The sequence below is a fragment of the Triturus cristatus genome, chromosome 11 (genome assembly GCF_964204655.1).
Source record: "Triturus cristatus chromosome 11, aTriCri1.1, whole genome shotgun sequence".
Taxonomy (NCBI): Eukaryota; Metazoa; Chordata; class Amphibia; order Caudata; family Salamandridae; genus Triturus; species Triturus cristatus.
The window spans coordinates 225,577,591-226,150,727 of NC_140594.1; the positions used below are offsets into that span (position 1 = coordinate 225,577,591).

Genomic DNA, 573,137 nt, shown 5'->3' on the forward strand with positions numbered 1-573,137 from the left:
GAGGGCTCGGCTGGCTGGAGTGCCCAACGAGACTTGGTCCAGGTGCGGACCTGGAGTTCGCTTGAGGTTCTTGCCCAGGCTTGAGAGGCCTGCACTGCACCCTCACCCCCCTGAAGGCACAGCAGATACTGTAAAATCATGGTTGGTGGAGCCCTGACCTCTTGTGATTTAGGAGATACACTGCTAGAAATGTTTTACACTGCATTTAATATGGCACTTTAAAGTTTAGTGCATATACTGCATTTAATTGTATGATAACTACCTCCCTGCCTTATGCTTGATTCCGGACTGTGCCTCGGCATTTCTTCTTCGACCTGAGTCCTGATTGTATCTCGGAATTTCTACCGTTCAACCATGCGCCCACCTTACCCCACCCGGAACTCGAATCTTGTGCACTACGGTCCAAACTCCTGGTCCATTAACTACCCAGACAAAATGACCAGTAATGCAAAAAAGAACTTCAAGCAAAGTATTCTAAAACAACACCCGGAAACACTCATTGTAGATAACTACCACACAGCGACCAACGGCAACACGAAAACTAACTTCATTTTCTACACTAATCGCCCGGCTAAATGGAAAAACACCTTCTCTCTTCACCTTCAAGTCGCCAAGTCAGTAATCATTCCCTATGGTGAAAAAATCTCCACTACCATCTTCCCGACCTTCAAAGGGGAACTCACCATCTCCATCTACAGAATTGGAACCATTCTCATACAGGCCTCTGACCCGCACCTCACCACTTTTGACCGCCACTTCCCCACACTTCTTTCCTCGTTAACTCAACTGAGCCGTCAAACCATATCTCCCCAACCCACCATCACCCTTACTAATAACATGGAACTGATCCCATCTCCCTACCCTAAAGAACCTCTCTCCAACTCATGGACATCCACCATCACTCACTATAATCACACTACCCCTATCATTACTCTCCGACGCCAAACACCCACAACTATTACATCTACTGAGCACACCAGGAACAACAAACTCACAATTAAAAAACACCACAAGACCGATCTAGATCTTGACAGCTCGAACTCTAACCTCTGCCCTCCCGTGACCGAAATCCCCACAGGCACTCTCCGCTCGACCCGTGATAATCTGAACCCTCCCTCACAAACTACCTCTTCCTCCAACACAGACCCTTTTCCCCCAACCCTTACTTCCCCCATGTCCAACGTCATCTCCAATCCAGTGGTCTCTCTCCCCCCTACTACCACTGCACACTCTCCCGCCGATGTCCCACATCCACAGACACAACCGGTCTCCACCGATTACCTCACTGACAACCCCTGTGACATACCCATGGCCAACGTCGTCACCAATCCTTTAAACTCGTTCCACCCTATTATCACTACACGCTCCCCCTCCGCCGTCGCACACCCACATACACATCCTGCCTCCACCGCTAATCTCATTGACATTCCCCGGAAATCTGACTTCTTACCTAGAATTTCTCTCCCTCCTCACTTGGACAGTAGACCCTCTACTCCTCCTTTGAGCCCCTTGAATGCGAGCATTACTAATCCGGCCCCCCGCGTCCACCCTCTCCCCTCTCCTAACCCCACTGATTCTGTCCAATCCCCGACCCCTGTTCACTCTCCCTCCAAAGACCCAAGTCATTCTCGGCCCCTGCCTAAATCCTTAAACTTCTTCAGCTCAATAACACAGCAACTGAACAGAATGGAGCTGAAAATTAACTCCCTTGCTGCTGATTTCCTATACTTACAACAAGATCTTCTCAACAGGACCAAGCCGCCGTGCTCCCTCTCCCTGGGTAGATTTTCTCCCACCCCACTCAATACCGCTCCCTTGGCCCCTCAGTGCACCCCTCGTCCCTCCAGTCCGTCAGCAAGTCAGGCACTTCGACCAAACTGGGATCGCCAACCCTTTTCGATACCGAAACCTGATGAGATCAACGACTCTTACCTCACTTTGAGCCAGAAGTCAGCCCCTTTCCCCATCCCTGTTATTATCGGCACTAACAGAATCCCTAAAAATGTCCACTCGCCTAGACCTCCTGCGCAATACTCCTCTATCCACCTTACTCCCCCATCATCGAGGCTCCCCGTCCTCTCTCTTGCATGCTCCTCAACTTCAGATCAGCAGTACAACATGCCACAGACATTGCTGAAGCTCTACTCGCTGACGAAATTGACATCTCTTTCCTCACTGAATCCTGGCTCAATGTCCACTCCACACCCATTCTTGACATTCTCACCTCTCCAGGGTACACCATCATCAGGCAAGACAGACCGATCAAAACGGGGGGAGGACTAGCCATCATCCACAAGGCAGGAATACAGATTACTAAACTTAAACCTGCAGAATACCTATCGTTTGAATACCTGGGTGTCGAATTCAATGCCAAGGGCACCTCACCCATCAAATTCCACACCATCTACCATCCTCCTGGAGAGCGTACCCTTTTCCCCGAAGAACTAACAGACCTAATATCACAGTTCTCCTTGACAGACACTAAAGACGTGTTCCTGGGTGACCTCAATATCCACTGGAACGACCCAAAAGACTCCACTGCCCAGAACCTATCCAACCTACTTGAAATATATAACCTCAAACAACTCTGCAATAAACCAACTCACATCAAAGGTGCAACACTGGATGCGATCATTACCAACAATGATCTGGTCTCTCAGAGAGAGATTTCTCCCATTGACTGGTCCGACCACCACCTCATTCTGTTCTAGATTGATGCACTTGTCTTCCACCAACCTATTCGTGATGACAAACCTAAACACTGGACCAGAAATATCAAAGCAATCCCTTTATCCGAACTCGAATCCAGAATTCATGCCCATCTTCAACTCCAACCCTCATCATCGACGGCCGATGACCACACTACACACTTTAACTCACAAATGACAGAGGTTCTAGACCAAGTAGCTCCTCTCAAACTCAAACAATTGAGGCGAACCAAATCTAAACCCTGGTTTAACGTGGATCTGAATGAGGAAAGGCGTCAACTCAGACAAACGGAAAGGTCTTGGAGACTAAACCCCTCGCCCTTACACCTAGCGCAACTTAGATCTGCTCGGCAAGCATACAAAAAAACACATTTTCAGTGAAAAGGCGTCTTTCTTCCGCAGCCAACTAGATCTGGCAAAAAACAGACCGAGAGAACTCTTCAACTTTGTCAAAAGCCAAACTAACTGTACTCCCTCTCAAGAAATCAAAGCAACCAATGAGCGTTGTGAAGAAATTGCCACCTTCTTCACTAATAAAGTCTCGAAAATTGATCAATCCTTCATCCAAACCTCTAACCCTCCTTCTCTCTTAACCTGCCCCACTCTAACCACCCCTGATCATTCAGAAAGAGTTTTTACCAAGGACAATCAGCTCTGCCTCCAGCTAAAAAACATTGCGCATTGGTTCGACTTTGAGCTAATGTCGGAAAATTAGGTTTTCAGTATAATTTCTAACCTAAAACCTTCCTCCCACACTATGGACCCCATCCCATCCACAATCATAAAAGAACTTAACCACACCATTTCCCCTTTCTGGACAAAAATAATCAACGCCTCTCTCACCTCAGGCTGTGTCCCAGACTCCCTTCAACTTGGACAAATAACACCCATTCTCAAAAAACCAGGGGCCGACCCTAATGATCTCAACAACCTCAGACCTATCTCCAACCTCCCATTCCTTGCAAAAACATTGGAGAAATGCGTTCTTCACCAACTCAACAAACACATTGATGAGTTCAACCTCCTCGACACCTTTCAATCAGGATTCAGGAAAGGCTGTAGCACGGAAACAGCTATGCTCAACGTCTCTGACGATATTCACAAGACTTTAGATGAAGGTGATGCCTGCCTACTCATCCTTATTGACCTATCTGCGGCTTTCGACACAGTAAATCATCCAGCGCTTCTGGAGACCATGTCGAAGCGCTCCGGCATCAATGGCACAGTACTAAAATGGTTAACTTCCTTCCTTCAATACCGCTCGCAACAAATTAAAATCAACTCCTGTCTCTCGAACGCAACAAAAGTCACACTTGGGGTCCCGCAAGGCTCGATCCTCTCCCCGGCCCTCTTCAATCTTTTCATGGAGCCCCTCACAATCATCTTGAAAAAAGCTGGAGTGAATTACTACCTTTACGCTGATGACACCCAAATCTATTTCAAAATCAAGTCTCCCAGCGACATCCAACACCTCAATGCCACTCTAACCGAGATCCAAACTTGGTTCAACGCTAACCACTTAAAACTCAATCCAGATAAAACAGAACTAATCCTATTCTCTCCAAAAAGCAACCATCGTCCAATACAAGATTGGCTCAAGAATCTGGTCGCCCTAAACTGCCTCATCGTCCTATCCGACTCAGTTAAGTCTCTAGGCATCACCCTTGACAAGAATTTATCCTTGGAGGCCCACATCAACAACTCTGCAAAAAGTGCTCTTTTCTCTCTAAAACACCTCAAGAAATTGAAACCTTCTCTATCCCCAAGATGACCTCAAGACAGTAGTCCAATCCCTAGTTCTCTCTAAAATCGACTTCGGGAACGCCATCTTAACAGGGACTCCAAAAGCTCACCTAGCCCCTCTAAGGGCAGTGTTGAACATGGCCGCTCGACTCGTAGCTGGAGTAAAAAGATTTGATCACATCACTCCAGCTCTCAACTCCGTCAACTGGCTTCTCATGGAAGGGAGGTGTATTTACAAACTGGCCTTCATCACACACAAAAGCCTTCACTCTCCGGCCCCTAACTACCTGAACAACAAACTGATAAGAGCAGGTCAATCCATATCGCTGAGAAGCTCCAACTCACTCCTTCTTATTCCTCCGAAACTGAAAAAGAAAACCACACAATACCGATCGTTCTCTGGCAACGCTCCCAGGATGTGGAATGCTCTCCCTAGAGTCCTCAGATGCAACCCCTCCTTCTCCTGTTTTAAAAGGGACCTGAAAATCCATCTCCTTAGCAAATACTTTCCTGACCAACATCAACTAACCTAGACTTCAATATCCGAGTTTACTCCTCTCTCTTGACATTCAAGGATAGTTGGTGACCGGTCTGTGTTAACCACCTTATCTTCCATGCTGTATTTTTTTTTATCCCTGTTTTTGCTTCCTTACTGCCTGCCTACTATGTAATGCAATTTCCGACTGTTTTTCTTTACAGTATGGATGTAAAGCGCTCTGATACCTACGGGTGAAGCTAGCGCTATATAAAACTTTAAAATAAAATAAATAAATAAAATAAATAATAGCAGTAGCCAGTCAAGATTTCAAAGTTTACTTAAATTTAGATATGCAAAATCGAATAAAACGTATATTTACGAACACATTTTTTAACACAAAAAATATCAAAGTGAATATTGACAATGCAGTCTATTTTGTTCTTTTTTTAATCCAAAATTCAGATAACTTTTTTTGTTTTCACTTTCCTCTGGTTGTTTACAGAGCGTGTCTTTCTTCTTTGCTGTGCGTGTTCAAGAGTTTTTTCGTAACTGTCTGTTTTTAGTTTTTATAGTAGGACCACTACGTGTGTCTGTCTTTTGTTTCCATGCCCCAGGGGTTGCTTACCTCCCGAGTCCTTTCTTTGTTTTTACGCTGGATGTAGCAGTAACCGAGGAGCCGGTGCATTGTGTTTTGATTTGGTGACAGTCTTAGTTCCTGTCTGCGAAGAAAATTGACAGACGTCTGCGGGACCCCATGGTACTGGAGCAGGATGAGCACCTTAGCTGAGTGCCGGAGCAGATTTCCCTTGCACATCCTAGTGTGGAACAATGATTACGTTAACCTCGAGAGAGAGCTTGATGGAAAGGTACGGTATACATTACTTATACCGGGATGGCAGTCTATCACACTGAAACCCCAGGCTAGTGACAACTTTTCCACTTAAAAACATTCCAGGGACCTTACCGGTTTGAGCTGCCATCGCTGGGGAATGCCATTAAGCCTCCACTGGCACATCATGGCACTGGCAAACACCACTGTTAGCTCTCCACGTTGAGCCACCATCGCTGGAAAAGACCACCGAGAGCCGCCAGTGACAGCATATCACACAGAGCTTACACCACACACAGCCACCACCGACATGTCTCGATGCAAGCCATGAGAGCAAACCTTCATTAGAAGCCGCTTATTGATAGCTACTACAGGCAGCCACCATTGAGATTCGGCGCAGATAATTAATGCTGACTGCCGGCCGACATTGGGTTACAGCTTCCTCCGAAAACTTTGTCAAGAGCTAATTGTCGTGCTCTTAATAATAAGGGCTCACCGTTGATTCAACATGTTAATTTAATTCGTTCAGGCAGTTCAACTAAAGGATACATGGTTATAGGCTTCCAATCCCTTCCTAACATCTTACTTATGGTATACCCCAAGATTGTCATTGCCCTCCTAATACATTTGCCGTAAGCCATAAGGGCACAGAAGAGAGGTTATCCATCACTTCCTGACAACACTAGCGCTAGAATCGTGACATATCTCCCCCTCCCCCTTTCTGAACACTGTGGGGATCACAGCAATCATTGGAAGGACGTGCGTGGTGGTAAACTGTCACCTTATTTTTGTGATGTGACTTTATGTTAATATTTATGTATTCACTTAAAAAAAACAAAGGCTAAGATTATAGTTAGGTGAAAATGTCAGGTTTAAACATAACATTTCACATTAAGATAAACACTAAAGTTCACGTTCTGGTTAACTGAAGTAACTATAACTCGCACCCCACCTTGCACAATGTTGTCCTAAATGATGTAATTTGAGATTTCATCAGTGATGTTATCAATGATGTTATAGAACATGTCATGAGTGATGTAATATGTGAAGTCGTAAGTAGTGCATGCTGAGGCCGTGAGTTACCTATTACTGATGAATTTTCACCAAAGAAGCCCCCTTTAAAAAAAAAAAGAAAAAAATGGTTTTCCCATCCCTCAGGACTTTTGCAGGAACTAGGGTTTGCGCTGGCTCCCGTAAGAGTGCTGCAGAATTGCGGCAAAACAAAAAGATTTTTTTGTATTTGACTCCACCCTTTGGGACCACTCCCACAAGGGTGCTCCTACCCTGCCACCTTATCCCCTATTTATTTTCATTTTCAAGACATGGGGGCCAAGCCCCCATGTCCTGTAATTGCGTTTATATAGTGCTTACTACCCCTGACGAGGCGTCGTAGCGCTTTTAGGCAAGTAGCACACTACTCCTGAACCCAAAAAGGATTAGTGGTGAATTAGTATTATGAATTGAAATTAATTTGAGCGGTGGACATGTGAGTCTGCTATTTGAGTTGAAAAGGATAGGGGAGGGGTTTGCATTTATGTAGCGATTTATACCCCTGATGAAGCATCAAAGCGCTTTTCGAGGAGTAGCACGCTACACCGGAACCCAAGCATAACTAGTTGTGAATTATTATTGCAAAATATGAAATTAATTTGAGCGGTGGACATATGAGTCTGTTTGTTGGATTGAAAAGGATAGTGGAGGGATAGAAGAGGGATGGGTCTAGTAAGTGTTTATTTGGAGCTCATAGCAGCAGGAGCAGGTTTGAAATGAATGGGGGAGTCAGTTCAGTTCAAATAACTTTATTCGATTCATTAGAATCAATAAAAGTTTACATGTATATTTAATAAAAGCAATTAAAAAGCATTAAAAAAAATTAGCACATGTTCCAGTTCCATAAATCTTGGGTTTACCAGCAAAAATTAAAAAACTTTAAAAATCATCATACCCTTCCCCAGCACAATTTATACAAATGACTAATTCTTTCACAGTTCATAGCGTTTTCTTATTAAAGATGCAATTTTAATAAAACTAAGCACTGCGCTTGAAATTGCAGCCGTAGGTAATGCCCTCAAATGGTCAAAACCCGCCTGATAGGAACAGGGTTGAATAGCTTTTAGTATAGACTTAATAAAACGTGCTCTAGGATCTGAATAAAATTAGCAAAACAACATAAAATGCATTGTGTTCTGTTTGGCCAAATTATTACAGGGACAGGGGGCTAATCTCTCACACCAGCCTACCTGTTTAGGATAGGCCACTAAAAAATGCAGCGTGCCTAACCGAAATCTGGTCAACAAAAACCCAGATTGTACATGCATAGTGAAGGACAAATAAGGTTGCTGAAGTCTTGGCGCCCCACCATGTGACGTTCCCCAGTCTTGGTTAGACATGCTTAATTCAGTACGGTATGCTATAATATTCTTCTAGACCTATTTTATAAAAAGTATCCCTAACATAACGTAACCAGGGGAGTAACATTGCGTTGTCCAGAAACATACAGTCTTTAAGGATGCTCCTGGAAAAGGTCAATTCTTCTGAGGACCAGATTTTCCCCCATAAAATAAGCGGTGCAATATTTATCTTGTCTTTCACATAATCCAGGAACACCTCAGAATGACAAAATGCTGTTGAAGAGCTGCTGGGAATCATTAGTAATCTTTTAAAAAACTTGTTATCTAAAACCTGAATCTGGTTGCTCATATGATAACCCCATACTCCGGCCCCATAGGTGGCCACCGATAAACATTTTGCCTTGTATAAAATTATCATTTTGGCTACCGGCTTGTGTCCCAATTTGCAAGCGAAGCGAAACAGCCCCTCTATTATTTTACAGGTCTGCTGTACCCTTGTCAAAACCAGGTCATCCCACTTCAATTTATTATTAAAAACATTGCCTAGATAAGTAAAATTGGGCACCTTCTCAATAGTTTTTCCTTTCACAACAAGTTTCCTAGTTATGGTTTTTTTTTGGACCGCAGACCATGATAAAAGATTTACTAAAATTCACTTTAAGATATAGTGCTAGCATAAAATCAGTAAAGGCGTTTAGAGCTTTTTGTAGACTATTAGCCGTAAGAGACATTAAGACCGTATCATCAGCGTATTATAACAGGGGTACTAATTTGCCATCTATTCTTAAAAAATCCAGTTGTTGTTTAATCAAGAATGCTTCCAGGCCATTGGTATTTATAAGAAAAAGAAAGGGGGCCAGGATGCAACCCTGTCGAACCCACTCCGTGGAGGCGATGGGCCTAGTCTTCTCCCCTCCTGGACCAAATCGAACAACTACGGTGGTACATTCATGCAACCTACGTAGCAGGGTGATGAGGGGCTCTTCAAATCCCATTTCCCCCATCATTGACCATAATTTTCCCCTACACACAGTGTCGAAAGCACTGGACAAGTCCATGAAGGCCAGGTGGATCGAGACCCTCCTGGCCTCCATGTACTTGCCCATAATCAGGGATAAGTTAAGACACTGCTCGTTTGTTCCCATCCCCTTTCTAAAACCATATTGATTATCCGTCATTAAACCTGATACATTTGCCCATGATTCCAACCTGGCTAAAATCATCACCCTCCCCATGACCTTGCATGTAGCATCTATTAGAGAGATTGGCCTGAAGCAGGTAGGGTCGTTTCTATTACCTTTTTAGGTCTCGCCTGACCCAGCGCATGCGCTGGTCTGGCGAGACTTATTGAGAGGGCTCCAAAAAGTGCTACCAGGCCAGCCTAGAGCTACAGTGCATGTGCGCGGGCTCGCGCGCCGCGCATTACCGCGATTACATTCACTTTCACGGCCGCTTGCATAGCCAATAGGTCTCGCTTTGGGACCTTATAAGTATTTAGTTATGCAACTGTTGCATTGCTAAACACTTATAAGGTCCCAAAGGAGAGACCTATTGGCTATGCCAATGCTTGTTTGAAGATTGGTACCACCACTGCTTCCTTCCAAGAGGATGGGATGTGACTGACTATTACCGCCTTAAAAACATTAAGCAATAGAGAGGCCAATAGTTGAAGATTGCTTTTAAGCAAATCTAAGGGAACACCATCTGAGCCAGGTGCTTTTAGGGGTATGCCCTTAGCTATTGCCTCTTCGACCTCTCTCAAGGAAATTGTAATACTCAATTTGTGAATTGATGGCTGTTTGTGAATTGATGGCTGTCTCAACCCTTTTCTCTTGTATTGATATGCCCCGTGGGTTAAATATTTTTGAAAAGTGGGCTTCCCATATCTCACCTGTTATGGTCGAATCCATGCTCCTGGCATCATTAGAAAAGAGGGGGCGGTTTATAATCTCCCAAAAACCCTTGGAGTCCTTGAGGGAACTAGCTTTCTCTAAGTCCTTCCAGGCTATTCTTCTCAATTCATTTTTCCTGCAGTTAATAGCTTTTTTGTAAGTCTGTCTCGCTATCTTTATCAAGGCCATATTCTGGGGGAGTCAAATGGAAGGGTTTAGAAAGGCTTGTTTGGGAGATGTGAATAGTAAAGGAGGTTTGAGATGATACAAGGAAGGGGTAAGGTAGGGAAAAGTCTAAAAAGTTTTTTTTTAATCGATCATAGTAGTGAGAGAGTGGAGGTAGAGTATATATTCAGAGAGGTATATTGTGAGAAATCGGGTAGTGCATTGAAGAGAGTAGTAGATTGAGGTTTGGTATGAGGGCCGCCGCATCACTTTCTCTTCATGTTGCGACCACCTAATCTGTGTGCAAGCTCCAGCGTGAGCCAGGTGGTCGACGGGAAATAAATTCCCCTCAGCCAATAAAATTGTTCTATTATTTGAAGTTGTGTGCCAATAGGATTCCTGCAAGCCCAACCACCCATATATCTATCTATCAGTTTTGAACCTTGATTTCTCCAAAACTATTTAACGGATTTACACCAAACCCCCTTTCTGGGTAAAGATCTAGCTTTAAGCCACATTTGGTGTAATTCTGTTCAGCTTTAAGTTACTGAAACCTTTGACTGGACATAACACGATTGTAACTTTATTACTTATGGTGGACATTAGTCCACCCCAACTAATATACCACTTTCTATTTAATACCACTATATGTTAATTATGTCCATTATTGAGTGTAGAGACCATAAGTTATTAAGGGCGAAACCTCGAAAGTGTCATGATGCCCCTCCCTTCCCTCCACCTTGTTTTATCACTTATATGTTACCCTATGCAAAAATCATTTATGTGTGTGTTAGTGCAGTTGATCTAAATAACATGTTATTGGTCATCATTTCTGTTCATATCAAGGCGCATAACATACAACTATGTGTAGATAGTACCTTATAGGTAACCATCCATGCTCTGTGTGCATCACAATTCAGGAAGGTAGCTATGATGCATTGTTGTGCTGCTAATGTATATATGTTTTGGCATGCATATGCGTACAATGGTTTAGGCATAATATGTGTATTCTGGCATTTTTGCGTGGTGTGAGGATGCAAGAGATCTGACTACTTCTTGAAAAATACGAATTGTAGGTTTCACTTGGAAAAACTTTTATTCTGCAGTTGTTATTTAGTACTTCTAGTGAATGCAATCGACCGAAGATGCAGCACTTCTTATTGATTTGAAATTTCAATTGGACAATAGATGAAGGCCATTTGTGGCATATGTGGCAGTGTGTTGGGTGCATGTGAGTACATTCTACATTTTACTGATGCGGTGCATTTGGTGTCTCTTTTGGTTTGGGTGAATTGTGCAGTTTAACTAACTGCTCTCCAAATCGAAGCACCTTTCTTTGTTTTGATTTGGGGTCTTAATTTAAGCAGCGTTTCCTGATGATCGTGTAGGAGGGAAGCCACTTGGCCAGGACAATCAAACATACATAGCAATGCAGTAATTTATTAAAATGTGCAAACTGTTTTATTTCATGCTAGCACTGTCTATATGAACATGTAGTGCACTGGTACTATGCTTTTTGACCTGCTCACAAGTGAAACACACACATACTTTATCAGCTCAGAGCTAAACAGTGGCAAAATGGGTCCCACTTGAGGTTACTTTTAGCCCAGATCAGGTTATTAACCAGCTCAACTGCAATGTTGCTCCAGCAGAGGAACTACCTAATCCACTCTGCACTGCCTGGTCAGGACTTCGTCCATACCCTAAACCTCCAACAAGCTACCATCAGCTCAATTGATTCACTGATCTTATCCCAATTTCAGGACCTTGTTTGGCTTCTCCCAGGCAATACACCTCAGATCAGCTGCCATCTTACTCATCCCCTTTCGACTCCCCCTAGGCTTCACTCATCATTCTTGATTCTTGCTACAGCTGTGGAAGCTAGCAGTTGACATCCGACTGGTCTGCAATCCCTTTCAGAGCCTGTTGTGTTAGTCGAAAGAGAACCTTAGACTAAGTCCTGCACCCCAAATTAATCACAGTCATGCCAGCCTCTTCTCCCACTATGTCCTCATCTGAGGTTGCAGAAGCAACATTACGAAAACAAGGCAGTTACGGCTCAAGAGGGACTCCCTTGTCCCACCTTATCAGTGTTCCAAGTCTCTTTGGAATGTGTGTAAATTTCATCACAGATGGCCCTCACTGCTTCTACTCAGTCTCCATAATGCCCTTTTGTGACTGAAAGAAACCCAAAGGTCCCCATCACTCATGCTTGTGCGTGACATGACTACATTGACCAACAGGTATCCAAAGTATCTGCCACCACCATGCAGCCAAACCACACCAAGCTTCAATGCCAAATATCCCTGGTGTATGTCTAGACCACAAGGGAGACTAAAGGAGGAAATACCAATTCCATCTACCAGATGTACCCAATGGGCACTCTGGAGAGAGTACCCCTTTCCATACACACTGATCTGCTATCAAACAATACCACCACATCTTTACTGATCCAGATGCACATTTTCGAAGTTCCACAGTGAGAAAAACGCAAAGGTCATGTTGCAGGGATTCTGCTTATGCACAGAACTATGCGCAGGAAACCAGGACCTCAGAGAATTGTGGTGTACCAGAAATTCCCCTCAGAACTAAGAACCCCTATCCGACTAGCTTAGTGTCACATTCGTTATCCCAGATTTAGCTTGGCGGTCCCAATGTATAGACAACCCAGAACAAGCGACTTAGATACTCTCAGGAGTGGTGGGAATCCGAAATACCCGTTGGTAGCTATATATCAGTCCACAACAGAATAACAAAGACACGGCAAAGTTTAAAGAGTTTATTTTATAAACCTCGCGTCCTAAGATGCAGTACTTTGGCTAACACAAGCAGACAAATGGTTAGGATCAGCACCATCAGCATTGTTACAATACCATAGAAAATAAAAGGAGCAATCATAATAATAATGACCGTGGAACACAACCACCCTCCTTTCTCTAGCAACTAATAAGGTATTATTAGACTAATAGAAGGTCTCTTAGGCTTGCATGGGGGACCCCATACCTTATAGATCAGCTTAGTGGAATCACATCACAGGATCAGCTAGGCTCTCTCCTGCAACAGCTCTTCGTTTCGAATGTAATGGAAAACATGCTGCTCTGTAATATTAAAGGGCTCGTCTTTCAGGTATTGGCAGCTGTATGTATGTTATGGCTAAGAAGTAGTACGATCAACCTGAACACAACAACCTGCCCCGTCTAGTGACCCAGACTCGTTCCTTACACGGTGTACAGACCAAGGTCACTGCTCGCAGTTTTTTTTTTTTTTTTTGTTGAAACATTTTTATTGTTTTCCAAATCAACAATTACTGTTCATTACACAGTGTGGCCCCGTGTCCAAAAGGAGTATCGTCCCTCCTAACCCCAACTCGTTCCTACCCGTCACTGCTCGCTGTTAAGGATGTTAAACAACAGACGGTTCTCATGTGAAGCAAAGTCGAGTCAGCAGTTCTCGAATGAATAACATGTAAAAACAGTGTCGCGTGCAAAAGCAGCAGCAGCAGCAAGCTGGCTTTCTAACAGCCATCGAGGTTATGCTAACTTAGCGTTGTACATAGGGCGTGGTTAACCCACACTACCTCCCCCTTTGATCGGACTACTAACCACTAGGGGCGCACTTATCTAGAACGCAGAGTTCAAGTTAGAAAGAACGGAACCAAGGGCATGAACTATAAGTCCAAGTAAGGTAAGTGTAAGTTCGAAAAGAAAAAAATATAAAAACAGAAAAAAGATGTCGTCAGGTGGAAAAAAACCATGAAAGAAATGGGGAAAAACGACACCGATCGATACATCAAGGGTCGATCAAGATAAAAAGTCAATCCATAAAAGTATAGGCACAATAAGTTGCAACAGCCTCCAAGAGGAAATCATTGGAGCGTTCGGCAAACGTATCTGCCATCCAGTTTAACAAGGGAAAGGAACACACGTGTTCACTCACAATCGGAGCCTCCAGCACCACACGGGGACAACAGGTAGGTTCCTCGATATAACTTCGTTCCAGAAAGTCAATCGCAGCCTCTTCGATGGCCCAATTACCAAGGACTCCATGTGCCGCACCCAAGGCCATAAACCCAACACCAGAACATTCATACTCATGAGCCGTTAAGGGGCCCATCAGTTGAACAAAATCCGGTACAGGTGACGCCGAGGTTGAAAGGCACAAATCCAGAGCCCACTGGAATGGACAATCCAGGCAGTGAAAGACGGGTTGCACACAAGTAAAGAAGGGAAACCGGAAGGGTAATCCATACGCGACACTTAAAGTCGCCAGAGGCAACGTGCCATAGTATTCAAGCATCCGGTTGCGCTGATGAAACAGCCGGGGCATGTTGTCTCTGTACGCAAGTTGCGCAGCCATTGCGTAGGACGCAAACCAGCAAAAGTATTCCAGCAATAAGGGCAAGAAGCAAAGGAAGACCTCCAAAGACGCTGGAAAAAATAGAATGAAAAAATGCGGGAATCGCACCAAAAATAGTCTGAAAGGAGGTCATGAGGCCGGAGCCTACTAGTTTAAAAAAATGAACTATGCCGGTCGTAGACAAGGCATTAAAGATAGTCTGTATCAATGTTCCAAAATGGAAGGGGAGGTCAGTATTCAAAAGCGCCTGCACCTCCGTGCGGGTGTTTGCCACGTGAAGAAGAAAGGTTTCACGGGATGAAGTTAAAGCGACCTCCCTTTGAGACAAAAGAGCCCTTATTCTGCTCATCTGGTTGAACTCTGCGCTCAAGGTTGGAATCGAAGGCCAGATAGAAATATCGAGCCGGCCATGCGGGGGCGGGAAAAGGACATTATTACAGCAAACTACACGCTGGGAAACAGTGACTATGTACGGAATGCCCTTTAGCATCCCACAGCAATTCTCATTATTTAAAAGCAAATAACTACCGTTAGCAAGCAGTGTGAATGAAGGGGTTATAACTGGTACAGGTACACCTTTCAAAACGTAAGCTAAATTAGGAGCGTGTACATTGCAAGCACCATGTAATTGTATATGTCTACACACCACAGAATGATCAGGAGCAGAAGTGCATTCCTCACCCTTCAGATAAACCTCTGTGCCCTCCCGCATGCATCTATATGTAAATGGGAGCGACCAAACTTCGTGCAGGAACGCACTACCAAGTTGTTCATACCTGCCAAGAGCATAATGTTTCATGCATGAACTAAGCTTAAAAAGCGAAAAAGGTAAAGTGATAACGCCGTGGATAAGCCACGTGGCCGAATTTAACTCGGCAATAGAGAAAGGCAAAGGTTCTAATTTCTCAATGTGCAGTAATGAATAAGTGGCATCCTTCATAGACATAAACTGTTGCTTTGCAGTTAAATTAAAAGGGAGGAACAAAGAGGAAACATTCATGTAATCCCATGGGACTTTCCCTGCCTTTAACGTTTGCAAAGTCCATGCAAATTGCATAACAGAACGCAACTGATTCTGGCCATGGTACAACACAGACAAATCATCCTGCACAATATCTACGACAGATGAAACAATATGATCTAAAGTGTAAATTCTAGAAGACAAAGTATTTATACTATTATCAATCACAGCCAACACTTTTTCCATATTGGCCTGGTCAATAGCACGTAATCTGGAGGCAGCCTCAATTTGCGACAATTTCCAAACTTCGTTGTAAATAGCATATACCAATCTTTTGGACCTGCCTACTGCAGGACCTTTAATAAAATCATTCAAATCAATTTTGTCGTCTAAACGTGACAAATGCAATTTAACAGACGCTAATGTGGAATGTTGCAGCCACGACTGGCATAACTTACCCACAGAGTAGGTAGTCACAGTGTGTGATGATGCAAAACGAGGATCTACCCTGACTTGAGTGTACCCAGGTGTCAGTGCTAAGAATCGATGTTGACAAAAATCTGAACCAGTTTGCCAAACCAACCAACCCTCAGGATTAAATGCCGAAACATTAAAGGTAGTGTTGGAAATAAGGGACTGCAACTTAGTAAGGGAAAGATCTGTGTAATTACCCCAGCCGGGATAAGCACCCAGATCCGGGATCGTGGGGGAATGCTTCCTTTTAGACGTAGACAAGCCAAAACAAGTCGTCTGAAAAATAGATGAATTCAAAAATAAAATATGGTTAGGGATAAGGCAGGCACGATGCAAAGCTTCTGTTCCCTGTACCTGCCACGGTTTAGTACCCCAAACCGATTTAAGATCGATAGTAGCCTTCCATAGCTTATAGCCTCCGACCGCCAATTCGTCCATAAAGGACTTGGAATATAATAATTTGGTATGTGTCAACCTTACCTTTGAGGCGCTTTCAGATGCCATCTTAAAATAAAAGGAGGCCGGTTTTGACACACTAAAATCCGAAAACTATATGAACTTGTTCACTAACGTTGCAGAACTGCCCTGATGAGGGGCCGGACAATGTTCCCACTGTGTGTAATTAACAAAATTTCGAAAGGTATTTGCTCTGTGTAGGAAATGTGTGCCATAATGTTGATAACAAAATTGTTCACCATAATTAGCAGAATTTAAATATAAATCCTCAGCATCAAATGCAGCATAATATTTCAGATCAGAAAATAGTGCTTCTATGGCGTGTACATCCCAATCATCAGATCTAATATTCTGTTTAACTACATCACCCATAGAAACACGAAATACATTAGGCACATTAATCACTTCTGTAGGTCCATGAATTTGAAATTTAACAGCATCCCAAGCGATCCCATCACGCACAGGCCAGGCAGTAATGTTCACAAAAGTCTGGTCCCTTTTCATAATGTGTGACAAGGAATGGGGGGCCAAAGTTCCAGCAATGGATTCAATCGAAGATCGCTCATTCAGGTAGTGTCCATTTATAATTTTAAAAAACACTACCACAAAGCCAATTGTCATGAACAAAAAAATACAGATTAGCACCAGCCAGATGTAAGTCCATGGTGCCACTAAAAAATGTCTCTTGAACCAGGCAAAAAATATAGCAATTTTGGAAGAGGCAGTGGAAGTCATTGATTCAGTGTCAAAGGAAGAACGGGACTGGTTAATCGCTGTTGAATGCAATAGAGGCAACGGGACATTTGCAGGATAAGCATACTCAGGATCATCAGGCAAACCACCATCAACAGGCGGCAAAAGAGGGGAAGCAACAGCATGCATCTCAACGGCAACCTCAGGCATGATGGTCGAGGGCGGCATCACAACAGAATTTCGCAGAATGGAAGGGCACGAAACTGAAGGTGTCATACTATGAAGTATCGGCCATTCGCTGTAGCTTGACATTGTCAATCGAGATGTACCTGTTTTCCTTGCGACCAGGAAGTGGTGATAAAATGACTGTACGTGTACCCTGGACTCCAAGCACCGGGACTGGTGCACGATAAGAGGGGCCAAACTCTTTTTTGTTCTCCACCTTCTCACGGACCAGATCACCAACTCGAGGTAGCCAGCCACTACCGGAATCTGGAGCTCAGCTTCGCATGTAGAGGGTACGTGTTCCTTCGCCAGAGTGTCTCTTGCTTCTTGTAGATTCTGCAATACAGCACAGTGATCATCTAGGTCAAAAGGCGCGGCAGCCGCCGCCATGTCTAGACCCTCAAGGTCCAGAACAAAAATTCTTACTCCAAAGAGCATCATGTATGGGGTCCGCCCACCCAGAGACCTTCTAGGGAGATTATTAAGTGCACGTTGCACGTCATACAAGTGGGTCAGCCAGCTTCGGCCTGTACCTAATACCCTTGCTGTCAAAGATTGCTTTAGGTCACGGTTCATTCGCTCCACAACACTATTGCCCTCAGGCCGGTATGGAGACGAAAATTTGACTTGGACCCTCAAACTTCTCATGGCTTCGTTGTAAGCCCTAGAGGCAAACGCAGGGCCCTGGTCAGAATGAAGGGTACCACATGCAAAACTCCCAATAAAGACACGCAAATCCTTGATGACCGTCCGGGCAACAGTACTCCTTTGCGGCCACACCCACAGAAAACGTGTGCACGAATCCACTGCAACCAAGATGTACTTGTACGCCGTATCAGAGGAAAAAGGACCGCAGTGATCTAAATAAACACACGCAAGTGGTTGATTAGATATAAACAGCTGCGTTTGTGGTGTACGCGCGACAGAAGAAGGTTTAATCTGCTGGCAAATGTCACATAAAAGGACATAAGCTCGCGTTTGTTTGTACAAACCGTACCACCAGTAACGGTGCTGTAAAAGAGATACAGTCGCCGAAACGCCGGCGTGCGCAGACGCAACACCTTCGTGGGCAGCTGTAATCAGAGATGGTCTGCAGTCCGCGTTGGGAATCAATCTGTCACCAACGTCGTTAATCCTCACTAACGGGACGTTATCAGGACTTAAACGATAATGGTAGCGGGAAGGGAATCCTTTCGGAAAGCCCGTCCCTGTCTCGGACGCAGCAGTAGCTGCCAAGATGTCATCATCAATTCTAGTTTTGGATCTTGTAACTGCTGCTACTAAATATGTCGCCACTGCGGTTTTTGCTGGCTCGTCAGCCAAACTGTTACCGACAGCATGGACACCAACACGCTGGTGACCAAGAGTGTGAATTACATTCACGAGGGGCAGGCCTTCTTTAAGTTCTGCCACTCGAACCCAAAGCGTTTTGTCCTTAACTGTGCTACCTTTCGAATCACGAAAGTCATTCTGACTCCAAAAGTGTAAATTCTCGTTGTATGATTGAACACAATAAAACGAGTCATTCACTATAAGAGTGGTGACCCGAGGATCAGCAAACTCCAGTGCAAGCACCAGAGCTTTCAGCTCTGCCAACTGCGCGGTACAATCACCCAATGACTGCGTATGCACGACATCAGACTGGAACTCACCGTTCACGAAAGTACCTACTACAATTGCGCAGGCCGCTGAATAGGCGTGCTTTGATCCAGTTGCGGGTTGCGCAGACCCATCAGTGTATACGACACAATGGTACTCCTCGAGCGGGCGCAAAGTCAGAGGAGCCGGATGAACAAATTCATACTCCAAGAACTCCTGTGTCTGTAATGCCGCGTCAAAGATATATGTGACGTCAGGCGAAGTCAAGGATGTTGCCCATTGTATCCACCTTGGATGCAAAGCCTTAGAATTAGGTACACTGGCTTTAGTAACCGCCTCAAGGGCAGGGTACGGTGTTACCACCAGCATGTGCTTTCCTTGTGATAGCGCTCGCTCTTTCAAGATCGCCATCTGAACTGCTGTCAGTACTTTCTCGACAGCGGAGAAGCGCAGCTCAGCCGAAGTGTACAGATGAGATTTGTATGCAATGGGGACTGTGTCGCCCTCATTGAACGTCAAGTAGGTGAAACCCGCTGCACCCGGTACGATTCTAATGACCAGGTTAGTGTGGTTATCACGAGTTTGTAAAAACTTCGAAGCTAGAAGATCAGACTGCAATGATTGCAATGCAGCCGAATGCTCAGGCAGCCAGCAAGATTTGGTAAAAGTAGGTTGTACCAAGGCATAAAGCGACTTGATACGCTGGGCATAATCAGGAATGTAGGTACGACCAAAATTCAGAAAACCCAGCAAAGATTGTAATTTCTTCAGTGTCGAAGGAGTACTGAGGCGTGCGCATTTCTCAAGGAATTGCGGAGCCAAGCCTCGACCCTCATTATTGAGTTCGTACCCCAAGAACAACACCGTGAACTCGGCAATGTGGGACTTGGCAAAGTTGAACTTGTAACCATAGTCAGCAAACATAGTTATTATGTTATCCACATGAGCAAGGTGTGGAAGCAACTCGTCGTCCGTTAGGTAGATGTCATCTACATACGAATATGCTTCCGGGTCAATCAACTCCAATAGTGAGACCACACGAGCAGCAAAGACCCCGGGGCTGTTTTTATAGCCCTTTGGGAGCCTTTTGAACCATTTCTGTTTGCCACCCGAGGTAAACGCCGTCCACTCATAGCTATGAGGAGACAGGTTGTGGCTATAAAAGCCATTGGAGATGTCAAGAGTAGTTTTAAAACGTTTTCTCACAAGACTATCGACGAGAGCCGAACTGTGTGTATTCTGTACCGCACATGTCCGGCAGTGTGAATTTAAGTGCCGGTAATCCAAAACTAGGCGGTACGATCCGTCAGGCTTCGTCACAGTGAATAAAGGATTATTCATGGGTGACACACATGTTTCAATTACACCCTGATATTCCAATTGCTCAAGGATGGACGCGACGTGAGATCGGGCTTCGCGACGCATGGGGTATTGGGGTTGTGGCTGGGGTTCAGACCGCAACGGAATCTTATGATTGGGAGAAAATTTGTCCCAGCCAACCTGAGTACGGTACAACGCAGGCGCGAGCACCTGCGCCCACTCCCCGGCTAACCTGTTAGAATGTTCCAGAGGCACAGTGTGCCCAAAGGAATGGAGGATTACTACCTCCCCTCTAGGAGCCTCCAACACGAAAGCCGGGGGCCAATCTGCCTCCGCCAAAAGTATATCATAGGTGGAGGTTAGATGATCCCAAAATACCACTTTAATTTTACGTCGTATGTCACCCTCAATTAAAAGGGTAATTTTAAACATTCTTTCAGGGGGAGCTACGCGAGTATCAGCAGTTTCAACACTTACAAAGGTATCAGTTGCTGTCGCCGCCAGAAACGGACGCAGCGCTTGTCGCACTACTGTAACTTCCGCCGCGCTGTCTAGCAGCGTTGGCGCCCATGTCTGGTTCAGAAGCTGTGTCCGTACCATCTGAGGCATATCTCGCAGTTAGAGCAGCAACTTTCTTCTTTTGAAACGGGGGTCTCTGACGTGCAGATTCGTCCTGTTTGCCTTTACCGTCAGTCTGACGGGGCTGCTCACGACCTTGAGCACCCTTTCCCTTTCCACGATCTCCGCCACCGGATTGATAAGCCGATGTTTCCTGTGAAGAACGAGGAGAGCGTTGTTCAGGAACCTTAAATCTATCAGGTGACTTTATATTAGAACGATCGCGCAAATGATAAGTGCGTTCACTTTGTGTCTGCACCGGTGATGCAGAACGAGAACTCCGTTTTTCTTGCTGCTTCCCCTGTTTCTTAGCTCGCCAACTTTGCTTCGGAAAGTTGGGCTTTTTGTCTTTTGTAGACTAACTCACTTAAGGCTGCTGTACTGCAGTCGGAATGATCACGGTGGGTTTCACACCCAAGGCGCTACGACCCACCATTCTGTAGGCTTTCGCTATAATTTTAGCGAATTCCTTTGGCCTGTCGCCCGGATCCACAAGTGCCAACATATTGCACAGCTGGAACTGCATGGCATCTCCTTTGAGGTTGCCCATAACCATGGAACAAACCACATCGAAGCTATCGACAAGCCTCAATCCCAACTCAATTGCTGCCTCGGCACCATGATTGTCTTGGACCTTCTTGATGACCGAGGGCAGTAAAGACATAGACGGAGTGCCGTAGCACTTCGCATAGGTCGCAGCAAAGACCTTGCCCCAATTGTCACAGTCGACAATATCCGGGACTAGGTCCTTAGGTAGTGTTCTAGTGAGGATCCTGTGTTTATCCACAGGAGAAGTATTGGGAAACACGGCTTCAAATTGATCACATTTTTCAGCAAGCCAATAAAGGAATTCATCCCTATTTTGGGGGCGCTTGCCGACAACCGAATTAACCATAACTGGACTTATGACCGTCGCATGATGGTCAGTCGTGTGTCCCGCAACCGCAGGTGCCCCCACCTGCACATTTGCGAGACACGTACTGCACTAACGCCCTATGGACCGTAATCAGGGCAGTGTGTAGCACACGTAACTCCGCCACCGCCACAGTCATGTAGCGGGGATGGGGTGTATAACCGGCTAGCACCGGCCATGTGGCCCCCGCAATTGACAACGGGCCCATTCTCTCCGGCGCTACCACATGGGAAGGGCGCCATTAAACCAAATAGTATGCTGCCAGGCACTAAGGGGAATTTCAAGTGTCCGATAAGGGGCATAGGCAGCAGGCATCGCGGTGTGAGTATATTCGTGGAACAAATTGTCGTTTGCATCCACTTTTTCAAACGTCACCCAAGAGTAAAACGACTCATACGGGAACGCTGCATCAGCGCCTACTACTAAAATAACAGCCAAGCCATCATCCGGGACCCCATAGACCCCCAAATGTGCGGTCAGGGGAACACTACTATGCGCGGCAACATTGACCGCCATCGGGACACTTTCAAGAACAACGAAAACCTATACTGTAGCACTGGGGTTCAGAAAAAGAAAACTTTTTTAATTATCAAGCTTGAAAGAAACTTTAGTCGAAACCTAGGTAGGTTAAGCCGTCACTCACGTTATCCGGAAACCAGAGTGAGGGCGTTGTGGACTAATGAAAGCACTACTAAGGCGTTTCAGATCAAAAGACCAAACGTTAGGTGCGCCATGTTGCAGGGATTCTGCTTATGCACAGAACTATGCGCAGGAAACCAGGACCTCAGAGAATTGTGGTGTACCAGAAACTCCCCTCAGAACTAAGAACCCCTATCCGACTAGCTTAGTGTCACATTCGTTATCCGAGATTTAGCTCGGCGGTCCCAATGTATAGACAACCCAGAACAAGCGACTTAGATACTCTCAGGAGTGGTGGGAATCCGAAATACCCGTTGGTAGCTATTTATCAGTCCACAACAGAATAACAAAGACACGGCAAAGTTTAAAGAGTTTATTTTATAAACCTCGCGTCCTAAGATGCAGTACTTTGGCTAACACAAGCAGACAAATGGTTAGGATCAGCACCATCAGCATTGTTACAATACCATAGAAAATAAAAGGAGCAATCATAATAATAATGACCGTGGAACACAACCACCCTCCTTTCTCTAGCAACTAATAAGGTATTATTAGACTAATAGAAGGTCTCTTAGGCTTGCATGGGGGACCCCATACCTTATAGATCAGCTTAGTGTAATCACATCACAGGATCAGCTAGGCTCTCTCCTGCAACAGCTCTTCGTTTCGAATGTAATGGAAAACATGCTGCTCTGTAATATTAAAGGGCTCGTCTTTCAGGTATTGGCAGCTGTATGTATGTTATGGCTAAGAAGTAGTACGATCAACCTGAACACAACAACCTGCCCCGTCTAGTGACCCAGACTCGTTCCTTTCCCGGTGTACAGACCAAGGTCACTGCTCGCTGTTAAGGATGTTAAACAACAGACGGTTCTCATGTGAAGCAAAGTCGAGTCAGCAGTTCTCGAATGAATAACATGTAACAACAGTGTCGCGTGCAAAAGCAGCAGCAAGCTGGCTTTCTAACAGCCATCGAGGTTATGCTAACTTAGCGTTGTACATAGGGCGTGGTTAACCCACACTACAGTCATAGTAGAATCCAGTAGAGTCCATTATTTTTCAGCCACTATACCAAGTCACACAGACACCAGCCGTTTGCAAATCATCCTTGGTTCTGCTTCCATAGGAAAAGTCTAGCGTAGCCACCTTTTGTTAGTTTAATGCAACCTGGTTTGTTGCAGTTAGGTCTATCTTGTCAAAGGTTTTGGATTTTTTTTTTTAATCAATCAAGTAGCACGATTCTTGGTATGTCTTGACTGAAGAGCTATGATTGCTGCATGCTCAACAACAAATAAATAGAAGATCAATACTTGTGCCTAGTGCACAAGGCCACTTTCTAATGTGGCCCAAAATCCTTGCCCTCAAAATCTTTTGCTCTTGACAGTAAATATGCATTGCATTGTGTTTTATCCAAGTTATTAATCATGTTATCTAAAAGTGAGTTTGTCTATCCTGTCCTTTATTATAGCTGCTTTCCAGAGTCTGGTCATTTAAATTCATTAATGCTTTTATATCAGAGTGGTGTCTCTGTTTTTGAGGTTCTTGCTCTTTTTCCAGTGTATAGATGCCCCCTGGACTTAAAATACTTTTAACATTTTCGTTACCATACTACATCCTGACAAGAGAGCAAGAGAGATAGCTGGTTGTGTCAGTGCTTGCCCAAAACAGAAGCGCAATAAGGTTACAGATGTTCTGAGGCAGAAATAAGTCCTGCAATCTGATAGAAACAAGCATTGGTAGAGCCAATAGTTCTTGTCTATGTGAGAGCTATTGGCTCTGGCAGTATCTATTAGCCATGCTGTAGAGCATCATGGCTGCTGTGAAGCATGGCTAAAAGCTATTTAAAACAAGCATTGGCATAGCCAATAGGTCTCGCTTTTGGGACCTTATAAGTGTTTAGCTAGAGATATTGACTTTGCCTGTGTCTTTAAGCTGTGCTGTCAGAAGTCTGCATCATGCTGAAAAGTTATAATAAAGAAGTGTCAAAAGCATTTTAGTTACCTTGATTATGACCAAGAAAGCATTATGTACAACTGAATGACCATATTAAAAAAGTATTAACAATAAATAATGTCTTGAGGTTGTTTTTTGTCCTGTCAATGCTGGCAACTTCTATCTGCCTGTCCCAATGGTGGAATGTCTACATTTAAAAAGTTCGTGATCGGGTGATCAGGCAAAAACATGTCACACAATGTACGGGCAACCTTTACATTTGTACGTGACACTAAGATGAGTACACGAGCCTTCTCAGGGTAATGCCAACACCGAGTTAAAGGCAATGCAGTGGAAAAGGGTGAGTGAGACACATTTGTGGCTATTCACAAACATCCGGCCTGCTTTTCCAGCACTTACCTGCACTTCTACGGGTATACCTTTACAATCCAGGCAAGAGTAATAATATTCAATACTGTGGACGCGACCTCGAGGCTCGAACCCTGGTTTCCTGCACCAAAGTCGGCAGCGCAGCCGGGAGCGTTCCGGCCCAGGCAGAAGACCAATTAATAGTGATTTACATGCTAATGGAACCTCAGTCCTTGCGAGGTAGGTAAAAAGTGGGTCATAAATATACCCAGTATTTACAGTGCCTAGAAAGCGTAGTAGTGTCCTATTAAGCGGTAAACAAAACCCCGCTATTATAAGTAGCAGCGAATGAGTAATTATGTGGTCTCAAACGGCTACGGTAAGGACGTGCGCTCTCCTCGGCGGTTCAAAAAAATATATGTTTAAGACGTGCAGAAAAGCTACGCGCGCAAAGTAAACACAGTTAAAACTAAGGTTTTTTTTTTTTTGGGAAAACCTTTATTACAGTTTCAGAGACATACAAATATGGGCCTACAACCAACAGGCCGGCCGCTAACGCACAGTGTAAACCTAGAAAACCAAAAAGGGGGTTCTGGCTCGTGTGGCAGCAAGGCCAAACCAATTATAATATAGGAACAAAAAGACGAGCCAATGCTACGTGTAGATTTACCTAAAATTTTTCTGTTCCCAGAATAAAACAAGGGCCCAGACAACCAATTATTCCGTTGGATTTAATCTTGTGACTAATTTTTAGTTCACATTTAGAAACATTTTGAGTCTTAGCAATACATATACCTTACAAAAACATGAAAAGCACATAACTTAATAATGACAATATTAGAAACAATTAGACACCACTATATTCATTCAAACAATCACCCATGAGGACAACATTCATACTACTCATACTGCTCATCCAACCAAACTAACGTACAACATGAGACAAAAAATCTTCATTCAATAAATCTTTTACAAAAAAGGGCCATCGAATCAATGCTGTGCATAATAATGAAACTTAAAGCTGTTTTTTCGCACGATTGGCCGTAGCAAACACCAGGGTCTACGCGTTTCGAATCCCTTTGTTGAGGGGATTCTCGTCAGGACCAACACTTGACTGCAAATAAAGCAGAGAAACAAAAATTTACTAAGCTGGCCCACCATGTGAGTGAAAGGCCGCATTGTCGAAAAAATCTTACCTTAAACTAAGGCACAGGGAACTCTGCCCAACCCTAAAGAAAGGGAAAGCCAAAATTGTTATCTATTTCTATAGCAACACTAGTTTCAAAGAACCACTAGTCTAATGACAACCACTAATCGAAAACACCTTTCTACATCCGTTTTAACCAACATATTCACGCAACATAGAAACGACATGAATACACAGTCTAGTTTTGATTTGTCAGACTTACGGGTGTGTGGAACGGTGTCAGGGTGTCTGAAGGGATTTATTTTAAAAAAAACAGGACGACCACAGGGTGTTCCGACTGCAAATGGATACTAACGAATATCTGAAAGCATGAATGGAGGGGAATCAAGGCGCGTTCTTTCGCCTACCATGTTTAGCCTGCAGTGGTTTAAAAAGGTTGCGCAGTGTTCTCAGGGCGCTTACCTCCGGAGAAAGGAATCAATCCACTGCTCGATCGTCTCCTGCCCGTAGCAGGAGCTGGCGCGGCGTAAACTCAGTCGGCCGATTTGGAGACAGCTAAAGGAGAGAATAGGTTCCGTCAATGAAAATAAATCCCTTCAGACACCCTGACGCGTCAGCCTCAACTGCTTCTGCTAAACACCTTCTGGCAGACTACGAATCCCAGAAGCCTCATAGCCGCGCTTCCCGCGCATGGGTTAAAGGTGCTCCAATAGGCAAACAGGTACCTTCTGGGTGATCAACCATCCGAGAACAGACACACGGACCACGCCGACTCTGCAGGTAACCGCTCCTCGCTTTCCAAACATAGCTCGCACAAGCGGTTGGAGCGTTCAGGCATTCAGTAATCTGACGGAACCTATTCTCTCCTTTAGCTGTCTCCAAATCGGCCGACTGAGTTTACGCCGCGCCAGCTCCTGCTACGGGCAGGAGACGATCGAGCAGTGGATTGATTCCTTTCTCCGGAGGTAAGCGCCCTGAGAACACTGCGCAACCTTTTTAAACCACTGCAGGCTAAACATGGTAGGCGAAAGAACGCGCCTTGATTCCCCTCCATTCATGCTTTCAGATATTCGTTAGTATCCATTTGCAGTCGGAACACCCTGTGGTCGTCCTGTTTTTTTGAAAATAAATCCCTTCAGACACCCTGACACCGTTCCACACACCCGTAAGTCTGACAAATCAAAACTAGACTGTGTATTCATGTCGTTTCTATGTTGCGTGAATATGTTGGTTAAAACGGATGTAGAAAGGTGTTTTCGATTAGTGGTTGTCATTAGACTAGTGGTTCTTTGAAACTAGTGTTGCTATAGAAATAGATAACAATTTTGGCTTTCCCTTTCTTTAGGGTTGGGCAGAGTTCCCTGTGCCTTAGTTTAAGGTAAGATTTTTTCGACAATGCGGCCTTTCACTCACATGGTGGGCCAGCTTAGTAAATTTTTGTTTCTCTGCTTTATTTGCAGTCAAGTGTTGGTCCTGACGAGAATCCCCTCAACAAAGGGATTCGAAACGCGTAGACCCTGGTGTTTGCTACGGCCAATCGTGCGAAAAAACAGCTTTAAGTTTCATTATTATGCACAGCATTGATTCGATGGCCCTTTTTTGTAAAAGATTTATTGAATGAAGATTTTTTGTCTCATGTTGTACGTTAGTTTGGTTGGATGAGCAGTATGAGTAGTATGAATGTTGTCCTCATGGGTGATTGTTTGAATGAATATAGTGGTGTCTAATTGTTTCTAATATTGTCATTATTAAGTTATGTGCTTTTCATGTTTTTGTAAGGTATATGTATTGCTAAGACTCAAAATGTTTCTAAATGTGAACTAAAAATTAGTCACAAGATTAAATCCAACGGAATAATTGGTTGTCTGGGCCCTTGTTTTATTCTGGGAACAGAAAAATTTTAGGTAAATCTACACGTAGCATTGGCTCGTCTTTTTGTTCCTACAGTGTAAACCTAGGCACAGCTTTACATTCACATCGATGAGGCAACAAACGAGCTACTGGGGTGCTAATCAACTCCGCCGGCCGCAGCCGTAGTCCATAAACAAGCAAAGAAAGGTTTCATATTTTGAAAAAACGAAAAACATCACACACACAAGGCAGAGGGGGTTAATGGCAATAACATGTGCTCCCCGCATCGAAGGAGTAAACAAACCCAAGGAGACAGAGGGGGGGGGGGGGGCAGGCAGAAGAAACCAAATTCGCATTAAGGTATTTTGGTTTTTTTTTAGCGTCTCTTTTCTAACCTGGACCTGGCGATAGCGGAGGACGGCGGGTCTTGATATAAAGTCACCGTGAAGACAAATTTAAACCTGATTATATTTTTTTGTCGGTGAGGCGAAGCCCATATGTTCTTATGCTCTAATCCACGACTCGGTGAAGGAGAGGGAAGCAGACAATAGCACTACCACTGGAGCCAGAATTGAAAGTCTGTGCCGGAGCCTAGTGCGCCCCGCAAAGTACGTCAGGCGAGGCGCTGTGGAGGGGAGGGGCCCACTGATGGGGGGGGGGGAGACTCGACTCCCAGTGGTTAAGGAATTGGCTCGCAGCCAGCGGAGCAGAATTTCCCAGTACGTGTTACATGAAACAGAATGAACAAGCATTGGCCGCGCAAAACGCGATGGGGGGGGGCGGGGAGAATGAAGAAGCATTGGACGCGCGAGACGCGATGGTGGGGGGGGTGGGGGAGAGAAGCGGGAGTTCTGATGAAAACTGGTGTGAAATAGCAGCAGGGAAGGGGGCGGAGAGGGGCTACGAGGGAGAGCGACGTGAAGCCATATGGCTGCTTTGCGCGCGTGCACGCCTCGTGCACGCCTCGTGCACTGTAGCTCTATGCCAGGGGAAGCACTTTGAAACCCCACTTACAAAATGTCTCAAAGAGACAGCTTTCGCTGTCTCAGCGAGACCTAAAAAGCACTTTGAACACTTTTATTTTTTCCTCCCGGTGCCGTAGCAATTTTTTAAAAGTAACTTTTATAGCTTTTTAAAACAATTACTTTTAGCTATGCTGTAGAGCAGTCGCGCTGCTCTACAACATGGCTAAAAGACATTGGCAAAGCCAATAGCTTTCACATAGACGAGATCCATTGGCTTTGCCAATGCTTGCTTAAATGTTGAAGAGACTTTGACATATTTTATGTGATATTCTGTGATTTACATGTCATTTCGAGGGTTCAGCTCTTGCACAGGCTCTGACAGCTAAGCCAGATCCTTGCCCTGATTTATCTATGAGTTGCCCTAATAGTGGGCATTTGCTAGACTACTAAGAGCACATGCAAGACATTTGCCAAGTATGTCTGGAGTCAGGCATAATCTCAAGTCATGTGTAGGAACGCCGCTGGCCCCACACCACATAGGGGCATGCTGGGAGTGCAACGCATTAAATCTCAGCATTCTTTGAGGTGTCCGATATGTGCGATGTGAATAATAAAATTGCGTAAGCTTAAAGCATGCATTACTGGCTACCTCCCAGACCTGTGCAAATGCTCATCACCACTCCCTCTCCATAAGTGGCAATGGCAGGTCTGCCAACCATCTATTTTGGATTTATGATACATCAACTCTACAGTCCGCCTTCAGGGCTTTATATATGCGGGCAATCAGTCCCCTAGAGAAGCCCGGGTCAACTAATAACACCAGAGTATTTGATTTCACAGGTTCTTCCAGGATACCTTGCAAGGTGTGCTTGATATTTTTGCCTCTTGCAGAAAGTGACCCTCCGGTGCTTTATAAAACTCCTTTGCATCCGCAAACGAAAGGACAGTCCGATTAAAGTACCGGTCCCCTGCCCCCACACATGCCCCCCTCATACCACCTCACGAGGTCCATTACTGTCTGATCATGGAACCAGCAGAGAGGGAGCAACCTTGCGTATGGGGCTCTGCCTGGGATAATGATGACTGCTTGCTCCTAGGCCCTGCAACCTGTTGGACCACGAACCAGCAAACCTGAGAATTCTGTGAACCCATCATTGGGTATCTCGGGAGCTCCACCCTGTGCCCCAATCCGCCAGTAACGCCTTCAGAGTGTTCGGACCCTTGGCACTCCACTTCGCCGTATACTGTAATAATCCTGCAGGATAATAGAGACCGAGGTCTAGAAGACCCAGGCCCCCGACTCCACAACTTTCAGCACTTCCAGTTTCACCATAGTGCATTTCCCGGGCCATACCAGCGAAATCAGGAGGCTTTTTAGAGTGGTGGAAGTAGCCATGGAATACAGCAGAAGGAGTTCTAGAGAGCATAGAGGCAATGGGGTAGTAGAACCATCTTGGCCAGGGCCACCTGCTCCATAACAGAGAGGGGAGGTGATTCCAGATCCGAATAGGCATTTCTAAGCCCGGGATGACCACTCCCATGTTCAAGGCATATTGGCCCTCTGCACAGCGCAGACCAACCTATACGCCCAGATAGCTAAAGTGGTCCGTAGCAGGGAGGGCCCTCCAAAAACCTATTGGCCGGTTCGATACATGGGCGCCCTCTATACACCGCTGCCAAGTGGTCCCACATTAGGGACTTGACATCAACCTGTGGAGGCTATGGGCCCTCCAGGGTGTCGGAGAGTCAGTACTATCGGGGGGGGGAGGGGGGTTCCCGCTTCAGCAACCACTCCAGGAGTCGCCCAGACTTGTCGCACCCTCCTGATGTAACAACTGGCAATATTCACGTCTAGTCAGGCAATCCACTCTAACCCATATTTCCCACAGTCTGCGCTGGGCCTGCAGTAGATCCTCACCCTGTGGCTCCATCGCAGGTCCCCTACCCTGCAGTCCGGCAGTACATCCTCCGCCTCAGTAAAGTCCCTCTCCAAGGGCCTCCTCATACCACCCACTCTGAACAGGCACTCCCTTTGCGCCACGACCTTCAGAGTATCTCATTCATGTCCCTTACTAGCGGCGGATAACCAATTGGTATCAAAATACCCAGTAGTCACCTCTCTAAGTTCCCCTTGAAACAGAGTGTCTTTAATCAGCACTGGGGTGTGGCGTGATAGGAAGTACCCCAATGTGCTTGTCTATTCGGCGGCAGCAACTGCCTCATCAGAGACCAAGAATCGATCAAGCATACTAGAAACGTGTAACATGTCTCCTTGTTCTCCAGGGTGTATCATACAGCAGTGCAGTGCAGACGGTCAATCACCCCATGCAGAGCAGCTGTCATGTTAGGCTTAGTGTGTAATTTTGGAGGGTGCTTATCCAGATTTCCATCCAGCACACAATTAAAATCATCTGTCCAAAGTATAAGCACGCCAACATATCGAAACAATTGTTTCTCCAATTCCAAATAGAACCTACCATCGTCCACATTCGGGGCACAGACGTTCAGCAGACAAACCTCCACACCATCCAGTCCAGCACAAATACCTATCTTCCCTCTATGTCCACTGCACAACCCCTATCTCAGAATGGAACTTGCGGGGCCACCGAAACTGCCACTCCCAGGGCATAGGTGGAATAAGTGGTCGAGAACATGTGACCTCTAAACTTTATATGAAGGTTTGAGTCTCTGTGTCTAATAGAGGTGTCTCCTGTAGGGGTGGTCAGAATTTGCGTAGTCGTGCTACGCAAAGCTCAGCGAAACCGTAAAAAATCTCCGCGAGCACTCAGAGTTCCGTGAACACGCGGAATTGCTTGTTCCTCCCGTTCTTGATGCTTTTTTCCTGTTCGCGAACGCTGTTTGCGTGCTCGGGGGTGGGGAAATATCTCGCGAACACGCATTTTAAAAGCACAAACAAGCAAAGAATTCCGCAAAGCCGCGGATCGCCCAATTTTCGGCAATTCCGTGTTCTCCGCGGAACGCAAAATTACCCAAATTCTGCAAGTGAAATGGAATTTACCCCCCATGCCTAGTCTCCTGCAGCATTGCCACATGTGCCCTATGTCTGCAGAGATAAGTTAACACTCTGTATCATTTCACAAAAAAAGTTGAGCCCCCGCACATTCCATGTTATGAATTTAAATTGTCCCATCCCTCTGTTCCATGGCTCTCTCATGCCCTGTCATACATGTACCTCACCTTCGCCAAAGACCATAACGATAACTAACTAATTTCCCCACCCTCCGGGTAAACACAGCAAAAACATTTCATGCCTGCCCAGTCATCTTCCATACCCACAGATCTCACCCTAGAACCCTAAACCAACCAACACACTTGTTTACCGACCCCCTCTCACACAACAATTAGGGGAGAGAATGTTGCCTAAAAGCTAGGGTGGTCGACCTCGGAACCGGAGAACCAGGTTTGTGTCTCGGGAACGCTCAACATTCTGTGATCCCGGGCAAATCACTTAATCTCCCCGTGCCTAAAAAACATGAATGTGTCCTTCTGTAATGTAACTGGTGCTCATGTAAAGCTCTCTAATACCTCTGGGTCTAGTTTGTGCTTTATAAAACTCCACAAAAACGATTGGGTAAAGTAAGCAATAAGCAGCATCAAAGTCAAACCACAATCCTCACCTCTCTCCACCCTAACAAGCAATGGGCTACGGTGCGTACCGCTGTCTCACTCCCAGATGCAGCACATTCAGTCTACAAGATTTACCGTGCCAGGCTGAGGAGGTGCATTGGCAGCAGTCAAACCCCTGCTGCACACACCCGCCCCTATCCACCACACTCACATGAACACGCACCTGTTCATAACCCAGCACCCTCTATCACATAACGATAACATTTGCCTCAAGACTGTTGAAAGAAAAGGGAAGTAGTAGAAGAGAAAAAACAGGTAAAGTTATTGGGGGGAGGGAAGCCGGCCCGTATGTTACTAGTTTCCATTCCGCTCATATAGCGTATGGCCCAAAAACCCAGCTTCAGACACACAGTTCTATACCAGTCGTCTCGCGCTCTCCACCACAGGAGCTAGGAACACAGTCCCTCCATGCTAACAATGAACAGCATGCTTATGCAGCTCACTATTCCTCTACTCAATCAGGGGTCGGCAGGCTGAGGGGTTTCCTGCACAACATCACCCATACTAGTGTCAGAGTTGGAGGCTGTGATCTCCTTCACCAGCGCTGTCACCGCCTGCAGCATCGATGGATCCACTTAAAGCGGTCACCTCCCCTTGCAGTCTGAATCCAGCTGCTTCAGGTCCAAGGAACCATCATAGCGTACCATTAATCAATGGGAGAAACAGGAGGTACAACTTCCCCGCTGACCTCGCTTATTCTCTCTCCATGTGCCTTGTGCATCCAAGGGTTGCCCATCCGATCCACGCAAGGCCAGGCTCTGCACCTCCAGCCAATCCCAGGCAGCCTCTGAAGTAGTAAAGAAATGGATACGATCACCATGAATGACCTTCAGCTTGGTGGGATAAAGGAGTATGTACTGCAGGTCCATCGGCCTCAGCTTCTGTTTCACTCCCCCCAAAAAATGCTCTCTGTTGCTGCACCAAACATGTGTATTTCGGGAATATACAGATGGTTGGATTATTAGAAATGGGGTCGCCATCCCGACATGCTGCCTTTGGGATGCAGTCGCGGTCCCTATAATTCAGTATCTTTGCAGTAAGTGTACAAGGCGATGATCCCACCGGAGGTGCTGGCATGAGGGAACGATGCACATATTCAGCCACAAAAAGAGAGGACAGAGCAGCTGCAGGGAATGCAGCCTTAATCCAATTTTCAAGAAAATATTCAGGTGTCCTACCCTCAGCTCTGTCTAGGAACTCAATAATTCGAATATTGCACCTCTGGGAAAAGGCCTCTGCATCTTCTGCTCTGCGCTCCAGAGCTGCTGTTTTGTCAGTCAAGTCGGTGAGGGCCCACTTCAGGGTAGGGACCTCGCTCTGCAGCTCAGACATATTTTGTTCAGTAGTGAGGGACCACTCTACCAGCGTGCAATGTCTAAGGCTACAGCATCTATTTTGGCCTGCACCACCATGCTCGAGGCCTCTATAGCCGCTAGTATTTGACCCCCAGTGGGATTTGTATGCGTGGCCTCCCGTGGAAGATCTGCTCGCAATATCCTCCCCCGCCGTATACTGATCCATTTTAGTCTGCTGTGCCCCCTCCTCTGCGGTCTGTCGTTACCCATAGAGGCTTACTCCAGACTGGATAGTAGTTGTCCATATAACAGAGTTGCAGTGTGTGGGTTACCCAAGGTCTCGTGATAACATTTGCGGGTGGTAGCTCCAAGGAGCACGTGTCAGAGTGAGCCTGGACCTGACACGGTCCACTCTAGTAAACCTTCGGTGTGCGACCAGCAATGTCCACCAAGATCATCATGGGGGGAGGCCTGGGGCAGAGCAGTTGAGTCGGGGGAAGGGGGGAGGGAGCAGTCCACATTCCAGTGAGCCACAAGCATTACCACCACATAGGCAAGGGGCCAGTCTCTCAACCGGTTCAGCAGCTGCAATGGACAATTTGTAGCACCCAGGAGGTATTTATAAAACACAGGGGGTAGCTCCGATGAGGGTGCGACACGAGCGGGGAGGCGGCAGCAACCCACAAATGTCCCCAATTGCACTTCAGTACTAGCAATCCTCTCAGTGGGCTCTCTGGTCCCCAACACAGGACTTGCTGCCGGCACCTCCAAATCTAATGCCCACGCTGTTGGCACAGCAGTAGAAAACTTCTCTGGCACCCGCCCAGGTGTCCTAGCATCCACCAGGGCATCGAGCCAATGATGCGGCACGCACCAGCGGCCTTCAACCTGAGATGTCCAGCACATCAACAGCGTCCGTGCAGGTAGTCCACCTACAACCCACCAGCACTGCCTGAAAATCCAGGGAGCCACAGAGCAGCTCTCTCAGGTGCACCATGAGTTCAGCCGCATCCCCGGCACTCCCCCTGCCTCAAAAGCTGCATAGTGTTAGGGAGACATAGAGGGCCCACAAGGCTGGCACCATCACAGCACATAGTAGTGCCAGCACTATGTCCTCCGTGCTTGCCCAGGCCTCGCGCTCCTCTTGTAGGTCCAGGTGTGACCAGCCTCTGTGTTTCCGCTCTGTCAGCGAGTCGCAGTCCCTCCGGCACAGCGGTCCCTGCCCCCTTGGTCGGAACGTCCTATTCCGCCGGGCTTCTGGCCCCCGTCCTCCAGGGAAATCATCTCTAGCGCAGACCTGCCACCCAGTCCTCCATACGACTGGTCCCTACACAGGCCCTGACTCATCACTGCATGTGTATACCCTTGGTTCTAGGTTCTGGTCCCAGTGACCGATAGCAGCCACCTGGCGCACGTGTACCTGGGTCTCCAAAGGGGACGCCAGGCCTTACTCAGGCCTTGCTCCCAGTGCGGCACAGCAGGGCATTGTCTGCTCCAATACGCTCTCCCACACAGCCCCCGGTATCACCACGGACGGGGGAGGGTGATGCTACAGGAGAAAGGCAACGGGATAGTTAGGATAAATGAAGGACTGCAGACAGACTGACTGTGGAACTCCTTAGAACACGTTTGATGCGTCCGCCATCTTGGCCATGCCCTCCTGCATTGCATATCAGTAAAAAAAGAAAAAATCTTAAAATGTAGTTCTGATTTTTCCAAAACTGTTTACAACCCAGAACTGCATACACTTAAATAATGTACTCAGATTGAGGGTTGAAGATTTGATACTGAAAACAACTCCTTACTAAAAGTCACCCAATAACACTTCTTTTCAGCTGTAAACAAATGGCTGGCTGTTAACTTTGAGCTGCTTATGCACACCAGTTTACAATGACCAGGAATTGCTGACCGCTGCTGCAAGGCATAGAAAGCATTGCGTTGGCTCAATATCCTGTGATTCTCTGCAAATAACTTAATCTCTTTGTGCCTCAAAAATAAATTCTGGTGCTAATGTAAAACTCTCCAATACCTTTGGGTTGGTTCAAGTTTGCACTGTATAAAAATGCCAAAACATAGAAGAAATAGTACCTCAGTCGCAGCAGTGAATGGACACAAATTAAGAGAAGTCAATCTGAATTTGGTCCATGCTCCACATAAAGCAAAGGAAGTAACACCCGCATGCACTGCCAAATTTGAAGGCAGCAAAGGAGATTGATAATGATGCCAATGAATGCTAAGTAACGGGTGGGCTAAAGGTCCCCTTTTAAATATTCTTTTTTGTGGACACAGTAGATCATTGCCTGGTGACAGAGCATGCACGCTACCTTTAAGTTTGACCTAAAAATCAGAGCATAGCAAGTCTCGGAATACTAAGGGCCTTTGCTGGATTTCTCACACAGCCTCGGTCTCTGGATACAATCAAGCAGGCACTAAAACTACAAGAAACATGTTTATTTATTTACTTGTCATTTTCATATAGTGCAACTGCCCCTTGCGGCATTAGTACACTTTGTCATTTTTAACAAACCATACAAATAATTTACGAACTAAACATGTACCATTAGAGATATGATGGTACTGAGGTTGGGTGTCAGGCTGAGATTGACATGTTATATTCAAAGTAAAAAGTATGAGTTGGTGGATGATTAGTTAAGAGGAGCAATAGAACAAGCAGATGGGTTGGAAGTTCTTTGCAAAGCATGCATCGTATATGTTTTCCCCAAATCCTGCTGTCCCTTTTGTCACGTTTGGGCTGAGACCACTGGACTCTGGAAGGTCTATCTTAGACGCAAACGGTAGGTTTTATGCCTGGTTAGGATTTAACAAATCTGTCAGACTGTCTTGCTCCGCCTTTCACATAATACAGAATCTCCCACACGGTGGCTCAAACACGGAGAAGCAAAACGTAAAACACAACACCACCTAGAAAAGGGTTTTATTTTACAAAATGCCAAGACTCTCTTTTTAGAATAAGGCTTGGGGGTTTATTTTACAATGCTCTCTAACAGAAAGGCTTTCCCAGATGCCAAATGAAGAAATATATATTTATATGCAAGCAATAATAGCACATTTGGTAAATGCAACAGTTAAATGCATGAATAATACTAATGGAATAAACAAGCAGCAAATAATATGAGATAAGACTCATACAAATATACTGAACGTCCTGCAAGAGATAAGATATATATATATATATACACTGAATACATCAAATGATTACTTTGGATGTGCACTCTGACTCATTTACACATCACAAAGAAAACAGCTCAAATGGTCAAAGCCACTGGCCACACATCACAAAGGAAATAATCAAAACTCAACACTTCACCTGGTGCAAACACTGCATCTTAGCCCACTCCTGACCGGGGGATAAGAGCCTCAGCAACCAGGGTTCCGCTGTACCGAAGTAGACGCGTCCGTCCCTATTCGGATTCCAAAATCCCGGCTTCTAAGTCAACAACCCTCAGCATTATATTCTCAAAAGCAAACACTAGAAGGTTTGAGGGTCTTCCCCTCTGCGTCAATGAAACTTACTTGGACTGGCCAGCTTCCAAGCAAGCATTCCACAACAGGAAGGAGTTCCCACGTTCGTTTCCTCTACATTCTTGCATGTTCCAGCCTTTATCTTGATGAAGCTCACGAAAGTCTTCCAGGGTACATTCAACAATCCCTCACAAAAACAATCCTTGGACGTGAATAACCCTAACAACTCGCAAACCTGGCTGTGCGCATAGAAAAAGCTCTACCAAGGCAGAGTCAGAATTCAGGATGACATGAGGCCATGTCAAAGCCAATAGTAAGAAATTAATAATACTTGCCAATTTACAACACGGTGCACATTTCTGCACCACTGCTCATAACACTGCATTTGAGACCAAAAAGTACATTCCTCACCCCTCTCTCTCTCTCTCTCATGCTTTCAAATGCACATCTCATATGTTCTGTTCTCTGCAAGGCTGTTCTTCAGTGCCAGCTCCCACTGAAAGAATGCAAGATTACATGAAAGAAACCTTTAAGAGAAACGAGGCATATGCAGGACATCGAACATTCAGGCTAGGATAAAATAACACACCAAAGTCAATTTAAAATAATGGTAGTCAAAGGTCATCACAGGGTGTCAGACCACAAGAGTGCCTCTAGCACTACACAGACTAATGAAATCGTAGAGACGTGAAAATACAGCAAATGAGAGACACAAGTTAGTTAACATTCCTAAACGTACAGTGACCTTGATGTCTGACTAGAGGCTGTGCAAGACAATAGCTTGACAGAAATGTCATCTTTCTCAAGCATCTTCATGCCTTTTATAACTGCTATTAATTTATCTTTGTGAAGATATGGGGTAAATCACAACTTGCAATGCAAACTAAATATTACAAAAGCTTTTTAAAAATAAGAAATGGTAATTTTGAGAATGAAATATAGTTTGATATGAATGTAAAGGCCGAAATGAACCTATTTAATGGAATGTCTACTATGGGCTTAGCCGGACAAGACGAAATGTCAACTTCTGCCAGAACAATTATATACTTATTTTATTTGAAGTGCATTTATAAAATTAATCACTTTACGGCGGTTTCAGAATGCTTACAGGCTTTAATAAGAGAGGAGTCTTTCTCAAGAATCTTGCATTTGTTATATTGCAATAGTTTTGATGTGCCATTGCCACATTGTGGAACAGAGCAGTCTTATATATCTATTTGATTAGGGCCCTGTGTTGAAATCCTAGGGGATAGAGTGATGGAAGGGATTTTAGTGACTAGATTCATTAAAGGTGCGAATGTCCGGTAGAAGCAGAATGGACAGGACCTATGAAGCTGGTCAGCTAGGTTTTGGGGACGGGGTGGGGTCTACCTGCTGCAGGAGTTTAATATCAGTCATTAAAGCTTTGAGACAATCAGTTCTTTTGCATCCATTGAAGGCTATGTGACAAGTTAGCAGACAGCTTCTTGCTAAATGCAAGATAGTGGCCGAATTGTGGACTAATCCCAGTTTCGTTCTGTATTCTTAGATGGATTTAAGTGGCTACTGTCTTGATATGTGAGCTTTTTTGTAGTTGAAAGAATTTGAGCCAGCATAACCAAGTGATTGTTAGCGAAGAACGTTATGTAGCAGATTGTTGTGGTACACCACAGATTTGTTTTTTTTTGCTAAACTTTTTTTTTTTTAGGTTTATCTTCGTATTACATAGGCATATTGCAGGTGTTTGGCTCAACGTTTTATATCCATGTTGGATGACCCCACCATAGTCCCTGCACATAGATTTCAATTTATCAAGTCCAACAGGAGTAATTGGTGTGATACATTAACATGATAGGTAGACATTTAAAGACAAAGCAATTGTCGCGCTCTCATATGTCCACCCTCCACGTTTTCACACTCTTGTGCCGAGAAACTGTTTTGTGTACAGAGCAAATGGCACTGCCCTTCAGTATCCCCATGCAGTAGGTCCTCCACCCCTATAGCGCTCCAGCTCGGGGCAAGGTGGAGGGGAAAGCGCTAGTTTCTCGGAGCGTGGTGCCAGTCGGTAACTGGGGCGCTTTCCCTCCCTATCGAGGCAGATCTTCCTGAAACTCCTGCAGTGGTAAGCCACAGATAATGTGTAATCTTTTGGAAGATAATTGAGAGCTTGGTCCAGTGGGTGTGCTTGACCAGGAAGCGCATGACTAAAGCCATGTCATTCAATATCCGCAAACTGTTTCTAATTGTTTAGTAATACTTTGCGGCAGTGGTACAAAGCCAGTAAGCAGGTTAAGTAGAATTAGCATGCATGCCCATAGGAACTTGCAGTGAGTAGCTCTACCCTTTATGTTTGAAGATGTTTTGAGTCCCACAGTGAGGGTAGGCCTTCTAAAGGAGCTGCTTGTTTGCTTCGGTAAAGATATGCACTAAAAGCTGTTGGAGTAGGCTCAATCTTAGATCTACCCAGTTCTGTTGCCATAGAGTTTACTTTCTTCTTTCCTTAAATATAAATGTATGTTGTCATTTCAGGTAGAAGGAAAAGTGGGCAATGTTGCCAATGCTGGTCCCATATATCCCTAAGTGAACTGGGAGGGTTTGTAGTGTTGTATACTCAGAAAAAGTTGTGAAAATGGATATGACCTATTTGTAGTTTACACTAAAGTAAAGTTTCATGATAATACATTGATGTGTTGGGCAGCAGAGAACAGACGTGCGAAAATATCCGAGGGTCATTGAAATACGGTTGAGGAGGGTTAATGTTGGAGACCGTTTAGGGGCTCTGGAGTGCACAGTGGCAGCGAAATTGACATCTTCGATCCGCAGTAAGGATTTTTTCTGCCATTACTTTGTATGTTTGTATCAAAACCTATGCACACTTAAATGTTTACATTCGAACTTATACGGAAGTGAAATACGAGTATATGGATGGCACTTGGACCAGCAAGAACACAATGACCTGTAGCCACCTAGTCAGTCTTCCCACCTTTAATGCATCTTTGCCATTGTTCTGTACTTCATAGGATACTGAACCACTCGATCCACGGGGCAGGACCCCATTGCACCTTGCTGTCTCCTTGGGTCACCTGGAATCTGTCAAAGTCCTTCTCAGACACAAGGCAGACGTTACAAAGGAAAATCTACAAGGGTGGACCGGTAAGCATGCAAGGTTGATTCCAAACTGAGGTTTCAAATGGTATAGCTACTTATACGACAATGCAAAGTCTGACACTCTCATTTTGTTTGTTAGTAACCTTTGTGAAATGCTAGCTTTAATTTGTGTTGTGATTGTATCAGTTGCTGTTGTAATCCCACAGACGTAGTCAGTGTGCTTCCACAAAACCTTAGTATAACCATTTAAAACCATGCCTTGTGATCAGACTTTTCATGTGCTTATGGCTCTAGAAAAGAAAACAGTTGCAACACAGTACAAAAATGCTTGAGCGACCTAGCTCTCTCTGTAATGTAATTTACATTCTTAGTTAAACTGAATAAAGATAAGCTAAAGTTCATTAATTCTGTGTTGTTCTACCTTTTATGGGATGAATGTAAGAAGCACAGAGATGGTGTCTTAAAAGCCCCTTCTTCAGATGCATTTGTTATATCATACCAGGAAAATTGTTATTCCCAATTATAGTTTGTCAATCCTGCTGTTTAAAGGGGTAATCACTCGCATGCTAAAAAGGTGTCAAGAAGTATTGGTCAAAACCATTGACATAAATAGAACTTTTATTGAAATGTGTATATTGAAACTAAATAGGGGCGATCAGTCATCAGTAGTCTTCCCATTCTCCTTCCTGCTGCTACTATATTTCTCAGCTACATCTTTATCCTTGTTTTGTAGTTAAACTATTAATACCCCCTTTACAAGTTCCACAAAGATACATAAGTGCTGTCAGCTGTCGGGGATAGAGATGTGTCAAATGTAACTAAGTTTAACCCCTTCGCTGCTAGGCCTCCCCACCCCCGCCGTGCTAAGCCTTTTTTGGCTATTTGGGGTAGTTTGCGCTTAGGCCCCTGTAACTTTTTGACCACATAAGGTATCCACGCCAAAATTGGGTCCTTTTTTCACCCAACATCATGGGGATTCTAAAGGTACACAGGGTTTGTGGATTCCCCTGGAAGGGACCCATAAATTAGCAAAATACAGCTAAAGATTGTTTTGTTTTTTGGAAAAATGGGAAAAAAGGGCTCCAGATGAAAGCGTCTGGTTTTTCCCCTGCAAATGGTATCAAAAAAGGGGTTGTGGTGCTGAATTCACCATCTTCCCAGTTTTCAGGGACAAGCAGACTTTTGTCAGAAAACCAACATTTCTTGCACAGTTTTGGTATTTTTCTGCGACCTCACCTATTTTTGCTATTTTTTGTGCTTTCAACTTCCTTCCAGTTAATGCTAGAAATGGGTATGAAAGCAATAATGGATCCTGGAAAGCTACACATTTTGAAAAGTAGATAGAATTCTGAATTCAGCAAGGGGTAATTTGTGTAGATCCTTCAAGGTTTCTTTATAGAAACTAACAGTTAAATATAGGAAAGATTGAAAATTAGTTGAAATAAACAGCCGTTTGTGTTAACGTTTTCACCTGTAACTTTTTCTAATTACGACAGCTGTTTGAAAGCAATATACCGTTTCATCCGCTGGACCTTTCTGGTTATGGGGATATATAGGACTTGTAGGTTCACCAAGAACCCGTTGAACCCAGAGCCAATAACTGAGCAGCGACTTGCAATGATTTTTTATTATATACCGGGTATATAGCAATTATTCTGGGAAAATGTATACATGGAAAAATCGGTATGAAAGACACCTATGTATTTCTGAAATGGGAACAAAATATAGAGTTTAAAAACAGTAGATATTTGCACATTTCCGAAATAGGGAATACCCATACTAGCATGAGAATTCTATGTCAGGACCGGAGGCTCTGATTATGCCTTCTTCCTTCGCTTTATTACAACAGCAGCAAGTTTTCAAACACCATCAAAACCATCAAAACCTACTACTCCCATGAACACTCGGTAGTAAGAGAACATTTTCATCATAGTCCTTCAGCACTGTCCATTATCCAGCCTCCACTTGGTCTCTCCTCTGTACTTCCTCTTTCTTTGCTGCTCCGCAGCAAGATAAGTCACATCTATTACTTCTCTTGTATTGGGATTGTTGTTTATTTCGTTTCTGGTGCTATTGCCTATATTGGTGCTTGGGGGGGGTCTGGGGAACATTTATTGTGGTTTCGCTGTTTTCTTTTCAGATCCCCCAGATCGCAGAACGCTGGCGCGTACCTCACGCAACTTTCCCATCACTACCGCGGTGTTGCTATTGACTGCGCGGGGGCGCTGTGGTCTCTCTCGCGGTCGGCGCGCGCCGGCACTGGTCTTAGAGTGTTGGCGCGTCCTGTCCTGTGTGGAGCCTTGCTTGCCCCCGGTTCTCCTGAGTGATGCCCTGAGGGGTCAGGTATTTCCCGGATTTCTTTGTTACGCCCCGTCTGGGCTACCTGTGGCATCCTTTTAAAACCCTGTGGGGTTGCAATTAGCGGCTGCAGCGCCACGGAGACACTTTTCTTGGGAGACGACCCAGTCATCTCATGAGGGCGCGGGTGTCTCCAGGGCTCTGCTCTCCCAAATTGTGAACTTCGTTCACCCACATTTGCCTGGGCTCCCTCCCAGCTCTAATCCCTTCACGCTTGCGGCGTGGTTTTGCACACCAGTGTTCATGGTTTTGTTGTGGAGGCACTGCCTGCTGGTTTATAGGGCACCTTTCACCTAACCATGCACGCCCCAGACCAGGATCAGTACCAGGGGGGCGATGATGACTTGTCCTACCTACCCTGGGATGACAATTTCTATCAGGCGGTGGATGATTCCATTTATAAGGCCGTGAACTAGGCCATGGAACCTATTGAACAGCGCCTTTCGGCGCGCATTGTGCAGGAGTGAGCCAAATACATGAAGCAATCCGCGCCCCTTCCAGAGACCCCTAAGACTCCGCAGGGGGAGGGCCCCCCGCCTACCAAAAAGCATTGTGGCGACGGGGTGGATGTGGATGCTTTCGCGCGCCTAAAACAGGCTTTTCTTGTGCAGGCTCCGGTCCCAGAGCCAGTAACTCCTCAGGTAGACCCTCACTGTCCCCTGCACACGGCTACCCCTGACCTAGACAATGGAGATACCGACGATGAAGCGAGCCCCTCTAGACCTTGGTTGCCCTCCCCTGCCACGGGTGGTAACTCTGACATGCCTGACCCGGATGACATTGTGCATCCTAGGTCTACCGACTGGGTTCCAGCGGATAAGGTGGCGAAATATGTGGCGGGCCATTTGCGTAAGCCTATGGAGAAGGAGGCTCGCAACCGCCTGCGGGCGGAGTGTCCTCGCCCCTGCTTAGACAACAAGGTCGCCCTCACCCCAGACATTGACCGTAAAATGGCGACCTTCTTGGCCAAATTTGTCAAAAATCTTAAAAAGGGCATTGACAGGTCCTGGCATTCGTGCCAGGAAAAGCTCCTCAATGCTGTTGGGCCAATGACCAAAATCCTGGACATGGCCGAGGAGGCCAAGGCATCTGGGTCCTTGATTGACCCTGAGGTGCTATCTGGCTATTGTGTTCCTAGGGAACGCCAACTGCGCCCTTTCGACGGAGACACGCCGTTCGCTCTTAATTAAGGTGGACTCTCTTCGGAGGCGGGCGCGGTGGCCCAAGGGGACCTTTTTGGTGAGCCCTTTGTCCGAGAGCTGGGTAAGTTCGTGACCACGTTCAAGTCTCTGGACAAAGCCCAATCCAATATACGCAAGGTGTTTACCCCTCGGGTGTTCCACGGGGCCGGTCGCGCCAACTATCACAACCCCGATAGGTGGCAAGGCTCCGGGCGCGGGCATTACCAGGATGGCTCCCGTTATAACACCTTCTACCCCACTAGTGGACAGAAGTTCCAAGGCCGTGGTGGATTCAAGGGACAGGCCAATAATTCCAACAAAGGTGAGTGTCCTGTCTTCGGAGCTCCTGCAAGTGGGGGGCCGCTTAGCGCAGCTCTTCCAGCGTGGTTCTCACTCACAAGCAATGCGTGGGTACTGCAAACGGTGCAGGGCTTCCAGTTGGAGTTCCATGGCCGTCCTCAGCAGTTTTCCCGGCCTTGCCCTATCTCTTTCTCGCAGCGCGACGCGGAGCTGGTGAGCGAAGAGGTCTCAGCTCTCCTCCAAAAAGGAGCTATTTGTTGCACTGGAATATCCTCAAGGCTTTCTCAGCAATTTATTCCTGGTCAACCAGCCCGGTGGGGGCTGCAGGCCGGTAATAAATTAAAAAGAGTGCCATGAGTGGGTGGTGTCCCGCTATTTGAAGATGGAGGGGATCCACATCCTCAGGGATGTCTTGCGGCCTCGCGACTGGATGGTCCGGTTGGATCTCAAGGATGTATACCTCGCGATCCCAATTTTATTTTTCCCCCCCTCACCGCCATTTCCTTCAGTTCATCTGGGACGGTCAGGTCTACGAGTTTACCACTCTTGCCTTTCGGTCTTTCCTCAGCGCCCTTGTGCTTCACCAAGGTCCTTCGACCGGCAGTGGAGTTCCTAAGAGCTCAGGGCATACGTTTGATTGTCTACCTTGACAACATGCTCCTGATGGACCAATGTCCCCGAACACTCTCCAGTCACCTGCAGGTGGCAGTCAACCTCCTTCAGGGGCTGGGGTTTGACATAAACGAGAAGAAGTCTCTCTTATCCCTGGTGCAAAATGCTACATTCCTGGGGTTCTCAGTGGATTCCATTTACTCGACACTGAGCCTACCAGCCAGGAACATGGTGAAAATTCGGCACGAGTTGCACCAAACGTTGGCAAAAACCCACACCTCCTTGCGCCAATTAGCCCGCTTAGTGGGGCTCCTCTCGTCCTCAATTAAAGCCATTTTTCTGGGCCCTCTGCACTATCGTGCTCTGCAACAGCTCAAGGCGCATCACCTCCGGAGAGGCCTAACTATTCACAGTCTGTCCCCCTCACGGCAGAGGTGAAGGAGGAAATGACATGGTGGCTTACACACATGGAGGCGTGGAATGGGTGTGCGATCTTCGGGTCTACCCCGGATCTTGTGATAAAGTTGGATGCCATCTAATCGGGCTGGGGCGCCAGGTGCGGGAATTTTTCGACCGGTGGTGCCTGGTCAGTGACCGAGCAATCGTTGCACATCAATTGCCTTGAACTACTGGCGGGCTCGTTCGCTGTGCAATGCTGGACCAAGGACAGAGTCCAGTCATGTGTTTTGCTCAAGATGGACAACGTCTCGGCGGTCCGTTATATCAACCACCTAGGTGGTACTCGGTCCAGGGCACTGTCCAATCTTGCCAAAGACTTTTGGAACTTTTGCCTAGACAATCAGGTATCAGTCATGGCGGAATATCTTTCGGGCCGAGCGAACGAAGTCGCGGATTGGCACTCCCGTCATCGGCTGGATGCCAGCATTTGGAAACTTGATTCCTTGGTGTTTGCTCAGGTAGAGGAACGTTGGGGTCTGTTTTCTGTAGACCTCTTTGCGTCACGGCTGAGTATCAGTTACCACGCTTTTTCAGCTGGAGGCCAGACCCATTGGCAAAGGCAACGGATGCGTTCCTGCAGGACGGGTTACCGGAGCGGGGTTACGTGTTTCCTCCCTTCTCCTTGATCACGTGGGTATCTGCTCATGTGTGTCGCCAACAGGCGGAATCAATCAATCAATCAATCAAGGACACTTATAAAGCGCGCTACCTACCCGTAGGGTCTCAAGGCGCTGGGGGGGGGGGGGGGGGGGGTGCCGCTACTGCTCGAACAGCCAGGTCTTCAGCTTCTTCCTGAAGGAGAGGTGGTCTTGGGTCAGGCGCAGGTTGGTCGGGAGGGAGTTCCAGGTCTTGGCGGCCAGGTAGGAGAAGGACCTTCCTCCTGTAGTCGCTCTTCGGATGCGGGGGACGGCGGCGAGGGCGTTGTTGGCTGATCGGAGGTGGCGTTTGGGAGCGTAGAAGTTGACTCGGCTGTTGAGGTAGCTCGGGCCTTGGTCGTGTAGGGCTTTGTGTGCGTGGGTGAGGAGGCGGAAGGTGATTCTTTTGTTGACGGGAAACCAGTAAAGGTCTCTCAGATGTCCGGAGATGTGGCTGGTTCGTGGGATGTCGAGGATGAGTCTGGCTGAGGCGTTCTGGATCCGCTGGAGTCTCTTCTGGAGCTTGGCGGTGGTACCGGCGTAGAGGGCGTTGCCGTAGTCCAGTCGGCTGGTGACGAGGGCCTGGGTGACGGTCTTCCTGGTCTCGGTGGGGATCCACCAGAAGATCTTCCGTAGCATGCGTAGGATGTTGAAGCACGCCGAGGAGACGTTGTTGACTTGCCTGGTCATGGAGAGGGAGGAGTCCAGGATGAAGCCCAGGTTGCGTGCATGGTCTGTCGGTTTGGGTGCGGTGCCCAGGGTGGGAGGCCACCAGGAGTCGTCCCAGGCGGAGGGTGAGGAGCCCAGGATGAGGACCTCCGTCTTGTCCGAGTTCAGTTTCAAGCGGCTGGTCGTCATCCACTCGGCTACCTCTTTCATCCCTTCGTGCAGGTTGGCTCTGGCGGCGGCGGGGTCTTTGGTCAGGGAGAGGATCAGCTGGGTGTCGTCGGCGTAGGAGATTATGCTGAGGTTGTGTTTGTGTACGATGGCCGCGAGGGGGCTCATGTAGACGTTGAAGAGGGTGGGGCTCAGAGATGATCCTTGAGGGACGCCGCAGATGACTTCGGAGGCCTCTGACTTGTACGGTGGTAGGCGGACTCTCTGTGTTCTTCCGTCGAGGAAGGAGATGATCCATTCCAGCGCCTTGTCCTGGATTCCGATGTTGCTGAGGCGCCGTACTAGGGTGCGGTGGCAGACCGTGTCGAATGCCGCGGAGAGGTCTAGGAGGATGAGGGCCGCTGTTTCTCCGTTGTCCATCAGGGCTCGGATGTCATCGGTGGCGGCGATGAGGGCTGTCTCGGTGCTGTGATTGGCTCGGAAGCCGGACTGTGAGGGGTCGAGGGATCCGTTCGTCTCGAGGAAGTGGTGTTCATCACCCCTCTGTGGAGGTCTCAAGTGTGGTTTCCGGTTCTACTGGAACTTTCCTGGGATTTTCCAATCCAACTCCCCCACTTTCCTCACATTCTTCTGGATCCGGACCTAGCTCCTCACCGCATGGTGGTAGACGGGTCGCTGCGGCTGATGGCTTGGAGGATCTCAGGTGTCGGTGGACGCTCCCGGGCCTTTTGGGACACGTTGAGTCCCTCCTCTCCAAGGCTTGGGCGGACAGTACAACAAAGAGATACTGCTCCGCCTGGAATAGATGGCATCGTTGGTGTCTGCGACGGGGTGTTGATCCCGCGGGCGCAGATGTACTCTATATTCTTAATTTTTTGGCGGAACTGGCAGAACAAGGTTTGGCTTATCGTTCCATTAACACTTTCCGCTTGGCGCCATTAGCGGGTCACGTTCCCGTCCAGGGAACCCCGGTGGGGGAACACCCGTTGGTGTGCAGGCTTCTGATAGGTATCTGCCTCTCCCTTCCCCCCCGAACCGCGTTATGGGATGTGAATTTGGTATTGAATCTGTTTATCTCCTGGTAACCGAATAGGTTCTTGTCCCGCAAGGAGCTCTCTGCTAAGCTGGCAACCGTCTTGTATGTTTGCTTTCTTGCAGACGGGTGTCTGATGTTCGAGCCCTTGATGTCTCAGCCAAGGTTATTTCCCCTGATGGGGTTTCTTTCACGGTTAGTAGAAGGACTAAGTGCCATACTAGGGTGATATCCTACCCGACATTTCGAGAATCCCCCAAATTGAGTGTAGTGCAATGCCTCCGTGTTTACGGAGAATTGACGGAAGAGGTTCGTCCCCCCGGTGAGAGACAGTTGCTTATTGCACTTTGCAAGCCTTTTAAGGCAGTCTCTTCTCCTACCATAGCCGGTTGGTTGCGGTGGGTCATGCAGGAGGTGGTGATTGATACCAAGAAGTTTGGTGCTTCTTTTGTAAGAGGTACTATGGCCTCTAAAGCGTTTGCGCTCGGAGCACGGCTTGAGGATCTCATGCGTGCGGCCGACTGGTTTTCAGATTCCACCTTTAAACGGTTGTATTTCAAGCCGATACTGGATGTGGCTCAACTGGTGGTGGATAAGCTTTGAACTGGCATAATCAGAGCCTCCGGTCCTGACATAGAATAGGAATTTGCCTAGCTATAGTACTGGTAAGTTCCAATTCTATTAAGGACACAGAGGTGAGGATTATCCCTCCTGGAGTCTGGTGGACTTGAGGACCCTCCCCGTATCTAGAGTAAGTAATGCTCTTTGGGTTTTTTTTCTTTCTTGAAGCATTGGTCTCTTTATTGTGTACAACTGTGTCCTTGCTGCTCATTGTGCATATGTTTTACGATGCCTCTTTAGTGTGGTCTCTTTTACCGACTGCTCTGGCCTTGGTTCTGATGCTGCCTGTTTTTGCAGGAAACGATGGGTCCAAACAGGATGCGTGATGTTCCGGTCCAGGCTGTTTGCGCGAAGAAAGAGGAAGTACAGAGGAGGGACCAAGTGGAGGCTGGATAATGGACAGTGCTGAAGGACTATGATGAAATTGTTCTCTTACTCCAGTGTGTTCATGGGAGTAGTTTTTGATGGTTTTGATGGTGTTTGAAAACTTGCTGCTGTTGTAATAAAGCGAAGGAAGAAGGCATAATCCTCGCCTCCGTGTCCTTAATAGAATTGGATCTTACCAATACTATAGCTAGGTAAATTCCTATTTTAGAACATTTTTCAAAATTACTTCTTTTTTACTCATTGTCTTTCATTTGGAAGGCAGAAATGCATCGTAAGTCAAGAGGTAATAATAGTTTTTTAGGTCTCGCCTGGCGAACGCAGCGCGAAGCGCTGCTATCGCCAGCGAGATCTATTGTTGCTGACTTGCCTCGGAAGGGGGACAGGAGCTGTGCACGCGCAGGCTTTTGGCGGATTTGAGTTGGTGTACGCGCCTACAGCCACGCGGCGTGCACATCTCCTGTCCCTCTTCCCTCGCAAGCCAGCATTTAGTTTCACTTTCGACATATGGAGAATCCCACTCACCCGGTCTGCGGGGGGAATCCTTCTGAACGGCGGTTTCCGGAGCACTCCAGCTCCACTACTGCCAGCACGACGCGGGGCTCTCTCCTTATGCATGGGAGCCCCGCACTGCTATCTGCCGCTCTTCACCCGGGCCCCCTTCTGGGACCCGGGACTTCAGCTCCCACACCGGCTGCACGCGAAAGTAACAGGTACTGCGCATGCGCGGGCAGCCCTCGCCTCCCAGGTCTCCTCCCCAGCCCGGAGCTGCTTTCTGTTTTGCTTGTTGTTGAAGGGTAGCGAGACACATATGTGGCTTATTTACTGTATTTCGGAGCGCGGCACCCGCTTCAGGCACACCTCGCTCCGTTAATTTAATTATTTGCCATGAGGTTCCCCCCTCTGCTGCTCTTTGCCTCGGGCCGTGCTTAAGATTCGCTCTCGTGTCTGAGCTGGGGAGTCAGCCGTGGCGCCGAGAGCAGCTAATCTAGTCCAGCGCCCTCCGCACACTCATTCGGTCACTGAAGCAAGTCACGCGTCCGGGAACACGTGGCGATGGCGGAAGGATGTCGCGGATGGGTGGGTGGGTGGTTGCAGCCAGACCCCACGTTGGGGAAGTGCATGAGCATACTACGGCGCAGAGCTGCAAGAGAGGTGCAGAGTGTGGGACCCCCATACCGGCTGACCCCTCCTGGCCTACTAAATGCCTAAGCTGGTAAGTGCAGGAGGGCGGTGAAGTGGGCATGGGGGAGAACTGAAGCACTGCTGCAGAACTTTCTTCGCTTTTTTTATTTACAAGTTTACATTGCTTGTGTTTTTAAAGAGATATGATCCCTCTCACTGCTTGGATGAGTTACAGTGAGGGATGGGACTCAAGGGCCTCTCACGTCCACCCTGGTGTCCTTTATGTTTTCAGTTTTTTGGATGTCTTTGTAGACTATTTTCACGTGGGAGTGTTTCGTAGTTATTTACTAGGCCGTCCGCTACATTCACACGACCCATGACCCGGGAGCAGTGAAATGCCTTATGCATTTAGACAAATAATGCCACTGTAAAGTCTCTTGTGATAAAACCAAACTACTCGGGAATAAATATGTTTTATGGAAGGTGCAATGGATGGCACAACTGTCATCGAGGGCCATGCTGGGCTTAGCTGCCAGGAATAGCAGACACATGGATTTCTGAAGTAAATGTAGTATGAATGCAGTTCCACATAAATTAGAACTATATTTGTAATTGATATTTAAACTCCTCCTCAGCGCTCGATATAGAAATAACAATAGCTTGCTCTTTTATAGCACGCCATATACCACCTCGGCTGTTTCTTAGCTCTGTAAATAACAGGTGTTGTTGATTATATTTACCCGTACATAATTTACACTACTTTTTTGGGAGTAAGGGATGGGCGGACGTAGCTAGGATTCGAACTAATGACATTCAGCTTTCCGCAGATGTCAGCACTGAGCGTTTACCTCACCGGACAATTTTTCTAACTTACTGTGATACGTGGTGGCTAGTGCTCATTTGATTACATTGAAAACAAGCATTTGCAATGCAATAGGTCTCGCATTTACGAGAGTTAAAACTATTGACATTGCAAATAACAATGCCTTTTATTTCGTTTTTTGTTTTTAAAACAAATAAAAGGCATTGTCGTTTACAATGCCAATAGCTTAAACTCGTTTTTAGGTCTGGCTTCACAGTGCATCAGTCTATAAGACCAGTGGTTAACAATTCTCTCCCATATACATAGAGGGGTCTTTGTCTCTGCCCCACATAAGTACGGTCAGGACTGTTCAGTGGATCATTTCGCCTCCTATGGGGTGCTTGGACTGCAGTGCAGAAGGGACTATTCTGCATCTTAAAGGGAAATTGAATCTTCAGACATTAAACTGTTTATCTCATACATACGTTGACACGAAAAGTAATTGTTGCATTCTTTGTATTTTCACCGTAGCAATCATGGGCTCCAAATGCAAGTCAGGCCTATTGGCTTTGTCAATGCTCATTAACAAAATAAAAGTACCTCACTCATTTGCCTTTGTTGCAGATGTTTACAGAAGACTAGTGCAATGGTGACTGGATGAATATTGTGTACAAGCTGTCCTGTTGGATGGTCAGTCACAATGTCACTTTTCACTGGTCCAAAGGAGCAGAATTATCTAATCGAGACCACTGAAAACATGCGTGAAACAACCGTAGCATGAACTTGAGAGACAATCCGCAGTGTTGTATCAGATGTGGCAGAATGGCAGACCTTGTGAAAATCAATCTTCTGACCTATATGTTCGGTTCGGTGTCGGTTTTGTAATTTCTAATTTTCCAGCCCCTGGAAGATTTTCAAGTAAGGTTTCATCCCAGTTACTCGCTGTCGGATTTGCTTTCTGCGACTAAAGCAGCCCTTTCCCCACTGGTTTAACGATAGAGACTTTGGCGCGGCAGAGGAAGATACCATTTATCAAAGATCACAGGGAGAGGGGAAACTAAAGATCAAGAGACTCGGACAAATGGGTGGCTGCAAGTAGAGGAAGCAGAGAAAAACAACTGAAAGCAGAGAGCAGGAAAGATGAAAGCAACCTATACAGGCACATCAAAGACAGCAAGGCCGGACGAGGGCAGTGGCTGTGGTGACTGCCAGCTTTGTCCGACATGCCCTGCGGCAAACACAGAACACAAGTCCGACTCCAGGCCTGCCACAGCCCACTGGAATGATACAGAGGGTCTCGTGACAGTTCCCATGGCTTTACACTGCCCGAGGTAGTAACTCCACACTCCTTTTATAGGTGCAATGACAGATATCGCACAACTGATAGTCCCCGCTACCCAACCACACACCCAACCACAAGCACACACACAACCAGAACACACACAACCACAACCACAACCACACACAACCACACACACACAACCACAAGCACACACACAAGCACACACACAACCACAACACACCCAACCACAAGCACAAACACACACAACCACACACACACAACCACACACAACCACATACAACCACACCGTCAGTGCACACTTTCACCAGGCACAGACACCATCAGTCAGTGCATGCTTTCACCGGGCACAAAAACCACCAGCCGTCAGTGCACGCTTTCACCAGGCACACTCCACCAAATGTCAGTGCACGCTTTCACCAGGCACACACCACCATACGTCAGTGCACGCTTTCACCAGGCACACACATCACCAGCCATCAGTGCACAGTTTCTACAGGCACAAACACCACCAGACATCAGTGCATGCTTCCACCAGGCACACACCACCGGACGTCAGTGCACGCTTTCACCAGGCACACACGCACACCACCAGCCATCTGTGCACGCTTTCACCAGACACACACACACCACCAGCCGTCAGTGCACACTTTCACCAGGCACACACACACACCACCAGCCGTCAGTGCACGCTTTCACCAGGCACACACCACCAGCCATCAGTGCACGCTTCCACCAGGCACACACACCACCAGCCGTCAGTGCACGCTTCCACCAGGCACACACACACCACCAGCCGTCAGTGCACGCTTTCACCAGGCACACACACACACCACCAGCCGTCAGTGCACGCTTCCACCAGGCACACACACCACCAGCCGTCAGTGCACGCTTCCACCAGGCACACACACCACCAGCCGTCAGTGCACGCTTCCACCAGGCACACACACCACCAGCCGGCAGTGCACACTTCCACCAGGCACACACACCACCAGCCATCAGTGCACAATTTCTACAGGCACACACACCACCAGCCATCTGTGCACACATCAATTGTTAAGGCATCCACAATTAACTATTGTAGCAATCGCAGTATGGCGCACTTTACTTTTAAACATATTCATCTAAAGCGCAGCATGCCACCATTGCTACAAAAATAAATACACATTTTTTTGGCCTACTATTTATTTAGACTTTTGTTGCAATTGGTGTTGCAATATTTAGCAATGCCAATAGCTCAAACTTAATTAATGCGAGACCTATTGCATTGCAAATGCTTGGTTTTTTTTTGGTAAAAGATTTTATTAAGTTTTCACACCCAGGGTCTTACAGACCAACATTACACCAGCAGACGAGGAATCCCCCCTCAAAATACACATCAGGAGAAATCCGTTCCACTGCATGTCTACCCTACAACCCCCACCCGCCGCCCCCTCTACCCCCGCCCCCCCAGTCAGTGTGCCCGCAGTAAGTCCTCAGCAGCCACCTTCCATCTGGCCCTAAGGCCTAAGACGTCCCCGCTCCGGGCAAACGGGCAAACCCCTGCTAGTAGTCAGCCCGAGAGAGAGGGCCCTGCCGTGGCCTCCCTCCGCAGCCCTGTTCCCACCTGCGCTCTTCAACCGCTACCCAGGTAGAGTGCAGATAGCAAGTCCTCCATGAGTGTACCTAAGTGATCCCGTCCTGCATGCACTCCCCCGCAGCCCCCACCGACCCCGTCCCAGGGAGAGGTAATAACAGTTGCTCTACAATTCTGTGTTACCCTAAGTCTCCCGATAAAAATGGTACCTCACTTGTGTGGGTAGGTCCAGTGCCCGCGACAGGAAACGGCCGAAAACGCAAGGTGGACACACCGCATTTTCACAGTGAAAAATTACCCTTTTTTTGCAAAGTGCCTAGCTGTCGTTTTTTAACCCTAGCTCTGCCGGCACCTAGGGAAACCTAGCAAACCAATTCATTTCTGAAAACTAGACACCCAGGGGAATCCAGGATGGAGTGACTTGACTGGCTCTCACCAGGTTCTGTTACCCAGAATCCCTTGCAAACCTAAAAAATTGTAAAAAAAACACATTTTCCTCACATTTCTGTGGTGCAAAGTTCTGGAATCTGTGTGGATCCACAAAATTACACCCACCCCGTGTTCCCCAAAGTCTTCCAAGAAAAGTGGTACCTCACTTGTGTGGGTAGGCCTAGTGCCCGCAACAGGAAACGGCCCAAAATGCAAGGTGGACACACTGCATTTTCACAGTAAATAATTACTTCTTTTTAGGTCTTGCCTGAGACATTTAGTAAGTGGCTTTTAAAAGTGCCACCAGAGGCTTTTGGTGGCCTAAAGCTTGAGTGCACATGAGCGTGCACGCCCGCAGCCGCCATCTGCCTTTCTGTCAAGGCTCATTAAGCCTCCTCCACCCCCTTGCTGTCTGCTCTCACTACCCCCCTCCCTCCACATTAGCTTGTCTCTCTTTGAGGTCGTGTTTAAAATACTACAGAGCAATCACAAAAGCGTGCCAGTCTTTTTTTTTATAATTCATCTTCACAACTTCATGCGCGTGCACTCCCCCCACCCATCCGCGTTCCCAGTCTTCTTTCCGAGTGTATTGTGTCTGAAGACATCAAATTGCTCGGCTGCTTGATTATACAGTGCCCTGTTTGCAGGAATACAGATCTTAACATTTTCAAAGGGATGAAAGGCTACCACAGTGCTGCCAGACTTTGAACTTATGACTCTCACGTTTACACAGATGTTGCAGGCCTATGATGGCATGGCCAACACTAGTATTTAACATGCCCTCGCTTTGTGTATGCACATCGATGAACAGCTAAAAAAATGTTTCCATTACCATTGAGCGACACAGTTACATTCGTGCCCCCATTTCTCTCTCTGAGGTCGTGTTTAAAATACTACAGAGCAATCTCAAGAGCGTGCCAGTCTTTTATTTTTTTTTAATTTTTAATTCATCTTCACAACTTGAAAGAGCACCGCACAATCAAGCCTTCAGAAAGACGTAATGGAATTGTTATTACATTAAAGCACGATGACATGGAATCATTTCTGGAACATTCTCTGCTTTGCACCCTGCAATCAGGATATGCATTTTGGCAATAAGGCAGCGAGCAGTTAGCTATTTACTGTTCTTCTTTAGCTGTGGAATCGCAGCAAAGGCCCCTAATTAAGGAGAAGCAGGGTTAACCGCTCAGTGTACCACAGGGCCTCTCAAAGCCTTTTTATTTTAAGGAAATCTGGTGTTACCTTACTCAGAAGAAACACTTTGCATATGTTCCGCCATCGTTGCGCATTCAAAAACAATTATGGCGCAGCTAAGCACGATCTGCCGATAAACTACAGTACATTATTATTTTTTTTTTTTTAAACTTATTTTTTATTAGAAGGTATCAGCACAGTACATCGAAGGGTATATTAGCCAGTAAAGCCACAATATAATGGTACATATTACATATCAAACAATAGTATCAACATTCCAGTAATCCGTAATTTACAGCATGGCCCGTATAGTGGCATATATACAAACCTATAAATACCCATCATTTTTCCTCATTCGATTTTTGTGATCGCCATGGGCCTTGCTCTCTCTGTATACAGTGCTGTAATGACATACCTCTGGCTGAGGAGTCATAACCGGATAATACTGCATCAACGTGCTACATATCCTGAAACCTTGAAATAAACATAAACTCACTTACTTCCCCACCCACCCCCCACCCCCCTCGACTCAGCAAACCAGGAAATTTTCCAATCATATATTCAGTCCAGCAATTTATACATATATTTCAGTATTTCTGGCCCCTGGCAGCATCACACTTTACACTACAAGACTCTGTTGCGGCCCACGTTCTGAACTTCCTATGCCCCAACAGAACATGCCTTAGAAGCAATACTCTAGTATGTCTACAGCGCCAAACTCCTCCAACAGCATATACCATTCCATAGATATAGGTGTCTTGCGCAGACCACGTTGTTCCTCTCTTTTTAATTCTGCACCTTCTGCCCTGCCCCATCGCATTAGCTCAACATACCAGTCCTTCATTGACGGTGGTCTAGCAGTTTTCCATTTCATTGTAATGTTGCGTTTGGCCAGTATGAGTGCCAAATTATTGAATTTAGTAACTGGGCTACCTTTCTTCCCTTTGTGATCCAGCCCCAACAAACAGTATTCCAGTCTGTCGGTATTTCTCACTGCAGCTATATTTGTTAAAATCTCACAGACTGTTACCCAGTAGTGTCGCAGTCGTGGGCAGTTCCACAACATGTGTATCAGATCCGCTGCCGGTGATTGACATCGTGGGCACACATCCGATGCGCCTTGAAACATAGCACTCAGCTTACACAGTGTCAGGTAGGCTCGATGCAGGAGCATGAGTTGTATAAACTTGAATTTCGGGTTTCTTGACACCTTTCTAGGATATTCTAACATCGCACCCCATTCCTTGTCACTGAGCGCTCGACCTTTATCTACCTCCCATTTGGTACGAAGGGGTTGGGGAGATACCGCTGCTACTGTGCAGATGCCTTTGTACAGCCATTTCGTTGGGTATCGACCATTGCCCATCAAATGTTGCATTGTGACTAATGCGTGCGTAGCTGGTTCCGCACCCCCAGGGGCCCATTTAGTACGTATGTAATGAGAAATACTCGTGTGTAGGATAAACAGTGTGTCGGGCACTCCATGTTCTTGAATGAACACATCGTGAGGCATCAGGATACCCTCTTTAAAGAAATCACCTAGTGTGGTCACTCCTACATCTTCCCATGTCCGCATTCTCTTATTAGTAACCCTGCCTAGCTGTGTGGGGATCCCCAGCAGAGGTATAGTTGGGACGTATGGAGTTACCGTCTTGGTGTACCTTAGGGAATTTCTCCAGTACAACAACGCAATTTTCAGTAGATGTGGCGCCGTTGGTGGAATCTTGCTGTTGGGCAACATCATTGTATGTATCTCACCCCTTTGCCAATCCAATTGTGACATAATCATTTCCTGCAGTTTCCGCCCCGCCAACCAGTACGCCAGCCACTGTAACTGACTCGCGTAGCAGTAGGCTTTCAGGTCAGGGACCCCTAACCCTCCTTGTTTAGTAGCTAATTGCAATTTTATAATTCTTATACGCCTTCTGCCTTTTCCCCATATCAACTCAATCAGTAGAGAGGATAGCAATTTGAATATCTTGGGCGGCACTATAATGGGTAAATTAGTGAAAAAGTACAATAATCTAGGGAGCGCGACCATTTTGGCAGTTGCCACCCTGCCTGCCACTGATATAGGCAGAGTGGTCCAGAACTTTATTTGGGACCTAAGCGAAGTAATAGCACGATTTAGGTTGCCATCTAGAAGGTCTGTTGTATCTCTATATATATTTATTCCTAGATATTTGAAAGTGCTAGGTGCAATCTGGAATGACCAGTTCCCAAAGTCCAGCGAACCAGTGCGTGACGCATCCGCAAAAAAATAAACATAGGATTTGTTCTCATTAATTGAAAGCCCGGAAAGTACTTGAAATCTGGCAAATGTAGAAGGTACGGGTTCATAGTCACTATCTAAATTCCTGAAATATAATATGAAGTCATCTGCATATGCAGATACTATGTGTGTGATGGGACCTAATACTATCCCCCTATGACCCGCAATAGAGCGCAATTTCTGTAGTAGAGGTTCCAAGGCTAGAATAAACAGCAGGGGCGACAGTGGGCAGCCCTGTCTGGTTCCCCGTGCGACTGTATATTGTTGCGAAATATGCCTTCCTGTTCGCGCCCGTGCCGTGGGATTCCTATACAACAACCTCACCCATTTTATGTATTCTTCTGGTATGTCAAATTTGGACAGGGCATAGAACATATACTCCCAGTGCAGGGAATCAAAAGCCTGGCGTAGGTCTAATGAAATACATCCCACTGCATTGGCTCGCTGGAGTGTATGGGTCATTATTTGATGTAGTCTCCTAATGTTAAGAGCTGTGTTCCTGCCTGGGAAGAACATGCACTGATCAATGTGTACCAACTGTGGTATGTACTGACAGAGCCTAGTAGCCAGTAACTTACTCAGAATCTTATAATCTACATTTAATAATGAGAGGGGCCTATACCTTGCCATGTCAGTGCTATCCCGTCCCGGCTTTAACAATGAGACCACGGTCGCCTGAAGTGTAGTGTGGGGAAGGGTGCCAGCTTCTAATGATGCCTGATATAATCGCTGCAGATGGGGTACCAACCGGTAAGCGAATGTTGCATAAAATTCAATGGGCAGTCCATCTCCACCAGGTGACTTATTACGGGGCAAGCTATTAATTGCACTTTTAATTTCCATATTAGTCACTGGGCGCCCCAGTTCCTCTTTGTGTGCTTACAGCAGTTGTGGGAGCTGCAGACCATCAAAGAAAGCATCGAGTTCTGTGTCCTCTATGGCATCCGGCTGTGTATACAAATTTTCATAATATTCCCTAAAGGCCTCATTTATGTCTGGTTGCGTACCTACCATATCACCCTTTACATTCTTAATTTCTAATATGGGAACGACCGGCGGAGCGTCTTTAATAATTCTGGCCAGTAGCGGGCCCGCCCTGTCTGCCACAGCGTGTTGTGTCTGTGCATAAAGCTTATCATCTAAAAACTTTAGATCTTCCAATAGTTCTGCATGTTTAATGTGAGCTTCTTGCAGCTGTACCTGATGTGCATCATCCAAGTAAGCTGAGCAATACGGGTATGTCTCGCCCCTGCCCTTGTACTAATTGCCACCCCTCGCATCACAGTCTTAAAGGCGTCCCACTCTATCTGTCTGGAGGAAGCTGTATTCCCATTTTCTGTGAAGTAATTGTCTATGGCTGTGGACAGCGTCGTTCTAAAGACTGAGTCTTCCAGTAACTGTGGTTGTAGTTTCCATGTCGGCACAAGGGCAGGTATTTTGCCCCATTGCAGCGTAATCTCCACCGGATTATGATCCGATAATGTTTTCCCCAAGTGGGTAGAGTCACTAACTGCAGGGGCAGGGAGTAAAAGGAATATTCCCTATCCTTCTGATGCGTTGCCCTCCAGGCATCTACAATCCCCCATCCAACTGCCCAGCTTTTCAGTGCATCCGCTAGTTTTCTACTGGTCATGTCATGTAATGGCGGGTGTGATCTGTCTAGCTCTATATCCAGTACCGCATTAAAGTCACCCCCTATCACCCATGGGTATTCCTCCCAACCTATCAATAGTGTATTTAAAACCTCTAAGAACTTGTCTTGCTCAGTGTTTGGAGTATAAATGCTTCCCATCACAATGTGTTCCCCATCAAGTAACCCGTGTATTAGGACATATCTGCCATCCTTATCAATCTTTTGTTCTATTAGCTTAAAAGGCGTACCATTTCTAAGCCATATCGCGGCCCCACGAGCAAAGGCCGAGTATGATGTGAAGAATAATTGCCCTCTCCACTTCTTGTTTAACTTCACTGCTTCATCGTGATTTAGATGGGTCTCCTGGAGGAACGCCACATTCACTTTCCGTCTATTCAATTGGGCTAGCAGCCTATGTCTTTTATGGACTGAATCAAGTCCCCGAACATTCCAGGAGTTATACTTATAGCTATCAGAGCGTGCCATCAGGCCTTGTGCAAAGTGGTCCCCTAGGACCAAAGTAGCTACTGAGTTGGAGCAGTGTCATAATAGCTAAAGCTGAGCCTACAAAAACAACAAAACGCCCCAATACTAGGTTCCCCCTATTAACAGCAGAGGACCAAACCATAACTAGTAGTTCAACCGGAACTCTACAGAAACAGTGCCACAGTGTAGTCGCCAAGGGGGGGAGGCAACCACCGTGTTAGTAGTGGTCATGTACATTGGTCATTTACCTTAACTGCATCGCTCTAGCACAAACCCCTCTCCCGCATAAGCAATGACATAGAGAACAGGGTAACTTACGACATCATCAGCAAAACAACCTACTAGGCGGCACATTATACAATACAACTTCCGAAGAGCCCTCTCCATCAGTTCAAAAAATTGTCCGCTGTTTGTGGGGTAACCAAAGGAAACCGTGTTAGGCTGGACTCAGATTCCGAGCGAACCGTGGTCCCATCCGAGGAGCGGACAGACACAGCCCGGGTCCGGGCATCATGTTCCGCCAGCATCTCCGCCGTCAGGAGAGCATCCATCTGGCTAGTGGTGATCTGCTCCGCAGTTGCAGCCGCCCCGGGGTCCTCTCCCCGGCATTTAGTAACTTCCAAATTCGCTTTAGCTTCGCGCCTCGGCAGGGAACGCACAGATCCACTCCGTGGAAAGAAGGCCTGTGAAACAGAGGGGGTGAAAGTGATCTCCAGCCAGTCTGCCACTTCCTCCGGGTTCTAAAAAAAAATAGATTTTTGGCCATGAATTACTTTTAATCTAGCCGGAAAGAGTAAGGCATGCTTCAAATTGTGCGCTCTCAGTTTCTTTTTAACTTCTTGGAACGTGGCCCTTGCCTTCTGGACCGTTAGCGTAAAATCTGGATACAAGGAGATCGTTTTATTCTCAAAGCGTATAGGAGCATTCTCTCGTTCAGCCCGTAGTATTGTGTCTCGATCCTTATAATTCAGAATACGTGCTATCAGGGGCCGAGGGGGCGCTTCCGGAAGGGGAGGCCTAGGCGGCACTCTATGCGCCCTCTCCACACTGTAAAGAGCCGTCAGTCCCTCCCTTGCCACGTCAGCGAGCCTTGGTCCTTCTTTCCTCTTTTTTGCAGGATAGACAGCAATCTTTCAATTGGGAGGGCCTAAAATCAGATAATTTCAATCTAACTTGTGGCATTCCGCAAGGCTCTGCCCTATTCCCCACCCTGTTTAATCTGTACATGAGACCTCTGGCCGCCGTTGTCAGGAAGCACGGCTTTGCTTTTGTATCCTACGCGGACGATTCGCAACTGGTCATTTCGCTATCCGATACACCAGAGTTAACAGCGGGGCGGTTTCATGCGTGTCTTAAGGACATCATGGCCTGGATGACGCAAAGTTTCTTAAAGATTAATACGGAGAAGACTGAAGTTATGGAATTCGGGAATGGACCACCAATTTGGAACAAACTCTGGTGGCCATTGGAGGCAGGACTCTGCCCTCTCCCTGTGGAAAAGGTCAGAAATCTTGGTGTCATTTTTGACAATAAAATGAATATGTCAGCGCATGTTAACAGCATAACCTCTGCCTATTTTTTCCTGCTCAAAACCCTCCGTAAAATCTTTCCTTTTATTCCCATTGCACTCCAGAAGACGGTAATGGCCGCTCTTTTCATGTCGAGACTTGACTATTGCAACGCTATGTTCTTGGGCATTGATAAGTTCCAGATCAGCAAAAATCAATCCTTGCATAATGCTGCGGTTCGTGTTCTGTTACAAATTCCGAAGGGCCACCCCATCTCCTCTGATAGGAGATCACTGCACTGGCTCCCTGTCCAACAGAGAATCGAGTTTAAGGCACTATGCCTGGTACACAAGGCACGATATGGTGGGGGTTCCACCTACTGTCAGAATTTGTTCAGACCCTATATCCCCCGACGAGATCAATGCTCGGCCAATCTCGGCCTCATTTGCACCTCTAGATATAGACGTGCTAGATGGGGTGGCCGCAAATTCTCCATCTGTGCCTCTCATCTATGGAACAAGCTTCCAGCCTTCCTACGCCTCCACTCCTTTGGGTATGTACAAGAAATGAAAAAGGCTGTATATACAATAATATTTGCAAGAAAGCGACGCAGTGACAAAGTGAATAAGGTGACTCGGTGTGATAGTGAAAATGTGAATATTTACAATATATGTACGTGATTGTCAATAAAATACACAGAAAGTTTTGCAAAGATTTTTTACAAAAAAAGTCCTCAGCTGAATTATGGATAGATAGTAACCCTTGTAAGGCACAGGTCCTAATTTTTCTGTATATACAAGGAATTCCAATTAGTACGGGACTGTGGAACCGTCAACGTTTCGACCCTATATCAACCAGTTGTTCTATACAGTCATATCGGGTCTTCTTCAGGACACGGGAGGTGTATAACAGCCTAATTGTAGGTGATAGGGCAAATGTCCAACAGTATGACCATCTGGTGGCGTGCTTCGGACGGACTCCCCGAGATTGAGAAAATATACTAAAACATCAGTCGAAATTGCATCCTGATAACCGTGCCTCCCGCAGTACAGAGTCTCTACCTGGAAGTCAGCGATTCACACCTGGCTCGTTAATCTGAATGGAAAGAGAAGAAAATGACTAAATAACTAGACGAAGACGAATCTAGATCTTCTACAACACTGGTAGTCTCTTCTGACTGAAATTGAGCGGCAACCACGTCATACTGTTGGACATTTGCCCTATCACCTACAATTAGGCTGTTATACACCTCCCGTGTCCTGAAGAAGACCCGATATGACTGTATAGAACAACTGGTTGATATAGGGTCGAAACGTTGACGGTTCCACAGTCCCGTACTAATTGGAATTCCTTGTATATACAGAAAAATTAGGACCTGTGCCTTACAAGGGTTACTATCTATCCATAATTCAGCTGAGGACTTTTTTTGTAAAAAATCTTTGCAAAACTTTCTGTGTATTTTATTGACAATCACGTACATATATTGTAAATATTCACATTTTCACTATCACACCGAGTCACCTTATTCACTTTGTCACTGCGTCGCTTTCTTGCAAATATTATTGTATATACAGCCTTTTTCATTTCTTGTACATACCCAAAGGAGTTAATGAATGATTTGAAATTCACATGAAATACAAAAAATAAATTATTACGTTTTTTGAATTATTATTCATTGTTTAGGATTAATTGTTTGCTAGATCATCGCATGCTGTGTGTTATGTTTAATTGATCTATCCCAATTGTAAATAATTGTTCTCCCTACGGAACCATTGTTCATATATATTGATGAGGCCCAGGTTCCTTGGGTTATAGGGTTACCCCTGTGTGCTTAACTCTTCCTACGCCTCCAGCCAGACCTCCTTTCTTTCAGGAAAGCTTTGAAGTCGAGGCTGTTTAACGTCCTTTAGTTCTCTTAGCTCCATTGTTTTCGTTGTTCTTCTCACACCTCACCGCCAAGACGCCGTTTGGCATTCGAGCGCTTAATAAGCTGTTTTATACTATACTATTCTATGCTCCTTCAGCCAGGTCTCCACAAACTGCGTGGGGTTGCGTCCTTCGCTCTTCTCCGGTATTCCCAGAATTCACACGTTGTTTCTGCGGGACCTCCCTTTCGCATCATCCACCCTGTCCTGGAGGCCCCGCAACTGGCGCTGCACTTGTTCCAGATTGGTGGTTTGCTCAGTTTGTTGGGGTATCGAGTCATCCAAAGCAAGTTTGTTGGATTTCACCTTTTATGCCAGTTTCTTGTGATCCACCTGTAAAAGTTGAAAGCTAGTGGAGAGCGATCCCAACTGCGTTTCCAGCACCATGCGCGAGTCCCGTATTTCTTTCAATATTAGGTCCAATTTATCCGCAGGTTGTATCTCCTCTGGAGGGGGAATCACATCCGTTTCTGGGCCCTATGTCTGGCCACTCAACATCACTGTGTTCGTATTCTCAGTGGCATTTGAGTCAAGTTGCTTCGCTCTAGTGCGCCCCATGGTGCCAAGTGAATTCTGTATTTGTGGAACCCGTGTCGCCTGAGCCTCAGTCTAGCCGGGATCACCTGCAGCGCCGCCGCAGAGGTGTGGAGTTAGGTCTCCGGTACGTTTCTGCTCTGTAAAACTTTACCACTTGGAAGGGGGGGGGCGCTTGTGGTAGTCACTACCCCCTTTAGGACCGCTGATGACGCTCCTCGCTGTCCCCGGACAATAATCGGCTGCAACCTTGTGCAATTTAGTCAGTCCGTGCATGCGACGTGTGTGTATCCGGTTTGCTGCGCAACTCTGACTCCGCCAACTTGGGCGCCAAGGCGGCCGTATCCTAGCAGATTCCCAGGACCCAACAATGATGCCTTAGGAGTCCAAGCGTCCCAGCCCGTCCAATTTGCACATCACGCCGCCATTCTACTGCGTGTCACTCTGGTCTTTACAATGCGCATACCATTTGCTAGGTATCCATAATTCAGTGCAGTTGCCCCCTCAATTTTTACACTATAAATCCACCGGCAGAGCCCCGGGCTTCACGCATCCACGGCTCTCGGTCACCACACTTCCAGGGCCTCAATATTGCATGGGGGAGGACGCAAGTCACGTAGCACGGCGCGTAGTGAAACCTGTATACCACCCTACCTCCGTGTCCCGATAATAGTGTCACTGCCCCACTGAGTATTCCGCTTCCAGTCGGCAGTTTCCAAGCGCCGCTAAGTTCCTGCAGTACCTCAGCCTCCCGTCGTCTATACTTTCGCAGTCCTCTGGATGCCATTTTACATCCCCTCCGTCAACCTATTTCGCTATGCCTCTCTCTAGGATACAGGGATCGCAGGGCATGGCTGTATGCATCCGCCACCGCAATTCACGGCCGCCGCTCGTGGATCGGGAAGGGGGGGTACTTCCGCCGTTGTCCCAGTAGGGCCACTCACTCGGCCGTGTCCAATATCTCTCGTCACCCTTCCCCCGGGTCCCCCGTGCAGTAGCAACGTCCCGATACCTCTGTATTATGGCGTCCAGGCTATCCGTGTTCAGTCTGCCAGTCCCTCAGTTGTTCTGCCGCATAATGCAGGTGTTTATTCCTCAATAGTACCCCGTTCTGCCAGGATAATTTGACGAAGTGTCGGGTTTGGCACAGAGCTCTCTCAGCTCACGTCCGCCATGCTCGGCAGTTAGCCACGCCCCCCATACTACAGTACCTTAAAAGACTTTTCATTGACAGAATAAAACCTGGCAGCATGTGGGAAACAGTAGCGCTGGCCCTCGTCCTTGTCATAAAACGGGAATTCGGTTAGGGAGAGAATTGGTCATCCTGCACGGAGTGGATGACAACAAATGCGTAAATCTACTTAAACTAATTGCCTTGCTTGGGAACGTGATCTGTAAGAGTAAAATCCACTCCCGACAAAACAATAAAAGCTTACAACGGATCTTACCATCATTATGTTTCTGAAATGTCACCGGAACTTCAGTAAATGCATTTTGGCAGTGATACCTCTCTCTCTACCTCTACCTCTCTACCTAGATACCTCTCTTTCTCAACCTCTCTACCGCTCTACCTCTCTCTCTACCTCGCTCTCTCTACTGCTCTACCTCTCTCTCTCTCTCTCTCTCTCTCTCTCTCTCTCGCTTCACACCTCTCTCTCTCGCTCTACACCTCTCTCTCGCTCTACACCTCTCTCTCTCTCTCGCTCTACACCTCTCTCTCTCGCTCTACACCTCTCTCTCTCTCGCTCTACACCTCTCTCTCTCTCTCTCTCGCTCTACACACATCTCCCTCTCTCTCTCTATCTCTAAGTGGCAGCCGGAGCCTGATAGCACTGATGTTCTTTAAAAATTTTTTTTTAAAGCATTGGCATAGCCAATAGGTCTCGCCTTTGGGGCCTTATAAGTGTTTAACCATGCAACAGTTAATGTTGTTGCACCAAGGATATTGTGCTGCATAACTAAATACTTATAAGGTCCCAAAAGCGAGACCTATTGGCTATGCCAATGCTTGTTTGCGAAGTGCCTAGCTGTAGTTTTTGAACCCTAGCTCCGCCGGCACCTAGAGAAACCTAGCAAACCTATACATTTTTTTAAAACTAGACACCCAGTGGAATCCAGGATGGGGTGACTTGACTGGCTCTCACCAGGTTTTGGTACCCAGAATCCCTTGCAAACCTAAAAAATGTCCCCAAAAAACACATTTTCCTCCCATTTCTGTGGTAGGAAAGTTCTGGAATCTGCGTGGATCCACAAAATTCCACCCACAGTCTTCCGAGAAAAATGGTACCTCACTTGTGGGGGTAGGCCTAGTGCCCGCGAAAGGAAACGGCGCGAAACGCAAGGTGGACGCACCACATTTTCACAGTGAAAAATGACCCTTTTTTTTGCAAAGTGCCTAGCTGTAGTTTTTTTGTCCCTAGTTCTGCCGGCACCTAGGGAAACCTAGCAAACATATACATCTTTAGGTCTCGCCTCACCCAGCGCTTGCGCTGGTCTGGCGAGAGTTTAAGTAAGGGCTTCAAAAAATGCTACCGCCGGCCACAGCTTGCAGTGCATGTGCATGGGCGCGCGCTTGAGCAGAGGCGCCATATGGCGTGATTACTGCTGCGCGCGCACCACTTGCGCACATGCACTGCAAGCTGTGGCCGGCGGTAGCATTTTTCCCCCGCGGTTAACTACCTTGTTTTTTTTTTTATTTCCGCGCGTCGCGTCTGCACTGTGGGGGGCGCCGTCACATTCCTCCACCTACCGCCCCCTGACTCTCTCCCGCACTTTTCAGAAGTGTCTCAACGCCCACCTCCTCCCCGTCTCCAGTCCTGCAATGCCTCTCTGTCACTCTTCACTGCCCCTATCCTTTCCTGGCCTCTCGATCGGAGCTCTTTGCCAGTTCAGCTGAACTGCCCTGCTGAGAGCTGTGGTCGCTCTCTTCGTGTCTATCAGCTCAGTGCATGACCTCCCTTTCTCTGTGCGACTCCTATCTCCAGACGCCCTGCCTCGCTCTGTCTGATTAATTACCACTCTCCCTTCAGCAGGTGCTCCCTAGCTTCTTCTCTGGACCCTCCCAGCTCCCTGCTGGTCCCCTCTTTACCCTCTGTGTCTCTTTCCCCGCTCTGTCTCTGCTCTGTAAACTCTTCCGTCTTTGCCACCTCACTTTTGATTGATTGCCACGCCTCTTTCTTAAGGTTGACCTGGACGAGAAGCCCCGGTACCTCCCCGCTCAGTAACAGGAGGCACTCCCTCTCCCCTAAATAGATTAGATTTGCAGGCTTTCGACACATTCCTTCACCAGCCGCCAATTATAGCCATGGGAACTTGACAGCAGAGCTGGCACAGGCGCCCCCTGGATGGGTCAGTCAGATGCAGCTGGCCTCCAGCACACAGCGGGCCTTCTCCCTCTCCCTGGGACAGCAGATTGGGGGCGTGCGGCTGGACCACTACCTGCTTTTAATATGGCGGTTTGGTCACCACACACCTCATGCGGTCTTAAAAGTGTTGTGCATCGTTCTGCCTGTGCTAGGCCAACAGCTGCAATATCAATCACCAATCATCCTCCCCCCCCCCCCCCCCCCCTTGAGTTCTGCACTAGCAAAGCCTTTGACCAGTTAATAAACAGTGGCTCTGGTGGGTGGAGATTTGAGCTTGTGATGTCTCTGTATTTGATCCACCCCGGCGTCTCTTTCACCGTGCTTTCACATACTCCCAATCCCAGGGCACATGAGACGCTGCGCTTCATGCAATATTTTTTCAATTATTATTGACATTGAGCACTTCTTAGAAGTGCCTGTGCCTTTAAGTCCGGGCTTGTGTGTAGCTGCTCTGCTTTCACTCCGCTTTCACTCTCCCTGTTCCCTTCTCCCATGCTGGATGTGTCCAGGCCCTCGGAAGCAGCAGCTCCTCATCCTCCGGGTGGCCGAGGAACATGGGGGGGGCTACTAGTTTAGACAGTGGGGGTGGAGAGAGCTCAGAGTGTGTTTGAACTGCTGCCCCCTCTTGAGCCCTGCTAGCCTTCGCCAAGTCGTCTCTCCAGTGTGCAAGTCCGAGACACAGAACCCGGGAAAACACGGACCAGTTCCCACCCCTCAGATCACACTTGCTTTAGTTCTATTTCCATTTAAGCTCCCTTGTTTAATTCAGTGACGTACCGTACCCAAACGGAAGCCTACTTCTCATAAGATGGCCCCTTTTCACGCTCGTAGCCTTCAGTCTGCCCTTCCTGACATTTCGCTTCCACTTTCTCCGCTGTACCAGTTCCTTTTCTATATCGGCACTGTGTTCAAGCACACTGTCAGTGGCTGGATCTGAAGTCACCTCCACAGACGCTGCAGCTTGCAGTGTTGGTGTGAGCAACGGGGGAGGGTCACGAAGTTGATGCCACATGAGGGCTAAAGCTTGGGCAGCAGAACACCAATATGAACCCGGCACACAATGGTAAGATGACCAGATAAGGTCAGTACTGCCAAACTGCTTACTTGTCTCTAAACAAATCATATTAAAATAAAAAAAAAAAAAGTCATTTTTCTTCCAAAATGCCAGTCCTGAGCAGTTTATGTAATCCTAATAACACCCAATGCTCCCAGAGGGTGTATCACACCGCACTCCACCAAGATGCGTATCACATCAACGATTGGGCACAATCCAATTCAAAATCAGATCCTTTCACTGTTAAAAAGTCAACAACTATTGGAAGGTCCTAAATGCTGCCTTCATTTGAAAGAACCTGAATGTACACATCAGTTATGCATTTAACAACTCCATCTCCTATCACCAGATATTTACCTAAAAGTTGGCCATTGTTGCACTGTTTAAATATTTAATGTGTTCATTTGAGAAAGAAAGTTAACATTAGACAACATAACAACTTGTCATTTGTTTCTGGACCTTTGAATGCTAAACATTTTCTTTTAATGATCTATGAACTTGAACAAATTTAAAGAGTGTGTTGCAAAATTAACGCATCAGATACAGCCTATTAGACAACATTGCTTTACAACAGTGTTAAATGCAACGTGACCATGTAAAGTGCTTAAAGTTTTTGTGACTCATTAGGCAGAGTTGCTTTGCTGGCTTTTCATGGTTGAGTCAATAGGAGAGTCAGCAATGTGATTAGCGGACACGGGGAGGGGTTGGGGCCTAGATTGGCGTTTGATTCTAAATATTCTGTGTGCATATATTCCTCCTTTAATTTAGTCCCGTATTAAAGTGGGCAAAGGACACTATATAAATATTGTGCTTGGAAAAAAAATGTATAGCAATTGCTAAAATTGCTGTTTTGCTGCAGTACAACTAGAACACCCACCCCCTCAGTAACAAGGGCACATTTTGTTAGATAAATGTCTGCGCCTAGCAGATCTAAAATGAAATCATTTGAGGCCAAGGCAGGAGTTAAATAGAACAAGCATTGGCATAGCTAATAGGTCTCGCTTTTGGGACCTTATAAGTGTTTAGCCATGCAACAGTTGATGTTGCTGCACCAAGGATATTGTGCTGCATAACTAAATACTTATAAGGTTCCAAGAGCGAGACCTATTGGCTATGCCAATGCTTGTTTAAAACTAGACACCCAGGGGAATCCAGGATGGGGTGACTTGACTGGCTCTCACCAGGTTCTGTTACCTAGAATCCCTTGCAAACCTAAAAAATTGTCCCAAAAAAACACATTTTGCTCACATTTCCGTGGTGGAAAGTTCTGGAATCTGCGTGGCCCACAAAGTACCTACGACAGGCAAGGGCCCAAAACCTATTGAGGTGACATCAAAATTACCTTTCACAAACCAACCTGGTTTTGCAAGGGGGTCCCATGAGTTTTTGCCCCGGGGCTCGGCGGCCATCTAGGGAAACTTACCAAACCCACACATTTCTGGAAACTAGACACCCGGGGGAGTCCAGTGAGGTATGGCTTGCGTGGGTCCCCCAATATTCTCCTATCCAGAATCCCCTGCAAACCTCAAATTGTGCTGAAAAATCACATTTTTCTCACATTTTTGTGGTGGAAAGTTCTGGAATCTGCGTGGATCCACACATTTCCTCCCCCTTAGCGTTCCCCCAGGTCTCTCGATAAAAATGGTACTTCACTCGCCTGGGTGGGTCAAGGACCCTTGACAGGCAAGGGCCCAAAACCTATTGAGGCAACATCAAAATTACCTATCACAAACCAACCTGGTTTTGCAAGGGGGGTCCCATAAACTTTTGGCCCGGGGCTTGGCGGCCATCTAGGGAAACCTACCAAACCCACACATTTCTGGAAACTAGACACCCGGGGGAGTCCAGCGAGGTATGGCTTGTGTGGGTCCCCCAAAATCCTCCTACCCAGAATCCCCTGCAAACCTCAATTTTCTCTGAAATAATCACTTTTTTCTCAAAAACTCATGGGACCCCCCCCCTTGCAAAACCAGGTTGGTTTGTGATAATTAATATTGATGTCGCCTCAATAGGTTTTAGGCCCTTCCGTGCTGCGGGTACTAGGCCCACCCACACAAGTGAGGTACCATTTCTATTGGGATACTTGGAGAAATGCTGAGGGGTTGGAAATTTGTTATTACTTTCTGCAGCGTGAACATTTTGGCACAATAATGCATGGAAAATGTGACAGACACATTTAGTGGTTTGCAGGACATTGTGGGTAAGATAACTTGTTGGAATTCACAAGAGAGACATCATCATGTACTCCCATGGGTGTTTACTTTACGACAATATCTACAGTTGGTAGGTTATTCTTAGATGGAATGTACACCTTGGCAGAGAGACTAAAAAGACAAAGATTACTGCACAGCCATCTATTCCTCAAGCACACACACATACTGGTTGGATTCGGCACAAGGGCGAGTGGTGGTTCAGTATATAACCTTTTATTAACAAGAGATTTCACAAGAATGAAATGCACTGTCAATAATTGACAAAAATCTGAACCAGTGACTCGCAGTTCGTGAGCTGTAAAGCCACGTCAATGCCCCAACCGCTTTACAGGCCATTCACACACCTTTCATAAGTGATACACACAAGACCATTCACACCACTAGGCACGAAACCAACATTACAAGATTCACAACAAGCATTGGCAAAGCCAATAGGTCTCGCTTTTGGGACCTTATAAGTGTTTAGCCATGCAACAGTTGATGCTGCTGCACCAAGGATATTGTGCTGCATAACTAAATATTTATAAGGTTCCAAAAGCGAGACCTATTGGCTAGGCCAATGCTTGTTTTGTCGGACTTGTATATAGCGCAAACTCGACCATAAAGTATCAGAGCGCTTTACATAAGCATATGTTGCATTACGGATGGAGACATTCATTTTTTTAGGTAAAGGGGATATTAAGTGATTTGCCCAGAATCACAGGGTGCTTGAGCTGATACCGAGACTCGAACCTGGTTGGTTCTCCAACTTCAAACTCGGCCGCTTAAGCCACATCCTCTCCTTGACCTACAATGTAATTTTACCATTGCTAGCGACAATTATTAAGCTCGGAGCCTACTGTAGTCCTGTCTGTGCTACACCCTAAGAGGTAAGCAGGGATGACAGAGAAGCAGAGGAGACAGAGAAGGAGAGACAGGGCAGCAGAGGAGAGATAGAGAAGCAGAGGAGAGATAGAGAAGCAGAGGCGAGACAGTGAAGCAGAGGAGGCAGAGAGGCAGAGGACACAGAGAAACTGAGGAGGTAGGAAAGCAGAAGAGAGACAGGAAAGCACATGAGAAACATGGAAGCACATGAGAGACAGGGAAGCAGAGGAGAGACGAAAGCAGAGGAGAGACGAAAGCAGAGGAGAGACGAAAGCAGAGGAGAGACGAAAGCAGAGGAGAGACGAAAGCAGAGGAGAGACGGGGAAGCAGAGGAGAGACGGGGAAGCAGAGGAGAGACGGGGAAGCAGAGGAGAGACGGGGAAGCAGAGGAGAGACGGGGAAGCAGAGGAGAGACGGGGAAGCAGAGGAGAGACGGGGAAGCAGAGGAGAGACGGGGAAGCAGAGGAGAGACAGGGAAGGAGAGGAGAGACAGAAGCAGAAGAGACAGAAGCAGAAGAGACAGAAGCAGAAGAGACAGAAGCAGAAGAGACAGAAGCAGAAGAGACAGATGCAGAAGAGACAGATGCAGAAGAGACGGGGAAGCATGGATGACATGGAAGCAGATGAGAAGGAGAAACAGGGCAGCAGAGGAGAGACAGAGAAGCAGAGGAGAGACAGGGAAGCAGAGGAGAGACGGGGAAGCAGAGGAGAGACGAAAGCAGAGGAGAGACGGGGAAGCAGAGGAGAGACGGGGAAGCAGAGGAGAGACGGGGAAGCAGAGGAGAGACGGGGAAGCAGAGGAGAGACGGGGAAGCAGAGGAGAGACGGGGAAGCAGAGGAGAGACGGGGAAGCAGAGGAGAGACGGGGAAGCAGAGGAGAGACGGGGAAGCAGAGGAGAGACGGGGAAGCAGAGGAGAGACGGGGAAGCAGAGGAGAGACGGGGAAGCAGAGGAGAGACGGGGAAGCAGAGGAGAGACGGGGAAGCAGAGGCGAGACGGGGAAGCAGAGGCGAGACGGGGAAGGAGAGGCGAGACGGGGAAGGAGAGGCGAGACGGGGAAGGAGAGGCGAGACGGGGAAGGAGAGGCGAGACGGGGAAGGAGAGGCGAGACGGGGAAGGAGAGGCGAGACGGGGAAGGAGAGGCGAGACGGGGAAGGAGAGGCGAGACGGGGAAGGAGAGGAGAGACGGGGAAGGAGAGGAGAGACGGGGAAGGAGAGGAGAGACGGGGAAGGAGAGGAGAGACGGGGAAGGAGAGGAGAGACGGGGAAGGAGAGGAGAGACGGGGAAGGAGAGGAGAGACGGGGAAGGAGAGGAGAGACGGGGAAGGAGAGGAGAGACGGGGAAGGAGAGGAGAGACGGGGAAGGAGAGGAGAGACGGGGAAGGAGAGGAGAGACGGGGAAGGAGAGGAGAGACGGGGAAGGAGAGGAGAGGAGAGACAGGGAAGGAGAGGAGAGACAGGGAAGGAGAGGAGAGACGGGGAAGGAGAGGAGAGACGGGGAGGGAGAGGAGAGACGGGGAGGGAGAGGAGAGACGGGGAAGGAGATGAGACGGGGAAGGAGATGAGACGCGGAAGCAGAGGAGAGACGGGGAAGCAGAGGAGAGACGGGGAAGCAGAGGAGAGACGGGGAAGCAGAGGAGAGACGGGGAAGCAGAGGAGAGACGGGGAAGCAGAGGAGAGACGGGGAAGCAGAGGAGAGACGGGGAAGCAGAGGAGAGACAGGGAAGGAGAGGAGAGACAGGGAAGGAGAGGAGAGACAGGGAAGGAGAGGAGAGACAGAAGCAGAAGAGACAGAAGCAGAAGAGACGGAGAAGCATGGATGATATGGAAGCAGATGAGAAGGAGAAACAGGGCAGCAGAGGAGAGACAGAGAAGCAGAGGAGAGACAGAGAAGCAGAGGAGAGACAGGGAAGCAGAGGAGGCAGGAAAGCAGAGGAGAAACAGGAAAGCAGAGGAGAAACATGGAAGCAGAGGAGAAACAGTGAAGCAGAGGAGACAGGGAAGCAGAGGAGAGACAGGTAAGCAGAGGAGAGACAGGTAAGCAGAGGAGAGACAGGTAAGCAGAGGAGAGACAGGTAAGCAGAGGAGAGACAGGTAAGCAGAGGAGAGACAGGTAAGCAGAGGAGAGACAGGTAAGCAGAGGAGAGACAGGTAAGCAGAGGAGAGACAGGTAAGCAGAGGAGAGACAGGGACGTAGAGGAGAGACAGGGAAGCAGAGGAAACGGGCAGAGGCGAAAGGGAAGCAGAGGAAACAGGGAAGCAGAGGAGACACAGGAAACAGAGGAGACACAGGAAACAGAGGAGACAGGGAAGCAGAAGAGACACAGGAAACAGAGGAGACAGGGAAGCAGAAGAGACAGGGAAGCAGGGATGACAGGGAAGCAGAGGAGACAGAGAAGGAGAGACATGGCACCAGAGGAGAGACCGAGAAGCAGAGGAGAGACCGAGAAGCAGAGGAGAGACCGAGAAGCAGAGGAGAGACCGAGAAGCAGAGGAGAGACCGAGAAGCAGAGGAGAGACCGAGAAGCAGAGGAGAGACCGAGAAGCAGAGGAGAGACCGAGAAGCAGAGGAGGGACCGAGAAGCAGAGGAGAGACCGAGAAGCAGAGGAGAGACCGAGAAGCAGAGGAGAGACCGAGAAGCAGAGGAGAGACCGAGAAGCAGAGGAGACAGGGAAGCATAGGAGACCGAGGAGACACAGGTAAGCAGAGGAGAGACAGGTAAGCAGGTGAGAGACAGGGAAGCAGTGGAGAGACATGGAAGCAGAGGAGAGACGGGGAAGCAGAGGAGAGACGGGGAAGCAGAGGAGAGATGGGGAAGCAGAGGAGAGATGGGGAAGCAGAGGAGAGACTGGTAAGCAGAGGAGAGACGGGGAAGCAGAGGAGAGACGGGGAAGCAGAGGGGAGACTGGGAAGCAGAGGAGAGACGGGGAAGCAGAGGAGAGACGGGGAAGCAGAGGAGAGACGGGGAAGCAGTGGAGACACAGGGAAGCAGGGCAGAGAGAAGTCCTGGAACTGTGGCACACAGGCGGCAAGAAACTGGGCAAAATTAGAAAAGGAAAAGGGGTAAGTGGAAGGCAGGGAAATTAGCAGAGTATTGAGATGGTGAGTTGCAGCACAAGGGGCAACGGTGTTACGTCTTCCAGATTGTGAACCGAGCCGTGAATTGGAGATAAAATTCCGGAATCCTTCAGGGGCCCCGCGCTCTCCTTCGAGCCCCGAACAGAGCTAAATACTTTCCATACAAAGGGGAAACGGAAAGGAAGACACTCAGTGAGGCAGATGGCAAACATGCCAAGCAAACACCAGCATCTAACCGAGAGAGGAACACATCTAAACTGTACATTCCTGAAGGTCACTGCTTCCTTGCCCTTGGTAACCACTGCAGGGTTCGCGAACCTAAGGTGCATACACACACACTTCTGGACACAACTTAAAATAAATATGCACAAACACATAGTAGAATTATCAAAGCGGCCAGAGATGCCTGGTAGCCACATAATGTACAGCGGCGCATCCATCGCAGGGACGAGCACAGACAGAAGCGAGCTGCACAGGAGCAAGGGGGGGCGATGAGTGAGACAGAAAGAGCGAGAGGGAAATAATGAGAAAAGTGGGGGTGTGGAGGGAGAGAGATGGGTGGATATTAAGAGGGCGCCGCTATACACAGATATACGGGGAGAAAAAACAAGCAGGTGGGGGGAAGGAAGGTGGAAGATGGTGAGGTCCAGGGAGAGGAAGAGAGAGGGTGAAAGATGACGCAGAAATAAAGGGAGAGAGGTTGAAGGGGGGGAGGAGAACAACAAAGGGGTAATGCAAGAAATACGTATCGCGAATATATATTAATCACAATCAAAAAGGTTAAGTGCGTGTGTTTTTTTCATGGCGATGTCACTCCTATGAAATATTTTTCACAATTAGCAGAAGTTCAACCAGTCCCATCAAATCTAATTTCATCAAAAAGGCTTTGAGTTATTTCTTATCATCTAATTATCTATATGATAATTCGCACTATATAAAACTCTGCAAAAAAAATTATAATTATAATGTATACAAGCATGTTGGTCAGCTTCGTGCTGCCTTTCGTTTAACCAACATTCTCTCCAGGAAATGAGTGTCTGCTCAGTGCCCAATATATTACATAAGCCTTGCAGAAAGCAGGTGAAAACCACTTACGTAAACAAACAAATGTGCGTCTCAAAACAGCAGAACACCGCTTCACTGAAACCTGACTTCTGAACAAGAAATGGAACACTTGACAAGTCATTCCTAACAGCAGCTAAATAGCGGAGTCCATTATTTAATCTGCTCAGTTTAATGGATACGTTCTTGTTTTGAAACATCTATTTTCATGCTAAAGCACCAAAATAAGCATTTAATATGAAAGATGCAACACGGGACACGTATCATGGTGTAACAAAGTCATTTTGGGGATCTGGTGAAATGGATGTGTACCGCGTACAGTGACGTAGTGCAAGTGACGGCAGCGAAAGTGAAAGTGATCGCGATCAAGCGCGGCGAGCGATGCGCTTAATGAGTATGACATTTTTTGAAGCCCTTACTAAAAGTCTCGCAAGACCAGCGCATGCGCCTGGTCAGGCGAGACCTAAAAAGGGACAAGGTGCCCCCTGCTTGAGAAAGATAAAAAAGGCAAATATTTCTGCACAGCCACCTATTCTTCAAGCACACCGACATACTGGTTGGATTTGGCACGAGGGTGAGTATATACAGTTGTATTAACCAGAGATTTCACAAAAATGAAATGCACTGTTAATAATTGAAAGGACGAGTAACTGAACCATTGACTCACAGCTCGTGAGCTGTAAAGCCACGACAAGGCACCAACAGCTTTACAGGCCATTCATACACCTTTCATACGTGTGACACATACAAAACCATTCACACCGCCAGCCGCGGGCCCAGCACATTACAACACTCACACCAGGAGACAGCGCCATTCAAGGGCCCATCATTTTCACACGCCCACATTCCTGACACAGCAACCACACCAGCTCACGGCTTGCGTGGAGTGGCGTTTAGCTAGCAGTGTGTGTAGTGACCAGCAGCAAGTCACTACTCACACACCGCCAGCCAAGCACCAGTCCACACACACCACCAGCCAAGCGCCAGTCCACGCACACCGCCAGCCAAGTGACAGCCCACACACACCGGCAGACAAGCTCCAATCCTAGCACACCGCCAGCCAAGCGCCAGTCCACGCACACCGCCAGCCAAGCGCCAATCCGCTCACACCGCCAGCCAGGCGCCAGTCCACTCACCACCAGCCAAGCACCAGTCCATGCACACCGCCAGCCAAGCGCCAGTCCACGCACACCGCCAGCCAAGGGCCAATCCACGCACACCGCCAGCCAAGGGCCAATCCACGCACACCGCCAGCCAAGCGCCAATCCACGCACACCGCCAGCCAAGAGCCAGTCCACTCACCGCCAGCCGAGCTCCAGGCCACTCACCGCCAGCCAAGCTCCAGTCCACTCACCGCCAGTCCACACACACCGCCAGCCAAGCGCCAATCCACGTACACCATCATAAATTTTTTTTAAACGAAAGAAAACACAAACCAATTCCAACTAAATACAAAACTATAACTACAAAAACAACAGCAGTAACCAAAGACATCATTCTATTGCAAAACATTAAACTGAACAACTATATAAAACCATACAGACCAGGCAGTACACTATTAGACTCATGGTTGCTCCCAAAAACTCTTTTGAGTGTGATACAATCTGAAACATGTGGGCACACACAGCCCAAGATTAGAAGGACAATCGGCACAGTGCATACGACTCTCCTTCCGCACACCTCTTCGCAAGCAGACTCTGCATCTCTTACAGGGATGGGTTTTTTTGTGCGTGGGAGGAATTAAATCAGGAAAGTGGCGATCTTTCAATCTAATGGTACAAGTAATGGGATGCACACCATCTGCTCAATCCTGAATCCGATGTTTTCCAAAAGTCCTCAAAGAATGCGTGCGTTACTGGTATAGCGCCTAGCCCTGGTGGCACTTATAATACAATGAAATGGATGGGGCGTCATTTGCGCCCCTAACCAGTCGCACAGCTCCATGCACAAATCCACAATGCTTCAATTTACTCCTTGTTTTACCAAATAATCGTTCGTGTTTATTTTAACAACTCCATTTAATCCACACTTGAAGAGCCATGCAATTTTCCAAGTTTCTTATGTTTCTGATGAGACCATCCGGACTTCTATCACAAACACGATAGACACATGATTCATCCCAGGCATGTTCTTTATTAAAACCCAATGCATTTCGGACTTCAAGAGTCCTTCTTCAGGGGTGACTGCCCGGTAATTCAAAGATTCAACGTCCTCATTTCATTTCAATCTAGCCACATCCTCCACCACTCCAACTCTAGGAACACTTGCCTGTTCCACCACAACAAGGCTGCCTATCACAGACTCCAGAAACTGAACAAAAGTCAACTTTGCCGCAGGAGAACACTCCTTGTACACAACAAAAACATTGAAAGTTGCTAAATTGACGAGATGGATGGCCAACTTCTTAGACCAAATATAAGCCTTACGAATAGCAGTGTAAGGTTCCAACCTCTGATCTACTCTATCAACACCACCCATGTGCTTATTATAGTCTAAAATGCACACAGGTTTGCGCACTTCAGAAATCTGACCCCAAACAGCCACAGGTGAAGTGCTCTCATCATGGATGGTAGTCAGCATGTACACATCCCTCCTGTCCACAAATTTCACAGCTAATAGTTCATCACTACGCAAGGAACTGCACTGTCCCCTCTAAGGTATATTGCAAACAAGCTCTTTTGGATAACCTTTACGGTTAGAGCGGATTGTGCCACAAGCAAAAGTGTCCACTTTGAACAATTCCTTAAACAATTGCACAGCAGTCTATAAGTTATCAAGGTACAAATGGTGGCCTCTGTTAAACAGTCCTCTAACAAGATCCCACACAATTTTCTCAGAAGCTCCAAAAGTGGACGGACAACCAGGGGGGTCAATAGTGGAATCCCTACCAGTGTACACCCGTAAGTTAAAGACCTATTCTGTCCTACTCTCAGACAACATATACAGCTTAATTCCATAACGTGCCCTCTTGCTAGGAATGTACTGCCTAAAAACCAAACGGCCCTTAAACAGGACCAAAGACTCATCAATAGCTATTTATTTCCCTGGAGTATAGATCTCTGAAAATCGATCTACAAAGTGATCAAGAATTGGCCGAATCTTAAAAAGACGGTCACAGTCAGGGTGATCTCGTGGCAACGCCAAAGCATTATCAACAAAATGCAGCATCCTAAGCAAAAGTAAATACCAATCATGACTCATAATTGCAGGAAATATGGCCGTTGCCATCAAGGGACTGGTAGACCAATATGAATCCATGGATGGCTTCCTTGTCAAGCCCTTCAAAAAAGTCAAACCCAAAAACTTCTTCATCTCTGCCAGATTTGTGGGAGTCCAACGGGTAGTTCTAGAGTGGGGCCTAGGTGTGGCACTGTTGTCCCTCAAAAACTGTTCAGCATACAAATTAGTCTGCTCAACAATCTCAGCCAAAAATACATCATCCATACACAACTGAAAAAACTGTATAGGCAAAAATGTTTCACAATCCACTGTACACCCTGCATCCACACTAAAGGCAGGCAACACCGGCTGCATTATGTTTGGATCAACCCAGAGTCCAGCACTTCCAATGGGAAGCCTTGCAGCCCCAGGATGCAATCCAGATGCCTCTTGCACCATCGGCACATCAGTGTCCTCCTCTAAAACAGGCACTTCATCCGCACTGAGAGTAGCTTCATCCGCCCTGAGAGTAGCTTCATCAGCCGATGAGTCCATGTGGAGAGAAAACTCACTGCCTGAATCTTCCTTTCCCTCCTCTCCCTCAGACGCACTGTCGGTCTCATAATCATGGTCAGAGGAAGATTCAAAAAGCATACCAACCACCTGCTGAGCAGTAATTCTGCAGCTAGCCATAATCCTTACTAACAAAGGTAATGTGTCAAACAAGTCAACAACATCAAACACTTTGTAAAATTAGCAATAAACAAAATGTGTCTTTATCCCAAAGACCTATAACTCCAAAACTATACCACTCACTTGACAGAAACAGCTAGACTCACCACCACCTACTCTGCACAGACACAGTAAGGATCAACAATATCCCACTAAAAAAGAAACAAGAAAATTACACATAAGACAATGCAAAACACATCACAAAGAATTTCATGCTCATAACACTAACAAATATGCTGCCATTATGACACCACTTACAAAAAAATTCATTAATGCGTGACAATAATACTCATTTGGAGTAAACACAACAAAAATGTTTTTCTTACCAAATAAATGCAATTATGCAAAACTGCAGAACAACCACTGCCGAAACCGCAAACAAGAATCAAAAGCTTTACACTAGAATAAAAAGGAGAAAAAGACATTGCAATCACATATGCAAATAGTGCACCAGTCCACACACAATCCACCAACCAAGCTAAGGGGTAAGTGGGCCTAACAGTATAAATAAAATATTCACCCCCGTAAAAAGGGAGCAACCCATGCCCAAGAGGCCACTCCCCAACACCAAAATTTAAAAAACCCTGGTGTCTAATGGCTTCTGCCCCCCTTGGGGGCAGATGGGCATAAAAACATACTGCTGATCTGCCACCCAAAGATGGCAGAAGTGGCCCCAATCATTCTCCCATAAAGGGGAGCGACCCTTGCCCAAGGGGCCGCTCCCCAACATAACAAAAAACAATCCCTGGTGGTCTAGTGGCCACATAAAAAATTAAATCCGCCGATCTGCCCCCAACAGCCAAATTAATGCTCCCCAAAGGGGTGCAACCCTTGCCCAAGGGGCCACTCCCCACCGTTAAATCCCTGGTGGTCTAGTGTGCCCAATTAAAAAACAAAATGGCAAGATCGGGGCAGAGGGGCAGAGAGCCAAAAACATTGCCCCCAAAGGGGAGCGACCCTTGCCCAAGGGGCCACTCCCCACAAATTAATCCCTGGTGATCTAGTGGGCCACTAAATAAAAAAGTTTGTGTTCTGCCCCCCTAGGGGGGGAACAGACAGCCAAAAACATTGCCCCCAAGGGGGAGTCACCCTTGCCCAAGGGGCCACTCCCCCCAAATTAATCCCTGGTGGTCTAGTGGGCCACTAAATAAATAAAAATTGCAAGATCGGCTCCCTCCAGGGGCAGACAGCCAAAAATAATGCCCACCAAGGGGGAGCAACCCTTGCCCAAGGGGCCACTCCCCATAAATGTATCCCTGGTGGTCTAGTGGGCCACTTTAAATCCACTTCAGGAATTCAACAGAGGTGAAGCAAAATCCTCCCTTGCGTATAGCTCATTGTAAGATACAGTTTAATAGGAAAGACACTATGACAAATTGTGGACCGTCCTTGCATGCTGATTTCATCATGAATGACCATTTTTTCAAGTGCCAATAGGCCTCATGAGGGTTGTGAATTCACGTTTACTGTAGCTGTTTCAGATACAACTCTATTAACTGTAATGTGTAATCTGGGACACTCTTAGAAGCCATTCAATATCATTGACACTATTGTTCTGAGTAAAACCTATGATCATGCATTCTTTTCCAGCTTGCACTTGACCCGTAAAAACTTAAAGGAAACTACATTATTGTCCGCAGTCATCTTTAATCTTCAAAATACCGGCTGCACTCCAGCTCTGCTAGAACAGCGTCTTATTTTTTATTTTAATAACATGATTCCTTATTTACACTTTATCAGGAAATAGAAAACAATTAGTCTCTTTTATAAATATAAAATCCTTAAAGTTTGAGCTACTGTTGAAGGAATTTTTCTCACTAACAATTATGGCTCTATCCATGGCAGGTAGTTTAAAGGTGCCTTCGCAAAGGCTCCTTTCAGGAGAATTGAGGAAGATTGCTATGAAAGAAGGCTACCTTGCTGGTGTAAGAACATCCTCTAGCACTGAAAGTTACATTTGGCTCCAGTCTTCAAAATCACATTTTCAGAAAGTGCCCATCTCCAAATTGGCGCATTCTTGGAATTTAGAGCCACTTTAAAAATGTCACCAACAACTAACCCGTATATAGTAAATTGTATTTTGCATTCCAGACTACATATTGGATTGCATGCACTACCATAGATATACAGTACAGACATGCACATTTTTGTAGTACAGGGGGACCTAAGCACTTGGGTTTGAAGTTACAAAATGGGATTTGGCTTGGACAAATCTCTCTTTGTCTTAATTTAAACAAATGGCGCGATCTGCCTCCTAGGGGGGCAGACACAGCCAAAACATATTGCCCCCAAATAGGGGAGCGGCCCTTGCCTAAGGGGCCACTCCCAGTAAACAGTGGATCAATTGCAAAATTAAAAAAAAAAAAAATCCCTGGTGTCTAGTGGGCATTCCTGCTGCACGATCGTGCAGCAGGAATGCTCAAAAGAGGCATCAGGGGAAAGGAAAACCCTTTCCTTTCTCCTGATGCCTCTTTTTTAAAAATCACCCCCCTCCCACGAGGAGAAACTCGCAGTGTTCTCCTACAACGTGCTGGAAGTAAATGGCAAAAAGAATCCCCTCGCGCGCTGACGTCATTGATGACGCGGAAGGGGCTTCCCCTGTCAATCCCCGGTGGGGGCACGTACATGGGCGACCCACGGGTGGAGCACCAGCGGTTCCCCCGTGGATGGGTGCTAGGACGGCTGGGAGCTGTTCTGAGCACACGCCCACTGTGTCTCAGGACGGCTCCCGGCCGTCCTGAGCACGGAAGGGGTTAAGGTACCGTCAGAAATAAACATTAGCTAGGCCGTTTAGACAAAAAAGGTATTTACAGGGGTAATAACAAACCACTGCAAATACCCTTAGCTCCATATATTAGGTGTGTTTTAGACGTAATTATTATGGAGGTGGCATAGAGAAGAAAAATTGGGTTTACACCTTTTCATGTTATTCCTCAGTGCACACTGTTTTTAACTCATGGCTGTCACTGGCCACAAGGTGTCTTGTATTACAAAAGCTAAAATTCTCTGTTCTGAATCATGAACCCTGTATCACTGTATGGAGACGTGCATTTAGTGACTTTAAATGTGCATGTTTTCAGAACATTGCGTTGCAGTTCCTTAATGCTACACTTCAGTGTAGAACTGTGAATTTCTGTAGTGAGGAACGTTTTTACTTCCTATAAGGGACCACAAAAGGCTTAAGGCTTCGGTGGCTTGTGCTGGAGATGAATGTTATATCTGATTGTTACAGAATGACTACCCCTTTCATAGAGTTGAAATATTTGCTGTTCTGGTTTGCCCAGAGGAGCGGGGGGCGGGCTGTCGAACTGCGGGAACTGGGGTCCCTTAACCCCACAACTGCCGGAGTCCGGTTGGCGCAGTGGATTCAATCCTGGGAGACCCGTTTGGGATGTCGAGAGCGGTAGCGCCTGACTGGAGAAGTTGTCCCCCTTCCACTCCAGAGGCTGCTTGGTGGAGTCCAGGCCTAATAAGCTGGTGCCCCTCCTCCCCTTCCTCTACAAGCTAGGGACAACTGCAGCGACTGACTTAACACTTGCAACACTTCAGGGCCGCCTGGTGAAGGCTGGAGGCTCTCCGCACATGGGTGGGGCTGCAGCGGGGGCGAGGGGAGCATTACCCAGACCACGCACGAGACCAGGACCGCGACATTACACGGCAAACTAGATTACAAAAAGTTGACAGAAACAAAGGTTAAGTGACAAAGAAAAAAAAGTTTTTTGCACAGTAGGAGATTTTCCATTTCTGACTTCTTAAAGAACGGATGAGTGCACTGCTGAGAAATTATTTTACCTTGCAGCACGCAATGAGCCTTACATTTGCTCATGGACTCCTTTGTTTAAAGCATTGACAGGATGAACCTTGCTGTATTGTTAACAACGAGGCATCGAAAGAACCCAATCAGCGCCCTGTCTTTTAAAATCCCTGCATGCTTAGAAATGCATTTCCTCTCGTATTTGCTTTGAAAGCCTCCCACAGTGTAGCCCAGGAGTCCATACATCCTTTATTCAGTTTGAAATACTCCACTATGGCTGTACGCAGCTCTGTCCGGAATACCTCGTCCTGTAGTGCCAGTCATGAAAATCTCCACTTTCTCTCCACCCCACCCACCCTTTGTATGGGGAGCTTTAGGAGTACCAGGGAATGGTCTGATAAGGTTCGCGGGAGATGCTGTATAAAGTCAGTCCATGGGGTCATGTTGGGGTAAGGAGCCAATAGTCCAGGCGTTATGCTCTGCCGAGTAGTATGTGTAGGCAGGATAAGAGGGGTGCCATTGGCTCCCAGCATTGAGCAGGCTGTGTGTGGAGCACAATTCTACCAACGCCCACCGGGAACGCAGCTTGGTGTTGGGGTATTCGCGGTAGTCATGTTTAGGATCGAGTAGTGGATTAAACTCATCCTCCATGCAGACATAGTCTGCCTCAGCCAGATCGATCTGGGCCTGCAAATTGTGGAAAAAATTCTGGGCTGATTATAACAAAGTTTCTCAGTGCACTGCCCATATTAGGTGCGCATATGGTAATCCGGAGTATGTTGCACCTCAGTAGGCGGCCTGCTAATAGCAGGTAGCGTTCCTCCGTGTCAGCGCGGACCGCGAGCTGGAGGGGCACTCGTTTATGTATTTTTATGGCAACTCCACTGGCATACGTGCTGTAGAAGTATCGGTGAGCTACCCATGTGGAGGCAAAATTGGGTGATGGTGTAGGGGGCAGGTGTGTTTCTTGTAAAAAGACTATGTCATCCTGATGTCTCTGCAACTACTGTAGACCCTGCTTACCCTGCTGTGTTATTTAAACCCGTATATTTAGGTCGCTAGTAATATGTCCACGAAGGGGAGACGGCTTAACGTGCGTGGTCATGGGGTGGGACATGTAGGATATGATGTCAGTGTTTAGTACTATGGTGCATTGTGCACAGTAGCCTTAACAGAAAATCATTGCATAACTACTCCTCCCACAGCTGGGGGTACCCCCCCATCCCTGCTTCCATTTTGACAGGGAAATCCCAACAGCATCGCCGTATGCGTTTGATGTGTGCAGTAACTCTACCCTCAATCAGTAAAGTGCGATACACACTGAAGGGGTGGCGACGCTACACCAGCATCCCACCTCAGTAAGAGAATCAGATTGGTAGGAGATAGTGTCTTAGTTTGCAATATTTTAGTAAGATGAGTCTTTAACTGGAGCAGTAGGCGACATGCATCCTCAGGCCTCATTACATAATATGTTTCGCAGTCCAGAACAGCCAGATTTATGCAAAGGAAGTCATTCTGCTGGAAAAATGTTCAGCACTGACACCAGAGTTGCTATCAGAAGGTGATCTCTGAGGCGAGTCCTTCCGGCGCCCCCTGCGGGCCTCCGAGTATTTATGGCGGAACTCCTGTACTGCTGTTGGGGTGTCAGAAAGCCGTGGCTTGCCTTCCACCTCAACCCTCAAACAGGAAACGTATACCATCCCGTAGCTGAGCCCCAAAATTGTGTAGCGTGGCAGGCATCCTGAACCATTGCAGTGAAATCTGGATAGAGGGAAACCGAGAAGCCTTGGCAGGTAAGTGGGCATTTTTCCCTTGCCAGTCGTAAGTTAGAGTCTCTGTTCGGGAAATTTAGCAACTAGGCAATAAGCGGTCTTGATTGATATCCAAGGTTAAGATGCAGACCCATGGATCGGTGAGCCCTCTCCACAATAATGTGGCTGTGAAGGGGAATTTGTTAAATAAGTTGGCCAGTAGTTGCTCTACGAAAAGATCCAGGCGGCCCAGTGTTCATGGATTCTTTGATCCCCAGGATGTGAATGTTGTTAGGCTGACTTCTTGCTCCAAAATCTTTGTTTTTCATTGTGACGGATTTGAGAAGCTTTTCCATGTGGTCCAATATCTTGACTGACTGTGCGGCTCCATCCTCGAGAACCAAAACCCTGCCTCGACAGTGTTGAGCCTTTTGTTGTGAAGGCCTATGCGCACCCCCAGCGCATCAAGCTGTTTGTCTAGTGAGACAAAGCGGCCATCTAGGGCCTTGAAGCCCGTCCTGAGTTCTGACATGAGGGCATCAGCTCCCGACCGCGGCGCTGACATCGGCCATCAACGTGCTAGGGCCCTTTCCCCCAGGGCCTTGGATCTTGTTTAATTGCAGCAAAATTAGTAGACACACACACAACCTAAGGTGTTGTTCTTGTGGAATTTGTTGCGTGCTTCCGGGGTATCATTCTCTGGTCAAAAAGTGTGGTAGGTAAACAATAAAGTAGCGACTCCAAAATTGGAGACGTCCCCCTGAGCACAGCAGAAGATCCCGCGAAAAGGATGATGATCACACCGATTTTCAAGTGTATTTATTCTTTCATTCGTAGGAAATTAGTGTGAATTTTCAAGTACATCTGTTGATATTACATTCATATCAACCTGTGTCCTTTCAAGTGACACTCCAAATTGGTTCAAATCAAATGATATTCCATCCCATCACATAATATTCCATCCCAATGCATTTCGGGCAGTTGGCGCCCTTCGTCAGGGGAGTGAAATCTACAACAAATCATAACATGTCTATTTGAGGAAACCAATCCAACTGAATATGCAATTAAAACGACGTCAATGCTTTCCTGAAGTGCCTCCAAGGTGTGCACAATGCTAAGAAATACAAAAGTGAAGTGACCAAAATCAACAACATAAAAAATGTGTCCAAATGTCCCATACATATTAAACAAAGTGCTACGCCGCTGCGGGGAAACAATGAGGTAGAACTTAATGGTATTAAAACAGTATCGACAAAGACCTGCGTTATAGTCTATGCAAAGCATGTGTATCAACAGCACACATGCCTCGAACGGATTATGCTACTTACCCAGTAAGCATCTGTTCTTGACATATAGGGCTGTAGATTCACATGCGCTCTCCCACCTCCCCGGACACCTGTAGTTGTTGCTGTTTTCCTTATTTACATTACATACGCATGGACATCACTGTACTACACTGACTCACTCCATTCTCACCCTCTTACGGGAAAACAATCTAACAATGGAGTCGATGCCCATACGTCACTTTACCTCATGACTGGAAAAGACTTCTTTGAAGAAAAACAACTTGCAAATATCCATACCCAACACTAGATGGCAGGAGTATGCAAAGCATGTGAATCTACAGCCCTACATGGCAAGAACAGATGCTTACTGGGTAAGTAGCATAATCCATATATCTGTACACGTGTGTATGTATATATTTATATGTATGTATAATTGTACATATTTATGTGTGTGTATATATATATATATTCACTGAAAAAACCATAGGTTTCACACATGTTATAGTTAGCTGGACATTTTACTGATAAAAAACCAATGAAATTCCCCCGTTATAGTTACTGTAGGCAACTATAACTCACGCGACCGCAATCCTCTGCTGATGCTAATACTGTATTTAGACACTTATTTGCCCATATCTTCTTCCATTAAATTTTAGCTATACATATATTACAAATATTTTTTTTTCATAAAGACACATATGTCATCAGCAGAGGATTACGGTCGCGTGAGTTATAGTTGCCTACAGTAACTATAACGGGGGAATTTCATTGGTTTTTTATCAGTAAAATGTCCAGCTAACTATAACATGTGTGAAACCTATGGTTTTTTCAGTGAATTAGCAAGGTTTTTTAAATGCTATTTCCTAACTATAACGTGTGTGAAACCTATGGTTTTTTCAGTGAATTTGTACGGTTTTTTAAATGCTAAGTTACTTTACGCCATTTGTGGCGTGCGCGCCCACTTAACGCAGTTCGTTCCGTGCACGGTTTTTATCAACTTTAATAAGCCCTGTACATTTGGTGGCCTTCGGCCACCAAAAGCACAGGGGGTGAGGTCAATGTGGATAGTGTTTTTTTTATTTCGATTTTATAATTTCATGTTGCCAAAATTACGTTTTTTTTCTCTATTAATAAGCCCTGCACATTTGGTGGCCTGCGGCCACCAAAAGCACAGGGGGTGGGGTAAGTGTGGATAGTGTTTTTTTTATTTTTATTTTTTTACCGTAAGCGTACGGTAAGCTTACGGTAAGCGTACGGTAAGCGTACCCCGCGAAATTGCCGAAAAAAAAATAAAACCGTTTTTGCTCTTGGGGGATGTTTGGGGACTCCCTCAACATGACTATGTGGGAGGGAGTTGTCAAAACAGCCCCGTAACATGTTTTTGGCCATCATGTTTGATAAACAACACTCAGTGCGAGAGACAAAATGGCGGACGCCGCTTCCTGGTTTCGGCCGATTCGAATGTTTACTAAGATCTAAGAGCCAATCAGAATCGCGCTCGCGCACGCCACCGTAAGCTTACGGTAAGCGTACGGTAAGCGTACCGTAAGCGTACCGTAAGCGGGCTCAGATATATATATTGATTTAAAGGCTATTTTCTCAGAATCTACTGAACAGATTTACACCAAACCTACAAAAGGCACTTCCTTGACCTAGGGACTACCTCTCTGCCAAATTTCTAGTAATTCTGTTCAGCCGTTCGGGCTGTAGCTCGTTCTAAAGGTCCTATGGAAAAATGCATGGGAAAAACGCGTTTTGGGACCCCCCTTTTATCTCAGCCCCCGCTTGACGAATCCCCCCGAGACTTTCAGGGTAGGAGCGGAGCGTAGCGCCCCACCTATTTTGAGAAATTCGCGAGGATTCGTCGACCGGCGCCAAAGTTATTCAAAATAGAATGTTGAGGTTTTCCTATGGAAACGTGGTCCTAACTATAACTACCTACTGGCGACCGCCAGTAGGTAATATATATATATATATCCTTTAACCATTCAGCTCGCCTTTCGCTGGGTTACTCGGCGCATCTTTGCGGTGCAAACTCCATGGAAGAGCCACGCCGTATCTTTATAACAAAACTTCCCAGAAGGAAAAACCGAGTGCACTCACGGAAAAGTTGAACAGCTTTTAATCCAACTTTACCTCAAACAACCAACGCGTTTCGGTCTCCCTGAGACCTTGGTCATGGTTCGACCGAAACGCGTTGGTTGTTTGTGGTAAATGCCCATGTATTAATTGCAAGTTGGATTAAAAGCTGTTCAACATTTCCATGAGTGTGCTCAGTTTTTCCTTCGAGGAAGTTTTGTTATAATCTCTCTCTCGCTCTCTCTCGCTCTCTCTCGCTCTCTCTCGCTCACTCTCGCTCTCTCTCGCTCACTCTCTCTCGCTCTCGCTCTCTCTCTCTCTCTTTTTGTTCCTAATTTAATGGTTTGCTTCCATGTGATTTCTTTTGGTTTTTAGTTCTTCATGAGGCGATTAGTACCGGCGATCCCGAGATCGTGCGAACCGTTCTCCAGCATCGAGAGTTTCACAAAGCATCTATCGCACTTGGAGGTGTTCCACAACTACTTCAGAAAACGCTTGAGGTAACTGGGAATCCTCTCTGCTGTGCTTCTCTGATAACTGTAGACTACTTCAAACAAGCATTTGCAATGCAATAGGTCTTGCCTTTGGGACCTTATATGTATTTAGCTATGCAGCACCTTAGCCTGGGTGCTGAAACATCTACTGTTCTTTAACATGGAGGGAAAGTAAGCACAAAACTGCGTGACATGCCAGGTATGAGAACACATGGAGAGAAATATTTTTTTTAAGCGGGAAATGGTATAGTACAAAGCTCTGTTTTTAATATATAATCAGGGTCTTCGGTGGTCATATCACTGAAAATACAAGATTTGAAATAAATATTATTGTCTACGGGTGCTCATGGAAGACAATTTCTAAGGACTGGAAGCTAGAGAATGCTAAAGTGATTCTGGTATTTTACTGACCTCTGCTTGTCGTTTTCTATCAAGAAACTTAAATAGAGGCAGTTGCCAGAAGAAAAAAAAAATAAAGTCCCTAAGCAGAAAGCAATTCTTGTATTGTACTGACCTCTGCTGGTGGTTTTCTATTAAGACAGTTAAAAAGAGGCAGTTGAACAAACAAAAAAGTCCCTAAGCAGACCAGTCCTAGGGCTGATCTCCAAAGCCTACAAAGTACATAATCATAAAAGTATATACTAAAGTATATACAAGAGGTCGCGAATGCTTGACCTAAAAATGTTGAAGCAAAAACCACAGAGGGGGTATAACACAATAGACATCTTAATTTAATGTCAGAAAAATCTTGTGAAGCCACATTTCAGCAAGTGTGGCAACTGTGCAAGAGCCGCTAATGGTGTCCCTTCAATCTTAACTAATAAAAAAATCTTTTTTTTTAAAGTATATAAAAGAATACCTCATTTGATGCATTAATGTGCTTTTCTCACTGCATTTTGCCCAAACTTGTATGAGGTACAGTAGTCTAGGAAGCAGCATTTTCATGCATAATTAAGGGTTAATCTAGTGGAAACATTAAGCTGCTTCACAGCAAACAGCCACAATTTATTCTACCTGCTACAAAATACAATTGAGTGTTACCATTGAATGTTGCATACTGTTTTAAAACAAAGATAGGAAAATTACATTTTCTTTGAAAGTGTTACAATCGGGCTGCAAGGACATCTACCCACAATCAATCGCTGGGGAAAATGCTTTGATAAAAATGAGCAAATGGGGCTTTCACTCTATCGCAGGAAATTATCAACGAGCAATGGTGTGAGGTAGATTAACCTTTTTCCTTTGAACTCTTGTTACTTGGGGTTTTGTGAAAGCATTGATATATTTATATAACTGTCTGGTGTAGCGCTTCTTAGTGCGCTTTACATATAACTCAGGCATTCCTGGCATTTGCTGGCATGCTTGTACACATTACATGGGGATCTAGCCTTTGCTCTACTCCAAGGTTGGTGGAGCCATTATGTTTTTTCTTTGACCAAAAGGAGGTGTGTTTTACACGCGACGCTTATCAGCATGGTGCTAAATGTGTCTGTTGTGTTCATGTGGAAAGGTGCTTTGTCATGATGGTGATGAATACAAGGATTTGTGTGCTTTCGATTGTGGGAGAATAGAGCTCTCTTTGTCTTCTCAGGGACACTCCTGCTTCATCTGATGTGAGTCCCTGAACCCTGTTCAGTGATGCTGATGACTTCTTGGATTTTTCCTGAGGTTTCACTGGAAACAAGCCACTAGAGTCCATTAGTATTTCTGCTTATGGAGAGAAAGGATGTTTAACCCGGAAACAATGTGAAGTATGCCAGGCGGTGGGCTGGATTTAAAGAGGATCACTGAATGGTGTTGTTTAGTAGTAGGCAGTGCTAGTTTTGGATCTTATCTCAATAAGATGTATTTGAACATATAGCTCAATCCAAACAATTATTGCCATACATAGGGCGTATACACTATCATTGTCAAATCAGTGTTTTGAAATCTGGACTATGCATTCGGACTCTGGTGTGTCTTCGGCTGCAAGGGTGTGGATGACAGTGGTAGTATTAGGTGGTAGTCAATTTCCTGCTCAAGCATGCCATTTTGAGCAGCATCAGCAGTCAGGATGCCATATTAAGCAGCAACAGCATTGAGACAGTGAGTTGCCATTTTACGAAGTTATTATAGGCAAGGAGAGTTTCATTAAGGGAAAGCCTCTTCTGCCTTTTCTTGTACCGGACGCTTGGCTTTGAAATAAAGCATTTTCCTCTTGGGATATTCTTCCTTCGGGCAGCATTAGGGACTGGGACCTTCCGAGTGTGGGAGAAGGATGGTCACAGACTATTATTAACACTCTTCCCCCCCTTACTCTTCTAATATGGGTAAGGACGTGCACCTGGAAAAATTGCGCTATGCCCCTGCATCCACTGGCAGCGGACTGCCAGAGTATCTGAAATCCGCCACTGGTTTTATGATGTATTATGTGAGACACCATACTTTGCTTGATCGGTTCAATACCTATCTCTAAAAGCAGTTAATCTGTTGTGAGTACAAACCTTTTAGACCATATTCTGGGATGATATCAGTGACGTTGGGAGCACAAATAGAGCATCAAAGAGCGGATTGTGCCATATATCCATGCTTGAAAGATACACAACTGTGGCCTTCAGGTACTTGCGTCATACCTACAGTATGATCTGCTATGAGCCTCCAAAGCCTTTAAGCTTTTCATAACTAGACTAAGTGTTCGAGCCAGACACTATTATGATGTGCTTTCCCTTTGAACTTTCATTTCATCTCATGCCGTATAAGCAATGAGGTTGTCTGTGGCAAACCAGGATTTTTATAAGATGGTGAGATGGATCTTATGAGAGGTAGATCCTTCTCTTTTTTGTCTAAGATTTAAAGAATACATTTTAGCCACTTCTGGTGGATCCCCTTCAGGTTGCGTTTTGACACTCCTACCTGGCAACACTTTCTGCATTCTTCACTTTCTGCGCTTGTTTCCTGAACAAAGAACAGAAGGAACCCTGGTACCTCTGGTGTGGTCAATGCCTGCAAAATTGGAGCCTATGAACACAAGGTCAAAATACACAGATGCACTGAAAATAAGAAAAAATATTGAGACCATGAGTACACATAATTTATCTAGCTAGGTAATATGGCCGCTTCACCACCTCTAAAAATGTGGTGATCAAAATTAATCAGTGCAAGTTTTTATATACAACTCTTCAAAAATCACTGACCGTGGTTGTGAAAACAGACATATGCTGCCTTTCTCTCTAGAATCAATTTCACAGTGACTTTCTGCTGATTATATTCGTTCCTGGTTTTATTTGTGATCCGGATAGTAACACTTTGTCCCACTTTTGTATCTGTGTTTGTTTTTCTGGCATTTTCTTTAAGCTCCCTTATTATTTATTTTATTGGCAAGTGAGATAATCCTATAAACTTAAAAGCATGATACTGTTAAACTACACCTTAAAATATCCCATAAATAAGAAATATCCTTTCCCACTACCTCATATCCACAGTTATCCCAGATAATCACATACACATTCTGTTCATGTACTCAGGGGACAGATTAAAAATAGGTAGCTGTGGGGATGAAAAAAAGCAAGGAGTGGAATAATTAACTGCGCCTTTGTCCTCAACTGTTAGAGGGACTTCCCTCACCCTCAAAATCCTTGACCAGCAAACTTTCTGGCCAGACACCTATATACTTACTAACATCTACAGTGGACTTTGTCTTTGAAAACATCCTTGAATGTTTCATTTGTTAAAGTCTTGCAGATACGTCTAATGCTCTTTATTTATTTGTAAATATTCAATAATTGATATATCCCATAATTGTTAGTTCTATATTTTCGTCCCTCGAGCTGTACACTTTGTCTTTTTTCATGTCAGGCTCCAGACTTTTACATGGAAATGAAGTGGGAATTTACTAGCTGGGGTAAGTTGTGTGTCTTAATTCTTTGTATTGCTTTCATGTTTTCAAGGAAACAAATTGGGTCAAGAAATCCAACATTGGATGTAGATGGTTAATTAACTTTTAATAGGAGAGGGATAATATGATATGATTAAAACAAATAATAGCAAGAGGGGACTGTAATTATGAGACTAGCGTGATTGGAGAATGGGCTCGAGCAATATTGGGGGAAAATAGAGCTGGCAGCCATGATATTACAACATAAATAGTATTTTTTGTGCAAACTCCATTTGTACTGTAAGAAACCTTTTTACTTGTGGCTACACTTGATACGTGAAAGTTGTTCCAGCAATGCATCATGGTAGAAGCATTCTTTGGTTGTCTTCGCCCACTGTGCTTCTTAAAATATTGGACCTTACCTACCTGGGGAATAACAATCTAGACATCTTCAACGTGAAAGAAAATTCTTATTCAGCGATTGGAATTAACCATTAAACACACATTTCTAAATTTTTTTAAGTGATTGCTATAACTGAAACAGTTCACTGAACTTTGAAAGCACTGACTGACCCTGATAGAGCAATTATTTGATTATTTAAGTGAAAATGATCAATAAAAACATCTACCATGATGCGTTGCATTTGCACGACTGGTGTCAGTGGGTGAGTGGCTCCACCCTTGTTTCAAATGCTCAGGAAACTTTTTTAAATATGGTGCTTCCATCAGTGTCTGTTCTTCATTGCAGTGCCACTTTTGTCCAGGGTTTGTCCTAATGATGTCTGCCGGATTTGGAAAAGTGGAGCTAAACTACGAGTGGACGCCACATTACTAGGTTTTGAAAACAGGAGTTGGGTTCGTGGAAAGCATAGCTTCATTTTCAAAGAGGAGGGTGAGTATTAGTACGTCTTTCACAGTTGAAAGATAACATTTAGTAGTTGAGAGCACGGAATAAGTGAAAAGTGGAAGTGCAGCCATTTGAGGAAATACTTTATTACTGTAACAGCTTCAGGACACTTTATCCTATTGGTTTGCCCTTTTGATTAACAAGCTTATTGTAGTATATTTTGATCACTAGGCCACGCCGAGCCAGGCAACTCTTGTCCGAGTCTTGGTCAGTCAATATCTAACATGCTTTCTGTTACAAACCTCTCTGGTTGTATTAATTTGTGAATGTTTCTGAATGGAATATAACCTTAAATGTTATGGGACAAGTGAGGTGGTGGCACCAAATTCCAAGAGGAAAAACATACTGTACTGGTTCACACCAACACACGTATTATATAATATGCTACAACGGAATACATTAAGACAGAGCTCCAACTATACACCCAGCTCAATGCGAATCTGAAGTTAAGTGACTTTGAACGCATCTGCTAGCACCTGATAAGCTTGGTTACTTACCACACACATAAACAAAGGGAAACCTACCTACTCAACTCTAGACTCTTAAAAGTGACTGCAGTGCCTTACTAACGCCATATTGGGTGCCCTACAAATGCAGATTAACAGTGACAATATTAATTGATGCCATAGCTATGTTAGGACTATATGTGGATCACATAAATAAGAACTCAATAGACACGGTGGTGATTTCATAGGGTAATGGTGCTCCTATGGGAAATTCACAAAACCGGTGTATTCTACACCTTAGCTTGGATGCGGTGCTGTAGGGTAGTGAGAACCACCCTTCTCCTAGTCATGCGGCCCGGCCAGCAAAAGAATACAGTCCCCAGAACATGCACAATAGAAATTAACATCTGATTAATAGTCAATGTTGACAGCCAACTTCTCTTCTTTATTGTACTTCTTTCTTTCTTTCTTTCTTTCTTTCTTTCTTTCTTTCTTTCTTTCTTTCTTTCTTTCTTTCTTTCTTTCTTTCTTTCTTTCTTTCTTTCTTTCTTTCTTTCTTTCTTTCTTTCTTTCTTTCTTTCTTTCTTTCTTTCTTTCTTTCTTTCTTTCTTCATAATTCCTTAGCCAATACAAAAAGGTATGCAGTTCCTGACAGTGTAAAAATGAGAAAGAACAGGTTGCCCAAGTGAAACTGTGCTCACTCTATGACCGGAAAGAGGAGGGGGATTCCTCCTTTAGGAATTAGGACCAACACGGGGGTTGGTGCCCTAGTGCGTCTCCCAGTGAGGCTTGTTTTCCTGCCCTCTGCCTGCCGGAAGCCAGGAGCTTTTCTGAGCCACGATGCAGTTGGCCAGCACCTCCTGGTCCCGGCAGTGTGTGGGGTAGGTCCTCCCATAACTCGCGGAGAGAACACGTAAGTTACATATCCTCGTTTGGCGGGCGAGGCTCCATGGATTTCATTATTTTTTGGGTGAGCCTTTGACTGGTTACACGGCAACGGGCTCACCGACTGTTCCGTTTAGAAACTTAATGACTCAGCGGCCTTGTGCACTAGAGTTGGGTACGACTCTGTCCCATCTCGGTGCTTTTTTTCTCCCCTGGGGTTGGATTGTGCGGTGCCTCATCGCACCGTGTTGCGGTGTTCCTTGATTCCGACACGGCCCCTTTGTGTACCCCGCTCAGGACTCCTAATTAAGCCTGATTGCCACCCTGAGCTGATGGTGTGAATCATACCCTGAGCCCTTGTTACAGGTGGGAGCACAAATTGACTGGGTGCGCCTTACCGGTTGTATTTACATCAATACATTTCTTCCCCCCTCTTTTTGCCGTAGGACACTGCATCTCACAGTGTCCACACATTCCGGGCATCGTTGATACAAGCCATTGACCCCAGTGGGGTGAGTTCTCGCATCTTTTAGCTACTTTGACACGCGGGTACTTTGAGACTAGAAGGTTTTATTTTCAACATAGTCGCCTCACGCATGGTCACACCACAATAGCATCAAGCATGTTTTCCTCTCAGTTTGAGTGTTGCACGGTTATTTATTAAATTGTGCAGCGGCTATTTTACTTTATAGTGGACTAATATGAACGTCCACATAATTATGCTGTGATTTTCTTTTTTCTTTTTTTGTTTTTACAGGTTGACCCCCTTGACTTACAGGTACCACACTTAGGGTGCTGTGCGTGGTCTATCACTGTGATTACACTGCACCACCATATTTAGTGTAGATAGAATTCATTTTGGTCCTGATGAATTGCCGTCTAGTTGAAATTTAGGCAAGAAACATGTCGACCTTTTAAGAGCGCGGTACCCTGTAACATTCAAGCAGGGGTGCACCACACCTAATTTTTAATCAGGATAGGGGCCACACATTAAAATTGTTTTGGTTGGACCTCTACTTCCTGTTTTAATCTTCACCTGGTCTAGAGACCCACTTTCTCCACGTCTACACTCACTAGGCCCCTCACACGCACTGCACCAAAGGGCATGGAATAAAAGATCTTTGCCAAAGAGCCCCTCATAGGGTGCCTGTCAGGTATTGCAGCTCCGACCTGACGAGGAGCAGACTCTATGATGAAGCATGACACCTAGCTGGCTGGGTGTGTGAGGGTCCTAATTCCTAAAGGAGTAATCCCCCCTCCTCCTTCCGGTCATAGAGTGAGCTCAGTTTCACTTGGGCAACCTGTTCTCTCTCATTTTTACACTGTCAGGAACTGCATACCTTTTTATATTGATCTATTGTTGGGCATGTATGCTGGACCTGGTTAAAAAGTCCTGAGTCCCTTTCTTTGAAGACATAATTACTTAGCCAACACTGGTTTCGTTGCCTATCGGGCACACTGTCCCGCGACTTCTTCAAGGCTTAGTCTTCTGTCTTTATAGCCTGCTTTAACTGTGAACGATGGCAAACGTGTGGTCAGAAAATGACTAATGCGGAGGCTTCTTTTCAAGGGTTGAAATGACACCCGAAAGAAAGCAGGTCACACGCGGTCTCCACAAAGTCCCTCTCTCTTGCCTCTTTTCTTCTCGCCCCCCCCCTCCTCTTTCTTGCCCTCTCTCTCTCTCTCTCCTCTTTTCCTCCCACAGTGGCTAACCACGCCAAGTAGTTCTAGTTTGGATTGTGTTTCCATCGGAAATGCAGTTTTTTGTTTGCTTAGAACTTTGGTGCAGTTTGCTGAATCTTCACAAAACGGGGGGGGGGGGGAAGGGGGAGAGAGAGAGAGACAGAGAGAGAGAGAGATCTTACTAAGTTATAATTATTCAGCAGACATCAATGAATTTATTCATCAAACATTTATGTAATGCTGCACTACACAATTTCAGGTGATTGCCTACAATTCCAATTTTACAGTATCCTTGGTTGCACATTCTATACTCTCTGCAACGTCATATCAGTTTTTATTACCCTAACAATACAGCATTTTTACATGATCCATACTGCCTTGCACATATCAGTCAGTATATGCAAATCCCAGCCTTCCCTTTCATCATTCAATGGGTAAAGCTGCATATGACTCCATCCCAAATAAGTTATGCCCTGTATGGGCTTTCGAGTGGTGCTTTGAGTTATTAAGACCTGTATGGCACCAAAGAAGCTTGGAAACAGTATTTTATTGCGCAGTGCTGAGAAATACAAGGTCAACGTGTTTTGGCTACTAACTAGCCTAGGCTGCACGATAAAATACTGTATTCAAGTTTCTCTAGTTCTAAAAGTTGGAAATCAAAGCAGAGAAGAGTGGACATGTAAGAAGCAACAGATTGCTGCATGTTTGCGGATGAATATTAATGTAATCAGGTGGATTGTTTGGCAGCAGCATACCCAGTGTAGATGATGGAGAAGAGCAGAAAAGTGTTTGAAGTCAGGAAGGTTATAGATGAAGGAATTACACATTCTGTAGAAATGCAAAGACTGAGAGATTAGGTGATTAAAAAAAAAAAAGCAGAGAAAGTAGTTGCCTTAGCATAAACAGGTGCTCTCTAGGATTTTGTTTTAATGAGAAAAGTATAATGTTGTCTGATGACTGTTTCTATCATTTAATGAATATATCAGAACCTATTTTAAAAGATATTTTGATAAGTTTGATTAAACTATTCGTAATGGAACCAGAGGACCTGTCAGGCATTGATTTATAAACAAATAATAAAAATACTTCTAACAAGTAACAGTGGTAAAGCTTCAATACCAATGGATTTTATTATTAAACCTAAATATTTTCCTTTACTAGATAACTGGGCAGAGCTGTTGGAAGTAAATCATGATACAAAGATTGTCATGAAAGAACGTTTTGACATATCCCAGGAAATTGAGAGCGTGACACTGGAGTCAATGCTGCCTCCAGAGAGGGAAGTGACAAAACACCTCACAAATCCAGTAGTTAACACTTGCCTGGATACCGCCAATGTTGCTTTTGAAAGGTATGGAAACCAACCTGATAACAGAGTTCTAGATATCTCTCAGATTATTAAGGAGGTTTGTTTTTCGGTTCCTTCTTAGTTGGTCTGCCATTCATATATTTGCACTGTTTTCTTAGAGATTCACTTGTAATGTTGCATGGTTGTAATTCAGTGCCCCCAGTGTAAACCTAGCAGAAATTTTAAGCTTTATTTGAATTACTAAGCTCTCTGTCAATACAAACCCTAAATTTGCTAATGTGTAAACTAGGAAATGCTTGGGTATTTGATGTTTTACAATTTATTTTTCTAGAGATAGAGTTTTCAGTTCTGGATATTTCTCTGCTCTTGCTGTGTGAATGAGCTTATATTTCTAGATAGGCAATATCCCAGTAGACCTCATGTGTCTCTCCTGTTTACCCAGAAAACAAAAATTTTGCATATCTCCCTTTACACTGGGAAATATAGTCGTTAGTCCACCAATCCAGCTTCTGTAGCGTTTCTTGCTACCCTATCTTTTTCCTATTCCATCTTTTTGATTGTATTATTTCATGATTAAGGATATTATGTTAAATCTGGTTGTTTCTATTATGTTTTGTAAAACTGTGTGTACAACACACAAGAGAAGAAGATGCAACAATATGTTGTCTTACTTTTTTCCAGAACAAAGTCTGGATTCTGGGGCTGGAGGACTGATAAAGAAGAAATGGTGAATGGGTATGAGGCAAAGGTAAATAAAATGCTTGTGTCCATCCTTCCAAATGTAAATATTAATTTATGAGTATGTCTTATTAATTATTATTTGCAGCATTTGGTGCCCCACTCACTGTTTATGTTAATTTGAAGTATTTGCAGAAAATGTGTAGGTGTAGTTACTTAAAATCCCAGGCTTTTTAACGTGAAAGAAGCTGTGCATCTAATAAAATGGGGACCCCCTACTAAATTGTTTTAGGTTCCGGAACACGTGGGAAACAAAACATCAAAGATGAAACAAACATTCCCGCTCAACTTATCCACATTAATATGTAGAGTTAAGCCAACATAGTCACTGACCCAAAAGCATTCCTTCAAATGTTTTATTTCGTTATTCATATAATATTTTAAATGTACTTGATCTTCTTTTTTTAATTTGTTTTGTGACTTGCAGTAACATCTTTCAGTATTCATCCTTATTTTCTTCATAATCATCTTAAAAAGACCAACAAGAAGTTAAATAATCCAATTTCAACACAACACAAACATTATATCAATGCAATACATTAATATTAAAAAAATCACCACCCCACTTCGATCACCATCTCACGTTCTGAACCACACTCATACACACTCAAAACACACATTTATCCTAGGACTCCCAAAAATAAATTTTTCAATGGTCCAACAGATAGACGACTTCTCCTTCAGTCTTCCATTATTGGGTCTTGATCTGGGATCTCCAAATAATTAAATAAACTCTATACCCCAGACATATTCTGGTATGGAAGACTCTTGCTGATAGCACAGTGTACTGACCGACAGGCAATTCAAAGTATTTACTGGGAGAGTTAAACAGAGGAAGAAGTGCACCTACTGTACCTTTTGAATTAAGAGTTTTGAAATCTGTTGGATTTGAATGATGGACCAAAAGACTTGGACGATCTTGGAAGTGATACCTTTAGTATCAATTATTGTTCAGGGAAGAAAGAAGGACACCAGCTAATGTTTGTTATATAGTACTGGTCTAGAACTCCTATGTAATACACCCCACTTGTTTTCCTGGTTGAAAGAAGAAAAATCTATTGGTTATAGGTCAAGAAGAAGTTGATTTAGAGAACTTGAAATCCACTGAAACGTGTGGTGACCAATATTATTTGGACATCCCAGATCAAGACGTAATAATGGAAGACTGAATTGAAAGTGGGCTCTCTGTTGTGCCATTGAAAACCCTCTTTTTGGGAGTCCTGAGATAAATATGTGTTTTGAATGTGTATGAGTGTGGTTCTGAATGAGTGATGGTGATCCAAGTGGGGTGGTGATTTTTAATATTAATATATTGTATTGATTTAATTTTTGTGTTGTATTGTTAGTGGGATTAATTAACTTGTTCTTGGTCTTTTTAAGATAATTATGAAGAAAATAAGGGCAAATAACAATGAAAGACATGATATTGCAAGTCGATAAAAAAATGTTAAAAAAGGAAAACATGTAAAATGAAAATATTATATAAATAATGAAAGAGAAATTTGAGGAAATGCTTGTTGGTCATTGGCTATGTTGATTAACACAACTTATTAATGTAGTTAGGGTGAGCGGGAATGTGCATATATCATGTTTAAAGAAGCTGTGCACTGCAGCAAAATAATGTTATGTAAAGGTTAAGATTATTCAGATTACTTTATAGTCATTTAACCAAACAGAAGTGATGACATTACCTCCCAACCGTTTGAGCTCAGCCTTAGATGTCCTTATCAGTTGTAAAGTGCAGCAACCCAGTTTCCCCCATTTGTCCTGGTGAGAGAAGTACTGGTTATTTAGAGGTCATCGGGTGAGTGAGTGCGTTACTCAAAAAGTGGAAAGCACTGAGTTAGGTATCCAGTTTATGTACTAGTGATTGATGGATAGTTTTAAGGATTGGCCTAGAATAGGGAGTAGGCTCTCAGCAGAGAGGGCCCGCTCTGTAGAGATGTGATATGGTATTTCGTGAAGGGGTTTTCTGTATATTTTTTACTTCTTTCTTTCTTTTTTGTTTACTGTTTTCACCATTTTATGTTTTTAAGTGTGAAGGGTAGCTTTTAGCGTGCCTCTTAGCCCCAGGTCACTGCTTGGTCTTAGATTTAGGACGTATTGAGGACAAATCACTTGTCATCTAGTTGATATACTTAATTTGTGTACCCCCAGCTCCTCGCTCCCTCTGAAAAGTGAAAAACAGCCACAGTGTTCTGTCCAGGCTATGAAATGAGTTCATGCATGCCCAGAACTCCCAGTTGAAATGAACAACTTGTGATATGTTGTACCGTTTACTGGCTCAATTAGACCAGACTTCCCCCCCACAGGATGAGGAAAGGCCTTGGTTTGTCAGGGATACAAGCACTGAATAAGAACAGCATTAAACAAGAGGAGCATGATTCCTGGCTGCTCTGAAAAGTTTATTTGAAGTGCAAATATGGATAGACCAAATATATAGTAAAAATCAGCAGTTGGGTATGGTTACATATTTAATGAGGAACCACTGGATTCAATGCTGAGGCAGGATAATACCTCCTAGGTTGGACATAAACACTCAGATGCAGTTGAAGAGAAAGAAATCAAATTATGACAATTCAAGAACCCATTGGGAAATAGGAAAGGTGTAGGTCTGAGCTGTGCTTTGTTTCAACAGTAAGTGGGAATTCAAGTTCCATTACAGCTCTCCAGAGTCACCATATAAGTAAAGGAGCTGACATACTAGACTCATTTACTTCATTATGGTAATAACAATTTATTTGACAGTGAAACATCTGCCTGTGGCCATCAGCTCTGCTTGTGTCTGAATATAAAGAATTCGGAATGAGAAAGTTACGCATCCAGGTATAGAAATTCATGTGGCTGAATCGGTCGGGTATTCACCAGTCCCTGAAGAGTAAACTGGACTTTTCTTGTTAAATATTTGCAGGTTAAAAGTGTTTTCTTCTAGCTGTATATTTCATTTTGACATTGAATTTTAAATCAGTAGGTTGGCCTCAGCCATCATTCCCCTTCATTATTTTTCTGTGCTTGGGCAGTACTCAAACGTTTTGACATTCCTGAATTAACACCCACCAGAACCAGTTTAATTCGATTTAGTGGTATTGCTTGATAGGGCTAGTGGCACCACTCAGGAGAGTAACACTGGTATTAAATCGCGAAAATCTTAATCTCGGTGCTGCAAGGTAGGGAGAACTACCCGTCTCCCCCAATCAGTGATCAGAGTCTCTTAATACATAAATACAAAATCCCCAGCACACGATTGACATATAATACAATTGTATTGGTGCAGAGTGTGAGCACAGATTTGACACCAGTCTATGAATTCTTGTTCTCCTTTCTTTTAATTATTCCTCCGGTCTTCAAAACAGCCGACACGTGTTTCGTCGCTAACATGGGAAATCGTCCCGCGACTTTATCAAGGCTGTGTAAATAAAACGAGAAACATGTTGTGTCACCTAGTGACTTTTCTCATTGTGCTAAGTTGTTCATTTGAAAATCACCCTGTGATTGGTGATGCAACATGTGTGTAGTTCCAGACATGCACAAGGTCTGTACACACGTGAGGAAATGAAAGTCCAAAAGAGAAGGATATCCAAATTAGATAATAAAGACCAAATGCAAATGGTAAGAGAGAAGTGAGTCACACGTGAGGTGAGAATAACTATATGTAAAATAATTCATAAGCTCCTAGTGTCCGTACCTGAATACTGTGCGTGCTCTGAGTTACAATAAAACTAGTTGGTGGGGCGTGATTGCTAAGAAGTGGTTGTGGTTGTGCTTATTGGAAGTAAAGGTCCCAAAAGAAGACAAATGTCCGGTCTATATCTACCTTTCTTCCTAGTTAATCTGTCCCTATAGTTTGAAAAAAGGAAAGTATCAATATCGGGTCCATACTATAATCTGCCTCTACATCTGCACCCATCATGAAAGTAAGGGGGAAGGCCACCTACGTTATCTGTGGTGATACTTCCGACCCACAGAGGGGTTCTGTTGTCCTAGGTGTCTGCTGGTGTGAATTTTATACGTAACCCAAAGTTCTGGCTTGACTTCGCAATCTAAATCAATATGACAAAATACATTCATGTATAAGGATATCTTTGTGCAAGTATCATCCTAAATACCCAGTCCGACTAGTCATTCGAAGACATCTATATGTTCAACTACGCCCAATCAAACGGAGCGCTACTTTAAATATGAGGACTCCAAAACAAAACAAGATGCCTATATATCAAGTCTGTAAAGGCGCCCCATATGCAGCGCTATCCCCGTATTGACATATATACCATAGTAATATTCTGGCAATCTAATGGTAAATCCTTTGTGCTATCAAGTATTCCACCCCTTATTGGTGCTAATAGCATATGACAACGTGAGGCGTGTTCACTCTAGTTCATCTAGTCACAACTGGTGCAAAATATAACACTCTCGCACTGGATCTCATTCTTAACTATTATGACTTCCCCACCATGATGTTCCAACTAGTTCTAAAACCCGTACGTTTCCCGTTATTACATTTAACAAGGCATATCACAATCCGATCTGACTCTCACCGTAATTGAACGTGTATCGTAATCCCCGATACGTGGATATCCATTCGTGTGCGTTTCCGAGTGCGGAATACGCAATGCCTGTCTCGTGGCTGTCTAATAAAGCCGGCATATGCTTTCGGTAATCGAAAAGATGACGGACTAGATTTTCAAGTAAAGACCCGAGACCAATACTCTCGGCAGTCTCCTGTTCTGAAATAACTAATTTGGCCGCCATCTTTGGATTGACACAACTATGTGTAAAACCTCCCTTATACAATCACGACGTAGGCGAAGTCTTGCCCATCCTGAAATATACAGTACCATATATTTGTCGATTGTTCATGCCCTGATTCCACAGCTCAAAACCTAATTTTAAGAGGTCAGTAACCTATCTGGTTTCTACGGCCAAAATATGTGCTTTCATTGATAATATTTAGATGGTTCAAACTTGTGTACAGTAAATCTCCGCGAAGTTCATGCAGCGTGCTCGTATCGCGTCAGATGTTAATTTCTCTGTTGGCATCAAGATAAACTCCCTTATACTTAGATTAATAAGTCATGTGATCGTGCCTAGGTTCATGATTTAAAAGTGCTATTATCAGGTGATAACCCAAGCTTCCTTTAGTGGGTACCCATGTGATCGCCCTTCTCTCTTCCATTACCATAAAAAATTATTTTATAGAAAAAGTGCCAAGCCAAATGTAGAGCGCGGCACATCTGAGTTATTGTCCATGATTACAGAGGCATCTGTACAGAATAACAATTAAGCATTTCAATGAATAAATCATCACATATGTTTACACCCATGCGCAGTATAAAGGTAGAAAAGTACTGGACAATTATCTTCCTTAAAAATAATGAAGTTCTGAATCGACATTTAACCCTATCTCTGTACTGCGCAGTCTGAGAATCCAGAGCGCTTCGCGCCTACGGAGTGTCAATTCTCTGTTCCCACCCCTGGGATGTCTCTGAATGTGTTCTATACCAAATAACTCAAATCGTTTATGTAGTGTCTGTGCTTGGCAATGGGTGATATGTGCAGCAATAGGATATCTGACATCACCTTGTTTTACTGCTCTTATATGTTCCCCCATTCTCTCTCGTAGTGTTCTGATTGTACTGTCAACATATCTTTTTCTGCATTTGCACTCAATGATGTAAACCACAAACTTCGTCATGCAATTGATATTCGTCATTATTTTGTAAATTCTATCTCCTGGTCCTGTAAAGTCTGTCTTTTTGTTCATCGCCTAGTTGCAGGTGCCACAATGTCCACACCCATTAAAGCCCTTCGATAGGTGTGTTAGCCAAGTGACATTCGGGTCGGTCCTAGGGTAACTTGGGCTTAACAAATTTCTGAGGGAAACACCTCGTCTATATGTAATAGTCGGTCTGTCAGTAATATGGTCCTTCAAGGTTTTGTCAGCCTGGAGCAAGTGCCAATGTCTATTGAGACTCCGTCTCAGGACATCAGACCAACCATTAAAACCAGTTATCATGCGTATCTTATCTGGTTTCTGTGTAGAAACAGTGTATTCCTTCAGTGTATCTTGCCTGCTAATCATCTGTATTCTCCGGTCTGCTCATGCCAAAGTAGCACTATCATAGCCCCTCTTCTTGAAACGTGCCAATGTTCCATTTTTGAAATCTTCAAATTCTGGTTCAAAACTACAGTTGCGTCTTAGCCTGACAAGTTCACCATACGGTATTGACTTGATCTGGTGTGCGGGGTGGGCGCTGGACGCATGGAGTAACGCGTTACACAATGTTTTTTTGCGAAAAAGTCTGCTATACATTTTGCTGTCTCTTATGTACAGCTCAATATCAAGAAAGGAAATCTTATCACAGCTATGTTCAAAAGTGAACCTAATGTTGTACTCATTGCTATTAAGATATTGGTAAAATCCTGTAAGTTTTTCAGGGGTGCCTGTCCAAAACATCAGACAGTCGTCGATGTATCTGCCCCAGTATAAGATGGAATCATTCCAATGTGATACCCTTGGGCCCCAGATCATCACCTCCTCGAACCAGCCCATAAACAGATTTGTGTACATTGTTGTTATGCGTAGCAATGATTATAACAATGAGATCCAAACACAACTCGATGATCATCAATGTTATGAGCATCTCCCCGGCAATCCAATCTGGACTCTGACAGATCGTCTTAATAGACACCTTAAATAATGGCATGGACAAGGGATCCTAGACGATGACGAATTGACATATTTGAGAGTAGACCGGCCTAGATACCCCTGCATCTATACCCTCCCGAAGGTGCATAAGGATCTCCCCTTTCCACCTGGGAGACCTATAATATCAGGGAATGAAGGGCCAACGGAACGATTCTCAGAATACATAGATACATTTCTAAAACCGATGGTCAAAAATCTGCTGTTTTATATCCGTGACACCAAACATGTCCTGAGCATCATGTCTGACCTAAATTGGGAGGAGAACATGATGTTAGTCACCCTTGATGTGACTGCTCTATACACTAGTATTAGGAGAGATGCCGGCCTTTTTGCCATAAAGAAAATACTTAACACAAGATGAGCCAGCGCATGGCATCATATTGAGATGCTCATGGAAATGATAGAGCTGGTACTAGACAATAATGTATTTCTTTTTAATGATCAGTGGTATAGACAGAAACAGGGAGTTGCCATGGGCTCTAGATTTTCACCCTCGTACGCAAATCTGTTTATGGGCTGGTTCGAGTAGGTGATGATCTGGGGCCCAAGGGGATCACATTGGAATGATTCCATCTTATACTGGGGCAGATACATCGACGACTGTCTGATGATCTGGACAGGCACCCCTGAAAAACTTACAGGATTTTACCAATATCTTAATAGCAATGAGTACAACATTAGGTTCACTTTTGAACTTAGCTGTGATAAGATTTCCTTGCTTGATGTTGAGCTGTACATAAGAGACAGCAAAATGCATAGCAGACTTTTTCGCAAAAAAACATTGTGTAACACGTTACTCCATGCGTCCAGCGCCCACCCCGCACACCAGATCAAGTCAATACCGTATGGTGAACTTGTCAGGCTAAGACGCAACTGTAGTTTTGAACCAGAATTTGAAGATTTAAAAAAAGGGACATTGGCATGTTTCAAGAAGAGGGGCTATGATAGTGCTACTCAGTGGCGTTGCTAGAGCTTGTGGCGCCCGGGGCTATCCCTCAGATTGCCGACCCTGGGGTGGGGAGAAAGGACGGCGAACACTTTAAAGAGGTCCGAGAGACACGTAGTATTGCCGCTAATAGTTACCTCGATCATGCAAGTTACATGCACATACATGACACGGTCCAAGGCTACACCCCGCATTATTTCTGTTGCCTAACAGGGTTCAGTGAAAAGTCCTGCAACACTGACTTGTTGTTTCACTCCCTTATTTAAACCCTGGGATTCTCCTGCCCAGAGACGAAACACTAAGACACAAGGAACTGAAGACTTCACACTATACCCTCATCAGCCTTTTGTAGACAAAACAAGAGGACACACACACCGCCTGCCAACTAGATGGGAGTCGCACCTGAAAGAAACAAAGAATATGACATGGCAAAAGGCTATGACTGCAGTACTAACTGAACCTCTGTCTCCAAACAACAAACGCCACTTACTATCCTGATAGGGATTACACCTCAAAGGAACCAGGAACAGGACATGGTAAAAGGCTATTCCAGCACGACTAGGACAGCTGTCTCCAGCTCTTTCACACTCTAGAGGTTGGCACAACACAATAGCGCCAGGAACGCCAACAATAAATATCACTCACCTGGAAGGTTACGTCAGACCTACCTTTTATACATCTTCTCTGCAGTGGAGATCCCAAAAGTGGGCTTTTCTTTGTACATTTGTGCTTCTGCAACTGTATTTGGGTGAAAAGCCTGCACTACTGCTGTCTAGTTCTTTATTTCTCTGTCAATTAAGCAAGATGGTTATGCTACAAATTGTGCTGTACATGTTTCACTTCTGGCTGCTTCTCTGGCTGTCTTTGCGATGTGTTTGAGGAAAGCCAGCTCTAGGGCATTAGGGACCCCGGGCAGAAGGGAATGTGTGGGCCCCTTCTAATTTGCATCCACGTCAAATCACAGGAAATGACATCCCAGGAAGTCCAATCAATTGACTATTGTTGAGCGGCTTTGCAAGAAGCAATTTTCTTGGTGCGGATATCAGTAAAACAATAAAAACATAAATATTAAAACTAATAAAATAAGTGTATTTATTTTAATGTTCTATACCACATGGAAATACATTATATTAGTCCTGTGGTACACGTCCTGCCTCCCAGTTGTCATGCTGGCCAACTCTGCATAGTGGTTGGTCCCAGAGTCAGTGTTGTGGCTTACTACTGGGATGGGCTGCTTCCAGGATTCCCAACTAATATATTTGTTTTGCACCCACTATTGATTATCTTGCTTGCCTACATCTGCCTCTTGGCAAGCAAAAAAAGTTAGAAATTTGGCATCCAACAGAGCTTGCAGTAGGATCCAGGACAAACATCTAAAATGAAGAACAATCCTGCCACTGTCCAGGGGAGAGGATGACTCTCTTGTGCTTCGCAGAACTGGATCATGCTGTGAGGCGCGAGAGAGCGGGACCAGTTGTGTAGCAATGCTGCCATGGGCCATCGTGCAAGCAAGGTAAATTGTTTCTTCCCACTACCCTCTGGTCATTGACTGGACAGTAAAATACAACCATAATCTGGGTGCATTGGATCCATAACCCCACTAGACCATGGTCCTTTTGCACTTCCTACACTATGGCTACGAGGTGTAGGGTAGGGGCTTCCAATCCCTTAGGCCTCGTAACCATGGTCTAATGCTGCGAGACCCAGGAGAGGAGACCTAGAATAGGGGAGCCCTCTTCCATGGGCATTGCAACAATAGTGTAGTACTGCAAGCCCAGAGGATGGGTGTTCTGCTTCTGACTACCCCACTGTGATCCAGAGAGGCGAGGCACAGGGGAGGATGGTCCCATTCCCTTGGCCTCGCAGCTATGGTCTAGTGCTGCAAGGCCCATTGGATGTGGCCTACTGCCCTGGGCATGACATCCATGGTCTGGTAATGCAAGACCCAGAAAAGGAGAGTCTCTTTCCCTAGGCCTCGCAGCCTTGGTCTCCAAACATCGCTGTGAGGGCTGAGTAGGCTGACCCATTTTCCATTATCACTTCACAGTACAATTTGTGCCTTTGGAGACACACTGCATGTGTGGAGAGAGATTGCGTGTGTGCAGAGGCACCAGAAGCTGTGTCTTGGGGAACAGGGAAACTGTGAGTCACATAGTGGATTTTGGGGGTTTCATTCTAAATCCCTCCATTTCAAGTAGGCCATATTAAAAGATAACTCAGCTGGAGATTGAGTTTATCAAGCTCGATTACTCTTCATACTATATTTAAGTTCTAATCCTTTCAATGCCTCCTGGAGTAAGCCTTGACTGCTCGCTATTGCAAATTTTGAGCGACAAGTTTAGAAAGTGAACTCTAGTACCTAAATGGAATGAAATAGTCTTAAGCTTTGAAACACACTGGTGGATATTAGTATCTAAAACGCACACAGTCCAATAAGTACCCTCTGCCGCAGGATCTGGCCTAGTGGATACACTTTAGACATGGATATTTGATATCTATTCTCAGCTTTATGATGGAAATAAGCACTGTATTCTAAAGTTGGGACGCCCATAACAAAGTGACTATTCCCTCAGAGGGACAGTCACTTTGCCTTGCCAACAGAATCACTGACACCCCAGTTGTGGTCTGGTGAACTAGTTGGAAATGTGGAACCAGAAGATAGAGATTTTATTCTCGGCCTCCCATTTGGCCAAATTGTGTGCTCTTGGTCAATCACTTTTCTAAACGTATTGCTCTACTGCTCCCTTTTTGGAAAGATTGGCAGTTTTAGGAATTCAATGTAAAAACTACTAGTCAGTGTGATTTAAAAAAGGGCTGAATATTACCTTAGACAAAAGAGGGTGCTTAGTTGCATGGTATGGTCAACTAAATGCAGTACAGTGGTTAATTTATAGCCTTTCTCCAAGCAGGAGTGTAGTGCAGTCCTGGTTTTACTAATGTAACCAACTGTTTGATCCTGGAAAAATATTTTTTTACTGTTCCTCGTCCACTGATTTGACAATATGGCAGCACTTTGAAACAGGCTTCATGTATAAAATAGATATTAAGAGCGTACACACCGGGCAGGTTCTGAGCATGGGGACAGGAGGGGAGAAGATGTAGCTTTACGTCAGACCTGCCGATTTTGGATTTGAAAAATCAGGATCAACATCCTGTGATCCCGGGCAAATCACTTAATCTCTCCCTGCCTAAAAAAAGGAATATGTCCTTGTGAAAAGTAATTGGTGCTCATGTAAAGCACTCAAATACCTTTGGTTTGAGTTTGCTCTATCTAAAAACTGAAGGGAAAAAATGGGTTTAATTTACCAATTCAAGGCTATTGGCATCAAAATAATAGAAGGTGCTCTTGACCCTGCATGGAGCATGACTCCCTCCTGTGCTGCAACGCCTTCCTTTCTGCCTCTGACAAGGATCTCTTTTAGAGCTCATCAGCGTCTGAAAGAGAGAGAGAGAGTTGCTTGTCTTTTCAAATGGTTAAAACTGCCAGGCCCCAAAATGCGGGATAATGGGCATCACTTTTTGTCTTTGAGTGGGAAGTGGAAGGGATCCCTAGTCGTAGGCCAAACCTGCCAAATGCTGACGGGACTCACAGCTACGTCTGTGGCTGCAAAACTGAAAGGCTCAGGGGAGAAGGGGCCCCTCCTCTGGGTTTTGCAACCATGGCCCAGTACTGCGAAGCACAGGGGAGGTGGGCCTCTCTTTCGCTATTCCTTGCAGCACTACACATGCCTTCAAGGCCCAGGAGAGAGGTGGACTTAGTACTTAATTTGAGCCTCTGGTTTTCGGTGCTCGACACCAGCACTTAATTGCCAACAACAGCACTTATGACATCTGCCACATTGCGGCGCTGTTTGTGTAATTTAAAAATGAATAGAAAAAACAGTTGTTTACTAATTCAATATACATTGTAAACAACTGATACCTACCTCCCAAGCCATTCCTATAGCTTTGGGGGCCTTGAACAGTCTGTTTTTTTTTTTGTTTTTTTTTTACAAACTAAGCACTGGGCGGACTTCCCTGGGCCTCACAATGCTGCACCATACGTGCGAGGCCTAAGAAGGTGGAACGCTTGCGAGGCTCCATGTTGGTGTGCTGAGCGTGAGGCACAGGGCAGCTGCACTTGCTGCCCATGCCTAGCGCCAGCCCTGCCTGAGCAGATTTGGCCCATTGTATGCTGAATCTACTTTGTGAATCCGAGCGAAGCTTTCAGTGCCGTTGTCCACAGCTGTCCACATCAGATCTGCCGTTATTCTGTGAGTCTGTGTGAGGGGAGACTGGTCTGCACTTTGTCCTGTGTGAGCCGGAAATGTACACTACTGGGTCCTGTAATGGACATAATTGGTGACCCAAGTAAGCTATAAAAGCTAATGCCCATGCTTCTACATTTTCTGTGAGTCAGGGAAATGTCACTGTGGCAACACATGGGTTTTCTCGTCTGTGTGTGAGGGATGTTTGCACTCCTGGTTCAGTGCATATTCTGTGTGGGAATGTTTGCAGTGTTCCTGCTCATCCTGTTCTAATTGTGTGTGAGGATGGTCTGCAGCATAGCTGTCACTGCTCTACCAGTTCCATGTGAACGAATAACAAATATTCAGAGAGCCTTGGTTAAGCTTGCACCTGTTCCGTGGGCATGGGAGAGGGCTCGGTCTATGCTGTGCCTGTTTTTGTGCATGTGAGGGAAGCTTGCAGCGCCATTGTTGGTAGTGCACATGCTCTTTATGTGAGGGAAGATTGATCGTCTCCTGGTTCTGCGGATACTTCAAACTTGATATACTTGACCCTGGATTGCACACAAGCGGTCTCCCACGAAAGGTATAAGGGTGGTATCCATGCTACATACCTGTTCTGTAAGTGAAGGGAACTGGATTACGGGCCCACATGTTCTGCCTGTTCTTTCAGTGATGACGTTTCCAATACTGTTGCTCATGATTCACCAGATTTGTGTGAATGAAGTCTGCACTGCCTCTTTGCTTGTGCCTTGTGGTGACTATTTCCAGGGAGGGTATTCCACACCCAGGTTTGAAGCGGGGTGCTAGTTGGGTGTACTTAGGGGAAACTTGAAGCGCAGCTCATGCTGTGACTATAATCTGTTGGAAGCTTGCAACGTGGTAACCTTGGGTTTTCATTTTATGAGTCAAGCTAGGAAGTCTTTGACAGTGGTGAATGGCTGCACTATATCGCCATTCTGTCTCTCACCACTCTTGATGCATCTCTTTAGCACGCTGTCTGCGCGGCAACGCAGGTCACGCGGATTGAATGGCTGCCACTGATGAGGAGGCGTAGAGCGCGTAGCCCCGCCCTGACATAGTCGGTGCACGTGCTTCTTTCTCGCAGCTGTTTGTTTGTGGGCTGATGACGTCTTTGTTGCTCCGGTTTAAATGTCCCGCGTCCTCGCAAGCACCAGGAGACCCAAGAGCCCAAGCCAAGACACCCCAAGCTCCGCTGCACAGCGCCGTCCACAGGAAGCGCAAGCACTACTCCGTGTCCCGACCCGGACCCCAGCCAGCGCGCACAATGAACCCGGGTGTGTGCCGCAGTCAACCTTGCAGAAGTTCGTGCGACGTCACGGGCCTCACGCTGCAGGCAGCAGTTGCAAGCAGCAGGTGGCGTGCGCGTGGCACTGGTGGCCCGCGTTGCTGCGGCCTTTATAATTTATTTGGGAACACTGACACTGCTGTAAAGACTGACAGTAGTGTCAGTGAGTGTCCCCAAATAAATTATAAAGGCGGCTGCAACGGGCCACCAGTGCCGCGCGGCCGCTGCCCCAAAAAAATGCCACCTGGGGCGCACCGCCCCCCCCCCCCCTCCCCCATAGCTACGCTCCTGGTGCTACTTTGGCCAGAGCAGACCGGAGAATACAGATGATTAGCAGACAAGATACACTGAAGGAATACACTTTCTACACAGAAACCAGTTAAGATACGCATGATAACTGGTTTTAATGACTGGTCTGATGTCCTGAGACGGAGTCTCAATAGACATTGGCACTTGCTCCAGGCTGACAAAACCTTGAAGGACCATATTACTGACAGACCGACTATTACATATAGATGAGGTGTTTCCCTCAGAAATTTGTTAAGCCCAAGTTACCCTAGGACCGACCCAAATGTCACTTGGCTAACACACCTATCAAAGGGCTTTTATGGGTGTGGACATTGTGGCACCTACAACTGGGCGATGAACAAAAAGACAGACTTTACAGGACCAGGAGATAGAATTTACAAAATAATGACGAATATCAATTGCATGACGAAGTTTGTGGTTTACATCATTGAGTGCAAATGCAGAAAAAGATATGTTGGCAGTACAATCAGAACACTACGAGAGAGAATGGGGGAACATATAAGAGCAGTAAAACAAGGTGATGTCCGATATCCTATTGCTGCACATATCACCCATTGCCAAGCACAGACGCTACATAAACGATTTGAGTTCTTTGGTATAGAACACATTCAGAGACATCCCAGGGGTGGGAAGATAGAATTGACACTTCGTAGGCGCGAAGCGCTCTGGATTCTCAGACTGCGCAGTACAGAGATAGGGTTAAATGTCGATTCAGAACTTCATTTATTTTTAGGAAGATAATTGTCCAGTACTTTTCTACCTTTATACTGCGCATGTCTGTAAACATATGTGATGTTTTATTCATTGAAATGCTTAATTGTTATTCTGTATAGATGCCTCTGTAATCATGGACAATAACTCTGATGTGCCGCACTCTACATTTGACTTGGCACTTTTTCTATAAAATTATTTTTCATGGTAATGGAAGAGAGAAGGGCGATCACATGGGTACTCGCTTAAGGAAGATTGGGTTATCACCTGATAATAGCACTTTTAAATCATGAACCTAGGCACGATCACATGACTTATTAATCGAAGTATAAGGGAGTTTATCTTGATGCCAACAGAGAAATTAACATAACGCTTCTGACGCGATATGAGCGCGCTGCATGAACTTCGCGGAGATTTACTATACACAAGTTAGAACCGTCTAAATATTATCAATGAAAGAACATATTTTGGCCGTAGAAACCAGATAGGTTACTGACCTCTTAAAAGTAGGTTTTGAGTTGTGGAATCAGGGCACGAACAATCGACAAATATATGGTACCGTATATTTCAGGATGGGCAAGACTTAGCCTACGTCGTGATTATATAAGGGAGGTTTTACACATAGTGGTGTCAATCCAAAGATGGCCGCCAAATTAGTTATTTCAGAACAGGAGACTGTCGAGAGTATTGGTCTCGGGGTCTTTACTTGAAAATCTAGTCCGTCATCTTTTCGATTACCGGAAGAATATTCCGGCTTTATTAGACAGCCACGAGACTGGCATTGCGTATTCCGCACTCGGAAACGCACACAAATGGATATCCGCAGATCGGGGATTACGATACACGTTCAATTACGGTGAAAGTCAGATCGGATTGTGACATGCCTTGTTAAGTGTAATAACGGGAACCGTACGGGTTTTAGAACTAGTTGGAACATCATGGTGGGGAAGTCATGATAGTTACGAATGAGATCCAATGCGAGAGTGTTATATTCTGCACCAGTTGTGACTAGATAAACTAGAGTGAATACGCCTCACGTTGTCATATGCTATTAGCACCAATAAGGGGTGGAATACTTGATAGCACAAAGGATTTACCATTAGATTTCCAGAATATTACTATGGCCTATATTTCAATACGGGGATAGCGCTGCATATGGGGCCCGTTTACAGACTTGATATATAGGCATCTTGTTTTGTTTTGGAGTCCTTATATTTAAAGTAGCGCTCCGTTTGGGCGTAGTTGAACATATAGATGTCTTCGAATGACTAGTCCGCTACTTCGGACTGGGTATTTAGGATGATACTTGCACAAAGATATCCTTATACATGAATGTATTTTGTCATATTGATTTAGATTGCGAAGTCAAGCCAGAACTTTGGGTTACGTATAAAATTCTCACCAGCAGACATCTAGGACAACAGAACCCCTCTGTGGGTCGGAAGTATCACCACAGATAACGTAGGTGGCCTTCCCCCCTTACTTTCATGATGGGTGCAGATGTAGAGGCAGATTATAGTATGGACCTGATATTGATACTTTCCTTTTTTCAAACTATAGGGACAGATTAACCAGGAAGAAAGGTAGATATAGACCGGACATTTGTCTCCTTTTGGAATCTATACTTCCAATAAGCACAACCACTTCTTAGCAATCACGCCCCACCAACTCGTTTTATTGTAACTCAGAGCATGCACAGTATTCAGGTGCGGACACTAGAAGCATTATGAATTATTTTACATATAGTTATTCTCACCTCACGTGTGACTCACTTCTCTCTTACCATTTGCATTTGGTCTTTATTATCTAATTTGAATATCCTTCTCTTTTGGACTTTCATTTCCTCACATGTGTACAGACCTTGTGCATGTCTGGAACTACACACATGTTGCATCACCAATCACAGGGGGATTTTCAAATGAACAACTCGGCACAATGAGACAAGTCACTAGGTGACACAACATGTTTCTCGTTTTATTTACACAGCCTTGAAAAAGTCTCGGGACGATTTCCCATGTTAGCGACAAAACACGTGTCGGCTGTTTTGAAGACCGGAGGAATATTTAAAAGAAAGGAGAACAAGAATTCATAGACTGGTGTCGAATCTGTACTCACACACTGCACCAAGACAATTGTATTATATGTCAATCGTGTGCTGGGGATTTTGTATTTACCCACCAGAACCAGTAGACAAAGGTTTGAATGTGGTGAGTTGCCTCATGGAACTTTAATCTGACCAGGACGTTCGTTTTCAAGGGCCCTTGGACACCTCCCTCAAGGGTATCTGTCAAGCAGGCAGCTTGCCACCTCAGCAACAGAAAGGAAGTTACACCATCAGAATATGCAGTATAATTTTGTTTAATAATGGATTTTCCTTCTTGCATATGTGGCAGTGGGGCCAATTGAATGTTGTTTGGAAACAAATTCCTTACAAAGCTGATTCACTGTTTGGCCAATTACTTCTATACAAGAGACTTTAAAATGTACCATTAATGATTTAGCAGCTATGGTATTTATGTACCCTTTGTACAGGGGCCAGTTCAAGGCCAGGGCAACGATCCATCCAGCATTGCCTTCTCATACTCTTTTCTGAAACAGTGGAAGGTGCTGTTTTTAATGCAAAAACAATAATGGAGTGGATGTGTTTTCCCTGCCTCGCTTGTTCATTGAGACAGGAACACAAGTATGCTGGTTCCATACAACCCCATATAGTGTGAAGGCAGATTGCCCTCTTCCAACCTTTGGTTCCTCCAGAAAGGCCATATTTCCCACATATTGTTCACCATGAGCTGTTGTAATCTTGTTAGTCAAGACTGCTGCTTGTGGAACAAATGATAATTTAAAATTTGACGATGCAAGATGTTTTTTCTTTTTTTAATAACAAATTTTATTGGCCTATTTTACATTATGAGGGGCACAAGCCCCACAACGACCTGTAAGGATGAAAGGATATTATTTGCACAAACAACCACATTTATGTTGATGAACAGTACCTGCCGAACATGCAGGTGAAACAATATAAACATTATGCAGACAGTTTTCGATCTCCACAATAAGACATATGGCACATCGAATTCAATGTATACAGCACAGCAGGGCGGCAGTGGTCCATAACGATATATCATTATGTGATAAATGTCAGCGGTCAAGGGGTGCCACTCATGGTTCCACCTCAGGTAAAGGAGGTAGGTCGATTCCACGATATGTCGCCCAAAGATGGTTTTTTTGTCGTTTACAGTACCGAAAGAAGACCAATTCTAAATTGCTGGCTGCTATTAATGACTTTCAATGTTTTTTGTTTTTTTGTATGTCATCAGAGGTTGTCATCCTCTATGATACAATGCCTGATTTCACAAATATGTTTTAGAACCTGCCATTACTGTAGTATCTCACTCATACAATAAAACCTGTGATGCTTGCTGCTGGGTTTAATTGCATTACAGAGGAGTGTATCATCATACCACAGAAACCATAACACAACCCCGTGTTTTTTTTTTTTTTTGGGGGAATAACATTTTATTAATTTTGTCAAGTACACAGATATATTCACATTTATGTCCGCAGCACCATAGAAAACTTTTATGAATAACATAGATAGGATTGCATTCACAATGTTAACACTTCTCTGAGTTCTTTCCATCTTAATGTCAGGTCTACCAGCGGGGATGTACATAGGGACCCTCTATAGCTATTCCACGCCTTCCATTTCGTTTCCCACTTTCTAGGGCACCCTCTAATGATGAACACTTCCTTTTCAGCTATCATGCATCTGTTGAGCTCCTGTACCCATACTCTTATGGATGGTGTCCCAGCAGCCCCCCAGTGGCGTGCTATCTCTCGCTTGATCTAAGTGAAGCCTAGCGTTACCATCTGCTGCTCGATCTCGGTGAGGTCTGTAGCTTCCCATATATTAAGTAGGCCTACCTGAGGCGTGAGGGTCAGCGTTTTCCCCAGCGCCGTTTGAAGCTTAGTCGTAGCCCCCTCCCATATCGGTTTGATCGCAGGGCATTCCCATATCATATGATAGAACGTGGCCTCCTGCCGACATCCCCTACTGCACAGTGAATATTCCAGGCCCCTATTCGTGCTAGGACCACCCCTGTCATATAGGACCTATGCAGAATCCGTAGTTGGATCAGTCGGTATCTGAGGGTAATCGCCGCCCGTCTAGGAGACATCAATGCCTCCCTCCAGTCCTCTTCCTCAAGGGGTCCTATGTCCTGTTGCCACTTTTCTCGAAGCCCCTCGAATGTATCAGGGAGGTTATTGCAAAGCTTTTTATATGTCAGGGAGATGGCCTTCGATTGCAGTTGGCCATCTAAGAGTCTGTCCTCCAGGGGCGACACGTCTGGAATGTTATGTAAGTTAGTAAATGCCATCCGGAGGGCATGTCGAACCTGAAGGTAGCGAAATAGCTCACCCTGCGCCATATGGTAGGTTCCCTTCAGTTCCTCAAAGCTGAGGATGGCACCTTTTTGTATCAGATCACCCACCTTTGAGATGCCAATCGGGTCCCATTTGTCAAACCCTGGCTGGAAACAAAGGGTACCGAGTCCTTGGGTTTGCCATAGTGGTGCCGCTTTTGTGAGTGTGTTTGCCCATCCCAGGTGGGAATTCGCTCGGCGCCAAATGCCGACTGTATGGGCCATTGGGCCTATAGATGTCTGTTTCCTGCCCTTGGAGTATAGCGCTCCCAGATATCCTGCACGTCCCGTTTGGTATTTATCTAATATGAACGCCGGGTCGTGGGGGGGTCGGTACATCCAATGATTTACCACTACCAACTGCGAGGCCCAATAATATAATTTCAGGTCCGGCAGGGCTATACCGCCATCGTACCACCCTTTGGTAAGCTTCCCCATCGATATCCTGGGGGCCCCTCCGTTCCATAGTAAAGTACGGACCTCGCCCTCTACCGCCGTAAAATAGGCATCTGGAACTTTGTTTGGGCAGTTTTGAAGGACGTACAGGAATCGCGGGAGAGCAAGCATTTTAAAGAGGGCAGCTCGGCCCACCAGGGAGAGCGGCAGGGACCGCCAATGCTCGACATCAGATTTCAGCCGGGCCAGCGGGGGGCCAGATTGTGGCTGTAAAACAGAGCCGGGCTCGCCGTAACATATACTCCCAAGTATCGAAACCCATATTCTGCCACCTCCAGCTTACAATCAGCCGGGAGGGGAGGGACCTTCCCGTGGAGCATATACAATATGGATTTGGTCCAATTAATGGCTTATCCGGAATACCTACCAAAGTTAGTGAATATATCTAATACCACTCTGATGGACCGATAGGGGGAGGCAAGATAGAGTAGGATATCATCTGCGTACAGTGATACTTTATCCTCTAAATCCGGTGCCCATTGCAACCCTCTTACCATGACGTCCCGCCAAATCCATGCTGCTAGTGGCTCAAGCATGAGGGAGAATATTAGCGGCGAGAGTGGGCAGCCCTGCCGGGTTCCTCTTCTTAGCTGGAAGGCCCTGGATGTATGATTATTAACCCATATTTGACCCCATATGTCTTCATAGAGTAGTTGTACCCATTTTAAAAACTTAGGACCAAATCCGAAGCGCACTAGTACCTCAAATAGATATGGCCATTCTATGGAACAACCCCGTGTTTTTAATAACTTTCTGTTTGTCTTCCCACAAGCCTACCCACAATGTCCAAGTTCATCAACACCTCTGTTGTGGTTTCCTGAGCTTCAAACTCTTTTAGACGTTTAATAATATTTTATTGAACTGAGACACGGGGTACAATCTTACCTCAGTGTTATTTTGTATTGCTGAAGACATGAATGGCATAAGTGACCAACATCAAAAGATATTCTCCCCAGCACGAGTTGGGGTGAAGCTGGATCTCAATGTGTCAAGACGATAGAACCTTGTCATCTGTGGTCTAAAGGACTAAAGCTGTTATGAAAGCAGTGTACCTGTTGCAGTGTACCTGTCGCACTGACTCCCAGTGGTAAACAGATCCTTATAGACCTTTTTATGCAGTCGCTCTTAGGATCTTGCCTTGTGAATAAAAAGGTATTGAATAACTCCAGATAATACTGGTTGACCACCCAGATAACTAGATTAGCATCCAAAGGCTTCAGGAATTTTTCCTACCTAAACCCTTCCTCCATCTTATGTGCTTCTCTCCCCACTCCCGCTCCGTGTTTCACTCTTGCTTTGTGCTTCACCCACCCTCTGTGTGCTGCTTTTACTCCTCCTCCTCCTCCCCCCGCTTGTCTGCTCCACCAACGTTACTCACCATAACACTTGTGGTCCTCTGTTTTTTTTATTTTTATTTATTTTTATTGAGCACTTTTATGGTAAAAAAAGGTTTTCATTTTATTTGCTGATCCAAGTGGTATCACCATCTTGGGTCACTAAAGAAAAAATTAAAGCAGATGGCTCATGCATCATGCCACTGTCACGCACGTGCTTTCTGATGCAAGCACGTGTAAGTGGAATGTCCCTTTTAAAAAATGTGATTTTGATGATGGTACAAAGTACCCAATGCTGTACAGCACTACCAAAAGCAATCGGCACAGCCAATATGTCCTTAAGGCGAAACCTATTGGATTACCTTATGCTTGTTTTTCACTGTAGGAGCAAAGGGTAGGGAGGGCTACACGAAAAACACCAGCTGAAAATCATTTATGCTGCCCTCCTCATATATGGTGGCTGGTCCATCGGGCCATTATATCGTAACCTTACCACTCAAAACGTATGACAGCAAGTGTTTGACTTTAGAAAAGTGCAATTATGGTGAATATTTAAAGGGTTATCTTTTGGTTAATTCACATGCAAGATTATTTCTTTGTTCCTTTGAAATGCAATTTTTGCCTAATTTATAATTGTCATAACATTTGTGACAGTCAGCGTCATAAGATACTTAAAGATAAAAACATCAAATGCCATTAGAAGTTTAGGTAATTTAATATGTATCACAACATAGATAGATAGCTGCTCTATAGCAAGGCTTTAGTTTTGTTTCAGATTGCTGTTTTTGATAATTCTGCAGGCATCATGTGTTGTTTAGATAACTATTTGTTTATTTTGTGGGCATTTCCTCAAGGTGTATACTGCTAACAACATCCATGTAGTGACAAAAACAAGGACAGAACATTTGACGGATGAAGAAAAGGCCAGATACAAAGGTGATTTTACCTGTGTTTACACCTTAGATTGTAAAGAAAATCATCAATAACTTAAAAGTGCCTCGAATAATTTGTGAATGTGTTGGATTGCAAACTAGCATCTTCCAAATCCTTTTTGTTATTGTTTTGAGTTGAAAGGGAAGTTTACTTTTAGTGTTATAAGATATGACTTCGGGATTTAGAGCGATTCTCGCATCTGTGTTAAACGTTCCATTTTCAAGAGTGCTTTTCACTTATACTGAACCAGAAGCAATGCAAAGGTTTTATGTTTTGCAGTGGCTTCCTCAGGAAATGATCTTAGCCATCTTCTAGATGAATATCACAGTGACAGTTAAACTCATGCATCATGCGGCTGTTTAGGACTAAAGCTTATACTGTGTTGAAAGGAAATAAGTGCTGCACTGTTGTTTAATCCTTTTTCTTTATATGTAGCTCAACTGCTCACTGTCAGTGTCGCAGCACTGCCCAGCATGAAAGGGTACAAATAAAAGTTACAGTGTACTTGTTATTCACTAGCGTGATGGCTACAGTATTTAGTATCTTTGTCTGGGTATATATTTAATAAACTGCTAAAGCCCACTCTCTTTACCCTAAACTTGCATATTATTCACTACTCCTTTCTCACCTGATCGCCTTTTTTCAGAAGTACCTTCTCCCTTGTTAGTTTAAAAAAAAAAAAATGTTAATTTTGTTTTGAAAAGAAAAATAACACATTGAACAAGGCATGAATACACAATGCACAATAATTGTCTTTCCACACTTGTCTCATTTGGCAATAGCCCAAATGTAACGGCCATTGTAGGTGAATCTGTCGATGAGTCTGAACGAGCCGGGCAGGCATGAAGAACAATCCAAGACTATATTACACTTGTTTCCCAACAGCAGGGACATACAGTACATCATTCAAGGCTCCTCCCCCGTTGTCCTGATAACAATACCCTCCCTCCGCTTCCCTTTCCACCTCTAGATCGTAGTATTTTATCCACGGTGCCTATATCTTCCGAAATTTCCGCGGACAGCCCCTAGCCCTATACGTCACTAGTTTCTCCACCATATTTCGCTATGTCCCATTTGTCCACCACTACCCCCAAGTTGGCTAATATAAGTTTGCGTCTTGAGATATCCACGTATGTGGGGATTCCTAGGAGAAGAAACCGTGGCTCTAATTCTTATTTGGACTTCAAGGATGTTACTAAGCTCCCTCACAATCTTTCCCCAGTATACCTGGATCCTTGTACATTCCCACAGAGTATGTATGAACCTTCCATTTTCTACATGGCACCTAAGGCATTCTGGACTTTCCGCCCTCCTTATTTAATAAAATCGTGCTCTAGCACAGTAGGTGCGATCAAGGATTTTGTATTGGATGAAACGTAACCGAAGTTTGATTGCCACTTCCCGTGGATGCATGAGAGCGGCCTCCCAATCTATATCTTCCAGAACACCGGTGGTGGTTTCCCATTTAGTTCGGAGTGGACCTAATTTGTTGGGCATTTTGTTGAGTAACGTCTTATAGGTAAATGAGATGGCTTTAGCCGGGATCTCTTCCTGCAGGAGGCGATCCTCTAACGGGGCGTATTCGGTCAATGTCTTCCCCTCCAGCCCTTTCGCAATCCATGCATGTTTCAGATAAAGGTATGCATATGCCTGAGTGTCGTCCAGCTGATACCTGTCCTGGAGTGTGCTAAAAGAGGCCAACTCACCCCTGTTCAAGATATCCCCTATTTTATAAATGCCCATCAGGTCCCATTTCTTAAAGCCTCTTAGCTTCCCCACCTCGGTCAACCTATTTCCTTCCCACAGCGGCGTCTCTCTGGTGCACCTCTGGTCCCATTGCATTTGCTCCCTTGTTAGTTTTTAACATTTCACTGTGATGCGGATGCTCAATTCAAGGGTCCATTCAACTTTGCTGATTGTATAGGAAAGTTTATAACTCTTCTTGGCTACTCAACGAAGTAAAGAAAACCCAACAACCTAAGGAGCAGAGGTACCAGCCCCAAAAGGTAAGGGGTTTGATCATTTGTTGTGGGGTCTCACCCTGCCTTTTGGGGGTGTGTGGCCAATTTTTGGAATAGTTGTCCAGAAAGGCACAAGTCATCCCCTGGAGTGACAGAGAAGTATTCTTGCACCAACCTTTAAGGAAAGTAGAGGGAACTCTGATTTTTGTGTGATTTTAAGGCCTTTCAGCGATTAAATGATGGTCTTCTAAACCTTGTTTCTGACCATCTATGCCTCAAAATTGGGAGACACCTTTGATATGGAGACTTTTCTTGGTCTTTTCCTTAACTTCTCCAGTATTTAAAGATTGTTTATGCTAGTATAATTAGTGCTCTATAAGTTTAATGTTTGCTGCTGAGATGTGTAGTTCTCTGTATGTCACAAATTTGAATCCAGGCTTGGTTAATCCAGCCTTCTATTCTTCTGAGTTTGTATACTGAGTAGTATTAAACCGATTAATAGTAACACCTGCTGTTTTCTAATGGGTACTCTACAGTTCCCCATAATTAGCCGTGTCTAAATACAAATCTTCAGCATCAAAGGCAGCATAATATTTTAAATCAGAAAACAGTGCCTCTATGGCCTGAACGACCCAATCATCAGAGCGGATGTTCTTTTTCACAACATCACCCATTGAAACACGAAGAACATTGGTAACATTAATAACCTATGTGGGTCCATGAATTTGAAATTTAACAGCATCCCACACAATCCCATCTAACACAGGCCAGGCAGTAATATTCACAAAAGTCTGGTCCCTCTTCATGATATGTGGTGAGGAGTGGGGGGCCAAAGTTCCATCAATTAATCTAATTGTAGATCTTTCTTTGAGATAGTGTCCATTTACAAGACGAAAAAATAGCACCACAAATCCAGTGGACATAAACAAAAAAAATACATATGAGCACCAGCCAAATGTAAGTCCAAGGGGGAATTAAAAAATGTCTTTTAAACCAAACAGCAAAAATAAAAACTTTTGATGGAGCAGTGGAAGTCACAGAGTTAGTGTCAAATGAGAAACGTGACTGGTTAACTGCAGTTGATTGTAAAACAGGCAATGATACATCTGTGGGATAAGTATACTCAGTATCTTCAGTTGGATCACCAGCCGGTGGTGGCAACAAAGGATTAGTAACTGTATGCATCTCGATGGCAATATCAGGCATGGTGGAAGAAGCCAGAGCCAAAACAGAATTTCTCAGCATCGCAGGGCAAGAGACCGCTGGAGTCATACTAAGAAGAATCGGCCACTCGCTGTAGTTTGACATTGTCAATGGAGATGTACCTGTTATGCTTGCGACCAGGAAGTGGAGGTAAAATGACTTTCTTGTACCCTGCACGCCAAGCACTGGAACCGGTGCACGATAAGAGGGGCCGAACTCCTTCTTGTTCTCCACCTTCTCACGGACCAGGTGACCAACTCGAGATAGCCAGCCGACTACCGGAATCTGAAGCGCAGCATCAGATGTGGAGGGCAAGTGTTCCTTTGCAAGACTGTCTTTGGTCTCTTGTAGATTCTGTAATACAGCACAGTGATCATCTACGTCAAAGGGTGCGGCTGACGCCGCCATGTCTAGACCATCAAGGTCCGGGACAAACATTTTTATGCCAAAGAGCATTTTGTATGGGGTCCGCCCACCCAGAGACCTTCTAGGGAGATTATTAAGTGCACGTTGTACGTTATACAGATGGGCTAACCAATTCCTGCCAGTGCCTAAAACCCTAGCTGTCAGGGATTGCTTTAAGTCACGGTTCATTCGCTCCACCACACTATTACCCTCAGGCCGGTATGGAGATGAAAATTTGACTTGGACCCCCAAAGATCTCATGGCTTCTTTGTACGTCTTAGAGGCGAACGCAGGGCCCTGATCGGAATGAAGGGTACCACATGCAAAAATTCCCACAAAGACACGCAAATCCCTGATGACAGTTCGAGCATCAGCACTCCTTTGTGGCCATACCCAGAGAAAACGTGTGCACGAATCCACTGCAACTAAGATATACTTGTACGCAGTATCAGAGGAGAAAGGACCGCAGTGATCTAGATAAACACAACCAAGTGTTCAATATCTACGTGGCCCCCTTGGTCACACTACTAAGAAAACATGGGTTCATCCCTTTATCTTACGCGGATGATACCCAACTCATTTTTCCCTTTGACAAATCATCTCAGACAGCCCAAGCATCCTTCTCCTCTGGCATGCTGGCCATCTCTCAGTGGATGAGCAGCAATTCTTTATAGCTGAATGCCAGCAAAACGGAAATTATTCTATTCGGAGAAGCTCCCCTTCTGTGGTCGCCTACCTGGTGGCCCAATGAATTGGGCACTGCCCCCGCCCCCGCCCCTAAAACCACAGCAAAAAACTTAGTAGTGCGTCTCGACCAGGCCCTGACAATGAAAGATCACGTCTCCCACACAGTCGGCGCATGTTTTCAGGCGCTGGGCCTTCTGAGAAGAGCCCTCCCTTACCTTCCGGACTCCTTTCGTAAGACTCTTGTACAGGCCCTGGTATTGAGCAAATTTGACTACTGCAACGCCCTTCTGGTCGCTGCCAATGAGACCGCCCTTAACCGTTTGCAAGTGGTACAAAACACCGCAGCCCGCTTAGTTGCCAACGCACCCTACAGGTCAGCCTCACTCCCATTGCTTCAACAAATCCACTGGCTACCTGTGCGGAAACGAGTGAAGTTCAAGCTTTGCTGCCTGACACACAAGGCACTGTGGGGCTCCGGTCCTCCTTACCTGGCGGAGAGGCTCCATCAATATATCCCCAGAAGAGACCTGAGATCTCGTTCTAAATCCCTGCTTTTAATCCCTAGGATAAAAAGAACACGGACAGGAGGTAAGGCCTTCTCCTATCAGGCGCCCTTAATATGGAACCAACTTCCCCTACCCTTAAGACAATGCCCGGATTACCTTAAATTCAGAAAGATATTGAAAACTACTCTCTTTTTGGAATAACACTTACCGTTGCCCCTTTCGCAGCTCCGCTAGCGCCGAGAGACCCCCCTGGGGGTGATTCACGCGCTATACAAGTCATTTAACATAACATAACATATGTACAACTGAGTTTGTGGTGGGCGCGCAGCAGTGGAAGGTTTAATCTGCTGGCAAATGTCACAATCAACAACATAAGTGCGAGTCTGTTTATACAACCCGCGCCACCAGTAACGCTGTTGTAAGAGAGTAACAGTAGCTGAAACGCCGGCATGGGCAGAGGCCATACCTTCGTGAGCCGCTGTTATCAAGGAGGGTCTGCAGTCCGCGTTGGGAATCAATCTGTCACCAACGTCGTTAATTCTCACATTGGGGACTTTATCAGGATTTAAATGATAAGAGTACCGAGAAGGGAAACCTCTCGGGTAATTACGTCCCTTCTCCGTTGCAGCAATAGCTGCCAAGATGTCATCATCAATCTTACTTTTGGATCTTGTAACTGCTGCTACTAGATATGTCGCCACTGCTGTTTTCGCCGCTTCGTCAACTAAGCTGTTTCCGACAGCGTGGACACCAACTCGCTGGTGCCCAAGAGTGTGAATTGCATTCGCGAGAGGCAGAGCCTGCTTAAGTTCTCCCACCCGAACCCAAAGCATTTTATGCTTGATTGTGCTACCTTTGGAATCGCGATATTCATTCTGAGACCAAAAGAATAGATTGTCGTTAAAAGACTGAACACAGTAAAATGAGTCACTCACTATAAGAGTAGTAACCCGAGGATCAGCAAACTCCAGTGCAAGTACCAGAGCACGGAGCTCTGCCAACTGTGCGGTACAATCACCCAATGATTGCGTATGCACGACATCGGACTTGAATTCTCCATTCACGAAAGTACCCGCTACAATTGTGCAGGCCGCTAAATAGGCATGCTTCGATTCCGTCGCCGGTTGCGCCGAACTGTCAGTGTAAATGACACAATGGTAATCTTCAAGCGGGCGCAAAGACAGAGGAGCTGGATGAACGAATTCATACTGCAAGTACTCCTGAGTCTGCAATGAGGCATCAAAGATATAGGTGACATCTGGCGATGTCAAAGAAGTGGCCCATTGTATCCAACGTGGATGTAAAGCTTTAGAATTAGGTACACTGGCTTTCGTCACTGCCTCCAGAGCAGGATATGGTGTAACCACCAACATGCGTTTTCCTTGCGACAGAGCTCGTTCTTTAAGAATCGCCATCTGCACCGCAGTCAAAACTTTTTCAACCGTGGAAAAGCACAGTTCAGCCGAAGTGTACAGGTGTGATTTGTAGGCAATGGGGGACTGTATAGCCCTCATTGAACGTTAAGTACGTGAAACCCACAGCGCCCGGCACAATTCTTATTACCAGGTTAGTGTGGTTATTACGTGTCAGTAAGTATTTTGAAACCGGAAGATCAGCCTGCACAGATTGCAAGATAGCTGAATGTTCTGGCAGCCAGCTCGATTTGGAAAAAGTAGGTTGTACCAAGGCATATAGCGGCTTGATACGCTGGGCATAATCGCCCGAAATTCAGAAAATCCAGCAAAAACTGTAATTTCTTCAGCGTTGTCGGAGCACGCAAGCATACGCACTTCTCCAAGAAGTGAGGAGCTAATCCTCGACCTTCATTGTTGAGCTCGTAGCCCAAAAACAACACTGTATACTCTGCAATGTGAGACTTCGCAAAGTTGAATTTGTAACCGTAGTCTGCAAACATAACAATGATGCGATCAACGCGGCACAGATGCGGCCATAACTCGTCGCCAGTGAGATAGATATCATCAACATACGAGTACGCATCAGGGTCAATGCTCTCTAACAGAGAGACAACACGTGCGGCAAAGACGCCAGGGCTGTTTTTATAGCCCATGGCTAATCTCTTAAACTGTTTTTGTTTGCCGCCAGAAGTAAACGCTGTCCACTGACTACTAATAGAGGACAGGTTATGGCTGTAAAAGCCATTGGATATGTCAAGTGTGGTTGTAAACCTTTTTCTCATGAGACTATCAACGAGGGCAGAACTGTGGGTATTCTGTACAGCACACGTCCGACAATGAGAGTTCAAATGCCGGTAATCCAAAACTAGGCGGTACGACCCATCAGGCTTCATTACAGTGAATAAAGCATTATTCATTGGTGACACACATGTTTCAGTAACACCCTGATATTCCAATTGCTCAAGGATTTCCGCGACGTGAGATCTAGCTTCGCGGCGCATGGGATATTGCGGCTGAGGCATAGACCGTAAAGGAATCTCATGGCTTGGCGACAATTTATCCCACCCAACCTGAGTACGGTACAAAGCCGGAGCAAGCACCTGAGCCCACTCTTCGGCAAATCTTTGAGCGTGCTCCTTTGGCACTGTGTGTGCAAAGGACGGGAGGATCACCTCCTCCCCTCTAGGAGCATCCAAAATGAAAGCCGGGGGCCAGTCCGCATCCGCTAAGAGAATATCATAGGAAGAGGTCAGATTATCCCAAAAAATCCCTTGTATTGTACGTTGTATGTCACCTTCAATTAAGAGGACTATGTTATATAGTCTGTCAGGGGGAGCCACTCGAGTATCAGCAGTTTGTACAGTTATGAACGTATCAGTTGCTGTCGCCTCCAGATATGGACGCAGTGCTTGCCGCACTACTGTAACCTCCGCAGCACTGTCGAGCAGCGTTAGTGCCCATGTCAGGTTCCGAAGCTGCGTTCTCACTATTTGTGGCATACCTCGCTGTTAGCGCAGCAACTTTCTTCTTCTGAAACGGGGGACGTTGACGTGCAAACTCGTCCTGCGTGCCTTTACCGTCAGGCTGACTTCGTTGCTCACGTCCTTGTTGGGCACCCCGACCTTTGCCACGTTCTCCGGCACCGGACTGTGAGGCCGATGTTTCCTGTGAAGAACGAGGAGAACGTTGTTCAGTAACCTGAAATCTATCAGGTGACCTAATACTAGTGCGATCGCGCAAATCGTATGTGCGTTCACCAGTCGCCTGTACCGGTGACGCAGGACGAGACCCCTGTTTCTGTTGCTGCTTTCCCTGTTTCTTTGTTCTCCAATTTTGTTTAGGAAAAGTTGGACGATCGTCTTTAACAGATGAACTCACCTTAGTTTGCTGTTGTATGTCTGGAATGACAATAGTTGGCTTAATCCCTAAACTACTGCGGCCAATAGTTCTATAAGCCTCCGCAATAATTTTAGGCAACTCTCGGGGCTTATCGAGTTAGTCAACGAGGGCTAAACCATTAGTTCCTGTGTTTCTCCACAGGAGTAGAGTGCGGAAATCCTGCCTCCAGCTGGTCAAATTTCTCAGCCAGCCAATAAGGTAAATCGTCCTTATTTTGGGGGCGCTTGCCCATTACCGAATTAACCATGACGGGACTAATGACAATCCTGGCTGGGCCAGCTGGCTGTCCTGCAACAACAGGTGCCCCCAGCTGCACGTTATGTGAAACGTATTGCACTAAAGCCCTATATACTGTAATCAGGGCTGTATGGAGGACACATAACTCATCCACCGTAGCCGTTAAATAACGAGGATGAGGTGTAAATCCGGCCAGTACCGGCCAAGTGGCCCCTGGAATTGACAAAGGGCCCATTCGAACCGGTGTAACTGTATGGGGAAGGGCGCCATTAAACCAAATGCGATGCTGCCAGGCTGAAATAGGAATCTCCTGCGTCCTATATGGCGTATAATTTGCTGGGATCCACGTGGGAGTATAGGAGTGAAACCTATCATCATCCGCATTCACTGCCGGCATAGTCACCCAAGAGTAAAACAACTCGTAGGGATATGATGCATCAGCACTCACCACAAAAATAACAGCCATCCCATCGTCCGGCTCCCCAAACTGCGTCAAATGACGCCGCAGAGGTGTTCGGCTATGTGCTGCAATATCGACCGCCATAAGGACACGGAGAAGAACAACAATGTATATTTATAGTAGCACAAGGGTTCAAAAACATAAAAAACCTTTTTAATTCACAAGCTTGATTGAACTTATTGCACCAATAGGTAGGTTAAAACCGTCACCCCCGCTATCCGGAAACAAGAGTGAGGGCGTCGTGGCCTAATATAAGCACTATTAAGGCGTCTCAAATCAGAAGCCCAAACGTTAGGTGTGCCATGTTTCAGGGATTCTGCACAGAACTATGCACAGGAAACCAGGACCTCAGTGAATTGCGGTGTACCAAAAACTCGCCTCAGTACCCAGAACCCCTATCCGACCAGCATCATACCATATAGAAGCTACCAATGATTAGACAACCCAGAACATGCAACTTTAGAGTACTCTCAGGAATGGTGGGAATCAGAAATACCTGTTCGTTATTATTCTCATATCAATCCACAACAAGAGTATTCAGAGACACAGTAAAGTTTAAAATGTTCATTTTATAAACTACGTGTCCTAAGATGCAGTACTTTGGCTAACATAAGCAGACAAATGATAAAAATTAAAACCACCAGCATTGTTACGATACCATAGAAAATGAAAGGAGAAATCATATTACAAATGATAGTGGAATACAACCACCCTCCCTTCGCTAGTAAGCTAGTATTATTAGAATAATTGAAGGTCTCTAGGTTTGAATGGGGAACCCCATACCATAAAGATCAGCTTAGGTGTATCACATCACAGGGTCCGCTTTGCTCTGCGCCTGGAAAAGTTCTTCTCCAGAATGTGTGTCTAATGCATGCAAACTGCAATATTAAAGGCTCTCGACTTTCAGATATTTGCAGCTGTGTGCGTGTTATCGCTAGAGCGTGGGCCGATCAACCTGAACTCAAAAGCATACATTGTTTGTTGGCTCAGACTGTTTCTGCACACAATGTTCAGACCAAGGTCGCAGTGCACGTCTAGGGATGTGAACAACAGACAGTTCTCATGTGAAGAAAAGGTAAGCAAGCAGTTTTCAAATGATCCATCTAGCTGCAGTGTCGTGTGCAAAAGCAGCAAAAGTGGCAAGATAGCGTTTCTAACATCTAAGACGCTTATGCTAACATAGCAATGTGTGCATCTAAAACACTGCCTCCACTACAGGCCTTTGTGTGAGTGGGTGAGAAGATTGAAAGTGATTTTCTTCTCGACGGGGAGCCAATGTAGTGTCTGTAGGTGTTGGTTGATGTGGCAGTGGCGTGGTAGGTTGAGGGCTAGTCTGGCGGTGACGTTCTGGAGTTTGCGGGTGAGGTTCTGGTTGATACCGGTTTAGAGCCTGTTGCTGTAGTCCAATCTTCTACTGATGAGGGCGTGAGTGACCGTTTTCCTTTGTTCAGGGAGGATCCACTTTAAGGTCCTGCGGAGTAGGCATAGGGTGTGGTAGCAGGAGGAGGTGATGGCGTTGCCCTAGCAGTCCATTTTGAGTTCGGAATCCGCGATGATCCTGAGATTACGTGCGTGGTCCGTGGGTGCGGGGGGTCCCAGAGGGCGGGGTCCACCGAGTGTCGTTCCTGGCGTCGGGGTGTGGGCCCATGTTGAGTATCTCTATTTTGTCCGTGTTGAGTTGAGGGCAGCAGCTCTTCATCCATCTGGTGACGGCTTCCATTCCATCTTGAAAGTTGCGTTTGGTGATGTTGGGTATGTTGGATAGGGAGAGGATGAGTTGGGTGTTGTCTGCGTAAGATGTGATGTTGAGTCCGTGTGCTCTGACGATGCCTGCGAGCGGGGCCATCTAGATGTTGAACATTGTTGAGCTGATGGAGGATCCTTGTGGGACTCCGCAGGTGTTTGGAGTAGGTTTTGAAAGGAATGGAGGGAGTCTGACTAATTGCGTTGTGCTGGATAGGAAAGAGAGGATCCAGTCAAGGGCCTTGTCCTGGATTCCCACGTCATGTAGTCTGCGGGCTAGGGTGCGGTGGGAGACAGTGTCTAAGGCCACGTAGAGGTCAAGGAGGATGAGGGCCGCAGTCTCCACTCTGTCAAGGAGGGCGCGAATGTCGTCTGTTGCTATGAGGAGTGTGGTTTTGGTGCTGTGGTTCTTCCTGAAGCCTGATTGCGATCAGTCGAGGATGTTGTTTTCTTCGATGAAGGCGGCGAGTTGGCTGTTAACGGCTTTTTCAATGACTTTGGCTGGATAAGCGAGTAGGGAGATCGGTCTGTAATTCTTGAGGTCGGTGGGGTCAGCTGAAGGTTTTTTCAGGATAGGTTTGAACTCTGCGTGTTTCCAGTCGTCTGGGAAGGAGGCAGTCTCGAAGGAGCGGTTGATGATGCGTTGCAGTTCGGGGGCAATGATGTCAGCGACTTTGCCGTAGATGTGGTGGGGGCAGGGGTCTGAGGGGACCCCAGAGTGGATGGTCCTCATTATCCTCAGATTGTCTTCGATGCTGAGAGCGGTCCAGCTGTTAAGTGTCGATTGCGTGCCGCTGTGTGCGGTGGGAGGGGGTTCCTTGTGGGTGTTGTTGACGTCGAAGTTGTCATAGATGGTGTTGATTTTTTGATGGAAGAAAGTGCTGAATCTGTTGCAGAGGTCTTGGGAGGGGGTGATGTCTGTGCACTCGCTGTTGGGTTGGTCAAACTCTTTGCTGATGCCGAAGAGTTTCTTGCCGTTGTGAGCATTGGTGGGGATTCTGTCCTGGAGTGCTTCTTTCCTGAAGAGTCTGATGAGCTTGTGGTGGGTAGCTGTAGCTGTTTTGAAGTTGTCGAGGTCTGTTGGGGTTTTAAAGTTCCTCCACAGTTTTTTGAGTCGTCTGCAGGTGCGTCTGGAGTCTTGGGAGTTCGGTGGAAAACCAGCTGTCTTTCTTGGCATGGGTCTTGGAGGTTTTCCTGAGGGGGGTGATGGTGTTGGCGCTGTCGGTGATCCAGTTGTGTAGAGTGCGGGTGGCGGGGTGGTGGGGTCATCGTCTGTAGTGGTGGGAGCGAAGCTGGCGAGGACGGTAGTGAGCTTGTCGTTGGAGATCTTATTCCAATTCCTGCATTGCCGCCGGTGCGGCCGTCTGCGGTGGATGTTGGATTTGAAGGTGAAATGGACGCAGTGGTGGTCCGTCCATGGGAGTCCGGAGGTGTGGCTGAAGGTGACGGAGTTCCCTGCTGTGAAAACGGGGTTGACGATGTGCCCAGCTGAGTGTGTAGGTTCCGATATGATCTGCTTGAGTCCGATGGTGTGGAGGTTGTCCAGAAGAGCAGGGGAGTTGAGGTCATAGCGGTTGTCGAGGTGGAAGTTGAGGTCTCCTAGTAGCGTGAAATCGTTGGAGGTGATGGCATGTGGTATGATGATGTCTGTGATGGAGTCAGAGTGTGGTAAATAATTTAATTACCGGAACTTAATTTGATGCGGAAAATTAATAATAATAGCTCAGAAAAATAAGAGGCAGAATCCGTGGTATTAGAGGTTCGGAACGGGCTTTATTCCAAAATCAATTCGAATTGATGGGCTCCATATTCCATCACCACGAAGGTTCAGGAAGTGAAGGACCATACTTTATTGACAGGTAATCATTTTTATACAATAGGCATTACAGTAAAACAGATGCAGGAGGCGTAACAATTGATAGCAAAGATAAAACATACATGCGTAGCTAAAGTGGGTGTAACTGGGCGTAACTTAAAGAACGTCATCAGGTATGATGTCACAATAGGGTGGTTCCATGAAAGAATTTCGCAATGTTAGCAGAAATACTTGGCAGAGATGCGCGCGCAGCAGCATGACGTGTGATTGACGTGCAACTAGGGGGTGAAGGGGACTTGACATTTAGCTCTACATGTGGAGACAGGGAGTCTGGGGGGTCAAGTCAACCTAATCCCAAATCATATCTAACATCCTATGTTTAAAGAACTATGTTATCCAAAAGGAAAGGTCTCTCGAACAAAATCTATTCTATACTGACTGTGAGTGCGTGTACAAGCGTCTAAGTGTCTACATGAGATGCAAGGGCAGAAATCTTCCATAGTAACAGGGCTATGAATTACTTGCATAAAGACAGAGAAGTCGGGCCCTTTGCTCGGTAGCTGGAAGAATGTTTACTTAAACTACTAGACAGGAATGCATTGGATGGGGAGCGGAGCAGATAATTTCGAAGGTGAAATACAGTTTTTGGCAGGCAACAGGCTGGAGTCAGGCACCGTTAGCCGCGCAGGGAGTAGGACAAAGTTCATGGATATAGATGCGAGCTCAGACTGGAGCTTTCAGAGGCAGAAGGCAGGAAAAGCTTAATGGCAGAATCAGGGCCTACTCGCCTGGACTGTAAAATGGGATAAATGAACCATATAAAGCCGGTGGCCTTTCATACTTAGGAATGGAATATCCGGCCCATTCATGGCGGATCTGAAAGAGGACATGTTGACGGTGGACGCACATGTGTTTGCGTCTTCATAACTGGAACTGGAGGGATCATACATGTACTTATGATTTATACATGAAACCGTTGGGGTCCAAGATAGGGGACATAACTGATCATAAAAATCCATATTTCCACATTCCCTCCTTGTCCCCTACTTGCCCTTAAGAGATATCAATCTTCATCAATCCATTGATCTGTTCATATAGCATCATTTGTTCTTCTTTCTTCTTCCGGGATGAATGAAATCTTGGTGGTGGAATACACGATGTGGCACACAGACCACAAATCGCTGGTCCACATTGTAGGCATAGACAGCAACTGAATAGTATGAGAAAGCCAATACCTAGGAAGGATAGGACCCTCCATCCAAAGGTAGATAATACACTCCAAAACCAACCGGACCAAGTCCAGGTGCCTGGATTCTGGTGTATCTGGCTTACAATCTTATGAAGGCGAGTTATGGCTTTATATACAGATGGTGAATTTTTCTGGTATGAAAATGCAACAGCTTGATCCGATGACCCTACAAGCTCCGCCCCTATCGGCCAGGATGACGTCAAGGACAAGACGATTTTGAAGCACAACAATCCGCATAGCAGACTGCTCTTCTGTTAAATTGCCTAAGGCGGAAATAGTCTCGTTCACTACTGCTTCAAGAGTTCTCGTTAATCTACGTATCAGCTTACTATTGGTAACTGTACCTATATAGGGAAAGAGACCTTTATTGAAATCTGTGTATTTTTCCCATGCTGTCTCAGTGTAGTCGACTATTGGGAGATCTCTCCGTTCTCTATTGTGTACTAAATGAGTATTTCTATGATAATCAGGAGGAGCTAGGAAAACAGGTGGCAAAAGGAATCCGATGTAGCAGGTACCATCCCAATCTAAAGGCAAACGTATATATGCCGTCTGACCACATATGAAGTAGGAATGGCGAGAAGCTCTAAATGTAGACTTGCCTTGATCACTGAATTCTATTACAGTGGTGCATCTACTATGGCCCATATGTATGGAACCATTCTTTTTTACACATAATTCACCTTTAACTGGAAATACTGACATGGCGGGCAAAATTGGTGCAGCTTCGGATTCAACATTCAGGATCATGAGATTAAGCGTAAAATTACCTAATCCATATACTTCATTTTCTAGATCAGTTCCTGTTCTTTTGGGAAGTCCCTCCTTGTTAGGGTAACAGACTTTGAGTAAAACTAAGTTCAGGTTTCCCCGTACCCAGCTGTCTTGATAAACTGCAGAATTCGAATCTAGGGAATTAATTAAACTAAACCATGCTCCACAGGAGCCATTGTGTGTGAACGGATATGGAAAGAGAGGCAGAATTCCCCTATAATTCTGATAGGGAGGGAGTCGGCCACATATCCAACAATTTGTAGCATTGCTAACCTGATGGGAATGATGTAACATACTAATAAAAGTGTTATTGCGCAGCGCAAATCTATAGGACAACTCATGCGGGGGTAATTCACTAAAGGAATGTTCAGCAGTAACATTGTAAACATGTTTAGAAATAGGATAATATATGTGCAACAATATACTTGCAGCAATTATTAAAAGACTTAAGAAAAACAAAATTAATAACGTCACTGTGCAATGACTACGCAGTGATTTACAATACGCATGTTGTTTCAATCGCATTTTTCGGTTTCTTTCTCTATTCAGGTCTAGAGGATACATGTCAGAGACAAATTCGACCGATTCACCTTGGAGAGGACTTAAACAATCAAATTGTCTGACTTGTTAGACCTTAGTTTTAGTTTATATTGCTCCTTGTCATTCAGTTCAACCAAAGGAAGCTTTGAGTCAATCGGTGAAGACACGCGAGGTGTGTCGTTTACATCGGACGGTAGTCCATGAAATTTCTTGATATGACTTGAATGTATCCAGCCTTTTCGACCTTCGATCTTCACGGCTGTCCTCGTTGTTAACAGTACGAGTTGAGGCGATTTCCACCTAGGATCCAGCTGAGACTTCCGGTCAAAGTTCCTCACTAACACCAAATCCCCGGGAACTACGTCATGGGGTTTCACCTCGGTGTTGTCGGGAAAGGCTGCAGCTACCTGTGAACGACAAGATTGTAGTGCAGACATCAAGGAAGCCAAGTAGTCTGTCAGCATATTACAGTCAACATCAGTTATTTTGCGTGGTATAGGCGTCCCCCACATATTTGGTGGTCTACCGAAGATCACCTCATAAGGGGATAGCCCTGTTCGAGAGTGCGCTACCATTCTCATGTAAAAGAGTGCAACTGGTAAGGCTACTACCCAGTCGACACCTTTCTCTCTACATATTTTGGACAATCTAATTTTCAGGGTTTGATTATGTCGTTCCACGAGACCTGCTGCCTCGGGGTGTCGGACACAGTGAAATCTCCACTGATAGCCTAACAAAAGTGAAACGTATTTCATTAGTTCGGATGAGAACGGCTGGCCGTTATCTGAGTAGACAACACGTGGTAAACCGTATCGTGGGAAGAATTCTCGAACCAACTGTTTGGCAGTAGTCGGGGCAGTGTAATCTGAAACCGGGTATGCCTCTGTCCAACGGGAAAGAGCACAGACAACTACGAGAACATATTTGAATCCTCGACATCGTTCCATCTGGATATAATCCATCTGGAGGACTTCAAAAGGGTGATCAGGAGGCTGAAATCCACCTTGTTCTACGGGAATGCTTTTACCTGGGTTAAACTGACAACAGATCATACAGGTACGAACTTTTTGTTTAGCTGCTGCTCGTAAATGTTTGTTGAACCAAATGTGTTGAATGCTGTCTAGCATAGCTTTTTCTCCTAGGTGCGCTGGACTATGTACAGTATTAATTATAACTTGAACCATTGAATCAGGAAGGAACCATACAGATTTTTCCTTCGTCATCCATCCTTGATCCGTTTGGATCCCTCCTAATTCAGTCCATTTCTTTATTTCATCTTGTGTAGCATGTGTCTGTATGTCAATTACGTCAAGAGCGGGATCTTTAACCGTCATGCAATATGTTGGTGTCGGACCTATTGTCTTTGTCATGTCAGATGTGTGAGTTTGAGCAGTCAGTTTAGCTGTTTTGTCAGCTAAATCATTGCCTTGGGAAATGATATCAGTAACTTTCGTATGAGCTTTACATTTCATAATTGATATTGCAGTGGGTAGATGTATTGCATCTAATAAGGCATGAATAAGGGGTCCGTGCTGAATGTGGGCACCGTGAGAAGTTAAATAACCTCTCTCTCGCCACAGCACGCCGAAGTCATGTACAACTCCGAATGCATATCGTGAATCAGTGTATATGTTGACTTTTTTATTTGTGGCTTGAATACAGGCTTGTGTCAGAGCGATGAGCTCTGCGGCTTGAGCTGACAAGGTGCTTATGCGATTTGTTTCAATGCCATCAGTGTCTGTTGTGACTGCGTAAGCGGCCACTAGCTCTCCTGTATTTGTTCTCATACATGAACCATCTACATACAACGTCAGGTCTGGGTCTGACAATGGGACGTCTGTCAAGTCTTGTCTGGGTTTCGTCGTGATAGTGATAACTTCAATACAATCATGTGCAAGTGGGTCTGTTCCATTTACAGGTAACAGTGTGGCAGGATTCAATGTACTACAACGTCTGATTTCTATATGTGGCTGAAACAATGTTAATTCGTAACCAGTGAGTCGTGCTATAGTCAAGTGTTGTGTTTGTGTGCGGTTCAAGAGAACCTCTACTGCATGTGGTACTTGTACTGTCAATTGGTGTCCTAACACTATGGCATCGCTTTGTCTGATTGCTAAAGCTGTCGCTGCCACTGATTTCAGGCACGCAGGCAGAGCCTGAGCTACGGGATCTAATGTACTAGAAAAATAAGCACATGGTTTGTGTGATCCTGCTTGTTCTTGTGTGAGTACTGACAAGGCAGTACCTTCGCGTTCTGTAACAAAGAGTGTAAACTGTTTATTGTAACATGGTGTCGCTAAAACAGGTGCTTGACATAAAGCTTTCTTTAGGCTTTCAAAAGCTTGTGTATGTTCCTGAGTCCAAGGGAGGACAGTCGATGTGGCTGCCTCCTGTGTTGTCAACCGGATGAGTGGTTTTGCTAGAAATGCATACTGAGGGATCCACTGCCTACAATATGAAGTGAGGCCTATGAAGGCCCGCACCTCCTTTTGTGTCTTGGGTATTGGCATGTTAGCAATTAACTGGATGCGATCTGGGGTAAGCTGCCTTCCCTCCTTGGACAGCGAGTGCCCAAGGTAAACGACTCGCTGGACACAGAATTGCAGCTTAGAAGGGGACACCTTGTGCCCCTTTTCGGCCAAAAATTGTAAAACCGTCAGTGAGGCTTTTTCACATTCAGGTTCGCCTCTAGCGGTGATCAGCAGATCATCGACATATTGAAGCAGGGCAGTGTTGACTGGCATGTGGATACTGTCAAGTTCTCGTTTTAGTGCTTGGCTATAGATGCTGGGGCTCTCTGTGAATCCTTGAGGTGCGCGTGTGAATTTAAAGCTTCGTCCATTTAAACTAAATCCGAACAAGTATTGGCTTTCCGGATCTATTGGGACGCTGAAAAAGGCATTCTTGAGATCAATTACAGTAAAGAATGTTGCTTCGGAATCAATGGCTGTCAGTAATGAAGAAATGTCTGGGACTACGGGGTATTGTGGTACAATACATTTATTTAATTCGCGCAGATCAATAACCAATCGATATACTGGCGGGGCTTTTGGATCAGTTCGTTTTAGAACCGGAATTATCGGTGAATTACATATATTGGAGTCGGTTTCCACAACCACTCCTTGGGTAATAAGCTCGTCAATGATTTGCAGTAGAGCCACTACAGCATCTGGGGGTAACTTGTATTGTCGCATTCGTGGTAGTACCACTCCTGCCTTTAGTGTGACTCGATATGGTGTAATGTTCATGCAACCAACATCTGTAGGGCCTTGTGCCCATAAATGTGTGGGTAAAGTCTGCAGTCGGTCATCCATGTCTCGGGACACATAGTGCCCTTTGAAATCGCGTAAAAACAATCTTACTCCTTCCGGAGAACAACATATTATAGCTCCTAGAGCTTTCAATGTTTTTATGCCTAACAGGTTTTCTGGACATGACTTAGTAAGCAATAAATCTGTAGTTCGTGTCAAGGGACCAATCGTAAATGGAAGAGGCTGTGATACTTCGTTAATGATAGGTTTTCCTGAAAAACCAAGGGAAATATTCTGTGAGCCTGAGAGGGGTGCCCCTGGAACCTCACTACGTTTTATTGTTGTTCGGCTTGCCCCTGTATCAAGTAAAAATTTGCTATCTTGGCCTAATAGTTCACTGTGTACATAAGGTCCTTCTTGATCTACAGGGACCTCAATAAGGGGTAAGCCAACTTCCCTCTCTAGGCTGTTTCATGAGTATCGTTGATAATCAGGATAGTCATACTGTGCGGTCTGATACATTTGTTGCGTCGTTGTTTGTGTGGCAGCAATAGGCTGCGGTGTTGGAGCTGACATAGACTGTTGCGGAGCTGGCATGGATTGTGCATGCTGCGGAGCTCCTTGTGGGTTCTGATCCTGTCTAGGTGGTCGTGGTCTTTCTTTTGTGTTACCTATGGCGATATTATGTTTTAAAACTGGACAATCGTGTACATAATGACCTGGCTGTTTACAATAGTTGCATGTCCCTTTTACAGGACCTGCTGAAACACTGGACTGTGTCATACCCTTTTTATGACCGTCAGCTGGAACTGTCTGGGAAACTAACATTTTCATTTTCGTGTCTTTCATGCGTCTTTGTTCATGTTCTTGTTCCTCTCTAATTCTATTGTGATGGTACTGTAGCATTTGTAACATTTGTGACGGAGTGTTACCTTGCCAGGTACTCTCGAATTTCAATACTCTATTCTTAACTTGGGGCAAGGAATTTTCAACTAATTTTGTCACAAACAGATGTGGATACGATTCGCTACTTGCTTTTATTCCACTATTTATACCAAAACATTTTTCGAATCGGGCATAGAAATCACTAGTGTCTTCATCTGGTTTTTGTTTACAGGCTGAGATTGCACCCCAGTCTTCCTTTTTCGTAGTTAATAAACGTGGCAGTACCTGTACTAGTAAACCTGGTAATGTTTTGGTCTTTTCCCCGAGCCCTGAACCTGGACCTCGAGCTTTTTCTTCGTTTTCTAATGCTGTCCAATCTATCTTCTGGTCTCCCACCTCCCAATCCTTTTCCTTGAGTTTTTCGTAAATGCCCGCAGGCATTAATACCTTTAATATTGTCATAATGTCGGGATAGGTATACTCTCCCATGAGCAACATGTCTTTAATTTCACGGTGGAAACCCGCTGGGTCTTTGTCATGACTGGGTACCACTTTCTTCATTTCTAATAGTTCTATTTTAGATATGGGTGTGTATACAAACACACGTTTAAACTGATTGTCCTCACCTTTTATCGGGTGCACTTCGCGTAAAGGATTCTGTCTATCCATATAATACGTCGTTCTTTCCTTGATGGGCAGTGAGACATGTTCGGGACATACAAAAAGAATGTACTGCTTTCTGGATTCTAGTATTTCTCTAATTAACTCAGTACCTGAACCTCTCCATTTGTTCGTGAGTAATTCAGTCAATATATCAGGTAAGGGACCAGGATCGGAGTGTTGGCTTTTATATAATATAAGGAGTTGTTGAATCATATAGATACCAGCTAAACGCTGTTCATCTGGGGTGAGGTTCAAAAACGTGTGCGCTAGTGTATCATCACTATATTTTCCGGGACTATCAACCCAGTGAACGGCTGACCTGGCTAATTCTTGTTCGTCCATAGAATCGAGTATATGATAACCCCTTCGTTCTCGGAGTAATTTGTCAGCGGCTTGGAACGAATGTTCGGGGGACCTTATATTTATTATAGGAGTTTGGAATTTTCTGCTATTATCTGGACCTATCGGACGTATCGGATCAGTAAAGCATCTAGTATTATTGCAAGATCTTCCTCTACCTACATAGGCCATGGTTTCTAACTGTCCTGTAGGCAGTTCTAATTCTTCCTCGTCCTCCGTTTGTTCAGGTTCGTCTACTGCTAATCTTTCTTCGTGTATTCGTTCTATTTCTTTGCGGATCTTTCGGCACATAGCTACTATACATGATCGTTTATCATGTCTCCCCTCTGATATATTCCTACTCCATGTGGTAAGAATTTGCATTTCTTCCGGATTTACCCCTGGTCGGTCTTGATTTCTGATCACACAGTTTATGAGGAAACGTAACAGTTCCCCCTGTATCTCCACTTTCTGGTATTCCATGGCTCTGTTAATACTCTCAGGATCTCGCCCTGACTGGACAAAGTGATATATATTTTCTAAATGTGTAGTCATTCCTGGTAGCCTCCCTAAATATATTGCAGCTCGTCGGATACGTAATGATGCCAGCACCATTTCGTCCCCTTTTCCGGGCACAGGGTCATATCTACAATCTATTAGAAGTTCCTTGAGCGTGTTGGGAGTTACTAGTTTGGGCGTACGTTGGTGGGCTAATTCTTGAAAGGAAAGTTTATTTACTCTGGGTGGCGTGGAAAAAATGTTTGATGTACCTCCTGTCGCACCACCTGGGGTGCTGGATGTGAAAGGATTCGTTGAACGTGATATAGCAACCATAGGTGTGGATACAGATGTAGAAACAGATGTGCTTGCCGGAACTTGTGTCGGAGTGTGCTGTTGCGGAGGTACAGACGGAGGAGGGTCTTGGCGTTGAACCCCCTCGGCAGGCGGTCTATGTGGCGCAGCATTAGCATACTCGGGAGCTGCGTCGTCTAAATAAGAGGAAAGAAAAACATCTTCTGCGGTTCTGGGATGCCCTTTGGGAGGTACTTTTATCGGAAACAACGGGGGTGGCAAGTCTTTTGGTATCTCCGGAGTAGCCTTAGGTAATCCTTCGGCCAGAAGAGGATACATACCATTCATAAGGGCATTTTTTTGTCTGTCTATTTGTTCTGTCTTTACTCGAGTACCTTCTTCAATTAATAGATTTTCTCGAACTTTATTTGAATTCTCCTTACTTTTCTCTTCCTGTCTGAGCGCTTTTTCTGTACGTCTATATGATTCTTTACGCCATAATTCAATGGCATCTTTCTGTGACTGTCTAGCTTTCTTTTTCCATAATTCTTCCTCTACTTTCATGATGCAATCTGCATCCCAGGTCCCAGCTGCGGGCCACCTCTGACTTTCTGGTAATTCCTTGGTGTAGTCTACCCATAAATCAAGAAATAATATGGCGTCTAGGCCATGTTTATGATACATGAAGTACCCTGGAGTGTCCCTAGGAGGAATGGGAACAGCTTCTTCGAGTACCCCTTTTCTAGTTTTGATCTGTCTTAATTTCGAAAAGAGCGGCATATTGAGAACTGATCTGATACCTAATTTTGAACACGTTTAATACCACAAAACACAATAATGAACAGTCATTCACACCACAATATGCAGAACGTATTTAAAACATTTTAACATTTAACATTTAATGAACAACAATGATGGCCATTTAGGGAACTAATCACTGAGCATAATACTCGGTACTAACTAGATAATTCTGAATTATATACTAGACATACTTGATATACTGCTAAACAGTACAGATACACTGCTGAAACAGTGCAGACCGGGTTTGTGTACCCAAACCCGTCTTGACCGGCACAAACTATGTGCACGTCAGAACGCCTCCCCGACAATGGTACTCACCGGGTAGCTCGGAACGGAAGGCCTCGGAACTGAACTGGACTGGACTTGAACCGGACTGGACTCGACTCGAAACTTCGGAACCTCGGAAACTGGTGGGCCTCTGTATACCTCGGATCTTGCTCTCTCAGCTAGGCTCTGGTCGGGATACTTCGCACTTCTCACCGCCTCGTCTGGGTGTTGATCGCAGCCTCAGTTACCCCCGCCTGGCAGGAGGGAGATACAGGAAATCCTGTGGGTACGCGTTGTTGTCCGTCCAGCTGTGGCAGGAGACCGGGCCTGCAACGCACCGCCGGCGCGTGAGATGAGAAAGTGTCCCTATTCGGGCGCCATATATGTGGTAAATAATTTAATTACCGGAACTTAATTTGATGCGGAAAATTAATAATAATAGCTCAGAAAAATAAGAGGCAGAATCCGTGGTATTAGAGGTTTGGAACGGGCTTTATTCCAAAATCAATTCGAATTGATGGGCTCCATATTCCATCACCACGAAGGTTCAGGAAGTGAAGGACCATACTTTATTGACGGGTAATCATTTTTATACAATAGGCATTACAGTAAAACAGATGCAGGAGGCGTAACAATTGATAGCAAAGATAAAACATACATGCGTAGCTAAAGTGGGTGTAACTGGGCGTAACTTAAAGAACGTCATCAGGTATGATGTCACAATAGGGTGGTTCCATGAAAGAATTTCGCAATGTTAGCAGAAATACTTGGCAGAGATGCGCGCGCAGCAGCATGACGTGTGATTGACGTGCAACTAGGGGGTGAAGGGGACTTGACATTTAGCTCTACATGTGGAGACAGGGAGTCTGGGGGGTCAAGTCAACCTAATCCCAAATCATATCTAACATCCTATGTTTAAAGAACTATGTTATCCAAAAGGAAAGGTCTCTCGAACAAAATCTATTCTATACTGACTGTGAGTGCGTGTACAAGCGTCTAAGTGTCTACATGAGATGCAAGGGCAGAAATCTTCCATAGTAACAGGGCTATGAATTACTTGCATAAAGACAGAGAAGTCGGGCCCTTTGCTCGGTAGCTGGAAGAATGTTTACTTAAACTACTAGACAGGAATGCATTGGATGGGGAGCGGAGCAGATAATTTCGAAGGTGAAATACAGTTTTTGGCAGGCAACAGGCTGGAGTCAGGCACCGTTAGCCGCGCAGGGAGTAGGACAAAGTTCATGGATATAGATGCGAGCTCAGACTGGAGCTTTCAGAGGCAGAAGGCAGGAAAAGCTTAATGGCAGAATCAGGGCCTACTCGCCTGGACTGTAAAATGGGATAAATGAACCATATAAAGCCGGTGGCCTTTCATACTTAGGAATGGAATATCCGGCCCATTCATGGCGGATCTGAAAGAGGACATGTTGACGGTGGACGCACATGTGTTTGCGTCTTCATAACTGGAACTGGAGGGATCATACATGTACTTATGATTTATACATGAAACCGTTGGGGTCCAAGATAGGGGACATAACTGATCATAAAAATCCATATTTCCACAAGAGAAAGGAGTGCGGGGTCTGTAAATGAGGGTGCCTCAGAGGGTGGACGACGGGTTGGTGTGGATCTTGAAACTAAGGTGTTTCATCAGGTCTGTGGGCCCGTCTGGAAAGGTGCTCAACCGGAGATGGGTCTTGTGAGCGATGGTGATGCCGCCTCCGTGGCAGTTGGTGTGATCCTTCCGGTTGAACTTGTATCCTTCAGGGATGGCGATCGTGATCGCGATGTCTGGGCCGGAGGTGGCATTCGTCCAGGTTTCGGTGAGGAAGGCGATGTCCGGGGCGGTGCTGTCCAGGAGGTCCCAGATTTCTGTGGAGTGTTTGTGGAGGGAGCAAACATTGAAGAGGATGCATCTCAGGGTTTGGGATGCGGTGGAGTTGTTGCTGGAGGGAGGTGGAGGGTCCTGGGTCTTGGTGGAGGTGAAGGAATGGTGGCAGTTCCGGCAGGTGAAGGGTCTGTGGGTGTCGAGGGGTGAGGAGAGCTTGCAGTTTATGTTCTTGCCTACATTGAGTTCGTGGAGATCCTAGGAGGTGTAGTGCAGGCGGGCCGGCAGACCAGGGGTCCTGGCTCTGGTCGGGTCGCGGACGGGTGCATACGGGCTTGCCTTTGGTGCACCTTTGGCATGCCCGCTGCATGGCCGCGCAGCGGTGGCCATTAAATAGGGGAGGGGGACGGACGCGGGAGCGGGAACCGGCGGAGGGAGGGGCCACGGGGGAGCAGCGGCGGGGAGAGAGAGGGAAAGAGATGGGCGGCGGTAAGGGGCAGGGGGGCACCAAACAAGGGCAAAAGCAGGTGAAGAGAGAAATACAAGATTAATAATGCAGCCGGAATACCAGTAAAGCACAAGAGAAAACCAGGAAATCAGTAACAGAATACAGAAGGAATAAGGGTGCAAGTGATGACCAGGAAATCAAAAACTGAATTACAGAAGGAATACAGATGAAAACACGAGATACCAGGAAATCCGGGCAGGCACTGCGTCGACCTCGAACTGGGGGCGGGGTGGAGCAGGAGACAGAGGCACTCTGGTGGAGCTGCGCGCCTTAGAGAGAAGTACCCTGGCCAGGGACAGGGGACATTTACCCCAGTCAAGAGATTTGGGTTAAATCCATTGTTCTTTTGCTCACCATGCCACCCCAGTTTAGACCCAGCCATATGCAAATCTATCTTGGCCCTGTACCTCACGGCAACAATCCAGCCCGAACAGCCAAGCCAAGTTCTCCCTGGACCCGAAACAAGCATACTGGGACAGGTTTCGGGGCATTACCCCTCATCAGCAAGCCTAGGTTGAATACAGCGACACAATGAGCCTGGGACCCACTTCTGGACCCTTGACAATTATTTTCAGTACCTGAAAACATGGAGGAAGGGATCATATTCATTTATTTAATCATTCATGAAGTGCGAGCCATCACCCACAACTGGATATGTAGGCGCTGACCGTAGAGGAAGACAGACAACACTACATAAGGATGGAATAAGGATAAAACCTAATAATACTGGGAAGAAAACCAGCTAAAAAAGCCAGAAATTTCATTTTTTGTCAATCAGTCTACAAGTTATGAATGTTAAGATCCCATAAAAAAATAAACTATCCCTAGCAAAACAGAAATGTTTTGGCTCTTTTTCTAAACTGCGTTGATATTCAGTAGTATTTCTTTTTTTATTATTATTCTTTTTATTTCAGACATGCTCAGCACAGTAGAATGTACATATGGACATGACGAATAACATAGTATCAACAGTACAAAAAGCAGAGACCAACCTCGTAGATCAGTGTAGTAGTCACACTACGAAATCCCTTGAGCGTTCCTTGGACAAGACCCAAACCCTACCCCCACCCTCCCTATGAACATTAAAATCCCCTATAGGCTTTCCATGCTACCCAGATCTTTTCACACTTCCTCAGGCAGCCTTTTCTTTGATAAATTATTTTTTCTTCCCACAGGCACCAATCCAGGTCTGTCTTCCAGTCAGAGAATAAGTCCGGAGTTACTGAGCCCCAACCCCTGGCTATGTTCCTTTTTGTCACCCCTACCGCCATCGCCAACCAAATATTTTGATACTTAGGCCATATTGTCTGGCCCGAGAACATCAACAAGAGCCATTTACTGTCTATAGGTACCTCCTGGGCCAACACAGCTGCCAATGTCAGAGTCATCCCACTCCAATATGTATCACAGGGCATTCCCAAAGAATATGAAATAAAGTGCCCTCCCTGCCACAGCCCCTCAGGCGTATCGAAGAGGTTGTCCTCCCAATTGCCACCAACTTGGTCCTTGAGTAGTAGGAGTGATGAAGAACTCAAAGCTGAACCAGATAGAAATGCGCTTGAACTGCCACCTACCGAGGGCTCTGCAGGGCCTCCTGTCTATCATCATCAGTAATATTACGTGGACACAAACATTGAATTATAATCTATAGTGGAATCCATGCACAAGGGATTACTTACCTGAAGGCAAATCTCCTTTTATTTTGTTCAGGTTATTGTGGTTTGTACCTATGAGTTACTTTGCTGTAGACTAACTTACTGTTCTAGATCCTGTTAGGCTGTAGGTTGTTTGGGGTGGAAAATACCAACAACGGAAAGACAATATTCATCAGTAGTTGACTGTTGGGGCACTTTAAACCTCAGTTTCCTGTATCTCCTCTCAAGACGCCCGCCTGGAGCAGCACTTGACTACTAGGGCGGAACCAGCCTGTCCACCTATCTTCTTATGTGATCGCTCCTTTAGCCTTACCTACTTTTTTGCCTACTTTGCCTTGGGTTAAATTCCTTAAGCATTCAGGGTTACATCAAGACAGTGGTAACCCAGTTCTGCCTTCAACACAGTGTCTTCTACACTCCATGGCAAGCATTTCATCAGTATTCAAATACTTTTATTGGATTCCGTCAACGTGGTCCATAATTGTTCTTGCTCATGACACTGTAGGTTTGTTTTTCTATTGCCTAGATAGAGTAAAGCTTGTATATCGCCGATCTATTGCGAGAACTGTTTCAGTGTAATTGGTGAATTCATTTTTTCTGACCTACCGCTTCAGCACCGTTTCCTGAGCATGGTCCTTAATTTTTCCCCCACACTTGACACAGCTGTGATTTTCATTACCTTTACCGAGTGATGCTTGTATGCACCCGATTTAATTAAATTGACAATTGTTTCTGTTATACTTGGTGAGTTAATTCGCTGTGACCCACATCTTCAGTGCACGTGGTGCTAGTAATTTCCTTACTTGCAGTTTAGTATCTCTGCATTTTCCCATGTTCTACCACCAATTCATTCATCTTTGTTACTTGCCTCTAATTGGTAAGTTTGGATTGATCATTGTTTCTTCCCTTCCTGCAGTTTCATTCTACCCACTACAGATAACAGCTTGCCGTTATTTATTTATTAAGCTCTGCCATTGATATTCTAATTTGGAAACGTTGCATTAATTGCCACAGACTTTACTTTTTACAAAAAGGTAAGATTTTTTTACTGCATCTGGACTCGCTTTCAATGCGCCTTTAAACAGCTTGACTCTTGGCCCTCGTTTTGTCCTGTAGATGTACTACGTGCTAAATGTTGTTGACTCCGTCCTGGTGATAACCCTGTGTATATCACACTTTGTAGACGAAACATTGACATCCTCATAACCTTGGACTATCTCAATTTTGAATCGGAACAATGTACCTGGAAAAACTGAAGTACTCAGTCCCCTATGAGCCCTTGAAAGCATCCTGACCACCAGCGTTGTTTGTACATACCTGCCTTGTGCTCTACTATGCCTTTTGTCATTTGATTCACATCAGCACTGCACCGCTTCACTTCCCAAACCTGTAGCACCTTTGTATTACAAATCTGTTCAAATGAAAAATTAAGTTATTGACTGTGACAAAAATAATTTGAGCAATCTGCAGTACTGAATTTTTGGGGTTTCCCCAATACTGTGGCAGGTATTACAGTTGCCTACTACATTTCCAAATTATCATAGGCGATTGTATTACCAAATTGACCTAACTCCAAATGCCTAAGGAATTTAACACTAGGTTTCATGAAGGAATCGCTGTCCTTTTCATATTTTTCTATCTGGGTTCCCAGATTTATTGTTTTGGCCATTCTGTGGTCCAACTGCTGTCTTTGCCTGCTCTGGCATGATCTAATGTATTAAAGCCCTAAAGGTGACATTCCTCATAGGACCTAACGCTCCAATCATATTGAGCGTTTGGCTCTGTTTTCCACACAGAGTAAGTTATGCAGATGAAGTGTGCCATTTTTCCTTGCGTTTCGTGGCTGCCTGTGGACGTTGGATTCCATTTTATAACGCTTCTGGATAGTATTTATATCTTAAGAGCTTAAAACCTACTCACCAAAAAATTGTTCATCTACCAAGGCCGCTTATTTCATTTCAACCACACCGGTTTGTAAACACTGATGTGCTGCACCCCTCTAGTAACTAATATAGATGTGCTAATTTTTTAGGAGGCACTTTATTTGGTAAAGACATTTTGGTAGCCATACATTAATGAGCTATAATCCCCACTTCACCAGTATATTTATTCCTCACAACCAATTTTACTAAATCAATTTGTGCACTAAATTGTATGTTATTTAACTGTGTTGTGGTGTTTGTATTGTTGCGTCTTTGATCCCCCAAACATTTAATAAAAGTAATCATTTAACCTCTGTACAAAGTATTCAAAGGTGAAGCATCAGTGCTTACCAAGAAATAATTGGTTCAGTTGTGGAGTGTCCCAATCACTGGGTTGTTGGACCTAAGATCCGGGGGTAGCTTGGCATAAGGGGAAAGGCCTATACTCGTTCGCGTTTCGTGCTTGCACCACACTCATCTCGCACTCCAGCGCACCACCACCAAAAATGACGCTACACCAGGAAGCTGAGAAAGTTGGAAAACCTTTATCTTCCCTTATTTCTGGTCTATTCTTTTCTTTTCTCTTCAGGACATTAAATAATTAAATAATTAATGCCCTTAGCATTGCACTACTTTAAATAGGGTCAATAAATAATATGCAACACATAGCATGAACATTGCACTGTCAAGATAAGCATTAACTACAAGGCCGCACTTAGCATTGCACTACTTTAAATAGGGTCAATAAATAATATGTAACACATAGCATGAACATGGCACTGTCAAGATAAGCATTAATTACAAGGCCGCACTTAGCATTGCACTACTTTAAATAGGGTCAATAAATAATATGCAACACATAGCATGAACATTGCACTGTCAAGATAAGCATTAATTACAAGGCCACACTTAGCATTGCACTACTTTAAATAGGGTCAATAAATAATATGCAACACATAGCATGAACATTGCACTGTCAAGATAAGCATTAATTACAAGGCCGCACTTAGCATTGCTTGCGCTGAAAAACCAGGCCCTATCAACCTAGCGCCACCCACAGCACTAAATTCTGCTTCAAAATATGACAGGTGGACCCAGCGCCATCCTTGGTAGATCACTAGCGCCTCAGGATTCTAATTCCTTCCCTCACGCTAAACCTGGTGACTCACTAGCGCTTCTTACTCTGGTCGCTTGCCATAGCGCATTACATGAGGCCCCACAACCAGGGCGGAGGAATACAACAGATTGAAACGGGCGCTTTGAGGGGGGTTGGGGCCAAAGGTCCTGCACCAGGCAGGGGCGTGGACCAGTTTACTCCTTCCTCGGGTGTCGGGTAGGCACCCCCGGCTTACGTAGCACTACCCCGGGGGAGGGGCGAGTCCTGGGCCTCACTTCGGCCTTCCGCCCGCCTCCCCCAGGGGTTACCTGATACTTGGACCCTCGCGGGTCTGAACGCGCTCACTTTGGCTCCCTCCCGGCGATATCCGGGTCGAAGGGGAAGGCGCGGGGCTCCCGGACGGGCCAGACGTGGCCGGGGAGCTCCGCTGGATTTCAGGCTCTCCTCACAGGTGCCGAGGCCCGCGCCCGCCCACGACACTCCGGCGGGGGCGCGGCCCAACCAACCAATGGAACTACGGCGGGGGCGGCGTTTGGCAGCCCGCCCCTGTCAGGTGATACGAGTGATCAGCTTCGCCCTGGCGCGGCCCGCAGGAAGCCTCGGCGACGCCTCTCTCACTCAGAGGGCCGCGCCTCCAGTCACTGGGTCAGCGATTCTCCTCAGGAAAGCCTCGATCTACAACGCAGGAACAAACCATCTACGCAGCCAGCACCCCTGGGTCTGTGGCGCTGAACACTCTCCCACCTCAATACAGCAGACAGTCTCAAGGTTTGGGCGTTCAAGGGTTACGGGGAATCACCGTGGCAGGGGGCAATGGAATGCTGAAGGGAGCTCCTTATCTTGGTGTCCCACAGGGGTCCTGACTAGGCGATTTGCCCTACTTGTCTACTCGTTCCCCGAGGACAGAGGTTACCAGCCGGGTCAGGTCACCAGATAGAGGGCGGTGTCAACCAGGGGGGGGTAATAGCTGTCCCAAAGGACAGTCAATCACTCCTTTTTGTGCGCCCACCTCCCCACGCAAGTGCCTGCCTCCTAACCTCACACCACCTCTCTAAAATGGCCGCCGCCCCTCACCCCTATATATAGCCTGGGCCCTGACTAGCCAGAGGGACCCAGAAGGTTCTGGAATCCCCCCTGTCAGCCTATGGCCCAGGTTCAGAGGTGACAGTTAGGGCCACCATTTTGTAGGGGAGATGTCATTCACCCTCCATTTTATAGGAGCACCTTGCGCCTCATCCCCAATTAGTGAAGATGGGCACCCAGGGCCTCTACGTTACCACCAGATAAAAAAATATAGTGGACAGGAAAAAGAAATGAGGAAAGGAAGGGACAAAAAGAAAGGAATAGAGGAGGGAACCACCGAAGGGCTGACAGGTCTAACAACCTCTGTACAAAGTATTCAAAGGTGAAGCATCAGTGCTTACCAAGAAATAATTGGTTCAGTTGTGGAGTGTCCCAATCACTGGGTTGTTGTGAGAATTTATGGCTGTTTTAGAGTTTGGCAGATGGGCACTCAGTCACAATTATGAAGGATATCTGTTTGCCATATAGTAAGAGCATTATATCCTATGGCACCTGTAATAATGCTGATGGGATATCCATCAAGTTTGTGACAGAGTACCCCTCCACCAAACTCTAAATCAGGCCTTCAATCTTAGACCTTGTACTCTTTTTCCCTCAAGGTGCCAAGTGGGTTTCTAGCACATGGGTAAAGTGAGAGATTGCTTCTCATGGTAGTTAGTCCTAAATACTTCCTGGCGGCTCAGTTTTGACATAGCTGCGCTCCATGTTTGTCTCTGCATGATGGAGGTCCTGTTCACCCTGCTTGTGGGGAACCTGCGTTGTATTTTCTCTTTCCTCACCAGTCAGGAGCATCTGATTTGCAACAAACCAAGCCTTCTCCCTCCAGTAATATAGCTGCAGTGGTACTCTTCAAAAGGGTCTCTTTAACTCTTTACCGCCCTCTCTCCCAGGTGCTCTACTATTCACACATTTTTTTTTCTCTCTCTACCTACATGCAGACTTATAGGTCGCTACACAGACATTTGCTCTTTATTGTCACCGCCAAATTCTTAAATTACCATATCTTGAAGGCCCCCTTATACCAAAAAGAGTAGTCCCGATTTTGCTGCTACAGCTGTGCCTTAGGTCCGAAGTAAAGTGCAACTCTGGAGGTAATTGCATTCTTAGCAAAACCAAAAATATACCCACGCTGTTTTATCTTATTCTTTTGTTTGGAATGCCGGTCGAGTCTCACCAACGATTCACTTCTCTTTCTTGAGGGTTTTACCAAAGCTGGAAAAAAACCTGTGCTCCTTCTGCACACTCACTTCTTTCTCATGGGTCCGATTAATGCTAATAATCTTGTTAGGTTCAGTAACTAGGAGGCGAGATTTCTCCTTGTTCATCAGAGCTTCCCTTCAGTGTCCCTACCAAAATTCGAAAAGCTGTCTCATATCCATTTTCTGACATGGCCAAGTTATTTTTTTCTTTTATTCTTGTCGTTTGGTGTACACAGCTGATCAGATTCCAGCAAGTTCATGTTTTTGTGAAGCTTGTGTTTCCCTACCACAGCTCAGCTATTTTGTCTGCTCTAGAGCTAACAGACCAGTGCCTTGCATTGCAACATTATGCTGCTTTCTTAATTCATTTGTTATATGTGAAATTCTCATATAATATCATTATTGTTGGAGACAGTGAAACAATCATCAGAATCCAGGCTTTATCCCCAGCATACTAGAAGTGAAATGTCTTTCTATCATCTTTCAGCTGACCGTAACGTTTTAGAATCCTTGCTGGGAACTGTGGAACATCAGTTTGGAGCCCAGGTGGTGAGTGAAAACGCAATATGTTATTGCTTTTAACATTTTACATGCTGTATTTATAAGGGAAGAAATATTGCGTTTGTCAGTGATGGTTTTATTTAGACTGGTGGGTAAGAAATGTTTTGCTCTTTAGCCTAACGGTCGAAATTTATTAACTTTTTATTTATTTGTATGTGTATTCATAAAGCACCATTCTGACACACACAAGCAGTTTTGCTTTACTGTATTACAGCTGTTAATATGCAGTAACAGTTATTGGAGAATAAACTGATCAAAGTGAGTTCAGCATGGGGGTGACGTGGGAAAGAGAGACTGTACAGACACAGGTTGGAGAAGAAAGAGGGAGTTTTTAAGATCTTTGTGGGTGAAAAAGAGAGACCGACACAACAGACCTCTTCAGCAATGCATCCCATTTATGGAAGTCATGAGGAAGAATGCCTGATTTATTTTGTTTGGCTCATTATAATACGGTCCAAACAGATCCACTGTTTCTTGGCTGTGCTCTAACCTCTGCTGATTTAATACTGTTCATGCTGGTAGGCTGGTTAAAGGGGGCTCTTATGCTTCACAGATGATCAGTTTGGCTTTTCACTGTCTTTGAAACATACCATCATTTCCCCTCCCTTGAAAAAAACATCTGCTGATCTAAATATACTGGTTATTGGACCATAACTAACCTTCAGTTTCCCAACAAGATGATGGAAGGGGATGGGGGCAAGACAACATCAATAGTACATGAGACAAGACCATATTTTTGGATTCCTTGCAGCTAGAGGTAATGTAAACCTCCTGGCTAACATGAGGAAAATACCACAGTTTGTGATTGATTAAGGGCAGCAAGCGCGCCTTTTTTCCTTCGCCTTTAACACTGTCAACCATAACACTGTACTGTAAAAGATCAAACACTGAGTGGGCATTTGCAGCACGGAACTGCACTGCAACCACAGCCAAAACATCCACCTGCGGTAATCTGGCTCAATTGCATGCCACATATTTTGTGGCATTCCTCATGTCTTCTTTTGAGCATCTATGAATGGCCTGTGGCATAGCGATGATGTGACATACAAAACCATTCCCTCTTGTGTGACAGCTCACCAGACTCAACAACGTTACTTCATACTTGGACCATGCGTTCCACTTTTTGAGTTGGAAGTTTTCAATATAGGATCTTCACTTATGGTCAATTGAATAATTCCCAACTTTGTGTGTTGACCCCGGAATACCTTTCTACATAGTTTTTCTTTCATGGAAATAACATCACAAAATGTCTTAATTCGTGTGTTTATGTATAGTTATATATATATATTGGAAGTTTATTAGAGGTGCCATTTTTCTACTGAATGCTCAGATCGTCTATTTACAACTGAATTGCAGAGTCTGACATGCAAAAACATTCAAACATAGTGTACATGAAGATAAAAATGGAGCTTGGGTAGGCTTTTCTTAGGAATAGAGCAGAAAATTACATATCCCTTTTAGAACCTGGAAGCCTTCTTTTATCACAATGTATTGTATTGTCAGTTGCCTCTCAGAGGCAGATAATTTTTCTGTTTTTTTAGAGAAAGATCACTGAACACCTGTGAGGATTAACACCTCTGAAAATCTTAATTTTGCTTGTCAGGAAATCATTTCTCTCTTTCGCTCAACGTTTATAATATCATCTGTCGAGGGAATTGTTTTTTTTCTCCTAGCTCGGACTGTTATTTTTAGTCAGAATGCAATCGCTTTTCTCCAAGTGCCATTCATTTGAAAGATGGTGTGTGTTGTTGCTTCCCTGCCTCTCACTCAGTCAAAGACTGTGGCATTTATTTGAAAAAAAGTCTAAGAGAACACTCAAGGAGGGAGGGCATCAGGCTCAGGAACATGATGTAGGACTTAAGGGCAGAGAAGAGAAGAAAAAGAAGAAAAGGCTAGAAACATCATCCTCCCGGCTTGCCGCTTTAAGGGCCTTATTTAGATTTTGGCAGATAGGTTCTCCATCACAGACAGGATTGATATCCCGTCCACCTTGTTACAGTTGTAATGGGATATAATGCACTTGTAATAAGATGAACGGAGACAAGTCTTATTTGTGATGGAGTTACCAGGCTCCCACACTTTGAGTCAAGCCCTTAGTTTGACACCTTCTGAAAAATATTCCTACACAGGGATATCTAAAGAAAAGAGAACAAGTGGCATCAACACCACTCTTAATCTCATAGAACATCAATGCTGAACAAATAGTTCAACTACAACTCTACCTCAACACAGGAAACGTTCTGAGTCTACAGCATTGGAACATTTAAGATCGATGGTGGGAAGAACACCTTACCGATGACTGCATAACCTCATGGTAATTTGTCGACCCACTTGCGGCAAACAGCCAGAGGGCCCAGATCACTATGGACACAGTTACTGTCCGAAACCTAGCTCGACGTCAGCACATTCTTCGTTGATGTCAGTTTCAGATGTTCTCATCACCACCTCCGGTAACGTCAAATGTCTGATTATTGTCTCCATCCGTTCAATCTGGGCATTCCTTTTCAACATGCTTTTCGAAGGCTTTTGCCTGTTCAGACACTCATAGCCTTTTCCAAATGAAAGGTGAGGAGAAAAGATAGCTATCCCTCCGTTTGGCTGCTCTAGATTGGTTCCTATACCAGATCCTGCTCCACTCTTATATCATCTGCTGAGACTGATCATATTGTTTGAGGATCCAGTCCAGAACCTCTAACACCTCTGAATGTTTCACCACCAAGAAAAGTCTCCAAAGCGACATTCATGTCTCCACTGAGAAAATAGAACCACATTGCGTTCTTCATATACTCCAATATCTCACTACCTGATTCTCCATCCAGAGTCTCTCTAGTGGATGATGTTTTAACAATCCCGTGCCAGAGGAGCACCAAGGCTTGACATCCTAGCCAGCAATATCCATTTTACTGGAGACCCTGCAGCCAACCAAGGCAGCACCCACACCTATTCTACCTCTCCCCCCGGGTCTGCTTGACTTTCCAGAAGAGAAATTTACAACAACAATGTCAGTTAAGCTGGTGACACTTCACCTTTTAAAGAAATTCAAACCATTCCAGTAAAACCCAGAATGCCTTAGGGCTGATGCTAAAGCGAATTTAGTCATAGTTACCGCAGTCAGGCCTTTGCACCAGAGTCAGCTGCCCCACCTAAAAGAAAGAGAGAGAGCAAGAGGTTGTATGCGACAGAATGGAAAATGTGTCACACAGCTGCTACACACTTAAGGAATGCTAGTGCTATAGCTCTCCTGGGCACGTATCATAGAGAGAGATGGGATCGCAATCAATCTTTTGTCTCAGACATGCCTAAACATTGGCAGCAAAATGTTATGGGGATGTTAAAGGAAGGATCTCTGGTCTCCAACCAGGTAATCAGAGCAGCAGTAGACTCAGCTGAGCTTGCTGCTGCCAGCTACTTCCATGGAATTTTCTAGAGGAGAACTTCATGGCTACGCCAGTCATCCTTAAAGCCTCATGTACAGATGAAAATAATGAAGTACTCTTTTTTTTCTGGTTCAACATCTTCGGACAACATTCTGAAGAAGAGATGTTTCGAATTAATTGGAAACCCAAAAGGCAATTAAACTGGAAGAACAAAAGAAGTTGTTTAGACAACAGTATAGGCCCTAAGAGAGACAGTTCATTTAATTAGAGGGTTCAATCTCTGAGATAGTGATATCAGCCTGAACAACACCAGCCACCATATCAAAAGCAGCAATTTCATAAACGGTATCAGAAATAAAAGATCACTCCCACGAAGACCACACAGTCGGGAAGAAGAAATTCCACTAGAAATAAATAATGGCCTAACACCGCCCCCCTACAGTTACCCATTCTTGAAGGCCAAGACATGGCATCTAACCTGGAAGAACATCCATTACAGTTATCAACTCTTGTAGGGGTACCATGGCATCTTACCTGGAAGATTGTAAATTATTTACCATGGACATATGAGTTCACTCAGCAAGGATACCTTTTTAAATTCAGGGCCGTTCCACTGTCCTTACCAAAACAGTAGCTGTTTCTACTGAAGGATGAAACTTGTCTTTTGTGAAAGCGAGCAATAGAAATAGTTCCATTAGACCAGCAGATGGAGCGAGTTTACTTCGGGTATTTTTTCTAGTCCTAAAGAAAAGCCAAAACACTATTGACCCATATTAGATCTGTGTTTTGTCAGCAAGTTTATCGCCGAAGAGAAATTAAGGATGCTGGCTTTTCATAAACTTGCATAAGGAAAAATGATTGGCTATACGCCATCGACCTTCACTACACTTTCACACTCCCATATCACATCATCATAAGAAATTTCTAAGATTTCTAGTGGGAGACGAGCTGTGTCAATGCACCATGCTACTTATTGCTACCTTTTGGCCCAAAGTAGGACCCACAAACCTTTTCAAAGTGCATGGCAGTAGTTGAACATTATCTAAGGAAGACGATGATTTTTTTTTTATTAAATTTTTTTTATTAGGGTTTTGCATGCATTTTGTTACATTGTACTTTCACAGGTAAAAGCGCCAATCAGTTTATTACATCATCATGAACCTTTGCGTGATCGATAGTGGGTGGGTGCTGTAGTCCATTAGTTGCCGAGGTCTCCTGTCATGACCGGTAAGACGTGTCACCCACTAGTGTGCTCTGCCCGGTCCCCGCCTATATCGGCACAGTAATGTCTACAGCTTCCGTCTCTATCAGGGTCAGCTCTGCCTCCCCAACTTTGTCTATGCAGCGTTCCCTACTTTCCCAGATGTACTGTCAGGTCATGTAGCTAGGACCACGGCGTGTGAGCTGCCAACTGGGGCAACTGCCGCCTACGGGGCGGCTTGGAAAGGGCCCTAGGGAGGGGGGGGAACCCCCAAACTGGGAAAAAGAAGGGGGGGGGGGGAGGAAGGGCGTAGGAAGTGAAGTATGAGAGGGGGGGAAGGGTGCGGGACTGGCGAATGAGAAGTTCTCGTGGCAGATTGTGTATGAATCGATGGCGAGTGTTTGCGGTGTGTCCTGGGGCTCACCTGAGGGAGGGGGGGGATCAGGTCTGTCAATTGTCGCTTGTCGCGGCGCAGGGGGCTGGGTCCGTACTCGCTCACGCGTCTAGATGTGCTACCTGCCTACTGGGCCGTCCGCGTCCTCCACCGGTTCGGTGCGGCCAGGGGAAGCAGGAGAGGCGTGAGGGGTGGGCTGTGTCGCGTCCGGGACCTCCCACAACGCGTATTTTTGCTTAAAAAGGATGAGGAGTTGTGCCCATTCCGTAGATATCGGGTGTTTACGGGCGCCCTTCGCCTCCTCCTCCCTCAACAGCTCCTCCTCTGCTGCTCCCCACTTGAGCACTGCTCCCGCCCATGCCAGTCTAGACGGCCCCTCCCGGGCCCTCCAATGCATCGCAATGTTCCTCTTCGCGAGGAGCATGGCCAAGGACATAAACTTCCATTGTACCTTCGCGGTTTTCTTCTTCGGGGATATCCCGAGCGCACATTCCTCCCATGTGGTGGCTGTTGGGATTTCGGTCATAGCTCGAACGGTTTGGTACACTTCTCCCCAGAAAAGTTGTATGGATGGACAGGCCCAGAACATATGCTTGAAATCGGCGTCTACCAGTTGGCAGCGGGGGCATTCAAATCGTGTATCAGGGTAAAACCGGCGGAGTTTGTCCGGAGTAAGATAGGCCCGGTGGAGGATATTGAATTGAATATTTTTGAATCGCGCGTTCCTGGACACATTTTTGGGGGACTCCAGGGCTTTACGCCACTCCGCATCGTTGAATACTCGGCCTGCATCGTCTTCCCACGTTTCCCGGAGTTTGTCCAGGGAGACGTCCGCCAGCTCCCGGATCGCTTTATAATGCCAGGTGATTAGGTGACTGCCTGCTCCCATACGCAGCACTGTGTGTAACACCGGATGCGTCGGGGGTTCCCCATTGTGTGGGTTCCAGAAGCGGCCACTACTTTCCAGTATTTGCCTGTGCCTCAGGAATTGTCCGTGGGGGAGGTCATACCACTCCACCAGCTGTGCGTATGTCCTCAACTGCCCCTCTTGGAACAACGCCTCCATCTCTGTGACGCCGTGGTCCGTCCACACTTGGAGGGCTCTCGCGGTATAGTACCCATTCCGCTGGGGGAAACCCACCAGGGGGAGTAGGGGGGAATATATTGGCCGGCCCTTTGACATGCGGTGTATCTGCATCATGCATCGGCGGGCTATGGCGACCTGAAGCGGATGCGTGCGCACTGGTTTAGAACCCGGCAAGAGCATTCGCCGGATCACGGGCAGAGGCAGTCTGCCTTCTCCCGTGATCGTCTCCTCCACGTGCCGTTCCGCCGTCCACTGGGACAGCCACTGGAGTTGTACCGCGAGAAAGTATGATTCGAAGGACGGTGCTCCCAGGCCTCCGGCCGTCGTGGGTAGGTACAGTGTGCGCAACGCTACTCTGTGCCAGCCGCCTCCCCATATCAAGGCTGCTAACAGCGTGTCTAGTTCCCGAAAGAACGCACGTGGTGGGATTATAGGAAGGTTTGCGAAGTAGTAGAGCATTCGCGGTACCATAATCATCTTTGCAATTGCGACGCGCCCTATAGGTGCTAATGGCAGCGTCTTCCAGAACCCCACTGCTGAGCGCAGGCTAGTCAGCGCCTTTTGGTGGTTTCCCTCGAAGAGGTCTCTGGGGGAGTGGTATAGGCGCACCCCCAAATATCTGGGGGGCGTCCCCTCCCATTTCAACGTCTGAGCGCCTAGCGTTATCGTCAGAGGTCCTACATGAGTACCCAAAGGGAAGATGGATGATTTTTCCCAGCTAACCCTGAGACCCAAGGTGTCCCCGTACTCCTGCAGTGTCGTCCAAATTGACGTGAGGTCAGCCGATAGGTCACGGACGTAGATCAGGAGATCGTCCGCATATAACGACACACAATGAGTGACGCCCCCTATGGGAATCCCCCATGCCTCCCCCTCCCGTCGCAACCTTATGGCCAGGGGCTCCATCGCCAGGGCGAAGAGGAGGGGAGAGAGGGGGCATCCCTGCCTGGTCCCGCTGGTCACCGAGAATGGAGCCGATACAAGTTTGCCGAGTCTCACTCGGGAGGTGAGGCCCCCGTACAGCAGCTGGGTGTAGGCCAGCAGCGCGGGCCCGACACCTACATGACGCAAGACCTCGAATAGGTAAGGCCACAGCAGGGTATCAAACGCCTTCTCCAGGTCCAGGTCCAGGACCAGGCACGCAGCCCGGGGATATCGTTCTTTCGTCTGATCCTGGACGTGAAAGAGGCGGCGTAAATTATGTGAGGTGTTACGTCGGGGAACAAACCCGCACTGGTCTGGATGCACCAGTGTTGGGAGGATCCGGCTGTATCGTTCCGCCAAGATTCTCCCTAGGATCTTGCAGTCCGTGTTCAGGAGTGTTATCGGTCGATAGGACGCCGGGAGCACGGGGTCCCTGTGAGGCTTCAGGAAGGTCACCAGAATCGACGTCCGCATCGAGTCTGGGAGCATTTTACGGGTTACCGCCTCTTCGTATATGGAGACCAGTCGCGGCGCCAACAGCGTCGCGAACGCGTGGTAGAACTCGATCGGAAATCCGTCTGTACCCGGCGCCTTTCCGCGGGCTAGGGCCTTAATCGCTTGTTTCACATCGACCGGTTTAATCTGTTTGTCTAGTTCCTTTCCGATTGCGGGGGGAATCTTGGGTAGTAGCGACCCGCCTAGGAAGCCGGCGAGGTCTCTCGAAGGTCCGACCCGTGGGGACCGGTATAAGGTCGCGTAGTACCCGTGGAAGATGCGTAGGATATCCGCCTGCGAGGATTTGAGCTGCCCGTCTGGGGTCATTAGTTCTGTGATAGGGTGTGGCGCTGTATCTTGTTTGGCCAACCAAGCCAGGAGAGACCCCGCCCTATTCCCCTCTCTGTGTGTCCTTACCGCGTACTCGCGAAAATTGTATTTCCGTAGGTCTCGTAACGTTTCCGCGTGGGAGGATTTGGCCGCCGATAGTTGCGCCGCTGTAGCGTCTCCCTGATCCACCCTCTTCGAGAGCTCCATGAGCTGGGACTCTGCCCTCTGCAAGGCCTTGTCCAGCACTCTCCTGACCCCAACTACTTGCTGGATGCAGTGGCCTCTGGCGCTCACCTTAAATGCATCCCACTCCACCGAACGTGTGGAAGCCGTGTTGTCATTCCGTCGGAAGTGGCCCTGCATGTACTCCTCGAGGGTTTGACGGAATACCGGGTCTGTGAGGCATTCCCGGGGCATCCTCCATGTTGGAATCGGGGGGTGAGGCGGCTTCCATCGGAGGACCGCGGTGTGCGCATCGTGGTCTGACACTATTCTGCCCAGATAGTTCGAGTCCTGTACCATGGGTACAAGCGACGTTGAGCATAGGAACCTATCTAAACGGACCCTCAGATCGTGTGGGATCGAATGGAAGGAGTAGAGTTTCGTAGTGGGGTGGCGAGTCCTCCAGATGTCTGCTAACCCCCATCTGGCTGCCCATCTGCGGAGGTCTGCGGCTTGCTTGTGTGCGGAGGAGTGGGCCTGCGGGGGGTGTGAGCGGTCTAGGTGTGGATCCAGAGTGCAATTGTAATCACCTCCCAGGAGCCATGGGACCGACGTGTGTTGTGCTAATGTGTGTGTGAGTTTGCCCCAGAAGCCCTCCTGTTCTGTGTTAGGGGCATATATACTCCCTATCAGTAGTTGTTGACCCTCTAACAGTCCCGTCCGTATCGCATACCGGCCCTCCCTGTCTACGAGTCTGCCTTGCTCTTTGAATGGCACCCCCGGCCTAATCCATACTAGCGCGCCTCTGGCGAATGCGGAGTAGGTCGTGGCACATATTATGCCTCGCCACTTTCTCCGTAGCCGGTCCACTTCCCCCGCCGTCATAAATAGAGTATCGCTTGCGGGTGGTGTGCATGCCCCGGACATTTAGCGTCAGGAATTGTATGTCTGTGTTAGGAGAGGCGTGAGATATGTTGTGGGAAGTCATGTGTATGCGTCCTCGTTGTATTGTGGACCCCACGGCCGTCGCCCGCCACCTACCGTCCATCTGTGTACTGCCTCGTCTGTGAAGATCGCCTTGCCCGCTTCGGGAATGGTGGGGAAGGAGTATGTAGGGTGGGGGGGGGGGTGAACTGTAACAACGGTGGGGAACAGTCCCAATACTGGGGGCGCATCGCGCGAGGCGATGTGCCCAAACTGGTTATCATGGTGAAACTTTAGTTCGTAACTGTGGGGGTGGTGGTTCTGGTGGCTGCCGACTCTCGCTCTGGCGGCTGCCCGTACATTGTTAATGCCTATAAGTGTCCTGCCCCGTGTCGGGCTCTTTGGCTATTCTGTGTCGTTCGATTCGTAGGGTCGTGCGTGTCCGTCTCCCTTCTGATCCGATCGGTGGACATCTTGTTAGATGTGAGTGTCCGCGGTCTGGGGGGTCACCACAGGGGGTGTCACCGAGCCTTCCCGCGACCCCGGTGTGGCACTCCTTTCGTCGTCCGAACTGAAGATGTGGGGGCCATGCTCTGAATCTGTTTCCCTGTCCTGGGGGCTCAGAGTGGCCACCGCCTGGAGAGCCTGCCGACGCTCCGCCATGATCTGTGCGAGGTCCGGGGAGCTGGTGGTGGTAGTGCCGGTCCGTGCACCAATCTGCGTGGAGGAGGCCCCTCGGTGTCGACGACCCGAGCGCCCGGGAGTCCTCTTCGGTCGCGGGCTGGGGCTGTCCCCGGGGTGCCGTGCATGCTGTTCCGCCCATGTCGCCGCTTCTCCTGGGTCCGTGAGGAAGTGCGTCTCACCTCCATGAATGATCTTGAGGCGGGCCGGGAAAAGGAGCGCGTATTGTATGTTTCTCAGGCGCAGTGTGCGTTTCACCGCCAGGAAGGTGGCTCGCCGCTGCTGGACCGCCCGGGAGTAGTCCGGGAACAACATGACCTGTTTGTCCTCTATCTGCAGCTGCCCCCGTTGTCTGGCTGCTCGTAGGATAGTGTCTCGGTCCCGATAATGGAGGAGCTTGAGTAAGAACGGGCGAGGAGGCCTGCCCGGTTGCGGTCTGCGTGCCGGTACCCTGTGGGCCCTCTCCACAGAAAAGAACGCTGTGAGGGCGTCCGCAGGAGTGAATGAGGCTATCCAGTCGGTGATATATTTGATCGAGTTAGGCTCTTCGACTCCTTCCGGCAGATTCACGATGCGAATGTTGCTCCGCCTGGAGCGCCCTTCTAAGTCGTCAGTCTTATCCTCTAGAGTCTTTATCCGAGTTTGGAGGTCCTGGAGCGTGTTGTCATGCTGTTGCACCTGCGGTTCCAGTGTCTGGATGGTGCGTGCGCTGTGCGCGACTTTGTCCACCAGTTTCCTGTGGTCGTCACGGAGGAGGCCCAGGTCCGATGCCAACTCGCCAAACCTCCCCTCCATTGCCACTCTAGATTGTTCAATGGCTGCCAAGACCTGATCAAGTTTCCTGGACGTGTGGTCATCGGCGACGGGCTCAGTGGCGTTGGGGGGGTCCCTTGGATGTTGATGCGGTCATTCTAGACAGGTGCGAGGCCAGTGGCGCCCCCGCCGCTTTTTGACGACCCATTGTTGGGGGGGGGGACCCTTCCCGCGTTGGTAGGTGCGCCCGTCCACCGGTGCCCACACCCAGGCCGGCCCGGCAGGCCCGTCCTCGTGGCAGGCTGGTCCCCCTGGAAGGTGGTCACCTCTGGGTCGTGTCCCGTCGTCCCGGGAGTGAGCACACCACCCGTGCTCTCCCCGGTCGTCGGCTCGTCAATGTAGGGCGTCCGCAATCCCCCAGTGTCCACGGGTCCGCTCTGCTCTCCGTATGGGGGGTGTGTGCTCCGCTATCCCTGGTCTGCGGGGGGTGAAGTCGTGTCCGCTCTCCCGCAGCAAAGAGGTTCCCGCCGTGGAGGCTCACCTGTGGGTCCCTTGCAGCGCGGCTGACCTCGCTGTGTCCGCCGCGCAGGTTCTGCACTCTTCTCGTGCTCCTCACCCCGACAGTCCCCGAGACACGATGGGGTGTGCACGACCGGGCTCCCTCCGGGCTGTGCTCCACGCCCCCCCGCCGACCCCGCCACCGAGTGAGACGAGTGGCTGTGGGTAGTCCTTGCTTTCTCCCTGACGGCCTGGTCCAGTGCTCCGCACCCCTCCCGGCGTGTGTCCGCCGGTACTCGCTAAGGCTGTGGTCAGGGCCCCTCGTCCCGGGCCGCCCCCGAGGGTAGCGGGCGGCTCCTCCCGCCTCTGCCGAGCGATCCGCCGTCCAGCACCTCCGGGCAGTACACCGGGCAGGGGTCCCTCGGTATCGCCATGATGCGAACGCCCAGATCGGGGCTCACCTGCTAAGTGGTTCACGCCGTCAGGTCGCCAGCACCTTCGCAGGAGTTCAGCGCGGTATCCACGTCCGCCGCGCAGCCACGGGGGGGGGGGGGGGATCAGCGCTCTCCCGCCGCTCTGCCACGGCATCCGTTGCTGTTCAGGGCTCCACCCCGGGTTCAGCCCGGTCCCACCGCCATGGGACGTCGATACGGGTGGCCGCGATCACCGGCAGGGTCAATCTCGTCACGGCAGCTTCCGCGGTGCCTCTGTCTCGCCGCCGCTCTCTCAGATTGAGCGCCTGTCCGCCATCTTGTCTGCGGATCGGCCAGTGGCCGTGTGTAGTCCCCGGCACCACCACAGCCGCGTTTCCGGAGGTCTGAAGCCAGTCGGAGGAGCCGCCGTGTCTGCTGGGCTCGGTCCGACACTTTCCCGGGTAGGTGGAAGCCCGGGGCAGGTAGTGTTGTCGCTGTCACGGGCCGTCGAGCGGGAGCCTCAGAGAGAGGAGTCCGCCATCTTGGCTGGCTCGGCCACGCCCCCCCTAAGGAAGACGATGATATTGTTTATTCCTACATCAACGACTGACTAATAAAATCAGATTCTCAGCCAAAAGCATTGCAGAAGTTCAGAACACAACCTCTCAAGCTAGGAGATCAATGTGGACAAATCGATAGGGCAAAGTTTAAATGACAGTGTGCATCCTTCAGAGGAGAAAGTATTATCTGTTTGAAAACCATGCATGAAGCTGATAATTACCAACAATCTAAAAACTCACAATGTTGCCTCACTCCTAGGATCCATGGTATCTACATAGTTCCAAATGCAAAAGCGTTCAGTAGACCTCTCCAGCAGTGTCTGTAAAACCAGTGGTCTAAAAAAGACAATTGGGACGATACTCTTTGACTCACAATGTTGCAAATAGCCTTACTGTCACAGTGGTGTAACTGTCAACATCTGTTAATTGGAGTCTAATTCCAAAAAGCAGGCTCCAATGCAAGCCATAGTCACAGATGTGTCGCTGTCAGGGCTGGAAGCCCATATCAAACATCTGACAATCCAAGGACTCTGGATAAATAAAGAGAAGACTTATCACGTCAATCTTCTGGAACTGAAAGCTGTACGTTTTGTACCCAAGGCATTTCTCCCTTCTCTGACCACAAGGGACATCATGATTCAGACAGACAATACCACCAGCATGCACTATGGCAACAAAGAGGAACAAAGTCAGGACATTGGATTCAAGCAGAAGTGATATGGCATCAGGCCCTGGCCAGAAGGATCACTCTGACTGTGATACATGTCCCAGGAGTTTCAAAACATGGAAATTAGTACTTTCAGTAGACATTATTGTCTAGAATCAGGTATTCATACTAAAGCTAATGTTGGAGAAGGAATGCTCAGAAATCTTAAGTAAATTCCTTATCCTAACGTGGTGCTTAATTTGAGCCGGTGGCTGCAGGTTGGGGACAGTGGCACCTATTTTTCATTATCGGACATTTTCCGAGATGATTAGAGAGAAATAACACACAAGCGGGACAGGAGGTGAAAGAGAGACAGAAAAAACATCAAAAAGAGAGAAAGTAGAAACCTGCAAGAGTAAGATAATGGGGCACGGAGTGTCTGGCAGTGGATTAAAGAGGCCTGTGGTGGATTAAGGACTACACAGCCTTGGTATTCGGTATGCTCAATATTTTGAAAAATTAAGCACTGTCTGTACGGTAAAGTTTTAAACCATTTATTTCTCTTATTGTCCAATAGCCACATTGGGAATTGTTGGATAGGTTGCTATTCTTAAATTCTATTCTAGTATTTATGACTATCGATATTGATAAAGAATTTACACAATGCAGAAGAAAAAATTACATTCCTGTAGTCCTGGTTTTGCATTGTACGAATCTTCAGTGAAGTCCTAAACTAAACGGCCACCCCTCCAGTTGGTTACCTTTGGGGTTTGTAAGTGAAAGTACTCAGACACAGTTGCACCTACGCTGCCTAATTGCACTTCAACCTCTTGTTGCTCGAATATGATTTTACTTTGAGAAAATGAAAGACAAGAGGCGTTTGGCAAGACAGGAACAGTTGCTTTAATTAAACACAGCGGCAGAGAGAGCAGGCAACAGAGTCGGAGTCAAAAGACTGTCTGAAAGTACAATTGTCTTGGCCGTCATTTTATACATTTCACAAAGTGTCATAAAGCAATGTGCACATTCTTTTTAGAATAGGAATCTTGGTATTGTCACAGGGACATAAATCTGGTCATTTGATGAGAAGTGCAGGTGGGTCTCGACCTTGCTTGGACACTATCTGGGGCCAGTGGGTACGTGTCCAGATGTCCAACATGGGTAGCGTGTGATTGCTGCGTTTAGTGTGCATGCTGTGTTCTGAGTTACTGAGTGTTCCTAACTTAGTGTGGTATCTGACTTTATGGTGTTTTGGAAACGCACGCCCCTCCAGCCAAACGTGTTTTATTTGGGACAATCTCCTAAGACCATTGTGGTGGTGTTGCCTATCTGTGGAATCGATCTGGGTTTTCCTGTTGTTTGTGTGTTTGTCTAAGGGTTGCATGCCACCCACCTGTGATCTGTCAATCAGTTGCTTCAGGTTCGAGGCATATGGGCTGCTGAATTCATATCTGTGCGTAGATCGCCACCTAGTGTTGGGTCCGGATGATTGCACATTGTTGTCCTGGAAGAGTCTTCGAAGTATCACGAGATAGGTGGCTCCTCCCCTGGACTACAGTGCGCATGGGCATCCTCTCCATCCTTAGATTGTTTTTTTCCGCCATTGGCACGTCTTCCCTTACCTGGATGACTGGCTTGTTCAGGCAAAGTCAGCCCAGCAATGTGCCAGCCACATGTCCCTCACCATTCACCTTCTTCACAGTCTAGGATTCTCACTAAATTACCCAAAATCACATCTTCAACCCGCACACGTACGACAGTACCTGGGCGCGACCATAAACACTCTGACAGCCACAGCTCAGCCAAATTTAGTGAGGATCAACAGCATGCAACTGCTGATCACAAAGTTCAAACCTCAACACTCCCTTCCAGCGCGAATGTTCATGCAGTTGATAGGCATGATGGCCTCCTGCATTTTCATAGTCCCGCACGCGAGACTACATATGCGCCCGCTTCAGGAGTGCTTGGCACGTCAATGGAATCAGGCTCAAGGACAATTAACAGACCTAGTGTTGGTGAGCGGTCGGGCATACAACTCTCTGTATTGGTGGAATCCACAAAACCTTTGCAAGGGCCGACCGTTCCAAGAGCCTGTTCCGCAAATAATACTGACGGCGGACGCCTCTCTCCAGGGATGGGGAGCTCATGTACTCAATTACACAGTGCAGGGACTATGGACGACACAGCAAAAGAAGATGCACATCAACATTCTGGAACTGATGGCAATCTTCCTAGCCATGAAGGCATTCAAAGTACACTTATGCAACAAAGTCGTGTTGATCCGGACGGACAACACGACTGCCATGTACTACATACAGAAGCAGGGAGGAACACACTCTCCACAGTTGTCTCATCTGGCTCAGAGCATGTGGAAGTGGGCCATTCAGAGGAACATATTCCTCATGGCGGAACACCTCCCGGGCAAGGACAACCAGATGGCGGATCTGCTCAGCAGACACAGCCACCAGATGCACGAGTGGGAGCTACATCCGTCAGTACTCCAGCCGTACTTCCAACAGTGGGGTCATCCAGAGATAGACCTATTCGCCACAAACGAAAACGCAAAATGCCAAAGCTTTGCCGCCAGGTTCCCACATCCGCAGTCACAGGGCAATGCGATATGGATGAACTGGTCCGGCAGATTTGCGTACGCTTTTCCCCCTGCGCCATTAATACCGCTAGTGGCACGCAAACTGCGATAACACTCACTGACACTCATCCTAGTTGCTCCCACATGGGCACGCCAACCATGGTACACCACCTTTCTAGAACTTTCCGTGGTGCCGCATCAAAGGCTGCGGATCACACCCGCACTTTTAACGCAGAACCATGGCGAAATTCAGCACCCAGATCCGCAACAGCTGAACCTGGCAATCTGGCTCCTGAAGTCTTAGAGTTTGGCTATCTAAACCTGCCACCTGAATGTATGGATATCATCAAGGAGGCAAGAAGACCCACAACCAGAGCTTGCTATGCGGCTAAATGGAAAAGGTTTGTCATTTACTGCAACAACAATGACATTAACCCGCTGGACGCATCCATTCAAAACATCATCTGTTACCTCTTACACTTATACCGATGCAATCTGGCATACAGCTCCATACGTATACATTTAACCGCGATAGCAGCCTATCTTCAAAACAGGCAGCACCTCTCTTTATTCAGAGTGCCTGCCATCAAAGCCTTCTTAGAGGGACTCAAACGAGTGATTCCCCCGAGACACCCACCGGCACCAGTGTGGAACCTCAATGTGGTCCTCACCAGATTAATGGGTCCACCTTTTGAACCTCTCCATTCATGTGAGATTCAATTCCTCACCTGGAAAGTAGCTTTCTTAGTGGCAATCACTTCGTTAAGAAGAGTTAGTGAACTCCAGGCACTAACCGTTCAAGAGCCATTCATACAGGTTCACGCAAACAGGGTTGTACTACGTACCAACCCCAAATTCATGCCTAAAGTGATATCGCAGTTCCACATGAATCAGACTATTGAACTGCCTGTTTTCTTTCCAAATCCACAAAATGTCGCAGAGAGAATGCTCCATACACTAGATGTAAAAAGGCCCTCATGTACTATATAGACAGAACAAAGGATTTTAGGAAAACAAAACAATTGTTCGTTGCCTTTTCTCCACAACACAAGGGCAACGCCATTTCCAAAGCAGGGATAGCCAGATGGATCGTTAAATGTATTCAAATTTGCTATCAAAAAGCTAAACGCACATTAACGATTCCCCCACGAGCCCACTCAACACGAAAGTTAGGGGCGTCCATGGCTTTCCTAGGAAACATTCCTTTGCAGGACATATGTAGAGCAGCCACATGGTCCACTATACATACATTTACCAAACACTACTGTGTAGATGTACACTCACAACAGCAGGCAGCTGTAGGACAGGCTGTTCTCAAAACTCTTTTTCAGACTGCTGCAGCCGACACGGGCAGCCGCCGCTAATGGAGGGACTGCTATATAATCTATGCACGGATATGAATTCAGCAGCCCACATGCCTCGAACTGAATATGCTACTTACCAGTATGCATCTGTTCTTGGCATGTAGGGCTGCTGACATTCATATCGCCCACCCTCCTCCCCGGCGCCTGTAGCGGCTGCAGCACTCAGAATTACTGTATAGCATGATCATCACTTACTGTATCTACTCCATCACTGCCACAATGGCGAAAAACAATCTAAGGATGGAGAGGATGCCCATGCGCACTGTAGTCCAGGGGAGGAGCCACCTAGCTCGTGATACTTCGAAGACTCTTCCAGGACAACAATGTGCAATCATCCGGACCCAACACTAGGCGGCGATCTATGCACAGATATTAATGTCAGCAGCCCTACATGCCAAGAACAGATGCATACTGGTAAGTAGCATATTCAGTCTAGGTCGCTGGGCCTGCCTGATGATTTACTTCAGACTTGAGGTTGAGGGGAGGTCATACCGGGTGATTTTAATAACGGTGATGCGAGTTTGTTGCTATATGTACATATATTGTGATGTGCATTGATATCGTATTTTCGAATATTAACACCCTCTCACTAAATATTATTTTCCCCTCTCTGGCGTACTGAAGTACCCAAAAGGTAATATGCAGTACTTTCTAAAACTTTTCTGTAAATAAATAAATAAACTGATGTTGCTACTTAGGATAGTTTGGGACTAGTCAGGGATGAAATCACCAGTAACCAAGAGGTTCTCAATGGCATTTATTGTCTTCATCATGAAGGTCTCCTGCACCCAACTAAAACCTGAATATTTGCATTAATAATGCTAAATTCTGTTTGATAGTGTGAGAAAGTGCCTCTTTGTGCATGGTCACCACCATTTTTTGCTCACTGGCTTACCTCACTGCCAAGTCCTGGAACAGCCTCCCCTTTTTCCTTCGGACCGCTTCCTTTCTCTCAGAGTTCAGGAAGGAACTCAAGACCTGGATATTCAACTGATCCTTCCGTAGCAGCAGCGCCTGATATCCTCATGGGAGATTAGCCGCACTTTACAAATCCTTTTGGATTGATTGACTAGTATTGCTGGTCTTTGAATTTTGCACACTGTGGCTTTGCTGTCCAGGCCCCAGTGCAAATGCTGTGACACCTATACATGATACAATTGTCTACCCTGATTGAGGTATTTCACATTAGAGGAAGTCCATCATGATGTATGGTGCAGAAAAAGACAACAATTGCAGGGAAAGTTGCATGTCCCCCCAGGACTGCAGCACTTATTGTGCCATCCACTGGAGGGAACCATGGTTTTAGGCCTTTGTGTTTACATTCCTATGTATCCTGACTCCTGCAGCTTTTAAACCTATGGGCAATCCTATCAAAATAACCCTTTTAGAAAGAACCCTCATTTTAAATATAAAACTTGTCATCCCTCAATAGCTGTGTACCCCAGAAGGCAGGGTGCCTAGTATTTCATAGTGGTACATGGAAACATTTAATGTTGGCAAGCGCCTACAGTGACTAGCCCCCAAAAACTGTTTTCACTGTAGAGAGTTGTAGCTATATTATGAAAAACCTAAAGTTCAGAATAAAACCACAGCTCTAAAAATGTTCTACTGGGTGATTAGGATGACTATTTTTAATTTATAATACAAATCCAATTTATTTGTGAAGTCGCATGTTAGTAAATATTTAGGAAAAGTGATGTTTGAAAAGCTAGACTTTACCTGGCTGAGCCTCTAGTACGCTGATCAGCATTTGTGTGCTTGCAGATAGCCCTGCCAGTGCTTCCTGTTAATGAGGTGTACAGCCCACTGCGAGGAAAGAAGCAATAGCTTAGATCTTTTCACTTGTAGGCCTGGGTGTGAGGGATGTAACAGATGAAAGCTCAGGAAGGACAGCTAGGCAGGATTCAGGAGCTTTACTTGAAAGAGAGCTGGATGAAGTCTGTTCATTCATTGTTAAGTATAATTCGAGACCTGTTCAAGACAAACCTATTGTTTCGTAGGCCCTCTTTAGCCATTTAGGCATCAGATGAGTGGGCTGGAGAGCTGATCCCAGGTCCAGGTTTGTGTAGCTGAGGGGGAGGGGACAATTTATTTCCCTAAGCACACCCCCTGGCTTGCACACAAGCTCCCTTCAGAGGCAGAAACATTCTACCATGTTGGATTTGCCTCAGTAAAAAACACTGTGTGATAGTTTGTAGTAGAGCAAACAAAGAGTACCACAGTAGTTGGAAGGGTTGTCCATGGGAACTTTTTCCTCATTGGTTAGGTAGTGTCCTGGGGTCATCCCCACCCACTGCCTAGTAAATCCTACAAAAGTGGCTCTTCAACCACAGCTTATCAGAACACTCTCGAAATGCAGAAGAACAGAAGAGGGCTGGACTGCTTGAGACCTGGGTGGAAGCCTGAAGGGCTAGACCTACTCCCACTTCTTGTACCCAGGACTCAGAAGTGGACTCATAGGGTCAGTTGGCTGACCTCCTGTGCACCTACAGGGATCCAACAAACTTCAACTGATTTTTCTTGAACTATCTAACTGACCTATAGCATTTGGAATTGGAAGGGCTCTGCTTGAGTGAGAGTGAGTCCCGGCCCCTACATGCTGTTACTAGGGTCCTGGGAGCCTTCAGAAACTTAGAAAAGCTGTAATTTATAAGCTTCAACTGGATCTTGCAGCAAAGCTGTCTGATTTCAAAATTACTTTATCACATCCAGCTTCAGGCGTGGCCAGCTGTGGGATTTTGAGCTCTAATAAAAAACATAAAACCTTTGTTCAAAGGAAAACAATCCTAATCTGGTAAAGGAACAAACAGTATCGGCCTGATTTGGGGCCTACGCTGGCCGCAAAATTTGAATTCTTCCTGCTCTAAGCATTTCCCGCAAAATCCACCAGCTTCCGTGGGAGCTCCTCCAACGGCTATCCAGCTTTCAAAGGGCTTTGACTGACACAGCCTGCAGGCTTCCCTCGCTAGTGGATTTTTATGTCCGTTTCAGAGAAAACCGAAGGTGCTATCATTCACCTGATTAAACCCACTTGTTGTATCAGGCCTGGTGTCTCCAAGTGGTCAGTCTGAATTCTGACCTTGTTTTTCGTTAATCACAAACACTGATTGGCACTTTACGTTTTCTTGGCTTTTTATGCCTTAAATTGTTATAAATGCAAAAACAACAAACAAGAGGGGATTTGCCATCTCACCCCACATAACTTGAGCTCTACAAAGCAACTATGCAACTATACAACTATGGTATACCGTAGGGACCAATTTCTGTGCAATACATCAAATCCACAATGAAACCATCAATTTTCACTGGGTTGCGAAGTTAATTCCACATAAATCAAATTGTTAATCCTGCATATGCTTACAATTACACTTTGTGTGGTTATTTATAATCTCTGATACAAAACAACTACATGCACGAATAACTATGTTTCTAAACATATAGGTATATATATATATACATATATATATATATACACAATTCTTTGTGTCCCAATTTTTTTTACTCCACATAGGAGTGAATTATCCTTTTCATTTAATTTCTCCTTGCTTTTTATTTAAAAAGACCTGTTGTTCTTTCTTGTTTCCTTATTGCTCACAATTGGTGGTTACATAACTGTGATTCCACCTCGAAGTAGCCTCAGAGTCTCAGGATTCCAGGCCATCACCCTTTATCAAATCCCCTATGAATCAATATTAATTTCGCAATATGTCTTTGGGGATTTCTCCAAAACAAAGAGCAACACGTATCGGCCTTTATATCTTTAAAGCTTCTTCAGGATGGGATGCAAAAACCAAAAGGATCCAAAAAGCCTAAAATTAGGCAATCACAATACAAGTGTACTTAACACTACATATGTACACGCTTAATGCAACATAGAACTAAACCAGTTATCAGAGTCCAACCGCACCAAAAGACAAAAAACGTCACCAAACAGTGGTCCTCTTCCTAGAAAAAGTGCCCTGAGTTGCATACCGTAAGCATGGTGGTTCCAAATCCTGTTACGTGTGAAACATTTGATATCTATCCTAGACCTAAAGTCAAAGCTGATCTATTCACACTCATACATGTCTTTCACAGATAATGTTTTAGACAGCACACTCGAAGTTAATCAAAGAGTAGATCAACTTTTGCTCCAGGGAATGTGAATTTTGAAAAATGTGAGAGGGTCCAAATTAGCTCTCCTCAATAAAGTAGTGGTTGACCATATTCCAGAGAACATTAAAAAAATGTTTTGGGTGTAAGGCAGTCACAACTGAAGACACACTACACTGAAAGAGATCTCACATATTCTTTGATAGAGGCTTTAGTTGCATCAGCTGCTTATAAAGAAGGCTTTGAAAATATTTATTTATAGTTTTTATACATATATCCCTAATGTGTGTAATCTTTCAGCAGCTACAAAGCGATCCAGTAAACAGGTATTTACTGTGCACAGTTTATGAAAATTAACAAAGGTGATAGGAAATTGAGGATAAGAGAGTTCTGGTTAAGGTGCTTGTTTGATCATTATGGGGACATGTTGAGGAATGCACTTCCCTCCTGGTGGAAGTTGAAATGGGATTGTAGATCTTGCTTCGGCTTTCCTTAATCACTGTAATTCCATGTAGTGGCTGGGGCACTTTGGATTGGGTTGTTCTTAGGTGATGGGGAGATTTTTGATTTACTGATCTTCCTGCATTTTGTCTACTTAAAAAGCCCAATTCTCCATAGCCTCCATAGCCTAAGTCATTGGTCAATTCAACAAAGAAGCTCTTTGGTTCTATTTGAGCTGATCTGTTGTTTGAATCTGGCAGACCTGAAAGCTTTTATTTGTTCGGGATGTGTACACTCCTTCAGTCAGATGACAAAAGTAGTGAAAGCACCTACAGTTCAAATCAGTTCACTCCTTCCAGCTACTAATATGTACTAGTTTAGTCTATCAAGTGTGGACATGTAAGAAAAGATAGGGGTTCATGAGTGTATGGGTTTAATTTTAGTGGCTTTCATCAATTAGATGTTGGCTACATCATAAACAAGCCATAAAAAGTTCTGTCTTTTGTAGTGGGTTAATGCAAATATGACTCTTTAACATGGGGCTATTTGTTGATCTCCTTAGGTTTGTGCAGTGATTGTTGGCTATGGTTGTGGTAATTGAAGCCTGTGAGTCTACAGAATTTGTAGATGTTGAGCTGCTCTTAAGCTCTTTGGGTTTTAGATGAGCCAGGACTTTTTTAAAATACTGCAGAAAGACTAAGACTAAAACTTGTAAAACCTACCTTGTAGCTGAAATAGGGTTTAGATAACATCTAAAGTGTTTTAGAATGGTGTTTAGCAGGTTGTGCAGTTGGAGGTAGTTGAGAAAGAATTTACTGCATATTCAGATCAGTCCAGATCTAACGGTAAACCCACCAAATGTGTATTGTTAGGTGAAAAGAATCATTTCAAATACGATAACTTTGGAAAGAGCAGAGTTGTATGATCTTGAATTGCACGAATATTGTTTACTCCTGAAGTCATGGAGTTTTTCTTGTAGTACAGTGAACCAAAAAGTAAGTCACACTAATAAATATTGAATGAGTGATGGTGGGAGTTATGTTTATTAGGTAATTGAAGCAATCATGAAACATGTTGTCAGATGTGGGCCGAGATTGTAAGTTGCTATGACTACATTTCCAGGTGCTCTTAGGTTAAAGCTGTATCTTGACCCATTATTTCTCATGATATCTATGGATTGTATCCTAATTGTTGTTAAATAGAACCTCTAAGATTGTAATGAAAACTTTAATGAAAAAGTCCTCCTCTGGAAGTAAAGGTTTAGCTAGATGTGTCGATGCCACTCCCCTCCCCTTCCCAATGGTTTGCTGGCTGTTGTAAAGTGTAGTTAGCGTGGTGTAAACTTTAGTGAAGCTCTTTGGTTTGATTTTTCGGGGTGATTCCTCTGTCAAACCTTAAGGTATCAAGTGTCAATTTGATATTTAGAGTGAATCAAAATGGACCTAGGATTTGAATAAACTTTGAGAACATGATGGCTAAAGACATCTTGTAGTGTCAGAAAACAATATTTACAGTGAGGCACGATGATGAGAAATGCGCAACCCCATGCAGAGCATTCGGGTTGCCAGAATTACTGATTCTCTCCACAGGAAGGCATGCAATAACAAGTTAAACCCCATGGAATCGGGAATAACCCCAGAATATTTTTTTCCTGTAAGTATTTTGCACAACATTTCATTATTCCATAGGGTTTCATTGAGGCATATGCCATCTCCTGTGGGTAAGCCGTAAAGGTCTGCAAAGGCAAATTTTTTGGGGGTCTGAGTGGGTAGTGTGGATGAGGATAGGGAATGATGTGAGCTGGCAGGAGGGAGCATTTCATGCCCCTCCCTTTTCTAAGTTGAAGGTCAGCTGGTGCCAGAAAACTGATCCAAACTGCAATGCATCCCTTCCACAAAGTGAACGGCTGCAAAACTTGGGCTTGGTGTTACCACACCCATATGATCCTTGCAGCAACTCTGTTCTACAAAACTTGTAATTGGAGCCTAATGTTGCGGGGATTCTGCTCATGCACAGAACTATGACCAGGAAACTAGGACCTCAGTGAATTGTGGTATACCAAAAAACTCACCTCAGTACCCAGAACACCTATCAGACTAGCATCAGTGTCTCATTCGTTCTCTGTATCATCTCGAAGCTACCAATGATTAGACAACCCAGAACAAGCGACTAAGAGTACTCTCAGGAATGGTGGGAATCAGAAACACCTTTTCGTTATTATTCTCATATCAGTCCACAACTAGAGTAATCAGAGACATGAAAAAGTTTCAAATGTTTATTTTTAACTAAGTGCTCTAAGGTGCAGTACTTTGGCTAACATAAGCAGACAAATGATTAAAAATAAAACCATCAGCATTGTTACAATACCATAGAACATGAAGGGAGAAATCATATTAAAAATGATAGTGGAAAACAAGTCCTATAATACTTTGTGAACCACCCTCCCTTCGCTAGTAAACTAGTTTTATAAACTAATAGAAGGTCTCTAGGTTTGAATGGGGAACCCCATACCTCAAAGATCAGCTTAGGTGAATCACATCACAGGATCAGCTCTGCTCTCTGTGTCTGGAAAGGTTTTCTCCAGGTGTCTGAATCATGCATGCAAATGCAATATTAAAGGCACCCGAGTTTCAGATATTTGCAGCTGTGTGCGTGTTGTGTCTAGAGCGTAGGCCGATCAACCTGAATTCAACAGGATACATTGTTATTTGACCTTGACGGCTTCTGCACACAGTGTTCAGACTAAGGTCGCGGTGCACGTCTAGGAATGTGAACAACAGACCGTTCTCATGTGAAGAAAAAGCAAGCAAGCAGTTTTACTTGTAATAACAACTACCTGTAGTGTTGTGTGAAAAAGTAACAAAGTGGCAAGATGGCGTTTAACTTCTAAAGCGCTTATGCTAACATAGCAATGTGTGCACATAAAACCCTGTCTCCACTACACCCTCCCTTGATCGGACCACGAACAGAATAGGGAAGCAATATAGGAACGCAGAGTTCAAGTTCGAGTGAGACAGAACCAAGTTCATCCATTGCCAAGCCATATAATTGGTAGTAAAAGTTCGAAAAATTTGATGGGAAAAGTAAAAAAATAAAAACATCCCTCAGGGGCGGTAAACAGACCAATGTGGAGTAAAAAAGAAAAATTAAAAATCTGGATTAGGATGTGCGGAAGTTGGGACAACTGTCAATTTAATCCATCAACGTGTAGGCACAATAAGTTGCAACTGCCTCCAAGAGGAAGTCATTATAATGTTCAGTTAAAGAGTCAGCCATCCAGTCAAGTAAAGTAAATGAACATACATGTTCTTCGATAACCGAAGCCTCTAGCACAATCAGAGGACAACTTATTTAAAAGCGCATGCACCTCGGTGCGGGTGTTTGCTATGTGAAGGACAAATGTTTCACGGGAGGAAGTCAGGGCGACTTCTTTTTAGACAATAGAGCCCTTATTCTGCTCATCTTGTTGAAGTCTGCTTTCAAGGTTGGTTCGGAAGGCCAGATGGATACATCCAGTCTCCCATGCGGGGTGGGAAAAGGACATTCTTACAACAGACTACTTGTTGTGAGACAGTTACAATGTATGGAATACCTACTAGCAGCCTGCAGCACGCCTCATTATTTAAAAGCAAGTAACTACCGTTAGCTAATAACGTGAAAGTAGGTGTAATCGCTGGCACAGAATGCAAGCTAAATTCGGTGCGTGAACATTGCATAAGCCATGCAATTGGATGTTCCTACAGACTACTGAGTGATCAGGTGTGGAAGTGCATTCCTCTCCTTTCAAATACACCTCTTTACCCTCTCTCAGGCACCTGTATGTAAATGGGAGTGACCGTACTTCATGAAGGAAAGCGGTACCCAATGGTTCGTACCTGCCTAAGGCGCATAGTGTTTCATACATGAACTGAACTTAAACAATGGAAACGGTAAAGTGATCAATCCATGGATAAGTCACACAGCTGAGTTCGATTCGGCCACAGAGAATGGTAAAGGTTCCAACTTTTCAATATGCAATAATGAGTATGTCGCACCCTTCATGGACATGAACTGTTGTTTATCAGTCAGATTAAATGGCAGGAATAAAGATGTGTTCATGTAGTCCCAGGGAACTTTCCCAACCTTCAATGTTTGTAAAGTCCATGCAAACTGCATTATAGAACGCAATTGATTTTGACCATGGTATAAAACAGACATATCATCCTGTACAATATCCACAACTGATGAAACGTGTAAATTCTTGAAGAAAGGGTGTTAATGCTATTATCGATGACAGCAAGCACTTTTTCCAAAGTTGCTTGATCAATAGCTCTTAATCTAGAAGCAGCTTCAATTTGAAATAATTTCCAAACTTCGTTGTAAACAGCATACACCCATCTTTTGGACCTGCCACCCAAAGGACCCTTAACAAAATCATTCAAATCTACTTTGTCATTTAATTTGGATAAATGATGTTTAACTGACGCCAAGGTGGAATGTTGCAGCCATTTTTGACATAACTTTCCTACAGAATAGGTAGTAACAGAATGGGAAGATTCAAATCGGGGGTCCACCCTAACCTGTGTATAACCGGGGAGCAGACCCAGAAAACGATGTTGATAAGAATCTGAACTCTTCTGCCATATTAACCATCCTTCATGATCTAAGTTGGAAATGTTGACGGATGTATTAGTAATGAATGACTGCAATTCATCACAGGACAGATCTGTGTGATTATCCCAGGTCGGCTAAGCGCCAAGATCAGGAATAGTAGGGGACTTCATCTTTTTAGAAGTAGCCAATCCAAAGCAGGTGATCTGAAAAATGGTCGAATTCAAAAACAACATGTGGTTCGGGATAAGGCATGCTCGATGCAGAGCCTCAGAACCTTGTACCTGCCAGGTTTTAGAACCCCAAACAGATTTAAGATCAATGGTATCTTTCCACAGCTGATAGCCCCCTATAGCTAAGTCATCCATAAAGGACTTCAAATACAATAATTTAGTGTGGGTCAGTCTAACTTTGGAAGCTGACTCAGCAGCCATTTTAAAATAAAAGGCTTCAGGTTTAGATACACTGAAATCAGTAAAATATGTAAATGTTTTCACTAGAGTTTTGGAGCTGCCCTCAATTGGAACTGGACAATGTTCCCATTGTGTATAATTGACGATATTTCTAAATGTATTTGCTCTATGCAGGAAATGATTGCCATAGTGTTGGTAGCAAAACAACTCTCCATAATTTGCTGTGTCTAAATATAAATCTTCAGCATCAAAAGCAGCATAATATTTCAAATCAGAAAAAAGAGCCTCTACGGCTTGGACATCCCAATCATCAGAGCGTATGTTTTGTTTCACAACATCCCCCATAGAAACACGAAGTACATTGGGGACATTAATCACCTCTGTGGGACCATGAATTTGAAATTTCACAGCATCCCATACAATCCCATTTAACACAGGCCAGGCAGTAATATTAACAAAAGTCTGGTCTCTCTTAATGATGTGTGAAGAGGAGTGGTGTGCCAAAGTTCCATCAATTAATCTAATTGCAGATCTTTCGGTGAGATAGTGTCCATTTACTAGACGAAAAAATACAACCACAAATCCAATCGACATAAACAAAAAAATAGATATGAGCACTAGCCAAATGTAAGTCCAAAGGGGAATTAAAAAATGTCTTTTAAACCAAACAGCAAAAATAGAGATTTTCGATGGGGCATTCGATATTGCAGAGTTAGTGTCAAATGAAAAACGGGACTGGTCAACTGCACTTGATTGTAAACCAGGCAACGACACATTTGTGGGATAAGTATACTCAGTATCTTCAACTGGACCACCAGTTGGTGGAGGCAATAAAGGATTTGTATCTGTGTGCATCTCGATGGCAATGTCAGGCTTGTTGGTATTTGCCGGAGCCAAAACATAATTTCTCAGCATTGCTGGACAAGAGACCGCTGGAGTCATACTAAGAAGAATCGGCCACTCTGTGTAGTTTGACATTGAAAATGGAGATGTACCTGTTATCCCTGCGACCAGGAAGAGGAGGTAAAATGACTGTTCTTGTACCCTGCACGCCAAGCACTGGAACTGGAGCATGATAAGAGGGGCCGAACTCCTCCTTGTTCTCCACCTTCTCACGGACCAGGTCACCAACTCGAGGTAGCCAGCCAACTATCGGAATCAGAAGTGCACCATCAGTTGTGGAGGGCACGTGTTAATTTGCAAGACTGTCTCGGGTCTCTTGTAGATTCTGTAATGCAGCAGAATGATCATCTACATCAAAGGGTGCAGCCGCCGCCATGTCTAGAGCATCAAGGTCCGGGACAAACAACTTTATGCCAAATTTCGAATGCGGTCCGCACACCCAGAGACCTTCTAGGGAGATTTAGTGCACGTTGAACGCTATACAAATGGGGCAACTAGTTCCTGCCACTACCTAAAACCCTAGCTGTCAGGGATTACTTTAAGTCACTGTTCATTCGCTCCACAACACTATTGCTCTCAGGCCGGTATGGAGACGAAAATTTGACTTGGACCCCCAAAGATCTCATGGCATCCTTGTACACCTTAGAGGCGAACGCTGGGCCCTGGTCTGAATGAAGGTTACACCATGCAAAAATTCCCACAAAGACACGCAAATCCCTGATGACAGTTCAAGCATCAGCACTCCGTTGTGGCCAGATCCATAGAAAACGTGTGCACGAATCCACTGCAACTAAGATGTACTTATACACAGTATCAGAGAAGAAAGGACCGCAGTGATCTAAAACACACCCAAGCGGTTTATTAGATATGTACAACTGTGTTTGAGGGGGACGTGCAGCAGTCGAAGGTTTAATCTCCTGTCAAATGTCACAGTTAAGGACATAAGCACGAGTCTGTTTATACAATCCGCGCCACCAGTAACGTTGTAAGATAGTAACAGTCGCCGAAACGCCGGCATGGGCAGAAGCCATACCTTCGTGAGCGGCTGTTATCAATGAAAGTCTGCAGTCCGCATTGGGAATCAATCTGTCACCAATGTCGTTAATTCACACATATGGAACTTTATCAGGACTTAAATGATAAGAGTATTTAGAAGGGAAACCCCGAGGGTAATTTTCACCCTCCTCTGTTGCAGCAATTTCTGCCAAGATGTCATCATCAATCTTACTTTTGGATCTTGTAACTGCTGCTACTAGATATGTTGACACTGCTGTATTCGCTGCTTCGTCAGCTAAACTGTTGCCAACAGCGTGGACACCTACGCGTTGGTGCCCAGGAGTATGAATTACATTCACGAGCGGCAGACGTAGTTTAAGTTCTGCGACTCGAAACCAAAGCATTTTATGCTTGATTGTGCTACCTTTGGAATCACAATACTCATTTTGAGACCAAAAGAATAAATTGTCGTTGTAAGACTGAACACAGTAAAAAGAGTCACTCACTATAAGAGTAGTCACTCGAGGATCAGCAAACTCCAGTGCAAGCACCAGAGCAGGAAGCTCTGCCAACTGGGCGGTACAATCACCCAATGTCTGCGTGTGCACGACATCAAACTTGAATTCACCATTCATGAAAGTACCAGCCACTATTGCGCAGGCTGCCGAATAAGCATGCTTAGATTCCGTCGCCGGTTGTGCCGGACCGTCAGTGTAAATGATACAATGGTAATCCTCAAGCGGGCGTAAGGACAGAGGAGCTAGATGAACAAATTCATACTGCAAATACTCCAGAGTCTGCAATGAGGCATCAAAGATGTAAGTGACATCCGGAGACGTCAAAGAAGTGGCCCATTGTATCCAACGCGGATGCAAAGCTTTAGAATTTGGTACACAGGCTTTTGTCATTGCCTCTAGGGCAGGATACGGTGTGACAACCAACATGCGTTTCTCTTTCAGAATCGCCATCTGCACTGCAGTCAAAACTTTTTCGACAGTGGAAAATCGCATTTCAGCCGAAGTGTACAGGTGTGACTTGTAAGCAATAGGGACTGTGTCTCTCTCATTGAACGTTAAGTACGTGAAACCCACTGCACCAGGCACAATTCTTATTACCAGGTTAGTGTGGTTATCACGTGTCAGTAAGTATTTAGAAGCAAGAAGATCTGCCTGCAAAGATTGCAGGATAGCTGAATGTTCTGGCAGCCAGCTCGATTTGGAAAAAGTAGGTTGTACCAAGGCATATAGCGGCTTGATACGCTGGGCATAATCGGGAATGTAAGTATGCCCGAAATTTTTAAAAACAGCAAAGATTGTAGTTTTTTCAGAGTTGTGGGATTGTGCAAACATGCTTGTTTCTCCAGGAAGTGAGGTGCTAAACCTCAACCTTCGTTGTTGAGTTCATAGCCCAAAAACAACACTGTATACTCTGCAATGTGTGATTTTGCAAAGTTAAATTTGTAACCGAAGTCCGCAAACATAACAATGATGCGGTCAACACGACACAGATGCGGCCATAATTTGTCGTCTGTGAGATAGATGTCATCAACATACGAGTACGCATCAGGGTCAATGCTCTTCAACAGAGAGACTACACGCGCGGCAAAGACACCAGGGCTGTTTTTGTAGCCCATGGCTAATCTTTTAAACTGTTTCTGTTTGCCGCCAGAAGTAAAGGCTATCCACTGACTGCTAATAGAGGACAGGTTATGGCTATAAAAGCCATTGGAGATGTCAAGTGTGGTCTTAAACCTTTTTCTTACGAGACTATCAACGAGGGCAGAACTGTGGGTATTCTGTACCGCGCACGTTCGACAATGAGAGTTCAAATGCCGGTAATCCAAAACTAGGCGGTACGACCCATCAGGTTTGGTTACAGTGAAAAGAGGACTATTCATGGGTGACACATGTTTCAATTACACCTTGATATTCCAATTGTTCAAGGATTTCTGCGACGTGAGCTTTAGCTTCGCGGCGCATTGGATATTGGGGTTGTGGCATAGACCGTAACGGAATCTCATGGCTTGGTGATAATTTATTCGACCCAACCTGAGTACGGCACAACGCCGGAGCAAGCACCTGTGTCCACTCTTCTGCAAAGTTCTGAGCTTGCTCCTTCGGCACAGTGTGCGCGAAAGATGGGAGGATTACCTCCTCCCCTCTAGGAGCGGCCAAAATGAAAGCTGGGGTCAGTCCGCCTCTGCTAGCAAAATGTCATATGTAGAGGTCAGATTTCACCCCAAAATCCCTTTTATGGAACGTTGTATGTCACCTTCAATTAAAAGGACTATGTCATATAGTCTGTCAGGGGGAGCCACTCTAGTGTCAGTAGTTTCTACAGAAATAAATGTGTCAGTTGCTGCCGCCTTCTGATATGGACGCAGAGCTTGCAGCACTATTGTAACCTCTGCTGCGCTGTATAGCAGCATTAGTGCCCATGTCAGGTTCCGAAGCTGCGTTCTCACTACCTGTGGCTTACCTCGCTGTTAGTGCAGCAACTTTCTTTTTCTGAAATGGGGGTCGTTGACGTGCAAACTCTTCCTGCTTGCCTTTACCATCAGCCGGGCGGGGCTGCTCACGTCCTTGTTGGGGTCCCCGACCTTTGCCACGTTCTCCTCCACCGGACTGTGAGACCGAAGTTTCCTGTGAAGAACGAGGAGAACGTTTTTCAGGAACCTGAAATCTATCAGGAGACCTAATTCTAGTGCGATCGCGCAATTCATAAGTGCGTTCAGTAGTCACTTGTACTGGCGACGCTGGCCGAAACCCCTGTTTCTGTTGCTGCTTTCCCTGTTTCTTAGTTTTCCAATTCCGTTTAGGAAAAGCTGGACGGTCGTCTTTAGTAGACGTAACCCTCTGAGTTTGTGGTTGCTCTGTTGTTTTAGCAAAAGGCTTAACCCCTAAATATTGCGGCCAATGGTCTTATAAGCCTCCGCAATAATTTCTGGTAACTGCCGGGGTTTATCGAAGTCTGCGACGAGGCGCTGCTCATTCGACACTTGAAAGTTAACCACATCTCCCTTGAAGTTAGCAAGGATGAGATCAGCAACTACGTCGAACACGCCGACAAGCCTCATTCCCAACTCTACGCCCGCCTCCGTACTGTATTGATCCTGAACATGTTTGATCACGGAGAGGAGTACAGTCATAGACGGTGTGCCGAAGCACTTCGAGTAGACTGCTGCAAACACTTTACCCCAGTTCTCACAATCAGTTACCTCTGGGACGAAGTCTTTCTGCAAACTAATGGTAAGGATCCTGTGTTTTTCCACTGGAGTAGAGTTAGGAAACACTGCTTCCAGCTGGTCAAATTTCTCAGCAAGCCAATAAGGCATATCGTCCTTATTCTGGGGGCGCATGCCCAATAACGCATTAACCATGACGGGACTAATAGTAATCCCGGCCGGTCCAGCTGGTTGCATCGCAACCCCAGGTGCCCCCACCTGGACATTGCGAGAGACGTATTGCACTAAAGCCCTATGTACCGTAATCAAGGTGGTATGGAGTTGACGTAAGTCATCCAGCGGGGCTTGCAAATAATGTGTATGCGGTGTAAACCCGACCAAGACTGGCCAAGTGGCCCCTGGAATAGACAAGGGACCCAAACGAACCGGTGTAATGGTGTGAGGGAGGGCGCCATTGAACCAAATACGATGCTGCCAAGCAGAAATAGGAATTTCCTGCGTCCTATACGGCGTGTAATTAGCTGGGTCCGCCGTAGGAGTGTATGTGTGAAACGTCTTATCATCCGCATTCACCTCCGGCAAAGTAACCCAAGAGTAAAACAGCTCATAGGGAAACGATGCATCGGCACTCTCTACAAAGATAATAGACATCCCATCGTCGGGCACCCCGAACTGCGTCAAATGACGCCGGAGAGGTGCGCGACTATGCGCTGCAATAGCGACTTCAGCCATAAGGACGCAGAGAAGAAAGCAATCTATTTTAAACCGTAGCACAAAAAGGGTATACGATAAAATGAAAACCTTTTTAATTGTCAAGCTTGAAAGAACCTATATAGTAACTATTTAGGTAGGTTTAAACCGTCACTCCCGTCAACCGGAAACCAGAGTGAGGGTGTTGTGGACAAATATAAGCACTACTAAGGCGTCTCAATCTCAAGACCAAAACGTTAGGTGCGCCATGTTGCGGGGATTCTGCTCAAGCACAGAACTATGCACAGGAATCCAGGACCTCAGTGAATTGTGGTGTACCAAAAAACTCACCTCAGTACCCAGAACCCCTATCCGACTAGCATCAGTGTCTCATTCGTTCTCCGTATCATCTCGAAGCTACCAATGATTAGACAACCCAAAACAAGCGACTTAGAGTACTCTCAGGAATGGTGGGAATCAGAAACACCTTTTCGTTATTATTCTCTTATCAGTCCACAACAAGAGTAATCAGAGACACGGAAAAGTTAAAATGTTTATTTTTAATTACGTGCTCTAAGTTGCAGTACTTTGGCTAACATAAGCAGACAAATGATTAAAAATAAAACCATCAGCATTGTTACAATACCTTAGAAAATGAAGGGAGAAATCATATTAAAAATGATGGTGGGAAACAAGTCCTGAACCATCCTCCCTTCGCTAGTAAACTAGTTTTATAAACTAATAGAAGGTCTCTAGGTTTGAATGGGGAACCCCATACCTCAAAGATCAGCTTAGGTGAATCACATCACAGGATCAGCTCTGCTCTCTGTGTCTGGAAAGGTTTTCTCCAAGTGTCTGAATCATGCATGCAAATGCAATATTAAAGGCACCCGAGTTTCAGATATTTGCTGCTGCGTGCGTGTTGTGTCTAGAGCGCGGGCCGATCAACCTGAATTCAACAGCATACATTGTTATTTGACCTTGACGGCTTCTGCACACAGTGTTCAGACTAAGGTCGTGATGCATGTCTAGGGATGTGAACAACAGACCGTTCTCATGTGAAGAAAAAGCAAGCAAGCAGTTTTACTTGTAATAACTACCTGTAGTGTCGTGTGCAAAAGCAGCAAAGTGGCAAAATGGCGTTTGAATTCTAAAGCGCTTATGCTAACATAGCAATGTGTGCACATAAAACACTGTCTCCACTACACTAAAAGGTATATATAGATCAGGTATGTAGTGAAAAAGTAAAATTTGTATTGCCCCATCTTGGTTGGGCTTGCAATAAGGTGTCTGTAATATGGAAAGTCCTGAATCCTTACTCATGTTTGTAATGGTCTATATTTATAATTTCTGATAGAGACATCTAGTCCCATATTCCTCATCTTTTGAATATTCCCAGGCGTCAGACTGCATCCGGAAGCTTTTCAGCAGTACCACTGTGCGCAAGAGGGTGGTGCCTTGGGGATTCGCAGCGACGCCATTCCACTCCATAAATGATGTCCAAGGTTTATATAGATGCCACACCCATGCACTGAAGTCAATTTCTTAATTTCTGTGCATCAAGACAGATCACTACGCCACCCCAGTTTGGATTTAGCCATATGCAAATCAGTCTTGCCCTGCTCCTCATGGGAACCGTCCAGCCGGAACTTCCAAGCCTGGTCCTCCCTGTACCGGAAACACGCATCCTAGGACCGGTTTTGGGGTTTCAGGCTAGCTTGAATCCAGTGGCACAGCAAGCAAGGGAGCCACCTCTGGGCATACCCATCCCACTTAAGGCGAAAAATGCTGCAGCAACAAATGATGGACAGAATACTGAATAAATCAAACATTTACCCCCATTCAAGAGATCCAGGTTAAATCCATCATTCTTTTGCTCACAACGCTCCCCAGTTTGGACTTGCCAGTTCGGGCAGGACAGTTCCCGTGAGAAGCTGGGTCAAGACTGATTTGCATACGGCTGGGTCTAAACTGGGGTATCATGGTGAGAAAAAGAACAATAGATTCAATCCAGATCTCTTGACTCTGGGTGAATGTCGGATTTGTTCCACATTCCGTCCATCATTTGTGTCTCATTTGCTTTCTCGCCATAAGTGTGCTGGGTATGCCCAGATGTAGGTCCCCGGCTCACTGTGCCACTGGATTCAAGCTAAAGACACACAATTGATGGACGGAATGCAGAACAAATCAAAACATTCACCCCCAGTCAAGAGATCTGGGTTAAATCCATCATTCTTTTGCTCACCATGGCACCCCAGTTTATACTTGGCCATATGCAAATCAGTCTTGACCCTGTGCCTCATGGGAACAGTCCAGCCGGAACTGCCAAGCCAGGTCCTCCCTGGACCGGAAACAAGCATCCTAGGACCGGTTTCGGGGTTTCACCCCTCTTCAGCTAGGATAGCTTGATTCCAGTGGCACAGTGAGCCCAGGACCCACGTCTGGGCATACCTGGCGCACTTAGGCGAGAAAGCAAAAGGCACACAATTGATGGAAGGAATGCAGAACAAATCAAAACATTCACCCCCAGTCAAGAGATCTGGGTTAAATCCATCATTCTTTTGCTCACCATGCCACCCCAGTTTAGACTTGGCCATATGCAAATCAGTCTTGACCCTGTGCCTCATGGGAACAGTCCAGCCCGAACTGCCAAGCCAGGTCCTCCCTGGACCGGAAACAAGCATCCTAGGACTGGTTTTGGGGTTTCATTTATGTGTCTTTTGCTTTCTCACCCTCTGTTTGCTGAGTATGCCCAGACCTGGGTCCCGAGCTCACTGTGCCACAGGATTCAAGCTAGCCTGGCTGATGTGGGTGATACCCCGAAATCAGTCCTAGGTTGCTTGGTTGAGGTCCATTTGATAATGAAGAAAATGGCTGCTCAGTGAATTACAATATTTGCCCATGATCACATCATTTTAAACCAGTCAGTGGATCAAAATCATTACAATAAGGTCAAGTAGATTATTTAAGTCACTAGACCTGCAGTTCTAGTAAACTTGTTATGGTTTACCAAGACTTGCTTTGGCAAACCTCCTGTCGTCTTTAGGGTTTTCTGTTAGTGGCCTACGATTGGGTCAGTGGTAGGCCCCTTTCCTTTATGTACTGGAGCGGACAGTGGTGACAAATGAGGTGGATATTAGAAGCCTTTGGTCCCGGCTCTACATCCACATTCTGGAGCTGAGGGCCATCCATCCCCTTTGCGATAAAATCTTTCCTTCCGTCCAGAAGAGAGAGGCTGGTAGAGGTGCTTACGGACCACACCACTGCAGCAAACAAGGTGGGGTGGGGTTGCTGATCCTGTACCTCAGACAATGGCAGGATCACCAAAGAATCTTACTGGTGGTGAAACCATCTGCCATGGATTATTGAATGTCAGTGTGGGCGAGCTCAGCCATCGGCACCTAGCACATCAAGAATGGCAGTATGATCCAGAGGTGGTTTCATGGTCTATTCCACATATGGGTAGAACATTGGTTCAATCTGTTCACCAGCCCGGAAAACACGTAATGTCGGCACTTCTGTTCGTTGGAGTTCTGAGGCGTCTCTCGCTCATTTTTTTTCTGCCTAAAGTGGAATTCGGGACACCTTAATGACTTCCCACAGATTCTACTCCTGCTCAAGTTCTCAAGAAAAAAAATGTTACAGACTGGTTCCATGTCATCCTAGTGGCTCCAGATGGGGCACAGCGAGTATGGTATCCAGAACTCCTGGGCTTCGACATATGTCCTCCGATCAAGCTGCCACTCCGGCAGGACCTGCTGTCACAGCTACAGAGCAGGGCTCTAAATCCAGGCCCAAACATTACCTTCATATTTGGAGATTGAGTGACAACAGATGAACAAATTTGATCTTCTCCCCAGAGTAGTTGAAGTTATCTTGGCAGCCCGGTGTTCCTCGACAAAACTGCATATGCCTGTCATTGGGACAAGATTGTGGCTTGGTGTGGTGCTCACTAAATTGCCCCTTTTGGGCTGTACTGTCTGACGTTATTTGTTCTGTCTCTCGCCCGGTAAGACTTTGCTCTGGACACAGTTCAGAGTTATCTTTCGGTCCTCTCTGCCTTCTATTGGTTGCCTGATCAGCCCTCTTTGTTTAAATCACTGGTTGTGATACAATATTTTTAAAGAGCTGCAAAAGGTTTTCCCCTTCTCCTTCTGTCATGCCCTAATGAGACCTTAATATTGTTCTGACTTACTGCTGCGCACTCCATTTGAGGCATTTCACAGTTGTCCCTTATGGCTCCTGTTAGACCTGACAGCCTTAGGGTTGAATTCTCCCAAACATTTTGCTTCCCTCTCTCCATTTTTATGACTCGTTTTTGCTGGTTTTAGGATGCTTTGCACTTTACCACTGTTAATCAGTGCTAAAGTGCTTATGCTCTCTCCCCATAAAAATGCTAATATTGGTTCATTTGCATATTTAATTTACCAATAAGCCCCTAGTAAAGTGCACTACATGTGCACATGGCCTGTAGATTGAATGCTGCTTGCTAGTGGACCTCCAGCACCGATTATGCCTCCCACATAAGTAACCCCTTATCCATGTCTCAGGCCTGCCACAGCAGTGTCTGTGTGGGCAGTTTCACCCTGCCATGTCGACCTGGCAATTAAACCCTCTTGCCAGGCATAAATCTTCCCGTTTTACACATAGAGGTCATCCCTTAAGGTAGGCCTTGTATAACCCACTGGGGAGGGTGCAGTGTCCTCTAGCTGGCCTTGCGCTCCATCGCAGGCGCCTAAACTTTTGACTTTGTCCCGGTCCAGTGTGACCAACTCTTTGAGCGCTATTTGCTTCTAAGTGTTATTTTTGTATTTAATTTTTTAAAAATCATATCTCGACTTCTACTTATTGGATTTTTGTCATTTTGGTCTGGTCTTATTTATAAAATTTGAATCTATTTTTCTAACCTGGTGTCAAGTTTGTTGTGTGGAATTTTCACTGTGATACTGTTTGACGTGTTTCACAAATACTTTACACGTTGCCTCTTAAGTTAAGCCTGCCTGCTCTGTGCCAAGCTACCAGAGGGTGAGCACAGGTTAATGTAAAGTGTGTATCTGACTTACCCTGACTCGGATTGGGGTTCTCTCTTGGATAGGGTGTATACTTCTGCCAACCAGAATGCCAGTTTCTAACAGCTCCTTAGTATCAAGACTGTGTTTCTCGTTGCCATCATCTCAGCACGGAGTGTGAGCGAGCTTCAGGCTCTGTGTGTCAGTCCACCATACAACCATACACTTTCTTCTTCCCAGACAAACTGGTTCTGCGGACCTGGGCATCCTTTCTGCCGAAAGTTATGACGCCTTTCCATTTTGGTCAAACCATCACTCTTTTATGAAAAGAGAGAGGGACCCTTTATCACCACAGGGGTAGGGTACCAATAGACTAAAGTCAAAAGAACAATCCCCTTGGGAACAAATATTCAACCACATCAACTGATTCTCACGTCCACCACCAAACTTAGTATCAGTCGCCCAGAGTCAGCCAAACACAGAGGTGCAAACTGGATGAACTCTACGCATACGGAGGCAGAGTACCCCGTGCTGGAACCCCGTTGGTAGGAACGTGTATCCGCCGGACAGATACGTTTTTAATGAACACACAGTGTGGAGTGAGAACGAGCCTTCCCTCCTGTTGATGTATGAAAAGAGACGAAATTAGCCTGGGCTTTTTTTTTATAATTAAACAGATTGGGATTTGAGCCACCTTGCAAATAAATCACTATTATAGGAAGTGAACCATAGAAAAGAAGCCTGTCAGCCCAAAATGAGAGTGTGATGGTTCTCAATCAATCTTACATTAAGCTGTGTACGGAGAGGAACGTAGCCCACATTTTTTAACTGTACCCTAGTCGGGCAGTATCTTTTTCTGGAGAACTTCACAAACAAGGTGGGAAGATATTGGCTTTCCTGAAGAAGGAGGGGGTTATAGATCATTGGACCCACTGACACGCGTCGATGCTGTGTTTTTTTAATACATCACGGATCAATGACAAGTGCAACACTTTATGGTTATCGTTTGACAAGAATATGTTAATCTGATTGTGTGCATCTAATATCCCAATTCAGTCTGACCATGGTGATGTCTTCTTGATTTGAAAATATTTTTTCTTGCTCCTTTTCCCACTCGCTGTTGATGTTTTTTAACCTGTTTATGTATTATTAATTATTTGTTTATAATTGAACGGCACATTTGAGTATTACATTTTCCTATAAAAAGTATGTTTTTTTAACTCTGTGATCAACTATTTTATGTACAAACCATCACTCTACCAGCATTTTATGCTCTACTTCACCCCTTCTATGGAGGAGGCAAAAGTTAATCGCTTAGACCCTAAGAGAGCACTGCACTTTTACATAGATCGCACCAAAAAAACACTGGATAGACTATCAACTAGTTTTGGGGCTCTCTGGAGTGGAAAAAGGCAAAAAGCACAGAAGAGAACCATCTCCCACTGGATTGTGCTCTGCATCAAGATCTGCTATGCAATGGTCAAAAAGCAGCCTGTGGGAGAACTACATGCCCATTTGGGCCAAAGCTGCTACCACTGCGTGGGAATACAGAGTCCCTGCCCTAGAAATTTGTTAGGCGGCTACATGGGCGTCTCTCCACACGTTCACTTAGCATTACTGACTCGAGGGGCATTTTGCCTGCCCTGATCTGCAGGGCCTTCTGGTTTGTATCCATTCACAGACCCACCTCTGTATAGTTATTTCTTTGGTATCTATTCAGAAGGAGAGGAACCTGCACCAAAAAGTCTATCAGAAGAACAAGTTACTTACCTTTGGTAACTCTGTTTCTAGCCGCAGATTCCTAGCCAATCCTCCCCGTTCTATGTTGGACTATATCCATGAATAAGATCCTATGTCTAGGTATCTGCTCACAAAAGCCGATTTGCTTTTGGGGCCCTGCGTCCAGGGGCGTGGACAGTTTGAAATGTCCCTCCGTGGGAGTGGCCCCTATGTAGGCTCTGCATGTCATTTCCGGAGTGTATTGATGTCAGTGCGGAGTCCCAAGGCTCCACCTTCCAATACACAGGGGTACTGCTGAAAGTGTTCAGGTGCAGTGTGACGCCTGGGGAATATTCAAAAGGTGAGGAATCTGCGACTAGATAGATTTTCTACCAGAAAGAGCATTACCGAAGGCAGGTAACTTGTTCATATATAATACATAACTGGTAAACGGTGTAATTTGGGCCATATTTCCATCGAGGGGCTTGAGTGACTTTTAAAACCCACAAGGAAAAAAGCCAAGTTGTTTATAAATTCCACCCGAGTCCCAAACGCCAATTTGGACCATAGTACACATCTTTTACGTGTATTTTGTATATTGCATGATTTATTAATTTATTTTTGTACTCTTTAGAAAGATGCGGAGCGTTTGACAGTCACTTGTTTAGTATTCATTGTTTGCCTGAGACTGCAGATATGTCTGGCACTGCTTTGAGAAATGTGTGTTTTTGTTGGGGATAGTATGCTAATATTTAAAATGTAAAGTGTGTTGTAAGGAAACTAAAGACGTATTTGGAAGTGTACTTCTCTTTTGTAGTACATTGAATCTATGGAGTAGTTTCAATTAGACATGACATATATATAAATCTGTGTTTACTGTATTTAGTTTTACATATTGGGGGAGATTCTTCTGTAGATTTTTGCATCAAGGCTGGCCCTCCAAGGGTGAGCATGTGAGTTGTGAAGATTAATGATTGAAGAATCAGAATGTCAATATAGACCATGCAGAAAACTGTTGTAGATTAACATTAGGCTAAGAATTCTCATAGATAAGGCTTGTATTTACAAGCGTTCCTTGATAAGCAGTAGTGTGCCAAAGCATATGCTTTGTGCAGGACCAGCATACTAGTTGGTCAGTTTCTACAACATAGATATAAGGAAGGATAGTAGAGTATTCTACATTTGAGAAAGGATAGAGACGTGGCTGGGCACATGCAGTGAGGGCTCAAGTAGTGAAAGCAACACTGATTGTTTCCTCCAACCTACAGATTGTGAAGTGTTCACTATGTTGGCCCTTCCCTGGTAACCTGGATTTGACAAAAAGGGTGTGAAAAAGATCTTTAAAATAATTTTCACCTCATATCCAGTAGTTGGTGCCCTACTTCATCATCGGGTTCACTCCTGATTGGGAAACAACTTTGACTCATAGTCCTAACGCGTGTGTCCTAACGCTTGTTAGCGTAGACAATTGAAGGTGCATTAATAGGTCTAGTCTCTCTCATCTTCTTTTTAGCAGCTTCAGGTTTTCCATACACTTGAGCTTGTGCTACACGTGGACATGTACCTGCATGTGGCAACCTTATCCCATCTTCTTATACTCCAAATGCATGTAAACTAAAATTGTGTGTTGCTATATGAAGTTAAATTTGAACGAGGCCGGCCTTCTACATGATTACAAAAACCAGTTCCTTGACTCTAGGCCCTCATTGTCTGTTTGAGCTGTCATGTTCAATATTTATTTCAGCCCTAACTGGTCTCAAGCGTTCACTAAAACTTTGAAGTTTGTTTTCACTGTCACCTGTGTATAAATTAAAACCAAAGAATATCACCCGATTGCTATCCCTGGCATTGCAGCTGAAGTCTTCGTTTTCCTATGAGAGAACAGACCACAATGTAGTGTTTGATGCAGCCCCTTTTCTGTATAGCCAGATTTATCTTACATGGGGGAAACCAACAGAGGGACCCATTCTAATTGGTAGATTACAAGAAGCTGTATTATAACTGATATAACACTAGCATAGGGAGGTTATACTATTTTTTGCTTTACATATTCCTCTCTCTCCTAATATGTTAATAATGAAATCAGCATTCGGAGAAGTGTTGACTTCAAGCTTGGGGTGCAAGTTCATCGAATTTCATGGGATTTATGGCCTTCCATGAAGCACATCACAAGAGATTTATTAACTTGTATATTCTTGGCTCTAAAATACTTTTCTTACAGGACCTAGCAACTGAGTTTGCAACTGCAAACAACCCAACAGCTATTACTCCAGAGGAATATTTTGATCACCAATTTGACCTTAACGACAGGGATATTGGAAGACCTAAGGAACTCAGCATTAGAACACAGAGGTAAGAGAATACATGATGAATTAATTTCCTTGTTTGCTAACTGTTTTTATTTGTTATTGTTGTCGTAATCAGCAATTGATACTAGATACAGAGTAAGGCAGCGTATGCTACTCAGACGTACTCTTGTACAGTTTAGCCACTGTCCACCTGCACCTTACATCAAGTATTCATAACTTAAGACATGCACCTTATGAGAAGTATGTTTATTGCAACATACAGTTATGATGACACCATTGAATTACCAGACCTTCTGACGACTACTAAGGCAGTAGATGTTCTAATGTCTTTAGTCTTTACTTTTCTATTTGAGTTTATCATCTATATCAATCCAATGCCATTTTTAAATGGCATATGCTTACCCATTGATGAAGTGTTTTTGTGAACCAATATGCACACACTTAAGTCGATCACAGGAAATGGATTCATCCTAACTGTTGCTTGTACCTCTTTCTATATTGAGAACTTTGCTAGTGATGTCAACACGTTGGGGCAGTAGGGAAATGTTAGTGTTCATGAAATATTCTTTTTTTGAGTGCAGGCATCTCTTCAGGTTTCATGAATGTTATTTACATTAAAGTCAGTTCCGTAGAGGACTTTGCATCCTGGTACAGTAGCAGAAATCTTAATTTGGGAGTCTCTCCTTTATCAATACATAGTTGCTTTGAATGCAGAATGAGATACATCCTACACAAATTAAAAATGTATCCGGCAGAACGATCCCCCCCTAATTGTTCGCTCAATTGAAAAGTACCACCTCTACTAGTAATTTTTCAGCCAAGTCATTTGCCCATTTGAATGGGACAAAGAAAAACTGACACTAAAAGAGGGTGATTTTGGGTAGGATGATATAAGATAGGGTGAAGTGGAAACAAGGAGATAGTAATTATGTCTATCTCCCGCTGCGAGTGTCATAGTGCCTGTGTCACTAACATTGGAACATTATTGACCCAACCAGGAAGAAGCACACCGTTGGGACAGGGGGCTGACATACAGACAACTTTCTCCACTCTTCTCTACCGATCAGAATAAAATATTTGTGATCTACAGAATAGTAGAGTTCAGTGTCCCTATACCCCATTACGTCTGCTACCCCAACCATAGGGGGTCTTAATGTACCTGCAATTGTTCAACATTTGATAGTGTGCTATTTGGAGGGTAAAATGTTAAAAGTATATGGTTGAACATGCTTACCCTGTTCGCCCATGCAACAAAACAAAATTAGTGTCCCATGATGTCTTGATCTTAGGTTTCTTTTGGAGTCCTCCTTTATTGTGCACTTTCCTGAGGGTTAAAGAGTTTGTTTGATTTTTTTTGCATTCTCTGAGGTTTATGGTGGATCTTGTGGGTGCGTCGCCACAGATAACTTTGCAGTCATTTCACTGAGATAACGTCAGGGCCATGCTGCGTTTAATGCAGTAGCTTACCTGTATGAAAGGAAGGTTTTTTTCATGGCATTGTTATTGGTAGATGTTTTAACAACCGCAGAGGTTTGGTGTGCGCAGGAGTGCCCTGGGGCAAGCTGATGGTCTTAATTGATTGATTGGGAGCAGACGTGTGAATTTCTCTGTCTTTTAGAAAGTTAGATTATCAGCTGTGGTACAATCAATTAATTTAGGTTTAGGTTTAATGCAATTGAAAGGCAGGTCGTTTTTGTACATTTGTCTGTTTCAGACATGTGACATTTTTATGTGAATCTATATTGTTACCCATTCACTTTTGGAGTTGAATATCATCTGTGTACATTTGAAATTGCAGTTGCAATGTGTGATTGGCTAGGTGAGTGGCCTCATGTAGATTCTGAAGAATAGTATGACCAATCAACTGGAACTCTACAGTGATATGCATAGGTGAGGATGCACAAGACAGCACTGTCATCGAAGACTGCTAAAGAGTTCTTAGAATCAGCAAACAAAACGTGTATATAAGGTTCTAAATCCTGGGAGGATTGCCAGAAATACTGAAGAGCAAGAATCTTAACTGGAGAACAGAAGTAAATACCTTCCAGACTGAAATATAGTGTTAAGATTGTAGAAAGGCTGTAATAGTAACTGATCAGGACTGCTTCACTTGGGCCTTGTACAGTACATGGCAGGATGCCCTTGGCATCACTCAAGGCTCAGGATACAGTATTCTAAATTAGGTGCAACTCATTTTGCATAATACAGTAATATGCATTTATGAACAAAACAGGACTTTAAATTGTTTCTTGTCAGAAATCAACATATAACACAAATTAATCAGAACTAAACAGAACCTTTAACCAATAATACAAAATCTCAAATAAACCTAAACCATGACTCTTTCTAACAAAATGTATACCACAAACACAAGAAAATGTAGTGGTGGCAGTCCTTGCTAAGCGCCTCTAAGGTTTCTGGTTCGTGGGGCAGATGGGGAAAGTGTATTACCAGCAAACAAGATAGTTAAAAGTGAGTAGCACCTGTGTTCTCACAGAACAATGTAAGGGACTAGAATCAGTCACTGAGTAAAAAGCTACCTGACAAACTTTCCATAGATCCAAGATGTTGCCCTCCCATCGCTTGGTATTGGAGTTTGAGGACTTCAGCCTGGAGCACTCTGTGTGATGGTCAGGCTTGGCATTTGTTGAACCTGGGACAGTCCTTTAAGGGTGTGAGTGCACCATTACATACTTATGACTATTAGTTCATTGCCTTTATGACAAGGACAATGAACTCGGCCGGTCTGTATTACACTCCCAATGATAATGGGAGGCATTGAAGGGAAGACCGGGTAGGGAGGGGCGAGAAGTACTGTCTTCTTCAATCAGGCACTGGGCAGAAGGAGATTTTAGATACGTGTATGGTAATATATCAAGAGGGAGCTGTTGCAATGCTCCGTCGCCTCCAGCCACCGACTATCTTTTCCACACATTCCAATGACCTCACCCCTGACATCTCTGCATTCTATGGCACACAGGATGCAACACATATCCCTCCTTAATAAACAAAGAATTGTGACAAATACAATGACTTATAAGATACATGAAAAAATCTAAACCTCTTACAACATTATGAGCAACCCCCCACAAACAGATTTAGTACACAACATAATCACTAACCCACCTGGGTGCCTTCTGAGATCTCCCTTGACTTGGTTAACATGGGGCAGGTATGAGCCTGGCAACCCTTTTCACATTCTGGGATGGTTTAGTGGTGAGGTATCCTGCCAACTTAACCACCTTCTTTAGACTGCCCACATTTCTGTCACCTTGGCGCACTCTGTAAGCTTTTACTTTTTCCACCTGCAAGGGAACCGAGAACTTGGATAAACTCTTCATTCCTTTGCATTCACTTCGCACATGCACCCAATTGCCAACCACCATGTCTCTGGCTCTCGCATTGCCCACACCAACTCCACTTCCAAAACACAGATCCGCGCTTTGCCTCTGCACTCCTTTGGATAATAACATTCTCGGTTTCCTACCCCTCGTCACCTCAAACGGCATCTTACCAGCAGCACTATTGGGGTTAGTACAATGCGCCCTTATCAGTTTCTTTACAGGCTCCTTACATGAACCACTGTGACACAAAGCCAGTTGCAATCCCTACTTGAGCATTCTTTTCCACTTTTCTACCAAGCCGTTCTCTTGCGGGTAATATACTGATGAACGGATGTGCTCTACACCCAAGTTCTATAAAAATCCACCATGTTGCTTGACACAAACTGCACACCACTGTCTGTTAATATTATTTCAGGAACACCTTCTCTATAACAAATTACCTACAGGAAACATATCACCTCTCGAGTCTTGACTTGACTGGTGAATTTTCCTCAGTAGCAAATAGGGTCCGAAGGGATACTTCAGAGACCCAAAGGTTGAAGAGATCCTTCTGAAGCTAAAGGAAAGGCGATACATACTCCCACTGAAACAATCTTAACTCAAACATATTATCCTCCCTTTCAAAGAGAAGTGATTAAGTAGAAAGGGAAAAGAAAACCCATACTCCACTGCACTTAGAGGTGGGAAGAGGAGAAACCTCTTTTTATATATAAACCTCACCCACTCTAGCAGTGCCATGCTTCATCATTGGGTTCACCCTAACTCCTAAAGGTCAGGGTGGGCTCTACCAGGTTCCGGGAAACACTTTAGAGAAGTCTTAATTTTCTTTTATTTATTTTTTTACATTTAATAAAAATCTCTAATGCACCCCATGGTATCCATTATTTGTGGGCTGAGCCGGGAAGATTAAAAACTATGGGAAGGGGCAACCAGGATGGTGTGGTCCTATGACCCTAAGGTAAATGGCGCCAACGTGTTTCTGCCCTACTCTATTGGCTTATGTAGGGTTGGGTTGTTGGTCCCATACAGTCTGTTAGTAATGCTAATTACTTTGTTTAGTTGTATCTGCCTAATGATCGCAGCACAATTGTTTCATAATAGACTACAATAGTTTCAATAAATGTATTGCAAACTTTGTTTTCATGTCTTTTTTCCTGTTTACTAGAGGAATGCATGAGTGAGTAAGTGAGTCACGAAAGGGAAGAATCTGCTTCCACAATTCCCTTGAGGACTAGAGGGTCATGTTTGAGGTAGCCAAAATGACCTGCAACCCCGGGAAGGTTAGAAGTTCATGTGAGGCACTGTAAGTTAGCAAGGATAGGTCCGACAGACATCGACGTAGTAGAGAGACTCAGTTGCTACATTCTGACATCCTGTTGTCCTAACACACAGTTCTGTGTTACCAGCAGAATCTGTGCTACACTCACACTAGACACTATCCAGTCTTTTTCATTCAATTGTGTTCTTCTGGGATAACGACTGGCAATCTCGACAGTCAGCCAACACTTTTTATTTTCTGCAAATATTTAACAGCATGCGAATACTCCAGCATCCTCATCATTCATCTTGCAATCTTAGCAGAAGCTTTGCCTGCCCCTTCATGGTGAAAATAGCCACCAATGGACGAAGGCCTGATCGCAAAACAAATTCCGTTTCTCCACACAACCTTCTTGAAATGACAAATTCCCCACCAACATGCCAAGGCCTCACTCTAAATAGTGGAATATGACAACTTTGCCCCTCTGAACGGTTTTATTGCTTAGGCTATAACCACTTCCTTGCCCTCACAGCACTGCAAAAACACTACCCCCCAAGCCCACACTGCTGGCATCAGTACAAATTAGACTCTAGAGTGTCAAATGGTTTTAGCGAGGGAGCAGATGCTATATCTTTCTTTTAATCTACAAATTTCCTTTCGCACCCATCACACCAATCAAATTTGCAGTTTTTCCTCATCAATTTTCTCATACATACCGTTTTATCAGCAAACCTGGGTATGAATCATGAGTAATAATCAGCAAGACTTAAAGCACCACAGCTGATCTTTGTCCTTAGGGAAAGAGCATCTTGTATGTTCCTTACCCGTGTCATCTTGGGCGACACGCCATCCTCATCCAACCATTGCCTTAGGTATTCTTCTCCTTTGTTTTTAATATTACACTTTTCCTGTTTGTCAACCCTTACTTCTGCAACACTGCTAACACATCATTTAACACTCTGTCATGCGTCTCCTTATTTTGTCCAAATATTAGTATATCTTCTTGGAAATAGGCTACATTCTGCATATCATGGAACAAATTATGAATTGCTCTTTGGAAGACCACAGATGTCGTTGTGAAACCAAAGAGATGCGTACAAATCAGTATGCACCATCTGGTGTGATGCACGAGGTTAACGGCCTAAACTCTGGATGCAGGAAAATCTGGTGATACGCAGATGATAGATCCAACAAGGACAACAGTTTTGCCCCCTTAACTAGTGCCACCATATCACTAATGTTAGGCAAGGGATGTCTGTCCACCCATATCGCAGTGTTGAGATCTACACACATTCATAATTCACAATTGGCTTTCTTCGCTAGAACAATAGGAGCCAACCACTCAGATGCCTTCTATTTCCTCTATGATGATCTCCTCTCACAGTCTGCGCAACTCCTTCCTTAAAGGTTCCCTAATGATGAATGGTACGGGCGTGCTTTGTGCATCTTGGCCTTTATTCTTTAATATTATGTGAGAAAATATCTTTCAATAAACCCTGTTTTCACTGAAAACTTCTGGAAATTTCTGTCTCCAAACATTCTCCAACACACCATTTGCACTAGATCCATTTTTATCTGCAGTTCTATCCCTTGCAATATACACCTTGAATTGAGTAGCCACCCCATGGAACTCCAAAACGCCTTCAAAATACCTCACCAGATCGATAGGCTTATTGCCATACGCCACCAGTTTAACATTGGGCAGTTTCACAAACTTGTCTGGAAACTTGCTCATGTGATGTTCTCCAATCAGTTTATATCGAGCTCCTGAATTGACCATTACCTGAACTTCTACATTATTGACAGTTATTGTGCAGAAAGGGTTATCCATTTGATTCACCACCTATACTTTTCTGACCTGCAGTAAAAGTTCTTGTGGTGTAGTATTTTCTCCTCTCTTCAAGCAACGGTATGGGAGGCTCTCTGACGGGGACCTGCCTACTAAGAGGGAGGGGAGACCTTTTTTAAATAAAGGTAGATGGGGATATGTTCTCCTAGAACGTGACTACAAAACAAATGAAGGTATCCCTCTACCTAAATAAAACTAGAGTGCACTTCATGGATATATACCTTCTTTGTGAACAAAGAAAAAGGTGTCTTTTTTTCTTTTTATGTATAACTCTCAACCAGTCTAGTAGTGACATGCTTCTTCATCCGGCTGGTCCTGGCCCCTAAAAGCTCAACCGTATTCCAATGAACTCTTTGAATATTATGGTGACCGATGGAAGCTAAGTATAATAAAAATGTCTCATCCAAACCTAGATATCTCTTTATTCCACATCCTGAATAGGCTGAGTCCTGTCCCCCACAAATGGCTATATACCCCCTGTAGTGAGCCTGGAGCTAGAGCTGTGAGGTAGGACCTCTGTGCACTTCAAACTTTGAAGTCGCCTTCACTTCAAAGGCACAACTGTGTATAAGTACTGGGTTTCTCACCCCACCAAATTAGACGCTACTGGTCCTGTGAAGAACTGTCAGGAGGAAGGACTGATGTGTGGCTACAAGGACTTCTACTCTGCTCTACTGCTGCTCCGGAAGAACTGCTTTGCTGCATGCTACCCTCTGCCCTGTTGAGAAAGGACTGGACCCATCTCACTTGAAACCAGAGTAACTCCAAGGGCATGCTGACCTCTCATCAACCTGCAGCCACACCGGGAATTTGCTACCTGCACTACTTGCCCTGCCAAGTGGTGCCAATCCAGCCCTGGGTGCTTGGAAGTGGGTATAAAGTGCTGCAACTGTTAAAAATTCACGCATCGATGACGTTGTGGCGATTGGAACTGGCGCATCTCCTTCAATGCCGACTCATCGCGTACCTCACATCACTGACTAAGCAGTGCATTGCTTACAGTTCTTGAAGCATCGCCTACATCCTGATGCTCGAATATGATGCATCTCCAATTTGAGAAGCTCAAACACGACGCATCACCTTCGATCCAGTGGTTCTACTCGCCTCTTTGCTTCTCGCATCTGAACTCGGTCGACAACTGATCCTAGGTACTTTTCAGTGGGCCAAGACTGGTCCATGTATCTGACTCGCGCTCCATTGCGGTCACCCTGAACTTTTGGATTTACCACTTGTCAACCATGACCAGATGTCCCCGGTTGGCGCGTTTAAGCACTATATTTTTATTTAATCTGTATAAATTCATAACTCTGGTTACATTTATTGGATTTTTGTCATTGTGGTCTTGTTTTTTTCATACAAATCTAAGCTATTTTCCTAAACTGGTGTGGAATCTGTGTGTTTTTTCCCACTGTGTCACTGTTTGAAGTTTTGCACAAATACTTTACACGTTGCCTTAAGTTAAGTCTGACTGCTCTGTGCCAAGCTACTAGAGGATGAGCACAGGTTAATTAATGGTGTGTATCTGACCTACCCTGAACAGGATTGTGGTTCCTGCTTGGACAGGGTGCATACCTCTGTGAACCAGAAACTCAATTTCTAACAGCATGGCTAAAAAATATTCTAGCTAACGTGTTGAGAATTTTCAATTCTATTAAGGACTCGAAGGCGAGGATTACACTTTCTCTTTCTTTGCTGTTTGATAAACATAAATTTCACAGCAGCCAGTAAAAGAAATTCTTTAATAAAGACATTTCCCAACATTCCTTCAATTACATCCCCATCTGTACACCAATTAGCCCACCCCTGGGGTAATATATTGCAGAGCCACCATATTGAGTCCTCTTTCTTTCCTAAACTGAGGAACTGTCTTGTGAACCTGCATAGAACTGTTGCCAACGCAACAGGAGTAACAACACTGTGTTCACTCGACACAACGGTCCAGGGACAGAACTGTCTGCTGGATCATCCTGAGGGGGAATTGGAACACAGATCAACCTACTTGATGTCATCATTGTTTTGGCCTGAACCTTAAGGAAAGCTGTGTAATCTCTAAACCATAACCCGATGAATTACAAACAACGTTGTAAAGTATGACTTAGGGAGGATTAAAGTGTCATGCAATATCTAGACAAAAAAGCTTGCAAAATGCTCAGCGTGGGATAATCCTCTCCTCAGAGGCCTTCATACTATTGAAAATTCTAAGCGCGTTAGCGAGATAAACATTTATTCAGTGTCCGGACCGAAAGCTTCAGATTAGGGTTGGTCAAAGCTGATCTAGCACAACTGAGGCGACATCCAAAATAGGTTTACAGTATAAGTTCTTAAAGGTAGAATCGGATGACCATAGTTGGGAACCCAATGGAAAGTATTTGGAAGCCATTGCTCCCCTGACTGAATGGGCACCGAATTTACTTGTGTCAATACCTGCCTCCCCCAAGAGCCTTTTCACCCATCTCGCTAGAGTGGCTGAAGATACCAGATTGAAAGGCTTCTGAATGGAGATTAAAAGTTGACCTCTGACGGACTGGCGGAGTTCCCTAGTACGGTCTTCATATTCTTTCAAACATTGCACAATGCAAAGCTTAGGATTGTTTGGGAAATGTGGATATGTAATTTGTCTTGAACAAGTTTTTGTTCTCCTAGATCAGGTAAAAGAGGCCCCATGGGGGAAAACAATCTGTGTTCGATCTAGTGCTTTCACATCCGAGACTCTCCTGTAGAACACTAGACAAAGGAGCATTGTCAGTTTCGCTGAAAGCTGCTTCTGGGAAAGATCAAAGTAAGTGGGCCATCGTTTTGAAAATGAGAGACCAATGTTCACATCCCACAAGTATATTTGGGACATGGAGAATTGGCAAGGCGAATACCTCTCATAGCTCTACTTACCAGAGGGTGATCTCCAATAGGTCTCCCATTCACCAAGGAAAAACCGGCAGGTGTAGCCGAGCTATAGATATCAACAGAGGAATAGACTAGTCCAGAAGAAACTAATTCAGTTAAGACCTTGATGACAAAGGTAATGGAGGCTCCTAAGGGATCCAGACTCAGTTTACTGCACCAACCCAACCATTGTCGCCAAGCTGAGGTGTATCACTTATGAGTGGCATCGGACCAAGAACGGAAAATGAAGGATTCAGATTGTTCAGAAAGGCAGGCAGAGACTATCGTTCCCTGAAATGCTCCACGCCATCAGAAGGAGATAAGTAACAAGTTTAGTTTAGGGAAGGCTTCAGCTTCGTCGCAAACAACTGCTCCAGGCACTGGATGGTACTTGGGGTGGAAACAGCGAATGAATATGTCAAAAAGCTCACTCTAGAAATTGCTGATCTTAAGAAAGAGATACTACAGGATAGTGCCCTCTCCAACGCCAAAGAGGCTCTTGAGCGGGCGGAAAAAAGTTTGACTGAGTTCAATACTATAACCCTAAGCAAGAAACTCGACAAACTTGCCAAAGACATAAGAAACTATGACAAAAGGTTGACTTATCCATACCTAGTGGATGAGTATTATCAGCAAGACAGCCAGGGCTTCTTTACTAATCGAAGCAGGCAAGGTCCCCGAAGGTTTTATACCTTCTCGTACTCCTCCCTTGGTAGTGGTACAGATTCAGACTCCGATAGACCATCCACCAGCAACCAGAGTAACCTGGGATACCAAGGGAAATTTTTTTTAGAGGAAGGCTCACGCGAAACAAACAGGGGTGGTGGTGCAGAGCGGGGATGGGGACGAGGGAGAGGTTGGAACAGATCCAGAAACATGCATCAGAACAATCAACGAGTGAGGTTCTACCCATTGGAAGCACACGGCGAAATCTCCACACGCAGGCAGACATACAGGTGGTGACTACTCCCCCGTGATACTCCTGGATCACGCTCCGGCAATCTCAATCTCCACCCCTTTCTCTACACTCAGCCCTACCTCACGGGTCAACACCCTGGTTCCTAACCTTACTATCACAGGCACTCAGGGACATGAACAGTCAATCCCGATTAACCTAGGAACCACTAGACTAGAGCCGCAAGCCTCCATACTTAACTCTACTACCAGACTTGACCCCATAATCAACCTATCAGATTATGACTTGACCCCTACAGAAAAGAAGGTGTTAGCTAAGGGCCTTTCATTTGTCCCCACAGTAAACCCTGACTCCTTCACAATCAAACTGGAAATGCAAAAATTCTTCCGGAAGATAAGGTTGAAATATTACTTTAGTAAGAATACCTACAACCCACCACTCACAGCTACACCCTTTATACCTGTGTCCTCCTTCACACCTGGTACTTACCTTCTGAGCCAGAGGATCCTGGCGTTCGAACAAATTGTTCTTCAAGAAACGATGGAACTCTGGTCAGACAATAGATATATCAAACACAACATCAGAAAGGAAGAAAAATTGGCCTTGAACACCCTTCGCCTAAACAATACCATCGTCATCAAGGCGGCGGGTAAGGGTGGAGCGGTTGTAGTACAGAACACCAGTGACTATGTGGATGAAATTGAACAACAGCTGGGAGTCAAGGAAAGTTATCTCCCCATACCCCGTGATCCCACGGGTGAAATCAGATCACTCATTAAACAACTGACCGAAGAAGGCGTCAGGGAAGGTTTTTTGAGCATACCTGAAAAAGAGTTCCTGAATAACAAAGAACCCAGGACTCCAACAATATATACTCTCCCCAAGGTTCACAAACGTCTAGGAAAACCTCCCGGGCGACCGATTATCTCGGGGTGTGGCTCTGTTCTCGAACCACTCAATAGGTTCATTGACCATTTTCCACAACCCTGGGTCACTGAGACGAAATTGTACGTGAGGGACACGATGCATATTATCCAGCTCTTGGAGGGCCAAGCATTTGACTCAACAAGCCAGTTGTTAGTAACTGTTGACGTCTCGTCTCTTTACACGTCAATACCCCAGGCCACGGCCATTGAGGTGGTAAGAACCACTTTGGACAAACGCCCTAGACCACATTGGATTCCTACGGACTTCTTGATCACCATGCTGGAAATTGCTATGCAGAAAAACTAGTTCATATTCAAAAACCAGTATTACTTCCAATGCAAAGGCGTGGCGATGGGCGCTACCTATGCCCCCAGCCTGGCCAACGTCTTCATGGATAACTATGAGGAGGAACACCTGTACTGTGTTGACAACCCATTCATTGACTCCATAGCGATTTGGAAACGCTATAATGACGATATAGTTATGATTTGGACGGGCTCTAAAGAAGGACTCAGAACCTTTGAACACTGGCTGAACGGCAGGTCACGGGATATTCAGTTCACCATAAACTACAGTGATGCTTCAATTGATTTCTTTGACCTCACATTCCGTGTAGATGATGGTCTGCTTTACTGTGACCTCTACTGAAAACCAACCGAAAGGAATACACTACTTAAATATGAGTCCAATCATCCCCGCAACCTGAGAGACAACTTGCCCTATGGGCAATATCTACGACTGAGGAGGAATTGTTCACGGAGAGACGACTTCTTCAGAGAAGCTGATTGTCTTACCAAACGTCTAAAAGATTGTGGATACCCCACAGGCCTGCTGAAGCGAGTGAAGAAACGAGCATGGTACTGTCTGAGGGAACAACTTCTGCAACCCAAAGAAAAAAAGACTGGAACGGAAAGCATGGTGTGTGTCACCACGTTCAATTTGAAAAGCAATGACATAAGGAAGATGATCAAAAAATACTGGAATCTGGTAGCACCGGACCTGAAAACCACTGGACATCCCCTGTTCGCATTCAGGAGGGGCAGGAATATCAGAGACAATGTGGTCAAGGCTTACCTTGAACCACCAAAACCATTGGACTCGCGGAATCAATTGGGTCTCCCACCCATTACAGGACACTACAAATGTGGCTCATTCAAAGCCTGCCCACTTATCATTGATGGGTCCACATTCACACATAATAACCGGATATACAAACTGGCAGGTTTCATCAACTGCAATAGCACCAATGTTGTGTACGTAATCCTTTGCCCATGCAAGATACCTTACGTAGGACAAACCACACAGAAAGTAAAAGCACGGATCTTACAGCACATGAGCAGGGTTAGATGCAAACTACAGGGAGCCCCCCTAGTAGAACACTTTACCACACACAACCATTCCCCAGAAAGTATCCGATGGAGGGTGCTGGAAAAAACCTATCCCCACCCCAGGGGTGGGTCATTATCAGCAACACTTAATTCGAAAGAGTGCAGATGGATCCTCTCTCTTAACTCTGTGTCCGGTGGCCTTAATGAACATGAAGAAACAGCAAGACAGTTGGGTCAGTTGTAGGCAGACTCCCTTCTGTTCTGCCAAAATGGTTGAGCCATTGCTTCTCGTTGTGTTAACTTTCAACACATTTTTGCACTAGAGAACTCATTTGCCACCTCTAAATGCATTTTGTCCATTGTTCTGTACACTTGCTTGCCAGGTACTAATCCAATTTTTTTTTTTTAATATAATTTTGAAACCCACACGCAATCCTTTAAACCAATTTTCAAGTAGACTAGCACACAATCTGTGAAATCAATGGAGAGTATGTGGCCATGTATTCAATTGTATATGCCATGATCATTTAGAGAGAATTGTGTACTTACTAGTGTTCACCAGAACCGGTTCACCTTTTGCTCAATGCACTTTGTTAAAACAACACATGAGTCTATGAACCGTTTTTTCATGCACAGATTGCTCCCTTGACTTTAACACACCACCAGGGACCTTAATTTAAAGTATGTTGCAATGTATTATTTTTATGACCACTTTATAGGTTTTTGTCCATTGTGTCAATACCGGTTACCGCTTGTCAATACCTGTATTCATGTACAGCTATACTACTTTTACTTCATTCCCGTGATTATATGAAACCAGCTTGCTATAGGATGCATGTATATAATGTATGTTGTGACGGATCCATTAATGTACTTGATGACCGCACGGTTACAATCACCTTCATCATTATGCTGGTTAGGGTCAAGATGATTCTACATGACATATTATCGAGGGCCCACATGTAACACATCATTCCATTGTTCATGTTTGCCACCATGATTCACTCTGCCCAGCAGCCCCACTGACAAGATTTAGGCACACCGATTGCTTTCCTCGATCGCCGTGGTTGCTTAGCAACGTCTTCACGCTCTGCGTAACGAACAACGTACACGCTGCCCGTCCTTACTTAAGGTTTACCAGCGGCATCCACGCATCAGGATTCACCGCCTCAGCGCCAGCAGGACTGATGCCTGCTTAGCCATTTGTTGATTAATCCCGTTTCTTCACTTAAGGTGAGCTACTGTGCCACGATCGCATTACTAGGAAGGCACCCCCCCCTCCGCTTTTTGCATGCGTCGCCCAAGCGCCTCATTGAACTTAGTTCCACTGTCAATTTGGGCAGACGCCTTCATTAGTTAGCGCTCCGGAGGTTCCCCTTTCCTTCCCACTTGTAATCGCTACACCCAAGCGCCTCATCCAAGTTTGTCTCATTGGGAAATCGGGCACGCGCCTCCTAAGGTCAGCACTCTGGTTTTTAATCGCTACGTTCACCGCATTACTTTGCGCTCCGTTTTAACTTAGCTCCAAGGAGTCTCTTCACTTAAGGCGAGCTACTTTGCCACGATCACATTACTAGGAATGCCCCTCCGCCTTCTGCATGCTTCGCCTAAGCGCCTCATTGTACTTAGCTCCACTGTCGATTCGGGCAGACGCCGCCATTAGTTAGCGCTCCGGAGTTTCGTCTTTCCTTCCCACCTGTGATCGCTACACCCAAGCGCCTCATCCAAGTTTGTCTCATTGGCAAATCAGCGCTCTGGTTTTTGACTGTTTTAGCCATGCTTAATCGCTACATTCACTGCATTATTCAGCTTGGCGCGCGGTTTTATATCACGCTGTCCAGTAATAACTTAGCTCCAAGGAGTAGGACCCTCCACTCCCATGTCACAGCGCAGCACATCACTCCTGTTCCTGGTTTAAGTCCACCTCTTACAACGCACCTGTTTCATTTAATTTGCAGCCATTCGCTTGCTGACACTAGTGTCACTCAGAGACACTCAGAGCCAGAACTTCGATCCACACTAGGTGAGTGGTCAACACCAGCCCCCTCCTTTCTCGTCTATCGCCTCTTACAGCATTTTACACGCCTGACAATCATTTACGTCTCTTCCATAGGCTGGTACAAGTCCCCCGCCCCCCCCCCCCCCAACCCCTCACCCACACTCAGTCCTGATGAAGACCCGCAGTGATTACCGAAAGGAGCACCTCAAGGGTTGTAACGTCAACGCTACACCTAGCCTCAGACCAACCACGGCCCTACACGAAAAAGCATTATTAGCATCCAGGGCCTATGGTTATTAGGCTGGCCATTGTATACATTTTCTTGTCCTATCCCCTATATATAAATCTTGAATCACTTTGTATATATTGCACGAACTGTTCACCGTCTTGAGCACACATGTCACGATTTTCACCAATTATCAACTATTGACTCTAAACCTCATCAAATAAGTATATCTGAATGTATAAATTCTGATATAAATATAAAGTGGATATACATTCAAGGTCTTTACGTGATTAATTACGATCTTTAGATGCATATATAGAGGCGTGGGCGATCTTCATGTCTCATGAATAATTTGCGTTCAAGCTACCTTGTACATATATGAAATAACTCCTTGTATACCCTACAGAACCCCCTTTTTGTTGATAATCAGAAGGAGATGGCATTACATCATCAAGGGGTGAAGGAGACCCGACGGGTCCAGGAGAAGATCTGTGAATGGCAGAATCTGACATGGGGAATTGCAAGCCATCTCCAGAAGGATGGGGAGCCAGGGTTGAGATCTCCATAGTGGAGTGATTAGAAGTAGCTCCGCTTGTTGACTGCAGGCCCTGACTGAGATCCTGGGGATCAGAGTAAAGGCATAATGCAGTGCCTGTTCCAGTCCTGCAGAAAGGCGTCCGTGGCTAGGGCCATCGGATCAGGGCTTCAGGAGAAGAATTTCGGTTGTTTATTGGATAGACAAGAGCCGAACAGATCCGTGTTGCATTGACGCCATCACTGTTGAAGCAACTGGAAAATGGTCGGGTGAAGCTTCCACTCGCTTGTTTCTCGGAGATGCTGTGACATCCAATCTGCCACTGTGTTGTTGCTGCCTCAAAGATATTCTGCAGTCACTGGGATGCAGTGAACAAGACAGTAATGCCAAAACTCCTTGGCAATCTCAGCCAGAATCTTGGATTTGGCCCACCCCAGTTTGTTTATATATTGGACTGCTGAGATGTTTTCTATCCTCGGCTTTATGCAGCAGCTGTAGTTCCAAGGTGCTGGTGTTTTAATCGCGAAAGAACCTGCCAGGAGTTCCTGGCAGTTTAGGTGAAGGCGTGATTCGTCTGGAGCCTATCACCCTCCACTAAAGATTACTTCGTATCTGGCTCCCCAGCCCCACTAGTTGGCATCTCTTTTGATCACTATATCTGGACGGGAGCTGCATATGGCTCTGCCGTTCCAGGCTGCTGTGGTCAAGCCACCTTTGCAGTTCTGCTCTGGTGTCTGGAGTTAGGCTGTCCCTCTCTGAGTAGGGTAGCCCTCATTGGAGAAGACAGATTTCAGGCTCTGGAGGGCCCTGTAATGCAGAGGGGCAAGAAATCGAGAGGAGAGCCGACACAGAGTTGATTAAAAAAAAATCTAGGAACCCTATTTATTGAGTGGGAGAAAGGATTTTTTCTCATTCACCAGTAAACCTAGATCTTGGAGTAACTGAATAGTCCAGGACAGGTGAGTCTGTAAAAGGGATGTGTCCTGGGTCATATGGGGAATGTCATCAATATGTATATGATAAGCCGGACCATGGTGCGGAGGATAGGCCAAATGGAAGGATTCTGAAGTGGAACTGGAGATAGTGTGGAGGGAAAATGGGAATCGATAAGTATGCATTCTTAAAATCGAGATGGACCATCCAGTCAATGTCTTGGAGAAGATCTCTGAGGAGGTGAGTCCCCTCCATTTTAAAATGGCGATAGAGGGTCCAGCTGTTGAATTCTATGGGGTTGATTACCAAGCGGGAACCTCCCTCTTTCTTGGAGATGACAAAGATATTGCTGTGAAAACCAGAGGAATCTTAGTAGGAGTGAAAAATTGCACCTTTCTGTAGGAGCTAAAGTATTTAGTCTCAAATAAAAGATCTTGCAGAGCAAAATGGAGAGGATGTGTATGTCAGACTCTCATACACCATGAGATGAGAACTCCGCAGGATCTGGGTGATGCTCAAAGATGTCCTCCTCTTGACATCCCTAACTCTGTTTGTATGACCACAGAGGATTAGAGCGATCAAGTGAGGGAAGGGAATTAGGGAAGGAACAGCTGGGAGAAAGAAACCTGTAAAACAAAAGAAGACAAAATAATGACACTGATTAAAAACTTTTCTACTCTCATTAAGAACAGCACTCTACCTCAGTTGAGGACGTTTTGTTCCACACCTTGCCTTAAACTCAGAAAAAACACTTTGCCAATCTTCCTTGCAAACATGCCTTCAAAACCAAGCACAAGAAATGATTACAGGCTCTTCCTAATTCAGTCAGCATATCTTATGTATGACTCTCAAGCAATCGTACATACCGAATTCAAGTAATCAATTTCAGCAAAAAATAAAGTTTTGTTCCAGCGAAGAACCAGGGAGGATCAAAGATAGGACAGTGGATGCTGGATGTTCCACCAGAAAGTAAATTAAAGTCTGCTGTTTGTTTTCCATTCCATAGCAGTCCAAAGAAAGCTCTTAGCCAATGTCAACCTAAGCAGGATTCAAAAGTACAAGAACCAAAACTCAGCGATAACTGAATACCATGGACCATTGAAATATTCCTCCTCCTGGAACCTAAAATGCACAAAATGTTTGTGATAACTTCCTCCCTGGAAGTAATGCTTCTCATGCTGATGCGAAGCCAGAAAGTAGATGCTTCCTTACCACACAGAAAACTGGGTAGGGTCCCGGGAAACTGGGCAAACACAAGGAGAAGATGGAAGGAGTGCTGAAACTTTTCAAACACTCATCCCCAGTCACAGATCTGGGTTAAATACATCATCATTCTTTAGCTCACTTTGCCACCCCAGTTCAGACACAGCTATATGCAAATCATTCTTGACCCTGTGCCTCAAGGGAACAGTCCAGCCCAAACTGCCAAGCCAGGTCCTCCATGGACTGGAAACAAGCATCCTGGGACCGGATTTGGGCTAACAACCCTGTTCAACCAGACTAGCGTGAATCCAGTGCAAAAACAACAGTTGATGGACAGAATGCAGAACAATGTCATACATTCACCCCAGGACAGAGATCTGGGCCTAAATCCATCGTTTTTTTACTCACCATGTCACTCCAGTTTGAACCCAGCCATATGCAAATCAGTCTTGACCCTGTGCCTCATGGGAACAGTCCAGCCCGAACTGCCTAGCCAGGTCCTCCCTGGACTGGAAACAAGCATCCTAGGACCGGTTTCGGGGTTTCACCCCTCTTCAGCCAGGATAGCTTGATTCCAGTGGCATGAAGAGCACGGGACCCACGTCTGGGCATACCCGTCCCACTCGGGGTGACAAATGCAAAAACAACAGTTGACGGACAGAATGTAGAACAATGTCATACATTCACCCCAGTACAGAGATCTGGGCCTAAATCGATCGTATTTTTGCTCACCATGTCACTCCAGTTTGAACTCAGCCATATGCAAATCAGTCTTGACCCTGTGCCTCATGGGAACAGTCCAGCCTGAACTGCCAAGCCAGGTCCTCCCTGGACTGGAAACAACCATCCTAGGACCGGTTTCGGGGGTTTCACCCCTCTTCAGCCAGGATAGCTTGATTCCAATGGCAAAGTGAGCAAGGGACTCCCGTCTGGGCATACCCTGCCAACTTAGGGCGAACAAAGCAAACACAAGGAGATGATGGACGGAGTGCTGAAACTTTTCAAACACTCACCCCCAGTCACAGATCTGGGTTGAATCCATCATCATTCTTTAGCTCACTGTGCCACCCCAGTTCAGACACAGCTATATGCTAATCAGTCTTGACCCTGTGCCTCATGGGAACAGTCCAGCCCGAACTGCCAAGCCATGTCTTCCCTGGACCGGAAACAGCATCCTGGGACTAGTTTCAGGCTAACAGCCCTCTTCAGCCAGGCTAGCTTGATTCCAGTGGCAAAGTGAGTAAGGGACCCACGTCTGGGCATTCCCTGCCAAATTAGGGCAAACAAAGCAAACACAAGTAGATGATGGACTGAGTGCTGAAACTTTTCAAACACTTACCCCCAGTCACAGATCTGGGTTGAATCCATCAGCATTCTTTAGCTCACTGTGCCACCCCAGTTCAGACACAGCTATATGCTAATCAGTCTTGACCCTGTGCCTCATGGGAACAGTCCAGCCCGAACTGCCAAGCCATGTCTTCCCTGGACCGGAAACAGCATCCTGGGACTAGTTTCAGGCTAACAGCCCTCTTCAGCCAGGCTAGCTTGAGTCCAGTGGCAAAGTGAGCAAGGGACCCACGTCTGGGCATACCCTGCCAAATTAGGGCAAACAAAGCAAACACAAGTAGATGATGGACTGAGTGCTGAAACTTTTCAAACACTCACCCCCAGTCACAGATCTGGGTTGAATCCATCAGCATTCTTTAGCTCACTTTGCCACCCCAGTTTAGACACAGCTATATGCAAATCAGTCTTGACCCTGTGCCTCATGGGAACAGTCCAGCCCGAACTGTCAAGCCATGTCTTCCCTGGACTGGAAACAAGTATCCGGGAAAAAATAGGGTCCCGGGAAACCTCAACACTAAACCACGTAAATACAGCCAACCCGGCTGTCAAAATTGTGGGTCCCCAGGAAACGAAACCAAACAGCGAGCCCGCTGTTAAATCTTGGGATGGGGAAAGTTGCGCTCAGAAAAGAGCGGGTGCCCGCGGCTCGAAGAAGGAAGCTACGCCGGAACCAGAGAACCAACACTCAGACCGAAGCCGCTGAAAACCGGAGTGCACACTATGAGCTAACACAAGGCTCCAAAATACGCTGAAGTGGCCTAACTCAGCTGAGTGAGACACAGGAGGAAAGCAACAGGAACACATCAACGAATTAGGCATGCATACCGGCGTGCGGAAGCCCATTTTATGCACATACTCCTCTTCCTTCTCCCGACAGGCCTATCTGAAGTGCCCTCCACAGGCTCTGGTGGGATAGGTGTTGCGTAAATCTGTGCCATATCAGTGGCCTTGAAAGACACTGGAAGGGCCCTGTGTATATTGACGGCCGCACGAACGCCCTTTATATCGACCGGCCCCACCAAAAAGGCTTTGAGTGTGGGAGACTTTATGAAGAGGAGATTCGGCCTTATCATGGGCTGTGAATGTGTGAACACATATTACAAATGTATCTCTAAAGAGTAGGTCGCTGGCTTTCGGGCCCAGTTCTGCAGTGGTTAGTTCAGGGAACTTTGGATGTATGCAGATGAGTATGGACCTATGGTGTTCCACCAAGAGGGCCCAGTTAGCATTCCCCATAAGCATGACGCGCGTTGGGTCCAGCCTGCTGGCATGTCTGAGTCAGCAGGGGAGTCCGTGTCTTTGGTGGTAACTGGCATTTCAAGGATTTTTCATAATGGGCCTGTCAAGATTTATCTTGACCGGCTGTCCAAGACCTGTCGATCCCTTTCTTGGGGTCTTTTGAAGAACGTTTCAATAAGGTCGTTAGGTTGAGGTCCAGTTCTGGGGTCTCCAATACCTTGTCTGTGGTATCGAGGCGGGGGCACTCTGAGCGCAAGCGATTGTGCGCCCCTTTGTTGTAGCAGGGGGAAGAGGAGCCCATTCAGATGATCAAGGATGAATGATGGAGTCTGGATCCAAGTCCAGGGGTTTCGGGGATCGTGTGAGGAGGGGGAAGGGATTAAGCGCTCTTCTGTCTCTTAGGTTGAGGAGGAGGGTAGTAGTGGTTTCGTCTGAGTCTGTCATGGGAATGCACGGTCGGTGCCACCATCTGTTGAAAGGGCTTGTGTCGAATAGGCATGGTCAGGTGGCCAGGATTGGGAGATCCAGGTTATAGGAGCAGTTTGGGGCCAATCATCTGAGTGGGAGGAAGCAATGAGAAATTGAGAGAAGTCCTTGTGGGAGATATGCAGTGGGCATATCATTTCGGATGGCGAGAAAATGGCTGAAGGACCGTTGTGACGGCTCGGTTGAAGGACAGAGTGACTGAGGCGTCCAATGCCTCCACCAGATTATCCACGAGGAAAAGGTCGTAGGGTTCAGCTGTGGTGTAGCGTTGTTCTGCCATAGCTGTAAAATATGGGGACGAGTGGCCAGGCACAAAGGCAGTACTGTGGAGCAACCTTCAGTAATCAAGGCCCCAAGGAAGAACGCCAGAGTCTTATTGTTGGCCCCCTCAGGTGATGCCTGTAGACTGGTTTACACTTGCCCCAACAAGGTCGTTGGCGAACCATTAAGAAGTGCCTCCGGTGCGATATTAATCATCACGAGCAAGATGGAGGCGCTTATTTGCGAGGCAGTGTGGCTCACCGAACCCGATATAAAACGAGTTTTCCTATTGTGCATTTTGCGCAAACAGGCGGCCAGCTTGAGAGAGGACAAAGCATCTTGTGGGTTAGTGCACTCCGCCTCCCAAGCACCCCCGTCGGGTGCCGAATATGAGGCGGCGAGCCCCACGGGCGCGCGCCTTCGTTAAAACAAAGATGTCCATGTGCAGTAAAACCAAAAGGAATAATCAGGGCACAAGTCCTAAAAAAAGAAGTGGTATTTAAATTATTACAACGCCTCCTCAGGGGTAGTAAGCACTATATATATATATGCTATTTATTTTGTGTAAATATCGGGAAAGACCAACACATCTGACATTCTTACGGTGCAACGATATCTCCTAAACAGGGCCTGAACAAAGAGAAAAGCTGCCTCTCTTAAGTATGTGTGAAGTGCTAACAAGGTGTGAGCCGCTTCATTTGCTTCAGGTGTGAGGCTCCTGACTTCGCCCAGCCAGGAGACTCCCACATAAGGAGGCCTGATGACCCCTCAGATTCGGCCTTTGTTATGGGCCCAGCAGGAGTGAGAACTAAGAAAGCCCCGTCCCCAGGCACGTTGTTGGGGTTGGAAAGTAGATAACAACGTGCAGGCACTGCTGAATGTGTCCCGGTGTTTGCAAATGACACCGGGACGAATTCCGCCTATTTTTCAGTGGGGCCCAACTTCTTAGCAGGGTGGACGGCGTCCACTCTGTGAAAATAGTGGGTGGACGCCGTCCACCCATGTGTACCCTCGACTTTTGCCCTGACTATAATACAATTGGTAAAGCTTGAAAATGAGAAGGAATATTGAGAACCTCTCTCTGTGCGGGGGCAGCAAAAACAGAGTAGTCAATATGGTGGCTCTGCTTTATATCGGCCCAGGAGTAGGCTAATTGCAGACATGGCATGCCAACCCTCCCGATTCAGGCGGGAGACTACCGATTTCAAGGCTAGTTCCCGCCTCCCGATTCAAGCATCCAGAAACCCGATTCCTCGGGGTTTCAGCTGACAGGGCTTGGTATAGTATAACGTGCTAATTCTTCCAGCAATAGTCAGAGTGGCGATGCAGGGGCTCTAGGGAGGGTGAAAAACCAACAAAGCCTCATTAACAAGGGAATGGTCTTTTAAAGACCTGTGAAGTACTCGGGGGTGCCCGGGAAGTTGTTTCAGCCCAGGCTACCACACACGAGGGAGGGAGGGGGGGGGGGGTGGTGATGGTGGTGTATGCACTGCCAGCGTTTGCGTTTCAAATGTCCGATCCTGCAGCAGCACACTTCCAAAGCCCATACATGACAGTAACCCCATTCAAGGCCAAATTCTCCCGATTTTTTCTAAAAAATCTCCCACTTTGCTCTCCTGAAATGTTGGCATGTATGTTAAATTGATGTTCAGATGGTGATGTCATTAAAGGAATGTGAGGAGACGTAGTCTTTATTAAAGAAAACATGTGATTGACTGCTTTCAAATGTATGTTTATAGACAACGAAGAAAAAAAGCATAATCCAAAGTTTCCTATCCGGACCGAGAATTTTGTTGTTGGTTACCACTCTGACCAATTCTGGGGGTATACAATTTGTACTCTGAACCCATGTTACTCCCTCCTACGAAGGATTGTACATTGTTTTGGTAACTGTAATTTTGTATGGATTTGTAATTTTATGATAATGCATCACGCTTGCCTGTTGCGAAGGCATATTCTCAATACAGTAGGCATTAGCTGGTTATGACAACCCAATTGTAAATGCTATATGCCTGATTGATTCTTTAGGAAAAATTATCTCCGATACCGTAGGTGTGATCTATTTATTTTGAAATTTTAAAACAAAGGCTGTAAATTTGAGTTATTTATTGGGTAAACCATAGCTCAAAGCCAACAGGCTATTAAGGCTCGATTTTTATTACACTGTGTGAAAGTCGGCAGGCAGATTATTTGCTACAAGAAATTTCACAGATTGCCATAGTATGCCAGGTTTTTAATGTTTGGTACATCCTCTGACAGACCATAGTTTTAGAAGATTTGCACTGTGATAATAAGTGTTAGGCCCTCTATGGGAAGGGTTGTATATTGTTTTGACAACTGTAATTTTGTACATATTTATAATTTTATGCATAATAAGTGTGTGTCTGAAAATTGATATGTTTTGTTTAAAAAGCACTCTTCACACAGTAAAGCACAGAGAAAACCTATTATGCAGAGACAATTAAAAGATGCCTAGCACAAAATCAGTGTTTTTATTATTTTACTAAAATGAAGAGGAAGGTAGTTGGTGACCCAGGAATCGAAGAGTGGCCTCCCATACAGTAGTGTTTCTCACTGGGGAGGATACATTTTACTTCTGACTTGAATTGTAGTGTTTTTGAAAGAGTGTAGTAGGCAAAGTTTGGAACAAAGGTGACGTTTCTGTTGCATAAAAGATCATGTGCATAAAGCAGGGTTTTTTTAGACAATCCTCTGCTCAGTTGGAAGCCAATTAAGTTTAATTCGGACCTGAGAAATATGAACAAATTTCCACAGCTTGCAAACCACAGATACTGCAGAGTTTTGGATTTTTTTAAAGTTTAGCTAATGAGGATTCATGGAGTCCCTGGTAAAAGATGGTACAACAATCAAGCATGATAAGATACAGGCCTAGACCACCTGTGCGTGATGGCATCTTCGTAAGTGAGCTAGTGACTTTTCAGTACATTTTAGTGGAAGCTGTTTTTATTCATGAGCGAACACATACTATAATTTACAGCCAGCCGACCGACAAGAAGCTTAAGGTTATTCAAGATACAAGTTTTGTAAATAAACAATAAAGCAAACTCTCGCCCCTTCCATATCCCCACCCGAGTGATCAATATGAACTGAGTAGCAAGCTCAGCAGGTAGAGCTAAAATGACGGATTGCTTCTGCATATGCTTTTTGTGCACTGTCAAAAGTATAGTGCCTGGCTACATATATTGAGTTGGTAGCATTTTAGAGACCTCCTCCCGCATCAGACGAACCATCTCCAGAATCTGGGTCACAACAATTCTTTATAGTTGTGAGTAAGTAGCCGTATAAAAGGCTGACGGCTGAGTCCATAAGCCTTAAAAGCATTAGCGACAGCTAGGGAGATCTTTTCCATGACAAGAATAGCCCACAACTTCATATGCCATACAGGCACCTCTGGTATCTTGGTTTCTTGAAACACACAAAAGGTGAAGGGAGGAATACTTGCAATTTGTCTGACCACTGGCGATCGCTCTGGGTAGCATCCCAACCCATCGTTCTTTTGCTCACCATGCCACCTCAGTTTAGACCCAGCCATATGCCTTGGTATCTCCCCACAGGGCCAATGAATAACATGGCAAGCTGTGAGACAGGAACAGCCACCCCAAAATGACCACCTAAGGACCCATAGGGATTTGAGTTTCAAAGGCCATATTCAGGTCATCAAAGACATCATCCCAACATTACCCCAGTCTGGGACTGCCACAAAACGTGCAGTACGGTGTCTATGGCCCCACAGCCTCTCCAGTAGTGATCGCCCCTAGACTGTTTCCATTTATTTTCTCTGGCGTCTTTTACCACTAGTTTAGGAGTTTGCATTGTGTTTCACAAAGACTTTCTGTTGCAAAGGTGTTCTATATGTTCACAGTCTTTAGTAGACCTGTCCTGCCCCAGTTTTGTCTCCTGTGTTGACCCTGTCTCTTGTCGTAAAGGATGGAATCAATGAGAAATCTGTATTGTACAAAAAATAGCCCTCTGCCTTGTTCTTCATCCTCTCAGCTATTTTGCATGGCCTGTAATTGATCTTGATGCCCCAGCCTTCACCGTGGGGTGGAGGACCCAATGTCAGAGCTGTGTGTATGAAAACCACTTTATTTCCAGTAACCCAAAAGTAGCCTTAAGTTCTTCAGAGGAAAGTATTTCCTGATGTTTGAAGGAGACCACCATGAGGCACCTTCTTTCTCGCCAAAGCTTGAAGGCTGAGGTTTCATTAGTGGGTGTAAAATCTGAATTGTGGAAGATGGGGAATGAAAGGTCGTGAACCCTAGTCTTAAGGTTACTTTGTCCCAGATGACCCTCGTGACTCCTGTGACTAGAGAGGAGTATAGCCCCCAGGTCCTATGGGATCTGCGAAGCCACAGAACCTGTTGGAAAAGGGTTGCAGGAGTTATGCGATCCACACAGCTTCATTGTTTTGCAATTTTCTTCTTCTTTCATTCAAAAAGATAGTGGAGCTGAGCGGCCTGAAAAGACTAAGTGTGGAAGTTCCAGCCCCCCTCGTTTAATAGAGAGATATAGAGCCTTGTTAGCAATGTGGGCTGGTTTGTTCTCCCAAATGTATATGTTTGTCATTGTCTGCAGCTGATCATTGTGGGTGGGAGAGGTAGAGCGATATTGTCTGAAAGAAGTAGAGGATCAGGGGTAGGACCCCGATCTTGACATCCACGAAGCGTCCTCAGGCAGGAGAATTGTTGATTGTGCCATTTCTGGAAATCTAAACGCATGCCTATGAGCAGTCTTGCGTAGTTTCTTGTTACTATCTTCAAACTTGTACATGCTAGAGTAATACCCAGATAAGTTAAGGAATCACTATACCACAGAATGGTACTGAGCTTCCTCAAAGCCGAAACTGGTGAGGCTTGGGATGTAATCATTATGCCTTTGATTTGCTGAGGTTGATCTTAAAGTTAGAAACAGATTGAAATCTGCAGAGTGTGGCACTGAGGGGAAGGAATCTGTTAATGAAAGCATGATTATGTCTACGAATATTTTAAGTTTAAATGTCTCTGTGCTAATGGTGGCCCCTGCGATCGCCCTATTCTGTCTAACTGCGATGGTGAATGGTTCAAGTGTGAGGGCAAATATCAGGGGGAGAGAGGGCATCCCTTGTCCAGTGCCTCATTCTATGTTAAAAGGGTAGTATGTGGTGCCATTAACCCAAATCCTAGCTGTAGGAGAGCGATAGCTCACCATGGATTTCTAGAGAAGAGGGCGAAATCCGAAGTGCTGCAAGACCCTTTCCATGAACGTCCAATTAACTCTATCCAAGGGATGGGCCTCAGGAATGTTTTTGCAGATATTGGGAACCTCTACTGGAAGTACAGCTTTTGCTAGAAACCACGAAATGCCTCTGTTATATTGTGGTTATCCCGGACTAGAGTCCCTTCACTTGTGGTTATTTTACAAACCCTTCTACAAGTGACCTTGGTCTTCAGCTGCATTGAAAGACGTTTTGCTGTCAGAGGCATAGTAGAGCTGTGTTGTTTAGAGAAATGCATATTCCGCCTTATTCCAGTACAAGGCTTTTAGCTGCGCTCTGGCAGCGCACACTATCCTCCAATGTTTTGGAGACAGAGTCTGTTTATGTTTCGTAATGAGTTGAAGCTTGTACCTTTTATCAGCCAGTCTCTTTTTATAGGGAAGGCTAGTGATGTAAAAATACCCCTAGTGTATGCTTTAAAAGATTCCCAAAGGGACGTGAAGAAGTCTTCAGTGATTAAGATACCCTTGGGAGGGCTGCGCACCTCTTCGCTGGCCAAGTCATTTACCTGCGGAGTGCTTTGTGGTTTGTCAGATTTGTATTTGTGCACTAACATCTTGATAGTGGCACATTACGGGGTCTTTTGGCAGCCGTTGTTGCTTGCAGTAACGGGTACCCCTAGTACTGGCCTTCATGCCCCGCCCAGGCCGCTCGGTTGGGGTCGCAATCGCCCTGCCAGCCAAGCTATTCTCACCCCTAATGCATCTCGTAGTAGCCCGAGATGCAGCTGTGGAAAACACGTTCCCGCGGGTTGTATTGCAAGCCGAACAGAGGCAGTGGGCCAGGCTCCAGGTGTTTGGCCCCACTGCAGCAAACATTGGTGCTAAATAGACTCAGCCCAAGTAGTTTCCTCAGTGGAAGACTGATAAGGTTGTCTGCCTTAGGGATCCTGGTCAGTAGAGCAGGTTTCCTAGTAACCCAGGGAGCAGGTCGCTTCAGCCCCCAGGCCCACTTCGGTCTCCTCCAGGGCTGTGGATATGCTGCATGTGACGGTAGCTGTGAGAGTACCCATACCTTGTAAAACTTGGGGCCTGTAAATAAAATGGGTGGAGAGTCTATCACCCACCTCATCGTCACGAGGATGCTCCCAATAGTCACTGTTTGTAGCGGTCAAGGTTGGCAAGTCTCTGCCATAGGCAGCCTATAGAGCTTCCCCAGGCTCTGCACCTCCGGCAGTTTGGGACCTGTTGTACGCTCAGCCCGAAGGTGTAAGGTGCTCACTCTGAGCTATAGGAGTCCCAGGGCCCCCACACGGTTGCTCTGGGCTCAGCTCTGACTCTCTGTGGAGCACCTCCGGGGACCACTCATCACGAGGGGTGGGACCTCAAGCCCCACCAGGTGTCTGTTGCAGTCAACGCCGCTCTTCATAGCTTCCAGCCTACACTTAGGCTTCTTGGGGCACCAAACCCTGTGAAACAGACCTGGGTTGCTGGTTCACCAGTCCAGGCCGTCTGCAAGGCTCAAAGTAGCAGAAACCGCAAAACAATCCTCATCCAAGATATCGGCGTTGCATCCTTGCAGCTCATGGCGGATGATCAGGGCAAAACCTTCCGCTCTGGTGGCCGCCAAGCTGCAGCAGAAGGTCACAAGTCTGTGGGTATGTGACGGCTGGCCACTGGTTGTTCCCAGTCGATCTCCAGTTTTATGAGCTTGATGTCCGGAAATGGAAAGGAGAGGTCGAGGGGCAGATCTCCTCCATTCCCCTGCTAGTCACTTCCCCGCTGCTATTTTTAGAAGGTAGAAACAAGTTTGCTGAAATTGCATTCACTTGGCGTACTGGTCACAATTTGCGACCACTGTGCTTTTTTGCAAACCGACCTATGTACTGATAGGCCGGTTAGAAAAATGCTGAAAAATACTGATTCCTAGAGGTAGGTCGCAATTTGCGATCCACTAGGAATCACAGCCATCACAGGAATGGTGGTCTGCTGAGATCAGCAGACTACCATGTCAATGATTGCTTTTAAATAAAGCATTAAAAAAAAAAAATGCTGCCCATTTTCTTTGAAGAAAAACAGGATGCGTTTAAAAAAAACAAAAATTGACTAACTTTTTCTAAAGACCACTACTTACTCTTAAAAATATATTTTTACACTGCCCTGGTTTGCGAATGCCTTACGAGTACCTTTCAGTAGTCAGTAAGGTATCTATGTTTTAAAAATGTATATAACTATTGGGTAACATGGTAAAGAGTGAGTAGCTTTGGGTACCCTGTAGATGATAGGTTGAGTGGTAGAGCGACAGGCCTGAAGAGCCACAGACCGTGTACGATCTATAAGAAAGAAAGAAAACAAGGGCATTCATTGCTCCTTAGGTACTCTAGGTCTGGTTTGACTGATCTAGCTGTGTGCTCGGTTCTCGTAATCACCAAATTTATATAACACTACAAACAAACATATTTTAAGGGACTTTGGGTCAGTCCTTTTCAGCCATCATCCTGTTCAAGTCTTATTTGTACTCTACATTTACCCATGAACCCGGACATTGTGGGACAGTGTTAGTCTATTTCCGCCATCTGGACTATTGCCCTGCCAGTGACAGAATTTTATTTGATTACATTTGCACATCCGCTTGAAAATGAGTGCCCTTTAGTGCTAAGACCAGTGAACTAGTCCTTTATTTTCAATTTTTTCCCCTTTATTGGTCCCCCTTTCATGTTTTTTTCTTGACAAATCTTGTTTGGATATAAGGCAGAAGGAGACCGCCGTGGCTTTACAATTCCAGTCATAAGTAGTTGTACATTATAGGCCCCCTTCCAGTTCTTTCCTTACTTTTTTGTGTGTTTTTTGTTGTTACTTTTTTCCTTCCTTCTGTCTATTTTATTATTTTGTATTTACTGCGCCCAGCAGCTCAGCAGATAGTGCTTCCAGGCTGCTTGCTTAACTCTTAATCAGCAGTGCATTGCACCCTGCATCGGCAATGCTTCTAAACCACACAGCAGAGTTTCAGTAGTATTGTCTATAATATATTACTGTTTTATCATTGCAGCATGACTGCCAATTTTAGAAGCAACATGACAGCCATCTTGGTACGGTACATCAATGTACTCTAATGCAAAATGCCATTCTAAGTTGGCAGCCCAGTGCAATGTTTACTGAGCAGTCATCTTGTAATGTTATTTGTAGAGCCTATATTTTTCACCATAACAAGATGGCAGACACATTCCTTTTAACGTTGCAGCCATGTTAGATCTTTGAATCTATGATATACTTTGCACCATCACTCACAATAAGGAGGGCCAGAAGAGATTTATAGACCCTCAGGTGTTGATTCACAATCTAATCAATACCATTCACAGAATAAACACGTGGGACTTTAAGCAAGAAAGACAAACAGTGAAAGAAACAGGGGAACACAACCTAGCTAAAAGGGAATATTCATTTTTAAGGCTAATTTCCCTGACCCACCAAACATGGTATGCTTCATCTTCAGGAATCTCCTCCCACCGTGACAGCTGATCACGATGCAGGCTACAACTCCCTCATTGTGATTGAGGAGCTCTGCAGATGTTTTATAGAGAGATGGTAGGTCTCTATGGTGAGCTAAAAGGTGGTGATATATGCAGTGCGTAGTACAAGTGATGGTGATTAAAACTGATTCCAGGGTGCGCAAGGAACTTTATTAGTGCACACCTGGGTGAGGGTTAAAACAAGTGGGCACGGCAGAGGATAATTGGTCTTCTTTCATATTGTCACAGAAGGTCAATATGTTTTTCATTTTACCCTCAACAGAGGTGTGCTGGCATTCTTCAGGACCTGTGAATAAAAGTGAAAATGCTCAAAATCTTTTAGTCATGTGTAGATATACAAAACCAAACAGTAGTCCGCCATCAAATCCAGAACAGATCCATTGTCAGTCAACCCAAAGTCGTCTGGTGAGGTGACTCAACTCTGGGACCCTGACATGGGGCTCAGGGTGTACTCTTTCCTTTTGGGTGGTCCTAGGTATTGTCCATCCACCACCAGGTTCGAGGACCACTGTTTGGTGTTCATTTTGTGAATGATACTTTGCACCATACCGTTGCAAGTTTTTAAATTTTTTACTTCAGTTTTTTCTTAATTAAGCACTTGCACGCCATGTTTAGGTTCCTTTTTTCTGCTTGTATTCTTTTAATTTATCTTGTGTTTGCTTGTCTTTGTGTTTGTCTCTTTTTCTGAATGTGTGAAGGTGTGAACATTAGTGCGTCAATGGGTGAATATAAAAGTATGCATGAGTGTGCGGAAGAGTGCTGAAGAAGATTTAAAATGGGGTTTGCAGCATGAATCTTTTCTGAATTCACATGCTTTGCATGATTCTGCCATCTAGTGATTGGGTCTGGAATATTCCATTGGAAAAAAAAAAGAATTTGTAGGCATTCTATTTTTGTTTTTTGTTGTTGATCCTCCATGTGGTGCTTCCTTTGACGCAATATGCCTCTCCCCCGGAAGTTCCCACTCTTGGTTGCCATCTTCAGATTCTTTTTTTCCTCCGTTGGTTGTGTATGCTTTGAGGGCTTTCCAAGTCGTGAAAGAAGGAAAGTTTGGAAGAAGTTTTTTGAAGAAGTCGAAGAAATTCGGAAAACAACTTAAAAAGCGGTACCAGGGAACATTACTATTGTGAAGGCAAGTTTTCCTCAACAGTTAGGGGGCTCCCTGTTCCCCATGATGGAGAAGTCTCTGTTTCAATTCTGCCCGAATTGCCACCATAAGTTCACACAGAAGGATCAACGTCCGGTATGCAACCTCTGACTGCCAAGCGACCATCAAATCGATGACTGCGAGGCCTGTGCCGACTTCACGTCAAAGATGCTGAAGACAAGAGAGAAGCAGAGACAGGCACACTATGCCATTCAGAGACAGAGGCCTACACCATCCTTAAAAGACCTGGGTCTGTTGAGCGACGACGAGAACATCGCTGAAGGTGCAGAAGGAGAAGTTTCGGACACCAACCTGAGAATTATCGAGGGAGACCCGCGCAAGACCAAAGACACAAGACCATAGGTAACTCTGAAATAAACTGTTCTTGCCAGAGTCTCAAAAATCAGTCACTAAGGCACTAATGGGAACCTCAGTGTCGAAAAAACTGCTGATAAAAGGCAAGCCCAGAGACATGGAACCCATCGGATCCCTCAACAGGGATACCGCAGAAGGCAAGTCTCCCGAAAAGACTCAATCTTTGAAAGACATTGAAAGTCGAGACGTTTTGACATCTAAACATGAAAAAATCTCGGGATTTCAAAGAGCTCGATGACTGACGCATCATCAGAGTATTCTTCAACGTAGAAAAGAAAATCGATGTCCATGCTCTACCCTGAAGAACACTCGGAGAAGATCGAGAGAAAGAAGCGGCACCTCAAAGCCGAAATGGCAGCATTAATATAAAAGAAAAAGGATTTCGATGCCTCTCTGAAGGAATTTCGAGTTCCTCAAAAAACTTCGGTGACAGATTAGGGAGAGAGGGAGGTCGAGGAAATGGACCCCCCCATGACACCAGAGCCTCGGAAGGAGGAATCCTTCTATGAGGAAGAAGAAGAGCAGTAAGGCCAGGAAATGTTTCAGGGGTCAGAATACTCAGAATATGCTGGGACTCGAGTTTATGAGATAGAGACAGACTCTCCCTCTGGGAGTAGATTTTTATCCGTTAAGACCTTTGCCTCTGGATGGCATTGCAGTGTACAGTCAAATAATAAAGAAGGCTGCAGGCAAATATGGAGTGCAGCTAGAGTAGGGAAATATTCAATCATATTTCCTCCTAGATACCTTAATAATCTCACAAACAAGGAACCAATTTTTTCCAATGTTACCCATTGCATGGGATTGAAGGAGGGAGGCATTCAAAGAGCCTGCTACATGCATTGTAGTGACACCAAGGGCTGAGAAAACATCTAGGCATAAAACCCAGCATACATCAAGGGTACGGTGCTAGTTGACTCAATCATCACTTCCACAGCGAGGAAGAGAGCTAACATCCCATCAACGTCGGGGCCACTCCAAGACAACAAAAGTAAAAAGATGGATCTGAGGGGCAGGAAATTTGGGAGGAGCTCAGCCAATCAATGGCTTATCGCAATCTCCAACGCCCCCCTTAACAGGTATGCATACCAACATTGGAGGATATGTCAGAGATCATGAGACATCTACCCGACGAATACAGGAAAACAGTGGTAAGCCTAGCAGAGAAAGGCAGAAGTATTACCAACATGTCTAAAATCGTCATTCGATGCAGCTGACACCGCAAGTCGCAAAGTGATGGCAGGAACAATATTAAGCTGTCACTCTTGGTTATGAATCTCCTGATTCAAACCGGAGATGCAAGCCAACATTATAAATACACCCAGCTGTTTGGAGGCACTGTGGACAAAACACAATCCATGAGGACATTGCAATTTAGTAAAAATACAAGGAGAAGTGCTGCGTCAAAACACAGGCCTACTGGGAGAGGCAGTTTCCAGGGCAGCTCAACCCGTCAGGGCTTCCAAGGTAGCAGCCAATCTTCAACACCCCAGCAGCACGGGTAATACCAGCAACAAGGGCGCCCATCCTTTCTGGGTCAATCTCGTGGGAGGGTGCAGCCTCACAGAGGTGTGGCTCACTGGTTAGAGGCGGCAGACCCGTAAGCAGAGAATCGGCCAGGGACCAGGGTTCAATTCCCGACGCGGCAGGGTCGTGGACCAGGGTCAAAACGGACTCGATAATTCTCGCCTCGGTACCTACTCTAACCAGGAACACACTCGGCAACTCTGGGCATTAAGCTTGCCTCATCTCTACAACGGCCCCCCACAGACGCCAGTGATGCCTGGTTTCACTTTGGAGATACCCAGAAAGGGACCATCTCACAGGGATAGCCAGGACGGGTTCCCCAGCGGTCTACAGCGCCGGGACGCCCCGTTGCTGGGGCAGCTGTGCGCTTTACAAGTCTACAACATTTACATTTACAGAGGAGGCACAACACCAGCAAACAAGTGACTTGGTCTACACAGAGAGCCTCTCACCCAACACCATTGGGGGTCAGATTAAGAACTTCCTTCAGGAGTGGAGATAGATAACGTCAGACAACTGGATATTAAACGTCGTAACATATGAATATTGCATAGAATTGGCAAAGATACCACCAGCAAGGGGACCAAAGAAAAAGGTCCATTCATGTGAGGAGACATCACGTCTTCTCAAAACGGTAGAGGAATTGATGGAAAAAGGAGCAATAGAAAAGGTACCCAGGGAAGAGAACAAGATATGAAATCACTCAACATATTTCTTAATCTCAGAGGTGGTCTGGTCTCTATTCCTAATTCTAGATCTCGGATTACTAAACAAGTTTATAAAAACGCAAAGATTCAGGATGACAAACTTACAGGAAGTCATACCACAATAGCAAAAAGAGGATTACATGGCAACTATAGATTTAAAAGACGCTTACTTGCACATCCCAACGAATCCAAAACGCAAGAAATATTTGAGATTTGTGGTGAACAATACTTACTATAAGTTCAAAGTACTAGCTTTTGGAATAAAATCAGCTCCAAGAGTATTTACAAAGTGTCCAGCAGCAGTGGCAGCACACTTAGGAAGAAAAGGGATACATGTTTATCCCTATCTGGACGACAGGTTAGAAAGCACAGACTCCACCAACGAATGCAAAACTCATGTAGAACAGGTGATTAGGACACAATTCACACTGGGTTTCTCTATAAACATAGAAAAGTCGTCTGCCAACCCAGAGGAAGAAAAACTCTTTCTAGAAGCAAGAATCAATTTGATACTAGGGAAAGTATATCGCAGCGCGAAGAGAATAGTGTCACTACTTGAGGAAACTCGCCTTTAGTAGAAGGCACAATGTGAGGACTGTGGGAAAACTATTGGGGAAGATGGCCTCATGCATCCCTTTGATTCCATATGCGAGATTACATATGAGACAATTCAGGAATGGCTTCAAAACCAATGGTCACAAGCAACAAGTAGTTGGGAAGATCTAGTGGTTGTCATGCAGAAAATACAGGAGGAAGTGGTGTGGTGGAACAAATTACATCTAACAGAAGGAAGGAAATTGGCACAACCAACTCCAACTGTAACCATTACAACAGATACTTCTCGTGTGGGCGGAGGAGTTCACATGGGTTCGCTCAAAATTAGAGGGGTCTGTAAAAAACCAGATGCAGCCTAGCATATCAGTGTCTTGGAACTCAAGACAGTGTTCCTAGCCTTAACCTCTTCAGTGCCCATGACGAGATAGTCTCGTCATGGAGCACGGTTGCGCTGTGCCCATGACGAGACTATCTCGTCATGAACCCCGCCCGCTAATGTAACGCCCGGCACAGGGCGGGGAAAGGGCGTGGCACTGAAGGGGTTAAAAGCCTTTCAGAATGAGCTATTAGGGAAAACAATATTGATCCAAGCAGACAATACCACTACAATGCTGTACATCAACAAGCGGCGGAGGCCTCAATCCTTTGCCCTATCGAGGCTAGCCCAAGAAATCTGGAAGTGGTTAGTACAGAGACAGATAGATATAACAACAGTCCATCTACTAGGGAAGGACACTATAGAAGCAGACAGACTGAGCAGAGAAGTATCATGCTCTCACGAATGGAAACTCAATCAAGCAGTACTCAAACAGATTTTATGGAGTTGCAAAACTCCAAATGCAGACCTATTCGCACCCCCAAAAAATGTAAAATGCCAAAACTTTGCAGCCACATCACCAATCCCTAGGGAAGGCTCTGTGGATAGACTGGTCACGGATATTTTTATACTCTTTTCTTATGATACCACTGTTACACAGAGCGATCAATAAATGCAAAAGGAGCAGGATGGCCCTACTACTAATTGTGTCTCAGTGGGCAAATCAGACAGAACTGATAGAAATGACACAGGGCACCATTCTGAAATTGCCAAGACAACAAGACCGGCTGTCCGTGGCAGAGGGAGGGGTTCTACACCCAGAACCACAGTCTGACAGTCTGGCTCCTGAAGATTTAACATTCGGTCATCTGGTGCTGCTGGGGAACATATTGTCTGTTCTTAGGCAGCAAGAAAGCCAACAATGAGAAAGTGATGCATTGCCAAATGCAAGAGATACTCATGATGGTGCCATAAAATGGGCTTATTATGGGAAAACACTAAAGACACAACTGTGCTAAAATATCTTACACACATACTAGACTGCAAGTTAACATATGCATATTTGATGGTGCATTTAGCTGCTATTGTGGCCTACACAAGAGGTCCTATAGGAAGAAGCTTCTTCACAATTCCTGTAATAAAGAGTTTTTTAGAGGGAGCAAAGAGAATTGCACCAACAAGAAGATTACCACACCCACATGGAATCTAAATGTAGTGCTAACTCAACTAATGACGACACCCTTTAAACTTTTACACAAGGCCACATTAAAGATGCTCACACTAAAGACAGCTTTTCTGGTGGCTATGACATCACTTTGCAGGGTGAGGGAAATACAATATAACCACTCACAATCCACAAAACATATTTACAGGTCCACAAGGACAGAAAAGTCATGAGGACAGCCCCCCAGTTCTTACCAAAGGTATTTTCAAATTTCCGCATACATCAAGCAATACAAATACCACGCTTTTTCCAAAAGCCAAAAATCAAGCGGCAAGAGTGTTACACACCCTGGATGCAAGACGAGCAATAATGTATTACAATGGAAAGACAAAGATAAGCAGGAAAACAAAGTAAGTGTTGTTTCCTCTGCAGACAACAATGTAGGTAAACCAGTAACTAAGGTAACGATTGCCAGATGGATCTTGTAGGCCATTCAACTTTGTCACACAAGTGCATGGAAAAAAACGAATCTCTTCCCCAAAAACATGCTCAACAATGAAGAAAGGAGCAACCATTGCATTTCTAGCAAATATCCGCCAATAGGAAATCTGTATGGCAGCTACGTGGTCATCAGTGCACACATTCACAAAACAATACTGCATAAACATTTAAATGAAAATGGAAGCTCAAGTGGGATAAAAGGTGTTAAAACATCTGTTTTCAAATCCAAGCACATCTTCAACCCATTCACTGCAGAGCTAACAAAACTGCTGCAAAATCTATGCACAGCACGTGAAACCAGAAAAGATTCACACTGCAAAACGGAATAGTTTCTTACCTGCAGGTTTAGTTTTGCAGCGTGAAGAATTTTCTCGATTCACAAGCGACCCACTGACCTCCACCTGGAAGATAGGAGCATAAAACTGAAAAAAGAATCTGAAGATGGTGACCAAGAGCGGGAGCTTCCGGGGAAGGGTATATGACAGGAAGCACCAAATGGGGGATCCAGCGACGCCCAAAAACAACAAAAAACAAAAATAGAAGGAGGACCCAAAAAAAAAAAAAATGAGATTTTGGGACCCAGCCACTAGATGGCGAAATAATGCACTGCTTGTGAATCCTAAAAGTTGTAAAACTACATCTATAGGTAAGACACTATTTCGTTATAGAGTACCTAAAGTCACCAGTTATTGAAGTTGCTTTATGTTATGACTCGGACCTTGTTTGAATATGAGACAGTAAGAGACCGCAACAGGTGGACTATTCTAGCTACTGATAAATTGTAAGATATGATTATACTCCTGCAAACTACCTAACTGCCAGACAAGATGTAGACTCTAGGGGCCTCACTCACAAAGTTATTTGCCTGTGTAAATTCGACTTACAGATGCAAATAGGTTTATTTACTAGTGTAAACCAATGTTCCGAACTGACAAAAGTTGGTTTCCTACTTATAAATAGATTTACATACACAGTCTTAAGTATGAATAAATGTATTCTCGTGGACAGCCACTGCGGTTGTTCTGGGTGGGAATGGCCACAAACCTACACATTTGTTGGCAGTTCCAAACTCCTCTCGAACACCTTCCTGCCCTGGAAATGGTCAAAGAGTTACTCTTCACAAGGTCAGGATTAAGTTGTTTTCTAGGGCAGGAAGGCAATGGGAACACCCCCACATAATTTGATAGTCAGGTTTGATGGATGTTTTACCGTGGAGAAAATAATCAAGTTTGTACATGTTCTGTTTTTTCCACATTAGAAAATATCCATTTGTATATTTTTGCAGCTTTTCAGGGTAATGTTTGCAAAACTGCAACTGGTGCAGGTTGCCAGGCAAAACCTGGAAAGGTTATAGCAAATTCCAAACCTTAATAAAGCTTCAAACAGATGAGTTGTGAGACCTATAGTTGCAGATTTACAAATGTTTTCGAGCTCCACACATTTGTCCTTAAATGAGTTGAGGTGGAACAATCTATTCTCTACTCATTTTGCCTCCTTCCCCGTACTCCTTCATTGGGTGGAAGGGCTTTTGTTTTCAGTGACTTTAATTAAATGAATGTTCTCTCTGATGTTTTCCTTTAGCAAGGGTATGATTCTGTATATCCTCAATAAAAAAGTTTGAAATAAGACAAATGTGAATATAATATAATTTCCGAGAAACAGCTAAAACACCAACAGTGTATCCAAATTGTGGCTATCCATCTGGCTTTTGGTCTGAAGATGTCTGACTATGTATTAGATGCTCATTGGCCACTACACTGGTTACCAGTTAAGCAGGGGTTTTCACAACAAGCTGCTCTCTCATGCCATGAGCAGTTTAAAACGCCAGTCGCACATTTCTTACAGGTCTCCTGGTTTCCGATAATCCCTTCCCATTACTTGAGATCTGGCTCACATGCCCTGATTCAGATCCTCTGTTTCAAGAAAGGTTACATAGGGAGATCTTTCAGAATTTTGAGATCCCAACAATGGAATGCACTCCCTCTTCAGTCTGGTGTCTGACAACTAGCGTTGGTGAATCTAATGAACCCAAACTGAGTACTGATAAAAAAAAGTAATACAAAATAAAGATTTAAACACCTGAATTGCATGTTCTTCCATCTTCAATTTTAATAAAGTTAAAAAAAATATATTTTTATGTGTGTGCTCCACTAAACATTTACTTGCTTTACCTGGGTGCTAAGGTCATTCTCATTACAGTCATCTAGTACATGCTAAAGATGACTCAAAACTAAGACTAAAGGGCAATATAATCAATAAATACTTACATTTGTGGTTTCCTTTGACTCTCATAGCAAAGTAGGTATCCTTTGAATATTAATTTATTTAGGCAAGTCCATGGCAGGTCTGAGCTAGTATCCATATGCCTCCATCCTTCCAAACTATGCCCGCACAGTGTTAGTGAGACCCCTAATTGCTTTCACATTTTAAGAATTCAGTGGCTGTAAACACAGTTCTGAAGGTCGAGGAAAATGTAATTGGGAAAGTTGGGTTGGGCAAAGTGAGAGCAAAATCAATTTTGGACTAATTCAATATTGCATGTTTCTGATAGAGACTTAGAGCCGCAGATTCCTCAAATTTTCATATTCCACAGGCATCAGATTAGATCCCAAATCTTTTCAGCACATCTCTTTACGTGGGTAGGTAGTGCCGTGCGGCTTTGCACTGATATCATTCTGCTGCTTAAATTATGTGTGGGGCCTATAAAGGCGCCACTCCTGTGCGCTGACATCAGTTGCTTTCTTTCCATGCAACCAGGCGCAAACCCAGAGCTCTCTTCCTCTCTCAGAGAGATTTACCTCAAAACATCTATCGAAATTCAACAGTGTGCAAGGGAATTTCCCCCCGAAAAAATGACAGATTTCAAGCTTCAAACCCTGCAACATATCCCCATCAGTTGTGCTGGTAGCTCCTGGGTTTGAGCCACAGCTCTAAGGTCTGCAGCAACTGTATGTCGATGGACCTGAAGACCATCCGGGAACAGTGAAAATGTACATAACCAGACATAGATAGACCCCACGTTCCCTCAAATCTAAATTGTGGTCCAAGTCAGAGGCTAGCTCCTGGTCCCATTGTTGCTTTAGACGTCGACAAAGCTGTTACAGAGGCTGGCCTTCATCGAAATCAAAATCCAAAAAAGAAGCATAAGAAATGGAAGTGAGACTTGCCCCCCCCGCTTGCCACTCACATTCACCTGACAAGGAGCAAGGGCAGCACTATGGCTCTTGATCTTGCTCCCGGAGTTCGTGGACTTTGGAGTCGAACACACAACTTGTTCCTGCAGAACTTTGAGTTTCTGAAGCCATCCTTTGCTGACTTCCTCTGGAATGTTTTTAGACCCCAAGGAGCCGAGAGGCCCTCCCTCTGGTATACCGATGGCGGGTTGCCCTCCTCGTCAGTGAGACCATCTGAGCCTATCGAAACGCCTTCTGCTCCAAGTCCGACCCTGCCTCTGGCCCCGTAGTCCATGCTGGTTTCTGGGACATTGTTGCCAGACAGGACGAGGAGATACCTATTGTACTCTGTGATTCCAAGTCGGCGCTGGTCCAACCTCAACCAAAACTGTGCCATTCTGCTGTCAGGGAGCCACTTCCCCCACATAATTTGCCGCCTCCACAAGGGAAAACACACACCTTACACTTCCTTTTCAGCACAGACCCGGATAACACTTATGAAGCAGGTGATGAGTTTGCTCAGTCCTATTGTGTTGACAACTGGCACGATGACTTGCTGGACACCAGTGGCCTCAATACCTCCTCTGAATCAGGTCTTCTCCTACCCCATGGACCAGCAGCCGTAAAACCCGGCACCTATGGCACGGTGATGCCTATGAGCAGCTGAAGTGCTTAACCTCCAGCTAGCCACCTTTGAGGTTAAAACTAATGTGCTAACGGAAGTCCTCCAGCTGGGGCAAACAAATCTGAGCCTATTCTGTCATCTAATGAGGCACTGACTGATGTCTTGTTGGGCTCATGGGCCAAACCTTGCTCTGGTCCCACACTCAACAGGCAAATAGCGAGACATCATCAGCCTGCCCTGGGCAACCCCATGTTAATGTCTCAATACTCCTGTCCCGAAGGTTTAGTGGTGCAGACTTTCACCAGTAGGACTCAACCCAACACTTGTCCAACCACTCTCCTGAGAGGGAATTTAAGTGATTGAAGATGTTTGGTCAGCAAGTTTTTTCTTCCACCAGCCTGGCTCTCCATGCTTTAAATGTCAGCTGTCTCATGGGATGCTAATCCCACACCCGTTGGGACTCAGTGGCTCAAGTCCTAGGTGTCCCCGAAGATCTCCGACCTGTTGTTTCCCAGTCCATGATGGATGGTCGGGCCATAGCCAAGTTCACAATTTTTGTTCCTTGAACACTGCTGATTACATTGGGCGAGCCATTGGCATTAGCATCGTCATCCGCCTCCACGCTTTGTGGCAATCCACCGGTTTCTCAGGTGACATCCATTCGTCCTTCATAGACATGCCATTAGATGGGACTCACCTGTTCGAGGATAAGGCAGGCTCTCTCTCTAGTGGTTCAAGGAGAGTAGGGCTATGGTCCTCCCTAGGCCAATCTGCTCCACCTTGCCAACCGCACCGGTCCTAGAGATCCTTTTGCAGCTTTGGAACCTTCCCCATACTGCCAGGCAATCGAACTATTGCGTGGCACCCAGTAGTTTTGCTGCCGTGGTGCCATAGTACCAGTAGCCAACATCAACGGGCCACCCAGTCCCCAGCCACCCTGCAGCCCCACTTACCAAATCCCTTTAGTGTGCCTTTATTTTATCACAGCCAGCCGGTGGGAGGCAGGATCCGACTATTTTTCTGGTTTGACAAGCCATTACATCCGATAGGTGGGACCTGCAAATTGTCTGGAAGGGCTTCCTTTCTATGCCGCTGCAACTTTCATCCCCACAACAACTGACGGAGGTCCAGCTTTCCATTTTGATGCAGAAATTGCAAGCGCTTTTGGCCAGAGGGGCTATTGAGAGGGTTCCCACTCCAGAAGTAGGATGTGGTCGCTATTCTCGCTATTTTCTGATGCCCAAGAGGAACAGAGACCATCGTCCTATTTTAGATGAACGCCCTCTCAGCACCTTCCCTTAGAAGGAAAAATTCATGATGCTCACAGTGGCCCATGTTCTTTCTGCCCTCAAACCTGGAGACTGGATGGTAGCGTTGGACCTGCAGGATGCCTGCTTCAATATATACCCATCCTGCAGACCCTTAGGTGGCACCTGCAATTCATGATGTGAGAGGAGCATTACTAGTTTGCTGTGCTCCCCATTGGTCTCTTCAACAGTGCCCCTCTGATGTTCACTAAACTGATGGCAGTGGTGGCAGCACACCTTTGGAGGTCATCGGAGTAAGTCTTCCTCAACAACTGGCAATTAAAGGTGGGTTTGCCCCAGGCAATCATCAGCCACCTCCCGCCTACGGTGAACCTCCTGTCATCTTTGGGGTTCACTATCAATGAGCTGAAGTCACACCTGACTCCTTCTCAGACACTCCCCTTAATCCAGCACTATTCTGGACATAGTTCAGTTTTTTGCCTTTCCTCAGGGAAATAGACGCCAAGACATTAGGGGATGGTCTCAAACCTTTCTTCCTTCCCCACCCAGAGCTGACAGTGCTGACCGATATACCTCTGCTGGGATGGGGTGGCTATCTGAAAGAGATGGATATCAAAGTCCTCTGGTATTCAGCAGAGTCTTGGCTCCATATCAACCTTTGGGTGCTGCGGGCCACCTGCTTTGTGCTGAAAACCTTACTGCCGTCCATCAAAGGAAGACTGGTACAGGTGCTCTCAGACCTCACCAACGTCATGTGGTACTACAGAAAGCAGGACAAGGTGGGGGTCACGGAACCTGTGCCAAGAGACCTTGTGCCTGTGGAAGTAACTGGACCTTAACGGAAGTTTCCTGGTGGAGAACCACCTGACAGGATCCTTTATTGGCTCAGCCGTCGGCACCTGGCAGATCACAAGTGGCATTACAGCCAAAGGTGGCGCGAGGTCTCTTTCATGAATGGAGAGACCCCTGGCTTGATCTGTTCACAAACACCAAGAACGCGCAATGTCAGCACTTCTGCGTGTTGGAGTTTATAAGTTGTCTCTCGCTTGCTGACACATTCCACCTCAAGTGGAACTCGGAATGCCTGTATGCCTTCCCGCTGATGTTACCCCTGCCCAGAGTTCTTAAAAAGATCAGGACTGGCTGGGCCTAAGTCATCCCTGTGGCCTCGTATTGGGCACGGAGAGGATGGTATCCAGAATTCCATGGCATGAATATCTGTCCTACAAGAGGGTCTGCTGTGGCAGCAGCAGGGCAGGGTTCTTCACCCACGCCTTCACAGTCTGCCATTCATGCTTAGCAATTGAATGACGACAGCTGACCACCTTCGACTTTCCTCTGGAGGTTGATCTTATTTTGGCAGCCCCTCAACAAAAACTGTACACGCCTGTGGTTGGGACAAATTTGTTGCTTGCTGCTGTACTCGGCAGGTAGACTCCCTCCTGACCAAGTTATGCAACGTTTTGTTATTTGTTTTGTTCTTAGCCCAGCAAGGCCTTGCTCTGGGCACAGCTAAAGGGTATCTTTCAGCTCTTTCTTCTTTTTTTGAGTTGCTGGATCAGCTCTCTTTGTTGGTCTCTAGTAGCTATGCAAATTTAAAAGGGTTACATTTGTTTCCTCCCTCCGCCTTTATATGCCAGAGCAAGATCTTAACCAGGGCCTCACTTTTCTAATGTGCAGTCCATTTGAGCCGATTCACAGCTGTTCTTCGTGGCTTCTCACATTGAAGACAGTCCTTGTCACCATAACACTTGGGTGGCTTGTGAGTGAGCTTCGGGCTGTCTGTGTTCATCTACCATCCACCATTGATAATTCCCAGACAACCTGATTTTGCGGATGCAGGCACTTTTCTTGCCTAAGATTATGATGCTGTTCCACGACAGTCAAAACATTACCTTGTCAGTGTTCTATGCGCCTTCTCACTCCTCTAAGGAAGAGGAGAGACTATCGCTTGGACTGCACTGAGCTTTTACATAGATCATACCAAAGAACACTGGGCAGACGTTCAGCTCTTGGTCAGGCTTCCTGGAGCGAAAAAGGCAAGGCTATGCAGAAGAGGACCATCTTCAGCTGTATAGTGTTCTGCCGTAAGATCTGGTGCACATTGGCATAAAAGTAATCTCTGGAAGGACTGTGTGCTCATTCTTCCAGGGCCAGAGCTGTTACCACTATGTTAGCATGCGGAGTCCCTGTCATAAACATCTGTCAGGCACCTGCGTGAGCATCCCTCAATACATTCACAAAGTGCCATTGTCTGGACAGTCTGGTTCACTGAGAAGGGCATTTACATGTTTGATCCTGCATGACATTCTGCTTTGAATCCATTCACAGGCCCACCTCCAAATAGCTACGGCTTTGGCATCTTTTCAAAAGGAGAGGAACCTGAGGCTAGGAGTTTCTTTCAGAAGAACAAGGTACTTCTCTTCTGTAATGCTCTTTCTGATTATTCACCGACCCTCCCATCCTCTCCATTCTGTGATTGATCCATTAATAGGATCTCAAGTCTAGAAATCTTCCAACTGGTCACACCAATTTGTTTTTGGTGCTCTGCGCCTGGGGATGCGGGGAGTCTGGAAAGCAACTGACATCAGTGTGCAGGAGTGGTGCCTTCATAAGCCCCACACATCATTTCCAGAGCAGAACGGTGTCAGCCCGGAGCCACACTGCGCCACCTACCGATGTGCAGAGGTACTGCAAAAAGTTTCAGAATCCAGTCTGAAGCCTGGGGAATATTCAAAAGGTGGAGATCTGTGGCTAGATAGTCTCTACCAGAAAGAGTGTTACTGAAGGTAAGTAACTTGTTAATTGTATACAATTAAGTTAGTTTTGTCCTTTACAGTGGGTGAGCTGTAAATCAAATGAACCCTGTGAGTCACACCACTCCTAAACATATTTCATACATCACCTTATAAAACTAGCAATATGGTGTGGCTGGGCCTCTTGCTCAAACCTAGTTGGTATTCCCAGTGTGACTGAACATTTATCTAATTTTGTGGTGCTCTAAGGGAAAGAACAGCCACCAGCGCTCCCACAGTGGCTGAGAAAACCCAGTCTTAACAATATATTGAAAGTCCCGAGCAACCAACTCCAATAACAATCATATGAAACTAATTAATTAAACTCTTCTTGGTTTCAGGTCGATTTATTCTTTCGATCCCTATTCTTTAGTAGTCCCCTTTAGCCAACACGTTTTTCGTCAGATTGATGTGTAAACATCATTGACTTCATCAGGGCTCATCAAATATATCGTCAAAATATTCCCAAGTGGTAGTACCTTTGTATCCAACATGTATCTCTAGTACGACCACTACTCGTAAGCTGATATGTTAACCTGTATGTAGGAGAGTACTCCTCATACTATCAATCTCGCCGATTGTTATTGGAGTTGGTTGCTCGGGAGTTTCGATATATAGCCTTATAAAACTAATATAGCAGTGAGGCACATGCCTTTTCCGCAGTTAGGGTAAACATGGAATTCTCAAGGCAGCTCCTCTGCCTGACATATGTCACCAAACTCAGCTGCCAGAGTCTCTTTGTTCTTTATATACATAGATCCAATTTAATTGGGTGTACTGTTCCTTGGATCACGATCACCAGCATATTTGTTGCCATTTAATGCAATTTTTTAAGGTCCTAGTTATTGCATCCTTTTCGATGTTGGTACGATAGAACACTTTAACAATTTTTTGTTGTGAATGCAGTGTCAAAATAATCTTTTGTATCACCTAATCTGCTTCTTTTACAAAGTGCAGGATTTTTGGATGACAGCTTCTGTGGAATCCCTTCAGTGCTCTCTTAAAATAAGCCTTCATTGAAATAAACAGATCTACAAAGGGATTAGTTTAATAGACAACGTTAGACCCATTTTCAATTGTTTCTTAACTGTGTGCCTCTTCTTACTTTCTTTAGAGTAAGCTGTCAATGCAAACTCCATTATCTTCTTTGTCTGCTGGTGTAACCCTTAACTCAAAGTAGGTAAACGCCATATACCCTTCTTCCAGAGGGCCTTTTAAGCCAAATACATATTGGGTGAGGTTCCACACAACAGAATCATTCATTTCCTCATCCAAATTATTTTAAGTGATAATTCAGTAGTCCCCATATGCCAAGATGGTTCAGTGAACATAAGATTTGACTGTGTTAATAAAGATCATAGTTGCATGTTTTAGAGCATAGTGACTTATTTATGTTCTTGATTTTTAATATACAGATTCAAAGCAACATTATGGATGTGTGAAGATTTTCCTCTTTCTCTGGTGGAGCAGGTTACTCCAATCATTGATCTCATGGCTACCACTAGTGCACATTTTGCCCAACTTCGAGATTTCATCACTTTACAATTTCCGCCTGGATTTCCAGTTAAAATTGGTATTATTTTACTTTATTTACATTTTAAAGTTTCTACAGTGCAATGGAAGTGGTACTATCAAAGGCACACTTGGCGTAAGAAAATGTTTTATATTATCATCATCCTGTGCAACATCCTTTTACTGCACAGTGGGTATTAACAGTACAGAGCCTCGCCAGAGGGGAAGAACCACAAGAGATTACGTCACCTAAACTTTACATACAACAGCTGAATGTAGAAAGGACAGGAATAAAATACATTATGTATGATTGTCACAGGTCATTGACAAAGACTGATAGAACTATAACCACATGGCAGAAAATAAGAATTAACTTTTATATGTGTGACATGGAGATTAATTCCCCTATTGCACTATTGTCTAATGTTGTTCACGTGGGCCAAGGCCACCACAGATTTCCAGGATAGCTATAGTTAGGCACGCCACATTTAAATTCGGTCAATCTAAATGGAAAGCATTAACATTGTGGTTATCCTAAAAATCTAGCTTAGCTCCAGCCCCCTAGGATCAATGTTAAACACTTCTATTCTATGGGGACCTAGTCTTATCTTTTCAGGCACTCAGAGGACCCATATGTGATCTGTTTTTTGTAGCAGCAGTTCACAGGGACCACGATCGTCCCATCAAAATGTTGCAGGGCATTAACCACTGTTACCCTATGATACTGGGAACGATGGTTAATAACCTACAAAAGGAAGCCAAATCAACACACTAGTGTAAATGAGCTTTGATGTATCACCAGTTTATGCAAAGTAAATGTATCAATGGGGGGGCAATAGGTGGCGCACATTTAAGATGGCCGCACACCTGTGAGGCTCAGGCAGCTTGGTGACAAAATCCTATAATAATCCTAACTTCTACTGCAGGGGCGACTGATTGGCTGTCGTCTATCTGACGACTGAGGTATCCGCTATTTCACGGCAAGAACTGAGGCTCCTGCGGATTTTCTCGCTCCACTAGTGAGGAGGTGTATGCTGAGCGCGTTGCGGTGGACAACCCCGCTGGAGGTCTGGACGGCTGCTAAGACTACTCTAGCCCATGGTGCACCACGAGGTACTGGGCCCCAGCGCTGCCTGACCTGCTTCGCGGCCACCGCTGCACATCAACTCTCCCCCCTCCACCCCCCCCCCCCCCCCCCCCTTCCGGTCTGCGCTTTGGCCGCTGTCGCTGCTCGCACCATCTACGGAAGCCTGTGCCCCTGTGCGGGAACCTTGGAGTGCTCCTCCTCAGGAGGGGGTTGCATCATCGCAGTGATTGGTGCTTACTTGCTGGCGCTTCTCGTGGTCCTCCCGCACCACTGGAGGAACATATCGCGCTGTGTAACGCCCTGGGGGCCAGCCTGCTGCTCATCTGCCCACTCTTGGCTTTACAGTCCTCCCTACACACCTGGGGCCTCTGCGACTGGATTTGGGCCTAGTCGCCTAGTTCATTCTCTGCACCTGCTAGAATTGCGCCATCCCGGCCGCCGCTTTATTCACCTTCGGGGACTGTGACACTCACTGACATCAGGGAGACGCGGTGAGTGGCGGTTGGGAGACTGCTGTGCCTGGGCGCGGACCGCGCTATTTCCGAGTATCCCCTGTGGTTGCGGTGAGCGTATGAATTCTCTAGCGCGGGGGCCCCCCCCTCCACCTTCTCGCCTCATTGTTCTTTGCCTTCACGGTGCGACACCTTGACCGCCCCTGTGACAGACTATTTACCAGTTCTTGGCCTCTTCTCCCCACTGGGCCTTTGCGACTGGCTGGTGTTGCTCCCACCTTGTTCTGCTACTCAGCGCGCCGGCCCTGCTTTGGTCCATCGCACCTCTCGATCTACTGCGCTGCGGGGGATCGCCGAGGCTGTTGCCTGCGTGTCCGCTCCCGGCTCTGTGGGTTGCCACATGGCAGTCCATCGGCCATTGACAGCTGCGGTACGTGGGGAGACATGAATTTGCAGAGGGACACACACATTGGCCTGTCGGTGGCCTCTCCTGCCTTACCTCCGCACCTCTGGACCCTGCCTCCATCTTATAAGACGCCTCAAACCTGCTGCTTGCTCCTGTGACTTCAGGCGCTCACCCTCCATGGTTCATCTAGACCTGACTGTCATCTGCTGCGCTGCCTTGGTGGTTGGTGGGGTGTGATGAGGTAACCTGATGGCCGTCAGCCCCGTTTGACCTTTGAGACCAAAAAAGCAGCGACAAGATCTACCTCTGCTGGCCCCGCGTCTGTAAGCATGGATCCCGCACCACATTCCTGGCAGACTCCTGAGGATGATGTCAAGACGCTTCTCCTGGCTGTACAACACAGTTTATCGGATTTATCGGGAAAAATGGATGCCATGAACAATCACCTGGATTTTCTGGTACAAAAAGTGGATAAACATGATGGTCAACTGAAGGAGGCGGAACATCGTATATCTGAAAATGAAGACACCACCACCCAGATGCAGACTCATTTAGCGCAAATGGACAAATTGCTGAGAGTCATCGCGGCCAAAAATGAGGCTATTGAAGCCAGCAGTCATCGCAACAACGTTCGGATTCTAGGTATACCCGAGAGCACGAACACGGGGCGCATGGAGGACTACATCGAGCGTCTCTTAAAAAAATCCTTTGGTGAAGATTCGTTTTCCCCTCACTTGGTGGTAGAACGTGCCCACCGCTTCCTCGGCCCGCAGCCTCTGCCAGAAGGGACCCCAAGACCCATCATTGCTCGACTTCTCAATTATCGAGACCGCGATGTTGCACTTCAGAAAGCCAGTGAGCTCAAACCGCTGCAATTTGAGGGGAACACCTTCACCATATATCCGGATTTTACACTGGCGGTGCAGGAGGCGCGTCAAAAATTCCTCGCCGTTAAACAGAAACTACGAAAAGCCCAGATAGAATACGCTCTTTTATATCCAGTGAGGCTCCGGATCATGCATAATGGCAAGCATGTCTTCTGCACCACTCCTCAACAAGTAGACAACTTCCTAAAAACCATCTCGAAGCACTCTCCACACCGTGATTGCACCTCCAGATCGCCCTCACCTTCCTGTGGCTGATTGGGAGCAGACTGGAGGTCTGGTATCAACTGGTTTTTGTTCTTGTTATTTTGCTATCAACATGTGGTAGGACACTATCACCACACTCTGTACTACCTGACTGTGGCCCGACCTATCAATGCTGTGCTTCAGCTGATCTGGCACTCCTGTACAGACTCATGGACAGATAAGTGCCCTGGGGGCTTCTTTTATTGCCTGTGACCACCACTGTATATTTGTACTGCCCATTGCAGTGTGTGTAGTTGTGCATACCACTTTGCCGAGCACCCTTCCCCCTCGCTGCCGCTCGTTCCCTATTATGGGCTGCCGCCCAGGGGCTGGGTTGCAGTTAGAGTCTGGTTACGGGAAGGGATTTCTGTCCCCCTGGCGCCCCCCCCCCCCATGGGAGCTCCCCTGTGTTTTTGGGTATTTCTTGTTTTTCACTGTAATGCTATTCTCTTGATATGCTGGACTATGCTACAGGGACTAGCTTGGCTGCCTCATCTGGACTCTGTGGATTGGTTACACAATGCCGGCACGATTGGGGTGCCGTTGTGGGTGGGGGTGGCATGGAAACAAATAGGCTGTTATGGGGATTATCTGTTAGACGTCTCTGTTTTGTGGGGGAGGGAATGGGATTTTAGGGGAGGTGGGAGGGGATGGGGATGGTTGCTTCATTGTTTTGTCACATTTTGGTAACTCGCAGCTCAACAGAACAGTCATTTCAGGAGAAGATATGCTACATTCAGGCACCCACATACTTGCCATCATGTCGGCACTGCAACACCAGCTGATCGGAGCTCCATCAAATTCCTCACGTGGAATGTTAGAGGCACCTGTAATCCTCGTAAACGGAGACAAATACTAGCGTATTTGGATAGGCACCACATACACATAGCCATGCTCCAAGAAACGCACATGGACCCCCGCCGTCCTTCTTGCTTTGGTAGTAAGTGGGCCTCTCTAAGAGTGTTCTCTTCCTACTCAACATATTCACGGGGCACGCTTATATTGGTAAAAAAAAATACACCGTTCATATTTGGTGGTATGTTTAGTGACCCCTTCGGCCGCAGTTGCATTCTCTGGGGAATGCTAGCCATGCAGTCAGTCACTCTTGCCTGCAGTTATGGGCTGAACACAGATGATCCTGACTACTTCACGGCCCTCTGGGGTCGCATTCTTCAAATAGGCTCCACGCATGTTGTATGGGAGGGATCTCAACTCTGCTCTATGCCCATCAATGGATCGTTCCAACTCCCTTACGCACCATTATACCAATGCACGCGAAACCTTGGCAGGACTGATTGCGGAACAGGGTCTAGTAGATGTGTGGCACTATATACACCCTGCAGTAAGGGAGGGCACTTATTATAAAACAGGACACACAACCTGGTCCCGCTTAGATTACTGGATCTTTTCTCGCGGTGTGGTCCCTTGGATCCAGACTGCTAAGCATCTGGCCCGCACGTACTCCGATCATGCGCCGGTATACCTAGAGCTGATCCCTCCTGACTCCGTTGCCAGCCCGTGCTTCTGGAGGCTGGTGCCGGAGGCGCTTCTAGACACGGTTTTTCAGATTGAACTGGGGGAGGACATTGCAGATTTCTTTGCTAGAAATAGGCTCTGTTGAACATATGGGTACGTTTTGGGAGGCTTTTAAAGTAACTGTTAGGGGCATATGCATTTCCAAAAGCTTTGGGGTTCTCCGCGATATTATGAGAAATCTGAGGCGCCTGGAAACTGAAATCAAACAACTTGAAACAGCCATGTGGAGTACTTCTTCGGGTGCCCAGAGTGCCGATCTTCACGAAAAACTCACGGACTATACTGCTACTGCAGAGCGTGAAGTAAAATTCCGGGGCAAATATTTCATTGCTTGTAGATACGGGGAGGGTGAGAGGCCTGGTCGGGCGCTGGCGAACACTATCAGACAACCTCGCTTTTCTAATTATGTCCTTGATGTGATAGATAGCGCTGGACTACACCGTAGGGATAGTCTGGACATATTGCACACCTTTGCTACGTACTATGAAGATCTATATAGCTCAAAACGCACATCCCCCCCTGACTTCACTCCCTACCTCGAAGATATAACGCTCGGGTGGTTAGGGGACTCTCAACTTTAATTTTTGGCAGACCCATTTGAGGATGATGAGCTGCGTGAAGCCATCATGCATATGAAGTCGGGGAAGGCGCCGGGCTCCGATGGCCTCCCCATCGAATTCTACAAAACCTACATTGACCATCTGATTCCAGTATTGAAGGAGGTGTTTTTGGAGGTCCAAGAAACACAGATACTGCCAGCTTCGATGAGGGAGGCGCTCATTACATCCCTACTAAAACCGGATAAACTTGCGGATCGGTGTGAGTCTTATCGGCCGCTCTCCCTTATAAACACGGACACAAAAATCCTTGCCAAGCTGGTGGCGAATCGCCTCATCCTACTGATGGACAAGCTGGTACTACCAGACCAGTCAGGCTTTATCCCCGGCAGGGCTACCTCCCAGAACCTTCGGACGTTGTTCTCTATCCTACAGACCGTAGACCCACAGTTGGCGCTGGTGGCAGTGTTCCTTGATGCCTCTAAAGCCTTCGATTCGGTGGAGTGGGACTATCTCTTCACTGTCTTGCAGTGTATGGGCCTTCCCATAGGATTTATATCTTGGATTCGGCTGTTATATACTTCTCCAACAGCGAGGGTTATTATTAATGGGCACACTTCGTCACGATATCTCTCTCGAGGGGCACTCGCCAGGGGTGCCCGCTTTCCCCGCTCCTTTTTGCTCTGGTTATGAAACCCTTGGCATCCAAAATCAGACAACACTACCATCATGTGGGCCTCCGCTGTCTCCTCCGCCCCATACTAATTTCCCTTTACGCTGACTATGTCACCTTATACATCAAAGAACCTCTTCAAAATCTTAATCCGTTGCTCCGTGAGTTTAAGTTTGGAGGTCAATCCGGAATTCATATTATTTGATCCAAATCACAGATCTTTCCGTTAACCAGCTCCGTTACTCAGTTTGACACAGACTTTCCCATTGCCTGGTGCGAGGATGAAGTTAAATATTTGGGGATCCTGAGTTACGACCGACAGGGATGAGTTAATGAGACTCAACTATGGCTGTGCTTTCGAGCACATTAATTAAAGGATGCATTGATCAGTGGATCTCCCTCCCCTTGACCATGGCTGGCCGCATATCACTTATTAAAACGATAATACTTCCCAAATTCTTATATTTGTTCCTCAATATCCCCTACGACCCTGGACGACATTTCTTCGCCTCCCTCCGCTCTGAATTGACACGACTGGTATGGGGTGGTAAGCAACCGCGCATGCAGTGGGACACACTCATGCGCCATACTCACATGGAGGTTTCGACATCCCTAACCTCAAGCCCATTTTTGGTTCCACCCGCCTCGTTCCACCCCTCATGTCGCCACAGAACACTGGCTTGCGGACCGGACCTTGTCCCTCTGGATGGTGTTCTGCTTTCTAGGGCCGCACCTCATGCGCGTTGCCCATCTTCCGTAGACTGTACAATACAGGCTTGGTCCCGCATACTTGCTCGCACACATGGTCCCGGTGTCTCTATTCCCCACTCCTCCCGCTCACCTATCACCCAGACATGCCATTATTGCAAGAAGGAATATTTAAGAAAGTTGCGCGCACACGAAACATCCAATACTGGGGGGACTTATATAAACACGGTAAATTTCGTACCCTCTCTGAACTCTGCCCTGACCCCCCGCCCACCACCATGGAAAGTTTATATGCTCGCCTTCGACATGGCGTTAAGGCCTGCAACCCCACATACCCATCTGAGCCTGAGACATTGGTTCCTCTGCATCAAGTTTTGCTTCACACTTAGTCTCCATACACTACCGCACCTTATATGTCGATATTGAATACCCTCCATGTGCAGCCCGGGTTGGGTGGGTGGCGGAGCTGGGACAGGACATCACTGACACGCAGTGGCTTTTCTGCTGCAAAAAGACAGAGCAGATTTCCTCCAATAGCAGACTCCGAATAATACACTGCAGATTCCTACATCGCAGCTACTATACTCCAGCTAGGCTCCATAACTTTGGTTTATGTGACACCAGCAGATGTGATAGGTGCAAATCGGAACACGCCGACTTTCTGCACCTTGCTTGGGAGTGTCCTGTCATACATAATTATTGGCAACGGGTCCTCTTGGCTATGGATTGTATGATTGCCATGCCCGTCCTGAAGACTCCCCTTGTAGCTGTTCTGGGGTACACAGCACAAATTCCTGTTAAACAACGTAAATATGTGTCATTTTGTCTGGCATTGGCGAAAAGGTGAGTTGCTTGCAGATGGGGTAGGGGACGGGCGCCCAAGTTTAGAGAATGGCTGGGAGATATGATACTATGGCAAGATCAACGTTGTACTTATGCTGAATTGCTACCTACCTATTCACGCCCTCGTGACATTTGGGGCCCACTGCAGACATATCTGCTTGACCACCCGCCCGCTACTGCGGACATACCCTGAAGTCAGGTCTCACCTTCTCATAAATATGCCAGTTACTGTAAGATATGGACCTCACCCCACCCCCCCCCCCCCCCCCCCCACAGTCTCCCTGATGGATTATATGCACCCTGCAGGCCTGCGCGGCACTCTGCATTCCGTGCTTGATGTAATGAGGTGATGATGCAACGATACACTCCTGCTCTATCGGTACTCTTTAGTAATGTATCATAGATAACAAGGTCTGAATGTAGTTAATTTCATAGATCTGTATGTAACTCGGAACATGATCTTGACTGGCTGCTCAGGTTACTACCGTACACTTGCTGCATAAACTGAAAATGTGACTGTATTTCCTTTTATGTTTCACAAAAGTTCAATAAATAAAAATTTTAATTTTTTTTTTTTAAAAAGTGAATGTATCGATAAAACTTTCTAATGTGAAAATGTTGCTGGAAAAGGATTTTAATTTGAAAACCCATAAGAAAAAGTTATATAATTGTACAGTAATCAAGGCAAAATCCTGTTGTACAAGTAAGTTTACAGTGCAAACACACTAGTTACAAGAATTAATGATTGTTGCTTTCCATAATTGTGTTAGATATGTTATGTTATTTTATGATAACTTAATATAGTGCAACGACTCGGCCTCGAAATGGCATCTCGGCGCTTGGATAGCAGATTAGTTAGCCATATGCCATTAAAAGAGCCAGGTCTTCAGGTGTCTTTTAAAGCTTGAAAAATCGGTACATGCCTTAAATATCAATTTTGTTCCTTTTTACGAAATGCCCTTATCTAGACACAGGACTGCAACGACAAGGTGATTGGAGTATTTTCTGCTAGGAAGAAAAATCTAGTAAATTTCCTTTTGACATTATTCTTTATTGGCATTTATGTAACAAAATCTAACTGTCTGATACTATAATTTGGTAGGTTGAACACAGAGAGTAGATAGATTTATAGCAATAAGTTACAGTAAGGTTCGCAGACAAATGGTCATGACAGATTAGTTTAGCATAAACTTTTGGCGTTCAATAATGTTCTGTGGATTCTGTGCAATGCTGAATCTCCAGACTTAGTAATTGTTTCCTAATCATCTAGCTCTTCTTTCCAAAGGTAAGAAGCTTCCTTCTGTTGCTCAAGTTCGTTTTGCTATATGTTCTGCTGCTAGACAGCACAAAATAGGATGCAATCCATGGAAACAAACTGAAAAACAACCACCAAGAAATAGGCCATGGTGACGTACAACACTGACATTTTACTAAACGTAGCTCATGGTTGGTTTTAGAAGCACGCCTGCCAAGCCTTCCAGTGGCTCTGCCTTCCTCCCAAAATAAGTGTAGAAGAGGGACCACTGTTTTGATGGGTTTATCAAAAGCCAGTTTTGAGAATAGTGTTTGCTCCTGTTAGTTTTATTTTCAGGATGGAGAAATGGCAGCACCCCACAGGTGTTTCTGCTTTCTTAGAAGTACACAAAAAAGCATGGTCATTAGACTATTTAGACTAAGTACTTGTTATCGGTTATTTATTTCAGTTGGATGTTCTCTTCAACTTTAGGTGTGAAGCAGAGAAAACTTACAAAATGTATTTAACCCAATTGTTTGTTAATACTAGTTACCTCCTTTCAAAAATACTTGTGTAATTGGATCATCAAATGCAGTTCCTTCGAGATACTGTTTTGGACATTTTAGATAATATCCAGTGATCGAGGCCCTCTGCTATGCTGAAAGCCAAAACACACTTTTCCCAAATATGGGCACACACCTTAACTGTATTAATTCAAAAATGGGTTGTGAGGGAATGTTCCTCTTAAAAGCACTTATGTGCATGTTGCCATTGCGCACTTGAATCTCTCCACAGAATGTATCTTTCTGTACCTGTTACTATCATGCTTGACAAGACTTTTGTCATTTGTAGATTGCATTGATGCTCCCTAGACGTTATAGTATTTTTCCACTCAAACTAGAACTAATTTCAATTCTGATTCTACCTTTCAGGAAATGCCATTAAAAACTATCTGGCAAGACAGTTAGATGCCATCAACTTCTTGGGACATCTAACTTCTTTCTAGGAAACTATCTCATGATATTTCCTTGAAAGATTTGACTTGCAGTCTTTAATATGTAGTGTATTTTAGCTACTCCTTATTGTGTCGTAATGATTGAACTTCAACATGGTTTACTTATAATTTAAGATCTGCTGCATTGTGCACAAGGCACTAAACGGCAACGGCCCTAGTTACTTAGCAGAAAAACGTATCCAATACCAGCCATTCAGACTACTCCGTTCAGGAACAAAATCCTTGCTCCTTGTTCCACGTTTTAAAGAAATCTTGCATGGGTGGGAAAGCATTCTACCCCCTTCTACTGTAACCAGCTCGCCACCCACCTTGGAAATGCCCAGAATACATGCTATTTCGAAAGCTCCTTAAAACTGAGTTTTTCTGAAAACCTTACCCCTTTTTGCCCTAACTGTAGCACCTCTGTAGCACGGAATACCCCTCTGGAGGTGATTCAGGCGCTTTACAAGTCAAGAAATAAACATGTGGTTGTTGCAGAAACATACTTTCGGTATCATTGCTTAGATATGCCACAGACTGTTACTTACATTATTAGTATATTTCTGTTGTCCACCATGTGATATTCATTGACATCCATAAACATAGCCTATCTCCACCTGTTTGCAGGATCCTACAAATACTTTACACAGAGAAATATCCAAACAATATTGATAAAATGAGTGCCCATCTCGAAGGAAACATGCTAGGATTTTAAAGCTCAATTGTAGTTTGGTTAAATTAATCTTTGGGCAGAAAAGACGTTTTCATTCTTTCCATAAAATTAATTCAGTCTGAAAATGGGATTCTTTCAGCATTTCCACCATTTAAGGGAAACATTGGTGGAGAAGTGTGGCTCACTGGTTAGAGGAGGCATACCCTGAAGCAGAGGTCAGACCCGGGACCAGGGTTCAATTCCCGACGCGGCAGGGTCTGAGCCCAAGTGCCACGGACTCGATAATTCTCACTTCGATGCCTACTCGAATCATGGGTTCACACTCTGCAACTCTGGGCAATAGCTTGCTTAATCTCCACTACGGCCCCCCCGTGGCGGGATGCCTGGCTTTCACCTTGGGGATGCCCAGTACGGGTTATCTCACAGGGAAAAGCCAGGACGGGTTCCCAATGCAAGCGCCGAGATGCCCAAGGGTAAGTCGAGCGCTATATAAGAACACACATACATACATACATACATACATACATACATTGATACTGCCCTATTAACACCAAAGGCTGCTTCAATACCTCAAAGTGCAATGGAAGTGCCAGTTATGACTGTCATTTTTCCATGCTTTGCTGTAAGAATCCCATAGCACAACCTATTCCTTTTTTCTTTTAATTCTCTTAAAAATGCTTGTCATAGAGTTCTTTCATTTTCATTGAACTCTGTGATAAAGTGGACTCTATACCAAGGTAATGTGGTCATTGTTAATTTTTTTCTGCAGCGTGAGTTTTTTTTAACTAGAATGAACATACACTCTTCTTTGTCTTCTCGATAGTCATCCTACTGAGGAATGTGACATTTGTCTTGGTGTATATAACAGAGGGAGAAACTATGGCATCTCCTTTGCGACCTACTACCAAGTGTGGCAGAAGTGTAGACCTTCTACCTCAATGTTCCAACACTGCAAAATCTCTAGGGCGTCATTTTGAACCTTATTGGGAACCACTCAGATACCTTCAAGACACTTTTTCCTTTTCGCCCTCACAAGCTTGTAACAAATTGCCCATGAATTTTCGAGGCACAATAAATGAGTTGCTCTTCTGAAAGCTGCTAAAAACCTGGCTGATCTCCTCATGTTACCTGGCAGTGGTAGTATTTTCTCTGGTCATTTACAGTGTCGGGACGCTCCTAGTATTAGTTCTGCGCTTTGCAAATCCAGTTCATTCATTCATTTCATTAACTTGAGCGCCAAGGTTCATCACAGTTATCACTCCTGTTAGCCATTGTTATCTTCAGTGTCAAAGATGATGAGCACCACCACCAGCAGCTTGCCGGATATTGAGACACCAATGTCTTTTTAGATCATGCATAGTTTGCACCAGAGAGTGTAGATCATGAGTCCTACCTTTACAACAAGACCATACTTGATTTTGAAGGCTCCTTCTTCAGTGTCAGGAGGTCTGAAAAAGATGCTTTATTTACCAAAGGCAGGAAAGGATGGAGGAGCATCCAACTGAGGATGCCTATCATCTCTCTAGGTCCCCTCAGAGCCAGAAACCCTCCCTTTTGACCAAAAAAGTAACTGGAGTTCACCATGGATGTTTTTTTGTCTCCAGCCTCACACAAACAGAGGTAGCAGATGAAGTATTGGGTGCCGTATTTTTTTAAAAAGCAGTTCTCTTCTGAATTATGTAGTAATGTCTGCAGTGGATGAAAATGGCCACCCCTTCCCAGCCTCCCCAAATACAATCTGGCTTCAAGAGGGTTAAATTCTTGGAGGTCGCATAGATCCTCTTTGTAAGAGGCAAGGACATGTCTAACTTGTAAGTAGCGGTGGAATTGAGTGGTGTAGAGAGAGAATTGTGTCTGAGGTTCAGTGAAGGATCACATAGCGGACCCTGCCAGATGTCAGCCAACATGGAGATACCAACTAGGTCCCAGTGGGTAAAGCCCTTGAGGCACGCCAACTGCGATATTCAGCGACCCCTCCACGAGGGGGTCATCCCAATCATACTCCTGTTCTAACTCATAAAACGAAGGGCCGCTCTCCTTATCAAGAAAACTACTCTAGTGACCTCTGGGGTTGAGAGGGGAAGCAGATGACCATACATGTAGTCCATGACACCGTTGAGACCCAGGTCGTCGAGTGCCAATTAATAGGCTGGGTCATTCCAACCGCCTTTCTGCCAATCATTGATAATCAGAAGATGGGAGGCCCAGTAGTAGAGTTGGATGTCTACCACCCTCATAAACCGAACAACGGCACGTGTCCTGAGCTATACAGGGGGTTTGCTTGCGCCAAAAGACGTAACGTAACATTAATGCAATGTCCACAAACCATGCTTTTGGAATACAAATTAGGAAATTCTGCAAAATGTAAAGAAAGCGAGGAAGGGTCATAATCTTTATCAGTGCTACTCTACAGAGGATATTCAACATGAGGTCTCACCATGCATTCAGATTGGCCTTAGTACTGTTCAAGAGAGGAGTCAGATTAAGGGTGCAAGTGAGGTCCGGCACAGTGGCCACATACACTCCTAGCTATTTAAAATTGAGCCTGCAAATGGGTACCCCTGCTCCCCATGTGAATGAAGCGTTGTTATCCCTTGGGTACAAGAAGGGATTTGGTTATATTGAGGCACAGGCCAGAGGCCCCTTCAAAGAGAAAGAGAAGTTCAAGGGCACGAGCGCCTGAGAGTGTTGGGTTTACCAGATAAAGAAGAACGTCATCCACATATAATACTTTCATGTCTTCAAAGATGGATGATCAACACCAACCCCTGAGCCACGCATCGCACCGAACAGTCTTGCTAAAGGCGCGAGGGCGAAAAGCAGCAGGGAGAGGGAAAATCCCGTCCGGGTTCCCCGCTCAATCTGGAGTTCTCTGGATAGTGCTCCTTAACTCGGACCCGGGCTTTTGAGTGTGCGTAAAGCTCTGATGTAATCGCGCAAAACTGGGTCCCGAAAACAATATGGCGTAATACTGCCTCTAAGTAATTCCAGTCGGCGATATCAAAGGCTTTTTGGAAGTGGACAAGAAACAATGCGAGGTCTCCGGACAGTTTCTCTGAATGAGCTAGGGCACAGTGTAAGCGTCTAATGCATAGACCTGCCTTTATAAAGGGATTGTATGTCAGAATATCATCTTACAGAAATATGGTGTCCTAAACGTTAGTTACAAAAACATCATCCCCTTGAGTAGGTTTTCCATTAATAACTTTAGTGGGGTAATGTATCTGTACATAGATTTTAGGAGTAGCTCATTTTGGTAGGCAGGATTGTGATCATAGTATTCTGGTACTGTATCTTGTCAGGGACCTCCCGTTTTGGATCCAATATGAATGATGCGGTATAAAACATGTATGCAGACAATACTCAAATTCTGATGAACATCAGGTGGATGGAGAAGAATCACTAACCAATTTGCCCCTTGTACTCAAATATTTTTTGAGTAGTGAACACTATTTCTTTTAAAGTTGAATTCAGGTCAAATTGAGATGTATTAACACCAGTGCTGCTGCTACATTCAGTTTTTGGTCTGCTTGTGTGGGGGCTTACCATGTGGGTTAGGGAGGAATTTGGGCATCTTGTTTGCAGCAGATTTTGCTCTCTTGATTTAGATCACCTTAGTTACTAAAGCTATTCCAACTATTTTGGAGCTTCAAGTAAAATATTCTCATATGTAGTTTCTCCCACACAATTGAGGCAATGAATGGTCTAGTTCTATGTTGGCTGGACTTTTACAATCCTGTGCATCTCAGCTTGCCTACTAAACATCTGGCTAAATTGCATCACAATCAGAATGCTGCAGCTCAGACAGTGAAAGACACACTAATAATGGACGATTGTGGAAAACAATCAAACATTCACCTCCAGTCAAGGGATCGTTCTTTAGCTCACCATGCCACCCAAGTTTAGACCCAACCGTATGCAAATCAGTCTTCACCCTGCTCCTCATGGGAACTGTCCAACCCTCTCTGGACCAGAAACAAGCATCCTAGGACCGGTTTTGGGATATCAGCCCTCATCAGCCAGGCTACCTTGAATCCAGTGGCACAGCTCAGACAGTAGTCAGCCTAAACCAGTTGATTCTGTCTCCTCCTATTTTCACCTGATACATTGGTTACCTGTGAGGAAGAGGATCCCCTTTAAAAACTCAGTGAATCCTTTGTTGGGTTCACTGTACTTAATTACCATCACTTTTTTCCAAAAGGTTTCTGTGTTATAATCCTCCTTGTCCTCTGGTTTGAGTACTCTAGAGAGGGAGGTAAAAGTGTTTTAGTTGACTAAATCTGGAATACTTCTTCTCACCTAAAATCAACTTTAAACATCCCTTTTTGACAAAGAAATGTAAGTCATCAGTTTGTAGTTTCTTAATGGTTCACTTGCATTGTTTACTTTCTACATCACCCTGAGAATATTTTGGGTGTCACTACGTACAAACAAACCTTTCGCTAGATGAAGACAGACAGCACACACATGCACCCACAGATGGTCAAGGCTATAAAATAGATAACTTTTCTCCAAGGCAAAATGTTAGACATCAGGGAGAGGTGTCTCACAACAGTACCATATAGGCAGAAGTAGCAACATCAAAACATTATTTCAACAGTGACCAAAACATCAGTCTTTAGCAGCAGATATACAATTCCAGGCATCAAACAACTCCACTGTTGCCACTGTCCCAAACCATAGTGGAACCACTTGCATCACCTTCTACCATGGCAGAGGATATCAGAAGACAAATGAGTATTTGACATTGTACAGAATGATTACACTTTGATTTAAGACCGCCCTCCAAATATTTGTCCCTCAAACACTAAGCCTCTTCGCCTGGAGTTGCTGGTTCAAGTGGTTTGTGCACAGTATGAAAAACAGTGGTAGAACAGGTTTTGAAACATCAGAAGATTAAAAAGATAATGTTACTCTTCTACTTTTAATACTAAAATTGGTAGAAGGAAGCTTCAGACCCATGGTACTCATGACAGCTGTGAAAAAATTAAGAGTTCAGGATATTCATATTTATTTAGATATATAAGCAAATACCTGTGATCAAGAAATGTGCAATAGACCTACAAAAGGCAGAATTTCCTATATGGAGTAAATTGAATAAATAGTTTTCAGATCAAAATGCAAAAGCCTGCAGTACCTGTTAGAAGCTCTTCCCTCTACCTTAATATCTGCATCACATGCTTACTCCAAATTCATGGCAGTAGAAGAAGATCCGCTCAGGGGGGAAAAATATTTTTTTTAACTATGTTTGGACAATTGATTACTAAAATCAAAGGAGTGACAAAATGTGTTCAACTCCTTCTGGATAATTCCCAAGATATCTGTAAAATCTAGATCCCCAGGCAAACTATAGGAAATAAGTCTTTCCTCTTGTGAAAGAGACCTTGATGGAGGTTATGGACAAACTGATAACAAAAGTTTATCCTTTGGAATGCGCCCTGACTTCTTCATATTAGCAATGTATTCCTCAATGAATTTTCTTCTGTGACAAGAGGCTTTCAAGCAAATCTGCCACACATTGGGGCTTTGGTGGAGATCATGGTTGCCTCCAAGGATAATATCCAGTTGCCATAGTCAGAATTTTCAAACCTCTTTGATGGATGCTCTATCAGTCCTCCAGCCTATGAGTATACTGTGTTTAACAATTTTCTATCCTGTGAGGGTTCCAAACAAAATCAGCAGAGGCCGGTTAATGTTTTTTTTGTTTTGTTCCCCAGCTAACCAAGAAAATCAATTTTCCTTCTTTTCAGACAAATGTCAGTGGGTCCGAGTGAATCTCCCGTGGCTTCATCCCTTCTTAATTTATTGTCTTCAGATGCAGTGTCTGTTCTGAGATTGTACATTCACTATGAAGTACTGTCACTTCATCTGTTCCCGTAGCTGGTGTTCTGGCAAGGATCTCCTTTTTGTAACCCAGTGAGATGCCTAGATTTCTTGTGGGTAGGATTGGGGTTTGGACTTTCTGTGCCACTTCCCGTGGGTCCACAAACTGCCTGCAGGGTGTTTAGAGAAACTTACTCCTAGGTTGGTCTTACTGAGTAGTATTCTCTAGCACATTCCCTTATTGTAAAATTATTTTAGTACTAAATAGCGGTTTTGGTCATCTGCTGGTGCTTTGTTTTTGGTCACCCTTTTCCTCATGGAACAGTCTATTGTTATTTTTCTATTGCTTTTAATTGACCTTTTGTGGTTTTGAGACTCCTATCTGTATTTGCTTTTGAGACTTCGGGGTTGTTGGTAACCAGGATTTTGGCACTGAACATCTGCCATTTACTGGTCTTGTCTAGGATGAATATCATAGACTGCAAGAACTTTTCCCTTCTGTAAAGGCAGTTTATGCTTTTTTTAATGTCTTCTCTGCATAAGTTCTGATCAAAGTGCAGATATAGCAGACACTACTTTGAAGAGAAGGCTCTTAAATGGGCGGATATCGTGTCCTAGCGATGTACGAGACGGTCTTCAGAGAACTGGAAAGTAAATGTGCCCTTGTGAGGATCACTTGCCAACTGTAGAGAACCAGAGTGGGAAAAGTGTGATTTCCCACCGCTGGTGGCTCTGCTCAGCAAATAGAGACATTATTAGAGGCAATATTGAGGATTTTTGACTCTTGTTTGGCTAAAGTGCCTTTGTTGGGTCCCAAAGACGTTAAGACATTGTCTGTGATGTCTGTCTGCAATGCTTCCATATTGACAACTTTGATTATGCTTTCAGTGTCTGTGGTAGTTAAGCCTACTTTGGCCTCTGTGCTGAAATCTGTATTAAAGTCATTTTCAGGTGTTTCTGGCACCCATAGAGTTGTTGTCATCATCAAGCCCAGACAGCGTGGGAGAGAGTTCTTCTTGAAGATAGAGGGTTCTGATGACTACTACTCTGTCTATTACAAAACAAAGGAGTGTGGAATTGTTTAAGGAAAGGGATTTTCCTAGCATTCATAAACTCACTTTGGAGTCAGCTTTCTAGAGCTTTGTGGTTTATTTTCCGATATATTAGACTTTTTGAACCATGTGCATGAGAATCGGATTTTTCATATGATTGGATTTTACCACCCCTTAAATCTACAATAAGAATTTTCTTAGCTTTGAGCAATTGGAAACATTGATAGAGACTGAACTTGCACTTCTAGCAATGCATGTTTCTATGGTACAAGATCATTATTATCTCACAGTAGCAAGGAAGTTTGCCAAAACACATGATGCAGATCTTTTGTACCAACAGCAGAAGTCATCCTTTTTCACATAGATTCTCACTAATAAGGATTTCTGCTGATACAGTACCTTTCAATAAACATCTGGTTGACCATTTGAATGATCCTTTCAGCTCCTGATGTCCTTGGCCCAAGAATCCACAAAATCTAAATAGGCTGTTTGTAACCTATCCTACTTGTCAACTCAGCAGTTCCAGCGAGCCTTATTTTGCAGGCTTTGGTTAACAAGCTAAACCAAAATCCAATATCGGTTTATCCCCCAATATAGATTTGACTGAATTAGACTCTCTGAGGAAGAAAATGATCACTTCTGGGAGTTTTGATTAGCAGTCTGCAGTGCGCTATCTGCCTGCTGTCGACTTATAGATATGCATGGTGGAAAATGGCTGATTAGGTTGTTTTTTATTTTTCTGGAGTATATGATGGACCTCTTTAAAGGAGCTTTTGTTCTGAGGAGGCACAGCGAAGGTTACTAACTTGTTCTTATGCCATGCCTCCTCTGCTACACCCTTCTTAATCTACTGGTCTCACTTACTTTTCACATTTAGACAGGTATTCCCATCTTTTCCTCAGACTGCCTTACAAGTCCCAAAGGGTTTCACTAGTTTAGTATTTTTTTTTTTAAATGTTGGAGTTCTAAGATCATTTCACAATATCAGTCACTTTCGAATCGGTTTTTATTGATAAAGCATTTATTTGTACTGGCGTGCTTCACCAAATTGTTTTCCAGCGCTTAGCATTATTGCTAATATGAGTTATGTGAAGTTATGTTAACTGTTCTCATAGAGCGCATGGCTGCCCCAGCAAAGGGGCGTCCCAGCGCTAAGACTAACAGGAGCATACAGGGAAGAGAGATATACTATAGGTTGGAGAAATGCCACGTCTTGATAATTTTCCTGAAAGTCCAATGATCTTGCGTGCCGCGAGCAGCAAGCGGGATAGAATTCCAAAGGGCGGGTGCCATAGCCTTAAACGAGTGCCCCCCAGCTCTTGTCCTGCGCACTCTTGGGACACAAGCCAGATGCAGGTCCGTAGAGCGCAGGGCTTGAGCCGCAACATACAGCCAGTACAATTTGTTCAGAATTTGCGGGCCTGTGCCATGCAGGATCTTATGTGTAAGACATAACGTCTTAAAGTAGATTCTATGTTCTATCGGCAACGAGTGGAGTCGGTGGTGAAGTTCAGAGGTATGGCAGCACTTAGGTAATGCAAAAAGCGTCCAGGCCACCGCATTCTGGGCCCGTTGAAGTCTTTTGGTCACAGCTTTATTTACGCTGAGTAGTAGCCTGTTGCAATAATCTAAGCGAGACTGCACGGTAGATTGGATGATCATATGTCAGGTGGGTGCGTCAAAGAGTCCCAAAATAGGTTTCAGCCCGGGTAGGAGGCCGAAACAGTTGCCAGCCACTGACTTGGCATGGCCTTCAACTGAGAGGGCATTGTCCACCAAAACTCCTAGATTCTTAACCACGGTTTTTGGTTGGGGGGAGATCCCAGGGCCGAGGGCCACAATTGGTTACCCCATAGGTGGGTATCTCTGCCCACCAAAAGCACCTCGGACTTGGTGGAGTTTAATTGCAGGCAGTTATCCGCCATCCAATCAGAAATGACCATAAGATCGTCTTCAAATTTCGCCTGGTCTTGCTTGGAGTTATTGGAGAGTGTTAACACCAATTGGGTATTATCGGCATATGATACTATGGCAATATTCTGAGCTTTTGCCAGAAGGGCCATAGGTCGAACATAAATATTAAATAAAGTGGGACTGAGAGTGGATCCCAGTGGCACACCACAGCCAAGAGGATACACACTAGATGTGAAAGGTGGGGCAGAGACCTGGAAGGACCTATCAGCCAGGAAGGATGCATACCATGCCAGGGCTTTACCCATGACCCCGATCTCCTCTAACAGATGTAGCAGGATCCTGGGGGAGACCGTGTCAAAGGCCGCACTCAGGTCCAGCAAGCTCAATGCCAAGGTTCTTCCTTCATCCAGAGCAGACCGTAACTGCTCTGTAACTGCAAGTAATGCAGATTCAGTGCTATGTCTAGGCCGGAAACCATTTTGTGACCTATCTAAGACCGAGTTTACTTCCAAATACTGTCTCAAAATAGTGTTGATATGGGACTCCATGATTTTAGCAAGATATGGAAGCATGGATATTGGGCGCAAATTCTCTGATAAAGACACATCCAGCGTTGTTTTTTTTAGCAGAGGGATATCTTTGGCATGTTTCCATGACTTAGGGATTACCGCTGCTGACAGGGACCTGTTGATCAGCTCTCGACCCGGCAACAGAAGGCACTCGCGGAATTTCCAGAAGAGGTCTGGTTTAAGAGGGTCATCAGGGGAGCCTGATTTTTCCTTGGCCGACAGAGCCTCCATGTCTTTTGGGGACATGGGCAGAAGGTCCTGGAGGAGATGAGGCGTACCAACCCAGGAGGAGTTATCCCGAAGCTCGGGAACAACCTTCCCTGGACAAAATGTGTTATAAATGCGTTCCACCTTGCCGATAAAAAATTTAGCCAATGTCTCGCATTGAAAGTTATAAGATATGGTGCTATTGGCAGCAGGCGGAGGTTTTACCATTTCTTTCATAAGAACAAAAATGGTTTTAGTGGGGTTGCTACTCGTGGTGATCATATTGGCATAGAACATTGCCATGGTCTTCCGGACCAGTTTATGGTATACTTTGACTATGTTCCTGTATATAGTTTTTGCTGTGGGATCGTATGAGCTTCTCCAGGCCCATTCTAGGAGTTTACATTTTTTCTTTTCTGCAGTCAAAGGCGCATCATACCATACATGGGTTAGAGTATGTTTGGCAGTGGTCATTTTTGCTGAAATGCAGCAATCTAATGCTTTATTAACCCATCCCCTTAAGGCATCGTCAGCTGCTTCTAAATCTATAGTCCATTCTGGGCGGTGCAAATTTAAGGGGGCTATGCAGGTGGCCGGGTCTAACTTATGCCACAGACGCTTCATTATGGATGGACAGGGGATTTGCAGGGAAGGACCATCTATACAGAGCTGCAGTGAGATGAGAGAATGATCTTTCCAGAACATAGGGAGGGGGGATTGGCCTCCATCATCTGTAGATTTGAAAGTACTGGGTCAAGAAGGTGACCTGCTACATGTGTTTGTCCCACCACCAGCCACCTTAGCTGGCAGGCAGCCATATCACCCAGGAAGTTGTTAATCTCCTGGGACTCCTGGCTTTCCAGGTGTAGATTAAGGTCCTGAATGATGCTAAAATTAGCTGTTTCTAGTATTAGTGTGGATGTAGTATTCGCTAAGGCTTCTTGAAAGCCTTTCGAAGGACCCGGTGGGTGATTAATAAGCAACCCAGAGAAAGTGAAGTTGTTGGTCAGTGCAATTTTAAAAAGAGCACTTTCGCAGTCGGGGATATTCGGCAGAGTGAGGTTGCATGAGTACATTGATTTAAATATAATAGCTAGCCTTCCATCCCCTCCCGACTGTTCTATTCTTGGAGCACATAGTGTAGCCTACCGGTAGGGCCAAAGCCGGATTGGCCACCGAATCCGTGATAAGCCACGTTTCTGTGAGAAATAGCATATCCGGTGTGGTGTCTTGAAAGAGGTCTAACACCTCTGCATGATATTTGACAAAAGACTTAAATGCAGGCTACATATGGTGTAATTTTTTTGCCCCGAAGCCAGAATCAGCAGCCTAGGGCACGTACCCACCCCAAACCCACATGCGTTGCACTGCAGGGAGAGGAAATCAGGGCGCCACTTATGTTGTCCACAGCGGGTTTTAGATTGTAGCGCAAGCAGAAATTCCCGTGAATAAGCTAGTCTGCGAAACGGACCGGGGGTCCTTGCATCTGGCGACGGCCAGGTGCAGACGGGCTTGCCTTGGGGCGCGCATTCGGCGCGCCTGCTGCACGTGTCCACTGCGCGTCGGCGCCATCCCTGGTTTAAGTACAGGCAGGGAGGTGCACAGGAAAGAAACTAGACTGTCTCCTTCCTAAGATGGCGACTGCAAATGGCCACTCGGAAGTGATTGAACAAAGATGTAGTCCTCCCTCCACTCAATCAGCAAAAATGCTCCGGTGGACCGGGAGGGCAACAGGAAAGCGAAGACTACAAGGTGATGTTATCCACGCAACTACTAAGGTACTGTTTCCAGCCTGATACAGCAAGTTATGACAAAAATGAAAACCCTACACAATAACAGATATTTAAAACAGCACACGTATTGATATGAAAACAATAGGGACAAGGATCTAAAATAATACTTGTCTGTGCCTATTAGTTGTAACTGTACAGTCAATTCATTTGATAGTAAAAACGTGTGAGAAGTAGTCTGCATTCGTTTCAGAATCTTCCTAAAAAGTGTCACAGAGTGCCATACACTCCACGTTTCTGTTTGTATAATCAATTGTAGACAACATGCTTATACATTGTATCGTGGGCGATTAGCCAGTACAGGGCCAGTGAGCATAAATACGTTTTTGAAAGGAAGATCTTGATTATATGTTCTCCTGTTTTGTCAATTACTTGATTTGCACGTACACTTAGATCAATACCCCATGTTTCTTCCATCAAGATCTGTTACTCTTGGTCATTGCCATCACGGAAAATTATTGCATTGAAAAATCATGAAACAGTTTTTGCTATTCGACATAGTTAAGCTAAGCCTTGAATTACCATTTCAAGGCAAACACAAGGAGATGATGGCTAGAGCGCTGAAACTTTTCAGACACTCACCCCAAGTCACAGATCTGGGTTGAATCCATTATCTTTCTTTATCTCTCTTTGCCATCCCAGTTCAGACCCAGCCATATGCAAATCAGTCTTGACCCTGTTCCTCATGGGAACAGTCCAGCCCGAATAGCCAAGCCAAGTATTCCCTGGACCAGAAACAAGCATCCTGGGACCGGTTTCGGGGTAACACACCTCATCAGCCAGGCTAGCTTGAATCCAGTAGCAAATTGAGCGAGGGACCCACATCTGGGCATACCCTGCCAACTTGTGTTTGCATTACTATTCCAAAGTCATACGTAACGTTTTTCACCTTTTCCTTATCTTCTTACCCAAAATTAAACTGTATTGGCCTGTCTCATGGAGGGACAATCCTCCCTCGGTAAATATCAGTCAAACACAACCATGAGTCAGTACTGAATTTAAAAGGTATGCAGTCTGTCTTCTGCCAATTCATTTTAGTACACCTACCTTACTTAGCCTGATACCTGACTGAGTCCTGTTCTGGACTTTGAGTTGTATACCCTGCTAAATACTATGTGCTTTTGCAACAACATTTCTTCTAACTTTGTTCCGAACGTCATGTAAATACTCTTTCTGAATTATGTTTACTGTACTGGCTGTCTGTCTTCCTGGACAGAATCTCTGTGCCTGAATTTTAGCTATAATTTGTATTTACAGCTGGCTTCTTCTGTCTATCTGGGTACGTCCTCGTTCTTCAATGGTTCTACAGATATCGTATCTAATGTTCCCTATCGCTTGTTTGATTTCGGAGTATGTAACCTCTATTTGTCATCTGATTTACCTCCCTCCACCCCCTGGAGTTTAGTTTTGCTCTTGCTCCTAGCCAGAGCACAGAGTTCCAAAGTTTTCTTTCTCTCATAATGTATTGTGACACGGCTATAACTGTGTCCCATGTGGTCTCTGAGTAGGTTTTTTGTTGTTGTAGCTTTTGCCCCGCCCATTCTCCCCTGCTTCACCTCCCCTCCCCTCCCCCCCCCCACACTCCCTCCCGGAGAAGATTTTAAAATGTAGGGGTCTCTAGATGTAATGTTATTGCAAGGTGGATTTTTATCTTGAAAGAAAGTGTTTGCGGTTGTTCAAAATTGTTGGGTTAGTTGGTATAGTTTGTGTCTAATCTGAGTGAGGGCACCAGCACATCTGAAACAAGGGCAAGCCCTGTGTTTTGTGCCATTTTCTGCTTTTCTGCATTGGTTAACAGTGTTTTGGTTGCTCTATAGCTGAGAGTAGGCCTCTAATCAATGCTTTTTAGGTCTTGCCTGAGCCGGCGCATGCGCTGCTCTGGCGAGATAGTGAGTGGGCTTTTAAAAGTCCTTCCACAGCTTTGTGTGGCATACAGTGTGCGGTTATGTGCACAGGCACAAGCAGAGGCGCCAACTGGCTTTCCTCTCGCTCGCCCAAACGCACGCGCCTCGCTTCAATGCCCCTCCCCACCACAGAGCGCGTCTTGCAGCTTGTTTTTCCTTAAGCGAGGCGCGCGCCTTTCTCGTCACCCTGACCCCACCGCCCTTCGAGTCGAGTAGAAGTACCTCAGGGTTAACCTCGGGTCTGTGGCGGCATAAATCAGCTTCACGAGAGCCTGTCGGCGGCCGCGCTGCAGAAGCAGCAGCTATGGAGGGAAAATCCTTCAAATGGTGACGGAAGCGCAAATATCCCTCAGTAGCGTCTTCCCTCAGCGAAGCTCTCTCCCCTCCTCTTCCGGAACCAAATCTATCTCTGTGGGTCGCAACCAAGTGCAAAGAATACTCCTGCCGGGCCCTTGAGAACATTTCGACGGCACCATATAAGTAAAACCGTTTAAAACACGTGTTAAAACAACACACTCAGAACTTACTCGTTCTTGCTGATTTTATATCTTTTCACGATGTTCGGCCGGGGTCGCAGTTTGTGACATGCCGACAAAATGTGCTGCTCTTCCTACATATCTCTTGCCTATGAATCCTTGCATTCACCGAAGACACCTTTTCTACTGCGTTGTCTCATGCTGCTGAGCTCTTGCACGGTCTTTTCATTCACCCCTCCCCCCTCACTTCTCTTCCCACTTTCCTCTCCTTCCCGATGTCTCCCTCCTTGTCTCTGGCTCCTGCCATGTCTGCTTTTGACCCTCTGTGTCTGTCCCAGAAGTATTTCCATTGAGTCTGTGGCCAAGAATGCTGATTCCTCCCAAACACCCCAACCCTTTCCTCTCGCTCGCTCTGTACCGCTACCCCAGCTCTTTTATCCACTGTGCTCTATTCCTCACCAACTCTCTACCGCCCTCCGTTCCCACTCCTCACACATTCCTTCTTCCCTGTCCCATCCATCTCTAACCATTCATCTCTCCCTGCCTCTCTCGCACACTTCTCTCTAAACTCTCCTTTGCCCTGTGTCTCACGCACATACACTGCTGCTGTATCACACTCTCTCCTGTCATGCATTATCCCCGGCCCTTTACAGCAATTCCCTCTCTATTTTTTGTATTCCCTTTTCCATTAGCGTTATATATTTTCTTCCATCTCATTCCTCTCTTTCTTATTTTCTGAATATCTTCCACCTCCCCCCCCCCCCCCCATAATATAACCTATTTCCCATTTTAAGGTCCTCCACAGCCACGAGGTCATACGAATGGCAAGAGCACTTTGCAAATATATGCCTGCAAGCATAGCTTCATCCACGTCTCTTTCTCCTGACTTTTTTCCTTTCCACGCCTCTGCTTTTCTTCCCTTCCTTTCTTCGTCTCTCCCTGTTCTTTGTTTCCCCTCCACGCTTGTTTGCCCTGCCTCTTGTCTTTTCTGCCCCTCTTCCCATGTCTTCTCTTTTCTGAGCGTCTGTGCCTGTCGCCTCTCTTCCACCTCAGACCACATTTCACAGGCCAGAGCGGAGCCTGCTTTCTATCTGTCTGTTTTCCCTACACTTTAAGACCTTTTTTTGCTCACTTTTCTCAGGATATGAGAAAATGTTTAGAAAATTAAGCCTGCTTGCCAGGAGCTGACACATGTTTTTATTAAAGGCACCCTGTGTTAAATCTGACTCCACAAAATAACCCGCCCGCTTGCCCCTCCTGCTGTAGCTGCTGCTCTGAAGAGATTTCCAGTTGGTTTGGCTGGGTTCGTCTTTACCACTGAAGTGCTTCCTAAATTCTCGCTATGTGCAAATATGTATTTTTCTGTTTACACAGCAAAACCGCTGGTTGCAACTGGATTTGTGCAGCCACCCATTCCCAGGGTCCAGAGATGTCATTTGTGGTTTTTGACATCCGGGAGGAGGACGGGTTTATTGGTGCAAAGAAGGGTACTTGGACAAACTATGCCAAAAGAGTGGGGGCATGGGCAGTTTTTACCCCGCCACATACAAAGTATGCCCTATTCCCCCCACCTCAGCAGTAACATGGACACTTGCATGTAACTTTAAGGATATTGTCCCGTCTGCGCCTCTTTGCCGGGGGAGTGGATTCTCTGTGGCATTTTGAAGAGCTAGAAAAGGATCTGCGTCGAGGCACAGACTAGCCTGCCCGAAAACTGTAAGCACTAGTGCGCTCACCGTGCTTTCTTTAGCTAGTGCCAAAATGTCCAATCTCTGTACCTTAAACCCAGGCCCTGAGCAGCAGGCATGCTTACCAATACCTCATTCGTCTTTGAATGCCAGCCCCAAAAATTAAAGTCCCCCCCTGGAGTCCGATGGGATTCCTACTTGACTTTCTCTGTCCAGACCCAAATGGAATATTTTACATTTGTGTTTTTAGGGACCTATAAAACTTAAAAGTGGCATCTTTTGAATGCATTCTTGTTATACCTTCCTGTTTTCCACCCCCATCTGCCCTCCTGTTATCCATCTCCACCCACCTTTGCGTTTCCCACCCCACCCGATTGCCAAAGCAAAACGTTCGCCCATAGGTGAGAGCGATTGGCTTAGCCAATGCTTGTTTGTAGTGGAAAGGCTTTGACAAATTGCACCAAAGCTCTACAAAGCTACCACTTTGCCACACTGCAAACCATTGAGGGGTTTTGACCAGATTCTAATTTGCACATTCAAGATTAGCTTCATAGTAGCCATGACCCAAATAAATTCGGGGTTTGCATCATTATAATGTTTCAATTCATACGTTTTTTTAATTAAAAAATAATTCTTTACTATCCAAAATTCTTCTGTTGTCGCCATAAGAAATATATCTTTTTTAAATGCAAGCCGTTGCTTTCACAAACAAAGCATTTTTTTAAAACATAAACCCATTATTTTTTAAGCATAATGGTCTAGATCACAGACACAACCCAACAAGCATTGTCATAGCCAATAGGTCTCGCCTTTGGGCCCTTATAAGTGTTTAGCCATGCAACAGTTGATGTTGTTGCAGCAAGGATATTGTGCTGCATAACTAAATACCTATAAGGTCCCAAAAGCAAGACCTATTGGCTATGCCAATGCTTGTTTTTAGTAAGGATTGTGCCGAGGCTTAGAGCACTCATAATGTAGGTGAATTGATGGGTGGTATTGGCACACTTCTATAAAGGTTTTATTTTATAAAAACTTCCTCTTGACACGTGAGAATAATCTAAAATACAGATGACATGTAGTGGCAGTCATCCTTTCAGATCCAGCGTTAAATAGGTAGTATAACTTCTTAAGGTGTTCAATACTTATCGATACGTGATATATTAGTCTGGTGGAATTATAAACGTAAAATGAGAATATTATTTTTTGTCACTTAATTAAATTAAAGAAAGTTAAAGATCCCTGTGAAGACGTTTTATCTTGTATATTAAACTGAGGATGTACTGTAAGTAGATGTGTGCTGTTTCGTTTATGTATTGCATTTGCTTTCTTCCTTAGAAATTCCTTTGTTTCATGTGCTGAATGCGCGAATTACTTTCGGAAATGTAAATACTTGCAGTACAGCCGAAGAGACCTCTCCAACGGCTTCACCCGTGGCTTCTTCAGGAGAAGAAAAGGGTGAGCCAATAAATAGAAACGTCAGCTATGTCTCAGTTGCATGAAGTCGCTTTGGGAATTACTGTCGAATAGCACAGCAAAGTACCTTGATGCCTGCCGTCTTGCGCCTCCATACACTGGTTTTTCTCAGTCTTCATGTTCTTTAGCTTTTGATCTAGCGTTATTCTTATGTCTCATGTGGGCCAGTTTTACAGTCATTGAGTGTTTTTATCTCCGGCTCCTCTGCTGGGATCTTCTCCCAAGCCAGCTTGCTCCATGTTGTGACCTTGAGTGCCAGGATTGAGGATCAGCTGAATAACGTTTGTCTTTCTGCCTCTTCTTTTGGATGCCGTATGTAAATTACATTTATAAATAAGGGACTCCGATGCAGTAGTGCTCTCCCTTGAGGTTCCTGTGCTGCGCCTTTTGTTTTCTGGCCCGTTGCTGGTATACCAAGAGTGAATAATCCTCTATTTTTCGCTCTTGGTATACTAAGCAGCAGCCTGGGGCAGCCAGGGATACTGTCTGATGCTGGTGTCGGCGCACCAAGGCCCCTGCGCCTGTCTTCAGAGGTGACCCAGGGCTGTCCTCGGGCACCGGCCCACCTCTGTGCTTCCCATTCCGTGGCGCCCTTAAGTGTGGCACCTAACAGTAGCCATGGTGGGCGCACAGGTTTATGCTCTGCAGTGCCCGTGGCTACATGTCAATCAGCCAGTCACCCCACCCTTTCCCAACTCCTAAAGGAGTTGGGAAAGGGTGCATTAAAGGAACAAAGACTAAAACCTCAAAGCTGCGACTACACGGATTCGAGTTTTCAGGTTCAACAGCAGGAGGTAGAAAAAAGCAGCAGGAGTCCAAACAGGATCCACACAGGCAGCAAGGTAAGTACACATGTTTTTTTAATTCTGTGTGCCCTTCAGAGTGTGTGTATGTATGTATGATCATGTCTGTATGTGTGTGTGTGTCAGTGAAGGAGTGAGTCAAAGTGAGTGATGCGTGATAAAAACAGAGTACAAGTGAGAGTGAGAAAGAATGACAGTGTAACTGTGCGTGAGACAGTCAAGGCTGAGTGAGAATGATTGGGTTTGAGTGGGATTGAATCAGAATAAGTGAGAATGATTGGGTTTGAGTGAGATTGAATCAGAATAAGTGAGACTAAGTGAGTATGAATTAGTCACATTGAGAATGAGTGAATCGGAATGAGTGAACCAGGGAGAATGAGTGATTAAGGGGGCGAATTAGTGAGACTACGTAAGAAAGAGAGTCTGAGTAGGAATGAGTGAGTCTGAGTGAATGAGTGAGACCGAGTGAAAATGAGTGTCACAGTGAAATAGAGTGAGACTGAGTGAGACTGAGTGACATTGAGGAAATCGGAAGGAGTGAGATTGAGTGGGTTTGAGTTGAGAGTAAGTGAGAATGAGTGAGTCGGAGTGAGAATGACTCGGTCTAAGTAAAGTTGAGTGCAGGTGCGAATGAGATCAAGTTAATGAGACTAAGTGAGAGATTAAGACTGAATGCCAGCGAATGTGAGCGAACCCTCTGAATTAGTCTGGCTCGCTCACTGAAATTTGATGAAGGATAACGCGCCACCACTGCTCCAGTGTGCTGTTTGAAATTGAGTCCTTGTGATTGGTTGAGAGAGATGTGCAGGAGGTATGTTGGAGGAAGGAAGTTTAACTCAGCCTCTGATGCTTTAGTTCATGTACAAGCGTCAATCGTTATAGTACTTTAGATTTCTCTGCCATTATTGCACAGTAATGTATAGTTATAAACCTCACATAGAGGGTGGAGAGCTCAAAGCATGATTTTCTTTGAAAGACTGTGAACACCCACAAACCTGTGAGTTTGAGGATGTTCACAAACTCAGATCCAACCCTTACACTTCCTGGAAGTGGTTGCTGTTTAAACCAAAAAAGAGCTCAAATATCTCTCCTTCCTTTTTGGGAAAGGGAATGGGTACCTCCAGATTTGGAGGGGACGTAGAGGAAGTCGGCTCTTTACAGGAAAAATGTTTTTCCTGTGGAAGGAAAACGGGCTGCAATTCCCAAGGCCTTGATTGAAAACTAAGTACAATTCACCGTTGGGGAAATGGAAGTCCTGGAACCAGGTCACATTTACGTTCCTAGTAGAATGCCTGGAAACATGCTCTTGGTGCACCGTTTCAGGAGTACTACTGGGTATTTTCTGAATTGCCAAAAATAGTATATCTGTACATGTTCATAGGAGTACTACTGTGTGTGCGCGCAGGGGTTTTCATTGTTTGTTTTTTGTGAATCGGCCCAATAGTCTTTACAGAACTCTTTTGAACCAGCCAGTGCATTGCCATATAAATCAAAATAAGTAAAAAATAAAATATTTCTAAGGACACACCCTTTTCTCCTGCATGCCGAACACTGAAAAGTAACGACTAAGTTGAAACAACAAACCAAAATCAAGTCACTTTTTTAACATCATAAATAGGAAATGTTTATTTTCCACCCTCCATATACTTAACGATTAAGTGTCCTGTGTCGGGAGTGACACTCAAACAGTTCCATCTTTTGAACCAAAATAATTTTGTATTTTAAGTCTTTTTTTTATCATATGCGTACACTTAAAAGTCCACAAGCTCAGAACTGACTGAAGGTGTCAAACATTATATGTACCCTAACAAAGCTAAACAAAAGCATTTACATTTGTTTCTCTGTGTGTTGATTGTGACTTCGAGGGCCTCTACTAACTACGCCATTTTCAGTAATGTATTTGCTCATTATACTTTTATGTCAAGCAGGATGACCTTTTCTGGTCCTAGACCTCGGTAGTGCTGCGCATGTACGTTGGCCGACGCAGCCCTGTCCACTCGTTTAAACCGCCGCACCGCGGCGGAATTAGCGCCGCGGTTAAGCGGTTATATCTGCTGGAGCTCAGAGCGATTCGCCTGGCCTTGCAGGCTTTTCTTCCACGAATACAGCAGTCTGCAGTTCTAATACGTACAGACAATACGACGGCCATGCATTATATAAACAAGGAAGGCGGCACCAGATCTCGTCTGTTGTCAGAAGAAGCCCAGACAATCTGGGAATAGACAATCCAGCACAAGATATCACTCCAGGCGGAACACCTTCCAGGTGTTCTCAACAAGGTAGCGGACACGCTAAGCAGACTGAAGGCATGAGCCACAAATGGGAACTGGACCACTCCATTCTACAGAAGGATTTTTGCAGGTGGGGCAAGCCTTCCATAGATCTCTTCGCCACGCCGTAGAACAAGAAATGCCAATTTTACACAAGCAGGCTTCACCATCCGGGATCGTTGGGGAATGTGCTTTTGATGGCCTGGTCAGGCGCATTTGTTTACGCTTTTCCCCCCCATTCCTCTGATCCCCTGACTTCTCAGGAAGCTCAAAGCGGAACCCTGCAAGATGATTCTGATAGCTCCTGCGTGGCCCCAACAGTTTTGGTTCATAGAACTGCACCTTATCTCCCTGGACCTCCCACTTCCATTGTAGCCGATTCCTTCCCTGCTGACGATGTCCCAGGGCCAAGTCTGGCATCCGGATCCGCCGTCTCTGCAGCTCTAGGCATGGCTCCTGAGCAGCGAGATTTTCTTGGTTTGACCCTCTCAACAGAATGTACAAAGGTTCTCTCTCAGGCTAGAGCACCAAATACCAACAAGACATACAGGTTGAAGTGGAAGCGTTTTTGCATTTGGCGCCAGCAACAAGGTGTCCATCCTTTTAAGTCTGAACTGCATGAAGTTCTTCCATATATTCTTTTATTGGCAAAATCAGGACTGACTCACTCTTCCATTAAGGTGCATCTTGCAGCCATCTCTCGCTTCAGATGCACGTCTTCAGGGCCGTCACTCTGGTCGGCAAGGATAACTAAACAGTTTCTCAAGGGCCTTTTCAGAGCGTTTCCTCCAGTCTAGCCTCCTCCTCCTCTTTGGCATCTTAACTTGGTTCTCGCCCAACTCATGAAGCCTCCCTTCGAACCTATTCATCGGGCAGATTTGAAATACCTCTCTTGGAAGGTAGCTCTTCTTCTAACCTTGACTTCGGCTAGACGAATGGGTGAATTACAGGCTCTCATCATTCAGGAACCTTTTCTCCAGTTCAAAAAAGGGATGGTGATACTGCGTACCAACCCTAGGTTCATACCGAAGGTGCCCTCAGACTTTCATTTGAATGAACCGGTTATTCTTAAAACATTTTTTCCTCAACCGGCTACTCCGGCGAAAAAGGCACTTCATTCTCTCGACATTCAGAGGTGCTTAAAATTCTATCTCCAAAGTACTAAGGACTTCAGAAAGTCTCCTCAACTATTTGTGTCCTTCAGTGACCCTCGTAAGGGTTTTCCCCTTTCCAGGCAGGTGATTGCTCGTTGGATTACCAGCGATATACAGTATTGTCACAGAGCAGCGGGAAAGCCCCTGGAAGGGCGGATCCGTGCTCATTCCACGAGCACGATCTCTTCTTTGACAGCCCTCTTTGCCGGAGTTCTTATCCGGGAGATCTACAGGGCGGCAACCTGGAGCAGTACACATACGTTTACAAGCCATTACTGCCTGGATTCTGCAACACAGAGTGACACAGCAGTCGGCCAGGCAGTCCTGAGGAACCTCTTTCAGTAGTGGTGAGCTTTCCCTTTCATCCCTCCTTCCATATTACTGTTTTTTCAGCTCTTGCACATTTTTGACCCATATGTACTTGTATTTCCTAAGGTATTCTAAGTGTTTTATTGACTGTTGCTATTGTAATTATGGTGCATATGCTATTGCTTTGTTCTTGGTTTTTATAAGGGTCACAATTCCAAAAATGTGCTGACAACTGCTAGCTACTCTGATACAAGCATGGGAATCTATGAAAGTTCCAATCCTGGAATACGAAAACAAGTTACTTACCTGTAACTTTGGTTCTCCAGTATTGGAAACTTTAATAGATTCCCATGCTACCCAGCTCAGCTCAGCTCAGCCTCTACCATCTTCAGTGGTTGGTTACACAACGGCTACGAAAATCTGAGGCGCTGGGCTTCTCTCAGGAAGGTTCTATGGGGTGAGGCTGATCTGATTGGTTGTTAATTTTTTTTGGTCTCTTTTACAAAAAGAGGTGGATATGTTACAAAACTAGAATGGGCCTAGGCCTAGTTTCTGTTTTGGCAATGGTTTCTATTGCTATTTTATGTATACCGGGTACTCCCATTCTGACAACGGGGAATGATACAAGCATGGGAATCTCTGACAGTTTCCAATACTGGAGAACCAAAGTGACAGGTAAGTAACTTGTTTTCTTCTTGTCATACAGTGTTCCCCTAGACACATAAACTAGTGTTCCCCTGAGGCCCATATGCCTGTGCTTTTTTGAGACACATCACCAGTAATCAACTGAGGTGCGTCACTCACTTGTGCTCTTCTACTTCACATCACCTTGTGCTCTCCTTTTGCGCGTCGCCTAGAACCATCCTGCTGTACATCACTACAATACCGCACACATTGCCAGGTACCCCTGATGTACATTATCCTTTACTCTGCTTATGTACACAACATGTCTCATGCTCTGTAGTTTTATGTTTATTGGTCTTTATTTATGGATGCCCATTTGTTTGTTGGTCGGTGTTCAGATCACCCTGTCTACTAGATTTTGGAAAAAGCGCAAGAAATGTGGAAATGTTCAATTGCATCGGAAATAAGTGACAGCACACCATGATCCAAGTTATAGACCATTTAAAAGCAGACCGTATAAGCAGACTACGAAGCATACCCCATGAATGGATGTTGAAACGAGAAATGGCAGACCATATTTTCAAAATGTGGAAAACCAGATGTAGATTTTTTGCAGTGCAAGAAAATGCCAAATGCTGAACCTTCATATCCAGCCAATACCATGCCCAGTTGCAACGGAATGCTCTAACCATAAGTTGGTACTGGAAATGTGCATATTTATTTCCTTTGACACCTCCAATTCTAACAGTAATAAACAAATGTAAAACATTGAGTGGAACACTTATTAGCACTGAGGCCCAATTTGGTTCTCCTATGTCATGGAGCTTTCTGACCAACACAACATCATACTTTCAGTACACAAGGATCTAGTGACAAAACAAAGAGCAGATATTTTTATAAATAGTCTCATACACTGTATGAGTGAGCTTGGCTCATGAAGTCAAGAATTTCAAGTCATGGTGTCCTTTCATTCATGGTGTCTTTCTCGAGGTAGCCTCCCCTTGCAACCCAGCTCTCTGCCTACACTGCTGAGCTCTGGCAGATGTTACCACCCACTTAAACCGGAACCCTTCTGCAAGCAGCTTGTGTCTCCACTGCTTGCAAGAGCTGCTGCTGGCTCTGCTCGGGAGGAAGCCAGACTGCCGCTTCTAAAGACGTGACAACAGGAAAAGGAAAGGCCTTTCCCCCCAGCTGTGGCCGCTGGTGCCGACAATGCTGCCTCTTTCCCTGATAGAGCCCGCCCTCTGTGGGGAGTGTTAGGGCGCTGCTGCCCACTTCCCATGCACGCAGCTACAACCCCAGGCAGAGGTTATGTGTGTTGCGGCAGCGGGAGTGCCGGTAAATGATGTATGGCTGAGAGGGGAGGATCCTTTCACATTAGGAACAATAGCACTCCTTTATGTATGGCAGGCCGATCACCCATTGAAACCAAATTGCAAAAAGTTGTGCCAAAACAATGGCTAAAACATGGCCGCAGCGTAAGTAAACAGTAGTTGCCCAGTGCTCACGGGGTGGGCTAAACTGCGAAAAGGGCATGACGTATGCATGCCCTTGACAAATGGGGATACTGCTAAATGGGAAGGCTATGAGCAGCCTGAAGCCTAGGATTTAGGTACAGCATGTCCCTGTTGGAGACAGTGCATGCGTGCCTTCTAGAGCCGAGACCTAAAGAGGGAGCAACATAGCTTTTCTTGTTAATTCATTGCTACTAGGCATCTGCAGTGCAGCAACCTGGTCAACGTGGCACACTTTAACCAAACACTGTTGTGTTGACATCAGGTATAAAATGAAACTGTGCTAGGTCAAACAGTTTTAAAACTCTTATGTTCGAGGCATATGAGCTGCAGATTACACACTGTGCATAGATCGCCATCTGGTATTGGGCCCGGATGTTTGCAGTTGTTTTTCCTCTTGGAAAGTCTTTGGAAGTCACTAGGTATGTGACTCCTCCTTTGGATCGTATTGCGCATGGGCTTGGGCTCCATCCTCAGATTGTTTTTTTCCGCCATCGGGCTCGGATATGATCTTCGCGCTCCGGTTCCGAACAGCTTCCAGTTCTTCAATCGACGCGCAATCCTCCCTCCATTTCGCGGTATTGTTTTCGATCGCGATCTCCACACTCCTCGATCCAGAACTTCGATTCCGGTCGTCGACGACGGCCTTCGGGCCTACCCAAGCTCCGGTCCTGGCTAATGGAAAGGACTCCGTTCAAAAAGGGCCCTCGGTGTGGGTCAAAATTTCCCCACACCGATCTCCACGAGGTATATAACCTTTGCCTCTCCCCTGAACACGAGGCTCGAGACTGTCCGGCGTGCAAATCCTTCCGGTCCAAGAAAACCATTTGAGACCGAAGGGCAAGAAGAACCATGGCACACTCGTCAACAGCGATCCCAGATGACATCTTCGGAGAAGGCGTCGACGCTCCAGAAGGACAGCACACCGAAGAGGGCCTAGTCAGCGCCTCCGAAGCCGACGACTCAGATGTCAAGGACATCACTCCGGCACAGAGGGGCGGGAGTACCAACATCGATCCCCACCCCCCCTTCTCGACGGCATCGAAAAAGGCTTTGGTTACGCCTTCGCCCTCGGGCCTCGGCACGATCAAACACATTGCTTCCCACACCGCACCTTCGGGACCGGTAAAGAAGCCTATGAAGCCTTCCGGTGGCTCGGGCTCGAGCCAGCCCACCATCGGTGCCGAGAAACACTCCTCCGCACTGACGCCCAAAAAGAATATGGCCTCCTCCTCGGCACCGAGCTCCACACCAAAGCACTCGGCGCCGAAAACAAGCACCAGCTCCTCGGTACCGAAACCGTCCCCGGAGTCAAGCAAAAAACACAAGGCCATCGACACCCACACCTCGAAGCCGAAAAGCATCTAGGAGCAGACTGACCAACCAGCCCCTCCAAAGCCGCACAGTTCAAAACAACGAACTGGTGCAGACTCCAAAACAAAAACCTACGGCCTGATGCCTTCGGCACCGATGGAGCAGGCACTCCCTGAAGAACTATTTAGACCTGATCCATTCCAAAAAACACTGGTCAAGGACCCTAAGACTGGACATTTAATGCTCAGCATCAAAAAGAGACAGTTGGATAAGCCTACCCGAGCTCTACCTCCAAAGAGGAAAGACTGTGCTACCTCCCCTTTGAGGATACCTTCATCCCCTCCTCCTCCTCCTCCTCCTCCTCCTCCTCCTCCTTCTCCTCCCCCACCACATCATTCCCCCACACCCTCTCCAGGGGAAGATGAAGATGATGTCTACGAGGACATAGGGGACGAGCCCCATGACCAACCTACAGGGGACCCCACTCCTACAGGATCCCCAGACCCATGGGACGACTATAATATTCCAGACATCCCTAACGTCCCACAGGATGATCTCTACCCTTCGAGACCATCCCCACCTGAAGATTCAATGGGGTTCAACCTCCAATCCAAAGGGCTGCACACTACCACGGTGTGGATCTCCATACTGACCCCGTGGAGGAGGACTTCCTACTTGATACCTTCGATACAACACATAGGGCCACTTCCATCCTGCCCATGCGCAAAGGCGTAATCAAGCACGCGCCGGAAGTCTTCAAAGACCCAGTCAGAGCCAGGGTCATCAACCCTCGCATCGACAAAAAATATAAGGCTGCCCCTACAGACCCCACCTACATCAGAGGGCTAGCACCACTAGATTCCCTAGTAGTGTCTACTGCAAGAAAGCGGGCAGACTCACAGGCTTCAGGCGAGGCACCACCACCTGATAAAGAGTCCAAACTCTTGGACGCATCGGGCAAGCGCACTGCATCCCAGGCTGCCAACATATGGCGCATCGCAAACACACAAGCGCTTTTGGCAAGATATGACAGGACACATTATGACGAATTAGAAGCCATAATGCAACACCTCCCTTACAAATATAAAACTAGAGCCAATGAGTTAATCCAGGAAGGCAAAACCATCACCAACACCTCCATCCGCTGTGCCCTGGATGCAGCTGACACCGCCTCTAGGGCGATTAGTACCAGCGTCCTCCTCCGTCGCCATGCCTGGCTACGGATATCAGGTTTCAAATCAGAGGTGCAAGCTTCCATCCTGAACCACCCCTTTGACCAGGAACATCTGTTCGGCCCAAAAGTGGATGAGGCCCTAGAAAAAATGAAGAAAGACACAGATACAGCAAAGTCCATGGGGGCCTTACAATCGCACCCTCCCAGGCGCTCCTTTCGCCGCTCTTCCTTTCGAAGCACGTCTAGAGGCTACTCCTCAGACTCCGCTTCCACTTCCTATAAAACCCCTACCCAATCCACCTTTACAAGGGGTTATCAAAGAGGCGGCTACAGGGGCAACAATAACAAAGGCAGAGGCAAAACAAACACCTCCCGCTCTGCCTCCACCCCTACCCAATGACTTCCCTCCACTCCCCCCAGACCATCCCACTCCGGTCGGGGGCAGACTCCACAATTTCCTTCCTGTCTGGACTACCATCACCTCAGACAAATGGGTAACCCATATAATTCGTTCAGGCTACTGCCTCGAACTAACATCGACCCCCTCCCCCCCCAAACATTCCACCCAAACACCGTCCAATGTCACAGGAACATTTTACATTACTAAAGCAGGAGGTAATCTCCCTCCTGCAGAAGGGTGCAATAGAACAAGTTCCTCCCAACCAACAAAATATGGGAGTTTACTCCCTATATTTTCTCATACCAAAAAGGGACGACACTCTAAGGCCCATCCTAGACCTCAGACCCCTAAATCACTACATATACTCAGACCACTTCCACCTGGTCACACTCCAGCAGGTACTTCCACTGCTCTCCCAGAACGACTTCCTGGCCACTTTAGACCTCAAAGACGCCTATTTCCACATTCCTGTGCACAACGCTCACAGGAAGTTTCTCGGATTCGTAGTGGACGGCTAACATTATCAATTCAAAGTGCTCCCCTTCGGAGTCACCACAGCACCACAGGTGTTTACCAAGTGCCTAGCAGTAGTGGCAGCACACCTGCGAAGGCAACACATTCATGTCTTCCCATACCTTGACGACTGGCTCATAAAAGCCAGCGCATACAACCAGTGTGTACAACACACCCACGCCACTATCCAATTACTTCACAACCTGGGCTTCACAATAAATCACACGAAGTCCCATCTGCAACCATCCCACGTAAAGCTATACCTCGGTGCCACCTTAGACACCGTAAAAGCGCTAGCCTACCCCAGTCCCGCCAGGATAGCAAGCATCCAGGCTCTCCGTGCCAAATTTCAGCCAGAACACTCTCTTCCAGCTCGAGTGTTCATGCAACTTATAGGTATGATGGCCTCTTGCATATTCATAGTACCTCACGCAAGACTTCAGATGCGTCCTCTCCAAGAGTGCTTAGCGCACCAATGGAACCAGGCCCCGGGTCAATTGACAGATCTGATGTTGGTAGACGGTCGGGCCCATCACTCTCTGCAGTGGCGGACCACCACAAACCTTTCCAAGGGGCGACCGTTCCTGGACCCAGTTCCTCAGATAGTACTGACAGCGGACGCATCGCTCTCCGGCTGGGGAGCTCACCTACTACATCACACCATGCAGGGCAGGTGGACACCTCAACAAAAGTTACTCCACATCAACCATCGGGAGTTACTAGCCATATTCTTAGCACTAAAGGCTTTTCAGACGCACGTCTCAGGAAAGGCCGTCTTAGTCCGCACCGACAACATGACAGCCATGTATTATATAGGAAAGCAAGGCGGCACATACTCTCCGCAGCTCTCTCAGCTAGCACAGAGCATGGAGATGGGCCATACCCCACAAGATCTTTATCCTAGCCCAACATGTCCCAAGAGTCCAAAACACTATAGCAGATCTGTTGAGCAGACAAACACAACAAATCCACGAGTGGGAACTCCATCCACAAGTTCTACACCCGTAGTTTCAAATGTGGGGGCATCCACAGATAGACCTCTTCGCCACCCATGAAAACGCCAAATGCCCAAGCTTCGCCGCCAGATATCCACACCCATTGTCCAAAGGCAATGCGATATGGATGAACTGGTTAGGCAGATTTGCGTACGTTTTTCCGCCTCTCCCACTCATTCCATTAATGGTGCGCAAACTACAACAACACTCCCTCACGCTCATCCTAGTAGCTCCAACTTGGGCCAGACAACCGTGGTACACCACACTGCTGGAACTATCTGTAGTACCGCACCAAAAGTTACACCTCTCTCCACGCCTCTTAACCCAGAACCATGGAGAGATCAGGCACCCGGACCCAGCTCAGCTCAACCTTGCGATCAGGCTCCTGAGATCCTAGAATTCGGTTACCTAAATCTTTCCCCTGACTGTATGAACGTCATTAGAGAAGCTAGGCGCCCTACCACTAGGGCTTGCTACGCAGCCAAGTGGAAACGTTTTGTGGTCTACTGTCACAACAATAACTTCAATCCCCTGGATGTGCCCATTCAACACATCATAGGCTATTTACTACACCTACAAAGATGCAATCTTGCCTACAAGTCTATAAGACTGCACCTTGCAGCCATAGCAGCTGATCTACAAAACAGGCAACATCTCTCACTCTCTAGGGTACCTGCCATAAAAGCCTTCATGGAAGGCCTCAAAAGAATAATTCCCCCCAGAGTGCCGCCCTCACCTGTGTGGAACCTAAACATCGTTCTCACCAGACTAATGGGGCCTCCTTTTGAACCTCTACACAAATGTGAACTTCAATTCCTAACATGGAAAATTGCTTTTCTTGTAGCCATCACTTCCCTCAGAAGTGTCAGTGAGATACAAGCACTCACCATTCAAGAACCTTTTCTGCAAATGCCCCATAACAAGGTTGTTCTCCGTACTAACCCGAAATTCCTCCCTAAAGTCATTTCTCCCTTTCACCTGAACCAATCTGTGGAACTACCCGTATTCTTCTCGCATCCGCAGACCGTTGCAGAAAGAGCTCTCCACACATTAGATGTCAAACAAGCCTTACTCTACTACATTGAGAGAACACAACCCTTTCGTAAGATTAAACAACTGTTCGTTTCCTTCTCACCACCACATAAAGGCAACCCCATCTCCAAATCTGGGATAGCTAGGTGGATTGTTAAATGCATTCAGATTTGCTACCACAAAGCAAAACGAACACTATCTGTTCCCCCTAAAGCCTATTCTACACGTAAGATAGGGGCTTCCATGGCATTCTTAGGGAACATCCCCTTAGATGATATCTGCAAAACAGCAACATGGTCTACACCACACACCTTCACTAAACACTATTGTGTAGATGTGCAAACTAAGCAACAGGCTAGTGTGGGCCAGGTTGTACTCAAAACATTGTTTCAAACCACTGCAACAGATACTGGTGGCCGCCGCTAAGGATGGGTACTGCTATATAATCTATGCACAGTGTGTAATCTGCAGCTCATATGCCTCGAACGGCAAATGCTACTTACCAGTATGCATCTGTTCTTGGCATGTAGAGCTGCAGATCTACACATGCCCACCCGCCTCCCCGGCTACCTTTATCTATGTACAGTGTGTAGATCTGCAGCTCTACATGCCAAGAACAGATGCATACTGGTAAGTAGCATTTGCCTTAGTATAACTCCCTCTTCGAACCCTACTCCACAGCGGGGAAGCACCACTGTGTAATCTGTGCACAGCATGTGAATCTAAAAGAGATTTCATACTGCAAAATGTAAATTTGTTTTTGCAGCTTTAAACTCTTATAGATTCCCATGTGACCCATCCATCTATCTCACTGGTGAAAGAGGGGAGTTGATGCAAAAAAGAAACCGAAAAAGGAAGTCGCATATGGGAGCATTGTGGGCTTATGGTTGACTTCATAGTGAGCCATACGATTCCACCCAAGTCGATGCCCATAAAAAGGGTTTTTTAAAAAGGCGATTATGAACACTCCCAGACTTGACCTCTAGATGATAGAATTACGCAACACATGTGAATTTAGAAGAGTTTCAAAATTCAAAACCATATTTACAGGTGAATATTTTCTCTATGCAGGGCCATCCCTTTAATGATTTGTTAACCAGATGCCCTATCATGAGTATTTGTTTTTGAGTTCATAAACATCCCACCCTCCTTCCTGTTAAACCAGCAGTATAGCTTAGTGTAACTGTATGTGGATCAATTTTCAGTCCTTACCATCATTAATGAATTGCCTGACTGACTCTGCCGTGCATCATGGGACAGTATAGCTTCTAGAATCCTTAGAGTGGGAATGTACAAGATCACTCACGTGGAATCTTAGCATACGAGCATTGTTGCATGTTATGTAAAATCTTATTGCTTATTATTTTCCCAGTGCTTTTAGAGTGCTGTGTTCTGCTGAGTGACAAATATTTTGAATTGTAGGATTGGCTTTATTTTACATTTCTTTTAACAATAAAAAGTGTATGTGCTTGCACATGATATACTGTTAAAAAATATTGTGCAACTACTGATGCCAGAGAACATTATGTTCGAGGCATCTGTGTTTGTAAATACACATGCTGTGCATACTCCTGCCATCTAGTGTTGGGTCCGGATGTGTGCAAGTTGTTGTTCTTCAAAGAAGTCTTTTGAGTCACCTCTTGGTAATAGTGCGCATGGCCATCAATTCCATTGTTAGATTTTTTTTTCCCCGCCATTGGTTTACGATGTGTATTACTGTGATCCGGTTTAAGACTGTTTCTGGCACCTTTTGGCTCGTAATTCACCCTTACCCTCATCGGTATTGTTATTGAACTCTTTCCCGCCTTTACATTTCGAAATCTAGAAAACGATTGCACATCGGATTGATGCGCTCTAACATCGGCCCTTCGGGCCTATCCTTTTCAGACCTATCCCTTTCAGACCTATCCCTTTCGGGCCTATCTTTCCATCCCTTTGGCTCTTCCTTAGAATGCCCCTCTGATGGAACAGATGCCTTCTGCTTCTGTCCCAGGTGCCATGCGAAGTACCCGCGGACCGACCGACCATCAGGTCTGCAAGTTGTGCTTATCTCCAACCACAAGGAAGAGGACACCGAGGCTTGTCGATCATTTCGGTCGAAGGAAACTTTACGAGACCGAAGGACACATCTCAGGGAGATGTGGTGGAGAGAGGTCGACAATATGCCGGACATTTTTGGATATCAGGATGTCGAAGGGGAGGAGGAGGAATTCCACAAGGCAGAGGACGAGGCTTTTTCCATCAATAACTCTGAATTCAAGATCGACCTCCAGATGCGGGACCTTCCACTGGGTCAGCGTACATTGAGTACTGATGTCCCCGTCCTGCCACTAAAAAAACATTCAGCTCTGACTGAATATTAGTCTCCCGGGCCACCGCTGCCAGCAGGCCACACTTCGGTACTGAGCTGATCTGCTACATCCTCGGCACCGACTACTTTGAACCGAAACAGAAATCCACTTCGGCTCTGAAGAACTCCAATTCAGCACTGAGACCTGATTCTGGTACTCCAGTGGAACTAATTCTCCACCTCCATCCAAACGCCAACTATTCTTCGAAGACGCCATTGATCTGCTGATAACACCCATAAAGAAGAGGACTGACAAGGCCACCTATCCCTTGCACCCTCTTACACAATCTTCTTCTCCACCTCCACCCTCTCCCCTTCATTCTACTGGTGATCCGTTAGACATCACTCCTCAGGGGTCTCCACATTAATTCCCAGGTGGGCATGGAACAGGGGATGATACTTTTGAATCACCACAGCTCTCTGATCCTTGGTCGGCTTACGATATTGACCCTCCAGGGGACACTGATCCCGACCTGTACCCTGCTAGCCATTTCCTCCTGATGACACAACCTCTTAATAGGAGCTCATTGGCAGGGCTGCAATTTACCATCAGATGGCACTAAATAAGGACCCTATAGAAGAGGATTTCCTTTTTGAAGCCCTTTCTACAACACATAGGGCAACACAATATCTCCCTAGAGTATGCTGCAACATATAGACGATATTTTTAAAGATCTTGTGTGAGCCAGTATTATCACTCCCAAGGTCGATTAAAAAAAAATACACCATCCCTCCCTCTGACCCTACTTTATATTAGGGAACAAATTCCATCTGACTCTCTTGTTGTCTCCAACGCCGGTGGAAACACTAATTCCCAGGCTGCTGGTGATGCTCCATCTCCTGAGTAAGCTCATTGGTGCCTCTGGCAAAAGACCAGCAGTGTAGTCCGCCAATCACTGGTGTATTGCTAACACCATGGGGTTATTTCCAGATAGGAACTTGCCCACTGAGACAAAATGGAGAAGCTCTTGCAGCACCTCCCAGGGGAGCATAAAAAGAAAGGGCAAGCGCTTGTAGCTGAAGTCAAGCTTATTTCTAATACAGCCATTAGGTGCGCCCTTGACTCTGCAGACACTGCTTCTAGGGGCATTACTACTGTGTCGTAATGCCTGGCTGCGTTTATCTGGCTTTAAGCCAGAGGTTTAATAAATCCTGTTAAATGTCCCCTTTGATAAGGATCACCTTTTTGGCCCACAGGTTGACCAGGCTCTTGAGAAGATGAAAAAGAACACAGAAGTTGTAAAGCCCGTGGGTGTATTACAAACACCAACTCCTGTGGCTCCACCTATAGGGGGGGGGGGCTCAAAAACAACATCTTTTGACGCCTCTTCCTCATACCACCAAGATCAGAATCACCACTCCTCTCCCAGAGGCTAATACAGGGACACATACAAGAGCAACGACTCGAAGGGTAGAGGCAAAGGTGCACCCCCATGTGGTGCTGCACCCACCACAAAGCAGTGACTCTCTTCTTCTTCCTCCGAACATTCCGTAGCTGTCAGGAGCCGATTGCAACAGTTTCTCCCCACTTGGCAAGCCATAACATTGGATCAGTGGGTGTTGCACATTATCTAACATGGTTATTGATTGAAGCTCATTACCACACCTCCAAATATTCCACCTCACACTCACAGGCTCTCTCTGGAACACCAAACATTAATCAAACAAGAAGTTCATGCTCTTTTGCTCAAAGGAGCCATAGAACCCGTCCCTCTTCAACATCAGGGGTCAGGAGTATATTCCCAGTACTTCCTAATCTCCAAAAAGGACAGGTCTTTGTCACCAATCTTAGATCTACGGCCCTTAAATCATTACATCTTGTTAGAGCATTTCCATATGGTCACTCTTCAAGACATGATCCCAGTTCTACAGCAAGGCGACTTTCTCTCAGCCCTAGACTTAAAGGAACCCTACTTTCATATTCCAATACATCCAGCACATCGCAAATACCTAAGATTTGTGAAGCAGGCAAACATTACCAATTCAAAGTCCTCCCATCCGGGGAGACTACTGCACCTCGAGTATTCACCAAATGCCTAGTAGTGGTAGCAATTGCATTTACGCAGACAAAATATCCATGTCTTCCTGTATCTCAACGACTGGCTTATCAAAGCCAGCACTCTTCCACTGTGTCAACAAGTGCCATAAACCTGCTCCATCAGCTAGGCTTCACCATCAGTTTCTAAAAATCTCATCTTCAACCTTTACAGATTCAACCCTATCTGGGGGTTATCCTCTGCACACAGGTTGGATTAGCCTATCCCAGTATAGCAAGAATCCAAAATTTCGAAAAGCCAATACCACAGTTCTATCCCAATCAACAATTGACAGTAAGAACTGTCATGCGCCTGGTGGGGATGATGGCATCATGCATCGCCATGGTTCCCCATGCACTGTTACACATACGTCTGCTGTCTAGCACAACAATGGGCTCAGTCACAGGGTCAGTTAGAGAATCTAGTGTTGATAGCCGCACTCATCACTGTTAGAAGGGCGGCCTTTTCTCGACTCTTTGCTCCACATCATTCTGACAACAAATGCATCACTTACAGGCTGGGGTGCTCACTTGCAGAATCTCACAGTCCAGGATCTCTGAGACAACAAACACCAGGGTCTCCACATCAAGTACCTGGAGATTTAAGCTGTTCATGTAACTTTGAAAGCATTCCTACCTCACCTCATCGGCAAAGTTGTCTTAGTCCGGATGGACAACATGATAAGCGTGTACTGTGTACAGAAACGGTGGAGACAAACTCTCTACAGTTATCACGCTTATCTCAGACTATTTAGAGTTGGGCTCTGCCTCACAAAATTTATCTCCTAGCAGACGACCTCCCAGGAATGGTCAGTGATTTTGGCAATCTCAGCAGGATGCGGCCAAAAGTCCACGAGGGGGGAGTCTACCCCAAAGTCCTCCTCCCACAAGTGGGGGTTTCCACAAATACATCTTTTAGCAACCGCAGACAACACAAAATGCCCAGACTTCGCCTCCAGGTTCCTACACCCACTATCCAAGGGCAATGCTCTGTGGATGAATTTGTTTGCATACCTTTTTTTGCCTCTCCCTCTTTTTCCGTTTCTGGTTCGAAAGCTCAGGCATACCTCCCGCACACTCATACCAGTAGCTCCCACATGGGTCCGATAGCCATGGTTCACAACACTATTCGAACTCTCAGTTTCAACCGAGAAGCTTCCCCTCAACCCAGACCTTCTCGCTGAAATCCATGGAGAAATCAGGCAAGCAAATCCCCGAGAACTCAACCTAGCGATTTGGTTCCTGAGGTCAGAGAATTCAATTATCTCGGTCTCCCGCATGACCATTCTCAAAGAAGCTTGTAGGCCTATTACTAGAGTATGCTGTGCAGCTAATTGGAAACGATTTGTCTGTTACTGTCATACTAGCAGTATCAATCCATTTCATGCTACAACACAAAAGATTGTTAGTTAACTTCTATTTACAACTCTCTGGCCTTGCGTTCACTTGCATACGATTACATCTCACTGCAGTGGCTGTCTTTCTGCAAAATAGGCAACACTTAACTTTGTTTAACCCCTTCAGTGCCACGCCCTTTCCCCGCCCTGTGCCGGCCGTTGCATTAGCGGGCGGGGTTCATGACGAGATAGTCTCGTCATGGGCACAGCGCAACTGCGCTCCATGACGAGACCATCTCGTCATGGGCACTGAAGCGGTTAAAGTACCAGTCATCAAAGCTTTCATGGACGGCCTTAAGAGAGTGATTGCAACTCGAGTTCCACCTGCACCTACCTAGAATCTCAATATCATTCCCACAAGACTTACGGGTTCACCTTTTGAACTACTACATAATTGTGCCCTCCAATTCCGATCTTGGAATGTCACTTTTTTAATTACCATCTCTTCACTTAGACTTTTTGGTGAGCTCCAGGCACTAACTTTAGAAGAACCCTTCTTCCAGCTACACAGGGATAGGGTGGTTCACCTCACCAACCCAATTTTTTTTCCAAAGATGGTCTCCCCTTTTCGTCTTAACCAATCAGTTGAGTTACATGTATTCTTTCTTCAACCAGACTCAGTTACGGAAATATTGACAGATCTAAAGGCTTTCATAAAACCAAACAATTCTATGTTGCTTTTTCACACACTCATAAAGAAAAGCCCATATCCAAATCAGGCATTGTCAGTGGGATAATTAAATGCATTCAAACATCTTATGCCAAATCCAAAAAGACTTTTCCAACGCCTCCTACAGCACACTCTACTCGCAAAATAGGGGCTTCCATGGCTTTTGTTGGCAATATCCCACTAGATGATATATATGTAGAGCAGCTACATGGTCCTCACCTCACACTTTCACAAAGCACTATTGTGTGGATGTACTACTATGCCAACAAGCTAATGTAGGTCAGGCAGTGCTACGTTCACTTTTTCAAACAACTGCAACACCCACAGGTTAGCCACCGCTTCCTTACAGTCTATGCAAAGCATGTGTATCTATAGCCACACATTCCTTTGAACAGATTATGATACTTACCATGAAAGCATCTGTTCTTGGCATGTAGTGCTGTAGATTCACATGTGCCCACCCTCCTCCCCAGACACCTGTGGCCATTGCAGTTTCTTTTTGCCTTGGCATACGCGTGCACATCTCTGTACAGACGCTTTCTTACACTCCATTCTCAGCCGCCTGCAGGAAACCAAAAAAAGGAGTCATTATACCCTGTTACTCAAAAGACTTCTTCAAAGAAAAAAACCTTGCACACATCCGGAACCAACACTAGATGGCTTGAGTATGCAAAACATGTGAATCTACAGCACTACAAGCCAAGAACAGATGCTCACAGTCTAACATAATGCTTCCATTGCGGTAGTTAAAAGCTTAGAACATGCCATTTCGCCCAACAGGAATGTGGCTGTGTGACTAGATCCACTTGCTGGACAGACACCGGCCATCATTTAGAGTGGCCCAGGATTTTGGTGTGGTGAAACCACCAGGATTTGGTTGTAGTAAAACCTCTTGTAGAAATACCAATACCACCTGAGTTTTCCTGTTAATTATGAGAGCGAACAAGCTGCATCAGACTTTCCACACCACATTACCACATTTTCTTCTCTTTTTGGACTGTTTCTCCCTGAGCAAATCTTCTGTTTGCTCCCTAGTAGGAATTCCTTTGTTATTCAGAATGAGGGCCACCATCTTGCCAGACTTATCACCCACAATGATAAAAAGAAATGACTGTGTTTTGTGGCTGTAGCTATCGTGCTACTTATTTCTCCCTTCACTAATGGTTTTTAAATTACTATTTCAGATTCTTGTTCCTCTAAGTTTGAGGTTGATCAGTCTGTATTTGCCATACCCCCGTCTTATCACATTCAGGAAAATGGAAGAAGTATGCACACTCGGGATGAGGAAGAAGATGAAATTATGCAGTTTGCTATACAACAGAGTTTGCTGGAATCTTCCAAGAGTTTAGTAAGTATAAATGGTTTGGTGCTGCTGTTAATTTCTTTTTGCCCATTAAGGTCCCATATGGTGTTCTGCCAACCACAAAATGGCAAATTGGTAACTGCAGTGGAAGAAGTCGTCCTGCTGCCCCAGATGTCACTGATCATATTGGTTCTATTCTGCTCCTTCCCAGGTTGGCCTGTCTGATGCTATGGATCAAGCAGCCTTCATTTCTCCTGGTTGGGAGCTGGTGCTGGTTCAACTCTCGCAGCGGAGTAGGAAGCTGGGGCTTGATCATCTAAAGATGTTCAGAATGCTAGTAAATAAAAAGAACAGTCTAAGGCAGTCTAAACTAAGTATGGCATGGTGCTCACACCAGCAGCATGAAGCTACCGGGCACTCTGTTGAAGTGAATAGTCCAGGTGTCTGCTTCCTATTTTTCTGCTGTAGTAAAACTTCAGCCCATATTCTTGCCTTGGTCCTAAATCAGTAATAGTGGAAAGAAGAGTAGGGGCTGAGGTATTAAGTACTTCTCTTTCCGCTTGAGCCACCGAAGATTGGCAGAAGGTTAGCTAGGTAAGGCAAACATAGATAGCCCTCAATAAACATAAGCTAAAACTGTGTTAGTCACATAGGCTTAGTTAGAATTAAATGCAAATCACACAGAAAAAGCTATGCTGTACATCCAAATGCACCTCCAGGGGCCAGCAGTAGCTTGAATGCGCCCTCTATCACAGTTAACTAACATTGACAATGGCAGTAGGATGGGCATTCATGTGTTATCAAATGTAAACACAGATATGCCCATGTGCACGTATTCATGTATGTTGTGCTTGTATGCATTTTGGAGATTGAATCCAGAGCTATTTTTTTGCAGTTATTGTTGAGATAGTCACCGGTAGTTCATTAACAGATAGCAGTAGGTTGACAGGCCAATAAAGTTAAAAACATATGGTGTGAAAAAAAAGATGGTCTGAGTCTGCTAAAAGCTCAGTGCGCCATATATAAGGTTTAGGATAAATTTTGCATAGCACGCTTACATAGCAGAGTGACTTCATGGTACTGGTAAACTTATTTGAACCAGAAGTGCATGGCTCCCGACATGATTCATCTTTAGCTCTTTGAGCTCCTTTAGAATATTCATGAACAATGTTTCATGAGTTCCCTCAGGAATATTAGTTAGATTATCTAGAGAAATTGGTGAAATTATTTGAGTTGGTTGAGCTTATGATTGGACTAGTAGTTGTATTTGTTCACTGAGAGGTATTTGCTCAGCATATGTTGTTGTTTTATCTTGAGTTTGACTGATATTTTGTATGCTCAGAGGGAAGTGCACATTTGATTACCCCTTCTTCCAAAGCACAAAGGGGCGAGATATATGACGGGTTTTAGCGGTTGCAGACTGAAAAATCAGGCCGTTTGCAACTGCTAAAGAGCCATTTACATGTACCAACCCTATTTTGCGAGTCACTAACCTAACACCAATTTGCAAAATAGGGTTTTCTAGTCGGTATTAGGAAGGGGTGTTTCAAGGACATCCCTTCATAATAGTTAGTAACCGGGGCATGTATGAATGTTTTGCAACCGAAATGCAGTTGCAAAACATTCATATTTGACTGATTCCGTGGATGAGCTGGTAGGTGCTGGTAACTCATTCGCAAATGCGATGGGGTCCTTAAGGGACCCCTTCCCCTTTGTAGATGTGGGCCCTAACATTTTTTTAAAGGCAGGCAGTGGTCTCACGGACCACTGCCTACTCATAAAAAATGGAAAGGAAACTTTTCATTTTTCTTTTTTAAATGCATTTTTTTTGTTTTAAGGAAAACGGGCTGCATTTCCACACAAAAATTGCTTTATATAACAAGCATTGGCATAGCCAATAGGTCTCGCCTTTGGGACCTTATAAGTGTTTAGCCATGCAACTGTTGATATTGTTGCACCAAGGATATTGTGCTGGATAGCCAAACACTTATAAGGTCCCAAAGTCGAGACCTATTGGCTATGCCAATGCTTCTTACTAACTTTTGTATCGTATAAGCTAGAAACAATTTTTTTTCTTAAGATCTGTATGCGGGTGATGATGGATTATGTGGCAAATCTACAATTATGCGAAAATCTCAGCATAATCGCATAGTTCCAGTCGCGCTGGTCATGGTATACACTTCTCAGTGTAGTTTTGCTCAGTATTTTAAACCTAGCCCCATGTCCGCAGCCCCTAGATTTAACCAGGTGAACCCATCTCTATTGTACTCCATAAAGAAAATTAATTCATTTAGCCTAATGCAGTAAATATTTTTTGCAGTAAATATTTTTGGGAGCGTGCTCTCTTTTTCAACGGGTTAATTAAAGACTATGGGACAAACATTTCGAAGTCTGATGAATGTAGTCCCTGCTAGTCAAGATGTTATGCGAAGCATCAATGAGACGATTCTGACATTCATTATTGTCAGGTGGCTTACGAAAGGACATAGCTGACAAACATAAAACAGAAACTAAGTAAACCATTGTTGTCTCTTTTCTTTCCTTAAAAAATATGGCTTTCTATGAAGAAGCACGATGGGAGGAGGAGCCAGGGGAAGAAGTGATGAATCACATAGAGGGGACCGTTATGAAAAGTATAGAGTGCGCTGGCAAGAGACAAGGTACAGTGAGGGGATTGAAAATTATTCTGAGAGTCGGCCGAGAACATAGAAAAGCGGCAAACAGTTTAAAACGGAAAAGTGAGCCAAAGGGCAGCCGCCTGGTATAGGGGGAGTTACAGATGCAAGGGACCAGATTCAAGTGAGGGAATGCTCAAGTAGTATCGCAGTAGAGGGAGCTTTAGAAAAGTCTCTGTTACAACATGGGGTTTCACATGAAAACCCATCCACATAGAAGAGAGATATGCAAATATTCGGTTCAACGAGGGGATCAGTATGGAGGCCATTGATTGTGCTGGCAAGCAACATGGGACAGTAAGCCGATCGAAAAATATTATATTGCGCTGGCAATAAAATAGACCAGCGCTCAAGCACTCACCACAGGAAGTCCAAAGTTAAATCCTACATCCCGAGGCAGGATGTTGTTACAAAGCTCTGCAGTCTGACACGAGTATGTGCAGCAGCTGCATGATATGGTCTCATAGGCAGTGACGTCCGGTGACGTCAGGCGTCAGGGAAGCCTTGGATGGACAAGAAGCGTCCGTAACCATGGCAACCCCGTGAAAATGCATAAAAGAAGAAATACTATTGTCGCTAGAATGTTGTAAAGTGAAAAGTGCAAGAAGTGGAAGTAGTACAGAGAAGACATAATTAACAAGCCTTGAGGCCCGATGCGAGCGGCAAAAGTAAAAGAGATCGCGCGCGAGGCTTGAATTCCGCGAGCGATGCGAGCGGCAAAAGTGAAGGCGGGGAGGGGCGGAGGAGTTCAGAGAGCAAGCGAGTGGAAAGCCAGATGGTGCCTGATCGGGTGCTGAAAGCTGGCGGCTGCGCGCGTGCACGCTCGCGTGAACGCAAGCGCTGGGCCAGCCAAAGCGTGGGGTAGCACTTTTAAAAGCCCGCTACTAAATGTCTCACAGTGCACCGCATGCGCTGGCTCAGGCGAGACCTGAAAAGCAATCACAGACAATGTGGTCTGCTGACCCCTGCAGGCCGCCATACCTGTGAGAACCTCATGAATATTGATGAGGCATGTCATGTGCACCCCGATTGGGAATTACTATATGTGTCTGAGACACATTAGTACATTGCGTTTTGCAAGTCCCTAATTGCGAGTCTCAAAAAATTGCAATTAGAGACTTGTAAAATGAAATGGTCATACATCTGGCCCAAAGAGGCTGGAGCGATTCACTGCAGCAGGGTTTGGCAGTTTCTCCATTGCGTTGCCCTTGTGGTCCTTCTTTTGCCGCATAATCTTGCTTCGGCCTCCGCTGCTGCTGAATTGATACTTGAGGATTACTGGTGCAAACCCCTTACTCCTACAGTTGCCTTTCCCTACCTCTCATTTTCTGACACCTCTGGAGAGCATGCCTGTGGCTGAACGACACCACAAGAAGACGCAGAGAGAAAGCCTCCGCTCTCGACGAGAACATTAAGGTCCTGGCCCCTCCGCAGCCACCACAGAACCATCAAAGTCCTTTTCCCACACCATTACCGCCAGGAGACTCAAGTGTGTGCACCCTAGTGAGGTCATCCTGACAGTGCTCCAGGTAGGAGCAGTGGGGGTCACTTCCTTTAGCTTTCAATTGCAGGCTTCAGTATAATGGCATACAGGGGAAGAGCCTATTGTATGGAACTATACCTCCATGAAAGTGAAAGCAGTGTATAGACATAACCCTCAAACTGGACAGTTTTGGCAGATGGTACTTAAATTCTGAAAGTGAAACTCGGGCCCCACTTCAGGCAGAAAGCGCAAAGGCAATTTAAAAAGAGCAAGACACGCAAACTACAGACTGGCAAGAGAACTTTGGGTGTTCCATTAGCTAAAGTAAATATGTAACTAGAACTTCCCAAGATAGAGCTACAAACAGAAGCGTGGACTCTGAGAGAAGGGAGATTTCACATTTGGCAGCAGAAATACCTGCAGCAAGGGCCATTCAGTATACAATTACTGGTACCTAGGGGCTTACAAAAATAAACCACTGCAGCTATTCTACAGAAACTGAGAGTTTGCCTGCTGCTTCCCCATTAGCGATAAACTCAATTCAAGCAACAAAATCAGTGATGTCAGACGCTAAAGGGGACAAAGATGCAGACAGCACTTCAAGGGAGAGCTTAGATATACAGAGAAGGGGGGATACACATCCTGACAACCCTCCTGGACAATCTTGCCAGCAAACATTTCGGAGTAGCAGATACCAAGGAGGGCAGGCATAAAAAGTATCCAATATTTGTCACTGCTGGAGTTCCCTCTGTAAGAAAGTCTGAAGAATGTGTTCTCTAAGGGAAAGTATTCTGGGGTTTCAAAGTTGCCCATTAATTGCACATGGAACGTGTATCTCAGTTGCAGGAACTTGAAAATACTTTACCTGTCTGCTCCCGATTCTGCAGCTATATCAATAAATGTTCTTAGGTTTCCCTATGGATCACCTCACCCACCCCTCTGATTTTCTTCTCTGTCCATTATTTAAATCACTTTAGTTTCTTAAACTGATAGAGGTAGAAGGTCAGCTCAAAGTGGTCCTTGCCTTTCAAGCCAATCTTCCTCCGTTCAAACCAAAATTATTGAACATATCTCGCTAGGTCCCTGTGTATGAAGTCGGTATCGACTGGATTGTACTTAGGAAGTTATTTATTCACTACTGATACTCTTTAATAGTTTTTTTATATATCCGATAATTTGGAACCCATTCCCTTTTCTGTGGCCTATTTTTTGTTTACCAAGTTGCCGGTGCTGCGCCTCAAGCTTAGTGAGTAAAAAACAGAAGGCACAGACACTGGGGCAATGAAAAAGACAAGTTACAGACATGGCAAACAAATTTACTAGGAGCATTTGCTCATACCTGTGTTGTACATGTTTGCTTATTAAGGCCAGTTTTATTGACCTTTCTTCTCCATGTTAGCATGGGGAGGGTGCTTTTACATCAGAATTTTGAAAGGAATGAAGATGCTGATAATTTAAAAGGGTACAATGTAGCTTCACTTTGATGACATAATCTGCTCGAGCCAGAAGTGGCGAGTGACTTCCAGCTTCCATTTAGATCTTTAATTGGGCGAGCCATGAGTAAAGAATGTGCTTGAGCGTTGTCTTCCTTATAGCACTACTCTGGTATCGCTAGAGAGACTTTTCCCCATACAAGTTTATGATCACCTTGATGTTGCATTTGGACTCTTCTATGGTTTTAATATCTTCCTGCCTGGCGAGAAGCCTGATTTGTTTTTTTCAGTACGATTTTTAATGACGTCAGTGGGATTGGGATGTTGTACCAGGCCAGGTTCACATTGGCTCATGCCACAGTCAGGTAAACTGACCAGGGATTCCTCCCAGCTATAAATGTACCCTTCAGGACCTCTTTCATTGTGTGTGCCAAAGAAGCACAAACTTTGTGATGGTACCGGACAATGGCCGCCATATTCTCAAAAGATTGTTTGCTCAATCCGAACTCTAGGGAGTCTTGTAGATGTGAGGGTATTCAGAAGATATGCTTATAGGCTCAACATTGCACTCTCTCCGTTGTGGCCACTAAGGCCCTGGGAAATGCAAGATGGCCATAGCTGAATGTTGGTGTTTATCTGCTGTCAGCCGCCAGCACGCCGCCTGCTTGTCCGTCACAAACCTAGCTACCCGCCTATAAGTAATAGGTGCAGCAAGGCAACAGAGGCCGGCGCAGAGAACATCGGAGGCCTAAACAGGGGCCCAAGAGGTCGAAGGGAAGGCTCAGGGGACTAAAAAAAAGATTACCCAAGGGGCGAGCGAGCACTAAGCATCAATCATTATGCAAACCAGGCAAGAAGGAGGTTAATACGGAGGATATGAGGTCAGGCAGAGTAAGGAGGACTTCCCCCCCCCCCCCCCTCCCCCCGACCAAGTTCCAAATCAACAAAAAGGAAAGCCAAAGCCAAGTGTGAGGGTGCCCGGTGTCAATAAATCTTCAAACCATAACCGACCTGAAACCGGCACCGAGAAGCCAAAGTCCAAAAGAACTCGTAAACATTGAGGGGTCATCTCAAAGAAAAAAAACATGCATCCTCCAACCAAAAATGGATACAAAATGTTCTTTCTTGAAAGACCCTGGAACAGTAATTTACCCAAAAGTGAGAACATAAAGGGCTGCAAACCCCCCTACAACCAGGGAAACTTGATCATTCTTCACAGACCACTACAAAACTGGCTGAACCACCGTCACACACAAAGGATAAACTCTATGAAAAGATCACGGCTACGGATCGAGACCTGGACATTACCAACCAAGACATAGATACTTGGATAAATAGAGAGGCCAACAAGCTGACTGGGGTCAGAGTTGGTAGAGAAGGCAGTGAGCCAGCTCAGGAGACAACCAGCAATGCAAAAGGCAGCCCAGCAAGACACCAAAAGGCTCAAAAATCCCTCAAATCTGAAACCATGGGTCAGATCCACATAGCCACCTCAAATACCTTGCAGCAAGGGGAAACTAATGACCGAGCGGACCCAAAGGACTCCGAAGCCCTCTCTCTGGAATCAAGCCAGCGGGCAGAACACAAAATATGGGTACCGTCATCGCAACCAAAAAATAGCTCCCCTCTTCAGATACAAATTACACAAGCTGACACCCTGGCAGCCCTTCCAGCTCTCAACGAACCATCGGGCAACACACCTCCAGTGCGCTGCAGGCTGCCTCCTTATGAAGACTCCCACTCAACGAATGGAGACATGACCTTCCTTGCTTCGCAGGACTGGGAGGAACTTGTTGCCTCATACAACCTAAAACCCATTCCGAATCATTTGCCTGTGGCGGTCGCAAACACGCCGTGGGCAGAGAGAAGCAACCCCACTGGACCTTCATACACAGATTCTATATGGGCCACAATACTAACCACAATGCAATACTCGGCCACGGCACTTCAATATCAATCACACAAACTGGACCTACAGCTCGTTGTCCTTCAAACTTTGGCAGATTTTACTTCGGGGATAGATAGGAAGCTATCCGAACTCGGCGGTCTTATAAAGCGGGGGCAAGAAGCGGCCCACGGAAGTAAAACTCCACAACCAGAATGCACCTGTGCTCCAATAATCAACAAATTATTAACATTGCCATCAATGTTAGGAGTCCTACTATCAGACTTAAAAATAAACGCCACATGGCACACTTACGGATGGCCAACCTAGGACAGAAACAACAACTCCTGAGCATCAAAAAACGGGGTTGACACCAATTAACCCATTTCCTTGGTGTCAGTGAAGCAAAAGTAACAATAAAAGAGAGTGCAGCCAATAAAAACCACTCTCCCCCTGAAAGCATTTCATAAACAAAAAAGGAAGGGAAGAAACAGGAAGTTAGCCGCCCTGGGACTTTGCGCCAAAAATCAGCCTCGGGCAACCCTAGCAGTACCTGAATTCGAACTCAAGGACATCAGGCGTGCCCCAACTTCCACTTTGGTTGAAAGGTCAGAACACCCGACCGTTTGATAAAATGTTACCCCGGCACCAATTGCGGGGACACCTTCAACATCATCAACACAAAGCACTCCAACAGATGATAACAAACCGGAGATAATCCAATTAAAAAAGGAGCTAGCTCCACCGAAGCAAGAACCAAGTAAGATCAACAAAGTGGATCAAAATCCAAGGCCGTATCAGCAAGATAACCCATTGAACAACAATAGGGAGTCATTACAACAGCCAACGAGCGGGAACAAGAGCATAACCTACGCGCCAGATAAAATTAGGACATCAATTGACCCTCTGCAAACCTCCCACACTAAAGTCAACCAAGGAACCGCCATGAGCAACTACACTCAATTAAGGCCCCCGCCTCATGAGGAAGTCCCTACCCAGGAAACGGAGGCGCGAAACGCAGAAGGAACAGACTCCATCATATTCATTCCTGAGTATGAATCCTGGGGAAGAGCAGGCACTAAACAGAGGGATCGTACTGCGGCTCTTACATTCCATAACAAGCCTAGAAAACATAAGCTCTGTAGATCTGCTCTCTATAGAATTTCAAGCAACTAATAACCCGCAATGCCCACAGGCAACTAAAACAAGATGGAATTCTAGCGAGACAGCTAACAAAATCACGAAAGAAGAAAACAAGTTCCAACAATTTGGGATAAAGCTGAAAGCTAAATTAAAACCTCTCTATCCAACACCCTTTTTAAATGTCTACTCTAACAGACCACCCAAAACCACCACCTCCGTATTAAAAGGAGCAAAGAGCAGCACCCCTGACACGCACAATACTCGCACAAAGTTCTTCAATATGAATACAGGCCTCGGGCAACTAGGCAGAACTTCAACATCTACAACTCAGAATTGGACGCAAATACAGCGAACAGTAACATCAGAGCGACCCAACTGACAAGGGTTGCGCAGCTCACTGAGAGCCCCAGCAGAGCAAAACAAAACAGCACGTGATTTGGAACATCAATGGCCTAGCTAGTAAAACTGAGGTCTGTAAGGGACTAAATTACCTAGAAACTTTCGACATGATACTGCTCCAGGAAACCTGGGAAGACAAGGCTTTTGAGCTTCAGGGTTACAAGTCCCACTTAGTTCCAGGTACAAAGGGATCCGACTTTGGTTATCGCTCGGGGGGGATTAATGATACTGGCCTCAATAACCACAATAGGAGAAATTCTACCCATAGAGGCCCAAATTGCAACTCCAAGCGCCATTCAGGCTGTGATGATAACATTCAAGTACAACAAGGAATGCCAGGAAGTTATAATAATCAATATCTATGTGCACCCCAAACAAAAACCAAAAGCAGCTAAAGATCTGGTCAAAGAAATAAAAAGGGTTATGGAAGATCAAGATACTGATCACATCGTTCTGGCAGGCGACTTTAACTTGCATCTTCTAGGGCCCGGACAAGATGAGGCCTAGCACCGAATCAGGGCCTAGCTAAAATTGAGAAACCAACAAAATGCTCAAAGCACCTGCTCCAGGAACTCGAACATCGAAACTTGAGAGCATTGAATGGACGCTTCCAGAGGGACAATCATCCGGTTGCCACTTTTCATTCATCGAAAACCTCTTCTTTCCTAGATTTTACTTTCACAACCCTAACCATGTTCAATAAAATCGCCTTCTTCAGAATAGGCAACAACGAACACAGCGGTCACTTACCGCAGGAAGTGACGTTAAAAGTAAATACAGTCCTCACACTAAAGGCATGCAAAACCATCAACATAGAAGGAACGACCTCAAACCTCAAGCGAATAAGGTGTAACCCCAGTAACATCGAAGCAATATCAACCACCGCTAAACCATTATACAACCAAGGGAAAGATACACCAACCCAACCAGTGAAAGCATGGGAAAGCGTCATTATGACCCTTGGCGGGAAACTTGGGACAGGGACAAAATCGAGACAAATGGCAGATACTTTAACAATGATGACAACCAGCCCAGAATCAAAAAAACTCAAACGGCTCATAAACCAAACACTAATGCGGCTTCGTAAAACTCTGCAAAACCTGGACCTGCAATGTGTCCTCCGGAAACTGAAGGCGCTAATAAAAAGAAAGAAATGGGAAAAAAATCGAACTTCACGACGCCAAACAAAAAAATAGCGCCAAGTTTTGGCAAACAATCAACAGAATCGAGCGACCAAATCATCCTGGAATAAACTCTAACATAAGAGAGGCTGCCTGGGTAGATTACCTCTTTAACCACTTTAACAACAAAGCCCAAAAGTATGAGGGAGCGGATAAAGAAATGGGTAACGCGAGAAAGGACAGAGGCAACATTTACAGGGAAGAATTGACGCACAATCCCATTCTAGCAGAGCAACACGACTCCCTGAGGAAAACGCTCCGACATCAGGGAAGTGAATCGGCACCAGGGCCAGACCCCTCATCCTCCCCCAAAGAGGAATGGTATGGTCCAACAGCAATGCAGATAAAGAGATAAATAGCCAGGTGCAGTTTTGTAGGTGCCACAGGCCCCATAGGCATCCCCCCAATGTTATATAAACACAATGCGGAATACTGGAGTAAAGCATTATCACCGGTTTTAAAGGACATAAACAGTGCAGTAACAATCCCGGAGTCCTGGAAAGGATCAATTATCAGTCCAATTTTTAAACAAGGCGACAGGAAATCCCAAAACAACTGTTGACTAATCGCTCTCATTGACATAGAGGCCAAGTACTACGCGGGAACAATCTTGGACGAAATAACATCTTGGGCATCAGAAAACTCTATTATCCCAATAAACCAAACTGGGTTCTGCCGGGGACAAGGAACCACAACCAACATCGTGGCAGCTAAAGAGGCAAAAACTCCCCTGTTTCTTTGTTTTATTGACTATACTGCTGCCTTCGACCATGTTGACGAGCCAAACTTTGGCAAAAACTGGAAAGTTGGGGGGTTCCAAAACCCCTCCTAGACCGGCTCACACTGTTACATACTGACACCTGGATCACGATCAAACTAGGTGCAGGGACACACCTCTCCAAACGAATCCCCACCTCTAAAGGGCTAAAGCAAGGGTGCGTCCTAGCGCCTCTACTCTCCAACCTTTTCCTCGCTGATCTCCCAGGGAAACTGGACAAGAGCACATCACATGCTCCAAAATTTAGAAAAATGTTGCTGACAAATCTGTTATACGCGGACAACCTAGTGCTGATAAGTCAGACCCCCATCGGTCTTTAACATCTCTTCTCACAACGGAATGCCCTAAAAATAACTCTTAAGAAAACGAAAATCATGGCAGTAAATTATCATAAAAAGAAAAAAATCAACTGGTATTTAGACGGGCAATGTCTGGACCAGACAAACAGCTATAAATATCTTGGAACTTCTGTACCACAAAAGCTCATTTAAACCCCAGCTGGAATCCCTACGAAGAAAGGGAATTATGACCTACCTAGCGATGAAACCACTGAAGAAAATGCTGCCTGACGTAACATCTCGATCCCTTGCTACAGGTACTGCGTGGAAAATTGCAGCCAACACTAACATACGTGAGCGAATCTCTTAAGGGTAAAGATGCTGCAGCTCTGGACATATCAATAGCTAATTCTTACAGAGCAATTTTCCATCTACCAAAATATGTTTCGCCGGCCCAAATCCGGTTAGAATTTGGGCTCCAAAAGCAATCGGTGGAAAGAAGGTGCGTGTACATGAAAAGTTGGCACAAGATCCATAGCGCCGAGGCAGGCTATCTAAACTCCTATCTTTGGATCGAGGTGCTTCGCCACGGAAAGTCGCCAGCTAGGGATTATCTGTTTGACTCACTGATGTTACTGGGATTGTCGGACCTTTGGGGAACACCAACAGATCATCTATCCTTCAAAAAATATTGTGAAAAAAGCAACACAAATGGTGTCATTCTTAGAAGACAAGGAAACGCTCACTAAAAGGACACATGGCTGGACACTTGAAAATAGGAGTCAAAATAAGTACGAAGGAAACATTTCTAAAGTTACGACTAGGCGTCGTTCCGATCAACCCACATCTTCCACCATGGGAAAGGAGAGGAGGTCTGCAGCCCTGTCGCCTATGCGGTAGAGGCAAGGAGGATATCATCCTTGTCATCTGCATTTGCCCCAATTCAAAGGACATAAGAAGCACCTTATTACGACCATTATTCAAGCAGCACAGCACCAGGACCTGCAGGCAGGCAGTAAAGCTGTGCTTTAATCCAGCCCAGGTACAGCTAAACTGCCGGCTCACAATTTTTTTTGACACAGTAACCAAGAGGCACAAAAACACCCCGCAAGTGAACACTGGCCATAAAATATAGCTCAATCAGGGCACCCCTTGAAGTTAGACCAAAAAAAATAACAACAGCACCTTCCTGTCGCACAGGCACTTTAAACCAAGGATGACTATATAGGCAAAATCACGCACTTTATTATGCTGTATAAGGACGGCTGCTCAACACAGAAAAGCTACTGCCAGACTAGCTTTTTCTGACACACAAGCACTTTAGACTTATTGAGGAGCATAATGCCCAATTATGTAATTTTAAACAACGTATGACAATGGTTTTTAATACTGTTTTGTTAGTTGAATTGTAAATAATAACCTTTTTATTGTTACATGTATGCAAAGGTTTTAATTAATCAGGCATAATAAAAATTACTTGCGTACAGGGGTTTAGCTCATATTACCCTCCTTATTGCTTTTGTGGACGGGCCGTGCAAGCTGGAGTAGAGGTTGCACAAAGTGTAGGTCACTGCCTTTCCTTTTTCTTCCATGTGAGTGATATGCTGTTTTGACTTTCTGTTGCATGCGTAGCACACACCCAAGTAGTTGTATTTAGGGGCGCTCTTGATCTTCAGCTTACCTAGTATCCATTGCAGTTTGTGCTTGTGGAGATAACGCCTAAAAGTAACGACCTTTGTTTTAGTGCAATTAACATCCAGTTTGTTCTTTGTTATACAAATTGAGAGCGTCTGGGGGTTTTTGCATCTCAACCTTATTGTGATCCGTTAGTATCTTATCATCTACATACTGCATCAAGAATAAGCACGCCTGCCCCATTTTGGGCTTAACAAGTTCGCAGTTTATTGAGAACAAAGGTCAGCCGTATACAAGTCAAAGAGCTTGGGTGCACAAACACATTCTTGTTTTAGACCTTTATCAATGTAAACTTTGGAGATGGCCACGTTTTGCGTTTACTTAATTCTCACCCAGGTTTGAGAATAAAGTGAGATTATTGCATCCAGCATGACAACTGCTCTAGAGAAGTTGTGTCCCATTTACAGACACTGACTCCAGTCGAAAACGGAGAGAAAAACACAGTGCAGCAAGAATGGAGGATATTGAAGACCTATGTAGCATTAGCAGTGTGTCTGATGTTTTAGTTCACTCATGTCTGGTGACTTAACCAGCAGAGCAGTATGTACCTGACATTAAAGGCAATTTTGTTTACAGGCATTAACATGGTTTTGTGTTTAATGAACATGCATATTCTTGACATAATTTACTCTGTCACTGTAGAAGCAGCTTTATTCCAGTTTATGGTCCTGATTACCTTGATGTATGCTGTCTGGTTTAATCCCCGAAGGTGGCATGGGAGTTAATTGGGTTAAGGGGAGAGTTAAGGAGGATGAGCTAGTAGTGATGTAGTGCGTGGAGATAGTAGGTATACTATCAGCTTTAACATCCCTTGCAATGGTAGAAGGCCTTCAGCGTATCAAACAATGTGATGAATATATTGGTATTGATATCTGAGGATTTGGTCAAGCCACGTCCAGTTTTAATATTGTGATATGGGGCTATCATTTCTGGTAGTAGTCTGTCTGGGACTATGATATTTGCCACTGTTTAAGGTTTCCGGGCTGGCTGTCCTGTCTCAGTGGTTGTAGTATTTGGAAGTAGATTTGTGTATGCTGGGAGTGATATACCACTGAGGTATTGGTAGATGCAACCTAGAGTCTAATCTGATATGTAGCTGCCTATGCTTTAGGCTTAGTGGCCAGAATAAAATCACAGGAAAAATATATAGGAAATTTGCCATGGGAAGCAGGTGCATTATAAAACAGACACAATATGAACTCCAAGGTAACCACATAAAGAGGAAATATGGTAGTAAGATGTCAAATTAGGCATAAAAGGTGTTCAACTGCATGGCTTTACATTTGGTTGAAAGCACATGGAGATTCCACATCACTCTTGAGCAAAGTGTGGATAAATCTTAGGAGCACAGATCTTATTTATGTGCAGTATTGCCCTTTGCGCAGCATTAACAAGATTGTGGAGACAATTTTAGATGGAAAAAGAAATTTAGGATCAAAAATCACATTCAGTTGTGCAAGCATATTTAGGTGCAAAGTCAGCAGTAGTGTGGTATCACATTTAGGTGCAAATGCAATCCGTACAGAGAGAAAATAAAGAAATAAAAAGTCTTGTTAGATGTAAGAGGTGTGCATGAATATGACATCACATTTAGGTGCAGAATCACTAGTATGTGCAAAATCAATCTTGGCGCAAAATAATATGGCATTGTGTTATCACATTTAGGAGCAAAATCACAATTAGGTGCATAATACATTATAGTACCAAATGATTATTGGTGCAACATCATCACAAGTAAGAAAAAAAATTTAGGAGCACAAATATCATTTAGAAGAAAAAATACAGTTAGAGTAGAAATAAATGTTGGTACAGTATAAACAGGTCAGACCACAAATGTGCCTCTTTTGAAGTGCACTGGTGCTCCGCTTCTCCGTTCATGTGGTTGTACTGAATAGCAGTCTCTGGGCATCTAATACTGACACACCGTAAAGCATGTAGCTGCTTTTTTATTGCTAACCTCCCAGTAATGTATAGCATTGTGGCCCCTGCGCCTTCTGCCCTTCACTGCTCTCCTCTCATCTGTAGGCTGCTGAACATGTGGCCCTGGCCTCTGAATCCGAGTCTGAAAGCTTGATGTCTAAGCCTCTTCTGGTGGTAATATTGTGTAGGATGGCACACGTTGCTACTATCTTGCATGCAATTTCTGGGACATATTGTAACGCATCTCCACTCTTGTGTAGGCACCGGGAACAAGCTTTCAGTAGGTCAAATATACGCTCAATCACACTCGTGGTGCGACGATGTGCAATATTATATCGCTGTTCATTTTGAGAGACGGGTAAAAGGTATGGTGTCAGAATCTATGGTCTTAGGGCACACTATCACCTGGAAGACATACCTTAATGTGAGCCTACAAAAGATTTTGCAAGAAAACTCCAAAAACATATCTGTATTTACATTGCTTTCCATCATCAGACTCCCCTCTTTCCAGCTATTTGCATATTTCACTTTGCCTAAACATAAAGTAGTCATGGGTGCTTCCTGGATATTGTGACACAATATCAGTTATTATATGGTGGGCATTACATACAACTTGAATATTGTTCCTGTTCCTGAAAAGATATTCAAAATGGGAACGAGGGCATATTGGCACATGTGCCCCATCTATACACCCTATGACGTGGAGAAATTTGGCAATCCTATAAAAGTGCAATTTGGTACTTATGCATTTCCTGCCCATTCCCGAGTAGGTATTTGTGGCAGTGGATGTAGAGCAGCATGGGATCTAGAAATACACGGAAAAAATGTGAAAGTGCACTCTGAGACACTCCTTCTGCAACAGCTATCACACCCTGGTAACTGCGAGTGGCTAGTAGGTGTAACAAGCACAACACCTGAACATGAGTGGGGATAGATTTGCTACACAGATCTGGCTTTAAAAGGGCAATACTCTCCAATATGACGTTGCTACTTAGCTTGTATTTGTCATATATTTCTTCCTCTGTTAGGAGAAAAATGTACAGCCTGACTCTAAAAATCCTCTCTTGTCAACGCCACCTCCACTGCTGAGCAGCTAGTCTTTGCAATCTCCTAAAGAGCAGCCATTTTGGAAAGCCGGCTTTTATCTGACCCTTCAGCATATTGCAATTTGCAAAATAATCGCAAACTCCGCTGAGGAGCACGATGACAGCAATATGTATCTTTTTGACTGCTAAAAATGGCTTCGGGCAGACTGCAAAACAAATTGTGCCATCTGATTGGCTGCATGCACACACGTCACTACGTGGCGCTTTGCAGCTGTAATAGCTTCCTCTTTCCCCCAGCCGCTTCAGGAATCATTTCAATGGGCCCTGTGGGACATCAGTTCAGAGCTTGCATTCTCAGCTGGCCCTCACAGAACAATGGGGAAACAACCCTTTTAAAAGCAAGATGGGAAAACGTTAGTAGTACCACACTGGCAAACTCAGCAAAGTGGCGTTTGTGCTCACAGCTCGATAGGCCTATGATTGTTTATCTGGGTCCAGCCATCGAGCTGAGACTGGGGTCTTCAGTGTAGTCCATACTGGCTGTAGATTTGTGGATTGTTTGTGGAGGCAATCGCGAAGCTATTGAAATATTGCAGGCTGTTGAAAACATTTGTGAAATGCACATGAAAGGACTCCGACTGTATCATGTCATCTGTCTCGGGCGCTCAGAGATGGAGAAGGAAGACTCGGCAGAGTATCGGGGTGGGGGGTGGGTCATTCATAGAATGTACAACTTAGGCAGCTCGATGGGAATCGGTCGTACTCTCACATGTGGCTATGGGCAGCCCTCCAAAGAGAAAGGGACTGCAAGAGAGCAGAGATGAGCGGCACCCGCCTAAAGGTGTATATAGCAAGCCTTGCTCTCTTGAGCCCCAGAAACATCTTCCACCATCCACTCTGGGAAGGAGAGTGAGATATATAAGATAAAAATACTACATAACCAACTACAATCTTGGCAGAGACAAAGTACAGTCATCAATCTCTAGGTGTGGTGAAAACTGCTTTTTTAGTGCAGCTTTGCAAATCATTATTTTGTGATTTAGTGACATATATTGCACGCTGTGTTCTGCCATAATAGTTATCTTTATTCAATCAGGATACTGAGCAGTATAATTGAAATGACCATCCTTACTATCTCTTTGGGAACATATCATGTGATTGGTAAATTACCAGGAGGATGTAATGCTGATTTGCATCACTTCATTAAACTGAGAAGTGTCTAAGTAGTAATCAGTCTTCTCACTCTAGCTCAAAATGTATATGCAGAGCTACTGGAATGATAAGGCAGGAGAGGATCAAATTACGCAGTAGGGTTGAGTAAATTATGCATCAAGGGCAGGCAAATTATGCAGCACATTTTTGTAATAGTATTACTTCATTATATCATATGTATTAAACTTGGTAACAACTCATGTCTTCTCATTTTTGGTAACTTTTAAACCGGTTGAGCTAGAAACAATTTTTATTATTCTGCATCTTATGCTGCAGATGATGGATTATGTGGCAAATCCATAATTAGGTGAAAATTGCCATGGCCTCACAATCGCATAATTCCAGTGGCCCTGTGTATATGCGCCCACTGACAGACCTTGATTGATCTCATTGTGTGCCTTTGAACATTAAGGGTATTGACCAGAGCCTCCAGAATTTAGCAATTTCGTGGTAATCACGTATTCAGCTGAGCAACGCTATGACCGCAACGTTTATCTTTTTGGCTGCAATAAAAAGGTCTCCGGCAGACAGCAAACAAATTGTGCCATCTGATTGGCTGTGTGCTTTTATGTTAGCTGGACTTCATTGAATCAATGACGGTGGCCTCTGTGTATGTGTTATTATCTATCTGTGCACTTGTACCTGGTTGTTGTGTACTTCTTCATGCATGTTTCATACAAGAACCAAACCTGCTTGCTTTGTCAAAGACTGTTTCACTAAGCAATTATGATTTTTCTGCAACCAATCTAGTTACATTTCAAAACGGGGTGTGCTACAGCAGATGGCTCTGGGGCTTGGAACCGCTAGCCCCAAGTCAACCCAATGTCACAGAAAACAGGATGATTAACAACCTATGATCCAGAATGTTAACACAAAGGAGGATATAGCACACAAACACTCTCAGGCACTTTAAATATGCCCATTTCATTGAGTAATACTCTCCCTAAACAGTTTCCATTGATTTAAGGCTGAAAAGGAATGATAAGTAAATTCGCTTCTAGGGATCCTCATCAATAGTCATAAGCACTGAATATTCCCGCCCATGTTCGGGCACCCCGGAAATAATAAAAAATATATATGAAAACATATATATACAGCTATATATATATATATATATATATATATATATATATGTATAATTTTTTCTCATACCAATGCAGCCCCTATATAGGAGGCTAAACAATGCAATAATAAATAACTGCTTTTGTAAACACATAATGTATATATAGACCACAGGAGGGCAAGTATCACTTGAACTCTTTTTAATGAGTAAAACTCATGAAAACTGCAAACGGGCAGGCATTGTTAGCCTACAAGCTGCATTGTAAACCAATAGCATAGTAAATTAAAACAATTGTACAATAAACTGGCACCGTGCCTTTAAGGCAGCCATGACCCCTAGCGTCGAATCATGCCTCAGGGGTGACCGTTAGGTGAGTTGTTCTTTCCGGCACCTTCAGTCAGGACCCTGGAATTCACAGCTTTGTCCTTTAAGACTTTTTTGTCAAATAATTCTACACTTTTTGTGGTTTTCTGCCTTTCTCACAACATTTTTTAGGCTTTAGAGTGAGTTCTAATCAGTTTTTTGACAGAAAGTGATTTATTTTTTGTCCTAATGCAATCCCTTTTTAATCCTTGCCCCTCTTGTGGCAAGAAGGAGGCCAGGGCTGATACACATTCTGTGTGTATTCCCTGTCTCCTTGACTCTCACTCTCCAGAGATCTGTCAACATTGTTAAAAGCTGTCCAGAAGAACTCTCAAGGACAGAGAGAGAATTTGTTTATATGGGCTCTCTGAAAGAGGTAGGTCTCCTGTGAGACAGAAGAAAAAGAGAACAAGATTGATGTCGAGAAGCAAGATTCCGATCTGTTCTCCTTCGGCGTTGGGATCGGCGTAGAACTTACCAGCAGCGAAGAAGCAGATGTCGTCGTCGAAGTCTTCGGCGGTGCAGGCGCATCATTCAACTCCCAAGACCGAAGACGACAGTTTTAACATCGAGTCAGGTAAAAGACCCTCCGGTTACATCAACCAGGCGACGTTCAACGTCGAGGAGCAGGTCTCCATCAGCGTTGGCTAAACATTCGACGTCGAGGCAGGACACTCCGTCGCGACACCTCCTCAGGTGGTCGATGTCGAGGCACAAGTCTCCGTCGAGGTCTGCTCATAGATCATCGACGTCGAGGCATAAGACTTTGTCTCCAACGTCGAAGCAGAAGACTACGTCGGCTTCGTCTCAAAGAAGATCTACGTCGAGATACAAGACCTCGGCGCAGATGCGCTCAACATCGAGACAAAGGTCTCCGTCGGTGTCACCACAGAGACGATCAACGTCGAGGCAGAGGACGGCCGACGTTGATGCACAAATCTGCTCCGAAAGAAAGATCGACGTCGAGACTTTGGTCTCGAGCGGGCTCACGTTCAGTGAGCATCTCTCCGTCGCCATCCCCGACGTCGAGGGCAGAATCTCACTGCATGTTGTCAAGATGCTCTTAGTCGTCATCCTCAAGATCACCGGTGGTTATCTCGATATCGAATAGCCTGGCGTCTTCACCTGTACGCCCCCGTTCCTCTGAGGATTTTGCACAGACGGAGATCTCCATCTGCACATTGCACACGTTCTCCTAAGGCTCCTGTGCGGGAAGAGAGGTGAAAATCTCCATCTATACACCTCTCGCCTTGATGGTTGTTACCTTTGCATCTCTGGCAGAAAGCTGATGCTGCACAATCAAGAGGTGTTCTGGACTACTCCAGCCCTCTGCACAGGTCTCCTCTTACCCTACTGGTGCAAGCTGTAGATTTCTCTCCTACTGCTCCATCTAGGGGTAGAGATCGCACACAAACTCCTGCTCCCTCTTCAAGAAGGAGATCCAGATCTCGAGGAAAAAGGAGAAGACACAGATCTCCAACACGTTCACCCTCTTCCACTCATTCCTCGAAGAGAGACTACTCCCCGACTCTGACAGACAGCCCACCATCGAGGATCTCGCCAGTGGATGACTTCAGTACCTTCCAGGACGTTCTATTCAGAGGGACAAACAGATTAAACATCACTATGCCCACTCAGCAGAGCTCATCCTCAGTGATCTTTGAGACTTTGCATCAGAGATCGGCAGCCAGGTCATTGTTACCTTTGGTGCCGGGGCTCCTTCTACCGGTGATGGGTCTTTCCTACACCGGCGACTCTCAAGACCGCACCAGCAAGGGTCTTGAAGAAATACAGGCCCCCAGAAGAGGATCCATTATTTCTCTGATCTGACCCATCACCAGACTCTGTTGTTATCACTGCGGCTTAAAAGACACATGCAGTAGCCTCCTCATCTACAGTTCCACCGGATAAGGAGAGCAGAACACAGGATTCGTAGGGGAGAAAGGTCTGTGGCACGTCAGCCTCTATGCTGAAAAGTTTCCAGTGCGTCTGCACTGTTGGGGACCTATGATAGATCCTTGTGGGATTCCCTCCAAAGATTCACAGAAAAACGGGGGCGTGGCCAAGCCGCGGGCTGAGATGGCCGCGCGGTGTTGAAGCTCCGTGGTCGACTCTGCGCCAAACCTGTTTTTCCCGACATCCTGATGCGGGCGAAGGCTGCCCGGACCCGGCGCTGACTCCCCTGCTCTCCCGCAACAGCCCGGAGTGGTGATCCGGCCCCGACAGCGCCCGGAGCGCCCAAAGAACGCCGGGGCCTAGCGGACCCGATGCCCAAGATGGCGGCCTGACTCGGCGGCCGGGGAGGTTAGTGCGGCGGTGGCGGCCGCCGGTGATGCGGGTGGCCGGGGGGTAACTGGGGGGGGGGTCTGAGCGCTGGGGCGGGGTCTGGTGTGGGCCCGCTTCACCCCCTTCGCCGCCGTTGGCCTGAGGCGGGTCGGGCGTTGGGCCGTTGCTCGGCGCCGCGGCCGCCTCCTCCATTGCTGGCCCCTCTCGGGTTCCCCGCGCTGTTGCGGTCTGGGGGGCCTGGGGGAGCGACGACACGGCTGACTGGCGGTGGGGGTGGGCTGGAGGGGATCTGCGCGGACCTCGGCGCCCGGGCCGCCTCTGCCCCCCTTCCCTGGGACCTTGCTCGGCCGCCCCTGGGGTTCGCGGCCTGCGCCGTCCGGACGCCCTCTCCCCGGTCCTGAGTCGCCTAGCCGTGTCTGCTGTCGCCCGGATTGGTCCGTGTCTCGGACCCCCAGAGAGGCGCCCCCTGATCTTTGGCGCGAGGAGGACACCTGGTGGCGGTGCGGCCTGTGCTGGTGCCCGGGCCCGGTTGGACGCGTGGCCGGTGCTGGCGGGGGACCGCTACGTCGCCCGCGCTGCGGGCCGAAGAGGTGCCGGAGCCGTTTCTCCTTCCGAGTCATCGTCCTAGTGCCCTGAAAACGCCTGTTGGCACCCTACCCGCAACTGGCAGTCGTTCCTGGTGGGGGCATGGGACGAAAGGACCCCAAACAAAAGACTTTGCCCTTTGAGAGGCTCCACGATCAGCCTGCGGACCAACGCCCAGACATGTCGGACCCTGCTGGAGGCCAGTCCGCCGGCCCGGCGGCTGCTGCTCCACCCCCTGAATGGCTTCAAGAGATGCGTGCTGGATTCAGGGCCCTCGATGGGCGCTTTGATGCCCTGAACACAACGTTAGAAACGATGGGAGCGAAGGTCCAGGCCCACGATAAGCGTTTGGGGGAGGCCGAGACCCGGATATCTGCGGTGGAAGATAGCGCAGCACAGGACACTAAACGCCTAGACCGGCTGGAGCGCATACTAAAGGAAGTGGCCATCAAGAACGAGGACTTGGAATCGCGCAGTCGGCGCAATAACGTCCGAATCACTGGGCTTCCTGAATCCACGGCTACCGGCAGGCTGGATGTTTTTGTTGAGCAACTGTTATCGGACATTTTTGGGAGAGACTCCTTCACACCGGGCTTTGTGGTTGAGAGGGCGCACCGCTCACTTGGGCCGCGACCTAACCCGGGGCTCCCTCCCCGCCCTCTGATCGCCCGGATCATGAACTTCCGAGACCGGGACACGGCCCTGAGGCTGGCCAGGGAGAAGGGCGAGATCACCTGGCAGGGCTCGAGACTCTCGTTCTACCCTGATTTCACCGCCATGGTACAGGAGGCTAGGCGTAAATATGTTGGGGCGAAAGCTGCGCTCCGCAATCTGGGCCTCAAGTACGGTATGCTGTATTCGGCCCGGTTGAGGGTTGACATCGATGGCCGACCGCGGATATTTGACAATCCTACTGCGGTGCAGGAGTTCTGCCGAACATATAAACCACGCAGGGGCCCTTCGGGGGGCGATGAGGATGGACACACTCCACCGCACAGTGGTGCTGCGCTTAGCCAAGATCTGTTCTCCGGCTCTGGGCCTGGCTGAGTCGGTGCCCGCAACGCAGCTTTGACTTCTTTTTCTGTCTGTTTGCAACGGGAACGTTTGAGACACTTTGCTATGTCATTGTTTTTTCTGTGGCGCTGGGTCGGCGGCGGGTCGTTGCCATTCCCCTTTGGTTGACACCGCCGGGAGCATTTTTGACCTACAATGCCTATTTTTTGTTTAATTGATTATCAATGGTTTTGCTATTTGACACTTCGCTTTTCTTCCACAGGTTGGGGTTTGCCTCACGTTTGCGTGATGTGGCTGGGTGGGGGGTGGGGGGATGGGATGGGTAGTTTGGATATTCTTGACATGGCTGATCAGATTGTAACTTTGCGAATACACGGAGACGCTTCTGCTTTCCTGCTCTCATTGTTAGGGATATGGCAGCAACAGTACACATAGGCTTACATGAAGCCCCCCAGGGTCTTTCACTCATGTCATGGAACGTCAGAGGCCTGAACAATCAACGGAAATGTAAGCAGGTACTACACTATCTGAATCGGCACAGGGTCGACATTGCCTTCCTGCAGGAAACGCATTTACACACCTCTGTTCCCGCTCGCTTTGCAGCTTCCTGGGGCGCCCACAGATACTTCTCCAATTTTAGCAATTACGCCCGAGGCACCGCGGTGCTGATTCACAAGAGAGTCCCGTTTCACTGCCAGCTGTTCCGGGGGGATCCTGAGGGTCGCTTCTGCATAGTACGGGGGGTGTTGATGGGTCAGGCGATCATCCTGGTATGTGTGTATGCCCCTAACACTGATTCCCCGGAATTTTTCCACGCACTGTCTGCCCAGCTTGCGACGCTTGAACCTGCGGGCCTCATTCTTGGCGGCGACTTTAACTTATTGCTAGATGCAGCTTTGGATAGTACATCTGGGGCTGCTCCTTCCAAGCCCAGGGCGCGGCGCGCTCTTGCGGACCTCTGTCAACAGTTCTCCCTAGTAGATATTTGGCGCCGGCGCAACCCAAACACCACTGACTACACACATTTCTCGGGGCACCACAACACTTGGACCAGACTTGACTATTGGCTGCTGTCCCCGGGCCTGTCCCCATGGTTTGGTGGGCTCCTTACTCTCCCTAGAACGTACTCAGACCACTCCCCTGTCTTGCTCCGCTTGGATGTCCCACGCCCCGAGGGTTTTGAGCGGCAGTGGCGATTCCCTGGGAGAGCACTGCTGGATGACTTGTTTGTCCACGAGATTTCCAAAGCAATAGAGGACTACTTCACGATTAACACAGGGTCTGTAGACTCACAGGCTGCGCTCTGGGAGGGGTTTAAGGCCTACATCAGGGGGGTTTGCATAGCCAAGCACTCTGGGGTCCTGAAGGCACTACGCGCAACCATTAAGCAACTTGAGGCCCAGCTAGAGTTGACTGACACTGAGGCGCAGCGCGGGCTGGACGGGGACGTGTCCGCTAGGCGGCTTCGCCTCTTGACTGACTTCCGGGAGGCTGCAGACAGGGAGATCCTGTACCTTGGGAAGTACCAGACGGCGCGTAGATATGGTGAGGGAGATAGACCGGGACGCACACTGGCTCAGGCTTTGAGACCTCCGTATGGTAGGTCCTTGATAGTTGAGGTGAGGGGCGTGGATGGCTCGCTCCGCACAACTCCCACAGCGATCAGAGACGAATTCCTGTCCTACTTCTCCGACCTATACAAGACCAAGTTGGGGGAATCCCCAGCCTCTCGTGCGGCCTACTTGTCCGAAATCGCACTTGTGTTCCTCGATAAGGGCATGCAGGAGTTCATGGCGGAGCCTATAACTGTGGCGGAGGTGCGCGGGGCGATTAAGGTGCTTCGCGGGTCCACGGCCCCCGGCCTAGATGGCTTCTCTGGGGATTTTTATAAGGCGTTCTCTGATCAGCTGGCGCCACAACTGATAGAGGTGTATGCGGAGGCTCTGGAGCGCGGCTCCCTCCCGGCCACCCTCAGCGAAGCGGTGATAGTTCTCCTTCCAAAACCAAACAAGGACCCGACGTTGTGTAGTTCCTATCGGCCCCTCTCCCTTTTAAACTTCGACTACAAGATCCTGGCAAAGATAGTGGCCAACAGGCTCTCTCAATTGATGGAATATATCATTTCGCCCGTCCAATCGGGCTTTGTCCCGCGTCGCTCTACGTCTTTAAATCTGCGAACGCTTTTTACGGTCCTCCATAGAATTAACCCTGACACGCCGGCGGCGGCGGTCCTCCTGGATACCGAAAAAGCCTTCGACACTCTAGAATGGCCTTTCTTTCTCGCCGTCATGCAACGTATGGGCATGCCGGAGACCTTCCTTGCCACTACGAGGCTTTTGTATAGCCGCCCCACGGCCCGATTGCGTATCAATGGCACGCTGTCCTGTCCCTTCTCCTTAACGCGTGGTACACGGCAGGGCTGCCCACTCTCACCACTACTGTTCATTTTGGCCATGGACCCCTTGATCCGACATTTCCAGGAGCGCCACCTCCACAGGGGTCTCCAGTTCCGGACGGGTCCATTGCTAGCGTCCCTCTACGCAGACGACACCATACTGTATGTAAGAGAACCGCAGGTCAACCTTGCCCCCCTGATACGGGAGATCCTCCGCTTCGGCGCACACTCCGGGCTGGGCATCAACTGGCATAAGTCCGTCATCTTCCCCTTAACCAGCAGCACCTCCCCATGGCAGTGCGAGTACCCGTTGGAGTGGTGCTCTGACTCGGTTCGGTACCTGGGTGTGCAGATCCATCTCAACACAGACGAACTTATTCGCCTCAACTATGGCCGCGCTTTGGACAGGCTGGAGACACAGGTGGAGGGATGGTTGAGACTCCCGCTGTCTATGTCGGCCAGAATTGCAATCATAAAAATGATAGTTCTCCCTAGATTTTTATACCTCTTCAATAATATCCCCGTCCCCATCACCCGGGCCTTCTTCACCGCGTTGCGATCCCAGCTGATCAGGCTGGTATGGGGCGGGAAGCACCCCCGGATTGGTTGGAGGACCCTCATGCTCCCTCCTGATAGGGGCGGCCTCGGGGTACCGGATCTGTATTTGTATTATCTGGTGGCGCAATGTGCGCACGCCTATGCCTGGTACCACCCTGACGCTCGTATTCCGTTCCTACGTCCCGAGGCGGATTTCGTTCTCCCGGGCCGTTTGGCGGCGGTGTTGCCAAAGGGGGTCCCCCGAGACCCAGTTGATATCCAAACGGTGTCCACCACAAGTTGGGCGTGGCACCGTCTTACTCGCTATCTAGCCCAGCCCCTCCTTTACTCCTCTTCTCTTCCACTTCCTAATCCCGGCTTGCTGTCTGGCACGGGGGAGGCACTGGTTCAGCGTACATTGACCAAGTTTCACCTTGCTACGACCGGGGACCTCTACCCTGGGGGCCACATATTTTCGGTCTCGGAGGAGGAGCGCTTCAGTGAGGCCACGTTCATGGACAAATTTGTCCTGCGCCGGCTTTATTGTGCGGCTCGTTCAGACATTGCGGGATTCCCTCTCGAGCCTGCATCCTTTGAGCCTCTAACTCTCCTTATTGACAACGACTCGGGTGCCCATATGGTATCTAAGCTGTACAAGGCATGCGCGGCGCTGGTTCCATGTGAGGATGGCCTGTTGAGAGCGGCCTGGGAGGCGGACTTGGGTAGGCCGATCACAGATGAACAATGGACCGCTTGTTGCAAAGTCACTAACGCGATCTCGCTAAATAGTCGGCATAAGCTCCTCCATTATAAATTTCTTCGCCGCTGCTACATGACCCCAGCTAGGCTCCACGCCATTGACCCTGCGCGCCCGCACACATGTTGGAAATGCGCTGCACCACACGCTGACTTTGCACACCTGTCCTGGACGTGCCCCAGACTGCAACCATATTGGACGCAGATCCACGAGATCCTTGGCGCTATGTTGGAGCTCACGCTGGTTCCCACTCCGGAGGTTGCATTACTGGGCTACACAGTGAACTTCCCCAAGGGCGTCCGCAGGCTTGCCTCCCTGGGCCTGCTACTCGCCAAGAGAGAGGTGGCAAAACATTGGGGCGGTAGGTCGGCCCCCACGGCCGGGACATGGCTCACGTCTATGGCTTATTGCAGCACAAACAGCGAGATATATTCCAGTCTCCTCCCTGCAGTTGCGCGTCCCAAGGATATCTGGGGCCCCTACAAGACCTATATCGCTAACCTCCCGTGCGCTTCCCCACCGCGTGCCAGCTCCGGAATAGTACCCACGGGAGTGGGGTAGCTCTGATGGTCCTCCCTGTGGGGAATTGGGGGGAGTGAGCGCTCGCTGGGCGGGCTGCATTGGTGGAGCTGAGCCGAAAATGGGGGTGCCCGCTGCAGGTGGTTGGGGTGTCCTGACTGAGTCATTTCCCTTCGATGGGCACGGGCGGATGAGATGGGTGGGCTCTGGATGGGGGGTCTTTCTATGGTCTGCTGCCATAAAATCGAACTGCTGTTTATATATGAGGGGGGAGTGTAATGATGTATCTCCGCACTTGTTCCTACTGATCTGCACAGCCGATATTCTTGCATTGTTATGTTTTTCAAAACTCAATAAAAAAAGTTTACAAAAAAAAAAAAAAAAAAAAAAAAAAAAGATTCACAGAAAAACTGCCAAGGGAAGACCGCAGGGATTTTGAGGAGATTTTGTAGGAAGACAGCTTAGTGGCAAACCAAGTGATCAGCGCCTCAGCTGATGGAGAGACGCTGTCTGCACACTCCTATGCGCATGGACTCTGCGCCAGAAGATCATCCTGGCTCTGTCTTACTGCGCTAAAACCGGAAGTGCAGTTTGAATTCTCAATCACCCTTTTCAGGCTCATCTTTGTTTGGCACTCACACTGATGAGGAAATGTCGAGGATGAAGACAGAGCTTGATTTCCTGAAGGCGGTTGGTCTTGAGAAAAAGAAAGAGTTCTGACAACGCAACAGGCCCTACGATCGGTGGTCTTTCCATCAGAGGGTTCAAACCCCTCACTGGCAGACGCAACAACAACAGCAAGGTCAATTGAAATCCCATTACCTGGGCAATCGTGCCCCCAGAGGAAGAGGAACCCCACATCAGTCTACTGCCTCAGCGAAAACACCAGCTAAACAATGAGTGTCCGCTTCCCGCATCACCCTTTCCCACTCCAGTTGGGGGGAAGTATTGCCAATCATCTAGAAGAGTGGTGTGGCATCACAAAAGACCAATGGGTGTTAGCTACGCTGCAGAATGGGTACTCTCTACGTTTTCGACATCGACCTCCCTCGATCCCGCCAGTAAAAACAACATGCCACCAGATGAAAAAAACAGGAAATATCTATCCTTCCCCGAAAGTCAGCCATCGAGAAGGTTACTATATCGCAACGACGTCAAGGAGTATATTCAAGATACTTCCTAGTGAAGAAGAAAGGTCGGAAATAAGAATACAGACCTATTCTAGACCTTCGGACACTCAAAAAGTCCATCAAAAAAGAGAAGTTTTGCATGTTGGCTCTTCATCAAATATATCCACATCTGCAACAGGGAGATTGGATGTGTTCGCTGGATCTGCAAGATGCATACTTTCGTGTCCTGGTCAGTCCACATCACTGAAAGTTCCTACCGTTTCTGGTGGGATCGTCCCATTATCAGTTTAAAGTGCTGCCCTTCGAGTTGAAATCAGCTTCCAGAGTGTTCAAAAAGGGCATGGCAGTAGTGGCAGCCGCTCTACGATGCAGAGGCATCTTTGTGTACCCCTATCTGGACAACTGGTTCCTGAAAGGCCCCTCCCCCCAGAGCATGAGGAATCATTTCCAACAGTGTCTAGACCTTTGCCAGCAGCTGGGCCTCCATGTCAACTTCGAAAAATCGACTCTGCAACCCACACAAAGAATTCATCATCTGGGTGCGACAGTAGACTCCACAATAGGAAAAGTGTTTACTTCGGAGGAGAGACTGTTATTTATCATACTGAAAGGCAAGCGGATTCTAAGCACCAACTTACTGTCGGTCCGTCAGATTGCATCTCTCCTAGGGTTGATGGCATTCTGCATTTTTCTTGTCCCCAATGCCAGGCTGAGAATGTGTCCTTCACAGCAGGATCTGGAGGACAAATGGGATCAAAGAATGGCTCGTTGGGATGACAGGATACAACTGTCAGAAGCAGCCAGAGCATCAATCCCATGGTGGATGTGGCAGGAGAATCTACTGGTAGGGATTCCATTCCATCAGACACCTCCCTCCCAATCTTTGATCACGGATGCCACCCTTCAGGGTTTGGGAGCTTACATTGGGCACCATGGTCAACAAAAGAGCAGTTGTACCACATCAACCTGCTGGAGCTGAGGGCGGTGCATCTGGCTCTCAAGGCTTTCCTCCCTTCGATTCAGACCAACTCCATTCTAGTACAGACGGACAATACAACCACCATGTACTACCTGAACAAGCAGGGAGGAACTCGATAGAGGACCTATCGTTGGAAGCTAAGGCTCTCTGGCATTGGCTCTTAGAGAGGAATCTATCGATAACAGCAATACACCTACCGGGAGAGCAGAATTCACAAGCAGACACTCTCATTTGGCACTTCGAGGACCAGCAAGACTGGGTTCTAAACAACAAAGTCGTCGAAGATATTTTCCAAGAATGGGTTCGTCCAAGCATCGACCTGTTCGCGTACGACACAAACAAAAAATGCTGAGTCTTCGCCTCAAGGTACTACTGGCCAGGGTCGAAAGGGAATGCCCTTTTGATCAGCTGGTCAGGGGCATTTGTGTACGCCTTTCCACCTCTTCCACTTATCCCGAAGGTGGTGACCAAACTCTCGCACTCAGTGACGTGAATTATTCTGAATGCTCTGGACTGGCCAAGACAGTAGTGGTACCCGGACTTTCCGCACCTGTCAGAATGCCACACAGGAGACTACCGGGCAGACCGGACCTGCTGTCCAAGATGAACGGGAGCATTCATCACCCCAACCTTCCCTCACTGAGCTTGGCAGCATGCTTCCTGAGGTCCTCCAGTATGGTCATTTAGGGCTTCCTCAAGACTGCATGGCCATCTTGAAAGAAGCTAGAAGACCCTCCACAAGGCACTCCTATGCTTGTAAAAGGAAATGTTGTTATTTATGGTGTGTGCAAAATAATTGTAATCCTACCAAGGGAGAAGAGGAAGTGATTTTACCATACCTGCTCCACTTAGCTAAGGCAGGCCTAAAATTCTCGCTGCCATTACGGCATATAGGCGTTCTCCTTCTCAACTGTCCTTTTTTCAACTACAGGTAGTAAAGGACTTCTTACAAGGCCTAAAGAAGGTCTACCCTCCTGTTCGGCCACCCTCACCTCCCTGGGAGCTGAACTTGGTTCTATCTAAATTGATGGGTCCCCCATTTGAGCCTATCCACAAAGCAACCCTACAACACCTTACATGGAAGGTAGCTTTCTTAGTGGCAATTGCCTCAGCTTGCAGGGTGAGCGAAATTCAAGCTCTCTGCTCAAAAGAACCATACACAGTGTTTCATCTCAACAGAGTTGTGTTAAGAACCCTTCCCGCCTTCCTTCAGAAGGTGGTATCAGATTTCCATGTCAACCAAACCATTTTACTACCGACCTTTTTTCCTAATCCCTCTACTCCAGTTGAGAGGTCCCTTCACTCATTAGACCTGAAAAAGGTTTAAGGTTCTACTTGCACAGGTCTAAATTAATTAGAAAACCTGATCAACTATTCATTAATTATGGCTCGATCAGAACAGGCTTTCCAGCCTCCAAGCGTTCCATCTCTAGGTTGATAGTTTCATGTGTTAAATTGGCTTACCAGTTAGCACAAAAGCCACTTTGGTCTACTCCCAAGGCTTATTCCACTAGAGGAAAAGCGGCTACAACTGCTTTCCTTAATAATGTACCGATCTCTGAGATCGCAGGGCTGCCGCGTTAAATTTTAAATATATATATATAGAGATATAGATATATATATATATATATATATATATATATATATATATATATATATATATATATATATATATATATATATATATATATATAGAGGGATATATATATAGTTGTATATATATATATATTTTATTATTTCCGGGGTCCGCACACATGGGTGGAATATTCAGTGCTTATTCCTTGATGAGGATACCCCTGGAAGAGAACTAGGATTACAGGTAAGTAATTTATACTTAAAAGGCCTTAATTTCCACATCTAAGCTGCAATATACTGGTGGGGAGGGGGGTCTGTTTTATACTTTCCACCTGCTTTGAATTGGTGGTTAATTTCAAGTGCAAACGGGCCTTTTTGTGACTAGTCGCTATTTGCGACTATCTTTAACATACCATTTGCAAATCCCAATTAGGTATTTCTTAATTGCAATTCACTAGTTCAGGTTGCAAAAAATATCGACTTGCAGTACAGTTACATTGCAAATGTTGGTTTGCGAATGGCTTTAGTAAATCCCCAAAAGCCATTTTTCCATTCGCAAACCACTTTGCGACCGATTTGCCAGTCACAATTGTTTTTGTCCATCTGGCCCCTAGAATTTAATAGACATTGTGTGCTATTCTGAAATGCAATTCTGGGATTGTTTTCTCTAGATTAATAGACTTAAAAATAATGCATCTAATGTTTTTGCCAGATTTGGTTGGCAGCAGTGGTTGCTTCTAAAATGAAGGTCTTACGCAAGGCTGTCTTACTAACAGCAAAATATTTTTTAACTGTCTCTTTCAGAATGTGTCCGATGTCCAGTCCAATGGAACAGTCACTCATCAAGCATTTGACGAACAGTATGAAAGGTAATATTCAGGGGTTTGTCTGAATTCGGATGCTTCTACAGATCATGATTCTGTCTGCACTGATGAACTGTGGTCCTGTGTAAAGACTCTGATTTTTCACTCCGGTCATACTCATTGTTTCATTCGTTGATACATCCCAAATTTTCTTAATTGCTGGGGGGAGAGATCTGCATTTATATTACCCGTGGTTAATAAAGGCTAGGATATCAAGTGTATGCAGTGTGAGTGGAAAACAAGTGAGGTGGCAAAATGGGCGAGCATCGCGGGCCAGAGCAGCAGCAAAGAAGCCTTCTTTTATCTTTAATGTGAGACAGATAAATCCCTGTAACCTTCACCCTCATTGTATAACATTAGAAATGGTAAATATATGAACTTGGCTATAATGTGGGTTAAGAAAATAAATTGCATAGTCAGAACTGTTGCCAAGGACATCATGTATGAATGGATTACTGTGACCACATGCTGCAGATCATGGTCCCAGGCTACTCTGTATTCTTCTTTCTTTTTTTTACAGATTAAAATTTTTTTTTTATTGATTTTACAATACAAAGAACACACATTCAGTCACCTCTGTGAAACATCCCGGGGTGCCACAGGCTTTTTGCATTGGACATCAATCAGTAAGACTTAGTTTATGACGACATGAAAAGTAATTCTCACCACTGTCCCTTAGCTCTGGGATTTAATGAATCAATCAACGCAGAGTACATTAGCCTGCATTCCCCAGTATTGTTGCTAAATCTTTTCCCAGATCCTAAAACATCCTCTGCCCTCACTACACTTGTTTCTTAGCTAACATGCTCCAGTCCATATCTTCCTACCAGTTAAATATGCTTTGTGGGTCACTGTGTGAGAGTTCTCTTTGTGGGATTGGTTTGGGCCTGCACCATGATACCATCTAGGTCACAGCAGTGCTTTAAACATATTGTTTCATCCAAACCTCTGCCTCTGGTGTGGAGTGTGCAATTGGTGTGTCATCATTAGAGCTCACATAGACAGCGCATGCGATATCTCTCCGATACATTTTGTTTACTGTTAGTGAGCTTGGAGCATTCCCATTACTTACCATTGGTGGGCTTCAAAGCCACTCTTAATTGCTTGCTTTCTGCTGGCCAGCTCTGCGTTCAGCACTTCCCTCTTCTTACGTTTGACCCTCCCTTAGAGCATGTACCAAGTACTTGTGTCCTTACACTGCTTTTACTTTTGGGACCTATTATTTCGTTTTTTGAGCTGCTATACATAGTGCATCTTTTCTAGCTGGCTCTGTCGTTCACTTGTTGTTTTAGGCTGTCCAGCTCGACTCAGTCTCTCTCCTGAGCATTTCTTGTTTACTACATCCTCCGCAGTACTTGCTATCTGCAAACAGGTCTTTAAATCTTTTTATTATCTTGTCTCATTTGCTGTGCATTCAAATGTCACGCTTTGTATTCTGAGGGAGGTTGGTGTGTACTTTTCTTTCGCTGACTTCAAAGTCTGAGAATTTATGTAACAATAGATCTTGCTGAGTACCCATGCAAGAGGACGTTAAATTTTCTAGCACACAACAAAAATAAACTTTGCTAATATTTCAGAATACATCAGAATGAGAACAGTTTTTGTAATTCTGAAGTGCGGTGGAAACAAATATTTTTTACTAGTCATGACACGTGCCTTTTACCTCAATTGATGGGCAGCTCACATGTGATATTTGAGATTGATTTGTTTCGACTGTGCATGCTTGCTGTTGACTTTTTACTGCTTGGTTACTGGTTTCTGTATCTTCGGGTGCTACAAACCCTGTTTACTTGAGGGTAAGAAGAATCAGGTCTGATGAGAAAAATCTCACAAAATGTGTGTAAAACATTTAGATCAAAGTGCAAGGTTTCTACTTCCTCTTGTGTCCATTAGGAAATGGTAATTTTGATTTTGTTTGTGTAGATTGTTTGGATAACAGAAAACGATTAAAAAAGAAAATCAGTTATGCTTTTCAGTGACTCCAAGTAATTGACACATAAAGCAGACTTCAGAACGTGTTGTAAGACAGCATGCAGGAAATAATAAAATATGACAAAACTTTAAACTTACTTTTAGGGCTTTGAAAAGTGCACCCAAAACTAAAGCATGCACGGTCACTTGAGACACATTGATTTTTCCAAACTCATCAGGCTGAAACCACAAATTGGGACACACGTTGGAATTGGTTTTTACATTAAGCTCAGACTTGCCCACATGATGAAAGATTCACTTACTTCCTTTGTCAACGTAAATCAAGAATTGAATTGTAGGTGTCTGGTTGGTTGGTGGAAGGTCTTGCGTTTGTTGATGTATGCTGGTCCTTCGTTGTGCAGGGCATTGCATGCGTGGGTTAATATCTTGAACTAGCCCCTCTCTGGCTCTAGAGCCAGTGTCGTTTCTTGAGGTGGGGGGTGATGTGGTTCTGTCTGGGGAGGACAAGTATGAGTCTAGTTGCTGAGTTTTGTATTGCCTGTAGTCTCTTCAGGAGGCGTGCAGTGATTCCTACGTAGAGTGTGTTCCCGTAGTCCAGCCTGCTGGTGATGAGAGCCTGCGTGACGGTCCGTCTGGTGTTGACTGTCTGCCAACTGAAGATCTTGCAGAGCATGCATAGGGTGTGGAAGTAGGCAGAAGAGACTTTGTTAACCTCTTTCTTCATAGATAGCTTGCTGTCCTAGATGATGCCGAGATTGCGGGCGTGGTCTGTCGGGACGAGGGATGGGCCGAGTTCAGCAGGCCACCAAGCATAGTTCCATGTTGAGGTGTTGGTCCCAAGGATGAGGCCTTCCGTCTTGTCCGTGTTCAGCTTGAGACAGTTCTCCTCCATCCAGTCGGAAACGTTCATCATACATCTGTGGAAGTTGACTCTGGTGGTGGAGGTCTCGTCTGTCAGCAAGAGGATGTGTTTTGTGTTGTTTGTGTAGGAGATTATATTGAGTCCATGCAATCTGACCGTGTTGGCCAGGGTTCTTCCTGTGAGGTATGAGGTGATCCATTTGAGGGTGTCTCCCTGGATTCCCATGTGGTGGAGTCTATTGATCAAGATGTGATGAGAGACTGTGTCGAAGACGGCTGACCGGTCCAGGAGCACGAGGGCCACCATTTCACCACAGTCCAGGATGGCCCTGATATCAGTGTCTGCAATCAGTGCAATCTCAGTCCTGTGGTTGGCTCTGAATCTGGATTGAGAGGAGTCAGGGAGGTTGTTGTACTCCAGGTGTTCGGTGTGTTGCTGGTTGATTGACAATCAATATTTTGCTTCAGTATTCATACCAGGGATTGGATTTTTCTTTCTTCTCTGCTAGAAGCAGACTGGTGCGTGGCTTGAGCACTGTGCCATTCCCCCATCTATGTAAGCAGTACCTGGGCTTAGATCGTAGAAAGGCAGTCAGTCACAGCTGCACTGCTACTACATTACCTACATGGTTAATTATCTTCCCAGTCGCACAAGCATTGATTGTACATCTATTGTTTTATTTTTTGCCAGCGTGATTAACAGTTTCATATCATTTGATTACTAAAAAACATGTGCAATGGGATAGAGGGGTTTTAATGCGTGGGCTTCAGCGTTTCTTTACCCTTTAAAATCTCCCAAAAGTTACCTAACTTTTACCGTGACTGTCCCTTCTGTCCTCTTCGGCTCTTCCTTTGAGTGGGGCGGACGAGTATAAAGTTGCGGCGTTCTTACAGGAAGAAGGGTTCAATTAAACAGGCATCTCAACCCAGGCTTTTTGGAGGTTAATCCAGTATCTTACATGGCATACTTATTCATGCGCGTCTCAATTCACGGGCTTATTAAATAATGCCAAATGATTCCTTCCTGCTTTAAGTTGGAGCATGCTTAACTTTTGAGTTTAAATCACAGCCTTTGTACTTCACGGATTCATGTAATCTTTGGCGCATCGTTTCACCCCTGTGCCTTTATTCCCACTATACATTTATGTCTCCTTTCAGTTGCTCTTCGCCAGAAATATGATTTCACTCATGTTTTGTACACTGTGGGCATTCAGTTGATTTCTTTGAAATGTAGGTGCTGGAGGGGGGTTTTCCCTAAAACCTTTTTTTTCTTTTTGCCCTGGTTTTTGTCAACTCTCTTTTCCGGACCGTAGGACTCTAGGCACTTCCCTACTTTACTGCAGCAGGTGTGTGAACACGCCCTTCCTGCACATGTCTTGATAGGGTGCTTACTTGATTGGGTTAGGTGTCGTACCTGTGAGTGCCATGTGAAAAGGTACACCACATATCCAGGGCAGGTGTGACACTGGCTACTAAGGGGACGCTGCACTGACTGTGCCACCAGCTTCCATAGCCTGTCAAAGATGTCTCATTCTCAGGGTGGCCGGTCTCACTCCGTAGCCACCTCTGAGGTGGCCATTCACTACCACCAAACCAGGGTAGGTGAGTGGCCGGGTAGGTACATCAGCGTGTGCACTGCCCGGGTAGCGATTAACTCCTATGTGGATTTTCCCTACCTAGGGCTAGCCTCTTCCGATGGGGAAGTTCCCAGGGGTGGCTGGTTCCCGTGTTAAGGTCTTAGGGAATGGGGCACTTTCCCACTGAAGGTGCAGTGTGAAAGTGTGCATTCCCTTCCTACACACGTTAGGAAGGGGTGCTCACCTGAAGTTTCTAAAACATAGGTCTGGTCTGCCATGTTGACCAGTAGATGCACACTCGCAACTACTATGTGTTAAGACCTTTGTGCGGCCTGCCATTGCACGCTGGTGTGCGCACTCGCACCAATGGTGCTCTTGAATACGTGTCCAGCCTGCCGTTGCAGGCTGATGTGTGCTTGGCACGGCTGGTGCTCTTGAAGATATGTCCAGCCTGCCATTGCAGGCTGGTGTGCGCCTTTGCACCGATGGTGCTCTTGAGTACGTGTCCAGCCTGCCATTGCAGGCTGATGCACGCAATTGCATGTTTACATCCTGAGGGGAAATTTCACCTCCACCCGAATACCCTGAGGGTACTTAAGGGGTGAAGCGAGTGGATGGTGAAAAGCAGGACTGGTACACATGTGTGTCCCTTGCCCAGGAAGTGAGGAATAGTCATACATGTTTTTTCTGCCTTTGAGGCCATCATGGGGAAATGGTTGAAATCACTTCAGACTGCAATAGTGGATTGCAGTGAAGCAGCCTCATGATGTTTCATATTGGATTCGCAACGACAACCCCTTGCCAGTGGTAAAGATGGTTTTGTCGTAATTTGTGCAGAACTACCACTATTTGAAAGTGGACATTTCTGTGCTCTAAACTCTTTGTGTGCCTTAGTGCTTGGCTCCAGTCCACACTGGAGGTTGTTTGAGCACATCTAGACATTCTTCAACGACAGCTACAAAACAATGGGCGTTCAGGTGTAACAACAGACATCTGCCATTTGCGGGTCTGGCTGCAGAGATTGTAGGAGGAGGTTTTGACACTTGGCCTCCGGAGCCAGATTGTGGCCCGCTAAAAATTAAGATCTGCATCCCAAGGCTTCATGGCAGACAGGACTCAAATTTAGGGGAGGCATCTGTGGTTTACAGGGAGACCATTTGAACCACCCCCAGCTTAAAAGGCACACACCAGTATAACTACTGGTGCCATACTTCGGCACGGAATGAAATACGCTTCTGGGAGCGACCCATGACCTTCCTGGTAGGTCGCCCACCCCCTGCCCGCTGCAGCTCCGCCTGCACCACCGCTAAGGTGTACTGATCGCCGGCGAAGTCGAGGCCCTCCACCATCCGCAGGCTTCCACCTGCGCCTCATCCCTGGTGGCCAGTGGTGGCCTTGGTTTGTATCCGCTCTACTGTGCCTTATCTCTGCCTGTCCGCTCTTCTTCTGTGCCCCCCTGCTCGCTGTTCTGTTCTGTGCCCCCTTGATTGATTCTGTGCCCTGTTTTTCTTCTGCTGCTGCCCATTTTGATTCAGTTTTCTTCCTGCTGCCGCCCCTTTGTCGATTCTGTGCCCCATTTTCCTGTCTGCTGTTGCCCCCTTTTTGATTCTGTGCCACGTTTTTCTGTCTGCTGTTGCCCCTTTTTTGATTCTGTGCCCCTCTTGCTGACTTCTGTGCCCTCTTGATCCCTGCCCCTGCCTGTCTCCTTCCCGCGGTCGCTCCGCTCTGCTTCCCTGCCCCGTCCCCGTCTCTGCTTCCCCTGCGGCCCCACCCCCTCCGCGCCCATTCGCTGCCCCTGCAAACACACCTCCCGCCTCCCAGCTGCTCCTCCCTCCCCACCTCCCCATATATGGCGGCCGCTGCGCTGTGAGGAGAGCGACCCTTGACTTTCCTGGTACCTGGTAGGTCGCTCCCCCCTTCCCTCGCTGCAGCTCCGCCTACACCCCCGCTAAGGTGTACTGATCGCCGCCGAAGTCGAGGCCCTCCACCACCCGCAGGCTTCCACCTGCGCCTCATCCCTGGTGGCCAGTGGTGGCCTTGGTTTGTATCCGCTCTACTGTGCCTTATCTCTGCCTGTCCGCTCCTCTTCTGTGCCCCCCTGCCCCCAGCTCGCCGTTCTGTTCTGTGCCCCCTTGATTGATTCTGTGCCCCGTTTTCTTCCTGCTGCCCCTTTTGATTCTGTGCCCCGTTTTTCTTCTGCTGCTGCCCCCTTTTGATTCCGTTTTCTTCCTGCTGCCGCCCCTTTGTCGATTCTGTGCCCCGTTTTCCTGCCTGCTGTTGCCCACTTCCCGCGGTCGCTCCGCTTCCCTGCCCCCGTCCCCGCCGCTGCTTCCCCTGCGGCCCCGCCCCCTCCGCGCCCATTCGCTGCCCCTGCAAACACACCTCCCAGCTGCTCCTCCCTCCCCATATATGGGGGCCGCTAGCGCGCTGCAGGCGCGCCTAAGGCGCGCCAAAGGCAAGCCCGTCAGTGTCCATCAGCGCCTGGACCGCGCCCAGCGCCAGAACTCCTGCCCTCCACACCAGCCAGGATCCTTCTAGACAACGGCGAGACGGCGGCCCTCATCCTCCTGGATCTCTCCGCCACCTTCGACACCGTCTGCCACCACACACTACGCACGCGCCTCCAAGACGCAGGGATCTGGGAGAAGGCCTTGGACTGGACCACCTCCTTCCTCTCCGGCAGAACTCAGAGAATCCGCCTCCCCCGTTCCGGTCCGAGGCCTCCAAGATCATCTGCGGCGTCCAACATCATCTGCGGCGTCCGACAGGGATCCTCCCTCAGCCCGACGCTGTTCAACGTCTACATGGCACCACTAGCACGCATCGCCTGACAGCACGACCTCAACATAATCTCCTACGCAAACGACACGCAGCTGATCTTCTCCTTCACCAAGGACCCTCTCACCGCCAAATCGAATCTCCACCAGGGAATGAAGGCCGTCGCCGACTGGATGAAGGAAAGCCGACTTAAGCTGAACTCAGACAAAACGGAGATCCTTATCCTCGGGTCCAACCCCTCAGCATGGGACGACTCCTGGTGGCCCGCATCACTGGGGACCCTCCCGGCCCCTACCGACCACGCACGCAACCTGAGAGTCATCCTCGACTCGAAACTCACCATGACCAAACAAGTCAACGCAGTCTCCTGCACCTCCTTCAACACCCTCCACATGCTCTGCAAGATCTACAAAAACACGAGGAAGACAGTCACCCAGGCCCTAGTCAGCAGCAGACTCGACTACGGAAACGCCCTCTACGCCGGAGCCTCGTCCAAGCTCATCAACGGACTACAAAGAATCCAGAACACCTCTGCACGCCTGATCCTCGACGTCCCGCGCCGCGACCACATCACCCCCCACCTGAGGAACCGACACTGGCTCCCCGTCGTCAGAAGGATCTCCTTCAAGCTCCTGATCCACGCACACAAGGCACCCCACAAAACCGTCCCAGCCTACTGCAACAGCCGACTCTCCTTCTACGTACCCAACAGGATACTCTGCTCCGCTGACCACGCCCTGGCCACGTTCTCGCGCATCCGTAGAACCACTTCCAGAGGCAGATCCTTCTCCCACTGCGCCGCCAAGACCTGGAACGCCCTCCCCCTCTACCTACGACAAACCGAAGACCTACTGACCTTCAGGAGACAACTCAAGACCTGGCTTTTCAACCAGTAGCAGCAGCAACACCTCCCCCCCCCCGCCCCCCCCCCCCCAGCGCCTTGAAACCCTTGCGGGTAAGTAGCGCACTTTACAAATTAACTGATTGATTGATTGACTGGGGATGTAGGACCGAAGAACCTGGACTACGTAGTGCACATTGCCAGAGGTCTCTGTTGTGCAGGTGGAAGATTACTGCCATTGAAATTGATCGCATGCCCTTCCTGAAATGTGCTGTCCAATGGCCTGTCGAGCTTGCTACCTGTTCTGTCAAGGACATAAAAGATCTCCTAAGAGGGACACACACCGTCTACCTGTGACACTTGAAGCGCTGTGCCCTCTCAAGATCCCACATTGTCTCCTGGATTTCAAATGGTAGCGCGGTGTGGGCGTGGAACTAGGAACTGTGCCAGGATAACGGATTGCCTTGTTCAGAGCCCGATGTCTGGCCTGCATCCAAGGCATGTGATCCCTTCATCATGGGGGACCTTTGGACGCATAAGCATCTTGTGGGTGGTGAGCAGATTCATCAGTTGCGGGACCCAAGTGGCTTCCTCGTCGATCGTGCCCCATCTCTCTCTCACACACGAAGCGCAACTGCATGCTCATTGTTGTGGTTTCAAATTCACAGGTTGCGACCCTGGGAGGTGGGGGCATAACCGTAGTATTGCCTCATTCTACCTCGTGAAGTATTGCTGAACTTGCACCTGTGTGTGTGACCAAAACTGTTTGGTGCAACCAATATAGACGTGCACCAGACGTTGGGCCTCATTCCAGGGAGGCACTGATTTGGCAACTCTTCGTTGTGTGTGACCACAGCTGGCTGGTGCAGACAAAATCAACATGCACTAGACGACGTGCCTCATTTCCAAAGAGGTAAGGATTTTGCAGCAGTTTGTTGTGTGTGACCGTAATGGTAGAACCCGTATCACCTCCCACCTGACACCGTGCCCAGATTGCCTAGGTGTGACTGATCAACTTGTGCCTGACGGTGTGCCTCCTAAGAATGATCTTGCCTAATTCTCCATTCTCCATCCACTGCTCTACACCCCTGTGCTTCGTTGGTCGGGGCTGGTGCCGGAAGGCCCTTGTGGACCCGCTTGGTGTGACAGTCTATTGCCCACACCCTGGGTCTGCTCCGCATCCTGTGGATAAGCTTCTTGAGTGGATGTCAAACCCCTTTTGCCGACTGCCTCCTAATTACCTTGCTGTCTACCCCAACCTGTTTGCTGAGACCCTATCTAAGAGTGACATCAGCCGGGTGTAGTACAGTGGCCGGGGGAAGGACGGGGTGTCTCTCAACTGTGGATATAGTCGGGTGAGTTGGAGGGCGGAGGAAGGCTTAGGGCCACAGGGTCTGGTGTGTGTAACCAGTTGACCTGCTGGTTATCAGTTTCATTGCTTTAGGGAGCTGAGTGTGTATGTGTCCGAGGGCTTCCTTAAGATTTGTCTGATAACCGTCACACTGTGTAGCGGTGCCAAGTGATTGAGTAAATGTGTCTGTGTGAGAGTGACAGTTGGGAACCGCCCGTAATTTACAGCACTGGACAGTGGTTTGCATGATACGTTGATTTCTTGCCAGAATAGCATTAGATGTGGCATTTGTTTTACACTTGCAGCCTAGGACTGCGGTGCTTTAAAAAGTGTTACAATGGTTGTATGTACATATTTCTGATATTGTTGTGACCCCGGTTGTAATCTGTGTGTATTTAATTATGAGAACTAACTGCTAGGGTGTGCCTGGGGTGGACAACGTGTTGCACCGCATAAGGATGCAGGGGGTGTAGAATAGGCTCTTTTCCGCAGTTGGGCCTAGTGCTGCTAGTAATATTTCCAAGTGTGATTTATGCCCTGCAATGCATGATGTTCATATTGTGTTGATTATTATGTATGTTGAATACAAACTTCATTTACATACATCGTGTGTGAAGTCTCTTTTGTGACGGTAAAAGGGTTTATCGTGGGTGAGTGCTGTGCCAATTCTTTACACATTACCTCTGTGGTTAGCCTGACTGCTCAGTGCCAAGCTACCCAAGGATGAGTGCAGGTTATGCAGTGTATGTAATCACCCTCTTGTGATGGAAGTGGTAGGTTCTGCCTGGCTGTGGTACTGCCTCAGCCAATTAGAAAGTGCCAGTTCCAACAGTAGGGTTCAGTATTTCCTACGTGGGTGCCTTTTGGGGTAGCTGATTACCCCAGCAGAACTATCGGTAAGTGTGAGGTACACATTGACATGACTTTTAACTTTGCAGCGTGTTTTCTTACACAGATTAAAATGCTTATGTATAACCACATAAGCAAGACCAGCATGTCCTGCTGTTGCAAACTAGAAGGGTCATTTGCAAACTGCATTCGATGGAACAAAATTCATGTTTGTTTTCGGCTGCCAAAGGCAGTGTTAAATCTTGATATATGTTTTAGACAGTCTTTCTCTTACTTTTCAGTACATTCTAGTTTATCAGTACACTGTGTTTCATCACATAGTTTTCTTTTTGTATCTGCGAAGCAGCTAAACTAGCAAAGGCTGAACCGAAAGGGGGCCTTGAGGGACGGCGCCATAATGCCGGCCAGAGCCCAACAAGGAACGGATCTGGTTTTCGCCGCCGGAAAGCACCACGCAGTGACACGTGCCTGAGGCCTCCTCCCCCCTTCCAAGAAAAATAGGACAAGAGGAAGGGGGGATATAAGGCGACGCTCCCCCTGGGGCAGCTCACTTGCACATCAGGGATTTTCGAGTCAAACCCACCCACATCTCCGAAACAGCAGCGTCGCAGTGCTGACGGAAACGAAAGGAACTAAGGGTACAATGGTTGGCTATGGAGACACACCGACGGGCCACTCAGTTTGGGATGCCTCACGGCAGGGTGAGTTGGCCTAACAAAAAAGGGGGTAGCAAATGGAGACAGCACTCGCAGCCCAGCCCCCGCCGGATGGCAGGGCAGAAAAGAGTCTAAAAAGGTAGCGAGTTGGGCGCTGGCTCCGGGGAGAAGCTACCCCCACACAAAGAGCGCAAATTCAACAGAAAAAGGGACGGAAACAAAAAGTGTATTGGTTTGGTTGTGGGAACCCACCGAGAGGGCGGTGTGTAGAAGGAGGGCCACTCACTCTGGGATGCCTCGTGGCAGGGTGAGTCGCCTGACCAATAGCGGGGTAGCAAACGGAGAGGGCACTCGCAGCCCAGCCCCCGCCAGACGGCTGGGGCACAAAAGAGACTAACAAGGTAGCGAGTTGGGGCCTAACTCTGGGGAAAGGCTACCTCCCACACGCAAAGGGGCGTGGCAAACAACAAAGATCAATCTACGAGCTGTCAGGGTGAATATCGACCCTAGGAGATGCAAATGAGCAAAATACAAACCATCGACGAACTCAGCGCTCTACTCAAGAAACCAACAGCGGACCCCACCGACCTCAAGAATTACCGCCCCATCTCGCTTCTCCCGTTTCCAGCCAAAGTCATCGAGAAGACCGTCAACAAGCAGATGGCCGCCTTCCTCGAGACGAACGGATCCCTCGACCCCTCACAGTCCGGCTTCCGAGCCAATCACAGCACCGAGACCGCCCTCATCGCCGCCACCGATGACATCCGAGCCCTGATGGACAATGGAGAAACAGCGGCCCTCATCCTCCTAGACCTCTCCGCGGCATTCGACACGGTCTGCCACCGCACCCTAGTACGGCGCCTCAGCAACATCGGAATCAAGGACAAGGCGCTGGAATGGATCATCTCCTTCCTCGACGGAAGAACACAGAGAGTCCGCCTTCCACCGTACAAGTCAGAGGCCTCCGAAGTCATCTGCGGCGTCCCACAAGGATCATCTCTGAGCCCCACCCTCTTCAACGTCTACATGAGCCCCCTCGCGGCCATCGTACGCAAACACAACCTCAGCATAATCTCCTACGCCGACGACACCCAGCTGATCCTCTCCCTGACCAACGACCCCGCCGCCGCCAGAGCCAACCTGCACGAAGGGATGAAAGAGGTAGCCGAGTGGATGACGACCAGCCGCCTGAAACTGAACTCGGACAAGACGGAGGTTCTCATCCTGGGCTCTTCACCCTCCGCCTGGGACGACTCCTGGTGGCCTCCCGCCCTGGGCACCGCACCCAAACCGACAGACCATGCACGCAACCTGGGCTTCATCCTGGACTCCTCCCTCTCCATGACCAGGCAGGTCAACAACGTCTCCTCGGCGTGCTTCAACATCCTACGCATACTTCGGAAAATCTTCTGGTGGATCCCCACCGAGACCAGGAGGACCGTCACCCAGGCCCTCGTCACCAGCCGACTGGACTACGGTAACGCCCTCTACGCCGGTACCACCGCCAAGCTCCAGAAGAGACTCCAGCGGATCCAGAACGCCTCAGCCAGACTCATCCTCGACATCCCACGATCCAGCCACATCTCCGGACATCTGAGAGACCTTCACTGGCTCCCCGTCAACAAGAGAATCACCTTCCGCCTCCTCACCCACGCACACAAAGCCCTACACGACCAAGGCCCGAGCTACCTCAACAGCCGAGTCAACTTCTACGCTCCCACGCGCCACCTCCGATCAGCCAACCACGCCCTCGCCGCCGTCCCCCGCATCCGAAGAGCGACTACAGGAGGAAGGTCCTTCTCCTACCTGGCCGCCAAGAACTGGAACTCCCTCCCGACCGACCTGCGCCTGACCCAAGACCACCTCTCCTTCAGGAAGAAGCTGAAGACCTGGCTATTCGAGCAGTAGCGGCACCCCCCCCCCCCAGCGCCTTGAGACCCTACGGGTATGTAGCGCGCTTTATAAGTGTCATTGATTGATTGATTGATTGATTGATTGATGGCTGATGATTTATGATGCTCATGCAGAATTATTTATGACAACAGAATGATGACAGATTGATTTATTACATACCGATGATTTATGACCCATGATTTATGGCTGCTGATTTATGATGATCAGACAGAGTGATTTATGACAATAAAATAATGACCGATTGCGGCAAAAGGATTTACGATGCACGATGACTTATGACCCACGATTTATGATGTCCAACTGACAATGTCTGATACCCAATTTGTAATAATGTGTGACAATGATTTATGACCCCAGCCCCAAGAAGGTGTCCAGGGAAGTTGTACAGGTATGATGTATGTAATAAGTAATAAAACTGCAGCCAACAACGACCACCAAATACAACTACTTTTGGCTGTGTTTAGTAACGCAGATGCACAAGTATGGTACGGTTACTGGAATGGGCACAGTGGGGCCACTATGGCTTTGCCGGGTCAGTGATGTTCAGTGTTGCCAGGAAACCCGTAGGGTGACAGCAGTGCTATATAAGAACTATTACAATTACATGCATGACGTAGAATCCATTCCATGTTCATCAAGTCTTTCTGTTGGTATTAACATTCCGCTTTCAGTACCGAGTGTAAGGCCTGTCGTGTTTTGATGCGCACACATGTGAATGCAGTTCGCAGTGCACAGGGCCAAAACACTTCCGAGGCGTAGGAATCTCACAGAAGGGAGAGTTCCTGGAATGTACGGTTTGGTCTGGCACAATGGGAAGATGGTTGGGAGGGTGACAACACAAGCTTTATGAGTGGTTAAGACCGATGGCCTTGGAAGCAAATAATTGCCATCTTCACATCTACTCACGGTACCAGTAGAAATGAAGCGAAGTTGTAGGCTAGGCTATAACGTAAAGGGGAAACATTGCTTATCCTTAGGTTTTCAGCAGAATGTATTATCCCCAAGAGAGTAAAGTAGCCTGGTCTGGAGGCTGCATGGCTTAGGCAAGAAACTGGGTTTCACAACATTATCAGGTGGAAATTCTGATAGGTCTGCCCAGCCCTTCATCCTTCGAGGTTAATAAAACGAGAACATTGCGCTCCTTAAAGAAAACATTGGTAATCAAGACTTAAATGCCGTAAACTGCAAGCCTGGGCTATTTTCTTCTTAACAAATACACAGTTATAGTCATTTTAGGAACAATATTTCAGCAGGGGTATGCTCCTGCCGCTTTAAGGCTAGTCTAGCTTCACACGATGTTCCCATCACTTCACGACTGGGGGAGCCATTTAAGTGTATTTCTTGCTGCTAATTCCTTAACCCCCAACAGGTACTTAAACTACTGGGAATTCTTACTTTCTGAGAGTGAGGAGGTCGGTAGTTGAAATCTTTCAATAGCTTGGTATATTAGTGACGCATTTTTGTGGCCAGAGCTGGCCTTTGTTCAGAGAGGCCCTGAGTGAAACCAAATTTGACGTCCCATCCACACTCCCTCTTTGATTGTCTATCATGAAAATATATTTTATCTAGATATATATCTACCTCCTTTATGCATCTATATATATGGATTTATACATCCATCACTTTCTTCTAATTCAGCATATCCAATGCACTATCCCGACGCAGACTGGATGAAGGAAAGCCGACATAAGCTGAACTCAGACAAGACGGAGATCCTGATCCTCGGGCCCAACCCCTCAGCATGGGACTACTCCTGGTGGCTCGCATCACTGGGGACACCAACCACGCACGCAACCTGGGAGTCATCCTCGACTCGAAACTCGCCTTGACCAAACAAGTCAACGCAGTCTCCTCCACCTGCTTCAACACCCTCCGTATGCTCCGCAAGATCTACAGATGGATCCCGACAGACACGAGGAAGAGTCACCCAGGCCCTAGTCAGCAGCAGACTCGACTACGGAAACGCCCTCTACGCCGGAGCCTCGTCCAAGCTCATCAACAGACTGCAAAGAATCCAGAACGCCTCTGCACGCCTAGTCCTCGACGTCCCGCGCCGCGACCACATCACCCCCCACCTGAGGAACCAGCACTGGCTCCCCATCGACAGAAGAATCTCCTTCAAGCTCCTGGTCCACGCACACAAGGCACTCCACAAAACCGGCCCAGCCTATCTCAACAGTCGACTCTCCTTCTACGTACCCAACAGGAAACTCCGCTCCGCTGACCACGCCCAGGCCACGGTCCCGCGCATCTGTAGAACCACATCCGAAGGCAGGTCCTTCTCCCACCGCGCCGCCAAGACCTGGAACACCCTTCCTCTCAACCCACGACAAACCAAAGACCTGGCTCTTCGACCAGTAGCAGCAGTACGCCCCACCCCCCCTCCCCTCAGCGCCTTGAAACCCTCACGGGTAAGTAGTGCGCTTTACAAATGAACTGGTTGATTGATTGATCCAAGAGGCGTGCAATGTGGCCTATCTAAATAAGACTATGACTCAAAACATGTCAACTAAAATCTCATGCTTCACACGCGTCACCTGATCAGCATTTCAGTGCCTCTAAGTGAGTTTTCTCTTATTGCACGCAGGCGTTTAACACATCTGCGGACAGGCCAGACCTATTGGCTGCGCCAATGCCTTCTTTTTATTTTTTTAAACCCTTTGACTTTTTTTGCAGAGTTTTATATAGCGCGAACTTGACCCGAATTTGGTATCAGAGCACTTTACATAGCACCAGTTACGTTACATGAGGACACACATTCATTTTTGGTAGTCATGGGGAGATAAAGTGATTTGCCCAGAATCACAGAAGGTTCAGCGTCATTGCCGAGACTCGAACCCAGTTCCCCAGGTTCGAAGTCGACCGCCCTTGTTGATAAAAGGCATAGCAGTCGGATTTGGTGCCTCCAAATTCGTGACTTCAGTTCCTTGCTGTTAAAAGTTCAGCAAGGCTCATTTGCTTGTTTCGTTACTAGCGTTTCCGTATACTATAGTCGTCATAATTAATAACGTTTCCAAACTTTGTATTCTTGCATTATTCTTTGTCGCTAGATGGCAGCGTTGCAACCTCCATTAGCGAGTCAAACTTCATTAGTTGTAAATGAAGTTGCTCTATAATATATACTCCCTATATACTATGCCTGGGCAAAGCACTACGCTACGCTCGCGTATTGCACATAGCACAGTGCAAACACGCGTAGCGTAGCGTAGCGTAGTGCAGCGGTCATTTTTTGCTTGCTCTCGGTCCTCAACATCAAGTTGGCGACTGCGAACAAGCAAAATGACATCCCGGCGAGACTTTTTCCTCGTGCGCGATCAGCAACATCAAGTTGGCGATCGCGAGCGTGGAAAATAAACCTCCCGGCGAGATTCTCAACGCGGGGAGGTCAGGTTTCTCATTGCGACCGCTCGCAATGAGAAACTACCAGTCCGCGTTGAGAAAGCTGCCGCTCGAGTAAAAATCTACTCGAGCGGCAGAAAACTACAGCTCGCACTGTGCAGGATGCCGTTTTCAATGATTGCACAGTGCCGGATGCTTGTCTGCACTGTGCAATCACAGTGCGAACAGGGTACTACGCAGTTTGCGAAGTGCTACGCGTAGCTTGCAGTGCTACGCGTAGCTCGCGTAGTGCGAAGTGCACTTTGCGTAGCTACGCCCAGGGTTACTATATACCCCTCAAATGAAGCTATTGCGTTTGCGTGCATTATGATCAATAAAGGATGTCCATCGTCTTTTGTTAACAGTTGTATTTCTGATTTATAATCATCACGTCAAAATGTACATACTTGCTGAATGTCATGATTATTACACGTTTATTTATTTATAGAGTTTTATATCACGCGAACGTGACCCTTGGGTATCGGAGCGCTTCACAGTTACATGGGTTACATTTGGAATATAGCGGGTATAGCTATATACAGTTATATACAATGTATACTGAGGAACATTTAGAATAGCAGCATTAATATATATAATAATCGGGTACATAATTCTCCTAGCAGTTTCGGAAAAACAATTATACAATTATATACTATATACAATGTACAATGAGGTACATTTGGACCATAGCGGGTATAGCAGCATTAATATATATAAAAATCCAATACATAATTCTCCTAGCAGTTTGAGCAAAAATTTTTATTTTTTCTCTAGGAACTTCTAAAGGAACAAGGTGTAACAGTATTTCTATACAAGTTGTTCTGATGTGCTTTCCGCGGGTTCTTCATCATACACAGTTCACGATCGACGTTTAGGTATTAATCACGATACTTAATCACGATGCTGATGATGAACAGTCTAGCCTAAGGAAGGAACGTTACTTATATTATGTTAATGAACCATGCTCTTAAAGGTTGTCTTCTTGTGGTTAATGTTGAGTCGGGCTCTATCATCTTCGCCTTTCCTTTTTACAAGTCTCTGTAATCTCATAGTTATTAGGTCTGTCTTTTGAAGCAGCTTTAAATATATCGGCAGACTATTTTTCTAACAAAAACAAATGCAAATGTCAGAAATTGGGGTCGTTTCCAAGTGCCCCATGCCGCGCTTGCACTTGATAGAGGCCACGCCCCTTTCTTTAGAAGCGGCTCCTCAAAAGGGGTATTGTATTGCAAATGCTTGTTATGTTTGTGGCATGTGTTTAATAAAAAATAAAATAATAACCATCCACCAACCTACCCAGGCTAGACCTTTTCGCTTTGCCAATGCTTGTTGTTTCATTGGTGTGAATCAACATTACAACTGTGAGTATGCTTTGCGTTGTTTATAGTGCATGATTCAAGCATTGCCTTCTTGGTGATATAGAGACTTCTGGTAAAACTGTCTTATAAATGGCAAGCATGCGTCACTGGCTGCGTCAATAATATCAGCTCACACTCCAAGCTGCCACTTAAAAGGTTTTATCCTGCTAAGGCTTCCATTTTTAAGAACTCATTTATATATTTAAACCACTTCAGATATTACAATGGGGACGTCATGACGCTTGGCATTTCATTACTTAAGTGCTTGAAATCTGCAAAATTTGTGCTGCTCTGCATATGAACCTAATATTTAACAATTTTGTTTTAGCTGTGACAGAGACCGATTTACCTGTCTGTCAGACGTCTTGAAAACAGTACATTAGACATAATATTAAGAGGGGCAGTTTGTCAGACCCCCTGCGCCATTGCTTATTTTAAGTGTTGTTGACAGTCTGGTCAACCCGCATTACGGCGATTTGGTGTTGGAACGGTCAGTCATGAAGTATGCCAGTTTGCTTGTGTACTTTAGAAATCCAGAACGCTGAGGAAACAGTCTCTAGCCAGTGGGGTGAAAAGGGACAAACTGTCTATTCTAGATTTCAGGCACACTCATGGGTGTTGAGGCTGGGAGGATCTGGAAGTAGGGAGTCTGGTTTTAGAAGTCCATCCGCATTCCCCTACCTGACTACCCCCTGGGGGTTCTTGCAGAAGTGCCTGTGAGAAAGTGGTATCTCAGTAAGTATAGTACACCTGGCTGTTCATGTAAGGCAAAGGGATACAGGCTTTGGAGCGTAAACAATTATTAGGGGCAGGGGCACTGACATGCAACTCACTCACCTACTCTGTTTTTGACTTGTAGCTACAATACTGCTCTGTACTCAAGCAGAGTTGATGAATGAGTAATGTGCAGACTGTTGCTGCACATCAAAACAAACTGTATCAGGCACCTTAATGAAAGCGCCCTTGATCAATGAAATAAAGGCTTGTTTACAAACAGTGACATCCTTTGGACCCAAGCTTGGTAAAGCTGTTCTATTGTACACAGGTCTTCCTCTCTACTCAGTTATGACACCCACTTTGTTAGTAAACTGAAGTGACTTCTGGGTTGCTCACCATCAGAGTGGACAAGCATAAGCACAACCTGATTTAGTACTTAACAACCATTCACCAAAATATAAAAGAAGTAGTGGCTGCACCTAATAAGTTACTTGTATGTTAGTGCTGTTCTTGCACAACCCTATCCTTCCCCCTCTGAGGCAGGTAATAAACATATCGCTCACCACGGTAACCGTGGGCTTGGAAACAAGCCAAGGTGCTACCTCTGCTAAAAAAAACCTCTGCTGGACCCGGCCAAACCAGAAAACTATCGCCCCATTTCCCTACTCCCCTGGGCAGCTAAGATCACAGAGGCGTATGTCAACTCACTCCTCTCTGACTTCCTGACCAAGAACAACACGCTGGACCCCTCCCAGAATGGTTTTCGACCTGGCCACAGCACGGAGTCTGCTCTCGTGGCTGTGACAGAACACCTTTGGTCTGCACTGGACAATGGGCAAACGTCGGTACTGATCCTTCTGGATCTCAGTGCCGCGTTTGACACAGTGTCCCATGCCATTCTGTTACAACGCCTGGAGGAGGCAGGGATTGTCGGCCTGGCCTTGCAGTGGCTCACCTCGTTCCTCAGTGAGAGGTCATTTGTGGTTACTGTACCCCCCTTTGCCTCGGGCACACACCCCATTAAACAAGGTGTCCCACAGGGTTCCTCCCTTAGTCCCCTACTATTCAATCTCTATCTCCAACCGCTGGCCGCGCCGGGACGCCCCTTTGCTGGGGCCGCTGTTGCGCTATACTAATTGCAGTAACATAACATAACATCTGTATTCAGAAACAACCGCAGCACCGAAACAGCCCTCATAGCTACCCCAGACGGCATACTTAACATCCTCGACCGTGGACACACCACTGCCCTCATCCTCCTCGATCTCTCCACCACTTTCAACACCATCTCCCACCACACACTCATCACCAGACTACACACAGCGGGAATACAAGGACCAGCACTAAAATGGATAGCTTCCTTCCGCTCAGCGAAAACAGCGAGTCAGGCACACACCTTTCACTTCAAAACCCAAGGTCCTCATCAGCGTAGTCCTACAGGGATCAACACTCAGCCCCACACTCTTGAACATGTACACGACTCCTCGTTCATTTCTTCTTTCTATTTTTTATATTTATCCAATCTTCTCCTTTCCTTGCGTCTCCTCTTTTGTTCATTTGTTTTTTCTTTTGTTTTGCTTCATTTCTCTCCTTTTCTTGCTTCCTTTCTCCTTCCTTTCTTTTTCTCTCTTTGTACCTGCTAATCTTGTCTCTCTCCCTACTTCACTGCCGGTTTCTCTCCCTACCTCCCTGTTTTTTTTTCTTTCTTCTTTTCTTTCTATCCTTCTTTCTCTCTCTCTCTCTCTTTGTCTCTTTTTTCTTTCTTTTATATCTTTTTGCTTTTTCTTTCTTTTTCTTTTTCTTTCTTTCTTTCCTTTGTTCTTTCTTTCCTTTGTTCTTTCTTTTATAATTCCTTGCTTTCTCCCTCCCTTCTCTTGCTTGCTTTCTCCCTCCCTTCTCTTTCTTACTTTCTTTCTTTCTTTCTCCCTCCCTCCCTCCCTTCTCTTTCTTTCTCTCCCTCCCTCCCTTCTCTTTCTTTCTTTCTCCCTCCCTCCTCTTTCTTTTGTTCTCCCTCCTTTCTCTTCTCTTGCTTTTGTTCTCCCTCCCCTCCCTTCCTTTTTCTCTCTTGTTCCCTTTCCCCTTACAATCTTCACAGTTTTTCTTTCTGCCTCTCCATTCCTTTAGTTGTCTCTAAATCATGCCCTCTCTCTTTCTCAATTCCTCCCAACCTCAACCCCTTTCTCGATTCATCTATCCATTCCTTTCTTTCCCTCCTTCATTTCTTTGAGTGTTTAGTTTCTTTAAACAACCTTCTTTAGCTTCAGAGGTGTATTTCTAATAGAAATCTATGATGCCTGCATGTACCTTGCTAATGATCCTGATTTGTGGTGCAGTGAATATGGTAAAAGCAACTTTGTTTTCATGTGTATTTACAGGCTTATAAAGGAGAGCTGTGAAGGTTTGCACGTGGGCATTTTCACACAGCAGCAGAATCTCTAAAATTGGTCTTGCCAACAAGACCTCTGCTGGCAGGTCCCCCTCATGCCATCTGCCTCTTGAAACTCACTACTGGCCCGTAAGACTTTGGTACTGACTTATACCAAAGGACGAAAGTCCATACCTGTTCCTTCTGTACTGATGATGACTCCTTTGGTGCCAGTGAGTGATCAGATCCCAGCTCCGCTCTCTGGATAGAATACCATATGATTCATACTCTTTTTGGTTTCAATTCAGAGCCAGTGCAGGATACCAGTGTTCTTCAGGACAGTGATGATGATGATGAATGAAACAGATCGCGGTCTCCTCATTATCCTGATGATGCATTATATCTTGACTTGCAAAACGCCGGTGTGCTAGACGCATCTTAAACAGATTTTGACCCGTCACTTGGGACACCAACGAAAGAAAATTCTAGACATTAGAATTGTAGTTGCACTCTGTTGAGACACAAATAATTTGTTAACGTAGATTCTTCAACTTGAGCCAGTTTAATCAGAGACATTATTCCTGTTTAATGAAACCCTTACTGATGTTCTTCTGGTTACATGATCCAAGTTAACGTCTTTGCCCCCATTAAGCCAACCTGAGGCTAGGTGACATAGACCGGCTCCAAGTGACCCAGGCTTTCTGACCAAGCACCCTATGCCAAAGAGCCTGACTGTTCAAACTTTAGTATGTGAGGTCAATACTGATTCCTTCCCAGCCAATCCTCTGCTTATGGAATCCAAAAGGCTTTACACTACCAGAAAAATAATGTTTTCTTCATCTAGTTTATACCTTAGATCTGTCATTGCAGTATGTTTCCCGGGTATGTACCCCCATGCTTTGTGGAATATGGTGTTTTACATCTTGCTGGCCATCCCAGAGGACCTGAAAGCCTGTTTGGCAAAAACAATGCATGATGGTCAGGATTTTGCCAAGTATGTGCTTGGGCCTTACCTGGATACTGCAGACTGCATTGGCAGAGATATTAGCAGCAGTGTCATGATCAGAAGGCATGCCTGCAGGAGATCAACTGGTTTTATGGAGGTTTACCCATGTCCTTAATGGACATGCCCTTTAATGGCTCTCTGCTCTTCTGAGAAAAAGCTGATTAATCACTGGACTGATTTAAGGACAGTTGCACCACAGCCCATTCTCTTAGGTTAATGACAACAGCTAAACATGTTCCCCAGCAATACAGGAAATTCAGAGGCTATTCCGGGGGGCTAGCTTAAAAACAATGGTAGCTCTCCCAACCTGTGCAGCAACATCCATCTTCAGTCCTTTCAAACTCTGAGCAGGGGAAAGAATGCTATTCCGAAAAAAGGACAGAGGCCTCAGACCTATTTTGAACCTCTGCCCGCTGAATGCCTTACTGAGGAAGGACAGGTTCAAAATCTTCTCCCTGGCTCAGACCCTGGCCACTCTGGATGACAGGTATTGGATGGCGGCCCTGAACGTGCAGGATGCTTATTTCTAAATTTCTTCTGCAAGAGTGAAGATTTGTCACTGCTGAGTTGCGGGTCTACTTGGGAAATGTGGAGATCGTAGGCCTCTGCTCTCTGGCAGAGAAGCAGTTCCATATATTTCTTTTGAAGAACCAGGTGATCAATCTGGGTCTAAAAGCTGTCCATCAGAGAGAGATGGGCGCAGGTCCTCACCGATAATACAGCCTCTATGGAAGTAAGTATATAATTCATAAAGCGCGCAGTCAGCGAAGTATCTTGGTGCTGGCGGTGCTCTCAAACTACAGTTACCCAAAGGAGACTAGATGGAGGAAGAGTTAAAAAGCCAGGTCTTTAATAATTTTCTGAAGTGGGGGTGACTTGATTTGGATCTTAAAGATGGGGGGAGGGAATTCCAAAGTTTGCCCTCTAGGAAAGAAAATCTTCTCCCACTCCAAGTGACTTAATTTATTTTTGGAATGGTGGCCAATTTGGCTGTGGAAGATCGTACGGTTCTCCGCGGGGAGTAAAAAGAGAACAGATTCTGCAGGTACAAGGGGACCAAGCTATATAGGGCGTTATGGGCAAGGCAGAGTGCTTTAAATTTCACTGTGTCCACCACTGGCAGCCAATGAAGATCCCACATCTTTCCCAATACAGATGCAGATTTCGGCAGCTTCAAGAGGAGCCGTGCTGCTGCATTCTGCAGTGAGTGCAGTTCCTGAAAAAGGGCTTTGTTTACCCCTAGAAGAAGGGCGTTGCAATAATCTATCCTCAAGAGGATCAGTGCTACCACCACTGTTTTTTGTAACTCATTAGTGAGGAACCTTTTAATTAGATAAAGGATGTGATACAGTTTATCTGACTAGAGAAGCTAAGTTGGTCGTCAAAAAGGACCCCAAGATTTGTGGCCTTCAGTGTTGGAGATGGTAAAGGCCCAGGTTCCATAGGCCACCAGGTGTTATCCCACAATGGGGAATTCATGCCATATAAGATCACCTCATTTTTTTCAGCGTTTAACTTTGGGCAATTTAATTGCATCCATGTTGAGACCTGCGAGAGACATTTATTGAAATTGCTAGCTGCATGTGATATAACACACACAGGGCAGAGTGGTTTCCTGGATTCTGTGCTAGGAGGCATAATGTTTGTGCATGTGGCTGGACCAGCAGAACATCTTCCTGATGGCGGGGTCCCAGAATGCCAGAGTAAAGGAACAGAGCATGCATTTTCTGGCGGACCACGAGTAACGTCTTCTTACTGAGTTGTCCTTCAATGGGGCATGCACTGGCTAAATCTATTCGTACCGTCAAGATTGCACAGTCAATTCTGCGCCGTTGGAATTTCCTCCATGGTTCTCACTAGGAGACTCATTCCGGCTGAAATGGAAGGACAGACATACATGCCCTTCCATCACTAGGTCTTCTGCCTCAGATTGAGTAAAAGATCAGAGCAGTCTGGGCCCAAGCTGTTCTTCTTTCCCCGGACTGAGCCAAGGGAATCTGGTAACCAGAGCTCCAAAGCCGGGGTATTTGTCGTCTGATCAGGCTTCCACTTTGGGAGGACCTCCTGTCTCTGTAGCAGCACAGGATCCTACATCTGCCCCCCACAACCTACACCTCCATCCGTGGAGATTTAACAGCAGCAACTGAATGTTTATAACTTGCTGAACAAGGTAGTTGATGTTATCCTTGTGGCCAGTTCTCTTGGAAACTTTGCAGCTCAGTGGTTTTCATGACCCCTTATAAACCAAACTGTCTAATGTTCCTTTGTTTGTTCTTTCGTTAGCCCATCAAGGCCTTGTCGTGGGGACAGTGAAAAGTTATTTGTCAGCCCTTTTGGCCTTTCTCTGTTTACCTGACCAACTGTCTTTGTTTAAATTACCTGTTATGATGCGTTTCATAAATTGTTATTCTCACATGCAGTCCCCCTCCCGTCCCTCCTCCCCAAACTCCAAACCATTTGTTACACCTTGTTGGGACCAGAATTTGGTCATGTCATTTCTCATGTGCATGTCCTCGAGCCTATGCATGCACAGTTGTTTCCTAAGCCTCTTGGCTCTAAAAACTGTCTGCCTCATTGCAGTTAGGTCAGCACTCTACATAAATGAATTGCAGGTGCTTTCGGTCCAGCTGACCTACACCACCTTCGTTCTAGACAGATTGATACTTTTCACCTGGGTGCTCTTCTTTCCAAATGTTGTAAATCTCTGTCACGTTGCCAGCATTTTATACCATGCCTCACTCCTCAAAAAAGAAAGAATTACTTCTGATCAGTGAAAATCATTGTGAGTTACTGAATGCCAAACAACTTGTGCGTTGTTATCATACACCCCCATGCCCAGCTTCATTGACTTTAAAACTAATGTCCTAGAGCCAGATACTATATCTTGAACAAAATACTTTGACCCATGGCACTATGACAGGGTTACCATGGGAGTCAGTGAGAGCTTGGTCTGTAGGGATGCATGGACATGTGTGTAAATTAATGGGATATACTTGTACGGGGGACTCTGTGCTTGTGTTATATGTACTCGTGGCACAGGGCAGACCTTTCACCATATGTGGCACCATTACACCTATAACACATACAACTATTTTTTTAAATGGGAGGAATTTAAAGTGCAGATAATGTTCTGCAAAAATGTTCATAATATGAAAAAACAATTCTGTACTTTAAATTTCTTCCATTTAAAACACGCAATGAAAATGCAATAGGTCTCGCCTTTGATTAAGTTAAAGCCATCTGCATTGCTAATGGTATTGTATAGTAAAGCAAATGACTTTAACTTAATGAAAGGCGAGACCTATTGCATTTTTTAATGCTTGTTGACCCTGCTGTGCGACACCCTCATAGATTCTCACCCATTGTAATGTTCTTAATAAAATGTTTTTTAGAGGCACCCTCCATTCTCCACCCTTTAAACTAAGGTCACCTATTAAGGACAGATTAGGTTAGGGGTCCTTAGCAGGTTGTGTGTGACATGTGCACACATGTGCAGGCTGAATGAGAACGTTTGTTGTCTGACTCAGCATGGGAGCTGTACACAGGTAGCACCGTGACAGACGAGGCTCAGTCTAAAATGCTATGAATAAATGGGTCCTTATATGCACTACTTCCCGTTTGTAAAGTGTATATTGTTTTCACTTGTGTGCTTCGGGGCTTATTTACAAGCCCCTTGCACCATCGGAGACACTGATCTCCTCCTTTCCGCAATAAAACCATCCACTTTGGTACCCACACACTGTTCAACATTTCCAGTCACCAGACCACATCTCCCACTCATCACCCGGCAACCTGGCTACCAGCCTCACAAAGGGCATTCTTTAAAACTCTCACCCTTTCCTTCAGGGATGTGCATGGAACCTCACACACTAATCTCTCCCAGAACCCTTCTTAGTGCCTCTTAACTCAAATGATGCCCTCCACAAACCTAAAGCACTTTTCCATCCTTTAACCACACTGTATTATATATACGTTTGGGAAACTTAAAGCATTATTGGGTAACCGGAATTATTAGCTCCTTCCCACAGTAAATTATGAACTAAATCCTCTGCTCGTGCATTCGGCTGCCCTTAAGACGAACCTCTCCATCCTTCAGCACCTGCCTGGCTGATCCGTCCCTTCAGTCTCGCTCCCAGCTGTTAGACTTCTTCGAACTACATATTGATTTGATTACACCACGATATATGATGATTATAATAAATGTACCATCATTGCGTTGATCACTGACCATCAGTCATCTTCTCCACCAATTCACGCAACCATACCACCACCAATGGTATATCATGCAGTCTTGATATATATGGGATATAGCGTATAGGATATATATCCTTAATTGCAAAAATCAAGCAAATACAAAATGGCAGAACAGAAGCATCAAGTACTAAAGGAAAACACAAATCACCCTCACTCCACATGTCTTAATTTTGAAAATGTGATGCTGTCAAAATGAGGTGACACATACGGGTTGATATACTTTTTGAGGTTTTGTGCTTCACAAATCTCATCACACTCTCAAATGCTGCAAGAGTCCTGTGTGTATCATCTAAGATGTGCTCTAACCCTTATTCAATCAATGTAACTTTATTCGGCATGGAACCAGAATCTTCCCCTATCGAGGGTTAGAGGTGAAACCCGAAGACTGGTCTTGTGTGAAAGCAAGTTCCTAGTTGTAACTGTGATGAGGCAGTTGTCAAATCGGTGGTTGCTGAGATAAATTATGCTCCTCCCGCTCCCCAAGGGGGTCTCCCTCTTACCATCCCCCTGTGCCCTGGCCCCGATTTATTGGGAAATATGGATGGGTGGGGTGCTGTTTGCAGAAGTACTCTGGTGTGATTAACTGCTGCTTGCTTTTCTTGAATATTACCTTTTATTGTTTAATTGAGATACATAGCACTGTTGATTTGAGGTGATTGGGTAACTATCACTGTTAATGCCTTGCTGTTACACTGAAGATTGATAATCCTCTGCCATGCGAACTCCAACTGTATTATTTAAGTGTGCCTTGATTTTTCCACTGAGTACAATAAAAACATGCTTAAAAAAACAAAAAACGTGATTCGGTCATATTAAAATAGACCACAAAAGTACAGTGCAATCATAAGCAACAAAGTACCAGGCTAAGACTGACTTGCAGGATTCATATACGTAACTCCTAGAACACTACAACTGTCTTTGGAGAGGGTTCAGCTCGCTGAGCCATACAGAACTATGCATCCTGCTCTATGCAGTGGAATAAATTAATAGCTGGGTGCCAGAACTGTAATACCAATGAGAATATGGCACCCTCACCTGATGATGCCCATTGATAATACCATTATTTACTGCAGTATTTCAGAATCGGGCACAACCCCTCTCAATGTCATTGCAACGGATGAGGTATAGCGACTATGCTACCGACCTGCGTTCTAATTCCATCCTTGGCACTTCACCAAAAAACACTGTCTGATCTTGGGCGAAATATTATCTCCTAGTTCTTTAACAGTGCATAGGTCAAACACACAAGGGCACAGTGTACAGACCAGTTGCATGATCTTATCACGCCTTGGTTTCTAAAATAGAGCCTTGTTGTATTCTACACACCACCAGACCTATATTGAGGAACTGCACTCCAGAAGCGAGGACAAAACAGAAACAGTGGATTCTGGGAACACCACATTCTGGATTCAATGACTTCAGCAAACGCTCAGAATAATATAAAATCAGAGTCACGTGATCGCCAAAAACAGATAAACCTAAATGATGTCCAAAAATCACAGGCGCGATTTGCCCATTCGGCCTTCAGGATACAGGCCTTGAGTTAGGATACTTATAAACACGCAAGGATGCTGATTGGGGGAAAGAGCGAGGAGACCGAGCCATGCTTCTTCTTATGCAGCTCAACAATGCATTTCTGGTTGGTTTACATTCACCAAGAGCGCAGTTAACAAGACCAGAACTTAGTGGGCGGTGGTGGATGGTGGAGCAGGGGGGATTCACGTCACGTCGGCACAGGGATTTATCACCCGTGTAGGAGTATTTGGTAGACGCTTAAAGGAATGACATAGGAAGAAGTGTCCTTACTGCAGAGCATTAATGAACTGTATGGAACGATAGAGAGCTGCCCTATTATATACGGAACTACTATCTATATTGGTAAGCATAATGCTCCCGTGTAGCAGCGAGAAAACTGATTGACATGCTCTAAACATCCGAAATGCACAAACGGGGCTTTGGCTGAAAGGCTGCTATTAGAGAAGAAGTTTAAGGGCTGCAGGAGTGTAGCTACCACTGGTGTAGCAGGTACAGTGGCACCGGGACCAAAGCCTACTGAACCACGATAATAATTGCTGTGTTTTACCACTCCGACAGCAGATAAAGGGGCCCGTTTCCTTTCATGCACCAAGGTCCATGGCATCCTTGCTGAGTGGGCGGGACTTAAAACATGGAAAGCTGCAGAGCCGCGAGGACCTTATAGCACTGTGTGCTAAAGTTCATTTGAATGAATGAATGAAGGCACTCAAGCGCGCGGCTACTGAGTGTCCTGGCGCTGAGGCAAAGGAAGGGAAGGAATGCACAGAATTAAAGGCACATCTTGGGAGCACGGGCACTATTAAAATGGTTTGCTGGCGCTGAGTTGGTTTGCTATTGGTTTAATGTAGAGCGCTCCTGTGCCAAATGGGCTACCTTGGGGTGCAAATGCAGTGATAAAAGCAATAACTAAACGCCATAATAGTGAAGGTATTAAAAATAAAAATAAACTGAATGGAGCAGCGTAGAACTGCCCTTACTATGTGTGCACGGGCTGCATGAGAGTATTAAACTCTCCTTACTACAGAGGTTGGGCGCTGACCTCGAGGCGCATTGTAGAAATGGACTCTGGGCAGCGACATGGAAGGCAGCGAACACCACTGAGCAAAACTGTCTTTAGGGCCGAGATAAAAGTCGGGACTGAATGGAGGAATTGCAGAATTTTAGCGCGTACAGAAAGAGAACGTGGCTGGGGGCATAATTCAGAATACTTCTCAGTGCAGATCGGCTTAATTGGCTGACAGAACAGCGCATCGACATGACTGGGAGCATGTTTAAAAATAGCGCCAATGGCATCATAATGAAAGAGGTGGCTGGACTGTCCTTAAATATAGATATCACACGGTCTGACTGGAGCTCCCTTGCGTGCCCTTGCTGCCGAGGCAGGGCGTTCAGTAAAGGGTATCCGCAAAGCTTTGACTGCTGATGAAGGATACGGGCTGCCAGGGACAGGGGGCCGCTGTCATTAGAGTGTGAAGGTAGAACTGTCCTTTAATCTTTGACAGGTGTGGGGATAATTGAGATGTGCACAGCTGCCCCTGGAGCAGATATATAAGGGGCTGAAAGGAATAATACAAGGTACGGGGATAATGGAATGTGTAGAATAATCCAATCTGCCCTTGGTGCAGACATAGAGCAGGGACAGAATGGGACAACAACTAAATGCAGTGTGCGTGAACGAGCATCCCTAGGCAGTGGACACCCAGAGAGGTTGTTTGAAGAGTGGCAAAACAGCGACCCATGCGCGGGTTACCTAGGCAGAGCCTCTTCTGTGCGCCTCGGCACGCCTTCCTCGCAGACTCCTCTCCGTGCTGCCCTCCAGCGCGGGGACTTTGCACGAGGGCATGCACAGGTAGCTGAGTCCGGATCCGGGAGGGAAGGCGCTCGGTCCGGAGCCCCGGGCAGTCAGAGAGAGATCCAGGACATTGCGCTGCTGCTTCCACTGCTCTGGCGTGTGCTCTCGGGCTCTATGAGCGCGCGCCGAGGCAGGCAAGGCGGCTCACGTGCTCTTATGGAAGCTCAAGGCGCCCCCTTGCAAGCCTGCTAGTAGTAGACACCACTGCCCACGAGACAAATATTCGGGCAGTTGAGACCCGATAGCAAGTCTTGAAACACTTTTAAAGGTCTATTTTCGCAAAGTTTATGATGGTGTTTAACATACTGGAAAATGTAAAACTCTGCGTGCCCCAAGCTGTGCACAAGTGCTAAAAAATAGAGTGCCTAATTAGCACAGACGTTGTGCAGTGAAGTAAAATGAAAAGGCATCGCAACCCTGTCTTACAGTTCACTTTTATGGTTCTGAGCCTAATTTACAGCAGACGCTCCGATATAAATGTTGCTCTTGATACACGCTGTGACTGTAAATACATATATTTATGCAATGTATGTATTACTATCAAAACCACACATTCATGTTTAGATGCTAGTTTCTGACTGCAAAGCGGGGAGCGGTTCATACAAATTAAGAGTGCATTATAGTATGATGCATGCATGCAGAAAGGTTCACCTACCACGCATTAAAACATGGGATAGTGCACGAGGTTTGTGTTGATATGTTTATGAGGGCTCTTAAGTGACCTCCTGACTTCACAAAAGCTGTAAACAAACGCGTCCCGAAAACGAAGAGGATCGCGCCGGAGCTTGTCTTTATGGGGCCATGTGTTTGAAACACATGGCTCCATAAAGATAAGAAACCTTTTACTTGAGCCGGAAAGCAGACGAGCCCGTCCAAGAGGGCCAGCCGAAAAATTGAAAAGTCTACGTCACAAAGTGCTCTTTCCCAATGGCTGGCCACCGTTTAGCATAAACGGTGACTCCGACCAATGGGTAAGAGGGATGGGGCTTGAAGCCCTTGAAAGAATTCCCTCTAAATCATTAAATCTCGCCAGCGAGACTGCGCATGTACGCAGCCCACGCCAGCCGAGACCTAAAAGTAGCTGTATTTCTCACTTATAATTATAGCAGTGTGGCTATCAGCCCCTGAGAGCAAAATGTCTTGTTTGTGTAAATGTGACATTTTGAAATGGGAGAAAATTAAATTGAACAGTTCACTTTGTTTAATTTGAATTCCATAAAACTCATCATTTTAATTTTCTCCCATTTCATAGGGCACATTTACAAACAGCAGGCAGTTTGCTCCCAGTGGCCTTTAGGCAGGGTGCCATATTTATAACAGAAAAATACAGCCATTTGTTTAAATGGGACGAAGTTAAAGTGAAGAAACATGTTTGATAAAACTTTAAGACATAATTGGCATAGTTGAAAGTAGAGAAAAACATTAAGACCTTGTTTCACAGAAACATTTTTCTTCACTTCGTATTTCTCCCATTTGAAAAAAAATACTTTTTCAGTTACAATTATGACACTGTGTCTACTGGCCTTGGGGAGCTAGATGCCTGCTATTTGTAAATGTGATACTTTGAAATGGGTTAAAGTTAAAATGAAGAGTTAACTTAATCATTAATTTAACTCTACATTTTCATTTTCTTCAAGCATTCAGAAACATCATTTTGTTATCCTGCTCCAATATTCAGTTGACAAGGGCTTATGAAATACCTCAATGCTTCAGGTATTCACCTCTGTGCCCTCTGGGTCATAAATCTGAGTTGAGCACTGCTAATTATCAGATTATGCTATCTGCAGTTTAATAATAAAATAATCTGAATGAGACACGTTAGTGATAGATTCCTTACCTTAGAATTACCCCCAGGAGTCAGACTGGATCCTGAAAGTTTTCGTCAGCAGTACCCCTGTGCATCGGATGGTGGCGTCGTGCGGCTCCGCGTCTGTCATAGGCTGCATGATCGCCGGGATAACGTCGTGGCAGCTACTTAGATGCCGCCCTCGCGCGCTGATGTCGGTTCTTTCTTTTTCCGCGCCAGCAACCGCAGATCCGCAGAGAGCGTTACCCCCAGTCAATTTTTGACTGAGTTTTTGGGACTTTTGTCTCTGTCTTATTTGAGTCTTTGACTCCTGGTGTTATAGGGATGTCCGGTTTCAAATCTTGCGAGGTGTGTCCCCGCATGAGGTCGGTGACTCTCTCACAACGCGAGTGTCTCTACTGCCTGGTGCGCGAACATGACCCCACGCCGTGCTACAAATGCTGGGCCATGGCTCCCAAAACGCCGGATCATGGCTCCCAAAACTTTGCGGGAGCGGTCCCGAAAGTTGCTTGAGGCCCGGGAGTCGGGTCTGTGCCTTTCAAGGTCGCAGTCCCGTGGAAGGTCGAGGGACCGGTTGCGGAGCCGCCATCATCGTTCGACAAAGTCTTCGCACTCGGAGTTAGGTAAGACAAAGCACAAGAAGTTGAAGAAGCGACGTCGCTCTTCGCCATCCCTTAGCCTGTCGTGCGACATGGCTGTGGGTGAGGGTGGTGCCACCCCACGGCTCCGGAGGAGCCTGCGCAGTTGCCTATGGCCTACCCGCCTTTCCCGGGTCCGTCTGCGACTCTGGCCCAGCTGCAGGACTTCATGTCAGCCATGGCTCTCCCTTTTGACCAGTTGGGCCCTACTGGCATGCCTATGGGCACCGCGGGTTCGACTGGGGGTCCTCACCCTTCTTCGTCATCGGCTCTGGCCCCGACGTGGTCGACAGCTCCTGCCTCGGCGCAGCGAGCCCCCATGGATCCATGCATGGATCACAGCCGACGCCGGTTGACCTCATACGACCTCCACCAACGCCAATCCCAACGCCGATGGGGAATTTCTATCCCTTTTCTCCATCCTCTTCCGCCTTCTTTTCCGCCTGCCAAGCAGGTTACGGAGGACGGGGGAGGACTGGCAGGGCTCTGAAGACCCTCTCGCAGCCCAATGCGAGTTAGACCCGGACTGGGCAGAGGATTTGGAGGACGCGGGTGGACTGGATTTTTCTCCAGTACCCGGCGCACTGTCTCCTTCTACTGTGGCTATGGAGGAGGGTGGCACTTATTCAGTGGTGTTGCGTAGGGCAGCTGGGGCTCCCAACCTCGAGCTCCCTACAGTGGTCGTTAGGACTAACCTCCCGACAGAACTGCTTCGGCCGGCGGCTTCCTCTGCGGAGCTGCTGCTGCCCTTCAATGACTCACTTTCAGACGTTCTTTTGGGCACCTGGTCCAGGCCCAACACAGGGGCTCCTGTGGATAGGAACGTGGCCCGAAGCCATCGCCCGACCCCGGGCGACCCCATTTTCCTCTCCCAACACCCTACCCCTGAGAGCCTCTGCGTCTCTGAGCGCATTCCCTTCCGCACCTCCAGACAGGGAATCCAAGAAACTGGAGCCGTTTGGGAAGAAGATTTTCTCTTCCGCCAGTTCAGGATTGCGGTCTGTGAACACCGCATGCCTCTTGGGCCGTTATTCCCACTCTGTGTGGGATACGGTGGCACAGGTGCTGCCGCCGTGTCCGGACGAGGCCCGGACAATGCTCTCCCAAGCTATTGCTGAGGGGAGAGATGCAGCCAAGTTCACGATTCGTTGTGGCCTTGACACCGCCGACTCGCTGAGCAGAGCAATTTCCACAACAGTGGCGCTACTCTGTCACGCCTGGCTGAGAACAACGGGCTTTTTTGGGGATGTCCAGAATACTCTGATGGACATGCCTTTTGATGTCACTCGCCTTTTTGGTGACAAGGCAGACAGTGCGTTGGAGCCTTTTAAGGACTTGCAGGCTATGGCCATGTCCTTGGGCCACGAGGACTCCTTCGGCTTCTGCTTTTCGGTCCTTTTGTGGCCAAGGAAGTGGTGCCCAAACACGTTTGTTGCTGAGCAGGCCTATAGCTCTGAAACAGTCTCAGCGCAGCTGCGGACGTGGGACCCGCCGAGGTGGGTCACAGGGCCAGCGGGCGGGTCAGTCCACCACTGCCTCCAAACCTTCCTAGTCCGGTGTTTCAGGCCCACCAAACGCGAGTGGGTGGCAGGATTCGCCATCAGCTCTCCCACTGGCGCACCATCACTTCGGACAGGTGGGTTTTACAGATTGTCCGAAGGGGCTATTCCCTCCACTTCGAGACTACCCCTCCAGCCATGCCACCTCAGTACCACCGCATGTCGGGGGATCACTTGGCACTTCTCCAGCAGGAATTTGCGGTCCTCTTGGCCATTGAGCGCGTTTTGACGCCAGAAGTCAGTCGTGGTTGTTACTCCCCCTACTTCTTGGTTTCAAAGAAGGACAAGGGCCTGCGTCCCATCTTAGACCTTCGGAACGTCAATCGCTTCCTCCGTAAGGAGAAGTTCAAGATGCTCACACTTGCTCAGGTCTTGTCTGCCCTAGACCCGCAAGACTGGATGGTAGCGTTGGACTTGCAGGACGCTTATTTTCATATCCCCGTCCTGCCTTACCAGCACCCCTCGGGTGTTCACAAAAGTGATGGCGGTGGTCGCAGCTCCTCTGCGCAGATCAGGGATTTCTGTTTTCCCCTATCTCGATGACTGGTTGTTGAAGGCGGGCTCGCCCCAGGCCGTCGTGTCCCACATCCAGACTATGGCCAACCTCCTGCATTTGCTGGGGTTCTCCATCAACGTGCCGTTGTCGCACCTGATTCTCTCTCAGAACCCCCTCTTTATCGGAGCAGTTCTGGACACAGCGCAGTTTTGGGTTTATCCTCCCGAACAGCGAGTCCGGGAAATTCGGGCTATGATTCCGATCTTTCGGCCCTTGTCCTGGGTTTCGGTCAGGATGACCTTGAGGCTGCTGGGCCTCATGGCCTCCTGCATCCTGCTGTCCAATCATGCCAGATGGCATATGCGGGCTTTGCAGTGGGACCTGAAGTTCCAGTGGGCTCAGCATCTAGGGGACCTGTTGGAGTATGTCCAGATCTCGGGGGCACTGCACAACAGTTGCAGTGGTGGCTCATGAACCACCATTGGATCAGTGGCAGATCACTCTCCCTTCCCCTACCGGAGCACACTATGGTGACAGATGCTTTCCTCCTGGGATGGGGAGGCCACATGGGAGAGGCGGAGATCAGATGCCTCTGGTCTCTGGCGGAGTCCAGGCTCCATATCAACCTTCTGGAGCTCCAGGCGATCCTACTTGCACTGAAGGCATTCCTTCCCTCTGTCAAGGGGAGACTAGTGCAGGTGTTCACAGACAACACCACCGCCATGTGGTACTGCAACAATCAAGGCGCTGTGGGCTCGTGGACCCTATGTCAGGAGGCTCTGCGTCTCTGGACATGGCTGGAACGTCAAGGCATTTCCTTGGTGGTTCTTTGAACGCCAGGACGGAGAAACTCAGCCACAGGTGCATGATGGATCACGAATGGCGTCTTCACTCGGAGGTGGTGCAAGGTCTCTTTCAACAGTGGAGAGAGCTTTGGTTGGATCTATTCGCCACCGAAGAGAACGCACAATGTCAGCAATTCTGCGCGTTGGAATTTTCAAGGCGGCACTCGCTCGGCGACGCTTTTCGTCACAAGTGGAGTTGCGGTCTATTGTATGCCTTTCCACCTATACCACTTCTACCCAGAGTGCTGAGGAAGATCAGGCGCGACCGGGCCCAAGTCATTCTTGTGGCCCCGGACTGGGTTCGAAGAGTTTGGTATCCCAAGCTACTCAGTATGAGCGTGGATCCCCCGATCCAACTGCCTCTGTGGGAGGATCTTCTGTCACAGCAGCAGGGGACGGTCCTCCACCCGAACCTGTCCAGCCTCCACCTCCATGCGTGGAAATTGAGCGGTGACAGTTGATTCCATTTGACTTGCCTTCTGAAGTCTGTAATATCATTCTGGCAGCCAGGCGTCCCTCCACTAAATCGGTATAAGCCTACAGGTGGATCAAATTTGTGGCATGGTGCACAGCAAAGGCTGTGGATCTCCTTTCTGCCCCTCTTTCAGAATTCCTTTTGTTCCTTCTTTCTTTGGCCCGGCAGGGCTCTGCTCTGGGCACTATTAAGGGCTACCTTTCTGCAATTTCGGCCTGTCTCAGGCTCCCTGATCAGCCCTCTCTTTTCAAGTCCCCTGTCGTAAGTAGATTTCTCAAAGGCATTACTCACCTTTTCCCTCCTATTCCGTTTGTGATGCCACAGTGGGACTTGAATCTGGTTCTTACTTATTTGATGTGTGCTCCTTTTGAGCCGCTTTACAACTGTCACCTTTGTTTACTAACTTTGAAGACTGCTTTCCTGGTTGCCATCACCTCCGCTAGGTGCGTGAGTGAGCTCCAGGCTCTTACCTGTAAACCTCCTTTTCTGTCTGTTCATCCGGACAAGGTTATGCTCCGCACTCGTCCTTCCTTCTTGCCAAAAGTTGTTACTCCCTTCCACATCAGGCAAACTATCACCTTGCCCATTTTCTTTCCGCCTCCGCACCCTTCCAGAGAGGAAGAGCGGCTCCACTGTCTGGACCCAAAACATGCGCTTTCATTTTACCTGAATCGCACACAACAGTTCCGGGTGGATGACCAGCTTTGTCGGCTACATAGGTGCCAAGAAAGGCTGGGCTGTACACAAGAGGACTATCTCCTGCTCGGTCGTCTTGTGTATAAAAGCCTGTTATTCTCTGGCTAAAAAGGAACCTCCGGTGGGTTTGCGCGCCTATTCTACCAGGGCGACAGGAGCTACTACTGAATTGGGAGGTGGTGTCCCCCTGCAAGACATCTGTCATACAACCATGTGGGCCTCGCTACACACTTTTACTAAGCATTATTGCCTTCACAGCCAAGTCCGGAGAGACGGCTTCTTTGGCCATTCTGTTCTCCATGACTTTCTGGTGTGATCTTGGTTTGCAGACCCACCAGCGGGGTTGGTATTGCTGGGGTATCTATTCTAAGGTAAGGAATCTATCACTAACGTGTCTCTTTAAGATGCACAAGTTACTTACCTTCGGTAATGATATATCTGTAAGATACATTAGTTGGTGATAGATTCTTTACCGCCCCACCAATCCTCCCCGTTCTGCAAACTGATTTCTAGGGTTAAGGTCAACCTTTTCAGGGCCCTAGTTTCATTGCACCAGTGGTCAGTATCTTGCATGGCTCTGCGTTCCTGGCGCAGAAAGTAGTGTATAGAACTGACGTCAGCGTCCGAGTGCGCCGTTTAAGTATCTGCCGCGACGTCAACCCGGCGATCACGACGCCTATGACAGACGCGGAGCCGCACGACGCCACCTTCCGACGTGCAGGGGTACTGCTGATGAAATCTTTCCGGATCCAGTCTGACGCCTGAGGGTAATTCTAAGGTAAGGAATCTATCACTAACTAATGTCTCTTACAGATATATCATTACCGAATGTAAGTAACTTGTGCTACACAGATTTTCCTTAACTGTAAAAGGAAAATGCAAGAATATTTATTGCCGTGCTTGATTAAAAATGAACTCAAGGCTGTGAGCTACTCTGAATGTGGCTGCAAGCTACTGGTAGTTTGTGATCAACTGGCTGTAGACATCTGTTTTTGATCGCCGGGACATAGGGTCCTGGTATGGATGATCAGTTATTTGCTTGGTGTGAAAGCGGACCCTATCAAGGTGGATAGTCCTCTGCCTGTAAATCTACTTTGCACTACCAAGAAGCAAACTCCTGAAGGCGTCTGAGCTCATTGCAGCAGGGCTAACACCGCTATCACAGCTTTGGTGTACGGGGGTATCTGTTCCAGACATCTGCCAGGCCGCAATGCTGAACACGTTCACAAAGCACTGCTGCCTTGAGAGCCAGGTCTGTCGGGAAGGTCACTTCACCCGTCACTTCTGCAGTATGTTTTCCACCCTTTGGAAGTGTTGCCATTATATCAGTTTTAAAGGTGAGGAATCTGCGGTTAGAAGTATCCAATCAGCAGAGAAAAGTATTTACTTTCAGTACTGCACTTTCTGGTGTATACTCTACATGCAAATTCCTCACCTCACCTCACTGCACTTCACCTTCCTCTTTTACCTTCTAAAAAGGTCCCAAGGTAGGAATTTGCATACTATCCTAGATGATTTGTTCTACACTCCATGTCTAAGGGCGTACAAGGAGAATGAGACAAGAAACTGGCATCCGTGCTCAGGGGTGGCAGTTTTTGGCTCTTCTTCATCACTTCCAGTGCTGTATGGTGCTCCCTACCTGCGAGGAGAATTCTGCGGATGCAGTTTTTCATCGGGGGGCATTCCAAAGACATTAAATCTGTGGTTTGTTGGAGAATCTACCAGAAAGAGCATTGTCAAAGGCAAGTAACTTGTTCATTAGGGCAACGTCAATGAAAGATACTTATTGTCTTACATGAAAAAATATGTAGTCTCACACTTATACGGGGCCTATGTTTAATTAATTGTGCCTACCGGTAGAAGGAACAGAAATTCTGTCCCAACTACTGACCGTGCATGCTTCTTCTAGACCCCTCAGATCTAACTCTCTTTCGCTCAACTGTCCTGTAGGAAGAAAAGTAGTAGAGGCAGATATTTTGGGGTCCTAGACTCCAAACGTGGGATGGCCTTCACCAGGAACTGCAGCAGATCTCACTGATGGTTTTTTAGTTGAACTTCTTTTCCCTCTCCTGTTAGTCCTTTCCTGAGTTTTCCTCTGTTTTGTTTCCTATCCTAATGCCATGATGACTTTGTTTGGTAGTTTTGTGCTTTACAAATAAATACATTTTGGAACAGGATATTAAATGGTTTACTGAAAACTTGGAGAGTGGCAAGCTACCAGAAGGGGGTAGTTAGTATCAAATGAAATTATTTATAGTATTTAGTGGGTCACTGAATACCCCAATTTATGGGCAAATTTAATGAAGCATTTGCTGTGAGAGAGCTGCATCTGTTGATGGGGGGTGCATGGGGAGGACTAGAGTTATGAGAGAGATCCTTTGGAATATGGTGCGTTATTTCCATTGTGCATGATTGGAGTTATAACCAAGATTTTCTGCAAGATAGTATTGAAGAACCAAGCAGCTTTTTATATCAAGAACAATGCATTTTACTCAACCTGTGTAGTTTGTTCTTTGTGTTGAATACGGTCAAGAAGGACTCGTGTGATTTTGTTGTTTTGCGCTTTGATATTAAAAAGATATCCAATACCATCAATTGGGTCAGCATTTTTGGAGTAGTGGTAACGTTCTGGATCTTATATTCTAAAATGATTGAGTACATTTTGTATAGGTAATGTGGTGGGAGCTCGAATAACTGTAGTGGTCTTGCATAGCTGGCCCAAAACTGTGGTAAGAAGTAGGGCCACTTCCGCATACAGCACACTTTTGCTCTGCGGATCATTATTTTTCCCCTGCTTCATCTATGTTTTACTAAGTCTCATGTAACATGTTGGATGTTTGGGAAGTACATTCAAGTACCAGGAACAGTCCAAAATATGGTCTGAAAGGGAGGCTAAATCTTCAACATCATCCTGTTTAGATTTCCATTTTTATCTGTTTTCCTTTTCGCTTGAAAGGTTCCTGCTTTAAATGGTTCTTTAGCAACATCAAAATATGGAAAGCAGGTGTATTTTAGAGGTCAATTGACTAGAAAAATAAGTAAGAGCTAAAATCGGCAGCGAATAGTTGTCTGCAACTTCCAAAGACAGACTGTCTTTGCACCTTGGTTCAAAAGATGATAATCTTTTTTAGGAGAGTAATTTTACCCTGAAGGAAAGAATCGCATATTGTCACATTTGCTGCTGTTTGTTTCGTATTTTATATCTTGCTGTTATTTGTTGTGGTGGCCTGTGCTAAGTACTAGTGTTATGGGTTCATAAACAATGGATTTTTTGAGTAACAACTATTTACAGTTATTTTAAACGCATCTAAAATGGGCCCATTTTGCTTTAATTTTCCAGGACGCTACAGGAGAGTTTATTAGCCAACTCGCGTGGTCTACAGTCCAGCAGCCCTAATTGCTTCGATCCAGAGTTACAATTTGCCATGGAGCTTTCTGTGAAAGAGCAGCAGGAAAAAGAGTCTCAACGGCAGAGGGAAGAGGCTGAGCTTGAACGGATTTTAAAACTTTCTCTAGAAGAGAAATAGACACAAGACGCGGGGTGAAAATTCTCCTACGTTGCACTGCAGAGAATGTATAAACTGTTATTCCACTGAAAGGTCTTACATTTCACCTACTATAGGTTGGGCCCTCCCTCAAAACCAGCAGTTTTTTCTTACAGTACATTATCCTCAGGAAATTTCGTTCTGAGGACTTGGATTATCAACCAAAGACTCTGTAATATGTTTAGATGTTTATTTTTTTAACAGGATTTTTTTAATAACGTCCAACCGGTGTTTTCCTTGAATGGACACTTCCTTAGCTACGTTACCCAAGTAATCTAGTCTGTTTTTAAGTTGCTGATACTTTGAAGGTTCAAAACATTCTTAGCGAGGGCCCTGTTGTGTGAAAAGAATCTGTGGAGAATAATTGCTTAATTATAAACCAACAACAAATACATCTAGACCCCACCCCCAATAATGCTGACTACGCGTGAGTCGGGAAACAAAACTCAGGTTAAATGCACAATTAAAGATTATTGCCAAAACGTGCACCATTTCCTTCCAGTGAAATGCCCATGTACTACTTACTAGAATACTAGAATATTTGTAATGCCTATTCATTGTGAAACACAACTCAGGTTAAAATGAACAAACAAGTACTACCAAACGTGTACCACGAGCTTCCAGTGCCATGCCCATGCACAACATGCTGGTATATTTAAATGCCTGCTTGTTATCCAGAAATCAAAACGATAAAACCAATACAGTGACGTAACACTTAAATAAATCAATAGGGTCTCCGTTCTTACCCCTTTTTGGTGGTTGATTGCTCTGGGATCCATATACTCAGCATGGTTGATGTGGGTTACTCCCTAAAAGATCTTGCCACATTTAGAACTTGGGTGTTAGAAATTGAACATTAAAAGGCACATTTTTGATTTTTGTAATTGTTTTAAATCTATGAGCCATATTCTTAATGTTTTCTTTTGCTTAAGTGCTGACATACTTCATAGTATGTTTAGTTGCTATCAGTTAGGTTGTACAATGCAGACTGGTTTCATGATGAGAATACCAATATTTGTTGGATGTTTTTCCGCGAAATGTTGCGGGTTCTTTTTCTGAAAATGCCTTTGTTGACAATGCCAGTGAAGTAGTTAAAAAAAATTATTTTCTTGAAAATGAATTCACAACTGTTGTACGTGGTATATTGGGACCCAGTGTTGGGCAGAATCTCTGTTTTTTTAGTAGCAGCTTAAAGTTAGTAGATAGAAATATTTATTTTTTTATTTTGGTTTTAGAATGTTACTGAATGTAAATTAAGCTGCGTCCTGTACCTGCTTCTCCTTGAACCTTGTAAGCATCTTCTGGAAGTTTGCTTGGTGTGCGATTGGATGTGAGGAGTGGTATCTGAGAGGTTGCTTGGTCTGAGAAAATTGTGTCTCTCTTTCCATGTATGTATCTATCGATATATAGGAAGGGCTTTTACTTTTCAGAAGAAACTGCCATTATAAGATGTTAGCACCCATTATTAAATGCTCCAGAAAAGAATACAATCTGTACTGATATGTGAGACTGTATTCTTAGCTAGGACCAATTTAACTTCTGAAAAATTAAATAGAATATTTGGGTTAATTCTTCAATTTTATTTACTTGGCCACTTCTCAAATGTGGTATTATAAGGTTGTCATGGCTGGCATTATCTTCTGATAAATGTTTAGCAAAACACATTCTTCAATTTTTTCTTGAAATGTTATTAAAACCACGGAAAAGCATTTTCCTTTGCTTATAATAATCTATCAAAATATGAATTAATAGTCAAAGATTGTTTTAACTCCCTTAGGGTGAATTTAGTAGATTATATTGATCAGTTGCCATGTAGTCTAAAAGCCAGTCCGTGTTTAGTTTGGTAAGGTTGAGCCGTTCCCCTAATATAATTTATTGCTTGTAGGAGTTTACTATATTTTGTTACACAAAGACTTTAATATCCTTCCTCAGTTAATTTATTCACGGTGAAACTTATTCCACTTTAACTGCATGGGTCGTATAAGGAGAGGTTGTACCACAAAATATAAGTGCAAAGTTCAATTTTTCCAGTCTCTAAAATGAGGACTGCAGCTTGTTTACCTCTCTATGTTGGCCAGTAAGAGGATATAGGCAATAGTGCAGGGAGGTCCCAACTGAGGCATGTCTCACTCCCCTCATTATGTTTCCATCAAGTTAAGGTTTGAGATCTGTCTGATGTCATGTTCTTCCAAAGCATCACATTTTAACAGCGTTTTAGTATAAATTGGGTGTAGATCATCAACTAAAATAAATAGGAAAACAGCTGTGTAGTGAAGTCTTTAGGACAAGTTACTTGACAGTATAGTCTATTCCTTCAGTGGCATATCCTAAATAATGCCCTGCCATGCGAAAGAGTATGACCTAATAACAAGACAGTAAAAAAATTCAAGCGCATTGCAAGCATCTGCCTTTTTATTACTCGTCACCGGGCATATGTGTTTCTGGGTGCACACACACACACAATGTGGCAGGTATAAGTAACTAGTGCACACCCTCTGAATTCTGTTGTTGCTGTCATTACAATTGATCATTGAGGTCAAAGTATATCATGATCCATGGCCATTGTGCATATATGTGCTTGCCTGTACAGCATGCTTTCAGTTCATATTTGTGTACACGTTTCCAGAGTGTTTGGACTGGAATCTGCTTCACAAAAGTGGCTGGCAACTAAAAAAAGAAAGGCTGATTTGGTACGGCTCATAGGCTGATTTGGTACGGCTCATAGCCGGCTCCATGTTTTCCATGCATTTTGATTTCAGTTCGTCGATGTTTGGTACTCAGTGGCCTCTCAGACCTGCTTCATATGATCTGCTTTGTTAGTATTTGGACAGAAGCCTAGTGCCTTTGTGCTTCCATTTGTTACTTTAACGCAGGGCTGTTTTGCTCCATATAAAAGAAGCCTCATTGGAATCCTTAATTATTTATATGCATTACGACTCACTACGACTCATCCCTAACTACTCACAGTATGCAGTAGACCCTTATTTTATTTTGACCTAGAGAGGATCTTCCTAATCCGCATTATTAAAGTCATTTGAATAGATCTCACTACATTTGCTCCATGTTTGCCCATAGTTCTCTTCACGTATATCTTCAAGAAGTTCATAATAATGACTGTGACCTATCCAGTATGAGACTAATGTCATGCTACAAGCATACCCAGAGAATAAATGAGTAAGAGACACTCGGTATCGCAAAAATACTACATCCACACTTCAGCAGCCTTATTTCAGATTTTTCCAGTGGCTTTCCTCTGGACTCTTATAATTGATAGCTCTCCTGATGGCTGCAAAATCAGTAGGTCAACAGACATTATGTCTCCTAGTAACATGATACTTGTTAACCACAAACCTTATCTCCAGAAAACTTGAATACATCTCCAGACTTTTTGGAGAGAATGAATCACAAACATACTTTAGCAACTCTATTTCAAAGGTTAAACTATCCCCTGACTGATTGCATCTTTGCAAGTCAGTCTCAGACTCAGACCTTGGTTCTAATGAAATATAGAGTGCAAGCAAACAAATTGTAACCTCTCCCTAACCTCTTTGGGATAGCTGCAGATTTCTTGTCTCTGGTGGCAAACTAAATACTGGCTGTTACTTTTGCTCTTTTCGGTGGCCCTGCTCATCTGAGCTCGTTTATCTTTGTGGTATTGTGAGTAGCATAGTTTGTCCTCTTTTAGACAGTTGAGAACTCCTTGTCGAAATATAGAACTCTGAAAAGGTGTACTGCATATGCTACCATTGCATCAACCCCCTAAGTGATGCTTAATCCAGTGAGACATTGTAATATAAAAGATTTATTCAGAGAAATGATTTCCCATTCTATATTCATGGCCCATTTTGAGCGGATATTATCTAGTAAATCAATAGAAAAAAAGAGGAACAAAATAGAAAAAGTCCTGTTCATCTGACTTCTTGCAAAATGTCAGCTCTTGCCCCCTAGTCACTCCTGTAGCACCATCTCGAGCTTTTTCATTTGAACTGTGGGTAGAGCTGGATGTAAGACTGAGGGAAAACCTGCCATTCCTCTATTGTGTGTAATATCGTGTGTAAGATTTTAGACTTAAGCCAGTGTTGGAAAGACATTGTTCTGCACCTTTCATGGATTCTCACCGGTCAGTGAGCTGGCATTGGCTAATGGTGGTAATTTAAAGATCTCCTTACATATGAAAGAACATAGGTTCAGGAGCAGAGGCGTGGGACTGACCTGGGCAGAGGAAGTCTGGTCAGTTGAGTGTGCTAAAAGTGGCAGACTGGAAAGAGTGACAAAATGGAGATATACTCCTAACCTATGCAAATACCACTGCTTGATATGTTTTGTACATGTAGAATGAAATTGGTAGATGAAGCTCTCAAGCTATGAAAAACGAGTATGGATTACTAAATATCACCATGCATTTTGTTTCCTTCACCACACACGCATGCATATTTCAAACCATGCACGCTTTGAAGCATTACAAAGCATGAAAGATTGCAGGAGCCATAACCTATCAATATTACAGACTTACACATTCTGTTAAAAAAACAAGGCCACTTTAAAAGGTGTGCTTCACTGTCTGTCCTCATCATGGAGCCGTGTGGATTACGCCATAGTTGATAGAAAAGTGTCTACGCTCTAGAAAACTTACTACTCTGGTCTCCATTCTGCACTCTTTGCCACCATTGTTTTAAAGAGAATCCACAGTTGAGATGCTTTAAAGTTAGTACTAGAAAAAAACATCTACTAGGTTTCTTCTCTTCCTGTTTGACAGTGGAAAGGATGTTAAAGATCCATTAAAACTTTTATCTTCTAATCGTAGTTGCTCACAACAAATACATTAATTTAATAAACATTTTTCAACTCTTGATGGTGGTTCAACACAGTCATCGACTTTGCTGAGAGAATTATTAGGCTGCATGTATCTCTATCCCTTACCGAAAGTCATTGGAAAATTGGCAGATTTGTAGTGCAATTCTACCAAGCTGTCCTCCACAACAATGCTGGCAGCCTATCTTTTTCATGCAGCCTCTCTATATATTCATCTTCTTGTAAGGTGTTCCACAAGTTGATCATAGGAGATTTTGGTACTCCTATTATTATATCTGTCTCCCACTATCCTCTACCACCTGTAATAAGTTTGTTGTTACAAACAAAGACAATTCATAATAAGTGGGTTGGGTATATGGTGGGCTATATTCACTTAGCGCGGTTCCTGCGGTCATCCAGTGTGTACACAGATCAGCCAGCGGAGGATGGGTGACCTGTTGATTGAACAATATATTTATCAGTCATTCACAGCATTTATTAGGGCGTTGGATAACGGTTGATAAAGAAAGCAGTGAAATCTTATTGATTTACCGAGTTTGGTTTTCAAACTGGACTATAATCAGTGGGTTTTGCCATCATACTAGCCTATGACTGGTAGTTCGTATTGCAACACATTCAGATACAACAATTTATTGAGACAAATATATGCCCACTAGCATGATCTATTCTGGAGTGACAGGTTTGTTAAAATCCGTGATAGAGATGTAAAGCCCCTCCTTTTACTGTTGTCGGAAAATGAGTTTTCATTCCAAACCCAGCTTTTATATTTACGACTGAGTTTCTAGCTGTATTAACAATGACTCTTTGAAACAGTTAACAGGGTATAGGGGTATTTTACTTAACTAAGAAGATCTATATTATAGATATATTATGCTATCTAATAAGCTGTTATATATATTACACATAACGAATATTTAGAAGCTCTAATCCAAATGCACACACCACAAATCTTCAAATATTAGGCAATGTGGAAAGAAAAGAAAGTGTGCAACGTAATATACTATGTCAGTGTGGGATTCTGGTAACATTTGCAAACGTCTTGATCTTTGGTCGCATGGTCTCTGTGTCACGGGGACTCATGACATTATGCTATGTAATTATAACACATCGTGACATACTCATTATACTTACGTATATAATTACCTGTTGATATTAAAAGCAATTAAAAATGGGCTAAATGCAATTAATGAACATTAGCTTTAAAAGTCAATTTACATGTAAGTATACCCCCCCAAAAAAATGCTTAGTTAACCGTTGTGATACGCAAGTCTATATTATTTTTGGAAAGAGTCATTTGTGCCCATATTCCTAGGTACGTTTAGATGCCCCTGAGGCCAGAACACATAAACACATATTGTTTGCAGTGCTAGGGCAAGTTACCTTTTATTCAGTGGTTCCACCACTTACTGCACTTTTATTTCCTCTTCTTTACCCAGTAAAGATTGTGTATATTTTTTCCTGTTATTTCTGTATTTGCAGCCAGTGGTTCTACTTGGAAAATGTTTAAAATAATATAGCAGACAAATCTCTTTAGTTTTTAATTCCTTTAAAAAACATTTGGACTGCTGTTGTGTAAAATGCATGCTGTCAAGTCAATACAGATTTTTCAATCTGGCCCTTTTTATTATTTTGAAACGTAGCACTTTGTAATTTCTATGTAATGTTCCCTGTCAAGTTGAATTTATATTTATTGTATTTTGCTGTATTTTATTTGGAATTTGTTGTTCCCTTTACATTTTGCCCTTTGGCTTGCTTTAACGTTATGTTGATCTGCACGAGCAGCAACTCATAGAAATTGCTGACTACGGTTATTTGCACTGTCACACTGAATCTGAACATAGATGCTAAATACTGTGTGTACTGTATGCTACAGGGCTTGGTAAGACCGCTTGGAGGCTGTAGAAAACACCGCCCCAAACCCCGATCCCTTTGCATAACAAAAGCCAGCAGGGGGGGGTGTCAAAATCAATGTTTATCATTCAATATTTCATCCTCGCAGTATTTTCGATTGGGTTATCCGACATAAGGACCCTCAGGAAAAGCACATATGCGCACTGCCAAGCACAATAGCGTGAACCATAGTACTGCTCAATTATAATGAACACACTCCAATAAACCTAAAAGGGATTCATGTTCTAACCTCTAAAAAAATATGCTGTCTCCTCTTCTGAAATGCAATGTCTACTACAGGGGGCAGAATAGTTCTAGAGAGGTCCAGCAGAAAAGAACGCCTGTCCCTTCGAATGACTTACAGGGTTTCTGTATGGATTTGCCCATATGGAAGATGAGCTATTGCAGCAAATTCTTGGTATGTAATGTTTTTTATTCAATGTTGTGTGTTTTGGATGAACCTCAGCAGCAACGTATTTCAAATCTTTCTGCTACTTAACTGGATATTTGCACATTAGTCAACGTAACTATTATTCTTATTAAAAAAAAAAGTTTATTGCATTTCACAAACTCATGTTATTCTGGAATCCGGTTATACTGGAACTTTGGCAATGGGTAACCTTTTTTGAAACTCATGATTATCTACGCAGTGTCAAATATTAGTTGGCTTACATATAAGATGTTATACTGTATAACATTGCATTGCATTAAAACACTCCACTCGCAGAAAGACAAAATGCGTGCTTGTGTTCTTCATGCAGAGTGCGTTTCCTAAATGTTGATAAGTATGTGCATGTTAATCTGCATTCATTTCTGCGTATTGTGTTACCTGGGAAGACTCCCTGTGTTATGTCTAAGAGTTCTTTCACTATGGGAGCAATCTTATGGTGTTAGGAATAGTTAAAACTAAGCTAGTCAGAGGCAAAAACATTCTAATTATGAGACATAAAAATATGCTTGCTGGAGCAGATAGGTTTTAAGAATACGTCTAAAGAGAAAAAGGTTTTCAATTTCTTTTAAGGTAATGGGATGGGTGTCCTCGCTGTTACTGTGTAAACTGAGAAAGCACGTTAACTCGGTTGATGATTTGAGCTGTGCAAGGGGTTGAACTTTTAAAAATGTTGATGGAACATCTGGGGCCTCTGTAACTGAGGGCATTGTGAACCACACAAATATATTTTTGTTGTACTTTTTGGTCAGCTGGAACCCAGTGTAAGATGCATCGTTTTGCAGTCATGTGCTCTCTACATTGAAGAGCCAGGGCTTGAGCAGCTGCGTTTTGAACCTCTTTAATTCTGAAAATAAGTAAATCCTTAATAAGGTCTGTTTCTGAAGTCCAGACGACCTGTTGCTGTTTCAAGCATGGTTTTCAGTCTTTAAGGAAGCTTTAAATATTTGAGGAGTTCTCTTTAAAAGACTTTGTGAAAGATGTGCTCACTGCTGACGAAATTTGAACTTTTATTGTCAACTTGTAGTCTGTCTAAATTCCGAGGATTTTTTAACATTGGAAGACACTTTGGGACTGTGACTACGGGCAGAAACCCATATATTTTTAGGCCAAGACTTTGGGAGTGCTTTCAAAAACATGTTCTGGCCAAGCAGCAACCACAGTCCTTGTCAGAGTGAGGCACATGCCAACCCTAAATTAACCTGCGCTCAACACAGAGCAGTCAGGCTTAATTTAGAGGAAATGTGTAAAGTATTTGTGCAACACTTCAAATAGTAATAAAGTGGAAAAAGCACACACAAAGGATCCCACACTAAGTTAAAAGAATAGTTATTTTTTATAAATAAAACAAGACCAAAATGACAAAAATCCAATCAGTAGAATCTGATATATGCAGGTTAAAAGATTGTAGTGAAAATAGCGCTAGAAAATACAAAGCACCAACTGTGGATAACTGGTCGTGCCAGCCCAGGACTAAGTCACATGTTCAGGCCGCAATGGAACACGGGCCGGCTACAGGAACACAGTTAGGCTTGCTGAACAAAGTACCTTAAATCCTGGTTTACAGAGCGTTGCAAGGATCTACGTTGAAGATGCGCCATGCAGTCGAAGCGATGCGTTGGTTCCGAGTTGCTGCAAGGCTGCGATGCGAGTCCCTGTGTCTTCATCGAGGATCCCATTGATGAAGGCTTGCGATGTGAAGTCCGGCATCGAGGATGCATCACACAGTTGTGGCTATGTGTCAGGTCCCGAGGCACTGCAATGCGGAAGTCCGGTGTCTTTCTCGAGGCTGCTGCCAAGTGATGCGAGGGCCTGCGCCGAGTATGAGTGGTGGTTTCGATGGGGCAATGGGTTGTGATGCCGTGCGGCTATTTTTGGCAGTACTGATCCATGCAGGAGTGGCGAAGCATTGGTTCTGCTTGGGGTTGCGCCACTCAGCAGAGGCGATGCATCGGTTCTGCTGGATCCACAGAGGTTGGCAGAGCACCTTAGGCCCAGTTCCTAGGCTCCAGGACCGGGGTGGGACCTCTTAGCAGGGTACATTCACAGATGGTAGGAGTCTGGGTACTGGGTTTCAAGGTTGTTGGAGCCTTCTGTTCTTAAAACTCAAATGAGGAGGCCAGCCAACTACCCCTTGGAGTCACTTTGGTGTCCTTGGTTCAACAGATGCAGGTCTAGTCCGTCTCACCTAGACAAGAGGGTAGCAATTCAGCACAGCAGAACATTGGTTCTTCATGCTAGCAGTCCAGCAGTGTGACAATCCTTTGACAGCATAGCAGTGATTCTTCCTGGCAGAGTATCCACAGGTCCAGAAGTGTACTGAAGAGTTGGTGTATGAGGTCCAGTACTTATACCCAGTTGTGCATTTGAAGTGTGGGAAACACTTCTAGATGAATTCCTTTGAAGTGCACAGGGGCCTTGCTTCCTTGCCCTGACTCCAGAGTAACTACAGTGGGTATGCAGCCATTTGTGCAGAAGCAGGACACAGCCTATTCAAGGGTAAGTGTGGCTTTGTCCAGCTCCTCCCTCCCATCCCACCAGTGATGGCCCATCCAGGCACACCTAAGCTCCCTATTGTGTGTGGATGTCTAGGAGGAATACACAAAGCCCAACTGGCAACTACACCCAGTCATGTGACCCAGAGACAGGGGGCAGGCACCATCAGTCTAAGGCAGGAGAATGCCAACTTTCTAAAAGTGGCATTTTCAAAATTGTAACTTAAAATCCGACTTCACCATAAGTTAGAGTTTTTCATTACAATTCCAAAGACACTAAACATGAACTGGTCACCTGCTCCCATTTGGAAATTAAGGCTTATTAAGTGTAATAAGGCAACTCCAATGTTATCCTATAGGAGAGGTAGGCCTTGCAGTTGTGAAAAACTAATTTAAGAGTTTTTCACTACCAGGACATGTAAAACTTAAAAGTACATGTCCTATTTTTGAAATACACTGCACCCTGGCCTCTGGGCTGTCCAGGGCCTACACTAAGGGTGATTTATATTTATTAACCCCTTCGCTGCTAGGCCTCCCCCCCCCCCCCCCCCTCCCCGTGCTAAGCCTGTTTTGGGGGTATTTGGGGTAGTTCGCACTTAGGCCCCTGTACCTTTTTGACCACATAAGGTATCCACGCCACATTTGCGTCATTTTCTTCCAACATCATGGGGATTCTAAAGGTACCCAGGGTTTGTGGATTCCCCTGGAGGGGACCCAGAAATTAGCCAAAATACAGCTACATTTTGTTTTTTGGGGGGGAAAAATGGGAAAAAAGTGCTGCAAGTGAAAGTGTCTGGTTTGTTCCCTGCAAATGGTATCAACAAAGGGTTTGTGGGGTTGAAATCACCATTTTCCCAGCTTTTAGAGACTGATAGACTTTCGTCAGAAAACCAACATTTTTTACACAGTTTTGGCATTTTACTGGGATATAGCCTATTTTTGCTATTTTTTGTGCTTTCAACCTTTTTCCAGTTAATGGTAGAAATGGGTATGAAAGCAATAATGGAGCCTGCAAAGCTATACATTTTAGAAAAGTAGACAAGATTCTTAATTCAGCAAGGGGTCATTTGTGTAGATCCTTCAAGGTTTCTTCATAGAAACTAACAGGTAAATATAGGAAAAGTTGAAAATTAGTTGAAATAAACAGCCATTTGTGTCCAAGTTTTCACCTGTAAGTTCTTTTAATTATGATAGCTGTTCGAAAGCAATATACCGTTACATCCGCTGGACCTTTCTGGGTGTGGGGATATATAGGACATCAAGAACCCGACGAACCCAGAGCCAATAACTGAGCAGTGTCTTGCAATGGTTTTTTATTATGTACCGGGTATATAGCAATTAATTTGGGAAAATATATACATGGAAAAATCGGTATGAAAGACACCTATGTATTTCTGTAATAGGAACAAAATATAGAGTTTAGAAATAGTAGATTTTTGCACATTTCCGAAATTGTGAGTACCCATACTAGCATGAGAATTATAGGACATTTTTCAAAGTGACTTCTTTTTTACACATTGTCTTTCCTTTGGAAGGCAGATATGCATCGAAAGTCAATAGGTAATAACAGTTGCTCTACAATTCTGTGTTACCCTAAGTCTCCCGATAAAAATTGTACCTCTCTTGTGTGGGTAGGCCTAGTGCCCGCGACAGGAAACGGCTCAAAGTGTAACGTGGACACACTTTATTTTTACAGTGAAAACTGACCCTTTTTTTGCAAAGTGTCTAGCTGTAGATTTTGAATCCTGAGTCTGCCGGCACCTAGGGAAACCTAGCAAACCTATACATTTTTGAAAACACCCAGGGGAATCCAGGATGGGGTGACTTGACCTGCTCTCACCAGTTTCTATTACCCAGAATCCCTTGCAAACCACAAAAGTTGTCCAAAAAAACACATTTTCCTCACATTTCTGTGGTGGAAAGTTCTGGAATTTGAATGGATCCACAAAATTCCACCCACCCTCGCATTCCCCAAAGTCTTCCAAGAAAAATGGTACCTCACTTGTGTGGGTAGGCCTAGTGTCCATGAAAGGAAACTGCAAAAAAAGGGTCAGTTTTCACTGTGAAAATGTGGTGTGTCCACGTTGCGTTTTGGGCAAAGTGCCTAGCTCTGCCGGCACCTAGGGAAACCTAGCAAACCTATACATTTTTGAAAACTAGACACCCAGGGGAATCCAGGATGGGGTGACTTGTCTGGCTCTCACTAGGTTCTGTTACCCAGAATCTTTTGCAAACCTCAAAATTTGTCCAAAAAACACATTTTCCTCACATTTCTGTGTTGGAAATTTCTGGAATCTGCGTGGATCCACAAAATTCCTCCCACCCCGCATTCCCAAAAGTCTTCCGAGAAAAATGGTACCTCACTTGTGTGGGTATGCCTAGTGCCCGCGACTGGAAACGGCCGAAAACCAAAATGGACACACCACATTTTCACAGTGAAAACTGACCCTTTTTTTTGCAAAGTGCCTAGCTGTAGATTTTGAACTCTAGCTCTGCCGGCACCTAGGGAAACCTAGTAAACCTAATACATTTTTTAAAACTAGACACCCAGGGGAATCCATTATTGGGGTGACTTGACTGGCTCTCACCAGGTTCTGTTACCTAAAAACACTTGCAAACCTCAAACTTTGTAAAAAAAAAAAAAAGAAAACATTTTCCTCAATTTCTGTGTGGGAAAGTTCTGGAATCTTCGTGGATCCACACATTTCCTATACCCCAGCGTTCTCCCAGGTCTCCTGATAAAAATGGTACCTCACTCGCATGGGTGGGTCAAGTACCACCGACAGGCAAGGGCCCAAAATGTATTGAGGAGAGATCAAAATGACTTATCACAAAACAACCTGATTTTGCAAGGGGGGTCACCTGGGTTTTTTGGCCTGGGCTCGGTGGCCATCTTGGGAAACTACCAAACCCATACATTTCTGAAAACTAGACACCCGGAGAAGTATAGCGAGGTATGGCTTGCGTGAGTCCCTCAACGTTTTCCTACCCAGAATCCCCTGCAAACCTCAAATTTAGCTGGAAAAAACACATTTCCCACATATTTTTGTGTGGAATCACTGTGCCGACACAAATGTCCTACCTCACAGTGTTTCCCTCAGTCTCCCAAGTAAAATGATACCTCATTTGTGTTGGTGGGGCAAGGGCCTGTGACTGGGAAGAGCCCAAAACACAGGGATTAAGGGTATAACATCTAGAATTCTAAGCGCTACATTTATTTTAAAATACGTTTTTAGCCAATTCTGCATTGGACACCCACACAAGTGAGGTATCATTTTACTCTGGAGACTGAGGGGAACGCTGTGGGGTAGGACATTTGTGTCGGCACACAAAAATATATGGAATGTGGTTTTTTCAGCGAAATTTGAGGTTTTCAGGGGATTCTGGGTTGGAAAACATTGGGGCACCCACGCAAGCCATACCTCGCTGGACTCCCATGGGTGTTTAGTTTTCAGAAATGTGTTGGTTTGGTAGGTTTCCCAAGATGGCCACCAAGCCCAGGGCCAAAAACCCAGGGGACACCCCTTGCAAAACCAGGTTGTTTTGTGAAAGGTCATTTTGATGTTGCCTCAATAGGTTTTGGGCCCTTGCCTGTCGCAGGTATTTGACCCATCCGCAAGTGAGGTACCATTTTTATCGGGAGACCTGTGGGGAATGCTGGGTGGTAAGAAAATTGTGGCTTTTCTAACACCAGAATATTATGACACAGTAATGCAAGAAAAATGCGTGACTATAGTCAAATCTTGAGCTTTGCATGGATTGTGAGTTAAAAAACTTGTTTGAGAGGCACACCACCCAGCACTCCCCATTTATTTTTTACTTTACAGAAATATCTAAAGTTGGTAAATATTCCCTAATGACATACTACACCTTAGCACAGAAAGCCAGATGAGACAAATATGACTGCCTGTCCATCTGTTCCTCAAGTACCCACATACTGGTTGGATTTGGCAGGAGGGTGAGTGAAAGGTTAAAAATGTATATTTTATTAACAAGAGATTTCACAAAAAAGGAAATGCACTGTTAATAATTAAAAGGTTAGAAACCTGGACCAATGACTCCCAGCTCGTGAGCTGTAAAGTCATGAAAAGGCACCAACCTCTTTACAGGCCATTCACACACCTTTCATACTTGACACACACTTTCACACTACCAGCTGCGGCCCCAGCATATTACAACACTCGCATCCACAGACAATGTGGAGACAATGTACATCCTGGCAGAGAGAGACAGAAACGACAAACATTACTTCAAAATGAAGAATTCCTTAAGTACTCACACATACTGGTTGGGCTTGGCACGAGGGTGAGTGAAGGTTCAGAGCGTAAAATTTAATTAAGAGATTTCACAAAAAGAAAATGCACTGTTAATATTGAAAAGGTTAAAAACCAGAACCAATGACTCACAGCTTGTGAACTGTAAAGCCACAGCAAGGCACCAACCTCTTTACAGGTCATTCATACACATTTCATACGTGAAACAAGACCATTTACACCGCCAGCCGCGGGCCCAGCACATTACAACATTCACATCAACAGACAGCATCATTCAAGGGCCCATCACTTTCATACACCCACATGACTGACACAGCAATCACTCCGGCTGGTGGTTGACATAGTGTCTGCAGTGGCGTTTGACTAGCAGTGTGTGTAATGACCAGCAGCAAGTCACTACTCACACACTGCCAGCCAAGCACCATCCCACCCACACTGCCAGCTAAGCGCCAGCCCACACACACCACCAGCCAAGCACCAGCCCACGCACACCGCCAGCCAAGCACCAGCCCATCCAAACCGCCAGCCCACGCATACTGGCAGAGAAGCACCAGCCCACCCACACTGCCAGCCAAGTGCCAGCCCACCCACACCGCCAGCCAAGCACCAGCCCACCCACACCGCCAGCCAAGCACCAGCCCACCCACACCGCCAGCCAAGCACCAGCCCACTCACACCGCCAGCCCACGCATACCGCCAGCCAAGCACCAGCCCACACACTCTGCCAGCCAATCGCCAGCCCACGCACACCGCCAGCCAATCGCCAGCCCACACACACTGCCAGCTAAGCACCAGCCCATGCACACCGCCAGCCAAGCGCCAATCCACGCACACCGCCAGCTAAGCACCAGTCCACGTACAACGCCAGCCAAGCTCCAGTCTGCGCACACCTCCAATACATTTTTTTTAACAAGAAAGAAAACCCAAACCAATTTCAACTAGATACAAAACTATAACTACAAAAACAACAGCAATAACTAAAGACATCATTCTAATGCCAACCGTGAAACTGAACAACAACTAAATAAAACCATACAGACCAGGCAGTACACTATTAGATTCACGGTTGCTCCCAAAAACTCTTTTGAGTGTGATACAATCTGAAGCATGTGGGCACACACAGCCCAGGATTAGAAGGACAATCAGTACAGTGCATACGACTCTCCTTCCACATACCTCTTCGCAAGCAGACTCTTCATCTCTTACAGGGATTGTTTTTTTGGGCCATGGGAGGAATTAAATCAGGAATGTGGCGATCTTTCGAACTAGCCACATCCTCCACCACTCCAACTCTTCCACTACAACAAGGCTGCCTATCACAGACTCCTGAAACTGAACAAAAGTCATCTTTGACGCAGGAGAACACTCCTTGAACACAACAAAAGCATTAAAAGTTCCTAAATTGAAGACATGGATGGCCAACGTCTTATACCAAATGTAAGCCTTATGAACAGCAGTGTAAGATTCCAACTTCTGATCTACTATATCAACACCACCCATGTCCTTCTTTTAGTCTACAATGCACACAGGTTTGCACACTTCAGCAACCTGACCCCAAACAGTCACAGGTGAAGTACTCTCATCATGGATGGTAGTCAGCATGTACACATCCCTCCTGTCCACAAATTTCACAGCTAGCAGTTCCTCACTACGCAAGGCACTGCACTGTCCTCTCTGAAGCATTTTGCAAACAAGCTCTTTTGGGTAAACTTTACGGTTCGAGAGGATTGTGCCACAAGCAAAAGTGTCCACTTTGAACAATTCTTTAAACAATTGCACAGCAGTGTAGATGTTTTCAAGGTACAAATGGTGACCTCTGTTAAACAGTCCTCTAGCAAGATCCCACACAATTTTCTCTGAAACTCCAAAAGTGGACAGACAACCAGGGGGGTCAATAGTGGAATCCCTACCAGTGTCCCTACCACTGTACACCTGGAAATTATAGACATATCCTGTCTTACTCTCAGACACCATATACGTCTTTATTCCATTACGTGCCCTCTTGCTAGGAATGTACTGCCTAAAATTCAAACAGCCCTTGAACAGGACCAAAGACTCACCAACAGCTATTTCTTTCCCTGGAGTATAGATCTCTAAAAATCAATCTACAAAGTGATCAAGAACCGAATCTTAAAAAGACAGTCACAGTCAGGGTGATCTCGTGGCAGCGCCAAAGCTGTATCAACAAAATGCAGCATCCAAAGCAAAAGTAAATACCGATCACGACTCATAATTGCAGGAAATATGGCTGTTGCCATCAAGGGACTGGTAGACCAATATGAAGCCAGGGACGGCTTTCTTATCAAGCCCATCAAAAAAGTCAAACCCAAAAACTTCTTCATCTCATCCAGATTTGTGGGAGTCCACAGGGTAGCTCTAGAGCGGGGCCTACGTCTGGCACTGTTGTCCCTCAAAAACTGATCAGCATACAAATGAGTCTGCTCAACAATCTCAGGCAAAAATACATCATCCATAAGCAACTGAAAAAAACTGTTTAGGCAAAACAATTTCATAATCCACTATACATCCTGCATCACCACTAAAGGCAGGCAACACCGGCTGCACCGTGTTTAAATCAACCCAGAGTCCAGCACTTCCAGTAGGAAGCTTTGCAGCCTCAGGCTGCAATCCCGATGTCTCTTGCTGCACCATCGACACATCAGTATCCTCCTCTAAAACAGGCACTTCATCCGCACTGGGTGTAGCTTCATCCGCACTGAGAGTAGCTTCGTCATCAGATGATTCCTTGTGGACAGACAACTCACTGCCAGAATCTTGCACTCCCTCCTCTCCCTCAGACGAACTGTCAGTCTCATAATCCGGCTCAGAGGAAGACTCAAAAAGCATACCAACCACTTGCTGAGCAGTAATTCTATGGCTAGCCATAATCCTTACTAATAAAGGTAACTTGTCAAACAAGTCAACAACAACAATCACTTTGTAAAATAAGTCATTAACAAATTGTGGCTTTATCACAAAGACCTATATACTCCAAAACTATACCACTCACTTGCCAGAAGCAGCTAGACTCACCAACACCTACTCTGCACAGACACAGTAAGGACCAACAATATCCCCCTAAAAAAGAAATAGAAAAGAAAAATACACATAAGACAACGCAAAACACATTGCAAAGAATGTCATGCTCAAAACACTAACTAAATATGGTGCTAATATGATACCACTTACAAATAAAACATTAATGCATGACAATAATACTCATTTGGAGTAAACACAACAAAATAATTTTCCTTACCAAAAAAATGCAACTACGCAAAACTGCAGATCAACCACTGCCGAAACCGCAAACAAGAATCAAAAGCTTTGCACTTGAATAAAAAGGAGAAATAAACATTACAATCACATTTGCAAATAATGCACTAGTCCACACACTATCCACCAGCCAAGCAAAGGTGGTAGAGGGGCCTAAAAGCATAAGGCTGATCTGCCCCCACGGGGAGCAGAAACAGCCCAAAAAAATTACCCTCATAAAGGGGGAAGCAACCCTTGCCCAAGGGGTCACTCCCCAACACCAACATTTAAAAAACCCTGGTGTCTAGTGGCTTCTGCCCCCTTGGAGACAGATGGGCCTGAAAACATATAGCCGCTCTGGCCCCAAAGGGGGCAGAAATGGCCACAATAATCACCCCATAAAGGGGAGCGACCCTTGCCCAAAGGGCCGCTCCCAACAACACTAAAACAATCCCTGGTGGCCTAGTGGGCATGCAATAAAATTCATTGTTTATTTTGGTCGATCTGCCCTTCCAGGGGGTCAGAAACGGCCCAAATAAATGCTCTCCAAAGGGGAGCGACCCTTGCCGCAAAAACATATTGCTCCCACAAGGGGAGCGACCCTTGACCACGGGGCCGCTCCCCAACAACACAAAAACAATCTCTGGTGTCTAATGGCTTCTGCCCCCCTTGGGGGCAGATAGACCTAGACTCACAAGGCCGATCTGCGTCCAAGGGGGGCAGAAACGGCCAAAATAAATGATCCCCAATGGGGAGCGGCCCTTGCCTAAGGGGTCGCTCCCCACAAACATATTTAAAAAGAAAGAAATAATCCCTGGTGGCCTAGTGGGCACAAATAAAATCAATTATTTACTTGGGCCAATCTGCCCTCCCAGGGGTGCAGAAACGGCCCAAGTAAATGCTCCCCAAAGGGGAGCGGCCCTTGCCTAAGGGACCGCTCCCAACAACATAATAAATAAATAAAAAATCCCTGGTGGGCACACAGCTACTTTTTTTTTTTATCTGATCACCAAGCTAAACAAATTGCTCCCCCAAGGGGCCTCTCCCTGACACAAAAGGGCATTTAATTTTTTTTTTTAAATCCCTGGTGGCCTAGTGGGCACATACCTACATATACATACATTTTTTAATTATCCGATCTGCCCCCCCCCAGGGAGGGAGACCCAGATAAACAAATTACTCCCCCCAAGGAGAGCGACCCTTGCCCAAGGGGCCGCTCCCCGACACAAAAGGGCCTTTAAAAAAAAAAGCAGGCATGCTTAAAAAGACATCGGAGAAAAGGAAAACCCTTTCCTCCGATGCCTTTTAAAAGAACCTCCCAGAGGAGAAACTCGCCTCCTCTTCTCCGGACGCACTGGAAGCAAATGGCTTCCAGTGCATCCAGTATCCTCTAATGACATTGCGCTGATGTCATTAGATGATGTGGAGGGGGCAGGGGAAGGTCTTTCCCTGCCTTACCCAGTGGGGGCATCTTAAAGGGCTGCCCACGGGGAGCGCCAGCGCTGCCCCCGTGGGCGGGTGCTAGGGCGGCCCGGAGCTGTCCGACGCACACGCCCATCATGACGTCGGACGGCTCCCAGCCGTCCGACACACGCAAGGGGATAAAAAGGAAGGGATGGGCCTGGCAAAAGGTTTTTTTTACCAAGTCAAAATGGCAGTTTTAAACTGCACACACATGCAGCAATGGCAGGCCCGAGACCTGTTTAAAGTTCTCCTTTTTTTTTTTTTAAATATATCTTTATTGGCATTTAAGAATCACATAGACCGCATTTTCATAGGAATTCACAGAAGGGAGATCAAGGACCCGCTTCACATTCCCTCCCTGTAAAGGAATGTGAGTGGCATCACCAACAAGTCTCAATCATCCAACAAGAAGAAAGAAGGTGAGGGCGGCAACATATTGTAGAGTAGTTCCTATAGTACCCTTCATTCAGGACCTGCGCTGTTTTTGGATAACATATTTTGTGGGTCTGGTGGTAGACTGACTCCGTACACCCCTGCCGGGTATGTTAGCCTATTTTTGCATTAGCTAGCTCACAGTGCCACTAGAATCCCTTTTTATCAGAGAGATTAGTTTTTGGCAACCTCAGAACACAACAAACCCTGATTCCTCAGACTCGTGGAAACAATATACTACTTATCACCCAGCCACTCGTGCTTGCTCGTTTTCTCTCGAGAGATACACAGAAGAAACAGTTGGGCGTGTTTACAATAAGAATTTATTGTACCGTTGTTCTTCTCATGTAAAGTATATGCGCTGCTACAACTGTTACACACTAGCAGAGATATAAGATCAGCAGTACAGTGAATAAAAAGGAATAGTGCAGTTCTACCATTTTGCAATAGTCATGAAGGGAGTGGACCCCCCTATTTTAGACTTTTTAAGAGAATTGTATTCAAACGCAACAGCAAGGGCCCGTTTTGGCACAAGGGGGGAGTTGACAGCACCATTTGCAGTAGAGCGTGGAGTCAGGCAGGGATGTGTCCTGGCTCCCTTCCTCTTCTCTCTGTACACAAACGGACTAGAGGAGGTGATGTTGAGGGGGGCGCAGGACCTACCACGAGTAAAACAACGCCTGATTCCCGCCCTGCTCTATGCAGATGACGCTGTCATTTTGGCACGTACGCCGCGAGAACTGCAAAGATCCCTGAACAGATATGTCAATTTCATGGGCGGGTTGGATCTACAAGTAAACGTAAAAAAAACGTTTATCATGGTAGCAGGTAGCGGGAAAAAACGCTTAAAGAATATTTATCTTAAAGATCAAAAACTGGAGCTAACCACTCAGTACTGCTACCTGGGTACCATGATTGATGAAAAACTTAATTGGAGACCAGCAGTAGAGGCCAGATGTCACCTTCTCAAAAGAGCAATAACTTCCTTGATGAGTTTTTCTCAGAGATTGGGGAAAAGGCCCCCAGTGGAATTACTAAGAATATATATAGCCAAATGCCAGGCCATTGCACTATATGGGGCGGGACCCTGGGGACATGCAGATGTTAGTGCCCTACAGGTGGCTGAAAACACCTTTCTTAGAATCCTCTTAGCAACACCGCGTAGTACTTCGATTTACGCTTCCCATTTAGAACTCGGAATCCCTTATTTAGAGGATCTACTAAAGATTCAACCACTATTGCTTTGGCGGCGCATATGGACCTCTGATAAAAACATTTTAACTTAGGAAATTGTGGCAGATTCAATGATCCTTGACCAATCAGCAAAAATCAAATGGCTTCGATACATCAGAAATTTCTTCAATGATCTTGGATTGGAGAAATATTATTTTGAACCTAAAAATATTATCGAAGTATCAAAGCGATCTCTGAAACAACTGGCTCTGACACATCTAGAATCACTGAGGCTGACATCTGAGTGGTCAAAACCCTCGGTTCTCCATGCCAATATGACCCAGCTCACGTTTTTAATTCAGCCCTATCTTACATTACAGATTAGTACCTATGATAGAATGTTATTAACAAGATTCAGACTAGATCTTTTCCACAGATTAGTAGCATTCCCAGACAGAAAAAATTGGGATCCAATTCTCTCTACTTGTCCTTGTAATGAGAAATCAATACAGTCAAACTTACACAAAATACTGTTCTGTAAATTCCATCACTCACACAGGAGGGTTTGGCTACTTCCCTTATTAAAGCAGTGGGGACTTAGACAATGTCGTCCAGCCATGTTACGTCTTCAACTGCTAGAATCTGAACTGGTCTGTTATCGTGTCCTCAATTTTTTTAAATGTATTGTAAAACATAGGAAAAATCTGTAAGATAATATGTTAGGTGTCTTCCTAAATACACCATTGAAATCATAAGAATTGCTTTCTGTAAAACACTTGACTTTGGAATTGTGTAAATTTTATTTTTGTTATGATTATCATTTTTATTGTATATTTGTATTTTTTTGTGAAATGTACCTTTTATGGTTTTACAATTTGTAAAAACCGAATAAAGAAGTTTATATATATTTAATAGTCATGAACATATACATGAATATAAAATGCATTTATAAAATATAGTACGTACTGCTAAGATGCCTGTCTAGATGTACCTAAGTGTACCTAGCATGTGAGTAGGTGTGAAAGAGCTAATAAGCCGAAGTGTCTAAGAGCCAAGAATCCCGCTAGGATTTAGTCGAACCCCATTACCTGAATAGTGAGAGTGTGGTACTTTGTCCTGGACTTAAGTTGGACACCCCGCAAGGGATAGTCAGACCCTTTTAGCTGGAGCGATTGCATGTCGGAGCCACAGCGTCTCTGGTCAGTGTGTCGTCCTTGATGTCTTGGTTCCCTCCTGCCTACTGATAGCAAGAGGTGCTGTATTTATACAGTCCATATGCGTGTGTTAGCCATTGTTCAGTATGAGGATGATGTTGGGGATTAAACCTTGTGCGTAGATAGGAGAGGTGAAGTATACCCCCTGGAGAGTGTTCTCATAAATTATTCATATGTGCTAAGGATGACGTCTTAGCAATAACGATTGGGAAAAACCCACCCTCTGGACAGAACTAGATGAAAGGTTTAGTCCTTAAAAGGCGTCAGTCCATATAAGGTTCTATGTCCCTATAAGGCATTCTGTCCTTATTTGGAGTTATGTCCTTATAAGGCTCGTTCTTATGAAATGAAGGGGAGATGATGTAGGGAAAGTGTACGATGTTCCCTAGACCTATATTAGGGTACCAATATGAAATATAACAATATCAGGCATGAAAAGAAGAAAAAGAGACCATTATATTGGATCCCCTGCGATGCTATTTTACAAAGCTTACAAGATCCACCTCTTCATCCTGTCCAACGAACCCCATGCCAATTTTTAACAAGATAACTCCCCCCATCGCTCCCCCTCTTACTCCTGTGTCAGGTCATCATGTTCTTGAAAAATGGGAAAATATACAAATGTGTCCTAGGCCTCCTAATGCACCCTTGGCCATCGCCCATTATCTATCGACCTGTTTAGAGTGCTACTTAAGTGGGTCGCACAATCAGTGCTACAGGCCCAGTAGTAGCATTTAATGTACAGCCCCTGAGCACAGGTAGTGCCACTTTACTAGGGATGTACAAGTAAATTAAATATACCAATTTGAGTATAAGCTAATTCTACCATGTTTTAAGGAGAGAGCACTAGCACTTTAGCACTGGTTAGTGGTGGTAAACCACGCAGAGTTCTACGGCCAGCAAAAATGAAAACAGCAAAACAGGAGATCTGCAGGCAAAAGGTTAGGGGAAAACCACACCAAGGATGCCAGATCTAACAGTATGTATAAGAAATGGCAGCTTGGAGATTGGTCTGTCACTTAACACATCTGCTGGACCAGCATGTGGTTTGTGCAGAAGAAGCGGAGATCACAGTTTCTTTCAGGTCCAAAGCAATTATTTCTGTGAACAAGAAATGGTTGTTTGTCTAGGTAAGTATAGGAGTAACTTCATGGAGGACTCAAATCACCTGAAGACGTTATGCAGAAACACATTCGAGAGTGAAGCCTGAAGTGTTTGGTTGACTGATAAACCTAATTGTATCTGTAATAGAACTTGTACATTGCTAAAGGGTTGTGTCAACATACGAGGTGGAAAAGCAGTGACTTTGTTGCTTTTCGAGTGGATTTTATGTATTTTGTATATTAAAAATGAGTAGCGTTCTCATCACAGATTTTGTGAGGCTCTGCAAAGTAGTTTCAGGATCATAACTGGATTAATGAATGAATGCATAAAGTACTTTTACACTTCACGTGCACCTGAAGGCTAGTTGATGCTAAGCCTTCAAAATTCATAAATTATCCAGTGTCGCCTGCCCACTCTTTAGCGGGACCCTTCAAGCACTATCTGTTGCATTGCCCCTATACATCTAAGGTGCATCACTCAGAGTCTATTCACCAGAGAGCTCATGGCATCTCTCCAGGGTTGTCCCAACTTGGTATCATCAGATCTTCATGGTTGTGTGGCCACCATGATACCTTTCTTAGTAGACCTCCGGACCAAGAACAGCTCTGCATTCTAGGTACAGCAGAGATCCCTGGACCCCAGTGTCTGAACACTGGGTGGGCCAGGCCTTCTACCACCCGGACAGTACCATGACGAGGTGTGCTCAAATACATAACACAGAAGCAGAGCCCTGGAAAGGGAACCAGACCGCTTGTGCTCCCAGGAAAAGCAGTCAGTCCCCTTGGAGCACAACTGCCTTCACACTTCCCCCTTTTAATGAATAATGTTTTGGGTAATTATTCCGACAGCTAAACGATAGAAATATAGATTTGATTTTGAGAAAGATAACTTCGAGCTTTATGTTAATTTTGATAAGTCTTGCATATCCAGAGTGATTGCTAATGCGGCCACTGTGTATCTCACTTTGTCCCTCAATTAGAGTTGAGCACTACATCTAGAGGTAAAATGAATTGAAGTGGTTTAAAGTTATTGCTCAGTATTCACTGCAGATTTGGCGATGAGTGCGACTATATGTGTAATAACGTGCAGTAATATTGCTGCAAGCTTCTTTCCTCCGCATGTATGTGCAACAGCCCGCAGGTGGCAAAAACCAACCACAGGGATTTGCGGCTGGCTGGAAGGTTACCGTCTGTACAACCATTCCTGTGAAGAGATATTCCCGTACGTGGAACCTTTATAGCTAATCCAGTGCCGTCTTGATCTCAGTCTAATGAGAATCCTTCGTCCTGTTGAGAGCGGACCCAGTGCTTTGTGCTAGTTGCGTAAAAAGGCGAGGGCTCCAGAAGGATGCTGGGGTTATATTGGCGTCCACAAACCTTTGCACGCTCCACTCCTCTTACCCTTTCCCCTAAAACATGCATCCTGGATGCATTTTTGGCCATGACCTGAAGATTGAGGATCATAGCTTTTGTGTTTACCGGTGTTTGTTTTTTCAACCTCACACATGCCATTGCTTATAACCTTCAGGTCGGCAAGGGAGCAAAGCACGAAAAGGAAGTACACTACACACACACCATCCCATGAACCCGAAAACTCGCACAAGAAACCCTGCCCACCCAGGGTGACCAGGACAGTTTTATTACTGAAAGTGGTGTGTTTATTTCTGTCAGGTTAGGGCGCTCCCTGGGGAGGAATCCTTCCATACGGCTGCTGCTTCAGGGTTCACCCTTGTTGACAGAGCTGCAATTGACTCTCTGGTATTGAATGCAGCACTTCCAGGTAGAGAAGGCAGGTAAGTTCCGGAAATTCTTTTGACAGAACCGTCAGGAAGGCCGATAAGTCCTCCTGAAACAATCTCAGTCTATGCTGTAGGGGTAGGGTATTTTTTTTATGACCAGTGTGTCCCAAAGGCCGCCAATCCAATCTCTGAGGCTGACTCCATCTGTTTGTTGGTGTTTGTTCTGCAACCATCATGTCTACCTTTTTGGAGGACATCTTACTAGTATTTTTAAGATTGAGGCAGCACTGCAATGAATATGGGCACCCGTTGCTTCACAACTCCTCCAGTATTGGTCACCTCTTCTCTATCCCATAAAGCTAATCTTTCCAGTGCGTGATACTAGTAGGGAGTGTTTAATGTTGTCTTTCTTTCCCCTTGATGTTGTGGATGGAGTTGTGCATCACATCCTGAAGCCTCCCAGCAGTAAGCCATACTGTTTTGTAACATCTTCAAAGTGTTCGATCACACACTTTGCAGACTTAGAGTCGATCATTACACATCTGGCCTCCTTTCAGCTTTGAAAGTATCTCGCTTTATATGCAGGAGTAAACTGAGTTGTAGTATAGGGGCAAGAATGAAGACGGGTAGGAAGCACGATTAAGGTGCTCGCTCAACTTGTCCCACAAAGCACGAGTGGATTTGGTGTTCGGTAAGAAGTAGAGACCTCACCTTCTCTGGGCTCTCCAAAGAAACCGGACCAGTCGTAGAGGGGTCTGCAATATAGTTTTCAGTGAAACACAACTGTTATTTCAGTTTTTTGCCACGCCACGTTACCAGAAATCATAGCTGCACCACCCGGAAGTAGACCCATTGGCATGGAACAGTCAAACCTCCCTGGGATATCGGTCTGTAGAGGAGTTTACTGGTAACCCTCAGTTTTCCCCATATCACTTGGACAGGGACTGAAATACTCTGAGGAGCATTGGCGGTAAGGAGAATGCGATCACCTGGAACAAAGAATCCTAGATAGGGATGACCTTCATTTTGACAATGGCTACTCTTCATATCCAAGGGAAGTGGTTGGTGTGCCATTTCTGGAAGTCTTGGTACAACGTGTTAAGGAGCGATTAGTAGTTAAGCGCAATGATTTGAGGCATAGAGGACACTATTTGAATAGTCAGATAAGAGACTGCTTCAGATTCCCAACAGACTGGGATTAATTTCCGTGGGCCATCCTTCTGTATGGGAAGAGGGTTTTGCAGCAATACCTCAGATTTTGAGAGGTAGATTTTAAGACCGGATATGGCACTGAATGTTCGTATTTCTTTTTTAAGAGAGTGGAAACCAACATCTGTGTATCAATCAAGAAACACCATTATGTCATCAACACTGGCAATTTGAGCTCATCCCCGCCCACTTGCACCCATGTGATCACCTCCTTGTTACTAATGCAGTCCTCTAGCGGTTCCAACACAAGGGCAAAGAAAAGTGGCAATAGTTGGTATTACTGGCATGTTTATTTTATTTTAATGTGAAATTAGGTAGTCATATATACCTTGTGTGGGCGGTAGGTGATTGGTAGGTTGCTAATATCCAGTTAGTAAAGTGAAGATCCAATCATATAGTATTTATCGCTTGGGTTATGCCCTTCCAACTTACTTTGCCCATCACCTTCTTTGCAACCAACGGGAGCAGAAGGGCGTTGCTTGTCGTTCTCTGAATATTTTTTCAAAATGTGGAGTATCTTTTTAGTGCATGTTGCCATATTGTCTTCCTACGATAAAGCCCCATTTGTGTGGGTCTGGTTTGTTTGGGGAAAAAGAACATAGCCTTGCCGCCAGTATTGCCATGAACATCTCAAGCTCTATTTTAAGGAGAGTAATGAGCCCATAGGAAGTTCAAAGAGTGGGATATTTGCCAGGCTTTTGCATCAACAATGCAGCATCTAAGATAGTAGTGGCCTCTGATCTACACTCTTCAAACTCACTGAATAGCCTCACCAAGAGAAGGGTCAGTGAGAGACCGAATATTTTACCGACTCGGAGCTCGGGAACCTATCATGGCCCGGGGATTTCACTTCTTAGGACCCAGGGGAAAAAACTGTAAAGGGAACCTCTTCCAAGGCATTGTAGAGCAGACCTTTTTTAAACAAGTGGCTATCTTGCAGCAGGTAGATTACATTTCTCCCCCAATCACCCCCGCCCCCAATTTGAGGAAGGTGGTTGAGGACCGCAGCTTTTCTCTAATATCTTGAGGCTCTTCATGTTGAAGTTCAGTATTTTAAACATAGCTGTCTGTACGAGGGTCAGGGCTCAGTTTTTCATGTGATCATCTCCCTCTGTCTTGCCAAGTCTTGCTTGTTATTTGGCCCATGCATCGAGTGTTGCATGATCTACATCTTGCTTTAGGTTGGCCAATTCCCTTAATTTTTCCCCTCCCCCCTTCAACCAGGTTCCCTAGTTCATCCACATCCTTCCAGAGCTTTTGGAGGCCCATGTTTAGATCTTAATGTTGCCTACTTCTCCAAGGAACTGTTTGCTGGGGGCGGGGGAGTCAGCTGGAATTACTGTGCTACAGTGCCTGCCCCTCCCAGTGTCCTCATCCTGTTGTAGATGTCAGCGGATGTTTATCGGTGTAGGTGGCATCACCTGGAAGAGGCGAGAGCTGCAGCATCCCTCGTCAAAGGACCCCCCAGTCTAGCAATGTCTTGTGCCTCTAGAGCAAAGGTCTTCAAACTGTGGCGTGGGCCCCCCTGGGCATCCGTTGCGGCATTCCCAGGGGGCACAAGCAGTCTTCATTTACATTAAGCGATTAAAGTTGCAACCTTTCACAGACAAACATGCCAAGCCGGCCATTTGTTCATATTTTATGAGTCTGCAAAGGCCCAGACATGGTTAAGTAGAACTTTATATGCACTCATCTGTATTCATTCTTAACATAGTTCTTCTGTCTTTGTTTACTTTATCTGTTCGGGGTCATTAGGGCAGCTGTAGAATGCATTTTCAAGTTTTTTGGTATAACATTGTCTGTTTAAGGTATGTATAAATAGCAGGAAAAAATACTGGTTTCTGTTGTTTTTCAAATTTTTGTAACAGACATTAAAATCCCAGTCATGGCAGCAAGTGTGCCCCTGAGACCTGTTATGTCGGGGTCTAAGACATGGCTAAGAACATCAATTTACTTTAAAAGTATTTTGTTGGTCTTTATCTTCACAGCAGCTGCATATGAAATAATGAAAAATAAATGCAAATAAACTATTTGGTGGGAAATGCACTCTTTTACATTATGAAACATCAGTTGGTTAATGCGATCTCTGCAAATGTCTGTTTCTGAGACCAAGTCACTGAATTGAATCCTGCTTGGCGCAGTGCAGAATAGTGACTTGTGTATTTATAGTGCTATGAGGTCCCAGCAAGTAACAGAAAGCACTGTGAATATTTAAGTCATTTTCTTAAAATTGTATTACACACAGCATAAGATAGGCTTTGGTTTTATGCTGCCATGTGATTTACTGTAGTAGATAAAACAAGTGCTTTCCTTTTCTTTTTTCTTTGAATAAATATATTTATTCATTGAATTTTGTTCATACATCACAAACCGAGTATCTGCAAAAACAAGTGCTTCCTAGAAGACATTTTAATAATTACTAATTAGACTATACCTAAAAGGACACTTTCCAAAGCTCAGCATCCTTACATTATCTCTCAAAAATAATAAATGTGTCATCATGATACAAGAAACTCCTTAAAATAAAGCACTTTAGAGACCCTTCCCTGGCAGCACCCACTCCAGATCCCCATTAACAATTCAGGGATGTTTGTTTTTTAACAAAATGTATGGGAACTGTGTTTGTAAAATTAAAAACATCTTGGTCCCCCATACCTGACCAACTTCGACCTCTGTTTATATGCAGATATCCTCTCAGGTGTATCACAGGGGTGGGAGGGAAGGTTCATATTCAGAGCCCTGATTGCCCTGGCCCCTGGGGCCTCAGAGTAATGGCCCACGAGAAAGCGGAACAGAGTAAAATCCATGGATAGCATCAAAGAGATGGTTTAGAGAAGTGTGTGCTTTGTGGGGTCTAATTGTTTTGTTACAAATGGGCAGAAACTACTTCCTCAATGAGATTCCTTGAAGGTGTTGAGAAATGCGGACTCACTTGTTATTTTAAGTACCATCTCTACTATTAGAGCAGTAAGTGCATTTGTGTGAGGGATCACTGCACCCCAATTAAGAAAATGTTAGTAACAAAAATGTGGGTAGTGAGAATTTTTTCTTGTTAGCATTGGTGTCCAGGTCCCCCTGGTTGCAGAGGGAACAGGTCCCAAGCAACAGGTGTTTAGATGTGGGGCTTTTCCTGTTTGTGTCACAAGGGGGCAGACAGCCTGCTTTGGGCCTCAGGCTTTGGACTGATGGCACAGTAGTGTGGGCAGAGCAGTAAGTATTATTGATGCTGCAGGTGCTGTGGCACTGGAGAAAGGGGTGTATTATTAATATTTTGCTTTTGTAAGGCGCACAGCTACCCAAGGTTTTCCCGGCGCCCCCTGAAGGTACCAAAAGAGAGGTAAAAAAGACCAATTGATTGAATAGCCAGGTTTTCAAAGTTCTGCGAAAGTGAGCAAGGCTGGTCTCATTCGTTAATTACAGAGGAAGGGAATTCCACAGGGTGGGGCCCAAGTAGGAGAAAGAACAGCCGCCCATCCTGGCCAGTCTGTGCCTCGGGACCGATAATTTTGCATGGTTGGCTGAACGGAGAGGACGAGAGGGGACATACGGTTTAACAATGGAATTCAAGTATTGGGGGGGTCTTTCCTGTTTTGATCTTAAACATATAAGTCAGAGTTTTGAATTTGATGCGGTTTTCCACTTTCAGCCAATGGAGTTCAAGCAAAGAGCTCGAAGCGGAGGTTGTTTTAGGGATCCGGCAGAGCAGGCGAGCAGCAGCGTTTTGCACAACTTGTAATTTGCGAATAACATCCTTGTTTGCTCCTAAAAAGAGGATGTTGCCGTAGTCCAGGCGAGAGGTGACCAAGGCCTGGACTACAGTTCTTTTCGTGGAGTCCGGCAGCATCCACAAGATTTTCCTAAGCCATTTGTGGATGACAAAGCAGGTCGCAGCCACCTTTGTTGCTTGAGGTCTCATCGAGAGGTGGTCATCAATAATAAAACCAAGATTGCGGGCTTGTTTGGTAGGCTGGGGAAGAGCACCCAATTCAGAAGGCCAGTGTTGGGGACCCCAAAGCTCATTGTTCTTCCCTAAGATTAACACCTCAGTCTTCTCCCCATTGAGCTTAAGTTTATTGACTTTCATCCACTGTGCGATTTTACAAAGCCCCACTTGAAGAGACGAAGGCTTAGAAGCTTTTTTGGCAGAGAGGGAGAAGACTATTTGCGTGTCATCAGCGTAGGAAAAAATCGACAGTCCTACCTCCTCGGTGATGTCGGCCCAGGGTTTCACATAAATGTTAAATAATAAGGGGCTAAGAATCGAGCCCTGTGGTACTCCATAGGGAGAGGCATGGATCTTAGAAGCTGCCTCTGGGGAGAAGGCCTGAAACGTACGGTCTAACAAAAAGTTTGCCAACCATTTCAGGGCAGGTCCAGTCACGCCAGCAGATTGTAAAGTCTGCAAGAGCACGGAATGGGATACCGTGTCAAATGCGGTGCTCAGATCTAACAATATGAGCGCCACAGTGTCACCAGCATCCAAACGGCAACGCATCATTTCACTAACTCCCAGAAGTGTAGTTTCTGTGGAATGTCCTTCCCTGAAACTTGATTGTGACAGATGAAGAAGCTTGTGAGTTTCCACATAGTGAGTCAATTGCGAATTTACATGTTTTTCCAGAATTTTGGAAAAAACAGGAAGCAAGGAAATGGGGCGGAAGTTGGACATCTGGGCTGGGTCGGCATTAGCATTCTTTAATAGTGGGCGGACCATTGCATGCTTCCACTCAGGTGGAATCACGGCTTCTTCAAGGGAGGCATTAAGTAGCTCCCTGATCAGCTGCAAAGTAGGCGGCTCCATTTCTTGCAGTGTGGTAATGGGAAGCGGGTCCCTGGGGGAACCTGATTTAATGCCTTTTAAAATGTTACTGAAGGAGGTAGTATCGAGTGGAATCCATTGTTAGAGTTCATTCAAGCTAACCCCCTCCCGGACCTCTATCTGAGATCCAGAGTTGAATAAGACGGGGGTAGCCGTACTTTGCTGCAGAGTGGAAGTCTTAGAGGCATTTAGTGTTAAATAAATCTGCTCCACTTTGTTAATAAAGAACATCGCAATATCTTCGCATTGTGGTTCAGAAAGAGTTGGAGGTGGAGCTTGATTGGCTGCGCCGGAAAGTTCCTTAATCACTTTGAATAGCACTTTAGGGCAGTTTTGTTCATTGGAAATAGTAGAGCTTACATAATCAGCTCGAGCGGCGTTACAAAGAGAGTGATATATTCTGATCGATTGTTTATAATTTTTTTTAGATTCAGGAGCATAATCCTTCCTCCAGCGTCTTTCCAACGCTTTACACTTGCTCTTCTCTTTTTTTAAGCTGGATGAGAACCAGGGAGCAGGGGGACGGTGATCTTTTACTTTCTGCGTGGAGGGAGGGAGGCAGATGTCGACAGAGTTAGAGATCCAATTCATAATGGTATTTAAATCTGTCATGGAAACCTGATTAATGGTAGGCGCAGTTTCAATTAGAGATTTATTAAAAAGATCCATATCCAATTACCCCAGTTTCTTGAGTTGATCTTAATTCCTAGGTTGGGCACAGTTAAGTTAGTCAACTCTGTCATGATCCTGAAATCAACTAGAAAGTGATCAGACCATATGACAGGGAGAGCCGGGGAACAGAGTACGCTGGGGATTTTAGAAAAAATTGGATCTAATAGATGGCCAGCCACATGGGTAGGACCTATGTTAAAAAGCACAATGTTCATGGCCGCCAGATCAGAGATTAAAGTGGTGCTAATAGGACAGGTAGAGTCATCGAAATGAAGAATCAGGTCGCCTAAAATTGTGAAATTAGCTGTGCTAAGCAAATATGGAGCAACCAAATCAGGAAATGCGGAAGCCCACAGGCCGGCAGGGCCAGGGGGACGATAGAGTAACATTGCTGAGAAGATGAACTGAGGGGTTAAGGCAAGTTGAAATAACATAGCCTCACTGTCCTTCCAGGTTAGTTTATCAAATTTACACGTGTACCGGTTATCAAAAATAATGGCCAGCCCACCGCCTATTTTTCCTTCGCGATCTCTTCTTACTATAGAGTACCCAGCTGGAAGTGCAGCCGCTACATCAGGGCCCAAGCTTTCATGGAGCCAAGTTGCATCCGGGCATTCACTGATTAGGAGATCAAATATGTCTGCTCTATGTTTTGGGAGTGAGCGACAGTTAATGCTAAAAAATGTGAATTCTATATTCGTGTGGGACGGGCTTCTAGCGGGGCCTTTAACCTCTGCCAAGGTAATATGCACGGGGTTACTAGAGTCTGTGTGTCTGCTTTGGGACTGAGGGGCCAACGTATAGCCACATCTATCACAGCCCCTGGATGTGGTATCAATGGATGAGGGGCGCATCTGTGTGCAATCTATGTGAGGGTTAGTGCGAAGAACTAACAGTTGTTTAAGGGAGTAGTTGCAGGGGGCTGGTGGTGGTAGAGCCGGGATTGTGGCCCCTGTGCCTGTACTGGCGCGGACGGGCGCAGACGGGCTTGCCTTTGGCGCGCCATTGGCAAGCCGCTGCATGTCCTTCCCGTGTCCATTAAGTAGCTTAATGGGCCGGCGACGTGCAGAAAAAAATAGAGCGTCTGACAAGTAGAGCGCTAACCGCCCGAGGCGCGTGGCTACCCGCAAAGGTTGTCACGTAAGCCAGAAGTTTAAAAACAAAAGGAGTATAACACACTCCGAAAAACAGATACAATTTTCAGTTCCCCCAATTAGGTGTGGTACAGTAGCAATATTTAGCAGCAAAACAGTAATTAAAAGAGCAAGCAGAAAATAAAACAATTTTTAAAAGAAAAACCAGCACGATTCACAACAGACCTCTCAGGCGCTGCACGACTGTCACAGTGTCCATTAAGTAGCTTAATGGGCGGGCGGCGTGCAGAAAAAAATAGAGCGTCTGACAACTAGAGCGCTAACCGCCCGAGGCGCATGGCTACCCGCAAAGGTTGTCACGTAAGCCGGAAGTTTAAAAAGAAAGGAGTATAACACACTCCGAAAAACAGATAAAATGTTCAGTTCCCCCAAATAGGTGTGGTACAGCAGCAATATTTAGCAGCAAAAAATTAATTAAAAGAGCAAGCAGAAAATAAAACAATTTTTAAAAGAAAAACCAGCACGATTCACAACAGACCTCTCAGGCCCAACTAAACCCCTATTATGGCTGTTTTACCATCATTGCCTGCTTGTATTAGCTCTGTGCATCCTTGCTGTGACAGTGTTGCTTTTGGGCATTGAACCAATGGCCCAAGAGAGGAGAACATTGAAGCAGTGAAGACACCTGAGCTTGAGCTTCAGAAAGATGGCAGAAAAGAGGATGGGTGGTTTAACAAGGGGCACAGAAGACTGCCTGCTTCAGAAGGCATTAGCTCTAATTTTTTTAATTTTAATTTAATGGGCTTTTTGTAAAGCGCGTAGTAACTCCGAAGAGCATCCCAGCGCTGATCTGCTTCTCCAGGGGTTTTAGCCAACTAGTGAAAATTATATTTGCGGGAAAAGGAGGGTCTTTAAGGTTTTTCTGAACTGGAGATAGTTCGGTTCTGTCCTGAGTTTTCGGGGTAAATGGTTCCATCGTTTGGCCGTGTGAACCGAAAAGCGACGGCCACCGGTCTTGGCTTTTCTCACTCTAGGGACTGCAATGAGGTTTTCTGTATTGGACCGGAGATTTCTCTCTGCTTTGTATGGGATTAGGAGTTCTTTCAGAATTAGTGAAGCAGGTGCAGTGGCACTGGGGCTCAGCAGTGTGAAGGGCTCACCGCATCACAATTATGACTGTCTTACTTTACAATCGAAAGATACTCAATTGATGGACGGAATGCAGATCAAATCAAAACATTCACCCTCAGTCAAGAGATTTGGGTTAAATCCATCATTCATTTGCTCACCATGCCACCCCAGTTTAGAACTGGCCATATGCAAATCAATCTTGACCCTGCGCCTCATGGGAACAGTCCAGCCCGAACTGCTGAGCCAGGACCTCCCTGGACCAGAAACCAGCATCCTCAGACCGGTTTCGGGGTTTCACCCCTCTTCATCCAGGATAGCTTGATTCAAGTGGCACAGTGAGCCCAGGACCCAGGTCTGGGCATACCTGGCGCACTTAGGGCGAGAAAGCAAAAGAGACACAATTGATGGACGGAATGCAGAACAAATCAAAACATTGACCCCCAGTCAAGAGATCTGTGTTAAATCCATCATTCTTTTGCTCACAATGCCACCCCAGTTTAGACCTCGCCATATGCAAATCAATCTTGACCCTGTGCCTCATGGGAACAGTCCAGCCCAAACTGCCAAGCCAGGTCCTCCCTGGACCGGAAACAAGCATCCTAGGACCGGTTTCGGGGTTTCAGAACTGTCTATCAATTGTTCTTTTTGCATTTGTTACTTTACAATTGAGGCATGGTGGATAGCATTAGGGCTGAGAGCACCCTTGCTGCAAAGAGGCAGGTAACACATGACAGCTTTTTTTTTCTGAAAAGGACAGAGTCTGTTTCAAGATCGGAGTGATGTCCAGGCTTGGTGGTGAAGGGGTGAAAGAAGCAGAGGCGATAGCCTGCTACTCGGGGCTCCAGCTTTCATTAGAGCAGAAGGCGTGCAGTTGCGTTGGGGCCTAGGAGTGTGAGGGATTTACAAGACCCCAAATAATGGGAGTAGGGTTTTATTTTGGTATATTTCAGGTTTTTTTTAAATGTATTTTTCTGATTCATAAGTCTCACATTTAATATGGCTTATGAGATGATGAAAAAGTACTCCTGAAATGATCTCATACATCCCAACCCCAGCGCTCACGCCACCACCCCTGGCTTTCAATAAAGTTTTGGAGGGAGGCTTAGAGTACAAAAAATTAGAAGACCTTCGCTCTAGAGGATTTTCCCATTGTCACCTGCTCAGCACTGTATACTGGTTGATAACTACCTCTCTCTGTGTAGCATGCCTTGTTTGCATTCAAAGGCAAGGGGGCAAATGTTTGTCCTGACCTATCGAAATATCATAGACCTTTCCCTTAATTCTGGTCTTGTGTAGGGCCACGCACACTTCTCACACACCTCCAGGCTCACTATGTATGTGATAACCTGGCTGGGTTGGCGCCTCGGCGGTGCTGGGCTTGCTTGCAGTTTTGCTGGTACTAGTAATGTCGGCCTCCATGTTTAAGACTGTCTTTCCTCTGCATTGCTGCCAGGGTCTAAGGTCGATCTTGGCAGAGGGCCTTCTGCCTCATGGGCTGCAATAGCTCTCAGGTGTTTCTTCACTCATCAATGCCGCCTTGGATGTCTTTGGTTTACTCATGAGCTCCCACCGCTTCATGGTTTTTTAGCCGGCACACCTTCAATGGAGACAGTGCTCCAGTCCCATCTGGCAATTGGGCATTCCATGCTCCTCTAGTTTTTGCAAACTAAGCTGGCTAGTGTGTGCCGCGTGACTCTTCCAGTGCTCCGTTACCTGGATTTCAATCACCTGTCCTGAACAATATCCCTGGTTTTTTTGTACCTTGATGGAGTTCTAGGGAAGTACTCGCACTGTTCCTACCCAGGGACTACAGTGAGGTGTTGAGCAAGCACTAGAGTAGCAAGGATGCCATAGGCCCAAGTGTAAGCAGGGGAAATGGCCCCTTTGCTGTTGGAGCGATTAAATCCAACAATTACTAGGGTTTAATGGCCCTTTCAATTCCCTAGTGCGACTGCACCTGCTGCACCCATGCAAGGTGACATTGAAAGGGATGGAGCAGAGCTGTCGATTCTCAGGTCTGTCCTCCAGGCAGGTCGCTCCCCGCACCGTCACGCGGCCCCCAGTGTGACATCCATCCTCGCTGCCGCTCGCTGTAGCCCTCAGCCTTGGTTCCTGCCGTCTCCGTGCCTCCACGCCCCATTGCCTTCTGTATCCCGAGTGCCTGTGATCCCCGTTGCCTTCTGTATCCTGAGTGCCTGCGATCCCTCTTGCCTTCTGTAGCCTGAGTGCCTGTGTCCTTTTGTCCATTTGTGCCCTGGTTTTTGCCCCCATTTTTCTTCTGTATCCCTCGTTTTTCGCCTCCTTTCCTCCCCTCGTCACCCGTTTTCCCGCCGCTGCGTCCCGGCGGCCCCGCCCCCTCGCACCCCATTGGCCGCCCCGCTTTCGCCTCCCAGCTGCTCCTCCCTCCCTCTCCCCCTCATATGGAGGCCGCGAAGCGGTAGAGAGAGCGACCTCTGACCCTGTCCTCCAGGCAGGTCGCTCCCCGCACCGTCACGCGGCCCCCAGTGTGACATCCATCCTCGCTGCCGCTCGCTGTAGCCCTCAGCCTTGGTTCCTGCCGTCTCCGTGCCTCCACGCCCCATTGCCTTCTGTATCCCGAGTGCCTGTGATCCCCGTTGCCTTCTGTATCCTGAGTGCCTGCGATCCCTCTTGCCTTCTGTAGCCTGAGTGCCTGTGTCCTTTTGTCCATTTGTGCCCTGGTTTTTGCCCCCATTTTTCTTCTGTATCCCTCGTTTTTCGCCTCCTTTCCTCCCCTCGTCACCCGTTTTCCCGCCACTGCGTCTCAGCGGCCCCGCCCCCTTGCACCCCATTGGCCGCCCCGCTTTCGCCTCCCAGCTGCTCCTCCCTCCCTCTCCCCCTCATATAGAGGCCGCGAAGCGGTAGAGAGAGCGACCTCTGACCCTGTCCTCCAGGCAGGTCGCTCCCCACACCGTCACGCGGCCCCCAGTGTGACATCCATCCTCGCTGCCGCTCGCTGTAGCCCTCAGCCTTGGTTCCTGCCGTCTCCGTGCCTCCACGCCCCATTGCCTTCTGTATCCCGAGTGCCTGTGATCCCCGTTGCCTTCTGTATCCTGAGTGCCTGCGATCCCTCTTGCCTTCTGTAGCCTGAGTGCCTGTGTCCTTTTGTCCATTTGTGCCCTGGTTTTTGCCCCCATTTTTCTTCTGTATCCCTCGTTTTTCGCCTCCTTTCCTCCCCTCATCACCCGTTTTCCCACCGCTGCGTCCCGGCGGTCCCGCCCCCTCGCAACCCATTGGCCGCCCCGCTCCCGCCTCCCAGCTGCTCCTCCCTCTCCCCCTCATATGGAGGCCGCGTAATGGGCGCGCGCAGCGGGCGTGCCGCAGGCGCGCCGAAGCCGCACCTAAGGCAAGCCCGTCTGCGCCCGTCCGCGCCTGGACCGCGCCCAGTGCCAGAACCCCTGGCCCCCGCCAGAACCCACGACGGACCTACGGCGCCGCCACCCTCATCGCACTCAACACCGGCCGGACCCCCGGCTGCTGCCGAGCCACCCCAAGACGCACCCACGGACCCTTCGCCTGCCACTCCTGCAAGTTCTCCTGCATCCGGACCCGTACCGCACCCGCCAAGCCAAGCACCAGCAGCAACGACCTGAAGTGTATTTTTTGGACAAAACTTAATAGGAAACAATTCAACACAGGTAGTGCACAAACAATCAAAACATTTCAATTATGGTTTTCTATTGGTTAAATATGACAACTGCTGCACATATTAGTTCATCAATTCATTTTATTTCTTACTTTTTCGTTCCTATTTTTATATATATATACATGTGCAAAACTTTTCTTTGTATATGTTTTATATCAAAGTCATCATGTCATAACACATCCATGTAAACATTTGTAATTACATTATGCAATAGGTCACCAATAGGAGACAAGAATTGATGAAAAAACAAAAAGACAAAAGAAACAGAAGATCATAATAAGTTATGGCTAATATTTGATTCTACGCGCGTTTCGGCGATCAGCCTTCTTCAGGTAGCCATAATCCTGATATCTCCTACAATAAGAAAAAATAAACTATAATTGTCTGTGCATACCATAACAACCTAAAGTGCGTACTCATAATTCTAAAATATCTATTTCCGTATTTACAAGATTTACAAACAAATATCTATTTACAATTTTATACCATTTCCTATACATATTCAATCTTGTTCATTTCCAAATCACCTTAGCAATCTGCAGTACTTTAAATGTGACCAATAAAGGCCCAGTTTGGAAGAAAGTTCAAAACATTCGGGTAAATTCAGTGTTTGTAGAGGCTATTCACTTCTGTATGGTACGGTGTAATCAATTCATCTATAGTTCATTCTGTTTAAAGGGTACTCTAGGTACTCCCTTTGGCCCAAAAATTGTATATATCTATGATACTGTCGTGACCTTTACTCCCTTTAGCCAAAAAATATATATATCTATGATACTGTTGTGACCTGATTATACACTATGGAGGGTAAAAATTATAGCGAGAATGTAAACGAAATTCATTGGAATTCTATTTCTTTTCTGTTTACTCGCTCTACATACATTCCTGTTCGTATGTTTTATTTCATTACCTCATTGTGTGCCGTCACTCATATTACTCTATTGGGGGCAGGTCTGTTGACTTAGTATCAGGATACTTTTTCGCCGCTAATGGGTTATGCTCAAAGCTCTATAACAGAATAAAATAAAATAAGGTCATGGAGATGATTGTATGGCCCAGTTAGGCCTACTCTACCTATATAGTATGGACTGACTTACTTTTGGAGTTAAGTTCTTATGATGGGCGGGAAAGAGTAACAGGGACGTGCATCAAAGGAGGCTTGCTGCTGGATTAATATTGCTTTACAGTCTGCAGAAAAACACAACATCATGGTGTCTTAGCATTAATGTTTTGAAGTCGAGATATCCACGGCTGTTCCTATTAATCTATGCTGATTTTTAGGTACTTACTTAAGCACAGTACCAACGTGTAGTGTCCAGATTATCCCATCCAAACTATGGCGTGTCTATCAGTTGGTAAATATATTAAAGGTGAGGAGGAGTACAATGACGTCGTCTAGAGGAAAGAGGAATATGTTTAAATCTAGATGTATACTTTTAGTTGACTCGCGTATAAATCAACGGGAGACGCAACTTCTAATGTATTCACTTAATATCAAAATTGCACTCACCGGAACAACAACGCTACTTGCTCTTGCGAGTCACGGCGTGTTCGTATATCGATCGTTGTTTTCCCTTTTCGGAGGGTGTGCGGTAACGTCATCTATAAATAAGTATATTTGTCTAGATTAATAATCTTTGTCCATCCCACGTTTAACGGCACAGATCGATGCACCTCCTCTATTTCCGCTAGTTACTAAGAGACCCGATTGTCACTTACCAAATGTTCGCCGTTCTCTGCTCATTCAATCTCAAGCGGTCGCGCCAGCGTGCAAACGCCGTCGATAACTAGCACTTCCGTTATATTGTATAAGCCTTTCTACCATTGGCTAATTTGTGATCCAAACTGGCCTATCGTGTGCTACATGGCAGTTGTTTCTATTTTAAAGGGGTATGCATGCATTGTTGATTAAGCGTAGACATAATTATCTTCGGGAGGAAGCCAATCACTCGCTTCCCAATAGCAGCGTTCACAAACGAACTTAAAGGCGCAGATATTTAGTTCATCGTTTTTTTTAAAACAATGAACTGGTGCTTCTACATAGGAAGAGGTCGAGATAAGGCGATCGAGTCCATGAGTGACAATGTTTATAAAACCCACGGAAAATGATAATGAAACAGAAACATCTTTATATATTTCTTCCCTGGTCAAAACAAACGCCTAGACCGGATAGGATCAAAATGAGACAACCGTATCGCCTGGTATCCGAATTGGCTAGGACTATATATTTGTATTATGATGATGCAAATTATCTACAATTTTTTTTAGCAATATTTCTGTTGTACAGCTTGTCTCTGTACCTTAACCCTTGACCGGAAATTCCAAACGTAAGGATGCTAACTTAAAGCATTGAATTCATACCAGATTCATACATTTGTTAATGGCCCTCTTGATGCTTATTGCAGTTATGTACATCATATCAGTTATTGTAGCGGATAGCTTGACTCCACGGGATCTCATTATTTAAACCTTGCTTGTATGTGTCCAGCGAGAATATCCAAAAGACTTCTCTTCTTTTGCGTATCTCCATGCCCTGTACTCCACTAATATTGATTTTCTCCAATATCAACCATTTTATGCTTTCCGTGGGATGATTGGAATCAATAAAATGTTGTACTAGTGGTGCTTGTAGTTTTTGCGTTTTGATAGCTGACCTGTGTTCTGTTAGGCGAGTTGCCATTGATCTTGATGTTTCCCCTATGTAGGTTTTCTTACAGGGACATTGAATTGCATATATTATATTGGTGGTTTTGCAATTCGTGAAACTCTGTAGTTGTATTTCGACTCCATTGATGGAGTATTGTTTAACCTCTAGGGCAGACTTACAGGCAAGGCAAGACATACATCGATAGTTTCCTTTGACTGTATGTAAACCTTCAATAGTAGTTTGTGCAGCAGTGATTGTAGGTTTGTGCATACGGGACCTTGTCACCAAATCCTTCAAGTTTTTATTTTTCCGATAAGCAAACATTGGCTTGGGCAGGGGATTTGAGTCACTCCTTGTGGCATTTAAAATGTGCCAGCTTGAATTCACGATTTGGCGCACGGACTCATTCATGGTTGAATATCTCATAACCATTACCAAGCGTTTTTGTTCTTTTGGAGGTTTCTTTTTCAGTAGACATTGACGGTCAAAATAGCGTGCCCTTTTAAAGGAGTCTCGCACTAGCCTTCTGGGATAACCTCTGGCTATAAATTTTGCCTTCATAATGTCCGATTGCTTGTCATAGTCCTCTATGTTGGTGCAGTTCCTTCGAAGACGAAGGAATTGCCCAAAAGGGATGGTTGACTTCTGTGCTGTGGGATGATAGCTAGAGAAATGCAGGAGCGTGTTCCTTGCTGTGGGTTTAGTAAATAAATCCACCACTAGCTGTTGTCCGATAGATTTAATTGTTACGTCTAGGAATTCAACTTTGCATTTGTCACTTACCGCCACAAAACGGATATTTGGATCACAAAGATTTAACCAGGAAACAAATTCCGTTAGGTCTTCTTCTGTCCCGTTCCAGATGTAGAAGACATCATCTATAAATCTAGACCAGTTAGTGATAGATTCACTAAATGGTGCTACTTCATTATATATGAAATGATGTTCATAATACGCCATAAAAATGTTTGCTACCGTGGGTGCACAGGAAGCACCCATGCTTACTCCTTGGGTTTGTTGGTACAGTGCACCATTAAATTCAAAGGTGTTTTCTTGAAGAATGATTTTAAGACATTCCAGTAAAAATTGTACAGGACAGTCAATTTCATAGGTTTCAATGAACCATTTTACTGCCGTTAAGGCTGCTGCTTGTGGGACATTGCTATATAGTGCCTCTATGTCCATGGTAACCAGAAATTGTGATGACTGATTGAAGCTAATTTGTTCAATCTTGTTAATAATGTCACATGAATCTCTTATGTATGATTTTGTTTTAGGAATATGGGGACGTAATATGGCATCGACATATTTGGACAGTGTCTCAGTTACCGACCCAATAGTGGTCACTATGGGTCTATACGGCGGATTAGTGACATTTTTATGTATCTTCGGTATACCATATATTGCAGCCATTTTTGGTTTAGGTACATTCAGGAAAATCGATTCTTGTTCACAAATGGCTCCTTCTTCTAAGCCTTTTTTCGTTAAGTCTCTTATTAGTTTGGATACTCTCCTGGTTGGATCAACACTTATGGGGGTGTAGTGGTTTTTGTCAGACAACATCATAGTCATGTTAGTGACATATCGGTCTGTATCTATTAACACTATACCCCCACCTTTGTCGCAGCTTTTGATGGTGATATCCGTGTTGTTTTTGAGTTTCACAAGGGCCTGGTATTCCTCACGAGGTATGTTATATTTGGGTACTGGAATAAATTTGGTGGCTGCTGTTATTTTATTAAATACCACATGCTCAAAGATGGCCACCTCAGGTCCTACCTGCTCCAATGTCGGAGTAAATGTGGATGGAGGTGCTAACCCTGATCTATTGGGGGTACCTGATATTTGTGGGGGCCTATCCTCAAAGAAGGCCCGCAATCTGATCTTACGAAAAAATGAAATGAGATCTTGGAAAAGCTCAAACTTATTAGTTTTGGTGTGTGGGATGAAAGATAGCCCTTTTGTTAACATGGATTCAGTCTGACTGTCAATTTCGATGGTACTTAGATTGAAAATTGGAATTTGGTTTATTCGCGCCAATAGTGGGCATGTCTGGTCGTCAGAACTTGAGGATCGTCCTGATAGAAATTCTGTGCTTGGGGGTAGTTGTATCCCTGTTGATAATTGCCCCGTTGACGTCGTTGGTACCTGGGTCGCCATCTGGTTCTTTGGGCTCCTCGCCGGGCTAAAAAACCAGGCCGATCGCCCCTATTGTCCCCTCGGCCCTGACGGCCTCCCGTATTGGCTTGATATTGATTGTAGCCCTCTCCTTCTGAGTCTGTAGTATCCGAGAAGGTTACTATTTTCTTGACAGATCTATCATTTCTAGACTGAAATTGGTCTTCCTCAACTGGCAGTTGTTGATAAAAATTATCTGCCAAATATGGATAAATTTTTTCCTGAGTGGTATATCTTACATCTTTTTTGAGCTTATCTGTTTTTCGTTTCATCAGGTATTCATGGTAGGATACCATCTCTGCTTCTACCTCTTCTAATTTCTTTTTCGCTTCCTCGATTGCCTGGTCATTTTTGATTTTGTTTTCTAGTTCTTGGATTTCCTCCATTAATGTTTGTATCATCTCTTTAGATGTTTCTACAATAAGGATCATTAGATCCCGAGAACATCTATTTGCTATGTGTGACCAGCGTTCTAGGAATTTTCGAATTTTTACGAACAGACTTGGAATGTTTCTCACCCTTAGTCCTTGTGGGATGACTCCTACCTTTAGGTACTCCAACATGAAATGGCCATGCATTTCAATGCGTTTGGCTTTTTTCTTTAATGATGTTAATTTGTTAAGGTCTTCATTGCCCACTGTGCTGGTTATGAGTCCCATTTGACCACTTACAGTGAAATCGCCTAACAAGGACACTAAGTCCTCATCTGAAAAACCGAATGTTTGGAGTTTCTCCATCTTGTTAGGAATTTAATACCAGGCAATGGTGATCGCTGTAGTATTATACTAATGTATTAAAGAGCCTCCACAATCAAGATTGGTAACCCCAGTATTTGGAAATGCTGGTTATTTCTAGGTGTATTTGGAAATGAATTTATACATGCACTTTTATACTAACCACATACATGCTACCCCACATGGACCGGCCATGGAGAGAATATATCGTAATTTAACAAGGGTACCCCTAAATTAGATTTCCTATTATAGGGTTTTAAAGCAAAAAATTTTTGGACAAAACTTAATAGGAAACAATTCAACACAGGTAGTGCACAAACAATCAAAACATTTCAATTATGGTTTTCTATTGGTTAAATATGACAACTGCTGCACATATTAGTTCATTAATTCATTTTATTTCTTACTTTTTCGTTCCTATTTTTAGATATATATACATGTGCAAAACTTTTCTTTGTATATGTTTTATATCAAAGTCATCATGTCATAACACATCCATGTAAACATTTGTAATTACATTATGCAATAGGTCACCAATAGGAGACAAGAATTGATGAAAAAACAAAAAGACAAAAGAAACAGAAGATAATAATAAGTTATGGCTAATATTTGATTCTACGCGCGTTTCGGCGATCAGCCTTCTTCAGGTAGCCATAATCCTGATATCTCCTACAATAAGAAAAAATAAACTATAATTGTCTGTGCATACCATAACAACCTAAAGTGCGTACTCATAATTCTAAAACATCTATTTCCGTATTTACAAGATTTACAAACAAATATCTATTTACAATTTTATACCATTTCCTATACATATTCAATCTTGTTCATTTCCAAATCACCTTAGCAATCTGCAGTACTTTAAATGTGACCAATAAAGGCCCAGTTTGGAAGAAAGTTCAAAACATTCGGGTAAATTCAGTGTTTGTAGAGGCTATTCACTTCTGTATGGTACGGTGTAATCAATTCATCTATAGTTCATTCTGTTTAAAGGGTACTCTAGGTACTCCCTTTGGCCCAAAAATTGTATATATCTATGATACTGTCGTGACCTTTACTCCCTTTAGCCAAAAAATATATATATCTATGATACTGTTGTGACCTGATTATACACTATGGAGGGTAAAAATTATAGCGAGAATGTAAACGAAATTCATTGGAATTCTATTTCTTTTCTGTTTACTCGCTCTACATACATTCCTGTTCGTATGTTTTATTTCATTACCTCATTGTGTGCCGTCACTCATATTACTCTATTGGGGGCAGGTCTGTTGACTTAGTATCAGGATACTTTTTCGCCGCTAATGGGTTATGCTCAAAGCTCTATAACAGAATAAAATAAAATAAGGTCATGGAGATGATTGTATGGCCCAGTTAGGCCTACTCTACCTATATAGTATGGACTGACTTACTTTTGGAGTTAAGTTCTTATGATGGGCGGGAAAGAGTAACAGGGACGTGCATCAAAGGAGGCTTGCTGGTGGATTAATATTGCTTTACAGTCTGCAGAAAAACACAACATCATGGTGTCTTAGCATTAATGTTTTGAAGTCGAGATATCCACGGCTGTTCCTATTAATCTATGCTGATTTTTAGGTACTTACTTAAGCACAGTACCAACGTGTAGTGTCCAGATTATCCCATCCAAACTATGGCGTGTCTATCAGTTGGTAAATATATTAAAGGTGAGGAGGAGTACAATGACGTCGTCTAGAGGAAAGAGGAATATGTTTAAATCTAGATGTATACTTTTAGTTGACTCGCGTATAAATCAACGGGAGACGCAACTTCTAATGTATTCACTTAATATCAAAATTGCACTCACCGGAACAACAACGCTACTTGCTCTTGCGAGTCACGGCGTGTTCGTATATCGATCGTTGTTTTCCCTTTTCGGAGGGTGTGCGGTAACGTCATCTATAAATAAGTATATTTGTCTAGATTAATAATCTTTGTCCATCCCACGTTTAACGGCACAGATCGATGCACCTCCTCTATTTCCGCTAGTTACTAAGAGACCCGATTGTCACTTACCAAATGTTCGCCGTTCTCTGCTCATTCAATCTCAAGCGGTCGCGCCAGCGTGCAAACGCCGTCGATAACTAGCACTTCCGTTATATTGTATAAGCCTTTCTACCATTGGCTAATTTGTGATCCAAACTGGCCTATCGTGTGCTACATGGCAGTTGTTTCTATTTTAAAGGGGTATGCATGCATTGTTGATTAAGCGTAGACATAATTATCTTCGGGAGGAAGCCAATCACTCGCTTCCCAATAGCAGCGTTCACAAACGAACTTAAAGGCGCAGATATTTAGTTCATCGTTTTTTTTAAAACAATGAACTGGTGCTTCTACATAGGAAGAGGTCGAGATAAGGCGATCGAGTCCATGAGTGACAATGTTTATAAAACCCACGGAAAATGATAATGAAACAGAAACATCTTTATATATTTCTTCCCTGGTCAAAACAAACGCCTAGACCGGATAGGATCAAAATGAGACAACCGTATCGCCTGGTATCCGAATTGGCTAGGACTATATATTTGTATTATGATGATGCAAATTATCTACAATTTTTTTGAGCAATATTTCTGTTGTACAGCTTGTCTCTGTACCTTAACCCTTGACCGGAAATTCCAAACGTAAGGATGCTAACTTAAAGCATTGAATTCATACCAGATTCATACATTTGTTAATGGCCCTCTTGATGCTTATTGCAGTTATGTACATCATATCAGTTATTGTAGCGGATAGCTTGACTCCACGGGATCTCATTATTTAAACCTTGCTTGTATGTGTCCAGCGAGAATATCCAAAAGACTTCTCTTCTTTTGCGTATCTCCATGCCCTGTACTCCACTAATATTGATTTTCTCCAATATCAACCATTTTATGCTTTCCGTGGGATGATTGGAATCAATAAAATGTTGTACTAGTGGTGCTTGTAGTTTTTTCGTTTTGATAGCTGACCTGTGTTCTGTTAGGCGAGTTGCCATTGATCTTGATGTTTCCCCTATGTAGGTTTTCTTACAGGGACATTGAATTGCATATATTATATTGGTGGTTTTGCAATTCGTGAAACTCTGTAGTTGTATTTCGACTCCATTGATGGAGTATTGTTTAACCTCTAGGGCAGACTTACAGGCAAGGCAAGACGTACATCGATAGTTTCCTTTGACTGTATGTAAACCTTCAATAGTAGTTTGTGCAGCAGTGATTGTAGGTTTGTGCATACGGGACCTTGTCACCAAATCCTTCAAGTTTTTATTTTTCCGATAAGCAAACATTGGCTTGGGCAGGGGACCTGAAGTGTATCCTGCTCAACACCCGCTCCGTCCACAGGCACGCCGTGGAACTCTGGAACCTGCTCGACACCACATCCCCAGACGTCGCCTTCCTCACGGAAACATGGATGAACGCCTCATCAGTGCCCGCCATCGCCATCCCGGACGGATACAAGATCACCCGGAGGGACCGCGTTAACCAGACAGGAGGAGGCATCGCCATCGTCCACAAGAACACCATCCGCATCACGACCAACTCCGACGACACCCTCACAGCCGCCGAACATCTTCACTTCCAGATACACACCGACCCCAAGACCACACTCAGAGGCACCCTCATCTACAGACCCCCAGGACCCCGCACACAATTCAGCGAAGACATCGCAGACTTCATCAGCCCACACGCCCTCCCCTCCGCTGACTACATCCTCCTAGGGGACCTCAACTTCCACCTGGAGAACAACAGCGACAACAACACCACCACCCTGCTGGACAACCTCGCCAACCTCGGACTCAAGCAACTAGTGAACACCCCCACCCACTACGCCGGACACACGCTTGACCCAGTCTTCTCCTCCAGCGAGCACATCTCCTTCAGCCACTCCACCGGACTCCACTGGACAGACCACAGCTGCGTCCACTTCAGCTTCAGAAGAACCACGACTCACCACCACCAGCAACAGGTTCCCCGCAGGAGCTGGAACAAGATCACCACCGACCAGCTCTCCACATCACTGAGCCAGAACCCTCCCGCCAGCTCAACGGACCCCAACCAAGCAGCCAACAACCTCACACAGTGGATCACCGACTGCGCCGACGACCTCGCACCCCTGAAGAACCATCCCAACAGGCCCAACAGCAAGAAAGCCTCCTGGTTCAACAACGACCTCAGGAACTCCAAGAAGAACTGCCGTACCCTCGAGAAAGCCTGGCAAAGAAACCCGACTACAGACAACATGACCGCCCTCAAGCACGCCTCCCGCAAACACCACCAGCTGATCCACACCACCAAATGGACAGCATTCAAGGAACGACTAGACAACAACGCACACAACAGCAAGGAACTCTTCAGCATCGTTAAAGAGCTCTCCAACCCCAGCGCCGGAAACAACGACATCACTCCCTCACAAGACCTCTGCGACTCACTTGCCTCGTTCTTTCACCGCAAGATCGCCGACATACACAACAGCTTCGGCGCACAGACCCCGCACCCAACCACCGAACCAACACCCCCCACCACCACCCTCCACACCTGGACCCCGGTCACACCGCCACCTTCCCGGAGAGCTGAAAGCATGCCGAACTCAGCGCCCTCCTGAAGACACCATCAGCAGACCCCACCGACCTCAAGAACTACCGCCCCATCTCGCTCCTCCCGTTTCCTGCCAAAGTCATCGAGAGGACCGTCAACAAACAGCTTGCCGCCTGCCTCGAGACGAACGGATCCCTCGACCACTCGCAGTCCGGCTTCCGAGCCAACCACAGCACCGAGACCGCCCTCATCGCAGCCACTGACGACATCCGAGCCCTACTCGATAACGGGGAAACAGCGGCCCTCATCCTCCTGGACCTCTCCGCAGCGTTCGATACTGTCTGCCACCGCACCCTAGTACAGCGCCTCAGCAACATCGGAATCCAAGAGAAAGCTCTAGAGTGGATCATCTCGTTCCTCGCCGGAAGAACCCAGAGAGTCCGCCTCCCCCCCTTCAGATCCAAGGCCACCGAAGTCATCTGCGGCGTACCACAAGGATCTTCACTCAGCCCAACCCTCTTCAACGTCTACATGAGCCCCCTCGCAGCCATCGCACGCCAACACAACCTCAACATCATCTCCTATGCCGACGACACCCAGCTGATCCTCTCCCTCACCAACGACCCAGCCACCGCCAGAACCAACCTACACGAAGGGATGAAAGACGTAGCCGAGTGGATGATGAACAGCCGCCTGAAACTGAACTCAGACAAGACGGAAGTCCTCATCCTTGGATCATCGCCTTCTGCCTGGGACGACTCCTGGTGGCCCCCTGCCCTGGGCAGCGCACCCAAACCAACGGACCACGCACGCAACCAGGGCTTCATCCTGGACTCCTCCCTCTCGATGACCAGACAAGTCAACGCCGTCTCATCATCATGTTTCAACATCCAACGCATGCTCCGAAAGATCTTCAGATGGATCCCCACCGAAACCAGGAAGACGGTCACCCAGGCACTCGTCACCAGCCGACTGGACTACGGTGACACCCTCTACACCGGAACCACAGCCAAACTACAGAAAAGACTCCAACGCATCCAGAACGCCTCCGCACGACTCATCCTGGACATCCACCGACACAGCCACATCTCCGGACACCTGAGAGACCTGCACTGGCTCCCCGTCAGCAAGAGAATCACGTTCCGACTCCTCACCCACGCACACAAGGCCCTCCACGACCTGGGCCCCAGGTACCTCAACAACCGCCTGACCTTCTACACTCCCACCCGCCAGCTACGATCGTCCAGCCACGCCCTCGCCGCTGTTCCACGCATTCGAAGAGCCACCATGGGAGGAAGATCCTTCTCCTACCTGGCAGCCAAGACTTGGAACTCCCTCCCCATCCACCTCCGTCTGACCCAAGACCACCTCTCCTTCAGGAAGCAACTCAAGACCTGGCTGTTCGAGCAGTAGCAGACCCCCCCTACCCCTAGCGCCTTGAGACCCTCCGGGTGAGTAGCGCGCTTTACAAATTTCTTGATTGATTGATTGATTCATTCATTCATTCCCCTGCTGGCCAAGGCTCCCTTTCCTTGTTTTAGGCATTTATTCTTTACACTCTCCATCCCCTCAATCTACACCATAACAAACTAATTTCAAGAACTGCCCAATTCCTTAGACTCTGTGTAGTATCCTGTACCTTGTTGTTTAGTTTTGTTGTTTAGGATCTTATATATTACATTACAGCTAACACTGATATGTATTGTAAATCAGTGTTAGCTTAACTAGAATGCTGGGACTGCATCTTGGTTGTCCCTAGTGCTGGAATGTAGATGTTAGAAAGGCAGGAGTTGAAGGGAGACTGGCTGGCCTACAGTGGCTGCGCTGCTGAGGCTGAAGTGTAAACCATCCATCTTAATAAAGTTTCCTGAAAATCAAGTTCCCACTGCCTCCTGCATCAATTCACTCAGCTTTCCATAACTGTCCCTCACAATGTCCTTGTCCACTGCTTAGGTCTTTTGCAAACAATCAGCTCATCACTCAATACCAGGGACTAGTTACACACATTGCACTGTTTCCGTGCAAATTCTCACCAACTTTTGCACCAAGATACAAGTGGAAAATTACCTGAACAGTAAAAACACATTTTGCAGCAGTCTGTGGGTCCGAATGTTTGTGCAAATGTAGCTGTAAAAATGTGCCGCCCCAGATCAACCCATTAATTCAGATGTGTGTCTGTAAATTTGCGTCAGTGGAAACACAGTAATCTGCCCTTGTTTTCTTGTTCGTTTGAAATCATTGAGATAACAATCATTGGCCCACAGGAAATGAGGTAACAAAGAAAGTCTTGTGAGACGTAGGACCTGGAAAGCCTTGTCTTTGTTGTCCCACTGACCAAGACGATAGTACCCCCCCTTGCCATTCGGATTCTGCCACTGAGATTCTGGTGTACCAAGACCAGTACCCGCCAAGTTTGTTTCGAGACGAGGTATTTGAGTGCGCAGCTAGCCTGAAAATGTCCATTAATGTGGAGGGGGCAAACTTGCTGTGATAAGACAACCATCTCGGGACAGTTAATTTTGAGAGTTGAAATGCTTCAGCTGAAATGTAAGGCAAGGAGTCTTAACAGATGTGCGTCCTCAAGTCATAGGTTGTGACGTTGCATCTGCGCTTCATTGTCTAGCATCCACATGACACGGATACAGTTTGAGCGCTATGCTGAAGTAGGAAAATGTGTCCATGTGACCACGATCGCCTGATGTATTGCCAGTCAAGTGTTTGCATATCACAGATGAGATTTCAGTCATGAAAGGACACCAAAGTGGTGATAAGCATACTCCTGTGAAATTATGAATTTGTACTTATAAATGTAGAAAAGTAGATTATCCCCTATGCTCCAATTATGACATAATCGGCCAGTAAATCAGAGCCAGAGGTGATTAAAAGTAAATGAGATGTAGAGAACCGTCCAGATATCTGCAACTCGATTTGGCTGTGTGTAACAAAACCTATATGAGAACAAGCGTTGACATAGCCAATAGGTCTCACCTTTGGTACCGTATAAGTGGTTAGTCGTGCAGCACATTATGCTGGGTGTTGTGCCGCCATGGATTGAAGCATTGTCCGGCTTATCCGCACCAGTTTTGCATCTTCTGCATTAGCTCATTGGTTATTTTTTTGCAATCAGACTTTGCAGCCGGCCATTGGGGAAAAATGGAGAAAGAAAGTAATGCAATAAACATATGACACAGCTGTTTATAAAACGACTCTGGTGTGTAATATAATTCTAGCACAGACAAATTCTGATCCATGCATAACTTGTGAAAAAGGGAATTACACAAATTTGCCGACATTTATGCTGCTTGTTTAATAAGGAACGGAACAAACATTGGCGAGATTATGTAGTGCAAATTAAAAGGTCAGCAACAAAATCCGTGTACCGCCTAGTGGTCCACTGTCACGTGTGACACCTTCAGCCTGTCATGGCATTTTTTTTTTTTTTTTAAATAACAATTTGTATTAAAGACAACTTCAGCAGCAGCAAAGACAGTACATCGGTAAGACAGCTGTAGATACAGGCATTCACGTATTGGCAAAAGGTGCATTATCAACATAAAGCATCAACTATGTCCCCATGCAATAGGCAGGTCAGTACAGAAAACCATATTTATTTTCACAGTTCTTGGAATCGTCACATCTGCCAATCGGGCGATTGTGCGTGGAATTATGTCACCTCGTCTGTGTCTGCCCCCTCCAATAGTGCATTTCTCTCCCGTCCAAGTTCCACTGTGGGAGAAATCCAGATATCCCCCTGTATTTATTCCACCGCCCCCACTTTTGATCCCATTTTCGAGGGCAGCCTCTACCCTTATATACAGTTTTCTCTGCCACCTTAGCATGGTCCATGTCCCTGGCCCATTCCCGCAATTGTGGTAAAGTATCCACCCCCACTTTTGGGCAATATTTCTTTTCGCTACGATCCAACCCATCATGGCCCACAATTGTTCGGTTTGAGTGAGGTCTGTGGCCTCCCAAATGTTGAGGAGGCATAGGCGGGGAGATGGATGTATGGGTTTTCCACAAGATCTAGCCAATTGTCGTGTGACCTCTATCCAGTAGTTTTGTATGTGGGGGCATTCCCATAATATATGTAGGAATGTGCCTACTTGGTTGCAGTGTCGGAGACAGTTCGTGTCTAGTCTCCTGCCCAATTTAAAAAGCAGTTTAGCGTCGAAATATACAAGGTGTAGGATCTTAAACTGGACCAGCCGGAGTCGCATCGGGATAGCAATCTCACTGGGGAAGCCAGTGCTTCGAGCCAGTCCTCATCAGTAATATCACCTAGGTCTGTCTCCCAATTAGTACGCAGTTTAACCATTGGATCGGGCTGGTGGTTGATGAGTTTCTTCTATGTGAGAGAGACGGCCTTGCTGTCCATTGGGTCCAGCAACATTCTGTCCTCCAGAGTGTCATGGCATTTTAACCATCAGCAATTTGCAGGCCAAGATTTGCATGCCTAAACTGTGAACGGCAAGTCCCAGAATGCAATCTGCAGTGGAAGGAGGTTGGAGTTTCCATTAATTGGAACCGCTCCCTGATTACTTGGAAACCTTTGTTTTTGTTTAACTTGGAACAAGCAGACTGCCCCAGCTATTCCCGACTGAATTCATTGATGCCATGCGTGTCACCCTCGGCCAGTCCTATGTTTTTGTTCCATTCTTGTACATATAGTATGTGAGGGCTTCAGAACGAAAAGTGCTATGTATTGTCAAGGAACTAAAAGGCCATGGCCGGCTGAACGCTTCACATGACACCCGTGCACATTTGATTTGGATGTTACCAGTGCATTAAATGGGCAGGTACTCACCGGCACTGAGTACTGGCACTTCTTAGATTTATCACTCTGTGTACCAGCACTTCTCTGCTGCCGAGGAGAGTACCGGTACTCACGAAAGAGTAGGCTCATTGGCTGTGAGTGCTGGTGAGCAGGAGTGGAACGTGTCTCTGGCAGCCAAGGGACTGCTTCCATAGCCCCGATCTAAGCCCCCGCTGTGCTATTGGATGCTGCGCTATTGGATATAGTGATAGCAAACTCATCTTCAATCTGCCAAGATACGTTTCTCCAGCACAAATTCGGCTTGAATTTGGTCTGTTAAAACAAACACTGGAAAGACGGAGCATGTATGTCACTACCTGGCACAAGATTTGCAGCATGGAGGTTGGTTCTTTAAACTCAAATTTATGGGAAGAGTTGCTCCGCCATCGAAAATCCTCTGCCAGAGACTATTTATTTGACTCACTCCAAACCTTAGGACTGTCAGACCTCTGGGGCACCCTTACTGATCTCTTCTCTTTTAAAAAAAGTCGCGAAAAAATCAGCACGTATCATTTCCTCTATTGAGGACAAGGAGACATTATCCAAAAGAGCACACAGCTGGATTACACTCAGCGACTATGCAACACTGCAACCTCAAGTGTATCTTAACATTGGAATGAATCTAAAGACAAAAGAAAAGTTTTTAAAATTACGCCTTGGTGTATATCCAGCTGCCCCTCATCTGCCGCCTTGGGAAAGAAAAAACTCCCCGCAACATTGTCGCTTGTGCAAAGCTGGCAAAGAAGATATCATTCATGTAATCTGCATCTGCCCTAAATTAAAGGACCTGAGGTACAATTTATTACGTCCATCGTTTAAACTACATGGTGTTCGAACATGCAGGCAGACAGTCAAACTGTGCATTAACCCTACCAAAACAAAATTAAATTGTCGGGTCACAAAGGTTTTGGAACTAGTAGAAAAAAGACAGAAGAACACGTTGACTGCAGATTAATAAAAGCCAGACCGAATATCTCCGAGACGGTGCCCTGAAGTCATGAACCTTTAATTACAATGATGACCATAAACTGACATTAAGTACATATTTAAATTTTAGAAAGTCGTATAAAATGAATTTTAAGCTAATTTTTAGCAATGTTCGAATTGTTTTGTAAAGGTTTTAATTAACCATGTACAAATAAATTATTGACCATTTCCCATTACCCGCTGAGCTATTCAGCAGGGCTCATTTGAATAATGTCTGCATACTTACTATCACGCTGTGTTTGACAGAGCAGGGTCCATTCAGGCCCTGTGCTGTCAATCACATTCGCACTATTGTGTGCATTTGTGCAAACACTGTCATCATGACAGTCCCCTGGCAGTGCCAATTAAAAAAGCCATGGTAGGTGAAGAGTATAACATGTCTTTTATCATACCCAAGTCTTTTGTGTGTCTGCTTATGTTTGTGTGTTTGCCTGCAATTGTATGCCTGTTTTTGTAAGAAAAAAAGCAGGAGAGAGAATCAAGAAACTATTGGGAGGTATTTTAAACAAAATGTGTGGCACTTTGTGTGTACGTCTGCTCGGCAAAGGTTCATTAATAGTGTAAAAGGAAGGGTTGGTGGGTGGGTGAGTGAGTGAGTGAGTGAAAGGGTGGATGGATGAATGGGTGAGTGAGTGAAAGGGTGGATGTATTGATGGATGGATGAGTGAAAGAGGGTGGATGATTGAATAAAAGGGCAGGTGATGGGTGGCTAAGTGAAAGATTGGATGGATTAATGAAAGGGAGGGAGGATGAATGAAAGGGTAGATGATGGATGAGTGAAAGGAGGGATAGAGTGAAAGGGTGGATAGAATAAAGGAGTGAAAGGGTTGATGGATAGATGAGTGAAAGGATTGATGGATAAGTCAAAGGGTGGATAAAGAAATGGATGATTGAAACGATGGATGGACAGGTTTGGAGATGGATGGATAGGTTTGGATATGGAAGGGTGAACAGACAGAATGGTGAAATACTGAATGATGGATGAAAGACTGAATAGACGATAGAATGTAAAGGTTAAATGGTGGACATCAGCAGGTAAATGGTAGGATGAAAGGATGAATGGCTAGATCGATGTAGGAGACAAGAGATATCTTGTGGGACGGGTCTTGATGAGTTGCTTCATTTGCTTGGTGCCATAAGAGCTTTGGTTCGAAGTGGGGGTATTTTCAGTTTCTTCCTACTTATGTGCTCAAAAATATATAGTATTGTACCAAACAACAGCAATTAACAGTATGGCATTCAGAAGGTGCATCTATTGCAAAAAAAGGAAATGGTAACATATTATTGCGTTTGTCTTTTATTTTGTATAATGAGTTAACCTGCTTTGTTTATATAAACATTTCTCATGTGTTTTGGTATTTTCTGCAACTATTATAGAAGCTGTTAAGTATCATCATGTCTAGCCCTTAGCCCCGCCCACTCACTGTACCTCTAGCTCATTTTAATGAGAACCTGCACTTATTTTTTCCCATTTACAGCACCTGATTTTACACAGTAATGCACAGTGTCTTAGGCTATCCACATAAAATCAAGGCCATGCAGAATAGATTTGCATTCCTTTTATAACGCTGTGCCTTTCTTCTTAGTTCTCGCAAGTGGTATCTGGCATGCTTTTTCGTTCCAGGTTTGATAACCAAACAGACAAAATACAAACCTTAAAACTGAATGTAATGTGATGTGATTGGGCTAGTGAAATGCTCCCGTATATTAGCCCAGGATGAGCGCCCCAGTGGCTGCAGCTTAAGGTGTATTTCAGAGAGACCAATGCCCTCCAGGTGGGCTAAGTTAAGTACTTTACTGGTGAATACGCAGGCATAGCCAGCACCTCGTGGCCGGAGATGTTGGAGTGAATAGAACGCCCAAAACGTAAACAAATTAGTGAAGCAAGGCGTTGTTTTCTTTTGACGAGTGGGGTACGAGAAAATGTCAAAAGAGTTGCTGGTCACATCTGGTTGGGGTGACCAGATGTCCCAGATGTCCCAGATTTGCCCGGAAAGTCCTGATTTTTCGATGACTGTCCCGGTGTCCCGACACTTATTGCAAAAATAAACAAATGTACCGGTTTTGAGAGAAGGTGAGGTGAGCACGCACATTTACACTGTGCTGTGAAGACTCACCTTCACACCAGCCCTCTCAAGACACCAGGGACAGAGTACTGTTTGAAAGATTCTCTTACTGTACTGCCTGACTTCACTCAGCTAGCCTGAACACAAACATATATATATATATTTAGTCCTTTTTCTATCAGAGACATCTTAAGGATTTTCCAATTTGAGCCCCTGTTTCCCACGCAGTTTCCGCTTCTTCAACTGCGTTAGCAATCCAGTTTGCATGCGTCCAGCTGACAGCGGTAGAATTTAGTGTTTCCTTCCCTGCTACTAGGTTTTTAATACTTTTTAAATTGTATATGTGTGGATAATTACTCTGTGCTTTTTAACAATTTTTCCTACCTACGCGCACTTGCACTTTACTTGATTCTGTTTGCCTACATCTCCTTAGCTGCTCTGATTTGCATCTCGCTTTTCCTCCAGTCCTGGTCCGCCGCGGCTGATACACCGATTGTGCAGAGGGCTGGGGCTACTATCGGGCTCCTCACTTCAGCCCACGCAGTTTCCGCTTCATCAGCTGTGTTAGCGATCCAGTTTGCATCATAGGCATTAGCCTATATATTCCTGATGCAAACGGACGCTCGCGGAGGACGTGTGCAGCGGGTACACCGCGCACCAAAGGCAAGCCCAACTGGCCCGGAGGCGTCCGGTGCCGGCCATGCTGCCCAGTTCCCCTCCGGTGAGTTTCTTCCACTATGTTACAATAGGGAAAAACTGCTTCGCCTTAGGCGGCTACCATTATGTCAGTGTACAGCGACTGATCTGACCTTGCAGGTAGACTTTCGATGCAATAAGTGCAACTGGTCTCTCCTCCAGCCCAGGAAACTCGCACCCAAGATCCTCCCATGCAACAACAAGTGTAAAAACAATAAGAAAACAGAGGACTTAAAGGCCACCCTTTTAAATTGTGGCTCTATGCAAAAGCATGAACCACACATTTATGGCCTACTTTTAGACGAACAGCCTGATCTTTTATTTCTCACTGAGTCCTTGCTGTCTGAAGCCTCCAACCCTACTATCACTTCGGCCATCCCTACGGGACTGACCGAGTGGTTTGGGGGCGGTGTCGCCATAATTTACAATCAATAACTAGACTGCTCTCCCATCCCGATGTAAAACATCGAGGGCGCAGAGTCCTAGGCTTCCGCTGTACCATATCCCCCCATCATAGCATAGCTGGTTTTCTGATTCACAGACTTCCCAGTGCAATTTGAAATGTTATTACTACGCTTAATACAGCCATACCCTAGACCAAATCTTTCACAACTTTGACATATCAGTAAGCCTACCTCTTCCCATTACCTGGTCTGACCATCTCATATTAAGATTCGTCATTCCCAACTCTGCCACAGCCCCTCGGGCTAACACAGGGCAGGGGGTCTCTAATTACAGGACATTCCATAAAATATCCATCCCGATGTTAGCTGACTCCCTCGATCGTTCCTCACTGGAGCTGTCTGGCTGCTCTGACTCCGACGCCCTCTCAATAGATTTATGGCTCCGAACCAACATTTATACATCGGTACCGGTTGCTTCCCGCTACTCAGAGAGGTCGGCCCAACCAGCTCCATGGTTTAATGATTGCCTCAGATCTAGCAAAAGAAATTGTTGAAAAATGGAACGGAAATGGCATAAATCCTATCTACCTGAGGACAGGAAGGTGTATAAAGACACCTTAAAAGCTCATTACATTCTCTTGAAGGCAGCCAAGAAAAACTTATTTCAAACCAAGATAGAAAATGCCCAAAATAAGAGTAAGGAAATTTTTGTCATAGTTAAATCCTTTACCGCCCCGAAAGCCGGCACAAAGGAAGGGCCATGCACGGAAGAATAATCTAAGCAAATAGCTCAATTCTTCCACAAAAAGATCTCTGTGATCCAACAAGCCTTCACTAACATCTCAGAGGAAGATCTGACCTTCTACCTTAGTTCTAATAGCAAATATCACCCCTTGAATCCTCCACCTTTACTAGCTTTTCATGAGTTTCAGCTTGAAGAGTCACTGACCCTTCTCCAAAGCATTAAGTCTGGCTCTCCTACCGACCCATGTCCAGCGAATATCCTGAGCTTATTAGCTCCCACCATAAACTCCACGGTAAACCAGCTCTTTAATGCTTCCCTCTCCTCAGGCAACATGCCAAATTATGGAAGAATGCTAAGTTTCTTCCACTAATAAAAAAGGTTAACGCCAAACCGACGGAGCCTGACAACTACAGGCCAATCTCCCTTCTTCCGGCCCTCTCCAAAGTATTAGGGAAGGATGTAAACAAGGCCCTTCAAAAACACATTGAAGATGGGAAGCTCTTTCATGAGTCCCAATCTGGTTTTAGGGCTAACTACAGTACGGAGTCCAATCTGCTGGAAGTGACTGAATGTTTCAAAGGTAAGATGGACCAGAGAGGCAAGGCTGTTCTGATGCTGCTCGATCAGTCGGTGGCCTTCAATACTGTCCCACATGAGAGGCTCCTGGAGAGACTTGCTAACATCGGCCTGGGGGGACCGCCTTAACATGGATGTCGTCCTTCTTGACAAATAGATCTCAGGACATCTGGCTCCCCCCTTTCTCATCCCCGGTTCCGGCCATGAATGTAGGTGTCCCTCATGGCTCTATTCTCAGTCCTATCCTTTTTTAATATATATCTATCCTACCTTGCATTTCTGGTAGAGGAAGAGGGCGCCAAAATTGTTTCCTATGCTGATGACACTCAGCTAATTTTTACGTGTGTAAAAGGAACTGACTTTGATGGGGCAATGATTAGATCTTGTCTCACAAAGGGTTTTAACTGGCTTAAGATCAATCAGCTGAAGTGCAATCCTGACAAAACTGAAGTTGTTTTCTTTGATAATCCAGAAACGCCTGACTGGAGCTCTTGGTGGCCAAAAGATCTGCCGCCTCCGGCAGCGGAAAAGGACAATGTAAAAAACTTAGGAATTGTCATAGACAAGACACTCTCCATGCGCTTTCAAATCCAAAATCTAACTGGCGCTTGCTTTGGCATACTCTGGATGCTTAAAAAATTACTGCCACTGTTACCGCTTGGGAGCAGAAAGATCATGGTGCAGGCTCTGGTGACATCAGAGCTTGACTATGTCAACATCTTGTACCTCAGTCTTCCCAAATCCCTTATCCAGCGCCTACAAGTGGAACAAAACGCGGCGGCCAGAGCCATCCTGAGACCTAAACCCAGATCTAGTATGACCCCTATTCTTAAGTATCTACACTGGCTCCGCATAAAAGAATGGATCGATTTCAAAGCGATGACCATCTTCTTTATAACTTTCCATTGCTTAGGATCCGGCTACCTAAATAAGAGCGTTAATCGCTACACAACATCTAGACCCCTAAGATCTTCCAATGCCAACCTGGCCATCATGCCTAAAATATGCCGTGCCCGCACTGGTGGCAGATCCCTCAGCTTTCCAGGCACAAAATTGTGGAATAGCCTCCCTGAGTCTCTGAGGCTAACCACAGACCTACTCTCCTTCAGGAAGAACTTAAAAACCTGGCTTTTTAATAGCTGATGAGTCTTTTATGCATGTTTTCCTCCCGCTGCCACGCGCCAGGACACTCTAGTCTGAGTTGCTGGGCGCTTTATTTAATACACCATTTCATTTCATTAGGTCCCTGATAGTGCAAAGGAACACTCGTCCAAATTCTGAGGGCCTTATTTATGAGGCCTTGCTTCACTTTTATGCCGCCAGTGCGTCACTTTTTGTGACGCACCTGCAGCTTATTTTTTTTCCCATCTAGGCAGATGTGTCACTTTGTAAACCCCTGCACCACATTATACCTGCGCCAGGCATAATATATGCAGGGTGGGTGTTGCTCCGCAAAAAGCCTTGTAGAAGTGGTGCATTGAAATCTATGAGAACTCAGTTCACCACTTCTAGAACACTATTGCGTCAATATCTTACACCAGCCTCACAGCAGGCGTAAGACTGATGCAGGCCCTTTCACATGGGGCTTCCCCATGTGAAAGGACACATTGCTGGAGTTGTGTCTATTTTCAGACACACCCCAGCAATGCATCACTTTTGCGCCGTTAGATACGTCAGAAATACTGATGTATCCGTACCTCCTTGCGACATGATGTGTCATACAGTAAATATGACATATCCATCATGTCGCAAGGAGGGCGTACTAAGAAGTGACGCATCCCTGTTTTCACACAGTGATGCATCAATTCTCATAAGGCCCTAAATGTGTTTACATCTAATATTCAGGGATAGTTATGTGTGTTTTCAATATTGTAACACAGCAGCAGCTCACCAATATTACTGCAAATAATCTCTGTGACGCCCTCCCATTTCTTATATGTTAGGCCTTGTTTTGATCTAAAAGAAACTTCTTTTATGTATATTGCACGAAACATAAACCATATTTCTCTGCAAAATGGCTGTACTAGACTCTCACATATCAGGTACATAAAAAATAAATTAACGGAAAACAGTATTTAAAACAAAACTGTTTGAGAAATATTCAAGGTCATCAGGGCGAAACTCTGGAGAACGGAGCTGACTCTGTCCGGGGGTCCCCCTGAAAGGCTGGGGCCCTGGGCCAGAGCCCACTTTGCCCTTGCATTAAAACGTCTCTGTTTTCTATGTCAATGATTGTCCCGGTTTTTTGTTCTAAAAATCTGGTCACTCTACATCTGGTGGGCTGGAGGTGCGATGTTTTGTGTGTTAGTGCCAAGCACAGAGTGCTGCTCTGGAGGAAGAAAGAGGCACCAGTGGTGTCTCATCACCTGATGCCCAGAGGTGCCTATACTTCTGCAGCGCCAGAAAAATGGCTTCTAGGCTCCACAGGTCTAGAAAGAGCACGCCTTTTTGGTCCAGAATCCATACCCAATGTCCACGAGGGCAAACTCCGAAATCTCGGCCGTCCCTGTATGCGCTGTGTCCACAGCAGGCACTTCCGGTTGGCGGCAGGTAATACGACAAGTGGCAATGCGGTGGTAACCCGAGCACTTGTGTGGTGCAAACAATAGTTGAAAAGCTGCAAGGACGCTTTTTCAAAGTCATTTTTGTAACATTGTACCACGATAAAAGCAGGAGTGCAAGGCACACAAACACAGCGGGCTTTGAGTGTGATGGACGAAACGCATTCTCCAACCCTGCTGAGGACGGCAGGGCTAGAATTGATAAAGACCAGCATGCAATTTTATTTTTTTTAAAACATAAAAGCTGAGAGAAAGCACAGTGCCCCTAACGCGGACGCTGTGTTCATCTCAAAAGTAATAAAATATAAGAAAAGCAGTGCCATTGTGCCACTTTTAAAGTTAGAGCGGCATAGCGCTCGAAGTAAAAAGCGGCTGCCATTGTCCTGTGGAGGCGCGCTGCAAATGCAAGAAGCAGCCGCCATTGTCTCCATCATAGTTAATAAACAATATAGTGCTCACCAACTGAAAACGGAGACCGTGTAACAAGCCAAGTAAAAGGGCCAGTCGCCATGGGAGGGTACAAATGAAGACAAGGCGGTACTAAGTAGGGAATAACAAGCCTATTTACTAATCAGAAGCCAGCATTTAGGAAGGTCAATGACACAAGCCAATGACAAATATGGACGGAGAGTGGGTGGGGCTTCCAGTGCATACTCTATTACCACATGCCTCGCAGAGCGAGCAGCGCATGCACGCTGACACTAGGCTCGACCTAAAAAGGGGGCACAGATGAGCTGTCAGTGGAGTAATGGACATATTGCATCTGGCCCAAGTCTGTATCATCATTCTACCCAATTATGTGAGTGAACAGTTTAAAGACGCATTACTGTTCTTTGTAATGTACTGTCTTTCATACCAGTCCTTTCGCAGAGACAGATAGCTTGTGAACTGGAAAATAGATGAAAAGTTTGTATGTGTGATAACAATATATATACTGAAACCTCATAATGGTAAACCTTTCATTCTAAGACTAGGCATCCTTACAAATGCACCATGTAATATGTTGTCTGTTTTCATAATATTTACATTTTGTGTTTTCGTATTCACTATAGTTTTAATGATTTCTGCAATAATACTCTTACATTTATTCTGCATTATAACTGGTTTAAAATAAAGTCTGAAAAAAGAAGTGTGGATTTTTTTGTTTACTTGCATTTGTGGTGAAAGGTTGCCAAAACTCACAACAATAAATCAAAGTATGTAATAGTCTTTAACAGGTTTGTTACATGTCAAATGTGCATTGTATCCAGGTAAATTGGAGAAAAATATGTGGGTCAAACCTGTCCTTTCCTTCCACTCAAGCTGGTAAGTTCGTGCATACCTGTGTGCCTGAGGGCCAAGAAGGATCTATCTGGGTCATGTTCACAATAAATTGTGAAAGCGTAGCACTTTGAATGAAAATAAAAACTCGGTTCTTATGAGACCGTCAACCACAACATTCTGATGAGCAGTCTCGAAGAATGGGCCAGGATGGTTAGGTCTGCTCTGGAATTGATAGTTTATTCTGATCAAGATTGGATTGAGTCAATGGAATCCACATTACGTGTAACATACGGTGTTTCACTACGGTCCTCCTTATCCTGCTTGCTCTTCAATATCTATTTGTGTCTGCTTCCATATCTACAATAGCAGTTTCCACCTAATCTGCAAATGTGTGCTGATGAAATTAATTTCCAGGTGGACCATAGTTTTTGTTTTTTTACAGAGTCTTTATATAGCGGGAACTTGACCCGAATCGGTTATCAGAGCACTTTACATAGCACGAGTTGCATCACGAGGACACATTAATTTTTGTTAGGCACAGAGAGATTAAGTGATTAGCCCAGAATCACAGGATGTTCAGCGTCATTGCCGACTCACCCAGTTCCGCCGATTCGAGGTCGGACGCCGAGCCATTAGGCCAACTCCTCTCCCCAGGTTGACATTTCAGACTAATATTACCACTTGTCTGGATCATGTCATCTACTAGATAAAGAGAGATCCCTATGCTTGTACGTGGCAAATGCTGAGATCCTGCTGTTCAGTAGTATAGGATCCAACTAGCCAACCTTCCAGTGCCTCCTGAGCTCAGATTTGCTTGCAAGTTCGGAACCTGAGAGGTATTTTTCGAGTCAGAAATGTCTATCATTTCCCACATTAGTCCAGTGGCCAAAGTTATCAATCTGCAACTCTACCTCTTCTAGAGCATGCTCACACCTGTATATACTGACCATCTTGTGGCCCCAACAAGATCCTAGTCGATAATCTACCTCGACTACTGTAGTATCATTTACAATGGGTTCCCAAACAAGCTGCAATTACTTCAAAATAAGGCAGACAGATTATGCCTAAATTTAGGGCCCAGAGAACACATTAAACCTGCGCTTTAAAATCGCTACGCTGTGTCCCAATGGACATGAGAATTAAGTTCAAGGCCCTCTACGCTATCCACAATGCCCTGCCTTACCTGCAAAACCTTACACCACATTATGCTCCTAATGATTATTATTATTATTATTATAATTATTAGCACATTTATAAAGCGCCTGGTTACACTCAGCCAGTGTGTCCCCGCGCTGCGGTGTAAGCTACCGTCCCATTATCCTGAAGGGAATAGGTGAGTCTTCAAGTTTTTCTTAAAAACGCCCTCCAAGGGCTCCTAACAGGGTCCTATGTTCAGCTCTGGCACATCTTATTATCCAACAAACCTTCAAATGTTTGAAATATAGAGCTAGGTTTCCGGGAGTCTGGGTTCTCACAAGAGGGGATGCAAAGCACCAAAGTCTCAGGAATGAGACTAATTATCTGCTTTAAGACAGAGGGGCATACTATCTATAGATTGCGATAATTATCGCAAAGCGCACTTAGTGCCTTTTTTAATATCGCCGGCTACCGCTGGATTACATCGCCGTGTTAGCGGCGTATTAGCTACACTTTGCTAGCAGGCGAAGTACAATCCAGTGATAGACAGCGATAATGATCATTAGCGTGTGAAATCCAGCGATGATTTCACAGCGCTAATGAAAAGCTTGGTAATAGCGGAGTGTGGACTTAACCATACAATCCACCTCCCATAGGCAATAATGACAAGTCAGGTTTTATTATGGTGTTAGGATCCGGCGATAATGGGAGCTTGGCACGCCTTTTCTCTTCGCTTCGCTGTTCAGGTGCAGCGTTGGTAATAGCGCGATGTTCGTTTAGCGAGCCTTACACATGTTGCCCTAGGAAGGAACGACTACCTTGCATCTCATTAGCGATGTATCTCGCTAAGATGAGTGGCGTTAGGAATTCGACTGCTTACATGCGCTAATGCATGTTAGCCCTGCCTTCCTAATAGGGCGATTAGAATATCGACGCTTTAGCGGCAAAAAGTGCCGCTAAAGCGGCAATACTGCTCTTGATAATATGCCCCAGAGTGTGTAAATTCAACTGTTCTGCAGCACTTAAAGCCACATATTTGGGAGCAGCAGTCTAGAAAAATATCAGACAGAGGCTCTATTCTTCTTGTTTGGCTTCTAACTTACTCCATCAGCACAACATCTAGACATTTTGATCACCACATCGTTCTGAAGTGACTGAAAAGTGACACACTGTGCTATATAACTCTTTCATAAGTAAACAAATATTTGTCATTGTTTATTTTAATAGTATGCTCATCTACTACTTCTGTGAAATAAATAATGCACATTATTTTTGTTTGGTTTTGCAAAATCTACGCAATCTGGAGTTGCGTGCAAAGCTTGCAATATTTGATATTCATGATGGCTCGCTTTTGGTGTCCATAAGGACTCTAAAACGATTTCAGCTGTCTCTCACTGATCAAATCCATTTCTTCCTTTGTATAAGAAAATTGGGTATTGGTTGGGGCAATGCGAGTCCAACATACGAGTTCAATAAATAAACCTGGCCTCAACCCTGGAAGCTATGGTACAGGGCCAACAGGCTTAACTTAAAAAAAAAGTGTGAAAAGTATTTAGCAGCACCATAACAATTAAAAAGTCAAAACACAGCATGACAAAAATCCCTCAACCAATACAGAAAAGGGTAATTAGAAAAATCCCACAAAATAGAGAAACATGTCATTAGAAAAAAACATCTTTAAAATCCAATAAGGGTAACCAGAGATATGAAGTTTTAAAGTTTTAGGGCAAAAAGTGCCAATAAAAAGTCAAAGGCCAATCAGAAGTCATTGTTTGTGGTTGAGCAGGATGTAGATTTGATTACCCTACAACCAAGAACCAAACCATACTCCACAATGCTGTCAACTATTGCCATTTGACTCAACTCTTGGCACAGTAATAGCTGCAGAGCTTATACTCTAGTATGAGAATATCTTGGGAAAGACATAGTAAAAGGCAAAAGTCGCTAGTAACAGATGTGATTTAACCCTATACATTCTATCTCTCTGGTCCATGACTTACCACATTAAGGGTACACGGCAGAACACCAAGAAAGACTCTGCTGCAAAGTCATTATGTTTTTGCCCATTCCACTTCTCCTTTTAGCATTATGGCGGTCTCTCTATAACCTGTAAGTGACTTGAATAGGAACATGATACACCTAACACCTGGTTAGTGAAATATAGGTCCTTTGGCACATTTCTGGCCAGCAGAACTTTGTTCAAAATCCCTGCAAATATATAATACCCAATTAACAGTTGTGAATTCGAACCCTCTTATAACCATGGGCTCTGACAGACATCTTTTTTTCAGATTGATACGCATATGCCAGCGTGAATGTAGTACGGACACGCCTTTGTGTTACTGGAGGAGACCAGACATGTTGGACAATTGGGCTCTGGCTGGATTCTCTGGGGTCCCTTCCTATCCCATTCTACAAGGTCCAAAACCTAGGTGTCCTGTTTGAATATGATCTCTCTTATGATGCCTAGGTGCAGAGAACCTGACCTCCTGTCTCTTTCAGATGCAGCCGCTGTATAAGACTCTTCTGTTTCTCTCGGCTGATCCACATTGACCATATTTGGTGCTGCTAGTCTGTCTTATATAGACTACATATATTAGTCATTTTAAGTGTATATTAAATTAATGAACAACTGTTATGTGTATCTCTCATTTCAATAAACAGCGCTACCATATGGCAGACTGTCATAAGTGCCGGCGTTAACAAGTAAGTGCTGGGACCGAGGTCAGAAACCACTGGTTCAAATTAAGCATTGCTTTGTTTACTCAAATTAAGCATTGCCTTGTTTAGTCAGAGACAGCTACACTGCAGATAATGAAAAATATGACCGTAAGAATGCTGCCTGGTGGTCATGTTCGCCAGTGTGTAAGGGACTTGATGCTCTACACCGTCTTACAGTAGAGGCATAACACAGGCTCTTGGAGTGAAGGGGGGTTTCTGGTCCTCCAAGGTGCCCCAGCCATCCAGGAGCCTCCTATTCAGCCAAAGGGCAATTAATAGGTTTAAGACATAGGAGACTCGGTGGTCCTTCATTACGTGCTACAGGAGAGCCCGGTCATCTTGCATGAAACCATTACACTACAGAACATGACCCACCTTTCTGTCTATCAGAGAGACTTTGTACACCCCCATCACTACTGAGATCCCGTGCCTTGCATTTGCTTTAAGGTACCACAGTGTGGGGACAGAACTGCTTAACAGTTCATACCTTGAGCCCTTATCCCAGGAACAACTTCGATCACTTGGTGTTGCCACAGGCTTTTGAAGACTCAGGGGCTTATTTACAAGCCCCTTGCGCCGTCAGAGAGCCACTTTTTCCACACTCCAGTGGCGCAGTGTGCAGGGTCATATTTACAAGGCCACGCAAAGCCACTCTGTAGGGCTTTTCATGGCCTTGTAAATATGCCCCCTTTCACGTAGTACTCTGCGTGAAAGGTGAGTTCCATGGGGCACACTTACAAGGGGATTGTGCCTCCCGAACATCACTTTTCTTGACGTTCCGGTGGCGCAATGCCCTACACCATATTTACAAATCGGCTTTAAATATTGTTTATGTGCTGGAAGGTGTCCCTTCCTGCACATAAACAATCATTCCCTGAACACAGACACCCTTGCACCATCCCTGTGTTGCAGGAAATCATCCCAGCAAAGCAGAAACCCTTGCATTATGGCACAAGGGTGTCCCTCCTTGTATTATTTCTTTTTCCTCTTTCAATGTGTGCTGCACTCTGCAGCGCACAAAGAAAGAGGAAAACACACCTAGTGATTGTTTTTGTGTAGGAAGGTGTTTCTTCCTGCACAAAACAATCACCCCTACTACGCAGACACCCTTACACCATGGCGCAAGGGTGCCTGTGTTGGCAGCCCATTATTCGCCAGCGCAGGGGGAAAAGAGCAGGAATGCATCATACATTATCAATACGGCGCATTCCTGCCCTCTTCTTTTGACGCAGAGCAGCACAGCAAGATCCCTTGCAGCTCTGCCCTTCGCCAAAACAGTAGATGAGGCCCTAATTTTTCTGTCAGTTTTAGCCTGAACAGTGACTTTTATGTTGCTGTATCGTCATGTACTTGTTTCTCAAAGCTGTGGTGCTTTGTTGCGTTCTATAAATAAATAAATAAATAAATACAAATATTAAATGGAATGCACCATTACATTAACAGGTTGGCAGGTGAAACGAGCATCCAGTACTATAACAAAAGGTTATGCTAAAGGCAAGGGTGTGCTTTAATAGATCAAAAACATGCAGGTACAAAGCGAAAAACGTCAGTGTGTCATATGCCTATCAGAGGGTAAATTGCACTGTTTTAGTTTGTCAGTTCAAGAAGGATGTGTACCAATAACTATTGGGTAAAAAGGCTGGCACTTACATACCACTGAGTCTTGTTCTGTGTGAAAAAGGCTGCTTTATTGAAACAGGAGTGCATCACATAAAACTTCCTTGGCCCAAAGCATTACAAAACCTCACTGTACATCTAATTACCTACCTTCCTTACCCAATATACCTAACCTTCAAACTTTAGCTTCATAACCTATTTACTGGTTTGCTCATTTTTTTTTTAACATTCCCACTTATCTAAAGTGACTAGTTACTAGTTACTCAACTTACTATTTCTATGACGTAACAGTTTAACTCCAGGACTTCAGTTGTGGGTTTGTTGAGATCCTCCGTTTTCTGCCTGCTTATCCTATCTTAATCAAATTAACCTTAAGTAAAGGCCTGCAACCTTATGGGCCTTGCACCACCAGAAAAAGGCCTTCCTGACTTGTTCTGCTCCAAAATGCACATTCCTTCAACCCCAGAGAACTAACCAAATAATTCCTCATCTCCACTAAATAAAGGCACATACCATACTCCAAAAGATGCTCTCTGCCACCCCTAAAAAACTCCTAGTCTTCATAACGTATGTCCACATGCTGCTCCATTCCTAAGCCCTCATCTCTAGAAAAGCGTCTAATTTCTCTATTGACCTTCCTCCTGGATCTATCTATGGCTGACGGCTTGACTGCACCACACCAAAACCTCAGGGGAATTGCAGGAGGCCGGCTTAGTGCTCACTTATTTAAGTCAAGCCCCCTGTACTAATCCAGACAGCCCTTACGGTGATTTTAGTGGTCTTAGACAACCGTAGAAAGTTCTTTAAGTGGTAGATCTGGAGAGCAACATTCAGACTTATACTAAATTGAAATGCGAACCACAACCAAAGTCGAACCTGGACCCAGAAGACTTACAAGAGCTGGGGACCCAAGGAACCACCCAAAGTAAATACCCAGGAACCCAGCGGAAGCTGTGTGCAGAATGGGAACAGACCACGGGCTCAATATAGATCAATGTGGAAGTCACGTTGCATTTTTTAAGAAGAAGGACCCTTCCCAGAGGACCCTGAAAAAACACAGTGGAAGATGGAAGGTTGGAGAGTCACCTCACCCGTGGATACCCCAGGAACCAGGCACCAGGCTCCAGAGAAGCCGAGTGCATAGGTGTGAAGTAAAATCAGAAACTGCTGTAGACCACAATGGGGGACTTCAGTGAGGATGCTACTGGCGAAGAAGGTGAAAGAGTCCAGTCGAATCCAAAGGTGGATTCTTGTACAGGAGTACCAGCAAGCGGAGAGGACAGAGTCTATGCCACTCAGGAGTGACCAGGAGGCATGGAAGACCAATGACCACCGATGAACGAAGATGCAGGAGAGTTGACGGTGCTCTTGTCGCTGCAGCTGTGAGAACCAGGCGAAGCTGTGAAAGACTGGAGCTATTCCAGAGCTGTCCCACGTCAGGAGTTGAGAGCCAGGGGGTCGGTGTCCGGCGGAGCACCAAAAAGCCTTGACAGCAGCAAGAGGCAAAGAAAGCGAAGAAGGTGCAGTGTCAGGACCAGCGAGGTCCAAGTGACTCACCAAGTACATGAGAGTCAGCGCAGGCTCCGAGCAAGCAGAGAAGTCCATTGGAGCTGAAGCAGACCCATCAAGATGACCCACAGGCGGAAGGCACAGGAGTTGCAAGAGGGCCTCGAGCAGCTCACCAAGAATGTAGGCCCACGGGGTAGAGGATGCAATGAGGATGAAGACCTTGGTAGCAGGAGATGCTGGAGCTTCTTGGAGCCCCAAGATCTCTGGAGAAGAGAGCGAACAAGCCTTTGGAAATGGCAAGTCGACGTGGTGCACAGGGTTACTGCTCCAGGAGTTCTGACGAGGGATACTGACTTAAAACTTGCTGAGAAGACAGTGCAGGCCTTGAGGGAGTTGCAGAATCACCACCTGTGTTGCTGAGCCTTTTGGAGTCAGTGGGACATCAGGAGCAGCAGATCGGTCAGCTTAGTTTCAGTGCCTGCAGATGCAGCGGAGTGACTCTTTTACTCTATGGGAGATTCCTTCGGGGGTCTTGGATGCTCATAGGCCTGGAAAATAACCTGAACGGAGCACAGGCACAGACTGTAAGGGTGCTCAGAATCTTCTGCAGGAGCGTCAGGAACCTGAAGAGTATATCTCTGTCTTCCCCTGCGGCCTTCCGTCTCTATCAGACCCTAGAGAACCGGATGACACGCCAGGGGAAAACAGGGTAACAAAACAAGGGAAGGAGGGTGTGACTTCAGAGGTGTTGAGGAGGATCCAAGGAGGTAGGTTTTTTCCGGATACACACTGTAATAGAAAAACCTAATCACTCTTCCTTCTGGCACATAAACAGTAAACCATAAACACCAGCAAGCCCACCTACCACTGGGGTCTGGAGTTCTTTGCAGGAAGGGGAATCACCACTATTGGAAATACCAGGTACACAGGAGAGGACAGGTGTAGAATGACCAGTTTTCCTAAATCACATAAGCAATAAGTCAGAGGAGATTATGTAATGGTAACATCAATAACATCAGAGCTTCTATAGGTCCTTCACTCACTCATGGAAACCACTCCAACTCCCTTCCTGGTATTTACCAATGACAGGTACAATGGAACTTATTTGGATGTAGGCTACGACCTAATGGGAAAGCAGCAGGCGATAACTATTAGTTCCACTCATACTTAAGGTAACTGTAAACACATAAGAAAATGGAGCGCATTGCGCTGTTACCGTGTTTCAGTCGTGCATCGGCTCTTACTTCGTGATTCACGCTAGCAGCCCCCTTGTATAGGGAAACTTCCAGTCTCAGAGGAGAATAATCCCGCCTTTATTAAGGAGGAGGAATAGATCAGGGTTGTGAGATATGGGAGTGACTGCTGTGGGACTTCGTGGATCTCCAGATGCAGTTGGAATGCGAAATTCCCATTAGAAAGGGAAACAAGGAAATTGACGGTCGAGTGAGGGAACGGAAGGTGCAAGGGATAACTGAACCCTCAAAACTATGTAGAAACAAGACATATGGACAGAGTGGGGGAGGACACAGTTAAAGAAAAATAAGCACACTATATATATATCCTACCGCCACCAAGGTGCTCGCGCTGCGACTGAGGGGCAGCACTGGGATAGGGAAAGGGCGTGCACTCACGCGAAATGACGCTGCCCCGGGATGGACGACAAACAATGACAACACACAAGCGAGCTCCAAGGTGAAACAGGAGAGCTCGCAACGGCAATTCTTTGGCGTCTTGCAAACACGCCAAAACCGCTCGGAAGGAACCCGCAAGGGTTCACGCTACTCCGGAAACAGGAAACAATCTTTCCGGAAGTCAGGCATTCAACACTCGGACCAAACCAGGCAACTAAGCTAGAACGCTAAGCGCGATCGTAAGCGCCTAGCCTCCTTAAATACTGGTTCGTCTGTGGATCAGAGTTCGAGTCCCGGGGCATGACACAGACGACACAGAAGACTGGCAGGACGATGAGACCAGGAGCAGCAGGAGTCTTCCAGATGTAGTCTTGGTTCCCAATGCGAAGTCCAACGAAGTCCAACATTCCCAGATGGTTGAAGATGAAGTGGTTTTGGGTCTGAATCTTGTCCCGCGATGAATCTGAAGAGCCACCCACAGGTAAGACCTTAAGTACCATAAGGAAAGGGTTGGAAGGATTCAGGGATCCCTCCCAAGGGAGGGGCTGACCAGAGGGGAGGATACTCCTGTGTCTTTTGTCCAGTTTCACGCCAGAGTGGGAACCAATGGCTCCCTGATCTGGTTCCAACTGGGGTATGCAAGGAGGGCACCAAATGTGCCATCCATAGCGGTCTGGTGGCGCTGACCAGGGCTCCCACCCCAGCCCAATACACTAAGTCCTGTCTCGGAGGTGGTTACACCTCCCTGTGACAGGAAACCTATTGCTCTGCCTTCCCCTGCTCGAGCCTGGCTCAGAAGCAGGAGGGCAGAATCGTGCCTGTGGTCGGCAGCAGCACTAGCTTGCTGTTAGACCCTGAAAGGCTGGTATCAGGAATACAGGGGTTCTCCCTAGGGGAGCCCCTAGTACATGGGATCCTACATCAAACACTGGAATCTGGGTTGAGGTAGGATTCTAACATGTTTGAAACCAAACATGACCAGTTTCGGTGCAGCCGTCATATAGTTAGACATCTCGTAATTGACTTGATGTCCACTATATGTATGAAATGGCTGACCGCATTTACAAAGCCAAGAGAATCGACTTATAGGTTTGTAGGGGGTGTCCTGCTCATGCAGGGCACCCTCACACTTATAACCAAGCATCCTGCCTTAGGATTGAAAGGCCTACGTTAGGGGTGACTTATAGGTTTTAAGTGCAGTGACTTCAGATATAAGGAAAGTTAAATCTGTTGTGAGTGGTGCTAGCACCAGCTTATACAGGCTGCAATGGCAGGCCTGTAGTCACAGTTTGAGTGGCCTCTCATGGGTTGCATAATACATGCTGCAGCCCATGGGAGACCTCTGGTGTACCTATGACCTGGGTACCTCAGTAGCATATAATAAGGACTTAAAGTACACCAGTAGCCAATTAGGAAGATACCAAAGTACTTAACATAGTCCAATTTAGGAAGAGAGCACAGTGACTAGGGTCCTGATTAGCCGGATCCCAGTCAGACTAGTCAGAGAAACAGATTGGTAATAGCAACGTGGGGGTAACCATGAAAGCAGATCCTATTTGCCTATAGGAATAAACTCTGTCCATGCTACAAAACAGCCATACCATTTCGCTTTCTCCCTCAAGTCCTGTTTCATGCAACGTAAAAGGACCAGACCAGACCCTTCTCCACCACCATGTAATTTTCTCTTAAATGAATCAGTAAAAAGTCAGAACATGTGCATCTACCCATCATCTCAATCAATCAATCGATTAATCGGGTTTATATAGTGCTGCTACTCCCCCGTAAGGGTCTCAAAGTGCTAGGGGGAGGGCTGCTGATCCGTGTGGGCGCAGGGGTTCTGTCCAAGAGCCAGGTCTTGAGATCCTTCCTGAATTGGGTCAGCGATGGGGATTACCTGGGGTGGAGAGACAGGGTGTTCCAGGTCTTGGCGATGAGATGGGAAAAGGATCTTCCTCTGGTTCTGGTCTTGTGGATCCGTGGGACGGGGGCCATGGCCGGTTGGGCAGAGCGAAGGTGTCTGGCATGTATGTAGAATGAGAGGTGGTGCTTCAGATATGCTGGTCCTGTGTCGTGGAGAGCTTTGTAGGCATGTGTGAGGAGCTTGAAGGTGATTCTTTTGTTGACTGGCAGCCAGTGGAGTTCTCGAAGATGTTCGGTGATGTGGCTGCGGCAGGGATGGTCAGGACCAGTCTGGCTGTGGCATTTTGAACGTTCTGTAGTTGCCTGAGGAGTTTCTTGGTGATGCCGACGTAGAGTGCGTTTCCATAGTAAAGTCTGCTGGTGATGAGTGCGTAGGTGACCATCTTTCTGGATTCTATGGAGATCCATCTGAATGTCTTTTGAAGCAGGCGGAGCTTATGGAAGCAAGATGAGGATACTGCGTTGCTCTGTTGGTTAATTGTGAGCGAGGAGTACATTATGATGCAGAGGTTATGTGCGTGGTCCATGGGGTGGGGGGGTTCCGAGTGCAGCGGGCTACCAGGAGTCATCCCAGGCTGAGGGGGTGGGTCCCAGAATGAGTACTTTGGTCGTGTCCGAGTTGAGCTTGAAGCAGCTATCTTTCATCCTGGTGGCAACAGCCTTCATCTCACTTTGGAAGTTGATTCTGGTGGCTGTGGGTTCTTTGGTGAGGGAGAGGATCAGCTGGGTGTCGTTGGTGTAGGAGACGATGTTGAGTCTGTGGTTCCTGACGATGGCTGCGAGGGGGTAATGTAGATGTTAAAGAGGGTGGGGCTCAGGGAGGATCCCTGGGGCACTCCACAGCTGACCTCTATAGGTTCTGACAGGAACTGAGGCAGTCTGACTCGCTGTGTTTGGCCAGTAAGGAAGGAGTGGCTCTAGTCCAGGGCCTTGTCGCTAATGGCAACGTCGTGGAGTCTCTTGATTAGGGTGTGGTGGGAGACGGAATCGAAGGCGGCCGAGAGGTCAAGTATGATGAGCGCTGTGGTTTCGCCTTGGTCGAGGAGGGAGCGGATGTCGCCGATGGCGGGAAAGAGTACGGTCTTGGTGCTGTCGTTGCTGGAAGCCGGATTGAGAGATGTCCGGGACATGGTTCCCTTCCATGAACTCGGAGAGTTGGGCATTGATGGCTTTCTTGATTACCTTGGCTGGGAAGGGCAACAGGGAGATCGGTCTGAAGTTCCAGAGGTCTGTTAGGTCGGAGGATGGCTTCTTTAGCAGGGGGTTGATCTTGGCGTCTTTCCAGTCATCGGGGAAGGAGACATTTTTGAGGGAGCAGTTGATGGTGTGGCGAAGCTCAGGGGCGATGGAAGTGGCTGGTCCATGGAAGATGTGAAATGGGCAAAGGTCCAAGGGTGTTCCCAAGTGGATGCTCTTCATGGTCTTGAGTGTGTCGTCTGTGGTGAGCAGGGTTCAGTTGAGCAAGATCTGTTGGGGTGTGGCGTAGTTGCATGCGGTGGTGTCGGGAGTGGTGGGAGGGTCTTGGGTGACAAAGTTGTCGTAAATCTTCCTGATCTTGTGGTGGAAGAAGGTGCCAATCACCTGGTTGAGCCTGGAAAGCAGTTCCTTCCACTTCATACCCCGTTTGCCAAACCAATTGATTTGAAAGGAGCTGGTGTTAAAATCCAGGTTCTTGCCCCATTAATTCATCCCTGCTGCTCGTTCCGCTCACTTCACAAATAAGTGTCCAATAATCCACACTGACAAGTCAGCAGACATAGAACCAGCCACCGTACCTGAAAGAGAAAAAAAGTATAAGAACTTTCATTCAGAATTCTTCAGCACCCATCCCCTCCCCTGCCCTGCTGTATCTCTGATAACAATCTGATGACCACCCACCCAAACCCTTTATCTGCTCCTGAGAAAAACCTCTCCTACCTGCCTCTGTGGCTGCCCCTATTCTAAAGTAATGGGTACCTAAGGCTCCAGCCACTAAATCAAGCTTCATTACCGCTTTTCTCAAAACCGCCAGAAGCTGGAAGGATGTCACCCAGTTCCCCTGCTGATGTGAAAATACTAAGCCACCTATACTATTTGAATGCATCCTGAGTCTCTTACCCCATACTACTGGGCATACCTCCCCCTTGTACTAACAAGCGAACTGTAGACCCCCCTCGATTTCTAATCCGTTTTGGACTTACACAAGTGGATTTCCAACCCTTCCTGCCTCTAGTTTAGACCCTGATTTCCCCCCCAGCAGCTCTGATACCCAAAATGCCCCAAAAAATATCCATTACCTCAATGTGGAAAATAAAACTGCCTCCCTTTGTGAATAACAAATCTCTGAAAAACTGTGTATCACTCTACAAAAACCTGCCATGAAAGAGGTTTCCTAATCCATCCCCTCCTAACCTGTTCTCTGGCCCAACCCTCCAAAATCCTCCTACCCAACTCTCCAGCTGACGGAGCATAACCCCAAAGAAGTTTCCCCATAAAGGCAATTCCAGCCAACTTTCCTGTGATCGTCACTCTAGATAAACCTTTTTCTATCATTTTCAATATAAACTGAACTAAGTCCTCCACTCTCTCCCATTCCCCAGAGCAAGTACGAGCTCCTGAGCTCAATAATTAATCCCCGGCCTGAGCATAAGCCTTACATGTGGATGCCACCAAGGACCCCACAACCAGTTGAAATATCCTCTGTCGCGCACTGTCCACAACTCCATCAGCATGCGTGTCCTGCTCCTGCCCTCCTCTGTGGTGAAGCCATGCAACCACTCCCACTGTGAACAAGACAAAGCATCCGCAATGTCATTGTCCTCCCCTGCTATATGCCTTGCTTTAAACACAACGTCCCAATGTAAGCATTCAAGCACAAATACTCACCGCAACTTCAAGTCCTTTACGTCCTGTGCTGATTGTCTGTTAACCACCTGGACTACGGCTATGTTGTCTATCCTAAAAATGACATTTCTTATGCTGCAACCCCTCTTCCCACAGTGTAACAACTACTATTATTATTATTATTATTATTATTAAGTGTTTGTATAGTGCATGGCTACCCAACAGGGTTTCCCAGTGCTTCGAGTGCGGGTAGATCAGTCTGAAGGCTAGAAAAGCAGGGTCTTTAATGCTTTGCGAAAGCTAAAAAGGGAGGTGCAGCATCTCAAGGATTCAGTAAGAGAGTTCCATAGTTTAGGACCAAGGAAGGATAAGGAGCGTCCTCCCATGTGGGCTAGTGCCACTCTTGGACCTACAAATAGAGATTGGTTGCTAGAGCGTAGAATGCGTACAGGATGATACGGGGACGCCAGGTTTTGCAAGTATTGCGGTGCTGAACAGATGTGGATTTTGTACATATAGCAGAGAGCTTTGAAGTTTATTCGCTTATCCACTGGAAGCCAGTGTAGTTGGCGGAGGAGCCCTGGTGCTGAGGAATGTTTAGGGAGGCGAAACAGGAGCATTGAGGTAGAATTCTGAACCACCTGTATGCGTCTTAACTACGCCTTGTCAGCCCTGATGTACATGATGTTGCTATAGTCAGTCTGGATAATATTATGGCCTGTATAACTGTTCTCTGGGCAGAAAAGGGGAAATGGAAATAACTCAAGAAAGGCAATGCTTAGTCCTCCATTCTTCCAATTCTCTGGCCACTCTTCTGCACACAAATTACCTTCCCAATATAAACTAAAGCCAAACCCACAAGATGCATCTGAAAAATCTGTATGTTCCAATCCATTTCCTGAAGGGTACTCATCAGGATGCTATTGGAGTTGTCCATGAACCGTCTCCACATCCTCAGATCATCTTTCACTCCCTGCTGACAAGCTGACATGGTGGTGTGGAAGGGACAGCCCAGAAAGTGCTGGGCCTATCTCCTGCAGAATGTCCTACCCACCCGTACTACTCGGAATGCATAATTCAAATGCCCAAGGAGTACTTGCACCTCCCAGACCGTGACTTTCTCCTTTGCCAAAATTGTATCCAATAGCACCTGCATGCCCACCTACTTGTCCTGCGGAAAGCATGCCATTGTGTCCCGTGAACTTAAATCAATGCCAAAGAATGAAATGGTGGTGTCTGAATTTTTTTTTCGGGGCCAAAGGAACCCCCACGTCCTCCATGAGCTCCTGAAAACTCACCAGCAAATGCTGGCAATTCACTGAACCAGAGTCCGTGACCATAAAAAAGTTATCAAGGTAGTGTGTCACCTTCTTGTGACCCGTTGCCTGCACAATGATCCATTGTAAGAACCTGCTGAAGCTATCTCATAATGCACAAGAAACTGAACAACCCATAGACAAAGCTTTGTCCACATATCAAGCCCCTTGAAACTGAATGCCAAGCAGCGAGATGTCATACTTGTGCACCGGAGGTAACCGAAATGCTAATTTGATGTCACATTTGTCCATGAAAGCTTCCAGGCCCACTTGTTCAACCATGGCTATTGCCACCTCCAATGAAGAGTATGAGACAGAGGGCCACTCGTTAACAATGAAGTCATTCACTGACTGGCCCTCCAAGCCATCACAGATGCTGGATAATCCGAAACTGCCCTGCCTCCTACTTGAGCACTATTCCTATTAGGGAAATCCTCCAGTGGCCACAAATCAAAAGGTCAAGCCATCCTCCCTTCTTGTATTTCCTTTAGCAGCTTGTCCTGCACCACCTGGGGGTGCGCCTAACTGAATTAAGATTATCTGCTCATCTACTAACTCACGGTCTTGTGTACCTCAACCTCAACCCCATGTGAATCCCTCTTGCAATGAGCGAGTATCTTCCTTATTCGGATAGGTTGTCTGCCAAAAAGTGACCCTGTCCAGCTTAACCGGAGTATGAGCCTTTCCTTTGTGATCCCTATGTCCCTCTACCCCTACTTAGCTCCCTGCATTGGGCATGTCTGCTCCAAGGCTGCTGCTAGTTGGCATTGCGACCTCGCTGATATCCTGTTGCCCCTCTGTTTTCCCATAAAAGTTGACGAGTGGATGTTTTCCTAGGCATTTAGAGCATTCGTGTTTAAACCTGCAGTACTCCCATGTGCATAGGCCATTGTCCCAGCATGTCCCTTGGGTCCCCCCTTGAGTCTTGTTGTAAGTACCCACCTGTCCCCGGGTGGGACTTGCATGAAAGTGGCGATAGACGATCGGAAGACTGCTGATGGTAAATATTGTCATCCCAAATTTGGCCATGCCCATTGTCTGCTGTCACAAATCTGTATCCATCTCCGCCCACTTCTCTTCTAGGTCCCATGCCATTTGTGCCCTGGATCCCTCGTCATATTGGGCCCATGCATTACCCCCCAAAAGAAAGCTGTGCCTTGTGTATGACATCCATGCATTTGAACAGTACCATGCTCCTCTCCGGATGTTTCTCACAGTACATACTGGCTAAGATTAAAAACGCTGCTGTGCAATTCTCAATTGTCATGGGCACACACAGCTGCTTGGCCAGTTCAAATTTCTCCTCTTTGGAGCCTTCCTTTGAATAAAGCTCTCTATGGAGGAGTTTAAACATCTCCACATACTCTACTTTCCAAATTCACTCTTTTGTGTACAACAACAGGTGTGACCCCAGAGGCTTAGTTACCCCATGTAATGTAATTTATGAATGTTTAGCTCTTTATTGTCCTTGGAGTCTGCCTCCTCTGCTTTCCTCTTGTCCCCTTGCTTATCCTTGCTCCCTTCACCCACTGCATCCATACCTTCCAGTGACTCTGGTATAAGATCCTTACCCGTCTGGCCTCTCTTACCTCCTATCTCTGCCTTTACAACGTCTGACCCCATCCTGCATCCTTGACATATTTACCCTTGCTCAACCTACCTTCCCTCTCTCGTTCACACTCTATATCTACCCCTGTAGACATCATCAATGGGCCTGGTGCCGCATTAGCACTCTTACCTGGCCTGGCCGTAAGTACGTTGCCTGCTCCATAACCTGCTGCCTTGCCAGTGTAGCTGCCTTTCTCGTACATTACATGTCTCCTGTCTGACCTTCATCCCTACCATGCACCTGCAAATTAGCACTAGACGTGTTATTAGTGGGACCCTCCCACTTAACCCTCTGCTGCAACTTAGCACTCTGCTTCTCATCCTCTACAATTTCTCCCTCCTCGAGACTCTTGTCTCCAAAATCTAGCACCTCCCCTGCCATGCAAGGTCTTCAAGAGTTCTTCTTCTGGCACCCAAACCCTGAGGACCTTGCCACCCCGCCTGATGGGCCTCCTCTGCTCTAACCTGAGAGGCCGTACCAAATCCACTCAGGTATTCATTTGACGTAGGCTGTCAGGCCTCAATTTTTGTCCACTCCCACGACGTCCCTTGGTGCACCCGATTCTTCCATGGCAAGGCCTCCCGGGCCTCTTGTGCCACTCGCCACTGGGTTCCAAAACGCTGTCCAGCTGATCGTCTTGGGCCACTCCTTCCCTTCCCCCCGGGGTGTAGGAGCTGTACTGTGCTCTCCCAGGTCATCCAACTGACGCACGCCATGTCCCTGAGAAAAAGAAAGTAGGCCTGGAGTGCCGCACCCCAAAAATTCTGCCAACTGCCCCCTACCCTGCCTGTCCAGGTGCCCTGACCCAATAAGCTGCCCACCCCTAGGATCTGTGCCCCCTAGTTTTGCATAAACTTTGCAAGGTTTGTGATGCACTGGACCCCACTCTATGTCCATGTCCTCCTCCTCCGCCTCACTCCATTCCAGAATGGTGGTCACTATTGCGTACACTCTGCTGTGTTGCGCCATCTAAGATACGCCCTCCGCTATGTGCTCCTGTTACTCCCCCTAAACCTTGCCCCTATGCTGGTCTCCACCTCTATCTCGGTCTGGGACCCCTGCCCTGGGGACCTATCTCAGCTGTTCTCATCTGACTTTCCAGGCCCAAATAGCTCTGGGCTAGCCACACCCTGTCTCCAACTGCTGCACTGGATTCCAGTCCTCACCCCCACCCATCACCCTCCAGGTCCTAGGCCCGCAAGAGGGTCACCACATCTGTGGCACCCTCAATTGTGTGGCTGAACCCAATACCCCCACTCTGCACATGCTGACAGAGGCTTCCCCCTACCTCCTCCTCCCCTTCACTCCTCTGGCCTTTGGCCATCAATCAGCCCAGGACACCTTCTCTAGGCCCTGTGCATCTGCTATTTTTAAGGTCCCCTCCCCATCCTCTCCCTCCAACCAAATTGCCACTTACATATACACTCATGGCTCGAGGCAGCAAGCACTGCAGCCGTCCACCCCACTCGAGGCCACACGGGTAGGGCGCGCCGCTTGCGTGACCGTGCCTCCATCCACCAACAAACCAAGGCGCCTGGCCTCAGACAGGAGACTCATTGCCTCGCGAACTCTCTCATCATCCATGACGACAGTAAGCAGCTCAGAAGGTAACTAACTACTCACCACTAAACCTACCCTGCAGACAAGTTAACAGACTACAGAAGGGCTAAACCACCAGCGCAAACCTGGGCTACCAAAATCACAACTGACTAGCTACAAAAAAAAATACCAACTAAATGGGGGCCTCAATGTCCACCTACCAACAAAATGGTGGAGGGCAGCCCCAAAATGTCGGACTATATACCCTTGGGCTACATTCTGTACTAAATGTTGCCCAAGCAGGCCCAGTCAACTAGAGTCTGTGTGCCATTTCCCAATAACCCCGGTGGGCAGACCTCCCTCCGCTCTGCTGTCCCCCAAAACCCTATTGTGAAACTACTGCTGTCCCCCAAAACCCTATTGTGAAATTACAATTGAATTATTACCAATGGACATGCCTGCATATTTTCCAATATTTACTGTTACAATATCGCACACCTGATATACTACATCCATTTCCTGCTACAGCAAACCACAAATAGTCAACATGGGATTACCTGACAATACTGAGGGCAGACCTCACTTCACCTTCAACATTTGGAATATTGTAGTATAGATAAAGCAGTCGATTATGTCAAACTATACATGAAAAACAGTTACAAGAACTCCCGGATGGATGGCAATAAATGTTTTGAAACGGGGACTTAAAACTCTGAAACATTTTCCATTAAAACAACTTAAATACCAACATAAAAAGAATATGCAGCCTCCGCTAATCCCCACTTTTTTAAATTACACAACATTTGATGTGTTTCACTAGCTATATTTCTTTGCTGCGTATTAGCGCCTTTGTTCGCGCGAGATACTGAATGCATAGTTTACGAGAAAGGGATTTTTTTGTTTGTATGTTACGACACGACGCACTTGACATTTGCATAGGTACAACTATCGCTTTACAGCTTCACTGAAAGCTGCCCCAAAATTAATTTGCTTCACCGAAAACCTAATCCGCACCACTGAGACCTTTTACTGACATTTTGAGTAACTTTGAATGTGCTCTGTTGCTCTTTGAACACATGGATGAAGCAACAATTCGCAGCGGATTGTTTAGCAAGGGGCAGCTAAGAGATATACCTTGTGTTTCATCAATTAATGCATATCTGTCTGAGTTGTTTATCCGTTTTGTGCACTTGAGGTCACATGGCAGATATTCAAGTATTCCAAAATACCAGAGATGTGTTTATCTTTCTTATGAAGTCTGATGCACATAATTCTCTTTTGACATTATTTGAAGAATGATGTTAAAGGGCCTACATAGGAGCACACCTTGCTATATTTGAGACTTACGTTTCACTGTAAACTACTGATACTGTATGTATAAAAACCTATTTGAAAAAATCATTATGGGTACGTTCTAAACCTGTTGGATATTCAAGTCAATTGCCCAAGATCAGCGGTAAAGCAATATGGCTTCCAATCCATAAGTAGCAGTGACTATTAAGAATAAACACAATTGTGTTTTGTTAATCCCATTTATGCAGTGCATAATTACCAGGGCTTTATTTTGCTTGTTCATCTACGACGCAGGAAATCAATATGCCTTACTCACAAGGAGCTTGAGATGCTGATGTAACAGCAAAGGCTGAAGTTTTTTCTTAAGCAGTAGAATATTTTAATTTTTTCGGCCTGATTCTGATTTTAATACAATTAGGTATATTATTTATTGGGATGTTCCACCCACCATAACACACAGCATGGGGTCCGGGGTAGCTCACTTTAGCCATTGGCTAACCTCTCTGAGAGTGATGACATTCAGCTCTTTCACACTGAGCACTTACACACAAAAAGTAGTCCACTTGCACAGCTTTACAAAAAATATTCAAAAACATTGGTAAAGCCAAAGGTTGTCAACCAAGGCCAGACCTGTTGGGTTTCTCAATGCTTCTTTGTTTATGTGAATGTAATAAGAAAGAAAATAATTGTTGAGATTTAATCTGGAGAAGAACAATTAAGTAACAACCAGTATGAAGTTGTTGCAATCATTATAAAGAAGAAATGCAAATTGTATAAGTAAAGTTACAAAATCTTGAGACAGATGTAAAAGTTAATAAAAAGCCCCAAGTGAAAGAACCATAACCAAAATAAAACAAAAAAGTGACAAAGTATGTGTGATATCGGTACATTGGTGTTGAACAGACAGCCTCATTCAATAAATACGTCCGTGAAATACAGTACCACTAGGGAAAATCCCATAGCGTTTGTTTTTAAACAATGGTCTGTCTGGGAGAATGTCAACAGCGTTTCGACCCTATGAGGGGCAGAAGGGTTTCATCAGGACGGTAGATGACCTGGGGCCCTGCTAATAGTGAGGAAAATAAGCGTGAGGGCTAGGACAATGCAATAATGGGTGAATAAGAAACTAATGAAAGCAACTAATGAATTGCAAAAGAATAGTTGGACCCAAAGGGGACATGAACATCAATACACCGAAATGCCATGGGTAGCAGAAGTGACATCACACGGCCTTTGACCTTCACTTTTACTCACACATATACTTTATACATACACACAAATTCACACATATACACTCTCTCACACAACAACCCACTCTCACCCGCAAGCACGCACACAACATACATTTCAAAACATTTTTTACATACCTCAGCTGCCATGGAAGGGCATATTCCAGCTTATTGTACTCCATTTTTATTACACTAGTAGTGAATTATATGTTTTATTTATGCACTAGCAGTGTAATAAAAAATGAACAGAAAATAAACAGTGCTCCTGTGTTCCTGGAACCGAATTTCCCACCTTCGAGGCAAGGGGTTGCAAAGGCAGTGCTAGGGGTAGCAAAGGGCAAGTCAGGGGTTGCAGCTGCGACCCCCTGGCAAGCCCTAAATGATGTCCATGACGTCCAGAGCCTCTCTGTCCCTCTATCTCCCCCTCATTTCTAATAGTAATGTTTCTGTCCTGCTAGACCTTAATATCCTGGCAGTAATGCTTCATGAAGGTGTGCAGAGAGGCCCCCGTTGCTGCCTGGCAGATGTCCAGGACCTGGACTCCGCATGCTAACCTAGTGGTCACAGCCTTGACTCTGGTTGAATGAGCACCCAAGCACTCTGGGAGTTACTTCTTGGTCAATGCGTAACAGATTTTAATGCAAAGCACAATCCATTGGGATAAGGTCTGCTTCTGCGCAGCGTTACCCTTCTTTGCTCCGACATACCCACGAAGATTTGGTCGTCCACCCGTAACTTTCTTGTTCAAGGCAGAACGGCAATGCTCTTTTGTGTTCAGGGGGTGGAGTTGCTCATCTTCTTTATAGGGATGCGGTGGAGAGTAAAATGTAGGCAGAGTTATGGACTGGCCGACATGAAAAGAAGTAACCACTTTTGGCAGAAAGAAAGCTCTAGTGCAAAGAACCAGCTTCTCTAGGTAGATATTCTGATGTGGAGGCTTGCATGATAAAGCCTGAAGCTCACTGACCTTCCGGGCAGATGTTATTGCCACCAAGAAGGCTGTCTTGATGGTAAGGAGCCTGAGAGGACAGTTGTGCAAGGGCTCAAAACGAGTGCACATCAAGAACGACAGGACTAAATTAAGGTCCCACTGAGGCATAATGAAGGGGAAAGGAGGAAACATGTTGCAAACATTTTAAGAACCTATGTACAATAGGGGATTGGAAAAGAGATGGCTGGTCAGGAAGCCACAGAAAGGCTGAGATAGCAGAAAGATAGCTCTTTAAGGTGCCCAAAGCAGAGCCCTGCTGGGCAAGGGAAAGGATATAGAGAACGACCTGAGAGAGGGGAGCAGAAAGAGGGTCAGCCTGTTTTTCTGCACACCATGCCACAAACGTACCCCATCGGCAGGTGTATACCATTTTGGTGGAGGGACGCCTGAATGCCATGATAACATTGCAGACTTCGGGCAAAAGCTCAAAAGCGGTCAACTGTTGCCACTCAATTTCCATGCAAGAAGGCGGAGCTTTGATAGGTTAGGGTGAAGAACCCTTCCCTACTGTTGTGACAGAAGTTCCCCCCAAAGGGACAGCCCGGAGGACCGATGGCCATGCTCAGCAGCTCAAGATACCAAACTCTCTGAGGCCAGTCGGGACTCACAAGAATAACTTGGGTCTGGTCGTTCTTGATCTTCCTGAGAACTCTGGGCAGGAGTGGTATGGGCGGAAGGCATACAGGAGGCCTGAACTCCCCTCGAGACGAAAAGCATCTCCAAGCAAGAGCCACCTTGGAAACTCCAGCGTGCAGAACTGCTGACATTCCATGTTCTCGGCAGTGGCAAACAGGTCAAACCAAGGCTCTCCCCACTTCAGAAAGAGACCTGCACCACCTCCCATTGGAGACGCCACTGGTCATCTTGGCTGACTTTGTCCACCCTGGTGTTCAGAGAGCCCACCATGTGTTGAACCACCAGGAAAATGTCCTGCTGTTCCAGCCATGTCCAGAGATGCAGGGCCTCTTGACAAAGGGTCCACAGCCCCACCCCCACCTTGCTTGGTGCAGTAACACATGGCTAGGTGTTGTCTGTGAACACTTGTATTAGCCTCCCCTTGATGGAGGGTAGAAAGGCTTTTTATGCCCGCCAGAGCACCCAGAGCTCCAAAAGGTTGATATGGAGTCTGAATTTCGCCAGAGACCATAGCCCTCTGATCGCCACCTCTCACAGATAGCCGCCTCATTCCAGTAGTGACGCATCTATCACCACTGTGAGATCTGGTTGGGAACAGGAGCAAGGTCTACCACTGACCCTAGACAACACTGTAGATCTTTTGCAGTTCCCTCAGAGATCTGAACAATATCAGAGAGATTCCCCCGATGCACCCACTGGAATTTCATGTCCCACTGTAGGGCCTGCATATGCCAGCAGAATGCGAAGTGGGTCGCACACCGCTCGTCATACTAGCAAATAGCCCCATAGGATTCTGGAGAATGTAGTGACAGCGGCGGGTACACCTATGCCACGAGTGTAAAGTTTAAAATGCCATCCCTGGACACGTGTTTCGAGGTAATTGCCTCTCGTCAGCAGGGAGCAGGACCGTATGCGGGGTGCCAAGTAGACTGCCAAAAAATAAAATCAGGTATAGTACCTCTCAAGGCGCGCGGGTGCGGGATCCGGGCTCGTCAACCCAATAGCTCAGGGAGCTTTAAATACAAAATGCGAAGTGGGTCGCACACCGCTCGTCATACTAGCAAATAGCCCCATAGGATTCTGGAGAATGTAGTGACAGCGGCGGGTACACCTATGCCACGAGTGTAAAGTTTAAAATGCCATCCCTGGACACGTGTTTCGAGGTAATTGCCTCTCGTCAGCAGGGAGCAGGACCGTATGCGGGGTGCCAAGTAGACTGCCAAAAAATAAAATCAGGTATAGTACCTCTCAAGGCGCGCGGGTGCGGGATCCGGGCTCGTCAACCCAATAGCTCAGGGAGCTTTAAATACAAAATGCGAAGTGGGTCGCACACCGCTCGTCATACTAGCAAATAGCCCCATAGGATTCTGGAGAATGTAGTGACAGCGGCGGGTACACCTATGCCACGAGTGTAAAGTTTAAAATGCCATCCCTGGACACGTGTTTCGAGGTAATTGCCTCTCGTCAGCAGGGAGCAGGACCGTATGCGGGGTGCCAAGTAGACTGCCAAAAAATAAAATCAGGTATAGTACCTCTCAAGGCGCGCGGGTGCGGGATCCGGGCTCGTCAACCCAATAGCTCAGGGAGCTTTAAATACAAAATGCGAAGTGGGTCGCACACCGCTCGTCATACTAGCAAATAGCCCCATAGGATTCTGGAGAATGTAGTGACAGCGGCGGGTACACCTATGCCACGAGTGTAAAGTTTAAAATGCCATCCCTGGACACGTGTTTCGAGGTAATTGCCTCTCGTCAGCAGGGAGCAGGACCGTATGCGGGGTGCCAAGTAGACTGCCAAAAAATAAAATCAGGTATAGTACCTCTCAAGGCGCGCGGGTGCGGGATCCGGGCTCGTCAACCCAATAGCTCAGGGAGCTTTAAATACAAAATGCGAAGTGGGTCGCACACCGCTCGTCATACTAGCAAATAGCCCCATAGGATTCTGGAGAATGTAGTGACAGCGGCGGGTACACCTATGCCACGAGTGTAAAGTTTAAAATGCCATCCCTGGACACGTGTTTCGAGGTAATTGCCTCTCGTCAGCAGGGAGCAGGACCGTATGCGGGGTGCCAAGTAGACTGCCAAAAAATAAAATCAGGTATAGTACCTCTCAAGGCGCGCGGGTGCGGATCCGGGCTCGTCAACCCAAATACCTGTGAAGTGCTCGGGTGAAGTCTCATCCCGGGCTGAGGGCCGACACCCACAACGTGATTCCAATAGTTGTTGCGCGACTGGTACACCCGGCCTAAATAATCACGGCGTCCTAATTCCCCTGGCCTTGCCCAACAGCTGTAAATGTAAAATTTTTGAAAAAATTACGAAATAAACACTCACGTGCTCTAGTAGTGGTCCGAGGTGCCGGAATGCTGGTATTTAGAGAGCCGAAAGCGGAGACAGGGCATTGGGCGGAAAAATGCTCCTGGGCTGGCTGCAGACGAGAGGGAAGACGCACTGCCGTGCAAGCGTGCGTGGCTATAAAATAATAAGCCAATCCCCCTTCAGCTTCCCCGGCCTAAGCTGAAATGGTGATTGGCCCGATTTTTTTTGGTCCCGCCGCCCCAGCGCTATCATTCACAGTGCGTGTATGCTTAATATTTAAAAATAGTTGACTCAAAGGTACTCCAGCCCGCGGACCCCCTGGGAATGTGTCACGGACCCCTGGGGGTTCTCGGCCCACAGTTTGGGAAACGCTGTTCTATATCATAGCCTGAACATCCTAGACTTGCCGTTCAGGAGGATAGGGCCGAAACTACACGGTGTCCAGAACAGCTTCGATGAGAGGGAGTGTCTGAGAGGTAGTCATGCGTGACTTCGGCACATTGATAGTGAACCCCAGCCAATGCAGGAGTTCCTCCATAGCCCAGAGGTGGGAGACAACAGCCTGGGGCAAGCCCGCCTTCAACAGCCGGTCATCAAGATAGGAGAAGACTGGTACCCCTGGCCTCAGCAGATGAGCGGCGACTATCGCCATCACCTTGGTGAACACACAAGTACGGCAAACTAAAAGTGGTCGTGGACCACCGTGAACTGGAGGTAAGCCCTGTGGGCTTTGGAGACTGCGGATGCTAGGGTGGGGGGGAATGGACTGGCCCGACCTCTGGCTGCCTGACCCAGGAGGTCTGTGGGTACAGTTTCCTAGGCCACGCACAGGCTGAGTAGCATGCGTGCCATGGTGGCTGGGAGGGTATAGACGCAGCTGGAATCCCCTTTCGTAGACACAAAAGTAGGGAAAAGAGGACTGGGGTTGGGGAGGAGCCATAGAAAGGGCCAAGGGCCTGTGGGTAGCCCTGCTGTCCTTGAAGCGCTGAAGTGCTGAGTACACCTGGTCTCCAAAGAGACAGGAGCCATCAAATGGCATGTTCCTATGCGATGCTTGGACAGCCCCTGAAAAGCCAGTTGTTCTCAGCCAGGTGTGATGCAGTAAGGTCACTGTTGAGGAAACCGCTCTGCCCAGTGAGTCAGTAGTATCCATTCCACATCTGATTGTTAGCTTAGCTGCATCTCTCCCATCAGCAACACCAGAGTAAGGTCTGGGTCTCCTCCAGAACCATGGGAAGCACCTGTGTAACTAAATCCCATAGAGAATGAAAGTAATGGTCGATAAGGCACACAGTGTTCAAGGACTACAGTGCCAGGCTCGTGGAAGAAAACATCTTCTTGCCTAAAGTGTCCAGCCTCTTGGACTCCATAATCCTGTGGGGTGGCAGGGAATGTACCAGGATTTACACTGGAAGTGGAGACTTGGACAACCAAGCTCTCTGGGATTGGGTGTCGTGTGAGGAAATTGGGGTCCTGGGGCGGTGCAGAGGATAATCGTTCTGTTCACAGGAGCCCTTGTGCTGGATGTCTGCAAGGGCTTCATTAAATGGGAGAAGTGCTTCTGAAGGTGTCACTCCTGGCTGAAGCACCTCTGTCAAGATGTTCGTCTTGACTGCCACTGAGGGTAGACTGAGGTCCGGGACCTCGGCCACCCTCTTCACCACCATTGCAAATGACGCTCCCTCCTCTGCAGCCACAGTAGGGAAAGAAAGCATGCCAGTATCTGGAGTAGTGTCCACTCCACTGGCCTCCGCCAAGTCCTCACACCAGTCCTCATTGGTACCTAAGGACTGGTATTCTTCAAGGTTCAGTGACCCCTTCCACTCCTCCCCTAGTCCTAGCCCATAGGAATAGGACTCAGGCTCTGGCCTGGAAGGTATGGCTCCAGTCAGAGCCAGATGACGCCACACCAGCTCTGTGTCGTAGTCAAGGATCAGAAAGGGGATGACTCTGCCGGAAGCGTTGGCATCAGGACCAGTGCCAGGGAAGGTCGAGATGGTATGACTCTCCCCTGTCTGGATCCATCCATGGATCCAAGAGACCCCACTGCAACTGCCGGCAGAGCTGTCAGTGTGGAACCAGGAGGGGCCCCTCCCAAACCCACAGCGCCCAAAGGCATGCCGGTGGGAATGGGCCTCTCAAATATGTGGCACATAACCTCATAAAACTGAATTGAGTGGTGGTCGCTCTGGCTCCCAGAAGCTCGCTGAGACACGGAGTTGGCCCAGGCTCAGGCTCAACCACAGAGCCTGGCCTCGAGTGACAACACCCCCTCACCTCGTATGACTATTGTGATGGATGTGGTGAAGTCGATGACCTCTCCAACTTCTTGCTTTTATTCTTTTTGTGGGACTTACCCAAGTCACTCAACGAAGTTGACAAGGATCTTGGACTCTGTGACCGATGATGGGACCTTCCTCTTGCCCGGGATCAAGACTGTTGCGGTGTCTCACGTCGAGCAGCAAGAAGCTTGAGGGACTGCTACCTCAAGGCCTTGGGGTGCTTGGTGGGGCAATCAGAGCAGGTCTTTGAGTCATGGTCATGCTCCAGGCACCAGAGGCAAACAAGATGCAAGGCTGTCACTGCCATCTGTGGATGTCAGGTACCACAGGGTTCGAAGCTGGCTTTCCTAGTGGACATCACTGCCACACCAGGAAAAGAACTCTACAAAAAAAAAAAAAAAACTTCCACAGAACGTTGAAAAAACACAGTTAAAAAGTGACTGCCAGGGTAGCTCCCACCGGATCTGCACTGACTGGCGTGGAAAGAAAATAAATGAAATCAGTGTGCTGGGGTGACACCTGAATAGGCACCGCACACGTTGCTTCTGGTGTGGACGATTCCAACGACGCCACACAGAGCCAAACAAAGCCACCTACCATCACGCAGGAGTACTGCTTATGAAAAATTTTCCAGATCCAGTCTCCCGCCTGGGGATAATTCTAAGGTAAGAAATGTGTGGCTAGAAGTCTCCATCAGATAAATCATGGTAAAAGGGGACAGGATACAGACTTACACCCGCTAATCAAATTTGAAAAAATATCAAGCAAAACTGATCAATTAATCAGTTAAAACAAACATGATTCCAGATATCTTAAAAAAAAATCAGGACTATGTTGATTAAAAAAAGGCTTCCAATGACCCAGACATGCTCTATAACTGTGACCCAACTTCCGGCCTTCATGAGCATCAAGACTCTTGGAACGAGAGGAGGCAACCCAAAAGCAATCATGCCCGAACGCTATGAGAATTTTAACATCTGCAAACAGTTTATAGACATCAGCATGGCATCGAGACAGTTCTAGTGACATTACTGGATGACGGGCTCATCACTATTGATGATGGTGAACTACCTTTGATGATACCTCCAGATGTAATAACTGCATTTGATACGGTGAACAATAGTATTGTTAAAGTGGCGAATGGTGGCCATACAGCTCTGGAAAGGTTCTGCTTCTTTGTCACAGGACGGACACAATATGTCGGCCTTGAATCCTTCCATCAGAAACGCCAGTTTAATTTTGGTTCCTCAGGGTTCACCCTTGTTACTGCCAGTGGGGGCTGGTAAGTTTACCAGGGAGGGTGAAGGGGCCGCACACATACACATTCACTTACACCCATGCATTCACACACATGCACACCAATTCACAATACTCACTCACAAATACACATATATTTATATATACACGCACATACCAAATATAAACAACACATTAAACATAACTTCACTGTAGCAAGGGAACCCTCAGAGGTCACAGGAGGGTTGGGACTGTTGCCTTCCCTCAATGGAAGGCAGCTTTCCGTCATTCGTCACTGAGTGGGATGGCATCAGTGAGACTGCTGAACCCGCTTTACTCTGTGACCAGGCATCATTGACTGGCAATCGGGCACTTCAGGGCTTGCAATTGAGGAGCCCAGGTCCGAGGCAATCAGTAACGCTTGCCATCTTCACGAGGAGAGGGCATTGAGGCACTTTTGCCATGGTTGGGGAGCCTGGCAAAGTTCAGCTCATGCAGCAAGGAGCCTGCACATTTAGTGCATGTCTAGCTCCTGGATTTCTTACCTGAACAAAAAGAGTACCTGTCAGGCTGACCTTTGTTCAGCCTGACGGACACTCTTTTTGCCTAGGAAAAGAGTGAGGGGCGTGGCCTTTCAGCCTATATGGACGGACCGCTGCTGATATAAGGCATTTCATGATTTTGGTACGAAAAAAAAATAGCTTAGATTTAACATTGGAAGTTATCGTTCTCCTACCCGGGGCTGACCTTTGATTAAAAAGCAATATGTGGTGGGTGGCTGTAAGATGTTTGTACAGATTTTTTTCCCCTTCCTGCGACCTTAACATTTATAGATGAGGGGAGACAGGAGAGAACCCTACTTTCAAATATTAAATAAGTCACCCCTAAGTAAGCCCTGTAGTACACAAGGTAGGGTGCCTAGTGATTAAAATGATAGCAGAAATGTAATGTTGGTGTGTACCTACAGTGACTAGCCCCCAAAAGCTATCTCCACTGTAAAGGGCTGTAGCTGTCCTACACGAAAAGCTTGAGTTCAGAATAAAATAACCCTCCTATCTCTATTTGGACACACTACTGGAAAACTTTAACCACTATTTTTATAATTTTTAAAACTCCAATTCAATGGTGAAGCTGGATTTTTAATAAATGTGTATGAGAAGTGACTTTTAAATAGTTAGACTTGGGCGTGGCAAAGATGGCGGCGGGGCAGCACTGTTTCTTCGGAGCTCCGCTCACCAAGGTTGAGAAAAGGCATCAAACAGCGACTTTGAGACCCCAGAGGCGGAGAACAAGTTGACCCAGGGGACCCCGGATACCAGTGGGCTGTGCAGGACTGAGGGCGCCTCCCTTACTCCGCCGCAATTGGCTGCAATGATGCCGGTGCTGCGGTTGGAATCTGAGACTGGGGCTGCATGGTGGCCGCCGCGAGGAGCCGCCGGGTGAAGAGGCGCACGAAGGCTGCGGCGTTCCAGACATCGGCGCGGGCAGAGCCCAAGTGCGTTTTTGTGTAGGAAGCGGTGAGGAGAGGTGCCAGCGACAACGGGAGACCCGCTCTGAGGGGTACAGTGGAGAGGCCTGATCGGATCCAAGGACCGCGAGGGGGTGAGCGCGAGGGAGGCCCCGGACCTGGGCCTGGCAGCAGGTGGGCAGCTTCTGGTTTAACCCTGTCTGGGGGGGCAGGTGAAGGTAGTCCCCCAGGCAAGATAGCCAGCATTGCAGGGCAGTGGAGCCGGCAAACCGCAGGACAGGAACGCTGGGCGGAGCGCTGGATGCAGGCGGCGGGAGGGTCACCCCTGCTGCCCGCCATCGCGGATTCCTGAGCTAGACCAAATGGTCGATTTGGTGGACTGTGGTGTTAAGCATCCACGACCTTGTTCCAGACGACGGATTGGGGGTCTGTGGTCTTGAGCCACTGCCGCGATCTTAGAGATGACACCGGATCCCGGCATCCAGGTACCCCCCAGCTGCACACAGACTCTCCCTAGCAGGTAGGCCGGCCCGGCAGAGAACTGTGTAACTACAGCCGGATGGCCGCGCCGGATTACGGATGCTGAGACCCGACCTTAGCTAAGATCTGCCGTGCACCGCTGAGAGACGTGTGTGGGCTGTGGGTAATTGGGGGGGGACCCCCTTGAAGCTTGCAACCACCTGGGGAAATTGACCATTTTGATTGCCATAGACAGGCCCAGATTTCGAACCAGAAGGCACAACCCCGAGGCACACGAGGAAGTCCTTGGCGGTGCAGGGGTCAACCAGTGGACAGAAGGCCCCGGAGCCTGGTGATCAGTTATCAGACCTTCCCGGCACCACCCGGCGATGGGCAAAAGTGCTCAGCGCAGCTAAGGATACTGACTGATGGGTGGCCAGCGGGGCGCTGGTCCCCGCCTGGTGGTCTCTCGACTGGTGGGTAGCAATGACAACGCCGTGGACAAAGAAGGACGCTACGATCAGAGACTTCCTTCAAAAAACAGGCGCGAAGACCACAGGGGGCTCTGGCTCCGACCATCAGATGGTCCAGCCCGTCGAGAAGGAAGTGGATCCAGATGGTGAACGCGCAGATGACCCGATCACGCGGGGCTTCCTGGAAAAGCTGTTTAGTTCGCTCAGGAAGGATTTTGCAAGCCTGCGGCAAGATGTGGCCTCCAACATCAGGCAGCTGAGAACGGGGATTCAAGAAGTGGGGGACCGCATGGACTCCCTGGTACGCAGTGGGGATCGCAGGGAAGAAGAAATCACAGAACAGGCCAGAGAGCTAATAGATCTTCAGGAACGCAACAAGGAACTCTATCTCAAACTGGAAGATCTAGAAAACCGCTCGAGGTGATCCAATATCCGCATCAAAGGCGTGCCACTCGAAGCAAACGGGGGCAAATTGGAGGACTGGGTGCTTTTTTTTGTTCACCTTGTAGCACCAGAATTAAGTGATAAAGAGATCATATTGGATCGCAACCATCGCGCCGGGAGGTCAGCCTCCAGCCCGGGACAGCAGCAGGACATCCTCACCTGTCTACACTCCTACCGGCAGAAGAAAATTATCATGAGTGCCACCCGCGATCTGACGACCGTAGCGTTCGAGGGTCTACAAGTGGGAGTCTTCCAGGACCTTTCGCCACTCACTTTCCAGCGTCGCAAAAATTTGAAACCGGCCACAGCATAACTCCGAGACCAAGGCGTTTGCTACAGATAAGGCCACCCGTTCAGATTGTCTTTCGTCTGGAATAAAGAGCTGCGTGTGGTGCGAAATCTACAAGAAGCACAGGAAATCCTTGGGACTGTCTTGGAAGAAGCAGGGGGCTCGGAGCCACAAGAGGAAGGTCCATCTTCTGGGAAAACACTTAAGCTGAATCGGAGAAGAGGCCTCAGAAAGGGAAACAACATGAAACCTTCGGAAGAAGAACGCCAGAAAGAAAGGGAAGCTCTTCTGTGTCAGATACAGAACTGTGAGGGTACGGGTGACCCAGCTAGCGAGTGATCTCCACTGGTGCAGATCTGGAGACCACAGATGGAGCTAGTAGACCGAAGCCTGGGGTGAGAGACTTCGGCCTTGGTCAGGGGAGCTCAACCCCCGGAGCTGTGATGACTGACCACCGGACACATGGACCCATGCACGATAGTGCAAAGTATTGCCGATGGATTTGGGAGCCCACCTGTACCAAGAAGGGATGAGGGATACCAAGAGTCATAGCTTCAAAGGGCGGGGTGGCATGGGGGGCTACACTGCAACGATTAAGATCACTAACCAGACCCTTCCTAGTGGGGGATACAGGTCCTCATGGCAAGCAGCTACGACCCACACTACACCATACACGAAGAGCTCACTACAACTCACCTGGTGGGCAGCGCGTGGAACTGGGGAAGTGAAGGGGGACGGGTAGGGGATCCTTTGACAGGATTTTGTGGTCTGCTGGAGATGGGGGGCAGTGCATAGTCAGGCTCGCTATTCTGCAACTAACTACTGTCATGGCTTATGCTACAACAATCCCCAATGACAGGCCTTAAAGTTGTTCTTTTGAGCCTTAATGTCCGGGGTCTTAACTCACCTGTCAAGAGACGAGCGCTTCTTGTTTTGTTGAGAGATGCTAAATGTGATATCTGCCTCTTACAAGAGACTCACCTCCTGCGCGCTGACTGGAAACGCCTCAGGTCGAAATGGTTTGACAGACAGTATTTCTCATCGGGCCTTGGGAAGAGGGCCGAGGTGGCTATCCTTTTTGCAACACTCTTCCAAGGGAATGTGATTGGCGTGCACGAAGAGGTACCAGGCAGGCTGTTGGTACTGAGAGTATCAATTGGGAACCACGCATACACGATAGCTTCCGATAATAGCCCTAACGAACAACAGGAAACCTTCTTCCGCGACTCATTCCACATTATCCGTGGGTCTCCAAACAAGAACTTGGTGATAGGGGAAGATTTCACTTAGCCCCGGACGCTCAGTTAGATAGATTGTCTCTCCGGGTCGGGCACTCAGGGTCCATTTCGGATTCAATGCTACAAAGACTGGGGGAGGTTGGACTTACGGACACTTGGAGACACCGCTACCCAACGGCCCGGGAATACACCTTCTTTTCCGCAGTGCACTCATAGACCTGTTCTGGATATCCCCTAGGGTCACGACGGAAGATGTTGCGATTGGGATGGTGGCGCTTTTCGACCATTCCCTAATGTCACTAACGTTGCTCCTCCCCGGGGGATCCCCCAACGGAGGGTATGGAAGCTGAACCATAAGCTGCTTACATATGATGCTGAAATATGATGCTGAAATACGTAGCGCTATTAAAACATACCTGGCAATAAAAGATGATGGCACGATCGCTATATCCACGGTGTGGGATGCGCTGAAGGCAGTCGTGAGGAGCCGCTTCCTAGCCATTGCGGCGGGACTTAACAAGGAAAGGAGAGCAAAGCGGGAGCACTTGGAGGACCAAATCTAGGAACTGGAGGGAGTCCACCGCCGAACTTAGGCAGTCCAAACACGCCGGTTACTTAACACAGCGAGGAAACAGTTGAGGGCCCTTGACCTCGATCGAGCTGAATATGCCCTTTGGCGCACCAGACAGCGTTATTATGGGGGGGGACAAACCCGGGAAGCTCTTAGCACACTTACTGCGGGCCAAGACAACTGCACGTCCTATAACAGAGATCAGGAATGACCGAGGAGAGATCCTTCGGTTGGATACGGACATTGCATCCGAATTTGAGGCCTTTTATACCGCCCACTATACGGCGGATTGTCTGGATCTGGTAGCGGCCGAAGAGTACACGCTTGGGGCACCGGTGTCCCCCCTACTGCCCCCAGAGGCGGCCAAATTAAAAGCACCTGAGAAAGTTATACGGGCCATCCAAGGACTTTCCCCCGGTGAGGACGGCTTTTCGGCCGACTTCTATAAAGTCTTCGCATCTGATCTTACCCCCTCTACACTGTTTAATACCTTTAGCGTGACTGGGAGTCTGGCCCCGTCTGACCCCTCACTGCACTACCGGCATCTCCCCGAGCAGACTAAGCCTCGGTCGGAATGTGATGGACACCATCCCGCATCACCCTTTGTGGGAGGACACCTCAAATCCGCAAAATCAATTGGATGCCAGAAGAGCCGCCACCAATGACAAAGCTTCCAGGAGGAGGCATGACAAAGAACCCTCCATCCAATTAGGAGACCAAGTGCTGGTACAAGATCGCCACCCTGGAAGAAAGTTCCGGTTACCCTTCGAACTGGAACCGTGGGTCGTGATCAACATCATAGGCACCCAAGTCACAGCCCAAAGAGGCCAAGAGACTGTAACAAGAAATGTGTCACAGTTCAAATGAGTACCCAGAGACAGCATCGAAGACTTCCCCGACATCAGATCACCACCTAGAGACCATCCCAGCGGAGAATCGACAGGATCAACTGCCGCAGAACCAACCGAGACAGCAGCAGGGGACGCCAGCAGGACGCCATCCCCTGACTTCCTTCAAGATTCGAGTACTGGACTCTTGACCGGAGACAGCGAGAATACTAAGCCCTGCGGAACCAGCAACCCCCAGCTGCCCTCACCCACTCCGTTGCTGAGGGGCAGCCAGGGTCGGTACGCCCTAAGGCCATACCCGAAGCCGTCGCTATGATACCAGGACTTTGTGCCCGAATAACCCACGTCGACCAGAGAGGCAAGCTGCTAAACGGGCGAGCGGGGTGGGCGCACCCGCGAACAAGTAATACCGTTCCTTTTGTTTTTTAGTGTAACCAAACAGGCATTTTAAGTCAAGGACTATGAGTGCATTGGTTCGCTTAAATTCAAATGTGTTGTTATGTTTAACTTTTATAATTTCTTGGTATATGAGGAATGTAATGTTGTGATGCATTTGGACAAGACAAACTCTTCCCGCCTGGTGGGACCTGCTCATGTAATGTCCCTCCCCCGTGCATAAATTTAATAGGCTGTGCTGGCGTACGCCAGCACTGCGTGTCACGAGTTAATAAAGAGCCTGGCGCCCCAGGCGTGGTTAGTTAACTGGCCACTACAAGACGCAACATGTGTACCCTGTTTGTGTCCCTGTCCGGCGCCAGGCCCTCCACCACGTGTGTCCCTCATCCACAGGCCGACACTACAAGGCACATAGGCACCCCAATGGAAAATGGTACAGAACGAAAGATGCGCAGCATAGCCTCACAAAAAGGCTTTTACTTACTGCGAGGTTGCAATTGGACTGGACATTTAGGAGGCACTGGGAGAAGATATAGAATCAGCTTCTCTGATCAGAAGTGAGACCTGGAGCCACTGTGACCCCCCCCCCACACTTCTCTGATGAGTTTCGGGAAGGGGCTGCATCCTGCTTGGACTTCTTATATGCTTTTTCTAACTTGAAGATTTCGACCTCGCAGAAGAAGGGCCTTGGTAGCGGATCCATGCTCTGGGTTTGGAGTGGCACTGGCACAGAGCAGTCTAATGCTTTGTCACATAGACCTTGTCTCTTGATTGTGCATGTCTTTCAGGGGTTATTTGGGTATTGCCGAAGGCCTTGGATTTGTGATGGACCCAAGCACTGCTTTCAAAATGTTCGGATCCAGTCTGGCGTCTGGCGATATTCACAAGGTGAGGTGAGTAGTTAGAAGTACTCATCAGAAATTCTGAATAGCTTGGACTTGATGGACTTCCAATTCCTCTGGATCATTGGAGCTTCAACGGGTCCTCGTGGCAAAGGTATGATTTGGAAGTGAATTTGTCAGTCACAGATTCACAAATTTCACCGCTGTAGGATTTTGAGCTCCATAAAAAAGACCAAGTCAGAATGTAAAACTCTTGACTGGTATAAGGTGCCAAACTCATCTGCCCATTGTGAGGACTTCAGTTGTTGCAAAATTTGCATTTTGTCCACACCTAACGTTCACCATCTACACCAACAGATTCAGCATGATCTCGTCCAGCAACAATCTGACTTCAAGTAAACTTTGGCAGATATAGCCTGCAACTTTGCTCTGCTGGAGGATTTCGACTTTCTTTTCAGAGTTTAAGTCAGAAGGTAAACTCTTTGACCAGGACGAACCCACTTGGTGTATCTGAGCGATGCTACATATTGGTCAGTCCAGTCAACCCTGAACAGTAACTACTGATTGGTGCTATATTTTTTGGGGCATTTTCTGCCTTAAGTCTTTAAAATAAATTATTATGCCACCCACTACACCATACAACATGCGGCAATGGGTGAGCCTGTTGGACTGTGCCCATTTCAGCTCTGGCTAACTTCAGTGTGTGATGGTATTTCACGAGGAGCACACACAATGTAGTTTGTCTGAGTTCCAGGTACTACTATGGCAGTGTGTGCTTTCTGCAAACAACAAATATTACTGCTTTTAGCCAATTGCTTTAACAAAAAAAAAATATGTGTTAGTTTAAAATCTATTTCCATTATAAAATCTAAATTGCAGGTTCTCTAGTTCAGCCACTCTCCCGGTGTCCTGCATAGACAGATTTTGTGGATGGACGCTTGGCTACCAAGATGACATCAAACACTTTGTGAAGAAAATTGAAATCTCTCGGCTGTCGCCATTCAATTTCCACGTATGTAAGTTGTGCAGGCTCAGGTGCAAGACTTTTCCCTGCTGCTGTGACAGGAGGTCCAACAGAAGGGGCAGCCAGATCAGAGGATAAATGCTCATGGCCAGAAGGTCCAGGTACCACACTTTCCTCGCCAAGTCCAGAGATACTAGGTTGACTTGGGACAGGTTTCTCATCATCTACTGAACTCCAATACTGGTGGAAGGCGTCCCTGAATGAGAACTGGCTTGGGAATCCAGCACCCAAAATGTTAGGACACTGTGCGTTATCTGTGGTGTCAAATAGATCGAGCCAGGGCTCTCCCCATTGAGTGAAGATGGCATGCGCCACCTCAGAGTGTAACTGCCATTCATGATCCACTAGCCAAACCCAGTTGAGTTTCTCGTCCATGGTGTTTAAAGATCTGCCATGTGCTGGGTAGTCAGGGAGATGCTGCAAGCATTCAGCCAGTTCTGGAGACGCAAGGCCTCCTGGCACAGAACCAACGATCCCACGCTGCCCTATTTGTTGCAATACCACACGGCTGTCCTGTTGTCTCTGAGAGTCTACAGGCATTCCCCCTTGATGGCTGGAGAATGCCTTCTATACCAAGTGAATCACTCACAACTCCAGCAAGTTGATGTGAAGGAGAGTCTCCACTGGAGACAAGAGTCCTCTGATCTCTACCTCTCCCGGATGACCTCCCCAACTTAGCAACGTTGCATCAGTCATGCCAGTTAGCCCTCAGTGGGGAGGGGAGACAACGGGTCTACCACTAGTCTGATCCAGGTTCAGCAGCAACCACTGCAGATCTTTCGCAGTCTTCTTCAACACCTGGATGGAATCTGATTGGTTGCCTTGGTGCTTAGCCCAGTGAGACAAAAAAAGTTATATATCACTGGGGTGACCCGAAAGACCACTGGACCCAGGTAGTATATGGTACAAAAGAGAATGGCCACAGTGGCAGTCAATTGTACTCAAAAATAGAAATGGTAGATTTAAACATACAATAAAGTTGAAACAATTAGACATCACCATGAAAGATCCTTATGAATGTGATTTTATTTCATCACATTGTTGATATATATATCACAAGATTAAATCAAACAAACATGGCATTTCATGTCCTAACTTTCCATAAAATTGGTGCTCAGGAAGGGAGTGGAAAGTGTTTGGGAAAAATTGTGTAGTGGTGAGGAAAAAGGAAAAGGTAACATGCACTATGTCCATCTAAAGAATGTTAAACCTATCCAGCCAATTACTGGCAAAAGGGTATATGGCAAATCATAACACAGTCTAGGCGCAGATACAAACTCTCTGTCGCCTATGTTTGATAAATTATAACACAACTGTTGACGTTTCGACCCCTATAATCGGTCATATTAGTCCGACAGAGGTTGATGAGTAACCGTTGCCAGGTTACTCATCAACCTCTGTTGGACTAATACGAGCGATATGACACTGATCACCTTCACTTACAGAACGTGGAGCAATTAATTTTCTAATAGAGCTTATGGGCCCATCCAGTATCACTCTGCAGCCAGATTTGTCGTGCTGTTGTAATTTGGTGCTTGTCCCCCCCACAAGTCCCGTTGGTCCTGATGAAGACCCCTTAATAATGCGGAAACAACCTTTATGATTATAGGGGTCGAAAACGTTGACAGTTGTGTCACAATCTGATTGCTTTTTAATTTCACTTATGTGGTTTTACAGACAGTACGAGTCTGTACACGAGCACAGTGTATTGTTTCAGCACCTGCTCGCAGCGTGTTTCGCGTTTGTGGAGGTTTCCACATTAATTCACATGCACGTGCGCTATATTTCACCTTTCGTAATCGCTGAGTTCAGGCCACTGGTGTCTTTACTGACCAGGTTGATCTATGATATGAGCAAAGTATGGTTTTCAACGGCGTTGCCTAGTTTATGTTTACGTTCGTTCTATATATAGCATGTTTTTCATGGGTGCTGCATTTTTCAACACATCACTTTATGCTTTTGCTCAATGGTGCTATAAGTCACTTAATTATTTTTTAAATGATTGCAGCCAGCATGGGGACTCTTTGCACGAGTTCATTAGCTTTCCCCTTGTGTCACTTCATCTGATTCGCCTTTACGGGGCTTACCATTCAGCTTATGAACATGTCACACTGCCACCATCACCATTTTGTATCATCCAGTTTCCCCACATGACTTACTTTTGGTTTAGCTGGATAGAAGCATTACGTGCATACATAGGACAGCGCACTATGCAGGGGTGTGGAATTTTTAAAATAATCTACTTGGCCAAGGGACAAAATGCTACTAAGATCTACATGTCCTGAAAAATCCACTTATCCCACCAACTCCCGACATAATTATAAGAGCTGACAGAGAAACATTCACTATATTTTTATTTTGTTTTACACGTTGTTGCATTTCTACAGCACCGGGTGCTCCTGTCAAGGGCCTGAAGGAGACTCTGGATTTTCTGAAAAGTTACCACCTCGTTAGCTTTGCATGACTGGTAGATTTATTAAGTTGATTTATAGCGCGCCATCATGTCCTTTAAAGCATGAATTTTGTAGACAGTGGGTTTAAAATATCTGTTTTGGATGTTGCAAGGGGGTTTTGAAAGTGCTCCAGTTTTGTTGGGGCAAGCTTGCAGTTGTATTTAGGCATGATGTGAAACAGAATGGTGCATTTGTGGTTGCAGGGTATTTGATCATGCTGATCATACGTCATGTCACAACCTTGAAACCAAAATTTGCGCAACAACGAAGGACACCTTGCAGTGGTCTAAGCTCAGCACGCAATGAACAGCATGGTAATTTGTAACATTTATAAGGTGCAAACTAAGTTACAGGTAAGTAATGTTTTTCAATTCTTTTGTTGGACCTTTGCTGGGAAAGGATCGTGTGTTTGGGAGGTGCCAATTCTTTACCGCTGTCTAAAAATCTTGGTGTTTTTGAAGTATCCGTATTCTTGACTGGGAGATTTTCCAGAGTGTGACTCGCAGGGCCAGTCTGTACCAGAGACACATTCTTTAGCAGTAGGTGTGACGTTTGAGTTGAAGGAAGATCGGTCCTGTATAATGGATGGTCTCGTGTGCGATGCAGAGAGCCATGAATGAGCTGTTTCTTGCAGCCAGTGTCATTCTTGAAGAACGTGAGTGATAGGATTATGCATACATGGGTGTTGACATTGTCTGATGCCTGCATTCGTAATTAGCTCAAAGTTGGGGAGGAAAAATAGCACTGGGCACCAGTAAATAAACTCTTGGCATAATGTAGGTGTGACTGACCCAAAGCGATGGTGGCCATCTCCCTGTGAGGAAACCCCAGATATAGAAAGATGTGGCATTGAGTTCACATTGAGTAAAACATGCCTTAGTCACTTAGGGGCATATCAACAAGCAGGCGATAAAAAATTATCGCCGCTTTTGCGGCCGTTTTCGGCCGAAAAGCGGCGATAATTTTATCGCCTAATCAGCAAGGGCACGCTAACGCGTGAAACCTTGCTTTAGCATGGGGATTCCTAACGCCCAGCTTTGCATCTCTAATGAGATGCAAAGTGGGCGTTCCTGACCTGACATGACAGGAGAAATGTCGCTAAGCGACATTTCTCCTATCATCAAGCCCCACGCTATGAAGCATAGCGTCAGGAAAAGTAGCGATAACCCCTGTTATCGCTACTTTCCTTACGCCTGCTTCAGGACTGACTTACCCATGATATCCTATGGAAGGTGGATATCATGGCTAAGTTTGTAAGTCCCTATCAACTAGCTAACGTGAGATTATCGCTGGGTTTCCAGCGATAATCTCAGGTTAGCCAGTTAGCGCTAGGATTTTTATCGCTGATGAGATAAGCGTTGCTAATAGCACGCTATCTCAGCGATAAAAATCGGCGCTAGACGGCGATAATTATCCGAGCGCTAAGTGCGCTCAGCGATAATTATCGCCGGTTGTTGTTGATATGCCCCTTAGTTTATCTAAGCAGTGGGTCCCCATCATGTTTCTCACTTCATTTGATAGCTCTGGTTCATGCCCCTGTGTCCAGATGGTGAAGAGGTGATACTTTGTCCAAGTTTGTTTTACGTGCGAGAATCTCAGTCTTTGACAATATGAACTTGAAGTGATTGAGATTGAGATGCTGAAGATGTGTAATAGCGTGTTAGCACACTTTGAACAGCTAAGGCATAAGCTTAAATAAAAAACATTTTACTTCTGTCTTTTTATTGATATTTTCCTTAATAAACCTAAATAAAATGACTTGCACTTCTGTAAATGTTGGGCATAGGTATAACTCCTGCAGGGATTAGAATACCCTGTGTTCACAGTAAAAGACTCACAGACTGTCACTAATGCACCCTTGGAAATGACAGGGGGCAGTGTTGTTCAATTATTGTAGTGCTCAATATATCACGATCATTAGTTATCAAGAGGTGAGCTGCATAAATAGTCTCAATTTACATGCAAGAGTACCTTGCTCATATAGGGGCATGTGTAAAGACGCCATATTTGCGTGACATAACCACAGCCATAGTGAACAGAACACAAGGTTTCCGTGTCAACATGGAAGATGCGAGGCCGCAGTTAGGACTAAATATGACCCAGTCTAGAGCTCTCCAGCTGCAAGGTACACCCAAGCTAATGGGCTCCCGTGACTATTGAATCCATCGATATGCCAGGCCAGCGTAGGGGTGTGAATAAAAAGCACGTAGCCCTGGGCGTGGTCCTCTTCCGGAATGCCCAACGTCTCTGCCAGGGCGGCGCCTCTCACCCCGCCCCAAGGCCGCCGCTGTCGTTGTGAGCGGAGTTGCCTGCGATCCTGTGCACCTGCCGTACCCCGGCCCGCTGGACCCCGAACCTGTCAGGCCCGCCCCTGTGCAGCCAGGCCACACTGATCACCTGCCGACACCGGCGCGTGTCACGGAGGCCCCACCACGTGCTGGCGCAAGCTCCAAGCCCGAGGCCCGTGACCTCGGCAGCCTCCTCAGACCATCACAGCCACCACGACACAGGCCCGCTTTACTCCTTTCTCGTTGACGTACTCTACTGCTGCATCTGGCCTACACAATGGTCACGTAGGTCACACATTTGGAACGGAGTCCTGATTATACCATGGCAGTGAACATTATTTAAGACAGAGTTTATGTCACTACACTCCCTTAGATGTGGTGCCACCAAGTCTGTGAATAGCATTACAACCACACGTTCCTGTGGGCCCACGTGGACTACTGCCCTTGGCCTACGCAGTGCACGAGTAGGCCACAGAATTCGAACTGAATATAGATTATTCAAAGACAGAATACAGATCATTGCACGCAAGGAGAGGCATAAGAGGATGGCGCATTGCAGTCCGGAGGGAATAGGATCATCGTTACGGAGTTGATCGAACACGAACGACAACTGCCTGGGTCACACTAACTCTGTGCATCGCGAGCCAACGACACGTGGCTGTGGACCACTGCTGACCGCTGCCTCCGGCCTACACTGCGGTCCAGTAGGTCACAGAGTCTTGATTTAGCAATGGCAGAGTTCATATCAGTGTACCGGCATCATCGCAGACTGCATCCCCTCTCAGCCCCGGTGCCACTAAGTCTGTTCCCCGACAGACATGGACACTCTCTGGTTTTTGGGGTGGAATTAGCACCCTTTTGTATGAATTCTACACACTTAAATTAATGGTGAATCAAATCATATTTGTTGAATGTGCGGATATTTCCCTTTAAGGGAACACTACCACCTCTGTTTCTAGGTTATATACTCTCTGGTGGTACATTGGTGGCATATGAGCCTATGGACTAGGGGGTAGTTTTCATCCTCATGTAGCTGATACCGATTTTGTGGTAAAAACGATGCTGTCGCTTTCCACTCCACCATTTGCTGCTTCCGGATAACATCAGACCTTCTGCATCATGCCCCGGAGGACACCTTCCTCTGTACCCCGCAAGCCTCCGCCAAATGCACCTTCGTCATCGATGAGGACCCGCTCACTCCGCCAGGCCTTACCTCAGTGCACCACAAATCACCATCCCGTGGCGGGGTGCCTGTGCCGGCTGCTGTGCATCCGGGGCCACTAACTCTGTGCTGGTCAGGTCCATGACCCCTTCTTCTGGGATATTGGATGGCTTCTGAGGCGATAGCCTTGGGGTCATCAACACAATGTGTCTGTGGCCCTGCGCTGTCAGCTGCCTCTGGACTCAACTGCGGCCACCAGGGCTCTCACATCAAATCTAGTCCTGACCGGCCCGGATGTCACATCACCGCAGGAGGCACATGCCACCACTGCTAGGACCACCTCCAACCGCCATCTGCCAGAGTCGGAACAATGGTCCTGACAGACTTACGGAGTTGCTCACACCTGTCGTGAATGCCTCTTTGTCCTGATAACCTGCTCAGCACTCCAGGTGCCACTAACTCAGTGCACCACAAGCCATCGTCCGTTACTGATTGCGTTTTGTGCTGTGGAGAGGTTGCGCAGCAATGTCACCTCAAGCAGTGTGGGAGACCTGGGACGTTGATGAGGAAGATGATGCTGGTCTAACACACCCCACTGCATCTGCATCAGGAATATCTCGAAGGGACACAATCCGAGACCTTTTCTTCACATGAGCGCGCTCATCTCTAGTGCCCCAACCCCAGTGAACTGCAACTCACGGACACTTCTGTTTGTATGTTGGGTGACGTCTGTACTTGCTCCGGCTCCCTCCATGTTGCTCAGCATTTCACTCTGTTATGCAGGTGTTTTCAGTTTCCATTGCACTGGTGTCCAATGTTCAAGTGGTTGCCAGCACCAAGCATTCCGTGCGGGCTGGCTTACACTCACCTCACACACATCCAGCACAGGCGTCACTGTACATGGGGCCCTGCCAATAAAGGGGCCGGGCGCACGTGCCCGTAGCCAGTTCAACATGATATCTGCGTGTGCCCCTGTAGTCTTGTTGTATGCATGAGGGCACTGGGCTGTACGACATTGCATTGTGCTGTGTACAGCGGACGCCGATATGTCACCGCAGGCAGCGGGTTAGAGCTTGGACATGTAGCTTTGTCGTCACACATTTAATTCGTAAGGGGAGTGGGCTGAGCCATCATACACAGAGCCAACGTGGGTGTGTGACTGTTATTTGCGTGCCCCTGGGCGTAGTTGTGTACTGGGAATGTGCATCTGCATGTGTCTATGGCAGTGTGTGTCTCCTTTGCGGGGTGTGGGTGGTCCCTAAGGGTAATAGACACCAACGTATGTGATCAGGTTCGCCTTCCATGGGTTCAGAGCCCACCCACACCTGTTCAGCAACCTCCTTTTGGCGTGGTGACACATGGCATTGGTGTGCCATGTGTGGGTGAAGTGTCTTGAGCCATCTGTGCTTGCGGGTGCTTCCTGCTGTGTGGTCTGTTGCAGGCTCTGTGTTCTCCTCCAAGTAGCTTGGCTGGCTGGCTCCTGGTGGTGGGTTTCGTGGGATGTCTATGGGCTGTTGTAGGGCGTTGGTGTCGAAGGTGAGGTGGTCCTCTCCGGCATCACTGATAGGTTGTCTTCTGTGCTCTGCTGGAGGTGTTGTGCAATGTGAAGGGGAGATGCATGTTGAGATTGTGTTGACATGTATGTTGGCGCATTGTTCTGGTTTACATGCAGACTGTATGACAATGTACATTGTGACTGTTTGGGAGGTGCTGAGTACTGCTGCGAGACAGTGTACATTTGGACTACATGACGGATGTGAGGTCGTACAAGTACTTTTCCATTTCACAGTTTCCTGCTCTGTCAGATGTAGTATTCATGTTTCTATGCGAGTGCGGAGCCAGTTGTGTCCTCTGTTCTGCAGCGTCGGCTTTGCGTATTGTACCACATTGTCGTCAATGTGGGTGTGCTGTGATTGCTATGTGTGTGTGCTGCAGTGTCCCACAGGGATGAGGGACATGATCCAGGGTCATTGTGGGTGTGCAGTGTGTTATACTTGATTGTGTATGTGTGCCATTGTGCCCATCTCCCCCCGTCCCCCCAGTCCCTGTTCGTTCTTCATCATGTTGTTGTTGTTGTGTCAGGTCCTTTCAAGCTGTGTTGTACTCCCCCCTCCTTGCACAGTCTCCACACTGATGACTGGCCTCCATTTCCTCCTGCTCCTCCTGTGGCACAGGACTCCCACCTTCTGTCGCCGTTGCTGCCTTCCTGTTGGCAGCGGGTTTGTGCTTGGTTTAGGTTTCCAGGTCATGCCAGCGCCTCTTGGCCTCATCCATTGTCCTCCTCGACACTCCAGCTGCATTCCAGGTAGTCTGATTGTGGGACAGTTGCTGGTAGTGTTCTGTCACCTCTGTGACGCTGGTCTTGTGTTGCTGCGAACTGCACCCCGTCTTACTCTCCCTCTTCTCCCTGGCCTTCGCCGACCACGTTGTTCCTTACCGTGTGTGGGACTTGTGGGGTTTGCGTTGGCCCCTGCGCTCGTTCAGGGTGCATCCATGGTGCTGCGCACTTTGGATTGTTTCTGGTGTGTTTTTCTTGTTCTGCTTTTATAGTGCATTTTCCCGCCAGAGGCGTGGGATTTTCAGGCCTGAGGCTCGTTTTCGCAGCTTTTTGTATCGAGTTTGGCCTCATCGGAGCATTTTTTGCATCCGTGTTTCGCATTTTTGTGGCATGGCATGATTTTAACGTGGTCAGTTGACGCGTAATATAGTGTCTATCACATGGCACCTCCGTGTTGTGAATACTTGGTTAATACGGTGTAAAATTCCCGCGATCGACGGCGATGTTGTAGGTTGAGTTAAGTAACTTTTGCGATGATAATCACATGTTCTTGAGGATATGCCCCTATGTCCCCCACATTTACTAACACATGTTTAAACCCAGCCATGTTTTCTCGTGCTTCACTTTCACAGATTTTGAATATTCCCCTGATGAAGGGCCCATTAAGCCCGAAATGCATTGGGACTGATCAATTGGGACCCCGACCTTTATGTTAACCAATGCGAAGTTTTCTGTTACGTGGAAACAACATGAAGTTTACTTGTCGAACATTGCAAATAGAATTTATGAAGAATAAAGAATACATTCGATTGACTGATCATTTATGGTTTAAAGCATTTTAAAATTGGATTACTACACTCATCTGGAGAATAGTGCTGTGCACTAGGGTGACGCTTTCAAGATATATTAGGACGCTTGTGGACCAGTGAACGATACCGGATCTGCATGCAGAACATTTCAATCTATTTGAACTCAACTTTCACTCTTGGAACATTGGTGTGCATGTACCATCCTTTGAGGTAAAAGATTCCCATGCATGATAAGCAATGTAAGGGGAAGATACGTGTTATTGTCTGATAAGGGTGGGAGAATGGTCCCCGACAAGTTGGGGCAGTCGTTGTGGGATGGTGCACAGGATGCACACTTTGAGATAATTAGCTTAATACAGGCATTGGTAGGTAGGCAGCTGCCTATGCTGCTCGATTACACATCATCAACAGTATACTTTTTGTGGAACTCATGACTGACACACTCAATCGCACTGAAATCCAGTTTATATCCTGGAATATTCGGGGTTTGAATAATCCCCGCAAATGCAGACATATCCTTGCATACCTGAATAGGCACAACATTCAGGTTGTCTTCTTACAGGAGACACACTTAAATCCTCATGGTAATTCTACTTTCGCAGCTCGTAGGGCAGGACATCGCTGCTTCTCCTCGTACTCCACGTACGCTAGGAGTACAACGATCCTCATAAACATTTGTTTTACCATATGAAGCCATGGGCTCCATTCATGACACGCAGGGTCGATACTGCATTATGTGGGGTAGGTTGGGGGCATACACTGACAAATTAGTAAACTCATATGGGCCGAATACAAATGACCCCACATATTTTACTACACTGTGGGGCAAAGTTCTGAGTGTCGGAATTACATATGTTATTTGGTGGGGGGGATTTTAATATCACAACAGAACCACACAAAGACTGGTCACATCCCTTGCTCCATCACAATACAGCATCCCAGAAACAGATGAAGTGCCCTATCCAATATAACTACCTTCTGGATGCAGGAAGATACCTTCTCCCAAATATGAAAGAGGGCACACATTACTCAACTGCACATTCAACCTGGTCCAGACTCGACTATTGGATTCTCTCTAGGGGGTTAGGGCCTTGGACTGGCAAGGTCAAGTATATGGCAAAAACCTATTCAGATAATTCCCCTGTGAAGATGGTATTGGCTCCTCCAGCCTACATGAGGCCGAATATGACGTGGCATTTTGTTCCGACTATGTTATTGGACACTGTGTTTAAAGAGGAAATTGGACAAAATATTCAAGATTTTTTTCAGCAAAATATAGGCTTAGAAACTCATATTTCTACAGTATGGGAGGCCTTCAAAGTAACCATGAGAGGGTACTGCATTGCAAAAAGGGGAGGAGTGCTTAGAGATATACTCACCACCCTCTGGCGGCTGGAAACTGATCTTAAAAGGCTGGAATGGGAAATGTATGCATCCCCTAGCAGCGACAAACAGGCGGACCTGAGGGAGAGGGTGACTGAATACACTGCCACGGCTGAGCGGGAATGTCTGTTCCGAGGCAAATACTTTAAGGTCCGTAGATATGGCGAAGGCGAGAGGCCGGGAAGGGTTCTGGCAGAGCAAATCCGCAAACCTTGTTTCTCCAATCATGTACTGGAGATACAGGGGGCAAAAGGAGAGTTATATAAAGACACTCCTGACCTACTCTGGGTGTTCATGACATACTATAGCTTGTTGTATACTTCGCAGAGGCGTCAGCCAGTTGTTCTGACCCCCTACCTTGAGGACATTGCTTTGTTATGGCTGGGGTTGGTGAAGACAGGCTTTCTATCAGCCCTGCTAGAGGAGAATGAGAGTCGTGCAGCGGTCATGCAGATGCACTCAGGGAAAGCTCCAGGCCTGGACGGTCTCCCGGCCGAATTTTACAAACCGTACATGGATAGTTTAGTTTCCATACTAAAAAAAACTGTATAATGAAGCCAAAGAGATTGGTGTCCTTCCCTATACTACGCGTGCGGTGGTAATTTCCTCCCTGTTGAAACCTGGTAAACCCGCAAATCAATGTGAATTCTATAGGCCTTTGTCTCTAATAAACTGTGACACAACGATTTTGGCCAAGGTATCAGCTACTAGGTTAAGCCTACTCATGGAATCAATGGCACTCCCAGATCAGGTGGGCTTCGTTCGGTAATCGAGGCACATCCCAAAAATTTCGTATTCTTTTTACCGTGTTGCAGGATATGGATCCGGCGACAGCTGCGGTGTTTCTAGACGCCTATAAGGCTTTCGACTCAGTGGAGTGGGATTTTCTCGTTGGAGTATTGAGCCGAATGGGAGTACCGGTAGGCTTCCTGTCATGGATTGAACTTCTCTATAGCCAATCACAAGCACAGGTCCTCATAAATGGTATAAGCTCATCCCCTTTCTCTATCTCTAGAGGCACTAGGCAGAGATGCCAATTATCCCCTCTACTCTTCGCGCTTGCCCTAAAACCATTGGCAGCATCACTAGGATTGTGCATTATGCTACCCCACTAGGCATATTTTAGTGTCTCTTTGCGCAGATGAGGTCACATTATATCTCAAAAACCCACCGGTGAATCTGAACCCAGTGCTACAAGAATTCATAGCGTTTGGAGAATACTCGGGTATACAAATAAATTGGGGAAAATACCAGCTCTTCCCGCTCAGTGAGACTGTTACTCCATTTCCTCTGGACTACCCTATAGAGTGGTGCTCAGACGAAGTTAAATACCTGGGAATACGGATTACCAGAGACAAAACAGAGCTAATATGTTTAAAGTACGGTAAGACGCTGGCAGCTTTGACAGATTCTATTATGAGGTGGATATCCTTGCCACATTTTTTATAGCTGGCAGAATCTCGTTAATCAAAATGGTGGTCCTACCAAAACTCCTTTATTTATTCATTAATATTCAGTGCAATCCTGGGAAACTGTTCTTTGCTGCTCTCAAAACACAAATTATACGTTTGGTATGGGGTGGAAAACAACCCAGACTAAAATGAGAAATACTAACGAGACCATTGGGACAGGGTAGTTTTGAAGTCCCAGATTTAGAGCTCTGCTATTGGTGTGCACAAGCGCACTTTGCAGCATACTGGTTCTATCCCCCCCCCTTTCGTGCCACACTTAGCAGTGGAGCTGGGATACATGGAACCAACTCCACTGTCGGGGTTCATTGCGGTCAGACCCAAGACTCTGGAAGCCAACCCCACTACTGTGGAATGTACTGTGATGGCTTGGAGGAGTATAGCAAAAAAGTTACATATACCAATGTTGTATTCACCTGTGCTGCCACTTCAGCGCCACCCTGACTTGCAGGTAACTGCAGAGGCCAGCTGCTGACAAATGCTACAGAGGGTTCAGGTATAGACATGGGGTGATCTGTATGAGGAAGGGAAGTTTCGCACACAAGAGAGGTTTTTTCAGGAGATGGAGCACACGTCCTTAGAACTGTTCTTTAATATGAGGCTCAGACATAATATGCGGGCTGTCACTTCGCCGTTCCCAAATGAGCCAGAGATACTACCCCCTCTGCATAGATTGTTGCAATCGACTTCTCACAAGCACGTGGTGTCTCTTTTATATCATAGCACACAAACTTCAATGGAAGCGGGCAATTAAGCACGAGTACAAAATTGGAGAAGCTAAGTGCGCCTTTGACTGAAGAACAATGGGGGTACTGCTGCCAGCAAATTGGTCAAATAACGTCCAGCAATCAGTTACGCATCATACATTTTAAATTCTTACACCGGTTATATTATACTCCAGCCAAAATGCATCGGTTCCAGGTGTGAGACAATGATCACTGAGCCCGCTGTGGTTGTGCATCTGCTGATTTTCTGCACCTGGCATGGGATTGTGTAGCAGTCCGCAAATATTGGCAGCAGGTCTTTAGTGCATTGTCAAAAATGACAGAGACTCCCGTGTAGGCAGACCCCATAATGGCCCTACTGGGTTATACAGCAAACATAACAGTGGAACTCAGGAAATACACGGCCTTGGTGCTGCTTCTGGCCAAACGCAGGGTGGCGTGTAAATGGAGAAGGGTACAGGCACCGAAGTTTAAGGAATGGCTACAGGATCTACTATTCGGTCAGGAGCAGTTGCTAACGTATGCAAACTATTGCCAATTGCGTCCGGAGCTAGGGATATCTGGGACCCCTTACGTACATACTTGGCAAATACTGAGTCGGGGGATATGTGAAACTGAACTGAGAATAGTACATGAGATTAAGGGGGAGGGAGTAGTGAGCTGCAACCAGACCCCTTTATTGGCAGTACACTATAAAATGCGTAATGTGTTGCCCAAAGTTGTAAAAGACACGATATTGAAATTGGAAGATGACGGACATGAATTATATTCTTGTTTTTTATTGATACAGAACACCTTCTAATGTGGACGATGTATCATATTCACTGTAGATGCGCATATAGTAAGACGATCTCGACTGAATTACCGAAATGTACTGTAAATGTGCTGAGGCGCTGGTCTCATTTGTGTAATGCATGTGCTCCTGTTGCTGTACTTGATGGTTAATGAAATCTCAATAAAAAATGCTTTAAAAAAAAAGTGTCAGTTGAACTCATGGTGGATTCTGGGTGTTTGTACACTATCTTACCTTGAGAGATGTTTGTTGAACATTGGCCAAAAGTAAAGTTAATGACGAAAGATATCAATCCTGGAGGCTACCAAAGTGAGAAAATAGACATAGAAGGGTACATGCTTACAGAGATAAGCTTTCAAGGGAGAACAGTCAAAGGAAAAGTTTATATGGCTAAATCTGGTCCTCCGATTTAGGGGTGGCATCTTCAGTATGACTTAGGGATTATTATAAATTCCTAAGCACCCAATCAAGTGTTGGTAGTAGGAGAATTGGCTGTGGAAGATATAATTGAGGGGGTGAGCAAAGTGTTTTCAGATGACATTGGTGTACTAGAGAACTATGTACATAAAATCATGTTGAAGCCAGGTGTGATACCTATTCAACATAAAGTTTGAAAAGTTCCCATTGTAGCCAGGCAGGAAGTAAAATGTATGTTGGAAGAGATGGTATCTCAAGGCATTATTGAATCAGTTGAGACATCAAGTTGGATTTCTCCGGTAGTGATCACAGGCAAACCTGATGGCAGTTTCCGTCTGTGCCTGGACTTCCGCACAGTCAATCAACACATTGTTACGGATAATTTTCCTCTTTCAAACATAGGGGAGTTGGTATTATCTTTGAAGGGTGCAACATATTTTTCGAAACTGGACTTAAAAAGTGCATACCATCAAATAAAATTACATCCGGATTCCAAAAATCTTACAGCCTTTATCACTACTGAAGGTGTATTTCAGTTCACGAGAAAGCCGTTTGGACTTTCTTCAGCAGCCAGTGTATTTCAGAGGATGATGGGTCAAGTATTGAAGGACACTGATGGGGTAGTGTATTTTCAAGACAATGTCCTAATTTTTGGTGAGTCAATTGATGGTCACAACAGGGTACTTAAGAGGGTTTTAGATAAATTTGCTGATGCAGGGTTGACCCTCAGGAAAGAAAAATGCAAATTTTGTGTTGAAGAGTCAAACCAAAAAGAGATTTGTTAGAAGCAATAAGGAAAGCTCCAACACCTCAAGACAAAGATCAACTTAAGTCTTTTCTTGGACTGGTCGAATATTATGCAAAGTTTGTAAAGAACTTCGCTGGAAAAATTGAACAATTAAAAAAACTTTTAAGAAAGTGTTGCATGTTTGAGTGAACTGAAGATCAAGAAACATCGTTTATTAATATCAAACAAGAGATTTGTGATGCGAAGTTGTTGACTCCTTTTGACACAAGATTGTTATCGATTCTTACTGTTAATGCAAGTGCTGTAGAAGTAGGGGCAGTGTTCTCTCAAATACACAAAGAGGGTGAGCAGACTGTAGGTTTTGCTTCTCATTCTTTGACAAGTACTGAGAAGAATTATTCAGTGGTTGAGAAAGAATGATTGGCTGCAGCATTGGCAGCTGAATACTTTAGGACACAGCTTTCCAAACTTTTCATGTTGGTGACACAAGTTTTAGACATTCCTGATTTAGTGACACGGTAAAGCGAGTGAGCGGGCCCTAAGGGGGATTCGGGGGGGTTCTCCCCCCGTGAAAATGTTTTAGAAATAGTGGGCAAATGGTGCATTTTCAAGCAAATTTGAGAAAGCAGGAAGGTTAATAAAGCAATTGTGAATCTCTTCTAACAAAGACAGTGACTGGCAAAACTGGGTGTAGGGTTAGGTTTGTGCCTGAAACAAGAATATAATCATGCACACATTGACACATGCCCCAGTAATTTGCGGCACAAAAAGGGCACCCCACAGCATGTGGAGTGTTGGTTTTGGCAAACGTTTCTTCCTTAATTACTAAAAAGAAACATGTGAACCAAATTAGAATAATTCCCAGTTAAAAAAAAACAAGGCAGTACATTAGATCGACTGTCGGTTGGGTTGTGGAGTTTTTGTTTTGCCTTGTTATCAAAGTAAAACCTATTTCCTGTATTGGGCCAAATATTAAGTTGCTGGTGAGCTATTATATTATAATCAACTTTAAGCATGTTGGCCTTTTTTGTCACATTCTGTCCCTTTTTTTAAGTCCCGTCTTGGCTGCGCATGTGCGGTCTCGAACAGCCATGTTGTTTTCAATCTGTGGGCTTCAGCCCGCCCATAGGCTTACCACTTGTTTGCTCCATCGCGCTCTCATATCCTTCGTTCCCGTTAGTCCATAGCATAAAAGTGTCATGCTTCTTCCTGTGTTTGACCCTCCCCCAGAGCTTGGACCAAGTGCTTGGGTCCATCCACTGCTCCCGTTATAGGAGCTACTTTTTTCTTTGTCTTTGAGCACTCCACACGAGTGCTGGTGTTTTCACTCGCTCCATCTCCTCCCGCCTGCCCCAACCCTCTTAATTCTTTTTCTTTGTATATCAGCTTTATTATTCACCTCACTCGCCGAGCCAGCAACATGATAAGTGATGTATACTTACTCCTTTGAGCTCATCCACTTACGCACAGATCAAGAAAATAAATGGCCTTCCTGCTAGTAAGGAGCTTGGGCCTCAGTTTTCTAGATGCACCTGTTTTAACTAGCATATTATTCATTTCCTAGACACCGCTTCATGGTTCGTTGTAAAGGAAATGCATCATTTAATCTCATACATTTTTGGACCATAGCTTCATTTTGTTGGTGTCAAGCCACTTCGTATTTGCAGATAGGAGTTGCACATTAAAATAATTAATTTACTGCCTTTTTAGAGTCTCTGAAAATGTGCTCCTCATTATGGGAAAGCTTGAACCAAGCGTCTCAGCTGAATTGCAAACACATGAAAAGTGATCTTTTCGACTCTGGCTCTCGGCACTGATAAGCTAGGCTGGAATGCGCACTTCAAAGATAGATCTGTTGCAGCAGGGGGCTGTAGGGCTTGGCCTACATTGTAATGTAGTCTAGAATACATTAATGAACGCGCAGATAAATACAGGATGATCGGGCTTGAAATAGGGAGGCATGGCGTGTCAGACTGGATATGGGGAGTGGAAAGGCAGTCTGTGCCTTCAAATGATCTCTGGGAGGTGATCACGGACGACCTATGTACAAACTCACACTGCAAAGATCTCTTGCCCTTGCTTTTCAGTATTAGGGCACACAGGTGAACTTCATCATTACTAAAAGGAGCAATAGCTGCTACATAGTGCCAAGAGACGCACATGCATCTCTTGGCACTATGTAGTAGACAGGGCACTAGTTGAGGGTAGACAGCGTCTATCCACTCTTTTCACAGGGTGATCGCAGTCTACCCTGCCAAGAGATTGGGCCTCACAGAAATATGGTAAACTTGTCTTGGTGCAATTTTTAGACACCGGGACACATTCAGCCGTGCCTGCACATTGTTTGCTTTTGTTCCAAGCAGCAACGTACAGGCGGGGAAGGGGCTTATAAGATTCCAGCTGGGCCTATAACAAAGGTCGAAGTTAAGGGGCCATCAGGCTTCATTGTGTTGGAGTTTCCTGGCTGGGAGCTATCAGGAGCCTCACATCTGAATGAAATGGAGGAGAAACAAAGGCACACAGCTTATCACATTACAGGTGCTTAAGAGGCAGGCATGCTTTTGACTTTGTTCTGTCCTGTGCATGTGTGTAGGAATGTAAGATGTGTTAGTCTGTCCCAGTATTTACACAAACAACAATTTAAATGCCACTATTTTGTTTTGTTTCTTTAACAGCACTATAGTGCTACTAATCCCATTGGAGAGTGTCAGAGCGCTTTATACGTACACATTATACATTCACAATAAATGATGTGTGTAAATCAAGGGAGTGTTACATAAGACGGGGAGAGTTACAAGGTGTAGGAGCCACATGTCCTTCTTGGCTCACTGTGCTATATTAGAAGAATTCCAATTTATGAACTGCAAGTAACAAAAGGATCTCGGTGTTCAAAGCACTAACTCACTTGCCCATTTACATACAATAAAAATCTGTCATCAGCGTGTTACATTATGTGCTTTCCAGGAAACCTATTAACCCTCAATGCTACTTTGATTCAAAACTGGGACTAGACGAAACACAGACCTCTCCAGAAAATTGGTATTTTACCATTATTATTATTCCCTGAGCTTTAATGAGCACACAAAGATCTCTGCCACAGGTGCCTTAACTCCATAAGATATTTTAAAATGCAGACTTTGCAACCAGTTGAGTAGAACAGATTTACTGCCGCGTTTCTCCTTGTTGCCAGTTTCTTTGTGGCAGGGTTTTAAAAAATAAATATATGTTAAGGCCCTGATTTTGCATCGGGGTTGCATGATTTGTTTTGCCCAACCCCGAAGCAAAATCTAATTTGGTAAATATTGTAATGTGCTCAAATGTACTTACGATAGACCTGCTAAATAAACATATAACTTTCATGTTTGGTTTATTGTGCTACTGGCAGTGACTAATATTTTTTGTTTTTGTTTTCAGCGGCAGTCATTACAGCTGTGAGATAATTGAGAGGATTTGTTAAATAATTGATAGTTGTCATTTTGCTTTGTCGGGTTGTTACCTGGTAAAAGTAAGACAGTTCTCCGACTCATCGTTCAGTGGGAAATGCCTGTGGTTTTAGTTCAGCTCTTTGTATACAGCAGGGTGCAGGGGTGAGAGTGTTGCCTGGAGCAGCTTAGATGCCTCGGGAGTGAAACTATTGCAGCAGTGACTGCTAAAGAGCAGTGAACATGTTGCATTAGCCGCCCGTTAGGGATTGTTAATGACATGTCTTAACCAAATGGGTTGGGGTGTTGGGTGTGTGTAAGTGAGAGGGGGACATGGAATAAGGTAGAAAAGGGCTGGTAAAAATGGCCCCACGGCCAGCGACCTCTTATTTAAGTATGTGGACAAGGAAGGGGTAAAAGCATATGGGGATGAAGGTGCAGCAACTGCGTGTGAAGCGATAGGAATTGCTCAAGGAGCAGTTGGGAAGGAACGTTGGTTTAAGTGTATGAGAGAGGACGGAGTAATGACTGAGGTTATTGAAATGATTAATAAGGGTGTCAGATGAGAGAGTGCAGTATCAGTGTCGGTTCGTCCCTTTATCAAGATTATTGATGAGCTGTCAGTATGTAGTGAAAATCTAATCTCTAGAGGAGATAAGTTTGTTCCTCTTCAAGGAGTACTTGTGGAACTTATCAAGCTGGCACACAAGGACCACATAGGTCAAGCCCTTACAAAGAAAAGGTTACGTGAAAACTTCTGGTGTCCAGGTATGGACCAAGATGTCACAGATTGTAAAGAAGGAGAAAAAAGAATTAAAGCTGGTAGTCAATCTGTCATGGGTGAAATAGGTGATTCTGGTAAGCCATGGCACACAGTTTGTATAGACTGCATAGGACCAATGAGAGTTGTAACATCCGAGTGTAAGTTTGCTCTTGTGATGGTTGGTGTGCATTCAAAATGGCTGGTGGTCAAGTTTATGCATGAAATCACAACCAAGAAGACCATTGAAGTTCTGGAGTATGTGTTCAGAGAAGAAGGTTATCCAGTCAAGCTTATTACAGATAATGGCACTCAGCTGACTTCTAGTGAGATGAAGAGGTTTTTGGAGGATTGTGGGATTTACCATTCCGGCTTTTCACTCTATAACCCACAGGGAAATGGTGTAGTTGAGAGGGCGAATCGCTTGATAAAAGGTGTGAATCAAATGTGTTGTGTCAATAGAGGTATCGTCAGGAGAATTGCGGAGGATCTAGTATGGGCGCATCGCACTACCGAAAATGGAGTCACCAAAGAAATTCCTTTTATAGTCATGAGAGGGCGTGATGTGAAGCTTAAACCAGGTGATTTGATCAAAGTCAAAAGTGGAAGATTGGAAGTGAGTTGCATGAAATTTCGTGGGCCCTTTAAGGTAAAAGAGGTGCAGGAGCTGTATATTGTATTAGAAAATGGAGAACGGTGGAACAAGCGGAGAGTTGCACTATATGAGAAGAGAGTAGGTGACAAATCTAATAATAAAGATGAGGGGGGCGCTAGGTGGCGCACGAGTGAAATGGCTGCACAACTGTGAGGCTCTTGTGTCTCGGTCCCATAATCCGAGTAATTATCCTTCCCCGGAGGCTCTAATCCCCGACTTTCTGTACCGGAGTGTTGCACTGGGTCCGGTGACCCTGTAGAGCGAGTGTGGAGGCTCCTGGCCACTGACGCTGGCAGCTGTGAATCCCCTGCGGTGTCTCCAGCGGAGGGACTGCTTGCGTCTGGTCCTCTCTGCCGGCTGAGAGAGCTACGCTAGTACCGCGGTGCCCACGTGGCGTCTAGGCCAAGCGGCTGTGGGGACTGCAAGCTGCAGCATCCTGATGCGGCAGCGGTGAGTGAGCGCAAGAACAGCACCCCTAAAGGCTTGTTGCTCCCCCGCCTGCTTGCAGGGTGGAGGCTGACGGCCCAAAAATAGACTTTTCTGCCGCTCCCTACGGTGCTTCAAGATCGGGAAACAGAAGCAGGCTGAATATAATCTCTGCACATGGCCGCCTACACACTCAGAAGGCGCATGCCCTTGCAGCCCACATGAGGCATGCTGGTTACATCTCATCAGGGACCAAGCAGGCGCTGCTCTGTCGGATCCCATGCCTCAGCTCCTGGGTCTGCTCCCATTGGCACTGCACTGTATGGTGCTCGCACAGTGAGTGACACCTAAGATGAGGCAACCATCTTGTGAGCGAGACTAAGAGAAAGGAAAACTCCACTGTTGTGCATGTATCAGCGCTAGGTATTCACTCCTAAGGACTGCTAATGGCATAACACAGACGATGTAGCTGCTGAGCACAGAACTGAGCGGTGCACGCTGCTGCGCCCCCCCCCCCTCGACATAGTCCTGGCATTTAGGGGAGTGAAATAGAGCGGCCGCATAGACAAGAACACTCAGGCCCCCGCGATCTTCCTAGAAGGTGAGAACTCTGGGTTGCAAAATCAACGTGGAGAGGCTGTCATCACACCCCATCTATAACTGGAGCCCTTGGTGCTGTGTGGTGGGTACTCACGACATTCATAGACTTGCCTTCCCTCAGCACGGGCCGGATTCCCCATGAGGCACTGCACATGAATTGATCAAAGACGGTCAATGCCTACTCACATTGCTGGCCCCCCACCGATATCTGACTGCGCCACAGCTGGGGACAATGAGACATTGGTAGCTGCTTTTACTGTGCCTTCCCAATGGTCCCTCTTGTATGTTCATCGTACCACTCTTCTCCTTTGCACCTCAACGCTTGGGTTCCTACGCCGCTTGCATCAAGACGACTGCATGTACAGCCAAACTCGCTCTGAAAGATGGGTAAGGCAGACACAAAACAGACTCGGTTGACAGTCGAGGCAAAAAAAGGCACCCGTACACAACAGGAAGACCTTGATCATGCCCTGGAAGAACCACCGCGGGAGACAGGGCAGCCACAGGATCCAGACATAAAGGAATTACTACTTGCTATGCGGCAGAGCCTCACATCCATAGAAAGCAAAATGGATGTGATAAACGCCCGTATGGATGCAATAGTTGACAAACTAGATAAACATGAGGAACGCATAAGAGACTGAGCGCCGCATTTCCGACACAGAGGACAGTACAGCAAAACTGCAAAAACAAGCGGCACAGATGGATAAACTTCTTCATGTCATTGCTGCCAAAAATGAAGACCTTGAAGCGCATCCGCCGCAACAACATCCGCATTATTGGCAACCCGGACAGCACCAATACTGGCCGGATGGAGGAGTACATTGAGAAGCTGCTTCGAGAAACAATGGGTGTTGATGTCTTGTCTTCCCAGTTTATAGTACAAAGGGCACACCGATCCTTGGGCCCTAGACCGCCACCTGGTGGCACGCCATGCCCTATAATCACACAGTTGCTCAACTAGCGTGACCGTGATGTGGCACTCAAAATGGCACGTGAAAAAAGGAATCTCACTTTCCAGGGTAACGCATTCACTCTCTACCCTGACTTCATGGCCGCTGTACAAGAAGAAAGACGGAAGTTCACTTCCGCCAAGAAGAAACTGCGGCAGGCACAAATTGACTACGCATTCATATATCTGGCTAGACTGAGAATGACCCACCAAGGCAAGCAATATTTATTTTCAAACCTGCAACAGGTAGACAACTTCCTGAAACGCATTAAGAGGTCAAACAATCTGCACGCTTCACAAGAACACGCACAGGGATCGTCCTCTCCGGACAGAGCATAGCACGCTCCACACACCTTCTGTTCCTAATCTTGTGGGGATGGCATGCTTATACGCTTGCTTTCCTCGCTATGGATGCGGTAACCACCTTTTTTTCAGCTGCTGAAGCAACAGGACTCGGACACTTCCTCCTGATGGACAGCAATGACAGATGCTCCATGACCAGATAAGTTTCCTCCTGGGGATGAATGACACTTAGTATCGAGCACCCCTATTCCTATCGTTTCTCCATCGCCTTCCAACTCGGAGGGTAGGGTGTTTCTGTGCTTGCACCTAGGAGTCCCCTTCCCCAGGGTGATCCCCCTTACTGCAGATAACATTGCAGGATGTTTTGTGTTCATCTGGTTATGTGGGAGGGGCGGGACTAGTTATTCTGCCATGATTGGGATGCTACAGTGGGTGGGACGGGGTATGATTATGGGACATGATAAATTATTGAAAGAGACACAGACGACATTCTCCTTGTATGTATTGTATCGAGCTTGCAGTTATAGTTCGTACATCACTATCTCTTTGAGATTCCAACTCCTCATATGGCCGACGTAACCACTAAGCAGAATCTGCACCTCCTGACGTGGAATGTTAGAGGACTTGGTGATATGAGGACACGCAGGCAGGTTTTGGCCTATTTGGACTGCCATCACATCCAGATTGCTTTACTCCCGGAAACGCACCTTAACCCCAATCAGGTTCCATCTTTTGCGGGGAAGTGGGCTGATTTCAAGGCATTCTCCTCCTACTCCTCATACTCCAGGAGTACAGCCATACTTATAACAAAGGGCACTCCCTTTATTCCCGCTGGGTCATCGCAGGATCCACTGGGGCGCTACTGTATGGTCTGGGGCAGATTGGGTACAGAATCCGTCCCAATCATTTGCTGCTATGGCCCCAATGTTGACGACCCGGACTTCTTCGCCATGCTTTGGGGAAAGATTCTAGACATATGCTCCACTCACCTAATGGGGGGGGGGGGGGGAAGACTTCAAAGCTACCCTTAACCCAGAGATGGACAAGTCAAACCCAGCACCACAGCACTATACCAGGTCGCATAAGCTACTGCGCAACCTCGTAGCTGACAATGGGCTATTAGATGCATGCCTGATTTCACGCGGACTAGGACCATCGATAATATCAGTTAATCACTTGGCGAGAACATACTCTGACCATTCTCCTGTCCGCATGACACTACATCCTCCAGGGTATGGCTCCCCCACTAGAAGTTGGAGCATTTCGCCTCTCACTCTACTGGACACTAAATTCCACAGCGAACTGGGGCAGGAAATTGCAGATTTCTTCCAGCCAAACCTAGGGTCCGTCGACATCATAGTGACGGTGTGGGAGGCCTTCAAGGTCACTATCCGAGGTTTCTGCATTTCCAAGAGTTCAGGAGTACTACGCGACATCCAGGGCACCCTGAGGAAACTGGAAGGTGAACTCAAAATGCTAGAGGCCTCAATATCAGGTAGTGCAGACGAGACGATGCAGCAGGCCTTCCGAGAAAAACTTTCAGAATACATAGAGACAGCGGAACGAGAGACTCGATTCAGAGGCAAATACTGCAAGGCCTGCAGATATGGTGAGGGGGAGTGCCCGGGCAGAGCCCTAGCAGAAGTAACCCGCAGGCCCTGTTTCTCTAATTATGTTCTGGAGCTTGCCCGATGGCGCTCAATACAGAGACACCGCTGACATCCTAGACACATTCACGACACACTATTCTGGGCTGCACTCCACTAGTAGGCGTGGCACGCTAGACTTGGCCCCATATCTGGACGATGTTGACTTGGGGTGGTTGGGGGACTTGCAGAGGGAATTCTTGATTGCCCCATTTAAATTGGACGATAAACAAGAGGCTATTATGCAGATGAAGTCTGGCACAGCCCCTGGGCTCGATGGGCTCCCCACAGATTATTATAAAGCATATATAGATCAACTAGCCCCCATCCTGCAGACTGTTTATAAAGAGGCGCAAGCAGATGGCATTCTTCCGCCCTCGATTTTTTTTACGGATTCTAACTGGAATTGTAGCCATACACTTGTGTCCCTCTTTTTCCCCTATGGGTCTAGCACCCCCGCCCCTCTCCAATCGTTTTGTATACTTCTGCACTTCTAAGCCTTTTGTTTGTTAACTTCTGTAAACCTTGTAAAACGCTCTGATACCCTCACGGGTCATGTTTGCGCTCTATAAAACACTAAAATAAAATAAATGAGGCGCACATCACTTCCTTATTAAAGCCAGGGAAGCCTGCAGATCACTGCGACTCATTCAGGCCCTTGTCCCTCATCAACAATGACACTAAAATACTAGCTAAAGTATTGGCTAATCGACTCAATCTGCTGATAGACAAATTGGTCCTACGGGACCAATCTGGATTTATTCCAGGCCGAGCAACCACGCATAACCTGCATACCCACTTTTCCATATTACAGAACGTTGCTCCCGACCTAGCCATTGTGACGTTTATTTTAGACGCCACAAAGGCATTCGATTCTGCCGAATGGGACTATTTGCCTGGCATCCTGCAGCATGGGTATGCCGATGGGATTCCTCTCTTGGATTGGTTTGCTGTACCACTCCCCAACTGCCAAGGTCTTAATAAATGGACATCTGCCACCTGCCTTTTCCATTACTACGGGTACCAGGCAGGGGTGCCCATTCTCCTCCCTGCTGTTCATGCTGGCGGTTAAGCCACTCGTGGTTCGATTGTAGCAGCATCACCAAGAGAAAGCTCTGAGGTGACCCGCACGCCAGGTCCTCATCTCATTATATGCAGATGACATTACCCTATATGTTAGGGATCCAGAGCAGAATCTCAATCCTCTACTGAGAGAATTCGTAATATTTGGGAGACTCTCGGGGATTCACATAAACTGGGGAAAATCGCAAATATTTCCGCTCACCTCCGCAGTTGCCCAGTTCCCCTTGGATTACCCACTTGAGTGGTGCAGCACATAGGTAACATATTTAGGTATACATGTCTCCAGAGATAGGGAGGAGCTAATGCGCCTCAACTATGGCAGGACATTGGATCAAGTCACTAGCCGTGTCACACGATGGATCTCTTTACCACTATCCATGGCAGGGCATATCTCCCTAATTAAAATGGTGGTCTTGCCACAGGTGCTTTATCATTTCATGAACATTCCATATTATCCGGGAAGGTACTTCTTCACCGCTTTATGCTCGGAAATGATCAGACTATTGGGGGGGGGGGGGGGGGGGGGGGGAGCAAACAACGGCGCCTTAAGTGGGACGTACTAACCAGGCCACACAGGGCGGGTTTGAGGATCCGTACCTTGAACTATATTACATATATGTGCTCAAGCTCATTATGCTTATTTTTGGTTTCACCCTCCCAAATACATGCCACAAATAGTGGTGGAGGAGTGGCTTGCAGACCCCATTCCATTGGCCGGTGTGATATGTAGCATCCCTCAGCCTCGAGACAAAGACACCACAACAGTCACATGTACAGTGCTGGCCTGGAGACGAATTATGAAACAGTTACAAGCTCCTAGCTCTACTCTCCACTGCTCCCTCTGCTGGATCATCCCCACATGCAACTGCTTCAGGAGACAGTTTTCAAGTAAAGCATGGCGAAGATTGGCGTTACGTGCTGGGGGGACCTGTATCCCAATGGGACGTTCCGCTCTTTAGAGCACTTGTTCCATGACACACCAACTTCGCCATTAGATGTGTTCCTTGTGACTCAGGCAGGGCATACGCAACGTTACCCCCGAGTATCCACCGGAGGGGGCTGATTTTTTTTACATTAACCGTAGAGCTGTATGGGTGTACACGAATATTGGCGTCAAATCTTTGTGGCTCTTGAGCAGATGACTTCGCTGCCCTAAGTGATGACTCCCCTGCTAGGATATACCAAACTTGTAGACAAACCCACCCGCAGATATGTTGCCTTGGCCTTATTGATGGGCAAACGCCGTGTGGCATGTAGGTGAGGGCGGGGGAGGGCTCGGAAGTTCAAAGACTGGATCACTGATTTAATTTACTGTCATGATCAACTGTCCAATTATGCCGAAATGCTCCCAATGGCCTCCCGTGCTAAAGATATATGGGGTCCACTTCAGACCTATCTACTCTCCCATCCAGTAGATACAGTGGCCATGGATGGGTGATCGCTGCTATGATGTCATTGTTGGGTATTGGCAGGCTGACTGTTGCATGTAATTGTAATGTATTTCTCTTTTCATTTCTTTTAAAACACATTTGACTCGCATAGCAGGCAAGCTTAACTGGCACAGTACCCCAGGTGCCGAGATCGCTGTTCCTTGTCGATCCGGGCGGCCTTAAACGCCGGAAAACTGAGCCAGATGGAGCTGATCGGGATGCCATCTGGCCCACGTGCGGACTGCGGCCCACTGGATGGGACCCGGCTTCACCCTTCTTCGGGGACCGGCCTCACGGTCCTTGAGCTCACTGCTCGACTAGATCGGGGGGCGGCCCCACCCGGCTGGGAGTGCTGCCGCCGTCGACACGACTGCACGAGGCTCGGGCCCGGTTGGGTCTCGACCTTCACGTCGGAGAAGCCTGCATGGTGTGCGCGGGCTTGGAGGCCCGGGCCCAGCCTATGCCGGAGTAAACTGATTGCCGCAGCAAAGATTTGCCAGCGCTGGGAGCTGACTGCCCCCACGGGGACTGTGACACACACCAACAGCAAAGTAAGGAGCTGGAACGGGGGTGAATACTTAGAAACTCACGGGCCGCTACGGCCGCAACTCCTGGACTCCCTGGGCCTGCTCCCCCCGCGCATCATCGGTATTGCGGTTTCCTCCTCCTGGCCTGGGGGTGGCTGGCTTTGGCTGCCTGGCCGCCGAGTTTTGCCGGTGCGGACCCTGCCACAGGGTGCCTACAATTGTGCTGGGCCGCTGGCACTAGGCCCCCGGAGAGCCTTGGCGGAAGCCGACCTGGTCTAGTGCCTGGTTTGGGCCCTAATCTGTGACGACCATTCACCCCGCGGGGGGCCTCATCTGCGGCGGGGTGCGGTGAAGGCCGTGCTGGCCCCTGCTTTGGGGACACTGGGACGCACCTCTTGCCTGCCTGACCATACATATCTGAACGTACACTTCCTCTGCCCCCCGCACCCTTTGCTTGAGAGTTGCTGGTCGCGGTGGTGATCGGGCCAAATAGACATACCGCTGCCGCGTCGGCCTGACGTTGACACACTCCATCCCAATCAGTGCTCTTGTTGCGGGGCCCAGACCCCCTGTAAACAGCTGGAATGGGGAAGGCCGACGTGAAGCAATCCAGGCTTACATTTGAGGGCCGCAGGGCTGAGGAATCACCCCAAGAGGCTGGTGAGCGGGCTACACAGACAGAAGCCCCAGAAGTACAGGACGACAGTATACATTCCCTGCTCCTCAAAGTTAAATCTTGCTTAAAGACCATAGACTCCAAGATCGACAATCTCACCTCCCGTTTTGACCAGCTCAAACAACAGGTTGACACCTGCATCTCGCAACTGGAGACGAGGGTCTCTGATGCAGATGAAACCCGGGCGGAGAACTGACAGCGACTCCTGAAAATGGACAAGGTGCTGGAAATGATCAGTGCAAAAAATGAAGACCTTGAATCCCACTCCCGTAGGAACAACATATGCCTTGTGAAACTCGCTGAATCCACTGTCATTGACAAAATGGAGACGTACCTGGAATCCTTGCTGCGTGAACTGTTCGGCGCGGCCCTATTAGACCTCTTCATCATTGAGCAGGCGCACAGATCACTTGGCCCACGGCCACCCCCGGGAAACCCCGCACGGCCAATAATAGCTTGTCTGCTGAATGAATGCGACCATGATTCAATACTCCGGAAGGCACGAGAAATGGGGGAGGTCAGGCATCAAAGTAACACATTATCCTTCTACCCTGACTTTACACTAACTGTGCAAGCTGCTCCTGGGTAGCGAGTTGTTGGAGCCGCCGGATCTGGCGCCCTTTACGTATGTCATAAAAACGAAGTCACCGACCCGGATAGTGTCTAATATATATAAGTTGTCCATGAGATACAGGGAAAATAACATAACATAACAGCTGTATTTGTAAAGCGCATGATTACCCGTAGGTGTCCTGGTGCTGAATAACAGAAGTTTATTGTTACCCAACTCACTGGTACTCATTTTATCGACCTCAGATGGATGAAAGGTTGAGTGGACCCACCAGGATTTGGACCTGTGACCATGAGGTCAAACACAGGCCCCTGCAGTGGCTGCTTTAGTCCACTGAGCCACCAGACCCGGCTTAATCATTATACCAAAGCCCGTTTGGCTTGGCAGAGAGACCAGGGTAGTGACATTGATGATAGCATGTGGAAATACTGCTGTGAAAGCATGAAACGCATCTCTCTCAATGGCAGACATAGATTGATTCATTTTAAATACCTAAATAGGGTTTATTACACCCAAGAGAGGCTATGTTGGTACGGATTGAGAGAGGCAGCAGACTGTGACCGCTGTAGTGCACAGCAGTCTGATTTTTTCCACCTGGCCTGGTGCTGCCCGGGGATCTCTGGATTTTGGGACCTAGTTTTTAAAGAACTGGGGCAGATGACAGATTTACCACTGACTCGAGAGCCGGCGTTGGCACTGCTAGGATATTCCAAGTTGATTCCGAAAGAAGCCAGGAGATTAGTGGATATGGGATTGCTGCTTGCTTGGCGCAGAGTGGCGATGGGTTGGCTGCGCGGCCCGCTTCCTACGATAGAGCAGTGGTCGAGCGACATGATCTACTGCAGCACACAAACAGACTTCTGAGCGCTATAAGACATATATAGACACTAGGGCAAATGATAATGTGCCAAGTGACACTGCGGAACCAGCTGCCGAGTCGTGTGTCCCTGAAACATAGATTCACAGGGTTCGGTCTGATAACTGTTCCTTGCAATAGTAGATGTGAATTGATGCTGAGATGGGCAATATTTGCCATGAGGTCTCACTGCAGTGATATGTTGATCCGGGTGGTTTGAAGTGGAGGGGGGTACACCAAATGGAATGTTACGTGTCATGCAATACCTGACGAGCTGCAGTAATGTATAAGGCGCTGAACGTTTTTCATATGCTATTGTAACTGTTATATGGAATGTGATCGCAGTCTCTGGGATACCATGTAAAAGATAATAACATTTTTTTTTTTAAACAAAAAAAACAGTGCAAGCTGCCCTTAGAGAATTCCTCCTAACTAAGCGCATACTTCAGCACCTTCACATCACATATGCACTCATGTACCTTGCCAAGCTGAGTATAGACTCTGGAAACTAGCCCCATTAATTCACCGACCCTAAGTCTGCCTTGGTGTTTGCCAAACAACTGCAAAAATCGCTCTCCCGAGACCGTCAGATGCCTACTGAAGAAAGCCACGCAAGTGATAATGACTGAATTTGCTTATGACTGGTAGTGGCTATGGTGTGGTCCTACTGGCAATAGGCCCAAACTAATCTAGTTTAATAGTAAAACTCTTCACTGCATTCCTGCTTAATACTAACTGCTGTGATTTAACCATACTTATTTTTACCCTTGTTGCGACCTGCCGCGCTCGGCCACCCTGCCTCACGGCATGGGAAGGTCTGGTTGAGCCCACGTACCCCCATCGGGATAAGCTGCCACTTCAGCGTCACGCTGACGTGCAGGTAACTGCAGAGGCCAGCTGCCGAGAAATGCTACAGAGGGTTCAGGTACAGACATGGGGAGATCTTTATGAGTAAGGGCAGTTTCGCACACAAGAGAGGCTTTTTTCAGGGGATGGAGCACACTTACTTAGAACTGTTCTTTAATGTGAGGATCAGACATAATATGCGGGCTGTCACATCACCGCTCCCAGATGAACCAGATACTACCCCCTCTGCATAGATTGTTGCAATCGACTTCTCACAAGCACGTGGTGTCTTTTATACCATAGCACACAAACTTCCATGGAAGGGGGCAATTAAGCATGTGTACAAAATGGGAGGAGGAGCTATGTGCCCCTTTGATTGATGAACAATGGGGATACTGCTGCCAGCAAACTGGTCAAATAACGTCCAGCAATCAGTTACGCATCATACATTTTAAATTCTTACACCTGTTATAATATACTCCAGCCAAAATGTATCGGTTCCAGATGTGAGACAATGATCATTGTGCCTGCTGTGGTTGTCCATCTGCTGATTTTCTGCACCTGGCGTGGGATTGTGGAGCAGTCCGCAAAAATTGGCAGCAGGTCTTTAGAGCATTGTAAAAAATGACAGACTCCCATGCAGGCAGACCCCATAATGGCTCTACTGGGTTAAACAGCAGACGTAACAATGGAACTTAGGAATTACACGACCTTGGTGCTGCTTCTGGCCAAACGCAGGGTGGCGTGTAAATAGAGAAGGGGACAGGCGCCGAAGTTTAAGGAATGGCTACAGGACCTACTATTCGGTCAGGAGCAGTTGCTAACGTATGCGAACTATTGGCAATTGCGTTCGGAGCTAGGGATATCTGGGACCCCTTGCGTACATACTTGGCAAATACTGATCTGGGGGATATCTGAAACTGAACTGAGAATAGTACATGAGATTAAGGGGGGGAGGCGGTAGTGAGCTGCAACCAGACCCCTTTATTGCCAGTAAACTATAAAATGTGTAATGTGTTGCCCAAAGTTGTAAAAGACAGGATATTGCAATTGGAAGATGGGGGACATGGATTTTATTCTTGCTTTTTATTGATACAGAATCTCGACTGAATTACTGAAATGTACAGTAAATGTGCTGAGACGCGGGTCTCATTTGTGTAATGCATGTGCTCCTGTCGTTGCTTTACTTGATGTTTTATGAAATCTCAATAAAAAAATTGCTTAAAAAAAAGACAAGTGTCAGTTGAAGTCATGGTGGATTCTGGGTCTTAGTACACTCTCTTACCTAAAGAGATGTTTATTGAAAATTGGCCAAAAGTAAAGTTAATGGCGAAAGATATCAATCCTGGAGGCTACCAAGGTGAGAAAATAGACATAGAAGGGTACATGCTTACAGAGATAAGCTTTCAAGGGAGAACAGTCAAAGTATGCATCTGTTCTTGGCATGTAGAGCTGTAGAGTTCTACACTGTACATAGATCACCATGTGGTGTTGGGCACAAATGCTTGCACCTTGTTGCTTTCTTGAAAGAGTCTTTTGTAGTAACGAGATAGGGGACTCCTCCCTTGGACGATAGTGCGCATGGGCATCAACTCCATCCTCACATTATTTTTCACCATGATGGGAATTGATGGACTCAGTAAGAAATAAAGAGATGTCCATGTGAATGTATCTAATTAAGATAATACTGGAACAGATACAGGTTCCGGGGAGGCGGGTGGGCGTGTACAACTCTGCAGCTCTACATGCCAAGATCAGATGCATACTGGTAAGTAGCATTTTCCGTTCAAGGCATATGAGCTGCAGATTGTACACTGTGCACAGACTGTACAGCAGTGTCTCCCCTAGCGGTGGTCACCTGTATCTGTTGCAGTGGTTTGAAAACGTGTTTTAAGAACAGCTTGGCCTACAAAAGCCTGTTGCTTAGCCTGCACGTCAACACAATAGTGTTTGGTGAAGGTGTGTGGTGTAGACCATGTTGCTGCTTTACAGATGTCATCCAAGGGAATGTTCCCTAAGAATGCCGTGGAAGCCCCTAGTTTGCCTGTTGAGTGCACTCTAGGGGGAATTGTTAATGTGCGTTTAGCCTTTTGGTAGCATATTTGAATGCATTTGACTATCCACCTAGCGATCCCAGTTTTGGAGATGGGGTTACCTTTATGAGGTGGTGAGAAGGCTACAAACAGCTGTTTTGTCTTTCTAAAGGGCTTAGTCCTGTCAATGTAATAAAGTAGGGCTCTTTTGACGTCCAGTGTGTGAAGAGCTCTCTGCTACAGAGTCTGGGTTTTGGAAAAACACCGGTAACTCAACTGATTGGTTAAGATGAAAAGCAGAGATTACTTTGGGAAGTAATTTTGAATTTGTTCTAAGAACCACCTTGTTCTGATGTATTTGTAAGAAAGGTTCTTGTATGGTTAAAGCCTGGATCTCACTTACCCTCCTGAGAGGTAATCACAACAGGGAAAGCTACTTTCCATGTGAGGAACTGCAGTTTACATTTGTGTAGAGGTTCAAATGGGGGACCCATGAGCCTGGTAAGAACAATGTTTAAATTCCACACCGGAGAGGGTGGCAGTCTGGGGGGAATTATTCTTTTAAGGCCCTCCATAAAAGCTTTATTAGCAGGTACTCTAAATAGTGACAAGTGTTGTCTGTTTTGAAAATACGCAGCGAGTGCCGCTAGATGCAATCTTATGGATGACTATGCTAGATTACACCTTTGTAAGTGTAGCAAATAGCAAATGATGTCCTGGATTGAAGCATCCATCAGATCGATTTTATTGTTATTGCAGTAGATGGATCTTTTCCATTTTGCTGCATAGCAAGCTCTAGTAGTAGGGCGTCTGGCTTCTTTAAGGATGTTCATACAGTCCGGTGGAAGGTTAAGGTAACCGAACTCTAGGACTTCAAGAGCCAGATCGCTAGATTCAGTTGACCTGGATCGAGGTGCCTTCTCTCTCCATGGTTCTGCGTTAGCAACGTTGGGGAGAGACGTAGTTTTTGGTGTGGAACTACTGAAAGTTCCAGGAGTGTTGTGAACCACAGTTGCCGTGCCCATTTGGGAGCTACCAGGATCAACCTGAGAGACTGTTGTCTGAGCTTGCGTACTACTAGGGGAATCAGTGGGAGTGGCAGAAAAGCGTACGCAAATCTGCCTGACCAGTTCACCCATATCGCATTGCCTTTGGACAATGGGTGTGGAAACCTGGCAGCGAAGGTTGGGCATTTTGCATTTGCGTGTGTGGCGAACAGATCTAAGTCTGGTTGACCCCACATTTGGAAAAATGGTTGAAGAACTTGAGGATGAAGTTCCCATTCGTGTATCTGCTGTGTCTGTCGACTTAGCAGATCCGCAATATGATTGTGAACTCCTGGAAGGTGTTCTGCCAGAAGGTATATGTTTGGTTGAATGGCCCATCTCCATATTCTTTGTGCCAACTGAGACAGCTGCAAAGAATGTGTGCCTCCTTGTTTTTGTATGTAATACATGGCTGTCATATTGTCTGTTCAGACTAGGACAGTCTTGTGATGTAGATGTACTTGGAATAATTTTAATGCTAGAAATATTGCCAGTAATTCTAGGTGATTGATGTGGAGCACTTTTTGTTGAGTGGTCCACTTGCCTTGAATTGTGTGGTTTAGGAGATGGGCTCCCCAGCCAGTGAGTGATGCGTCTGCTGTTAGCACTATCTGTGGAACCGGCTCTAGGAACGGCCGCCTTTTGGAAAGGTTTTGTGTGTTCCACCACTGTAGAGAGCGATGTGTGCGGCTGTCCACCAACACCAGATCTGTAAGTTGTCCTTGAGCCTGGTTCCACTGACGTGCTAGGTATTCTTGTAAGGTGCGCATCTGAAGTCTTGCATGAGGTACGATAAAAATGCAAGAGGCCATCATTCCTATGAGTTGCATGAATACACTTGCTGGGAGGGAATGCTGTGACTGAAATTGGGTGATTAGGGTTTGTATACTGGTTATCCTGGCTGGATTGGGATATGCCAGAGCAGCTCTGGAGGTCTCTAATGTGGGCCCTAGATACTGATGTATGTGGGAGGGTCAAAGATGTGACTTGGTGTAGTTTACTGTGAATCCGAAGTTGTGTAGTAGCTGGATGGTTTGAGGAGTGTGATGAACACACTGGTTGAATGACTTGGCTTTTATCAGCCAGTCGTCGAGGTATGGAAAGACATGGATTTGTTGTCTTCTCAAGTGTGCTGCTACTATTGCAAGGCACTTTGTGAACACCCTGGGTGCGGTGGTCACCCCGAATGGAAGGACTTTGAACTGATAGTGTTGTCTGTCCACTTTGAATCTTAGATATTTCCTGTGAGCAGGGTGTATGGGAATGTGGAAGTAGGCGTCCTTGAGATCTAGTGTGGCAAGGACGTTGCCTTGTTGAAGTAGTGGGAGGACCTGTTGAAGAGTGATCATGTGAAAATGATCTGACTCTATGTAGAGATTGAGAGGTCTGAGGTCGAGTATTGGCCTTAGGGTGCCGTCCTTTTTGGGGATTATGAAATACAGCGAGTAACCCCCTGTTCCTTGATGCTGTAAGGGAACTAGTTCTATTGCCTGCTTTTGAAGCAATGAGAGAACCTCCTGTTTTAAGAGCGTGAGATGTTCCGTGGACATTGGATGCTGTTTGGGTGGTATGGTGGGTGGGGTTGCTGTAAGTTCCAGGCAGTAACCATACTGGATAATTTGTCTTACCCACTTGTCTGTGGTGATGGAAGTCCAGACAGGTAGGAACTGTGATAGTCTCCCTCCGACCGGGGTGGAATGGTCTGGAGGGAGTGGAGGGAAGTCACTGCTAATTAGTGGGTGAGGTGCAAGTGTTGTTGTTACCTCGCCCTCTCCCTTTGTTATTTCCCCTGTATCCGCCTCTAAAATATCCTCTGTTGGGGGATGTTTGCGTGGCATTTTTGTAGGAAGAAGAGGCGGTGTCTGCTCCGATTTTTAGGGATTCTCCTCTATAGAAGGAGCGACGAAAGGAACCACGTTTGGATGGAAACTGTAATGCCCCCATGGATTTAGCAGTCTGCGTGTCCTTTTTCATTTTTTCTAGAGTGGTGTCTACAGCCGGTCCAAAAAGTTCTTCTTGATTGAACGGCTGATTGAGGATAGTTGTTTGTACCTCCTGTTTGAAGCCAGAGATACGTAACTAGGCATGTCGTCTGAGTAACACGCTAGTGTTAATGGACCTAGAGGCGGTGTCAGCTGCGTCAAGGCTACACTTGATTGATGCATTGGTTATTAATTTGCCCTCCTGAATTAAATCATTTGCCTCGGTCTTATATTGATCAGGTAAATGTTGCAATACGGTTTCCAGTTGGTCATAGTGAGCCCTATCGTACCTAGCAAGTAATGCCTGTGTGTTGGCTATCCACCAGTGATTAGCTGCCTGGGCAGCAACTCTCTTGCCGGAAACATCTAACAACTTACTCTTTATTCGGAGGTGGCGCATCACCGGAGGTCTGAGAGTTGGCACGTTTCCTAGCATTAGTTACCACTAGTGAATCTAAAGGTAGTTGACTCTTGATGTAGGTGGGATCATTGGGAGCAGGTTTATAATTTGTCAATCCTGGGATTTAGAATTCTAGCCCTAACAGGGTCTTTGAATATGTCGGGGGCATGTTTAATGACACCCTTTAACATTGGCAGGGATTGTACAGTCTTTTGTGACTGTTCAAAGGTGTCTAGAAGAAAGTCCTTGTCTGCAGGGTCAGAATTCATCTGAACACCATGGTAGAGAGCAGCTCTATTTACAAGCTGACCAAAGCCAATATTGTCATCTGGGGGAGATGGCTTTGTTGGATATGCATGGGGATCAGGGAGGTCTGGAGGATCTATTGGGTCATCATAATCGTCCCAATCGTCCTGTGGTACATCTGTGTCGTCATCAGGGTTAGTGAAAGGGTCATTGTTGCCTCCCCATCCCCTAAATCATCATCATCCTGTGGTGGTGGTGAGTTTGGAGGAAGAATAGGAGAATTTGGAGGAGACACAGGCTTAGGTGGAAGAACAGGAGAAGAGGGTCGTATAGGTGAAGTGGCACAGTCTTTCCTCTTCACAGGCACTACAGGAATGCCTGGTGTGTCCAGTTTCCTCCTCTTGTGTGGAACTGCAGCAAGATGTCCTGTTTTGGGGTCTATGTGGAGAGCTTTTTGTTTCGGATCGATAGGATCCGACCGAAAAAGTTCTTCCTCTTCGGTAACCGCTTTCGGCGCCGATTTCTTCGGGTCTGAGCGAGGTTTGGATTTCTGCTCCGAGGCCTTGGGAGGTGGTTTGGGGTTCTTCGGCTTGGTTTTGGTTTCAGATCCGATACCTTTTCTTTCGGCGTCGAGGTGTTCGGTGCCAATGTCTTTTTGGGAATAGGCTGCACGCCCGGCTTCGGTGCCGATGGTACCTGCAGAACACTGAGATGCGGTTTGCTCGGTCCCGAGCTACCAGAAGGCTTGTCCCTTGTCTTCGGAGCCAGGCCCGGGGCTTCTGATGCTTGTTTTCGGTCGCGACTGGGGCCAGCAGGTGAAGTCTTGATCAGGGCCTTCTTTTTTTCGGGTGGAGTTGGGGTAGGGGCAATTGTACTCACTTGTTGACCAGGAGTTGTGGTCATCTGAGTCGTCTGCTTCGGAAACTATTTCCAGGTCCTCAGAATCCTCCTCCAGGACATCGGGACCTTCATCGAAGATGTCCACCGGTACCGGAGCTGCTTGCTGCGCCATGATGTGTCGTCAGGCCCGGCCCAGGCTTGGCAATTGTTCTCGTCGTGCTCAGGCGAGAGCCACAGGTACCATACCTTGTGGTGGTCACTGTGAGGAAATTTAGCTCCACACTGGGGGCATTTTTTAAATGGAGTCCTTTCCATGAGCTGTAGGCCCGAATGGCATCCCTGGGCCCAGCGGCCCGGGTCGGCGACTGGAATCGAGTAGTTGAGGTGCATGTCGAAGATTACGCGATTGAAAACAATACCGTCGAGTTTTAGATAGTTTGCACGTCGAAAAGGTTTGGAGAATATGGTTCTGAACCGGAGCGCAGAAGTTACATCCGAACCCGATGGCGGAAAAAAACAATCTGAGGATGGAGTCGATGCCCATGCGCACTATCGTCCAAGGGAGGAGTCACCTATCTCGTGACTACCGAAGACTCTTCCAAGAAAACAACAAGGTGCAAGCATCCGAGCTCAAAACCAGATTGCGATCTATGCATAGTATACAATCTGCAGCTCATATGCCTCGAACAAGTTTATATGGCTAAATCTTGTCCTCCGATTAAAGGGTGGCAACATCAGTATGACTTAGGGATTATTATAAATTCCCAAGCACCCAATCAAGTGTTGGTAGAGGGGGAATTGTCTGTGGAAGATATAATTGAGGGGGCGAGCAAGGTGTTTTTAGATGACATTGGTGTACTAAAGAACTATGTACATAAAATTATGTTGAAGCCAGGTGTGATACCTATTCAACATAAAGTTCGAAAAGTTCCCATTGTGACCAGGCAGGAAGTAAAACGTATGTTGGAAGAGATGGTATCTCAAGGCATTATTGAATCAGTTCAGACATCGAGTTGGATTTCTCCGGTGGCGATCACAGGCAAACCTGATGGCAGTTTCCGTCTGTGCGTGGACTTCCGCACAGTCAATCAACACATTTTTACGGATAATTTTCCTCTTCCAAACATAGGGGAGTTGGCATTATCTTTGAAGGGTGCAATATATTTTTCGAAACTGGACTTAAAAAGTGCATACCATCAAATAAAATTACATCCAGATTCCAAAAATCGTACAGCCTTTATCACTACTGAAGGGGTCTTTAAATTCACGAGAATGCAGTTTGGACATCCTTCAGCGGCCAGTGTATTTCAGAGGATGATGGGCCAAGTATTGAAGGACATTGATGGGGTAGTGTATTTTCAAGACGATGTCCTAATTTTCGGATAGTCACAACATGGTACTTAAGAGGGTTTTAGATGAATTTGCTGATGCAGTGTTGATCCCCAGGAAAGAAAAATTTAAATTTTGTGTTGAAGACGTGGAGTATCTTGGATATACCTTGTCATTCTCTGGAGTCAAACCAAAAAGAGATTTGTTACAAGCAATAAGGAAAGATCCATCACCTCACGACAAGGATCAACTTAGGTCTTTTCTTGGACTGGTCGAATATTATGCAAAGTTTGCAAAGAACTTCACTGAAAAACTGAACAATTAAAAAAAACTTTTAAGAAAGGGTTGCATGTCAGTGAACTGAAGATCAAGAAAAATAGTTTAAAAATATCAAACAAGAGATTTGTGATGCGAAGTTGTTGAATTCTTTTGTCACAAGATTGTTATCGATTCTTACCGTTGATGCTAGTGCTGTAGGAGTAGGGGCAGTGTTCTCTCAAATGCACAAAGAGGATGAGCGCACTGTAGCTTTTGCTTCTCGTTCTTTGACAAGTACTGAGAGGAATTATTCAGTGGTTGAGAGAGAAGCATTGGCTGCAGCATTGGCAGCTGAATACTTTAGGATGTATGTATGGGGTTTTCCGATAGTACTATGCACTGATCATAAACCATTAGTCATGATTTTAATGCCTGGTTGATCGGGAAAGTTTCAGCAAGGTGAGATCGATTGGCTGCACAATTACAAGAATATCAGTATAAAGTGGAATATGTTCTGGGGTGGTACAATACTCAGGCTGATGGTTTATCCAGGCTACCTTTACCCTGGCAAGATGTGGAAAAGGAAGGGGTAGAAGCATATGGGGATGAAAGTGCGGTTGCGTATGTGTGTGAAGCGATAGGAATGGCTCAAGGAGCAGTTGGGAAGGAACGTTGGTTTCAGTGTATGAGAGAGGACAGAGTAATGACTGAGGTTATTGAAATGATTAATAAGGGTGTGAGAGAGTGCAGTATCGGTGTCAGTCCATGCCTTTGTCAAGACTATTGATGAGCTGTCAGTATGTAGTGAAAATCTGAACTCTAGAGGAGATAAGTTTGTTTCTCTTCAAGAAGTACTTGTGGAACTCAAACTCTTACAAAGAAAAGGTTACGTGAAACTTCTGGTGTCCAGGTATGGACCAAGATGTCACGGATTGGGTGACTCAGTGCGCGGATTGTAAAGAAGGAGAAAAAAGATTGAAAGTTGGTAGTCAATCTGTCATGGGTGAAATAGGTGATTCTGGTAAACCATGGCACACAGTTTGTATAGACTTCATAGGACCAATGAGAGTGGTAACGTCCGAGTGCAAGTTTGCTCTTGTGATGGTTGATGTGCATTCAAAATGGCTGGTGGTCAAGTTTATGCATGAAATCATGACCAAGAAGACAATTGAAGTTCTGGAGGATGTGTTCAGAGAAGAAGGTTATCCGGTCAAGCTTATTACAGATAGTGGCACTCAGCTGACTTCTAGTGAGATGAAGAGGTTTTTGGAAGGTTGTGGGATTTACCATTTACGCACTTCACTCTATAACCCACAGGGAAATGGTGTAGTGGAGAGGGCACACCGCTTGATAAAGGTTGTGGATCAAATGGGCTGTGTCAATAGAGGTACAGTCAGGAGGATGGTGGAGGACCTAGAATGGGCTCATCGCACTACTGAAAATGGAGTCACCAAAGAAATTCCTTTTACAGTCATGAGAGTGCGTGATGTGAAGTTTAAACCAGGTGATTTGGTCAAAGTCAAAAGTGGAAGGTTGGAAAGTAGTTGCATGAAATTTCGTGGGCCCTTTAAGGTGAAAGAGGTGCAGGAGCTGTATATTGTATTAAAAAAATGGAGAACGGTGGAACAAGCGGAGAGTTGCACTATATGAGAAGAGAGTAGTTGACAAATTTAAAAATAAAGATGAGGGGGTAATATGGACTTGGAAGGTTGTAGTGGGTTTATGACGATGGATGATGAGGTGTTCGGAAATAAAGTACAAGAAGTGAGAGTATGAAGAAACGAAGAACGTTATCGACATAGAAATCCACCCAGGTATTTGAGAGATTATGTTTGTGAGTGATCATTCATTCGTTTCATGTATTTCTCTTTATTTTCCTTTCTTTTTAAAACACATTTTAGCAATGTCATTCTGAACATTAAAGGGAAGAGGATGTGTTGTATTCAGGGGTATAGCTTTAAGTAGTTATGATGTGTTAAGTGTTCTGTTTTAGAGTGTTCTTTGTTAATGATGTAATGGGTTCCGGGGAGTCATTTGACTGCTGGCTGGAAAGGGAGCACCACCAACAGTCATTTACTGCTTAATTAAATACTTAAATGGGGGGGGGGGAAAGAGTGATTTTGCCAGCAGCAAGATGGCTGCGCTTTAAGCGAGCTCTGCCGGCTGGGTGAGAAAATCCTTCCTCATCCGGTAGCAGCGAGGGGGCTGACTCGCATAGCAGGCAAGCTTAACTGGCACAGTACCCCAGGTGCCGATATTGCGGCTCCTTGTCGATCCGGGCGGCCTTGAATGCCGGTAAACTGAGCCCGACAGAGCCGAGCGGGACGCCATCCGGCCTACGTGTGGGTTGAGGCCCACTAGACCAGACCAGACTGCACGCCCTCTTCGGGGGACCGGCCAGCACGGTCCCTGAGCTCACCGTTCAATTGGATCGGGGGGGCCCGCCCGGCTGGGAGTGCTGCCGCTTCTGACACCCGACTGCACTCGGCTCAGGCCCCGGCTTGGTCTCGACCTTCACGTCGGATAAGCCTGCGTGGTGTGTGCGGGCTTGGAGGCCAGGGCCCGGCCTATGCCAGAATAAACTGATTGCGGCAGCGAAGATTCAGCAGCACTAGGGGCTGACTGCACATCAGGGCCTGTGACACACACAACAGCAAAGTAAGAAGGTGGAAGGGGGGGGGGGGGAATACTTGGAAACTCGCGGGCTGCTACAGCCCCAACTTCTGGACTCCCTAGGCCAGCTCCTCCACATGTGTCATCGGTATTGCGGTTTTACTCCTCCTGGCCTGGCGGTGGCTGGTTTTGGCTGCTTGTGACTGTTTCAACGAGTTTGGCCAGGGCCGGCCCTGCCACAGGGTGCCTACAATTCTGCTCGACCGCTGGCAATTGGCCCCCAGAGAGCCTTGGCGGACACCGCCCAGGCCTGGTGCCTAGTTTGGCCCTATTCTGTGACGACCATTCGCCCTGCAGGAGGGCCTCATCTGCAGTGGGGTGCGGTAGAGGCCGTGCTGGCCCCTCTGCTCTGGGGACACTGGGACCCACCCCCTGCCTGCCTGACCATACTGAACTGAATATACACTACCTCTGCCCTTCCAGCACCATTTGCTTGAGAGTTACTTGGGGGTCGCGGTGGGGATCGGGCCAAATAGACATACCTCTCCCGCGTCTACCTGAAGTTGACACATTCCATCCCTATCGGCGCTCTTTGTGCAGGGCCCAGACCCCTTGTAATCCAGGCTTACATTTGAGGGCCGAGGAATCACCCCAGGAGGCTACGCAGACGGAAGCACCAGAAGTACAGGACGACAGTATACAGTATAATTTCCACACAGATTATCGCACACCTGCAGCACTTTACAGAATGGGCCTGGCAGAGGACGCAAACTGCGCAAGATTCTCTGCCCCCGCGCAACATTTGTGCACCTCGCCTGGGCATGTCCGAGGATAGCGACCTTTTGGCAAGATATATGCAGCATTACAGGCGACATCATCTCCGACACCCTTGCACCCGATCCCCTCATATGCCTCCTGGGATATGTCGAGGATATTTCGGACGCCAATCGAAGACTGGTCACGATGCTGCTGGTACTGGCTAGGCACAGGGTGGCGATTCACTGGGGCCGTAAGCCGGCACCATCTTCAAAAACCTGGCTAGCAGACGCGGCACACGGTAAGTCTCACTTGTGCGAGTACTGGAATTTAATGCCCCTAGCGAACAGACCACATGACATTTGGCCCCCCCGGTGTCCTATCTCTAACAGACTGATGGGGCTGACCAATCCCCCCCGACCACCCCTCAGACCTTGTGGCCATGAACGAGTTAGTTGTCATGGAGAGTGGCAGGCTTAACCACAACTATGAGACGTAGAGAACAATGGGTATGCTAATCTCAATGTCGTTTCTGTGCCCAGTTTGTGATTATACCGTTGTGCATATTTAATCGCTCATTATTACTTGAATGCCTCTTGAAAATGCCTTGCCCTATGAAAAAACATGTAATTAAATGCATAACCTGTAATATGACTTTATCCAAATAAAATTAAAAAAAAAAAAAGTAATGTAATACTTTAACTTACTGAGGCCTACATGATTACTTTACAAAAGCCTGCATGACTAATCTCTATGGAGTGGGCTCCGAGGTAGAAAGTCGGGGTCTCCAGTGGCAGGCCTATGTCATCTTGCCACTAGTTTATTCACTGCAGGGCATGATCCAGGTTTCACCCAGATCCCCACCAGCACATCAATGAGGGCCTCATTAAAAAGACAGTATGGATTATTGGCTAGTCTGTGCTGGATTGAGAACCTCAGTTAAGATATTGGTCTTGACTTCTTGCATAGGGAAAGTAAAGTCAAGGAATTCAACCACCCTGCTTATCAGTGTGCAAAGGAGGCAGAGACTTCAGTAGCTATAGCTTGGTTAGAGGAGGATAACCCAGTATCTATTGCAGTGTTCAGACCACTGGCATTCTGAAGGTCTTTAAATGTGTCTCAGTCACAAAAATCAACTCATTAGTTATCATAGTGGTGGCATGTTTCTGGGTTGGAAGGGGCATAATTTCAAGGGGCAACGGATCAGGGTGGAGCTTCTGAGTCCAATAAAACTATTGGATCCGTATCAGACATTGGTACCAGTGTTGAGACTCAGGCAAGTGGCATTAGTCGCTGTGCCGTGGACGGCGTCAAACTTGTGCTGAGGCTGGGGCCAGCAGAACCAGGACTGAAAAAGGAGCTGACCTCGGTGGAGATCGAGTGGCTTGGTCGATATCTGGACGGATCTGCAGACAAGGTCCCGACTGGCAGCTACCTCGGTACCTTGGGGTCCAAAGGTGCACCAGCAGGATCCAGTGGGGGTATCAAATATTTTCTCTGCAGCCTCTCAGCTGACTGAGTTTGTCTACAGTAGCTGTCCGCCCCACGGATGAGTCAGAGTGGAACAGTGCTGGAGGCTGTCCTGCAGAAGGACTGTGTGGGCTGTATGTACCCGGTACGTCGCGCAACTCCGAATGATGTAAGTGGTGAGACAACAGACATGTAAATAAAGGGACCCCCTCTATGCACATGTAAGGTCCGGAGTCAGAGGGGAAAGTACAACAATGAATATGTCAGTATGTTTGGGAATGGTTTGTGTCATGCTGAGTAGGTTGTAGTTGTTCTTTTATATAAATTGTATAAAAAAATACCTTTAAAAAAATACATGTTCTCTAAAGTAAAATGATTTGCACTGTTTTTTAGAAAGAATGGAGATTAATGTTCAATGGTCAGATAAAAAGTATAATTTATGATCAACCAACAAAATAAAAAGAAATATTTTTTATAATTAATACAAGGACTATGTATTTGTGTATCTAAGTATAAAACATACATGTATCATAAGAAGTGACTAACCCATGCTTAGATTAATTCTCGAAGAAACAAATAGAGGTCCATGAGGAGTTTTTTGTCTTATTCATTGTGAGACGACAGAGAAACAGGCTTTGACTTCTCGTGGCATTTCCTCAACTTCGATTTCGAACGTTCATATGAGCAGAGAACAACAGAGCATTATTATTTATCTATCTTTTTATTGATTTTACATTTGTGAACCAACATTAATAGGCTTTAATTTAACCTTGCAGCACAAAATAATATTGACGTATCTGGAGTGGCCATGGTAGCCTCAAAATAGCATACACACTGTGTACACCTACATTTTCGTAAGTATTGTAACAAAGTGTATTGGTGTAATCTACAGAAGTACCCCGTACACTCAAGCTCACACAGTATTTTCTTCTCATTTCTCCCACATCTACCCATTGCCTATTTGTGTTTCTTACTGTGTCTTCGCTGAGTCCTGAGCGTTCCCTCCCCCTGTTGTGGAGTGTTCAAGCAAGTATGCCCGCAAGGGTTCCCAAATGTCCTTTGCCGGGACGTGGGCGGCATTAGCTCCGCATTTGAAGTTATTTGCTCTTGACAAAATATAAGGTCACTCAGCCATTCCTTAAATTTAGGTGCCTGCCCTCTGCAGGCCACCCTGCGTTTGGCTATGAGTAAACCCAGCGAGACGTATTTTCTAATTGAGGCCTCCAGGTCCTTTGTGTACCCTAGTAGTGTGGTGAGCGGGGTATTAGGTATGGGGGATCCAGTCATCTGGCCTAGTGCTTCGAGTACTGTGCACTAGTATCTCTGAATGGGGGCACATTCCCATGCCAGGTGTAGGAAGTCAGCTCCCGCTCCCCCACATCTGTCAGAGTTATCATTCTCCCTTAACTGGAAGTGATGTAGCTCCACAGGAGTGTAATATAGACGGTGTAGATATTTAAAGTGTATAATGCGTAATTTATTACGCGCTGATAAACGTCCAGTTTGTTAAAAGCAAAATGTCTATTTGTCATTGCTAAGGGCATTTCCCTGGTCCCCTTCCCAGTGGGCTTGCGATGTTTGCGCAGTTTGTGGACTATCCGTTTGGGTGATCTGATACAGCACAGAGACCACATGCGCAGGTGTGGATCTTTGAAGTAAGGCATGCAATGGGGCCAGGGTAGGGGGCTCAGCTGGAAAGTCAGGAGTGGCGGCCTTAAAGTCCTGGCGGAACCTGATGTACATAAAAAGCTCCATTGAGGTAGGCTGTTGGTCCTTGAAGAGTCTCTCGAGTTCGGAACTTCCCCTCCTCATACAAGTCCCCCCCCCCTCCCCCAAGTTAATGCTTCAAATTCTTTAAGCATCTGTCGACAGCTCACTTCCTGTGTAACCGGGAGATCTAAGCGGCCCTGCAGGGTCATCAGGGGAGAATATAGCGTAGAAATTTGCAAGTGTGCAGCTATGTCACGCTATGCTCCATTCAAGCATTCGACTGTAGTCGGATCTTTGCTTCTAGGATTAAGCGGTGAGCTTAAGTAAGCTGCATAGGGTACTGGTGGCATATATCCGTGTTCCACGGTCAAATGTGTAATTGCAACAAATGAAGGACGGAATGATGAATGATTCAAACATTCTCCCCTAGTCAAGAGATCCAGGGTAGGTCACCCTTCATAAGCCAGGCTAGCTTGAGTCCAGTGGCACAATGAGCAAGAGACCAATGTCTGGCCATACCCGTCCCACTTAGGGCGAAAAGTGTAACTACAACAAGAGATGGACAGAATGCTGAATGATTCAAACATTCTCCCCCAGTCAAGAGATCTGGGTTAAATCTATCGTTCTTTTGCCCACTAAGCCATCCCAGTTTGGAACCAGCGATATGCAAATCAGTTTGGACCCTGTGCCTCATGGGAACAGTCCAGACCGAACTGCCAAGCCAGGTCCTCCCTGGACCGAAAACAAGCATCCTGGGACAGGTTTCAGGGTATGTCACCCTTCATCAGCCAGGCTAGCTTGAATCTAGTGGCACAGTGAGCAAAGGACACACGTCTGAGCATACACGTCTGGGCATACCCGTCCCACTTAGGGCAAAAAGTGTGGCATGTATGGCGATGGTCGTATCCAGCGAAGTGTGCACACCAAAAGAACAGTTCCATATCTGGTACCTCAATCCTCCCTTCGCAAATGGTTGAATCAAGTTCTCCCATTTTAATCTAGGCTGTCTGTGCCCCTCCGCCCCTCACCCCTCCTCCCCTCCCCCCCTTCCCTCCCTCCTCCCCCCCCTTCCCTCCCCCCTCCCCCCCTTCCCTCCCCCCCGTCAGGTGGATGAGTTGAGTTTGAGAGCTTTGTAAAAATGCTTGTTGGGTGCAATAGGGGATATTAATGAAGAGGTAGAGAAGCTTAGGGAGTATCACCATCTTGATTAGTGAGCTCTGTCCTGCTAATGAAACGGGCATGGCACTCCATCTGGTGATAGTGTCTGTCAGTGTTTCCAGCACTCGACCATAATTGGCTCTCATAAGTTCCATCTTGGCCCTATTTAATTTCGTTATCGCACCAGGTCAATGGATTATGAGGGTCATATCTTTTGACTGAGTCAGTAAGGGGAAAAAGCTGGGAATTTCCCAAGTTAATGTTGACTCCCATATACATCCCGAATTGTAGAAATTCACACAGTACTGGGTTGAGGCTAACTTCAGGGTCCAGTAAATAAAGTGAGATTGTCTGCGTATAATGAAAATAAAATTTGTCTTCGCGTAGAAATGCTGCCTAAGTTTAGCTGCCAGTGGCTCCATGGCCAGCGCAAAAAGGAGAGGAGATAGCGGACACCCCAGCCGTGTCCCTCTTGTGATTTGGAAGCTGGGGGAGCACACCTTGTTGAATAATACATTAGTCTGCAGTTTTTTATAAAGCAATTGAATCCAGGACAAGAAGGGGGGTGGAAAGCCCATACGCTTCTGGACGCTGTCTAAATAATCCCACTCCAGGGAATCAAAGGTCTTGGTGGTGTCTAAGAAGAGAGGATTTTCGCATCGCAGTTTATGAGCGATAACGGTCTACATGAACCGCATTTTTCGCCCTGCTTCCCAGGTTTCAATATGGATATTATAAGTACCTCATGCATGGTTTGCAGGAGAATTCCTTTCTCCCGTGCTTCTTCGTAAACATTTTTTAGGATCAGAATGAGGGAGTCAAAGGTTTTGTAAAACTCTATGGTGAGCCCATCCGGGCCGGGGATCTCTCCAGAACGATGCTGCATAATTGCGGCGCGTATCTCGTCATCCTCAAAATGAACTAAGAGGAATTCTATTTGGGCACCCCCAACCATCCCAGTGCTACATCCTCGAAGTAGGATTCACACTCCACAGGCAGCGTTCTGTGTGTTGTATAGAGGGTGCTGTAGAAGGTATGAAAGGTCTTCAGTATGTCTGGGGTATCTCTGCATGTTTTACCATCTGTGTCGGTGACCGCTAGAACAGTTGTTTGAGAATCTTGGTTTGTGGAGAAGTTCCACCAGGGCCTTTCCTGGTCTCTCCCCTTCCCCATATTTTCAGGCTTGGTGATATTTCCCACGAAACAGGCACTTCCTATTTGCCGTCTCTTGATATTCTGACGTTTCCCTGAGTTGCTTCTGCAGGTCTGTATTGGGTGCAGATTGTAACTGGGTCTCTGCCTGTTTGAGATCAGTCTATAGTTTTTCGAGTGTATTGCGAATAGCTCTCTAAATCCCTCCTCATTTCGCTATGCACCCCCCCCCCCCCACCCCACCGAATGGTGACTTGGAAAGCTTCCCAAACTGTGGAGAATAGGGGCACTGTATTAATGTTTTGTAGGAAAATCTCTGTGATTTCCTGCTCTAGTTCAGTCGGGAACGGGATGTCCAGCAGCCTCCAGGACAGACAAGGCGTTGTTGTGCAAGGTGGGTTCATTAATACATGCGAGTGATCAGAATATGTGCGTGATAAGTGGCTCGACCTAGTCAGCCATGTTTTCAGTCCTCTTGATATCAGCCAGCAATCTATGCGCGACCATGAGTAGTGTGCTGTGGAGTAACATGTGCCTTCCCTCTGACCGGGTGCAGGTCTCGCCAGGCATCCAACAGCCTATGGTCACATACTATTTCTCATAGCTGGCGTTGGAAATTTTTGTAATGATGGCCCTGTGGGTGTGAGCGGTCCATTGTTGGGTCCAGTGTGATATTGAAGTCCCCTCCCCCACACTACATGGGTGGATCCTGTATCTAGTATTTTCCCCCACAGTATGTTAAAGAATTCAGGGTCGTCAGTGATGGTGCCGTAGCAGCGGAAGAATGTTACTGATTGGGATGCCAATTTGCCCCACATGAGGCAGTAGCGTCACTGTTGGTCTATTGTTGAGCCTATGGCTACATATGGTATCTTGTTCTTTATGAGGATGGCCGTGCCTCGGGCGTACATTGAGTATGTAGAGAAACTTCGATGCACAGCCCAATGGGCTGCATAAGTAGTCTGGCAGAAGGGCTAAGATGTGTTTCCTGCAGCATGGCGTATTGTATGTTATGTCTGTCCAAGTATGCCAGGACATGACTATGCATCCGGGGGTTGCCCAGGCCTCTGTCTGGGGGACTCATCTGTTTCATATATCTTGGAGTGTATGGCGAATGAGATCTCAATGTGGCTTGGCAGGGTGTCACAGTAATATATAACAGTTTCTGAAACCATGGCTGTCATGAGTGTCTAACATTTCCCCCCTTCCCTCCAACATCAGCAGCCCACTCCTGCTGTTGTGCATCCCCCCCCCCTTCAACATAGTAAGTTTATCCCAAATAGGAAACTGAATTAGAAGATCAATGAAGAGGTTACCCAAATCATGATAGGGATGTCTTTCTGGGGAGTCGCAGGAGGGCACAACAGTTCTCCCTCATGTGTGCGAGGATGCTCTGGACAAGATATGGTGTCCCATGTGTCCGATTTTTATAGACGTGTACCTGGGGATAGCACTGGTGGCATGCTTTTCCAATATCCCGCTCGTGGCTATTGTCTAGTTTCTCTCCTGGGATCAGTGGCTTATATCTAGTTGAGCTATATTCTCAGCAGCGTTTCATGTCCGCAATTCTGCCTTCTCTCTCTGTCTTTGTTAGGGCAAAAGATAATTTCCTTTCCTTCCTTATCCGATAGGGCTGCTGTGGATCTGGATGGGCTTGAGGCTGATTCATTTCGGGGCTATCGTCTGGCTGTAGTTTTCAGAAAGTCTGCCACATGCTGAGGGTTTGTGAAAAAATGCTGCTTGCCTTGATGTGTGATCTGGAGTCGTGCTGGAAAGAGCATGGCATAGGTAATGTTTGCCTGTTGGAGTTGCTTTTTGATCGGCATGAATTTTTTGCAAGTCTCTTGGACCACCATGGTGAAGTCTGGGTATATCGCCATCTCGGTACCTTCGAAGTAAAGTGTCTGTCTCTCCCGCACTAGCCGTAGGGCAATATCTTGATAATTTAACAATCTTGCGATGATCGGTCTTGGGGGAGCTCCAGGCGGTGGTCAATTAGCCAGCGATTGGTGTGCTCTCTACTATGAGCATCGCAGAAAAGGCGCTCCTCTCAAACACCGTCGTGGGTAGGCGCTCTACATAGTCCTCCATTCGGCCAGTGTTTGTGGACTCCGGTATGCTTAAAATCCACATATTTCGACGTGAACTCGATTCTCGGTCCTCATTTTCTGCCGCTATCACTTTTAAAAGACACTCCATATTGAGCCGCTTTTTGTGCCCTGTAGACATGTCCTTCAAGTCAGAAATACATTGTTCCATCTTCGTGCTGATCAATTGTGTATTATATTATCCATATGCATGCACATAGCGTCCATTTTAGTCTCTATTGAGGTGAGACTGCTATTCATGGCAAGAAGTTCTTTAAGGTCTTCCGTTGAGGTTTGGTTGCCAGAGCTTGGCCCTTCCGCCATGGTTTATTTAGGGTCGCTGTGCGCTCGAGTAGATTTGCGGGTTTCAAATTGCAGATTGGTTTGTTTACCATCTGATTTTCCCATGCTGCTGTCCCTTCGTCCCTTAGCTTACGTTCCCACGCTGTGTCCTGGTGGGGGTATTCGCTTATGCCTCATGTATAGTTTCCTCACGCCGGTTTCACTTTTGCACCTTTCCCCTCGCAGTGGTTGTGGCATCAGATTTAATTTTCCATGCTGGCCGTCCCTATTTCGTGCTTTTCTGCGGGTTCGCTAATGCGCTGGCTCAGCACTGTCTCACCGGTGGTCCGTGATGTTGCCCCCCCCCCCCCTTCCAGCCAAATTATGTTCTTTTCTTCTGTCCAGTTCACTGTGTTTCAGGCCTGTTGGGTCAGCCTCTCTTTCCCCATTTTGTGTGCAGGCCCCCGCTATGCATCCTCAGCGATCGAGCCTAAGTCTGTTGTAGTCCTCGGCCTGTTAGCAAAGCGTCCGCTCTCTTTAGGCTCATGGGCTGCCACGCAAGCAGGGGGGGGGTTTAGTGCTCACTGCAGCAGGGCCTTATTGCCTCTCAATCTCTCATCTACCCACGTGGTATCCGCTCTCTGGGCCTTCAGGTATTAGTGCCAGAGGAGGGAGGTGTGGGTTGCTCAGTTCGGCCACCACGGCCGCTACATGCAGTCTTTTACTCACGGTTGATGGTTTTCATGAGCGGTGGCTCGTGGCGTCTGGAACTCCGTGATTGTGGAGTCTCTTTGTTGGGCAGTACTCTACTCACTTGTGGCGCTCTCCTCAAGCCTCCTTGGCATCGGTAGCGGTTGTCTTTCAGCAGCGCCACCCCCGTCCTCCGTGGTAGTGGGTCCAGCCGGCCTCACAGCGCAGCTGCCATTTTGAGTTCAGTCCAGGGCTCCCCGTATTGGGCCGTATTTCGCTGTTTCTCGACTGTTGCAGTTGTTGGTTTTTCACTCCTGGGCAGCCGCCGGTGTTCCGATTTTTGCCCCAACACCGCTTTTGTCAATACTCGGGCATTTGGACAGGATTATTGTGTTTGTTGGTCCTGAGCCGCAAAAGCCTCATGCAAGTACAGCCATCTTGCTCGTGCGCCCCCCCCCTCCCCCCCAGTGGAGTTCAGTGATGCTCAACTTGGCTCTGCAGTCGCAAATCGCTCTACGATTCATCTTTGCAGATCTGAGGCGTGACTCGAAGTCGCATGAGGTGCCGAGACACCCGAGGTAGACATCATGAGTGTCTGTCACCTACAGCGGTTAGTGAAGAGTCCCGTCATGGCTTAAAAGCGGTTATTTTAGGATCCATGACTGCACACTGTAAAAGGGTTTTGAAGGGAATGTGTCACAATCAGCCCTGATAGCTCCAGATCCAGATCAGGAGGTATGGAGGTATGGAAAGAAAGGAACTGACATCAGCGGGGGATCCCAATGTCATATCTGGAGTAGGGTGGATCTGACGTGGAGCCACACAATGCCACCTGCTGACATGCAAGGGAATTGCTGAGGCCTGGGGGAAAGTTACAAGGTGAGGACTTGTGGTCAGAAGGCTATCAGAAAAAATATTTGCTTTCTCCTTACACCTTCAAAATATTATCGGCTGTTCAACGCTCTGGCTTATGTACCCTCTCACTCTGTCCATTTCAAACTAGCACAAGTTGAAATTCAATGATGCCCTAAGCCTCTCTCACAATCTGGTATTTTTACTGCTTTCTTCTTTTTCACCATCCTCTTCTCCTATCGCTACTGCTGCACTGTGAGAGAGGAGGAGTTGGATTTAACACATGCAAACACAAATGCTGTTTGCATGCGTTACCATATTATAGCTAGACCAATTGACTTTGCCTATGCTTGTCTTTTCCTTCCTCCTCCATTCTTTTGTTTCTTTTTCATATTGTTTGCTGTCTTCCTCATTCTATTTTCTTACAGGCGCTGGAGGAACATCCATCCCCTTTTACCCGTTCCAATACCCCTTTCTTTTCCATGTGTTCTTTAACTGCTACATCCCTGTTTTTTCATTTTTTGTTTAGTTATTTTACTGTAGAACATTCCAAATTCTTTTTTGTGGTACCACTTAAGGAGATTCTAATTTGTAAGTGACAATTCCGCATTGTTTAGGTAAAACAAACCACAACAGTTTTCTTTTTATACAAAACACCAATGCCAAAATGTTCTTATAAAAAATTTAATGTTTTTAAATTATTTTCATGTTTCCACACATTTCTACAATTCCTTCAGATTGCAGAACTCCACACACATTAATTTTTGACGGTCTGGGTGCGTCAACAGCTCAAACATTGGTGACAACTTTTTGTTTTCACAGAAAGACATCACATGGCTCAAGCATCAAATACTGCTCATATACACATGGTTGATTACCAATTCCTAGAACTATCTGAAGGTTATTCAAAGGAATGAATCAAATCAGCGACTTAACATAAACATTCAGGGAAGTTACACATTTAGAAATAAGTTAAACACAATTGGTATTTATGGAAAAATAAATAATGACAAAAAAAACACACTAATAAATGAAACGCATGTATAAAATACCCTAACTAGAAAATGTAAGAAAAGAGGGATGCTTTAGCACAAGGGGACATAAAAGGTGCATGATCACTTTTGCAGCAATTGCATAGTGTAAAGCGGCTTTACACACACAATGTTGCAAATATAATAATCCTTATCCTGTGTAAGTAAATTAGTAATTTATTTGCATCAGCCAGATCGTATGTGCCACAATTTCAAAAGGTATATTTGTTTCTGCAATATCAAAGATTTAAGTACATAGTTTCTGAAGGAGCACAAAAATAATGGATTTTTTTTTCTAGAACAACTTGCTAGGCAGGCACAAGAATCTGGAGGAGATTTTATTAGCCATCATACATTCATGGTGACTAAGCGCAGGCCTCACCACAGCTTTGTGGATAAACATGTGCTCTATATACCAGTGTCACAGAACTGAGGAGGAATCGCAGGTGTCACATCACCTGACTGCTCAGGCGCATAGTAAATCAGGCGAGGCACCTTCATTCTTATGAAGGAAGGATTGGTTCATGTACTACTTCTGCTGGTAACCACAAATAAAATACAAATTTGGTGTAATGTGGAACTTAGTGGGCCAAATGCAACCGCTTTCCAATCTCTTCAGCACAAATAAGCACAGTTTAAATTAAGTGTACTGGATTTCGACAAGACATTCCTTGTCACAAAATCAAAATCCCAATACATTCCACTGATTTATTCGATCAAAATACAGTATAGAAAATATTACGTTAATTACAAACATCAAATTACTGGCAGAAGAGCGTTTGGATTAGTTTTTCCCAATAGATGAACAGTTCCATGTGTTTATTTTGCATGCATTGGATTTGATGGATATATTTTCTCAATTTCTTGCAATTTATCTTTGCCAGACACTCTTTTGACAAATTCACATCGTTCATTATAAGCTCCTTGTTGTGCTTTGTTATTCTATACGGTTAATGTGGTAATCTCCCCACACCTTCCCGTACTTCAATTTAATCCCTGCTCCTTCCTTGTTGTTGGTCTTCTCTGCCCAGGTCTTTTAGAGTTAAGCTAAACAAGATTCAGCAACAGAGGCAAAACTAAACCACACACTTCTTATATGTACTTGACAAGGTAAAAGGTGTATCACAATCATATGCACAGCGCAAATTATGAAAACATTGTTTGCCCATAGCTATTAATATCAGGAAGAAACAAGTGAAACCTGATGGCTGCGTTCCATTAAAAATTGAAAAGGCAGTATAGCCACCAGTCTACCAACATATATTCTAAAACAAAGCGACAATGATTTTATTCCTTGTCTAATTGTCATTATTGAACCTCCTATTCACATTCTCTTATTAATCATCAGTCAACAGATCTTGTTTTTAAGTGCTTAAGACTCGCATAGCTACACTCACAATGGACAACTCCTATTAATGTGATTTGAAGCAAAAGTAACTGATTATAATGTTGTCGTCTAATAATGACTCCATGTTTACCGTAAAGAGGGGAAACATTTTTATGATTCGAGTTATAGGCTAATGCAGATATATTTTGCATCCCTCTTAGGTCTTAACTTATAGTAGACACTAATAAAAGTTCCCTTCTGATAACATTTATTTATTGTTTTATTTGTCAAAGTATAAGATTGAAAAGGAGAGCGGTGCGGTGCAGCAGCCAGAGCGACTGACTCTGGATCAATCCCTGGCGCCATCGGCGGCAGCTCAGCTCAGCACCATGTGACTCTGGGCAATAGCTCACTTAATCTCCCTGACGGTCGCCAGAGCCTTGAAACGTTAAGGGGTGATATGTTTGTACTTTACAAATATGGATGTATTTATTTATTGAACACCTTAAAGATTTTTGGGTTTTAAGAGCCTTAAAAAGTTCCAGAGAATGAAACACGCTGGTTGAGGATTAAAAAAATAAAATAAATTAATTGGTTCTTTATTTCCGGATATATTATGTTGGCATGCGACAGTACTGCCTTTTCTTTGGTATGGGGACCAGCTGCCCTTAATGTCCTGAATTGTTACTTTTATGCCCAATGTGTGGCTCAATGATTAGAGCGGCAGACCCTGATGCAGAGGTCGAGCCCGGGACAGGGTTCAATTCCCCGCCTCGGCGGGTCTTGGGCTCAAAAATTCCATGGACCTGATAATTCTCGCCTCGGTGCCTATTCCAATCATGGAGTCCCACTCTGCAACTCTGGGCAATAGCTTGCTTAATCTCCACAACGGCCCCCACAACGCTAAAGATGCCTGGCCTCCACCTTGGGGGGGCCCAGGAGTGGACGCCTCACAGGGAAAGCCAGGATGGGTTCCACAGCGGTATTCGTACAAGCGCCTTGAGACCCTTGCGGGTGAGTAGTGCGCTATACAAGTATCAAATTTACAATTTACATTTCCTTCCTGATCCAAATAATCTGCATCCACTGCAATTCTTTCTTCCTCCTGTTTCCATTGGACAACAGTACACACTGCTAGGATCTTAAGCAGTGGACAAGTAAAATATTGACGAAATGTGCCCTTTTTAGTTTTTTAAGCTTTCAATAATATTTTAGTGATCTGTGCCTCACTTCTTTAGTACTGTCGTTTAGAGGTTGCCAATATTTTCCTCCCGTATTTTCTCTATAGGTCTATATATTGGCAATAAATTTAGGAATCAGCACTGTCCAGGTAAAATAATCACATGATGGTCAAAAAATAAGTCCCTTAAAATACGACAACACCAACTTAGTCCCGCTATTAATAAAAGTTCTAACAAGCAGGCATTTGATGCAGCATTTAATGACTTATGAATATGGTCCAAAACTGTAATGTACTGGTAACAATATCAAAACAGGCTCTTGGATGGCAATGGAGTGTACAAGTTAATCTGCCTGTACTAAGGTTAGTAAACTACAATATGTGAATAAACAAACTTGAAGAAGAACTTCTGTTTGATTCATTGTAGAGTTTGGATTTTAACAGTTTTGTCTTTTACATGAAATCGGTCTTAAATAAGGGAAAACATGCGCCCTCTTCATTGTATGCATCTTTGCATGCAAGAAGGAACATTTCCCAATTGTATCAATTGCAATTTCATCACTGAATATTCCCCCCAATGTTGAGAGGTTTCTGCTTTGGATCCCTGAGCAGGGGAAAGAACTGGTGAGAACCACAAGCATGTGGTAACTATTGGCTTGAAAGTCTTAACTTTAATAAAACTGTGAAATTCAACAGTTGGCAAGTTGAAAACGTACTGCAGAAAGAAACATTTTGTGGAAAACAAGCTGCACCACTTTTAATGGGATAATTTTCTCGCAAATAGTTTGTGGAAACCTCCTTCAGCAAAAAACTTTTTATGATGGCATTTTCTTCCACAGCCAAAGTATTTGTGAAGTTGAGAAACTTTGCAAAGGTCACACAGTGTAAAGATTGTCAACCTTAGAGGAGAACCTATAATTTCACAAACCCTTATTCATAAGGCCTCGCGTTTTGGAAATGAATCTTGTTCAGTTTAAACCAGGAGATTTAGGAATAGGTGTTTTAGAAACATATCTTGCAATGTCAATTTACAGTTTCCAAATTCACATCCATTTCAAGGATTGTACACAAACTAGCTGCAAAGGGGTGAGAGAAACCTTATAAAGAGGTTTAGATGGCCCTCTGAATCTGTCAGTCCAGTTGACATTTTTGGATAACAGACTGTTATTGACACAGTCATGCTTACTTGAAAGGAGGGAAATCATTTTAACTTCAAGTTTCATGTTTATAACTTAATAAATATATAAATTAAAAAGATACATTTTAAACAGCATACTTGGCAACATGAAATAGTTTAGTGAATGACATTCTCTTTGTTTTTTTTTATAAACGACAATATTTCTTTAAGTGTAGTAATTTAAAAACAATACCCTGCAAACCTTGTTAAAATAGAGGAAAGTAGCTTCCTTTAATGTCTAACATTAGGAGTATTTTGCATTTCAGAATAGTTCTTCTGAAGAGGACTATGCTTAAATGATCACACAATTAAACATCTGCTGTAGGAACACGCAGAAAAAGATAAATACCAATTTTATCAATTTTCCAGTATTGGTTTCTGCAGGCAAAAGATCAACTTAAAAAACAATTCACTTACTTTCAGGATGGCTAGAATACCGATAGAGGCTATGGCTAACACAGCAATACCCTTCATGTCCTCTGAACAATCTTCCTAGGTTTACTCCTTGACATATTTTGGTCATCCTAGAATGACCAAAACAGGTATCTAGTTTTGTGACAAAACAAGTCCACTCCAAGTGGTCAGTCACTGTTTAGGTCTAACGTAGAATGTATTTATTTGGTTATCTAATGTAGAATGTATGTATTTGGTTATCCTTAGCCACCCGCTAGTCCTAGTTTTTGCTAGTGAAATATTTTAAAGATTTCGGTGAGGTACTCTTGGTGGAAAAACACATTTCTGGTATCAAATGAATGTCCATGTTATTATCCCCATCCTAAATTCATCATTTGAAGAATTTTGTAGGGTGATATTTGTGAAATCAATTTTTTCTTTTAACACAGGTGTAGTTTTGTATTAGTTCCCGCAGGACGCATAACATTTTCTATTAATGTAACAAAAACAAGTTGAGTTCACAATACATGATTTTTATGTATTTCCATCAGAATCAGTGTATATTATTAAGAGTAATTATTACTTTCAAGAATAAAAAATGGCCTTCAATAGAACAGACTGAGACAGAGTACTCTGCACAAAAAAAGAAGTTCCTGTACAGTTCCTCATTACAGTATGTGAACCTTATGCCAGAGAATGTGTTTCAGCAGCTCAATACTAAGGGAAGGTCTTTCAATTTGGAGTATTCTCTTGATCAAAAAAAATGATTGAGTCTTTCAGGACACAGCAGCTTATGTTGGCTACTTAACAGGTTACAAAAAGCTGACGTATGATAGAAATCTGCAAGTGCACTTTGTGTTCGCTTCAAGATATTTCAGTTGCAAAATAACTGTAGAGTATTTATCCAATGTTTCAGTAGTTCCAAAAGTGAGGGAGTAGTGAATGTGGAAGGTAACTTTGTCGGGCTACCGTCGTCTCGCAGGTTTGTACACACACACTGCAATTATTATCATGATGATCAGGAGGACACTGAAAATGCTCCCCATCAACACTGTAGAAGACAGAGAAAACAAGAAGAGGTTATAGCATCAGGATTAGTGCCACATTACTTCAAATCAATGATAATGATTGAAGTGAAAACATCTCTAGAGAATTCAAGGACTCACTGAATTGCAGCATCTGTTACACTGTTGCATCTTAATTACTTTTTTTTGCTTGCAGATTGTATAGTATTCATAAAACTCCCACCTTTTTTGGTGCACTGGCACTACATTGAAAAAGTATAGGTAACTTGCTATCCTAAACAATCACTGGTATCTTCATTAAGTCTGGCTTTAACTGGAACGGTTTACTGTAGTGTGCTTGTGTCTTGCACAACCAAAACTGGACATGAAAAAATTACTCAATGTGGGAATAAGAGGTCCATGCTGTAGTTTATTGTGTTGTAACTCTGCGGCTAGGTTAATTTAGCTGCGGTTTTGGTAGTGTAGTAGTTGAAACTGTAGTAGTATGCACAAATGTTGCTGAGGATCCCATGTGATTCTGGATGTATGAAGGTGAGTGGGCACACACAGTCCTGTTCCCACCCAGGGGGCAATGCCCTCCAGTGCTCTACAACCGTTATTCCAAATAATACAATACATAAATACACTATTTATAATAACTCAAAACAATGACAATCTCAGCTAAAGCTGACTGATAACTAACAGTATAGCATGGGTTTGTTATTAATTTATATATTTTGTTTTTGTGCAACAATTGTGATTTGAACTTTGAATCTGAACGGCTCAATCATTATGGGCATAAACATAGGGGCAGGACCAGAGAGATTGGAGTGAATACGTGCTGAACCAAACAATTCATCAAGTAGATAAAATGCAAGGGGATCTGGTTCTTACTGGATGAGGACTAGAGATAAAAGCAGAGTGTTTTGGATGTATGAATGGAGCGCCACCGATTTCAGTACAAGATGGTTGATCATTTTAGGTGGCAGCAAAACGCTGTATACATCTCAGTTTGTTTTAACTTGTATGAAAAGTCTTCTAATGTATCGAAGTTATCCAGCGTTTATATATTTTGCAGAGTAGTAATTTGCTCATTTTTCAATGCATTATTAATTATAATGAGTCACACGTTTTCAAGACTTTTTCTGCATCCTGCTTCAAGATCATTAATACAATTCAATCCTTTGATTAACATAGATTTGTGTGGAGCAAGCATTGACAAGTGGTGCTGTAAAGCAAGCAGAACATATAGCAGAAATTCAACTAGGAAGCATCTGGAATGTAGGCTACAAGCTCTAGCTTTCAAGAACGGCTTAGAGGTCATCAGAGCTTATATGAAATAGACTAGACAGTTATTTACCGCAGTTGAAACTTGTTAACTGCCATTTACTTAGCAGAAAAATTCACAATGGAAGAACCTGCCCACTTTAACAAAAAGATCAACTACAAGTTATATACATTGAGGCATAAAGGTTTGTGCTGCACAGCATTCACAGGATTAGCAATGTCAATATTTCTGGCATTCTCTTTAGTAAGTTCCATAAAGGAAGAGCACGAATATACAGAATTATCTTTTTGTGTAACCACAGTGAACAATTGTATTTATTTACTTAATCTGACGAGCAGTGTGCGACCCACTCCGTTTTTGTACTTAATCCGCATATTCTATGAAAACTAGATAGTAAAAAAAACAAAAAAACTTTTTAGACGATACAATACCGGCATAAAAGGTATTCTACCGGCATAGTTTCATTAATAATTAAAAACGAACATTACAAATTAGGAGAATATGGGACTAAAAAACAGTTTAAAAAAAAAGATAAAAATTACGATATATAAAACAATTATAAGCTAAAAGCAATAATTCATACATATATACACAGGTTTGAACAAGCCAGCGCCTTTGATTGTGTTTTGAATATCGGGTTAGCGATTTAGTCACCTTCTGCTTAGAGAGGATTAAAAAACACAAGGCCAAGCAGAAACATACCAAAGGATCCAGTAATGACTGAAGATAATATAGGGCTCTACAACTCTTCTGAACACGAGTAGAAAAGTTATTTAAACTAACAATGTTTGGGACTATTCCAAGGCCATGATACAGAAACAAAGTCAGAAATTTGCTACTCTACAGTTACTCCTAAGGTAGGAACAAATGTTGGACTTTCTGGGAAATTGTGAATATTGTAAACTGTCGCAGCAGCCCTGAAGTATTAACACGCATTAACATTTACATTATTGGAAATGTAGCAGGTGTATACTTTTTGAATGCATAATATATATTACACATCAGCTAACGTCAAATTTTTGTGTTCCATGGGTAAGATATTCTATCCCCTTGGAGAAACCCTTTCCTCTACACTGCCACCAGTCTTTGGGTTACTACCTCCCCTTAAATAGATGTATTCCTGCCCTGATACAAATCAAGCTATGGCCATTTCCAGGTTGGGAAACCAGCAGCAAAAGGCTTGTGAACACCCACAAGCTTACATGTTTATAGGCGAGGAGTCTTTTGCTGGTGTCCCTACTCTAATACACCTACCTATAAGCCATTCCATGATATTTACATTCACTTCAATTTAGGCCATTTTCCATGCATGTCAATCCAATTGTGCAAAGACGTTTTGTGAATGCCCAACTTGAACATGATAGTGTTTGCACATGTAAATTACATTTTAAAAGTACACACTGCCTCAAGTACCAGACCCGAAGTGTTTTCCCTGTATCACTGTTACTGCCTGGGAATAAATTTCTATAGCAGGGTTCACAATTAACAGTATTCCAGTATTAACAACATCAGTAACGGTATTCCTGATGCCTTAGGCTGTTTAATTACATACCAGGCTCCATGCTGTTCCTCCACAGTAGCAGTGAAGGCTACCTCCAGTTTCCATGGAGGGTCCGACTCAAGGGAGTGCTATTGTTGTATACTGCTTTATCTCTGCAGTCTCTACTTTGTTCACTTTCAAAAGCAAAATACATCTTTAAATGATAGACAATACAACAATGTATCTGATCGGGTTTAAACTTTATTAGACTTTATTAATTAATAGTAATCTCTTATCCTCCCAAATATCGGAAGAGTGTTTATAATTAGGAAGAAGTGCACTACCTGTTTCAAGATTTTCGTAACTTTCTTTGCAACCCTGGGCAAATTGTTGGTTTCCTCACCTTTTTAGGAGCACCAAGTCTACATTCCACATGTAAATTGTTTGCTAACTCCCAGACCGATCACACTTATTAAAAGCAATTTCATGCTAGGTTGGTACAATATTGAGAAATGTTTTATTTAAAAACATTTATGATCAGTAAATAATCCTTTGAAAGGCATCCCACATCCATTCTTCTCTTATTAAAAGTTCAGCGCACAAGCCCTTGCACATTACCTGAATCTGCTCTATGCGTTTTAGGACTTTTCATGAAGGACAAATTACTTACTTTTGGTAAAACTCTTTCTGGTCGATGCTTTAACTGCAGATTCCTCAACTTGTAAACACCCCCAGGCATCAGACTAGACCCAGAGAATGTTTCAGCAATTCTCTTGTGCACCAGTAGGTGATGTTGTACGGCTCCATCTCACTCCAGAAGTGATGCCGGAACCACATATAAATCGCCACCCCTGTGCGCAGATGTCAGTTTCTTTCTGAAATGGATCTGCACTGTCAGACTAGGAGCCATTGGTTGACCAGATTTGAAAGTGCACAGATCTCTAAATTCTGACCTAGATTTGAAAGTGCACAGATCTCTAAATTCTGACCTTTTCAAAATGAGAATAGAGTCCATTTCACAGAAAAGGCATGTTGGAGGGTTGGGAAGGAACCTGCGGTTAGAGTATACACCAGAAAGTGCGTTACTGAAGGTAAGTAACTTATTCTTTTGATGGATACTTTCAAACCACAGATTCCTCACCTTGTGAATAAATAACAAAGGAGCACCTCCAAAAGGTAAGAAGAGCAAAAGAGGAAGGTGCACCAGTAAAAAAGTCCAGGTCCAAACAGTATCTTTGATATTCCCTTTTTAATTTTTTGTAAAAGACTCACAGCCAACGCGTTTCGTTCCACACTGGAACTTCTTCAAGGCTGAAAACATGCAACATAACGTATAAATGACATCAATGACACAAAAGGACAACACTGACCACAAAAATATGTTTTTCACCAAATTTCACAAACATTGCAAATACAAAAGTCACAACATACGCAAATTGAAAAGGAATATAACACATCCTTATAACATGAACGAAATATGTAAAGAATGTATTACAGACAAACATATATCACATATCTAACACAAACATGTACGGATAATAAGTACAGTATTGTGGATTTTTGTCGTTTGAGGTCTTGTGACAAGTCTATATAAAGAATAATTATTTTAGATATGAAACTTGTGTGGTGTCCATCTGTAGTGTTGTCACTTGATTACTCTGTGTTCACAAATGCTTTACACGCTGCCTCTGAGATAAGCCTGTCTGCTCGTGCCAAGCTACCAAGGGAGTGAGCAGGGGTTATTTTAGGAGTGTACCCCCCTTACCCTGACTAGACGCAAGGGTCCCTATTTGTCAAAGGTACCTACCTCTGCCAACTAGAGACCCCCAAATCTAACATGGACAAATAAGGTTGATCTGGTAACTGTTACAAAAGCAGATAAGGCTGGCAAACAACTTTTAACAATGGCCACAGCAATTTGGGTTAAGTATGACACAAAAAGCAGCACATCTAATAATTTGGCATGGAGAGGTTTTAACCAATGACAGACCAACCAACAAAATTATCCCAGTGTATAGAATTGATGTTATTTGTAGATTGATGCCTGGCTGCTAAGATAAAGTCAACCACATTAGGAGGAAGGAAAAAGTCATCTGTTGCAACTCAAGCTTCATGCATGATGAAGAACCTGCTACTGTGACAAAATGTAGCTGGCTACTCCAAAATGATGTGGAGGCAAGTCTCAACCAGAGACCAGAGTCCTCTCATCTCCATCGCTCCCAGATGACCTCCCCAAACCAGTAACAATTCATCCATCACAGCCGTAAACTCTGTGTGGGGTATGGAGAGGGGTCTGCGAACGGTCCAACGGAGGTCGGGAAGCCACCACTGCAGATCTTTTGCAGTTGCCTCTGAAGCCTGTACGGCATCAGACAAGTTTCCTTGGTGCTGAGCCCACTGAGACTTCATATCCCACTGCAGAGCTCGCATGTACAATCTAGTAGTGTGTTCTACACGCAGGATTCAGGAGGCGCAAAGGCCCAGACGCCTCAGAGCATTTCACTGAAATCCAAACAGAGATTATAGCCTGAATGTCTTTGACTCACTGAGCTGATGGAAGAGCTCAAAACAGCAACATATCCAGAATTGCTCAGATGAATGGGAGCTGCTGGGAAGGTGTCAGGTGTGACTTCGGAATGTTGACGGAGAACCCAAAGAAGTGAGTTGGTTTGTCGTCTTCTGGAGATGGTCTGCAGCTGACTGCAGTGAGCCCGCCTTCAGCAACCAGTCATTGCGGAATTGGAAGACTGGTTTTCCCAATGTTCGACAATGTGCTGCGATTATCACACCAATTTCGGGAAAACCAAAGGTGAGCTAGTAAGGCCAAAAGGGAGCAGCGAAAACTGAAAATGCTTGTGGCCTACCTTGAACTGCTGTTAACGCCTGCTGGACTGAAGAATGGTAACACAGGGAAAAAAAATAAAAGTACTGCAGATCAAGCATTACAATCCAGGATCTGGAGCAGAAAGAACCTGGGCCAACGCGAGCCCCTTGAATTTGTCCTTCTTCAGAAAGAAGAAGTTGAGAGGGCAAGGATTTAAAATAGGGCGAAAGTCCTCCATCCTTCTACTTTACCAGGTAATAACAGAAGTAGCACCCAGCAATTATCTAGAATGTTGGGACGTTCGTTCTATATGGCTCCTTTGGCCAAAAGAGCCTAAACTTTGTACTGGAAGATGGACAAATGATCTGCTGAAAGGAGATCTGGTGCTGGGGGTATGTGGTGGATCTGCCAGAATGGTAAGGCGTATCCCTGTCTGGATATATGGAGCACTCACTGATCGGATGTGAGGCTCACTTGTTAAAGAGGGCTAGATAAAGCAGGCTTGCAACGGTGGCTGTGGAGCAGGGGATTGGGTAGTGCTCTATTTCTGAGGACAAGGATGTTGTCCGCTTGATCATTGATCCTCGTGTCTATAGTCTTTTGGGAGGGTGGGGGGGGGGTTGCATTTGTAGTGGACCTAGACCTTTGGCAAAGCTGATAACCCCTACTGAAGCCTCAAAAACTGTTAGAGTGCGGAGTCAATTTGTTTTGCTGAAAAGGCAAGTGCTAACAAATGGCAAATCCATCATGGACGCCTGGACGTTGCCTGAAGAAAAAAAAACAGTGGATCTCATCCAGGCGTGACAACGAAGCACCGCGCTGGTACAGACTGCTCTGCCCAAGCAGTTGTAAGAGTCCACTCTTGATTGGATGAGTTACTTCGCCACATCCTGTCTATCCTGAATAGTTTGTGCCAGGTTCACTCGATATTCTTTCTTCGGACCGTTGACAAGATCTCACCAACCATGTCCACAATATATGCGAGTAGCATCCCACAATGCAGCTGGCTTTGACAGATCTGAGAGCCAAGCTGGCGGAGAAGAACATCCTCTTCCCGAACGCTTCCATACGATTAGACTGCCTATATGGAGGTTTAGTGGAAAACAAGTTTGAGTTAAGTCTGCTGGAGGACACCTGGACCACCTGACTTTCCAGGGCAGGATGTTGGGAACGAAAGGCTGGGTCACCTAAAGTGTGCCAATGAACTCTGACCACTTGCCTATTTACCAGTGGGCTAGACCAAAGTTTGGCCCATGTACCCCAAAATGTGTCAGTCAGTGCATCATTGAAGGGTAAGAGATGTTCCATAGAAGTCAGCCCAGGCACCAGTGCTTTTCTAAGCACTTTAGTTTTAACCTCAACTGAGGGTAACTAAGTGTTGAGAACTTCAGCAGCATGGCAAATGACTACCGTAAACAACGATGACTCCTCTGTAGGGGGTGCAAAGTGTCGAATTCAAGCCAATGTCCAGGGAAGTATCCAGGCCACTGGCCTCTTTAAGGTCCATATAAAAACGTATCATCATTGTTGTTATCTGGGGCGTGGCCGAGCCAGCAACCAAGATGGCTGCTTGACTCCGAAGCCGTCCGCTACGCAATAGGCCGTCCGCTACGCAATAGGCCATCCGCTGCTTGTGCAGACCCTGTCCCGACTAAGGCAGCACAGACGTAGAGCTGCAAGCCAGTGGCTGCGCTTTGAGCTTCAGCGACTGCGATTGGCCCGGTAACGGCAGCGCTCACCTGATCCTGACACGGCCCTCGGAGGCCCCGGGACGACAGCGCTGCAGCAGATGCGGCCCCCGTCGCCCAGCCGGGTCTGGGGGAGTGCCGGTCGCAGACAGAGCAGCGATGACATCGCTGCTCACGGACCAGATGACCGCGGGTGCAGACTGTGGCATATAACGGCAGTGAGTACACGTGGTGGTGGTGGGGAGGGGCCTACCCAAGATGCGCTGAACAGTGGCATGGTCAGGGACGCGGTCGCGAGGCCACCAGAGCATGTCCTGAGATACGCCGAGTCCCCCTCTGCCAGCAGGACTCGGCGCACATAGTGGCTGGACGTGAACGCTCGCACCGCAGGGCTAGATGTCACCATTACAGAGCCCCCCCCCCCACAACAGGCAACAACGTGCAAAACTCCCCCCGTTTTAAGCTGCCAGACACTGTGCCTTTGAAGCCAGGCCTATACAGACGTGTCTGCCGACCTACATTAACTAACTGGGTGGTTGCATCTCCCTGGCTGGAAGCCCTTAGACTCACACTACAGGCCTCAGCTGCGCAAACTACACAGGGGCCAGTACTTCTCACGCAGGGCAACTTGCCAGTGGCAGCGCTCCATGATGGGGCGGACAGACCTCAAACAGCACCAACTGTCCTTTGAGGGAACGAAGGACCCCCAGACGTGATGATACAGAGGGGCCACAGGGTGCCAAAGCGCCCGTACTAGATGGTTCAGCCGCCATCATAGCGGAATTACGTGCTGGTTTCAGGGTAATCGGCACTCGCCTAGATACCCTCACTGCACGTCTAGATGACATACATGGGCGACTCTAACAACACTGTACCCGCATTGGAGATGCAGAACAGCGGATATCCAACTTGGAAGACTTTCAAACTACCAGCAGCATGAGGCTAGAGAGGGCGGAAAGCTTACTGGAAACAATGGCCTCCAAAGCAGAAGATTTGGAGGCCTGTTCACACCGCAGTCCGAGTCCACAAATACTGTCCCATGGCTCAGTTTTTTTAAACAGTCTTGCTGGACATCTTCAGCAGAGAGTTGTTTTCCGGTACGTTTGCAGTGGAGAGAGCGCATCAAACACTGGGACCCCGGGCGGCGCCGGAGGTCGCCTGCAAGGTTAATAATATCACAGCTCCTTAACTACCAAGACTGAGATGTGGCGCTCCGACTGGCCCGAGCGGGGGACCATCACATACCAAGTCACCCAACGGCCGCTCTTTCCGGACTTCACAAAGATAGTGCAAGAGGCACGGCGCAAGTATGCCGACATTAAGTGAACATTGCAAAAGGCCAATATGAGTTCTGCTATGCGCTATCCGGCGTGCCTTCACATTCAGGTTGCTGGAAAGGCGCAGATTTTCGACACCCTGAGGAAGCCACAATGTTTTGGAAACCGCATCAAAACATGTAAAAAACCAGAGCACAAGAAGGTGAGGCATCAGGAATCAGGATAACGATCTGCAGCTTCCTAACCTCTACTCAGACTGTGCTTTCTTCTTGCTCATTCGACCTTCATGCCAGAATGAAACCTGACCGGTGACACAGAGGAGAGAGACCACGAACAGACTTACAAGAGTTATCACTGTGAAATACATGCTGAATGCCAACGAACTCTGCCACCTAAGAGACTAGCATTCGCAAGGCAGCACAGCATTTATTCATCCAAGCTTTGAGTGGCGGCCTTATCTTCCAGTAATGTATTAATTGATGGACAGATGGCGGAGCTTAGTAAGATCATAACGAAAATGTATAATTTGCACAAACATTTAACTGACTATATCTAGACTAACTGATAGAGTGGAGGCCTTAGAGGTAATTCTAAAAAACAAAATGGAACTTTCTTACCCTGTAACAACTGACACTAACTTGTCGTAGAGAAGACCTGACATCTCTGGCCTCTATGCGTCTCAGCAATGTTGGTATCACTGATGGGATGGTATCTAATACTAGGAACCGAGATTCTCAAGCTATGTATATGATCCCATCTACTTCAAAAGTGCCATCAATAACACAGATGGGCAATCCCCATAAAAGGGTTTTTGCCTCAAATGATAATAAAATGTCTAAACAGTCAAATATAAATTCCCAAGGAAAATTGGCGAATATTTTTACTAATCTTGATTTACCTCCCGCTGTTACACTTTTTACAATCATCCTGGCCAATGTTCCGGTGTTAGAATCAAAGAACAATGGAACTTGGGAGGCTCTGAGGAATAAATCGCTTTTTTGGCTAGGCTCAAAAACGGGCCTAACCGAAGCCTTATTTGCTAAATTTAAAATGGCTAGACGGGTCCCCTGGGTTGGACGGGACAATAAAGTGCTAGCAGGCGATTGCATAGTTTTAACATTTAGTGATCCGCATCTAATACAGGCTATTTTATCTAGAGCTGGGAACCTAAATATATCACATGTGGGTATTAACATCCTGCCTTTGGGGTTCTTTTATCAACCACATGTGGTTCTCCAACACAGGAACCAGAACATGGTCCCCCAGGGTAGTTCCATCTTTTTTTTATAACGTACTGGTTGCTAACCGCTTTGACGTCCTCCCTACACTTGAGGACATCGATTGACCGAGAGATCAGGAGCTACCATGTGCACAAATGGGGAGGGGTCTAGTACCAGTCTTAACCGGTGCATTTGGTATCTCTAATGATGATTTAACAAGTTCAATTACGGGATTAAGGCCCTTTGTAACAAATGGGCCTTTTCTATCAACTCCTGAAGGAACGGGCCAGCCTATAAATGAGATTGACACTATATGTAACATAAAGGCAGCAACTCAGAGGGTTCATGCAGAAATAGATTTGCCTGAATGTAATATATTATTTTGGAACGTGGCTGGGTTGCGCCAGAAAGTAAGAGCTCTACAATGGGTTACTTTTGTCGAAGAATTCTCAATATTGTGCCTGTAAGAGACCTGGTTGGAGAATGAGTTGCACATAAATGGATATAAAACATACCACACACCGGCGGTTAGCTCCGTTTGTGGTAGAAATAAGGGGGGGTTGTGTACTTATGTTTCTAATTGTATTATTGTTAATAGATAGATTTCAAAGTTTCAAATAGATTTTATTATATTGTGTTATTGTATATGGATAAGAAGCACTCCTTGGCCCATGTAAATTTTTATAATAATACCCCCAACGAGCAGCTACGTTGTGTACTGAACGAATTACGGAAAGATATCTCCTATATACAGGATAGCTCGAGGGATAACTTGTGCATTATTTGGGGCGGGGACTTTAACCATGATGTATGCCAATATGCTATGAGGGGGATTTGTGGTCTAAGCGTGGACAGAAGTGTCGAACACGCTCACTTCCCTCACTCAACAGGAGATATGTTTAATCCTATTGTTTATCAATTTGACCTAGGGTTCGCTAACAAACTTTGTTCCCCAATAGTCCCATTCAAGAGTACATTTAATGGCAGAGGATCCGGTTCTATAATTGATTTTATTTTAGTTACAAAGATCCACTCAAGCAGGGTGTGTAACTTTAAAACTCTTTCAAATGTAATGAGTGACCATTTTCCAATAAGTTTATCTATCCTTTTAGCAAGCGCTGTACCAAGTAAGGAGCCCCCAGTGGAACAATTCCCTTTTGAAATTTCTCTTAATAGCTTAAATGGGTGCTCTCGGAGTTGGGCGAAAATTGATCTGACAGCGTTCTTTAACCAACTAATAATTAAGAGTAACAAGGCTGTGGCAGTCTGCCTTGATGAGCCTGCTGCAGATATCGAGGTTCTAAACTCATTTTGTATTATCATGAAGGAGACTAAGAAGTTACTAACTGTGAACATCAAGGAAAGACAGCAGGAGAAATATGAATGGTTTGACTCGGGTTGCACTAAAGCACTTGCAAATTTAAAGAGAGTGTTACACAGACAGGACAGTTGTCAAAGTGATAGAAGACTGGCAAGGATCGCCTATAAAATGTCGCTAACTGAACGCAAGAAGATATTAAGTGCCCAGGCATGGCAGGCTCTGCATGATTCTTGTGAGCTTAGAGATAATAATAGCTTTTGGAAGGTGATTAATGCGCTCTTACTAGCTCCAAAAGACCTACCTTCAATAGAAATAGCCATTAGTGAAGCAACATAGGTAGAGCACTTCACTAATTTATATAACAATGAGAACCAAGTCAGGGCCCATGTAGAACAGGATCCCTCTTTGCTGCCTGAACACATTTGTATGTTCCCCCTGGATTTATGTTTTTCCTTGAATGAGGTTAGAAGTGCTATAAATGAAAGCGCTGCAGGCAAAGCCTCCGGTCTGGGCGGAGTCCCTGTGGGCATGTATAAATCTAATCTCCCGTTCTGGGGTCCACTACTAACCCATGTTTTAAAAGCTTGCTGCCAAGAGGGCCCGATTCCCTCCTGGTCGGATTCCATAGTGGTCCCAATATTTAACAAGCATTGGCATAGCCAATAGGTGTCGCCTTTGGGACCTTACAAGTGTTTAGCCATGCAACAGTTGTATAACTAAATACTTATAAGGTCCCAAAAGCGAGACCTATTGGCTATGCCAAGCGGCCATGCAGCCGTGAAAGTGATTGCGATCAAGATCAAACATCAAAGCGGCCACGAAAGTGAAAGTAATCACGGTAAAGCGCGGCGCGCGCGCCCGCACACATGCACTGTGGCTCTAGGCTGGCAGCACTTTTTGGAGCCCTCTCAATAAGTCTTGTCAGACCAGCGCATGCGCTGGGTCAGGCGAGACCTAAAAAGGTGGATCGCAACAATCCTACTTGTTATCGGCCGATCTCCCTTTTGGACTCCTTTCTTAAAATAACCGGGCGTATTATTTTAAATAGGATACAGACCTGGGCGGAAGAGAAAGGTGTCCTCTCCAAACTGCAATATGGCTTCCGTCAGGGTCTGGGGACCATAGAACTGGGGTTAAATTTAAGCCTTGTGATTGGCAAATACACGCAAGCCAAGCAAGGTAAATTATTCTTAGCTTTTTTTTATCTTAGCCCCGCTTTTGATTGCGTGAAGCATGACAGATTGTGGAGCATATTAAAGGAAATGGGTGTGGATTCTCCCCATATACTTTTTATGAGACAGTTGTATAGAGATGCTGGTGCAAGGGTCCGGTTTGGAAAGCGGGGCGAGTGTATAGCCAAATTTCCTATCAGGAAAGGTGTGAGGCAAGGCTGTGTGCTCGCCCCATTTCTTTTTACTTTATATATTAACGAATTAGGACAATTTTTAACTGAATGATGCCAGGATCTCCCTTTTATAAATAAACAACCTGTGCCCGCACTGCTATATGCAGATGATGCGGTTTTAATGGCTCGTACCCAATTAGGATTGCAGAGAGTTTTAATCAGTTTTACTGTGTTCATGGGTTCAAGGGGTCTGAAAGTGCATATATTAAAGACTTACATAATGAAATGTGGTAAAAACAGTGCCAGATGTCGTGATATTTTAATTGATACCAAAGTGTAATTTATTAGTAATTTTCCATATTTAGGCATCCAATTTGACTATCGTGGGACTTGGGTACCAGCTGCGCGGGCGAGAAAACTGATGTTTATTAGGACAATCGGTGCACTGTCCAACATTGCTAGAAGACTGGGCAGAAGACCGGTGCTAGAGTTAATACTAATATATAAAGCTAAGTGCCTATCCACAGCAATGTACGGAGCTGGCATTTGAGGTTACACGGATGTGCATTCGATACAATTAATAGAAAATGCATTTACCAAATACTTATTTGCTGCTCCTAATAGCACGGCCAATTTTATTTGTCATTCGGAACTAGGGCTGTCGTACATTACAGACCTGATTAAAATGGAACCGATGTTATTGTGGTACAAGGTATGGGCCTCTGTGGATACTAATGTTAATCGTGATGTTGTCAGAGACTGTTTAGGGATGTCTAGGGTGACCGCTATCTCGTGGTTAAATTATATTAAAAAAGTTCACGAGTGATATTGGCCACCCTGAATATTTTGAAAGTCCTGACAGTATTGTTGCAATTTCAAGAAAGGAATTAAAAGCAATTTGTCTAGCACATTTACAAACTATTAAACTTACTCTGGAGATTGTTAAACCTACAGTGCTGGACAATCAATTAATGCTACCATGTTATGCCATCCAGCCATATTTAGTTTGTGTACCGGGAAGCTATGATAGGATGCTCTTAACTCTATTTCGTTTGGGCTCCTTTCACAGACATAAGCTTCCCAACAACTAATGATTGGTCCAAAAATGTGGGTGTTTGCCTGTGTGATGCCAAATCGCAACAATCTACACTGCATATTACCATATTTTGTAAGTTTTATCTGTACCCAAGAAAAAGATTTTTAAAACCAATTTTAAAAAAGAGGGGTTTGAGACAATGTTACACAGCGTTTCAAGCTTTACAAATCTTAGATGATGAGTTGACTATGTTATTTGTTGCTTCTTATTTGAAAAGTGTCATTAATTATAGAAAATCTATGGGGGTATTTGACCCCTGATTATTTTTAACTAGCAATGGAATTCTCTTTTCTGCAAAAAATGTTTTTAGAATGTATTTAAATGAAGGTTTAAAATTGTGCTTTTATAATTTAGTTCTTAAATTGAATAAAGCCATTTTTGATTTGATTTGAGTGGCGGCCTCACTGGAGTGTTGCCTACCCTCTTTGGACATTGCTTCCTGTTTGTTTATCTAGAAGTTACCCTTCTTTTTTTAGGGATTATGATGGGATTCACTGGGTGCTGGTTCATGGGTATCCGATGTGGGAGGGGGATATGGGAGATGTTTTTTTTAACAATTTTTTTTTTTTTTTAATGTTACGATGCACTTCCTTGGCTACGATTGTATGACTATTGCACATTCACAATGCGCTTCAAGACATGACAAACCATTTGCATGGCCCTGCTAAATCTAAGTAAGTACCAAGTAGAGTGCCAATGCTGCACAAGGCTTTTGCCTGCTCTTGTTTTAACTGTGTGTTGAATTAAGCAATCACAAAGTGGACTTCTTTTTCCGTCAGATTTAATCAAAGCGGTAACTCAATTACATCATATTTTTTGGATTTTAGAACAATTCATGATCTTTTCATAAAAAACCACACCGTATTTCGATCAATAATAATGTGACACAGTGCAAATACAAATTCATAAGATTTCGACACCTTCAAAAATGCAATTTTGAACTGAACAACATTCTACTCTTCAACATTCATACCCATACACACCCATTCATATACTTCAATAAATATCAAAAAAACATCAAAAAACTAGTTAAACGCTGTGTCGACTGACACATGAAGGCCATCCAGAAAGATTTTCTGTACTTTCGTTGCCTATACTCTTTCTTTTTTGAAAAAAGGTTTTTTAGATGATCGATTGGCCTTTGTTTGTAAGGTCTACGCGTTTCGGAACCCGTGTTTTGCTGGGAACCTCATCAGGACCAATGTGCTGCAATAGATGAACAGAAAATTGTTTTAACCAATGTCCTATCTCTTAAAAACTGGGGTGATAGCGCTATGTGTAAAGTTCTCACCTGCAACTTCAATGCAGTCAATGCCTCACAGGGGATGTATTCCCTCGAACTGTTGAGCCCGAATTTGTTCTGTCAAACCAAATAATACACAAGATGTAATCCAATCTGGCCTACCTTATCATGACACAACAGATCAAACTCTTTTCTACAAGTCAGGGGTCAGTCAGATTAATCATGTGGTGCTTACTTGCAGTGTACGTCAAGGTGCCAAATCTCGGGGGTCTTTGTTCGTTTTTTCCGACTCCTCGGTGTGACTGGTCGTCTAGTAACCGGCCGTTAGTTTAAAACATGGCTCCTAAGTTTGCCGGTTGTGTTCGTCTCACTACATAGAACAAGAAAGTGTGACTCGTAAGTGTAAAGGCTCCGTTATTGTTTGTGTGCGCACAACCATGCTGATTGTACAGAATCTCACCTTAATGTGACGATTTTCCCGCGTCTCATTGGGGTTCTGTGACTTCGCTGTTCTGCTCGGTTCTGATTCTCGTGGACGAGTATTCTTCAATGATTGACGCATTACGTGAAGACGTAGCGTCAGTCTGCGTGTTTATGGGAAATGTAGTTTTCTGGAGTTAGTGGCCTCTTTTTTGAACAACAAACTTTGTTTTGTCCAACACACGGGGACAATGATTGTTTGTGTCGATCACTGTGGGATTCTTCATTGTAGGTGGTACAACTTGTTGTGACAGGTCAATTGTTCGTTTCGGAAGAGAATTAAGTATTTTCTTTCAAAGGTGGGTAATCATAGTGCCTCTGGGCTGTTGCCAATCAGGCCTTGAACTGTGGCAGGTTTACCTTCCAGTTCTTTTTGGGTTCCGATGGTCATTATCTTCCTAAACTCTGATTTTATAGGTTGAAGATTTCGGAAAGTTCGTTAAGTCCGTCAACTGACGTGTTGAATTTGATGATCAACATAGCTTCCCGTCTTAGTAGTTTTGAATCCAGATCCCCACCTCTCGCATCCTTTTCGACTTTGGAAATGATGGTCCATCTCAATTCTCTTTCTGTGTGGTTTTTTGAGGACCAATGATTGACGAGTGGTGCATTCACAGTATTTTTGCGAATTCTTGATTTGTGTTGTTGGATCCTCTGTCTGATTTCTTGATTGGTCTTCCCAATATACAACTTCATGCAAGGGCATAGAATTCCATATACCACGAATTTTGATTTACAATTTGAAAACGTTTCATGTTTCCAGTTGATCCCATTGTGTGAGAAGCAGTCTCCCTCGATGGTTGATTCGCAGCATGTACAGGTGCCACATTTGTGGTGCCCTTGTAAGGGGGGTAAACTGAGGAAGCTTCTGATTGTGGCATTTTTAGTTTTTGGCATGGCTGCCCGTACGATTTGGTTGGCGATACTTTTGTCCTTTTTGAAGGCAAACAGGGGAGTTTCCTTTAGTAACGGGTCCAGCTGTCTGACTAAGTGCCAGTTTTGATTGATTGTTTTTTTCAACCAGTTTGATGTTGGGCCGAATGTAGTCACACAGACTATCCTGTTGATCTTCGTAGGTATTTGCTTTTCTAGCAGTGTCTCACGTGGGGTCCACCACGCTCTTTTTATGGCTCTTTTTAGGAGTTTCTTAGGATAACCTCGTAACAAAAGGTTATTCTTCAGGGCTTCTGAGTGGAGAAAGTATTCATCTTTGAAAGTGCAATTGCGGCGGATGCGCAAAAATTGCCCATACGGTAGATTTTCCTTGAGGCTTCGTGGATGGTTACTAGAGAAATGTAGAGCCTTATTCTTGTCGGTCTTTTTTTTGTAGAGTGTCGTGGCTAGATGGCCGTCTGTGACGTAGATTTCCACGTCCAGGAATGCCATTTTGCTTTTTGAATGGTTTAAACTGAATTTTATGTCTTCTGTGCGGTTGTTGAGCCACAGAAAAAAGGCATGTAGTTGTTCTTCCGCCCCAGTCCAAATCATAAAGATGTCATCTATATACCGGACCCAGCTTCCAATAAACTCTGTGAAGGGATTGTTGTGGTAAATGAAAGTTTCTTCATAAATGGACATGAATAAAACCGCTAATTCTGGGGCAAAGGGACAGCCCATGGCCACGCCTTTTGTTTGGTAGAAGAACTCGTCCTTGAAGCTGAAATAGTTGTTTTTCAGCGCAAATGTTGCCAGTTCCATTAAGAATTGGGAAGGAACTTTCTCTGGTTTTGCTCGTGTGTTGAGAAAGCTGTTCAGTACTGCTAGGCCCTCATCCTGCGGTATCTCTGTGTATAAGGATACGACGTCTAGAGTCACTAAGATATTAGTGCCTTCCACAAATGTCATCTGGTCCAATTTTTTAAGGAAATCTGTGGTGTCTCGGAGGTAGGATTTAACTTCTGCCATAAACGGTTTTAAAAAATAGTCCACAAACTTTGAGATTGGTTCTAGCAGTGATTCGCAGCCCGACACAATTGGTCTGCCAGGGGGGCAGGATAAGTCCTTGTGGACTTTAGGTAAAACGTAGAATATTGGAATGCGTGGATGTTTATTTTTCAAAAATTCATATTCGTGTTTTCCTAAAAAGCCTTGGTCAAAGCCTTTTTGAAGTATGTTGAACAGTTTTCCTTGTAGTTAAAAAGTTGGGTCATACGATATTTTTTTGTAACAACGTTCGTTGTTAAGTTGTCTGTTCACCTCTGCCGTGTAGCGATCTGTACCCCATACCACAATTGACCCACCCTTATCGGCTTGCTTTATTGTTATTGATGGGTCATTTTTTAATTCAATAAGGGCATCTCTTTGTGTTTTGGTGATGTTTGCTTTTGTGTATCTTCTCCTTTTTTGTTCTGCATCTGTTATGGCCGATAGTATAACTTTCTCAAACAAGATGACCTCTTTAGGAATCTTTCCCGGGGGAGGGCAAAATGTGGATTTTTTCTTTAGACCTGTGGATTCGACGTTTGTAATCGTCGGGTTATCTTTAAAGAAGGTGGTCAGACGGATTTTTCTACAGAACTCAATGAATTCGGTTTTAATTTGGATGAAGTTGGTATCTCTAGAGGGGACAAAGGTCAGGCCCTTTTCCAGCACGCTCAATTCCGCGTGTGTTAAAATTTTGTCCGATAGATTGTAGATCAGTGATTTGTCTAATTTTTGTAGTTGTGTCTCCTCGTTGACATTTCCCATGGTTGGTTGCTGTATCGCATCCTGCCTCGTGGTTTTTGGCGGCCCCTTCCTAAAAAAGACGGTTGTTGTTGGAAATTTTGCTGATAGTTTCCTCGTCTGTTGAACTCTTGGCGGTTGTTCGGAGTTTCAGTCTCACTTCCGCTGGAGGATGTTGTGTCAGAAAAGGTAATAAAATTATTCCTCGATCTCCCTTGAAATTCCGGCAGAAACCTGCGTGATTCCGGTCTCGAATAGAAATCTGATTGAAGATAGGGATAAGTTTTCTCCATTGAAAAGTTATTTCTGTCCTTTTCGAACTTTGCTCCCTTTTGATTGATAGAAAAGTCTTTAAACTCCAATATTTCTTTGTCCACTTTTTCCAGGAGTGTTTTTGAATCCGTAATCAATTGGTTTGTTTTTATTTCAGATTCCAAGATAGCTATCTCTTCTAGTTGTTGTTTCGATAGTCTTTGTGCTGTCTCTACAGTAAGGACCATTAGGTCCCTACTGCATTTGGTTTCGATAAGGCTGTAACCTTTTTTATAAGTCGGATCCTCTGTAAAGATTACAGGTACATTACGTATTTGTAGACCTCCTGGAATTGTTCCTGCCCTTAGATGTTCCACAAGAAAGTGGCCGTGAAGATCCGTTCTGATTTGTTTTTTCTTTAATCTGATCAGCCTGTCAGATTCATTTGTGATTTTGGCTGTAGCGCTTAATGTCACCGAAGCAAAAAGAGGAGGATCATTGATCAGTTTTGAGATATGTTCCTCGCTGTATGCGAAGGTGTCACCGTCCATCGTGGTTTGTATTGGTCTGTCTCAAAAACTTTTTTGTTTATCTGTCTTGTACTAATGCAACTCCCTACACCAAAACAACATCTCTATGTGAAAAAACAAACTTAGTGAACAAATACCTATTACCAGGGTTATCTTTTTCCCTTTGGACAACCTCGCAGGTGTGCACCTGCTAATAAACTAGAAAAACAGTTCAGGGTTTGACTTCAAGGCAGCAAGGCCAAGTCGTTTAATAAGTACCAAGTAGAGTGCCAATGCTGCACAAGGCTTTTGCCTGCTCTTGTTTTAACTGTGTGTTGAATTAAGCAATCACAAAGTGGACTTCTTTTTCCGTCAGATTTAATCAAAGCGGTAACTCAATTACATCATATTTTTTGGATTTTAGAACAATTCATGATCTTTTCATAAAAAACCACACCGTATTTCGATCAATAATAATGTGACACAGTGCAAATACAAATTCATAAGATTTCGACACCTTCAAAAATGCAATTTTGAACTGAACAACATTCTACTCTTCAACATTCATACCCATACACACCCATTCATATACTTCAATAAATATCAAAAAAACATCAAAAAACTAGTTAAACGCTGTGTCGACTGACACATGAAGGCCATCCAGAAAGATTTTCTGTACTTTCGTTGCCTATACTCTTTCTTTTTTGAAAAAAGGTTTTTTAGATGATCGATTGGCCTTTGTTTGTAAGGTCTACGCGTTTCGGAACCCGTGTTTTGCTGGGAACCTCATCAGGACCAATGTGCTGCAATAGATGAACAGAAAATTGTTTTAACCAATGTCCTATCTCTTAAAAACTGGGGTGATAGCGCTATGTGTAAAGTTCTCACCTGCAACTTCAATGCAGTCAATGCCTCACAGGGGATGTATTCCCTCGAACTGTTGAGCCCGAATTTGTTCTGTCAAACCAAATAATACACAAGATGTAATCCAATCTGGCCTACCTTATCATGACACAACAGATCAAACTCTTTTCTACAAGTCAGGGGTCAGTCAGATTAATCATGTGGTGCTTACTTGCAGTGTACGTCAAGGTGCCAAATCTCGGGGGTCTTTGTTCGTTTTTTCCGACTCCTCGGTGTGACTGGTCGTCTAGTAACCGGCCGTTAGTTTAAAACATGGCTCCTAAGTTTGCCGGTTGTGTTCGTCTCACTACATAGAACAAGAAAGTGTGACTCGTAAGTGTAAAGGCTCCGTTATTGTTTGTGTGCGCACAACCATGCTGATTGTACAGAATCTCACCTTAATGTGACGATTTTCCCGCGTCTCATTGGGGTTCTGTGACTTCGCTGTTCTGCTCGGTTCTGATTCTCGAGGACGAGTATTCTTCAATGATTGACGCATTACGTGAAGACGTAGCGTCAGTCTGCGTGTTTATGGGAAATGTAGTTTTCTGGAGTTAGTGGCCTCTTTTTTGAACAACAAACTTTGTTTTGTCCAACACACGGGGACAATGATTGTTTGTGTCGATCACTGTGGGATTCTTCATTGTAGGTGGTACAACTTGTTGTGACAGGTCAATTGTTCGTTTCGGAAGAGAATTAAGTATTTTCTTTCAAAGGTGGGTAATCATAGTGCCTCTGGGCTGTTGCCAATCAGGCCTTGAACTGTGGCAGGTTTACCTTCCAGTTCTTTTTGGGTTCCGATGGTCATTATCTTCCTAAACTCTGATTTTATAGGTTGAAGATTTCGGAAAGTTCGTTAAGTCCGTCAACTGACGTGTTGAATTTGATGATCAACATAGCTTCCCGTCTTAGTAGTTTTGAATCCAGATCTAAAGCACAGAGGTTTGCACCTGAAGTGTTTACCCTGGAACGTAAGAGAACTTTTGAACCCTCGTAAAGGGCACCAAGTTTTAGCATAGGTGACCAGGCATGCCATTCAAATAGCTTTCTTACAAGAGACACATTATGCACTGCTCACACCGATTTGCAGCGACCTGAGGTGCCAATCGGTTCTTTGTCAATTATAGCACATATTCCCAGGGTGTCTGTTTTCTAGTATATAAGGCACTCCCCCTTCCAGGTACAAGAAGTAGTGGCAGATGAGGAGGGTAGATACATTCTGGTCGCAGGCACACTTGGTAGCGAACTGCTTCTGTTGGTTAACATTAATGCCCGGAATGAGGATTCTACAGTTCTTCCCCAAGATCGCCGCACCCATTACAAGATTAAACAGCGATAACATATTAATGGGGGGAGGTGGGGTGGATTTCAACCTAACCTAGATCCCTTAATGGACGCGACTGGGGCAGGATATTACCAAACTGCGTGCTGTACAGGCACTCACCTCTTTGCTACGCTCATCACTCCTGCAAGATCCCTGGAGGATTCAACACCCTACAGGTTGAGACTACTCATTTTACTGGACATGGTCAAGAATAGAATAGTGGTCCAAGAAATCGCCTATCTGCCACGAACATCATCGGATCACTCCCCGTCCAAAGAAATCGCCTATCTGCCACGAACATTATCGAATCACTCCCCCATCCTCGCACTGGAGATGCCCAATATACAACACACGCACTGCTCCTGGAGATGCATTGTTATATTCGGTCTTCCATAGCGAAGTTGGGGATGTCATTCGAGAATACTTTCAGCTGGAAGTAGGCACAGTGGAAGAACAGCGCACGCTATGGGTCGCCTTTAAGGCCTACATAAGAGGGGTATGTATAGCTAAGCAAGCAGGAGTGTTACGGTCTATACGTAGGGAACTAGAGCTGGTGGAGGAAAAGCTCCGAGATATGGATACAACCACTCAGACAACTGACCCCCTCCCTTACTTCATGCTCGAGCGACAATACTGACAGAATTCAGTGAACTAGCGGTGCGCGAGGTAAATTATCTGGGCAAACACGCTAGAGAGCGATCATATGGCGAAGGTGAACGACCTAGTAGAACGCTTGCCAGAACGCTTCATACCCATTACCAATGGATGTATATCACACAGCTTGACTTAGATGATGGCGTACACTGCTGAAGGGAAGTGAAATCAATGCAGCATTCTTATCCTACTACACCAAACTTTACACCTCACGCGATCTCCCGCTTGGACAGGCTCTTGCAGATTACTTAGAAGAGATAGCCATGGTCTGGATAGACAACGGACAGCGCCAATTTCTTGCTGCCCCCAGCGAGGAGCACAAAATTAAACTGGCTATTGATGGTCTTGCAGTCAACCGAGCCCTCAGCCGGTTGGCCTAACGGGCAAATTCTACAAACCTTACAAGGTCTGGTTGGCCCCTCGGTTAATAGAGGTATAAGAGGATGCCCTGGGGGAGGGCTCGCTCTCCCCTACTATGCGGGAAGCTATATTCACGTTTCTACTTAAGCCAGGTAAAACGCCCCAAAATAGCACATCGTACAGGCCATTGTCACTTCTCAACCAAGATTACAACATTTTAGCCAAAAGCCTAGCCACCCACCTCTATTAGTTGACAAGATCATTTGCCCCTTCCAGGCAGTTTTCATTCCTAACCGATCCACCACAGTGAATCTGCATGCAATCTTTGCTGTCATCAACCAGTTAGAGCCAACCCTCCCAGCTATTCTATTGGATGCCGAAAAGGCATTAGATTCTTTGGAATGGCCTTAACTATATGCGGTGTTGCAGAAACTCGGTATTCCCGGTCCGCCTCATCAGTCTAATTCGGCTTCTATATTCTAACCCTCTGGCTCGCGCATGGCACCAGGCAGGGTTGCCCACTCTCGCCCTTGCTGTTCATTATTGCTATGAACCCCCTGGCGAGGCAAATCCAAGAGAAGCATATACATCGCGGGTTGAGATCCAAGAGAAGCATATACATCGCGGGTTGAGATTCTATCGTGGGCCGCTTGTGGCCTCGTTCTATGCCGACGATGTGATGCTATTTGTGAGAGAGCAGAGTATTAATTGCTCTCTGTTGCTGCGTGAAGTAGTGCGATTTGGAATATATTCAGGACTCGCTATAAACTGGACTAAGTCAGAGACTGACCCCAGCCACCATCCCGGTGGATATAGACTTTCCATTATGGTGGTGCACTGATCCTCCCAATTATTTAGGCGTCTTTCTGCATTGTAATGCTCCTGAGGTAATTCGCCTCAACTGCGGGCTGGCAATCGACAACCTCACAACACGAAAGATGGATCAAACTCCCTTTCTCGATAGCTGGTAGAATCGCCATTATGAAAATGGTGGTGCTTACACGTTTTTGTATCCCTTTTAAAATATATTCGTATTGCGCTCACTGCAAAATACTGCGACACATGGCGTGCCTTGCTTATCCGACTGGTATGGGCATGCAAGCAACCGCGCATAGGGTAGAACACGCTAGTCATGCTGTATCGGCTCGGAGGGTTTGGAGTCCCAGATTTCTATTTGTACTATCTGATAGCTCAAATTCATTTTACTTATTACTGGTACCACATTGAGGCCAAGCTGCAATATCTGAAACCAGAAAGCTCCCAGGTTTAACTGAACCCTCTATCAGTCATACTGCCACAGGGGCTGCCGCGAAACCCTTCTGAGATTGAGACATTGCCTACTGCATGCTTGGCATGGTCCAAACTACGGAGATACTTGCATGCCAGATTCCTGTACTCTCCTCATTTACCGTTGGCCGCTAACCCTTGGTTACCCTCAACAACTGAAACACTTCCCAAACGCACTCTGGCTCGATATGGGCTGCATACTATAGGTTATCTTTTTAAAGACTCGCAATTGCGCACTGTGGGAGACCTAATTTCGAATGGGGAAGCTTCATATATGGACAGATTTACCCTGCATAGGGTGCGCAGCTCCCTAACTGAAGCACTCCCAGCCGCGACGACCGAGCTGGCAGATTTATCCCTGCTTACTTTGGCTATTACAGCTTCAGATGAGGGGTATTTAGTATACACCTTTACAACACAGCCCTAGCCCTCCGCCCAGCTGTTGGAAGCATAGCACGTCAAGCTTGGGAACAAGATCTAGGATTCCCACTGACAGACCAAATATGGTTATATTGCTGTGAGCAAACGCGATATGTATCAAATAATCACTGTCATAAATTGTTGCACTTTAAGAACCTGCACTGAGCGTACATCACACCGCGCCTTCTGGCCAAGATGGATCCCAGCATGCCACACTTCTGTACCAGGTGTGCTGCTGATTGGGCAGGTTTCTTGCACCTTGCTTGGAGTGGTGGGCCCGTATTGACATATTGTGGGGAGGTCTTCCGGCTCTTGTCCCTGATGGTGAAAAGCACCATACAAACTACACCACTGATGGCCTTGTTGGGCTACGTTAAACCTTTGCAGAAAGGAGTGCGACGGTTTGCTGCCATTGCCTTTCTTGTTGCAGAACAGATCTCATTAAATGAGGGAAGTGTTCAGGTCCCAACAACAAAAGCTTGAATTCGTGACCGGATATACAGCGATACCACTAGCGACATATATACCACATTGCAACCGCCGGCCGCCCGCCCGAAAGATATCTGGCAGCAGCTGAAGACTTACCTGCAGGCATATCCATTAGAGATGGATTAAGGGTTCCGAGCAGACCTCTGCTTACTGGGCTCTGCTCCACAGGGAGAGGGTGGGATGTGAACTGTTTACTATCCCTTGGTACCACTGAAATGACATGCTTATCGAGAAGAGGGAGGGATTTGTGTATACAAGCCATAGCATGTTTATGAACCTGTGACATGAATACTGTAGGGAGGATGGTTACAGTATGGGGCGTTTTCTACATTGTCTATCTCACTGAGCTATGGATGTCTTAGCGATAATGTATATGCCATATGATTGTTCAATACTGATACCCATGGACATAGTGTTTAACACGGCGAATGGTTGTGATAATTACTTTTCAAATTGAAGTGTAACTCTGTATCATGTTCTTGATGTTTAATTTACATGGACAGTGTTGGCTGTGGTACGACTCAAAGAGGTTATGTAGAGAATGCCTCCTCCTTGAAGGCCTCGATCTGCTGAGGCGTTGCCAACAGGCACTGAAACTCAGGCATATCTAGAACAGTTCTGGAATCGGTTCCTCGGTAGGCATCCACAACAGAGACAGAGTGGCATCTTGGCATCCACGCGACTTCTGAGAGGGAGAATGGTGGGACACAGGAGAGTCCTGCTTCAACTTCTTGTGATTCTTTCTTGACTTACCTGAAGATCTTGAATAAGAAGAGGACATGTTTGTGGCGTCACTTCCGGGGCAGGACGGAGTAGTTGCGGAGCTGCACGATGCCTCCTACCGGCACGAGATAACTTAATAACTCTACAGATTCATCTGGTGCATGAAGGTATTCAGAAGGCGAAGAATCTTGAGGTTAGAAGTATCCATCACAAAAACAGATATTTGTAAGTCCTTTATAAAAGCAGAAAGTAAAATCTAACACGTTAAGTGTCAATATAATATATGATGCATCAATGTAACAAATCGAAGCTGATCGCTACAAAATTAGGTTTACTAATAATGGGTAAAGAATGGTCACCGTTCACATGCCTGATTATGAAAACCACTTGTAATCCCTGCTCCCACGGCAACCTAAATACTATTCCAACATTATAATAAATCATGTTTTCACCACTGACCTACTATGGCTACTGTAGTTCTAAGGTCCAATGCATCTGAAGGCATATGCAAAAAAACACACTGAACCAATCACAAAGGCTAAACCACAATTCTTGAAGCAAAGCCAAAAATGACATCTAATGGCGGAATAAGTCGAAAAGGCCTCTACGCTAAGAAATAATATCAGTGTCTCTCTAAATATATTCTTGACTCCCCTGCTCAGAGTGGTACCATTCAGCCTCACTGTTCTCGTTTTTAGGTTTGTTGGACACATTTATCAACAGAATGGTCAACAGATCAATGGAAACCACATAAACATGTGATCAATAATGAATCTTTGAATGCAGATTGCAGAAATTGATATGGTACCTTCTCAAGGTACAAGTAGAGTAATTCTAGTTCCCATTCTAGAAGGTTATTTGGCATCCTCACTGAAGTCTGCATCCAGTAAGGTAAGTAGTACGAAAGGAGAAGAAGAGAGGGGCTAGGGCACACCCATGCCTTCCTCCTCCATCTGATCAAGTACTCTGGGCACTTGTTAGTACCAATAATTACTGTGGCAACAAGCTTGGTATGAATTCAGTGTACAAAGTTGAGCACACCAACCCCTATTCCTGTGCTGAAAGAAAACACCCACTTTCCTTTTGAAGAAGTAATCAAAAGCAGTTATCAGAGCCTTAAGGTCTAAATAAATAGTGCCCATTTGGGTCACTATATATTTAGGTCTAGATGTTTGTATTAGAGAAACAAATGAACAACAAAAGGCGTAATACACTGCAGAAAGGAAACAACTACTCAAATCCAAAGATCGGAATATATCTGGGGCACAAGTGGAGCCAGACTGGGCATCTCCAGTTACTGCCCCTGCACCTAAACTGCAAATCGGCTTCTCATAGATATCCGGTGGCCTAAAAAAAAAAATTAAAAAAAAATGGAGGCATGGGGAAAGACATTTCAGCTAAATTATCAAAATTATAATTGAAGTAAAAAATCATCCACTTGGCAAAACCTTCACACCCTTTCAAAAGCCCAGATTTCACCTGCTGTTCCTATGCTGCAAGAGACCAAATTCTGAGCATGAGTCGAGCCTCAAGCCGCTTTCATGCTCCCAAAGGAAGAGCTCTAGTAGGGCCATGGCTCAAAGCGTAGCCACACAAGCACCATGTAACTCTGGGTGAATTACATAAAGATAGTAAGTTGCCGATGTGAACAAGACTGGAATGCAAAGAAAATACGGACTGGATAGACTACAAAGTAAACTGAGGTTACTGGAGATCTCTTCGATTATGTAGAATATAAAGTACAATTTATTTGCAATTCGGTGCATACATCCATCATTATGTATACAGTCACAACAAACTGATGAATTTAAAATATATATCAATGTAAACTTCCAATAGAGCCTTCACAGATACAAGTCTAACAAACGAAGTACACAGAATAAATGAATGAAAGGAACCATTTGTAGAAGCGCACCAGCTACTTTAAGAAAAAGTGTCCTGGCGCTGAAAGAAGAAGGTGCTAGATTGTGACTCTCCGGGTGAGGAGAAAAGACACAAAAAAGATCATGTAGCTGAAAAAATGCAGCTCATGCATTAGTGTTCTAGGGGGTTGGTAAATAGAAGATCTTCAGTTTTTTTCCTGAATATGGTTAGATTGGGTTCAATAGGATGGGCAATCCACAATGAATCCCAGGCCTTCGGGGTTAACACAAATAAAGAGCGGCTTCCCATTCTGGTCTTCCTGAACTTTAGCATTTTGACAAAGAAAAAATGTTTCGATCTTAAAGCCAGAGGTGGTTGATAAAAGACAAACAGATGACACATAGGTAGCTTGGCCACAGTTACGTAGTGTCTTATGAGACAGGCACAGGGCTTTAAAAAGGCAAATGTTTTTGACGCTGGCAAACAATGAATTTTGTGGGGCTTATTAGAGATAACAGAACATCTCTTCAGCCCTAGAATCCCCCGTGCTGCAGCATTCTGGGGTATTTGCAATTTTTGGCTGAACTTACCATCAAGGAATTACAGTAATCAATTCTACCCACGATGAGAGCTTGCATCAAGCCTTTCCTTGAGATAGCCTGAACAAAAGTCCGAATTTTACTAATGATCCTCAAAAGGCAGAAACCAGTAATACAAATGTATTTGCTGAGCAAACAATAGGTTAACATCAATGACTACTTCAAGATTTCTTGTCTAGGAGGAGGGAAGAGTTCCCAGCAGTTGCATGTCCATGATGCAGTTGGTCCAAACACAATGAATTCTGATTTGTTTGCATTCACTTGGATACTTCTTTAAGACACTGTGAGGTTCAGCGTTGCCTCCTTTGGGTTACTGTCCAGTCATACTACAATTGGGTCGGTATATGTATGGAACGAAATGCTGAAGGAATCAAGGAGGATGGCCAGGGGGCTCAAGGAAAGATTAGACAAGGTCCGACTCAATACGAAACCATGAAGAACTCTGTTGGAGATTGTCCTGGCTATAGACCTAAAGTTGGACATAGCAACCTCCTGAGTCCAATCTTGAAGGGAAGAAGGTGAATGATTCAAGGACTGTGTCCCTTGTGAGATCAAAGATGAGCTGTTCTAGTAGGTTGGAGTGGGAGATGGTAACACAGGCCGCCGATAGAGCTAATAAAATCAGGGCTGCCACTCCCCCACCATCCAGTATGAAACTCATGTCATCAGTTACTTAGGAAAGTGCTGATTAGGTACAGAGGCCTCCTTAAAACCAGACTGGGCTATGTGGACAAGGTGATGAGATTCCAGAAATGGGTCAACTGTTTATTGACAAGGGTTTCTGCTAGTTTCGCAAATATAGGTAAGATTGATATTAGTCAATAGTTAGAGATCTCACTGGGGTCTGTAGAGTGTTTCTTCAATAGTGTAAAAATTATGGCGGATTTCCAAATATTCAGAATAATACCAGACGTTAATAAGGATTTGCAGAGACCAGTCATCGGACGAGAGATGGACTTGGTTACTTTTGTACAGAGTACAAATCCAGATAAGAAGAGGTCATGGTACTATTAGTGTTTATGACCTACTCTATTAAGACTGGTTCAAAAGTGGAGAATGTAGCCTCCATGGTTGTGTTTGACAGAGATAACATATTATTAGTCGCCTATGAAAATTGTTCAACTGGAGTGGCAATTTTGTGAAAAAAATTCTGATAACTTATGGCTACTCCCTCTCAAGAAATACCCAATATTTGCCTTCTGCCTCAGGACAGGCTAAATTTTATACAACAGCCCAACTCACTGGTAGGATTTGTATGACCCAAAGGGTGTGATTTTAGTGTATTCTGCTTTTTTTGTACTTGCTTGTAGTAGAGGGCCACTTTGGTTTTTATATGCAAGTTTACCTGCTGGATAATAGTTTCTCCTCCGTTTCCTTTCCAATGTCTACCACTTAAATGTCAGCATTTTTAAGTCCTTGTTAAACCATGGAGCCAATAGGGCACTTCTTTAAGATTTAATTTGTCTAACAGGAATGATCTTGGTCAAAAAGGATGAGAACCAGGAAGTTACTTGACCAGAGTCAACTGTGGGGTCATTATTGGATAAATTAGAACATGTGACATCCAGCACTGTTGCCCATGCTACAGGATTCAGAGGACACCAGGTTGTAGCTCACAATTTGTTAGTGGCAGTGTGCACAATCATATTTGGCAAGAGGGTGTTAAAGTGGTTCATACAAGGTAACGGAATGAGAAAGTAGTAAAAGGGGATGAACTTGCAATCGGTCAAGATAGCGACCAGCAACGAGTGTGGCCTGAAGGGAGACTCTAGGTTCATTGAGTCCCTGATCTAGCTAAAGTTTTGAGTCTCTCAATCAGAGCAATCATCAAAATGAATACTGAAGGGGGAGGGACAAAAGAAGACGCAGGAGCCGGTGTCTGTAGAATAGGGCACATTTGCCCGATGTGTTGGGAGATATTTTGAGAGTAAGAGCTAGGTATTCGGCCTCCATAATTGGAGAGAGGTTATATGAAGAGAGCGTCAATCAATCTCTAAATATACATGCAGTGCCACCTACCCGTTTCTGAACTCTGTCCACATGCTTTTTTTGGTATCCCAGTGGGAACCACTTAGGAAATCTCAGGGCAGGTGTCAGTGTTTAGCCATCTTTCCAAAATAAACAAGCAATCTAAACCAGACTCCTTAACTACATCATTTAGTTCCTAGTGATGCTTAACTATTGAGCGAGCATTAATCAACGCACATTGTTTTACGTAAAGAGGCGACCATTTGACTTATTAGCGGTAGTTGTCAACCTTGTTTTTTACTATCTTAATTTCAGATCTTGATTTGAATTAAGAAAAGTTTATTGATCAACAGTCTTCTTTAGGTACAAGTGTTGCTAAATTAATATTAAAACTGACTTAATGGATTTTATGAAAACTAAAGTCACTGCTGGACGTGGTATAGAAGCTAAAGTTGATGTGAATTACCACAGTATTTATGTATAATAAACAAAAAGTGTCAGGAGATGTTGAACTCCATTAGAAGTTAGGAATACACTTCACACCACCTTTTTGATGTTTAGTTAAGGACTTCACGATTTATTGAAAGTGAAGGGATACAGCTTAACCGGGTCAATTCACAAATCATGTACGAGTACAGAAGTAGTACTACTGGAGTACCATTTTACATACTTTTCCATGCTGTTGTAAATTCGCCCCTGAAACATCCAACTCCCTTTTAGTAAATGTGCAAAGAGGCACAGTTCTTGCTATCTGTATGAATTGTATATAAATATTCCATGAGTATTTATTTATTCTCATTTTAAATGCTTTGAGACCAATTCACAAAGGCATGTAAGAGTCCATAAATGAATAGCAGGCCTTGAAAAATCATGCATTGGAAAAGCATACAAACAGTGGCGTGGAATACCCATCACCCAACGCCCAAGACATTGTTTGGGGTCAAGTACAACTTTGTCCTTAGGACAAGTAGGCCCACCCCTACAGCATAAATAAAGCATTTGCCTGCCAGTTCACAGTTTCACATTAGGGATCTGTGAAGCAGCATTGTCGGTAGTTTAAGGTTAACATTTGTATACATATGTTCATGCTGTTCAAACTAGTATTTATGGTTTATTAATGCAAAGCCTTTATTAGGGTGAGAGCTGTAGGGAAATGCTGGAAATGTCCGCACAAACACACGTCTTTAAAATGTAACATTGTGAGGCTGCCCACAATGCTCCCAGAATGCTCAATGAGATGGAAATGCATTCAGAAGCCTGAATGCATTATTGATAATTCTTTGCTTTCAAAATAAAATGTATATAAAAAATATGTAACTAGAAAGAAAATGTTTTGGTACACTACAGTGCAATTATAGGTGTCATTTCTTTGAAGCATCATCTAGTATAACAGGTTTGATACATGCTAGTATTGTCAAAAATAATAATGGAAAAAAAGTATAAAGCCAGTTTTGGCAAGATTATAGTAAACATGAAAATAAAGAAGCACTGGCAAAGCCAATAGTCTGATGTTGGTTGTCAGCTTTTAGGTTTGGCAAAGCGTGTTTTTATTTTGATAATTGATTTTTGGTAAAACGTTATGGTGGATGGAGATGCCAGGCCAAACTCTTTAAAAAAGCCACATGATTGCAGCATTGGTAATTGTCCTTGAATCAGTGCAAGTTAAGACTTCACTGAATCACAGAAGTAGGACCGGAAACTTTACTCCTCGAAAAAGTTTGTGAACTGCATTTTAGCCTGACCAAATATGCATATGCATATTTGTTCATATGATAATCTCACAGTTTGCAAGTTCATTTTCCATACAACCCCCATTTTCCTGCCCTAGAAAAGGTTTATCTTTTGCCCTTGTCAGAAGTAAATTTACAACCTATCCCAGTGTGGGAGAAGATTAAAGAAGATTGGTGAAAACCCTTCAACATGCAAGTTTGTAAGTTTGAAGGTGTGCATAGTCTCAAAATGGCATTCAATCCTGGATCTTCTGCTTTAGACTAAATCTCATCCCAGTATGCAGATTTGTGGAACGGTGGAAAAGTCAGGGCTTAGCTAGAATCCAAACTTGCCATAATATGATTCCTGGCTTAATCAGAGAGGCTTGTATCCAAGCTATGATATATTGAGAATGCTGCTATAATTCGTCAACTCACTGCATGGCTCCAAAGGGACAAGTTGGAATTTCTTTTTACAGGAAAAGTAGGTTTATGAAGCACCCCATCCCATGGACAAGTAGATGCTTTATAAAAATCCACACCTCTCAAAAATGTTACCAGACTTGCAGGTCTACTTGACCCAACAGTAATACTCTTGACCCATAAACTGGGTGACTCCACCTGGGCAAATATTTAATTTAACCGATTTACCTTTTTCTTCATTATCATGTATTAAAACATCTTTAAAATATATGAGTTCAGCAAGTCTGCTGTACAAAAACCTCTTTTGTTTGATTTAAAAGACTACACTTTTTTCTCTCTATATATAAATATATATATATATATATATATATATATATATATATATATATATATATATATATATCTCTCTCTATCTCTAGCTAGCTGTCTATCCATATATATATACACACACATATATACATACATATACATACATACATATACATATTTCTTTTTCACTGAAAAAACCATAGGTTTCAGGGGCGTTATACTTAGCTGGACATTTCCCTCGTACAAAACCATTGAAATTCCCCCGTTATAGTTAGTTCAGCTAACTATAACTCGCGCCCCTGCAATGCACTGCTGATGACGTCACATATTACATCACTCATGACATGGTCAGTGACATCACTGAGGACATCTCAAATGACATCACTGATGACATCATTCAGTGTCTGTCTGTTTCTGTAAAGTTTAATTTTGTTTCATATATATGCCAAGCTGTATTGAGGAATGAGTGGGTGTATAAGTGTCTGTATGGAGGATTTAGTAGGTGCGTGACTGTATAAGTGAGTGATTAAACGTATCTTACTGAATGCATGGATAAGTGACTAAACTGTGTGAATGTCTGTATGCGTCTGTCTGTTAATGTGTAAGCGGATGCATGGTTTGGTGAATAGGTACATGAGTGTCTATATAAGTTATTGATTGGTTGTCTGAGTATCAGTATGGGTGCCTGAGTGTGTGGGTGGGATGTGTGTGACTCTGTGCATAGATATGTCAGTGGGTGATTCACTGGGTGCATGGTTTCAACACTAGGCAGGGGTGTGGAATTTCTATAGCCCGACAACCAGGACATATTGTTTGGGGTCAAGGGCAACACGTTTTAATGTGTATTTTGTCCTTAGGACAAGTAGGCCCAACCCCCTACGGCACAAACCCTTTGGCTGCCAATTTGCAGTACCACATTAAGGATCAGGGAAGGGCACTGCCTGCGGTTAAGTTAATATTTGTGCGCATATGTTAATGCTGTTCAAACTTCAATTTATGGTTCATTAATTGAAAGCCTTTATTATTAGGGTGAGCGCTCTCAGTAAATGTAAGTTCTGACTGCACTACTGACAGTGGTTCCAGTATAATAATGTGTACACACGTTTTCAAAGTTTAGCAATATGAGGCTATGCATAATGCTCCCAGAATGCTCTCTGATTAGATGCAAATATTTGCAGAAGCTTGAAAGCGTGATCGATTCTTTGCTTTCAATATAAAATGTTCCTAAAAAACATGACTGTAGGAAAAAAAACATTTTGCTAAACTACTGTAAAATTTCAGGTACCGTTTCTTTGCAGCATCATTTAGTAAAATGTGTTGATGCATGCTAGTATTTCCCAAAAATATTCATATTGGAAAATCAGTGTAGCCAGTGTTATTAAGATGATGAAAATCAAAAATAAAACAAGCATTGGCACAGCCAGTAGGTCTGAAATTGGTGGTCAGCTTTTTAGTTTTGGCAATGCGGGACTTGTTTTGGCATGGTTTTTGTAAAACCTTATTGATGTGAGAGCTGCAGGGCCCTCAACATTAGCAAAAGCAAAATTGTTTTTGGTCTCAAATAAACACACACTGCCACAGTTATTGGCACTGAACAAAACTACTTTGTGTGCCGATATTCTCCTTGTTTAAGAGCAGAATGCAGACACTCACAGTTAACTCAGCCAATGCAGAGAGAGAGAATTTTAATAAACACAAAAGGTCATGGTTAACGCCAGACCAAATTAGGGGCCCAATTATTAAAGAAAGTCTCAAAAGTGCACCCTTGGTATATGTCCTTGCATTAAGGGCAGTTATATGGCTTTTGTGAATTCTGAAAATTCTTGTGAAGTAGAGCAAGAAACTATACTCCTAGAAAAGATTTGTGAGCTGCATTTTAGCATGAGCAAATATACATGTGTAGATTTGCTCATGCAAAAACATGAGTGTTTGCAAGTTCATTTTCCCTCCAACCACTTTTTCCCCAACTCTGGAAGAAGGTCTACAACTGCCATTGTCAGGAGTAAATTTCCAAAATTTCTCATATGGGAAAAGATTGGAGAAGAGTTGTTGAAACCCCTTAAAACATGCAAGTTAGTAGGTTTGCTCAGACTCAAAAGAGTATTACAACCCTAGAACTGTTTCTTACCAATACCTTCAGTCCCAGTATGTAGTTCTGTGGAAACGTGGCAACAGAAAGGGATTGCTAGTATTCAAACATCACTATGGTATGAGGCATGGCATAATCAGAGAGGCAATATAAGAGCCACACTACATGGCACCAAAGGGACAAGTGGATTTTGTTACAGGACAAGTAGATTTATGAAGCAACCTGCCCCATGGACAAGTAGATATTTTAACAAATTCCACACCCCTGCTAGGTATGTAATGGACTGTATGGGTGGGTGAATATGTGTATGGTTGTGTTAGTGAGTGAATATATATTTCATTAGTACATGTGTAATTTACTACATATGTGAACGGCAGTATATATGTATGTTGGAGTACAGAAATTACTATAACAGAGTGTGTGATAGTGTGAGTGGCTGTATGGATGAGTGTGTGCTTGTATCATTGATTGTATAAGACCATAAGAATGTGCTAGTATTTGTATGAGTAATTGAGCTTGTGTGTATAACTGTATAGGTGAGCAAATGGTAGCGTGATTAATTATTTGCATGATTGAGTACGTGTGGGAGTACCTCTATAGATGAGTAGTGGTGTGTGTGTGTCTATATAAGTGTATGAGTGCATATGATAGTCCTGTACTGAGTGACCATAAGTATGAGTGACTGTACGGGTGAGTGAGTGGATGGGTGTTTAGACCTAAGACTCTGTGATGGGGTATGTACTTATTGGTGTTGGAGTATCTATGGTTTTGAGAGTGGCAGTATGTAATTTAGAGTGGGTGTTCAAAGGTTATATTAGATTCTGAGAAGATGCATCAAATGATCACATGAATGACGTCATCAGTGATATCATCATTTGAGATGTCATCAGTGATGTCACTGACCAGGTCATGAGTGATGTAAAATGTGACGTCATCAGCAGTGCATTGCGGGGGCGCGAGTTATAGTTAGCTAAACTAACTATAACGGGGAGATTTCAATGGTTTTGTACGAGGGAAATGTCCAGCTAAATATAACGTCCCTGAAACCTATGGTTTTTTCAGTGAATTTCTAAGGTTTTTTAAATGCTAATTCCTATCTATAACTTATCTCTAAACCTATGATGTTTAATGATTTTCATAGAATTTCTAAATCTTTATTTTTCAGTGTATCAATTCCTTTAATTATGTTTTTTTTATATTGTTTTTCACCTGTTTTTCCCACTTATTTCTCTTAAAAATTAAAAAATATGATTTGATTTTAATGAATTTAAAAAATATATATATTAGTACATTTTTTTAAACTATTTTTTTCATATTTTTTAAACTATATTTTTAATACATTGTTATTATTTTTTTTTACAAGTTTTTTTGGGATTCACCCACCCTTTCTCGATCCCTGCTCGGAACAGAATTGACAGAGAAGGTTAAAGTGGCACCAATTGATGCCATTGGTAAAATCCTTTATGCATCTCCAACACCCTGACCTCATAATAGTGCACTGTGGTGGCAATGACCTAGGCACTTTGACTGGGGTAGGTCTGGAAATGCTTATGAAGGACACCTTTGCAGAATTGATTTCACTTTTTCCCAAAACTGCCTTTGTGTATTCTAAAAAATGCCAAAGGCAGAAATGGAACTGGTCCACTCATTTTTGTCCACAGATTGAGAAAGACAGGAAACATGTGAATAAATCTGTTTCTGCTTCTCTCCGAGACTATAGAATGGGGTCCATTTACAATAACAATCTGCGTTTTCATATGCAAGAGATGTATAGGAGAGATGGAGTACACTTTACTGATGAAGGAAACAGTCTTCCTCAACAACTTTAGACTCTGTATAGGTACTTACTTATAAGTACCAAAAACTCTCAATGAACACAACGGCTCTTTTTAAAGCCACTCAAGAACGAAAAACATAAAGGTTGATGTTTATCTCCCAAAAATTTCTGGGTTTTTTGCTTGGAGTCGCGCACCCAACGCGTTAGGAACCGCGCACCCTACGCAAGAGAAATCGTGCACCCAACGCGATAGGATACGAGACTCCTAATTTTACCGTACAAAAAAAATAGCCCCATCACTAATTTTTATTATCCCCGCGGACCCCATCCCCCGGGGCTTATAAAAAACGTTGGGGACCGTGGGGGGAGCCCCAACGCCCCCACGGTCCCAGCCGGCTCCCAGCGTCCATCGGGAGCCAGCATTGCTTTTCCTCATGGGGAGCTGCCGACATGCAGCTCCCCGTGTGGAAAAGCAATATGGTTTGGATTTTGAAAGAGAGCAGGTTTTTCCTGCTCTCTCTTTCAAAATCCAAATGAAGTTTGCTATGGGAGGGCGGGAGACTCCCGCCCTCTCATAGCAAACAACAGTGTCCTGGGGGTGGGCAACCCAGGACACTGTAGGAGCCCTGGGGGGTGGCGGTCCCCAGGGCCCTCGAGGGCTCCAGGAGGGGGCCATGCATCCCCCCTCCCTCAATAAGTAAAGCCCCACCCTATTTATTTTCTAGCCCCGGGGAATAGCGATCCCCGGGGTTAGAGGCCCCCCTGGGCTATAAAATTATATATTATAAAACAATCCATAGGATATCCGCAACATTCTATTCCCAATAAGTCAGGCGCCGGTTGACGAATCTTCGCGAAATTTTCAAAACTTATGGCCAGCTCGGGTCCGCTCCTATCCTGAAAGTTTCACGGTGATCGGTCAAGCGGGGGCCGAGAAAAAAGGGGGGGGGGGTCCCAAAACACGTTTTCCCCATGCAATTTCTAATAGGACCTTTAGCCGCAGCTACAGCCCGAACTGCTGAACGGAATTACACCAAATTTGGCAAAGAGGTAGTCCTTAGTTCATACTCGTGCCTTTTGCTTAAATGGTGTAAATCCATTTAGTAGTTCCAGAGAAAATGACAAGATAAAAGTACATATATATCTATGGCCTCGGAGGATCCGCGCACCCTGAGAGCACCCTCCGGATCACGAGCTGAATTTTAATTGGCTGCCAACACTCTGAATCAGGAAGTGTTGGCAGCCATAGAACCGAGGCACAAGAAACCCGAAACAATGTCACAAAACGCGAAAAGGGGGCAAGGTAGAAACACCCTCACCCCCTAGGCCTGCTCAGGGGGTCCCAAAAGGCCCAACAAAAATTAAATTAAAAACACGGGAGGATGCGCGCATCCTGCCAATAAAAAAATTAATAAATTAAACGAGGGATCCTGCGCTGGTTTGTTATCTAGCCCCCGGTGGGACCAAATCCCGGGGGCAATACATTTAATGTAAAGGGGGGACCAGATGGGCCCCCCAGCCCCGAGGACCGCCACCCCGGGGCTTTTTGAAATTATGTAGGGTGGCTCTCAGGTCCCCCCAGCCCGGGGACCGCCGCCCCCGGGCTTATTCAAATTGGGTGGGGGACTCTCAGGCCCCCCCAGCCCCGGGGACCGCCACCCCCCGGGACTATTTAAAATTAGGTGTGGGGGGGGGGCTCTAAGGCCCCCCCAGCCCCGGGGACCACCACCCCCGGGGCTTTTTACAAATGTTAGAGGGGGGCCGTGCGGCCCCCCCTCCTGGAGCCTTGTACAGGCCCTGGGGACCGCCACCCCCTAGAGTTTGGGGAATTAATTCCTCTTCAATCCTGAGGTCCCCTGGGGGCCAACTAGCCCACCAGGCACCTCCAGTAAGCGCCACGGAGCTGCGTTGCAGAGTGTTGTAAAAAGGGGCGTGGCCTCTGAACACCTCTCTGCAACGCAGCTCCCTGGTGCATACTGGAAGTACCTGATGGACTAGTTGGCCCCCAGGGGACCTCAGGATTGAAGAGGAATTAATTCCCCAACTTAAAACGTGCCACAGGGCGTGTTTGCATACGTCACCTCAGGTCCCACGCCCTTCCTTCACCATTGTGCAAATATTCCTCTAAAATCAGCCGAACTACGAATTCCGATTTACCCACCTGTTATCAGGAGAGAACCCAGTGCTGCATCTTTCAGCCCAGCACTGACTCTGAAAAGTAATTTTAAGCGTACTTACAAGTAACTTGTATTTCTTTCCATAGGAACCCATTGTGTGGTTTTCAGCAGAAAAGTTTCTAAGTGTCCATTTTTGAAACGTACAAATATTCCTCTAAAATCAGCCGAACTACGAATTCCGATTTACTCACCTGTTATCAGGAGAGAACCCAGTGCTGCATCTTTTAGACCAGCACTGATCCTGAAAAGTAATTCTAAAGCATACTTACCAGTAACTTGTATTTCTTTCCGTAGGAATACATTGTGTGGTTTTCAGCAGAAAAGTTTCTATTTTCACAAACTAAAAATATTCCTACAAAATCGTCTGTATGACTTAAGCACATTATTTCAACTGTTTACAGGAGATTCACCAGTTCTGGATCCAGGATCCACTAATGAGTAAGAGAAAGTAACGATAACACTACTTACCTGCTAAGTGAATTTTCTGCCATAGGATAACATTGGTGATTCTATGTGAAAAAAGTTCAAAGTGTCAACTTTTAAAATACAATAATATTCCTTAACAATCACTACTGTAACCAGAATGCTTTTACTCAACTGTTTACAGGAGATGTCCAAGGACTGAATCTAGGATCCAGTCCTGTGGTTAGAAAAGTAATCCATAAAGTAACTAATTGCATTTGACTAGAAATTCACATTGAGCTCAATGTTGCATTGTGTTTGAAATTGTGTTGCCCGTTGCAACAACTAACTACTGTACTTAAAAGTCTATTGCCTATTGCCTATTTGCAAAGTATTTAAACTAAAGAATTTCATTCTGAGAAAGTATAATTTGTAATGTATAATGTAATTATAATGTAATTAAAAAAAATAAAATATCTAAAAATAAATAGTTTTAAAAAATGTAGTAAATCAGTATAAAAAAAAAATCAGTATAACAATTAATACATTAAAAATTGTCATTTACAAAACCTTTGAAATTCACTGAAAAAACCATAGGTTTCAGGCGTGATATAGTTAGGAATTAGCATTTAAAAAACCTTTAAATTCACTGAAAAAACCATAGGTTTCAGGCCAGATATAGTTAGGAATTAGCATTTAAAAAACCTTAGAAATTCACTGAAAAAAAACAGGTTTTAGGGGTGTTATAGTTAGCTGGACATTTCACTCGAACAAAACCATTGAAATTCCTCCGATATAGTTAGTTGTACTAACTATATCTCGCGCGCCCGCAATCCACTGCTAATGATGTCACATATTACATCATTCATGACATGGTCAGTGACATCACTGATGACATCTCAAATTACATCACTGATGACATCATCCACGTAACAATCAGATACAACTCATCATACACTAGTATAACCTTTCATCACCCACTGTAAAATACAGAGTGCTAGATTTAAAACCATTGACACACCAATACAAGTTTCTAAACACCCACTCAGTGATTCCTAGATCTATACACACATCTAATCACTTACCTATAGATTCACTAATACATGCTGTCAATGATCAATAGAACACTATCAATTATACTTATACACCTATAGAACAAGTTACTTACCTTCGGTAACGCTTTTTCTGGTGGATACAGTATCTGCCTGTGGATTCCTCACCTTGTGAATATCCCCTGCGCCAGCATTCCACGGAACTTTTCTTCCCCAGCACTCCACGTCGACGTGGGCGACGTCATAATGCATCGGCTCCGCTCGCGACTCCGTTCGACGTCACCGGAGCCATAAGAAGCCCACGTCGGTGTGATGACGTCAGTTCCACCCATTTTTTCCCCGTGCCTTCGAGGCGAACAGGTGGACTAACGACAGACTCAAAGTATACACAGTATACAATAAACCATAACATATATATATAATATACAAAGGAAAGGAATGCAAAGAAAAACAGGCATTTCCTACAACTGTACTATACAGCAAAAACACATATCTACAAGACCTATTTCAAGGTATACAAAGGTGGACAACGGGGAGGCGGGTGGGCCAGTGAGGAATCCACAGGCAGATACTGTATCCACCAGAAAAAGCGTTACCGAAGGTAAGTAACTTGTTCTTCTGATGGATACATCTGCCAGTGGATTCCTCACCTTGTGAATAGATTCCCACAGCAGTCCCCACTCCCGGAGGAGGGTGTCCACCTTCCTATACCAGAAAGTCTTGCAGGACAGAGCGCGCGAAGTGGCCCTCCCTCCTCATCTCAGAGTCCAAGCAATAATGCTTTGCGAAAGTATGGAGGGAGGCCCAAGTCGCGGCTTTACAAATGTCTGCCACCGGAACACCCCGGGCCAAAGCAGACGTAGATGACTTAGCTCTAGTTGAATGAGCCCTAATGCCCTCAGGAGGGGTCTTACCAGCCAGGGCGTAGCAGATCTTGATAGCCAGTATTATCCATCTCGACAGCGTGCGCTTGTGCACCGCTTTACCCTTAGAACGACCAACGTATCCAATAAAGAGCTGGTCATCAAGGCGAAAATCCTTGGTTCTGTCCAAATAAAAACTCACAGCCCTCTTTGGATCCAGGCGATGGAGTCTTTCCTCCTCTTTGGAAGGATGAGGAGGTGGGTAAAAAACAGGGAGAGTAATGGACTGCCCCAAATAAAACGGAGTGACAACTTTAGGCAGGAAAGCAGCCCTGGTCCTGAGAACCATCCTTTCAGCATGTAAGGTAAGAAAAGGAGGTTTGGAACTAAGAGCTTGAAGCTCACTTACTCTCCTTGCCGAGGTTATGGCCACAAGAAAAACCACCTTAAAGGACAACAGCCTCAAAGGACAACTATGTAGAGGCTCAAATGGGGACCCCATTAAAAAGGTTAAAACAAGATTAAGGTCCCACTGAGGCATTACAAATGGAGTAGGAGGAAACATGTTTGTAAGGCCCTTGATGAACCTCAGAACAACCAGAGATTTAAATAGTGAAGGTTGATCTGGGAGGCACAGAAATGCCGATAAGGCCGAAAGGTAGCCCTTGACCGTGGCCACAGCACAGCCCTGCTGAGCCAAGGAAAGAGCAAACTGGAGCACATTGGAAAGATGAGCCTTTAAAGGGTCAATGGATCTCTCTCCACACCATTTTACAAATTTCAACCACCTGTAGGAGTAAATGGACTTGGTGGAGTGTCGCCTGGCCGATAAAATAACGTCCACCACATCAGGTGGGAGAGAGAAGGAACTCAGGTTGCCCCGTTCAATCTCCAGACATGAAGGTGTAAGCTCTGGAGGTGGGGGTGTAGAACCTGCCCCTCCGACTGCGAGAGGAGGTCTACCCTCAGAGGGAGACTGAGCGGAGGGCATGAGGAGAGGTGGAGAAGATCTGTGTACCACACCCTTCTTGGCCAATCCGGGGCGACCAATATGACTTGGGCCCGGTCTTGGCGAATCTTCCTCAGAACCTGAGGAATCAAGGGTATGGGAGGAAACGCGTAAAGGAGTTGCGAGCCCCAACTCAACTGAAATGCGTCCCCCAACGCCCCCTGCATCGGATACTGGAGACTGCAGAATGACGGGCAGTGCGCGTTCTCGTGAGTGGCAAACAGATCCACCCGAGGAGTCCCCCACGTCCGAAAGACGTGACAAACTACCTCCGGATGGAGCCTCCACTCGTGGTCGGCGGAGAACTGCCGACTGGGACTGTCCGCACGCACGTTCAACACCCCGGCCAGATGATTTGCCATCAGACAAATCTGATGGTTCGGAGCCCAGGACCACAGACGTAAAGCCTCTCTGCAAAGACAAAGAGACCCCACTCCTCCCTGCTTGTTGACATACCACATCGCGGTCGTGTTGTCTGTCTGGACTTGAATCGACTGACCGCGAAGGGAAGGGAGGAAGGCCTTGAGCGCCAAACGAATCGCCCGTAACTCCAGAAGGTTGATGTGAAGCAACCTTTCCTCTGGAGACCAAAGACCTTTGATCTCCAGGTCCCCCAGATGCGCACCCCACCCTAAGGTGGATGCATCCGTTATCACTGTGGCCACCGATTGAGGCAGATGAAAAGGCTTTCCTTGAGACAGATTACCCTCCACGCTCCACCAAGACAGATCCGCTGCAGCTTCTCTGGAGATCCTGATCGACTCCCCGAGATCCCTTTTGTGCTGATACCACTGCTTGCGGAGGCACCACTGGAGCGCCCTCATGTGCCAGCGTGCATGGTTGACCAACAGAATGCAGGAAGTGAACAGACCGAGCAGGCGAAGGACCTTCAGAACTGGAACAACCGCTCCATTGTGGAATAAAGAGACCATCTCCTGAATGTCGAGAATCCTTTGAGGAGGAGGGAATGCTCGACACACAGTAGTGTCCAGTACCGCCCCTATGAACAGGTTGCGTTGAGAGGGCACCAGGTGAGATTTGGGCACATTGATCGAAAAACCCAAGTCGAATAACAGCTGAGATGTTACCTGCAGATGACGCTGCACCATCTCTGGGGACTCTGCCTTCAGAAGGTAGGGGTAAACTGGAATCCCCGACCTCCTGAGATGAGCAGCCACCACTGCCATCACCTTCGTGAAGAACCGAGGCGCGGAAGTAAGACCAAACGGGAGGAGCACAAACTGGTAGTGTTGCGACCCAACCGTAAAACAGAGATACTTCCTGTGCGACTTCAGGATTGGGACATGAAAGTACGCGTCCTGCAAGTCGAGCGACACCATCCAGTCTCCTTGTTGCAACGCTTGAAGAACCTGCGCAAGGGTCAGCATCTTGAATTTCTCCTGCTTCAGGTAAAAATTCAAGATTCTGAGGTCCAAGATTGGACGCAATCTGCCGTCCTTTTTGGGAATCAGGAAATACCGGGAGTAGCATCCCTGACCCCTTTCCTGCTCCGGAACCACCTCTATCGCACTTTTCTGAAGCAAGGCCAGAACTTCTTTCTGCAGGAGAAGCAGATGGTCTTCCGAGCAATAACCTTGGCAAGGAGGGTAAGGGGGAGGAAATTCCCAAAAGGGAAGGGCGTACCCAGTCTCTACGAGGTTCAAAACCCAAAGGTCTGTTGTAACAGATTTCCAACCCCGTAGAAAGTAGGACACCCGACCCCCAACAGGTCTTACATGATCCGGGATGGGGGATCTAGGGCTGCTTCCCTGAAGCTTCATTGGGAGCAGAAGAGGAGGAGGAAGAAGAGGGGTTGCGCCCAGAACCTCTCCGACCCCTTTGTCTCCCTCTATAGGACTTATAGAGGGGATTCTGCTGCTGTTCTTGCTGCTGCTGTTGGGGCTGCCGGTAAGAGCGAAATGACTATCTTCCAAAACCCCTAAATTTTCGAAAAGACGAACCCCTAGCAGGAGCTTGCAGCCCCAAGGATTTTGCAGTCAACCTGCTGTCCTTAAATCGCTGTAGGGCAGAGTCTGCCTTTTCCCCAAACAGCTTCTGTCCGTCGAATGGCAGATCAACCAGCGTAGCTTGCACATCAGCTGAGAACCCAGAGGTACGGAGCCAAGCCTGTCTCCTTGCGGCAACAGACGATCCCATGATCCTTGCCACAGAGTCCGCAGTATCCAACCCTGATTGGATAACCTGTCTGGCAGCCGCCTGAGTGTTCGCCACAACCTCCAAAAAGGACGACTTATCCCCCTCAGGCAACTTAGGGGCCAAATACTTAATGGAGTCCATTAGCGCATGAACATAACGCCCCAACAGGCATGTAGCATTAGTTGATTTTAACGCCATACTTCCAGTGGAAAAGGTCTTTTTGGCTGCCTGATCAACCTTTTTAGATTCCCTGTCAGCTGGAGACTGAGGGAAGGCACCCGAAGCATGCTTGGAACATGAAGCCTGCACAACCAAGCTGTCCGGAGATGGATGAGTTGACAAGAAGTCAGGATCCCCTGGTGCAACCTTGTACCTTCTTGCCACCTGCCTACACACCGCCGGAGATGAAAGGGGTTTCTTCCACACCTCCAAGACCGGCTCCAAGATGGCCTCATTGAAAGGCAACAAAGGCTCTGATGTTGATGATGGAGAATGCAACACTTCTGTAAGCAAGTTGGATTTGTACTCCACAGAAGGCAGCTGCAAATCCAAAAGTTCTGCCGCCTTTTTGATCACTACATGATAGGGAGCCAATTCCTGAGGTGGAGAAGACCTGGCAGATGCATGCTCCCACTCTGGGGTTGTATCCAATCCACTGGCTTCATCAATGCCTTCAAATTCATCTGAGGAAGAGTCAACCTCACCTTCTTCCACATCTGTCCGATATCTCCTTTCCTCCAACACCCTCTGGGCCTCCCTCCTCGACCGGATCCGGGTCGACGGCGTCGTAAGCGGCGTCGGAGGAGCCAAAGGTACCGGAGTCGGCGGCGCCGATGGAGTCGGCCTCGGCATCGAGGAAGGCTCCGAAGTCCGCTGGTCCTTCCGAGGTCGAATCGGATCCCCAGACGGCGCCGGGAACTGCCAAGATGGCGCCATCGGCATAAAGGGCATAAAAGGGGCCTGAGCATACTGCTGCGGCACCCCTAGTGTAAATGCCATCGGACCCACGGGACAAGTTGGTGCTCCGGATGGGTAGGCCGCCCTATTAAAAATGCCATACATAGCATTTAAGAAATTGGTAGAATCTGTACCTGGAGCCGGGAACTGAGGAAAAGGAACAGGCCTTGTATCCCCTTGTGGAGTCACCGGCGTCGGCTCCGCAGTATCTTCAACCGGAGCCTCAGACTCTTCAGGCACCGGAACAGACTCTTCCTGCTCCTGTTCATGCATGGAAGCATCCGACTCCACTCGAACCGGAGTCGATTCCTTAGACGGATCCGATGACCGCGTCGGGGACTGAGCCGGAGTCTGCTTCTTCGAAGGAGAACACCTCGGTGACTTCAAAGGTGAAGGAGAAGGAGACAAGCTCTTGCTCCGGCGTCGAGGGGGCGAAGCCGACCTCGACTTCCTGGACCTCGAGGACCGACGTCGAGAAGAATGTTTCCTCTTCTTGTGGTGCTTCTTCGACCTCGAAGACTTCGAAGTCGATGACCCCCTCTTCGACTTCTCCTTTTTCCTCCCTCTCTTCTCCTCACCGATCCTCTTCATGAAGAGCTTGGTCTTCCTCTCCTTGAGTGCTTTCGGGTTCATGCTTCTACAGCATTCGCACTCCTCCATATCGTGTTCTGAAGAGAGGCACCATAAACAGTTCTGATGTGGATCCGTCATCGACATCAGACCTCCACATTCCCTACAGGGCTTAATGCCCGACTTTCTAGTCGAAGACATACTCGAATAAACAGATTAACACGGCTAAACTACAAAGTAGCCAACGAGCACTGGAAAAAGAACGTTGCGCGTCGAAGGCGCGGAAAAAAGAGAACTGACGTCATCACGCCGACGTGGGCTTCTTATGGCTCCGGTGACGTCGAACGGAGTCGCGAGCGGAGCCGATGCATTATGACGTCGCCCACGTCGACGTGGAGTGCTGGGGAAGAAAAGTTCCGTGGAATGCTGGCGCAGGGGATATTCACAAGGTGAGGAATCCACTGGCAGATGTATCCATCAGAATTGACATTACACACCAGCACACATCCTAATCACTTAAGAAGTCATCCTACTCACTTATGCAAACAATGGATCATACTTACTTTTACTTAGCTATACACTTATAAAAACACCACTTCATCTATTCATATAGATAATAGCTCATACTTAGTGTGTTTTAAAATCACTATTACAAGTATACAGTTATGCATACAGTCACTGAGTCTTATGTGTACTTATTTATATACAATACCTGACACATACACTGGCTTTTATTTTTCTAGTTTGTTGGACATGTACCATTGAGACATATATTTGCTCATCGCCACACCCATAAAGATATTCACTCACCCAAACAACTGTTATAACATGTAGTTTTTACTTCAGATACCTACTGAATCAACTAATCACACATCTCTGGGCAGTCACACACCCCCCACCGAACCAAACACACATTCACTCTCCCATACAAATACTCAGTTAACTAATCAATAACTAATATAGACTTTCACATAGCTAGTAACCAACTGGAGAAGCAGTTTACACAACAACTGACAAAGTGATACAGATATTCACACAAGTTTGGTCACTATCCAATATATTTAGTGAGACACTATAAATTAGTCAAGTAAACAGTCAATCACACTGCTACTACATCCTCCATCCAGATATTTATATATCCACTCATTCTCTAATGCAAATTGCTATATTATATATATATATATATATATATATATATATATATATATATATATATATATATATATATATATATATAAAAACATAGAATACATATTTAAATAACGAACCAAACCACATTCACTGGATGATGTCATCAGTGATGTCATTTGAGATGTCATCAGTGATGTCACAGACCATGTCATGAATGATGTAATATGTGACATCATCAGCAGTGGATTGCGGGCGCGCATGATGTAGTTAGTACAACTAACTATATCGGAGGAATTCCAATGGTTTTGTTCGAGTGAAATGTCCAGCTAACTATAACACCCCTAAAACCTATGGTTTTGTCAGTGAATTTCTAAGGTTTTTTAAATGCTAATTCCTAACTATATCAGGCCTGAAACCTATGTTTTTTTTCAGTATATATATATATATATATATATATATATATATATATATATATATAAATAAAACACCTACTGGCGGTCGCCAGTAGGTAGTTATAGTCAGGACCTGGTTTCTATTCAAAAAGCGTTTTTTCTTTTCCCAATAACTTTGGCGCCGGTTGACGAATCTTCGCAAAATTTTCAAACCGTTGGTCCTGCTCCGGTCAGCTCCTATCCTGAAAGTTTCGGCATGATTCCCCAAGCGGGGGCCGAGAAAAAAGGGGGGTCCCAAAACGCGTTTTATTCATGTTATTTCCAATAGGAAACTTTAGACACAACTACAGCCCGAACTGCTGAACGGAATTACACCAAATTTGCAAAAAGGTAGTGCTTGGTTCATAAAGCGACCCTTTTTTCAAATGGTGTAAATCCATTCAGTAGTTTGAGATATTTGAGATATTAACGGAAAAAAAACGTTATATATCTGGGCGGGACCTAACTACACAAGCATGAGCTTGGCTCCAATTGGCTGCCAACACTTCAATCCATGAAGTGTTGGCAGCCATCTTGGTGCAATGCTTTTTAGGTCTCGCCTAGCGACGCAGCGCTTGCGCTACACACTACACAAACACAATTGCACTGCCCTAAACCCTGAAACACTACCCCAGCATGACCCCCTACACTGCACGAACACCACTGCACTGCCCTAAACACTAAAACACCACCCCCAGCACGACCACCTACACTACCCAAAAACCACTGCACTAAACCCTAAAACACCACCCCCAGCACGACCTCCTACACTACACAAACACCACTGCACTACCCTAAACCCTAAAACACCATCCCCTTAGACTACCCAAAGACCACTGCACTACCCTAAAACACTAACCCCCAGCACGACCCCCTACACTACCCAAAGACCACTGCACTACCCTGAACCCTAACACTACCCCCAGCACGACCCCCTACACTACCCAAACACCACTGCACTACCATAAACCCTAAACACACTACCCCTACACTACCCAAACACAACTGCACTACCCTAAAACACTACCCCCTACACTACACAAACACCACTGCACTATCCTGAACCCTAAAACACTACCCCCAGCACGACCACCTATACTACCCAAACACCACTGCTCTACCCTAAACCCTAAAAGACTACCCCCTACACTACACAAACACCACTGCACTACCCTAAACCCTAAAACACTACCCCCAGCATGACCCCCTACACTACACCACCACTGCACTACCCTAAACCCTAAAACACTACCCCAGCACGACCCCCTACACTACCCAAACACCTCTGCCCTAAACCCCAAAACAGTGCCCCAGCACAACCCGCTACATTACCCAAGCACCACTGCACTACCCTCAGCACGACCCCCTACACTACCCAAACACCACTGCACTACCCTAAACCCTAAATCTACCCCCAGCACGACCCCCTACACTGCCCTAACACCACTGCACTGCCCTAAACCCTGAAACACCAGCCCCAGCACGACCCCCTACACTGCCCGAACACCACTACCCTAAATCCTGAACCACCCCCAAGAAGAACCCCTACACTGCCCGAACACCACTGCCCTAAACCCTGAAACACCACCCCCAGCACGACCCCCTACACTGCCCGAACACCACTGCACTGCCCTAAACCCTGAAACACCACCCTCAGCATGACCACCTACACTGCCCGAACACCTTTGCACTGCCCTAAACCCTGAAACACCACCCCAGCACCACCCCATACACTGCCCGAACACCACTGCACTACCCTAAAACACCACCCCCAGCACGACTCCCTACACTGCTGGAACACCACTGCACTGAACCCTAAAACACTACCCCAGCACGAACCCCTACACTACCCAAACACCACTGCACTACCATAAACCCTAAAACACTACCCCCCCGCACAACCCCTACACTACCCAAAGACCCCTACACTACCCAAAGACCACTCCACTACCCTAAACCCTAAAACACTACCCCCAGCATGACCCCCTACACTACACCAACACCACTGCACTACCCTAAACCCTAAAACACTACCCCCAGCATGACATCCTACACTACCCAAACACCTCTGCACTACCCTAATCCCTAAAACACTACCCCAGCACGACCCCTACACTACCCAAACAGCACTGCACTACCCTAAACCCTAAAACACTACCCCCAGCACGACCCCCTACACTACACAAACCACTGCACTGCCCTAAACCCTAAAACACTACCCCCAGCACGACCCCCTACACTACACAAACACCACTGCACTACCCTAAACCCTGAAACACCAGCCCCAGCATGACCCCCTACACTGCCCGAACACCACTGCACTGCCCAAAACCCTGAAACACCAGCCCCAGCACAACCCCTTACACTGCCGAAACACCACTGCACTGCCCTAAACGATGAAACACCAGCCCCAGCACGGCACGACCCCCTACACTGCCCAAACACCACTGCCCTAAACCCTGAAACACCACCCCCTGCACGACACCCTACACTGCCCAAACACCACTGCACTGCCCTAAACCCTGAAACACCACCCCCAGCACGAACCCCTACACTGCCCGAACACCACTGCACTAAACCCTGAAACGCCACCAACAAGACCCCCTACACTGCCCGAACATCACTGCCCTAAACCCTGAAACACCACCTCCTGCACGACCCCCTACACAAACACCACTGCACTACCCTAAATCCTAAAACACCACCCCAGCACAACCCCCTACACAAACACCACTGCACTACCCTAAATCCTAAAACACCACCCCAACACGACCCCCTCCACTACCCAAACACCACTGCAGTACCCTAAACCCTAAAACGATAACCCTCAGCACGACCCCCTCCACTACCCAAACACCACTGCAGTACCCTAAATTCTAAAACACTAACCCCAGCAGTACCCCCTCCACTACCCAAACACCATTGCACTACCCTAAACCCTAAAAAACTACCCCCAGCAGTACCCCCTACACTACCCAAACACCATTGCACTACCCTAAACCCTAAAACACTACCCCCAGCAGTACCCCCTACACTACCCAAAAACTTCTGCACTACCCTAAACCCTAAACCCCTACCCCCAGCACGACCCCTACACTACCCAAACACCACTGCACTACCCTAAACCCTAAAACTACCCCCAGGACGACCACCTACACTACCAAAACACCACTGCACTACCCTAAACCCTACATCTACCCTCAGCACGACCCCCTACACTACCCAAACACCACTGCACTACCCCAAGCATGACCCCCTACACTACACCAAAACACCACTGCACTACCCTAAACCCTACACCTACCCTCAGCACGACCCCCTACTCTACCCAAACACCACTGCACTACCCCAAGCATGACCCCCTACACTACACCAAAACACCACTGCACTATCCTAAACCCTAAAGCACTACAGCAGCACGAACCCCTACTCTACCCAAACACCACTGCACTACCCTAAAACACTGACCCCAGCACGACCCCCAACACTACCCAAACACCACTGCACTACCCTAAACCCTAAGACACTACCCCCAGCATGACCCCTACACTACACAAACACCACTGCACTACCCTAAACATACCCTAAGCACGACCCCCTACACTATACAATCACTGCACTGCCCTAAACACTGAAACACCAGCCCCAGCACGACCCCCTACACTGCCCGAACACCACTGCACTGCCCTAAACCCTGAAACACCACCCCCAGCAAGTCCCCCTACACTGCCCGACCACTGCACTGAACCCTGAAACACCAGCCCCAGCACGACTCCCTACACTGCCCGAACACCACTGCACTGCCCTAAACACTAAAACACCGCCCCCAGCACGACTGCCTACACTGCCCGAACACCACTGCACTGCCCTAAACCCTAAAACACCGCCCCCAGCACGACTCCCTACACTGCCCGAACACCACTGCACTGCCCTAAACACTTAAAAACACCAGCCCCCAGCACGACCCCTACATTGCCCGAACACCACTGCACTGCCCTAAACCACCACCCCCCGCACGACCCCTACACTGCCCGACCACTGCACTGCCCTAAACCCTAAAACACCACCCCCAGCACGACCCCTACACTGCCCGAACACCACTGCACTGCCCTAAACCCTAAAACACCCCCATCACGACCCCCTACACTGCACGAACACCTCTGCACTGCTCTAAACCCTAAAACACTACCCTCAGCATGACCCCCTACACTACCCAAACACCACTCTACTACCCTAAACCCTAGAAAAGTAACCACCACCCCATGCCCAATCCCCCTTACCTCTCACTCCTCGTGGTTCTTCTCTCCTCGTGGTTCCTGCTTCATGTCGTCTCTGAGGGGCGGTGCACGTCCATGTGAGGAAACGGAACAGCCTCTGTTTCCTTACAACGACGTGAATCGTCTACATGTTTTTTATAACTCATGGTCCTTTACCATACATACCTTCTAAAAAAATGCGTAGTAATGACTTCGCGATGTGCGTGGTAATGCTTGCGTTGTAATGGTATCGCGAAGTAAAAAAGTCATAACGGCTGTTTACCGATGTCACTGACCAGGTAATGAATGATGTAATATGTGACGTCATCAGCAGTGCATTGCGGGAGCGCTAGTTATAGTTAGCTGAACTAACTATAACGCCAGAACTTCTATGGTTTTGTATGAGTGACATGTCCAACTAACTATACATTTCCTGAAACCTATGGTTTTTTCAGTTAATTTCTATGTTTTTTTAAATGCCAATTTCTAACTATAACGTGCCTGAAACCTATGGTTTTTGTCAGTATATATTAAACTCAAACAGCACAATCAAATGTCAATGGACATGATCCATATGTGCCTCACTCAGAATACATTCCTATTTGGAGAAGAAATCTATATACAGACTAAGGGATGTGCAATGGGGTTTTCTTTCAGTACAGGATACGCCTGTCTCACCATGGGTTGGTGGGAGCAACAAGTAGCATGGCATCCTAAAAATGACAAATATGTAAATAAAGTGATGAAATGGCTAAGATACATCGACGACCTCCTAATAATATGGGATGGGACGGCACAGGAATTTGAGGAATATTTAAAAATCCTTAACTCCACAGATGCAAATGTAAGATTTACATACAAAATCAGCAAAGAAAGAATAATATTCCTGGATACGGAAATCTATATCATGAACAACCAACTAGAAACCACCTTGCACAGAAAAGAAACTTCAACGAATGCAACACTACATGCAACCAGTTTCCACAAATCATCGGTAAAGGATAACATTCCATACGGTGAATTTTTGCGGCTACGGAGAATCTGCTCGGAACAGAAAGAATGGGAGAAGCACAGCAGCAATACAGCAAAAAGATTCAGGCACCGGGGATATCAAAAAGGAACCATCCAAAAATGTTGGAAACGTGCTAACGCACAGAGAAGACAGGGTATCCTCGATGAAAATCGCCAAAGTACAAACAAATCAAAAAACACAAGCATAAATAAATCAGAAAATCCAGCAGTACGATTGATCTTAGACCACTCTACGGAATCGAAAGAAATAGCGAATATCCTTCGGAGAAACTGGAAGATATTACAATTGGATCCGACAGTGAGTGCAATTATGGGCAAACATGCCAACATCACGTTTCGCCGAGCAAAGAATTTGAGAGACAAACTGATACACAGCCACTATCAAGATCATACCAAAAGGAAAGGAACACAGTGGCTCACAACAAAAGGTTTCAAAGTGCTATACGTGCAAGGTTTGTCAAATTGCCAAAAACATGACAGAAGTCAAATTACCAAACAACAAGACATGGCAAATAAAAGAATTAATTACATGCAAAAGCCAATTTGTGGTATATGTAATTGAATGTCCGTGTTCATTGAAGTACATAGGGAGCCCGAAATGCGAACTGAAAAAGAGAATCCTGGAACATGTCAGAGCCACAGTCAACAAAGACAGGAGTAATGCAGTGGCAAAACACATGGAAACCAGTCATGGAGGAGATTGGAAATCTCTGTTTTTATGCTTTGGAAACCATACCCCTACATGAAAGAGGGGGTGATCGTGAAAAAAACTTGACGCAGAGAATCACGACAGATTCTGAATTTCAGGACTTTTACGCCATGGGGCCTCAATCAAAGTGAGAAACTGTATGTTCATTGTAGGAACAGCTAATAACTATTCCTGTTGCTAATAGATGTGTTTTCAGACAAAGGGAAGAAGGGGAAATGAATTTTAACATAACAAAAAAGTCACACCTAATATAAAAACATAAAAATTAATATAAGAAAATCTTTTCTTCAAAAAAACAATATATAAAAAAACTTTTCAGAAATGTAGTTCCAATCCACATAGACACAACCTACGTCCTAAAGGTTAGGGTAGAGTAACCTATAATCCATAATAAGATTCGTCAATGAGAGGTTTATCCCACTAGAGGGCATCTAAACCAGCTTTTAAGCACTAACCCACTAGAGGGTATTAAATAAGGTGATGTAATTTGTTGACGGTTGAATCAAATGATTCACGTCAACCTTTTTCACAATCATGACCAAATGGTCTCCTTTTTTTTAAAAAAATGGTGAGAACCGGTTCTCGTTTGAGATATAAATTAAGGAACCCAAAACCTAAATGTTAATCAATTTGAAGACCACTTGAATCCAAGGTTATAATTGTAAAAATATAGAGTAAAGTGGCAACACATACGCCAAGAACATACATTTAAACAAACACGCATCAAAATGTTGGAGAACAAATAACATTGGATAGCGGGTCATTTTAAAATGTGATAAGTTCCCACATAAGAGAGACTAGTAATAAATTGGTATTTAATCTTGGTTGATTGAAAATCTGAAATTGCAAGATGGAATGAAATGTTAATAATATATGGTTTGGAGAACTACAAAGACCAGAATTCCATGTCAAGAGATGTGTGACATCAGTAATCACATGACTAACAACAATTGTTTTTATTGGGTAAATGAAATATGCAATGGCAACCGTGATCAAGCTATCGGTGGATGGCGAAACGCATTGGTTTACATTGAGACTGGATACCTACAAAAGAGAATAAAGAACTTGGGATAAGTGAAACAAACTGAGTGCGTGCTATTTTGGTTCGCTGCGAAGGGAACCGCTTTGTTGCATTTATGACGGCCACAGCACTGCACCGGATAAAGATGCGCCAGGGGTCCTCTGAAAGGAGCTGATTTGTGGAAATATATATATATATATATATATATATATATATATATATATATATATATATATATATATATATATATATATATATGAATCTTGCCCACATATAGGGTACACTTGACCCCTGGCTTGCCAATTGGTTCACCAATAGTATTGACATTAGGGCAGGATCTGGAATATTTTCAGTAGCTATTTAAAATCGCTCACTTTTAATAAATGTATTACTGAACCATGTAGTTTTACTGAAAAAACTATATGGCGTACAAACAATGTGTGCAAATTGGATGTCAGCAATTATTTATCATTTGATCATCACCAAGTAAAGTATTCTGATTTGTTTTGATCCTATTAAAATCTTTGTTTGCATCACACTTCAGAATTACAAAAAACAATGCACTTTTCCGATATATTTTGAAATATTTGTACAGATTCTACAAGCTATTTAATTGTTGTGTGTTAGAGAAAACAGATATCCTACTGACTTTCATTTTATACTCCATGTTCTCCAGCCTGATTGTGAGAGTTCACTATACAAAATCCTCTAACTTTGCAGTCAGAGAAGAAAAATAAACACCCACGCCAAGATAAGATAAGCAGCAACTTGTAAGAAGACATAAGCTGACATTTGACCTCTGTGTTCGAACACACAGCAAATGTGAGAAGATAAAAACAAGATTTAAAGTATCATTATTGCTTTTTCGCTTTCTGAATAAACGGCACACCTGTTCTTTGCGAGCTCGAGATCTCCAAAATGGGCCATAGGTTGTAAAAATAAAATAAATCGCACTGATAAAACCTGAGCAGTAATAGTGAGTGGGCGAGTAGTTGTTTCAAGTCCTTCATAGTACAGTAGTACTACTTTACATGCTCCAATTTGCATTTGTGACTAGGCCCTTACATTTTTTAGGTTGCGTGTATGCCCCATTTCGGGTATTTGATTTTATACTGTCCTGTCTTTCATGTTAAATTCAACTTTCATTCTGGCCCTTAATTTATTTTTCCTCAATTATTAAAATATAAATACATGGAAAAAAATTACAGCTCTTATCTGACAAAACTTTGTTCTTTTTAACTAAACATTTTCATGTGTGCATTTTATTATTTTTGTGGGTGACAAACCCAGTCCCACTTTCACCTGCAATATTCTCTTGCTCTACAAGCCACTACCCAACAACAGAGCCTTTACAATATCAGATCTATCAACAAAACTGTCAAACATATTTAGACTTGATGACCTAAACATTTGGTTCAGTAAACTAAATATTCTTCAACAAAGGGCCAAACTATATAGATGAGGAAGATCCTATGCCTCATTCTGTGATAAACCGTCTGTCTGATTTTCAGCAGCTTTTCCCAGGATGACAAAGGTGTGGGGAGGGAGATGCTCTCAGAAGTGGTGTGTCCTCAGTAGCATATCTAAGAAACTTCTACAAGAGGCACTGTGCACATATAGGTACAGATGTGCCTTAAAAGGTGCAAAATAAAATTGTGTGCTTGACAAATTCATAAATAGAGCCTTAATCAGCAAATACTTACGAACATCAGCAACACAATTTAAGTTTATTGAGCACCCTTATATTGGTCCATAAGCAATAAACAAGTGACAAGGTAAACGTATAAGTAACTGGCACCTTGACTGCCTGCCATCACTCCCTTTTGCGAGTCAAATGTACAAAGGGGATAACTTTGTTATGCAACTAGAAAGAAAGCGAAGCTTAGCCTATGGGCCATCAAAGGTAATGGCAGGCATCTCATTAAAGGTAAAGGTGATCTTGCTTTGTGCCTCCTGCATGTGAAAGGCATCCAAGTATTTTTTTTCCGTCAGCGCACAGATACAGCGTGTCCCTCAAGGCCAAGGTTTAACGTGCATTTTTGAAGCCTAGCTTGACATCATAGCTATCAACCATGTTTGTCACTACTATTCTGAAAAGAAAAGAAAAACATAGTCCAAGCTTCAGATGAGTAACCATCTGACATCGTTCTATTGGCTGTTTGGTGCATCTTTCTTGAGACAGTTTACACAGAAAATTTGCATCTCAAAACTTCAGTGAATCATTACACTTTATGTCAAATCTAATCCTTTGTCACAAATGGATTATAAACACAAAGTCAAGGTATTTTAAAGTATTGATCAGACTCAGCTGTGTGTCTAATCCTAACATGGCCCCAGCAGCTTCTCTGCCACCAAGGTGGAGTATTTTTTCAGGCACCAATGTACTCCTGAAGTCCCGGATGCAGATTGAGGCCTGCCCTCCCAGAGCGTCCTTGCAGCTCTCCAGTCCCCGCGATCAGGTATTTTCGCCCCTCTGTAGGGCTGAGCCTTCTGTACTGCTCACTCGCCAAAATCATATCGCCGCAGCCGATCCACACAGCTTCAAGCACTCCTCCACCCCACCTACTGTCGGAGCTCCTTTAGTGGGTCTGGTCATCCCCTGGCCAAGATTTCTGGTGCCCTATTCACAGGGCAGTCTCTCCGCCTGCACAGGGACAGGCCTGTCAACTGCACAGTAGTGGGGGGTGGTGTCAGGGAGGAGTCAGACTCTCACCTCCTGTCCGTCGGCCCTGTTCTACCGACCCTCTGACCGGCCTCTTTTGCAGGGTACAATCTTACTTCTGCGCAAGTGTCAGCTTCTCCCTCTCATCCTGCCTCAGGATGACCCATCAACATGTAAATAGCTGCGCAGTCACACCTACTCTGCCTTTGTATGTGGCTGTCGAAAGGGAATGAAGGAAGACAGCTGTCACCCACCCTAGACATGTATTCCAGGGACAGGTATAAGGCACCAAATGGTTTACGTAAGAAAATGCCAATATTCTAAAATTGGCATTTTCAGAACTACAATTTAAAAACCAACTACACCATAAGTTGTGTTTTTAAATTGTGAGTCCGGAGACACCAAATTTGAATTTTCTATCTTGTCCCAATGGGAAACTACACTTCTAAAATAGTATAAGACGTGTCCTAACTTTTTAAAAACACTGCCCCCTGCCTTTAGCGCATCCCAGGGCCCACCTTAAGCGTGACATATGTAATGAAACACAAATGGCAGTTTAAACTGTATGCACAGGCTCTGCAGTGGCAACCTTAGCCATGTCTAAAGCGCTACTTAAGTGGATGGCACAAACAGTGCTGCAGGCCCACTAGCAAAAACAATTGATGGACAGAATGCAGAACAATGTCATACATTCACCCCAGTACAGAGATCTGGGCCTAATCGTTTTTTTGCTCACCATGCCATTCCAGTTTGAACCCAGCCATATGCAAATCAGTCTTGACCCTGTGCCTCATGGGAACAGTCCAGCCCGAACTGCCAAGCCAGGCCCTCCCTAGACTAGAAACAAGCATCCTAGGACCGGTTTCGGGGTTTCGCCCCTCTTCAGCCAGCATAGCTTGATTCCAGTGTCATGGAGAGCAAGGGACCCACGTCTGGGCATACCCTTCCCACTCGGGGTGACAAATGCAAAAAACAATTGATGGACAGAATGCAGAACAATGTCATACATTCACCCCAGTACAGAGATCTGGGCCTAAATCCATCGTTTTTTTGCTCACCATGCCATTCCAGTTTGAACCCAGCCATATGCAAATCAGTCTTGACCCTGTGCCTCATGGGACCAGTCCAGCCCGAACTGCCAAGCCAGGCCCTCCCTAGACTGGAAACAAGCATCCTAGGACCGGTTTCGGGGTTTCACCCCTCTTCAGCCAAGATAGCTTGATTCCAGTGGCATGGAGAGCAAGGGACCCACGTCTGGGCATACCCTTCCCACTCGGGGTGACAAATGCAAAAACAACAATTGATGGACAGAATGCAGAACAATGTCATACATTCACCCCAGTACAGAGATCTGGGCCTAAATCCATCGTTTTTTTGCTCACCATGCCATTCCAGTTTGAACCCAGCCATATGCAAATCAGTCTTGACCCTGTGCCTCATGGGAACAGTCCAGCCCGAACTGCCAAGCAGCATTTAATTTACAAGTCCTGGGCACATTGAGTGCACTTTACTAAGGACTTATAGGTAAATTAAATAAGCCAATTGTGGATAAGCTAAGTTTATCACATTTTAAGGAGAGAGCACAAGCACTTTAACACTGGACAGCAGCGAAAAAGTGCACAGAGTCCTAAAGCCAACAAAAAATAGTTCCTGACTTTCTGCCTTTTTTCTTGCAGGAAATCACAAGTTGAACAGCCTGATGGGCAAGAAAGCAAAGGTAGTCTTTCAAAGCAATGTGAGAATCTCACAGCTACTTAGCTTAACATTAACATTCATTTGATAACTTTATTTCGGTCGGAGACCATAAAAGCACAGAATAAATAACAAGAAAATTACACATTTCGTTAAAACAATAAATAAAGTCAAGTTAATACAATGATTAAAAATGTATTAAACTGGTGTTATCAAAAAGACTCATTGGATAAAAGACAAAAGTGTTTTTAAAGAAAACTTTTCCTTCTACGCCAAAACCCATGTAAAAAGCGAGACATAGCAAAAACAATTGGGGGGTGAGTGTCATATCTTAAGACCCTGCATGCGAGCATGCAGTGTCTAAACCCTAGATTCTTGCAGATGGGAATAAGCCACTTTTTTCTTATTGAATGGTATGCAGGACAGAAAAACAGGACATGGCATATATCTTCACTGCTATGGTTACATGCCGGACAGGCTGTATCTTTTGATCTTGCCCATTTGCAGGTGAATACCCTGAGCGGTAAAGTACCATACCTCAACTGCAAATAAAGCTTCCTAGCAAGGGAGGGATAAATTACATCGAGGAAGGCCTCTGCTCTTGTTTCTAATTTTACTAGGAGAAACTCATTAGTGAGTTTCCCCAAGGAGCTTGAACCATGTAACGTAGCTAATCTCAGCTCCCTTATATGGCCTCTTAGATCAGATTTGGAAATCCTTTTGCAGGCTACCTCCGGTAATTCCCAGAGATCGGTCCTGCCGATCTTTATGCTAAGAGCCCTAATATGGGATAACCATAAAATGTTCTTGCTTTTAATTAGCGTCCAAACCTCCAAAAATTCCTCTCTAAAAGGTGCCAGTTCATGCACCGTCCAGAGCCTTTTCCAGTAGAGTAAGGGTCGGAGAATTGCCAAATCTTCAATTGGTTCTAGCCCCAGGTCGAGGCGTAGGGGAATGAGCGGTGTGCTTACAGGGAGGCTCACAAGTCTTCTCATAAAGCCCTGCTCAACCAGGGTTAATTTGGCGATACTTTTATGGCCCCATAATTCGGCCCCGTACAGCGAAGCTGTTCTAGCTTGTAATCGGTATATTTCAACTACCGGAGCTGCTGGTTTATATACCGAGGCTCGCTGTACCTTGCAAAGGCCCCCTGCTATTTGAGACAGCCTCAACCATGATTTTGCAATTTGAGGTCCCCAATCAAAATGCTCGGTCAATGTAATTCCAAGATACACGAAAGTCCTGACTCTCTCAAGGGGGGAGCCGTTTAGGGAGGGATTTGGACGAGTCTGTTTGGGAGGATTGAAGATCATAAATTTAGTCTTCTCTAAGTTAATCTCCAAGCCTCTAGAAGTACAAAATGCCAGGAAACCGTCCAAAATACGCTGGATGCCCGATGATGTTTTAGATATCAACAGAGTGTCATCAGCAAACATCAGAGCGGGCACTCTACCAGTAGCCAATCTGGGGGCGTCATTGTTAGCTACATCAGCCAGGTGGGTAACAAGACCATTGATGTATAGGCTAAACAACGTTGGAGCCAAGACACACCCTTGGCGCACTCCCTTCCTAACGGGAAAGCGTGAAGATAGGTCACCATGTCTCCCACACCTAACCTGGGCGTAGTTACCACTATGAAATCTAGTTAAAATATTCAACAGGTAGGGTGGGAGACCCATTTCTGCCAGGACTTTCCATAGTTTTTCTCTTGGGACAAGATCGAAGGCAGCGCGCAGGTCTACAAAGATGAGGTAGAGGCTGCCACCCTCTACTCTCACCGTTTTCCAATATAGAACCTGAAGCCGGAAGATCTGGTCTATGGTTGAAATCCCAGATCTAAACCCTGCCTGTAGTGCAGTCAAAATGTGGTTATCGTCCATCCATCCCTGAATTCTATCCAAGATAATCCTGCCCATTAGTTTCTGGGTGATGTCAATAAGGCTAATAGGTCTATAATTAGCCGGCTTCAATGGGCAGCCTTTCTTGAATATGGGAACTATCTCCGCGCCCAACCAAGTATCTGGCAAGGCGGCCCCCATCAGAATGGAATTAAATAATACCACCAAATACGGGGCCCACATTTTTGGTTGGGAGCGGAATAAGTCCGGTGGCATTTTATCTAGGCCAGGTGCTTTGTTAGAAAGGAGCCTAATTATTGCGGTTTCTACTTCTTTGAGAGTGATGGCCACAGGAAGTTCTGGCACAAGAGTGGCTGCACCCATGGGTGCGGCTGGCACACGTGTGGAGATGCTAAAATAGAGGAGGGAGGGCGACTCTCAATATTGGGTATACTAGAATCAATTCCTCTCGTCAGACTAGACTCAAGAGATATGTCAGTAGAAAGAAGTTCGTCCGAATTCCCGTACAGTTCCCCAAAGTGGGATTCCCAAACTTGTGGAGCTATGTTTGCAACAAGGGGTGGAGCTGCCCCATTCTCGTCCAAGTTCACAGTGGCCCAAAACGCCTTAGGGTCTCTACATGAGAGAGTTAATCTTAGATCCTCCCATCTTTGCTCCTCCCAGTCCCTCTTCCCCCTGGCAATAGCCTTCTTATAATCTAAACGAAGTTTCTTTATGTTGGCCCTGTCATTACCTTTAATTGCCGCAAGCAAGTCCTTTTTTGCTTTTCTACAGGGTTCCTTATACCAGGGGTGTGACCTGGACTGGTGTTTGTTTCCCACAGGGTAAAATAGTCCCCTCAAGTTGTTAACTAGGGGAATATGGATCTTAGTCGAATCACTCAAGTTATCTATACTTACATCCCCCATTGCGGAAAGAGATGGCAAAGCTATCTGATATATTTCCGCAAGTTTGGCAGGGGATTTCAGAAAATAGGGCCATTTTATCCTCCTCCTATTGTTAGAAAGGCGTACTGGGGGTACTGGGGTATTTAAATTGGGAGGAGGGTTTGTTAGACCAAAACTGCCCGGTTTCAAAGTTAGAACAAGGGCATTATGGTCACTATCTTGTCTAAGGTGGATTTCAAACTCTAATAAGTTACCCCAATGTCTTGCTTCCATTAGTATATAATCAATATTAGAGTTTTGGCCTGGTCTGTTGAACATGGGAAGGCCTGGGCAATCAGGTTTCAATCTCCCATTACAGGCCCTTAGGGACAGTGCAAGAGATAGGGATTTAATTTGAAGGACGAGGGGAGTCCAGGCTCTGACAGGGGAGATCTGTGGTTCACAAATGTGCCAGAACTGATCTTCTTCGTCCGGCTCATCCGTGTCAGGAGACTCGAGAGGTTCAAATTGGCAGTTAAAGTCGCCTCCTACTATTAGTTGCGGTGGGGGGTCTCGAGACAATATAAAATGCTTTAATGCGTCTATAACACCAGATTCTTGGCCATTCTTGACTGGTCTGGAGTAGACATTTATTAAAGCAACCGGTGGTTTGTCTTTTAGAGTTAAGAGGACACATTGAACGTCCAGGGAGCTAGTTGAAATCACGGTTGCCTGAGCTCCCAAATGTGTCCCCACCCAAATTGAAAGACCACCCGAAGGTCTCCCTCTACCACTTGTAGTAGCCAAAATGTCAAAAGTGGCATAGCCAATCCTTGAATTTTCCTCCGTGGCCCAAGTTTCTTGCAAGAGGCAGATGTCATGAGCACCTACAAAATTACTCCATTCCAAGTTAAGTAACTTGTTTTTTATCCCTGCCACATTCCAGGACAGTATTTGTATTCCCCCACCTAGTGCACTGTTTCTATTTGCTAGGTCGCCAGCCATAGGATCTGTACAGACTTCAATTATTTGAGGGTTGGTTGCTATTATAGTGCCCACAAGGTTAGCATCACACAAAAAATCATCGGGGGGGAACAACCAAATCTTCGTGAGTGACTTGTTTTGTTTCCAATCCTGTACTCAGGGGAGGAGATACTAAAGAAGATTCTAGGGTACCACTCACACGTCTATCCTTTTCTACAGCTAATTGGGTGCCCATAGTTTTGTCAGGTTGGAGTGCAGGGCTCAAGATCACGACTGGTCAGTCCACCTCCTCCAACACACTGAATCTATTTTTTTGAGCAAAAAGTGACAACAAGGGCATATTCTGGGTTCCTTCAACTGGTCTAGCATACGATTTATTTTGGCCCCCCGCCCAACTTGTACCCCTGATCTGCCCTACTCTGTGCTGTGGGGCTGGATAGAAATATGACAGATGCAATGGGATGATTTGGGTATTAGGTCTAAGGGGTGACCTGCTGCAGATATAATTTACAGCAAGTGGGTGTCTAAAATTGACAATGACACAATTTCCTATGATGGACTTAGGAGTAGGCCCAATCCAATCTAATCTCCGAACACCCAAAATTTCTCCAGAGATGTTATAAGGGAGGGGGCTGTTTAAATTGAACCAATGCATACATTTGTTTTTTAGTTCCAGAAAATCCTCGTTCTTCCCTTTAGGTAGGGGGGGAACACCAGCAAGCACAACAACATATGGGAGAGATTCAGGTGGCAAATCAATGCAGGGTAATGTGGTGTTAAGTCCCTCAGTAGAAATGTTTCTATACTCTCTTGCTTGATTGTCTAAACATTTTTCTCCCACATTGGTAACCTCCCTCGGTGTTCTGAAGTTTTCTGGGTCTGTGGCCCTGGTCGGAGAAATAGTTGTGGCGGGAACAATCATACCGACTGTTTGAGGGGGAGCAGAAAAGGTTTCAGTGGCGGCAGGGACGTTATCGTCGGTAAGAGCAGGACAGGAGGGAAGATTAGTGGAGTCTATGGTCGGCTTGGTTTTACCAAGGCTGGCATTGTTGATGGTAGAAACCAATCTGTCCAGTCAAGACAAGAGGGATTTAAAGTGGGAGCCAAGTAGATGTTCGATATGGGCCTGGAGATCTAAAATCATATGAGTGGCCCACAGAGGAGCCTGCGTGGGGGACAAAGTAGGAGGAGTATCAGTCGATACAGAGGAGTTAATTGGAGGCTTGTTTTTCCTTAGTGTTTTACTCTTCCCGACCCTAGGTTTCTTGACTACAATACGAGTCACAGAAGCCTTATTAGGAGGAAAGTGGGGTGGGGAATTAGGAGCCTGGAAGGCGTGCGTATCGCTAGTAGTGGGCTGTGCACAGGGTAGGTCAGCGAAGGAACAGATAAAAGAGGAATTAAGATCAAGGGAGTTAGTTGTGGCAATTGACACATCCTCCACTATTTGAGAAGGGGGGGGAATAGCAGGAGTAATTGATAAACGCCGCTCTGTGTTTTCTATGGCCGAGGCCACAGCTCCAATTGTCTGCTGCAGCATTTTATCAATAGCTGTCAGGCTTGGGAGGGGTTGTGCAGTTGTAGTCTGTTGCCTAGTTGCTGGCCGTGAAGTAGATAGGCTAGGATTTTTACCATATCGTTTCATGGTTACAGACCGAGTGTAAAAGACACACAATCGCGGAAGTTATTACAGCGCTTCCCTTGGATATTAAATAACACAGAGCTGTGGGGGGAGATGCTGATAATCTTGTAGTTCAGAATGTCAGTCAATTCAAACACATAAGGTTAGTCGAGCGTTTGTAATGCGTATCAGGCTTGCGTCACAGTACCTTGGTTGCTGCTATTTCCAGCTGTGGGGATGTCAGTGGGGTGGCCCTGCCCGGCCTCTGTCGGTCCCTGACGGGCAAGGACGGGCCCGGGCTTCGCCCGCGCGCGTCCCGCGCTGCGGTGACACCTGGCGGCCTATGTAGTGGTCAGGCGCTGCCAGGTGTCGTCACCGCGAGCGCTGCTCGCCAGTGGTGCCGGGAAATGAAGTTTCGGTGCGCCGTTCCCCTCACGGCGATAGCGGAGGCATCCGCAAACAGGCCGATAGCAAGAGGAATATCCCCGCAGGACTGGCCGTTCCCCTCACGGCGGGTGGATCAGCAGAGCAGCAGGTAGGTCCAATACAAAGCGTCCCGCGCTGCGGTGACACCTGGCGGCCTATGTAGTGGTCCGGCGCTGCCAGGATTCGTCACCGCGTGCGCCGCTCGTCAGTGGTGCCGGGAAATGAAGTTTCGGTGCGCCGTTCCCCTCACGGCGATAGCGGAGGCGTCCGCAAACAGGCCGATAGCAAGAGGAATATCCCCGCAGGACTGGCCGTTCCCCTCACGGCGGGTGGATCAGCAGAGCAGCAGGTAGGTCCAATACAAAGCGTCCCGCGCTGCGGTGACACCTGGCGGCCTATGTAGTGGTCCGGCGCTGCCAGGTGTCGTCACCGCGAGCGCCGCTCGCCAGTGGTGCCGGGAAATGAAGTTTAGTTTCGGTGCGCCGTTCCCCTCATGGCGATAGCGGAGGCGTCCGCAAACAGGCCGATAGCAAGAGGAATATCCCCGCAGGACTGGCCGTTCCCCTCACGGCGGGTGGATCAGCAGAGCAGCAGGTAGGTCCAATACAAAGCGTCCCCATTAACATTCCTTGGAAACATGGCCTGCTAAAATAAGTCTAGTTACCAGAACAATGCGAGCAGCAGTAGTTAGACATGTCGCAAGAGACACAGACAAAGGAAAAACAATGCACTGGCACCTCTTTTCCTCGAGCCCATCCTTGGCCTAGATGTTGGCATTATTAGGTGGAGTGTGAGCAACACCACTGTGATACACTCTGCCTTGAACATATACAGCATGTGCTGGCTTGCGAGGGTCGCCAGCATCTTTGACTAAAATTGTAAATATATTACAATTGTGCACTTAAAAAATGTAAATAACCACAGGATGCACATAATGTTATCTCTTTTCCAAACTCGTACTAACTCCTGATTCCTTCTATGTTTGGCCTTACTTTTTTCCCCTTCTTGCATTTCTCTCTACACTTTCTTTTGTCCTCCCTCTCGTCATATTTTGGTGTGTTTACAATCCTCTCTTCTATACTCTACCCTCATTCCCTTCTTATACATCTCCCTCTTATTACCTCTTTTTGTATATGTTTCATTCGCTCTACAAATCACATTCATCTTTACCTTTCTCCTTAACTCGCCTCCTGCCGCCTATCAGTTGCGTTTCCATTCTGTCACATTATTGTTTCTCTATCTACTTCCCCTTCAAACTATGTTACTCGCTACAAAAGTTTCCATTCCTAGTCCTTTCTTTCTAAATTTCCTTTGCCCCAACCCTTCTTTCTTCAGCTCTCTCTATTCCTCTTCCTTTCCTTCACCATTTTATCTCTAATAATCGCCATTTGCTTTCCTTCACCCCTCATCTCATTTGTTTGCTCCCTGCAACTTCCCCATTGTGCTTGTCCTGGCTTCCTTTACTTCTCCCTCTTATGTATTCCCTTCTTTTTAGCTCACATCCCGCTAATTTCTTACCTTCTGTAATAATTATGTCATAATTTTACACCATCCTCTTCTCCCTATTCTTCCTGCTGCTTTCTCATCCATCCTAATCCGTCTTTTGTCCGACCTTCTCCTTCATATTTAGGCCACAAAAATAAGGGTAGATAGGGGTACACAGCATCTACAGACTTTTCACATGGTGAACACCGTCTACCCTGCCAAGAAGTTGGGCCCCACAGAAATATGCTCAACTCATCCCAATGTAATTTTCAGACACCGGGACACATTCAGGAGCACCT

The 573,137-nt window shown here is 45.7% G+C and overlaps 1 protein-coding gene across 2 annotated transcripts; it reads left to right on the forward strand.

Moving 5' to 3' along the window:
• The first annotated feature begins 5,561 nt into the window (after positions 1-5,561).
• On the forward strand, positions 5,562-356,355 carry ANKRD13A (ankyrin repeat domain 13A). Of its 2 annotated transcripts, XM_085636228.1 has the most exons (15): positions 5,562-5,795; positions 40,110-40,242; positions 88,175-88,299; positions 92,128-92,173; positions 92,895-93,038; positions 97,229-97,418; positions 98,058-98,124; positions 119,390-119,471; positions 151,161-151,222; positions 191,892-192,022; positions 237,024-237,181; positions 264,172-264,291; positions 284,048-284,211; positions 315,302-315,366; positions 354,442-356,355. In XM_085636228.1, exons 1-15 carry the CDS (start codon positions 5,700-5,702, stop codon positions 354,626-354,628), a joined length of 1,770 nt encoding a protein of 589 aa, XP_085492354.1. In that variant the 5' UTR covers positions 5,562-5,699; the 3' UTR covers positions 354,629-356,355. The 2 variants fall into 2 exon arrangements, with proteins under 2 accessions (XP_085492354.1, XP_085492355.1); XM_085636229.1 differs by lacking the exon at positions 88,175-88,299 and having other exon boundaries at positions 5,605-5,795.
• The last annotated feature ends 216,782 nt before the right edge of the window (positions 356,356-573,137 follow it).

Bases quoted from the DNA above. Each gene is read 5' to 3' on its own strand.
- ANKRD13A (XM_085636228.1), top strand. From the start codon at position 5,700: ATGAGCACCTTAGCTGAGTGCCGGAGCAGATTTCCCTTGCACATCCTA. The intron at 97,419-98,057 runs GTATGGAAACCA...ACTTTTTTCCAG, and splicing joins GCCAATGTTGCTTTTGAAAG to AACAAAGTCTGGATTCTGGG. The intron at 264,292-284,047 runs GTGAGCCAATAA...TTACTATTTCAG, and splicing joins TTCTTCAGGAGAAGAAAAGG to ATTCTTGTTCCTCTAAGTTT.